Source organism: Ahaetulla prasina, chromosome 1, assembly GCF_028640845.1.
Source record: "Ahaetulla prasina isolate Xishuangbanna chromosome 1, ASM2864084v1, whole genome shotgun sequence".
In the NCBI taxonomy this organism is placed as follows: Eukaryota; Metazoa; Chordata; class Lepidosauria; order Squamata; family Colubridae; genus Ahaetulla; species Ahaetulla prasina.
This window is the reverse complement of record NC_080539.1, coordinates 27,377,315-27,903,139: the sequence shown is the minus strand read 5'-3', so window position 1 is coordinate 27,903,139 and position 525,825 is coordinate 27,377,315. Positions and strand designations below refer to the sequence as shown.

The window sequence follows — 525,825 nt, the reverse complement described above, 5'->3', positions numbered from 1 at the left end:
ACGTGAATACAGGGAGCCGTCGACTTAACAACAATATATTTATTTATTTATTTATTTATTTATTTATTTATTTATTTATTTATTTGTCAATCGTATATAAGATAACAGGTAAAAGTATAAACATAATTTGGATACATGAAAAGAGTAAGTAAAAAGGAATATTAGGACAGGGGCATACACACGCGGGTGCACTTATGCACACCAAACGACCAAACTTATGCAGTAATTTACGAACATTTTTCACACTTATGATCACTGCCTCATCCCTATGATCACAATTCAGATATTTGGCAACTGACTATTATTTATGACGGTTGCAGCGTCCCACGATCATGGCATCACCTTTTGTGAGTTTTTGATAAGCAAAGTCAATGGAGAAGCCAAATTCGCTTAACAATGATGTTACTAACTTAACAATTGCAGTGATTCACTTGACAACTGTGGCAAAAAAAGGCGTAAAGTGGGGCAAAATTCACTTAACAACTGCCTCACTTAGCAACAGACATTTTGGGCTCAATTGTAGCCGTATGTTGAGGATTACCTGTACAGTAATCTTTTCCCTATGCACTCTAAACATGTTCAGAGACATCCAGTGGGTCAAGGTGTATGGCTGAACCTCATGCAGGTTTATTCCCAGTCCTACTCAGTGCAATAAGGCTTATTTTGGAACAAGTCATACTTGGATTGGAACTGGAGTTTTCCAATTAAACATAAAATTGAAGAGGGCTCCAGTTCCGTAGTTCTGTTCATGCTGTGCAAATTACAGGTGGATTTCAAACAAGGTTTCTAACAACAAAAGTTAGTCTAAAAGCATCTCAGCAGGGTTCAGCTTACGAATTATTAAGGCTGAAATGAGATGGGAGTTTATTTGCCAACCTGACAGGGACGGGGTTCATATCCCTATTTTACATAGCTCTGTTAGACCTAAATGAACTATTCCCACCCCTAAACAACTATTCCCACCCCCACCCCCCACATTTCCTTGCTGGAAAAAAGAGGGTTAACAAAGGCAGAATAAAATTTACTAGAGGCAGGGAAGGTCCTGTTCTGTGCAATTGACTTAAGGCAAACCAAATACTGTAAAGGAATTATAACAATTACAATTGGATCATGGGAGACTAATCCCATTCATGTTCCTCCACTTGCTAACAGGGACAGTGACTTTTCCAAGTGCCCAAGGACACAGAATTTCTTTACCAATATGATTTTCCTTATTTCCCTATGACAGCAAACCAGAACTCTTAGAATTCCGCATCCCATAATTTAAAGTCCTTATAAAAATATCCTCCTTGTTATTGTACTCTATACCTCTTCCTTTATAAACTAAAATCTAAGGATCATCTTACTTCTCAGAGTTGCAGAAGGATAAGTTGATTTATGAGTCTTTTACTGAGCTTTGTGCAAGTTATTTATATGTGTTTATTTTACTATTATTTGCTGTCCTTCTGAAAATGAATATCCTCTGATTTATTTATTTATTGGCTTTATCAAGCCAACCAGTTCAAATAATGTAACCATGGGCAATGTAGAACAAAAATAACAAACAAAAAATAACTCTGTTAAAAAAACCTACAATCTACAATTCCAATCACTACTGAAATAATCTGAATCTGAAACATTCCGATTACATTTAAATTTACCTTGTGTACGAAACTTGCCTATGTAATTAAGTTTGTGTTTTAGTATATTAGGCAAGCCATTACAAGTGGGTCAGTTGAATAAACCCTAGTTAAATTTTATGGATTAATGGGTCATCTGTTGTATGTCAAGTTTGCCTGTGGCTTAGGATATCATGAACTCAGCTTCTGTTGAAAGCACTGATTTATGGCTTGGTGTATTAAGTGCATCTCACCATTTGTAGTTTATTCAGTGTGCCATAGTGTAACAAGCTATAGTTTAATATAATATGTAAATTCATCCTGTGGGTATAGGAGACCAGATTCAAATTCCCAGTCAGGTGTGAAATTCTGCAGTTGCAGTCACAGAACACATTTAATCAGGTCAATTACAAATCTGGCAGCTGCATTTGAACAACATATTAATTTTAGTTTTAATTATTTTACCTTTTTCTCCCTTTAGCCTGTTACAGCAACCCTGTCAACTTGGTTACTTTGTGGTTCAGTGTTCAATGGGAGCCCAAATGGGATTGCAATAACCAGACTAAGATGATGTTGTATGAATTACTGTTGCTGGACAGATGAGGGTGAGAGTTCAGATGAGGGTGAGAGTTCGTAAGCAAACTCAGAGTATTGGGAGGACAAAGCTAAAAGGAATGTGTTAGGTATGCTTCTTTTGGCTTCTGGGGAAACAGTGGTTATTAATGCAACAAAAAATGAAAAAAATACCAAATCTTATTTTCAAAGAGCCTTCCTTCTAAATCCACTAGATTGTAAGTAGAAAGAAGTTACTGCCTTTCTTCCTCTTGCTATGTCTTGTTTATTTATGGGGTTTGTATACGATATTATGACCCATTTTCAAAGTTCTGAAAATATGATGGATTGCATGACTAGGTTCACAGATGCTAAGCAGGTTTGACCATGATTCAGTGAGAACACTCCAACAGACTGACATAGAGTTATGATTTATTCATCACAGGGCTGGGATTGCATAGTCTACTAATCCAACTATACCTTGCCATCAAAAGCTTTTGCTTCTTAAGCAAGTTGTTCTAAACATGGTTTTTGCTTGAGAGTGTTAGCTGAAAACTACTGATGCATTTTTAGATTTTGCTGAACGTAAATAAATAGTTTGAATTATATTACACAAAAGTACCACTTATCACTGGATAAGATTGAGTTTAATATTAGGTTGTACAGAGTTTTAAAGAAAATGTATGAGAATAATTACACTGAAATTGTATTTGCTGCACTCAATTTAAGAAAAGATATGAAACATTTTCTATCCAAACAAATAAACCATTTTATCACTTAAGTGTGGTAGCCTTGTTAACACAACATGCTAAGATAATCGATAGATTCTAACAACAAGGTATTGGTTACCACCTTTAAAGCGCTCCATGGCTTAGGACCGGGCTACTTATGGGACCGTCTACTGCCGGTCTCTATCTCCCAGCGTCCGGTGCGTTCCCACAGAGAGGGACTCCTCAGGGTGCCGTCAGCCAAACAGTGTCGACTGGCGGCCCCCAGGGGGAGGGCCTTCTCTGTGGGGGCTCCTACCCTGTGGAACGAACTTCCCTTTGGGCTTCGACAATTACCTGACCTTAGGACCTTTCGCCGCGAACTTAAAACCTATTTATTTCATATGGCTGGACTGGCCTGATTTTAATTTTAAATTTTAATTGAATTGTTGATGGGTTTTAAATTTTGTAATTTTATGGGGTGTAATGTCATTTTAAATTTTCTGGCATATTTGAATCAGTTTTTTAAGGGTTGTTTTAATTATTGAGTATGTTTGTTTGTATTTTATTTGCCTGTTCACCGCCCTGAGTCCTTCGGGAGAAGGGCGGTATACAAATTAAAACATTATTATTATTATTATTATTATTATTATTATTATTATTATTATTATTATTATTATTATTATTATTATTATTATTATTAAAAGATTGAACTTCAAACTTCTCAATCTGATTTAGTGTATAATGTGAATTCAGCTTGTAATAAACACCAGATATGATACATACAACATACAGAAGATTTTATCATTATATTACATATAAAGTAGAACAGGTAATCCTCAACTTACAACCACAAGTGAGCCCAAAATTTATGTTGCTAAATGAGAAATTTGTTAAATGATCTTTGCCCCATTTTACAACTTTCCTTGCCACATCTGTTAAGTGAATCATTGCAGTTGTTAAATTAGTAACTCGGTTGTTAAGTGAATCTGATTTCCCCATTGACTTTGCTTGTCATGGAAGTTGTTAAAGGTGGTCACAGGGCCCAGGGACACTGCAACCATCATAAATGTGAGTCAGTTGTCAAGCATCCGAATGTAAATCATGTGACCATGGGGATGCTGCAACAGTCATAAATCTGAAAAATGGTCATGTCCCTTTTTTCAATGCTGTTGTAACATTGAGCTGTCACTAGGTGAACTGTAAGTAAGTCGAGGACTACCTGTAGTCTTCCATTATCATCCATTAAAGCCATTTATTGACTGACATACACTCTACCTATGCTGAAAGACATCCTGTTCAAGGAGCCATGATTTCTGAAATGAGGAATTGAAATTGGTTTGTACTATCAAAAATTAAGAGGTGTAATATTCCTCACTATGAAAATTTGTTTGCATAAATACAGAATTATAATTCTGGCTTGCATTGAGTCATTATATGAGTAAGATTATTAACTGACTGGTATAGCCTGGCCTGTTTTATCTTCTTTGGGCATCAGTTAGGGGAAATGACCAGAAGAATCTTTCCGATGTGGTAAAAAGGAATTTCTTGTAAGCAGTTTTGAATAATGAAGGCAAAAATTTGGGGAAGTCCTGGTAAATAGAAGTACCGGTAGTAACCCCAGTTGAGAACTGCTTGTCAAACTGAATTTAAAACTGGCCATTGAGCACACAACTCTTTTCATATATACTATGTTCCTTTCAGGTGAGTTGCCAAAACTCAAAATAGAAAATATAACCTGTTTGAAAGATGTTTCCTAGGTATTATGCCACCTTCTGGGCATTTTAGAAATCGTAGAAGGGCATGATGTTAGTCAATTGTATCTAAAAATAGGCATCTGGTGGTACCTTTTCAGATTAACACATTTTATTAAAATGTTTCATGCATTTCTTCCTGACTTCTGGGAATTGAAAATCTAGTGGGCAACCCTGTAGAATCCATGCATGCTGCTTTCTGAAAATGTTTTCAGCTGTTTATCCTTATGACATTTTTCTTCCATTGTAGCTTTCAATCCTGATTTCTTCACAGCATCTGTGTGGAGGAAGTTTCCATCATTCTCTGTAGCTTTATTTATTTTTTACCATTATTGTCCATTATATAATGTTGCTATAAACCCAAGTCCTAAGAAATTAAAGCCGCTGCAATTTAAATATATTTTCTACTTCTTTGCAAGGGGTTCTGCCAATTTTTAAAGAAGTGCTGCTCTACCATCTCCTCAAGAAACCATCACTGGATCCAACTCTTCATGACAATCTTTATCCAGTCTCCAGCCTTCCCTATATAGGTGGTTGGTTTGCAGCTTCAGAAGACCTTGGAAGAAACAAATTAATCAGGATTCATTTCAGACAGGATATAGTCAGCAGCAGAGCTGGGTTTCAGCAGGTTCTGACCAGTTTTGGAGAACCGGTAGTGGAAATTTTGAGTACTTTGGAGGACCGGTAGTAAAAATTCTGACTTGCCCTGCCAGCTGATCGGGAGGAAATGTGGATTTTTGCAGTAACCTTCCCCTGGAGTGGGGTGGGAATGGAGATTTTACAGTATCCTTCCCCTGCCACTCCCACCAAGCCACACCCACAGAACTGGTAGTAAAAAATTTTGAAACCCACCACTGGTCAGCAGGATTGCAGTAGAGGTGGTGCACCCGTCCTTGTTGTACATATTGCTGCTGTATCGGTTTAAATACTAAGTTAAAGGCAGAGTCTTGATTGTGAGTTGGCTGTCCATACAAATTGATTAAATAAATTGACTGATGATAAAATAATCTTTACAGCTTATTTGGGCCTTTGTTTCTTGCTTCCAGTTCTAAAATCAAAACCATCAATTATTTCCCCTCCCAGCTTTCCCACTTTCTTCCCCATTTTCAGCTTTCCTTTTCCTTCTTGCTTGCTGAATTTGCTGCCTTACAATCCTGACATAATTCCACCCCTTTCCATTCATTCCACTCGGCCTAGAATTTCCCCACAATGAGAGAGACGGCCAAATTTTTTTTTCACAAAATAAAATGTATCTATCTAATTTATATAACCGACCTTCTCACCAAAAGCTACTCTGGACAGCATACAACAAAGCTAGGAGCAATAAATATCCCCATTTAAAACTATATTTTTTAAAAAACCCACAAAACAAAGAAATAACAAAGATATGTTAACAGAGCCACCTCACAAATTCACCTATCCCTAGGATCTCCAGGGATGCTGGCACAATCAGGTCTTAACCATTTCTTGATTGTCATGTTTTGTCTTCCTCTCCTCTACCTTACTGACTGGGTTTATCCACTATTTTCAAAAAGCCATCCTTTGAATCATTTTTCTTCTCAGCAGCTGCACTAATTTGCCTTTAAATTGCAGAAAGTGGCTGCTTTTTTCCACTTCTACAAAATTTTTACTTCTCTCTCAAGCTGGTTTCTACTCTGAAACTGTCCTCATTAAAACTACAGTTGGCCTCCTCAGTGCTAAATTCAGAGCTCTGTTCCTTCGTTATCTCTGACTTTTAGCTGCCTTTTATCTGATTAAGGTTTCTGTTCCACACAAAATGTTTAACCTGTTATTGAATGAAACCACATTTCTGGTTTTATACAATATATTGAAACTTAAATTAACCAAACAAAGGAGTTCTCAATAGGCTGTGCATTAAGTTAATCTAATTAAGCATAGCATGTTACGCAAATATAGCTGCTAGGTCTTTAATTGACCTAATTAAGCATTTTGTGTGAATATAGCCATTTTTTAAACTATTTTATTCCCTATTTGTCCTCTTTTTTTCATACTTGCACCAAAGTCTGAAAAAGGATGCAGCTGCTTTAAAAGGATGAACTGCAGTTTACACTTTCCTGGATCTCACTGGTTCTCTATTTAGGTGACTATCTTTTTATATACCCATGATGGCAAATCTATGGCATGCCTCGTGCCAGCCAGCTGATCTTCAGGTCTCTGCCACACATGCATGGGGGGCATGTGCCCATGTGTGGGGGCTGCGCGCATGTGGGGGGGGCAGGGGCATGCAGGGGGCCGCATGCACATTGCATTTTAGGGGTTTGCATGCTTTGGGCACTTGTTCTGGAAAAGGTTAGCCATCACTGTTATATACAATATTTCATTCTTTTGGGCATTTCATAGGCAGGGTCCTTCTGCTTTCTCACAAGAAGCTGTGTTTGACCTTCTGCTCTTCTCCCCTGAATATTGAACGTCTAGTCTGAAGGTTTTGAATTGAATGATCCTGCATATCACCTAATTAGAATACCAACGGGACACAGATTAGTCTTTCCTGTAGCAAATGATAATGGCAAATTTGTAGTCTGTAGTGGGGTGTTGGAAGGTTAGCATGGAACAGGAGAAAAATAAGTGACTGTTAGATTGTAATTAGATGACTAAGTATAAATTATATATGGTTCAAAATGCCACATCTCATTTTTCCACACTTCTACAAAACATGAAAAAAGTGGCTGCTTTAATGAGATCTCCTTAAAAAGCTGCTTTGTCTTTTTTCTCTGAGTCTTGAAAAAAGAGCCTAAGGCTTTAAAGAAATGCTGCACATAAAGTTCCATGACTTTTTGAGCATTTCTTCCAAATTATCTTTGAAATTATTATGTATGAATGGCATGGCCATCTATAAAAGGGATGAGGAAGAATTATGAAAAGTGACAATCTCATCACACAAATGCTGTAATTTATATACCTACATCCGATCTTGGGATGTTGTAGCATGCTGTAATTCTGAATATAATCTCAGTTTGTTGTGAACATTCTCATGAATGAGTGTCTGCAGGAGGTTCTGACTTCTACATTTTGAGCTCACTATCTTGCCCACTGCTGTTATATAGCTTGGCAACTTTAGGAATAAAGAACAGTCATCACCATAATGTTCAGTAGCAGAAAAACATAAAATCATACCTGAGTAACACATTTATTGGGGCCAATCAAATTAACATAAAGGTGTTGCAATTATAAGAGTCTTCAGAATTTCCTGCAGATAGTATAAAAAGAGTAAGAATAAATGTCTGGTTGTTTAAAGCAAAGGGTTTGCATTGCAAATCAGTTCTGAGTTGGAACTAAAGACTGAATTCGGGTAATTTAGATGCTAGAGATACCATGTCAAGAGAAGGATTCAGTTGTTAGATCCATTGTTCCAGCCAAAACTGATGAAAATTCAGCAATGTTGTCAGCCATGTCTTTTTCTCTGAAGAAACCCATGTTCAGGCTCCCATTCAATGGAACTCACTGGTTATGTTCACATTTAATACAGACACTAAACCCTTTTTTTCTGGGGTTTGTTCAACACACTGAACAATAAATTAAACAGGGTAGGCTTTACACTAAGCTACAGAAAGCTAACCTTGCTAACATTAAATCAGCTTAGCAGGTTGTATCTACTTGATCTTTACTTGACTTAGTTAAATGCATTGCATGAATACAGCCATTTCCTTTACTTTATTGTCAGCTCCTTAAATGAAAGGCAAGATGTAAATGTCATAAATACTTAAGGTATGAAAACTATTACAGGTAGTCCTCGACTTACAACAGTTCATGGCATAGGGCCGGGATACTTACGGGACCGTCTGCTGCTACCGAATACCTCTCACCGACCCGTGCGCTCTCACAGAGAGGGACTCCTCAGGGTGCCGTCGGCCAGACAGTGCCGGCTGGCGACACCCAGGGGAAGGGCCTTCTCTGTGGGGGCCCCCACCCTCTGGAACGAGCTTCCCCCAGGACTTCGCCAACTTCCCGACCTCCGAACCTTTCGCCGCGAGCTTAAGACACATCTATTTATTTGCGCAGGACTGGACTAGATTTTAAATTCGAATTGGTTTTAATGGGGATTTTATTATTTTTATTATCATTTTAATTATTCGGCCAATTATAATAAGCTTTTTAATGGATGTTTTATTTGTATTTATATGTATATTTTTATCTGGTTGTGAACCGCCCTGAGTCCCTAGGGAGTTAGGGCGGTATAAAAATATGAAAAATAAATAAATAAATAAATAAATAAATTCAATGACCCTTCGGGGTTACAACGACACTGAAAAAAGTGACTTGTGACCATTTTTCACACCTATGACCATTGCAGCATCCCCATGGTCATGTGATTTACATTTGGATGTTTGACAACTGACTCGTGTTCTCCTTCTGTTACTTTCTGACAAGAAAAGTCAATGGGGAAACCAGATTGACTTAACTATGTTACTAATTTAACAACTGCAGTGATTCATTTAACAAACGACTTGATTGACTGAATTCACGCATTGCATGAAAACATTCTTTAGGCATTTTAACAGCATTTTTTTTCCTATGGCTACTGCAGGGGCAATGGCAAAGCAATGTCACCAGAAGAAACGGAGACTCTGTCAATGCCTGAAACTTCAGGGTTTGGTTTAGTGAGGAAAATATATGTGCCAAACATGTTGACAACTCTGAATACTATTTCACTTTTTTAACAGCAGTAAGTTGCTGTTCTGCACAGATTTGTTGCACAATCTGTGGAGGCTGAGGGAAAAAAAGAGTCAGTGAATGCCAAACAAGTATCTGTGAGGTCATTGACCACTGGCACGTATCCTTATTTGCAAACTCCTGATTTCCTGCCCCACACCAGACAAAAATTTTATAGGTTCTTGCAGTCAGTGATCCTTGTGTATTTTCTATGCCTCTATATCTCTTGTCTATCATTGTGCCACCCTGGGGGCCCTGCAGGCTCCCTCTCGAGAGACACAGAAGGGGCATATCCGATTTTGTCATGGATGTATTTTTAGGCCTGGTCTTCACTAAGGCAGCCCTCTTGCATCCTGCTGACGCACCCTATGGCCTCACCAGGGGGCCATTTCCACAGGGTGCCATAGCAACGTAGTATGTAATAACTCTGGAGCCTGCTGTCTGCCCTGATAGGGAAGGCCTCTGGCGTTCGCCTTCGCCAGGGTGACAGACCATTGTACCTTCCTGACAAAGCAGCTTCATTGGAAATCACGCCCCCACAGCTGCTATGGAGGGTGGTTCCCTCCTCTCCCCACTGCTTTGTGCCTCTGCTTGCCATCTGTTTCCCTCTGTGCCTCTCCCCCCCCCCATTTCTTAAGAGAAACAACAGCAGATTCGGAACAGGCGAAAAGAAGTCACATTTCTGTTGTTGTTGTTCTTGTTGTTGCTCAACTGATCATCAGTTTAATACAGAATGTGTGGCCAGGAGATGAAGGGATGGAAGCTGTTTTAAGGGCTTGAAAAGGGGATCGGGCAAATTGGTTGAGAAAAAGGATATGCATAGTAAGGGTGTGTATCTGTCATGAACACTAAGGGGCACCACTAGTTGTGGGACATTCTCTGTGAGGTCTTTGGTGTTGAGACTTTAGAAAGAGCGCAGAGAAGAGCAACAAAGATGATTAGAGGACTCAAGGATAAAATATACGTAGAACAGTTGCAGGAACTGGGTATGTCTAATTTAATGAAAAGAAGGACAAGGGGTGACATGATAGCAGTGTTCTAATATCTCAGGGGCTGCCACAAAGAAGAGGGAGTCGAACTATTCTCCAAAGCACCTGAGGGTAGGACAAGAAATAGCAAAAAAGGCTCTAAGAGTTGTTAACCTAATCTTACGTAGCTTCTTTTCTAAAAAAACCACACTACTGACCAGAGCATATAAAACATTTGCTAGGCCAATTCTTGATTACAGCTCGCCTGTCTGGAACCCATACCACATTTCTGACATCAATACAGTTGAGCGTGTCCAGAGGTATTTTACGAGAAGAGTTCTCCACTCCTCTGTAACCAACAAAATACCTTATCCCACCAGACTTGAAATCCTGGGTTTAGAAAACTTGGAACTCTGTCGCTTCCGACAGGACCTGGGTTTAGCTCATAGAATCATCCATTGTAATGTCCTTCCTGTTAATGACTACTTCAGTTTCAACTGCAATAATACAAGAGCTACCAATAGATTTAAACTTAATGTCAACCGCTCCAATTTGGATTGCAGAAAATATGATTTCTGTAACAGAATTGTCTGTGCTTGGAATGCATTACCCGACTCCGTGGTCTCTTCTCATAACCCCAAAAGCTTTAACCAAAATCTATCCACTGTTGACCTCACCCCATTCCTAAGAGGACTTTAAGGGGCGTGCATAAGAGCACAGATGTGCCTACCGTTCTTGTCCTATTGTTTCTTTCCCTATATATATATATGCTTATACTTTCTTGTTTCTCATCATCATCATCATCATAATAATAATAATTTAATTTGTATACCGCCCTTCTCCCGAAGGACTCAGGGCGGTGAACAGGCAAATAAAATAATACAATATATTACAATAAAACACATTTTAAAAAACTTATTCAAAATAGCCTAAATTTAAAATACCATACAAAATATAAAAAATAAACCCCAATAAAATCCATATTTAAAACCCTATTTAAATATGGATTTTATATATATGTTTACATATTATATAATCTTTTTGTGTGATGCTTGTGTATATTGTTATGACAAAATTTAATAAATAAAAAAATAAAAAAGAAGCAATAGATGGAAACTAAGCAAGGAGAGAATCAACTTAGAACTAAGGAGAAATTTCCTGACAGAACAATTAATCAGTGGAACAACTTGCCTCCTGAAGTCATGAATGCTCCAACACTGGAAGTTTTTAAGAAGAGGTTGGATAACCATTTGTCTGAAGTGGTGAAGGGTTTCCTGCCTAAGCAGAGGGTTGGACTAGAAGACCTCCAAGGTCCCTTCCAACTCTGTTATTCTATTCTTAATGGAGGGGAGCAGTTCCAAAAGAGAGCAATTAATTTGTATCTTGGCAATAGGAGTCCTGAAAGATTCATTGGGCCATTACTGGAGATGGATGCAGGTTTAGTTTGATAGATATCACCTCATTAAGTTATGACAATGAATTATCTGGATCCTCTGCAATCAGGATTCAGGATTGGGCATGTGGCTAAAATAGCATTGGATGCTTTGAGGGTTGTCCTCTTGGTTCTGTAATCCTTTCAGTGGTATTTGATATGAAAAACTCTGGTATCATTCTACCGCATTTACAAGGGTTGGGAGTTGGGGATGTCATTTTGTGGTGGTTCTGCTCTTATCTGAGTGATTCCAGTTAGTGGTAATGAGGAGCAAAGCTTGATCTCCTAGTGGGGGTTCCCCATGGCTCAGTGCCCCATATTATTTAGTGTCTATATGAAACTGCTGGGGGAGGTCATCTGTCCATTTAGAGTGTGGTATCATCAATATGTTGATGACATCTACTGATATAATGTAGACTGAACTGGACTGGGGATTCCATAGAAGTCTTGAACCAGTACCTGGAGCCTACGAGAATGTGGATGGGATGCAGAGGTGGGTTTCAGCAGGTTCTGACCAGTTCTGGAGAAGTGGTAGCAGAAATTTTGAGTAGTTTGGAGAACCGGTAGTAAAAATATTGTTTGGTCCTGCCCCCATCTATTCTCAGCCTCTTGAGTCCCAGTTGATCAGGAGGAAATGGGGATTTTGCAGTAACCTTCCCCTGGATTGGGGAGGGAATGGAGATTTTACAGGATCCTTTCCCTGCCACGCCCACCAAGTCACGCCTACCAAACCATGCCATGCCCACCAAGCCACACCAGTAGTAAAAATTTTGAAACCAACCACTGATGGGATGAAACAAACTTGTGTCAAATCCTACCTAAATGGAGTTGCCCTTTGTCAATAAATGGCTGTGCAATCCAATAACACCAGTCCCAACAGTTACTCTTGAAGGGGTCAGGGTTCCCATGAAGGAGGTGGTTATGACTCCTTGTCCTTCTTGACTTTCAGCTCTTGATAAAATAGTAAGTGCTGTGGCCAGGGGGGAACTTTCTTCAACTTCAGCTTATAACACGAACCAAGATATTAGGTTACTATAATGCATTGTTTGTGGAGCTGCCTTTGGAGATGACCAAGAAAGCTACTGTTGGTGCAGAATGTGGTGGCTAGACTATTGATACGAGTATCCTGCCAGGAAAAATCACACCAGTCTTGAAGTCACTTTATTGGTTACCAGTATATGTTTCCATGCCCAATTTAAAATGCTGTTATTATCTTGAAAGCTCTATACCTAGAGCTTCAGTTGGTCTCCCATTTGTCATGTTGGGGAGTAATGGCAACCCTGTGGAGCAAAATTAGAGGAGGAAAAGCTTTAGGGATTAAGAACTGCTTTGCTATTCATTCTTTTTTTTTTTATTGAAAAAGTTTTAAAAAACAAAAACATTTTCCTCCCTTTTTTCCCCCCTCCCTCCCAGAAAACCCCCTTCCCCCCTCCGTTCCACCCCCCCAGGCTTCCCGGGTCAATCACAAGGTATTGTTATACATAAACCAAACATAGAGTAAAATTTTCCCTTCTAATCCAATTAACCTCATCCAAATCTTTTCATCTCCCAACCCCCTCCCCATTACATAAAATAATACTTCCTAATTATTCAAAGGCAATCTGATATTTCTTAATCTGATATCTGTTTTGTAGATAATCCATTTTTTCCATTCAATTAAATATCTTTCCTGCGTATTGTCTTTTAAAAAAGCTGAGATTTTAGCCATCTCAGTCAAATTAATGACTTTCAATATCCATTCTTCTATTGTAGGTACCTCTTCTTTCTTCCAGTATTGTCCAATCAACAGTCTTGCTGCTGTTATTAAATTCAGAATCAATTTAGTCTCAATCCCTGTACAATCCGTTATAATTCCCAAAAGGAAAAATTGCGGCAGGAACTTTATCTTCTTCTTCAGTACATTTTGAATAATCCACCAAATTCTTATCCAAAAGGCCTTAATTCTTTGCTATTCATTCTTTTAGGAAGGTAGTTCCTTCTCCTACGCAGGCTTTGGCGGTGCCAGTTGGACGACTTCAGACCTTCTGCTGCCCCAAGAGGTTGAGTTGTCAATCGTCCAAAATGAAATCTGAGTTTTTCTTCCACTATTGCAGACAATGTCTTTTTGGCAACGGTGAAAACAGTGTCACTGACAAGTGACTGCTCAATTTAGGGCACAATCATACCAAATTCAGTCAGTTGAACAGGTCAATAAGCAAAAAAGCTTCAAAGGCAGATGTAGATTATTTTTTTTCCTAGAAGGAACCCTTGCTTTATGAATCACATCCCCATCCATTCAGTGTCTTATTGTCCAGCTCTTTTAGAGTTCCCCGAGAACATAGGCACGTGCACAGAGCTACTAAATGTTCAGCTTATGTGCCCTTGAAAAAGTAGTCCTCCAAGTTGCAAGCAGTCCTCGACTTACAACAATTAGTTTAGCAACCATTTAAAGTTATGATGCTGCTGAAAAAAGTGACTTATGACAGTGCTTACACTTTTGGCCATTGCTGAGCCCCTGTGGTCACGTGATAAAAATTTGGGTGCTTGGCAACTGGCAGGTCTTTACAAAGTGTCCCAGGGTCACATGTTCACTATTTGCGATTTTCCCTGCTTGTTTTTGACAAGCAAAGACAATGGGGAAACATGGATTCACTTAATGACCATGGCGAGTCACGTAATGAGTATGGTGAAAAAAAAGTCATAAAATCGGGCATGACTCAGTTAACGACCATCTTACTTAGCGACAGATATTCATGTCCCAATTGTGATCAATCAATCAAGGACTGCCTGTATTGAGACGGATCACTGTGACTCCCACATCTATTCACCAATTGCTAAACACAGGGGTGTCAAACACAAGGCCCAGGGGGCAGATCTGGCCCATGGGGTGCTTAGATCTGGCCCATGGGGCTGCCCAGGAAACAGCAAAGGACTGGCCAGCGGTGCCTCTGCCAGAGAAAATGGAGCTCTGGAGTGCTGTGAGCTCTGTTTTGGCTGGGACAGGGTTGCAGGAGGCCATCGCAGCCAAAAATGGAGAATGTGAGGGCCGTGGGCAACCTTCCCAAGCTCCGTTTTCACTAGCAGAGGGTTGCAGGAGGTTGTTGCAGGCAAAAACAGAACTCGGGAGTCCATTTTTGCTGACAGAGTGCTTGAGCCACCAGAGGCACCCAAAACACGAGTGACATCGAGTTGGCCATGCCCACCCTGTCCACACCCACCCCAGCCCCCCGAGGTTAAACACAACCCTGATGTGGCCTTCAATGAAATGGAGTTTGACACCTCTGGCTTAACCTGCTTACAAACCCAGCAGTTATATTCACACAATATGCTATTTTGGTTAGTGTTACTCTCTAGGTTAAATTTTTTGTTGCTTGCCATATTGTAGAAATCCAGCCAATTTGATTTAGGGTCTACTATATTGTGCAAACACAGAAAATAGGTTAAGTCAGCCACCAAGTTAAGCGTGTCGTGTGAACATAGCCAAAATGACCCTGACCATGTGTCCGTCTATGATTTTGTTCCACATTTCTCATGCGAGTATCCTGCACACCATATGGCCTTCCCCCATCTTGGCAAAGGCTGGAAAGAACCCTGCTGCCTTTGTGTTGTTGCTATTTTTCTAGGGTCCAGGAACATAGCTTTTTATGTTGATTCATACTGTGCCGCACATAGGTTGCTATGATTTTACTTATTTTTGTCTCTTAATCTGTGTTTGCTTGCTGGGAATGCTGGAGGGAGGATGCATTAGTACTGGGTAAACACAGCATACAACTCCCTTTTCCTGCACATGCTCCCAGCAGTTCTTAGCCAATGCAAACAAAGTCTGTTTTGCCAGCTCATTGACAGCACTGCTTGGTGGTGGGATTATGCGCATATGTCTATAAATCAGTTTAGGGGTGTTTCAGTCATCACTGACAATATGAGACAAGTATAATTGCCAGTCCAATTCAGATTAAACTGCCAACTGACTGGGGGAAAACATGTTGAGTCCTTTGGCCTTTAACAGCCATTTCTCCTGCAGAAATCAGTAAGCGAATCTTCTTTTCATAGCAGAAAAGTCAACATTATGGCCCCATTAATGATAGAAGATTAGATTGCTATTAAAGGCATAAGCATCAGGTCAAAAGTTAGCCAGCTTATCTGGAGCTGTTTCACATGGCCTCTGGCTATCCAAATGTACCCTTGTACTGGCAAACAAAGTGTTAATTTTTCTCGGCAACTCTTGGTGTCCACCCATTTAGGAGGCAGAACCGCATCAGGTTGATCTATAAAGACTGCTATTGGAATCAGAGCCCTAGTGAGTGCCAGGTGAAGTTCTGGTCATGATGTTCTTACGTTAAGTGTTAATTGCGCAGGACATTTATGTACGTGGAACTGTCTGCCTCTGCAAGAAGATCCTGGTGTTGGCTTTGACAACTGGGCTGGAGGGAGTTCTCCAGCAAATACCATTTCCTTCACCATGGCTGTCATTCAGCCTGGACGATCTGGGCCTTATATGGAACTGCAGATGGGGTCAAGGCCTGACTCGGATTTTGATTCAGATTCAGACAACCCAGCCTTCAACAGCACCAAACCTGGCTCTGGTTATCCTGCCTGCTCCCAAGTGATCCACAGTGGTCACTTTATGGTGTCGTGTCCGCACAGCGATTTGGTGCCCCGTCGACGCCATCACCAGGCAGTGCCAGAAATCCCTGATCCTCCAAGCATTGATCCCACTCTCACCCGCCTGTTTGAGTGCATGAGCCTGGCTTACAGGTGAGTCTGGGAGAGCCTCCTGCCTCCAGCCATGTTCAATTCTTTTGATAGGTGGTTTTGAGAGATGACAGGTCTACAGTCTGGCCATGGAGTGTCTTTTCTCAGGAATCCTGGAAGTTCAATTAAAGTGTAGGGGCTTTTTGATCCAAGAGGGGAACAATCTTGGAATGGCAACACAAAGGATTTGATGTAGGGGAAACAGGATTGGATTAACTTCAGAATTGAGGTTTTAATAGTTGAGAGTGTCAGAGATAAACCTAGCATCTCATAGTGAAGGCAAAAATATGAACCTTGTGGATTTCTTCTGTGAACCTAGTCTTATTTTCATTGTTTTTTTTCTTTCTTTCTGTATTGAAGTCCAGGTTGTGTGTGTGTGTGTGTGATTCCTTGAATTGCAGTCTCCAAGCTAGCAGAAGCATTAGGCTGTCAGTAATGATAAGCCCTGAAATCCATCCTGTGATTGCAGAATTGCAGTCTTGCAAAAATGCAGATTGTAAACCTGTTGGGGGACAACATTTAACGAACTGCAGGGAAAACCTGACTCCAGATTATCACTGCTTTCCCCAGAATTTTAGTAATCTATATGCCAGTGAGGTCCCTCCCAGGTTGGGGAAGCATTGTTACAGTCCCCAGAGCATCCAAAGCCCCCATATTTGCTCCAGAATTCAGATCAAAGCATTTTCTCCTGTGATGGGCTGCCAACTGCATCTGACCAACTAACAAGTTTGTTCAGATATAATTTACTTTGGAACTCTATGCCACAGGATATCGTGATGTCTCATATAAGAAGGGGAAATTTCCCTTACTGCTTTTTAATTAACCCCCTTGCTAGTTTTACCTATTATATTAAGCCATGGTTTAAACATCATCATCTGCACTGCACAGTTTACCTTAACATTTAAACATACTGTAACAAACTCAGAAATTAAAATCCATATGAAATTGGTAAAATAAAAGGGGAAGTCTGCTATTGTCACCTTCTGGGATATTTTTTTTTACTTCTCTGCCTAGCCTCTATACTTTGTTTCTTGGAAGTCTCCTTCCATGTGCCAACTGCTTATTTTCCAACCCTAGGAATGATTGGTCAAATATTTACTGGTTAGGAAAGAAGATAAAGTTGGTTGGGATACTGCAGTCTGGTTTGAGTGTGAAACACATTGTCTTTTCCCTCAATCCTAGGGAAGAAGGAAAAAGATAAGAGTCTTGCTATTGATGGAAACTCATGGGGACCTGCTTCTGCCTTTTGCAAAAGAGCTTTTGACCTCCCTCCCCTGCCCCCCATAGCAAGGGTTTATCCTTTTTCTTTTTCCCTAGATTGAGAGGAAGAGCTATGTGCAGGAGAGGCCTTTTGATCAGAGGGAAATACATCATCAATTATCTTTTCTTTTAACCTAAGTTCCAGCAATTTCCCAGAAAACTTTTATGGTGAAATCACCCTGCATCCCCAGTGGCATTTTAATGGAAGTCCAGATTTTGTAATCCATTTGAATCCCTCCAGTGTATCACAAGCCCTTTCACCTTCTTTTTATCCAGGAAAGGATTAAAAAAAATTAAACATTGCAAACCTGTTCTGCTGACTGCTGGCTACCAGCAGTTCAGCAGTTCGAGTCTCACTGGCTTAAGGTTGCCTCAGCCTTCCATCCTTCTGAGGTTGGTAAAATGAGGACCCAGATTATTGGGTGCAATATGCTGACTCTTTAAACTGGGCTGTGAAACCCTGTGAAGCAGTGTATATAAGTGCTATTGTTATTTACTACAAGTATTAAAAGCTATTTGCTTGGAAGCTCCCCCCCCTCACCCCCAACATATAGGGACAATATTGTTGGAGCAGACCAGCAATTTGTTTCTCAGGAGCCAACCAGAGACTTCTTTTAAAGCCAGCCAGATTAAAGGCCATCACTACATCTGTGGAAATGAATTCCTCACATTAATTTTGTGGTTGTGTGTTTCTTCAAATTCTCTGTCCAGTCAGCTTTATTGGATGATTTCTGCATCTAGTGTCTGAAACGAGGGAGAGAAAAAAAAATCCCCAAATATTTTATCTATAGATTAATTTATACCTTTCAATCAGGTTCTCCTGCCTATTTTTTTCTAGATGATAGCAGGTGGTAGGAAGTGCCATATCCTTTTCCTCTAAGGTGGAGTTTGGGCCCCCTGCTAATTCTTTGTGCTTGCCCTCTCATTTCAACTCATGTATGTGGACCTCACCTTATCAGTTAATAGACCATAGTTTAGTATATCATGTTGCCAACCATTTGTGGTTTGGTTTAGGCCAATTTGTGTTCCTTATTCCTCTTTCTTTGAAAGAGACATTTTCATCCGCTTGCCTAAAAAATATGGCTTTGCGTATTGCTGTTCAACCTGCAAAAGTCTACTTGTGTCTTTTTTTTCTTTTTTTCTTTTTGATGGAGAAGGTCAGAATAGTAGCATTTATTTTGTAATAGACCCTTCTCGTCAACTCACTGGGAGTTTGCAACAGCCTTAGTTGTGGGGTATTGCAGCAAAGACCTGCTTAAATGTGGCCATTTTCCCAGCTTCCAGAGGCTGTTGACTTCTGGACATGCTGTTCTCAAGCCTTGTTTACTTTGATCCATGGGGCAGCCTCAGTTCAGGCAAATCTGGTGGAAACACTGTAAAGACACCCCCTCCCCACCCGACACACACCTATTATCTCACTGCTGCCTAAGCACAATTCTTTCTGCTTTATATAGACTGTACTTTCCGCTATTCCCACCCCTTTAAAGAAATGTCATGACAAGAATGAATATGGAGAAAAATGACTCACTTTTCATTCATACTTTAGAACTTGGGATCAGCTGGTTAAACAGTCGGGATGCACTCTTCATATTTACAGACCCCTCACATCCTGGACATAAACTGTTTCAACTCCTACCCTCAAAATGATGCTATAGAGCACTGCACACCAGAACAACTAGACACAAGAACAGTTTTTCCCCCCGAACGCCATCACTCTGCTAAACAAATAATTCCCTCAACATTGTCAAACTAATTACTAAATCTGCACTACTATTAATCTTCTCATCGTTCCTATCACCCATCTCCTCCCACTTATGACTGTATGACTGTAACTTTGTTGCTTGTATCCTTACAATTTATATTGATATTATTTCCTGATTGCTTATTTGTACCCTATGACTATCATTAAGCGTGGTACCTTATGATTCTTGATGAACATATATTTTCTTTTATGTACACTGAGAGCATATGCACCAAGACAAATTCCTTGTGTGTCCAATCACATTTGGCTAATAAAAAATTCTACTCTCTCCTCTCCTCTCCTCTCCTCTCCTCTCCTCTCCTCTCCTATATAAATGGCCAGGATAGGTATCATGTGGTTAGATCCTAGTGGTGGACAATTCTTCCTTGAGAATTGTACCAGCCATCTTAATGAGGTATTGGTTCATCCCCTCCTCAAGAAATCATCACTAGATCTACTAAACTGGACAATTTTTATCCAGATGCTGTTGTATGTTGCTTAGAGTTAAGCTTTTGTGAGATGGGTGATTATAACTATGCTAAATAAATAAATACAATTAACTTACACAGGTAGTCCTCAATTTAGGACCAGTCACTTAATGACCATTCAAAGTTACAATGGATCTCCCTAGAGTGACTTATAACCCATTTTTGGAGTTATGATAGCTGCACAACCCCCTGTAATCATATGATCCCATTTTGGGTTCTTATCAACTGGCTCATTTACTGTTTACAGTGTTTACATTGTCTTGCAGTCACATGACCACAATTTGCTATGGTTTTTTTCTGGTTTCTGGTATTTATTTCCAGTTTCCAGCAAAAACGCTTACTGGGGAAATTGATTTCCTTAATGACCACAATGTTCACTTAATGACGGCTGTAAAACAGTTGTAATGTCAAATCTGATTACATGATGCCTTGACTTATAATTGCAACAACTTACAACCAATTCCAGGGTCAGTTCTGGTCATAAACCAAGGATATCTGCAGTAATTGTAGCCCTAGGAGTAACTTTATGCAGTTTTCTTAACAACCATGGTGTTCACTTAACAGTTGCCCCCAAAAGATTGTGAAATTGTGTCAGACACATGTGTGACCCATTTTACAACTATCACAACTTATGATTATAATGTCCATTACAGTCATAAATCAAGGATTACCTGTAATGTAACCGTAGAATAAAAACAGAGCTAGTACTCTTGAATATGGGAGTTCCATTATGACACTGCTGCATGCATGCTGATTCTTTATTATGGTTATATAAAAATAACTTTGCAATTAAATCTACCTGCATATTCCCCATCCTGTGCTTGCATTTGCTTATTTTTCTGTGTCATTCCTCCCCCCACCCAGCAATCCTTTATTGGATGGCAGGGTTGATACATTCCTATCCTGAAAGTATTCCCAGGGGTTTGTTGCAAAAACTGGCAACACCGTTGTGATGATGGTTGGATACCATCCTGGGAAGTTTTGAAACTTTGTGCCAAGAAGAAGCAAGTATAAAGGAATTATCTGGCCGGTTTACATAATTTTCTCAATGCTTTGTTCTTCAGTTCTACAATTTATTCTTAACTTTCAGTTTCCTACACTTTGAAGAAGGCATTAATCTCTTTCTCTCCCATCCATCACAATTATAAAAATTTTAGAAAATTCTGTACATATTCTCAAATACTGTATATAGCTATTATTGTGAGAGGTGGAAGCAATGCTTTATTTTGATATGAACAAAAGCTGGGATTTACAGATAGCCAGGTCTTGGGTTGGAGCCAGATTAGTCTTCTGTATTCCTGAACTCATAATTCTCTGGTGCCATGAGCATGCAAATGCCTCATTCTAACCGAGGCCTTGGTACAGGTAGTCCTTGATGAAAGACAATTGAGCCCCTAAATTCTGCTGTTAAGCAAAACATTTGTTAAATAAATTTTGCCCCATTTTATGACCTATTTTACCACAGTTGTTAAGTGAATCACTGCAATTGGAAGGGACCTTGGAGATCTTCTAGTCCAGGGGTGTCAAATTCGATTTCATTGAGGGCCACATCAGGATTGTGTTTGACCTCAGGGGGGCCGGGTGGGTGTGGCCAGTGTAGACATGGCCAGCTTGATGTCACTCGTATTGTGAGTACCTGTGGTGGCCCAAGTGCTCTGCCAGTGAAAATGGGCTCCTGAGCTCCGTTTTTGACTGTGATGGCCTTGTTGTGTCTCGACCGATCTCACCACAGCCGGGGTCTTCTTATCTGCTTCCGAACACGGAGGAATGTCCTAGTATGCCTCCCGGCCCCAGCCCTGGCTCCATGCCCAGACAGGCTGAAGAGGAGGAAGTATCTCCAGCCCCCAGCTCTGGCTCCATGCCCAGGCAAACGGAGCAACTAGACCCCTCCCCCTCCTCCACAGCATATGAGCCTGAGGGAGGTCAATTGCCAACAGCTGCAGACTGGTGTGACCCTCGCGTCAGAAGACTTGATAGACGGAGGCAACAGAAGGAAGGGAGGGGCAGGCCTGGATAAGTGCTGAGTCATGGAGCCACACCCCATGGCCTATAAAGGACCTGCTTTCTGGCATTCTCTGAGTCAGGCAAAGTCTAAACATATCTTGCTGAAGTCACTTTCTGGTCTCCTGCCTGCCCTGAGGACTTTGCTAGGACTTTGGCAGAGCTGCAGAGGCACGCCTGATTCGGATTTCCCTGACCCGGCCGTCAGCGGAGGAGTGGGACACGACAGGCCTCCTGCAGCCTTCTGCCAGCGAAAAGGAGCCTGGGAGGGCCGCATGTGCCCTCCCAACTCCGTTTTCATTGGCAGAGGTATTATGGAGTGGTCCTTCACTGTTTCCAAGGCGGCCTGGTGGCCAGATCTAAGCACCCAGCGAGCCGGATCGGGCCTGCGGGCCTTGAGTTTGACACCCCTGTTCTAGTCCAACCTTCTGCTCAGGCAGGAAACCCTATACCATTTTAGACAAATGGTTGTCCAGTCTTTTCTTAAAAACTTCCAGTGTTGGAGCATTTACAATTTCTGGAGGCAAATTGTTCTACCGATTAAATGACAGAACAATTAATCAGTGGAAGAACTTGCCTCCAGAAGTTGTGAATGTTCCAAAACTTGTTTTGGACAATCATTTATCTGAAATGAGATGGGTTTCCTGCCTGAGCAGGAGGTTGGACTAGAAGATCTCCAATTCTGTTATTCTGTTCTATTCTAGTTGTTAAGTTAGTAACACAATTGTTAAGTGAATCTGGCTTCCCCATTGACTTTGCTTGTAAGAAATTCGCAAAAGGTGATCACATGACCCTGGGACACTACAACAACCATGCAGTAGTGGTCAAAATTGTGGAAACCTTTTGGGAAAAGTGTATTTTCTAAAACTAGCTAATAACACTACTTTTTTTTTTTTTAGTAGTACCATAAAATTATATATCAATGGAAAGATAATTTAATCAAGAATGTAATGCAATAACTTTTATGAAGGATTTGCTATTAGAATAGCAGTTACAGTATAAAGAAGAAAAGTGAAACACGTCGAAAAAACGAGAGATACAAAAATTATCACCGTAGGAAAAAAACAAGATATACAAAAATTATCACGTCAGTTAATACTTAGTTGGGTAACCTTTAGCATGAATTACGGGGGAGTGAACCAAGTCTTTTAGTTCTGCAGCTGTTATAATGTGAAACCAAGATTGAATGATTGCTTCTATTAACTGGGTTTTATTGCTGGGTCGCTTCTGATTAACAAGTTTCTTTAGTCGGCTCCAAAGATTTTCAATTGGGTTAAGTTCTGGGCTATTCCCAGGCCATTCCAGTAGTGGAATATGATTATCTTGAAACTCCAAAAAAAAGTGGTGTTATTCACATCAAACCTCAAAAATAGACTTTCCTCCAAAAGGTTTCCGCAATGTTGGCCACTACTGTAAATATGAACCAGTTGCCAAGCATCTGAGTTTTGATCACATGACCATGGGGATGCTGCAATGGTCGTAAGTGTGAAAAACAGTCATAAGTCACTTTTTTCAGTGCCATTGTAACTTTGATCAGTGAGCAAATGACCTGTTGTAAATTGCTTAACCCTTCCCATTCCAGCTACTTAGAATCATAGAGTTGGGGTACAGTAGTTGAATCATTCCTGTTCAGTGCAGGAATCCATATGAAAGAATTACTGATAAGCAGTGATAAGGATCCTTTATTTGATATCTCTGTCATTTTGGTTCCATTGACAAATGAGTCTTAATGAAGTTTCTCTTTGAGATTCAACCAGAATCTTACTTCCTGTAATTTACCGTAAATCCATCATCCATATTTTGCATTCTGAGATAGAAGAGAAAAATCTTGGCTTTCTAATGTATGACATTATTTCAAATATTAGAAAAGTTTCATTATATTCCCACTCAATTTTCATGATATGGATTGTTTTCAGTTTTTTTCAAGCTCTTTTCATGGGATTTACGATCTATTCTTCCAATTATCCCAGAACCTGTTTCAATTTGTTTAAATATGTCTGTCCTGATGAGCATTGTTTGAATATATGTTGAAATTGGACAACCGTTTGTCTGAAATGGTATAAGTTTCCTCTTTGAGCAGGGGGTTGGACTAGAAGACCTCCAAGGTCCCTTCCAACTCTGTTATTCTGGTATCTGCTGTATGTGACCATTTCATTGTCATGCCATCCGCATTTAAGTAGTTTGTTAATCAAATGTGATGTTCTGTCAAATGCTTTTTTGAATCAAGATATCTTATACCATATTGTGTAAGATGTTTCTCACGATAGCATTCTCACAATTTACTAAGAAAATTGCCCCCAAAAATATGATACAAGGTTAGTTTGGCACGATTGGTTCTCAGAATGTTTGCAGGTCAGGCTCTTTATAATTTGTTTGAGAATCTGACCAGATATCTATGTCAGGCTAACTGGCTGGTTGGCCTTCTTTTTTCTCTTTTGAAGATAGGAACACTCTTTTCCCAATCCTGTTTTACAAAAGCACTCAAAAATAGTATATAAAGGTTCAGACAGACTATTAGTGAGTTCTTTCAAAGCCTTATTGTGCAATTCATCTGACTCTGGAGAACTGAACTAAATAAATATTTCCTGACTATATTTCTATCTGTCTTGAAATTCAATCCTGCTCCTTCATTGTGCTTTTGACAATTTTCTGGCAGAACATACCATTTTTGTTTGCTTGGTTTTTGAAAGGAAATTGTAATTGTTCATTTATGAACTCCCACTTGCCTTGGGCTCCTTTTCCATTCCTTCAGATCTGTGGGACAATAAGCATCGTATATAAACATTAATAGGGTGTGCTTATTTTTATTCTGTAATTGTAATCAGTCTTCCCTAATTAACCTGGTAAAAGATCATGGAGGAAACAAAGGTAACCCCCAATTTACAACTGGTCATTTAGGGGCCGTTGAAAATTACAGCAGACCTCCATAGAGCTATTTATGAACCGGCTGCTACACCCACCACAGTCACATGATCACAGTTTGGGCACTTGGCAACAGTTCATTCGAACATCTTCTTGCCACTCTTCCTGCAGATGTGAACACCATCCGACCTTGACCGCTTGAAGAATGTTACCATACCCCTCAGCCCCCCTTCCTCCCCTCAGGGGAAAATGTGGCAGCGTCTGGAACCCTAAAGTCTAATATGGTTTCCAGGCCTGACAGGCGTCCCCCCTTGGAAAAGAAGCTATATCCTAGGAAAGAAAACAAAGAGTCGATAAAGAAGAGTGTCAGTGGTCCACACTTCCCTTCTACCCCCCCTCCCCTCTCCAAGAGATTTTTTAGGTTTGTCAGGGAAAGTGTCGTGAAATTGTTTAATCAAATTGTCCGCATTTACTTTCCAACTTTTGACCCAAGTAGATTCAGATAATGGATATCCCTTCCAGTGGACTAAATATTGTAATTGACCTCTGTATAGTCTAGAGTCAAGGATTTTCTTGATTTCATAGTGGGTTTCACCTTGGATTATCAAGGGTGGTGGGGGAGCGGCAGGTTGAGGTCTCAGACCAGACTGTCTAGCAGGTTTTAATAAGCTGGTATGGAATACCGGGTGTATTTTCCCCAACATTCGAGGGAGCTTGAGTTGGACGGTAACGGATTAATATATTTTACAATGGGGAAAGGACCCAAAAATTTTGGACCGAATTTTCTGCTGGGTATTCTCAACCTCAGATACTTAGTAGATAAAAAGACTTTATCTCCAATGCGAAAAGGGGGTTGAAGGGAACGGTGTTTGTCAGCTTGGGCTTTGTAATTCTGAGCTGTCACAGCCAAGGCCTTTTTTGTATTTTCCCAACCTTTTTTCAACTAATTCATCCAGTCCGTTAGGGAAACGGAAGTGGGGGGTTGCACAGGGAGTTCAGGCATTGGAACGAAGTCCATGCCGGTGGTTACTTGAAAAGGGGTTAACCCCGTGCTGCTGTGTACAGCATTATTATATGCGACTTCTGCAAATGGTAACAAATCTGACCAGTTTTCTTGTTGGTAATTTACATAACACCGTATGTATTGTTCCACCATCAAGTTCAATTTTTCAGCCGCTCCATTGGTCTCCGGATGGAACCCAGAACTAAGTCCTTGAGATGACCCAATGGACCGTAGGAACTCCCTCCAGAACTTGGCTGTGAATTGAACACCCCTGTCGGATATTATCCTTTTAGGAACTCCATGCAGTCTGTAGATGTGTTTGATGAAGAGCTTTGCTAATTTTCTCGCCAATGGCAATCCGCTGCACGCAGTGCAGTGGGCCTGTTTAGAGAACAAGTCCACTACGGTCCATATCACTGTATTTCCCCCACTAGATGGGAGTTCAACAATAAAATCCATGGCAATCTCTTCCCAGGGTCTGGTGGGTTCGGCTACGGGTTGTAGGAGTCCAGGGGGTTTCCCTGGTCTGGACTTCATGGTAGCGCAGGTAGCACAGCTCCGGACATAGTCTTCGACATCTGATTTCATTTTTGGCCACCAGAATTGTCTTCTAGCCAAGTGGAGAGTCTTTAAAAATCCAAAGTGACCTCCTAGGCGAGAGTCGTGGCTTCTCTGTAGTATAGGCAGCCGGATAGCGACGGGTACATAAATCTTGGTTCCTTTCCAGGGTATCCCATCCCTTAAGGTGAGGTGTGGCAAGTTTTCTTTAAACCAAGCATCGTCAGTGAGTGCTGATTTTAATTCCGCTAGTAGTTTATTTGGTGGGATGTTAATACTACGGCGTGATCGCGGTCGAGTAAGTGCTTGGTTGGCCGGTTCGGTATCGGGAATCATCGCATGTATTACCTCTTCGCGTTGGCTGTCAAATTGTGGTTTCCTAGATAGGGCATCAGCCAGTAGATTTTGGTCGCTGGGGATGTATTTGAGGGTGAAATGGAACCGTTTGGAGGAGAAGCCGATCTGGCCAATGTCTAAGATTGCCAGCAACCCTTCTGAAATCCCATACAAATTGTTTTAGAGGCTTGTTACCTTGTTTCATCGTTTTTAAGGTGGTTTCACATTCTGCAATTAGGTCATCATCTTGAAACCGGTTGCGAAGCAGTGCCATAAATCCGTGAACATCGTTTAGTTCTGGTGCACGTTCATTGTGTAGTTGAGCTATCCACTCTGAGGCTAGCCCCACGTTCATACCATCCGAGATGGCGTTGATTAGGCTTCTTTCTGATGGGTATTGATGTCTATATTGTTCAACGTAAGCCTCAATTCTGCTGAGAAAGTAAGCCAGGTGGTGTGGATTCCCATCAAAGGTTGGTTTGAAAGGGGGAGGGGCTGGATGAGGGGGTGCAGGTGGGTTTAGCTGGCCTGCTTGCGGTTGAAGAGGGATTTGGGGGACGGCCGTTGCTGTTGTGGCTGGTTGCTGAGTTGTGAAGGGGGGTGGAATTCCCCCTGGCTGCTGAGAAGGAAGTCCTTGAAATGCTTCAGCTGTCGAGGTAAACATCGGCCTGGGGCCCCCAGGAAAGAAAGGTGCTGAACTGGCTGGTTGCCATTGGTATTGGATCCACCCTTGTCCAGGATAAAATGCCCAACCAGGAGGAATAGAAGCAGCTGGAGGCAGCGTAGGCCTCTGTTGGCGGTAAAAGTCAATTGGAGGGGGGAGTTGTGATTCCCCCCAAGTCCCTGGTGCTGCCTGAACTCCCTGCCGTCTGAAGGAGGGAAGGGAGGTCCTCCTGCGTTCATCGGAACGGCTTTGAGTTTCAGTAATTTCTACCTCTTTGGTGGGAGGGAAGGTGAATTTCGACTGAGCTAAAGGCTCTCGAGGTGGGTGAGCTGAGCTTATACGAGGCCTCACTTCCAAACGCTCAAAAGTTTCAGGGAGGTCTAATAGGGACTGGGATTTCAGGGGGTTTCTCAGGTCCCAATCCAGTGACTCTCCCGATTCTCCGGGTTTTACTGTCCTCCAGTGAGGTTGAGAAGAGGGAGGGGGCTCTCCATTCCGCCCCGGGGAAATGTTTTCTCCCGAACGACAGCTTACCCATGAATCGGAGTCTTTGGGCCGTGCTCCAAGCTGACAAGCAGGCTCTACCACTTCGGGTTTTTGAGTCATATCTTCCGATGGGAAGTAGGGGATTTCAATTAAATTGTTAGATTCAAGCTTCTGTGCTACATCCACGCTTTCAGCTTGCTGCTCTTTCATCTTTGCTGGGTCTTTGCACCGCTGTGGAGGTTGCGGAGGCTGGGGCCCTGCACCCCCCTAACGGGCCCCCTCTGAGCGGAGGAGAGGGTACCGTTAGCAAAAGAAAGTTAGGAGTTTTGGAATAATGTCAAGGTTCCAGAAAAACCTCTTCTGCATAAAAAAAACTCAGAAGCCATTGTTTTCCAGAGTTCTTTACTAGCATGAGGAAACTGGCACACGATGAGTGAAATTCCAAAACTGAATTTCCGGATTCTTTTCCCAGTTATACAAACCCCAAGAGTCCCACCCCCCTGACCCCTTTGATGGTCACATGGTCCCACGTTCTCCCAGTTCATTCGAATATCTTCTTGCCACTCTTCCTGCAGATGTGAACACCATCCGACCTTGACCGCTTGAAGAATGTTACCATACCCCTCAGCCCCCCTTCCTCCCCTCAGGGGAAAATGTGGCAGCGTCTGGAACCCTAAAGTCTAATATGGTTTCCAGGCCTGACACAGCCCACATTTACCGCCATTGGTAGCGTCCATTGGTCACATGACTACGATTCACGATGATATTTTCCAGGAAAAAAAATTGTAAATCACAGTCATGTGATCGTGGGATGCTACCAATGGCGGTAGCATGCTATCAATGGCGGTAGCCATTTATTATCATTGGTAGCATCCAGAGGTCACATGACTATGATTTATAATGATTTTTCCCCCTGGAAACTGGCATTTACTTCTGGTTTCTGGCAAAATAGCACTAGCCCTAGCATTTAGGCTTATATACCACTTTATAGCGCTTTATAGCCTCTAAATGGTTTACAGAGTCAGCATATTGCCTCCCCCAACAATCTGGGTCCTCATTTTACTGACCTCGGAAGGATAGAAGGCTGAGTCAATCTTTATACGGTCAGGATCGAACAGCTGGCTGCGGATAGAATTAGCCTGCAATACTGCACTCTAACCATCGTGCCACCATGGCACCGATGCCGTGGTGATGCACAGTGGGTTTGCTTAATGACCACAGCATTTGCCTAACGATTGCTGCATTTGTTGTTGTTAGTTGCAAAGTCGTGTCCGACCCATCACGACCCCATGGACAACATTCCTCCAGGCCTTCCTGTCCTCTACCATCCTCTGGAGTCCATTTAAGCTCACGCCTACTGCTTCAGTGACTCCATCCAGCCACCTCATTCTCTGTCGTCCCCTTCTTTTGCCCTCAATCTTTCCCAGCATTAGGCTCTTCTCCAGTGAGTCCTTCTTTCTCATTAGGTGGCCAAAGTATTTCAGTTTCATCTTCAGGATCTGGCCTTCTAAAGAGCAGTCAGGGTTGATCTCCTCTAGAACTGACTTGTTTGTTCGCCTTGCAGTCCAAGGGACTCACAGGAGTCTTCTCCAGCACCAGAGTTCAAAGGCCTCAATTCTTTGGCGCTCAGCCTTTCTTATGGTCCAACCTTCACAGCCATACATTGCAACTGGGAAAACCAAAGCTTTGATTATACGCACTTTTGTTGGCAGGGTGATGTCTCTGCTTTTTAGTACGCTGTCTAGATTTGCCATAGCTTTCCTCCCCAGGAGCAAGCGTCTTTTAATTTCTTGGCTGCAGTCCCCATCTGCGGTGATCTTGGAGCCCAGGAAAATAAAATCTGTCACTACCTCCATTTCTTCACCATCTATCTGCCAGGAATTGAGAGGGCCGGATGCCATGATTTTAGTTTTCTTAATGTTGAGTTTCAAGCCGACTTTTGTATTCTCCTCCTTCATCCGCATCAAGAGGCTCTTTAGTTCCTCTTCGCTTTCTGCCATTAGAGTGGTATCATCTGCATATCTGAGGTTGTTGATATTTCTTCTGGCAATCTTAATTCCAATTTTTGATTAATCTAGCCCCGCCTTTCTCATGATGTGCTCTGCATATAAATTAAATAGGCAGGGTGATAGTATACAGCCTTGCTGGACTCCTTTCCCAATTTTGAACCAATCAGTGTTGATTGCTGCATAAGAGATCATAAAATCAGGCAAAAGCCGATGTGTCCTCTTTTTTGTTTATTTAAAAAAAAGACTTTAATTCTTTTTCCACATATTGTTGCAAATCATTTTCTTTTAATATTAATGTATTCAACGTCCATCTTCTTTCTTCTGTCGTTTCCATGTTATCATCATTGGGTTATGGTCTGCCCATATATTTGAACCAAATTCACTTCTTGTATATTCTCTATCAAGTCTGCTGACATCCATATCATATCTATTCTCAACCACAATAAGTGTCTATTTGAATAGAAAGTAAATTGTTTTTCTTTTAAATGCTTTTGTCTCCAAATATCTTGAATACTCAACTCTTCTGTCATTGTACAAAAGGATTTTGGCACTGTTCTCCTTGTTTTTTTATTTATCTTTATTGTTTTATAATCCAATTCCGCATCTGTTACGGCATTAAAATCTCCCATTATGCAAATATGTTCGTAATCTAATTGTAATATTTTTCTGTGTAGTCTCTTATAAAAATCTTCTTGTTTTTCGTTTGGGGCATATAGCGCTATCAAGAGTATTTGTTTGAAATGTATTTTTATTTCCACCATCAAGACTCTACCTTCTCCATCTTCAAAGAGAAATTTTGGTTCTAATTTTTCCTTAATGTACATAGCTATTCCTCTTTTGCTTTGATATATTAATGATGGAAATAAAGTTCCTAATTTTGAATGTGCTAATAATTTTTCATGTTGCTTTCTAATATGAACCTCTTACAAACACGTAATATCCATCTTCAAGGAGTTTAATTTGTTTAATGTTCTATTCCTTTTTATCGCCGCATTTAATCCATTTACATTTATCGATATTGCTTTTATTTCTTCTTTATTTCACAGCATTGAAATAAAGAGTCACAGCATGAGTGACGGGTATACTTCCATTCATGTCAGTGGGGTGGATGTATGTGAGAATTTCATTCTGGACCAAACAATCTCACCTCATAAGAAGCGCTCTTTACTTTTTGAGTCTTAGACCCAGTGCATAAGCAAGAGTAAGGTCAGGGGTGAAATCTAAAAACTTTCCCTACCAGTTCTGTGGGTGTGGCTTAATTGGTGGGCATGGCTTGGTGATCAGGTGACCCGGTGGGTGTGGCTTGGTGGTCAGGTGACTGAATGGGCATGGCCAATAATAATAAATAATAAAAATAATAAAGTATACAAAACTTGGGAGTGCACCGGTCTACCTTCTTTAAAAATAGAGGCACCAGTCTACTAGCCGCCTACAGCATTGATCAGCTGTAGTGCGGCCCTTTGAAGCACCGTGGCAGTCATTTAAGGCTGTTTGCAGCTATATCACTACCGAGAGCTTCAGGGACAGAGAAGAGGAACAGCGAGGTGTGGGCGGTGGTGGGGGACAGGGATTTTTGCTACAGGTTCTCCGAACTACCCGCCCCCATCACTACTGGATTGCACGATCCGGTCCAAACCGGGAGCATTTCACCCCTGAGTAAGATGGTTTTCTGTCTTAATTTTGACTGGAGGACAGAGAAGCCTTAATTCAGGAAACAAGAAGCTGATGCATGCCTAGAAGAAGCTCAGTCTCACTAGCTGTCATTCATGAGTCATCTTTGGCCAGCAGCCCTCTATCTAGACAGCCTGTCATTTAGGAATGTTTTCGATTTTTACAGTCTAACATTTAGATATGAGTGGCCTCATCCAAGAGATTGATAGGGCAAGTTATTATGTGTCTTCCGTTCTCTAGAGAAGAACAGAACAAAGATCATTCTGATGAGCCAAGTCTAACGCTACCAGAAGATTGCTTCTCTTCCCTTTCCTATCATTTAACTGGACTTGCAGTCCTTGGCCTTCTCTCCATTCTCCCAAAGGTCTGGCTAACTTTGACAATAAGAAATTCACCCAGAGTAAGATTTCGTAGTCTTCCGAACATGTGGTAACTGCTTTTCCCTTATTTATAGAGTAATCAGAGCAATGAGCTAGATATAATTAGACATTGCTCTAAGGCAGTGATGGCTGACCTTTTCCGGACCAAGTGCACAAAGCGCGCGTGTGCGCGCACAAATGCGCATGTGAGCACCTGAACCCCCAAAGTGCAATGCATGTGCAGGCCCAGCACATGCACCCTGTCCCCCATGCATGCACACAACCCCCAATATGGCCCATCCCCCACACATGCGTGCACGGCCCTCTGCATGAGCCCCACCCCTCTACACGCCCTCCCACCCCTACACATGCACGCGCACCCCCCACATGAGGGGCAGAGACCCAAAGACTAGCTAGCTGGCCGGAGGCGTGCACACATGTGCGGAAGGGCTTAACTGGGGCAATGGCTCCTGTGCCATCAGAGAGGGCACTGCGTGCCACCTGTGGCACACATGCCATAGGTTCACCATCACGTCTCTGAGGTTTAAGGAGATGGGGAGAAAGTAGAAGAGGAAGACAGGGATATAGGATTCCTGACTCATGAATATAAGTCAGAATAGATTTCCATGGAACTCTCCTAAATGCTCAGTTCTTGAAGAGGTTGTTCCTCCAAACAGCCTCTTTCAAACTGGCACTATTCATATACAGGCAGTCCTTGACTTATGACCACTTGCCTCATTTTATGACCTTTCTTGCCACAATTGTTAAGTGAATCATTGCAAGTTGATAAGTTAATAACCCAATTGTTAAGTGAATCTGGCTTCCCCGTTTGACTTTGCTGGTCAAAAGGGGATCACATGACCTTGGGACACAGCAATGATCATAAATATGAACCAGTTGCCAAGCATCTGAAATTTGATCACAAAATCATGGGGATGCTGCAAAGGTCATAACTCTGAAAAATTGTCATAAGTTATATTTTTAGTGCTGTTTGTAACTTTGAACAGTCACTAAACAAACTGTTATAAATTGAGGACTATCTGTATATTGATCAACAGTCAGGCTGCCAGGAAATTCTAATAGTTGTAATTCTGTCATATCTCAAGTTCTGTTGTTGCACACCGTTAACCTGATCATTAAGTTAATCCATTATCTTGAGTTTACACGATAGAAATCAAGGAAATTGCCTTTACACAATGTATTAAAACACATATGCATCACACAAGCTAGCCCAAGGTTAACACTAATCACAGTTGATGTACTGTACTATGCAAAGCAATTGCTAGGCTGTAAGTGATCCCCTGTTTAACTATGTTGTGTGAATTCAGACACTGGCGGTAATACATTATGTAACATATTTTTTGTTTGGCTGATTGTGTTCAGTATAATCAGATATTATATTTTATTCAACTCTTTGAGCAATATATACTTGATCTCCAATGTGAATGTAGGCTGTTGTATTTACCGTTCTTAATTTTTAAGAACCTTCTTTTATGTTAATTAGAGATCTCAGGGTACAGTTTATATCAAATTTTGCAAGTATTGAGCCCAAACAAGAAAAGTTACCATGAGAGCTTCCTGCAGAATGAAATGCTACCGGTTCCCACTGGTTCGGGCAAATCGGTAGCGGTGCCAGTGGGTGGTTCGGAGAACTCTGCCCACCCACCCAGAAGTTGTTACTTCCTGATTCTAACCATCTTTTTTACCCTCTGCGCATGCGCAGAAGGCTTTACGCATGAGCAGTGGGTCCAAAATCGCACATGATGCATGTGTGCACTTCCAAACCGGTAGGGAAGGTAAGTAGATTTCACCCTGGCTTCCTGGCATTGAATTCTAACACTGTTTGTTTGACTGATGTGTGTATGTGGTCCGGGGCGGGCAGAGTGTCCATCAAGTTGTACTAGTTCACACTGGTCTAATTCCAAATTCATGTGCAGTACTGAATGCAATACACATCCTCCATTGCAATCTCCTATTCTATGTAAGAGAATGGCTGGGTTTGCAGAACAGGCTAAAACATACTTGTGGTTGGTTTAATAGCATGATTTAGCATGGTGAACAAATCAAGCCATTGTGGTTTGTAGAAACAAGGTTTATGGGTTTGCAAGTTGCATGAAGCCAGCACCTTGTACCTGCGTACAGGCAAAGACTTAAAGCCATAAAACCAATAATTAAATCAGTGAAAACCTGGACGGAGGAATCAGAATTAAAGCTACAGGCATGTTTTGACTGCACTGATTGGAATATTTTTAAAGATACCTCTGCAGACCTGGATGAACTCACAGATACTGTAACATCATATGTCAGCTTCTGTGAAGACCTATGTGTACCTACAAGGAACTTGCGAATACACAGTAACAACAAACCTTGGTTTACACCTAAACTTAAGCAGCTACGACATTCCAAAGAGGAAGCCTACAGAAAAGGTGATAAAATGCTGTACAATCAGGCCAGAAATGCACTAACAAGGAGATAAGAGCAGCAAAAAGAAGCTACTCTGAAAAGCTAAAGAATCAGTTTTCAGCAAATGAACCAGCAAACATGTGGAAAACTCTTAAAAATATCACCGGCTATGGCAAACCTCCTTCCCAGGCTGAAGGTAATCAACAACTGGCAGATGACCTGAATGAGTTTTACTGCAGGTTTGAAAGGAAACTACAGCCACCTATCTCCACAACCCCCATCTCAGACACACCAACAACAGCCAAGCCTCCTACAACTGACCCCATTTCATTGGGTTCACAACCCCTAGTGATCACAGAAAAGGAAGTGCAGGACCTATTTCACAGACAAAAGCCAGGAAAAGCTCCAGGCCCAGACAAGATAACTCCTTCTTGCTTAAAAGTCTGTGCTGACCAATTGGCCCCCATCTTCACCCATATTTTCAATAAATCACTAGAGATGTGTTATGTTCCTTCTTGCTTCAAACGCTCTACCATCATCCCAGTGCCGAAGAAGCCCACCATCAAGGAACTGAATGACTACAGGAATTATTGAGTCTGTCATTTGCACCTCTATAACTGTCTGGTTCGGTTCTGCAACCCAACAAGAAAAACACAGACTTCAGAGGATAATTAGAACTGCAGAAAAAATAATTGCTACCAACTTGCCTTCCATTGAGGACCTGTATACTGCACGAATCAAGAAGATTTGCAGATCCCTCGCATCCTGGACATAAACTGTTTCAACTCCTACCCTCAAAACGACGCTATAGAGCACTGCACACCAGAACAACTAGACACAAGAACAGTTTTTTCCCGAAGGCCATCACTCTGCTAAACAAATAATTCCCTCAACACTGTCAGACTATTTACTGAATCTGCACTACTATTAATCATTTCATAGTTCCCATCGCCAATCTCTTTCCACTTATGACTGTATGACTATAACTTGTTGCTGGCAATCCTTATGATTTATATTGATATATTGATCATCAATTGTGTTGTAAATGTTGTACCTTGATGAACGTATCTTTTCTTTTATGTACACTGAGAGCATATGCACCAAGACAAATTCCTTGTGTGTCCAATCACATTTGGCCAATAAAAATTCTATTTCTATTTCTATTTCTATTTCATGATTTAGCATGGTGAACAAATCAAGCCATTGTGGTTTGTAGAAACAAGGTTTATGGGTTTGCAAGTTGCATGAAGCCAGTCAATCACATGGGAATTGTATTCAATCCCTATTTAAACATCCCATGGCTTAGCATGATTTCTGGACATAGTAAGTGTTCCAGGGAGTTTAACTCTTCTCCCTTTCTAAAACAGCCAAAAAAAACAACAACAACGAATGGAATAAACCTATTTTACTAAGGAGCATAATAGATCACGTGAATAATCGGCCAATCTGTGGACTTCTTTGGCTCCTAGGCAGCTAAAGAGCTTTGGTCGGTGGGGTGGCTGGCAAGAGGCTCCTTTGCCCGATTCACCTACTTGGCAGTAGCAGAGAGTGTTTGTTCTGAACCAGGGCAAAGAGTCCAAATTCCCCACGACAGTAGCAGCTCAGAAAGGAGACTTGGCTCATTATTTCAGTTTATTGGTGTGGGGCCTTGACTTAGCCAGGTCTTTACAAACTTTCAGAAGGCATTTTAGGCATATTCTAGGTCAGGGGTCTGCAAACTTGGCTCTTTTAAGACTTGTGGACTTCAACTCCCAGAGTTCTCTGGGAGAACTCTGGGAGTTGAAGTCCACAAGAGAACTCTGGGAGTTGAAGTCCACAAGACTTAAAAGAGCCAAGTTTGCAGACCCCTGTTCTAGGTGGATTCAAAGATACCCAGGTCCAAGTGATATAGGACTTTATAGGTGGTAACCAGAACCCTGAATTGTACTTGGAAACAAACTGGAACAGAAGGCCAGTGTCTACCTATTCTTCCATTCTGGGAATTGAAGTCCACTCTTCTTAAAGTTGTCTTAAAGTAAGAAATGTTGTCTTCGATGTCCTGTTGAAGATCTTAAATCTTAAAGTAAGAAATATTGTGGTATGTAGTTTAGCTCCGACAGCAGTGTGATGAAGGAATAACAAAGTTGAGCCTTTATTAAATGGGCAGCTGGATACTACAGCAGCTGCAATTTCCAAGAAGTCTTCAAATACAGTCCCAGCTAAAGAAATTACAATAATTCAGGTTTTAGATCGTTCCTGTTTTTCTTTTGGTTATATCCACAATTGAGGACAGTTCTTGACCATCACACAAGATAGATATTGACATTGACCTGGTTACTGAAATAACTCATTTTCCGGATTTGCGCAATATATTGAGGCATAAATTAACCAAAACAGTAAAAAAAAAAATGACAAGATTAACACTTGACTTAGAAATTATACGAAAGCACTTCCTAGATCTATAGCTTACTTCCTATGTGTTTTATGCAAATATGTGACCATGATCCCCTCCACTCCAAATATGCAAACTCAATTTCTAACCCTGGGGGTTTCATACGGTCTTATAAAAAAATGTAAATTGCCTTCAGCCACATTTCAGCCAAAAGAAAGTAGATTTTATGGGATATATCAGGAGGTCAGAGGAAGACCTAACAGAGGTCTTCAACAATGTGGTGTTTTACCCAGTGGTGGGTTTCACATATTCTTACCACTGGTTCACCCTGCCCGCGTGCCTTCCGTGCATGTACCCAGCCTTCCGTGCATGTGCTTTGCTCTCTCTTGCGCCATCAGCATATGCGCCCGGCCTTCTGTGCATGCACTTTGCTCTTGCGCGCACTTCTGTTCATGCACCTGGCCTCGGAAACATGGCTAAATAGGATGGCATTACGCGGGGCTATGTGGGGCAGGGGGTGGGCACCCACAGTGGCCGCTACTGGTTCACTTGAACCAGTACGAACTGGCTAAATGCCACCTGTGATCGTACCTCAGAAAGTACTGGAGTCTTTTTCACTATAAGCGTTACACAGAAGCTGGATGGCCAACTGTAGGATGATATAGCAGTGGATACTTGCATTGAAGTACCACGATCTTGATGATCACCAAGGTCCCCTCCAATTCTTCCATTCTGTGCTGCTACTGTTGTGCAAGAAATTTCGTAATAACAGAGTTGGAAGGAACCTTAAAAATTTCCAGTGTTGGAGCATTCACAACTTCTGAAGGCAAGTTGTTCCACTTATTAATTGTTCTAATTGTCAGGAAATTTCTCCTTAGTTCTAAGTTGCTTCTCTCCTTGATTAGAACAGTTAGAACAATTAATCAATGGAACAACTTGCCTGCAGAAGTTGTAAATGCTCCAACACTGGAAATTTTTAAGAAAATGTTGGATAACCATCTGACTGAGATGGTGTAGGGTTTCCTGCCTGGGCAGGGGGTTGGACTAGAAGGCCTCCAAGGTCCCTTCCAACTCTGATATTATTATTATTATAGTTTCCACCCATTGCTTCTTGTTCTACCCTCAGGTGCTTTGGAGAATAGTTTGACTCCCTCTTCTTTGTGGCAACCCCTGAGATATTGGAACACTGCTATCATGTCTCCCCTAGTCCTTCTTTTCATTAAACTAGGCATATCGAATCATCCCAACAGTGCTTGCTTCAGCCCCATCCACCATATCTCACCCTTGAAGAATGTGGCCATCAACAGAGGAAAAATTTGCTTTGTCCTCTGCAGGCATTTTTTGGAGAACCATACTAGCTAGCTCGTGATTCTGCAATCCTTGGTTACATGTACTTAGGAGACTAAGAAATCAACAACACTTTTCTCTTTCTGCTGCCATTGTGGTCCCTTGGCAGCTATCTAAGATTTTTTGAGAGCTGATGTAAATAATGGCTGCTGCCAGATGAAGACTGGAGAATGGAAACATTTGACAAAAAAATGAGTGTGTACTTCCTTCTGTTCACTCCCACTGCTGTGGGTTGATACAGGGGCATCTTTGGTTTTAGATTTATTTATTTTTTTGCTTAATTGCTTCTAACAAAAGTAGCTTTTGAATATAGGAGACTGTAATAAACCTGTAAACTACTTTTGATTAGGGATGATTGACTGATCAGTTACTTTTAAACAGAGGAAGTTTGCTCTGTGCCTGCGTGGGTGTATATATGGTTTGGTATCTTTAATTATCGTCAGAGATTGCCTGTTTGGCTATTTTATAGTTCATTTCAATAAATTGACTAAACCTGCTGTATAAATAGTCAACACAGCTCATTTTTGTCTTTAACATATGGGAACACAGTAACTATATTTGATTAACACTGTTTTAGTCTTTAACATGTGAATCCAATGAATGAATCCCTAGCTTGACATGTTTCTTTCACCCATTTCACTTTTTGGAAGAAAGAAAGATAGCAGAATGGTTATTGAAGGCTATTTAGAGATATAATATCCACTTTTGTTGGGGTTTTTTTTCCAGGAAAGAGAGGGAAAAAATCCCTGCAAGACAAGTACTAATCATCAGCGTGAATAACTTTTTTTCAAACTGTTGCTTTTCCAATATATAGGACTAATTCCCACTTGACTTTCTGGCTTTTTGCCTTTCTAAGATTTGTATAAATAGTCCCTTGTCTCAGGGGTGAAATCCAGCAAGTTCTGACAAGCTCTGGAGAAAGGTAGCGGAAATTTTGAGCAGTTCGAAGAATCGGTAGCAGAAATTTTGAATAGTTTGGAGAACTGGCAAATACTACCTCTGGCTGGCCTCAGAGTGTGGTGGGAATGGAGATTTTGCAGTATCTTTCCCCTGGAATGGTGTGGGAATGCAGTATCCTTCCCCTGCCACACACACCAAGCCACATTATGCCCATCAAGCCACGCCCATAGAACTGGTAGTCAAAAAATTTGGATTTCACCACTGCCTTATCTCCAATTTTAATCTATGCTTGATTCTAAAATGTAGCAAATGATTCACTTGTCTGCATAAAACTCTTAGGATAGATGCCTTGATATTCACCTGAAGACTTTGAATGTCACATACTAGCAGGTATTAATTGAACTAATGCAGGGGTGAAATGTAAAGTTTGTTACTACCGGTTCTGTGGGCGTGGCTTGGTAGGGGGTAATGTGACTGGGTGGGTGTGGCCAATTTTTTTTACTTTTAAAAGCATTTTTTCTACAACCTCTTCAGCTGAAGAAATTGTAAAAAAATGCTTTTAAAGGGTTCTGACGATCCCAGCTGAGCCGTGCGATCATCAGCGGCTTTTTTTTTTACTTTTAAAAGCATTTTTTTGGCCGAAGAAAAAATTCTTTTAAAAGTAAAAAAAAACAAAAACCATCTGATGATCGCGCATCTCAGCTGGGCATGGGCATGGGGGAAGGGGCAGGGATTTTTTCCAAATCACCCGCCGCCATCGCTACAAAATCGGGCGATTTGGTCCGAAGAGGGAGCATTTCACCCCGAACTAATGTCAAGAAATCCATTGTGGGTATTGCAGTCTAAAACTATGGGGTAATGAGGTAACAGGGCACATACTCTATTCTATCTACTATATCAACCCATGATAACTAAAAATGATAGGATTTGTAATCTAATGTCACTGGAGGGCACCAAATTAAGGGAAGATTATACAATCCCACTCTGAATTTCTGTTTTATAATTCGGCACTGGCCTCCATTGTGCACTTTACTCCATCACACTACCTCCTTCAACATTTGGCTGCTATTTTACAGGGTTTTCCATCCCAGCTGGTGTTTGCTTGCTTTCCTGTCCAGGAGATGATGAAGGCTGGCTTTATACATGGGTCTCTGCACATAGATTAGCGAAAATGTGCTCTGCTTTGCACACTGAATAAACAGCCGGCTGACTGTTCCTGGAAATTTGGATATAGTGAGGGAATAATTGGTACAGTATGGTTTTACTCTTGTTTCAATAGCGCTCCTTTAGACCACATGCACTGTTTTTAAAAAAATGTGCTTTGGGACTCTTCCTTTGGATTCACATAATATAAGAAACCTTAAAGATACCAGGTCAACTAAATCACATGCTGTATCCAAATTCATAAAACATGTTACAGTTTAATATGAGGGCCTAGTTCACAGATGATGGTGAGATCTCTACAACATGCTGAATCAGGGATTAAAGCACAAGGTGGCCCCCAATGAAGCTTGAGTTCTAGGGACCAGATGGATATAACCAGGCAGTTTTCAACTGTCTTTTTTTCCAGGAATGTTTTCCAATTTTCCAGCCTACCTTTCACAATCTTCTCTGTGCTCTCAGACAGGCCTGAGCAGTATCAGCCAGGTGCTACCTAACCAGAAACTATCCAACTGGATCGTTGAACTTTAATCTACTTCAGTGTACAGTGCGAACTCAGCCACTTTGAAAAACAAGTCCTTAAACAGAGGGGCAGGCCTTGCCTCTGAAGGGACACCTGGGTTTAGATCCCCACATTTGCTGTACACTTACCAACATTTCAGAAAACCAAAAAAGGATGGACTTGTCTCAATATTGCCACGACACGTTTCTGAAGGTTTTGATCACCTTTTAGAGGTTGCCTATTCCTTACTTATTGTGACTGAAACTAGGCACCCTAAAGTAAATAATAAAGATAAGGTATTTTGGCACAGAGGCAGTGTGTACAATGGCAAGTTGGACAAAGCAAAGGACTTTGATGGCAACCTGTGCATGTGGATACATCCCCATGCTTTCACTCATTTCTAGTTTTCACTCATTTCTAGTTTTATACTAACATAATAAACACAATAAACAAACTGAGCCACCTCTCTTTAGAAGGCAGTGACATATCTAGAACAGGGAACTCTCATGTGGCATCTTGCATAATTTGCTATTTCCTGACTGGTTAAAACTCTACTTCTCATAACAATCTAATGCTTTAAAAGCATTTCACATGCACCACTCTGTTGTTATTACCGCAACCCAATGAAGATAACGATATTTCACTATCGTGTTGTAGTAGAAGAGATAATACGCCACTTGCCACTTTGTCATAATAGTGACCTATCTTGCTGCGTTATATAATGATTTGTAAATGGTTCATTTATTTATTTATCAAATTTACATGTCACCCATCTCGCCAAAAGTGAACCTTTACAAACAGATGCACTGGACAGAAAGCCTTTCTATGAATCAAAGATCCACTAATTCAACATCTGTCTTTCAATTAAATGCCTGTAGGATACACACATGATGATGCCATTATATTACTGTTTATCTTCAGCATCCACAGCTGAAAGGTAGGCTGCTTCAGGGAAATTCTGATTTGGTATCCAAAGCTGACACTCAACAGTACACTTCAAATCATGTTCAAGCGTAAGTTGTCAAGAATATATAAAGGCATTTCAAATGAATATTGGAAATGTAAATGTAAAGAAGGGACTTTTTATCATTTATGGTGGACATGTGATAAAGCAAAGAAATATTGGAGTAGGATACATATTTTAATTCAGAAAATTCTTAAAGTGGCTATAAAGAGAAAATCAGAGGCTTTTCTTTGGGATTTAATAAAAAAAGACCTGGAAAAACAAATCGGAACTTTGATGTTATATATGTTGATGGCAGCAAGACTACTTTATGAACAGAAATGGAAGGTTCACCTCGATCCCCACAATGGATGAATGGCTGCAAAAATTGTTGGAGTTAGCAGAGATGGCTAAATTGACTGTTTTGATCAAAGAAAAAATATAAATACTTTGATTTCTATTTGGGAATTGCTTCTGGACTTGGTGCTTGAGGTGGAAAAAATGAAACTTTGATTCTGGGTTTTAATGATTAGATAGATACGTTGTTATAGAAATGACTAGTTTATACTATTATGTAAAAGTCAAAACATTGAGGTTTGATGTTAATGCCTTACTCTACTGCACCAAAGAGTCAATGCCTTTTTTTCTTTTTCCCCTTTTCTTTCCCTCACTTTTCCTTTCCCTTTTCCCTTTCCTATTTTCCCTACTATTTACTTCTGTATTTTCTTTGTATGCTATATTATAAACTAATAAAAACTGTTTAAAAATGCCTTGTTCAATCAAACCAGAATTCATCAGGTCTAGTTGTCTTCATCACCAACCAACTAAATATCTCTAGGAAGCCCATCAACAGGACATGAGGACAACTGAATTTAAACAAGGAATATTGTCTCTGTTCATGACTGCTCAATTTAGTTGTTCTAGCAGATGATTACTGATAAATATAACTATAGTTCTATCAGTCCTGGCTTATTAAAATGATATTGGATCACTTCAAAGACTTACAAACTTGGTTAAGAAAAGGAACTGGGATCTTAAATCCATGTCTTCTTCCTTGACCTTTCAGTGGGAAGCTGGTATCCCCCAAGTGGAAGAATTTCAAAGGATTACAATTACTTTGTCGGGACAAGATCCGCCTCAACAATGCCATTTGGAGAGCTTGGTACATCCAGTGTGAGTTTGGGGATTAGGGAGAGAGATGGGGAGGGGGTGGGAGGCAGTGGTGGGATTCATATTTTTTTTTACTACCGGTTATGTGGGCGTGGCTTGGTGGGCGTGGCATGGCTTGGTGGGCATGGCTTGGTGGGCGTGGCAGGGGAAGGATACTGTAAAATCTCCATTCCCTCCCCACTCCAGGGGAAGGTTACTGCAAAATCCCCATTTCCTTCCAATCAGCTAGGACTCTGGAGGTAGAGGGGCAGGGCCAGTCAGAGGTAGTATTTACCAGTTCTCTAAATTACTCAAAATTTCCGCTACCGGTTCTCCAGAACTGGTCAGAACCTGCTGAATACCACCTCTGGTTGGAGGGGGCAATTGGTTGGGAATTCAACTCAGCTTCAGTAGATAGGAGTCAAGGCTTGCTCTCCAGGAATGGGCTTCAGTGTTTGCATTGCCCACATCTGAAAAACATTTTAGATCCAAGCAACCAGTAAATTTAGATTTTGTGGGGTTTTTTTCCAATATGGATTTTGATTTTATTAAAAATCTGAAAAGCAATTTTTCAGTCCTAAAGAAGGAACTTGGGCCTTTGCAAAAGTAAATGAATAAGTCTAGGCATATTTAGAAATATCCATCAAGATATTAGGTTTTAGAGTAAGCAACATGATATAAAACAAAATGGTAAAAAGTGAGAAAATACCAGGAAGACAAATTGTAGAGAAGAGATAAAAGAAAAAAATATATAGATTACATCAGAATTGTTCATTGTACTTCCTCAATCCTTTCTGTCCTTGGAAACTATCCTTGTTTCTACCTTGCTGATGAGAATGTTCTTCCTGCCCAATGTATTTGAATACATGATGCCTCCAAATCATACTTACCAGGATATCGAGGCTTTTTAAATTACGCTTATGCCATTGTTTCTGGAATCATGTCCCAGCTTTGCTCTCAGATCAGTGGTGAAATCCAATTGTTTTTACTAACAGTTCTGTGGGTGTGGCTTGGTGGGCGTGGTGTGGTTTGGTGGGCGTGGCAGGGGAAGGATACTGCAAAATCCCCATTCCGTCCCCACTCCTGGGGGAAGGATATTGCAAAATCTCCATTTCTATCCCACTCTGGGGCCAGCCAGAGGTGGTATTTGTCAGTTCTCTGAACTGCTCAAAATTTCCGCTACCAGTTCTCCAAACTGCTCAACATTTCAGCTACTGGTTCTCCAGAACCTGGTGGATTTTACCCCGTCTCAGATCCCCTTTCCTTCCCTTCCCTACCCTTCTCTACCCTACCCTACCCTAAAGCTTGCTATGGCCCTGCAAATTGCAGACAATAGTGTCCTCGAAGTTTTCCTCATCCAAATGATACAACCACACCACTATCAGTCTATTCCACAGCATTGTGACTAGCCTTGGACATCTTTTTCTTATATAAACAAAGCACTTAGATTAGGGAATTCTCTTTGTCCCCCAACTAGCTGGGAATAGGAACCAGGGATGTCAGCTGAAAAAAAAAACCCATTCTACTTCACTGTTTCTGCATCCCCCCCCACCATTTGCCACTTGCTATTCATGTAGCTAATGAATATTAGCCTAAAAGAAGCTCAGCTACATGAATAGCAAATGGCAAATGGGGCGGGGGGGGGGGGCGGATACAGAAACAGTGAAGTAGAATGTTGTTTTTTTTCATAATTTGGTACCCAGCAGATGTTTTAGGCTGCAAATCCAAAAAGTCTTAGCCAGCATGACCAAGGATAATGGGTGTGGTAATCCAAACTGCACTGTTAGGGGGAAAAAGTGAGTGGGAACATTTCTATATGTCCTTCTGCTTGATTACAAAGGCTTGAACAGCAGCTCTATCTTTTCTGCTTTAATATATTTTTGGAGGTGAGATGAAAGAGAGGGTGGGGGCAGAGCAAATGACATGGTCATCTCATAAAACAGATACAGAGAAGTAGCAGGAATACCTGTGTCGTCTCAGCTTGCCTGAGACAACGGAATATTTACTGTAATGGATTCTTTACACAGATGTGGAACGCAGGAAGGCCTCTGTTTGTGGATTTGTTACTCCTCTGGATGGGTCTGAAGCCGATGAGCATCGAAAGCCAGAAGTAAGTGGTACAGCATTTTCTCCATATCATGTGTGTATGTCTCTGTGTGTATAGATAATGCTGAAGGTACAGTTTTGTCAGGAATGAAAGATTAGGTCCACATGTGAAGGTCCAATTAAACTGATTTATTGCTACTTATGCCTATGCACAGCTAAATTCTCAACTAATGGTTAAATCTGCTAGGAATTAGATAAGGGTTTAACAGAATTCAAGGGGAGGGGCTGGACTGTTTGTGGCTATGTAAAGATTCTAGGCTACTCCCTCTCTTAACTCTGCCCCCAGGTTTTACCACTCCTTCATCTACAGGTTTGATAACATGGGTGTTAGGAAAAGTCAACACGGTTCACACAACATATTTGACTGTGTCACTTAGATCAGGAGTCTCCAACCTTGGCAATTTTAAGACTTGTGGACTTCAACTCCCAGATCATGCGGCTTTGTCTATGAAGGTTCTCAGTCATCAAGGTCATGGTTGTCCCAAAAGGTGAGGTTTTTTTTCAAACAACAACTGGACTTTCTTGATTGGATTTTTACTTCTCATCCAAGAAGCGTCTTGTCTTAAAAAAAAAAAAAAAACCAAGAAAGTTCAGTTACCGTTTGAAAAAACCCTTTTGAGATCTCTGCAGTTTTCACGCAACACGCAATCTGATTGCTGAATCAAAAATGCAAATTTTTGGATTGCAAAATACACTCTATATAAATTAAGCAGCAGAGTTCATATAACATATATAAATCACAAATGACCAAGGTTAAAAGTAACCCAGTGTTGGGAGTCCTTAGAACCACTCAGAGTTGCTGGGAATTGAGTGTCAAAATATTTAATAAATTATTGACATTATTAATTTATCAGACACTGAAAACAAGAACATCTTGTGAACTGGGTCAGTGTTTCCTTATGCTTGTCTTTTCCTTCCATCTTCCTTTTAGTGTGCTATGTCATGAAATGGTTATTTCTGTTCTTTGACTGTTATATGGTCCCAGATATCGTTTAAAAGCCATGATTTATAGTTTAGTGTGATCTTATCCATTTTAATCTACTCAGAAAGATAGTATTAGTATTGTGTTGGAGACCAATCCATTTAAATATCTTTCCCTTCAGTTACATTGATAATACATGTTAATATTAACATGGTTTTATCATCCCAAAAGCCAGGCTGAACTTGGAAAATTGCAATTTAAAAATTAGAAATTTATTATTATTTTTCTTTTAATTTATTTTTCTTCTGGCTTGTTGTCTTCCTTCTCAGGCAGTTGTGCTGGAGGGAAACTACTGGAAGCGACGGATTGAGGTGGTAATGAAAGAGTATCACAAATGGCGGACCTACTATAAGAAAAGAGTAAGGATTTGTCTCCCTTTCTCCCGACAATGTTATCAAGCTGACCTGGAAGTGGGTGGATAGAAAAAGATAGACTCCATATCTGTCCTCAGTTACTTCCTGATGTCATCTGATTGCATCTGCCATTCACCATTTGCTGATGACAGGTTGACAAAAGAGGACTGAGAGTAATGGAGAGAGTCAAAAGTCAATTCTAAATCATGAGTTGGGTAGTAGCTCCACCTAGGGGCTCAATTGGTCTTTGATTAGGAATGCCAATAGACCTTTCCCAAGATTCACAAGAGATCAAAACGTTTGGCTCTGGAATTTCTGCTTCAGCAAAGCTGTTCTTATTATTATGTTATTATCTATATGCCGTACCGCCAAAAATCTTCTGTTTGTAACCTTCAGTTGGATGAAATGGTGCATCACAGGACAACAATGCCAAGGCAAGCATATTCAGATCTAAGTTGATTGGAGCTTTCTCCTTTAGACTTTTTTTGGGTTTTTTGCCTAGGGGTTGGTGGTGATGACAGTGATGGTGATAATGACCTTTTGGGTACTGATGATGGCATTTCATCAGCTATGGCACTAGAATATGATAGAAAAAATAACAAATCTATTGATTCTGAAAATCCATAAAGAATGACTTCTCTTTAATTTATTGCTTTGGACAACATAACATCATAAAATAATCCCTTCTCTTACTTACTTACTGTTTTCTTACTACTTATGACAAACCACTATTACTTCAAATGTGTCTTGATTGCATTGGAAATACACTCTTGAAGCTTAGCTCTGATGAGTCATGATTTCAAAGAAGTACAAGCTTTAATCAATGAATGTTTTAGCTTCTTAAAGTATTTTATATTTTATTTGATTTTTCCCTTCATCTACCTTGAACCAATAACTGTAAAAAACACACCACCTAGTGGTTTGTCAATGTGTTATGGCTGTGCAGTGCATTTGTACTGATCAAATTGCCTCTTGGTGTTAACACCATATTTCCTTAGTTCTGACAGGATGGTTAGAAAATAGTCAGATGAATTCATCTGTTCTTTGTTGGCATGATTTAGAAATGATAATACAGGCAGGAGCAGAATCACACAGTTATTCCTTCTTCACAGAAGAGCAAGATTTTTTTTTCTGTATTTATTTATTTATTTATTGGCCAAGTGTGATTGGACACACAAGGAATTTGTCTTGGTGCATATGCTCTCAGTGTACATAAAAGAAAAGATACGTTCATCAAGGTACAACATTTACAACACAATTGATGATCAATATATCAATGTAAATCAAGGATTGCCAGCAACAAGTTATAGTCATACAGTCATAAGTGGAAAGAGATTGGTGGTGGGAACTATGAGAAGATTAATAGTAGTGCAGATTCAGTAAATAGTCTGACAGTGTTGATGGAATTATTTGTTTAGCAGAGTGATGGCCTTCGGGGAAAAACTGTTCTTGTGTCTAGTTGTTCTGGTGTGCAGTGCTCTATAGCGTCGTTTTGAGGGTAGGAGTTGAAACAGTTTATGTCCAGGATGCGAGGGATCTGCAAATATTTTCACGGCCCTCTTCTTGATTCATGCAGTATACAGGTCCTCAATGGAAGGCAGGTTGGTAGCAATTATTTTTTCTGCAGTTCTAATTATCCTCTGAAGTCTGTGTTTTTCTTGTTGGGTTGCAGAACCGAACCAGACAGTTATAGAGGTGCAAATGACAGACTCAATAATTCCTCTGTAGAATTGGATCAGCAGCTTCTTGGGCAGTTTGAGCTTACTGAGTTGGCGCAGAAAGAACATTCTTTGTTGTAGAGATCCCAAAATACAGGTAGCCCTTGACTTACAACAGTTCATTTAGTTCAACATTATAACGGCACTAGAAAAAGTGACTTATGACCATTTTTCACACTTACAACCTTTGCAGCATCCCCATGGTCACATGATCAAAATTCAGATGCTTCACAACTGACTCATATTTGTGACAGTAGTATCATAAAGCAAAGCAAAGTCCATGGGGAAGTTTGATTCACTTAACAACTATGTCCCTAACTTAAAAACTGCAGTGATTCACTTAACTGTAGCAAGAAGGGTTGTAAAATGGGGCAAAAGGAGCACGTTATGCTCCTTTTGCCCCATTATTCACATTATGTTATTACCAATTCAACACTCACTTTGTGCATGCACATGCCCAGTTCACGCATGCGTCTGTCTTCTCTGCATGCGCCCGGTTTTCCACACATGTACTTTGTTCACGTGTGCACCTTCCGTGCATGCGCCTGGCCTCAAAAACGTGCCTAAATAGGGTGGCATAGAGCCGGGGCCGGCGGGCGGGCCCACCTGCAATTTTCACTACTAGTTCGTGCAAACTGGTCTGAACCAGTTGAATTCCACCTCTGGGCAAAAGTCACTTAACAAATGTCTCACTTAGCAAGAGAAATTTTGGACTCAGATGTGGTCGTAAGTTGAGGACTACCTGTATAATGCAAAAAGGAGGTTGCCTATTCAGCACAGGAGAGGTGAAATTTTTGCACATCCTTGTATCTTAAGGATATCAGAGATTACAGTACATTTCTCTTACTGTATTAGGTACAGTACTAGAGACCCCGACCTTATTTAAGAGCATTTTTCTTATTGGCATGATTCAAATTACCTGTCACTTTCATTCCCACTGAAACAAGGGTGACTTTTCATTGTCTTTTAACAGCTCCAGCCAGAACAAATGTCATTCCTCAATTGAAATCCAACTCTAATGTAACATTTCTCTTACAGCTCCACAGGTTTAGCCGGGAAGGGGAAGTTCCCAGCCCAAAACCGGTGAGTGAAGAGAATCTGGTTTAATCCATTTGGAGCTACACATAAGCTCTTTACTGTAAAAGGGATCCTGATGAGATCCCAGCTGAATATTCATTTCTCTCCTATGCAGGAAGATGTACCTTGGCAATCGACAGAGAATTGGTGTAACCAGCTCTTCTCCAATGTGGTGCCAATGCTGCTGCGGGATAAGGAGGAGGAGAAGGAACAGGGAAAGCAGCTCTTTGATATGGACAGCTTCCTCTCAGACATCTCAGACACTCTGTTCACCATGACTCAGGGCAACTGTCCCCCTCAATCATCATCAGAGGAAGGTAATTCTGGTGTCTATCACTGCTGGCTTTGGAACAGTCTGAAGATTTTTTTTCTACTATTATTTTTATTTAGGGATCTTCTGTTGCTGCCTATTTGCACATGGCAACTCAACTACAGAATATAAAACCTCATATAAAAACAATAAAACTAATCTAAGAAAAGTCATATAATAAGTTGATAAAATAATATAATGACATATCCTCTGCCCCATCCTCTGCCCCGGCGACAGCACCTCAAACGAGCCATCTAAATGGGCTCCATCCCGCTATGCGTTCCCCAGGCCCGCTGGCAGAACGAGATCTTCAGCGCCTTCCGGAAGAGTGGTAGAGTGGGGGCCATTCTAATCTCTGGGGGGATGATGTTCCAGAGAGGGGGGGCCACCATGGAGAAGGCCCTTCTTCTGGGTCCCACCAGGTGATGGGACCCGCGACATTCCCTGCCTCCCCGCTCTGATGAGTTGCGTAGATGTGATCGACAAGAGGCGGTCCCTCAGATAACCTGGTCCCAAGCCATGAAGGGCTTTAAAGGTGACAACCAGCACCTTAAATTGCACCTGGAAGCAAATCGACAGACAATGCAGCTCCCTCAAGAGAGGTGATACATGTGCACAAAACCATGTGGGCCGCTGTATTTTGCACCAACTGGAGTTTCCGGATGCTCTTCAAGGGCAGCCCCATGTAGAGTGCTATGCTAGAGCAGAACAGTGGTCCCTCTAGTTTTGCATTCAGTTTTGTGGTGAGCCAGAAACTTTTAGGGAGTTCACAAGCTGGTGAGATGATATCTCATGAGAACTCGATCAGAGCAAATAGTCCATTAGTTCATTAGAAAATCCTAGTTCCCCCAAAAAACCCAACTAAAAGTTGTTGGCAGATCACCTTTAAGGTACTGTATGAGTATCACAGTACCCTCCCAATAATTGGTACCAAGAAATGCATTGACAAGGATCTGTAGGTAATAATAAAGATACCCTAATAGTAACTTTTGATAGCTTTATCTTCCATGACAAGGTCTCACGGCTTTTAAAGACTTTAATGTTTTTGGTTATCACCACAATAGAAATTCATAGTATAGCTTTGTGAAATACTTCTTTTTTTCCATCCTGAATTTTCCACCATTTGTCTCTATCTTTTGTCCTTGCCACATGCATACTTTTAATTTACTCGACCACATTCCGCTTACACTTTTCCCGTTTAACACATTCTCACACATTGCACTTTTTCTTCATAGGAAGTTACCCACCTGCACACATTTTAGTTGCTTTCTTCTGTATTGTTTATAATTCTGCCACTTTTTAAAGAAGTTGTGACCAAAACTGTGCAGTATTCTAAATGTAGTCCTACTACCGATTTTAATAAAGTATTGTTAGTTTTATTTTCAATCTCTTTCTGAAACATCTACAACATGAAATTAACTTTTTCATAGCTGTCACATGGGGTTGATGTTTTCCTTGACTTACTATCACTACTCCAAAATAGCAAATAGCAATAGCACTTAAATTAATATACAGCTTCATGGTGCTTTACAGCACTCTCTAAGTGGTTTACAGAGTCATCTTATTGCCCCCAATAATCTGGGTCCCCATTTTACCGACCTTGAAAAGGTGGAAAATTGAGTCAATTTTGAGCCAGTGAGAATCGAACTCCTGGCAGTGGGCTGAGTCAACCTACAATCACCCATCACCAATCTCTTTCCACTTATGACTGTATGACTATAACTTGTTGCTGGCAATCCTTATGATTTATATTGATATATTGATTATCAATTGTGTTGTAAATGTTGTACCTTGATGAACATATCTTTTCTTTTATGTACACTGAGAGCATATGCACCAAGACAAATTCCTTGTGTGTCCAATCACACTTGGCCAATAAAATTCTACTCTATTCTATTCTATTCAATACTGCAATCTAAGCACTGCACCACCACAACTCTTGGCCATTCTTCCTGAAAGAATATACTATATATCTGTGGCATTGAGTGTCAGAGGATGAAAAGAAGCTATGTCTTCCAGTTTATGAGGGTTAGCTTTTAATCATATAACATTAAAAAGTAATAAAGCACACATTTTTCTAAATTATGCTTCCAGAAGCATAATTTCTTTTTATTGTTTTAATAATGACATGCTTAATCTCATAAATCCTTGTGTTTCCAATGAGCCACAGTATCAAATAATTAGTCATAGGGACAGTCACAGTCATAAACTATAAATTAAAGGGATTAATTCAGACAATATTGACAATTACAATAGATAATTGATTTATCAATGGCTCTTATCTATGATAGCTAAATGTAACTTTATGTTCAGAGGTTAGGGGTTAGGGTTAGGGTATAAGTTGTCCTCACTTAGCAACCACAACTGGGACCAGCAATTACACTGTTAAGCAATCCAGTTGCTAAGTGAAGCATTATATGACTGCGACGGTTTATCACCTTACTTCTGTTGTGGTTATTAAAGGAATCATTGCAGCTTGTTAAGCAAAACATCGGGTGATCACAGTCTGTGATCTTACTGCTGTTCTCCATTAACTGCTTGTCAGAAGCCTATCGTTAAGCATGCAAATGTTGTTCATTTGACTGCAGGGATGCTGTAATTGTTGTATAGGTGAGGTCCAGTAATAAAGTTACTTTTTCAACATTGTCATAAGTTCAAATGGTTGGTAAACAAGACGGTAAGCAAGGTCTACCTATATATTTGTTAGAGCTAGCAGCTGCATAGACTTAGGTTCAGGCACATTAATGACACACACATATATATATATATATATATATATATATATATATATATATATATATATATATATATATATATAAAATATATATTATATATATTATATATAGAATAGAATAGAATAGAATTTTATTGGCCAAGTGTGATTGGACACACAAGGAATTTGTCTTGGTGCATATGCTCTCAGTGTACATAAAAGAAAAGATACGTTCATCAAGGTACAACATTTACAACACAATTGATGGTCAATATATCAATATATCAATATAAATCATAAGGATTGCCAGCAACAAGTTATAGTCATACAGTCATAAGTGGAAAGAGATTGGTGGTGGGAACTATGAAACGATTAATAGTAGTGCAGATTCAGTAAATAGTCTGACAGTGTTGAGGGAATTATTTGTTTAGCAGAGTGATGGCCTTCGGGAAAAAAGTGTTCTTGTGTCTAGTTGTTCTGGTGTGCAGTGCTCTATAGCGTCGTTTTGAGGATAGGAGTTGAAACAGTTTATGTCCAGGATGCGAGGGATCTGCAAATATTTTCACGGCCCTCTTCTTGATTCGTGCAGTATACAGGTCCTCAATGGAAGGCAGGTTGGTAGCAATTATTTTTTCTGCAGTTCTAATTATCCTCTGAAGTCTGTGCCTTTCTTGTTGGGTTGCAGAACCGAACCAGACATTATAGAGGTGCAAATGACAGACTCAATAATTCCTCTGTAGAATTGGATCAGCAGCTCCTTGGGCAGTTTGAGCTTACTGAGTTGGCGCAGAAAGAACATTCTTTGTTGTCCTTTTTTAATGATGTTTTTGATGTTAGCTGTCCATTTGAGATCTTGCGATATGATAGAACCCAGAAATTTGAAGGTTTCTACTGTTGATACTGTGTTGTCAAGTATTGTGAGAGGTGGAAGTATGGAAGGGTTTCTCCTAAAGTCTACCACCATTTATACGGTTTTGAGTGTGTTCAGTTCCAGATTGTTTTGGTTGCACCACAAGGCTAGTCGTTCGAACTCTTGTCTATATCTTGGTTGTCATTGTCTCGAATGAGACCAATCACTGTTGTGTCATCTGCGAACTTCAGTAGCTTAACAGATGGATCATTGGAGATGCAGTCATTGGTATACAGAGAGAAGAGAAGTGGGGAGAGCACACAGCCTTGGGGGGGCCCTGTGCTAATTGTACAGGTATTTGATGTGATCTTGCTTACATAATTATATATTATGTAATATTATATATTATGTAATATTATATATTACTAAGTTGAAAGACAGCAGATCAAGTATGCAAGGCTTGCAAACACAGCATCCCTCAATAGAAGCAGTAAGCTATTTTCTGAAATCTGGTAGACAGATCGGTTTTCATTTTGCAAGGCAGTAACAGGTTGGTCTAGATTACTGTGTCCTTTTCTAAACAGATAATTAGAGAACAGTGTTTCTCAATCTTAGCAAATTTAAGATAGGTGGACTTCAGCTTCCAGAATTCCCCAGCCAACATGGGACAGAGAACCCATCGTTGCAATGGCCTAAAATTCCCTGCCCAGGTCAGCTAGTCTGGTCCAAAGGCCCTTGAACAGACTCCGCTCTTCAAAATCTCTCTTTCCTTTCCTTCCTCTCTTTACACATGACTAAGGAGCAAGAGTCACACTTGCATGAGCCACATAAATATCCACTTCTGCTGCTCTTTACCTTTCACTTTTGAAAACTAAATGTCTATGTGGGAGGAGCAGGTGGCAAGAAGCAAAAGCCCTGGCTGAGTGCAGATACAACTATTGAAAGGGTATATAGATTGGTGCCTGAACGCTAGAAACACAAGGGTTTCTGGTTTGTCCCACTCATGATCATCTGGGAAGAGACATAAGTAGATCTGACACAGCAAGGCAGTTCTTAAGTTGGGCTGTAATTAGAACCTCCATTGTTAGGGGCAGTGTTTGGTTAGGCAAGCAGAACAGCTGTAGAGGTATAACTCTTCATATAGAGAAATGTAAAGGTACCCCTCGCACATATGTGCTGGTCATTCTCGATTCTAGGGGGTGGTGCTCATTTCCATTACAAAGCCGAAGAGCCAGCGCTCTCTGAAGATGTCTCCGTAGTCATGTGGCCGGCATGGCTCAACACCAAAGGTGCACGGAACGCTGTTACCTTCCCACCAAAGGTGGTCCCTATTTTTCTATTTGCATTTTTTACGTGCTTTCAAACTACTAGGTTGGCAGAAGCTGGGACAAGTAACGGGAGCTCACCCCGTTACGTGGCACTAGGGATTCGAACCGCTGAACTGCCGACATTTCGATCGACAAGCTCAACATCTTAGCCACTGAGCCACCGTGTCCCTTTTTAGAGAAATGGACTGCAGAGCCACCGCAATGTGTAACATGTTCACACTGATGCAATAGGACTGGGTGTTTTGTTAATATGATTTATTGGGTTAGGGATTTTCTGTCTTCACTGTGAGTTCTATTGTGTTGGGGGAGTGCACTGAAGGAGCTCAACCAATCTCACTGTAGATATGTTGTGCACTGACAATAAAGATTTGAATTGAATTGAATGAATTCAGAAATGTAGCTGGCTGCATTAAACTCATAGAACTGCATGAGTTCTATGGTAAATCTTTGCTTGCCTTTCCTCTCTCTTACAGCTTACGTTGGCAATGCTGACATGATCCAACCAGACCTGGCCCCGCTACAGCCAAATCTTGATGATTTCATGGAGATATCTGGTAGGAACCAGCCTATTCTGGGGGAAGTGGAAGACGTCATGGGAGAGACCTAGAATGGGAGACATTGGATGGTTATGATGATCTGTGAGGTGCATTCAAGGCTTCAGCAGAGGCTTCCTTTCTGGGGCCCTTTAGTCCTATTAACATGTCACATTTTCTCAATTTGATGGAAATAAGGGAAAGGAGGAGGAGGAGGAGGAGAAGGAGAAGGAGGAGGAGAGTCCTCAAATCCCGCTCTTGATGCTGAAATCCAATTTAAAGCATCCTTGACAGATGGCTCTCCAGCCTCCACTTTTAACAGTTCCCCAAATATAACTTGTTACATGAATGTGGAACCATGCCAGGGGCTACTCAGAGAGGAAGGAAAAGTTTCTACTCAAGAAAGAGGAAATTTCTGAGGAGGGGGTGCTTGGGGGGCTGCAGACCAGGAAGCAGCCAAAGAGCAAATGAAGGACTGAAAAAGAAAAATGTGGGCTGGAGGAAGGTCACTTCACAAACTCTTTTACCGATGTGCTTCTGAATTTAGGAAACTCTTAGAACCAAGGAATGGAAAAATAACCCCTTTGTTTAAAACTAGCTCATGCTGGTTTTGTGCGCGTTACTTGCCCATGAAACCCTTTCTCAAGCATCTTATTGCAGAAACTCATGACCAATTTTGTTGGTCTAAGTTTTGCTGACTAAGTTGAAATGGGGTCAGGTATTTTGGGGTTCAGAAAATTGTGAAAAAACCAGCTGCTATCTTAGCATGTTGTGTGAACCAAGCCATCATGTAATATTGGCTTTAATATGTTGTGTGTACTCAACCAGAGGTGAGGTCCCAGGAAGGTAGTGTTCTTCCTTGAGGTTGACAAACTCTAATTCAGATTTTCTCCAATCTGATACCCTGCCCCCAAATCCACTACAATCCTGTAGTATAATTCCAAGCAAGCACATACTGGCTTAGAATCATTGGAACTGGAACTCCCAATATATCTAGAAAGTACCTGGTTTGGGAGGAGAGATGGATCCTTCTTGTAGTGACTGAGAACTGTCAAGGTGATGGATTCCTTGGAATGATGATGCCAGTGAAGCGGTAAATTGTGGGTGCAATGGAAATCTCATTACAGATGTTGTCCTCAGTTAATTGTTTCAGTTTTAGTAAACACAATAGTACGTGCATTTGAGTCAAAACCAGAGGTGAAATGCTGCAGGTTCAGACCGGATCATGCAATCCGGTAGCAATGGGGGTGGGTAGTTCGGAGAACTGGTAGCAAAAATCCCTGCCCCCCCCCACTGCCCATGCCTCGCTGTTCCTCTTCTCTGTCCCTGAAGCTCTCGGTGGTGATATAGCTGCAAACAGCCTTAAATGACTGCCGTGGTGCTTCAAAGGACCCCACTACAGCTGATCAGCGCTGTAGGCAGCTAGTAGACCAATGCCTCTATTTTTAAATAAGGTAGACCGGTGCACTCCCAACAAAAGGCAATTAGTAGATTGGTGCCTCTATTTTTAAAGAGATTTCTGAGATTTCTGTGTTTCTGTAGTGTTTCACTCTAACTACGCAAATACACAAAATCTCACAAAGCTGTATGTGGCATTTTGTGTATGTATGTGAGTCAGTTGTGTTGTGTTGTGTTGTGTGTGTGTAAAGTATGAAAGTTGGTTTTTGGTACCTCTTATTGTTTTGTATACTTTGTTTATTATTTTTATTATTTATTGTTATTGGCCACGCCCACCCAGTCATCTGACCACCAAGCCACACCCACCAATTAAGCCACGCCCACAGAACTGATAGGGAAAATTTTTAGATTTCACCCCTGGTCAAAACCCTAAGGAAAAGGCATCCTTCTTTCCTTGCTATAAGATGACGGTCTGTACTGTCATCAACTTAGAAGAGTTGTTAAAAAATTAACATTTAAATGTTAAATTTAACATTTAAATGTTAAACATTTAACATTTAACAAATTTAACATTTAAAAATTTATTTCTGTTGACTGAATTTCTATCTGGGTGGCTTTCAGTAAAAAGGTGACAGCAAAAATAGCCATAAATATGACAACTCTTGAAATGAATCAAATGATTTTGATCCACTGTTGTGGTCTTAGCTGTGTAGTCCAGGATATTTGAGGTGCAGCTAATATTATTGTACGTACTAATTGTTGACATCTTTTAATTAAGGAGTTAGAATCTACCAATGTTTTTCGAATGTTACTGCTTTTAATGTCAGTCTTGATGCATAGAACTTGATGATGCTTTTTCTGGTGTGAAGATAAAGTGATGATGGGGAAAACTGCTGGCTGGGTTCCAAAAGTTAACTTAAAAATATACAAGGAAAGTCAGTAAATAAGGGCTTGATTTAGTTAAGCTCAATCCTCAGGAGTAATAAAAAAAAATCAAGGAAATAGATAATTCGATGAAGAGAGGCACTTCAGACATGCTCAGAGGCAGATTATCTCACAGCTGGAATTTTAGGGACTGTAGTTTTCAGTTAATCCTTGTTTCTTTTAGGAAGGACTAAAACAGGGGTCTCCAAACTTGGCAACTTTAAGCCTGGAGGACTTCAACTCCAAGAATTCCCCAGCCAGCTTTGTCAAGGTTGGAGACCCCTGGACTAAAGGACTGGACTCTGAACTGCATTCTCTTCCAGGGGTTTTGGGGCCGCCACTTGCAGAATCCCCATCCTGTCTGGAAACTAAATAGTCGACATTAACCTGATTATATCCCCAAACTTCCATATCTTGGAAGACTAAACTGAGCCTGCATTGATTGTGCCAGGGACTGAAAATGCTTCTAAAAAGCCCCCACTTCTTATCTCGATGTTCCAGAAGCCTTTTTGACATTTTTTTTTATGGAAGGAGAGTAGTTCAAGGAAAAAAAGCTGGGTTAGCTCAGCCCCCCCTCCCAAAAAAAACCACTGCTGCAATGCAGAGGAGTGGCAGTAAGGTCACCAACTCTGTCCCCAGGCAGGCCACAGAATCCTCTGCCTGTCAGTCAAAGGGCAGAGGCCCCCCGTTGAATGAGGAACCATCAGCCCTTTGCTGCTCTGAATGTCTGGAAAGGAGAGGAACCTGAACCATATGGAGAAGTCCCCATGGCAGGACCAAGGCAGTCTCTGGGGATGGTGACAGACTGCTGCTGGCCTTCCACGGCAGGTAGGAGATGATGGGGCAGAGGTGGTGGGAGTTGATCCTTGCCTTTATTCAGTCCCCCTCCCTGTTCCCTGGCATAGATAGCCCTTCTCTATGAACCTAAGGGCTGTGAGAGAGCTGGTGCTAAGGGAAAGAAGGAAGTGCTCTCTGTACTTGTACAGAGCACTCTCTTTCTGTAGAATTGGGCCATCTGATTCTTCATTGGCACCCCAGAGGTGAGGTTCAGTTGAGAAAATATATAACCATATAACAAAGTAGCCAGAGACCAGGAAAGCAAAGTGGGGAGTTCTTGCATCTGTCTCAGGGTTCCGTCGAGTGAATTTTGCCTAGTCCAACCTACTTCGCTCACCCTCATGCGGCCAAACTACAGCTGCCTCTATTCCTGCTGCTTCATGGTTACAGATGAAACACAACAATCTCCTAGACATTTTCTGATTCGGGCCTTCCAAACCTAGGAAGAAGCTGCTTGGAAATTGGAATTCTTGAATGTATGGAGACAGCTAGGAGAGAGAATTCTCTCTACTCCAGGGTGTGTGTGTGTGTGTGTGTAAATACAGTGTCACCTTTCCCCTCAAAAAGTTGAAAACCACTTTATTTTTATTTATTTCGTCAAGCATGTATTTCATGACAGATATATAAAAGAAAACATTAGGACAGGGACGGTAGGCACGCTGGTGCACTTATGCACGCCCCTTACAGACCTCTTAGGAATGGGGTGAGGTCTACAGTAGACAGTCTAAGGTTAAGTGGGGCAAGGAACCGCTGCAACAGAGGACCCTCCCTGGAAAGGGGACAGTATGCTAAATAGTCCTTACTACTATTTTGTTTTCTGGCTTCCCAACTGATTCTGCCCAAGTCTTTGAAAGAAATTGGCAGAAGTGCATTTAGCATTCACAGACCAATAAAATAGGGGGATTATACAGCCAATTTACAGTTTATTCATTGATCATCCATGGTCTTATACTGAGTCTTAAATATCGGACAATCGACTTGCTTCCACTAACATTTAGTAACTGCGATTCCCAGCTATTCATACAATCTGTGGTGTGTTTGAGTTTCCGCACTCTCTGATACTTGCCAAGCCTTTCTATGAACTGGCCATTAACAGTGAAGTGTAATGAATGTATGAATTTATGTTTTTTTCATTATGAATGAAATTGAAAGGGGATTTTTGTTAACATCTTGGGGGAAAGAAACCCAAGGAGGCATGGCTGATGCAAGAAAAAAACTTAATGTGTGATCTATAGGGAAACTTACAGCTAGCTTTTGCACTCTTCATCTGTGTCTGGTCTGGCGTAATCTGCTGCTATAGTTTAGAAGCCAGGGAATAGATTTCCTTAATAGCAATTTTAGTCTGGGTTGCCCATATTTGCTATAGGGAAAGAAATGGCAAAATTTAGATGAGACCCAGCCTTGTCTGACTTGGAGTGTTCTTATTGCCACACCGTATCCGATTTCAAACACCACACTGCGTATTTGGTTGAGTTGGGGCGTGTTAAGTGATGTCTTTATAACCATTGCTTATTGAATAAATCACAATTGGATTTACACAACATATACTATAGTTCATGGTTTGTTTACTACAGTATTTTGTTATTCAGTAGTTAGTTATTTTGGCAAGCTTAATATGTTATTCGTATACGACATGTTATGCCTGCCAAATAAGTTATGTTATGGTTTACACAGTACGTGACTGGGAGTATCCTAAAAAAGTAGGATCTAAATTATAAAAATAAATGAGTAAAACAGTGAATGGGAATTGCGTTGCTGTTTTTCCTTTACTTGATGTGCAGTTATGGAGTTTAATATATCGGTACAAACATTTCAGACTGTGTGAACTAACCAACATTGTGCAAAGTAACATGATTGATTATGTGCCATCAAGTCATTGTCAATTCTTCATGACTAGTTAGATAGATTTTCTCCAGGATGATCTGTCCCTAACCTGGTGTTTCAAGTCTCCAACATTGTACCATTGCAACTGTAACTGAGTCCATTTACCTTGTTGTGTGTTGTTCTCTTCACTTTCCTTCCATCTTTTTCAATATTAAAACCTTTTCTAGATCACACTGGTCTTGGCATAAGGGGTCCAAAGTAAGATAATTTGAGCCAGATCATTTGTGCCCCAAATGAGAACTCAGGGTTGATTTGTTCAATGGTTTTTTTTTCTATCCATGGTATATTCCAACACCAATGTTCAAAAGTGCCAATAATCTTCCTATCCTGCTTTTTCAAAATTTAAAAATAGCATGAGTGAGAGAAAAAACTTACCCTGGAGAACTTCAGTAGAGAGATGAACAGTCTATAATTAGTACAGAGAGGGCCAGAATCTGGTTATATTTGGCCTTCTCGGTTAATGCTTGCAAGTGACAGTTATACACCAAGAAAAGCTACAGTGATGTAATTTACACAGTAAATGGGTACATTTTTATAACATGATTAAGCAGTTCAATTAAAGACCTAATAACTCTGCTCATGCACAAGGGTAGGTTTGTTTTCTGATTTGATTCACTTAGTTTCTTCATGGGTTCATCTTGTTGTTCAAACTCTTACTTAAACTATCATAGTAGTAGTACCTGCAATGACAATAATTATAATTATTAATATTATTCATTTTAGTCTCCAAAGATGCGGAGAGAGAGGAAATGATATGCTATCAAAGTTGAAAATGGTACTTTTTGAACAGGGGCAGGGTTTAAAGCAAAATAGATATTCCTAACTCATCCATCTTGCTTGTTATTTGTTTAAAATCATACCAAAAATATTGACAGTTTGTAGTCTTGCAGGGGGAAAGATAGGGAGATCCTTCTAGCAAAGGATATTTATAAGGAACGAAATAGACATAATTAATGCATATGTGTAAATGCAATTGCACAACTGCAATCCTGAATAGTTTTATTCTGAAGTAGGCTGCAATTTTTATATAAGAATAACATCTTTTGAATATAACTGGGCTTTTGAACAAACAAGCCTAGGATTACACTGTGCAGTATGATAGAGATCAAGTATTTAGGGTAAGGGTGTCAAACTCGATTTCATTGAGGGCCTCATCAGGGTTGTGTTTGACCTCAGGGGGCCGGGGTGGGCATAGCCAGCTCCACATCACTCGTGTCGGGGGGCATCTGTGGGGGCCCAAGCACTCTGCTTGAGAAAACAGGCTCCCAGCTCTGTTTTCGGCTGGGATGGCTTCCTGCAACCCTCTGCCAGAGAAAATGGGGGGGGGGGGCTGTGCACAGCCCTCGCAATTTTGCTGGCAGAGGCACCACAAGCAGGTCCTTCGCTGTTTCCATGGTGACCCTGCGGGCCAGAGCTAAGCACCCTGCGGGCTGGATCCGGTCCCCGGGTCTTGAGTTTGACACCTAGGATTTAGGAGAATAAAGAAAAAAAAACTGTGGATGCCCTTATGTAGCCTACCTGTGAGGGCTATTGTAGACACAAATAATATAAGTGTTTCTTTTGGAAGACAGCAGTTTCAGCAATAATAAATATTTCATGTGCTAATGATCAAGTAGTACAATTATAAAAGAAGTTGCAGTCCTGGGAAAGAGAGAATCTATTCACTAATTTCTTGAGATTAGTGAGTTTGTGTCTGTATGCGTTTGTAAATTTGGTAGAGGAGGGAGCTGAAGCATGGCTTGTATTGTGTTTACATGTGAAAAGAAGTTACAGTATATTTTTGTGTAAGTGCCAGTGGGGAAGGGCACATGTTAGGAAATATTGTGGGGGAGGATGCTTTGAAAGATTGGGGAAAGAAGGAAGTAGCTGGACAGGGCGTGTGTGTATGTGTAAGGGTGTATTCTTTTCTCAGGGAATTACTTTTGGTGGGGTCAAAAATCAGGATGGGCATTTACCATGTTGCATAAATTATGGGTGTGGGTAAATCTAGAATGCAGAATTGGGGAAATTTGTGGGTAGGGGGGTGCTTCTTGAGACTGAGGGAGTGCTTCTTGAGTGAGCTATTTTTTGGCAGAAGCAAAAGAGTCCTTATATTCTTAAGGACTAGAAATTTATAAATGCATAACTGTTCAAAGATCAGTCTTGTCAATATGTAAAGTGCCACAAGTCTTTTTGTTGCATTGCTGCAGAAGATGGCTAATCCTATCAGGCATCTTTTTGACACATCGGGTACCAATTGTGGGGAAATTTCATTCCTGAGCACAATCTGCTATTGGACATTTCTGTAATGTTCTGTTTCTGTAATGCAACTGTACATGTACATACAAATAGGTCAGTGCATATTTTTGCACATAGTTTGGTTTTCCTTGGAATTTCCTTTAGCACTTCCCTGCAAATACCATAGAGAAGACAGGAGCCAATAATGAGCTATGATACAAATAAATAAAATTACAATAGAAGTAGTGAGTGATCCAGCAATCATTGTATGCATTTATTGGGAACCCAAACAAGTTCTAGTTCCAGTGAAGAATAAGAAGTGTTGAGTATTCTCCCCTACCTCCAATCCTCTATTTACATGCAGAAGAACTATCATTGATTATATTTTAAGACCCAGCCATCAAAAGAATGAATTTCTATTCCCCCATTCAGAGAGCTGTTCAAGGTAGGTTGCACTAGAAAAAAAATTAAAATCAGCACAATAGAAATAGGTAGTACAGCTTAATCCCCACCTAAAACCATTGAGCAAAATTAGAGAGATTTAAGAGAGAGATCAATAATATGAGTGTTGCATCTATAAACAGTAGCAACCAAAACAGCATGGGAAAAGTCAAAATACAATTATCGCCATCTATCTAAAAACTTCTCTTGTATCTCTTGAGGAGGCACTAATAAAGCAATTGGTTGATCATGGAGGGTGACATTTTGAAAGTAGGGTGTTCCATTCAGGAGGCCACACAAAATGGGACCACAGCTGAAAAGCTGAACACATTGAATAGGTTTGTACATTAGTCAAGAGTAAATGCCATCATGTAGTCTGTGTTCAGTGTGTTGTGGGAATCCAGCCATTGATTTTGCACATTATGTGAATGAGGCCAGTTGGATGAACTGCCTGATTTAGTTTTGGATTCTATAAGGTTTCTAAAGAGTAAAAGGAAAGCAGAAGTCTATGGACACAAGATGCAAATCTTACTAATCCAACTTTAGATAGGTTGCTCTTGAAAACTTAGTTATAAATGTATTAAAATGAAAGATACCAATAAATTTCATTAAAGAGATTTATTTACTTGCATGTATTAGGATAGAAGAGCGTGGTGGCTCAGCAGTTAAGACACTGGGCTTGTCAGTTGGAAAGCCAGCAATCCAGGTTTGCGACCTGAGTGCACGCGATGGGGTGAGCTCCCATCCTTGCCCCAGCTCCTGCCAACCTAGCGGTTCAAAAGCATGTAAATGCAAGTATATAAATAGGAACCATTTCGATGGGAAGGTAACAGCATTCTGTGATATAATGCTGGCCACATGCCTTTGGGCAGCACTAGCTCAATGGCTTTGAAACATAGATGAGCATCGCCTCCTATTGTCGGCTACAGCTGGCAGAGTAAAATCCGCAGGGCCTCCTATGTATTATGATTAATATATTATGAATTCTTCAGTGGAAACGGGAAGGCTGTTTTCTCAAAAAAATACCTTAGGTTTTTCAGATCTTTTCAATATGATGCATTAAAGCCGAAACCCTATGTAGATCTACCAATGCCTCAGTGAAACATTTTTTGCCACCAAAAAGGATTAAGATTTATTTTGAACACTCTTTTTATGTTAGTTGTTTTAATCACAAAGTTGGCTTTGTCACAAAGTTCTAACTTGTATATTACTAGTAGCAGCCAACTTTAGAAAACAACTGTTGGCCTCACTTGAAGACGCTGGCAAGATGAGTGTGGTCAGTTGCCTTAGCTGAAAAGTTTTGACACATTTATAGCCGTTTGGTTCTTTTGTGTCACGTATGCTTATGAAAAGGATGGTCCACCTCTAGCGCTTGCTACATTCTGGAGAAATTGATTTTGTCACATAAACATGTTTCTTACTTGCTTGGGTCTTTGTAATTATATTAACAAGATAGTGAAGTTAATTTTAAAACATCCTGTAAACCCACTTCAGCAAAACACAATTGTCACATTCATGTTATATATTATGCCCAAGCAAACCACATTATCTTATACTGTAACATGATTTCTTACTTTGTAAACATGCTTACGCAGCGCTTTATAGCACCTCAAACTAGTTTACCCTCTGTATTAAACTAAGCCAGTATTTTAGATGCAGTGCCCAATAAATTTGCTAAGTGGTTGATGCAACCTCATTTAATCTTCCCTGGCTTGGGTGTGTGTGTGTGTGTGTGTGTGTGTGTGTGTGTGCATGCGTGTGTGTGTGCACTTGTCTTCCCCTTGTTCACAAGCTCCCTGTTTTCACCCCATGCCAATTCTACAGTGCTAAAAATGAAGTTCTAGGTCACAAAAACGACTGAAGTCAGTCAATTTAAAACTGGGAATCGACATCGGAAAAAGAACAACCCCCACACATCGAGTGGAAAAATCTTCAGAATGCTTGATGTGGGGTTGTGGTTTTCAAAATTTCCATTTTGGATTGAGGAAGAAAACAGGTTCGGAATGACTATGCCCATTTCACGCAACTCCGAAAGTGCCAAGGCAGCGGTTTGGGCCGTCTGACCCTCCTGAAACGAGAGAGTTGTGCTGCAGGGACAGGAAGGGAGAGTAAGCCACAGCTTGGTCACGGGGCTCAGCTTCGGGAAGACCATGGGATGTGGTTAGCCACAGGCTGCACGCAAAGCAGGCGCAAGAAAGCAGGCACAGACCTGTTTGATACCTCCAGGGAGATGTTTGACCTTCTTCATAGCAAAGATTGTTTGCTTCCTGCTCTCCTGACCAAACGGCATTCATGGATTTGTGGGAGGCCTACACTCGCCATGTTTTCTTCCACCACTGTGGGAGTTTTACGTTTTGAGGCTCCAAAGTTGAATGTGGCCCCAAGCAATCATGGGTCAAGCAAGCCCCACAGATCTGCTACAGGATTTTCCTTATGTCAGAAGGGGAAAATTATCAAATACAGGGAGTAGCAGCTGCATTTCATAAGCATAAGCTTAAATTAGTTTTAAGTTTAAATGAAATAATTTTAGCCTTTCTGCTGGCCTCATCCATTTGTTGTCCTAGCTCCAACCACTGTTCCAGTATGGTGCTCCGCTCAGCCATGACCAAGTATGCCCCCCACCTTAGATTACAAAATATTGGATGCCCACTTCTTCATCGACATAATAGATTATTGCTATTTAACAGAGGAGAAATGCACTCACGTTGCTTATTACTGAACTAAACCTAAAATAATAATAATAATAATAATAATAATAATAATAATAATAATAATAATAATAATAATAATAATAATAATAATAATAATAATAATAATATTTTAATTTGTATACCGCCCTTCTCCCGAAGGACTCAGGGCGGTGCACAGCCAAAATAAAATACAAAGAGATCAATACATATAATATTAAGAACATCCCTTAAAAAACTTATTCAATTGGCCAAAAAAATTTAAAATACAATAACACCCTATAAAAATTTACAAAAATTTAAAACCCATAAAAGCAAATTAAAATTTTAAAATCAAGCCCGCAAAGAAAGACCGCAAGAATCTTTTCTAAAAGGAAGCTTTGATTGTTAGCACAGTTTTTAAGCAGGAGGCTTTCCCCCTCAGTTCTCCAAAGCTAACTCACTAAGAAATTCACTAGATCAGGGGCGTCCAACTTTGGCAACTTTAAGACTTGCAGCTGTCTGGGGAATCCCGGGAGTTGAAGTCCATTTGTCTTAAAGTTGCCAAGGTTGGACACCCCTGCACTAGACTATAATCTTCTTTGAGTAGAGAGATTGCAAATGTAGCAATTTTATCCCCAAGCATCCATTACCCTTTTGTGGTCAGGGCCTGGAAGGTGTCGGCTAATACTTTTGTGGCCCATGGGTGGGATCTGACACATGATTGCTTCTCTATGTGGTGAAAATGCTTGTTTCACAATTGCAGCCACCCTCCTTGTTATGCTGCTGCTGTTGCTGCTTCTAATGCTACAAAACCCAGCCAGCTGCCTTCCAACTATCTCTGGCCAGGTGAGAACATTGCAGTGGCTTTTCCAAGGCAGCACCATCAGCATCAGGAAGGGGGTGCAATGACTCTTAAGCTCCGTGGCTGTGGACACAAAAAGCATGTTTAACCGGGCTGATTCATCTATGTATTGATTAAATGTCTATGCCACCCATCTCACCTAGAGGTGACTCTTAAGTGGCTTACAATACAGTAAAAACAACAGAATAAAACAGTAAGATATTAAAATAATAAATATTAAAATTAAAATTGAAAGACAGCTAAGGAAGGGAGCAAGGCGTAAATGGGGTGGAGGTAGAATCCATCAGTCCATTAGCCACCTCCAGTATCACACACACACACACACACACATACACACAGATATACATACATACACAGTTTTCTGCATTCACGTAACTTTGAACAGTAAATTAACTAAAGACTGGTCCTAATTCTGAATACAATAATTATCCATGAGTACCATGATCAAGAAACCTAGTAAGGCTGTCCTCCCTGGCCAGAGCAATATTTTAGCCATCTTTACAGGGCCTGAATCCCAGACAGCTTCTTTTTATAAAATAAAGTTACTGTAGTAATCCAATTGGGATAACCTCCTGGTACCCTTATCTCATCTTACATATTCCCATAAGTAAGAAAAAAACTTCAGGAGCAGCAGAGTTGCTTCAACTGGATTGGGTCTTTTTTCTTATAGTTGCTTTTGAATCCTCTTGTGAACTTCTAAGGTCAGCAGTTAAACTTAGCTGATCTCACCACCCAAGTTGAGTTCGGACAATACTTTAAGGAAGGTAAACTTATAAACTGAAGGTGTCTCCCAGGTTTATCTTCTGTTTATCTACAGTATAATTCAGGGTCCAAATTGGATATCACATTATCGCTGCTTTCCCACAATACCCCTAGCCTGTTTGCTGAATTAATCCATTTTTCTGTTCACATGATATGTTTCTTACCCAGTTGAAAGAGTTCCTCAATCATTCTGGGAAGATTTTGGTTTTTTAGCTGAATACACGTTTGAAAGGAAATAATGTTGTATTCTCAACACTATTCAAATTGGACTGTCTTTTTATAGAGATGTAAAGTCCTCAGAGTTACGATGCGTCTCTAGCCTGGCAACAGCCAGGCGTCCGCTGATTGGTTGAGACGCGCCACAAGAAAGGCGGGAAATTTGGAGCCCTGTCATTGGTGCAGCCCTTCTGGCAGCCGGTATATAAGAGCTGTCAAGGGTTTTTCTAGTTAGTCAGAGTTCTCTTGTTGTTATCACGTTGCTTAATAAAGTTGTTAAAGCAGTCCCTGACTGGACTCTTCCTGGTATCGGACACCAGACTTAATACTGGCGACGAGGGTCAAGTCGGACCTGCAAGGTTATCGCCTCCAATCGAATTGATTCATAGATGGCAACCCAGCCGTCTTTTGCTCCTTTCGAGCCTCACGCTGAAACTTGGCAAGCGTTCCTCGACCGTTTCGAATGTTTCCTGCGGGCAAATGATTACGCTGAGCTGTCAGCTGAAAGGAAGCGTGGCTACTTCCTCAGTCTTTGTGGAAGAGACATGTTGGGACGGCCAGAGCTCTGGCCGCTCCCATTCCTGTGTTTGAGGTGCCATGGGACACTCTGCTAGGCAAGCTGCGAGCCACTACTCCCCACTCCCTCCCGTATTGCCCGAAGACACGCGTTTGTGAAGGATTCAGCAACCGGGCGAATCGATTAACACCTATATGGCTTCTTTGCGCGGCCGCCTTAGAGTGCGAGTTCCACGATCTAGATGAGGCCCTCCTAGAGCAGCTGGTGGCGGGGTTGCCGACCTGCGGTTGCAAAGGCGGCTGCTGGCGCGCAGATGTGACTTTGGCGGCGATTGATGAAGCCGAGCAGCTGAGATGGCTGAGAAGTCTGCGACGGAGATCCATAAATTCCAACCTTCCCCGCTATTTCCGGAAAGGCTCAGCTGTCCTTCATGTCGCCGGACCCGTCAGATTCCTCTGGCGATGACAGCGGTGTCCGCCGTCTTAAGGCCACTTCCAAGAAGGGTGGCCTCTGCCCAAACCGTCCCCGCTAGTTGTTTGGGATGCGGAGGAGCCACGGCAGATCTGATTGCCGTTTCAAGGCTGCCACTTGCCGCGGTGTGGGAAGAAGGGCCATCTCGCCCGCGTCTGCCGTGCCGCATTGCGGTTTCTGACCCTCCAGCGGAACCTGCAACCCGTAAGAAGATGACTTGGAAGACCGCCTCCGCCGGAAGACTGTTTACCATTGGCCATGCATCGGCGGCCCTCATGGTAATAAGATTTACCTCACGGTAAACCTGGAAGGCTCTCCTTGCAAGATGGAAGTGGACACTGGGTCCTCCAAGTCCTTAATTTCCTGGTCCACCGTCAAACGACTTTTGCCAAATTTCTCGAAATCTCAATTGTGGCCATGCCCCATCACCCTAAAAGATTATCAGGGGGGGGCTATTCCGGTTTTGGGGTGCCGCGACTTCCATATTCGCCATGGGGAGTTCTCGGGGTATCTGCCTCTCATTGTGGTTAGGGGGCGCCTGCCCACTCTTTTGGGGTTGGATTGGTTTGCCGCCCTCAAACTTAATGTCCTAGGGGTCCACTCCACTACCCCCTGTTCTTGGGAAGGCATCACCCGGGAGTTCGCCGATGTCTTCAGTGATCACCTGGGGAGATATACGGGTTCTCCAGTTTCGTTTAACCTGGATCCCAGCATTGCGCCTATCCGTTTGAAGTCGAGAAGGGTGCCCCTCGCATTGAGGCATAAGGTTGACTTGGAGTTGGATAAACTTCTCTCTCAAGGGGTTATTGAGCCAGTGGATTATTCCCCATGGGAGACCCCTATTGTTCTCTCCCTTAAACAGGACGGCTCACTTAGAATATGTGCAGATTACAAGGGCACGATTAACAAGGCGCTGCAGGCGAACCCATACCCTGTTCCGGTGGTGCAGCATCTGCTCCACTCCCTGGGACAGGGCTCTATCTTCGCCAAGCTTGACTTGGCGCAGGCCTACCAGCAGTTGCGGTGGACGATGCCACGCCGCTGGCACAGACCATTGTTACGCACCGGGGGGCGTTTAAGTGTAACCGACTCCAGTTCGGCGTCAGTGTAGCCCCCGGGTTGTTCCAGTGTATAATGGAGAGGTTGCTACAAGGGTTAGAGGGCGTCGTCCCTTATTTTGACGACGTCCTCATTTCCGCTGCGGTCCTGAGGACCTGGCCGCGAAGTTGAGGGCTGTCTTGTCCCGGTTTCAGACCGCTGGCTTGAGGCTTAAGCGGCAGAAGTGTCAGATAGGAGTCTCTCAGGTGGAGTTCCTGGGATTCCTGTTGGACTCTCGGGGGATTCACCCTACCCTTCAAGATTGAAGCTATCGTGGGGCCCCTGTCCCCACGAATAAAACAGAGCTCCAGGCCTTTTGGGGCTCCTAAACTTTATGCCGTTTTCTTGCATAAAGCCTCCCTTGCGGAGCCCCTGCACAAGTTGCTGTCAGCTAGCACGCCGTGGTGTTGGGGGAAGGAGGCAGCTGCCTCCTTCGAGGCTGTCAAGAGCCTCCTCACCTCTCAGGCAGTTCTTGTCCAGTATGATCCGCGCCTGCCGGTCACTTTGACGTGTGATGCCTCCCCTTTTGGCATTGGCGCGGTCCTGAGCCATGTTCTGCCTGGCGGAGCTGAGGCGCCAATTGCCTATTATTCAGGGCGCTCTCGGCGCCCGGCGGAATTATAGTCAATTGGACAAAGAGGCTCTTGCGGCCGTGGCAGGAATCAAAAGATTCCACCACTATATTTATGGCCGTTTTTTCGCTGATTACAGACCATAAACGCTCCTTGGCCTGCTGGCGGGGACAAACAGTCCCCTCAAATCCTATCCCCAGAATGTCACGCTGGGTGGAGTTTCTGGCCGCCTATAATTACAAACTACTCTATCGGCCGGGGAAGGCGATCGGGCATGCTGATGCCCTGAGCTGGTGCCCTCTACCTACCCCTGTTGTAGACCCAGCACCCGCAGAGCTAGTCTTGCTCATTGATGAATGGCAGTCCCCAATATCCTCTTCAGATATTGCGCACCACTCTGCCTCAGACCGGATCCTGTCTCAGGTTCTGGACTGGGTGCGCAGGGGGTGGCCAAGGGACCCAGTTCCAGAAGAATTCCTTCCGTTCCGGCGCAGACAACATGAGCTGTCAGCGTTAAAGGGCTGTCTCCTGTGGGGGAATAGGATAGTAGTCCCACAAGAGCTAAGGGGGAGCGTTCTTACGACGCTCCACGAGGCCCACCCGGGCATTGTTAGAATGAAGACTTTGGCCCGTAGTTATGTGTGGTGGCCAAAGGTAGACCAGGACATCGAACGATGTGTGGCTGGGTGTCTGAGCTGCCAGCAATCACGGGCAGCGCCCTCAGCTGTACCCATCAGGGAATGGGAGGCCCCCCACTCACCCTGGTCTCGAATCCACCTGGATTACGCGGGACCATATTTAGGGCAGTCAATTTTGGTGGTAGTTGACGCCTACTCCAAGTGGGTGGAGTTGGCATGCATGTCATCTACCACCGCGGAAGCCACCATTAGGGTGCTAGAACGATTGTTCATGACCCATGGGCTACCAGACCTTGTGGTTACCGATAACGGGCCACTGGTCGCATCGGCACCCTTCCAGATGTTCTTGGCCAAGCATGGCATTCGCCATGCACCAGCAGCGCCGTTCCACCCGGCGGCGAATGGCGAGCAGAGCGGGCGTTAGATCGGCCAAGGAGGCGTTGGGTCGCATGGGACCCACAATTGGCATGACAAGATCTGCGGTACCTGCTGGCACAACACTCGACACCGTGCCCGGTCACCAACCTCAGCCCAGCCGAGTTACTGATGGGGAGGCGGTTGCGGGCGACTCTGGATAGGCTACACCCCAATATGACACAGGCGGGGCCAGACAATTCAATCACAACTAGGGGTTCAAGGAGGGACACCGTGTTTATCCGGAACTTTGGGTCATCACCCAAGTGGGTGCCAGGCACCATTATACAAATAACGGGCCCTATTCCTACAGGGTCCGGCTGGCGACAGACGAGTGGCGCCGCCATATAAATCAACTCAGGCGGCGGACAGCCAGCACGGAGGGCCCATCTATGACCAGGACTACCCAGGAACGCCGGGCTGGCGCTCCAGCTACACCTCCCAGGCCACCAGCCCTGGAAGGAAACCACGACCACGCCCGGCCCGTTTGGGAACCCGGCCTTCCGGACTTGCAGGCCAGGAGGGACTCCAACCCTCAAGGCGGATCGATCTCGTCGAAGCGTACCTGAAGTTTCCGAAGTTCCCGCAGGCCAGGCCTCCTTTAGGGGTGGGTTGTCGTTCCCAGCAGAAGACTCAGCCACTCCTCCTCCTCCTCCTCCGGCAGCTACCGCCCTGAACTAAGAAGATCTGGGCGGGCCGGCGGCCTACATACTTGGCTGATTACGCATGCGCGGTCCAGGAGGGAAGGGTGTAAAGTCCTCAGAGTTACGATCGTCTCTAGCCTGGCAACAGCCAGGCGTCCGCTGATGGTTGAGGCTCCAATTGCCTATTATTCCAGGACGCTCTCGGCGCCCGAGCGGAATTATAGTCAATTGGACAAAGAGGCTCTTGCGGCCGTGGCAGGAATCAAAAGATTCCACCACTATATTTATGGCCGTTTTTTTTCGCTGATTACAGACCATAAACCGCTCCTTGGCCTGCTGGCCGGGGACAAACAGTCCCCTCAAATCCTATCCCCCAGAATGTCACGCTGGGTGGAGTTTCTGGCCGCCTATAATTACAAACTACTCTATCGGCCGGGGAAGGTGATCGGGCATGCTGATGCCCTGAGCCGGTGCCTCTACCTACCCCTGTTGTAGACCCAGCACCCGCAGAGCTAGTCTTGCTCATTGATGAGTGGCAGTCCCCAATATCCTCTTCAGATATTGCGCACCACTCTGCCTCAGACCGGATCCTGTCTCAGGTTCTGGACTGGGTGCGCAGGGGGTGGCCAAGGGACCCGGTTCCAGAAGAATTCCTTCCGTTCGGCGCAGACAACATGAGCTGTCAGCGTTAAAGGCTGTCTCCTGTGGGGAATAGGATAGTAGTCCCACAAGAGCTAAGGGGAGCGTTCTGACGCTCCACGAGGCCCACCGGGCATTGTTAGAATGAAGACTTTGGCCCGTAGTTATGTGTGGTGGCCAAAGGTAGACCAGGACATCGAGCGATGTGTGGCTGGGTGTCTGAGCTGCCAGCAATCACGGGCAGCGCCCTCAGCTGTACCCATCAGGGAATGGGAGGCCCCCCACTCACCCTGGTCTCGAATCCACCTGGATTACGCGGGACCATATTTAGGGCAGTCAATTTTGGTGGTAGTTGACGCCTACTCCAAGTGGGTGGAGTTGGCATGCATGTCATCTACCACCGCGGAAGCCACCATTAGGGTGCTAGAACGATTGTTCGTGACCCATGGGCTACCAGACCTTGTGGTTACCGATAACGGGCCACAATTCGCATCGGCACCCTTCCAGATGTTCTTGGCCAAGCATGGCATTCGCCATGCACCAACGGCGCCGTTCCACCCGGCGGCGAATGGCCGGGCAGAACGGGCCGTTAGATCGGCCAAGGAGGCGTTGGGTCGCATGGGACCCACGAATTGGCATGGCAAGATCTGGCGGTACCTGGTGGCACAACACTCGACACCGTGCCCGGTCACCAACCTCAGCCCAGCCGAGTTACTGATGGGGAGGCGGTTGCGGACGACTCTGGATAGGCTACACCCCCAATATGACACAGAGCGGGGGCCAGACAATTCAATCACAACTAGGGGGTTCAAGGGAGGGGACACCGTGTTTATCCGGAACTTTGGGTCATCACCCAAGTGGGTGCCAGGCACCATTATACAAATAACCGGGCCCTATTCCTACAGGGTCCGGCTGGCGACGGACGAGTGGCGCCGCCATATAAATCAACTCAGGCGGCGGACAGCCAGCACGGAGGGGCCCATCTATGACCAGGACTACCCAGGAACGCCGGGCTGGCGCTCCAGCTACACCTCCCAGGCCACCAGCCCTGGAAGGAAACCACGACCACGCCGGCCCGTTTCGGGAACCCGGCCTTCCGGACTTGCAGGCCAGGGAGGGACTCCAACCCTCAAGGCGCGGATCGGTCTCGTCGGGGAAAGTACCTGAAGGTTCCCGAAGTTCCCGCGGGCCAGGCCTCCTTTAGGGGTGGAGTTGTCGTTCCCAGCAGAAGACTCAGCCACTCCTCCTCCTCCTCCTCCGGCAGCTACCGCCCCTGAACTAAGAAGATCTGGGCGGAGCCGACGGCGGCCTACATACTTGGCTGATTACGCATGCGCGGTCCAGGAGGGGAAGGGTGTAAAGTCCTCAGAGTTACGATGCGTCTCTAGCCTGGCAACAGCCAGGCGTCCGCTGATTGGTTGAGACGCGCCACAAGAAAGGCGGGAAATTTGGAGCCCTGTCATTGGTGCAGCCCTTCTGGCAGCCGGTATATAAGAGCTGTCAAGGGTTTTTCTAGTTAGTCAGAGTTCTCTTGTTGTTATCACGTTGCTTAATAAAGTTGTTAAAGCAGTCCCTGACTGGACTCTTCCTGGTATCGGACACCAGACTTAATAAGGCACTTCTGTTTATCTACAGTATAATTCAGGATCCAAATTGGATATCACATTATCGCTGCTTTCCCACGATACCCCTAGCCTGTTTGCTGAATTAATCCATTTTTCTGTTCACATGATATGTTTCTTACCCAGTTGAAAGAGTTCCTCAATCATTCTGGGAAGATTTTGGTTTTTTAGCTGAATACACGTTTGAAAGGAAATAATGTTGTATTCTCAACACTATTCAAATTGGACTGTCTTTTTATAGAGATGGGGCGGAGATAGCCTGAGCCCTATATAAATACTGCAATTCCTAATGTTTGGAGACTTTTGTAATTCCATTACTCTTGGTTCTACAGAAATAAAGTAAAGCAGGGAACATGTAAGCAGATTGAATCTATATCATGTATGTCTCTTGTCAAATTTGGAATGTTTTTGTAGTGTGTCCAACTGACTAGGTCTCTCTTTTGTTCTCTAGATTTTTTCTCCAGCCCTCGGCCGGTGCCTGCACAAACCCCTCTGAGCTACACAGATCAGCCTTGCTTTGTGCCCATGCCAGACACCCTTTTTGATAGCGGTGGTAGCAACCTTCTTCCCAGCCCGTCCAATGCCTTGCTTCCCACAGGCTCTGCCAGTTCGCCTGTCTTGAGCAGCCCTCGTCTTCAGGTGTGCAAGGTTGATGGCTGTCTGTTTTTCCAATCCTCCATCCTAGGTTTTGATTTCGTTTTGGGGCCTGTTTTCTCCTTTTTTATTTTTCTGACCTTTCCAACTCAGTCTGGGTTCAGCATAGGGTTCCTGCTGTATCCAGACTTTAAGAGGGAGACATTTGCCCATTTTCAGGAATTCTCAGTATAAATTGAATGTGGAATAATAAACAGATTCATGTGCAAAGTGTTATTTGGATGGGGAAAATAGGTTGAAGATCAAGGATCAATTCTTGCCAATTGCATCCCTGGTAATGGGATGGACTTCAACAGAGTATGTAAATTGACAACATTTTGGTGATCTAATCTAATCTATTTGGTGAATAAACCACCCCAATATTATTTCCCACTTGTAAGATCCACAGTACTACAGGATTAAGTTCAAAAATTGCCAGCCATTATTCTATTCTACTTAATTTGGCTGATTTTGCAACAATCCAAATCAGGAGAATTATTCTAAGTGCTAAATAAACTTGCAAAGGCCAAAGCATTTCAGATATAGTCTTTCGGGTTTCTGTAGGTCAGATAGAATTTGGAGCCTTCCCCTTTTTGATTTTGTGCCATTTTTTCCTTTCTCTGATTGGCTGTCCACTTCAACAATGAGATGGGAGGATATATTAATTAACTTTTTTTTTTGCTGCTGCAGCATCTTTCTCCTCTCTTTTCTTTTTCAGTCTGCAGGTTGTTGCCCAGCTCAGCTTGGTTCACCTGGTGCCTTCCTCAGCCCTGAGCTTCCTCCCGTTCCTTCCCCTTCAGCCTCCCCAAACGATTTTGGCCCTGATCGCAAGCAGAAGCCCCCGCTTCCCTACACATTCCCCAACAAATGGCTCAGCCTTGACCACTATGGACCTTATTGTCCTGCCTCCCTGCCCAGAGCCCCTTTGCTGGTCCAACAGCCAGTATGCCCACCACTGTCAGCCCCTTGCTCCAAATTCCACTACCCAACTGCCCCTCTCTTTTCTTGCCCTAATTCCCCATCCCTCTCCACAGCCTGTTTTTCCCCAAATATACCAGGTTACAATATAGACTTGTCATCTGGATACCATTCTCCCTTCAATGCATCACATCTGCTCCCTGGTCTGCCGAGCAGCCCTATTTCTGGCATGGCCAGAGGACAGCCTCCATCTGGAAGTGACAGGCCCAAGGCCAAGGGGGCAACGATCAAGAACAAGAAATCCCCAAGATGTCCTGTCCCACCGCTTGCTGCAACAATATCTGATCAATGTCTGACCGAGCTGCTGAACACAGGTAGGAGGAATACGAGGCAAAATATTTCCTGAGGGGGTTTGCCAGACTGGAAGTGCATTGGGATGAAGACTGCAAAATCTAATTAAAGAATAACTTGTATTCAGATTTTTCATTTTATTCACATTTCACTTACTTAATAGCATGTAGTTTAAAGCATTGGATGAAATCCAGATTTAAACATATTTAAAGGAGATTTGACGTGAATCATGCAACATTTAATATCAAGTAGATATCACTGAATCTAAGAACCTGAATCTATTCCATTATTGTTATTAATATGTATAACGGCGCAGATGGTAAATACCTTTTGAGAAAAGATGTTGCATTAATTGTACTGAAAAGAAAAGGCAGATATTCCTCTTCTAAGATCTATATTGCATGCTTTTTGCTTATTTTTTTTTTAAATACTTGCCATACAAACTGATTAGTGACCAAAAATGACATTTCTCACATACTAATCCATGCACCGTTTCTTTAGCTGGCCATAGTCCTGTTCCCCTTATATGTTTAGGAGGTTGCCAAGACATATTTGATTCCCTTAGTTTTACAAATAAGCCAGCAATTCAAACAGAAACCTTCTGTGTTTTGGACTATTAATTGCCAGAGTAGCTAAAATCCTATTGAGAATTTTGGAGTCCATAGAGCAATGCATTTGGAAGCTACTGTGTATATTTTAAAAATTATTTTGAAATACTGTTTTGTGCTACATCTGAGCAAAGCATCTCATTTAAAGAATAATAAAGAGACACTGGGCTTATATGAAAGTATCCAAATAATTTCTTCCAAATCATTGTCAAAGCATGTACTAAATTGTTTATTCTTTTCAAAGACTAAATCCTATTGAACTTTCATTTCTATTGCATACTATCAAATCAGTACAGACCTATAGTAGTTTACAAAAGAGTTAACAAAAACATGCAGAAGTTTAAAATGAACTAAAGCAACCAATAACCTATCAAAGTGTCAGGAATACAAGGATAAATGTATTATTAATAAGATTAGTTCTGAATAGCATATTGAACTTTCATTTTTTATTCTATTTGCATACTGTCAAATCAGTACAGACATAGTGGTTTACAAAAGAGTTAACAAAAACATATGCAACAGTTACACATGCAATAAACATAAAACAGTACATATAAATGAATTAAAGCAACAGATAACTAAGTTTCAAGAACTCAAAGATAAGTGTATTATTAATAAAATTACTTCTGAGTAGACGTAGAAGATTGCAATCTTTTCCTGGTCCTGAAACAATAGATCGATTTGAGTAGTTTGTTTACTGGTTACCGCTTCAACCAATGAATTGATAGGAGAATCCGTTTAATGACTCCTCTGCATGTTTTACAGATAATTTTGTGTTGGTCAAAGGAGTGCAAAGTCCTGAAATTGACTAGCCCATCTTTGCATGTAATTGAAAGTATAATGAAAAGAACTTAGCTCTTGTACTTCTGTAGCCTGGTGGTAGACAATTCTGTTCCCAATGGCAGCTCCTCCCAGATCTCAGCCTTGCCAGTTAGTGCAGACAAATAGCGCATCCAGGAGCACAAGCTCTATTTTTATTGTAAGATTACATTAACTGTATCTTCCAGGTGTGAAAGTACTCCTCTCTCTCCCCCCTCACCTCTGCAGAAGAAACTAGGGAGGATCCTTTCTGAGAACTTTGCCATGCCCACATTCCTTCTGCAGACTCATCTGCCTCTTGTTTGTCCATTGCCTAATCTGCTGCTCTTCCTCCTGTTTCCCAAAGTCATTTCCACCTTCCATTATACCCGGGAGCCTTGGCTTCTCCTTCCCTCTCTTCACAGAGGGTTTCGGGGAACTTTACAGCTGTCACACTGCTCTCCATAGCCAAACCTTCTTCTGTTCTCCATCTCCAGCTTTTGACAGCGGCATCTTTGACTGAACAAATTAAAAAACAAAACAAAGAAAAAACAAAAACAAAAGCCTTAACGCTTTCTGCCACCTAGTGCTTCAACAATTGACTAGTAGAACCAAAGTTAACAAGCATTCTTTTAAAAGTTCAGCTCACTGTGTGATACAAAAGAAACAAGGGAAAACATAATCGTGTATGCCAATCTTTTCTGGACTGAATGCCCAAAGCATGTGCATGTGCGTGCAAATGCACTTGCATGCGCCTGAACCCCTGCATGCGCCCCACCCATCATGCACCCCAAGCATGTGTGCACAGTCCCCTGCATGCATCCCGCTCCCCACACATGTGTGGCAGAGACCCGAAGACCAGCTGGTTGGTGGGAAGCGCGCATGCATGCGGAACGGAGCAGAACTGGCAACAGCTCGCATGCCCACAGTGTTGTGTCTTGCCCGCCCTCAGAGCAGCCGGGGCCTTCTTACCTGCTCCCGAACACTGAGGAATGTATGCCTCCCGGTCCCAGTCCTGGCTCCATGCCCAGACAAACTGCAGAAGAAGGAGAATCTCCCGGCCCCAGCCCTGACTCCATGCCCAGGCAAACGGAGCAGCTAGACCCCTCCCCCTCCTCCACAGCATGTGAGCCTGAGGAGGGTTTATTCCCAACAGCTGCTGATTGGAGTGACCCTCGCATCAGAAGATTGGATAGGCGGAGGCAACAGAGGGAAGGGAGGGGCAGGCCTTAATGAGTGCTGAGTCATGGAGCCACACCCCATGGCCTATATAAAGGATCTACTTTCTGGCAGTCTCTGAGTCAGGCAAAAGTCTAAACATATCTTGCTGAAGTCACTTACTGGTCTCCTGCCTGCTCTGAGGACTTTGCTAGGACTTTGGGCAGAGCTGCAGAGGCAAGCCTGATTCGGATTTCCCTGACCCGGCCGTCAGCGGAGGAGTGGGACACGACACACAGAGAGGGCGGAGGGCGCTGTGTGCCATGTTTTAAATTGGGGTTTTTAGATTTTAAATATTTTAATTTTCGGCCAATTGTGTAATAAGTGTCTTAATTTAGTTTTTTAATTGTATATTGTGTACGTTTTTACCTTGGCTGTACACCGCCCTGAGTCCTTCGGGAGAAGGGCGGTCTAGAAATTCAATAAATAAAATAAATAAATAAATAATAAATAAATAAATAAATAAATAAATAAATAAATAAATAAATAAATAAATAAATAAATCTTTGGCACATGTGCCATATGTTCACCATCACAGGTGTATGCAATAAGCAGAGAGTTGTGCCTATCGTTGGAATAGCCTTTCCATGTGGTGGAGGATTAACAGATTAACAGAGTTGGAAGGGATCTTGAAGATCTTCTAGTCCAACCTGCCTGTTCAGGCTGGAAACCCTATACCATTTCAGACAAATGGTTTCCAATCTCTTCTTAAAAACCTCCAGTGTTGGAACACCCACAACTTCCGGAGGCCAGTTGTTCCACTGATTAATTGTTCTAACTGTCAGGACTGGGATTTGAGCAGAGAAAAGCCACATCCCCTAGATTAGACTGGGGCATTTAAAAGTAGTTGGGCAGCAGGGTAGCACACACGTGTTTTCACAGCACAGTAAAGGTGCATGTGGGGGCAGCATGATTTCCTAATAGCTCTGGGATGAATATGGCAAAGCAGCTGTATGGATGTGCCCTAGTGATTGGTGGAGAGACCACAAGAAACATCTTTTAGACTTTTGGTGGAACACAAGCTTCTCTAGACCCTAGCTAAAACATAACAAATGGTGTATAAGTCATCATCATCATCTATATTGCATACCAATGATCTGCCTATTTTTGGATTGTTAGCTGTTCCTGGTCTTAGTTGGGTAACAGTTGGTAATCTTTGGCAATGGACCATTCTCCATTTCAGATCTGCAGCTCTAATGAAAATAAAATGTCTTTTGATTCAGGGTCTCTTCAGGTTCACTCTTTGGACTGAATGCCCAAAGCATGTGCATGTACGTGCAAATGCACTTGCATGCGCCTGAACCCCTGCATGCGCCCCACCCATCATGCACCCCAAGCATGTGTGCACAGTCCCCTGCATGCATCCCGCTCCCCACACATGTGTGGGAGAGACCCGAAGACCAGCTGGTTGGTGGGAAGCGCATGCATGCGGAACGGAGCAGAACTGGCAACAGCTTGCATGCCCACAGTGTTGTGTCTTGCCCGCCTCAGAGCAGCCGGGCCTTCTTACCTGCTCCCGAACACTGAGGAATGTATGCCTCGGTCCCAGTCCTGGCTCCATGCCCAGACAAACTGCAGAAGAAGGAGAATCTCCTGCCCCAGCCCTGACTCCATGCCCAGGCAAGCGGGCAGCTAGACCCCTCCCTCCTCCACAGCATGTGAGCCTGAGGAGGTTTATTCTAACAGCTGCTGATTGGAGTGACCCTCGCATCAGAAGATTGGATAGGCGGAGGCAACAGAGGGAAGGGAGGGGCAGGCCTTAATGAGTGCTGAGTCATGGAGCCACACCCCATGGCCTATATAAAGGATCTACTTTCTGGCAGTCTCTGAGTCAGGCAAAAGTCTAAACATATCTTGCTGAAGTCACTTACTGGTCTCCTGCCTGCTCTGAGGACTTTGCTAGGACTTTGGGCAGAGCTGCAGAGGCAAGCCTGATTCGGATTTCCCTGACCCGGCCGTCAGCGGAGGAGTGGGACACGACACACAGAGAGGGCGGAGGGCGCTGTGTGCCATGTTTTAAATTGGGGTTTTTAGATTTTAAATATTTTAATTTTCGGCCAATTGTGTAATAAGTGTCTTAATTTAGTTTTTTAATTGTATATTGTGTACGTTTTTACCTTGGCTGTACACCGCCCTGAGTCCTTCGGGAGAAGGGCGGTCTAGAAATTCAATAAATAAAATAAATAAATAAATAAATAAATAAATAAATAAATAAATAAATAAATAAATAAATAAATAAATAAATAAATAAATCTTTGGCACATGTGCCATATGTTCGCCATCACAGGTGTATGCAATAAGCAAAGAGTTTGCCTACCGTTGGAAGAGCCTTTCCATGTGGTGGAGGATTAACAGATTAACAGAGTTGGAAAGGATCTTGAAGATCTTCTAGTCCAACCCGCCTGTTCAGGCTGAAAACCCTATACCATTTCAGACAAATGGTTTCCAATCTCTTCTTAAAAACCTCCAGTGTTGGAACACCCACAACTTCCGGAGGCCAGTTGTTCCACTGATTAATTGTTCTAACTGTCAGGACTGGGATTTGAGCAGAGAAAAGTCACATCCCCTAGATTAGACTGGGGCATTTAAAAGTAGTTGGGCAGCAGGGTAGCACACACGTGTTTTCACAGCACAGTAAAGGTGCATGTGGGGGCAGCATGATTTCCTAATAGCTCTGGGATGAATATGGCAAAGCAGCTGTATGGATGTGCCCTAGTGATTGGTGGAGAGACCACAAGAAACATCTTTTAGACTTTTGGTGGAACACAAGCTTCTCTAGACCCTAGCTAAAACATAACAAATGGTGTATAAGTCATCATCATCATCTATATTGCATACCAATGATCTCCTTATTTTTGGATTGTTAGCTGTTCCTGGTCTTAGTTGGGTAACAGTTGGTAATCTTTGGCAATGGACCATTCTCCATTTCAGATCTGTAGCTCTAATGAAAATAAAATGTCTTTTGATTCAGGGTCTCTTCAGGTTCACTCTTTGGACATATGGCAAAAGTAGAGGAATAATTTCCCTTGCCTTTTTGACTTCATTGTCTAACATATGGACCTGGTATTCCCTTGAGGTCTCCCCTCCAAGTACTAATGAGGCCTGACCCTGCTTAGCTTTCAAGCCCAGGCAAGGTCAGACAGATGTTGCTGCCTGCTGAGAAAGCTGTAACTAGTAGCTGTGTGACAGAGGGATGAAGCAAGCTTTGCTTCTTTCCTGTTGTACAGGTGCACCACAACACAGGGGGATCCATGCAGCTGCCTTCCCTGTTACCTAAGAAAACATCAGCATCTTTCTTTCAGTAACCCAGAAAGACCTTCAGAGGAATAAAAGGCTGGGCCCATCTCTAGCTAAGGTTCATGAACGCATACTGTTCATGGTGACAAGGTTCCATTTGGAAGAGAGCCCTCCCTCCTTAACTATAGCTCAGCTGCAATAGAGTTAAAGCATCCTGAACACCGATTAAATTTGAAAGCACTGTTGGATTCACACAAGGTTAACCTAGGTCAGTGTTGGCAAATCTTTTCGACACTGAGTGCCGAAATGGGAGTACACATGCGCGTGTGTGCCAGAAACCAGAAGAGCAGCTGCCCGGTGCGTATACACACTGGGAAAATGACCTTCTGGTTTCCAGCATGCACATACGCACCGGCCACCTGATCTTCCGGTTTCACACATGTGCGCACCACAACCAGCTGGCCGGTGTGCATGCGCACCAGGTGGCTGCTGTTCATTTCCAGTGCTCCCGCGCATGTGAAGACCAGCTGGCTGGCATGCCGGAATCTGGAAGAGCAATGGGCGACAGCTCGCATTCCCAGAGAGATGGTTCTGCATGCCACTTCCGCCACGCGTGCCATAGTTTCGCCATCATGGATCTAGGTTAAAATGAAATTGGGTGATTTGTGGTTCAGCATAATATGTCAGGATGTTGTGTGAATCAGACCACCATTCAGCAGGGTTTATCTGCCACACCATCACATCTTATATGAATTCAGGGATTGTAGTTCGTTCTCCTTGGTTTTTGGCTTATGTGTCTTGTGTAAACCTTACTGTGCTCTATACATGGGTTGCCTTACCCTTTTTTACAGCAAAAGCAGAACCTACTTTAGAGGACCTGTCTGCTCCCACGGAACCTGAGACCATGGTAGGTCTTGGTGAGAGAATGGGGTTTTTTTGGAGGTGGGGAGTTTCTTGGGTTTGGAACAGGATTAAGATAAAGTGCTTCTAGAACTGGAAGGAATGGAGCTGTATCTCACCTGGACAGTTTGGTATGCTAAAACTTGGGATTTCAGGAGAAAGTGAAAAATCCTGGTTGATGTTGGAGGATATCATGTTAGACAGTTGGAGGGGAAACTACCATAACCATGGGTGAAATGAACCAATATGATCCCATATCTAGATTGCCAATACTAGCTTTCATTAGAGGAGAAATTGTAACGGAAGAATGGTAGCACTTCTCAGACCTAAAGTCCCAAGTTGTCCAGCTCCTTTTCTCCATTGGTAACTGGACACATAAAGGATAGAATAGAATAGAATAGAATAGAATAGAATAGAATAGAATAGAATAGAATAGAATAGACTTTTTTATTGGCCAAGTGTGATTGGACACACAAGGAATTTGTTTTGGTGCATATGCTCTCAGTGTACATAAAAAAAAAGATACGTTCATCAACAATTCTAAGGTACAACACTTAATGATAGTCACTTATGATGAACACTTAAAGAAAGTTCATCAATAGAGCTGCTGGAGGCAGATAGCAACTTGCTGTTTGTCCAAAGAACAACTATTCCCAGGTAATATATACTGCTTCTGACGCTGGAAATTCCATTTCTGGCTGTTTAGAAATCAGGACCGTAGCTAACAGATTTATCTTCCATAAAGCTGTTCCCCTTTCTAGAGTAATTTTTAGTATCTAGTGGCAGAAGGTTCCATGGACACCCCTACCGTGTGCCTGATGTTCCCTTGTGCAGTGCTAACCATTTTTCCCCTTCCTTTCTGTAGCACAACACATTTGGTGATGAACCCGCCAGTTTCTTGCCCCGAATAACAGAGCTCAGCCCTCAGCTGTCCCCCATCTCCAGCCCCTCGCAGTCCATTCCAACCACGGCATCAACAGGTTCATTGCTTGTCCCCAAGATAGAACGCCTCTCCCCCACTCCTGTTTGTGGTGAGTCAATTGAATCAGCATCCACCATCAACCAGTAGTTCTAGTTATTCTGGACAGTGTTCTGTCTGAATATATATGTTCCATAGAAGAAGTCTGTGAATGCTCAGTAGCAATCAATAATTGCAGTGATGTTTTCTTCTCTCCTTCCCCCCAGCAGCCAATAACCAGAGAATGGCACAGGGACCCCCTGTGTCCCTTGAGGGTCTAGTGTCATCCCCTCTCTATTCAAGCCAAAATAGGACAGAACCAAGCAAGGTGAGATCATGTTTCCTCAGATCAGTGGTGGGTTTCAATTTTTTTTTACTACCGGTTCTGTGGGTGTGGCTTGGTGGGCGTGGCATGGCTTGGTGGGCGTGGCAGGGGAAGGATACTGCAAAATCTCCATTCCCACCCCACTCCAGGGGAAGATTATTGCAAATCTCCATTCTCACCCCACTCTAGGGGAAGGTTACTGCAAAAATCCCCATTTCCTCCTGATCAGCTGGGACTTGAGAGGCAGAGAATAGATGGGGGCGGGGCTAGTCAGAATTTTTACTACCGGTTCTCCAAACTACTCAAAATTTCCGCTACCGCTTCTCCAGAACTGGTCAGAACCTGCTGAAACCCAACTCTGCCTCAGATCATATTAACCCTCTCCACCCAGAAATTAGTGAATTGTGAAGCATTAATCAACACATAAGGGAGAGTATTTGTAACTCAGGGTTGAAATGAGGGGTCCTTCCTTGGCACCAAGGGTCCCTGATTAATAAACCCCTCTGATTGATCACAGCTTATTTCTCATGTGCTTTATCAGTCTGTGGCATTTCCCTTGCTGTCTTCTATACAGTTTTTTTAGAAATACATGGTAAAAAACCCAGTCATCAGTGATGGAAGACATAAAAAAATATACAGGTTGTGACTGTGCCAAAGAACAAAGGGGCAACCTGAAAATGCAGCTGCCTTCTTGTACCCTGTTCCTAATGCTTAGCTTCAAAGGCAGTACAAACCTAAGAATCCTATTTATTTTATTTATTTATTTATTTTTTCGCATTTTTATACCGCCCTATCTCCCTAGGGACTCAGGGCGGTTTCCAGCCAGAATAAAACATACATATAAATACAGAATAAAACAACAATTAAAAAACTTATTCAATAAGGCCGAATATTTAAAATAGAAATACAAATAATAAAACCCCATTAAAACCAAATTCAAAATTTAAAAATTCTAAAATTCTAGTCCAGTCCTGCACAGATAAATAGATGTGTCTTAAGCTCGCGGCGGAAGGTTCGAAGGTCAGGAAGTTGGCGGAGTCCTGGGGGAAGCTCGTTCCAGAGGGTGGGAGCCCCCACAGAGAAGGCCCTTCCCCTGGGTGTCGCCAGCCGGCACTGCCTGGCTGTCAATATCGGGATCATTCTAAAGCCCTATTTGATCAGTTCGAAAAGAAAACAATTTAGGGGCTTTTTCCTTTGTTTTTTTTTTCCTTTGGAAACCTAGCAGGAAATGCATTCCAGGTATATGGTACCAGATTCTGGCCATGTGATTCACAGCCTAACTAGGTGGCTCAGTGGCTAAGATGCTGAGCTTGTCGATCAGAAATTCCAGCAGTTTGGAGGTTCTAATCCCTAGTATAGATCTCCTGTGTGAGCAGGAGATTGGACTAGTTGACCTCCAAGGCCCCTTCCAACTCTGTTATTGTTTCAGGAGTTACACACAGATAGCCCTCAACTTATAACCATTCACTTAGTGACTTTCAAAACTACAACAGCACTGAAAAAAGCTGTTTTTAGCACCAGTCCTCAGATTACAACCATCACAGCCACCCCATGTTCATGTTATCAAAACAATACAACTGGCATGTATTTACAAGAGTTGCAGCCTCCTGGGCTCATGTTTGCCATTTGAGACCTTCCCAAAGTCAATGGTGGGTGGGTGGGTTGGATTTGTTTAATGACCATGAGATTGGCTTAACAACTGCAGTGATTTGCTTAGCTTTTGGCAAGAAAGGTTGTAAAATTGGGCACGCTCACCTAACAACCACACTGGTTAGCAATGGAAATTCTAGTCCCATTTGAACATCTAAATTTTACACTGAAAATTCCCTTCTTCCCTCCCAGACTGAAAGCCGCAGAATCATCCACATTTCTGCTGAGCAGAAACGCCGTTTCAACATCAAACTGGGGTTTGACACATTACATGGCTTAGTGAGCACTTTGAGTGCCCAACCCAGTCTCAAGGTGAGTGCTGATCGGCCATTCTTGATCCTTGCCAATTTCCTCAATAGAGGCCACAAAATTACCCATGCAGTTCTTGACGCCATCTTGGAGAATCTGCTTCTCTGGTCTTGTCAGCCATCCTTAATCTGAAGGATGAGTTCTGCAAGCTTTGTAATCCACAGCTGGGCAGGCAAAGCAGATGTTATAGGAGCTGTGGAGGCTGCCAGGCCAGGGAAGCCGTTTAAAAACATTTCTCCTTCCTTCCTTCACCCCACTATGCAGATCAGCAAAGCCACAACCTTGCAGAAAACAGCAGAATACATCTGCAAGTTGCAGCAGGAACGAGCTGCCCTGCAGGATGAAGCCCAGCGCCTGCGGGATCAAATTGAGGAGCTGAACGTTTCCATCAAGTAGGCCTGCTGGGAATCCACTGACTTTCTTTGGCAAAGAAAATGATTTGGGTGTCTTTTGGTTGCTGACATGGAGCTCTGGCATGGCATGGGCAATCGGGCATACAGTAAAGGGGGGAGGCACAGACCAGAGGCCCTGGAGATGGTGGCACCTGGCTTTTGTGCCAAATCCAGGTTTCTCCCTAACTTGTCATTCCTCTCCTATAGCCTCTGCCAGCAGCAGTTGCCTGACACAGGGGTGCCCATCACCCGCCAGCGTTTTGACCAGATGCGACATATGTTTGATGAATATGTCCGTTCATGCACCTTACAGAATTGGAAGTTCTGGGTTGTATCCTTTGGGGAAAAGGCTGTTTGCGTTCCTGAAAGGGAATCTGCAAAGCTTTGACCAGAATTACGATTCCCTGAAATTGCCAGTGGTTCAAGTATTTCTTGCAAAGATTCAAGTGTTCCTTGTGCAAGATACAGGTGACAGGCTATCTAATTTGCCACCTAGCAAAGGTAGCAGAGAGAAAAAAAAAACAAAGCTGGCTCCTTAACTGCTCCTCCTCCATCAGTTCAGCATCATCATGCGGCCTCTCTTTGAGTCCTTCAACGGGATGGTGTCCACCACCAGCCTAGAAAGCCTGAGTCAGACATCTTTGGCCTGGCTGGATCAATACTGTTCACTTCCGGCACTGCGACCCAGTGAGTCATTGACTTCCTTTTCATTTTCAGTTAGGGTGCAAAGGGCAGGGATTAGGGACTGAATAAAATCAGGAAATAATGCTTAAACTTTAATCCAGTATGGAGTTGTTCAGTTGTTATTTGTTCTAATGTTCTACATAGTTCTATTATAGTTCTAGGGTGGCTTAGTGGGTAAGGGGCTGAGCTTGTCGATCGAAAGGTCGGCAGTTCAGCAGTTCAAATCCCTAGTGCTGCGTAAGTAACGGGGTGAGCTCCCATTACTTGTCCCAGCTTCTGCCAACCTAGCAGTTCAAAAGCACGTAAAAAATGCAAGTAGAAAAATAGGGACCGCCTTTGGTGGGAAGTTAACAGCGTTCGGTGTGCTTTTGGCGTTGAGTCATGCTGGCCACATGACCATGGAGACGTCTTCAGAGAGCGCTGGCTCTTCAGCTTTGAAACGGAGATGAGCACTGCCCCCTAGAGATGGGAACGACTAGCACATATGTGCGAGGGGAACCTTTACCTTTATTATAGTTCTAATGGCAGGATTTCACCTTCTGCTTTGATTTTGCACCTTTCCTTTTTGTTGTGATACGCCAGTTCTTTTCTCAAAGGAAAAAAAAGCATTGTTTATTAACAATGCTGGCTGAGGAATTCTGGGAGTTGAAGTTCATGTGTCTTAAAGGTACCAAGGTTGAGAAACACCGCTATAAAGCATAGGAGGATTCAGAAAGAATGGAAAAGGGTATACAGAATAAAAGAATGAAGATGAGATATATGTAAAGGTTTATAACACGAGTACAAGTATACATTTCATATCACTTATGCAGTGCTATTTCTTTGGGGAGAAGTCTTGCTGTACTTTGCACTGGCAAGATTCAATATTCCTGTTCCCCAAGGAAGCCGACCAGAGCAAAGGAGCAGAAACAGTTGTAGAGGTATCTCGTGATTTTACATTCTCCACATATTTTTTTCCCCTTAGCTGTACTGAGCTCCCTTCGCCAGCTGAGTGTTTCTACTTCAATCCTGACCAACCCATCTGGCATCCCAGAACAGGCTACTCAAGCAGTGATAGGAACAAGTACCATCAATGGCTCTTCCTAGCCCCAAAATGGGATGCTAACCAGAGGATAACAGCTGCGAGAGGATCCCTTCATCTCTTCAGAAGAGCTATGTTTATGAAACAACTGATTGATTGGTTCTTTGCAAGAAGAAGCCTCTTCTGTGTTGACTTTTTCTCCAAAGTTTCTCTAATTCAAAAGCCATCTGGACCAGCCTTCTCTCCCAACCTGGCCAATGAAACAGAAGTGATTAAACTATAAGATCTGTGTGATCTGTGTGCTTTCTCTTGTTAGGCTTAGCTGACACTTTCCAGTTTATACATTCATATAGGTGTGAATTTTCAGTCCTCCATACTACTTTTTCTGGCTTCAGTTCAAAGTCTTAAAATTACTGTAGATCCACTTTGGGAGTCCAACAGGAAATAGAGGTGACATCATGACATCTTTTAGGCTTTGTGAAGTTAGGTATCCTCACAGGTGCAGAACTTTACAAGTGCAGGTACATCCCTAAAAAAAATATACCTGGGAAGGGAGTCATGCTTTAGTTCCTGTTTACTACATTATTATCACTGCTTGTCTTTACTGAGGGAGACAGTTACAACATACATTTTATGTTTTTATCCTCTTCCCATTTTCCAAGAATATACCGGTGGTGGGTTCACTCCGGTTCGGGCAAACCAGGAGCAGCAGGAGGCTCTGCCCACCTGCCCAGATGTCATTACAAACGCTCTGCACATGTGCAGAAGCACCGTGCGTGAGCGAAGCAAGCATGCACTCACACGTGCTCAGAGCTCTGAACCAGTAGCGAAGGTAAGTGAAAACCACTACTGGAATATACATAGCGTCAGAGCCACTTGTAGCTCAGGGTTGAACTGTGGATCCTTGGTGCTATCGGAGCTTGGTTGTTTTCTTGCAGAAGTTTCACTGCACTTCATTGATCTTTGATAATAACAACTGCAAGAAAACAACCAAGGTTAGAGAGCACAATGATGTACAGTATTTATCACTTTCCCCTTCTGCTTGATCTTAGCATTGTGATTCAGAGGAATATTGCTTCTGCAGTAGAAGTCCTATTTGAAACATAATTGGCAGTACGACTGGGGTGTCACTGTAAGATCCTTCTTACCCAGTTTTTCCAATGAAGGCGAAACAGGATCTTTTGAAAGACTTACCAGCCAGAATAAAAAGAAAAAATTCCTACTCCGGGTGCCCCAAAAGTTTATCACCTCTCAATATTGTTCCAACTAGCAGAAGAGCTAAGGCCCAGGTACTAGTCACACAATTATTACAGATCACCATCTGAATAGTACAAATGGTCCAGCAAAGCACCTTTTGTCAGTAAACTGCACGACAAATCCAGGGGAAGGGCCACTTAATATAAAAGAGGCCACACTGTGGACGAGCAGGCTGCTGGAGAAAATTGCAGGCCGTTGTGCTCTTGCCTCTCCCTCTCATTTGTTTCTTTCCTCCAGCATCAGCATAGCTGAGTTCTCAACAATATAACCTTGATACTTGACATTAACGGGACATGAAAGGAACCCCCCAACTCTGAGTCCCCTGGGCAACTCATGTCACCAGCTAATCCTTTTGTGGGAAGAAATATCCATCTGGTTCAGTTCCAAGCCGGGAGAAAGACACTGGTCCCATGGAGGCTGATTGAAAAGGTTTAACCCCACATGGGTTCTGGGCAGCTGACCACATAGAGTTGAGAGGGATTTTTTTATACCTTATCTTGGGCTTTACACTTGAACTTCCTGTTCCTGTGCAAGAACATGTATTTTATTGGTTGCTGTCAGACTCCCTTAGGGCCATGTAGGGGTTATGTAGGGGTCATCGCTGGCTCTATAGGCAAAATACAAATCCTAGGTGTTTGACTGAGCTACGTTTGGTTGAAGTTTCTGAGGGTGATGCAATGAAAGGGTATTGGGCAATTCCTATTGTGGCTGAGGGCTAATCCTACCTTTAGTTCAAACCTTGCTGCAGGGAATTTCAAAATATCCTGTCTTGAATGGATTTCTGCCTGCAGTGTTTGCTTTGCCTGTGAATAAAGCTACCTAGATAGTTGACTTCTTTCAATAAGCTCTTTATCTCTTAAGTGCTGACATCTTCTGAGGGCTATTAAGAAAGGTGGGGCCTGCTTTCTGTCTCCAAGAGCATATTTCTCTCTTTAGGGCAGGGTTGTCCAAACTTGGCCCATTGAAGAGTGGTGGACCTAACTCCTAGAATTCCCTAGCCAGCATGAGCTATAAATATGAACAAGTTGCTGGCTGGGGAATTCTGGGAGTTGAAGTCCACCACTCTTCAAGGGGCCAAGTTTGGACAACCCTGCTTTAGGGAAATATAATATTCTGCCTTTTTAATATTTCCTAAAATATTTTTTCTTCTAGGAAAGGGGTGGATTTTAACTTTCTACACTTTCACCCCAGAAGCACCTCAATGCTTCCGACATGGAAGTAGTATCTTGACTCTATAGGATAGGAGAGACCAGATGTGGGTTTCAGCAGTTTCTGACCAGCTCTGGAGAACCGGTAGCGGAAATTTTGAGTAATTCGGAGAACCGGTAGTAAAAAAATCTGACTGGCCCCGCCCCCATCTATTCTCTGCCTCCCGAGTCCCAGCTGATTGGAAGGAAATGGGGATTTTGCAGGATCCCCTGGATTGGGGAGGGAATGGAGATTTTACCATATCCTTCCCCTGCCATGCCCACCAAGCCACACCCACAGAACCGGTAGTAAAATTTTTTGAAAACCACAACTGGAAGAGACACATTGATTTTGAAACTCTGGGGCCACTAGCAATAAAATGCTTTCAGTGTAGTGCATTTTCAAAGTATGTGGCATAATAAATCTATTGGTCTTCATTGTAGCAAAAGACTCTTGGTTATTTTGGTTCCAACAGACTAACATGTCAACCAGCTCTAGAAATAATTCTACAGAGGAATTATTGAGTCTGTCATTTGCACCTCTATAACTGTCTGGTTCGGTTCTGCAACCCAACAAGAAAAACACAGACTTCAGAGGATAATTAGAACTGCAGAAAAAATAATTGCTACCAACCTGCCTTCCATTGAGGACCTGTATACTGCACGAATCAAGAAGAGGGCTGTGAAAATATTTACAGACCCCTTGCATCCTGGACATAAACTGTTTCAACTCCTACCCTCAAAACGACGCTATAGAGCACTGCACACCAGAACAACTAGACACAAGAACAGTTTTTTCCCGAAGGCCATCACTCTGCTAAACAAATAATTCCCTCAACACTGTCAGACTATTTACTGAATCTGCACTACTATTAATCTTCTCATAGTTCCCATCACCAATCTCTTTCCACTTATGACTGTATGACTATAACTTGTTGCTGGCAATCCTTATGATTTATATTGATATATTGATCATCAATTGTGTTGTAAATGTTGTACCTTGATGAACGTATCTTTTCTTTTATGTACACTGAGAGCATATGCACCAAGACAAATTCCTTGTGTGTTCAATCACACTTGGCCAATAAAAAATTCTATTCTATTCTATTCTATTCTATTCTATTCTATTCTATTCTATTCTATTCTAAAACAACTTCAAGAAATTCCAATAATGGGGACCTACAAGCCCAAATATAGCTGGTAAATTACTGTAGAATCTCATTTTGCTCTGGCGTGTGCAATAAAATCAGGATCCAGGGAAACCTGTTACCAGAATGCTGCATAAAACTGGTTTCACACTGTGCTAATCCACACTTTTATTTGATTTTTTTTAGCACAGGAGCCACATACAGGAATTTTGGTCCTCCATGCGGTTCCTAAAACATTGTTGGATCAACCCATCACAATTAGATAACAAGCTCTTCAGTTTTTGACATTGCTATTTTATTTTTCAGTTAAAGGTGCACAATACTGTAGAAAGGCTTTACAAGGTTTTACATACATATCACCCACTAAATTTCTAGTAGTTGTCAGGCCTGCCTCCATACAAATCCCAAGAAAGAAAACCCCCAACTGTGAAGTGGTATATAAGTCTAAATGCTATTGCTACCAGAACCCCTTACATTTTTACCAGTAGTGGGTTTCAAATTAGTTTGCTACTGGTTTGCTTCTGTGCATGCGAAGCATCCAGGCAGGTGGATGGAGCCTCCCGATGCCACTACCAGTTTGCCTGATTTGGGGCGAACCAGTAGCAACCCACCACTGGTTTTTACCCATAAATACTTTTAAAAAATACATTTAAGGAAATATCACACATCCTTGTCTGTCTTACTCCTTGCTCAATGCTACACCATTCATTACACATTCAGTTTCTTTACTTCCATCACATATTACTCTTATTTCATTCAGCAACCAAATTTCAAAATGTTTGGTAATTCAAGGCCCCTCAGTTTGAGCCCCTCTAAAATCAATTACTGTAAAATAAATAATTTTGAAAGTGTAATAATGCGTGTCATTTTGACATCACTGTAGCTTGTTACAGATGCCTATATTAATCTCATTAGTTTACATTCAACCAGAGATGGACAAATGACCATGCAAGTAGAATTTTTTTTTCTTCATTACTCCCCAACTGGAGTAAAAGGTCAAGTTTTTATAAGAGAAGAGAAATCTAGTTTTATCATCTAACCATGACTGTGTTGGAAGAAATGTCCATCTGGGTTCAGTTCCAAGTGGGAAGAAAGGCACTGGAAACATGGAGACTGCTTGGAAGGAAGGTTTAATGGTGGCCAGAACCACATGGTTTGAAGTCCTGAATAGCTGAGCACATGGAATGGAGAGTGAGATACCCTCTTTTGGGCTTTGAACTTGCTTCCTGTTCCTGTGAAAGAAATGTATTCTAATTGGTTGTCAGACTCCTATGGGGCCCTATGGGGTATCTTTGGTTGTCTTGAGAACCAGGCTTGGTTGAATCTTGCTGGGTGATGTAATGAAGGGGCTTTGGGCAATTCCTATTATGGCTGAGGGCTAATCCTACCTTTGCTGGCTCTTGCATGAGGGTATTTCCTTATAGATAGACCTAGCTATCTCTTTATCTCTTAAGTGCTGACATCTGCTGTGGACTATTGAGGAGGGTGGGGACTACTAAGAATGAGTCTGCTTCCTGTCTAAAAAAACATGTTTCTCCATTTCTCATCCAAAGAAATATATTCTGCCTTTTTAATATTTCCTAGAATATTTCATTTTTCTAGAAGGATGGGTGCTAACTTTCTACAACTGAAAAGAACCAAGATTCCCTTACTTTGTTTTCAGACTCAGGATCTGCTCCCTGAATAGTATGTGAAGTCTTTAAAGTAACTCATAATGCAAATATAATGTAGTTACTGCCCACCTCGACTGCCACAACACTGCTGTAATTCAAGGTTTAAGCTACTGTATTATAAAATGAGAGATTGTGATCACATATCATGACGTGCTTTAATTGGGCTTGTTTCATTCCGATTTAGATAACGCATGAATGCAGCAACTGTAATTTGCAAACCACAGCATATAGCAGGGGTCTCCAACCTTGGCAACTTTAAGACTTGGGGACTACAACTCCCAGAATCCCTCAGCCAGCAAAGCTGCCTGAGGCACTCTGGGAGTTGAAATCCAGAAGTCTTAAAAGTTGCCAAGGTTGGAGACCCCTGGCATACAGCATAGCATTTCAAATCAGTCCAATCACCTATGGGTTTTCCAACAGTAGAGTTAGAGCACAGGCTATCACCACATGGGAGTCCCGTGAGGTTATGTTCATGCAAAATAATTAAGTTTGGATACTGAATCCATTTTGCACGGTACACTAAATAATCAGCTAACCCACAGGGCCGAGTTCTCATGACATAAACCACAAAAAGTTAATTGCCTTTACAATACCATATTGTCCGAATGCAACTGTTAGGGTTAACGATCATGTTAATACAGCAACAGAAAACCTTACAAGAGCCCCAGCAAGCAATCTTTTTATTAAGAAGCTTAATAACAGGACGGTGCTAGGCGGCACTAAATTGTTCTAGCGTCCCATTGAGCTGCTGCCAATAAAAGTCCCGAACTACGCAGCTTCTGCTACCATTCGATTCAGACGCTTTGGATGCCGAACCCACCCCATAAGGCGCTCCCATTGGTGAACAGGTGGGGTGACGTAGAAACAATTAATCAGACAGAATAACGCTGCGTATGACGTACTTTTTCCCATTTCGGCCTTTGCCCCGCCTACCAGTTCTTGAATTGGCCAAGCTCCCCGTCTGTCTTCAGACCACTCTCTCTTTTTCTCCCCCTCCCAGCTCTTACCGGAAACGAAAGCACATTGAGACCGCTTCGCTCATGCGCCGTGGTCGTTTCACGCGTTGGGACACACCGTCTCTCTTTTACCGCTGCTTTCCGCCTTCTTGCTAGTGGCTGCATGCCACGTCCATCAAGAGCTGACCAATAGCTGACTACGCCTCGCCTTTTGGCCGGCCAGGAAGAATTTTCTAATGGGCTTCCGTTTCTGGACTACCGGTTGATTTTGCTTAAGGCGGTCGGGTTAACTGAAGATGGCAGAGGTCGCGGGCGGACGAATCGCCGTCGGCTTTTAAAGACGCCGCCTATGGCCTTGGCAAGATCGCAGCGCCAGTCAAGGGCCGCCTCTGTCCTCGCCTCAGATCTCCTCTGGTCGTCCTATGGAGCCGGTTTTAGGCCCAAAGCAGCGCTGCCTACCCTTGTCTTTCCCGTTGCCTTTCGTAAGCGATCAGGTCCCGGCCAGGGTAAAAATGGCCAGGAAGGGGAAGGAAGAGGAAACGTTTGGCGCCGTGCTGGCCCGAAAGACCTGTACGAATTGCTGGGAGTGCAAAGCACCGCTACTCAGGCCCAAATCAAGACCGCTTACTACAGACAGTCCTTTCTCTATCACCCGGATCGCAATGCGGGCAGCGTGGAGGCGGCCGATCGCTTCATTCACATCACCCAGGCCTATCAGGTGTTGGGCAGCCTCAGCCTGCGCAAGAAGTACGACCGTGGCCTCCTCACCGAGAAGGACATTTCCAACGCCAGGAAGCCCCCTGGCAAAAGTAAAGCAGCAGCAGCAGCAGCTGCTCAGAAAATGTCCAAGAAGCCGCCTGCGTACACCTCTGGCCACCCTTCAGGCAAGCCCATCTTCAACTTCGATGAATTTTACCGAGCCCATTATGCCGAGCAGTTGGAACGGGACCGCCTGATGCGGCTGAAGCAGCAGGAATTGCAGAGGCGCAAAGAGAGCAAGGAGCAGGAGAAGTACAGTCTCTTTGAAAGTTTTCTCCTCGTGCTGTTTTTATCCAGCGTCATGATCCTCCTCCGATACCAGTGAGGAGAAAGAGAGAAGAAAGTTGTGCTAACCTCATATGCTGATCTCTTGGGGAAGCTTTGGAAGCCGGCGGAAAAAACAGAAAAACGGGGGGCGAGACATTTGTGAACTTTCTGCTGCAGGGCACTCAGCAGCTTTTGGGGTACATGAGCAATCTCTTGGGGAACCTTCATCTAGCGCCCAGAGGACTTTACAGGTTTAGAAGGATTTGAAACAAGGCATAGTTTTATGTAGTTAATTGTCCATGCTTAACAGCCTCTGGAGAAGAAATATATAGGTGCTTCCCCATGCAAAGTATTATCACCAGATGCCACTTCTATAGCATGAAATTCCTTCCTCTTCCTTTGAGTCAAGTAAGAGTAGAAGGATTTGAGGTGGTTTTTCCTTTCTTTTCACAGGGGTTGAAATGTTGCTGGTTTTGCATGGGCATATTTATACTATTGTTAAGACTTGTCCTGGATTTGGGCCCAAGGCTGCTGCAGAATGTAAAAGTACAGAAAGAAATTTGAATGTTATGAGCAAATGTTTTATTTTTGTTAAGTATGCAAATAGAGGGACAGTTTCTGGACAGTTTGACTTCTTGTACTGAGAGCCAATCATGTCTTTATCCTAAATATAATTTAATTGGATAAACTGTTTGACCATTGTGGGCTTTTTGCAGATTGTATTGTATAGCTGTACTGTGGTTTCCTTATGTCTACAAAACTACAAAACGTTCAAGCCACACACAAATGTACATTTATATGCAAAGATTGCATATAAGTGCATATAAGTGCAAAGATTGATGATGCATACATTATTGAGCTATCTTTAACTATGACATCTTTTACATCATACATTGGGGATGATTTAGAATAGTGCCAAAATGTGCTTTTTAATTGAAGATTGTGTTTTCTGCATTAATATTTCCCCCCACCCCCAAACTGCATTTCCACGGTATAACTTTCATTTATCACGTTTCTTAACTGACCCACCCAAATAATTGTGTAATTGAATTATCCCATTTTCACATTGTGTATTAAATCATTAACAAATCAAACAATGGGATTGCATAATAGAATCCCAGAAACCAGAACATAAACATAAGCCAAATTTAATATATTGTACAAATACATCTAGTTTTTTGTAAACACTTATTGTAGCCTTAGTCCTTTGTTTTTCTTTTTTCCTTCCTGTATGATTTTCATTCTGAGTCTCCTAAACTGTCTGCTGTCTGCTCCTTGTCTGGATGAGAGTGAAAAAGCGCCTGCCCTTTTTCATTTTTTTTAGCCAATAACCCCTCCCCTCTAGCAATTCTCCTTTGTTTTCAAAAACTGGAATGTTGTTCCTAAACAGTACTATAGAGGGAGTCCTAGTACTGTTCTGATCTACAACTGCTAGTGAAATCATTTAGATTCATAAGCTAGAGTGCTTTGTTCTTGAACTAGCTGGATTTAAGAAGAATGAATCCCCATATATGGATAGTGAGAGGAAATAAGTTCCTTGTGATTGATGACTGTCATAAAAGCAGCCATCAATCTCAAACTAGAAAAAAAGAGTCCGATTCTCTTGGATATGAAGAACCACCAGACTAGGAGTGAGATAGATAGATAGATAGATAGATAGATAGATAGATAGATAGATAGATAGATAGATAGATAGATAGATAGATATCTTCTGTGTATTTTGTAATTAGCTTAATTTATTTGAACTGCCTTTAGATTGTTGCTCTGCAGGTAGATTTCCATTAGATGCCAGTTTTGGACACAGTTCAGATTGTTGTTCCTGTTCATTCCTAGGATGTTTTAAGGATCACTTTCAAATAAAGTTCCTTGGAAGATACAAAAGCCAGTTTAGACGTCGTAATAACTGATGTAATAGTGGAGGAAAAAAGCACTTTGAAGCAGGATTGCACAAGAGCATATGATAAATCATAAATCAGCGAATAGCATTTTGGCTTGTCATATAACCAGCCTTCACATTTAGGGGCACTTTTCTAAAAGTGTACACACTTCATAGCTGAGCACCAATCCCTGTGTTAAATGAAGCATGGCCACAGAGAATATAAAATGCCCATAATGAAAGCTTCCTAGCTTTTTTAGTATTGTTCTCCCCCCACCCGAAGTAATACTATTTTATCTGAGACCTGCTATGAGATTTCCTGCAGTATGACAGTACACTGAAATATACCTGCTAGGATCTAGGCATTCCGTGCAACATTTCAAGGAATTCTACACACACACACACACACCCTCTCCCTACCAATCTTGCATTGTGTGGCTTAGGTTCAGGTGGAACTGCATGGTGGTCGCTAGGGCTTTCTGGAGAAGCTTGCAGAATCTCTGTTGCCTTGCCTTCACAAGCGTATCTGGATGCTGCTGTTGCCAAGGCAACGGGTGGCCCATCAGCAAGTTGGAGAGCCTGGCTGGCCCTCTCCACCAATAGCAGAGCCTGACTGGCATCCCAGAGACAGCGGCTGCTGCCTGTAACCAAGGGCTACCCATTGGCAAATGGGAAGCAGATCTTTCTTTCTCTTGCTCAACCTAAGCAGATAGAGGGCTAAGATGACTCCCCTCCCCTTCTCTCCATCAGCAGTTTCTGAGCAGCCAGTACACGAGCAAAATAACCTGTCCCTTGAGATTTCTGTGAGGATGGGGATCCAGCCAACTTTACCAGCTACAATTTGAACAAGCTGTGCTTGATTTCTAATGTGGGAGAACCCAGGAACTCAAAGCAAGGCTGAACTTTGGTTCTGTTCTTCATTTGAATGGACTTGTGGGAACAGCCTGAATTAAAGGACTGAAGTTTACGTCTGGTGTGCTATCGAGGCTTTCACAATAGAGACGTTGTGATATGTGAGATACCCTGGTGTTATTTTGAGCCTAGAGGTATGTGTTGGTGCAAACCATTCTTACCATGACGTCATATGCCAAGAATGAACAACAAACCTGTCGTATACCTAAAGTAGTCCATGAACCACCCTCGACATCTCAAGTTCTTTCAAATCTGCCCCTTATGAAATTGACTCTGAAACATGTATTCTATGTGGTTTGAAACACCCTAATTGCTTGAATTCATATCTGTAACGTTTCTGTCAAATAGCCAAAAGAAGACAACTACCCTAACGCCAAATGAGTAAATTTGTTAAGACCTAATTTTGAAACCTTAGAATTTGGCTTTGGATTTTGATCAGGTCGTGGGGAGGGGCATCTTTTACATCAATTGTCTCTAGCCGTGGCAACTTTCAGTTGTGTTGACTGTCAACCAGTTTATTTGGTATCACTGGCATAAGTTCTTCTAATTGTGGGAGAAATATAGTTTGCTGCCACTACCCACAAAATGACAACCTCAACTATGCTGAGTTGTTATGTTCTTTGTTAAAAATTATTTTTAGTGGTAGTGTAGTATCTTAGACATAGGAGTGGTATTTACAATTGTGTCTCATTTTCTCAGAGAACTGATTGTTTACAAACAAAATTTAATAATGGTGCATGAATAATTTACTAAATTTGTTACAGCCAGCCACTCCATTAAACTCTGGGCGGCTTACAAAATCCAAAGAACAATAAAAACAAGCACATAAATAGATGATCTGGACTAAAACCACCAGAACAATAAATAAAATACTAATTTGTGGCCCCACCCATACATCAATTAATACAAATCCCTTGATGGGAAGAGAGTCAGGTCTTAAGGATTTTCTGGAATGCCAGGCAAGTGGGTACCTTTCTAATCCCTGGGGGTTGCTCTTCTAGAGTGGAGACAGTGACAGAGAAAGCACACTTTCTGAAGTTTAGTGGTTTAATAGGAGATACCTAGAGTGCATCTGCTCTGAATACCAGGTGGTCAGAAACAGTTGGAGTATAACCTCGGATAACCAGGCCATATATCATGTATAAATAATAAAGATGCCCAAACTACTATAATTTAAGAATGGTAATTTCTGCCTAAAGTGAGAATTCTGCATTGATTTCCCCTGTTATCATTTTTTTTCTTGGCTAGCTATCGTATTCTCACCAGTCTTTTCCAACACCAAAGTTTAAAAGCTTAAACATGTTTTCTATTATGTTGTTTCGAAGTCCAACCTTCATATTCGTAGGAAAGGAAGGAAAGCCACTGACTGAATTACTCAGATCTTTACAGACAGAGAGAGATCATAGCATCTCAATATTTTTTTCCCCGTTGCCTTGACTGCTATCCTGTGCTAGTTCTTGACTTTCGTGTTGATAGATGATCCTAAGAGCTTCAGTTCGATGTCTTCATTGTCAGTTTGAAGGCTGTTTGCTCTACCTGTTGTCATTATTTTGGTCTTTCTTATATTTAAAACTTAGCCCCAGTTTTTTGGCTGCTCCTGGACTTTCATGACTTTAGTTTCTAGATCCTTTGCATTTTCTGCTATCAGAGTAGTGCTATCAGCATAGCATAGATTATTGATGTTTGTTCCTACTGTTTTAAAACCACATGTTCTTCCAATCCAGCCTCCCACAATATATATTCAGCACAGAGATGGAATAAATAAGGAGAGGGTATGCAGCCTTGTCTCATTCCTTTGCTGACCTGGAGCCTCAGATTTCTTCATCATGTTCCATCTAGACCAGAGGTCCCCAGTTCCTGGGCCATGGACCGGCACTGGTTCACGGCATGCCAGAAAGTGGGCCCTCAAACAAATGAAGCCCCATCTGTGAGATGCAGGCAGCAGATGAAACCACGCCCCCTTCAGTCCGGGGGAAAAATCTCATTCCATGGAACTGGTCCCTGGTGCCCAAAAGGTTAAGGGCTGCTGATCTAGACCAGAGGTCAGCAACCTGTGACCCTGGAGTCTTATGTGGCTCTTTCACCCCTCTGTTGCGGCTCCGTCACTCAAAATATGCATCACAACTGCCAATGTGTGACACCCGCCAGCACACAATTTATTAAGCTTTTCAACCCCCGGTAGGCCAACCATGGATAAATCCAAGAAAAGAAAAGTTTCAGAAGAAAACAAAATTTTTAATTCAACTACATATGCTAGTTTTCTGGGCACTTAAGAAATAGTCAGGCATGGGAAGGGTTTTGTGGCTCCCAGTGTTTTCTTTTCTGTGGGAAATGGGTCCAAATGGCTCTTTGAGTGTTTATGGTTGCAGACCCCTGATCTAGACTATGGCTTCCTGTCCTTTGTACAGGTTTCACATGAAGAACCAATGAGATGTTCTAGATTCCCCAAAATATCACAGAGTTTAATTGGTTTTATAACCAATTAAACACACATTGATTTCTTGTTAGTATTGTTTAGCTATCCCAATTATTCGGCATGCATCAGCAATAATGTTTCTTGTTCTTAGTCTTTTCTAAAACCAGACTGAACATGTAATATCCCCCTCTCCATGTAGAGCTCTAATCTGTATTGGATTAATTTAGCATTATTTTGCTTGCATGTGACATTAAGGATGTCATACAATACTTCGCAGACTCATATAATACTTTTCAGACTCCTTTCTTTGCTGTTGGTATGTAAACTGACTGTTTCCAATCTGTTAGCCACACTTGTTCTCCGGATTTGCTGGCATAATTCCGTTACAGCTTTTACTGATTCTTCCATTGTTTGCTATTATATTCTACCAATTCCTGTACACATCTGATTTGATAATGACTGGGGTGCTGATCTAAGTTCATTTTTTAAATATTGGAGATTCTTGTAAATAGATATATAGATATCCTTCGGACCTTCCGCCGCAAGCTTAAAACATACTTATTTAATTGCGCAGGACTGAGCTAGATTTTAATTTACGGGTTTTAAATTGGGTTTTATTCTTATATTTTTAATTATTAGGCTTTTAGAATAAGTTTTTTAATTGTTTTTAGACTGTATTTATCTGTTTTTTAAATGCCTGTAAACCGCCCTGAGTCCTTTGGGAGATAGGGCGGTATATAAATATGAATAATAAATAAATAAATAAATAAATAAATATTTACAATTACAATTACGATTAAATATTTTCTAAAATAACTTAGATAGTGGCATCTCTATTGAACAGAACATAAGCACACTCTATCTTTCTTTGATCTTCTTTGAGTCAATTATTACCTGTTCTTTGAGGGTGATTTGAGCTTGGAACTTCCTTCCGAGATTGAAGATCTTTTGGAAGACTTTCCTTGTTCTGTTCCATCTTTGATCTCTTTAGAGATATTGGTCTAATATTGCTCCTGTTTTTTTCTCAGAGCTTTCCAAAATTCTTGGTTAAGTTCATTCTTGAGATCTTTTGTCTTCCTGACTTTAGTTTTGCTTGTTTTCTTCACAATTTCCACCATTTGTTCTCTCTTGTTTGCTGCCTATTTCCTAGTCTCTTTTCATAATCATCCTTAACAACTTCTTTGAATTCATTTCACACTTCCTCTGGTTCCCCATGAGCAAGGTTCAGCACATTGAAGTGATTCCTGATGATTTCCTTAGCAAAGTTGAGTATATACAGGTAGTCCTCGACTTACAACCACAATTGAGCCCAAAATTTATGTTGCTAAATGAGACATTTGTTCAGTGAATTCAGTTAGTGACCTTTCTTGCCACATTTGTTACATGAATCCCTGCAGTTATTAAGTTAATAACACGGTTGTTAAGTGAATCTGGCTTCCCCATTGACTTTGCTTGTCAGAAGCTCACAAAAGCTGATCACATGACCCTGGGACATTGCAACCGTCATAAATATGAGTCAGTAGCTAAGTGTCTGAATTTTGATCATGTGACCATGGGGATGCTGCAACAGTCATAAGTGTGAAAAATGGCTATAAGTCAACTTTTTTCAGTGTCGTCGTAACTTTGGTCACTAAACAAACTGTTGTAAGTCGAGGACTGCCTATACCCAAGACTATACTGTGGAAAGTGGTTGACAATGTTCTTCCCCTTTGCTTGGCTTGAAGAATAAAAAAATAATTGGATTGGCAAAAACTGGCAAGTTGTACTCCTACTTCATTTTGCTTTCCTAGGCCATACAGGATGCTTTCTCCTTACTATTTCCAACTTTGGCATTTCAGACTCCTCCGGAAGCTCTATACCTTACATATTCTGTCAATTAAAAATTGAACTTGACCATACAATTCATCAACCTACTTTTGGTCTGCATCAATTGTTGGAACATAAACCGAGACCATGGAAAACCCTTGAATTTAGTGTTTCATCTAATTCATATTATTTGGTCACTGACTGCATTTTATCTGAGTACTGTTGTTGCTGTATTTTTCCCGTCTGCGAAATCAACATTGTTTCTTCTTTTTATAGCAGTGTTCAATCCACTCTATTTTAATTTGTTGATGGCTAGCTAGTTACTGTTTACTCAAGTCATTTACTCTCTTCCTGTATTGAACTTTCCATATTCCCTTTGTAATTCTGTCTTTGCAGGTTTGGATTTTCCTTTTCTGCATGGCAACTCAGCAAGTAAGAGATCTGGAAGGCTTTAATCTAGCTGTATCATAAACACCATTAGTACTCCAAAAGGCTCTCAACTCTTCCCTTCCTTCTTCCCTTCCTTCCTTCCCTCCCTCCCTGCCATTTTAAAGGTTACCCTATTCTAAACAATTTTGGGAAGCTTACATATTAAAAGTCATGAACAACAACAAAAGAAGAAAGTGCATGTCTTCAATAGCACAGTATAACACTCTCACAGTATAACATAGTATACCTCATCAATAATCTTAACCCCAGACCTAAAAGCAAAGCCAGGTTTTCAGGAAAGTTTGAAGGAATTGCTATTTAAAAGCCTGGCTAAGACTCTGAGCTTGTCGATCAGAAAGTGTTGTGACTCATCCTCCCTCCTCTCCTCAGCCGGACCCCTTCCATCTCCAACCGGGCCTGTTATCAGACTCCGAGTCTGATAATGAAGATGAACAGCCTGTCATGCCTCCAGCCCCTGGCCCTGGCCCTATGCCCGGAGAGGATTCCAGGAATGAACAAACAAACCCGATAAACCTCACTCATAAGGCGTGTGTTCCTTTGGCTCAGCTGTCAGAGGAAGTCAGCCACGGATTGGAATTGCTCGGGCCTACTCCTTCTGACCCCTCCCTTTCCCAAATAGCAGAAGAGAATTCAAAGTGGGAGGATCCTCGCTTCCGGAGATCTGAGAGGCAACGCCAGCAGAAGGAAGGGAGGGGCAGGCCTGGATAAATGCTGAGTCATGGAGCCACACCCCACAGCCTATATAAAGGACCTGCTTTTGGCATTCCAACCTTGAGTCAAGCAAAGTCTCATCTGGTTTGCTGATATCGGACTCTATCACTGAAGTAACAACTTGGACTCCTGCCTGCCCTGATAAACCTCAAAGGAATTTGGCAAGCTGCAGAGGCTTCGTTGCCACATTTGATACGGACTTCCTTGACCCGGTCGTCGGAGGGGGAGTGGGACACGACAGAAAGGTCAGCAGTTCGGCGGCCCGAATCCCTAGTACAGGTCTCCTGCATGAGCAGGGGGTTGGACTAGATGGCCTCCAAGGTCCCTCCCAACTCTGTTGCTGTTAGACTAAACCAGGTTGTGAATTTGTTTCAATGATATTTGAATGAAAAACTCCATGGTACATGAATCACCAATAGTAAAATTGGGAAGCTCAGAGTCCTTTTGGATTAGAGTGGTTTGTAAGCCTCAGTAAATGAATAAATAATAAATAAAGCCATTTTCTTTCTACTAGCAAACAAAGCGAAACACAGCCTGGAACATAATCTTGAATGTGGGATGGATCTCCCTTCAAGATTCTTCCCTAAAATTACTTGGACTCTCAAGAAATAACATCTCTGTGGTTTCTCCTTTATCTATGTTTTCTTACTATTGCTGTTGGTTTGTGGTTATATCCAGTGCTTGTTAATTAAATGCACATTTTATGTTTTATTAGTAGCAATATTCAAAATACTCCCCCCCCCCCGCCAGCTTTCAAAAATGTCGCTGTTTATCCGACTTGTAGCACCTTGCCAATATTTTGTCTGGTGCTTCCCCTAAACAGCATGGCTGGCCATGCCAAGGGAACTCTCTGCCAGCTGCTCCCATTCTATGCGCATGAGCCTTTGGCAATGCAGATTTCTGTGAGATTGAACATTCCCTGTCCATTTATCCTGGAGGGCTCCAGGCTGCTGGCCCAAGTCCTTCCAACTGATCCCAGCCTATGTGGAATTAATACTGAGCTTAAAAATGCAAGCATCAGCTCCCTTGTGTGTTGGCTCCTGGCCACCAAGGAAAAACTGAGGCGAATGGAAAGCCACTGGAGTGGAGTGTTCAAGGACTGGAGCTGGGCCAGCAAGACCACTTTCAAGTCTACCCACAACCATGAGTGACTCTGGCCAGACACACATTCTGAGTCACAACTCACAGGACTGTTCTGAGGACAATATAAAGGGAATCTGTTCTTTAGGCTCTCCAAGGAAAAGAGAAATATAACCCCACGCAATGGCTGGGAATTTGCTTAGCAGACTTGTTGCTTCAAGGCAAATGTTCTCAGACTATTGCTTTGATGGACATCATCAATCTTAGCTTCTCATTATTTTTTTTCAATACTGTACTATCCTTTTCTGATTCTAGAAGATCATCTTCCCCAGCCTCCCCTTTCTTTAAACCTCCTTGTACAGTTGGCTACAGAAAATAAAAAAATCCTTAATTAGATTCGGTGAAGATCTGGAACAGGGGTGTCAAACTCGCGTTGTCATGGCGGCGTTGCGTGATGTATCAGGATTTCCCCCCCTTTGCTAAACCAGGTGGGGGCGGAGCTAGCACATGATGCATTTGGCCCACGGGCCGCAAGGTTGATACCCCTGATCTAGAAGATGCATTCTCAAAACACAATAAGCTTAGTCCTACCATTTCTTTTAGTTTCTCCTAGGTTTTCACGAATAGGTAGTACTTGAAACCATTCATTTAGTGACCAAAGTTACACCGGCACTGAAAAATATGATCTATGACCAGTTTGCACAGTTATGACCATTGCATTATCCCCACGGTCACGTGATCAGAATTTGAGTGCTTGGCAACCTGCAAGTATTTATGATGGTTGCAAATGGCCCAGGGTTGGGTGATCACCATTGGCAATTGCAGTTTCCCAGCTGGCTTCCTACAAGCGAAGTCAATGGGGAAAGTTGGCTTTGCCTAAGAACCATGTGCATTACTTAAGTACTGCAGAGATTCGTTTAACAACCATAGCAGTCACAAAATGGGTGCAACTCACTTAACAACTGCTGTATTTAGCAATGAAAATTCTGGTCTCCATTGTGGTTGTTAAGTCAAGGACTGCCTGTAAACTTTCTGCTTTAATATCTTCTAGTTTTTCATATTTTTAAAGATCTGATATATCTTCTATGCTTTTCCATTGACTGTGTCCCATCCTCCTTATGCTGGCCTCTCTAATAAAAACTTGCTTTGATTTACTACGCTTACTGGCAGAAATTAAAATAATAAATTAAAATAAATAAATAAATAATATGGGTTAGATTTGGGGGAACGGTGTCTATATTGTAAATCCAATCCGGTTGGTGTGTTTATACTTAGATATTAGGTGAACACAGATGACAGCTTCACTAACCAGTTATGTTGCCCAAATAGTATCTGGAATGTTTGTGAACATTTTAATGCCACGCCATGATTGACATGGCAGACAGGATGCAAAAAAACTGAGCAATACATGACAAGTTATTTTTATAATCATCAGAGATATACTATTGCAACCAAACCGTATAAACGCCAGAGCAGCCCAATTTTCCAATTCTAGACATGTCTTGTTTTGTAGCAACTATTAAATGGTATCAGACGGAAAATAATAAATGGATGTCTACAGAACAGGCAAGAAGAGCAAGTGACATCATGTAGGCCATTATGTCATCCAACAAATCATGTGAATAATGTAATTTGCCTTTAATTCCTATCATGTGCCCAATGGTATCATTACTGGATTCAGACATTGTGCTAAGTTCGTACTTTGGAATATTTGCTTTCATTTTAGTGCAATGTTTCTCAACCTCAGTAACTTTAAGATATGTGGACCTAAACTCCCATAATTCCCCATCCACACAACTTTAAGGTTGAGAAACATTAGTTTAGTGTATTGTGTGAACTCTATTCCTCTCCATGTTTTAGCTCAAGCAGGATCTATTCATTCAGTCATTGGATGCTTGATTAAGAATGCAAGACCTATTCTACTTTCCCTGTTCCCCACCAAGACTCTTCAATGCACTTTTTAGTCCTCCTGATAAAACCCTGTCTCTCTGGATTTTAATCCCAGGGCCTTTCTCCTCCTCTGTTTTCTCAGATCCTTAAGCACACCTGAGAAGCTAACCATTACAAAGATCTACCTGATACTGGATTCCTAGAAAAAGACAAGAAAATTATGTCTTGAAACCCAACACAGTTGAGTTGAGAGGAGATTCATTACTGTTTCTTACTCATGCCCAGTGGCATTCTGTACTAAAATGCTTTCCTTAGAGTGTATCTGTGACTCGGGAACTGAAGTCACTTCTACTTATCTCTCTGGCATAGCCCAATTCATCTACACAACGGATATGTTAGACTAAGAAAGACATTGGCATGCTCTTCCATTGAATTTTGCTGAACAAGAATTCCAGCCGGATCTCCAGGATTAAATTCCGTTTGCAGTCAGTTTAAAACAGCAGATACCAAGATGATAAAGAAATAAACATATTCTTTATACTGTTATTTCTTATTAGAATTATTTATTCATTTCAGGGCTGTGGGGAAGTACAGTATATATATTTTTTAGTTTTGTACTTGCCAATTGCAGGGGTCTAAGGCTATAAATAATATTGTTGTATTAATAGTAGCAGTTAATAAGAATAAGCATGTCACTGTAATTATTTTTTCCTAATTGTTTTGCTCACATTTTTCTCAAGAAGCTTTAAAGCAATCTTCTAGGGATAAGTCAATTATAACTGACTCCCTATTATACATGGCAGGTGCCAATTGGTAAGTTATCTAGACCAATTTATTGATGTTGTAAGTTGTTTTATTTAGAACATGGATATGGTATCTACTCTTTTTAACAGATCTTGCATGAAATTGAGCTCTTGCACAAATCCAGTCATTAGTGTTAATACAGTCCAAGTCATAATGCTTATTTACTTCCATTCAGGACCCTGGAGAAGCAGCCAAATTTAATGTGTTTCAGAACACAAACAATACTTTTTATTCAATCAGGGTCTATTCCCATCTTCCCTCCTACTTTCCCCCTTCTGACCTGGTGCTCAGGCCAAATCTTAATTTGCAGCAATAGCCAGAAGATTGTGCTGCCTCCCAGGGGATTCTTTTGGTCTTAATCCCTTGGAATGAAACCTCTTTGGTAGCCTGCTGCCTGGCACCTGTGGAACTCTCAGCTGGATTTTCCTACAATCAGCAGAGGGCACTGCTACAGCTTTTAAGTGGGCCGTTCTTTTTTCTGGAGACTATGCTGAAACAGATACTCTCCCCAGTATTTCTCAACTTAGGCAAATTTAAGACATGTGGACTTCAACTCCCAAAATTCCCCACTGAGAATTACTACTGGGGGTCTCCTGGGAGTTGAAGTCACACATTGTAAACGTGCCAAGATTAAGAGACACTGATTTAGGGAATGAATTGACACTTACCCAGCAGCCCTTCACTTCAGCTTTAGAAAGACATTTATATCTTAGCTGCTAGATAACGAATAATTCATTTTTCTGAGCAAAGTTTTTGCAACTCGGATACATGGTGCCTAGTAGTAGGAGAGGACAATACATAATAAGGAAAAGCCAAGTCATGTTATGCTTTCAAACAAAGCTGGCAAAGGCTGTCCACAGACTGGCATGCCTATTTCCAGAATGAATACGGGATGGATCTGAATGTGCAACCATACTTAGGTAAACATAGTAACTTTCTATGTTCTAATTGGCATAAAACCCTAGACACTAGTAGAATAGCATCAAGTGGTTTGTAATTCAGCATGTTTTGGGAGCCAACATAATCCTAAACCCTAATATGATTATGTTGGGCCTATCTCAATATTTAACCACAGCAAGTGTAGGGGGAAACCCAGTCTTGGAAATTCCTGCTGAGGGAACCCCAACATGAAGACAAAAGCAACACATATTCTGCCTTCCTGCGAAAACCATGGCCCCACGAGGTGCCTCTCCCACATATAGAATAACAAGCTTTGAAAACGCTGCATACAGAAATGTAGTATTTAAATTTATTCCAAAGAATATTTTAATATTATATATATATATATATATATATATATATATATATATATATATATATATATATATATATATATATATATATATATATATATATATATATATTCCACATTTATGTTTCCACACTTATGTTTCCAAAAAACATTACATGGAAAAAAACGTTCACGAAGACAGCATGAGGTCTACCTTGAAGCTGCTGGGGGCACTGCCAGAATCGGATAACCCCTGGGAAAGACACCCCCCCCCTTTCACACATGTATAAAGTTTTGCAGCAAAGTCCCCAAAGGAAAAAAAGAAAAAAAAAAGAAGAAGAACCAGTTCCGGCTTGTGCATTACGTCATTGAGGGAGGGGATCCAGTGAAGTCCGAGAGGTAGAGGAGACTGGAAATGGCCCCTCCTCCCCTCCTGCTGTCCCTTCCATCTTGTGGTAAAATTGAAGGAGCAGATTTACATTCCAAGAGCGTGTTGTGGCCTCTAGGCTTGTTTGAGATACTGAGGATTGTTTTCGATGGTAGGATCGGTTTGCTCTTTTGGTCAATGAGAACCCACTCCTGCTTCCCACCGAAGAAAACCAGGATCTGGGCACCTGCAAGGGCCAAACCAGGTTATCACAGCAGGCTATTTTGTTTTTGAACCTAGCCATCAAAAATAAAAACAATTCAGCATCAATGCTAGAAAACTAGTGACTTTAAATTTGCATGCATTTAAATGAATGAACATATACTTGAGAAATGGCCTTCTCTTGTTCCCTTTTTCTTGGGAGCTGAAATAGATTTGAGTGGAAATTTTCAAGCAGATGTCGATAACTCAAACATCCTTGTAAACGCTGGCACAAATATTCTCCTAATGTAATGCCCTCTTCCTCTATTCTTTCTTTCATTTTTTTGCAATTAAACAATGGAAGCAAATCCATGAATGAGGCGTCTAACATTGGCTGTAAGACATGAGAGCATAAAGCAGATCTTCTCATTTCAGAGGCAGTATACCTTTAAGAAATAGTTGCTGGGAGCAAACTACTGAGAGATGCTCCATTCATAGGCTTTCCCGAGCCTTCTGATTGGCTGTGACTGTTACAAAGAAAATGCCAGACTAGATACATTGGGCCTTGAGTGTGACCCATCCACATGAATTATAGATGCTGCTGGACTTAAAGGATACAAGGAAAAAAACTGTCTGTGAAATGTTAAACTTGGCCAATGAATACTTCAAAAAAAAATTTGGCTCACGTTTTCTGGCAAAAGGTACTTTTGATATTAAACCCAGAGTTTGGAAATAGGGTTCCTTTCCAACTGAGTTTGAAATTTCAGACCAAGTTGATGCAATGTCTTATTTTAGCTGTCCAGCATCTTACCTCTGAAGAGATAGGAAGGTGTGCATGGAGGGGGGGAATTCTCAGGAATGGATTGCATTACATGGCATTGCCTCACATACCAACCCACCCACCCTGCGCGCTTTCCTCTTTGTTGTCTGGGTTTTGTAGCTGGTCCCTGCCCGAAGACAATATGTTATTGTACTGACTGGCTGGTGAATCTAATGGAGAAAATACAAAAGACTGGAACTGAACTGGGGATTGTTTACATTCTAGCTTAGGAGAGAAATCGGAGACCGACCTCCAAGTCTAATCGGGGTGAGAATAGGATAGGATTTCAGTTCTGAATGAATGCTGGCAGCATCTCATACCAGGAGCAGAAATCCTTTCCTTCATTGTGATAACCTTCCTTGTCCTCTTTATAACTCCACCATCCACGCTGTGCTCCAGTTCCCATGAAGACTGCTATTAAGTTCCCATGATGACTGCAGCAGTACCTTTGTGAGTTGGGAAATGCCCTGCTGTTTGGTGGCAGGAAATATACTTATTTAGATTTCACCTCCTTCTTCGCTGTTTCGTTTTGTTTTTAAAGAGAAAAATCAACCCTGAACTCTGATATCCCACAACTGGAAATGATGGCAGAAGCTTTTCTTAAAGGCGCTTCCCCCATTGGAACAGAATTTCCTGCCTTCTTTTAGTAGAGAGATTAGGGGCTTGGTTTTGCAACCCAGGATTTGAAAAGATGCCCAATGGGTCCTTCCTGGTACAATTTCCACCCACCCACCCCCAAAACCAGCTGCGGTGGGTTCAGTTGCAGGACATCATTACCCACTGAGGCAGGAAGTAGCCATTCCTCACTTGGTGAGCCTGGGCAATTTGTCTACTGATCCGGCTCAGTTACACCTTTCATACTTTCTCTTCACAAGCCACCCAAAGCCCCTTTCTCTACTGCAGAGTTTCCCAACCCTGGCAACTTTTAAGACGTGCGGACTTCAACTCCCAGAATTCCCCAGCCTGCATAGCTGGCTGGGGAATTCTCGCAGTTGGAAGTCCGCATGTCTTAAAAGTTCTTCAAGCTTGGGAAACGCTGCTCTAATAGGAATGGCACAGTTGACTGCCACAACCTCAAGATAAGCTCAGCTGCCCTTCTCTAAATGGGTCTCCTACTATCGGTCTTCACAAACTCAAGCCTTGCTGGAGCTGAAATAAAATCTCATTGCACAGAAGCGAAAAGCGAAGAACTTTTGATATTTGAAAGTGACATTTCAAGGCTTGGGAATTTTGATTTTTTTTTTTTGAATTCAGTTTTGTAGAAAAGCGTTACAAACAACCTTGACCTCAGGCTGAAGAGGGTAATTTATTTTCTGGCCAGCTCTGAGGAGGTCAGAGAGCTAGGGCTGTCCGTTGGGAATGGCCGAATGCACCCTTATATCCCTCAGCAGGGAAATAATAACAGTACAGTATTTATCCACAACCTGGAAGGCTACTGCAGGGAGGAAAAGCCAAAGCAGGGACTCAGTCAGAGATACTGTGGGCAGCCTCCACAGTAGGAGATTATAAAAAGTGATCCATTTTACATTCTAATCAAGGAGAGTTTTGCTGTAGACCGGATATGTAGCAAATGGCACTCCTAGCCACCGTTTATCCTGCCTTCACTTTTAACGGGATCTTGACATGGCTAAACGTCACCTACATTGTACCCTCTAAGTCCAATCACACCTATAATTGCTCGAGGGGAAGGGATTAATATTAGGAGAACCTTTTTTTTTTTTTCCAGTTCAAATCTCCCTCCCTGCTGTCCCCAGAATTTCATCCTTCAGGTTTTTTGTTTTTTTTTTAGCAAGCACATCGAATCAAGAGAAAAGTTTGCTTGAAAATATTTCCTTGCTCCCTCCCCCACCCATCCTGGAAGGCATGTTCCCCATAGAGCAATTGTGGGGCTTGCCTCGTCTCTCCCGTTTATGCATACCCTGTTGAGACCGTGTGCCTATGCTGGTACTACTAACCCATTCTCTAGCCGTGGCATAAACTTTGGGCTAAAATGTTCTACCCTGTGCTTTGCAACCTCAATCCCCCCCATCACATCAATAGACCCCTCCCCACTTCATCTGCAGACCCCCCTGCCCCAGTAGAAAAAATGAATAGGAAGGGGGGCAATTTAGCTCCAAAAACTGCCCCCTCCAAGCAGTTGGCCTACCCTTCCTTTCTCCACCCCTGGAAAATGTGCTGTGCTCTATTCCCTACCCCCACCCCCACCCCACCCGCGTCCCCCGCCATGTATGTTCTCTTCCTACTTGCTACTGAAATGGAGTCCCTTGTGCGACAGAGAAGATCAGCCGGCCGACTGCCTGGAGGGGGTTAGAGATAGCCCTGCCTGAAATTGATCACACCCAGCATCGAGAAAAGCAACAAGCAGTTTGCAAGAGGTTTTTTTTCCCCCACCTAACTTGAGAGATAGGCGTAATGAGTGCATGATGGTGAATTCAGGCTCCCGAAAAAGAAGGGGGGAAGAAGCGACATAACTTTTCCTTATTTCTCAAGTGGGAAAGGGGGAGGCAGGTCACAACTCCCTGCGGTCTTGGCCACCTATACATATAGTAACACTGGATCAACCCAGCAACTGCCCGGGGAGGTGGGGGATGGTGAGGGGGAAGAGTGGAGATGGAATCTTAAATTATTTTGGCAGCCAGAGAGAAAAGGGAGCCAGCTCTCTGCCATACGCCCACCCCTAACTCCCACCAAGTCTGGGAAGGTGGAGTTCTTGGCAGGCTGGCATCACACCTCAGACTCTGGCCCATCATAGCTGGTGTCAGAGGCTCTGGTCAAAATGTCCCGTTGGTGCTGTGGCAGCTACCGATGCGGTGGCTCTTTCTTCTTCTGCTGGTGAGGCAGGTGTGCCTGGGGCAAATGGATGTGCCCAATCAGACTCAAGGGAGAGCTCACAAAGTTAGTGGTGGAGTGCGAGGTGGCCAGAGTGGGCAGGCAGCACTTCTGAGGGGCTGCTGTCATGGGGAGCACAGCCTCTGAGGGGATCAAGAACGCCGGTGCCAAGCGGAGCTGGAAGACCTTAGGAGGTGGCCCATTATTCTGAGCCGGGGCCGCTTGAGCCGAAGGTGGAGTAGGAGTTGGAAGTGCTGGGGAGACTGCAGGCTGTTCCTCTTCACAGCTCGGGCTTGGCTTTTCAGGAGTTTTTGCCTTCTCCACCTTCAGGATCTCTTGCAACTTCTCCAGCTGAGTGCGACGAAGATGGGAGAGCATGCGGCTGTGCTGGAAAGACTCCACAAAGCTCTCAATGGGGAGATCCCAACATAGGAACTGCTCCATTTGTTCCTGTGGACAAAGAAAGGAGGATGAAATGGCCATTTTGGATAGTTGGTGTTCCAAGCAAATTTCAACAATCAGCATTTCCCGGTGGGTTTTTCTGCTGAGCCATAGACCGACATGGTGCTCGTCCACATTTCTATTTACAGAGGTGGGAGTTTAATCTTTATTTAGCATAGAAACATAGAAAACTGGCAGCAGAAAAAAGATCTAGTGTGACCTTTGAGTTTTTTTAACTATGCTTATTTTTTTTATCTATTTTAATTTTTGTCAGATGATGGACATATATTTATCCCAACTATGTTTAAACTTAGTTACTGATGACTGACCCACTACTTCGGCTGGGAGTTAATTCCAAGCTTCCACTCCTCTTTTTGTGAAGTAACACTTTCTATCATTACTTTCGAACTTCCCTCGTGTCAATTGGAGGTTATGACCCTGTGTTCTTGATTTTTTTGCTTTATTATTGAAAATACTGCCTTCTAGAACTTTATTCACACCCTGAATATATTTAAAGGTTTCAGTCATGTCCCCGGCTCTTTTGTCCTCCAGGCCAGGGGTCTCCAACCTTGGGAACTTTAAATCTGGAGGACTTCAATTCCCAGAATTCCCCAGGCAGAAAAGCTGCCTAGGGAATTCTGGGAGTTGAAGTGCTCCAGGCTTAAAGTTCCCAAGGTTGGAGACCCCTGCTCCAGGCCATAATATTCACTTTCCTCAATCTCTTCTGATACGTTTTGTCCCTCAGATCTTGCAATTTCTTCTTGCCCATCTCTACACTCGCTCAATCTCATCAATATCTTTTTTTTTAAGTGAGGTCTCCAGAACTGGACACAGTATTCCAAATGGGCTCTGACTAAAGCCCTCTGTAACACTAGGGGTGGTACAGTGAATTTAAAGGCAGAAATGAGCATAGGAATATTCCTATTCCTTTTGTACTTGCTGTGATTATAGAAAGAAATTCCAAACTTATTTCTGTTGTTTCTGGGAGCTTTCAAAATCGAAAAACTTGATTTTATTGAGGGCCGGATCAGGGTTGTGTTTGACCTCAGGGTGTGTGTTTGACCTCAGGGTGTGTGTTTGACCAGGGGGCATAGCCAGCTTGACATCACTCATGTCAGGAGCACCTGTGGTGGCCTGAGTGCTCGGCCAGTGAAGACGGGCTCCCAATCTCCATTTTTGGTTGAGACAGCCTCCTGCAACCCTCTGCCAGCAAAAATGGAGCTCCATTTTTGCTGGCAGAGGGTTGCAGGAGGCTGTCCTAACCAAAAATGGAGATTGGGAGCCCATCTTCACTGGCAGAGGCACCGCAGGCCGGTCCTTCGCTGTTTCCAGGGCAGCCCCACAGGCTAGACCTAAGCACCCTGCGGGCTGGCTCAGGCCTACGGGCCTTGGGTTTGACACCCCTGACTAAGAGTGTGTCGTGTCCCACTCCTCCGCTGATGGCCGGGTCAGGGAAATCCGAATCAGGCTTGCCTCTGCAGCTCTGCCCAAAGTCCTAGCAAAGTCCTCAGAGCAGGCAGGAGACCAGTAAGTGACTTCAGCAAGATAAGTTCGACTTTGCCTGACTCAGAGACTGCCAGAAAGCAGATCCTTTATATAGGCCATGGGGTGTGGCTCCATGACTCAGCACTCATTAAGGCCTGCCCCTCCCTTCCTTCTGTTGCCTCCGCCTATCCAATCTTCTGATGCGAGGGTCACTCCAATCAGCTGTTGGAAGTAAACTTTCCTCAGGCTCACATGCTGGGGAGGAGGGGTCTAGCTGCTCCGTTTGCCTGGGCATGGAGCCAGGGCTGGGGCAGGATGCTCCCTCCTCTGCAGCCTGCTTGGGCATGGAGCCAGGGCTGGGACCGGGAGGTGCCCCCTCCTCTGCAGCTTGTCTGGGCATGGAGCCAGAACTGGGGCCGGGAGGCATACATTCCTCCGTGTTCGGGAGCAGATAAGCAGACCCCGGCTGTGGTGAGAGCGGACAAGACACAACAGAGTGTTGGATGAAGACTGAAAAGATTCAGGTTCAGGTCGATTCATAGCCGTGGAAGCTCAGTGGATAACTTTGGGTCAGTCACTCTCAGCACTCATAAAGTTTTTATTGTGGGAGAAACTGGAGAAGGGAGAGTAATGAAGGCCCCTATAAGCCTGCGGAGGACAGGTGATGCGGTGGTATATGAGAATGGTCTCTGGGAGATGGGTGGCGGAAAAGATATGCTGCTTAGGGAACAATTAGATAAGTGGTGGGGGAGCCTGCAGCTGCATAACAGGCAAAGAAAGAACCTCAAAAAGGAACCTCCCTAACTTACCAGTTTGGAAAAAGAAATGGTAGGAGATTTGTACTTTCAGACTTGCAAAATTCTTGCAAGTTAATGTAACCTTACAATAAAGTAGAATTAGCTCATTTAGTTGTAGTCCTTCTCTGGACTACCTGAGGAGGCTGACAGATAGGGTATAAATCTAGAAAGCCACCACATGAAAACTTGGTACATGTATTTATACAATATACTAAGTTTAATCACCGACCTTAGTTTTCAGGTTGCTGTGTGAATGCAGCTTGTTTAGTTAGTTTATTGTTTAAATTAATTAAATTAATTTATTTAGGTCATTCCTAACTTCAAGTGACTTAGAGAGTTCACAATATAATAAAAAGAATAAAATATAAAACCAGTCAAAAACAAACCAGTGAAAACCAATAAAGAAGAAGATGGTAAATCTGGCCAATATCAAACTCACAAGGGGTCCAATCATCCTAGTCCAGGTTGGGGGGAATGATGGCTCTTTTATGACTTGTGGACTTCAACTCCCAGAATTCCTGAGCCAACCATGGCATCCTCCATGGGAGTTGAAGTCCACAAGTCATAAAGGGGCCATTGTTCCCCACCTCTGCCCTAGGCCAAACTCTAGGAGAAGAGCCAGGTCTTCAAGGCCCTCTACAATGCTAGCGCAGTTTAATGTTTTGTGCAAATCCAGAACATGGGTTAATTCAAAAATCAAATTAATTGCACTGTGCAAATGCAACTCCTTATAGGAATTGCTAACGTATTGGCTCAAAAGGTGATTAAGGGAAGCTGCGAACTCCAAGGCTACATTCACCATTTGCCAAAGGAATAGATGGAGGAGAATGACACCTGGGACAAGATTACAAACATCGACAGATAAACCAATTTCCTTCAGTTGTCCTGAACTACAGTTCCAGTAGCATTGTTATGCCAATGGGTGCTGATGGGAGCCGGAGTCCAAAACAGTTGGAAAGCCCCATACTGCCCCACATTCTCATTTAAGAATGGAAACCAGTTCTTTCCAAGCCATTCATATCAGCACAAAACTTAACAAGCGTAATTGGCATCTGGGGTCCCTCTATTTTCTTAGCCCCTTGACCATATTCTTTTGCAAGCAAAGATGCAAAATCCCCTACGAACACATGTGTGTACATAGACACATGCTGCACAGACATTTAACAGCCAGGTACATAGTATCTGTGGCTTAGACTGTTAATCCAACAACAGCATTTGGAAAAGGCTTTTCGGTCATCTCTTAATGGAAAAGAAGCTGTTCCAGTCAAAAGCTCTACAGATAGTCCTTGACCTACGATCACAATAAAGACCAGAACATTTACTGTTAAGCCGTGTGTTCGTTAAGGCAGGCACCAGGGGACTGCATCCAATTTTACAACCTTTTTTTGCCACAATCATTAAGCAAGTCACCTCCAGTCATTAAATGGGACATCATGTGACTGCAACTTGTGACCTTCCCTGCTGGCTTCCCCAATTTCTTTGCTTGCCAGAAGCCAACCTGGGAAGGTCCCAAAAGGTGATCGTGTGCCATAAGTGCGAGCTGGTTGCCAAGCATCCGTATTGCGATTGTATGACTGCATGGACACTGAGACAGTTGTTAAGAGCAAAGTCTAGTCGTAAGTCACCTTTCTCAGCACTGTCATAAATGTGAATGGTTGCTAAACGAACAGCCACAAGTAGAGGACTACTTGCATGATGTTCTTTGTTTCATTGCAAGCTCATTATAAGAAGGCAGCGGGGGTGGCTGCAGTACTAAAGCTGTGCTACCAGCTCTCCTACCAGGAGAGACTCTAAAACTCTGGCTATCAGCAGATGGCAGCACTCAGCTAACTTTGACTGATCTGGAAAGTTAAGTTAGAACACAGAACATAGAAGTAGAACATAGAGTAATAGAGTTGAAAGGGGCCTCGGAGGTCTTCTAGTCCAACCCCAAGGCTTCAGTCTTTGTTAACTCTTGGATGAGAGACCTCCTGGAATTTCAAATCTTAGACTAGACCAGGGGTCTCCAACCTTGGCAACTTTAAGACTTGTGGACTTCAACTCCCAGAATTCGTCAGCCAGCAAAGCTGGCTGAGGAGTTCTGAGAGTTGAAGGCCACAAGTCTTAAAGTTGCCAAGGTTGGAGACCCCTGAACTAGACAGAAAAGTTGGGGAGTAATAATCCTTGAAGCAGGCAAATGGTGAGCCTGGGTTTGTCCATGGTGTCACCAGATTTGAGCTTGATGCGAAGGAGGCTTTTTAAATATATAAATGCTGTAGGGACCTATATGTCCCTACAACATCATGCCTCACCTCCACTCCAAGTGTCTTGCTCGCTCTCCCAAGGAGGGGACGACGTTCCATAGCTTGAGTACCACTGAAACAGTCCAACATGTTTAATTTGATAATTGTTGTTGATACGATCATAGTCATAACATAAAGGAAGGCTTCGCACAACACATTTGAATCTGGTTACTCAACTCATTTTTTTAAAAAAAATGCACAATACATTGAACTGAAACTAACCACACAGCTCAAGTGTTCAGCTAACAGGTAAAAAGAAGAAGTCCTAAAGTTAACCTTACACAAATTTGATATGTTCTGGGAATCCAGGTCTTAGATCTTTCATTGGTCCAGTTCAGCGTGTTGTGTTGCCTGCAACTCTAGCCAGATAGATAGTTTGTGACAGCTAAAAGGCTGTTCAAAGCTCCATACCGGCCGCAAGCCAATTCTTGAGAGATGCAGCTTGGAAAAGCCGTATCACTGCACCTCCTTGAAGCCCAACGTTCAAATAACAAAAAAGCCCCCCTTCTCAAGCTTAGACAGAAGCCAAGGAAAACTTTCTTGTTTCCATTCCTTGTCCGTTACACCTCTGCCTTTCCAGGCATGGGCTGGAACAAGTTTGGGAAGCTGACCTTTGATGGGATGGCATGGAGAAAGATGGCCTGGAGTTACTTTGCTCTATCTCTATGTGGGAAGAAGATTCAGAGAAAGAGTTTATTCCTTTTACGTATATAAAAAAAGAGGACTTCTGGCAGCAGCCCTGGAGAAGCCAGCCTAGCTTGTCCCTCGTGACTCACCTCCACTTTGGCCTCTACGTTCTCCAGTTCAGCCTGTAGCCTGCTCAGGGCGTTCTCTGGAGTCCACTTCGCCATACACGCTCCTGTTGGACAAAGGGCAAGTTCAGCTTTAACATCCACATGTCAGCCAGCTGTGCTGTGATCCTTGCACCATGGCAGGAAGGAATGCCAATCAAGGTGTGCTACCCAATCTTTGCAAGCAGAATATAATCCCAGGTTGCCAACTCCAAAGGGACAGACTATACTAGTGCCTTCAACTTCTGTCTTCTCTTTCTCCCGTTGAAGGGGGCTAGAAGTCTACATCCTACGGGGACCAATTCAGGGACAAGGTGTTTTAGCTTTGAGGAAAGATGACCAAGGAAGGATAGAATACCATTTGTCAGGGACTTGGGAGGGTTTTTACAGAAGAAGGACAAGCCTACTGTCTCTCATTCCATACTGGAGGATGTGGGATACAGTAATGGAATAAGTTACAGGAGGGCCTGATTTAGAATAGAATACAATAGAATAACAGAGTTGGAAGGGACCTTGGAGGTCTTCTAGTCCAACCCCCTGCTTAAGGCAGGAAACCCTACACCACCTTTAGACAAATGGTTATCCAACATCTTCTTAAGGACTTCCAGTGTTGGAGCATTCACAACTTCTGCAGGCAAGTTGTTCCACTGGTTAATTGTTCTCACTGTCAGGAAATTTCTCCTTAGTTTTAAGTTGCTTCTCTTCCTGATTAGTTTCCACCCATTGCTTCTTGTTCTACTCTCAGGTGCTTTGGAGAATAGTTTGACTCCCTCTTCTTTGTGGCAACCCCTGAAATATTGGAACACTGCTATTATGTCTCCCCTAGTCCTTCTTTTCATTAAACTAGACATACCCAGTTCCTGCAACCGTTCTTCATATGTTTTAGCCTTCAGTCCCCTAATCATCTTTGTTGCTCTTCTCTGCACTCTTTCTAGAGTCCCAACATCTTTTTTACATTGTGGCGACCAAAACTGGATGCAGTAGTCCAACTACGGCATTACCAAGCCTTCTCTGTGGGGGCACCCACCCTCTGGAATGAGCTTCCACCAGGACTTCGACAACTTCCTGACCTCCGGACCTTCCACCGCGAGCTGAAGACATATTTATTCTTCCGTGCAGGACTGGCATAAAATTATTATTATTATTAATTTTAATGGGGTTTTATGATTGTAATGTATTTTAATTATTTTAATTATGGGCCAAATTGAATAAGCTTTTTAACATTGGTTTTAACTGTATTGTATTTATTTATTGTTGTTTTTACCTGGCTGTAAACTGCCCTGAGTCCTTCGGGAGAAGGGCGGTATAGAAATTAAACTATTATTATTATTATTATTATTATTATTATTATTATTATTATTATTATTATTATTATTATTATTATTATTATTATTATTATTATTATGTGGTATTAACGCTTCATGCGATCTTGATTCTATCCCTCTGTTTATGCAGCCTAGGACTGTGTTGGCTTTTTTGGCAACTGCTGCACACTGCTGGCTCACATTTAAATGGTTGTCCACTAGGACTCCAAGATCCCAAATTTAATGTTAGAGAAACCCCACTCACACTCATGTATTTGAAATGGGTGCCCTTATGGACCAAATCAAATCCAAATCTCATCAGAAGGTGTCTCTAAAAAGCCAAGATGATGTGCGATTTTGCAATGGAAGCACCAACCCTTTTGATGTGTGTCACATACAAAAATGGGGAGGACCAGTGGTAGGATTCAGCCAGTTCGCACCACTTCGGGAGAACCGGTTGTTAACTTTCTGAGCAGTTTTGCAAACTGGTTGTTGGAAGAAATTATTAGGACAGAGAACCGATTGTTAAATTACTTGAATTTAAGTAATTAAATTGAAGTCTACTGGGAGGGATTTCAATCAGTTAGGCACAACTACCATCTTGAACATTTTGGAACCCTCCTCCCCCCAATGTGCCAGCACTGAAGATCTATTCGGTCCCTTTCAACTTCAACATTCATGCTTCAGTTGGAGCTTGTAAAAGAATGGTAGGATGGCTTCGGGTTGGCTCCTGTGTTCACAAATGTTCAAAGAGCTAGAAGCATTTGCTCATTTACAGTATTTATATACCGCTGATTCTCCATGGATTTCTGGGTGGGTTTTTTCACAAAATTGAAAAAAATCCATTCAAACAATGAAAATCGGTAACACAATTGCATAAACCATCTCAGTATCTGTACTGATTGATCACACCCAATCATTAAAAATTGCAAATTAATTAATGCTACTAAAGGCTCTACAGAAAAGCTCTGCTTTGAATTTTTTACAGGAGGGCACCCGTTGCTTCTCCAGGGATAAAACTGTTCCATGGAGATGGAGCATCAAATGAAAAACTCTGGACTTTTTTTTTTTTTTTGGTCCCTTCCGTATCATTCGAGAAGGGGAGAATCTCAAATTCTCAACCTGTGACCGACATACCAGGTAGGTTGATTCTATGACATGGAGGTAGTCCTAGAAGTATCTCAGTACTGAGCCATTTGTAATTTAAAATCAGTACAGGTAGCCGACTTACGACCATGATTGAGCCCAAAGTTTCTGCTGTTAAGTGAGACATTTGTTAAGTAAGTTTTATCCCATTTTACAACCTTTCTTGTCACATTTGTTAAGTGAATTACTGCAGTTGTTAAGTGAATCTGCTTCCCCTTTGACTCTGCTTGTCAGAAGATCACAATAGCACTAGCAATAGCACTTAAGACTTATATACTGCTTCATAGTGTTTTTACAGCCCTCTCTGAGCGGTTTACAGAGTCAGCCTATTGCCCCCAACAATCTGGGTCCTCATTTTACCCACCTCGGAAGGATGGAAGGCCGAGTCAACCTTGACTCATGTGACCCTAGCAAACTGCAACCGTCATAAATATCAGTCAGTTGTCAAACAGCTGAATTTTGATCATGTGACCATGGGGATGCTGCCATGGTCATAAGTGTGAAAAACGGCCACATGTCACTTTTTTCAGTACTGTTGTAACTTTGAACAAATCACTAAATGAACTGTTGTAAGTAGAGGACTATATGTACTTTAAATTGTACTCACTAGCCTATCAAAAGCCTGTGCAATGACTGTGGAACAGATAAAGATAACACAGGGCCTCTGATGGCGCAACAGGCTAATGCAGCCTATTATTAACAGCAACTGCTTGCAAGATTGCAGGTTCAAGTCCCACCAGGCCGAAGGTTGACTCAGCCTTCCATCCTTTATAAGGTAGGTAAAATGAGGACCCAGATTGTTGGGGGGCAATAAGTTGACTTTGTATATAGTATACAAATGGATGAAGACTATTGCTTGACATAGTGTAAGCCGCCCTGAGTCTTCGGAGAAGGGCGGGATATAAATGCAAAAAAAAAAAACAAAAAAAAAACCTTAATGCAGATGGGTAGCTGTGTCTGCACCAGCATAAAATCTGGGTGTTCTTCAAAGGCAGCCCATCCAGAGCACATTGCTGCAATCAAATAGTTAAAACTGTGTCTACAGGTAATCTCTGACTTACGACCACAATTGGGACAAGAAAATTTGTCATTAAGCCATGCCAAATGAATGTTAACTGACACACCCCTGATATTTTTAAAAATCTTTTCTGCCAGGGTCATTAAGTGAATCCCTGTGGTCATTAAACAAGACATCACATGACTAGACCTGTGCCCTTCCCTGCTGGCTTCTCCACTGACTTTGCTTGTTGGAAGTCTGCTGGGAAGATCCCAAATGGTGATCACAGGACTGCAAAATGCTACAACTATCATAAGTGCAAGTCAGTTGCCAAGCACCCAGACTGCAGGGATGCTGTGACGGTCATAACTGCAAGGAACAGTTGGATGCCAGTTTTTTCAGCATTGTCGTAACTTCAAATGATTGCTAAACAAAGGATCATAAGTCAAGGAGTACCTGTGTACCTTCTGCAGATAAGGTAGCCCGTATTTCCTGGGCAATTGTAGAAGGAAAAGAGGGACTGGGGTCTCAGCAGATGGCCCATCTCTGATCTCCTTCCACAAACCTCTGTTTCCCAGGCTCTAAATCATGGGAGTCTAACCTTGGCAACTTTAAGACCTGTGGACTTCAATTCCCAGAATTCCCCAGCCAGCCATCTAGATCAGAGGTCTCTAACCTTGGCAACTTTAAGATTTGTGGACTTCAGCTCCCAGAATTCTGGGAATTGAAGTCCACAAGTCTTAAAGTTGCCAAGGTTAGAGTCCCCTGATCTAGATCATTCTAAATCAGTGGTGGTGAACCTATGGCATGCGTGCCAGAGGTGGCACGCAGAGCCCACTCTGTGGGCATGCGCACCGTCACCCCAGTTCTCTTTTGGATCTCTGCTGCGCATATGTGCACACCTCCCGCTGGCCATCTGGTCTTCAGGTCTCTGTTGCACATGCGTGGGGCGCGCGCGCATTCACCCACACCTTGCCATTTGGGCAGGGCACGGGCACATGCGTGGGGTGTGCACGCATGCACGGGGTGCACGCATGTGCCCACACTTTGCACTTTGGGCACTCGGTGCCTAAAAGGTTCGCCATCACTGTTCTAGATCATATTGAGGCAACGTTTGCATAAATGCTTACCCAATCCAGTTGAACATATATTGACTGTATCAGTAAGTCACATGACGTTTGAGGAATTTTAACTTCTAAATTTGTTTTTTTTGGTTCAGCATGTCATGCATGACACCATGTGTGTGCTTTTTTTTATTTATTTGCATTTATATCCCGCCCATCTCCGAAGACTCAGGGCGGCTTACACTATGTCAAGCAATAGTCTTCATCCATTTGTATATTATATACAAAGTCAACTTATTGCCCCCAACAATCTGGGTCCTCATTTTACCTACCTTATAAAGGATGGAAGGCTGAGTCAACCTTGGGCCGGGCTTGAACCTGCAGTAATTGCAAGCAGCTGGTGTTAATAACAGACTGCATTAGTCTGTTGAGCCACCAGAGGCTTAAATTATGGTTTGGTAGGTAGTACCAAGTCAGAAAATGGGTTAGTCTTTTCCAGCATAGCTGGAACCGATATCACCAAAGCCAGTCACTATACGATTCTTTCTTCTCTTTTCCTTAGACTGTCAGGAGATACTCAGCCAAATCATGATTTGTTTTAATCATAATTTTCCGAATAAACCACAAGTGACATCCTGCACACTCAGCTGTAAATTATGGCATACGAACCATAATAATAACAAATACAAGTAAGCAAACCACATTATTGGGTTAGGAACAATTTTAAATCTAGTTTCGACATAATGTTGGGACAATGGGAGGGAAGCTTCCCCACTTTATCCCTGGCATTTCATTAGTTGCCACTTCTGTGTGTTTGTGGAAACGTGCAGAGTGATAATCATGCATCATGTCTCAGACATCCCTCACGTTATAGGGCAGTGTTGGCGAACCTTTTACTCACTGAGTGACAAACGGGTATGCGCTTTGGGTGCGCGTGTGCACTCATGTGCACATGCGCTAATGTGCAACTCCTCCCCATGCGCTGTGCGTGCAATTGCACCATCTGCACATTTGCACACTTTCGCCCGTGCCCCCGTGTGCTGTGTGCACAATTGCACCATCTGTGGTGCATGTGTGGTTTTCACGCGTGCAATGCATGCGCGCATGCCATCTGTGCATGCGAACATTACGTGCAAGTACTCTTGCACTCATGCGCAAATGCAAATGCAAGCGCAGGAGAGCGCTGAAGACCAGCTGGGTCCCCTGAATTGCGCACCGGAGGCCTGAACACCAGCTGGGGCACGCGCGCAGGTGCAGCTGCAGGCGAGTTGGGCGACAGCCCGGGTGCCCAGAAAGATGGCTCTGCGTGCCACCTCAGGCACAGATGCCATAGGTTTGCCATCACGGTTATTTATTTATTTATTTATTTAATTAATTAAACTTTTATACCGCCCTTCTCCCGAAGGACTCAGGGCGGTGTACAGCCTACATTAAAACAATTAATATACACAATAAAATAACAATTAAAAAACTTATTCAATAAAGGCCGAAATTAAAACCGTCCAATTGACCATATAAAATACCCAATAAAATTAAAATTGAAAAATTTAAAATTTAAAAATTTAAAAATCAGGTTATAGGGCGAGAGAGGAGGAGAGGTGGGTTTGTTTTCTGCTATGCCCTTTTTCTTTCAGTCAATCTCTCTCTTTCTCCAACTCCAGGGAGGGTTTAGAGTAGACTTCAGAAAGTTATGTGATCCCCAAGAGGTGTCTCCCCAAATATGACGTACAGGTAGTCCTCAATTTATGACTGCAATTCAGCCCATTGCTGAGCAAGACAGTTGTTAAGTGAATTCTGCACCATTTTATGACCTTTTTTTGTTGTTAAGTGAATTGTGCAGTTGTTAAGCAAATCTGGCTTAACCCCCATCAATTGCTTGTGGGAAGCCAACCAAGAAGGTTACCAATGGTGACCACGTGACCCCAGGATAGTGCAATGATCGTAAATACATGCCGCTTTTCAAGCGTCTACATTTTGATCATGTGATCATGGGGATGCAGCAATGGTCGTAAGTGAGAAAACTGGCCTTAAGTCACTTTTTTGCAGTGTGTTGTACCTTCAAACAGACATTAAAGCACTGTGAAGTGGTATATAAGTCTAAGTGCTATTGCTATTAAAGGAATGATTGTAAGTCGAGGACTATCTATACTGTAGCTGAAATCTGTAATCGAAACACATTGTCTCAGCTCAGTAAAATTACATAGAATATAGAGTACAGAATAATAGAGTTGGAAGGGATCTTGGAGGTCTTCTAGTCCAACTCCTGCTTAGGCAGGAAACCCTACACCACTTCAGACAAACGGTTATCTGCTCTCTTCCTAAAAACTTCCAGTGTTGGAGCATTTACAACCTCTGGAGGCAAGTTGTTCCACCAATTAATTGTTGTAACTGTCAGGAAATTTCTCCTTAGTTCTAAGTTGCTTCTCTCCTTGCTTAGTTTCCACCCATTGCTTCTTGTCCTGCCCTCAGATGCTTTGGAGAATAGTTTGACTCCCTCTTCTTTGTGGTAGCCCTTGAGATATTGGAAGACTGCTATCATGTCTCCCCTGGTCCTTCTTTTCTCTTTCATATCTCTCATTCATATATTGCATTACAGTGGAAGAAATATGTCACTATTGTCCAAACCAGTGTTTCTCAACCCCAGTAACTTATAAGCTCTGGGGACTTCTATTCCCAGCATTTCCCAGCTAGCATACCTGGCTGAGGAATTTGGGGAGCTGAAGTCTACGCAGCTTAAAGTTGCTAAATTTGAGAAACTCTATTCCAGAGCAAAGAAATGCCTTCCGTATAAAGTTGCTGAGCCCTCACTCTGCTTGTTTCTCCATCTATTCATCCTTCCAGGTTGTAACCTCATCCTCCTCGTAACCAGGGAGCAGGGGCTAAAAGGAAGTCAGGAAAAGGGATCTACATGTTTTCAATAAACTGAAATTGGATAAAACCAACTGTGATCATAAATTAGGCCCACCCGTTATGAATATGACACCACAGGTAGTCCTTGACTTATGACCACAATTGAGCCCAAAATTTCTGTTGTTAAGTGAGACATTTCTCAATTGAGTTTTGTCCCAGTTTACGACATTTCTTGCCTCAGTTGGTAAGCGAATCACTGCAGTTGATACGTTAGTAACTCGCTTAAGTGAATCTGGCTTCCCCATTGATTTTTGCTAGTCAGAAGGTCACAAAAGATAATCACAGGACACTGCAACCATCATAAATATGAATCAGTTGCCAAGCATCTGAATTTTGATCACATGGCCATGAGGATGCTGCAAAGGTTGTAAGTGTGAAAAACAATCATAAGTGCCGTTTTCATGTTCACTAAGTGAACTGTTGTAAGCTGAGGACTACCTGTATTATGAACCGGTCTACTCTGGAATCCTACCTTTTGCAAGGTAGGCTAAGTTTAAAGGGCAGCAGACTGTCATGAACGGAATGGGACAACTTACTATGGGACAAGCAAGGGACACAATGGCTCAGTGGCTAAGACATTGAGCTTGTCGACAGAAAGGTCGGCAGTTTAGCGGTTCGAATCCCTAGTGCCGCGTAACGGGGTGAGCTCCCGTTACTTGTCCCAGTTTCTGCCAGTCTAGCAGTTCGAAAGCACATAAAAAGAAATGCAAGTAGAAAAATAGGGGCCAGCTTTGGTGGGAAAGTAGCATTTCATGCGCCTTTGACATTTAATCATGCTGGCCACATGACCACGGAGACGTCTTTGGAGAGCGCTGGCTCTTTGGCTTTGAAATGGAGATGAGCACCGCCTCCTAGAGTCGGGAACAACTAGGACATATGTGCGAGGGGAATCTTTACCTTTACAGTGGGACAATTTAACAATTCTATTAAACTAAATAATTTTTTTTTTAATTTTTGCCATTCACATTTCATTCTGTCCCTCCTTTCACACCCTTTTTTTAAATGATTCTATTCCACTATTTCTTTGTTATTAGTGTAACTCTTGTGTCCTGCAGTGAGTTGGCCATCATGAGTTGACTGTGGTGAGTTGCCTAAGGCAAGTTGGCCATGGCGAATTTTCATAGACCCATTATGAATGAAGCCCTTTTGCTTAAAGATACTCTCAGACCTGCAAAAGTCGGGACCACTAACAAATGTTTTGCCCTTTGCTGACCATCTAGAGCAGAGTTTCTCATCTTTGGCAACTTTAAGATGGGTGGACTTTAACTCCCAGAATTCCCGAACCAGCAATCAATGTTGAGAAACACTGATCTAGATTAAAGCAGCCTAGATTAAACCAGATTAAGCCTAGATTAAGCCTAGATTAAGGCAGATCCAATAGTCCTACCTTTGCCTCTACTCTGGGAGAAGGTGGGGTGGGGGGAGAAAGACAGACACCAAGTGTTGCTCACCCAAGCGCTGCTGTTTGTCATGACAGGTTTCCCGTAGCTCTTGCAATTCCTGGTATTTGATAGCGAGGGAAGCTTTGCCATTCTCTAGCCGAGGCTGCAAGCCCAAATTTTGCTTGGCGAGGTTATAGTTGGAAGCTAGGTGCACCTCCCGCTCCAGCTGCAGGTTCTGGAACTGAAAAGACACATATTTAATGAGCGTCTGGGCCAGGCTGAAAGGTCTCTGTATGCTTATCTGTTCAGCTTGTCAGAGTTTCTTTGGGTTCTGCATGGCTATCCTGGGCATACAGTACAGGGTTTCCCCATGAATGCTTGGAGAAGATTTGGATTTCTCACCCAAACGGGGAAAGCCACTTTCCCTGCTAAAATAACGTGCATGTCTGGTAACCCCCCTAGCAACCTAGTTGTCAGGGTTCCAAGGAACACTCCCAACGAAATAAAGTTCTGAGGCTTGAGGTTCCTCAAAGTTCCAATTTATTAGAGATGTCATGTTGGCATAGCTGGGAAAACCCGAAACTGAAAGCTTCCAGGTTTTCCACACCCAGTTGACAGTTCACAGCCCTGCCCCACACCCACAAGTTCATCACATTGTCCAATCAACTCTTCACACTCAATTGGATATAGTCTTCAGGCAGTCTACGCAGACGCAGGCAAAAGTCCTTGAATACGGAATGTTGTTATGACTAACTTTCTACCGCTCCAACAACTCCCTCCCAACTTCCCCAACTAAAATATGTGACAGTTAAGAAGCAAAAAGAAAATTGCCTTCCAAAACTGACACAAGTTTGATACTTTTGCTGTTTTCCCCCAAGTTGCTGTTTTACAGATCTTTAGATCCTGGCTTCCTTCTGTATCTGGCAGCTTATTCTCATTTGAGTTACTTTTTTGCTAAACTTTGCTTTACTGTCTCTACTCTTGTCTAAGTTTATCTGTTTATAAGGGTATAGATTTATGCACTATGCCTAGTGATGGTTTTGCTAGCATCTCCACCATCTCTAGCACCACCAACATCATTTGAGATTCAAAATCTATTTGAGCCAATGCTGTAAAGATACAGTGTTCAACAATACAATCTGAAGACACAAATTACATTTTTGTTACAAAGTGATTTGGGCTGTTTCAGTACAAAACAGTAAAGAAACAGTAAAAGAAACAGCTTGGAGGCACCCACAGTGCTTGAGTCTTGGAGCGATATAGTGTGGTGAATATATACCATAGGAAGGTCAATAGCTGTGTTCATACAACATACTGAAGCAGGTCATAGAAAGGCTGCCTGGATGCAGCATACAAAGTTTGATAATGTTAACCCAGTGAATTGTGTGGTTAGTTAATGGTTTGAGGTGTTGCTCAAACAAGACAGTGGATTAACATGGTAACTAAGTTTAAAAAAAACTTATGTGAATAGACCTACCAAGCAGGTCTGAATGGATGCCTAAAATAAATCTAATTATTTAGCAGCTGCTACTGCTGCCACCAATATAAACAGGCCTAAAGAATGTTGTGCTCAGAAGTCATGGATTTTAATCTCCACGAAATGACCACTTTAGGCAAGAGACCAACTTTCAGTCTTCTACAGTCAGGAGCTAAAATTCTTACCTATCTTATATGGATGTTATACCTATGAGTAGAAAAAAATAACTTTAAAGGATTAGATGAGAGAACCACTCATACAACTTGAAGAGAATCATTTAAAATCCTGGTGGCTGCATGAGCATAATTTGCAAACTTGATTTAATTTTAATTTTGGTTTCTGTGAGATTTAATGTATTGTGCAAATCCAGAAAAATAAGTGTTAAGTGTGCTGTGCAAATGCAATCAGGGGGCATTATGTCACACTTTCATTCAGGGAGTTCACCTAACACTCCATATTAAAGATGTGAAGGGAAGTCATTTTTCCCCTGCTAATCCAAACATTAATATCTGAGGTTGGAGCCAGATTTTCCTGATTATTAAAGTTTTTATAATTTTTCAAACACAACACTTTTGACAGATGTCTAAGCCAATTGAATGTACACATTAATTTATAGATCTACTCATGTTTGTATTCTTTAATAGGGGCCAGTTTTTTTTAAAAAAAAGTTGTACATGCCTTATCACAAAACAATGTACAGGTGGCAAAATGGTATTTATTAGCTTTGTCTTTTCCCCATTAAACAGTTGACTGAAAAATAAGTATTACCAGCCATTAGCTGTCACAATCAGGCAGCATCTTCCCACTGCCAGATGCTCTGTAGGCCTCCCCTAATATCATGGGCCCTTGAGAAGTTACTCCAGTCTGTGTTTGTTCCTTCACACTAGCTAACTCCAAACGTTCTTCATGAAGGAAAGTATCTAAGGAGCATGGTCAGCGTATTCTCTGTCACCAATTGGCACTCAATCACTAAATGTGGTTTACTGTTTCTGGCTACAGCAAGCATAGAGCCACTGAGAAGCTGCCAAAAGGTTATTCTTCTAGAGCAGGGATGTCCAAACTTGGCCCCTTGAAGAGTGGTGGACTTCAACTCCCAGAATTCCCCCAGCCAGCAACTTGCTCATATTTATAGCTCATGCTGGCTGGGGAATTCTGGGAGTTGAAGTCCACCACTCTTCAAGGGGCCAAGTTTGGACACCCCTGTTCTAGAGTTATTGTCCTTATCAAACCTCTGAGCAAACCAGAATAACAACAAAATTGGAAGGGACCTTGGAGGTCTTCTAGTCCAACCCCCTCCTCAAGCAGGAAACTTTATACCATTTGAGACAAATGGTTGTCCAATCTCTTCTTTAAAATTTCCAGTGTGGGAGCACTCTCAACTTCTGGAGGCAAGTTGTTTCACTGATTCATTGTTCTAAGGAAATTTCTCCTTAGTTCCAAGTTGCTTCTCTCCTTGATTAGTTTCCACCCATTGCTTCTTGTACTGCTTTCAGGTGCTTTGGAGAATACATAGATACTCCCTTCCCCAATTATGCATCAGATATTTTGGGGGAGCACAACCCTTCAAGCATAAGTTACTATTTACTGACTTGATAAATATTTACTATTTACTGACTTGTAAACCAAACTGTGAGAACTCTGTGGGAGTCTTGAAACTATGACAAATTGGCTTAAACTTAAAAGGTAACATTTTGGGATCGTCTTCTAATAAACATGCTATATAATATTTGTGGTCTATCTTGTACTTCACTTGAGCTCATATTTGGGGAAGACAAATGTATTTATTGGACCATCTTAGAGTTATGGGGGCCATTGGGGATGATAAACTATGGGGGAAAGGACTTGACTATCTTGATGGGCAATTTTTCAGACGGCACTGGGCTCCTTGTGAGATCTAGCAACTCAGCACCCCGTTCACACAATACTGTACGCTGTCTTGGTAACTGAATTAACCCACTCTGTTTTGAATAGGAGACTGAGCCATAACTCTCCAAACAGGCTGGGTTCACACAACATACCAAGCAACAAAAGACCAACCAAGATTAAAATTAACCACAATTAGCACAGTGATTGAGAGCGGCTGCTAAGTCTTCTAATTGACCCGGTTAGGGATTTTGTATCAAGGCAGCCGGCATTGCCTCGAGAGCACACCAAGGACAGGAGCTGGGAGTACCCAGCTCATCTGAACTGACAAAGATATTGCAAAAGTGAGGCTGTTTTTCTGGCCATTGTTGGAAAGGAGGCAGAGAAGGTGCCTTTCCAAAATCAACAGCCTCAACGTCTCCTTGTGAGGATGGATGACAACATGTGTGACGTTGCAACTGTGAGACCAGGAGCAGATTCCAATGAAGGTCTGGGGGGCCACAAAAAGGGGTGGGGAATTCCTGCAATTGTGGGGGGGGGAGCAAGGAGGAAGTTAGCTGGATGCCAAATAAATAAGGGAAAGAAAGGGGGGAGGTTTTGCTTTGTTTCCACGCCTGTCGAAAGGCAAAAATCATACGCCATTTATGATGAAAATGCCTGACATGCTGTGGCACTTAATTCGGCAACCTTTCTCTGTTACCCAGCACAAGACATGTTGCCTGCCTGGCTAGACACAGTCAACACCCCCCCCACCCCCATCCCCGCCCGTGTTTCCATGGCTGAGTCAATGAGGCTTTGCTGGATCTCGGAAAAGACATCCCTTTCTTTTCAGCACAGAGAAACAAAACAGGGGGCCGTGGTCACCATTGTGGCTGGTTTTCGCCAGAGAAAGAGGGAAGGGAGGGTCTGGTCCAGGATGGGTCTATCCTGCCAAGACAAAAGCACTGAGGCCTTGGAAGCATCCTCCCCCCCCCCCACCAACCAACACACCCACACCCTCCCTGGATGACTCCATCTCCAGGACCCCAAACAGATGGAGGCTTCTTCTCGGCATTTCTTCTGGCATAATAAACGGGGTGTATTTCAAAGAGTGTTGTGGAGTGGGGGAGAAACTGCTTTTCAGGGAAAGGAGGGGAGCTGAGTGACAGGTGGGTGGCGAAGACCAAAATCTGACAACAATCCACAAAGGGGCCTATAGCATCTCTGGGGGGCTGGAGAGGTGGAACCAGAGTAGCAGAACACCTCGGTTCAAACTGGATCCCAGTGGCAGCTTTTAGAGGTGGGACAGAGAAATACGGTGTCTTGTAATCCCCGGAGCTAGCAGAACAGGATGAGAAGGGGGGGTAGATCTTCCAAGGGCATATCCAATAGTTGGGGCAAGAGGGCCTCCCAGCCTGGGGCCCAGCTATCCCCTTTTGAGTCTTGTGCATTTGGGCCAAGAGCTTCCGTGAAAAGGCCGAAGGTCTGGGCATTGTTTCTGGCACCAAGCACAGGCCTGGCTGGACTGGCACTAGCCCCCCTCCCGTGCCAGACTCCCAGCCTCCTGGCAACCAGAGCTGCCTTTGCTGCAAAAAGGGGTCGGGGTGGCACAGCCCCGGGGATGCCACGGGCAGTTTCGGCGGGCATCGATGCCTCTTTGGATGCTCGGATTATTTTCCAAGGGGGCGGGGGCGGTCTTTGTATTTGGATGGAGAGGGATGGCTGCTGGGGTCGGAGTAACGCAAGCCGCGGGTGCGTGCAGCAGAAGCCCCCGCTGGAAAGCAGGATGCCACCCTCCCACCTCTCTCTCTCTCTCTCTCTCTCTCTCGCTCCTCCGGAGGGCCCGATCCTCTCTCCTCCTGGGCTTTCAACCCGGGAGCCGCGGCTTTACCTTCCTGCTCAGCTTGACGATGCGCTCGAGCCAGGTTTCGTCCCGCATGAGGGCGCGGAGTTGCGCCGTGCTGAGCGCCCCGAAGCCCAGATCTACCGCCGAGGCCCGCGGGCCCCGATCGCGCTCCATGATGTGGACGGAGCAGACGGAGCGGCCGCACCTGGAGGAGCGGGATCCTGCACCTGCACCTGCACCGCCGCCGCAGACCGCCAGAGGGCGGCCCCGCCGCTCTTAAAGGGGCCGCCTCCGCCGAGCTTCCGTTGTTTCGGCTGGGGAGGAGGGTGGGCGCGGCAGAAAGTCGGCGCAGGCGGCGGCGAAGGAGGGCGTTAATTGCACGTGCTGGGCAGCCCCCTCCTCTCAAAGGAGGAGAGCAGACAAAGGGGAGGGGGCTGTGCTGCCTGGAAGGCAGATGGAGCGTCTGAGCATGTGTAAAGTACCCAGCCCGTCGCCGCGTGCGAGTGATCTCGAGGGGGCCGAGAGAAAGGATGCGTTCTGCGCCGTGAAAATTGGACGGTCGCTTGGTGGCTGCCTGCGTGTGTCACCTCCTCTTTGTGCTAAGCTTAAGGCAGGCAGGGCCATGGAGGCGGGGATGCCCGGCTTGGTGCGAGGTCTTTAGCCTGTTTCATTTTATGTATGTGATTAGCTGATTTAATCCTCCATCAGCCTTAGGAGGAGCCCGAAGCAGGGTATACGGGGTGACTCTTCATGGTATCCTCATAACGACACTGAAGTAGGCCCGTGCTGGGCAAAATGAACAGATCTCAGATGGTGATGGTGATTCTGCTCGCAATAAAATATCTTAGGCCACCAGACTCCAAATGTTGGGCTTAGACAATTTAGAACTATGCAGACTTCAGTCTAACCTAAGCATAGTAGATAAATTATCCACCACAATGTCCTGCCTGTCAATGACTACTTCAGCTTCAACCACAACAATACACAAGCAAATAATAGATACAAGCTCAAGGTAAACCGCTCCAAACTCGATTGCAGAAAATATGACTTCAGCAACAGAGTGGTCAATTGCCTGGAATGCACTACCTGACTGTAGTTTCTTCCCCAAACCCCCAAAACTTTACAACTACTGTTGACCTCACCCCATTTCTAAGAGGTCTGTAAGGGGCATGCATAAGCGCACCTGCGTCCCTGTCCTAATATTCCTTTTTACTTGCATCCAAATTATGTTTATACTTTTACCTGTTATCTTATATACGATTGACAAATAAATTGTTGTTGATGATGATATAAATGTATATGCTGCTTGGTGCTGGGATAATCATCTAATGAGCCCCATGGTCCAGTGGGGATTTGAACCATGGCCTCTTTGACCCTTTAATCCCCTTTGGTGCAATTAACATTCCTAGTAAATGGTTTAAGCACCCTTTTATAAAGAGAAATTGCCCCAAATTCTCTTTCCAGGGTCAATGCAGGGAGGTAGGATTCCTGAACAAGCATCCAGAGGTTGCCTTGGTCTGCCCAAATCCCTGGCATTTGGGAAGGGTCTCCCTAGGTTGTAATGCCACCCCTGTGCTAACTTTCCTAGATGGATTTCATCAAGCTGTTTGGTGATCATAGTTGCCAGGATGGTTATAAACATTTATTCGTTGAATTGATAAAGCTCCCCATCTTGTGTGTAGGTTGGTCTAAATGAAGGGTTAGAATCAAGAGCGGGTGAAGTTCTAGTACCAGTTTACAAAGCCTTGATAAGACCACACTTAGAATATTGCATCCAGTTCTGGTTAGCACACTATAAAACACGTTGAGACTCTGGAAGGAATGTAGAGAAGAGCAACAAGAATGATTGGGGTCTTGGAGGCTAAAACATGAAGAATGTTACAAGAATTGGGTATGTCTAGTCTAATGAAAAGAAGGACTAGGGGAGACATGATAGCAGTGTTCCAATATTTGAGACGCTCCTACAAATACGAGGGGGTCAAACTATTTTCCAAAGTACCAAAAAATAAGACAAGAAACAATGGATGGAAAATAACCATGGAGTGAATCACCCTAGAACTAAGGAGAAATTTCCTAATGGTAAGAGCATTCAACAAATAGAAAAGCTTGCCTTCAGAAGTGGGTGCTCCATCACTGGAGTCTTTTAAAAAAAAAAAGCGGACAACCATTTATCTGAAATGGTATAGAGCGGGAATCTCCAACCTTGGCAACTTTAAGCCCGGAGGACTTCAACTCCCAACATTCTGGGAGTTGAAGTCTTCCAGGCTTAAAGTTGCCAAGTTTGGAGACCCCTGGTATAGAGTATCCTGCTTGAGCAGAGGGTTGGACTAGAAGACCTCTAAGGTCCCTTCCAACTCTATTATTCTATGTTCTATGATCCCATAATTAAAATAGCAGAGCAAAAAACTTGAAACTATTACAGCAAAGCTGTTGAAAACAAAAACTAGAAACAAAACACACGGGAGAATGCAGTCACAATCTTACACACAATACAGCCATTTTATGGGCTCGGTATTTTCATGGGATCCCCAGGGCCAATGGCAAAACCAGGTTATGAGGACCTTCTGGCAGGCCAGTATCGTCAGGGCCACTCTCACCTTGGGGAGGAATGTGGCTTCAAAGGGTAAGTGCCACACCAAAAAAGGGCCAACTCCCGGGTCCCATCAGATAAGTAGACGGAACCTATAACGAAGGTGTCAAACTCTATTTCATTGAAGGCTGCATCAAGTTATGTATTTGACCTTGTCCGTGGAGGGAGGTTGGGCAGGGCCAGAGTGGGCGTGGCCAACTTGACATCACTTGTGTCAAGGGTGCCTGTGGTGGCCCGAGGACTCTGCCAGAGAAAATAGGCTCCCAAACTCCCAATGGGAGCCCATTTTCTCTGGCAGAGGTACCACGGGCCAATCCTTTGTAAAGACAGGGCGGCCCTGCGGGCTGGATCTAAGCACCCCACAGGCCAAATCTGGCCCCCGGGCCTTGAGTTTGGCACCAGGGCTGTTCAAAACCTGATGGAACGACTACTGCAAGGGCTCCCAGGGTAGTTCCTACTTGATGATGTCCTAATTTCAGGGAAAACATGGAGGAATTGGGGAGGTTAAGAAAGGTCTTGAGCATTTTCGGACAGCGGTTAAAAGTCAAGACAAATAAATGCCAGATAGGGGTCGAATCGTCGATTTCTTGGGCTACGGATAGACAAGAAGGAATTCACCCTACTGAGAGCAAGGTTAAGGCAATTAGGAAGGCTCCAGCGCCCAAAAACAAAGCAGAGCTGCAGGCATTCCTGGGATTGGTTAATTTTCGCGGTCTTTTAAAGAACAAAGCAACCGTTCTTGAACCGCTGCATAGGCTCTTAGGAAAAATACTGTTTGGTCTTGGGAAAGTCAGAAAATAGGGCTTTTGAAGCAGTAAAGAACCTGCTCTCAAGTGATAGCCTGCTCATCCAATATCACGACTCACTACCCCTAGTGCTGGTTTGCGATGCATCCCCTTATGGGGTGGGGCTGTACTCAGCCATAGACTTCCAAGCGGCACAGAAGCCCTATAGCGTTCTACTCTAGAGCGATGTCCTCCCCAGAGAGGAACTAGCCAATTAGACAAAGAAGCACTAGCCATTGTATCAGGGGTCAAAAATTCCATGAGTATGTCTTTGGGCGGAATTTTGAAATCGTGACTGACCACAGACCGCTACTAGGATTACTGGCTGGCGACCGCCCAACGCCTGTGGCACTTCGCCACGCTGACCCGATGGACTATATTTTGGCGCTTATTCGTACAAGCTGCAGCATCGACCAGGAAAGAAGTGGGGCATGCAGGCGCGTTAAGCGATGCCCACTGCCAGGGGCGACCGAAGACCCCACTCCGGGACACCCATCCTCCTTATTGACTCGTTGGACTCTGGCCCAGTCACATCAAGGAAGTGGCTCGGGCATCATACCGGACATTGTGTTAAGGACTGTACTCGGTTGGGTACAGAGAGGGTGGCCGCTGCGCGGCGAGCAGTTCAAAGAATTTGTTAAGCGAGATGAGCTCTCGGCTCAAGGGTGCCTGTTATGGGGTGATCGTGTAATAATTCCTGTTAAGTTAAGGGGCAAGGTATTGGACCTCCTCCACGAGGTCACCCAGGCATCGTAAGGATGAAGGGTTAGCTAGAAGCTATGTATGGTGGCCACTCATGGGCGCAGAGATTGCTGAGAGGGTAGGGAAATGCCAAGCTTGCCAAGAGTCAGACCGCTACCCCAACAGCCCCAGTCAGAGAATGGGAAAAGCCCCAAGGGCCTTGGTCAAGAATCCACATTGACTTTGCTGGCCCTTTCACGGCCAACGTTCCTAGTGGTGGTGGACGCATTCTCAAATGGTTGGAGATCATACTACTCATGAAGTCCACCAGCCGAGGCAGTAATCGCAACCCTCGCCACCTATTCGCAACTCACGGGTTGCGGACACTCTGGTGTCCGACAATGAGCCCCAATTCACGGCAGCCCAGTTTGAAGAGTACCTGGCAGAGGAAGGCATCCGACATGCCCTCTCTGCCTTTCCACCCTGTCGAATGGCCTTGCAGGCGTTCCGTCCGGGCGCTAAGGAGGCATTGTCAGGCTCAAGCCAGGTGACTGGCAAACAAAATAGACTTTTTCCTAGCCGTCCAGCACAGAACCCCAAGCACAGCCACTGGGAAAAGCCCAGCCGAATTGCTAATGGGACGGAAACTCCGGTGCCCACTTGACCGTTTGAACCCCATTACACACCGAGGGTTACAAGGGGAACTAGAAAAACAAGGAAATGAGCATAGGCGACGGGTGTGGGCCCGAAACTATAGGGGACGGCCCGAGTTGGTCGCAGGACAATAACAAAGATAACAGGCCCAAAATCGCATGGTAGAGCTACCAGACAACGAGTGTGGCGGCGCCACATAGATCAGTTAAGGAAGCGAATAACTGACCAAACCAAACCAATAGAGACAGGTAATGACCAATACCACTTTGAATCCACAGCTGACAATGACCGGGAGGCGCAAGACTTAGCTGAGGTCCCAGAGTTCCAGCGGCGCCATCAGGTCCCGAGGAAGCAGCAGGAAAATTCAAAAATTAATCCAAGGCGGATGGCCAAGAAAAGAGTCGGCCAATAATCCGGGCCCCGATGGCTCAGAGAAAGAGCTGGGAGGAGAAAACAGCCCTCCGACCAGCTCAAAACACCACCCAGAACTGAACCGCAGGTCAGAAAGAACTAGGAGGCAGGTTATTTGCGTGACTACGAAAAATAACATGTAAATAAATATGTAAATAGAGACAAAGTGTTTTCTGGGAGGAGGTGTTATGTATTAACAGTTGTACCTTTAAATATTTGAGCGGGAAATCAGCACGTTGCTGATTGGACGAAGCCTCCTGCAGAACTGTATAAAAGGAGAGGTTTTTCCCCCAGCCTGTTGCTGGGTTCACCCTATATTAAAGAGCTGTTGTCACTACCCTGGTCTCCAGCCTCGTTACTTCCCGAACTTAACACTAAGCATAGTAGATAAATTATCCACCACAATGTCCTGCCTGTCAATGACTACTTCAGCTTCAACCACAACAATACACAAGCAAATAATAGATACAAGCTCAAGGTAAACCGCTCCAAACTCGATTGCAGAAAATATGACTTCAGCAACAGAGTGGTCAATTGCCTGGAATGCACTACCTGACTGTAGTTTCTTCCCCAAACCCCCAAAACTTTACAACTACTGTTGACCTCACCCCATTTCTAAGAGGTCTGTAAGGGGCATGCATAAGCGCACCTGCGTCCCTGTCCTAATATTCCTTTTTACTTGCATCCAAATTATGTTTATACTTTTACCTGTTATCTTATATACGATTGACAAATAAATTGTTGTTGATGATGATATAAATGTATATGCTGCTTGGTGCTGGGATAATCATCTAATGAGCCCCATGGTCCAGTGGGGATTTGAACCATGGCCTCTTTGACCCTTTAATCCCCTTTGGTGCAATTAACATTCCTAGTAAATGGTTTAAGCACCCTTTTATAAAGAGAAATTGCCCCAAATTCTCTTTCCAGGGTCAATGCAGGGAGGTAGGATTCCTGAACAAGCATCCAGAGGTTGCCTTGGTCTGCCCAAATCCCTGGCATTTGGGAAGGGTCTCCCTAGGTTGTAATGCCACCCCTGTGCTAACTTTCCTAGATGGATTTCATCAAGCTGTTTGGTGATCATAGTTGCCAGGATGGTTATAAACATTTATTCGTTGAATTGATAAAGCTCCCCATCTTGTGTGTAGGTTGGTCTAAATGAAGGGTTAGAATCAAGAGCGGGTGAAGTTCTAGTACCAGTTTACAAAGCCTTGATAAGACCACACTTAGAATATTGCATCCAGTTCTGGTTAGCACACTATAAAACACGTTGAGACTCTGGAAGGAATGTAGAGAAGAGCAACAAGAATGATTGGGGTCTTGGAGGCTAAAACATGAAGAATGTTACAAGAATTGGGTATGTCTAGTCTAATGAAAAGAAGGACTAGGGGAGACATGATAGCAGTGTTCCAATATTTGAGACGCTCCTACAAATACGAGGGAGTCAAACTATTTTCCAAAGTACCAAAAAATAAGACAAGAAACAATGGATGGAAAATAACCATGGAGTGAATCACCCTAGAACTAAGGAGAAATTTCCTAATGGTAAGAGCATTCAACAAATAGAAAAGCTTGCCTTCAGAAGTGGGTGCTCCATCACTGCAGTCTTCTAAAAAAAAAAAGCGGACAACCATCTATCTGAAACCGTATAGGCGGGAATCTCAACCTTGGCAACTTTAAGCCCGGAGGACTTCAACTCCCAACATTCTGGGAGTTGAGGTCTTCCAGGCTTAAAGTTGCCAAGTTTGGAGACCCCTGGTATAGAGTATCCTGCTTGAGCAGAGGGTTGGACTAGAAGACCTCTAAGGTCCCTTCCAACTCTATTATTCTATGTTCTATGATCCCATAATTAAAATAGCAGAGCAAAAAACTTGAAACTATTACAGCAAAGCTGTTGAAAACAAAAACTAGAAACAAAACACACGGGAGAATGCAGTCACAATCTTACACACAATACAGCCATTTTATGGGCTCGGTATTTTCATGGGATCCCCAGGGCCAATGGCAAAACCAGGTTATGAGGACCTTCTGGCAGGCCAGTATCGTCAGGGCCACTCTCACCTTGGGGAGGAATGTGGCTTCAAAGGGTAAGTGCCACACCAAAAAAGGGCCAACTCCCGGGTCCCATCAGATAAGTAGACGGAACCTATAACGAAGGTGTCAAACTCTATTTCATTGAAGGCTGCATCAAGTTATGTATTTGACCTTGTCCGTGGAGGGAGGTTGGGCAGGGCCAGAGTGGGCGTGGCCAACTTGACATCACTTGTGTCAAGGGTGCCTGTGGTGGCCCGAGGACTCTGCCAGAGAAAATAGGCTCCCAAACTCCCAATGGGAGCCCATTTTCTCTGGCAGAGGTACCACGGGCCAATCCTTTGTAAAGACAGGGCGGCCCTGCGGGCTGGATCTAAGCACCCCACAGGCCAAATCTGGCCCCCGGGCCTTGAGTTTGGCACCCCTGCTATAACATGTCCCTCCTGCCAGATGGGTAGCATAACCAGTGAGAGGCGGTTTCTCAAATAAATGGGCTCCATGTTGTGTATGATATGGAAGATCCCCAGCACTTTGTATTGAACTGGGAAGCAAACTAGCAGTTAGTGCAGCTTGCTTTCAACTTTTTAAAAGTTGTCTTCAATTTCAGAATTATCTAGGTGGTGCAATTTACAGTAGGTACGTGGATTCAATTGTGTGACATAAGACATTATTTTTTATTCCATGAGCTCTTCAGCTAAAACTAAAAGATATTAGTCACCTGCTTGCTGGTCTCTCTACAAATGTTGATGTTTGCTGTTAAGAAGACCTCCAAGGTCCCTTCCAATTCTGTTATTCTGTTATTCCTTAATTTGTTCATTCTTAGATTCAATTTATATGGCCATCCATCTCAACAAATGATTCTGAACAAAAAATACAGTAAAAGCAATTACAATAACCAAATGTACATCGTGGTCAAGAATAAATCATACACCATACAGATAGTTCTTGCTTAGCCACCACAATTGGGACTAGCAACTTGGTCATTAAGCAAAGCAGTCGCTAAGTGAAATTGTAACTTTGCATAGGATCTTACTTCAGTTTCCTTTATTTTACAGCATTTCAAAGGTCATAAATGCAAAGATAGGTCACAAACAGAGGTGGGTTTCAGCAGGTTCTGACCAGTTCTGGAGAACTGGTAGTGGAAATTTTGAGCAGTTCAGAGAACTGGTAGTAAAAATTCTGCCTGGCCCTGCCCCCATCTATTCTCTGCCTCCCAGGTCCCAGCTGATTGGGAGGAAATGGGGATTTTGCAGTATCCTTCCCCTGCCACGCCCACCAAGCCACGCCCACCAAGCCACACCCACAGAACCGGAAGTAAAAAAAATTGAAACACACCACTGGTCACAAAGTTACTTTTCATCATTCTTGTAATTGTGAACAGTCGTGGTACAAGATAGTCACTAAACATGCCATTAGCATGTGGTGCCTTTTTGTGCTTCTTGTGCTTTAGGGTTTTTTTAATTATACATTTCACCACCTATTTGAATTCCTCACGAATTTATATACTGCCAATAGCTGATGGGCTCAAGGCAATTTACAAAATAAAAAAAAGTACATATAATAAAACAGGTATGGCAATCTACCTAAAAGATAGCCTGCACACCACTGGGCTGAAACACTTGTTGAAATAGCCAAATCTGAAGCAATTTATGAATTGGGGGCATTCGGTATTTTAGGAGGCAATATGTGCTGCAAGGTGAGGACAGCTTCAGAGAAGGCCTATCACAGGTGTGGGGCCTTGTTCGGTAATGGCATCTTATTTCTAAACACCATTTCTAAGACTCTTTGGGTATTTTAAAAATATGGATGGGTATGTAATGAAGAAACAAACAAAGAAAAACATTGAAAATTAGAAGTGGCAGAATTGTGCAATCTCTTAGAAAGTTTCTAGTGGGTGTGGGGTAGTTGATGTCATAGTCTAAAGGGAATGACATCATTGCTTTGTGATCTTGCTGGGCTTGTGTAGAATTGATAAAATAAAGGGACCATATTAGAAGAACCAAGTGGTTTATGAAAGGCAGAAATGGCCCACTGTTGGATGGATAAGGTCAGTGTAAAATTGAAGGAGAATCCAAGGAAAATCGATCAATTTATAATGTCAAATGACAAAAGATCACCAACCAGGCTGGGCTAGCTGGCAAGTGAGATGTCTTATGTTGTTCCAGTCAAAGTGGTTTATGACCCATATCAAAGCCCATATTCCCATCATGATAATGAACCTCCAAGGACAGTTTCGCCTCAGCGGGAATGGACCCTTAGCCCACAGTCCCGTCGAAGGAGCAGCCCTCCAGTGGCATCTCTCTCTCCGCCAAGAAACGAGATGGCTAAAACCGCTTCACCCCAGAGAGGAAGTGACATCAACCGGAGCACCTCCCCTTACAGAGGAAGTGATGCTTCCCAGGGCACAATTCCCCAGAACGTTTATCCTCAAAGAGGAAGGGTAACTGAAGCTCCCCGAAGATCTTATCCCACAGGTCCTTCCTCACGGAGGGGGAGTGAAGTCCCACAGGGTACTGCTAATTTTCAGAAGGGTAGTGAGGCTGCCCAAAGGTTGTCTTCTCCAAGAGGCTTGATCCCCACTTCTTCAAGCCCTTCTTCACGGAAAGAGAGTGAGGCCTCCCAGATTTCTTCGTTTCAGCAACCAAATGACCCAGCACAGAAGATTCCTCCCCAAAAAGGAAACAACACCACCAGGAGTGCCTCACCATACAAAGGGACGGAGGTCCCACCAAATGTCTCGCCCCATCGAGGAAGTGAGTTCTCTCAGAGTACTTCCTCAAGGCGAGGGAGCCAATTTAACCCGAATACTTCACCCCAAAGAGAAACCAACCCTCCGCAACAAGTAAAGGCAGCAGCCCGAACCGTATCTCCTCAAACTGTCATGGACTCTCGTAGAAAATACTCCATCCACCCCGGCCAGGTTAGAATGACAGCTAGTCGTATGCTTATAGCAATGAAGCAGAGCCTGAATTCACAAAGAGAGGAGATATTCCAGAAACTCCGATCTGCATCAACTGCAGAGAAATCGGAAATAGAGAATAAATACATGCCTTTCATCCCAGTGTGGAATGACTGCCTCCCACCAATCCCCCGATACTTTGAAAAACCTGCTAACAACTTAAAGGATGCATGGACTCAAACATCTAAAATGACTTCTCAGTTAATTACTGAACAGGGGCAGCAATATACATCTCGAACCCCAAAGAAATTAATCCGTAAACACATTCCCAGTCCAAAAGATAAATGTATTCAAACAGAAATTATTTACCAAGACCCCTTATTATCAAAAAAGGAGACTCCTCAATTAGAGATGTGGACTAGAACAACCCAGATGCCACTTCCTGGAGCAGAAGCTAGGTCCAAAGCATCCCCAGTGCCAACTGTCGTTGTGTCTTCTTATTCAGAAATTAAACCAAATTATAAGAGTGCTTTCGATGCAGAACGTGGATCAGATTATATGAGGCCATTCTATCAAGAGATGGACACAGTCCACAAATGTTCTCTCTCTCCGAGGTCTGAGTTACTTCATCGAACGTCTCTCTCCACAGAGGCTGAGAAGAGGAAGAACGCTCTCCTAACATGGACTGAACCAGTGTGCCAGCATGCGGTACCTACGGAGCTTGATGGGAAGAGGAACTTCCAAACAAGACAGGAATTGACCCAGGAAACCAAAAGGCCTGTCACCCACCCAGAGACTGAGTCTGAGTACCGTTGTCAGCTCCACCAAGAGATGGAGGCCGTAGACTTTAAACCTGATCTTTCTCTTGGAGATGAGTTACTCTCCTGGATCCCAGTTTCTACCTCAAATACGAACATCAAAGAACATTATCCTATTCACAGAGGCTCCCTACGGCAAAACAAAGAAGTAAAACGATACAAGGAGAAGAAAGCAGTGCCTTACTCAATCCACCAGGAGCCCTTGTGGTCTGAATCCCTACCAAGTGACCAAAATCCACTCCTCAGTAAACCTGCTGTCCATCCAGAGAGTGAATCCGAGTATAGGTGTATGCTGCATCAACAACTGGAAGCAGCCCAGAAGAAGTTCTTTGCACAAGAAGCTGAGCTCCTGCCTCAGAGGAACTTGCTCACCAGCAGGCCTGAAACCACACCCAAGGTCATACCTGCATTGCACCCAGAGAATCTTGACACCACTTGGCTGGCTGCAGTGAATATTGACAAGGAATTGAAGTGTTCTCTTCAGCCCGATGCAGAAACAAACCTCAGAGCCCTGCCACACACAGAGGTTGCCAGGACCTGTGGAATCTTATCTCCGCGCTGTCTAGAGAAGTTTGGACCTCAGTCACCTTGGTGGTCTTTACTTGAAGCGGATACTAGCCATCTGTTTCCAGAGTCGAAGAAGTGCACCAGTCTACCAGCCCCAGACTGGATGGAGACATACAGAAGTTTCTCAGTTCCAGAACCTAGGGAGCATTGCACGGCCCACCTAGCTCCAGACTGGCGAGAGGGACACTTCAGTGTGCCAGCTCAAAAACATTTATTGGACAAGCCAACTACGGAGTCAGAGGCAGTCTTGGATTTCCCATCTGACTGTGTTACAGTCCCAAGGAAAAATCAGGCAGTGGTGACAGTGCGCTCAGAAAAACCACCTACTTCCTTGGCTTCACAGCGTGGAGGCCAAGGACCAGAACGTGCAATCTACAACAGTGAGGCTGATGACCTCCTCAAGTTACAGAGAGGGAAGTCAGTTGCCAGGTTTAGTGCTTTCTTTGTGGGTATGTTATCGTAACATATTAAACTATGCTTACCCTCCTATCCCAGAGGCAGCAGAAAGCCTTGCTACTCCCCAGAGCAGGCATTTATGGTCCACTTGTAATGAGTCTATGCTGCACTTCTACTCCTGTAGCTTCAATGTGCAACATTATATTGTAAGAGCCATCATTGGTAATTTCCTTGGTTACAGTTCCTACTCTGCCCACCTTAACCACCATGTGGAAATTCTCTCCAGTTAGCATGCACAACTCTTTGGATGCCTTTGTGTTGCAATGTTAATTTTTTTTTCATTCTCATTGTACCATCAGTCCGAACTTTTTCATAGTTCCTTGAAACTGTGAGTTGACTGGTCCACCATGTGATGTATTGACCACTAGATGGTAGCAAAGAAAGTTTTTGTGTCTCATGCCTGCCATCTAGTGGTTGTCACATATTTGTGAAGCTGCCAGATAATACTGCTGAAGAGCTGGAGTTTGAGAATGGGGCTTGGCTATGAGGAGTCATGTGAGAGCTACAAAGTACCTTAAGGACAAAAAGTGAGGCGTGGAAAGGAGGAAAGAAAATTCCCTGCCAGGCAAGCTTACAGAAGGACAAAAGGTATACCCTTTGTGTTATAATTCTGCTACATGCATCAAGACAAGAATACTATAGGCCAGGCGTGAAATGCTCCCGGTTTGGGTGATCCAGTAGCAATGGCGGCAGATGGTTCGGAGAACCGGTAGCAAAAATTCCCCCCCCCCTCCATGCCCAGTTGAGCCACACGATCATCAGAGGGGTTTTTTTTTTAGTTTTAAAAAAAAAGCCTCTGATGATTGCGTGGCTCAGCTGGGATTGTCAGAGGCTTTTAAAACCTCTTCGGCCAAAGAGGTTGTAGAAAAAATGCTTTTAAAAGGCTCCTATGACGATCCCAGCTGAGCTGCCTGATCGTCAGAAACTTTTAAAAGCATTTTTAATAACCTCTTCGGCCGAAGAGGTTGTAGAAAAAATGCTTTTAAAAGTTAAAAAAAAAAGTTGGCCATGCCCACCCAGTCACATTACCCCCCACACACCAAGCCATGCCCACAGAACAGGTAGTAATGAATTTTACATTTCACCCCTGCTATAGGCTAGTCGGCCCATTTAAAAAAAGAAAAAAGCACCTGGAATTCAGATGATCCCCATAGTTGAGAGGTGGGAAAACAGGTCAAAGACCAAATAAGCAGGGCAGCATCAATTGGTTCATTAGTGCCACACACATTAGTGTGGAGCCTATCATTTCAGGCTATCTTCCCCATGCATATGACTATATCCTAAATTGCCTGCGTGCAGGATCTGGAGGTGGGATAAGAGAGAAAGCACTACTAAAGGATCCCTGGGTATCAGGAGCAAGGAACCAAGTATTAGAAGAAATTCTGGTTCATTCTGAGCTGGGTTTCAAAGAGCACAGGACAATGACTTGAAGTAAAAGGAGAGTTTATTTAACAGCAAAACATCTTAGCAATCAAAGGTAGCCACGAGTTAAAAGAAAAAGTCGGCTACATTTATAGAAGAGCCTGTCTTTTTTTAGGGCATGCATGAACGCAGTCTACCCCAGAGAGTGTACTGGATCCATTAGGGAGGAAATGTGGTTTCTCACTCTGTGGAGTTTTGAAATCCTTGCCCTTTTGTGAGTCCAGGTGTTGACTTTGAGTGATGAGTTTAGAATTGGGGGAAACCTATTGTGTATATAAAAGATTTTCATATCTTGAGGGGATTATCCTTAGTTTTAATTGAATTGTCAGTATTTACCAGTTTCTTAGCAAAAGACGCGCTTGGTCTTGTTTCAGGTCTACATATCAAAATCAGCAGAAAGGCTTAAGCGAACTTTTGTTTTGTTGTCCAACCTAGAACTATTGAACCAGGAGAAAATAAGGAGAAATTTCCTGACAGAACAATTAGTCAGTGGAATGACTTGCCTACAGAAGTTATGGGTGCTCCAACACTAGAAGTTTTTAAGAAGAGACGGTCTTAAGAGATTTGTCTGAAGTGATATAGGGTTTCTTGCCTGAGCAGAGGGTTGTGCTAGAACAGGAGTCTCCAACCTTGGCAACTTTAAGACTTATGCACTTCAACTCCCAGAATTTCTGGGAGTTGAAGTTGAGGAATTCTGGGAGTTGAAGTGCACAAGTCTTAAAGTGGCCAAGGTTGGAGACCCCTGTACTAGAAGACCTCCAAGATCCCTTCCAACTCTGTTATTCTATTATTCTGTCAGGAATTCACTGTCTGGTCAGGGATGTTCAGGATTAGAGTGGCATGAATGGCAAGGGTGGCAGGGAGGTTTTCTCTTTCACACAACACGAGAAGTTACTCTACAGTGGTTTTATTGTTACATGCCTATAAATAGGAATCAGGCCAGACTAAAACACAAATCTGCGCTATTACGGCAACATTAGAATAGAATAGAATAGAATAGAATAGAATAGAATAGAATAGAATAGAATAGAATAGAATAGAATTTTTTATTGGCCAAGTGTGATTGGACACACAAGGAATTTGTCTTGGTGCATATGCTCTCAGTGTACATGAAAGAAAAGATATCTTCATCAAGAATTTTAAGGTACAACAGTTAATGATAGTCCTAGGGTACAAATAAGCAATCAGGAAACAATATCAATATAAATCATAAGGATACAAGCAACAAAGTTACAGTCATACAGTCATAAGTGGAAGGAGATGGGTGATGGGAACGATGAGAAGATTAATAGTAGTGCAGATTTAATAAATAGTTTGACAGTGTTGAGGGAATTAATTGTTTAGCAGAGTGATGGCCTTCAGGAAGAAACTGTTCTTGTGTCTAGTTGTTCTGGTGTGCAGTGCTCTATTGCGTCATTTTGAGGGTAGGAGTTGAAACAGTTTATGTCCAGGATGCGAGGGGTCTGTAAATATTTTCACAGCCCTCTTTTTGACTCATGCAGTATACAGGTCCTCAATGGAAGGCAGGTTGGTAGCCATTGTTCTTTCTGCAGTTCTAATTATCCTCTGGACGGTCTGTGTCTGTCTTGTTGAGTTGCAGAACCAAACCAGACAGTTATAGAGGTACAGAAGACAGACTCAGTAGTTCCTCTGTAGCCTGTGAAAAGTTAGGGAGGGTCCGCTGTGGGTCTCTTCATGCCAAAGATTCTACTCTGAGCTGCCTCTTTTGCTCCTTGGGAAAGACCCCCTGATGTACTTTATTCCACCACACTGGACTGCCTACTTGTGGATGGATATTGAGAGACAGGTACGGTAGTTGTATGTGGACATCTCTCTGGAAATAGTTAAAGGGTTGTCCTCGTGCCAGAAGGAGGGTCCATGGATTTCTCCTCAGCTTAGCTATAGAGCCCTGTTCGATAGCACTCTGTTTGGCTCAATATCAGGCCAGAATCCAGCTGACGTCTCCTGAGGCCAATCTGGTCTTTTGAAGAAAAAAGCGAAACTGATTTTCTGATTGTTTTTCCTTGCAGTTCTGCTTGTGGACAAGAGGTGGCGCCCCAATGGCATCTTTGCAAGGACCTTGGCTGAGCAAAAGGCAGGCAGGCAGGCAGGCACTCACTTTTCCTCCACCAGATCCTGGCTGTTTCAAAGTGATAATTAAGGAGCTGGGCATTTTGTGCGGGAGGGGCAGCAGGAAGTGGCAGGGCGTACAGAAAGAAGAACCTCATGCAGGCCTTTTTTTGGCACTGAAGTGATTGATGCTTTTTATGCAGGCAATAAATTTCTTTTTAAAGAAACAACAATCCAAAGTTATTTCAGTATTTTTGGTTTCCTAACTCACGTGCTGCTATTTCATGGGCACAAAACGGTGGAGGAAAATATGTCAGAAACATGCCTGCCTCCTGCCTGCCTGAATGAAATCTTAAAAGACAATTAAGAGAAAATGTTCTACTGAAGAATTTGGGGATGGCCCATCAAAGGGGTGGGTGGATGATTATCCATAGTGGATGATTATCCATAATAACAGTTACATTATTAGCTATGATAATTAAATTATAGTACTGATTTAGAGGCAGTCATCTAGCTCAGGGGTCTGCAAACTTGGCTCTTTTAAGACTTGTGGACTTCAACTCCCAGAGTACCTCAGCCAGCAAAGCTGGCTGAGGAACTCAGGGAGTTGAAGTCCACAAGTCTTAAAAGAGCCAGGTTTGCGGGACCCCTGAGCTAGCTCATCTTGTCTGATATCGAAAAAGTTAAGTAAGGATGGACCTTATTAGTATTTGGACAGAGTACTGCAGGTAGTCCTTGACTTACAACCACAGTTGAGCCCCAAAATTCTGTTGCTAAGACATTCATTGTGGGTTTTGCCTCATTTTGCCACAGTTATTAAGTGAATCACTGCAGTTGTTGAGTTAGGAGCACAGTTGTTAAGTGACTCTGGATTCCCCGTGGACTTTGCTTGTCAGAAGGTCGTAAAAGGGGATCACGTGACCCCGTGATCCTGCAACTGTCATAAACGTGAGTCAGTTGCCAAGAGCCTCAGTTTTGATCACATGACCATGGGGATGCTTTAACGGTCATAAGTGTAAAAAAGTCACTTTTTTCAGTGCCAGTGTAACTTTGAATGGTCGCTAAATGAACTTCTGGTAGTTGGCAGTTGACTGCCTGTATAGATGTGGTTTATTTGGGTTTTCATGCCTCAGTTGGCCACCAAATCAGATGGATCATTTCTCTTGTTGGAAGAAATCGCCTTGGTTTATTCCCCAGCTGGGATGTAGTTGCCAGCACTGAAAAGAAATTGACGCTGAAGCAAGCTGCCAGAAAGTAGAATCCTTTCATTCAGGAAGGCAAGAGGATGTATTGACTCAGTTCAAGCGTTCCTGGCTAGCTAGCAGATCGGGGAGGCAAGCCCATGCCTTTTTATACTTGATTTTCCTTTGATGCTCCTACAGTTTGATGGGTTTTGATGTGCCTCTAGCTGAAGTGATTGCCTGGGGTCTTTGTTTTCCTGGTTTAATGGGTTAATCCTGGTCCTAGGTCTTTTGTCTTTTCTATCCTAAAGGTTAATCCTGTCAGGGAGGCAGGAAGGAGGTGTTCTCGTGTGCCTCAGTTCGCCTTTGTGGGTTATTTTTAGTTTAATCCTGCTTATCTTTAGTGCTCTGTTAAATGTTTCCATGGTCAGGCTCTGTTATTTTGTTCATGGTGTTTTTGGCAGCAGGTCCAGACTTTCAATTGGCCTAAGGGGCTATTTTGAGTTTTCTTTTCAGCTGATGCCTTTGTTTTGGGGTTTTGATTTTCTTAAAGGGGAAGGGCTGCTTTTAGTTTTTTGGCACTGCTTTAGTGGTTTCTGGCACTGTCCTTTTGGGGTGTTCTTCCCACACTCTGATTCATTCAGGACTCTTTCTATGTCTCCACTAGTACCTAACCATAACACAAATATACCTTGACCGCATCTCTTTCTCTTTTTTTTTACATGTTCTCATTACATTATGTTCCTCTCATTCCCTGCCCGTGAATAAGACAGGTTTAAGTCATCCTTTAAATGTACTGGTATTAAAGTATTATTTTACTTGTAATTTTACGTATTCAAGGACAGTCTCAAGGTATGTAAAAATCTGTCACCTTTTACTTTTGTCTACCCATTACCTTGGCAGAAAATCAGGAGACTGGCAGCTGCTAAAACAGAGGCAATGGAGGCAGGACAGGGATCAGCAATGGGGCTGTGGCACATTTCATGCTGGCATCATTTCTGGTTCAAAGATGGCTTGAGAGCACTTTAGCTCAGCAAAGGGGAAAGGCCCTATTACTCATTAATGATTTAAAATACAGCTTCAAAACCTGACCTGGATTTTTATTTTATTTTTTGCCACCCCCAGCAAACAATTGAGTTTGGGGAGAAGATAATAAGGGACCCATGTCCCCCAGATCAAGAGAACTATAGGTCCTGGCTAGGCCACTTTGGAGTACCTGGCTATCGACAAATTGTGCCAAGTCCAGCATTGTCCTTTGAGCCCATTGGAAATTGCACATCCCCGATTTACAGGTTTAAGGTTGTAAGTGTGCAAATTTTGTACCATTGAGCACAGCTTTATCAGATTAGGCAAAGCCTCAGCAGATTCATTTGTTCAACATGCTCAGCTTGTTTAGTATCACTTTGATTCATTTTTTTTTAAAAAAAAACTTTGTGTGTCGTGCAAACTCAGTGCATTTGGTTGGTTGAGTTAATTCAGCTCCTCGAGAGAAGTAAGTTTTGTGCAAGCATCCAATCTTTATAAGTGAAAAGCTACTACTCTCTGTCAAAGGCAAACAGAGGCAATCACAAAAATGCACTTCTTGTGAACAATTAAATGTGTAATCTTTTGAGCTAAGTGGCACATACTGTATTTCCTTGGTGCAGACTGTGAGCAGATCCATATATACAGTTGATGGAAAGTACTCAAAAACATTTCAGTTCCAAAACGGATCTTCTTCAGTAGTGTATAATTGGAGCTCTTCTTTCAAAAGGAGGCTTGCAATAAGACCTAGATGGGTAGAGTAGAGGATGCATCAGGACTGGCAAAATTTAGGGATCCTTTTTACCTAAAGGACCACCTGAACCAATAGAAGTCTGCCCAGGCTTACAACCAGCCAGGGAAGTGCTTTAAAACTGTAGCACTTTAACGCTATAAATAAATTATAGTGGGCTGAAAGTACCAGGAAGAAACTCTTTCGGGAGTGGCCCCATACTTACCAAATCCTTTCCTCCAAAAATATAACAGTTCTGCCACTGGAAATAATTAAGGATCTACTTTCATTTTAGTCAGATTGTTATTCCTTGCTATTGGCATTTAATGGTTGAATTTTAAGGATTATAAGGTGATTTTAATTCAAGATCATGGAAACTGAAACGGAATGTTGCATGTAGACCCTCAAAACCTTGGCCTCTTAAAACCTAATTTTAAAATTTTCATTTTAATGTGAAAATACTTTGATATTATGGTTAGTCATTTGGTCAGCCAGATGTTTAGACTGGATTTAGCATTTCTGACCACTTATCAAGTCCTTCCCAGGACCTGGTATAGGCAGATAGGTTGTTTGATGGAGTTAAAAGTATCATTGCAGGATGTAATCTCTTCCAAGTAAGGCTGCCTTTTGCAGTAGATTTTGTGATTTTGTCAATGTCGACAGTGTTCAAGTTGTATTCCAGATGTTTTGGGATTGCATTCAACGCACCTATTAACATTGGTACTAACTTTGTATTCTCTTCTCTTCTCTTCTCTTCTCTTCTCTTCTCTTCTCTTCTCTTCTCTTCTCTTCTCTTCTGCCACAGTTGTTATACTTCTATTTGCAGGTCTTAATACTTTTGTGATTTTCTCCAGGTTTTTTGTCATCTGTTCTGCTATCTCTGTATTGAAATGTCTACTATCCAGACTTTTTTGTTTTTATCAAAAATAGTTAAATCTATTGTCTAATGCTTGTCTCTTTGAATTCTGAAGTCCCAGAGCACTTTAGGTACATCATTTTCAATTACTTTGTCTATTTTGGTCCTACCAGTTCTTTCTTGCAGATATTATTATTGTCTTCAAATTAGTGTTGACTAGTCCAGAGTTTCTCAAACTTGACAATTCTAAGATATGTGGACCTCGACTCCCAGAATTCCTTAGCCAAATTTGATAAACACTGGATTTAGTCCATGCAGGGTTTTTGTTTTTAGTAATATTTTTGGAAAGTTTTGCAATTGTTAAACTGCCTTCATGCCTAAGACAGAACTACAACTCATAAATTGCATATTTTTGTTATCTGGTTCCTTAACTACTATGCCAACCTGGCTCTTCATATTAATTGGTTCCCCCCCCCCCGTATGTGCCTTTGAGTCAGTGCAGGGGTCTCCAATCTTGGCAACTTTAAGCCTGGAGGACTTCAACTTCCACTTGCCAAGTTTGGAGGCCCTTGCTCTAGTGGACTTCCTGTAGGATTTTGTTTTGTTTTTGTTTTTTTGCAACATTTTCCAGAGGTTGTTTGCCATTGCCAGGGCTGAGAAAGAGTGACTGACCAAGATCTCCCAGCTAGCTTTATGCTCAAAGTGGAACTAGAACTCATAAATCTCCTGGTTTTTAGGCCAGCATCTTAAACACTACACTAAACTGGCTCTCCATATTAAGTGTACTTAGTCATTTAATATCAATAATCAAGTAAATTTGAATAAAATCCAATTTAATTTATAGCGTCTTCCTCTCCTCTTCTTTATCTTGACCCCCGCCTACCCCTTTCACTTATTCAAAGGCTTGTTGTGGCCCTAGGTCTCAAAAAAGGCTTGCCCTGTATTATATCTTATTAATCTTTACGATGGCTATTATTGAGTTTGGGTGATAAACACTGGAAGCCGCTAAACACTGAATGTAGAAGGGACATTTAGAAATCTAGCTTGCAAGCAGAAGCCTATTAAAATGAACAGGATTGGCTCAGGGCCTTGAATGTGGGTTCAGCCCATTGATTGCAAAATGAAAAATAGCATTTTTGCTTGGGCCCTTCTCTGTGCAGAAAATGTCCTTGACCATTGAATGATGGTGACACATTCCATTTAAATATATCGGAAAACATTCAGTAATACATAGCCTTTGTTTGCTAGGGGTCAGATTAGTTCCAAGGCAAGGCTCTTAATGCTAAACCAATAACTTTGAAGTAGGAAAGGTTTGTTAGAGATGAGAAGGGATCAGCACAAGGTTCTGGTGGGAGGTGGAAATGTAGCAGGTTTTGAATCAGTTCTTAAGCTCTAAAATCTGACCAGGTCGAGGAGCATAAATGGAAGGGTGAGTAGTTGAGTCCACTCCCTCATTCAGCCACAACTTCACTGCAGTTCCTAACCATTTTCTTTATCTCTGTTCCAGATGTCTCAGACAAGATGTATGCTGACATTCTCTGGTGGCTGAAAGGTGAGTATTTGGCGCTCATAATCTCAGCTCTGAAAAGACAAAAGCAGGCCTCCTGTTTTATTTCACTTGTCCTTGGCTCACAGCCTTTTCTGAAAGATGCATCTTCTCTGTATTCTTTTCTGTACTTTACAAACATCAAGTGTTGTAAGAACAGGATGATTGAGTAGGTCCTTCACACTTCTAAAAGGAAATATTTGATTTCAGGTATTAAGCAATACTTTGTTTTGCTTCTGCTTTTCAGAGTTATACATGGAAAATGATGTTGAATTATTATTCCACTCGTAGCTATTGGATTAGGACATTTTGCATTTATATTTTACTGTTTAGGACTTAATCCTATGCACACTTAATAGAAAATAGGCTCCACTGATTTTAGCAGATTTGACTCTTGAGTAAGCAATGAACTCACTGCACAGTGAGTCTATTTCCAAGGAAAATGGTTAACCCGATATATCTCCCAAGAGAACTTCATTTATTTGCAGTGAAAGGGGTTCTAAAGCGTTTCAAAATATTTGGGAAATAATATTTGGGCACAATTCTGTTTATAGTTATATGAGAGTCGCTTCCATTGAACCCAGTAGGGCTTCCAAGGAGACATGTAGAGGATTTCACTGTTAATTACATTTGATTCATATGACTGCAACTCAACAGCAGACATTTCATCTTTTTTTAATTAACATTGCAAAGGTCATTTGCCATTTCTATTTCATATGAGCTGTGGCAAATGTACCTTGAAGTGTGTGTATAACCACTATGAACAACAGCTTTGACTGCCTTAAATCAGATCTAGGATGATAACACGTAAACATGTGATTCATTATCTAAATTAGTGCAATTGGCTAATTCACTCTATTTAAATAAATTTATCTACAGCAAAACTTTAAAGGAGGTCTTTAAGCATTCTAACAGAAAGCAGTTAGGCAAATATGTATATAGCACAGTAGTATACAATGATACCTAAATCCAAGTAGATTTTTTTCCACCAGTTCTGGTATTTGTTATCATGTGTGCATTATAAAATTATGTTTTTTAAAAGTAAAGCCTGCCCCCATCTCCCCCTTCCAATTTGAGGTTGTAGTTTTATTCCTTGTATTAGGGCATGCTGTGTAGCTTCAACAGGTAATGAGTACAATATTACCAGCTTTAAAAGAAGAAATATGGAAACCAGCTTTAAAAGAAGTTGCTGTCAGGTGAATAATACTAGTTTTATTGGAATGGTGATAGCATTTGGGCAAGAGAAGGAAGTCTTAAACTGGGCCCAGTTCAGAGGTGGTATTCAGCAGGTTCTGACCAGTTCTGGAGAACCAGTAATGGAAATTTTGAGTTGTTTGGAGAACCGGTAAATACTATCTCTGACTGGCCCCACCCCCATCTATTCTCAGCTGATCGGGAGGAAATGGGGATTTTGCAATATCCTTCCTCTGGAGTGGGGAGGGAATGGAGATTTTATAGTATCCTTCCCCTGCCATGCCCACCAAGCCACGCCCACAATTTGAATCCCACCACTGGCTCAGTTAATAGGTTTTAGAAAATGGAAATAGATAGAATGAACATAAAAATGGATGGAACATGAAGGAAATCATGGTTTTCTGTTTCTCTCCTGGGTTTTAAGGAAGATAGGGGCTTTTCATTTACTTTTTGGAATTACCCTAATCTGGTTTAATAAGTTTTTTTTTTCTGTGAGTGCCATCTCAAAAAACTATGAGAAATTATGCTGATCATTTTTGGCAGTTCTGGTGAAAGAGATTTCTGGGGATTGCCAAAAAGAGATTCAGGGGATGTCTCCAGCCCTAAGGGCAGTGGTGAAATCCAAATTATTTTATTACCAGTTCTGTGGGCGTGGCTTGGTGGGCGTAGCTTGGTAGGCATGGCAGGGGAAGGATACTGCAAAATCCCCATTCCCTCCCCACTCCAGGGGAAGGATATTGCAAAATCTCCATTCCCACGCCTCTCTGGGGCCAGCCAGAGGAGTTATTTGCCAGTTCTCTGAACTACTCAAAATTTCTGCTACCGGTTCTCCAGAACCTGTCAGAACCTGCTGGATTTCACCCCTGCCTAAGGGAGTTGTGCCACTTTCTGCTTTGTATGGCAAGTTCAGCTGGGCGTTACTAATCAGGAATAAGGCAAGTTACTTCTGAGATTTTAAACTTTGTTTTTGTAGTTTGGGCTAGGTGGTGCCCATCCTAAGATTTTAATCCCTTTCCTGCAAACTGAGGATGAAAGCTGCAACCCAGAAAGCTGACAACCAAATGAAATAGGCAGATCTAATCTCTTTTGCACTCATTCAGGGAAACAGCAGCAACAACAACAAAAAAAGCTGACATGGGCTCAGTATGTATTTGTTGAACCTTCTAGGCGTAACCTTCTCTGTTCATTGCAAGGGAGGAAATCTTGGTGAACAGTCCTGCATATGAATCACTCCTCCTCTGTTGTAATGGAGGGAGAAACTGGTATGGAAAGAGAAGTTTCAGTTTGGATTGGAGTTCTTCTAGAAGTAGAAAAAATTTGGGTTCAGTTGGATGTATTTTTGAGTCAGATGGAGCATGGTGCTGACTCACAGAGTTGTGCATACTTAAAAATGCTTTGGACCAATCTAAGTGCAATATTCTTCTCCTGTATATTAACATAGCTTGAATAAATGATGATGATGGATTATTATTTGGAACACAACACGCCAGATACCACAGTTGTCGAAAACTGAAGTGTACAATTTATTGATATTGCTGTACCAGAGACGCCAGAGTCAAAGAAAAAGAACCGGAAAAATTCACAAAATATCGCAACCTGGCCATTGAAACTACTCAGTTATGGCTGAAACATGTAACAATGATACCCATTGTCATCGGGGCACTTGGTACCATGTCCAAGAATTTTACAAAATACATGAAGGAATTGCCGCTTCCTGCATAACACCAGCGGAACTGCAAAAAACTGTGCTACTCGGAACAGCGTACATTTTAAAAAGATACTTGGATGATACCTAAGATGCGGGCAGCAACCCGTATCAACCATCAACGCCAGTCAGTGGTATTTGTGATACATTTTTAAATGTTCAGTTGACTGAGTTTCATGTTTAATGAATAAAAGAGATAATAATAAAATAGAAGTATATTGACTATAGCAAATAGAAGTAGAACGGTTGTGGCAAAAGAAAGCAAAGATAGCACCAATAGTAATAGGTGCCTTGGGTGCAACCCAAAACCAACTGGAGCACACTTGAACACCATTAACATTGACAAAATCACCACCAGTTAATTGCAAAAGGCAGCTTTATTTATAACAGCTTATATCTTGGGACGATATCTTTAACACATCAAACAACATCTGCTATTCAAGTTCCTTGGGAAGGACTCAATAGGTGGATAAAAATGCCAAGTCCATATCTGGCTGACTGCAAGCAATTGAAACAACAACAATAATAATGATTATTATATATTATTATATAATATAATAATAACAAGAACACGCACGAAAAGAAGATAACAAAAAAAAACCCCAAAACACCTGATTAAGAACTATCACCTAGAAACAAGGAAGATTAAGCAAATAATAAATCAGCAAATAACTGCAACAGTCAAGAAGATCGGCAGATGCAAAAGTTGAATTGCACACTACATGCAGAATCCCCAATTTCGGTTGAATCATACATATTTCTACCAATCCATAAATACAGAGTCTACAGTGAACCAGTCAACACCTGATAAAGGGGAAACAGTGTAGTTCTGGATGCAGCTATGAGACAGCCCAAAGAAATACAACAAAAATGCAGCTTGGACAAAGGAGGTGGGTAATTTTTAAAAAAAAAGTTGAAATGAAATAACTTGTAATAACAGCAGAAATGGTGGAGAAACGGACAAGGAAAATCAAGAATTAGTTATACCAGGTGAAGATGAACTGCATGGTTTTTGGTTGAAACATTTGACTGATCTACACCCACTCATTTTCAAGCTGTTTAACAACATACTGCAAGGAGGTGAAATTGAAGATTGGTTAACATCTGGCAAAACCTCCCTGCTAATGAAAGATCCAACAAAAGGGGCATCACCAGGCAATCACAGGCCAATTACCTTGCTAACCAACTAACTTTCAAATTGCTAACTGGCATGGTAACTGGCTGATGCCAGCCAACAGCATCTACCATATTTTTGGAGTATAAGACGCACCTTTTTCCCCCATAAAAGAGGATGAAAATCTGGATGCGTCTTATACTCTGAATGTAGCCCTGCCCAGCTTCTCAAACAGTGGTTTCAGAGGCTGAAAAAAGCATCAGAAACTAACCTTCAGGAAAAAAAAACCCCCAAACAGAGCTTCAGAAAAAAAAGCCCCAAACAGAGCTTCAGAGGCTTTTTTTCTGAAGTTCTGTTTTGGAGGCTTTCAGAGGCAGGAAAAAAAGGCAAAAAAAAAAAGCAAGGTACAGAGCTCACAACCAAGGAACCTGTTGCTAAAATTTTCCTCTGGGAACAGCTGATTGGGGGTATTCTGGAGGCCAATCCACCTGCCAATCAGCTTTTTTCTCATTTTCCTCCCCAAAAACTAAGGTGTGTCTTATACTCCAAAAAATATGGTAAGTTGAAAACAAGCTCTTTCCCCCTAGCAGAAAGGAAACTGCCCAAACAGCCTAGGAACAAAAGATGAGCTCCTAAGTTACAACATTATTTTGGAAAACTGTAAGAGAAGGAAGAGCAACTTGAAAGTAGCAAGAAGACATTTGACTCCCTGCCACACGCTAAGAGCAGGAAAGTTGAAGGGAAAAAAAAACAGAAGGACTAATTCTGGCTGCACAAGGCCAAGCCTTAAGAACAAATGCATACAAAGCCAGAATTGAGAAGACAGCAACAGACAGCAAGTACTGCTTCTGCAAAGAAGCTGAAGAAATAATTGACCACTTCGTTAGCTGCTGCAAGAAGATACATAGACTGGCTACAAAAAAAATATAAATCATGACACAGTAATAACAATTCTGCTTTGGAATAATTGCAAGAAACGCCGTTTGTCTGCAAGCAAGGACTGGTGAGACCACAAAATATAAAAGTAATAGAAAATGAAGATGCGAAAGTGTTCTAGGACTTTAGAATTCAAAAAGTCAAGCACCTGTCACGTAATGTCCTAGACTTAACAACTGTCAATAAGAAAGAGAACAATATCTGGACAGTGGGCATGGCAGTACCTGACAGCAGAAGAGAAAGAACTGGAGAAAATCACAAAGTATTAAGACCTGAAAATAGAGGTATAACAACTGTGGCAAAAGAAAGCAAAAATGGTATCAATATTAATAGTCACCTTGGGTGCAATCCCAAAACATCTGGAGCACCACTTGAATACCATCGGCATTGACAAGATCACCATTAGTAAATTGCAAAAGGCAGCTTTATTTGGAACAGCTTACATCCTGCAGCAATATGTTTAACACATCAAACAACAACATCTATCTATCCCAGGTCCTTGGGAAGTATTTGATAGGTATATAAAAATGCCAAATCCAGTCTAAACATCTGGCTGAAGGTGGACCAACAACAACAACAATAATAATGGTTAGGACATGAATCACTAAGTTTCCATCAGTCTTAGACTGTGAATCGAACTGTAGATTACCTTCACATAGTGCTGAAGGCTATGGGTATAGCCAATGGGCAATGATGTTACCAGACTGGTTGGCCCTAACTTTGGTGGGCAATTATTTTGTGCTTTGCCAGATTAAGGAGCCAAAGTTAAAGGCCATTTTTTTGGTTGAAATGAATGCCCAATTAGCTTTTCTTCCAGTTCTAAAATCCCCAGTTTGGTAATGTTGGCTCTACCTTCTCAGAAAACAAGGGGTTCTTGACTTTCCCTCCTGCTCCAGGTTGCCCATTATTAATTGTTTATGTCTTCAGTTTGATGATGCTGTAACTATAAGCATCTAATATAGACCTTTCTCTTTCTGTCTAATCCTATTATCTTCTGATCGCTTTTCCTTTCAATTTTGGAAATGATGACTCCTTGGAATTTCCTCCCTCCAGATGAAGAGGTAAGAGAGAGAGAAATTATCCATGTAATGAGCTCTTCACTACTGTAACATTTGGGAGATTTACAAACCTAGCTGAGTTTGGTTTCACCCCTATTCTATCCCAACTTCTATTTGGTAAGGACTGTTCTTGCCTCTTCTTTATCTATCTAGAATAGATAAAGTGTGTTTTATGTTTTGGGAAGAGATATAATGTTAGATGTCCTTTGTTTCCAATGATAATGTTTAATAGGTTGCATAAGCTATACAATATTAAAAGGGGAAAAAAATAGTTAAAGCAAATATTCAAGTCTGAAAAATGTCCACATTTATTTTAAAGGTGGGTTGATAATTTCTGCTATAGAAGATTAATAATTTTGAATAGACCACAACCGGCTGGAATGGTTGGAAGTCAAACCCAGCAAAATAACATTTTATATGTAAAGTTGCGCATTTGAGTATCCCACATGCTCTTCTTCGCTATGCTTTTCTACCTCCCTGGATCTGATTTATGTGCAGAATTCAAGGGTTTCTCCCAAAGCCATCCAGATATTGACACCAAGTTGTAATTTATTGTAAGTAAAAAGCAAAAAAAAAGTTTAATAGATATATATTAGCTAAAAATTGTAATTTTGACATCAGTTTATTATACATTTTACCTACTCCTTAGGATGTGACCCCAGCATCCACCTGTAGTTTACTGAAAAGTTGCACATTTTCAAATTATGGAGCAATCTTGTAAAATAACAGTGTTCTTCCTGTAGGTGGCAACATTAAATTAGCAATCAGCCAGGCATTCTGCAGCCTTATGAGAGAGTTCTCCAGTACAATAAAAAATTTTCAGCCAGGAGAAGTCAGTACAGTCTCTGCCCTAAAAAGTTGGGTGGAACAAGCAGTTTCAAGAGGCAAAATGCTAGGAGAGATTAATGAAAACACCTGCTGGTTTTTGAAGAATGCAAGTTTGTTTAGGCTTGCAGTAGCCAAAGTGTTTCTTTCTCACATTTTGAAACATTTGACAAGACTTCCTCAAATATTCACCTCAGGTCCAGGTGGGTAACCATGGCCCTTTTATGCCTTCTGGACTTCAACTCCCAGAATTCTTGGCTGGCTCAGGAAGTTGGGTGGGAGTTGAAGTCCACAAGTCATAAAAGGACCATGGTTCCCCACCCCTTGACCTTAGCTGACCAAAAAAGAGAGTTTTTGGTCAACTATTCAAAAACCATCTTTGGTTATCTTTTTGTTTTGGTCTTTGAAGACAGTCTATATAAAGCCTATATCAATAGGTAGAAAAGGTAAGGACCATACATCTAAGACATTGATAGAAAATGAGTGTGATCATAATTTTTTTGTTGAAGTTTGGGAGGGTTTCATTCAAAGGAATGAAACTTATTGCCTTTTAGATTTGGTTTACAATTCATTTTTTATTTATTTTATTTATTTATTTTGTCAAGCACGTATTAGGTAACAGACAGGTATGGACATGGTTGTTAATACATGAAATGCATGCAAAGCTTTTGACTCAGTAGTACACGATAAACTTCTCCTTAAACTAACATCCTATGGCATCTCAGGACCCCTCCACAAATGGATATCTGCTTTTCTGTCTAACAGACAACAAGTGGTCAAAATTGGCAATGCTTTATCAAATCCTGTTCCTGTCAAGAGTGGCGTTCCTCAAGGCAGCGTCCTTGGACCAACACTCTTTATACTATACATTAATGATCTTTGTGACCATATCTCAAGTAATTGTGTTCTCTTTGCTGACGATGTCAAACTATTTAACACCACAGACAACACTTCTATCATTCAAAACGACCTTGACCATCTAACCGCTTGGTCTAAAAATTGGCAACTCCAAATTTCAACCAGCAAATGATCAGTCTTACATATAGGAAAAAAGAACCCAAAAACTAAGTACATACTAGATGGACATTACCTTACAGACGACCCCCATCCCGTTAAAGACCTTGGAGTTTTCATGTCAAATGATCTAAGTGCCAAAGCCCACTGCAACTACATAGCAAAAAAAGAGCAAAAAACTCTAAGAGTTGTAAACCTAATTTTGCGTAGCTTCTTTTCCAAAAACACCACACTACTAACCAGAGCATATAAAACATTTGCTAGACCAATTCTAGAATACAGCTCACCTGTTTGGAACCCTCACCACATCTCTGACATCAATACAATTGAACGTGTCCAGAAATATTTTACAAGAAGAGTTCTCCATTCCTCTGAAAACAACAAAATACCTTATCCCACCAGACTTGAAATCCTAGGCTTAGAAAACTTGGAACTCCGTCGCCTTCGACAAGACCTAAGTTTAACTCACAGAATCATCTATTGTAATGTCCTTCCTGTCAAAGACTACTTCAGCTTTAATTGCAATAATATAAAGGCAACCAATAGATTTAAACTTAATGTAAACCGCTTTAATCTAGATTGCAGAAAATATGACTTCTGCAACAGAATCATCAGTGCTTGGAATACTTTACCTGACTCTGTGGTCTCTTCCCATAACCCTAAAAGCTTTAACCAAAAACTTTCTACTATTGACCTCACCCCATTCCTAAGAGGACCATAAGGGGCGTGCATAAGCGCACAAACGTGTCTACCGTTCCTGTCCTATTGTTTTTCTTTTCTTCTTCCTATATATGTTTATATGTTTATATACTATATAATCTTTTTGTATGATGTTGTGACAAAATAAATAAATAAATAAATAAAATAAATAAAAGGGGACATTAGGACAGGAACAGTAGGCACGTTGGCGCGCTTATGCATGCCCCTTGCAGACCTTTTAGGAAGGGGATGAGGTAAACAGTAGACAGTCTAAGGTTAAAGTTATGGGGGTTTGGGGATGAAACCACAGTCAGGTAGTGTATTCTAGGCATCGACCACTCTGCTGCTGAAGTAATATTTCCTGCAATTAAGTTTGGAGCGGTTTATCTTAAGTTGGTATCTATTGTGTGCTCCTGTATTGTTGTGGTTGAAACTGAAGTAGTCATTGACAGGTAGGACATTGTAGTGGATAATTTTATGTACTACGTTTAGGTCAGACAGAAGGCGGCATAGTTCTAAGTTGTCTAAACCCAAAATTTCAAGTCTGCTAGCATGAGGTATTCTGTTACGAGTGGAGGACTCTTCTTGTGAAATATCTCTGGACTCTCTCAATTGTATTAATGTCCAATATGCGGTGTTGGTTCCAGACAGATGAGCTGTATTCGAGAATTGGTCTAGCAAATGTTTTGTATGCTCTAGTTAGCAGTACAATATTACCAGTAATATTTATAGGAATATAATTGTGATATTTATAGGAATATTACAAAATTCCTATAAACCTTAGCTCTGGGCTCTCCAACATGGAACCCAAGGAATCCAGTAGGTCCGCAGAGCTTTTTTGTAGCATGGCATCAGGGTGGGTTTTTTTTGCCATAATAACATTTTTAAAAGATAATTTTAAAATACGGGAAGACGTCATGTATCAGTATAGATGGCCACTTCTGACAGTGTCTTTATTTCTAAGAATGCCTCTTTGCCCTAAAAGAATTGCAAAAGCTCTCTTAGTTGAGTGAAGCCCAGTGCTTTGCTTGGAAGTGTCCCAGCATGTGCAATTTTCCAAGCCTGCACACGTGTCAAAAGCCCCAGTGGACTCGAGTTGCTACCAGATGATAATGAGATTGACAGCTACTGCCCAGACAGAAGAGCCACTGTACATCCTTTTGTGTACAATTGCGGGAGTTGAAGTCCATAAGTCTTAAAGTTGCCAAGACTGGAGACCCCTGGTATAAGAATTTGGGGAATCCAAGGGAGCAAAGAGGAAACCTTTTTCAGGAAGGTTCTATTTGTCTCCAAGGAACAGGTCAAGAAATAATTCTAGTCAGATATCAACACTGGGATATATAGGAAGTCCTCAACTTACGACCACTATTGAACCCAAAATTTAGGTTGCTAAGCGAAACATTGGTTAAATGAATGTTGCCCCATTTTATAACCTTTCTTTCCACAGTCGTTAAGTGAACCACTGCAGTTACATCTTTGCCATTGACTTTTCTTGTCAGAAGGTCGCAAAAGGTGATCACTAGGACACTGCCACTATCATAAATATGAGCCAGTTGCCAAGCATCTGAATTTGGATCGTGTGACCATGGGGATGCTGCAACCGTTGTAAGTATGAAAAATGGTCATAAGTCACTTTTTTCAGTGCCATTGTAACTTCAAACGTGTCACTAAATGAACTGTTGTAAGTTGAGGGCTATCTGTACTGTATGTTGTATTTATGTACATCTAAATCTGCTGTGAACACCGGTTTGGTGTAGTTGTTAAGGCACCAATTTAGAAACAGGGCGATTTGTAGTTTTAGTCCTACTTTGGGTACAAAGTCAGCTGGGTGACCTTGACATCAACAGAGTTGGAAGGGACCTTGGAGGTCATCTAGTCCAACCCCCTGCTCATGAGGGGAGACCTGTACTAGGGATTCGAACTACTGAACTGCCAACCTTTCTGATCGACAAGCTCAGTTTCTTAGCCACTGAGTCACCTTGGGCCATCTCTCTGTTTCTTTTAGTCTTTGGAAGATGGCAAGGGCAAACCTTGCTAAAAAAATTGCCAGGACTAGCCCAGAAAGTCGGCAGTAGTGAATACTGACTCAAAGGCACACAAAAACAGTTTCAAAGGTCCTTTTGCAGAAACTTTGCCTCCTGTTTCAGTGTAGCACCTTAGTAGTTCTCGTAGCTTCTGTCTGTCTTCAGAGGCATGCCTTTAATCTTATGGTAGCATATGAGAGAAATAAAGTTCCCACAGTCTAGGTGCCTTCTGGCAAATAAAAGGAGAAAAAGAAGATAAAAATGAATTATCTGCACCACTGCCATGCACCATTACATTGGCTATCTGCACTCAGATACTAGATCTGTTCATTTCTGCATGGCTATGTTCATACAAATGCTTAACCAAGTTAGGTGAGAGCCTTAGTGGTTGCATGCACACAACCTGTTAGGCTTGGTTGTGTTAACTTCTTTAATTGCTTGATTTATTTTGCAACCACAGCCAATTTGGTTAGTTTATAAGTCCATGTATTAACAGGGCTCCTATATGGGTTAATTTGGCTTTTATGTAGGAAGAAATGAAATGTCACTTTTAAAACACCAATTTTAGTATCTCTAAATATGGGTTATATTTTGAATGAATGAATGAACTGGGGACTGTATACGATCTATGCAATCAAAAACAGATCATGCCAGACTAATCTCATTGCATTCTTTGACAAAATGACAAAATTAGTGGACCAGAGGAGTGCTGTCGATATAATTTACTTGGACTTCAGTAAAGCATTTGATAAAGTAGACCATAACATACTACTCGATAAAGTAGAAAAATGTGGGTTAGACAGCACCACCACCAGATGGATTCGTAACTGGCTGACCAACTGCACTCAACGAGTAGTCCTAAATGGAACTACATCCACATGGAGGGTAGTATGCAGTGGAGTACCCCAAGGCTCTGTTTTAGGCCCAGTACTCTTCAACATCTTCATCAATGACTTGGACAAGGGGAACTCATCAAATTTGCAGATGACACCAAGCTGGCAGAAATAGCCAACACTCCAGAAGATAGGCTCAAGATACAGAAGGATCTTTTTTTTTTTTAATTTTGTCACAACAGTATACGCAACATTGACATAAAACAACAACACATCATATAAACATATATATAAGCAAAAGTATGCAACAACTATATTAATTTGATATAATGAAAGGGAACAATAGGACAGGAATGGTAGGCACTTTTGTGCTCTTATGCACGCCCCTTATAGGCCTCTTAGGAAGACTTGAACATTGGGCGGTAAGTAACAAAATGAAATTCAACAGTGAAAAAAGGTTCTACATTTAGGCAAAAAAAACCCCAAAATGCACAGGTACCGTATATGTGGTACCTTGCTCAATAGTAGTAACTGTGAGAGGGATCTTGGAGTCCTAGTGGACAATCATTTAGATATGAGCCAGCAGTGTGCAGCAGCTGCCAAAAAAGCCAACACAGTTCTGGGCTGCATAAACAGAGGGATAGAATCAAGATCACGTGAAGTGTTAATACCACTTTATAATGGCTTGGTAAGGCCACACTTGGAATATTGCATTCAATTTTGGTCCCCACGATGTAAAAATGATGTTGAGACTCTAGAAAGAGAAGATGATTAGGGGACTGGAGGCTAAAACATGAAAAACAGTTACAGGAACTCGGTATGTCTAGTTTAATGAAAAGAAGGACTAGGGGAGACATGATAGCAGTGTTCCAATATCTCAGGGGTTGCCACAAAGAAGAGGGAGTCAAACTATTCTCCAAAGCACCTAAGGGTAGAACAAGAAGCAATGGGTGGAAACTAATCAAGGAGAGAAGCAACTTAGAACTAAGGAGAAATTTCCTGACAGTTAGAATAATCAATAAGTGGAACAACTTGCCTGCAGAAGTTATGAATGCACCAACACTGGAAATTTTTAAGAAACTGTTGGATAGCCATTTGTCTGAAATGGTGTAGGGTTTCCTGCCTTGGCAGGGGGTTGGACTAGAAGACCTCCAAGGTCCCTTCCAACTATGTTATTATGTTATGTTATGGGCCACTGGTTGGGCTGCCAGATACAAATTATCACTACATGACCAAAAAAAGGAGAGATATAAGGTCTCTTTGCTGTTAGCTATTGGTTGCTCAAATTTTTGTAACTTGGATTTGGTAGTTTTAGCTGCAGTAAATTCTCCCTGAAGTTGGGCTAAGAGGAATTTGGTCAAAACAAAGGGAAGCCACTGCCCATCAACATGGGCCTACTGGTCGCAATCAGCAGATTCTGTCTTATCCTAGGTAATATATTGCCAACAAATTAATTCACAATTTACTGCATTCCATTTTGTCTTCTTTGATTCAACTTGTCATTTGATTTTAAATGCAAAACCAAGTAGTTTATTGGTTAAGTGCTAAGCTCTACTGCAACTTTTATATCATACGATATAAATAATGCATATAGATAGTCTTTGCTTAACAACCAATCACTTAATGACTGTTCAAAGTTAGGATGGATCCTCAAAAAGTTATAACCTGTCCTCAGAGTTATGACACTTGCACACACACACACTTTTGGGTGCTGGCAACTGGCTCACATTTATGACCAACTACAGTGTCCCACAGTCACACAATTGTGATTTGCAACATTTTTTGCTGGTTTCAGGCATTTGGGAGAATGGATTTGCTTCATGACCATGTGTTTCATTTGACAATTCTGATGATTCACTGTACAAACATCATAAAAACGGTTCTGGATGGGGAGGAACAGGCTCAAATTTAATCCCTCCAAGACGGAGTGGCTGTGGATGCCGGCACCTCGGTACAGTCAGCTGTGGATGCGGCTGTCTATCGGGGGCAAGTCGTTGGCCCCGATGGAGAAGGTACGCAACTTGGGCGTGCTCCTGGATGGTCGGTTGTCCTTTGAAGATCATTTGACGACCGTCTCCAGGAGAGCTTTTTATCAGGTTCGCCTGATCCGCCAGTTGCGTCCCTTCCTGGACTGGGATGCCCTATGCACGGTCACTCATGCTCTCGTTACCTCTCGTCTGGACTACTGCAATGCTCTCTACATGGGGCTCCCCTTGAAGAGCACCCGGAGATTTCAGCTAGTCCAGAATGCGGCTGAGCGGGTTATTGAGGGAGCGGTTCGGAGCTCCCACGTAACACCTATCCTGCGCAGACTGCACTGGCTACCTGTTGTTTTCCGGGTGCACTTCAAGGTATTGGTTACCACCTTTAAAGCGCTCCATGGCTTAGGACCGGGCTACTTACGGGACCGTCTACTGCCGGCCTCTATCTCCCAGCGTCCAGTGCGTTCCTACAGAGGGACTCCTCAGGGTGCCGTCAGCCAAACAGTGTCGACTGGCGGCCCCCAGGGGGAGGGCCTTCTGTGGGGCTCCTACCCTGTGGAACGAACTGCCCCTCGGGCTTCGACAACTAGCTGACCTTAGGACCTTTCGCCGCGAACTTAAAACCTATTTATTTCGTATGGCTGGACTGGCCTGATTTTAAATTTTAAATTTTAATTGAATTTTGATGGGTTTTAAATTTCTGTAATTTTATGGGGTGTAATGTTATTTTAAATTTTCTGGCAAATTTGAATCAGTTTTTTAAGGGTTGTTTTAATTATGGTGTATGTTTCTGTTTGTATTTTATTTGCCTGTTCACCGCCCTGAGTCCTTCGGGAGAAGGGCGGTATACAAATTAAAACATTATTATTATTATTATTATTATTATTGTTATTGTTATTATTATTATTATTATTATAAAATTGGTGAACTGCTTAACAACCACAATGATATGACCAAAATTCTCAACTCGATAGTGGTAGTTAAGTGAGGATTACCTATGCTTTCCTATTGAAAATAAGCCAGTTAATAAAATCTCCTTCTCCCTTGATTGGGAAGTGACAGTGACTTTGCATCATGAGGGAGGTTATCCAAAAACGATGAATTATTCAGTCACTGTTTTGATAGTTCTTTTGAACTAAATGGCAGGCACTGTTCCTATTAAAATAGCTAAGCATTTGTATTATATGTTACAGTATGGCTAAGCATTGTTGTTCTTCAGAGTTTAGTTCCATAGATTTGTGGTATACAGTACTGCAACTGCACTCATTTGTTTGGCAGGACAGTTTCCTATGCTTTCTATTTAGTTCAAAATGTGTTTTTGAAATATATATGAAAAAATATGTAATATTTTTTAAAAATTAAAGGTATGTTAGAAAACCATAGAATGGTCCCATTATAAAGAGTTCAGAAAAGATCCTACCACCATTTGTAAGTGACAGGTTGCAGATTTAATAGCTTTCTGTTTGATTCCCAGTTCTTTCTTTCCTTAGCTAAGGCTGGTAGAAAGAATTGCAAAATTATCTCTTCTCCTATGTGAATGCTATATTCCCACAATAAGATGTAAAATAGGCTAGACTCAGACTGCGATTGGCCCAAGGGGCACTTAATAATGAGGTTCTACATTAAGCTGTCTCCAGCCAAAATCTGAAATGCTGATCTCTATAGTGCCTTTTGCAGGCTCACTATTCAATGACAGTCAGTTCATTGTCATTCATGTGCAACTGTTCTTTTCTGTTTATATGTATAAATGAATATATATGAGTTACTTTAATAACCTGTTTAAATGTGTTCTGTGAATGTAGCCAGAAATTACGAATAGAATAGAATAGAATAGAATAGAATAGAATTCTTTATTGGCCAAGTGTGATTGGACACACAAGGGATTTGTCTTTGATGCATATGTTCTCAGTGTACATAAAAAGACAAGATACATTAGTCAAGAATCATAAGATACAACACTTAATGATAGTCATAGGGTACAAATAAGCAATCGAATCATACTAGGAACCAATCAATATAAATTGTAAGGATCCAGCAACAAGTTACAGTCATGCAGTCATAAGTGGGAGGTGATGGGTGATAGGAACAATGAGAAGACTAATAGGAATAGTAATGCAGCCTTAGTGAATAGTTTGACAGTGTTGAGGGAATTATTTGTTTAGCAGAGTGATGTCATTTGGGAAAAAACTGTTCTTGTGTCTAGTTGTTTTGGCATGCAGTGCTCTATAGCGTCGTTTTGAGGGTAGGAGCTGAAACCAAATCAATCAATGAAATCACAGTTAATGCTAATACAGGTTGTCCTGGACTTACAACAGTTCACTTAGTGACTGTTCGAAGTTACAATGGCAATGAAAAAAAATGACTTATGACTATTTTCACACTTATGACCGTTACAGCATCCCCATGGTCACATGATTTACATTCAGATGCTTGACAACTGACTCAGATTTATGACGGTATGTCCATGGTCATGTGACCCTCTTTTGCAACCTTCTGACAAGCAAAGTCAGTGGGGAAGATGGATTCACTTAACAACCAGGTTGCTAATTTAACAACTGCGGTGATTCAAAGTTGTAAAATGGGGCAAAACTCACATAACAAATTTCTCACTTAGCAACATAAATTTTGGGCTCAATTGTAGTTGTAAGTTGAGGGCTACCTGTGATGTGCCCCACTCAGAATCACGTTGGGTGAGATGGGCAGCTATATAAATTCGATTAAAAACCAAATAAATAAAAAAGCATTGTGTGTTTGGTGAATGTGTTAAAACAGTCTCATGTATGTGCTAAAAAAAAGTAACTTCTAACTGGTCTTACAATCGTTGCAGCATAGCCACAGTCACATAATCAAAATTTGGGGATTTGGCAACTGGCATGTACTGTATTCATTTATTTTTTTCAAGTTTTATTTGTTTTATTTATATAACATTCAATCTTCATCAAACAGTGTGTGTTCTAGGTAGAGTTATGCTTAAATAGTCATATTATACATCTTTGTTGTGATATTCATCACCATCATAATAATGTAATATAATAATATAATAACATTGATACTTAACCCTTAACATCATCTTCTTTAACAATGCTCCACTTTACCGTTTCCTTTTTTTATATCTCCTCCTTTCTAATTTCTGTTTCTATTATCTAGCCATTGATAGAATATGTCCCATATCAAAAAATATTCAGTTTCTTCTTTATCCTTAATAGTAAGTGTTACTATCCATTTCTGCACATTCTAATATTTTCTTAATTACATTCCCCTCAGACAGGATCTCATCATTTTTCTATTGTTGTGCAAATACAATTCTAGTTGCAGTTAGTATATGCAGGATCAAGTATGTAGTCTTTTTATTATATTTCCCTGGTAGAATGCCCAACAGAAATATCTCTGGTTTCAGATCCATATGTTGTTTTGTCATTTTTTTCCCAGCCACATGTGTATTTTTGTCCAATATTTTCTTGCTTTTGGGCATCTCCATCACATTTGGTAGTATGAACCAGAAGACTGATTACACATCCAATATTTAGCAGATCTGTCTTTATACGTTTTTGCCAATCTTGCCGATGCAAAATGCCATCTATAAAACATTTTATACAAATTTTCCTTATATGCAGTCGACATCGTCAGTTTAATATTTCTATCCCACAATTTCTGCCATTTGTCTAATTCCATTGTGTATCCAAAATTTTTAGCCCAGGCATCTCCTTTACCTGCTCGGCAACTGGCATGTATTTATGACAGTTGCAGGGTCCCAGGATCACAAGTTCCTCTACAACTTTCCTAGCTGGCTTCTGGCCAGCAAAGTCAATGGGGGAGGCCAGTTTCGATTAACAACCAAGTGATTCACTTAAAGAACGAGGATTTGCTTAACGACAGCAGCAATAACAGGTTGCACTTAAAAACCCACCTCACTTAATGACAGATGTTCTGTCCCCTATTTATTAAACAAATTTGTATGGCTGCTCCATTTACACACAGGTAACTCCAGAGGACCTACAACATTAAAATTGTGGTCATAAATCAAGGGCTACCTGTACTGTTGCATCCTTCTGAATTGTAACAAGGTGTTCTGCAATGTCAAAATGTAACCTGTACAACAGCTTCATAAATAATTTCTCAATTAATGTTGTCCACAGATTTTCAATTCAAATCTTTATTGTCAGTGCACAACATATGTACAATGAGATTGGTTGAGCTCCCTCAGTGCACCCCTCCCCAACACAATAGAACTCACAGTGAAGACAGAAAATCCCTAACCCAATAAATCATATTAACAAAACACCCAGTCCTATTGCACCAGTGTGAACATGTTACACATTACGCTGGCCCTGCAGTCTATCATACTACGTAGTTATGATGTTATTTCTCATTTAGGAGAAACCCAGTGAGAACGGGATGAGACCGTGGAATAAATGTTACTGGAAATCTTTGCTGAACAGAACGATCCTATATGTAAACACTATAGGGCTGGAGTAACAAGAAGGGCATTAATGAGTAATGCCATGCTAGGATAAAGGCTGGTGTGGAATTTCAATCTTTAATTTATCTTCATCAGACTGTAATTCACCCTAATTGCAGCACAGATTGGGCTAGGCTGGATTCAAAAAACTCAGCATGGGAACAACAACTACAGAGTCATTTTCTCTGCATGCCAGGAGAAACTTCACCTACCCAAATGGTAGTCGCATCAGGAACAAGAGTAGAGAAAAAAAGAGAAGCTGGGATGGGAGAGGAGAAGGAAGAGCCATCTGGCTGGGCATCCCACTCTCCAAGAGCTCTCTGGCCCCTTCAGATTGAAAGAAATGCCTGGGCAGCCAGCCAAAGGCTTCCCAAAATAATTGGGCCTCCATGGATAATTATAGATCTCCCATGCCACTCGGAGGCTGCAGACTCCACATCTGTACCCTGCGGCTTGAGAGTGGTCTGCCCCCCTCCAATCCGATCCCAGCTGAGGAGTTAACTTTCCTGCTCTGACATTGGAGTCAAGGAGCCCGGCTGGAAACTGAGGCCTAAAGAAACACTGGAAAGAAGGGATACTAGAAGGAACAGGGTGGCAACAGAGTTACTGAGCAAACTTTGGTCAGGCCAGCATCACAGGATAATTGGCAGACAATGATGTATGTGCTCATCTAAATGCATCTAGGTCAGCTTTGTTGTTATAAAAGACCCAAATATAAAGATTTGGGGAAAAGGAGAAGCATTGATTGCTCTCCCCATAGCATCTCCCAAGCTGTCCCCAATCCAAATTGGGATTGTTTCCAATATCAGGTCTAGCTGGGGAAAAAGATGAAGCAACTACAGGTAGTTCTCGACTTACAAGAGTTCATTTAGTGACCATTCAAAGTTATAACAGCACTGAAAAAAGTGACTTATGACCCTTTTTCACAGTTACATTTCCAGCATCCCCGTGATCATGTCATCAAAATTCAGATGCTTGGCAATTGGTTCATATTTATGACTATTGCTGTGTCCCAAGATCATGTGATCCCTTTTTGAGACCACCTGATAAGCAAAGTTAGTTAGTGGAGTTAGTTAGTGGAGTTAGTGGAGAAGCCAGATTCACTTAACAACCGGGTTTCTAATTTATCTATTGATATGATTCACTTAATAATGGTGGTAAGAAAGGTTGTAAAATGGGGCAAAACTCACTTAACAAACATAAATAGCAACATAAATTTTGGGTTCAATTGTGGTCTTAAGTCAAGAACTATCTGTAGTAGTAAATAAGACTGGCTGAACTCTTGTCAAAATCTTTGCTGGTTTAAGCCTGTTACACCTGCAGTTGGGAATGTACACCTTTGTGATGGAGAGGTTGGGCATGCTTTAAAAAAAACAACCTGTATGGGCCAAGATTCCTGTAAGTTGCAATCAAAGTATCCATAGCGTGCCATGATGTGCGAATCCTGCCTATGTGTCTCAATCTGCTCCAGGAGAGCTGTTCACATGGTAGTGGAGCTGAAGGTCTTTGGCCAGGTTCAACATCAAGCACACAACTTCCCTTTCACTCTTCAACATTGATTTCCTTGGTGGTGGAGGCTGCCCTTGTAGACTATATACTGTCTTCCCCGTTCCAAACACTTGTAAGTGGAGGCATTTCTTGTGAACAATCTGCATCAGAGCTTGCTCTGATATTTACAGTGTGTTATCCCCATCACTACTTTCATTGTGTTGAGATTATTCTCGGGACATCATGTTCATCCGATGCAAAATATTTTAAGCTTCTCCTCTTTTATCCCAAAGATAATTTTTTTCAAGAAGCAACTTGACTTTCTGGTTTTTATTTGAAGAGGTTTTGCTTCTCATCCAAGAAGCTTCTTCAGTTCTGAGAAGCGAAACATCTTCAAAGAAAAAACGAAGTCCAGTTGCCTCTTGAAAAAGTACCTTTGGGACAACCATGACCTGGATGGCTGAGAATCTCCATAGATACTCCTCTACTTTTCTTTACCACAAGCCCCCTTTTGTGGACCCTAAAGTTTTAATTCAAGATTTAAATAACATTTCTTCAAGCCTTCGCTGACTCCCTCCGATGACATCACACCTCCCCCTCCCCCCAGGGTCCAGGGACCACAGCTTGAGAACCACCAATCTAGGTCAATGCTTATTCCCTTTTTTCCCTATCCACAGCAAATTCAAAGATAAGCAACTCCATTTTCAAAACAATTGTGTTAAACCTGTGTTGTTAGATTGCTCAGATCCAAAATGAAATCTCTGCAAGATTTGCTTTCATTTTATTCAAATATTTTTGTTTTTAACGTTTGGATATTTTCCTATTCAGATAAGTTCACTACATAAAGCAAACAGTGCAATAAGGTATAATTAATGAGATAGCTTTATTAAGTCCAGGCTGCCTTGATAGGCCAGATCTAAAAAAGAAAAAAAGTTTTATGAATCTATTTACAAGTTAAGGTGACCTTGCTGAATTTGATATCTTTTCTGAATATTAAAACTTGATAAAAGGAGTCAGTCTTACTAGCTATGCATATTTAATATTTTTCTTCACTAATTTTGCTTTAGTATTTTCTTCACTGATACTGATTCTGAGCAGATACTGAGGCTGTTTACCAGGAAGCTAAGAGATGGTGACATTAAGATTTGTAGGCTATATAACCTTCAAATGAAATAGGAATTTTGTGGGATTTTGTGTGTCTGCATAGAAAAAGTCCCCGTTAAATTTACCTTGATCCCTGATTTAATTTTACAACTCAGTTCTTGCAAGTACAACATGGCCACAATTGCCTGAGTCCCTGTTTTCTAAGATACTTTACTGAAGTTTTTGTACCAAACAGTTGAAAGCATTGCAAATAGTTTCTTTCATGTGCATATATCGTGCAGGGTTCAAATTAATCTTAGAATTCTGAACATGATGGAAGACACTTTCTTTCAAGTCTTTGAAACCTGGGGTGGATTAAAGGAAGCTTCTCCCCTCCCCTCCCCTCCCCTCCCCTCCCCATTTTATTTTATTTTTTATTTCCTACCTCCTGATTCTAGCTTGCACCACACATGGACTGCTTGTTGTTTGGATGCTCAGAAGTTTTTTCTGTCTTTTCTGTCCACTTGGTTATACAAATAGTCCTTGACTTATGACCAAAATTGAGCCCAGAATTACAGTTGTAAGTCATTGTGGTTGTTAAGTGGGTCACAATGTGAACAGAACCAATTTTACGATATTTTTTTGTGGCAATCATTAAGCAAATGCCATGGTTGTTAGTGAATGCCACAGTCAATAAGCAAATAAATTGTACACAATGGGCACTTTGTTTGCAGGAAATCAGAAGTAAATGCTGGAAACTGTAAAAAAAAAAAAGAGTAATGTGACTGCAGGATTAAGGTGAGCCAGATGCCATGCACCCAAAATACAATCACTTAAGAGGTGGGGGGAGGAGCTGCGGCCATTGTAACTTTAAAATTGGGGAGTATAAGTTCTATCATAACTTTAAACAGTTGCTAAGTGACGAGTCCTAAGTTGAGGACTATCTGTATTGAGAATTTGAGTTCACCCTGGACTCCCAGTTCTGCATCTAAAGAGTGTCCAATGACTAAAGCAGTATATTTTTTTCTTTTCTGATAGGGAAACCAAATTCACATGAAATAGTACGGGTTGTTCTTCTAAATGAGTGCATTTCTACATTTGGGGACTGTTTCTTTTTTAAAACTTTTCCAGGCTGAATGATGGCTCTAAGATTCCTATTCTTCCTAGATCTAACTCAATGTACTTCTGAAGGTGACATTCAGAGTCAGAGATTCAGTTCCCAGAACAAGTCCTGAGAATCAGAAAGTTCTGCATTCCTCACACGTCCAGAGAAGCCTTCATTATTCATCCATCAAGACATACGAGATGAATGCTGGCACAGAAAACAGATCTACTGCTGGAACTCAGGCCATAGTCTGCCCATGTTCAGAGCCACAATCTTCTGCAGTTTTTCTGGCCTCTAAGGTTTTTGACAGATTTTAAAACAGAACCTTCTAGTTTTAGATACTTTTTGCTTGTTGCTCAAGGAAACACCGGCTAAACAAAACCAATCTATTTTTTTTAAAAACTTGGTATTCTGGCATTCTTCATTTTGATTAGGCAAAACGGGTTCCTTTAAATCAGGGGTCACCAACCTTTTGGACCTCAGGGACCACTAAATTCATAATTTTAAATCCCACGGACCACTGATAAGAATTTTTTAAAAAAGATAAATAGTATTTAGTGCAATATAAAAAATGCAATTTTTTTTCTGTGGACCACCAAAATTTTCTTGCGGACCACCAGTGGTCCAGGGACCATCAGTTGGTGACCACTGCTTTAAGTGACTTTAAACTGTTACAAGCCTATTATGAGAACGCAGCACCTTTTAACAGTGCAGTTTTCCAAAGATGCGGGGAAAACTCCGAAGCTTACCCAACGAGACACCTTGCACAATTCCGGAATCACAACCGCTCCTGTAACAGGCTTCTGGCCCAGAGGATGCCATAGCCATGCATGCTGCACATGCTCAGAGGCACTGCCCTTTTCAAGTTCTCTGAGGCCGGAAAGGGGAAGGGAAGGGAGTGGGGGGGGGGGAAAGAAAGGCTCAGAAGTTATCAGCAGGAGCCTGCTGGTGTTTCTCCTTTGCAGCTCAGGGAGAGCTGCGGCTCTTTTCCCTCCAGGCTGCTGCTGCGGTGCTGTAGCTTCGAGGCTCCCCCTCCCGTCCGGTCCCAGTCACATGCCTGCCTGCAACCTCCGTTAATCCTGCGGCCGGCCTGAGACTGACAGAGCGAGCCGAACAGCTTCACCTGGCGGCGCGGCGGGGACCGGAGCCGCCGATTTGTTGCCCCTGCAGTGGGTAAGCCGTGTGTGTGTGTGGGGGGGGTCTCCCGCGGGGGGCGGCTGGGCAAGGGAAGTCAGGAAGCGGAGCGGTGGCCGCGAAATGCGCCGCTGTCCTTTTCCCCGGAGATCCAAAGGCGGATCGCGCGAGTGGTTTTGCGCGGCGTCGTTGGCGCCCGTCCGGGGGGGGGGGTCCCTTCATGGTCGTCCCCCCTCCCTCCCTTCGTCCCTCCACCCGGGGAAGGGATGCTTTTGGGTCTCAGGCCGGGAGGGCCCGCACTTCTTCGCCCCGTCTCCGGGTGTCACCGGCGGTTGGAGAACGGGCGATGCAGGAGGAAGGAGGCGCTGCTGCTTTGCAGCCCAGAAGTTTCTCCTGGGATTCGTGTGGAAGCGATGATAATTCTTCTCTTTGGAAGAGGTGGAAGTTTTGATACCGCAGAAGGATAGCGGTCGTCTGAGCGTGTGCGGAGTTTTTGTTGTTGTTGTTGTTGTTTTTAAATTCGGGCCATTATGTAAGCGAGGAGTCAGCGGCGCATAGGTTACAACAAATAACTATCATCATTCCTACTTTAAGCCTGGACTGCACGTTTAGGAGGTTTGGGAGAGGTTTGGGGTGAGGGGGCTTTACTTTTTCCGCACGAGCATCCAAACCGAACCTTGTTCGAATTCGATGAAATTTGGGAGTCTAGAGACCCTGGCAGGAAAGCTGATCTCATCCCACCCTCTCTGGCTCAGCTTTATGGCTTGCAGAAATGGCTTGAGAATACCAGCCTGTCTCAATAGGCCTTTGACCATTGAGCTAAGGTGTGATATACGCAAAGCATTTGATGATACTCCCAGTAGCTGTTTCACCCAATTCCCTTAATAGGATCAGTGGATCAGGGAAGGACTAGCAGATGCATTACACCCCAACATGTGGTTAATGCTAGCCTTAATATATATTTTTTTGCAGTTTGTGTGCTGTGCAACCCAGATTGCTTAGTTAAAGATGATTCCATGTGAATTCAGATCCTGGATTAATTTAGAAATAGATGGGATGCGTTAGTACGGAGTGAAGCACAGCATGATGATCTCTTTATAGGCCAGTGTCTTGCTCTTTTTGAGGGGGGTGGGTCCCCTACCACAGGATGGCTCTTCTCTCCCAATAAAAAGGATCCCCCCCATTGGCCTGCATTTAGCCTTTCCTCCATGTAGTAGATGGATATTTGGGACATATTTACAGTCCAGACATTATCTATGGGGAAAAATACTTTTCAGGGTGCCTCCGATGCAGAATATTATAGTGCAGGAGTTCCCAATGGGTGTGTGTGTGTGTGTGCTTGCACCCCCCTGGAGGTGTGAGACGATATTCCAGGGGGTACGAAAACTTGTTTCAAAATTATAGTGTATATGCATAATTCAGACCAGGTATTTACTCTTGTAAGGGGTGCGAGAATATATCAAATGTGTTCTAGGGGTGCGAGGTATAGAAAAGGTTGGGAAACCTCTGTGCTAGAATAACACCTGTGCTAGAATCTAGTGGGATTTTGTTCCTGATCAGATATTCCTGATGGTTTTTCCAACCTGCTGCCATTGGGCCAGTTGAGTGAAACCTTGAGACCACTACTAATTCCAACCAAGAGTTCACCCATCCTCTGCCATTCAAAATTTGATTTTGATAGATGCAAATAGGATGGATTTTTGTTGTTGTTACAGCATAAGATGTAGTCTGGAATTTGAGGTAATGATGGATACCGAAGCTCTCCAGATTACATTGTTTTGGGAAAGGATTAGACATATATATGGAAGATATTATCCGGGAGGGGAGGACTAGGAGCTATTACTGTTCATAACAATAGGTTGAACTTCAAAATTTTCAAGATTGTCCACATTAGCATTTCTCAACCTCAGCCACTTTAAGATGCACGGACTCCCAGAATTCCTCAGCCAGCATCAAGTCCATATACCTTAATGTGGTTAAAGTTGAGAAATACTGGTCTGGACTAACATGGGCTGGGGAGGGAAGGAACAGAAGAGGCGGTCTGTTGTCTTATTTATGAATTTAGTAGTGCGGTTTATATCCTGCCTTTCTTTTAGAAGTTCAGTTTAACATACATACTGGTAGTATTGCAATAGTGGTGAATATCTTTAGTTTGGGTGTAGGATGAGAGTGAAGGTTCGTTCTCTTAGCTTGTGGGTTGGTTTCCGAACATTTTGTTACCAGGCTAGGTAACATCTTCAGCGGAGTTTAGGAACCCTAAATTATATAGTATGGAATAAATTGTATAATTGGATAGAAATTAGAAATGGTAAATGACGAAAAAAGGGAAAGGGTCACATACACACATACAAAAAAGGATAGTGCATGAAAGAAAATGAATTGCTATAATGATGGAATATGTACAGAAATAAGAGACAATGGGACAAAAAAGATAAGTATAATTAAAGGAAATGAGAAGGGAAAAAATGTAAATAATAGAGGAATACTGAAACAAAGCTGATGTAGAGAAGGAGTATATGTTTTATGTTAGTGTTTATTATGTCTTCTTGTTTTTTGTTAAAAAATAAAAAAATATTATTTAAAAAAAATGTTCGGAAAAATAAGCTAGGACTCTAATGGTGAAGGGCTCTGTGTGTGTGCCCACAGAGCCCTCTCTGTGGGCACGCGCACCATCGCCAGCTGCTCTTCTGATTTCTAGCACGCACATGGGCACTGGCCGGCTGGTCTTCGTGCACACCGGAGGGCTGGAAACCCAAAGACCAGCTGACTGGTACACATGTGCACGCTGGGCAGCTGGTCTTTGGGTTTCCGGTGCGTGCATGTGCACCGGCCAGGTTGTCTTCGGGTTTCTGGTGCTCCAGTGCACACGTGCGCGTTCCGGTTTGGGCACTTGGTGCCAAAAAGGTTCGCCATCATTGAGCTAGGAGAAGGAACCTTCAGTTTCATGCATAGTATTCCCTCTTCCAATTTATCCCCATAACAACAGCAATTCGGACAGTAGGGAGGGCTGAGAAATAAGCAACTGGAAGTTAACCAGTCAGCTTTTTTGGCTGAGGATGGACTGGAATGTGGCTTTACCATGTTCCCTCTCCTGCCTTGGGATGCTGTGTGGTTGATCTCTCCTCAAAATGAGATCTTTGAGTAAATGGAACTTCCTCCTTCCAAAGCTATTTTCCAGCAGTGTGAGCTAATCCTGGTCCTGAGAATCAGAACATATTTTTCCTTCTTTCTAAGTTGGTTTACTTTTTTTGCCAGCAAATTGTTATTCTTTCACCTTGTTCTGGATTAGCCAACTCTCTCCCTTATAGCTTTTATGGCAACTTTTTACGTCAGGCAGGAGAACATGCCAGGGAGTATGCCAAATCCCTGCATATTTTCAATTCTCCTCCTAGAAGCCAGCCGGCAGTTCTGTGGGAACAGGAAACGGCTTCTCAGGGTTTTCTATCCCTCTTCCCCTCCCCCCCCCCCCCCCCGCCTCAGCTTTGCTAGCAAAAATAACACAGATGCATAGTTGTAATCAGTGAAGGGTTTTCCACAATCATTTGACCTGCTGTCCTGTTTTAGAGAAAATGGCCCACAACCTACCCACCCATTATTATCTTCTAACGTTACTACTTTCAAACTTTATCCCACAATTAAGGTCTGGGACGTGATTCAGAATTAGTTTCAAAGCAGACTTTTTCAAAAATAATCTTTAATAATTTTAGATTAAAAAGACACAAGTATCACCTGCAGCGATATGGTGGAGTATATTGAAATGCACCTGTCCAGGATTCCAGCCAACTAGAAGAGCCAAGCCCTTTCTCTAGGAACTTTTATTATACTTCCCCCTTTTTAAATTTCCTTTCCTTTTATTTTTCAGCAACAGCAGGTCTGTTAAACATATCCAATCCTTGTTGTATTTGTTTGTTTGGCTGCCTTTTATTTGTAAAAAAAAATGTTAAGATTTTTCCCTGTTTGCTCCATGGTCCTGTTTTAGCTATTTATAGTCCCCACTTAATGTCTTTGTTGTTCAAAGGAATGATGATTTTAGAAATGATGATGTTAGAAATCTGTGAGAACCTTTATTGTGTGCATGTGAAATTGCAAGCAATCAAAGTGTCGTTTGGCCTGTTTCATGACTGGTTTAGTGGGTTCACATTTTGGGAATGTGCTTAAGGCAAAAAGATTATATAACCCCGTTCCATTTTTGGGGGCATATGCGAGCAAGTATTGAAATATTTAGATTGGTCCAATGTTTGTCAAATGTCCTCATTCTTAGAAAACTGGAGGGAGGTTTTATTCAAAACCAGTCAAGGAAGTTAAATATATCAGAGGAATCTGCCTGTTGTTTTGTTGTCCTTTTCCAAACAGAACATCTATGACAGCAGGTTAAAAAAAATCTAGTTACAACTAGAGAAGATGCTGGTCAGAGAACAGACAAGTACATCATGTAGAAATCCAGGCAGTATTTTCTTCTGAGGTGGCATGACTTTTCTGTCTCTATGAACTGAGAATTATTGAATAATGTGATTGGACTTCTTACAGAAAATGAAATATATTTAAGACTCGGAGAGGAAAAAAAATAGAGACTAGTACAATAGACTCATATGGAAGCGTGAGAGGCAGTCTCTTGGGCTTTTGTGACCCTTTCTATTTTTAACACAGGAAGTCCTTGCTTAAGGATGGAAATGTGGGCCAGAATTTCCATTGCTAAGTGATAGTGGTTATAAGACGTTGTGACTGCCTCATTTAGTGATGGCAATCCCGGCAGCCTCAGTTGTTGTTGTTAAGTGAGGTTATTGAGAAAGGACCTCACACAATCACAACTTGCAATTTCCTGCTGGCCTCCAAGAAACAAAGTCAGTGGGAAAACTGGCAAGAAGTAATAAGTTCCAATCGGTTGTCTGCAAGGCATATAAATCCTTCCACTCCCCACTATCCTGTCAGAGCTGAAGAAGCTTCTTGGATGAGAAGCGAAACATCTTCAAAAGAAAAAAAAAGGGTCGGGGAGTCCAGTTGTCTCCTGAAAAAACAGGGACAACTATAACCTGAATGACTGAGAATCTCTACAGACTTCTAATCAGAACAAGACTTTCTTTAGACCCGGGGTCTCCAACCTTGGCCACTTTAAGACTTGTGGAATTCAACTCCCATGCTGGCTGGGGAATTCTGGTAGTTGGAAGTCCACAAGTCTTAAAGTGGCCAAGGTTGGAGACCCCTGCTTTACATACGGCTTGTATGCAGGCCATTGGACAGGTAAAATGAGTGCAGGTGAGTACCCTGCTCCAGTACAGTGGTTGGGGGTTGTTGCAGTGTGAGTCTAGGTAGGGGTCCTCAGGATAAAAAGCTCCAGGAATGACTTGCAACCTTACCTGCTGGTTTCCACATTGACTTTGCTTGTGGGAAGCTGACAGGGAAGGCCGCAAATGGCAATCACATGATGTGGGATGCTGCCAGTGTCATAACTGAATCAGTTGCCAGCCGCCCCCCCTTAATACAACCATGTGACCATGGAGCTTGTCGTGTCCCACTCCTCCTCTGACGGCCGGGTCGGGGAAGTCCGTATCAAGCGTGGCCGCAAAGCCTCTGCAGCTTTGCCAAAGTTCTGTCAGAGTTCTCGGGGCAGGCAGGAGACCAGGATGTGACTTCAGCAATCCAAATTAGACTTTGCCTGACTCAAAGAATGCCAGAAAGCAGATCCTTTATATAGGCCATGGGATGTGGCTCCATGACTCAGCACTTATCCAGGCCTGCCCCTCCCTCCCTTTTGCTGACGTCGCCTTTCCATTCTCCGGAAGCGTGGATCTATCCACTGCATCGTTTCGTCCCCACCTGCTGGCAACTCCAGCTCGTGGCTGGCTTCAGGCGCACATGCTATCGGGGGGAGGTTTGTTTGCTCGGTTTGTCCAGGCATGGTGCCAGGGCTGGGGGATGGAGGCATGCCAGAACATTCTTCTGCACTATCAGTCTCTGGCTGAGATAGCAGGAGATGAGAGGGGCTCGGCTGTGGAGAGGGGGGCGAGCGAGGCACAACAGAACTGCTTCAATAGTTGTAACTTTGAAGATTGATTATAGTACCACGCACTCAGTAGCACATGTAACTTTGAATGATCACAGAACAAGTGTTGCTAATCAGATACTTCGTATACGGGTAGTCCTCGATTTACAGCCACAATTGAGGCTAAAATATCAATTGATAAGCAGGACAGTTGTTAAAGGGAGTTTTGCATTTTACAACTTTTCATGCACAGTTATTAGGTGAATCACTGCGGTTGTTATGTTAGTAACATGGTTGTTAAGTGAATCTGGCTTCCCCATTGACTTTACTTGGCAGAAGGTCACAAAAGGGGATCACATAACCCGGGACACTGCAAGCGTCATAAATATGTGCCAGTTGCCAAGTGTCTAAATTTTGATCATGTGACCATGGGGATACTACAGTGGTCATAAGTATGAAAAACAGTCGTAAGTCACTTTTTTCAGTGCTATTGTAAGTTCAAATGGTTGCTAAACAAGGACTACCTAATAATAATTGTCTCAAAAGCTGTTCGTTATATCTTTCTGGCCCAGGAAGATGTGGATTATATTTTGTTCAGTTATGCAGTTTATGCAAGAGTTAAAGTGGTTTCCAAACTATTCGGTTTTGAGGATGGAGTTTAAAATGTGATTTGGCGATGCATTGTTAATTCTTATTTTTCGGATCACAATGCAGGTTAATTGACCTTCATTCAGAGTGGCTCTTACTGTAAGAATATAGGGCAGAAAGTCAAATGTTTGCAGGCAACCAAACCTTTTGCAATGCCACAGTAAGTTGGAATTAATGATTTTGAAAATTCCTGGAGGAGATGTTTTCTAGCTCTAGGGAGCCATCAGCAAAGAAAGCATTTTTCTAAAGACCCACGTGGTTCAAATCTGGGTCAGTGTAATGTACTTAAGAAGTTCTTTTTGAAACTGTAATGGGACAAAGACCATAGGTGTGCAGGGAACAAGATATTTAAAGTTTCCCAACAGTCTTCCTGCATTTCATTGTAAGTTCTAGGAGTTGCAGTCCCAACACTTAGAGGATGCCAGGTTTGGGAAAATTGTTTTACTTTACTTTTAAAAAGTCAAGATTTTTGGTTTGGGGGAGCACAGAGGCTGGGGTATTATTATGCTCTGTACAGCTGTAGGAACCATAGCTGAGACTAAATGATGCATCAGGAATTCGGGCTTTCCAAATCCAAGACATAATTCTCTCTTTAATGAGCTTCTGGACAGTCCCAGAGAGCATACCAGGGGTGAAATCCAGCAGGTTCTGACAGGTTCTGGAGAACGGGTAGCAGAAATTTTGAGTAGTTCAGAGAACCGGCCAATACCACCTCTGGCTGGTTTCAGAGTGGGGTGGGAATGGAGATTTTGCAATATCCTTCCCCCAGGCGTGGGGAGGGAATGGGGATTTTGCAGTATTCTTCCCCTGCCACACCCACCAAGCCACACCCACAGAACCGGTAGTAAAAAAAAATTTCACCACTGGAGCACACCCACCAATTCCAAAAATACATGCCCATGAGGTCAGTACACCCTGCATTTAGGCTTCTGATCTAGCTTCTCTGTTCCCTGAGATTTGTGCAGGACTACATCTGAGCTTGTCTAGCAATAAATATTTAGTGTTTAATTGGTATATTAATCAAATAATGCCCTGTTTGTTTAATCTGTGGTGGCATAACATCATATTATTTAAGATATGTATCTTTGGGATTGAAAAATTACCTTATTGTTTAAAAAAACTGAGCAAACGTGCATGCAAATATGTACACTCTTTGTACAGGTAATCCTTGATTTATGATCATAATTGAGACCAGAATTTTGGTTGCTAAATAATGCAGTCATTAAATGAGTCACATATCTGGAACTGAATTTATGACCATTTTATTTTGGTTGTTAAGTGAATCTGGCTTCCTCAATTGACTTTGCTATCTGGGAAGTTTGCAACTTGCCATTACAAAACCACAATACATTGCAACTGATATAAATGTGTGCCCCTTGCCAAATGTCCAACTTGCGATCATATTAACTACCAGGGTGATATAATGGTCGTAACTTTGAGGATGGGGTTGTATGTCACTTTTTCTGAGGCCATCATAATTTTCAAACTTTTATTGAATGAATGGTTGTAAGTTGAGGGCTACATGCATATTATATGTGAATGTGTATAAGTATATACCAGTGTTTTCCCAAATTGGGAGGTGTATCTCCTTTGAGGAATTTCAGACAGAGTCCAGGGGAAGTGCAAAATATCTTTTAGTTAACATTGTTACTATAAAGCCAACTTTCTAAAGTTTCATTGTATTGTTTTCATTGTTCATTTGTGTTCATTTTTGTGTTTGGATTTTTATGGCAGGTGTTTACATTAAGAGTACACTAAAGGTATGATAAGGAGGACGCGGTGGCTCAGTGGCTAAGACTAACAGCAAAAGGTTGGCAGTTCAGCAATTCGAATCCCTAGTGCCGCGTAGCAGGATGAGCTCCTGTTACTTGTCCCAGCTTCTGCCAGCCTAGCAGTTCAAAAACACGTAAAAAATGCAAGTAGAAAAATAGGGGCCACCTTTGGTGGGAAGGTAACAGCGTTCCGTGCGTCTTTGGAGTTTAGTCATGCCGGCCACATGACCACGGAGACATCTTCGGACAGCGCTGGCTCTTTGGCTATGAAACGGAGATGATCCCCCAAGAATCGGGAACGACTAGCACATATGTGCGAGGGGAACCTTTACCTTTACCTAAAGGTATGATGGAAAACCCACACAATAAAACAGAACATACTGGTGATGGGTCATCTGTCTGAATGTCAATGGATAAGATTTGTTACTCTTGGTGCCTAAAAAACGTCAATCATCATACACCTTTTAATATAGCAGTATTTTGCTGAGTTCATAGAGGACCAGGACTGACCTCACCTAGTGAGTATGATATTTGTTGGTTTGTAAAATGTAAGGATCTTAGAACCATCTTGTCCGGCTCCCTGCCCAAATCCACAACTCTTGATCTTGACATCATATTTTCTTGGATACATCCTTGGATTGCTTTTACTTTTGCTTTTTTTTTTTTGGAAGTTGCATCACATTGTCAGCTTGTGATCTACCAAGATAGTCAGATCCTTTTCATATGTACTCCTCTCCCTATAGTCCCATCCACTGTAGATAAGTTCCTAACCAGATGTAGGATTTTACATCTGGCTGTTGAAGTTCATCGTGTTTCTGCCCATTATTCCAACTTGTCATGATTCTGAATCTTGATAGTTTTGGGTAAGGCAGGAGTTTCCAACTTTGGCTACTTTAAAACTTGTGAACATCAACTCCCAGAATTCCCTAGCCACCATGGCTGGCTAGGGAGTTCTGGGAATTGAAATCCACAAGTCTTATAGCTCCCAAGATTGGATACCTCTGCTCTAAGGATACCTCTGCTCTAAGGTGTTTCCTATATTTCTACTGTTGTATCATCCGCAAATTTAATCATAATCTTTTCAAATGCTTGATTCAGGTCCTTTTTATGTTGAACAACAGAAAGCCTCAGCAGAGCCTGTGGTATGCCACTTATACTTCCGTCAGCTTGCCAGGGAACTATTGATGTATACTAGTTGGGTACCATTCTTCAATCAGCTCTATATTGAGCTAAGTTTAGCATTAGTGCAGCCCATTTTTGGTCATCTTCCCTACTAGAATCTTGTGGGAGATTGTCAAAGGCTTTGCTGAAGTCAAGGTACACTATGTCCACCACATTCCCGTGGTCAACTGAATTGGTCATACTACCAAAAAAGGAGAACATATTGGTTTGGCATGTTTTATTCTTGATAAACCCACATTGGCTCTTGCCAAGCAGCACATTCTTTTCTAAATGCTCACAGGCCGACTGCTTAATAATGCGTTAGAGTTTTGCCTGGTATCTTCATCAGGTTGACTAGTCGGTAATTAGCTGGATCTTCTTTTTGCTCCTGTTTGTTTGAGGATAGGAACAAGAGATCCCTTTTTCCAATCCTCTGGCACTATTGTACATCCTTCTCCCATGATTTCACAGAAACTGCAGAGGTTGTTTAAAATGTTCACATTCCTTTTTATTGAGGTGAGTTAGCAATGACCAGAAGTGATACTGCATCCAGTTTTGGTCCCCATGATATAAAAAAAGATGTTGGGGCTCAAGAAAGAATGCAGAGAAGAACAACGAAGATGCTTAGAGCCACTGGAGACTAAAACATATGAAGAATAGTTGCAGGAACTTGGCATGGCTAGTTTAATGAAAAGAAGGACTAGGGGTGACATGATAGCGGTGTTTCAGTAGCTAAGAGATTGCCACAAAGAAGAGGGAGTCAAGCTATTCTCCAAAGCACCTGAAGTCAGGACAAGAAGCAATGGATGGAAACTAATCAAGGAGAGAAGCAACCTAGAACTAAGGAAAACTTTCCTGACAGTTAGAACAATTAATCAGTGAAATAACTTGCCTTTGGAAGTTGTGGGTGTTTTCCAAAATTGGAGGTTTTTAAGAGGAGATTGGACAACCATTTGAAATGTTATAGGGTTTCCTGCTTGAGCAGGGGGTTGGGCCAGAAGACCTCCAAGGTTTCTTCTGACTCTGTAATTCTGTTATTTGATGGTGAGCAGGAGAATTAATCCAGGTAGTATAGTAAGAGGTAATCCTGACTTCTGTTGCTTCTGAAGGAATGAGTATTCAGCTTGGTGGTGCTCTTTGTCCCAAGGTAATTACTTGCTGCAGCACATGCAGAGCATTCTTTAGCTTTAAAGGATTTAGGCACTTTTCTGTAGTTTGCTGACCTTTTTTGCCAAATTGACTAAAGCCCATTCCCCCCTCAGTTAGATAGTCCTAGATTTACGACCAGTCAGATAGTGACCAGTCGAAGTTCCAATGGACCTACCTGGGGACCCAGATTCAAAGTTCTGACATGCATTTCCCCCCCTCACATGAGTGCATATTAGGCTCTCAGTGATGATGCCACATTTATGGTTGTTTGCAGCATCCCATGATCACTTGATCGTGGTTGACAATTTTGCCAAAACTATAGCAAACCATCCGTAGCAAACCATTGATTCTCTTGTCAACTGCTGCAAAAAAGGTTGCAAAATTGTATGACCATCATGAGTTACGAGTGTGATGGCAGGCTCCATTGCAGTCACAATTTGAAGACTACCTGTAAGACTTCGTATGTATCTCTCTCCTTAAACCCTTTGGTTCAAAATGCGGCAGCTAAAGCTTTGACTGGCTCAAACCCGTGCGCTCTCACAGAGAGGGACTCCTCAGGGTGCCGTCAGCTAGGCAGTGTCGTCTGGCGACACCCAGGGGAAGGGCCTTCTCTGTGGGGGCTCCCACCCTCTGGAATGAACTCCCCCCAGGACTTCGTCAACTTCCGGACCTCCGAGCCTTCCGCCGCGAGCTTAAAACATATTTATTCATTTGCGCAGGACTGGACTAGGTTTTGAAATTTATATTGATTTTAATTGGTTTTAGTATTTATATCATTTTTAATTAATTTGGCTTTAGAATAAGTTTTTTAATTGTGATCTTAATTTGTATTTATATGTTTTTATTGGCCTGTGAACCGCCCTGAGTCCCTCGGGAGATAGGGCGGTATACAAATTTGATTAAAATAAATAAATAAAAATCACTTTTTTTGACTGCATTTGTTGCCAGGTTACTTTAGGGTAGGGGTCTCCAACCTTGGCAACTTTAAGCCTGGAGGACTTCAACTTCCAGAATTCCCCAGCCAGCTTTGCTAGCTGGGGGATTCTGGGAATTGAAGTCCTCCAGGCTTAAAGTTGCCAAGGTTGGAGACCCCTGCTTTAGGGCATAATTCTGGGTGCCATTTGTGACCTCTAGACCCCTAAGCAGTTTGGGAATGAAATATTCAAAAGATGTTCTGTTCCTCTTGCAACCCTTCCCTCTGAGTCTTACTCCCCAATTGGAAGCTGACTTTCCAATTTCTGGAATTCTTTTCCATCTGGGATCCATCTGGCTCTATTTCCCTGGTTGGGTTCAGACATACAATAAATTCCAATTAACAATGGCTAGCACTGAAACGCATCTCTTTGTTCACTCGCTAAATCATGTCTGACCCTTTGCAATCCCATGGACCAAAGCACCTGTGTCCTCTGGAGTTTGCCTCAATTCATGTTCATTGTGACAATGACACTATTCTAACCCCTGCTTTTGTCTTTCCCAGCATCACGGTCTTTTCCAATGAGTCCACTCTTCTCATTAGGTGGCCAAAGTATTTGAGCTTCAGCTTCGGTATCTGTCCTTCCAAAGAACAATCGGGGTTGATTTCCTTTAGGAAACTGCATTTTAACCTAGGCTATCGTAACGTGAACTGAGGCTTTTTGGTTTTGGCCACTGGTAGAGTGAGGTTCTATTGGTAGAGACACTGAAATGTCATTGGAAAAGCGTACTCCTATGGTCTCAAACCATAGGACACTTAAAAGGTCTCCCAAGACCTTTTTAGTAAACAGGGGGAAGAAGTAATCAGATTTTACATTGAATATGCTTGGAAATAGGAAACTCTTTTCAATTATGTTCCTAGCATCTGGTCCCTGTTAACAACTTGATTCTTATATTCTAGATCAGTGCTTCTCAATTCAGCAATTTTAAGATGTGTGGACTTCAACTGGGGGTAGGATTCTACCGGTTCGAACCAGTTCAGGTGAACTGGTAGCTCCAATGATCAGCTGAGAGTGAACCAGGGGTGAAATGCTCCCAGTTCGGACCGGATTGCCCAATCTGGTAGCGATGGCAGTGGGTGATTCAGAGAACTGGTAGCAAAAATCCCTGCCTTCCCCATGCCCAGTTGAGCTGCGTCATCATCAGAGGGTTTTTTTTTACTTTTAAAAGCATTTTTTCTTTGGCCCAAAAAATGCTTTAAAAATAAAAAAAAAAGCCTCTGATGATCGCGCGGCTCAGCTGGGATAGTCGGAAACTTTTAAAAGCATTTTTTTTCTACAACCTCTTCAGCTGAAGATGTTGTAGAAAAATGCTTTTAAAAGGCTCCTCTGATGATCCCAGCTGAATTGCCTGATCGTCGGAGGCTTTTTTTTCTTTTAAAGGCAAAAAAAAAATACTTTTAAAAGAAAAGAAAGCATTAAAAGCATTTTGGCGGAAGAGGTTGTATTAAATGAGAGGTTGTATTAAATTAATGCTTTTAAAAGTAAAAAAAAAGTTGGCCACGCCCATCCAGTCACATTATCCCCCCCCCCCACCAAGCCACTCCCACAGAACCGGTAGTAACAAATTTTAAATTTCTTCACTGGAATGAATCGGTTCGCTCCGATGATCAGCTGGGCCTGCCTACCCGCCCCTTCTCTTTTCTTACCTTTATTTCCTTTGTTTGAAGCCAAGCTGATGGATTGCTGCACCTCAGCTGTTTTACTCACTGTGGCTGCAGTAGAAGGTAAGTTTTAGAGCTGAATTCAATCGCACCACGCGCTTAGCGAACCGGTTGTTACACCGGTTGAATCCGATCACCGACTTCAACTCCCAGATTTTTCCAGCCAGCCTGCTGTCTGAGGAATTCTGGAAGTTGAAGTCCACACAATTTACAGTCTCTGAGATTGAGAAACGCTGATCTAGATCAAATGTTATTTTTGAACAAGTGAGTCCTCTGTGGTCAGAGGTAATGTCTGCCTGATACTGTGGCCAACACTCAAAATAGACCATTATTGGAAATCAGCTGCTGAAATAAATAGGTTTTTCTCCCACATTATCTTTCTTAGATTTACTCATCAAAGCCCTGTAATTAAAGAGACAGCAAGAAGGATTTAAATTGGTTGACAGTTTATCTGCCAGTTCTGGTTTAACTAGTTACTTAATTTCATTAACTTCTGGATATATCCATTTGCTACATGCTAAACTGAGTAGTTCTGGGATTAAAAATTTCCAAATGCGAATAACATTTAAATTGCCTGTTCATCCTCAGCAAGCCTACAATTAACAACTCTGCCTGTAGATGTATGTAATTACTTGATGTTTTATTGAATTTATAACATGGTTTCATATCTCTGAGCTGCTGAGTCAACTTTCCTCTAGTTGTGTTGGACTGTAGCTCTTATTTTTCCTATTCCACCATTTTAGAAACATGTAGACTCATTTGAATACCTGGAAAGGGTTGTCATTGTTATAACTGAGTCCTTTTTGAGGAATTGGGCAATCAGATTATCAGAGGAATTGTTCCAGAGTCCTATCTCATGGATTTGGAAGTTTGTTTTTAATATTTAAAATATTTCCTTACTGCATATGATATCTCGCATTTCCAGGAAAATGTACCTACATTGAAACACCATTTATATAATTTAAAAGAGTGATAAGACAAATACATATTGAAATCCATAAAGCATATAGATCAGGGGTTTCCAACCTTGGCAACTTTAAGCCTGGAGGACTTCAACTCCCAGAATGCCCCAGCCAGCTTTGGTGGCTGAAGTCCTCCAGGCTTAAAGTTGCCAAGGTTGGAGACCCCTGATATAGATTATTAAATCACCCAAAAGCCCTTAAAAGTGATACGAGAGAGAGAGAGAGAGAGAGAGAGAGAGAGAGAGAGAGAGAGTGTATTTTTTTTTTTCTGAGGTTTTCGCGGGTGTTTGTATGTAGGTCTTTGGTTATTTGGGTTTTCTCCCACGTAAAATTAGAAGTGTCTTGGCGACGTTTCGACGAAGTCTGATTCGTCATCTTCAGGCTTCAGCTTCATGCTTCTAGGAGCAATGTGTGATCGCACCCAAACAGGACACACCCCCAGCCAATCAGAGCACAAAAAAACCCCATCCAATCAGAACACAGCCAAGCTCCCATCCAATCAGTTCAACCCCTACTAGCAGTTAAAAGGAAGAAACAGCTGCGATCACACATTGCTCCTAGAAGCACGAAGCTGAAGACCTACACACACACACACACACACACACAAATATAAATATAAACATACATATATATATACACATACATATATATATATGTATATATATATGTATATAATGATAAATGAGTGAACATAAGTAATGGAGTGGACCCATTAGAAGAGGTCAAATGACTCTTTGATTCAGAGGCAAAGGCAGAGAACTCTGCATACACTTTTGAGATATTTCCATTTTGCTGTATCATATATCTGGAAAAAGAACTGAATGACTGGATTTCTTCCTGGACAAACAGCATGCTTCCCTTTCAAAATAGCTGCTTCAATGCAGCTTTTAAGACATGCAGGCATTGCTGGGGTGCAGCCATGCAAATAAAAGTATCTCCCCCCCCTACTTTTCTCTAATTCATAAGCTGCATTGCAAAACATTCTTTCAATCTAGCTCTCACATCAGAATGGAAAATGACTTCATCCATCTTTGAGCCAGAGAACAAGCAAGAAAACTCATTGGTCAGGGCAGGGGAGATGAAAGATTGAATTCTGGATCTAGATTTGGCACTGTGGAGGATTGCACCTGTTTTCTGTTCTGGGTACAAGGGGAAATTTATTAAGACAAATTAAAGAAAGGCAACCATTTTATCCCCTCCCTGAAATACCTTACTATACTCTTATGATATCTTAACTTAAAATACTTATTTTCTTGAGATGGCACATCTATTGATAAAATATATCAATTTCCTTCATTTGTTAATTCATAATCTTTACTGTTTACATGTCATAGTTCTCAAAAAGTGAGCTTGCAAATATTGATCTCTAGTGTCCAGTGTCATGGTTTTGGTCAATCAAGCCTTCTATATAAAAGTTTTTAGTAAGACTGAGAAGGTATAGCCTAGGCCTGGAAGATGTTCTGCCCTTGCTGTGGAGCAGGTGAGCTTTGGGGGATATCCTGCTTATGAGATGCTTCATTTATATTGAACTGCTGGTCCCAAAGGTGGTCGCTTTCAAGTGGCAAGAGCTGGCAGACAGGCCTTTTTGACAGTGACCCATGCCTTTCTTTTGAGACCAGTTTAATTACAAATTTGATGACTTCCAGGGAGCTGATAATCACTGAATTCTTCCAGAGTGTTTGGAAGGAGGGTGACGGACCTCATAATGGATGTTCCTATTTGTAAGTTGTTTCTGTCCTGTTTTTATAGGTTTTGTTGGTGATAACCTTATTAGGGAATACCTGTGATATGCAATTTTTTTTAAAAAAAAATGCTGATGATACTTAACTTTATTTGTTCTTGGGACACAAATCAGACCATGCATAGACACTGATACTTGACCTCAATGTAGACATTAAAATCTGGGCTGTACCTTTCCCGGGGCTTTTGGGTTAGTGCGGTTGGATGAAGCTCTTTGTGTTTCTGCTGGTGGAGGAGAGAAGCTGTTCCCTTTGACTGAAGCTATTTATGGAGTTTAAATATTGATTGGTTTTCTGTGTGTGTGTGTGTGTGTATATGTTAAGTTGCCCATAGTCGTTTCAAATTCAGTGGCTTAGAAATTTGATTTTTAAATGTAATTAATAATTGAGCGCCAGAAAATCAATCTGAACTTGGATAAGACTTTAAATGTATGGCTCTGATACTTACAGAACTGCTTGGGTTACATAGGGGTTGAACTCCTCCTGAAATGACAAGCTATGTGTTACGACGTACCCTTGGATCCATCATTGTCTTAGTGATATCGATGACTAAAAGCATCAAGCTATTCTACTTAGCTTAATTTTATTTATTTATTAAAAAAAAATAGAGTTTTTACAATTAAACAATTCTTACTCAACTCTTGTGGATGACTGTGACCATTTACATATCATCACACTAGTATTCACCTATACTCGATACATTTTTACTAAATCTACTACCTTTTTTCTATTTTCGATACAATTGTACCATTTCTCCCTTATTACCTAAAAATCCTAGTCTATCAATCCTTTCAATTCAAGTATCATTTTGTCCATCTCGGTGCAATCCAATACTTTTTAAATTATTAAATCTTCAGAGGGTATATTTGAGCTTCTTCAACATTGCGCAAAGGCCAATCTTTTACTACTTAGCTTAATTTTAATGATGTTTATTTATTGATTAAATTTATATGCTACCAAAAATCATTCCAAGTCCTGGTAATTTACATCAGAATAATATGCAATAAAGTGACTGTGGTAAGAAAACAATTATATTAAATAGCAGTAGCAATATCACTTAGACTTATATACCACTTCATAGTGCTTTACAGCACTCTGTAAGCGGAATACAGAGCCAGCATATCAAAAACAGCACTACAAAAACAGATTAGAAACACAAGTTAAAATAGGGAAGAAAATGGTAAGTGAACACCTGTCTACCCTAGACGAGTTCAAATCACCAGGACCGGATGGATTACACCCCAAGGTTCTGAAGGAACTGGCAGACGTGATCTCAGAACCACTGAGCTATATCTTTCAAAGATCCTGGAGCACAGGGGAGCTGCCAGAGGACTGGAAAAGAGCTGATGTAGTTCCCATCTTCAAAAAAGGGAAAAAAACAGATCCAGGAAACTACAGACCTATCAGTCTGACCTCAATACCGGGGAAGATTCTGGAAAAGATAATCAAGCAACGAATCACCGAACACCTAGAAGCAAACAAAGTAATAACCAAAAGCCAACATGGGTTTGTCAAAACAGATCATGCCAGACTAATCTTATCGCATTCTTTGACAAAATGACAAAATTAGTAGACCAGAGGAATGCTGTCGATATAATTTACTTGGACTTCAGTAAAGCATTTGATAAAGTAGACCATAACCTACTACTAGATAAAGTAGAAAAATGTGGGTTAGACAGCACCACCACCAGATGGATTCGTAACTGGCTGACCAACCGCACTCAACGTGTAGTCCTCAACGGAACTACATCCACATGGAGGGAAGTATGCAGTGGAGTACCCCAAGGCTCTGTTTTAGGCCCAGTACTCTTCAACATCTTCATCAATGACTTGGACGAGGGGATAGATGGGGAACTCATCAAATTTGCAGATGACACCAAGCTGGCAGGAATAGCCAACACTCCAGAAGATAGGCTCAAGTTACAGAAAGATCTTGACAGACTTGGACATATCTAACAAAATGAAATTCAACAGTGAAAAAAGTAAGGTTCTACATTTAGGCCAAAAAAACAAAATGCACCAGTACCGTATATGTGGTACCTTGCTCAATAGTAGTACCTGTGAGAGGGATCTTGGAGTCCTAGTGGATAACCATTTAGATATGAGCCAGCAGTGTGCAGCAGCTGTTAAAAAAGCCAACACAGTTCTGGGCTGCATAAACAGAGGGATAGAATCAAGATCACGTGAAGTGTTAGTACCACTTTATAATGCCTTGGTAAGGCCACACTTGGAATATTGCATCCAGTTTTGGTCGCCACGATGTAAAAAAGATGTTGAGACTCTAGAAAGAGTGCAGAGAAGAGCAACAAAGATGATTAGGGGACTGGAGGCTAAAACATATGAAGAACGGTTGCAGGAACTGGGTATGTCTAGTTTAACAAAAAGAAGGACTAGGGGAGACATGATAGCTGTGTTCCAATATCTCAGGGGCTGCCACAAAGAAGAGGGAGTCGGGCTGTTCTCCAAAGCACCTGAGGGTAGAACAAGAAGCAATGGGTGGAAACTGATCAAAGAAAGAAGCAACTTAGAACTAAGGAGAAATTTCCTGACAGTTAGAACAATTAATAAGTGGAACGACTTGCCTTCAGAAGTTGTGAATGCTCCAACACTGGAAATTTTTAAGAAAATGTTGGATAACCATCTGACTGAGATGGTGTAGGGTTTCCTGCCTGGGCAGGGAGTTGGACTAGAAGACCTCCAAGGTCCCTTCCAACTCTGTTGTTACGTTACGTTATGTTATGTTATGTTATGTTATGTTATGTTATGTTATGTTATGTTATGTTATGTTATGTTATGTTATGTTATGTTATGTTTTATATATATGTATATAATGATAAATGAGTGAACATAAGTAATGGAGCAGACCCATTAGAAGAGGTCAAATGACTCTTTGATTCAGAGGCAAAGGCAGAGAACTCTGCATACACTTTTGAGATATTTCCATTTTGCTGTATCATATATCTGGAAAAAGAACTGAATGACTGGATTTCTTCCTGGAGAAACAGCATGCTTCCCTTTCAAAATAGCTGCTTCAATGCAGCTTTTAAGACATGCAGGCATTGCTGGGATGCAGCCATGCAAATAAAAGTATCTCCCCCCCCCCCTACTTTTCTCTAATTCATAAGCTGCATTGCAAAACATTCTTTCAATCTAGCTCTCACATCAGAATGGAAAATGACTTCATCCATCTTTGAGCCAGGGAACAAGCAAGAAAACTCATTGGTCAGGGCAGGGGAGATGAAAGATTGAATTCTGGATCTAGATTTGGCACTGTGGAGGATTGCACCTGTTTTCTGTTCTGGGTACAAGGGGAAAATTTATTAAGACAAATTAAAGAAAGGCAACCATTTTATCCCCTCCCTGAAATACCTTACTATACTCTTATGATATCTTAACTTAAAATACTTATTTTCTTGAGATGGCACATCTATTGATAAAATATATCAATTTCCTTCATTTGTTAATTCATAATCTTTACTGTTTACATGTCATAGTTCTCAAAAAGTGAGCTTGCAAATATTGATCTCTAGTGTCCAGTGTCATGGTTTTGGTCAATCAAGCCTTCTATATAAAAGTTTTTAGTAAGACTGAGAAGGTATAGCCTAGGCCTGGAAGATGTTCTGCCCTTGCTGTGGAGCAGGTGAGCTTTGGGGGATATCCTGCTTATGAGATGCTTCATTTATATTGAACTGCTGGTCCCAAAGGTGGTCGCTTTCAAGTGGCAAGAGCTGGCAGACAGGCCTTTTTGACGGTGACCCATGCCTTTCTTTTGAGACCAGTTTAATGACTACAAATTTGATGACTTCCAGGGAGCTGATAATCACTGAATTCTTCCAGAGTGTTTGGAAGGAGGGCGACGGACCTCATAATGGATTTTAGTGTTCCTGTTTGTAAGTTGTTTCTGTCCTGTTTATAGGTTTCGTTGGTGATAACCTTATTAGGGAATACCTGTGATATGCAATTTTTTTTAAAAGAAAATGCTGATGATACTTAACTTTATTTGTTCTTGGGACACAGATCAGACCATGCATAGACACTGGTACTTGACCTCAATGTAGACATTAAAATCTGGGCTGTACCTTTCCCGGGGCTTTTGGGCTAGTGCGGTTGGATGAAGCTCTTTGTGTTTCTGCTGGTGGAGGAGAGAAGCTGTTCCCTTTGACTGAAGCTATTTATGGAGTTTAAATATTGATTGGTTTTGTGTGTGTGTGTGTGTGTGTGTGTGTGTATGTGTGTGTGTGTGTATGTTAAGTTGCCCATAGTCGTTTCAAATTCAGTGGCTTAGAAATTTGATTTTTAAATGTAATTAATAATTGAGCGCCAGAAAATCAATCTGAACTTGGATAAGACTTTAAATGTATGGCTCTGATACTTACAGAACTGCTTGGGTTACATAGGGGTTGAACTCCTCCTGAAATGACGAGCTATGTGTTACGACGTACCCTTGGATCCATCATTGTCTTAGTGATATCGATGACTAAAAGCATCAAGCTATTCTACTTAGCTTAATTTTATTTATTTATTTTAAAAAAAATATTGAGTTTTTACAATTAAACAATTCTTACTCTTGTGGATGACTATGACCATTTACATATCATCACACTAGTATTCACCTATACTCCATACATTTTTACTAAATCTACTTACTACCTTTTTTCTGTTTTCGATCCAATTGTACCATTTCTCCCTTATTACCTAAAAATCCTAGTCCATCAATCCTTTCAATTCAAGTGTCATTTTGTCCATCTTGGTGCAATCCAATACTTTTTAAATTATTAAATCTTCAGAGGGTATATTTGAACTTCTCCAACATTGCGCAAAGGCCAATCTTTTACTACTTAGTTTAATTTTAATGATGTTTATTTATTGATTAAATTTATATGCTACCAAAAATCATTCCAAGTCCTGGTAATTTACATCAGAATAATATGCAATAAAATGACCGTGGTAAGAAAGCAATTATATTAAATAGCAGTAGCAATATCACTTAGACTTATATACCACTTCATGGTGCTTTACAGCACTCTCTGTAAGCGGAATACAGAGCTAGCATATTGCCCTCAACGATCTGAGTCCTCATTTTACCGACCTCAGAAGGATGGAAGGTTGAGTCAACCTTGAGTCAGTCAGGATCAAACTCCTGGAGTGGAAGGCAGAATTAGCCTGCAATACTGCATTCTAACCACTGCATCACCACGGCTCCTCCTTAAACATCCATGGTATAAAAATAAAGGATGAGATGCATAATAATTATGGCAAACAATCACATCCCAAAATTTTTTAGCCTTCACTGGCTTCTGGAAGCCCATTAATAAGAGGCGCAGTCTGATGATGTTGGAGTTGTTTATTGATCTTTTGAAAAGCCATCTTTCTACAAGACCCGGGGACCAGAGAGTCTTCTCAGGCTGTAGAAACCAGAGCTGAGTATTTGTAGAAGAAGGTTGCTTGGATTGTTGCAAAAAAGCTTGAAGGCTCCATGCAAACTAAACCCATGCCACAGCCTTTTCAAGGTCATGGTTGAATGGATAGTTATAGCAATTACACAGGCATAATGGGTGATATTGATTAGGATGGATAAGCCAAGCTCTACTCAGATAGTGCAGGATGGCTGGGGAGTCACTGTGACCCTATTCCTGCCTTGCTCCACTCTGCAGCAGAGGATGCTGCCTTTACTCCTAGGTCATCGTCAAAAAAGAAGAAGAAGAAGAAGAAATTTCCAGTTGAGAGAGGATGGCTGGTTAATTGGCAGTGCATGTATTGGACAATAGCCCAGAGGGGAGAGGGGAGAACCAACCTGGGTCTCTGATGGCCTTTCCAATGAAAATGCATTCCAAAAGCAGAACTGTGAACAATTTGTGCCTTGGGCCTATAGTACTAGTGTAGGTGGTTCAGTAATTTGATGTGATCACAGTCTATCCTTTTGGACTGGGGAACATCTGGAATTCCCCAGGGGAACTGTAGAGGTGTAGATGTCTCCAAGCCAAAGTTCCAAACTGTTCATTTTAAGCAGCAAAACATCAAGTTGATTTGAACCAATTCGTGAGGAAAGCTTGTGATTTATTTATTTATTTTTGCTTAGCTTTGCATTTGATGTGTTTTCATTGTTTCAATATATGCAACATTGATATATAAAATATACGCACAGTATATTAGGCAGCTGTTTTTCTTAAGCCATATTCTACCTTGAGTAGGATGTTGGGATTTACAGATCAAAAACAGATGGGATCTTCTCATTCTCAGCCCATGAGCAAATAAGGCTTAAGTTGTCCTTAGCAGTAGTGTGTAAAGGAAGTATTTCCCCCTTTTCTGATGCTGTTGAAAGGCGGCTTCAAGTTAAGTAAACCTTGAAGTTTACTTATTTCAAGATCAATAAAATCTCTGTTACCACCTTTGAGTAACATCAGAAGTTTGCAGCAATTGGGAACAGAGGAAATAGGTGCATAAGAAAGATTGGAAACAGAGACAACAAATTTAGATTCGTTTATTCAGAAACTATATAGGTTGGGTCCAGGGTGGATTTGATTTAAATCAAGTCGATTTAAATCACAATTTGAATCATTATTTAAATCACTAGTAAAGAGGCTTGATTTAAATCAACTCGATTTAAATCATAATCTCTGTCCCGCAGCAGCTCCCCTTCTAACCCGCTGTTGACTCACCGACAGTCTCAATATTGCAAAATATACAACCTCATGCTACATAACTAAGCTCCATTTCATGCTGAATAAACTAAATTATTAATGTATTTTAAATAGAAAACTATTTACTCCAAAAGCATTTTATTAAAATCAATTTGATAAAAATAAAAAAAAATCTGATTTAAATAAAAAAACCCAATTTAAATAAAAAAGCTGATTTTTTACAAAAAAATCATTGGTTTTTATCCACCCTGGTTGGGTACCCAGAACTATCATGTAGTGGATGCTGAACCATCATCTAACATCTTTACTTCATTGAAAACACATACACACAATCTTGGAGAAGGAGAATCTAGGGCAGGTGTAGGGAATAATATCCCCTTTATCATTTGTGGATGTCAACTCCAAGAATTCCTGATCCAGCATGACTGGCTCAGGAATTCTGGCAGTTGAAGTACACAAGTCATAAAGGGGCCATCGTTCCTCACCCTTTGACCTAGGGCAGGGGTGTCAAACTCGATTTCATTCACAGCCTCAGGGTTGTGTTTGACCTTGGGGGGTCGGGATGAGCGTGGCCAGGGTAGGCGCGGCCAGTTCAACATTACTCATGTTGGGGGCGCCTGTGGTGGCCCCAGCACTCTGCCAGCAAAAACGGGTTTCTGAGCTCCATTTTCAGCTGTGATGACCTTCAACCCTCTACCAGCGAAAAAGAAGTTTGGGAGGGCCGCATGCAGCCCTCCTGAGCTCTGTTTTTACTGACAGAGGCACCATGGGCCGATCCTTCACTGTTTCCAGGGCAGCCCCGCGGGTCAGATCTAAGCATCCCGTGGGCCAGATCCGGCCCCCAGGCCTTGAGTTTAACACCCCTGACCTAGGGGAATTTCTCAGTCTTTTCAGGATAGAAGTGCCTCCCTTCTGAAGATGATTCCAAGTCTGCCTAAGCAGATGTCTGGGTTATTCTGAGTGGTGAGGAAATTACATTCACCCCAGTGCTCAGCCACATAACTAATGAAGTTAATAAATACTCAAGGCTAAGTCTAATTAAGCAACGTGTTCAAATGCTGAGTTTTTACCTGCTCTGATTAAAAATGTTGCTATATGAATGCAAACATCCTTTACCACTAGAGGAGTGATTTATGCTGACATGTGAAACTTTGCATTACTTTAAAATAATACAGTAGAAAAGAACATCCTTAATACAGCCACTCACTTCTTCCAGCACCTAACCAAAGGCAACGTCTAATAGCAACAAATGGCAAGCTGCAAAAGTGAAGGAAGTGAAAAATAAGTTACACAATAGATGAAGACTGCAAAAATTCCAGCCCTCCATCTCTGTCTCAAGACAATATTGCTAGTATTTATCTCTACTTCAACTTACTACAAAAGCACTAATGCTAAGCTCTTCTGTACAATGTAATATTGCTGATATTAACTTAACCTCCATTTCTGCACAGTAGAGTATTTCTAATCTTAACTTTCATTGTGTATTTTCAACAAAAGTAAGTGCCTGTACGTTCTGTGGTTAAGTGTAATGAATGGGGGATAGTTATTTGCAATGGCTCTTCAAGAGGACTTTTCAGAGTTGTATCTCAGCTATCCTCACCATACTACTTTCCTGAGAAATGCCTGATTTCAGATGAAATGGGGTCTCTATGGGAATTCCAATTTCTGACCTATCCAATTTGTGGATCTGTATTGCTGTTGCTACTGCAATATAGATAAGTAAGAGATGGTGTCCACCATATAATTCTAATTGTTCTTTAACACTGCAGACATGAAACCCCTACATATACTTTCCTGAGATAACACCATTTACAGATGGTCTTCATTTAGCAACTACATTTGGGAGCAGCAGCTGGGTGATTAAGCAAAGCAGTCACTAAATAAAACTGCAACTGTGCTTATTGATCTTCAGTTTTCCTTTCCTTTACAGACCCATGAAAGTTGTGAACATGAGGATTGATTGGAAAGTTTCTTTTTCATCACTGTGGTAACTGCAGTGGTCACTAAACAAGGCAGTTTCAAAGCAAGGACAATTAATTTAATTCAAATTTAGCTGTCCCCAGCTTCTCCTCTTTTTGGAGCGGGGCTCCTGGCATGTCACCTCAAGGGCAAGTGCTGTCCTTGAAACAAAAGTTGTGTGTTCCTATCCTATGATGTGAGGTAGAATCATAGAATTGGAAGGAGCCATTTGGGCCATCAAGTTAAAAGCATCTGAGAGAAATAGCTGTTTAGTCTCCTCTTCTTCATAACCCATCAACCCTCTAGGTCAGTGATGGCTAACCTTTTTGCCATCGTGTGCCAAAAGCGGGGGTCGCACAGGGGGATTGCGCGCGTGTGTGTGCCCACACCCATAATTCAATACATCTCACCCCCCCATGCCTGTGCGCGTGACACCCGCTCCCTGCTCTCCCCTCGCTTTTGGCATGTGATGGCACGGTGGGCCTGGTAGGCCCGTTTTTCGCCCTCCCCAAGCTCCAGAGCCTTTCTTGGAGCCTGGGGAGGGTGAAAACTGCCTTCCTCCCCCCCCCCGGAAGCCCTCCAGAGGCTGGAAACAGCCCATTTCCTGACTTCTGGTGGGCTCAGAAGGCCCAAAAATCAGCTGGCTGGCGTGCACATGTGTGCTGGAACTGAGCTAGGGCAACACTCATGTGCCCACAGATATGGCTCCATGTGCCACCTGTGGCACACATGCCATAGGTTCGTCATCACGGCTCTAGGTAATAGGCTCCACTATTGAATTGCTCTTAGAGTTAGGACATTTTTTCTAATGTTCAATTGGAACTTTAAATCAGTGTCTTATAGCTTACTCTGTAAAACAGTGTTTTTCAGCCTGGCTGGGGAATTCTGGTAGTCGAAGTCCAGACATCTTAAAGTGCCAAGGTTGAGAAACACTGCTCTAAAATGAGAGTGCACAAGTATTGACCTATATATCCTTTTAGATATTTGAAAAATGCTAGCATCTGTCCCCTTATTAGTCTTTTCCTGAGTAGAAACATTCTCGACTTCTTCAGTCTTTTCATAGGGCTTAATTTTATTCCCTTTGTTGTTCATTCGTCCAGTTACTCTGATCCCTCCTGAAAGTATGGTGTTGTTCAGGACTGAGTTACAAGTAGAGATAGTCCCCAATTTACAACCAATTGTTTAGTAACTGTTCAACAGTTACAGTGACACTAAATCCTGGGGTCACCTTTTGCGACCTTCTGACAAGTCACTTTTTTCAGTCTTGTTGTAACTTCGAATGGTCACTAGATGTATGGTTGTAAGTCAAGGACTACTTGTATGTTGAGAAATGGATATTGTCAATCCTGAAGCTACCCTGACAGATATATTACACGTTTCATTTTAGGTGCAAGGACGCTATTTGCCTAATTATTTAAATCAAGGGTGTCAAACTCAATTTCATTGAGGGCCGCATCAGGGTTGTGTTTGACCTCGGGGCGGGGGGGGCGGGGAAGCGGGGTGGGTGTGGTCAGCTTGATGTCACTCGTGTCGGGGGTGCCTGTGGCGGCCCGAGCGCTCTGCCAGCAAAAACGGCCTCCTGAGTTCCATTTTCACTGGCAGTGGGTTGCAGGAGGCTGTGGCAGCCGAAAACAGAGTTCGGGAGCCCATTTTCACTGCAGAAGCACCGCAGGCCGCTGCTTCCAGGGTGGCTCCGCAGGCTAGATCTAAGTACCCTGCAGACCGGATCCGGCCCCCGGGCCTTGAGTTTGACATCCCTGATTTAAATGATTGCCCTGATGCACACGCATCAGCCACACCTATGACTATGGACAAAAACATCTTTGTTGTAGCAGGGAGTCATGTCAACACCACGGGCAAATATGCTTTGACTTCTGAGCTTGCGGGTTTGAGGCCAGAACCTTTTGTGGACTTCTTGTGCGCTTTTCTCTTTGCTTTATCTGTCTTTTGCTCCTTTCGCCCCTCATTCTAACACCTGCCCTGCCCAATCCTCTCGACTCAGGGAGAGGAGGTAGAAGGAACCATAGCTGTCCTGGAAGACTCCAAGGAGATGCAGCCCAGTGAAGCAGAGATGCCTTTTGCTGGTGCCCTGAAAGAGGATGCTAATCCCAGCCACTTTGGGCAGGCTGAAGAGCCTGCCAGCATCCCCCAGGAGCACACAGTAAGAATTTTGCATACACGATGGAATTTCCCCTCGGTTTTCCTCTGCAGACCCCAGTTTACTCCCTCGTCCCCCACTCTGGGTTCTTGCCCCTAGCACATGACTCTTCTTGAACTATCCTTTATTTTCCCAGTACTGCAAATGATAATGTGCATGTATTATTTACGGATCAAAAGAGGCTCCATGATTCTTCCCTTTCCTGTCTGGAATTTGTGGGTGGTGAATTAAGTGTCAAGGATATTCAAGTGACATGGCTGCATAGTAGTTAGTTGTTAAAAAAACAAAACAAAAACCTTTTTTATTCTGAGTGATCCCAGAATGCTTTTGTCAGGAAATAACTGATCAGAGCAAAGGATTAAAGGACATTTTAGTAACAAGCAAATTAAATAAGCAAGTTAAGAGTTGCCCATATGTGGGAATAAAAAGAAAGGAAAACCCCTTGCTGCTTTTGAGTCAGACATTGGAAAGGGAAGGATCTTGGAGCACCGTGTTAGAAATCAATACTACACCATAACTGAAGACCTGCAAATACAGCAGGATGGAAAGATAGCTGAAAGGATATGACACTTGGGTCCATCTTTTCACACGAGTATTGTTTTCTGTTTTTGTTCTCTCCCGCACCCTCTTCTGCCCAGATAAAGCACTTTCTGAAGGAAGACTCAGAAGAAGCTGAGCTGGTCCAGTTCCTTAACGATTCCCCAACAGAAAAGACCTTCCACCGGGTGAAGCCAGAAGCCACCCATCAGGAGAAAAGATCCAGTCCAGGCGGGACTGAAATGTTCCCTAGTGCTGCAATCCAGGCCATTCCCAAAGATGCCTTGGAGGAAAAGGAGCAGAAGGCCTTCTACCGCCCTCACCCTCTAGACTTGAAACAGCAACACATGGCTGCTCCAGCACCGCCAAGTCCATCCCGTCCCAGAAGCCCCTGGGGCAGGCTTGACCCCTATGAATCGGATGAGGTAAAGCATCTTTACAGCATTTCTGTCAGAACCTTCCCTCTGCCAGCCCAGGGTTGAAATGCACTTACCTTCGCTATCGGATCGCAAATGTGAGAGCACGCTGCCTCCATGCACGAGCAGGGCCTTCAAAAAGAGGGTCAAAAACAGGATGTGGTGACGTCTGGGCGGGTGGGCAGAGCCTCCCCTCGCCGGCCCTACCGTATTGCACGAGCCGGATAGATCCAGCTGGATTTCACCACTGTTCCAGCCCTTTCAGAATCTCCCTTTTGTAGAACTGGACACAACAGGATTGTGGCCACAGATACTTGAATGTATAGGAATACTCAACCTGGATTCCTCCTCATCCCTATTGATGGGAGTATTTTGCTTATGTCGTGAAGTAAGAGCTTCTTCTAGAAGTAATGTTTTGTTGTGCTTCAAATGCTCTGGTAATGAAATGAGTGCCCCCAATTGATGCTTTTCAAGCTGGACGTATCATTGGCATTCCCATGTTGGAGAAAGCACAGAAACAAAACAAGGGGTATTTTATTGATCAGTTGATGACTCACTGACATGAACAGTGGGTGTATAAAGGCACAGTCTATTTCCTGAGTCTTGTATAGAAGATTTATGTCATTCATAAAAAATACTTTAATAAAGAATGTTTCTTGCCAGTAATACAATTATTGTATTTACCCAGTGTGTTTAATCAAATCAAGTTAAAGGCTGAGTGGGTAAATTTGCACGGCATGTGAAGTTTAGTTACTTTTCAAAAGTTTATTTGTGGTGTAGAAACTAAGCCTATTTAATTAATGTTATTAGTGCATTATGTGAACTCAGAAATAGATTAATTCTGTAACCAAGTTAAATTTATTGTGTGAATAACTTTTAAAAACCTGTTTCAGACAAACGATTTTTGCAAAAAAGGCCTTGCAATTTGTAATACTTACTTCCCCCCCCCTTCTTTTTCCTCTTTCTTAGGATGATAAAGAGTATGTGGGATTTGCAACACTTCCTAATCAGGTCCATCGGAAATCTGTGAAAAAAGGATTTGATTTCACACTAATGGTTGCAGGTATCAATGCTGAAATTACAAGGGCTGTTTCAGGAGACAGTATATAATTGTTGCAGATTAAAAACACATTATTCATGGCAAAGAACTATAATTAAAACTAAATTTCATTTGCCTTACGTTTAGATAATGTGTGTATAAAAGTCTAAAGGGAGAGCAAAATATATTCTGTGGCATTTGATCTATGAGATCTTAGAAATAATTCCACAGTATTTTTTATTGGATTGGATTGGATTTTAAAGTTGGATTTACCAGTGGACAGTCTAAACCAGGGGTCTCCAACCTTAATAACTTTAAGCCTGGAGGACTTCAACTCCCAGAATTCCCCAGCCAGCTGGCTGGGGAATTCTGGGAGTTGAAGTCCTCCAGGCTTAAAGTTGCTAAGGTTGGAGACCCCTGGTCTAAGCTGCAGATGCCAAAGAGCTAGAAATAGGAAGATTGGCTTTAACTATACAAACTTGCTATGCAAATTGCCACTGATTGTTTTCTTTAAAGAATTCCTCTTTATTTAAAGCATTCCTCTCATTTGCTGCTTTTTCCTTCAGAAAAACTGTTTCTTAAGAACTCATTTTCCTTATAGGTAATATTAACTGTTCCTCCTCTTGCTCCTCAGGAGAATCTGGGCTGGGGAAGTCCACTCTGGTGAACAGCCTTTTTCTTACAGATCTATACAAAGATCGCAAACACTTAAATGCAGAAGGTATTTGTTTGTTTGTATGTATGTTCCTTTATGCTTCTTACTTTCCAACTCTTAATACATAACACACATGCTGGCTGGGGAATTCTGGGAGATGAAGTTCATCCATCTTAAAGTTGACAAGTTTGAGAAACGCTGTCTTAGCAGCTCAAAAACAAAAAAACATAATAATATAATACAAAATGGGGGGAAAAATACAATAACTGTAAAACAAATGGCGGACAATAAGCCAAATCATACAATCATAAAGCAAAATTATGTAGTGGTGATACTAAGCCTGAAAGATGAAATATTCTCAACCCTCATCTCCCAGAAGTCCTTTGGATCATTGCTCCTTAGCGCCACTTCCTTTCTGTTGGTTAATTATGCCTGCAACCACCTGTCTTCCAGGAGGAAATCTTTTCTTGATGAGCCTGTGCGCCTTACCAGCAAGTAAAAATAAATTGATAAACTGAAATAGTTCCTCTATTCTTAGTCCTGACAATGTAATGTGAGGGGGTGTGACTAAGGAAGTCAGTTTCCTTCTCCTTTGAAAGACAGATCAATTTTATACGTTTTACAGACAGTTTAATTTTATTTTTTTTTAAATGAAAAGGAAAATGGTAAAAATTCCTTTTTTTAATTTTAAGCAATCATGCACAAAACAGTGTTAAGTAGAGAGCTGTGAAATCACAGACATCTCAAAAAAGAATCTCCAATAGGAAAACCATACAAAGCAGTCAATGAAACGGTATTGGTCTGTGGCCAATTCTGCAATATTCTGCACCAAATACTCTGCGGTATTTCTAGCTCCCGCATCCATTCTCTGGATTTTTCAGATTCTGTTAAATTCCAGCTTTTAATAAAAGATGCAGGAGCAATGCTCTTTTAAGCAGCCAAAAGATTTCTAAACAATCGAAAGAAAGTGGAAGTAAGAAAGGAATCTTATTCCTGGTGGAAAGGCATTCCATTCGAGATCTTATTCTTGCATAGTTTACATTTCAATTGATTGGGAACTTTGCAAAATACACCCTCTCCGATTCTCCTTTTTCTATCTCGGGGACTAGAGCGGATTGTCCAAACGGTGGAGATTACCAAGCATGTGGTAGACATAGAGGAGAAAGGAGTGAAACTTCGCTTGACCATCGTGGACACACCAGGCTTTGGAGATGCTGTAAACAACACAGAATGGTATGTCTCCCTGGAAAGTGGAAAGGAATTTGCCCGAGGAAAGCCTGATTGCAGAATGATGGGAAATTGAAGGGAGGGAATCCCATTAGGCGTTTCTTGCAGGGATGAGCTAACCCTTGGATGGAGGCCAAGACTATGGTAAAAATAATCTGCAAGACACAAAAGCCAGCTGGCTGGAGGACAGGTAAATCCTGCTGCAGGCACTAGGAAGAACTGAGTCTTGCCTAAGAGGGAGTCTTTTTTTAACATGCATTGTTCATCTGGGGCTCAGATAAGAATTTTGAAGTCTAATAGTATTCATTAAAAAAAATTAAAATCTGAACTAGAAAGGAATTCCTGTCTTACATCAGATCTTGAGAAAATTATATTTCCAAATGGCATCTCTTGTTTTTTTTCCCCCTTTTCAACTCCCTAGGGATGTAGATAAGAGAGAGGGTGGTATGGACAGAAAGAGGAAAGGGGCACCCTGACCTCAGGCTCTCTCTTGGCTTAAGCCATTGCTAATTTTAAAAATCACATGCTAGCACAATAATGCGTAGGATCATCCAACGCAGATTAGAGCCCTCCGTGGAAAAAGAGATGCCAGATGTTCAAGCTGGCTTTAGAGAAGGCTGAGGAGCATGAGATCATTATTGCTGATGCACACTGGATGATTGAGAAAGCCAAATACCAACAAGAAGTGTTATGTTCTTCATTAGTTATAGAAATGCCTTTGTGTAGATCACACCGAACTGTTGAATGTGCTTAGAAAAATAGGAATCCCAGAACAACTCATTGTCCTTATGAGTAACCTACAAGTGTTGTAGTAACTCAAAAGTTACTACAATATTAAAAAAAAAAATAACTTGCGACCGATTTATGATTGTTGCAACGTTCTTTAGTCTGTGGTTGCCGATAGTGTGCTTCGCAACTGGCAACACATTTTTGCTTGTGACAAGCAGAGTGAACACTGCAGTACAGAAGGCAGAAGTACAATCTTGCGAGAAGGCCGCATGTGATTTGGATTAGGCCATATACGTTTTGGATTAGGCCACATGTGATTTGGAAGGGGGGGCTGGCACAGTCTCGGGAAGAAGACCTGGTGTGGCCAGCAATTACCTCATGAAGGCCTAGGCCAGGCACTTCAGTAGCAGCAGAAAGGTCAATCGAGGGCAGCAAAGCTGGGAAAAAATGGCAGGAGTATTGAGTGCAAGACGGTGAGGCGAAAAGATGGTCGGGCCAGCAGAGAGCAGGGTGACAGAAGTAGCATAATGCAAGGTGACCAAAAGGGCAGAGAGATGGAGGGAAATCAGTGGTGCTGGTGGGAGGAGTCTAAGAGGAGGCAGTCCCTTACTTAGGGATCTTCTTTTGAAGATCATTTGACGGCCGTCTCCAGGAGAGCTTTTTACCAGGTTCGCCTGGTCCGCCAGTTGCGCCCCTTCCTAGACCGGGATGCCTTATGCATGGTCACTCATGCGCTCGTGACATCTCGCTTGGATTACTGCAACGCTCTCTACATGGGGCTCCCCTTGAAGGGCATCCGGAGGCTGCAGTTGGTTCAGAATGCAGCTGCGCGGGTGATAGAGGGAGCCCCTCGTGGCTCCCATGTTACACCAATCCTGCGCAGACTGCACTGGCTACCTGTGGCCTTTCGGGTGCGCTTCAAGGTTTTGGTTACTATCTTTAAAGCGCTCCATGGCATAGGGCCGGGTTACTTACGGGACTGCCTACTGCCACCGATTGCCTCCCACCGACCCGTACGCTCTCACAGAGAGGGACTCCTTAGGGTGTCGTCCGCCAGGCAGTGCCGACTGGTGACACCCAGAGGAAGGGCTTTCTCTGTGGGGGCTCCCACCCTCTGGAACGAGCTTCCCCCAGGGCTGCGCCAACTTCCCGACCTCCGAACCTTCCGCTGCGAGCTTAAGACACATCTATTTATTTGCGTGGGGCTAGCCTAGGGTTTTTAGTTTTAAAGTTAGTTTTAATGGGGTTTTATACTGTTTTAGTGATATTTTAATTTCGGCCTAATTAATAAGTTTTTTAATTGTTGTTTTTATTTATATTATTCTTACGTTTTTATTTGGGTGTTCACCGTCCTGAGTCCTTCAGGAGATAGGGCGGTATAAAAATTCGAATAAATAAATAAATAAATAAAGGAAGGATCAGGCCAGGAATGACTTAGATCTGGGTAGATCCTTTGAATCTTTGGGACTCAGTTAATCATAGCAACCGGGAGCCAGCATTGCCATCTCTAAACAATGTGATCACATGACATAATATTTTGCGACTGCATCATTTAGCAATGGAACTCCTGGCCCCAATTGCTATCGTAATTCAAGCACTTACCTGTATTGACTCTTTTCAATTTTGGTGTTGGAGAAGACTCCTGAGAATACTGTGGAGAATCAAAAAATAAACAAATGGATCATTGAACAAATCAACCAGTGTTCTTACTTAAAGCACAAATGACCTGGCTCAGTTATTCTATTTTGGGCACATTGTGCGAAGTCCTAGCTCTCTGGAGAAGGCTCTGATCCTGGAAAAGGAGGAAGGAAAGAGGAAGATCAACAGCAAGGTGGATGAACTTATTTACAATGAGTGCACCGTTGAAAGAGTGGGATGACCAAGTTAGGGACACATCTTTCTGGAGAAAATCTATCTATGTGTTTTCTAAGAGTCAGTACCAACTTGATGGTGCATAATCAATTTAAATGTTTTTGAAAAGGTGGCTGAGATCCTGTCAGATATAATTTCTTTCAAAATAACTGGAGCGGGTTTTGGTTGTTTTTTTTTTCATTCCTGAGGTCATTTGATACCATATCAGTGGATAATTTGATTCCTGGTAGATTGAGTGAGCTGTGTTGACGTGTAAGAGAGACTGCTGCATTTCTGGAGTAGTTCTGCTGAATTCTGAGCTACAGCAATTGTGAACCAGCAGGGAGACTTCTGAAGGGAAGGGAAATATTTAGATTTATCTCCACAATGGCTTATCAGGCATGAACACATTAGGAGTCCTACTGAATTACTCTGAACAGTCCCTCCCCCTCCCCCCCCCACACAGAAGAGATGTTCAACATTTCACCCTTGCTTCCATCCTATCATGCTAGCATGAATGTGCTACTTACGGATGATCACTGGAGAAGTGTGTGACTCACTCAGGAACTTACATTGAGACTAGCAGAGGTGGGATTCAAACCTGAGGCTTCCAAGGGTAGGTAGCCATAATTATATCATGGGCATTTATGCAACTTTCCTCGTCTTCCCGTTCTTTCTCCTCCTCCATAAAAAGAAAAAGAATGTAACCTCTTAATTAATTAATTTCTGGCAGAAAATAGATCTGGATATAGTTCCTTGGGTGATTTGCAAAAAATATATCAGGGATTTCCTAATTGTCAGCAATAATATCTGTCCCAGCCCTGTGTCAGAGTATGAATATTCATAGAAATTCTGTGTCACAGTAAAGTTTACTTTTGATTGTGCAAAATGATGGCTAACTCCCTTTCAACTCACCAATTCTAAATTATGTTCTCTTTCTTCCCCCCCCCCCCCAGTTGGAAGCCTGTGGCTGATTATATAGATCAGCAATTTGAGCAGTATTTCCGGGATGAAAGTGGCCTTAACCGGAAAAATATTCAAGACAACCGTGTCCATTGCTGCCTCTACTTCATCTCTCCTTTTGGTCACGGGTATGAACTAAACCAGCCTACTCATGATTCTGGAACATGCTTTTTCTTAAAAAAAAAAAAAAAAGTTGACTAAAGACTTTGTGATTGCCTTGCTATTTAAAAGACTCTTAGCAGGTTTTTTTCTGGCCCACCCTTTTAACCTCAGGGTCTTCAATATGCAACCCCTGGTTTTCCAGCCTGGAAGTTATATATGGTTAGAATGCTACACAACCTGTAAAGTCTATGTGCAATTAATGTCGTATCTATTAACATAGGAGCCAGTCCAAAGATAAGCCAATCCTTGAATTTTTAAACAAATTACTATGTCACCTGTGGACAATTATCACCTGTGGATAAGCTGACTTGTATTTTTCATAGTGTTTTGGTTACAAATTTGAGGGTCTACGTGTTTGTGGACGGGCTGATCTACAAATAGATATGGGAAATATGGGTACTTTTTAAAAGTACAGCATTATTGTATATACTTAAAGATAAGCCCATCCATGGCAGTGGTGGGATTCAAATTTTTTTTACCACCGGTTCTGTAGGCATGGCTTGGGTTGGCTTGGCGGGCATGGCAGGGGAAGGATACTATAAAATCTTCAATCCATCCCCACTCCAGGGGAAGGTTACTGCAAAATCCCCATTTCCTCCCAATCAGCTGGGACTCAGGAGGCAGAGAATAGATGGGGGCGAGGCCAGTTAGAGGTGGCATTTACCAATTCTCTGAACTACTCAAAATTTCCACTACTGGTTCTCCAGAACTGGTCAGAACCTGCTTGAATACCACCTCTGATCCATGGATAAAATGAAACTGATTTTTAGATGCATTTTATCACCTAAAATTCTTAGCTTATCTGGGACAAAATGGTATATCGATTTTATATCATGGCACCTCTTTCCTCACAGCATGCTCACAATCGATCCCCACTCACAGCATGCTGGACCCAAGCAGAATCTAGGATAAAGATGTCTATCCATGAGGAGTAAAAGTAATTGGAAAAGATTCCCCTAAATTTTGGAAAACAACAAAAGCTTTCAATATAAGTAATTCTAAAATGTGTGAGTCAAATAGTCTAATCCTTAAACAATTTGAATGGAAGGCCATACTTCTTCTTTTCATGTTATCTCCTACTGGAAATTGGAGAATCATTTGTTCTGCAGATGTTACTACATGAAATCTTTGCCAAAAATACAGATTTTTTTCAGTCAGGGTCTGCTACGCCTGCCAGTTCTGCCTTTCTTTTTAACATTTCCTTATATAATTAATTGAAATACCATAGTTATTTTTGTGAAGTATCATTGATTGCTGCCAAATAATTGGTATAGATTCTAGCACATGGTACCCCACTTTTTTGCTTATTGGCCAAAAACGAAAAAATCACTTTCCACAGCTCCCAGGAATAGAGTAGAGTAGAGTAGAGTAGAGTAGAGTAGAGTAGAGTAGAGTAGAGTAGAATAGAATAGAATAGAATAGAATAGAATAGAATAGAATAGAATAGAATAGAATAGAATAGAATAATAACTTTATTGTCACTTTGAATGTACACTAATTGGCATACATTTGAATGACATTTTGTTGCATACAGCTCTCAAAGGGTCACCACCTCCAATATACACGACATGAACATAACTAAATAAATAAACACAAAATTATGTATATACTTATTTTGTATATAGTGAACTCTTGTCTGCTCTTGGCAGTTTGCGACCTCTGGATGTTGAATTCATGAAAGCTCTCCATCAACGTGTGAACATTGTTCCTGTCTTAGCCAAGGCTGACACACTCATGCCCTCCGAGGTGGAACGAATGAAGTGCAAGGTAAAAGACGAGATCTTATTAATCATACTTTTATACTGCACCATCTCCCGTAGGACTCAGGGCGGTTCACAGGCATATTAAAAGACAATATAATAAATAAGCATTAAAAACCCAATTAAAACTAAATATTATCATAGCCAAATCACTAAAAACGATAAAAACCGGTTAAAAACTTGGGGGGGGGGCACTTTTCTCACTTCCACGAACAATGTAAAAAACACAACATTGAAATAAATAGCGTAACCTAAGCAAAACTAATTGGAAAAGGAAAACAAAAAAGAAAATGTCCAAGATTTTGAAATTGTTTCTGAAGTATAAAAGGATTAAGTACTGGTAATCCTCGGTTTATGACCTCTACAAAGCTGGCTGAAGAATTCTGAGAGTTGAAGTCCACAAGTCTTAGAGTGGCCAAGGTTGGAGACCCCTGTTCTAGCAGACCCTCATTGGCTCTTGAAGAATTCTTGCAAAGGCAGTGGGTGCCCATGTTCATGCAGCTTGCTCTATAGAATAGAAGGAACCAAAGCTATGATTGAATTTCATCGGCTGCTGGCATGTTTCTCTGTTCTAGATTCGTGACGAAATTGATCGGTTTGGGATCCGGATCTATCAGTTCCCTGATTGTGATTCAGACGAAGATGAGGAATTCAAGCAGCAGGACGAAGCACTCAAAGTGAGAGATTACCAACAGTGGGCATTGGGATCCACTGGTTTGGCTAGATGTACCTGATTGTGGTTTTTTATTATTATTTTTTATTTATTTTGTCAAGCATGTATTTTATGACAGATAACAAGTGTAAACATAATTATAAATACATGTAAAGGATACAAATAAAAGAAAACATTAAGACAGGGACGGTAGGCACTCTGGTGCGCTTATGCACGCCCCTTACAGACCTCTAAGGAATGGGGTGAGGTCTACAGTAGATAGTCTAAGGTTAAAGTTTGGGGGATTTGGGGATCCCAATCAAAATGAACAAATTCAAAATGAAAATCAAAATCAAAATGAACAAATTCAAAATGAAAATCAAAATCAAAATGAACAAATTCAAAATCAAAATGAAAATCAAAATGAACAAATTCAGAAGAAAGCCTAGTTTTCCCCAGTCATATTCCACATGTGCTGATGCTTTGACTGTAAAGGAGCTTTTCCTAATATTTGAAAACAATATGTTTCCTATTTGCTTGCCTTTTTAAAATTAAGGCACGTGTTCCAAGCCAGGCATGTATCTCTAATTCCAGTTAAGCCATACTAAAGAGAGGCAGCTAGGCTTGGATTAAACTCTTAGCCTAAGAAAATATTTTTTTTCAGTCTTCTCCCATTCCAGACATTTATGCTCTTGATTTAATATAGCTTTCCCTAGCCTGGTGTCCTCCAGATGTGTTTGGACTGCAGAATGTCAGCCAGGAACCTGGGACATTGCAATCTTATTCATCTGGAGACCAAGAGCGGGTTGGGAGACAACCTTGTTTAATTTAAAACTGCTGCCGTTCTTATAAACATGGGTCCCCAGTTTGGAATCCACAGGTCATTTTTTAATCACTTTTTTCTGTTTTATTGTTGTAAGCCACCAGAGTAGCCCCACAGTGAGAATGGGGAGCAAATAAATTTAACAAATAAAAATTAAAACATAATAAATTATACCTTTTTTGATGCCTGGCCCGAATAATTTAAAAAGAAGAATCCCCTTAATTGAAACAAACGAAAGGAAATTGGTGGAATGCAAAGCACTTGTGCATCGTATTTTATTTACTGTACAACAAGGATCATCTCTTTTCCAAGCCTTTTTTCTTTTTTGATGCCCTCAGAATCCCATCTCTTATTTCACTGCCAAATTTGGTAGTGCAATTGATACAAGTCCATGATGCAGTTCCTTGAATTTTTTGAGGAAGGCTCTCTCTTTCATCACTAAATATGTGTGAAGTAGCAAAGATTGGGAAAGGCCTCCTGCCATCCTATTTGACACCTAATTGCCACCGTCCTTCTGCAGGACAGCATCCCCTTCGCTGTGATTGGCAGTAATACCATTGTGGAGATGAAAGGCAAGCGGATCCGGGGGAGGCTGTACCCTTGGGGGATCGTTGAAGGTAACCTATAGCTCCTTGTGGCTCAATAAACTGGGGACTGCAGCTAATGGGTCGACATTGATTCAATACAGAATTCAGCAAAAATGTTCCATGCTCCCCTAGTTTGAATTAACATCCAATTACCAATGCTCTTGTGGGATGGAAATACAAAATATTGACTTTGGCAGCTTAATGTCTTAGCTTTGACTGTAGAAATCAATAAAAGTTTCCTGTCCCCAAGCATTAAATGAGCGTTTTGTGGAAAGCATGGCCTCAGCAGGGTAGTTTTGCCCCATATCTTGTTGGAAAAATCAGGAGGTAGGGATGTGGGAGAACATTGACAAGAGGCCACCTGTCGGCAATCCCAATGGTTTATTACAGGGGCATTCCCATGGACTGTCAAAAAAGTCAAGATGGTGGGGCACAGCTACCCAATCAAAGCCAGATGTCTTTTTTGCATGCACTTGATCACACATTGGGGCTTCAGTTGTGCAGTTTTGCCCTTGGCCTTTTTTTTTTATCACCCTTGCAAAGGTCCCCAGTGTAGACATGGGAGACTCTTGTTCTTTGTCTCCCATGGTTGGATCTCTCCTATCCAACCAAAAGCCAGTTGGACTGGTTGTTGAGTCGTTCTTCTGTGTTACAGTTGAGACTGCCTTCTTTAGTGCATTGAAGGCAAAAGGTTACTTTAGAGGCAACACAGGCCATGCAGCAAGCAACCTTTGCTGTGTCCTGGCACCTGCTGTCTGGATGGCTGTTTCAGTCTGTTCCAGAGTAGAGCCAACCTTGGTCCCATCCTATCCTTTTGTCCCTGTTTGACTTGAAAAATCCAGTTTTAAAGCTTGGATTTGAAGGATGCTGAATTTCAAGATTTGTCGTATGCCTAAAAATGAATCAGAGTCAAACATAGCTTGGGAAAGCCAATAGGTAGGTAAATGGGGAATGAGAGCGAGAGCGAGAGAGATTGGAAAGCATTTGTCTGAAATGGTATAGGGTTTTCTGCCTAAGCGGGGGGTTGGACTAGAAGACCTCCAAAGCCCCTTCCAACTCTGTTTTTCTAAGATTCTAAGAGAGATTGAGTAATATATAATCTTTTTTGATAATAGTACTTTTAGGGACGCGGTGGCTCAGGGGCTAGCACATTGAGCTTGTCGATCGAAAGGTCGAATCCCTAGTGCTGCCATGTAACGGGGTGAGTTCCCATTACTTGTCCCAGTTCTGCCAACCTAGCAGTTTTGAAGCATGTAAAAATGCAAGTAGAAAAAATAGGGATGACCTTTGGTAGGAAAGTAACAGCGTTCTGTGCACTTTGGCATTGAGTCATGCCGGCCACATGACCATGGAGATGTCTTTGGACAGCGCTGGCTCTTCGGCTTTGAAACGGAGATGAGCACCGCCCCCTAGAGTTGGCAACGACTAGCACGTATGTGCAAGGGGAACCTTTACCTTTTTTACTTTTAGATGACACCACTCAAAAAAGCTAAACTACTGAAAATGGTGCTGAATTAAGGTGATGAATTTAACAGCTGCTTTAAAATGTTCTTCAGTTGATTACAGAGCAGGGCCTGTCCACAACCCGTACTGGCAGCGCATATAGAGCATATTTGACCTTTGGCAAATCAACATTAGGAAAGCTAAAACAATAATTTCAGTATTTGTTATAGGGAGGTACTTTTTTTTTTTTGCATTTTTATAATAAGGAAAAAGGGAAGAGATGGCATCAACAGATTCTAGCAAAATCACTTGAAGCTGATCATCGTGTGTATACATACGAAAGTATTTCCTCCAAATGTGTGGGTGGGAGTTGCATACTGTTGAGTCTTATCTTGAATTGCTCAGGTCTCTCTCGAGTGCAGACTCCTAAGAAAGTAAGAGGAAACCAAAAAGCTGCAAGCCAAATAGGAAGCAATAAACTTTCCTTCATGTTTTTGCCTGCCAGTCAGGACATTCAGCGATTCCCCAGACAGGCTCCATTTCAGTCTCGTTGCTAAAAGTCATCAATAGGCTTTTCATCTCCCATGGATTTGTGTCCCGTTTTGAGATCGTTGAGCTAGAGACCGTTGCTGCGCTACGCGGTCTTGAATTGCACTCCCTTAACTCCGCATTCTTTTGCCAGTGGAGAACCCAATGCATTGTGACTTTGTCAAGCTGCGCACCATGCTGGTAAGGACCCATATGCAGGACCTGAAGGACGTGACTCGGGAGACCCACTATGAAAACTATCGGGCTCAGTGTATTCAGAGCATGACTCGCATGGTGGTGAAAGAGCGGAATCGCAAGTAAGAGAGGCGGTGCTGGGAAGGAGGAGGTGGAACTGGGGTGGGGAGGGGAGCTGGGCAGATGGCACAGCTGAGAAGGATGAAGGAGATGTGAAAGGTGGGATTCCCCCACGTTCAATAACCTTGTTGTAACCTCCTCTCCAACAGGTATAAGGAGGAAAGCGAGGCAAAGCGGCCTTAGGTGGAATCAGAGACTGATGGAGGCAGTTCATCAAGGAAAATTAATGCTGGCTTAAATTCACAGATTTCTTTTAAATGATGATTTAGGCAGGTATTTATTATAACAACAGATGGATAGGCACTTTATTGCAAACAGAATAAATTATGTACATTGAAATCCATCTTCCTGGTTTGTGCAATTTTGTGCTAAATAGAAATATCTCTAGATAGGCCGCAGTATAAATACAAGTTATATATATATATGGGAATGGGAAAAGTTAAGCAACCAGACTAGGACAATTCACTGAAAATGTCAAGGCCCAATAAAAGCTGTTTTTCTCTGAATTGGACATCCATATATATATATATATTTATTTTCGTAGGTTTTCACGTGTATAGGTATGTAGGTCTTGGCGTATTCGGGTCTTTTCCCGTGTAAGGTGGATAGTATCTTGGCGACATTTCAACACCTTATCGAAACTTCGCCAAGATACTCTCAACCTTACACGGGAAAAGACCCGAATACGCCAAGACCTACACCCACCCACCCACCCACACACACACACACATATAAATTTTTTAAACTCAGCAGCTGATTGTTGGATGTCCAAGTTCAATGGATGTCTAAGTAAATGGATGTTGGATATCCAATCAGGAAGAAAACTCACCAAAGTGAATGCAGAGAAAAACAGTTTTTATTGGGCCTTGACATTTTCAGTGAATTGTCCTATTAGGAGAAACATACTTGAGTCTGGTTGCTTAACTTTTCCCGTTTTCCCCAAATCTGATAACTTTCAGAAATGCTCTCATTTTTTTCCCAGTTGAAAAATGGGATACACTGGTTATAAAAAAAATGGGAGGTGTTCTACAGTATGACTAGGAAAATCAAAATCAGGAGACAAAATAGAATATCCTGTAGCCCCTTGATTTCTTCACATCTTGCTCACCATTTTGCTGATTTATCAAGGATGGTCTTGAATAAACCTTTCCTGAGATTCTGTTTCTCTTAACTCATCTTTTCTGTTGTTCAGTTTCCCCCAGATCTTGCTTGTTTTCTCATACTTCCTTGAAATCTGTCCTGCTAACTCATTGACTCTGTTCTTCTGCAAAGCTTGACTTTCTGCGTCTCTTACTCCATTTGCCACTATTCCTCTCTGTCTAGCTGTGGCCAGCTAGAAAAGATGTTTTATTTTGTTCCTAAAAGCCATGTTTTAGTCTGAGCAATCACAATCTTTCTCAATGTGCCAGGTGCACAATTAAGAAATAAGCATGGTGCATTGTTTTAGCTTACAAAATAATTGAGTAATAATAATCCCTGGATATTCCACTGTAGCTGTTGGAGGAGAGGAGGGTAGGTGCAGTGTTTTCAACCTTGGTAACTTTACGATGAAGCACTGGTTTGGCAAAACATCAGAAGAAAATGTGTTTTCTTCTGATGTTTAAGGGATTAGTCAGAAATCCCTTTTCTGACTAATACATGTTATTACTGTGTTTCCCTGAAAATAAGACCCTGTCTTACATTTTTTTGAACTCTGAAATAAGTACTTGGCCTTATTGCCATGTGCTCAAATGCCCGATTGGGCTTACTATCAGGGGATGTCTTATTTGGGGGGGGGGGGGAAACAGGGTAGAACGTATAAACTTTTGTGACTTGCGTCTGATTTCATCAGATGCATCGAGTGGCTTGAAAGATGGAGGATTTAAATTGGGATTAAAGTCGAGGAAGGAAGGTAAAACAGGTTGATTATGCAGATTACATGTGAGACAGATTACAAGTACCTTTAAATCCTACATTTTATGCCTTTTAATGAAATGTGCTAATCTGCTTGGGTGGTCCTTGAGTTAGTACAAAGTTTCTGGGAGCTTAACCTGTTGAATGCACTAACCTAATGATCCTCTGTAACTCTTCCACTACTGCAGTCTGCATGCTGGAAGGGACTTAGTGAGAAAGCTTGGGTGGAAAGAAATGCAAGTGTAGAAAAAGGAAAAAAAAACCTTAGTAAGGATACCGAGGAGGTAGCACATTCAAGAAATTATGTGGTGCTGCTTTTTTTATTGGTTTGTGTATGTGTTAAACTGCAGAGCAGGACATTCTCTGTATTGGCAAGTATTGGCAGCTGTTAGACTTCTCAAACTATTTGAGGACAGCCCTGTGTATTATATATGAAGGATGAAATCTTTACATCCATGTCTGTTAGACATGAATTGTTTTCTCAGCAGCAATGACTGAAAGTTAACCGTTTTCTGAACAAAGCAAATTAGACAGTATGTGATTGTGGGAGAAACAGTGTATAGTAAAGCTGTGTTTCTCAACCCCGGCAACTTCAGGATTAATGGACTTCAACTCCCAGAATTCTCTGGGAGCCTTGGCTGAGGAATTCTGGGAGTTGAAGTACACACATCTTAAAATTGCTGAGATTGAGAAACTTGGAAAAAACTTGGAGAAGAGAACTTGGAAGAAACTGTCCTCCTTTTTTACTGGGTCCTGATTCTTATTCAGGATTTTCCCCACATTTACTGTGATTTTTGTCCTACATAAATGGAGAGTAGTCTATACTTATACTGTATTTTTGAGGAATTCATTATGTGCCACCAAGTTGTTTTCGACTCCTAGTGACCATATAAGCGTTCACCACTTGCAAGTCTTTTTTGCACATTTCAACCCCAAACAATAACCCTCTGAGACACATACTTTCGCATCCCTTTTTCTTCTCTCTACCTGAGAAAGAGGATTATTTTCTTGGCAACCCCTATTGGAGAAGATGACTGAGGATCAGTGGTTTCAGAGGCTTTGCTTCCATCTCTCTGGCTTTTCAACTGTGGTTCCACCACTGGCAGAGTTTGGTCCAGGATGCCTGAACTAGGGCACAGAAATGATCCTCTAAACTAGGGAAAATCTGGAACTGTGGGGGTGGGGTGAGTCTTGGAGGGAAGCTTCTTCCTTGCCCTGCCTTCCCATGGCGAATTTAAGCTGGGGGGACTCCATTCCCCTGTTCTGCTTGCCATCCTGTTTAGAGGGGAAGGAGAGGTCCCCATCTTTGAGAGACCATTATAGCAACAGTTTCTTGGAATGAACAACTAAGCCCCCCTTTTCAGTTTTGCTTCCACTCCCCTTTGCTGTTGGACTTCAGTAAGCTTGTAATTGCTGAGGATTTACACAGCTAGGCCAGAGTTAATGCCTAACACTTACCTCCAGAGCTGCATCTTAGTAGAACAGAATAGAATTCTTTATTGGCCATGTGTGATTGGACACACAAGGAATTTGTCTTTGGTGTTTATCTCCAGTCTACATAAGGAGAATAAAATACATTCATCAAGAATAAAAAGATGCAACACTTAGTGATAGTCAAGGTTACTAATAAGTTATCAAATCCGTACTAGGAAGCAAATAAAAACAATATAAATTGAAAGATACAAGCAACATGGTTGTAGTAATAAGTGGGAAGAGAGAGATACTCTTAAGGAAGAGAAGAATAATAGTAATACAGTCTTAGTAAATTATTTGACAGTGTTGTGGGAATTAGTTGTTAAGCAGAGTGATCCGCGTTCGGGGAAAAACTGTCCTTGTGTCTAGTTGTTCTGGGGTGCCGTGCCCGATAGCGTCATTTTGAGGGTAGAAGTTGAAACAATTTATGTCCAGGATGTGAAGGGTTTGTAGATATTTACACAGCCCTCTGTTTCACAGCCTCTGTCTGGCTTTCATGTATTTCCTATAAAAGTTCTATAAAATTGTGATGGGCTGTTGGAAGTCAGAACACCCTGACTCTATGCACATAAGATGCTTAACCGTACTGCTGGATTTGCACGATGTACAAAGCCTAACCAGAGTTACTAGTAATCACTGTTACTAGCGAAACTCTGTGAACACAAACACCAGGCGGATGGAGGTTTGCCAGCCTGGTTTGCTCTTGAGACTCAGGAACCAAGTTTGAATGGAGTGTGTGTGTGTGAATTTTTTTTTAAGAGAGCCCATTTTATTGCAAGCTAGCCCTTTTCCCAGAAAGCAGTTGTGTGGGCTTTTCTTTCGGGGGTTAGTCTTACATTGGCATTCAAAATCATGTGAAGTATTAGTACCACTTTATAAAGCCTTAGTAAGACCACACCTGGAATACAGCATCCAGTTTTGGTCACCACATTACAAAAAAGATGTTGAGACTTTGGAAAAAGTGCAAAGAAGAGCAATTAAGATGATTAAAGGCCTGGAGACAAAAACATATGAACTGTTGCAGGAATTGGGTATGGCCAGTCCAGAGAAAAGAACGACTAGGGTGACATAGCAGTATTCCAGTATTTGAGGGGCTGCCACAAAGAAGAGAGGGTCAACTTATTTTCCAAAGCATCAGAAGGCAGGACAAGAAACAATGGATGGAAACTTATCGAGGAGAGAAGCAACCTGGAATTACAGAGAAACTTCTTAACAGTGAGGACAATTAACCAGTGGAACAGCTTGCCTTCAGAAGTTGTAAAGGCTTCATCACTGGCGTTTTTTTTAAAAAAAGACTGGACAGCCACTTGGTTGAAATGGTATAGGGTTTCCTGCGTGAGCAGGGTGTTGAACTAGAAGAACTCTAAAGTCCCTTTCAGCTCTATTCTGATTGATTGATTGATTGTTCAGAATGATTTGGAAAGGACCATTAGCCTAAAAATCCTATCTTCCACCTGTTTTCTGTGTAGATCCTCACAAAAGATCCCAAACTTATAACCATCCAGCCTCTCTTCTACTTCTTCTATTGATAATTGGTTCCACCATCAAACCATTCTTGCCGTCAGGAAATTTTTCCAAAAATGAATATGAAACTATTAATGCCTTGGCAAGGTAACCCCAAACAGCTGGGGGAAGCCAGACTAGAATTATATCATGGAATAAGTAACAGAAGTGGTTTGCTGGCAACCAAATACGGCAGTTTGATTGGGAAGCAAATGGGATATCTTGTAAGATTGCATACCCAAGCATTTTTTTTTTTTGCCACTTTTTCTCTGAGAACACTTTAATGTATTTCCTCCTCTTTTATTTCTTTTTCTGTTTTGTTTTTTTTTTGGAAAAAAAAAACCCAGCAAGCTAACCCGAGAAAGTGGGACTGATTTCCCCATCCCAACTACGCCCACAGTGCCAGACTCGGAGACAGAGAAACTGATCCGGGAGAAGGATGAGGAGGTGAATAACAGGGTACTGTTTTGGGGGAGATTGCTGGTGCCTGAAAATTCAGAAATATACAGGTAGTCCTCGACTTAAAACAGTTCATTTAGTGACTGTTCAAAGTTAAAACAGCACTGAAAAAAAATGACTTATGACCATTTTTCACACTTAACGACTGTTGCAGCATCCTCATGGTCACATGATCAAAATTCAGCAGCTTGGCAAATGATTTGTATTTATGGTGTGTCCTGGCGTCATGTGATCAGATTTTGCCCCCTTCTGACAAGCAGTCAATGGGGAATCCAGATTCACTTAACGCCCGTGTCACTAACTTAACAAATGTTACGATTCACTTAACAATGGTGGCAAGACAAGTCGTAAAACGGGGCAAACTCACTTAACAAATAAGCTCACTTAGCATCATAAACTTTGGGCTCAATTGTAGCCGTAACTCAAGGATTGCCTGTATAGAGAGCTGTATTGTACAACATCGGGGTTTTGCTCAATTTAGCTCAGTACAAGCCAGATTCACACCTCAAACTGACCAGTTTTTTTAATAGCAGGTTTACACGTTGTTTCTATGGAGATTCTCAGTCATCCAGATCAGGGGTCTCCAACCTTGGCAACTTTAAGCCTGGTGGACTTCAACTCCCAGAATCCCCCCTTGCTGGGGGATTCTGGGAGCTGAAGTTCACCAGGCTTAAAGTTGCCAAGGTTGGAGACCCCTGATCCAGATCATAGTTGTCCCAAAGGTGCTTTTTTTCAAGAGGCAGCTGAACCTTCCTTGTTTTTTCTTTGAAGACGTTTCGCTTCTCATCCAAGAAGCTTCTTCAGCTCTGGCTGGTCGGTGGGGAATGGGAGGTTTTATATTTCTTGCAGACAACCGGTCATTTGCATTGTTTTAGAGAGTCGTTGAGGCCACTTGGAGATTGTCTGTGTCCTCAGGATCATTTGCACGTTTGCACATCCCACCCGTTTCTGCTTTCCCAGCATACTCAATTCTATCAGCAAAAAGTGGTGGTTCTGACCACTTGATCATAATAATTAGATCAAAATAAAGCTAGGCTACCTTTTTAATATGGGTGTTGGGTAATTTTGCAAGCTGAAGTCCAGACAACTTAAAGTTGCTGAGGCTTAAGAACAATGCTCTAAAACAGGGGTCTCCAACCTTGGCAACTTTAATCCTGGAGGACTTCAACTCCCAGAATTCTGAATTCTGGGAGTTGAAGTCCTCCAGGCTTAAAGTTGTCGAGGCTGAAGACCCCTGCTCTCAGAAGTAGCTGGTATCCCATGAGTCTTTTTACCAGGAGCAAGGCTTTGCGACATCATTAGTCCTTTTCCCAGGGGTTGAGATTATGACTATCATTATCAATTACATTTATATGCTTCCAACTTTCAGAAACTCTGGGTGGTTCACCAATTGAGAGTTGGACTAGAAGACTTTAAAAAGTCCCTTCCAACTCCCATTATTCTTTTGTCCTGTTAATTGTTGAAAACATTTTTAAAAAGAGTAAATGGCAGGATGATAAACCAGATGGAAACAACAACAACAACATTCTGCCTTCCACTTCCCCCCCCCTCCAAATATGGAGAAATGTTTCCTAGATCGATTAAAGTTGGTAGTTTAACACATTAAACGTACAGTCACAGTGTACTTCATCTGACTACTGATTTAATCTGTATTCTGAGTTCGCATAATAGCACTTAGATTTAAACTTATATATCGTTTCACAGTCCTCTCTAAGCGGTTTACAGAGTCAGCATATTGCTCCCTACAATCTGGGTCCTCAGGGTCAACCTTGAGCCTGGTGGGATTTGAACTGCCAAACTGTGGGCAGCTGGCAGTTGGCAGAAGTAGCCTGCAATACTGCACTCTTAACCACTGCACCACCGCAGCTCATAATAATAATATATTATTCTATAAGGTAATTGAAGGATATGGATTCTTATTACATGCTAAGCCAGGGTGAGGGTGGGGAATAGGGGTGTGCATAAGAGCACCAGCATGCCTACCGTCCCTGTCCTAATGTTCCCTTTAGTTATATTCATTTTATGCATTCAATTCATGCTTATACTTATATATATTATTTAATATGTATTTGACAAAATAGATAAAATAAATAAATAGTCATTGCCATTGTATAATATGAATCTGTGGTAGTGATTCTCAACCGTGGCAACTTTACGAGGTGTGGACCTCAACTCCCAGAAATCTGAGAGCAGAATTGGCACCTCTTAAAGTTGCTTGAGAAACATGGTTTTATAGCAAAGAGGACAACAGCCCATTGTTTGACTCTCGGCAGTAAAACCTGGGGATCAGAGGTGGGTTTCAGCAGGTTCTGACCAGTTCTGGAGAACTGGTAGCAGAAATTTTGAGTAGTTCGGAGAACCAGTAGTAAAAATTCTGACTGGCCCCGCCACCATCTATTCTCTGCCTCCCAAGTCCCAGCTGATCAGGAGGAAATGGAGATTTTATAGTATCCTTCCCCTCCATGCCCACCAAGCCACACCCACCAAGCCATGCCCTGCCCACCAAGCCACGCCCACAGAACAGGTAGCAAAAAGTTTTGAAATCCACCACTGCTGGGGATATGGAACATATTCCTTTTAAGTTTCATTTGATTCTATTCTTATCAGTTTTATAAGACATGTTTAAGTATCTCTTTTAGACAGCCCTTTACAGATCAGTTTGTTAATTTGTCTTGTAAAGTATGTGTTTTGGTATTTTCAATTTCGTACTTTAGGGGGTGGGAAGTATGTATTTTGAAAGTTGCTTTGGGCATTCAGTTTGCACAGAAAAATTAAGCAGATTTATTTTTCTCCTTTCAGTTACGAAAACTGCAGGAAAGGTTGCAGAAAATCCAACAGCAGATGGAAGATTCATAGTAATCATAAATTGCCCCCCCTCCCCCTGAATATTTTTTGTCCCTGCTGGCTGGCATCCTTCCAAAGCAGAAAATGTTTACATCCCTCTGAATTTCACCCCATCTCCAGTACCTGGTCCTTGTCAAACATAAATTGCTGCAATGATCGCCTTAAAACCAAAGTTCTACAATTACTTACCCCTCTAAGAAATGAGAAACTCCGAAAGGCTTCAAGATGCTCCTGCAACCTTCTAACATGCGGGAAATTTTCCTTTCTCAATCCCGTCTAGCTACTGATCATCGTTGTGATTTTTCTGTAGCTTGCAGAGACGAACTATTCTGCAATCACAGCACTGAAAGGAAACTTAACTCTCATCTGACAGGCAGACTACGATAATTTGTACCAGCAAACTGTGGTTGACAAGATTCTGCTCAGATTCCTTTCTAACCCAGTCGTAAAAAAGATGCAAGTGACAAAAAAAGTAGGCACACACCAAAACACAAGATATTCTCTCCAAGTCCGTCTTGAAATTATTGGCAAAAATATATGCACACAAGAGATGAAATGACAAAATTCCGATCTATAAGATGGTAAAACGGAGAATATTCAGATGTTGGGAATGCTTTAAAACAAATCCTTCTAGTCAGCAATTAACTTTCTCATGATTTGTCCCCTTGAAATGAATGGGAGCTGCCGGAATCTTGCACTGAGAAACTTTTAACTGAATTAAATAACACGAGCACTCCCTTTGCAAAAACTCTTGTTCTGTTTTATATTTATCTCCTTATAAGCGAGAGTCAAAACATGGGAGTTATTATAGTTTTTGCAAGCTATTAATTTTATTTAAGTTTTTCAAGCTATTTATCAAAGTTACACAATGTAAGCCGCCCTGAGTCTTCGGAGAAGGGCGGGATATAAATGTAAATTTAAAAAAAAAAGTAAAATAAAATTAAATTTACTGTCCCATGCACAGCCAAGCATACCCAGCTGCTGGTAGACGTGCAAAGCAACCAAGCTTCTTGCAAGCAATATTCAGTTTCATTCAAAATTGTTCCTTCCCATGTGTCTTAAATGACTGTGTTGCTTTTGTGAATATGTATCAGCTCATACCCTCAATCAAGAGAAACCTAAATTAGGACTTTTCAGCAGGTGGATCTTGTAATGTGTGGCTTATTCCAAATGGAAATTTTCCTAAAAGTCTGAAAAAAATGCCTGGCACTCTTCCCCTCTTTGGAGGGTCAGAATCTGCATGCTGCTGCTCTTATGGGGATCAGTCTTCTAAATCTGCTAAAAATTTTCCGTCTCTGCCGATGATGCATGCTGCCGTTAATGCTTTGAAAGAAGATCCCAGAGAACAAAGCTACACATCTTCCTCAGACCAGCTGATCAGTTGCTTACAGAAAAGTTGGTGAGATACGCTCAAAAAAAGAGAAACAGCCAACCCATCCACTCTTCTAGGTCTTCCTCACTTCAAGGCTGTTCAAAAGGACCACCAGAACCCCTGATGGGCAATCACGGCAGCAAGGCATTTTCCTCTTTCAAGGAGTGGTGCCGATGGAAAGTGCCCTGCGAAAACCAAGGTGATCGATCTCACTGGAGATATGGGTGCAACCCCATGAAAGGCACCTCTGCAGTTCCAGTTTGGAGCTGAAGGATGGATGGGACCCTCATTAAACAGGCCTTTTCTCCCTGTAGGGTCCACAATGAAAGAGAAGCAGAGGATAGAGAGGAATTCAAAGTGCAAGCGAGTAGGCTGGGACACAAACCTGTTGGAGCAAAAAGATGATGCTTCTGAATAAAGCTAACAATCTTTCATTTGTAGGCCAGCACAGCATGAGAACATGCTGGATCAGACCAAAGCTCTCATGTTAGTAGCAATGATAATTAGTGGTGTCTTTCCTCTAGCCATGAAGGCTCCCTAGGAGTCAATTGTTGATAGATACCTGTTAGTACCATTCTGTCTTATCCTCTTTTCTAAGAAGCTGCCTGTCATAATAGCTGCCACAATGTCAATGAATCCAGATCCAAAACAGACTTGTAAGTTGGGCCAAGAATAGCAGAATATTGGTTATTTTCTCTAGAAGGTTCAGAAGCCACTGGGCATCATAGAACCATCTGTATAGCAACTATTATTAACATAACCTGCAGAAACTTCTGATTAAAGAAAGGCCCCAAAATTGCAGGTCTTGAAATAAGAAATCCTTAGATTTTAACCAGTCCTTTCTACCCAGCTCCAAATGCAATAGGATTGCCAACTGACCAGAGTGAGGGAAAAGCCTAGCCTTAGCCTAGCGTAACCTGGCCTGCTTCTGTGCTTTAAAGATATCTTGATATACATAAACATGCTTTTCATTGCATGGAGGAAATATTACTACTTGCTAGTATTGGTAGAGCAAACTGCTATTACAGAGGCTGACCCCATACTCTTGGCTTCAATATTTATAGAGGTGCTTCCAGTTAAGGCTTTTCTTGTGCAATTAACCTGGTTTATTTGTGCAATATTAGGGGGGGGGGATGAGAATGTAATTTTCACTAGTAAACACCTTGTATTTCTCTTCCATTTTCCCCCTATAATGTGAAGGAAAACTGGGAATGGGGAAGCTTTTGATTGGTGCTGTTAAGCTGTCCTCTATCTGAAACAATAATTGTTATCTTCCTATTGTGATATTGTGATGCTATCATTTGATGTACTTATTCTTAATTACTGATTACTTTTTATTATTTATTTATCCTCCAGGATATATAGGTGGCATTTGCACTTCTGAATTGTTTACATAGATGAAGGCAAATACCTGCTCTAAAGCAGGGGTCTCCAACCGTGGCAACTTTAAGCCTGACGGACTTCAACTCCCAGAATTCTGGAAGTTGAAGTCTGCCAGGCTTAAAGTTGCCAAGGTTGGAGACCCCTGCTCTAAAGTATCACTATTTATAACCTTATTTAAACATCATTTTATTATTTCCTATCGAGGCATAGTGAAAGCTGAAGCAGCCGTCCACAAGGATGCCCATTAACACATGTAGATAAGCGATTTCCACCCTTTGCTTCAGTCCAACTTCTGTATTGCATACAAGGAGGACTGTTCTTGTGCCATAACTGAAAGTGCAGAAAACTAAAGGAAGTAGGCCCAAAATTATCTTTTCTTTTCTGTCTTTAAGTTTCTAACCTTCATGTCGTGAAGATAAGCTGCTGTGGTTAGATGCTAAGCATAAAACATGATGGCTAGTAGATGTAGTGCTGGGATTCTGGAATGCATACAGTAGTATGTGGGGGGGAGGTTTTAATACATTCAGGAAGGTATTTGCAACTATGTGTTAGAAACCTTGTCCCTTTTTAAGTGTATTGCATCACAACGTGTAAAAAAGAGGCAGGGCTTTGAACACACAATTGAGGAGTTTGCTTTTTTAACTCCTCTCCCTCTTCTCTCCCGTCCCATGGATGCTCCTGAATGCATAGTATTGTGTGCTCTCAACAATCCTTCCAAAACATTGTATTCCTTTATTCTCACTGCCTTAATTGCTGGGTTAGTCCCAGGAGTAACAAAAGATGAGTGTGTGTGAGAGAGTTGTAGGATGTTTAGGAACCCCCAAACAGCATTTCTGCTTTTATTCATTCATTTTTCAAATCTTGATATTTTCCTATAAAAAAAGAGAAAAATTCTATCTGTTGTCTGGGGCTGGGAAATATTTATTGAAAGGTTGTAAAATATATATATATATAAGTTTATACATTCTAGTAGTTTATTTTTTAATCCCACCAATAAAAGTAGCTAATTTCAATGAGCCTGTTTGAGACTTGAGGTTTTTTTAAAAAAAATATTGAGCCAAAATGGGGGTCTTTTCCAGGTGTGATGTATGAAAGTCTTCTTTGATTTAATGGTGGGGATTGGTCTGTGATTGCATTGCAACAAAAGTGAGATCTCCAATTCATGCAAGAGACCCACATCTACTACAGAATGTTTGTCGTTGGATTGAAAAATACTTTTCCTACAGAGGGGAAATGATATTCTTTGAAAAGTGGAACTAGCCTTCTACAGTATTTGGAATGGAAGGTATTTTTGGAACAGTCACCAGCCAAGGCAATGAAGCAGCACATTCACCATCCAGGGCTCATGTTGCCAGGGAAATTCAGGACCCATTGCTCAGGTCAGTGTGCAGAAAGGACATTCCAATACAAATATGCTTATTCCTAGACTTAAGGCAGGGGTGTCAAATTCAAGGCCTGTAGGCTGGATTTGGCCCGTGATGTGGTCGAATCCGGCCCGCGGGGCAGTCCTGGAAAATGTAAGGGGCTGGCCCAGTCTACCCACATCGCTTTGGCCCAGTCTAACCAATGTGAAGAGGAAACATCGGGCCAGCATAGCTTCGGCCTGGTCTAACCAATGTGAAATGGAAACATGTCAGCAGTTTGGGGAGTGGCGTCAAGCTGCCCCCCCACCCCAAGGTCTACCACAGCCCTGATGCGGCCCTCTATGGAACTGAGTTTGACATGCCTGACTTAAGGTAATCCCAAATAATTGGAAAAGTCTGCAAGAACCACTTCACTTCTCAGTCTCCTTGAAGAGAAGTAAAACATGGTTGACAGTCCAAATTATTTTGATGGACTTCTTTCCCAGCTCAAAGACAGGAGGAGCACATGCTAATGCAGGTGTGTGGATGTGCCCCTGCTGCTGCCAGATTGAAGGAAGACTGGTGCCGCTTCTAAAGCAATAATTCTTAACCTTAGCAACTTTAAGATGTGTGGTCTTCAACATCCAGAATTTCCCAGCCAGCAAGGAGTTGAAGTCCACACATTTTAAAGTTGCCAAAGTTGAGAAAGGCTTGTAAGAATAGAGCAAGAAACACTAATGGGCCTTCCTAGGGATGTCCGAAAGAGTTAAGGAAAATATTTCTTGACACTGAACTCCCAATCCTAAATTGACAGCTTATGTTACTCTGTGGCAATACACTAATAATCACATGTTGCATTTTGCCTGCTCATATCACTGATTGCAGATTAACCAGAACTTTATGAATAGGCTTGAAGAAACCAATAACTTTGTAACCATCCAGGATGGGAAACTTAGGTTTAATTCTGGCTTGGCCTCTAATGTAACCTATTTTCTAAGAATGCTGGGTAGAGGATGTGCACACTTTAGTTTCCTGGGAAAAAAAACAACCCAAGAACATATTAGGATTTCAATTAATGTATTTTATACAAAGCATCCTTGGTGTCCTGCATAACAAAATACAGTAGGGCTCCAAGATGTTGGAAATTCAGATCTGAAGGGAAACAAAAACTGAAAATAGAGGCCCAGAATAAAGATTGAGGTAAAAATTCCAGGTCATTTGAAGCAATTCCAATATTTCACCTGCATTTATTGCCTTGCAAACCAACTAACAACCTTGTAAGGGAGGTCAGTATTGTTGACTTAAATCAGGAAGTGGCTTGATAATTGTAATAGAATAAAATAGAATAGAATAGAATTTATTGGCCAAGTGTGGTTGGACACACAAGGAATTTGTCTTGGTGCATATGCTCTCAGTGTACATAAAAGAAAAGATACCTTCATCAAGGTTATCTAGATCAGAGCTTTGCTGCCTGAGGAACTCTGGGAGTTGAAGTCCACAAGTCTTAAAAGTTGCCAAGGTTGGAGACCCCTGATCTAGAATATTAGGAATGAGGCAAGAGTTGACAACCTTGGCAAGTCTTTCCCCCCACATCTATGATGTTGACTTTGGTTTCCTGGACCAAGGCAGCACAGGGGTCATGTTTAAGATTTGCCCACTTCTTAAGAATGGAGGAATGAAGGAGTGGATCTAGATCAACGAGCATAGAGCTCTGTGTAGCTGTCTTTCTGAATGCCAGCAAAGGGATCTGAAAAACTTTCAAAACACCCGCCATAAAAATGTCATGAAGAAAATCATAGGTGGCTAGAACAAGGGAGTGGAAGGACTTTTATTATTTCCATGTAAATTAATTTTACATCACAGTTTTGTGAATTCTGATCATTTTCATCAGAGAGGGCATCACATTTCATTTTCAAAGTGCGTATAAATGTTTCACAGTCTTTGCTTAATTCATGTTCCTTCCCTTAACACTTCTCCTAAAGACAACTGAGGCAGACTGATAATATGATAAACTCCCCAGTTCACCAAGGTTGACTGAGTGAACAAATAATACAAGCTCTTTTCTTCAGTTATGTTACAGAGCAATGACCCTGAATGCAGGAACGGCAGGGACTACACAACCCCAAGTGTGCCAGAGTCATGTGGAAGAGCTGCCTGACTCAGGAAAACAGCTCACATGCTGGCTGCAATCTGCAGCACCTGAAGAGTGTGAAAGAATTAGGGGAACAGCATGATAAACACAAGGAAGATGGAAACCAGACTCCTTAAAAAGGGGAGTAGAATAGGAAACCGGCGACTTCGCTGTCTATGACAAGATTACGACAGTCAAACATGGTCTAAAACCAAGATTGCAGGCATGAATTTAGAAATCAGAACTTCTAAATGGCTTTAGGCCATCAGTTAACAAAGGGACCCTCTTCTCCAAGAGACCCATTGAGCCTGGGGGAAACAGGTTCCTCTTTTACCCTCTACTAGTGGGAAAATGTAAAATTTGTTGCTACTGGTTCTGTGGGCATGGTTTGGTGGGGTGGGTGGGTCATGTGACTGGGTGGGCATGGCCAACTTTTTCTTTTTACTTTTTTAAAGCATTTTTTTTACTATTGGTTCCAGCAAATAGGTAGTAAAAAATGCTTTAAAAAAAGCAAAAAAAAAAAAAAAAGAGGTTTCGATGATTGTGCGGCACAGCTGTGATTGTCGGAACCTTTTTTTTTTTAACTTTTAAAACATTTTTTACCACCTATTCACTGGAACCGGTAGTAAAAAAATGCTTTAAAAAAGGAAAAAAGGTTCCGACGATCACGCAGCACAACTGATTGACAATCAGCTGTGCCGTGCGATCCTCGGAACCTTTGGTTTTTTTACATTTTTAAAGGATTTTTTACTACCGGTTCACCGGAACAGGTAGTTTTTATCACTACCAGTTTGCCCGAAATGGAGTGAACTGGTTGCATTTCACCCATCCTCTACTGTAGACCTCCAGCCTCTCTTGTTTCTTGGTAGAACCACCGGTCTTCTGCTGTGTCTCTTACAACCATAGTTAGGAGAGACCACATCAGGCTTGGAGTGTCATGGTCCCCACACTAGTATAAATGCAACATCCACACTCTGGGGCACAGTTTCAAGTGGCCATCAAAATTCTTCAAGAAAATACACTTAATTTCTATAGATGTACATAAAAATGCCAATGGAGCAGAGATACTTGCTTATACTTCCCTCCGAAGATCATTCATAAAATACGCAAGGTCTGTCATCTTTCGCATTAAACATGAAATGCACTTTCACAAAAATATGAGCATTAGCCTTTTCTAACAGATGTTCATAAAATGATGATGTATCAATCTGGAAGTTTCAAAGATATGTGAAATATAAATTTAAAAACATTTTTCTCCAAATCTAGTACGCTACTCTTAAATAGGGAGTCTTCATTTAGTCTTGACTCTTGGAAGAATGAACGTAGATACTGGGCAGGTTTTGTTGATAAAAGTCAGAAATATCTGAAATTTCACCTCAGGTCAGAGTTTTGTGTTATTTCCCCAAATCCATACTTTCAATTTGTGACAGGGAAGCGAGAAGAGAAGAAATATGGAACTACAAGAAACTGTTTTCCAAATTGTTATAGATTTAGTCCCTATAACAATGTGGTTCATATAATAATCTAATGGAACTCCACCCTGCTGTAACAATTGCTTCCAATTCCGTGTATTTCAGGACTTAGAAGTTGTGTAGTTACACATGCACCATGGGCTGAGGAGAACTGCTTTCTACTTCTTCTGAATTTGCAGAATTTCAGACCACCATTTTTAAGTTTCCCCATTTCTAAGCAAGAAGATCCAGAAAATTTACCTTTTTTTAAGCCAAGATGTCTGTATGCAAGTTTGGCACATAGGACTTAACAAAGCTGGACCACAAGTCTATGGAAGGAATTCATTTTGTGATTGCAAGGAATGTTTTCTTTCTCCGTATTTCCCTCCTTCTAAAAAAACCTAACTATAACTATAACATGGCCTTCAGTTAAAATGAAAAAGATGCTGGTGTTCCCTTGAAAAGAACAGGAGCCTACTGGGAAGAGTTTAAGAAGATCCATGTTATCTCCCTCAGCAGCTAACCAGACAAACAGAAGCCCAGAAACTGATATCTAGACCTGACTTTTCTTACCAGCACTAATAATCAGAGGTAGGTTGTCTCCAGGGATTTCTCAGCAAACATGGCTAAACTCCTTCAAGTCTTCCTGCCTGATCCTCTTGTACTTTGGTTGCACAACCAATGCTTGTCCTGGGTGCTAGAATGCCAGGAGAGAAAATGGTCTATTTTTTTTTTCCTATGGCCACCCACACTGATAGTATTGAAAACCCAGGAAGTCTTTCATGGTTCAGGTTCTTAAAAATGCCCTCTCAGGAACTGAAAAAGCTCCATTCCCCCTCCACCACCTCTTCTAAAGACTATCAAGCCAATCTCCTGTTGCACTGAATGATATAGGAATGTGCCTTTTTCCAAATGGCAATCTGAGTGGCTCCTTTATGTCCACAAAAAGCTTGCAAGATAAGGAAAAAGCAGGGTCTATTTTCCTGGCTATGACATACAGAGTTTTAATATTTAGGGGTGTTTTTTTTGTTTTGGCACAAGAGGACATTTAGTCATGTAGCCCCACAACCCACAAGGGTAAGTCAAAAATATGTCTCTAAGTTGTGAGGCTCCTTGGATAAGATGAATTATTCAGGGTCTCCCCCTGAAGGCTCCTTTCTGCTATGCTGATCACCCCAGATGGAAAATACCTGCTGCCCATTTCCAGATGAGGGTCCAATAATGCTTGCTTATTCTTATTGCTGGCCCTGGTGCATAGATTAGCTCATCCGTCTCCAATCGAATACTTTCCAGATGGGTTGGAACTGCAACTCCCAGAATTCCTTTGTTCGCCTGGCCTCCAGACCACTGGCTAAGAATTCTAGGAGTTGCCTGAGTTCTGAAAGCCATGTTGCCTGAGTTGTAGTGAAAACAAATCTGCCTGGCACTAGTCTGAGGACGACTGTGAGTGCACATCCCATGGTTCTATCCTGAACCTGGAAAGAGTTGGCTAGATTTTCAAGCTATGCACAGAGATCTCCCTTTAGAAGAGTGATTTGGTTGTTTCCTCCTCTTTTTGTCCTTCTAGAAATCCAGACTGCCTTTTTGAGGCCCTGACAGCACATGGGCTTATGTATGTGCACACGTACATTAAAACTTGCAACAAAACCTTAACACACATTTGGATCTCCAGAGTAGGCAAGCAGTTTAAACGGGGTGGTAATTTGGAGGAGAGGAGGGGTAAGAGGAGACGGTTTCAGCTCTACCTTATAGCTTCTCTCTGGGGGCAAACTGCCTGCTTAGGAAATAGATTTTCACCAAAAAAACATCCGCATTGGATTTTATGTACTTCTGCCAAACATGGTTGGAACAGAAGGAAAGAAGAAGCTAAGGTGTGCACACAGTGAAACATGCACACAGCACACGTGGGTATTGACAGAGCTACATTCACATAACAGATTTCACCTGGTTACTGGACTGAGCTATTTTGTGTGTGTGTGTGTGTGTGTGTGTGTGTGTGTGTGTATTTCCACAATATATCAACTTCAAATGAATCAAATAGGCTGGGTTTGCATAACATGCTAAGCTATATAAAAAAATTAAATCCTAACCAAGGTTGAGTAGCAATAAGCTCAGTATGTTGTGCAAATACAATCTTCAGCCGACTGGGCAAAACATGTTATGTGAATGTAGTCAGTCACTGGATCCAAGGAGCACAGAGACCAAACATCTGGACAGATCTCTCAGTCTTGCAACTTCCAAGGAAAGGCTAAGCACATGCTAAGCACACACATAGACCCTCATCCCCCCCGTGGCCTATTCGCAGAACAACAAAGTGGGGCTCGAGAATCCAAGTATGCAAGTCCACATATAAACCCAAGGCACCACTTTATAGGACAAAGGTTTTAAAGAGGATCTGTAGAGGTGTATTTGGGGGACAGGGTAGCAGCCCCTACCTTAATGCCAGCTTGTGAGTAGCTGCCAGCTGATGACAGAAGCTTATGTGCTCAGCGGGGCGTGCAAAGCTTTTCATAACCACAAAGCATACAAGGAGAGAGTCAAGGATCCCTGGCTTCTCCTCCACTTTGTGGGATGTGCAAGGAGAAGGATGTATTCACAAGGAGTATTTACAAGAACCCGGGCTGCCAGACCCAACTCTGTGCAAGCCAGGCACAGAACTAGTCCCCCAAGGAAGGAAGCAGGGAGAACCAGCTCCCAGTGGTTTTTCCAAAAACCAGCTCTAGCTGGTGAGCTGCATGCAGCTGGTGGCAGGACTCAGCAAGAGAAGCTTTTCTTCAGCCCAGCTCATACAGAGACATGCAGGCTGGGAGCTGCTTGCCTGCCCCTGCTGTACTCATTCAGACACTTCTGCATGTGCACACAGTCCGCTCTCAGCTCGCCGGTGTGTCTCCCAGAAGGCCCGGTCCAATTGCTCCAACTGTGGACTCAGGGGAAGTTGCATAGCCAGGTGCATGCGGAGAGCTTCCAGCCACTGCTCTAACCGACTGAAAGAAGGCCTGGAGAGAAAAAGCAGAAGAATGTGATGTCAATGTTCCAGAAAACCCCTCCTGCAGAAAAGACTCCGAAGCTAACATCTTTCAAAGTTCTTTTACTAGCATGGGTAAACAGGCACAGTTGGATGAAAACCGAAACAGGGGATTCTGGTTCCTCCCTCAATAATACAAACCCCAAAATCTCCACCCTCATGACCCCTCTGCCGGTCACATGCTCCAATCCTCAACTGTCCCATGTTGAAGCATCACTCCGGCCACTCCTTCTCCAGATGCGAACCTAGTCTGACCTTGACCGCCAGGAAGAATGTTGTATCCCTTGTACTACCACCCCTCCTTTCCCACAGGGAGAAAGTGGCAGCGTGTGGAAGCCTTCGGCCTAGTGTGGCTTTCAAAGCTGACACCTAGGAGTTTTGCTTGATCAGGCTAAAAGCCCCAAATGGCCTAGAGCAGCCCACCCTCCCCCTCCCCAACCTTTTGGGCACCAGGGACCAATTCCATGGAGGGCATGTTTTCCACAGACTGGGGCAGACGTGATTTCGCGTGTTGCCTGGATCCCGCACGTGTGTGGATGGGGCTTTGCTTGCTTGTGCAGCCTGGTTCTTGGTGTGCTGTGACTTGGTGCCAGTCTGTGACCTGAAGGTTGGGGACCCCCTGGTCTAGTGGGCCCTAGACAGAGTCTGAAGGCACCACACTATTTTTCAGCTTTGACAGGTTGAAAATGTATGGACTTCCTAGAATTCCCAGCGTATGTGTGTGTGTGTGTTTCCCTCCATTGAATATACATATTTTTCTCCACTGAAAGAGGACAAGAATCATGATCATCAGGAGTCAAAAACTTCTTGACGGCACATAACCAGTTCCACAAAAATATGAGCATCGGCTACTCGCCATTTAAAGAGGAGAAGAATCATATAAACGTAGAGGAAATGCTGAATAGGGATCAGGATCTAATAAGAAGGAGAATAGTTTCCTCCTAGTTCTCTAGACTAGTCCTTTCTCAACCTCAGCAACTTTAAGATGTGGGACTCCTACTTGCTGGCTGGGGAATTCTGGCAGTTGACATCCGCACATTTTCATGTTGCTAAGGTTGAAAGCATTGCTCCATCATTATGTAGACCCATAGATAGTAAAGGTTGGAAGCAATCTTGGCTCTCATCTAGTGAGACTGAAGGGATAGCTCAGGCAATAGAGAAGCCTGTTATTAAAACACAGAGCCTGCAATTACTGCAGGTTCGAGCCCGGCCCAAGGTTGACTCAGCCTTCCACCCTTTATAAGGTAGATAAAATGAGGACCCAGATTGTTGGGGGGGCAATAAGTTGACTTTGTAAAAAAATATACAAATAGAATGAGACTATTGCCTTATACATTGTAAGCCGCCCTGAGTCTTCGGAGAAGGGCGGGGTATAAATGTAAACAAAAAAAAAATTGCAAAAGAAAAATACAAAACTGGATGCAGGAGCAGCAAAAGAACAGCTGAACTTCTCACAGTCTGAATTTTACTGGAAGGTTGGAAAAGCCTTAACTTAATGTTTCTCAACCTTGGCAACTTGAAGATATATGGACTTTAGCTCCCAGAGTTCCCTAGGCAGCATGCTGGGAATTCTGGGAGTTGATGTCCACACATCTTCGAAGCTGCCAAGGTTGAGAAGCACTGGCTTAATTTGTCCTTCCAGGCTGGACCATCTGCCCTGAGGAAGACTCATCCCTTTCTCCAAGCCACATATCCTCTCATCCCCGTATCTAGGAGCTCCCCGACTCTCTGGTCTGACACGTCTGTTTCCACTTGCTCACCGTTTCTCATGATCCAAATCACAGCAACAAACAGCAATGGGAAAGAAGCTGGGAGGACAACTGGGAGGACAGTAACGGTCCAGGAAGCCTAGCACATTGAGGCCAAAATCCAAGGTTCGAGGCAGGTAATCAGGGTCAGCGCTGACTCTTCCAATGATCTGTGCAAAATGAAAAAGGAGTTGTTAGAAGTTTCTCTGGACTGATCTAGGCTTGGTTAACAATCTAGAACAGTGATGACTAACCTTTTCTGGACCAAGTGGCCAAAGCAGTGTGCACCCCCCCGAACTCCTAAAATGCAATGAGTAAGCAGGGCTCACGCTTGTGCGCCGCCCCATGCATGCACCCACGGCCCGCTGCATGCACCATGCCCCCTGCGCATGCGCGCATGGCCCCCCTGCACATACCCCGCCCCCCCCAGTGGCAGAGACCCAAAGACCAGCTGGCTGGTGGGAGTTGCGTGCACATGCGCAATAGAGCTGAACTGGGGCGACGGCTCATGTGCCATCAAAGAGGCCATAGGTTCGTCATCATGGATCTAGAACAAGTCTCCAAAGATGGTCCTTTGGAGATAAACTGAACCACTTAGAAGAGCTAAGTAGAATGTTGGTTGGCCCATGCCAGATGCCTCAAGGGCTTTTCAAAAGTCCATGTAGAGCATTTGTATATTTCATTTCAATATCTCTGATAGAAATATGCAGAAATATGCCTGAGTAATCCTTACAATAGTGTTAACTTTACGACGCTAGTATTATCATTCTCATATTACATGTAGGAAACTAAGGGAGCGGGGTTATAAGGGCTGGTCCTAAACTTACAACAGTTCACTTAGTGACCGTTCAAAATTACAATGACACTGAAAAAAGTGATTTATGACCATTTTTCACACTTATGACTGTTGCAGCATCCCCATGGTCATGTGATCAAAATTCAGATGCTTGGAAATTGGCTCATATTTATGACAGTTTCAGTGTTCCAGGGTTGTGTGATCACCTTTTGTAACTTTCTTAGAAGCAAAGCCAATGGGGAATCCGGATTCACTTTACAACTGTGTTACTAACTTAACAGTTGCAGTAATTCACTTAACAACTATGGCAAAAAAAGTCATAAAAAGGGTCAAATACATAAACAGAAGTTTCACCTAGCAACAGAAATGTTGGGCTCAATTATGGTTGTAAGTCAAGGACTATCTGTACTTCTCTGCAGAAACTGTATAGAGGAAAATTGCACTTGGATGTATTAGGAGTCTGATAATTTCCATGTAATTTCCTTTTCCAACTAACAAAATATATTGAAAGGCATAAACTTTCATAAATTGCAGCTCACATCACCTATCAAATATTAGTGTCTTTTTGATGTGAGCAGTTATTACACAATATCACCAGGGATGAAATGCTACTGGTTCGCTCTGGTTCGGGCAAACTGGTAGTGATAAAAACTACCGGTTTGGATGAAGCAGTAGTAAAAAAAAAAAAGCTACCAGTTCAGGCAAGCCAGTAGTTAGCTAATGGTTCGGTTGAACCGGTAGTTAAAAAAAGCTACCGGTTCCTTTGAACCGGTATTTCCAATGATCAGCTGTGCAGCGGGATTTAGCTTTGCTAGAAAGCAGGAAATCCTGCTTTCTAGCGAAGCTAAATCGCGTGCCATAGCTGATCCCCCCCTTGCTTCTACTTACCTTCCCAAGCCTCCTTTTGATGTGCACTGCGCATGCACCCGCAGCACACCTTTGGTGCGCAGTGTGCATGTGCAGCCAGTGAACTGGTAGCAAACCGGTTCAGATTTCACCACTGAATATCATCCCAACCCACAGTGTATAACTGAGATACCAGCATACTATCAACTTACTACTATTTGTTTAGCAACCATTCAAAGTTACATCGGCACTGTGAAAAATGTGATTTACACATGGTTCTTGCATATTCAGCCATTGCAGTCCCATGATCAAAATTTAGGTGTTGGGTAGCAACTGCTTTTGCTACGGACAGTTAATTTTTCCAGTCCTAGTCTTTAGCCCTTACTAAAGCAGGCAAAACACCCAGATGACCCTTAGGTGGCAGTTCTAAAATGTTCTGCAACCCTCTGCTGCCATCTAGTGATTGTCTAAATCAGTATTTCTCCAATTTAGTCACTTTAAAATATGTGGATTTCAACTCCCAGGGGAATGCTGGGAATTGAAGTCCACACATCAAGATGTATCTAAGGATGAGAAACACTGGCCTGGAATCTGTCATCTACACCTCTATAACTGTCTGGTTTGCTTCTGCAACCCAACAAGACAGACACAGACTTCAGAGGATAATTAGAACTGCAGGAAAAGAAAAACAATTGCTACCAACCTGCCTTCCATTGAGGACCTGTATACTGCACGAGTCAAAAAGAGGGCTGTGAAAATATTTACAGACCCCTCACATCCTGGACATCAACTGTTTCAACTCCTATCCTCAAAAGGACACTATAGAACACTGCATACCAGAACAACTAGGCACAAGAACGTTTTTTCCCCCGAACGCCATCACTCTGCTAAACAAATAATTCCCTCAATACTGTCAAACTGTTTACTAAGTCTGCACTACTATTAATCTTCTCATCGTTCCTATCACCCATCTCCTTCCACTTATGACTGTATGACTGTAACCTTGTTGCTTGTAGCCTTACGATTTATATTGATTCTGTTTCCTGATTGCTTATTTGTACCCTATGAGTATCATTAAGTGTTGTACCTAATGATTCTTGATGAACATATCTTTTCTTTTATGTACACTGAGAGCATATGCACCAAGACAAATTCTTTCTGTATCCAATCACACTTGGCCAATAAAAAAAAAATTCTACAGCTCAGATGTGGTAGTCCTGAACCATATGCCACACTGGGTCTTGATCATAACCAAGACTCTCCTATTACTATTTTTTTCTATTGAGAACCACATCACTTTTGGTGTAATCTACCAGAGCTGCATGCAGATGCATTTAAAACTCAAAACAAGAGAAACAAAACCATTCCTTTTCCCTCTTTTTTGCCATTCCATGTTTTGCTCTTCTTTCTCAAAATGAGGTTAAAGTTCAATAACTCTTCCTTTAAAGGATTAAGAACAAGGCTAGTGAATGCTGGCTTCAGGCATCTGCCAGGACCGCTTTCTGGAAATGTTCCTCTAGATTTCTCCAGCAACCCTTCCTTCCTCCTTGAATGCTTTATGTTCCTGGGACTTGCCTCACAAAGGATGATGCCAAAAGAGAAGACATCCACTTTCTCATCATAACTTCTCCCTGCAAAAAGATGACAAAAGAACATATTTAGCTATCAGGTCCAGACATCCTAGCCAGGGGTGGACTATTGTTTGGAGTTGGTGACTTCATCTAGAATTTGTAAAGCAGCTCATGGAAGCTCTCACAAAATGGCTTCCTTAAGGACCCATGAGCTCTCATATTAATCTGTCCCAAAGTACCGTAGCTGTAAGGGAAATTGTCCCTTTCTTTTGCTGCCCATTTTATCTTAGTTTCAATGTGCCCAGAAAAAATCTTCCTGTTCCTCAAAGTTATTCCTTCTGCACATTACACAGAGATGGCTTCCTGGGCAGCTTCCCAGACATGATCCTTGTTTCCCTTGTTGCTGACCACAATTAAGCCAGATCTGGTGAGGCTCTATCCCAAGAATGGGGAATGATGGCCCTTTGATGTCTTTATTATTTATTTATTTATTTATTTATTTGTCAACAAATACAAGAAAACCAAGTAACAGAGTAGACACAGACATGGACACATGAAAAATTTTTGGCACACAAAAAAAAAAGATATAAATAGGCAAAACATAGCCATAAACACATAGAATGATTACATATAATTGGGAACAGTAGGACAGGGACGGTAGGCATGCTGGTGTACTTATGCACGCCCCCTTATGGACCTCTTAAGAAACATGACTTGTGGATGTCAATTCCTAGAATTCCTGAGCCAACCATTCTGGACTCAGGAATTCTGGGAGTTGAAGTCCATAAGTCATAAAGGGGCCATCATTCCTCATCTCTGGTCTATCCCAACCCCCAACTCCCCTGCTCAACTCACCATTGATCATCTCAGGAGCCATCCAGTAAGGGTTGCCCACCACGGTGTACCGTTTCCTTCGGTCAGGTTTCTTCAGGCTTGCTAGCTGGTTCTTCTCATCCACCATCAACCGAGCCAGGCCAAAATCAGCCACTACCACACTTTTGTTCTGTGTAAAGGACAGAAAGAATATTTCCCCCCCTTTCTTTTAATTATCCAGTGGATTTAGCCCTTCCAGTTTACAATGCTTTAATGCTGTTGGCAGACAAGACAGTATTTAAGAAAAGAGGAAATACCAAATTTCAAAAAACAAATTTTTGTTGTTCTCAATGTCACCTTCAAATGATGTGGCTTGTTTTTGAAGCAAAACAAATATCAGCCGAACCTGATTATTTTAAATATTATTTATGTTATAGAATGTTATTTTGAAATGAACTTATTTTATATTCAATTTACCTACTATTATTATTACATTAAAAGTATCACTTTTTAAATTAGCTTTATTTATTTTTTTAATGGATTGGGGGGTTTAATTCAACTGAAAAAGACAAAATTCTTGTTATTCTTGTTACAGAACGTTAACAACTAGTGTTTACTGATTGTGTGATAAACAATTATCAGATATTAGAGGGTAGAACAGTGAGGGGCGGAATAGCGGAATAGCTTTTATCACTACAGGTTCACCCAAATTGGTAGGATTTCACCACTGCTGTTAATTTGTTAAAAGTGTAGGAGACAATAGAGGGAACAAACCTGAACTTGGCTACTAGTTCCAAGTTCTCACTTTCTATTCACACAGTAATCTGAAACAAAGCAGAGATTTGGAACAAAGTACAATCTGATAACAGAGGCAGGTTTCTACAATCCTGCATCCTAAAATGTTATATATTTTCACAAATCAGAGATAGTTACTCAAGACCTATAATAATCCTCTTCTTCATCTGTTGTTTTTAAGATGATGTTCTTAAAAATTAAGGATACCCTTCATAACTTACTGTCTCAAAATATGACCAGCAACATTTTCTCCTTGTTTTTAAACTTATTTTTAGTTTTTAAAAATAAACAAACTTAGCAAACCGAATAATGCAAATAAAACTTAAATTAATGAATGAATTAAAAATTTAAGCAGTGCCAGCTTACTTCTCGCACAAGGCAGTTATGTGTATTGAGGTCCCTGTGAATGATATTCATAGAATGGAGATAAGCCTATAAAAAGAAATGGAAAAAAAGAGTTAGAAATTTTGTTATTCTTCCATAATTCCTTTCTTTTTTAAAAGAATATGGCTGACTTCACTTTATCCAGCACTGCTAGATGCTCTTAATACATATAAAAAGACTGTTCCCATTTTATAGGAGGTTGAGTTGTTATTTTTGAAATGAAACTTGACCTATCGTAGCATATAGGTAATCCTTGAGTTATGACCGGTCACTTAGCAACCGCTTAAAGTTACAACAGATTTATTGTACTTATGATCCAGATTTGATGTTCAAATGACCACATGACCAAACTTCAGATCCTTGGCAACATGGCCATATTTACGGCCATTTGCAGGAGTCATGTGATTACATTTTACTACTGTTTTACTACTGTTTTGCCAAAAGCTGGCACTTCCAGGTTTCGGCAAAACCACATCCATAGTCAACCATTGGTTTGCTTACTGATGTTAAGCAGCATTCACTTAACTATCTCAGATTCACTTAAGGACCAATGCAAAAAAGTTTGTAAAAGTTTGTAAAATTAAACATGACCTGCTTTGACAGGAAACATTGTGAGTGTATTTTTTATTTTAGCCAAATCTATTTTACCCACCCTTATTCATAAGCAAGTAAAAATGAACCCAACTGAATCAGATTTGAAAAGTCCACCCAATCTAGCATTGTGCTTACAAGACTGGTCAGTAAGTTATCCCGGAAAGCTCACAAGCAGCATGCTTTGTTATTTTTACCAAGTCTATGTTGCCTCAAGTTATGGAGGCTTCCTTTGGTTTGCTCACATACTTTTAAAGGCTAGTAAATAAGACAGAAAGGAAATTTTAAAATGATTCCTGCAAGATGTTTTCCTGATGCCCCACAGAATTACTCACTCAGTCTGCTGCTGCAAATTCAACATTTTTGAATTTGCAGCACTCACTTTGCTTGCACTCACCATCCCCGAAGCGATATCTTTTGCAAAACTGACCCGCTGGCTCCAAGGATACTGACTATCCTGGAAGAAAAATGTTGCAGGTGAGTGAAGTATTTGAAAAACTTGTCTGGAGCATCACTTCTATCAAGAAAGAGAGAGTAGCAGAAAAGAGACTTTGCATCTTTTTCATGACTATGTTCATAAAACACACTTCAGCTGGTTACTGAATTAATCATGTTTGCACAATACTCTGAATCAAAAATGTAACAGAGTATTATTAACTAAGCTTAGTAGATTGCACACATGCAGTTGTGAGTTCTTCACTGATAACTAAGAGCATTCAGTTTAGGTTCAGACCCGGGGAATAGTACTGTGACAATATTGGTCACGCTTGATGATGACCTCTGGTGGAACTAGGAGAAAGATAGTGCAACCATCCCGATTCTGCCCGATCCCTTGGTGGAAGTGTCATTCTCTTCCTTTTTATACGGATGGGTCCAGTTGGTCTTGATAGTGTAGAAGGAACAGGTTTAGGCTTAAATCTGACAAGACCAAATGAGTGGCTGTGGATATTTGGGCCTCCTGATTGTGGAGTGGTTCAGTCTTTGAGCCTGAATGGGATTGCATTTCTCTTTGGGTTTGGTGGGCAACTTGATACTCTCTAGAACAGGGGTCTTCAACCGTGGCAACTTTAAAACTTGTGGACTTCAACTCCCAGAGTTCCTCAGCTTTGCTGGCTGAGATTTTCTGGGAGTTGAAGTCCACAAGTCTTAAAGTTGCCAAGGTTAGAGACCCCAGCTCTAGAATTCAGTTTGTGCTCAGGCAGTAGCGTTTTAACACGTAGTGTCAATTATGCCATGACGTTAAGTCATAATACAGTTTGCTTGGCCACAACATGCTACATGAACACAGCTATTGTGTTTTGTTAACCCTGGCTTACTGTGTTGTGTGATCCCAGCCAGATTGTCTCTGCTACTCTCCCTCCTCCTGCTCAGATGCTCAATATTCTTACATTAGATCCGATGTAGCTTTTATGCCCTCACCATGCTCTTAATGATCCCACGAAGGGTGCCTCCCTTGATGTACTCTGTGATGAAGTTCAGCCTCTTGTCTTTGTAGAGGACTCCAATGAACTTCAACACATTGGGATGTTCCAGGCAGCGCATTACCTTTACCTAAGGAACAAAACCACAAGACAGTTAATTCTGCATTCCTCAAAATCTCTTGCTGTTGACTGAAAATGGCATACAACATCAGGAAAAAAATTGTCGATTTTGTAAATCATTGGCTACTACCTGCTTGTCTGTAAACCCTATAGCAACTACCTAAACTTTGGGGACATCACAAAATGAAAGATTTTAGCAAATATTGTGGAGGAACAGCTTGTCATAGAATACTATAGAACAGCATATGCTCTGTATGAAACCTAAACCAGAAATCCTTCCTTACAAGTGTCAAAACAGTAGGGATCACCATATACCAGGGGTGTCAAAACTCTATTTCATTGAGGGACACATTAGGGTTGTGTTTGACTTTGGGGGACCAGGGTGGGCATGGCCAGGGTGGGCATGGCCAGCTCGACATCACTCATGTTGGGGGTGCCTACGGTGACCCAAGCGCTCTGCCAGAGAAAACAGGCTCCCGAGCTCCATTTTTGGCTGCAACGGCTTCCTGCAACCCTCTGTCAGTGAAAATGGAGCTCAGAAGGGCCACCTGCAGCCCCCGCAAGCTCCATTTTTGGCTGCAACGGCCTCCTAAAATCCTCTGCTAATGAAAATGGAGCTCGTGCGGCCACTCGCAGCCCTTCCCAGCTCCGTTTCTGCAGGCAGAGGCACCACAGGCCAGTCCTTTGCTGTTTCCAGGGTGGCTCCGCGAGCCAGATCTAAGCACCCTGGAGGGCGGATCCAGCCTCCGGCCTTTCATTTGATACCTTTGCCATATACATTTAAAGAAGAGGGACACAGATTTAAATTAGGTAACATTTGATGTAGGGAGTAAAAAACAAAAACTTAAATGATACTAATAGGAAATCAACAGAAAGGAAACTTCTCTAGCCACTGGACTAAGCTGGAGTAACCAACCTCTTTAAGAAACGTTCTTTGGGTCTCCTCATCGAAACGGATAAGTTCCTTCATGACCATCACTTCTCCAGTCTCCCGGTGGGTCACCTGATGAAGAAAGCAGATGGCATTTAGGGCTTTTTTTAGAGGAGGAAACATTTAGAATCATAGAGTTCCGAGGTATCTTAAGGGTCACTGTAATGGGCAGTAAAAATAATCTTGAGAGACAGGAAGATTCGCAATGGTCTGATAAACGAAATAAACAAAGTCCAACGCAGGAATGTAATTTAAAGATGTGCCAAAGAATTGACTCACCCTAATTCTCTCTAAGATAAAGGCAGGGAGGAGAGGCACACTGAGGGTTACCTTAGAACAGGGCAGTGGTGGGTTGCCCATGGTTTGGACCAGTTCTATAGAACCAGTAGTAAAACCAGCGGGAAGCTCCGCCCACTGACCCAAACATCATCAAAACTCTTCTGCACATGCAAACCAGTAGTAAATGTGATGCGAACGGATAGTAAAGGTAAGTAGAACCCACCCCTGGAACAGGGGTCTCCAACCTTGGCAACTTTAAGATTTGTGGACTTTATCTTCCAGAATTCCTCAGCCAGCTTTCCTGGCTGAGGAATTCTGGGAGTTGAAGTCCACAAGTCTTATAGTTGCCAAGGTTGGAGACCCCTACCTTAGAAGACTCTAGTTTTTAGTGTATGCATAAACCAATTTTCATTTTCAAGGATAAGCTAAAATAATGCAATTATGCTCATGGACCTGCTAATACAATCTCCTCCTCAGTCAGATTTTTAAGAGTCTGAGTCACTGAACAATGACTGTGCAACAGAAATTCCAGCCACAGGCTGGCTAGATTGAGCCATAATCTAGTTCCAGCTGGTAGAAAGGGCACAAAACACCATGCCTGCATCTTCTAAAATGTTACTGTTTGATTGTTTTTAAAACAGCGACAAAAAAGAAAAAACAGAAAAATACAAAGTTAAAAATGCATACATTATTTAAAAAAAAACACATAAAGGGGATTTTTTTAAAAAAAGTGAGATAAAATACAGCAAAAATAATAAGTATACCATTTTAACAGTAAACAGTGATAATTCTATACAGGTAGTCTTCAACTTACTACCATTCATTTAGTGAGCATTAAAAGTTACAACAGCACTGAAAAAAAGTTTTTTATGTAACTTAGTCTTACAACTGTTGTAGCATCCCACATAAAACATGGACTAGAAGTATATAGTTAACTAATGCAGTTATTAAGGAAATCAATCCTGACTGCTCTTTGGAAGGATGCATACTGAAGCTGAAGCTCAAATATTCATTGGAAAAGACCCTGGTGTTTGGTAAGATTGAAGGCCAAAGGAGAAAGGGACAGCAGAGGATGAGATGGTTAGATATTGTCATTGATGCAATGAACATCAATTGGTACAAACTCCGGGAGACAATTCCTGGCATGCTGCAGTCCATGGCAGGGGTGAAACCTACTTACTTTCCTTACCAGTTCGGAAGTGCACATGCTGCAGGCGTGCGCTTGCTTTGCTCACGCACACGTGCACATCACATGCACACGCAGACCTTATGCACATGTGCAAAACCTTCTGCACATGCGCAGAAGGTAAAAAACAAATTACTTCCTGGTAAAACCAGGAAGTAATGACACTTGGGCAGGTGGGCCATCGCTACCAGATCGCCAAACCACCAGCCACGATTGCTACCGGATCACGAGATCCAGTCAGAAACGGGAGCATTTCACCCTGGTCCATGGGGTTGTAAAGAGTTGGGCATGACTTAATGAACAACAGTGCAATTATTATTCAAATATATATGAATCTCTAATATGTACAGTATATATATAACTCTTTTTTTTAATTTGAATTTATATCCCTCCCTTCTCTGAAGACTCAGGGCGGCTTACAATGTGTTAAGCAATAGTCTTCATCCATTTGTATATTATATACAAAGTCAACTTAATTGCACCCAACAATCTGGATCCTCATTTTACCTACCTTATAAAGGATGGAAGGCTGAGTCAACCTTGGGCCTGGTGGGACTTGAACTTGCTGTAATTGCAAGCAGCTGTGTTAATAACAGACAGACTTAGTCCGTTGAGCCACCAGAGGCCCTATTTAACCTATTGTATTTAGCGTAAATGATTACATTTGTCTATCTATAGGCAATCTGCTTATGGATGGCAAGTGCAATCAGTCTTCAATCCATTGAGTAATTGGGGCTATATGTTTCTCTTTCCAGTGCTGGAATATCAGTCTCTTGGGCATAGTACGGGCACAGAGAATGCATTTACATTGTCTGGTTGCCACATTCCAAGTGCTTGGTATGTAATTCAAAAGGATATCATTGTCTGAACATTTTAGCTTTTGTCACACAATCATATTCATCTACTACTTTTACAACGTTTGCTACTTTTGTAAATAAAGGGCATTTTACAAAATGTATCCTTATGACATCTCCAACAAATGCTGTCCTGATACCATGCCTGTACCTTAATGGCCTGCCCGAAGCAGCCCTTGCCCAACACCTCGCCATGAATGAGATCCGAGGGACGGAAGATGCGATGAAGACGGGAGACCACACGCAATGATTCTGAGCGACCAATATCTTTCCTCTGGGAGGAGGGGGAGCCCAGAGAGCTGGAACATGGTGACTTATCAATGCTACAGCTCCTCCTGTGCGGAAGAAGAGAAATGTTCTTCTGAGGTGTACATAGGGCATGCTCTTCTCACCAAAGACCAATTTCCAGGCGCCCCAGATCAATTTTTCTAGATTCAGGGAGAAACTGGAAGAATTTCATCTTGAACAACTTCCCGTTTGCCCTTAATTCCAGCTTAATTAGGACAACAGAGCTTGCAATTTACCCTCATCTTCTTTGGATTGGTAAAACATTACAAAATGACCATTTTCACAGGAGTAGAATCTGCACCTCTGTTGGCTGCACGTGGCTCCCCGCGCTCCGTTTTTGATGGCAGGAGGCCAGCAGAGCTGAAAACGGAGCTCAGGAGCCCATTTTCACTGGCAGAGCACTCGGGCCACCACAGACGCCCCCAACCCAAGTGACATCAAGCTGGCCATGCCCACCCTGGCCATGCGCATCCCAGCCCCTGAGGTCAAACACAACCCTGATGCGGCCCTCAATAAAATGAAATTTGACACCCCTGTTATATATTCTCTTCTACTCTTGAGATCTCTGCTAGGATTCAACTAATTCACAAATTTAAAATATCTTTACTCAAGTTTCTCTTTGCTTAAAACATCTTTACCCACGAATCCTAGAAAATGCAAGCACGCAAAGAAGCCTACAAGGAGGAATCTGACATACTTTGGAAAAACACATTTCCTAGGGTGTGTTGCTCATAAACAGATGGAATTGTAAATTATTAAGCAGAGAGGGACAGTGTATGAATAATACACTTATCCAGTTGTTTTAGCAGTTGTATCAGAAATACACCGAATTCAGTTAATCTTGGTAGGGGTTTTTTTGTGCATAAAGTGTTATATATCCCCAGTCCATTTAATTCCTTTCAGTCTGGTATATTGCATTAGCCTAGGAAATAAGTTGATTCAGTAAATATATAAAGGGCAATGTGTAAATAAGACCAGCATGAGACTGGAAAATAGAAATGGAAATTAGCCAAGAAGGCACCATCTTTGAGTTTGCTAGGGATTCTGCTCATAGTGGCTCCTTTTCTGTCTGCCTCTACATTTATAATTTCAAGGCCTCCTTCCACAACCTGATACTTTGTAGGCTGCCAGCCTGGCTGGTGTTCTGACCTAGGCTTCTTGAAAAAGCATAAATCACAATTTTGCTCCTCTTTTATGTCTTATGGGAGGGGCCAATCATCTCCAAGCCTTACTCCCAAATCACTCTTTTTTTTCTTAAGTGTTCTTGCCTTCTGGGAGCTCTGCGCATGCGTGCACTGGGAACAGCCTCACACTGTTCTTCTGCCTTGCTGATGTCAGATTCTGGAGGCCCCAGAGGCAACACATAACTACCAGATGGCCCTGGCCCCCTCTCTGCCTCTGATGCAGAGCAGTGGTGGGTTTCAAATTTTTTTACTACCGGTTCTGTGGGCGTGGCTTAGCGGGTGTGGCATGGCTTGGTGGGTGTGACTTGGTAGGCATGGCAGGGGAAGGATACTGCAAAACCCCCATTTCCTCCCAATCAGCTGGGACCTGGGAGGCAGAGAATAGATGGGGGTGGGGCCAGAATTTTTATTACCAGTTCTCTGAACTACTCAAAATTTTTGCTACCGGTTCTTCAGAACTGGTCAAAACCTGCTGAAACCCACCTCTGATGCAGAGCCCTTGTACGAGCCTTCCCCAGACTCCAGGACTGGCCCGTGTTCCTCCCCAACCCCCTCACTGTCCGACTCTGCCGCCGGCTTCCCAGGCCGCCAGCGGACCACAATAGCTGGGGACTCTGTGGACCTCTTCCCAACACAAGTTTATTCCCAACACAATGTTCAAAGCACTAGGCTAGGGAAGAGCGCACCAGCTATTTTCTAGTTGCATTTCTATAGCATGAGTGCAAAACTTTTTCTCCAGAGGAGGGAAGGGGAATCTACTTCAGAGAGCCATCTTCTACTCAATCCTTACATGACAGTGCGCTGGCGAATGGCTGAAGAGTCCGGGCAAGGTGTGTGGCTGGGCGAATGGAGAGGACTGCGCAGCTCTGAAAGAGGGCTGCTTTCAATGATCTCATGAGGGTCGTGTTCAATGGTCAGCTGCAGCAGGCGACTGGTCTCTTGGATCAGAAGATCGATCTGTAGAGATAGAGAAGGCAGGCTGAGAAGAGAGGCAATACATCCTGACAGGCACTAGGGCCACATTGTGGAAACAAAAATGAAAAGAGGATGATTGAGTCAGTACTGACAAAAAAAAAAAAATTACCTCATCCAGCGGGACATGACGGATTGGTGTGCCATTGATTTCCAGAATGCGGTCACCGACATGGATGGAATTCTTCATATCGGGGCTTATGCAGTCTGGGTCTAATCTAAGAATACAGAAGGGGGCAGCAAAGGAGGCTTAAGTTACTCTGTTCTGGCATATATCTCCCAAACTAAGCCTCAGGAAAACCATAGCATGCTAGAGCTTTCTCTGAAAACTAGAGGAGAGGGATCAAAGCACTTAGATTCTATCACCCTCCTCTTACAATCAATCAACATGGTGTAGATCCACATTCTTCAGCCAGATGTCCTCCAGATGTGTTGAGACTGCAACTCCTAAGCCATTCAGTTTAAGACTTCTAGGCATTGCAGTCAACACATACAGAAAAGGAGTTGTGAAATGAACAGAACTTATTAAACGGTTCCATCTCCAGAAAAAAAACAACCAGGTTTTTACTTTGTCAGTTGCCCTTCTTTTCTGAATGCCACGCTCAAATTCTCATGATATTCTGCAGATAGTTTGATTATATCAGATATCACCCCATATTCCCTGAAAATTATCTGACAGCAAGAGTAGTAGACAATTTTGCGTTCGACAAATAATTGAGCAATTCCTTATTTCACAGTTATTACCATGTAACACTCTTGAGATTTTCATGGTATTGGATAGACAGCTTGCAAATGTATGACTTGTATTATAGACTGATTGGTAATATAGAATAATAACTGATATTTGATATCTGTCAGTTTAGGACAAGTCTTATTTAAAGCCTACCCCAACCAAAAATATATGCCAACAAGATTCAGAATAGATATAAAAAAGAAATGCCTCAGATGTCAAAATGTTAAAAATCTACATTTGTAAAGCCAAACTGTTGTAAGTAGTCTCTATCATTCAGAACACTCCAGAGGCCTGATATGGAAGGGTACAATTTCTGAAGAACAACACTTCCTAATGGCTGGCAGTCTGTACTCACTCACGAACGCGCACGGTATGTGGGTGCTCAGAACCTCCATGCTTGTCAATGGAGATGGAAAACCCCCGTTTGCTTTCGGAACATGCTGGAATAGACACCAGGGTGACTGTATGTGGAATCCGGGTGCCGGGAGATTCTGGGAGCAGTTGATCCATCACGGGTGTCACCACCATCTGGTAATAACAGTGCCCACTGCAGCATGGAAGAAAAGGTACCATAAACTAGGACATTCATTTCCAAACCTCAGGATGAAAGAGCCCAAGGCTACCACCAGAAAGTGACTGAAGAATGTTTTAAAAGCTTGCTGAGAAGCACCAATATCAGAGGTGGGTTTCAGCAGGTTCTGACCAGTTCTGGAGAACCGGTAGCAGAAACTTTGAAGTAGTTCAGAGAACCGGTAAAAACGACCTTTGACTGGCCTCGCCCCCATCTATTCTCTGCCTTCCAAGTCCCAGCTGATTGGGAGGAAATGGGGATTTTGCAGTAACCTTCCCCTGGATTGGGGTGAGAATGGAGATTTTACAGTATCCTTCCCCTGCCATGCCCTCAAGCCATGCCCACCAAGCCATGCCACGCCCACCAAGCCACACCCACAGAACTGGTAGTAAAAATTTATGAAACCCACCACTGACCAATATGTCTCCTCTGAAGGAGGTAACCCTCCCAAAAAAGAAAAGAAAGGAAAAAAACCCGAATAAGAATAATGATTCTTCTCTTTTCCTTTCTTTTCTGTTCTTCTGCATACTTTTTATTCTCTTTTTTCTTATCTATCCCTTTTTTCTGAGTTTAGTTTGTTTATAATTATTAATAGAACTTTCAAACTGAGCAAATCTCTCCCCCCCCCCCGCCCCCGTCCCAATGTGTGTCCAATCTAATTTACAGGGCCTTTGTTGTGAATTTAAAATTAGGGAAGATCCCAATGATCTGATTCAGCCAAATTCCCCCTCACCAGTAAAGCTTGGATCGTTCCACCAGTGCGTAAGTGTCTCCATCGCCAATGAAGACCTGGCAGTTCAGGCAGCTGAAGCATTCAGGGTGATATTTTTGTTCGCCAGCCACCTGGAACAGAAACAGATAGGCATTAGCTCTCGTCTCCCTTTTGGTACACGCTCCTCAATCACCATTTTTCGGGTGATCCTTTCCACTACCCAGCAGTATAGAGTTCCTGTTCAAAGGAAGAGTGGCAAGAGGCCAAAGATTGTCCAGTCCTGAAATTCAACATGAGCAGGCTCAGGCAATGACGTTCTGATCCAGGCACTTCACCCTGCCGGAGAAAGAAACTTGAGGAAATCATTGGGAGGAGGATGAAAGGCTCGCATCTCAAAAAAAAAAAGACAAGAAAAAAAAAAAGACATGCAGCTGGGACTCTAGGCTCATGTAAGTGCAGAAGAGAAAGAAGAGGCAGATTGACAATCATTCCTGAATCAATGCATTAATTAGCAAAACATTCAATTTGCACAAATTAAGCAAACTTGCCCAGACCTGGGGTTGGACTGGAAGACCTCCAAGGTCCCTTCCAACCCTAAGATTCTTTGAACGGATTTAACTGGTTACTCATTAATTCATTCTGAGTTCATATAGCAGATCACGCTCCCCCCCATGGCCTGTTTTTGGTCCCAGGAGGCTGAAGGAAGGCCTGCTAGGCCCAAAACAGGCTATGGAGGGGTGGTGTGGTGATCCCCCATGGCCCATTTTTGGTCCCAGGAGGCTGCAGGGAGGCCTGCTAGGCACAAAATGGGCCGCGGGATGTGTGCTGCTCCCACTGCCTCCCTGCGCATGTGCGCGCATCTCCCGCATGCGTCCCCCCGTGCCTGCGGGTCAGAGACCTGAAAATCAGCTGGCCATCGGGAAGCATGTGCACATGCGGGATGGAGCTGAGCTGGGTGATGGCTTGCGTGCCCGTAGAGAGGGCTCCCTGTGCCACATAGGTTCACCATCACGGATATAGCACATTGATTTATTTATTAACTATTTTAATGCAACAGACTTCTGAAGACTCCTGATAGTTTATAGAATAAAAATATTTTAAAAAATCAAATAAAATCTGCCCTGTGCCACCAAAGCCCAGTATTCTTCTCCTTCTTCAAACTATTTTAAGTATTCAGTCTTCTGGAAAATGGTCAGGGACCAAGTACCAAACAAACCTCAGGAGAAAAAGTGTTGTGAATCATAAACTAAGCAGCAACCAGTTCTCCCTCCTTCTCTTTTTGTCTTGCTTCTTTTTGGGAGTGGGACTTTTAACAACCCTCTTTAGGCTGAATGAATCAGAGGAGTCAGTTCTGTTTCCTGCATGTGGTCCTTCAGATACTCTGGTGACAAATCATAAAGATGTTATACAGTAGTGGCCAAAATTGTGGAAACCTTTTGCGGAAAGTGTATTTTTGAGGTTTGATTGCTAATAACACCACTTTGTTTGGAGGGGGAGGGGAATTTCAAGATAATCCTATTCCACTGATGGAATGGCCTGGGAATAACCCAGACTTCACCCAATTGAAAATCTATGGAGCCATCTAAAGAAACTTGTTAGTCAGAAGCGACCCAGCAATAAAACCCAGTCAATAGAAGGAATCGTTCAATCTTGGTTTCACATTATAAAAGCTGCAGAACTAAAAGACTTGGTTCACTCCATGAGAAGACGTTGTAAGGCCATAATTAACGCTAAAGGTTACCCAACTACGTTGGGTTACCCAATGTAATTAACGGTAAAGGTTACCCAACCCAATTAACTGACATGATGATAATTTTTAGATATCTCGTTTTCTCTATGATGATAATTTTTGTATATCTCATTTTTTCTACTTGTTTCACTTTTCTTCTTTATACTGTAACTGCTATTTTAATAGCAAATAAAAGTTATTGCATTGCATTCTTGATTAAATTATCTTTCCATTGATATATAATTTTATGATACTACCCCACCCCCCCCAAAAAAGTGGTGTTATTAGCTAGTTTTGAAAATATATTTTCCCCAAAAGGTTTCTACAATTTTGGCCACTATTGTAGGTTACAACCAGCAGTTTGACTTGTCCTTGGAAGACAATGCAGAGTTCAGAGCATCACTGGGCTCTGGCAAAAGCTCTGATGCTGGAAAAGGTGGAAGGAAAGAGAAGAACCAATTTCATTGTATACATGATGTACGATGACAATAAAGGCTATTATTATTATTTTTATTAAGAAGAGGGCAGCCAGCAGCAAGGTGGCTAGACTCAGTTGATGGTATACCACTGGAAGATCTGAAGGACAAGGTTAGGGTCCGACTATTATGGAGAAAATCTATCTGGTCGCTAAGAGTCGACACCAACTTGATGGTACTTAAGCAGTCAATAAACCAAATTAATGTGGTGATGTGATGATGGTGTCAGCCATCACCCCTGATATACCAGTTCTAAATCAAGATTATCCATACTCCAGGTTCCTTCCTCAGTGCTCAGAGCTTTGGTTTGATTAGAATTCTACCTGAAGTCACTTTCTCTGCAGGAGTCCCTTGCACTTTCATAATTGTCCACTTACTGTCTCATGATATTGGCAGCTGTTTCACTACTGTGTAGGGCAGCACATGCTGCTTGCAATTGCATCTCCAAGCTTTCTTGGGTAATAGCTTTGCACTTTGCGATGGAGCAACAGCTTCGCTGTCTTGGTCTCTGGACTGCCCTTTTTTTCTCTCTAACGCTTTCTTAAATTTTTCTCTATAGAAGTCTCAAAGCATCCCTAAGATTAAACTGCATTGGACTTATTGCCTTTTTCCTCTCCAACTTGGGCTGCTCTGATTCCAGCTTCCCGACTCATAGCTTTTTAGATAAAATAGTGAGGCAACTTATTTGTTGTTTGTTTGCTTGTTTGTTTATTTATTTATTTGATTTATATTGCCGCCTATTCACCCATGGCCATTTAACATAACATAACATAACATAACATTAGAGTTGGAAGGGACCTTGGAGGCCTTCTAGTCCAACCCCCTGCCCAGGCAGGAAACCCTACACCATCTCAGTCAGATGGTTATCCAACATTTTCTTAAAAATTTCCAGTGTTGGAGCATTCACAACTTCTGAAGGCAAGTCGTTCCACTTATTAATTGTTCTAACTGTCAGGAAATTTCTCCTTAGTTCTAAGTTGCTTCTTTCTTTGATCAGTTTCCACCCATTGCTTCTTGTTCGGGTGGAAACTGATCAAAGAAAGAAGCAACTTAGAATTTGGGGAAGGTAGTTATTTCAGTCTTGCTGAACTGAATCTGTGTGTGTGTGTGTGTGTGTGTGTGTGTGTGTGTGAGAGAGAGAGAGAGAGAGAGAGAGAGAGAGAGTGTTAGAGTTGAGTAGCTGCTATCCATTGAATCTCCTTATCCAACTGATTGCAGCAAATGCTCTTTAACACTTTAGATCAGCAATGTTTAACTTTCTGAACTTTTAGCACTCCAAACAGCTGTGCCTGGTGAAACTTAAGCAGGATCTTTAGATTTCTCCAGATCTTTCATGGAATAAGATTCATACTGTATTTAAAACTACCATTGTACTTTCCATATTGTATTTCTTCAGGATTTGCTTCACATTTCCTCATTATCCACAGGCAAAATTACTTCTACCCCATAAATCATTCTGCCATATTTAGATCTATAACCATATGCTCCAAATGCTAAATGCCATGGTTTGGGTTCACAATTAATGTCACGTTGTGGATTTCCTGCCCTGCCTTTTCTAAAAGGCTTTCTGTCAGTTTCTCCAGATTTTCCATTAGTTCAATCCACAGCTGTTGTTTTCTGTCTTAACTCCGAAACATTCAATCTCTTCCTCATTTCTGCAGACACCTCTGACTAGAGGACACCCACGTAATATGCTAATCCTTGGATTGACCAACAATTCAGTTTCCCTTTTAGGTTGGTGGTTTCCCAGAAGTCTCATGACAATCTCTTAAAATTTTTTAAAGAGAAGTGTTTCTTCACTTTGCCACAGAAACAATTTGATTCTTTATTGTATTCTTTATTGTCTCTTTAGATTCTATCTAAATTTCTTAAATTTCTGTTATATTCTCATAAACGCACAGCAGACCTCTGAAGGATAGAGTGCACGTTCACATCAAACAAGAAAGCTCTGGTACTAATTTGAGGTTTTTTTGTTTGCTTTCTGGCCAAGTACTTACTTCCCTTTTGGGTATTCCTTTTAAATATGAATCAACAATTATTTCAAGCAGTGGCCACAATCATGTGATTTTTGCATGGTCAGAAATGCTAAAAATAAATGTGTGTGTGTGTAAACACACACGCACACATATATAATTAGCTGCCTATACACACACACACACAGAGGCATCTAATTAAAAACCGCCAAATTCTCATGCCAATTTGGCCTGCTGGAATTTCAGCCATTTTAATTTATTATTTTAAAGTATAATATTATTTAAAATATGTTATTTTAAATAATAAATTATCTATTATTTATGTTATCATAATAACTATCACCACTACTACTGTTATTATGTGTATTATGGATATCATTCTACTCATTATCACCATCATTATTTTAGAGGTCAGTGAGTTGCTATGGCACTTATGTGTGCTACCAAGATCCAATTTAAACCAATTTAAAGATCTCAAGTTTCTGCCTTTTGTGTACTACAAGTATGAACTAGAGCGTTGCTTTAACTTATAAAAAGAAAACAACTCAGCTATATTTACCTTTGTGCATTTTGCTGAAAAATTAGGTCTGTTAAGTTCGGGCAATGAAGAGGCAGGAGACGATACAAGTGACAACAGCTCTTTGGTTTATTGTGATCCCAGCAAAAGCCAACAGGCAAAAACCCCTCTTTAAATAGTACTTTAAATAGTATTTTGGCTGAGGCATCAGCCAATCAGCATCGCACCCAAATTTCTCTCCTAAAATTCAAATACATTACACTCCTCCCCTCCCAGAACACATTTTACCATATTTACATAGTTTTTTGCATAACATTTGCATGTTATTTTTCCACATAGTCACGCAGGTAGACAGGGCGTCTCCTAACTCTTTCTGACCTGCGCAATTCATTCCCTGGGAGTGAGTCAAGCTGGTCGGAGGGACTGTTTGTTCCTCCCAGCTCCTCCTCTGGGCCATCCGGCCCTGGATTATTGTCAGAGTCGTCTCTGCTGTCCTCTGGAGGAGCCGGTTGGCATCGCTGGACTTCTTCAGACAGCTAAGTCCTCCGATCGCCTCAGGGTTGAGTTAGCTGTTGGTTCAATTATTGGGTAGTCAGGGTCTGGCTGTTTGGTTTCTGGATTGTTTTGTATTCTTTTTCGTAATTGATCTATGTGGTGTCTCCACACTCGGCCATCCCCCATGTCCACTATATATGACTTTGGGCCCGTCACTCCTACAATTGTTCCCTTTAGCCACGCTGGGCCTTCACTATAGTTATGTGCCCATACCGGGTCACCTGTTGTCATTGTTCTGGTTCTTCCCTTTGTGCTTTGGTACCCATCAGGGGAGTATGTTGGGTTTAACCGATCTAGGGGGCACCAAAGTCTTCTACCCATTAATAACTCCGATGGGCTGCGGCCGGTGGTCACAAAGGGAGTTCTATTTTGAACTGCCAGGAAGGTATCAATTTTGGATTGCCAATCTCCTGGGCTAATTCTAGATAGCGCTTCCTTGGCACTGCGTACAAAACATTCTGCAAGTCCGTTCGTCGCCGGGTGGAAAGGTGCCGAGAGGACATGTCGGATGCCCTCTTCTGCCAAGTACCCCTCAAACTGGGTGGCCGTGAACTGTGGGCCGTTATCGGACACTAGAGTGTTGAGCAACCCGTGTGTCACAAATAGATGCCTCAAGACTATGATTACAGCTTCCACTGTTGTGGCTTTCATGAGTAAAATTTCTAACCACTTTGAGTAGGCATCTACCACAATTAAGAAGGTCTGCCCATGGAACGGCCCGGCAAAATCTATGTGGATCCTGGACCAAGGACCCTGGGGTTTCTCCCAATCCCTTATGGGGGCTGTTGGGGGTAGTGGCCTTGATTCTTGACATGCTTGGCATTTCCCTACCCGGTCGCTAATGTCTCCTAGCTTTTAATCTAATGGGAGCCACCTGGGGGTCCAAATTGAATGAAATGGGGGTCCCCACGTACTTGCCCAGGCTGTCTTGGAAAACGTCCTCGAATTCTCTCAACAGTTTGTCCTTCAGTTTGACTCCGCTTCTGTGAACTCCGGTTATTCCCATGCCCAAGGCGCGGAACCAGTCCAGACCTAGCAAACTGGGCAGGTTTCCATCTACGATGGTGATCGGTAGGGTTTTCTTGAATTGTCCATATTTCACTCTGACGGACGTGACTCCTCGAACAGGGATTCGGTTCCCCTGGTAGTCTTGCACTCTCAGCTTTTGGGGTTGCAGCTGGCGTTTCGCGATGTCTGGTAGGTCCCTTGCGATAGTGTCCCAAGACATAATCATGATTGATGAGCCGGTATCCACCTCCATTTTACACTGCACTCCTTCAATATATGTCTTGGTGAATATTTTCTTTTCTAGCCGTGTCGATGCGTGGCCCACTCGCACAGTGGTCTGATTCAACTTCGCGCCTTTTTTAAACTGACCAATCCCTGGCTGCTTCGCGGATCTGGCGCCCTGTTGATTGGCCGGTTTGAATTTTGGGCGGGAAGGTTGTGGAGCTCGGCAGGCCTGAGCTATATGTCCTTTCTTTTCACACCGCCGACAAATTGCGTCTTTGAACCTGCAATTCTGTCGTTGGTGTTGGCCTCCGCAACTCACGCACTCGTCCCGGTCGCCTCTCTCCGGCCTCCCGGTGTGGAAAACCTCTTCCTCTTCTTCACTGTTCGATTCGGCCTGGATTTCTTCGCTGTGGACTGGCGTTGCTTTTGCTGCGGCATTTGGCGTGTTTGGCTTTTGTAAGGTTTCCGCCGCTTTGGTGGACATCTCGTGTGCCCTGGCCTCATCCAGGGCCATCGCCAGGGTTAGGTTGCTTTTCGACAGCAGCCGCCTCTGTAGTCGGATGTCCCTGACCCCACAAATGAGTTGTTCTAATAAAGTGTCCTCCAAGTCTCTATACTCACAGTGGGTTGCGGCTTTCCTTAATGCGGCCATGTATACGCTTATCGATTCGCCCTCTCGTTGAACTCTTTGCCTCAACTCGAACCGTTGTACAAACTTCGACGGCACCGGTGCGTAGTGTGCTCGTAGCATCGTCTGTAGCGTTTGCCATGGCACCGACTGTACAGGCGTTGGTTCCGACAGCGATTCGGTGGTATCGAAGACTTCTGGCCCACAGTGGCTCAGGAAGTAAGCGCGCTTCCGATTATCCGATACTCCTTGCAGTTCGTTAGCTTCGAGGAAACACTCGAAACGAGCCATGTACGACCCTCATTTCTCCTTGGCTGGGTCGAATAGTGCTGGCGCCGTATAGCTAGACATCGCTATGTATCCGCTCTTGATACTGGCTGGGTTTGAAACTAAGTGGCTCCTTCAGCTCTTTTCCTAGTCTCACTGCCTTCAAAATCCCACCTTCGTCGCCAATGTTAAGTTCGGGCAATGAAGAGGCAGGAGACGATACAAGTGACAACAGCTCTTTGGTTTATTGTGATCCCAGCAAAAGCCAACAGGCAAAACCCCCTCTTTAAATAGTATTTTGGCTGAGGCATCAGCCAATCAACAACGTGCATTTTCCCGCCCAAATTTCTCTCCTCAAATTCAAATACGTTACAAAGTCACTGGAGTACATATTTCTTTATAAGATTTTTATTATATTATAAATAATTCAAGACAGTGAACATACCTAATATTCCTTTCTCTTCCTATTTTACTCACAATGATAATTTTGTAAAGTGAGTTGGACTTAGAGTGACTGGCCCAGCCACTTAGCCATTTTTTCATGCCTAAGGCAAGACTAAAACTCACCAGCTCCTGCTTTCTAAGCCAGCATCTTAACCACAATACAAGAAAGAGAGTAAGTCGAATGGATTTTGCATTTACAATAGCTGAGTTATGACTCGGATGCTTCCTTTCCTTATAAAAATGAATATTTTCTAAAGCAACTGTTGTTTCCTTTGGACGTGCTAACTTGTCCATGACACATAATGCTTTGTGAGAAGGAGAGGTGGTTTGGCAATCAAACTTGAGTGTAACTGACAATACTGTTTTGTAGTAAGGACAGAGTTAACTAAACAAATGCAGACTGAGAAATGAAAGACAACCAGGAAACCATAGTGAAAGTATGTGGAAACACTGCCTTGATCTTATTAAAAACAATGAGAACAAAGCTTGATTAAAAGCAGCAGTGCTAGCTGGTGCTGGGACCTGCTGTTGGGGAACAGGGCTTAATGGTTCCCTCTGTGCCATTTCCCCAGGTTCTCACCTGCAAAGATGCTATAGGCCAGTGATGACTAACTTTTTTGTCATCGCAGGCCGAAAGCACGTGCCATAGGTTCGGCTATAGATGCTGAAGAGAGAGAAAAGAGTATTCTCCAGAGGTGGGTATCACATAATGTAACAACTGGTTTGCCCAGCACCAAAAATGTGAGCACGCATGGCTTCAAAAACAGGGCAACTATATAGGATGGGATAGCGCCAGGGCGGGGGGGGGGCAGGCCCAGCGAACCAGTCCAAACCGGCAGCAACCCACCTGTGAGCATATCCTGTTCACCATCATCTTCCACCTATATGACTTTGTTGGTTATGACGCTGGTGCCAAGGATAGTCTACTTCCCCACCCCCTCCCATTCATGTCTCTTTTCTCCATTGCTGTATTTAAGGAACAAAATATCAAATAAAAGCATTTAAGGAGATCTATGCTCAGGCAGTAGCCTCTCATACAATTTTTGTCTCCCTCCCTCTGCAAACACAGGTTGCTCTGCATCTATTTCTCCTCCTCTTCCTCCTCCCCCCTCTCTCCACTCCTCTTTTGTTACGTCCTCTTCTTTCTTCTTTCCCATTTCTAAAACAACAAGCTGAAAACCAATGGAAGGACCTTTAGATTGAAGGGGTGTGTGTCCCTATCCCCTTCACAATGAAGTAGCACCATCCAGAGAAAAAAAAAGGTTCATGATTTGGTTACATGCAATTCTGAATCCAGTTGCAAAGGTGTATTTCTTGCTCATTATTTCCACATCAATGGCCACAGCCAGAGGAAAAATATGCCAGAGAGACCTAGAGATCAGAAATGTACAATCAGGCCTTCATCCCTGCCTACCGCCTCTTAATCCACATCCCTTTAAAGGTGGGCTCTGAACTGTCTGACGAAAGGACAACATTATTAAATGCAGGGAACAAAAATCACCGGAACTGTATTTCATGCAGTCAGTGTTATATTTTCTATTTAAATTAAATAATACCATGCTGAGTTTTTACCATGGCCCTACCCTGTTTTCCCCCAAATAAGACATCCCCTGATAATAAGCCCAATTGGGCTTTTGAGCACATGGCAATAAGGCCAAGCGCTTATTTCAGGGTTAAAAAAAATATAAGACAGGGTCTTATTTTCGGGGCAACATGGTAGTTACTCCTTTTTTCTGTCCCACTTGCTTTTTGGCTTGTGATCACTTGCCCCACCCAAAACCAAGTTATATCATCCAGTGATGCTCTCTGTGGATGTCCTCTCTTACCATGACAAGCCCTTTGGTGATCTGCTCCGAGCAGCCATGGCACAGTTCCCCAAAGTGGGCCCAGTAATCCTTTTTGCAGTAGAGGCGACCATCCTTCTCGTAGTACTGATGGGAAAGCAAAGCCCCACATTCGCAGCACCTGCAGGGACAATAAGAAAATAGGGTTTTTTCAGCCTCAGGACTTTTAATGGAAACCTACTGCATGCAGAGATTCCAAAACCAGAGCTTGAAGGAGGCATTATCCCTCAGGTTCAGAGGGGTTGTGTTTTCCTAGCATACATAATTTAGACTGCTACTAATTTGGTCAGACCAAATTACTCTTAGATTCAGTAGCACATGCTTGTTAGCAGGGGTGGGATTCAGAAATTTCAGCAACCAGTTCTCTGCCCAGTTGCTGGGTGGGTGTGGCCATGGTGGGCGTGGCCTACTTGGCCTCCTGCACCTCGGAGGGGGGGCATTTTCATCCTCCCCAGACTCCAGAGGCTTTCCTTGAGCCTCCAGGAGGGCGAAAATGGCCTCCCCCTGGGCTCCCCCTGTTTCTGGCCCTCTGGAGGACAGAAACAGGCTCGTTTTTGGACTTCCGGTAGGCCCGTTTTTTTGCCCTCCCCAGGCTCCAGAGGCTTTCCTCAAGCCTCTGAGAGAGTAAAAATGGCCTCCCCCAGACTCCAGAGGCTGGAAACGGGCCCGCTTCTGGAACTTCCAATAGGCTTGTTTTTCATCCTGCCAGAGCCTCCACGCAGACCCTGTACTTATCTGGCATCCAAAATGAGCTGCATTGAGACTCCTGGGGGGGGGGCGGGGGGGGGCAGGGTCAGCCAGTCCTTGCAACAACCGGTTCGGCGAACCAGATTAAAATTAACATCCGGTTTGCCCAAATCGGTCCACACTGGCTGAATCCGACCCCTGCTTGTTAGGTTAAGAGCCACCGATTTGGGAAAAAGAGAAACCTTGTTCAGTTCCTCCTTATTGCCTTGTTCCTGTGTAACACAGCGTCTGAAGTCCTTGTGTTGTCTTATTCCAGTGGCCATTTCTTGATTGCTTATACAGGGTGCATCTTGGACTATTTAACCAATTAATGCTTAGATTCTAAGATTTTTTAAAAACTGGAATACCATTTCCCCACCACCACTATCTATAATATTGTGTTTCCTTGGAAGACCAATGGGCAGTACAGGAAGATGAGTCTAGAAGTGTGACCCCAGAAATGTGTGATATATTGTGTGTGACATATTGTATGAAATCTATTTCTGAAATCTATTTCTATTTCACACAATACAGGTAGTCCTTGACTTAACAACACTTAACACACTTCAACTTCACTTAGTGACCGCTCAAAGTTACAACAGCCCTGAAAAAAGTGACTTATTACTCATTTTTTCATAGTTATGACCACTGCAACATCCAATTTTAGGGCAAGTCAAATTTGTCAACTTTCAATTTCCAAACATTAGGGGTGCTCAAAAGTTGTGACATGTTCCCCATGACCACATGATTTACATTCAGATGCATGACAAATCACTCACATTTATGATGGTGTCCATTGCAGTCTCCAGGGGCCATGTGATAACCTTTTGCGACCTTCTCACAAGCAAAGTCAATGGGGATGCCAGATTCACTTAACAACCATGTTACTAACTGTACAACTGTAGTGATTCACTTAACAAATGTGGCAAGAAAAGTCATAAAACGGGGCAAAACTCACTTAACAAATTTCTCACTTAGCAACATAAATTTTGGGCTTAATGGTGGTCATAAGTAGAGGACTAACTGTATATCGTGAGTAAGGGAAACTGTTTTGGCTAAGGATTTTTCCAGAATAGCTTGGAAGTAGAATGATCCTCCAGATCTAAAGTTAATAGTTTTGGGGTTCACTCAACAAGCTGGTCTTGAAATGTTCCAGTTGTACTGTGTAAACGTTGCCCCAAGTGCAGTGTTTATGTCACATCATGATACGCTCTGCGGGCTAAGGGGGAGCACATTTAAATGGCTAAACCATTTGACCATACTTCCTTAGGCAAGGGGCAGTGTGGATTTAGCCATTATGAGATTATTAAGCCCAATCTTGCCTTTTGTGGATTGCTACCGGTCTGTTTTCTTGGACTTTTTAATAATCCAGCTGGGCCACCCAGAGAGGACTGTTTACTGGTATAATCCTGATCAAATTAAGAAGTATTGTAACTCTACACATATGTGGCCCTGGTACAATCAAGGTATTTATCTAGGATGATTTTCTTAGTTGACTCTTCCTTTCAGCTCAGTGAAAGGAATCCATGCCAATAAGAGAAAGAAGGAACTTTAATCGCCTCTGAATCATTTTTCAAAAGTGACCTGTCAATGTCCCCATGAAGCAGAGGATATGACGGCAGATTTGAGCCTGACAATAAAAAATATTTCTTCACTCATTACTATAAATAATTCAAGGCCACAAATTACAGGGAGGGACTCTCGATGTCTTTTATATGAGATATGGAGAAATTAATTGAGATCAACCCAACATAAATTCTGGTGGACAAGAAGAATATCAATATCTAGAAAAAGTATATAAAAGCTGGGAGTATTCAGAAGTAACCTCTATTTCCATCCTTTTTCTGAGTATTTTACATGGGAGGGGCCAGACAGGCATAGCTGCTGGGGATTTCTCCTGAAGAGAAGAGAAATGACACAGGAGATCCACTTCCTATTTAGATCTGGCCTGTTGCAAAATCTGTGTTTTTCTTCTCATACCACATGATGCACTGTAAAGATATTGTGTGGAAATGTCATTTGCTGGGCAAAGTGTATTGTTTGGACACAATTTTGTTCCAAAGCGGATTTTGCCTATTACCATGATTTATAATTAACTGCAAGCATAGCATCTGGTCATTCCTTGGAAAATGAAGTCCACAAATGAAAAGTGGCATGGAGCTAAACACTCTCAGTGAACTGACAGATGTTGTAGCTGACGAATCAGCTGTCTTTTAGAATCTGCAGCTAATCAACTACATTCAAATTGATCTTACCAAACTGCAAGGTACGGTAAGACCCTTCTGGCAATGCCAATAGCATCAGATAATTTGAAATGTATGAAATGATTGACCAGATGCAAAGTGGCTTCTGAAAATTTGCAAGGACTTAGCTCTCTTCCCACATTTTTTGGAAATCCCATTAGTTTCCTGGTTCTGCTAAACCAGTGCATCAATTAAAGAATACAATAAAATAGTATGTTTTTGTCACCTTGAATGTACACTAATCAGCATACATTAAAATGAAACTTGGCTGCATTCAGCTTTCAAAAAGATAACCATTATGCATATACCCAGAAACATAAACATATATGACATAGAGAAACATCACAGTCTAAAAGCTGTAGCAATTTATCCACAAAACCCAACCAATTATTACTTGTCCTTTGGCACACTAGGGAGATAGGGAGAAAAAGTGTACAGTGGTACCTTGGTACTCAACTACTTTGAGACTCATCAATTTTATGTATTTTGCCATGAAAATTTTGTCCTGGTACTCATCATTTGTTTGGTATTCAGCAAGCAAACTGGAACTTGCCAGTTTTGGTTGCCTTGTGATTCGCTACTCTTTCCAAGAAACAAAGAGGGTCAGGGTTCCAAGGAACACCCCCAACGAAATAAAGCTCTGAGGCTTGAGGTTCCTCAAAGTTCCAATTTATTAGAGATGTCATGTTGGCACAGCTGGGAAAACCCGAAACTGAAAGCTTCCAGGTTTTCCACACCCAGTTGATAGTTCACAGCCCTGCCCCACACCCACAAGTTCATCACATTGTCCAATCAACTCTTCACACTCAATTGGATACAATCTTCAGGCAGTCTACATCAGACGCAGGCAAAAGTCCTTGAATACGGAATGTTGTTATGACTAACTTTCTATCGCTCCAACAACAACCCCCTCCCAACTTCCCCAGCTAAAATATGTGGCAGTTAAGAAGCAAAAAGAAAATTGTCTTCCAAAACTGACAGAGGGATGCATTAGTCATCCCCTTGCAGTCTCATCTTTGCTTATGCAGTCATTTTGAGCGTTTTTGTGTTCCTAAAGGGAAGTTTTTTCTTATTTTATTTAACCTAAGTATTTATTAATTCTTAGGTTTATTTCTCATGTAAAGTAATGAGAAATCTTTTTACATATTGCCTTAAAATATGGGTTGTCTTTGATTTGGGAATGCATTAAATTTATTTACATTTTTCCTTATGGGTAAAATTTGTTTGGTACTCATTGTTTTTGATACTCATTGTGCCTCCCGGAACCAATTAATGATGATTATTGAGGTACCACTGTACTTGCTTCTGAATTTCCAAATGAAGAATTCCTCTGGAATTTTTGAAGGCATCATCTCCGTGACTATATTTCCCCCCAGCCCAATGGTGGTATTCAGCCGGTTCCATCCGGTTTGAGTGAACCAGTAGCTATGGCTGCGGGAGGCTCTGCCCACCCACCCGGACATCATCATGTCCCATTTTTGATGCTCTGCACATGCATGGAGGTGCGCGTGCTCCCATTTGTGAACCAGTAGCGAAGGTAAGTGAATATCACCCCTGCCCCAACCCTTGACTTTATGCTTAATTTAGACATGGAGCTGGAAATAAGAGGAAAGGTCTCAAATATCTTTTGTACTGCTGCTCTCAGCTGCGTCTCCTTTGTCCTTGAATTCTCTGTTTAAGCTCTGGAATCAAATGACAGACTCGAATCGAACCTCTCTCTTCTCCCTCAGACCCCAATATTTCTTGCTTCCAACAGCAGTTCCCAAAGAGCCAAGAGGGTAGATCTGAGGCCCCATCAGTCCCCTTAATGTGGTTTGCTTCATTTAGGCTCAGCATAATGTAGGAAACCTGTGACTGTGGCTTGTAAAGAGGCACACATTATTTTTATCTTCAAAAGCCAGTGGCTTTTATTAACAATAGTTTTAAACTATTGTTTAATAGTTTAAACTAACATGGCTTAGGGCCTGGGTACTTACGGGACCACCTGCTGTTACCTCATGCCTCCCACCGACCCGTACGCTCTCACAGAGAGGGACTTCTCAGGGTGCCGTCCGCCAAGCAATGCCGTCTGGCGGCCCCCAGGGGAAGGTCCTTCTCTGTGGGGGCTCCCACACTCTGGAACGAGCTTCCCCCGGGTTTACGCCAAATACCTGACCTTCGGACCTTCCGCCGTGAACTGAAGACACATCTTTTCATTCGCGCGGGGCTGGCTTGAATTTTATTGGTTTTTTAAATTTTCTTAAATTTTAATATCAATTTTAAACGGGATTTTAGTTTTTTATATATTTTAAAGTTTCGGGCTAATTATAATAAGTTTTTTAATTTACATTTTAAACTGTACATTGTATTGTCTTTTTTACTTCTGCCTGTACACCGCCCTGAGTCCTTCGGGAGAAGGGCGGTATAAAAATCAAATCAAATAAATAAATAAAATAAATAAATAAATAAATAAATAAACATTAACAGAAGTCACAGTAATAACCAATGGTGACATTGCTGGAAGGGGTGGCAACAATGGTATTTCTTTCCGCTGCCCTCCCTCCTCCAAGTCTGAGAGGTGAATAAAATAGGTACAGTATGCCTTCAATTTGATTTAGCTTCCCCTGAAAAGTATGCTATTACATTATGATTTACTCATTGAATTTTGATGACAGTGTCTAGGAATCTCTATGGGTGCATTCACACTGCCCACCCGCCCTGATGTCATCACGGACGCTTTGCACATGCGCAGAAGGTTCGGTTCTGCACATGCGCAGAAGCACCCCATGCGCTCACCGTTCCGAACCGGTAGCGAAGGTAAGTGAAACCCACTACTGATTTGTATACCATTTGGTATTGTACACATTTGTATACCAGCTCTTGGAACTGAAGTGGTTGATAAATCTTAGAAGTAAATAAATAAAAAAGAAAGTCTCATGTACTTGTTATGCACATTCCCTCTATCTACTAATAGCAATTTCTGTTTCAGGCAAGTACCCTTCAATAAATGTGTTGATAAAGGTTTCTCTTCTGACCAGATTTCTAGCCTGGTGCCTTAACTACTAGACTAAACCTGCTCTCATATTTCTCTGTATGCTTGGGCAAGATAGAAGACTGCAAAACAATATGGTATGAAAACAATTGGCCTTCCATAGGCTTCCCACTTCCATTTTCACTTTTATTTTTGTAAAAAAAAAATGGGGCCAACATTCAACCATTTTTGTTCACAAAAACTTGAGGTCTTGGGGGATGGATGGAATGAATGTAGCTCTGCTGCTCACTCCTTTTTAAAATAATCCTATCTTGGATCAAAATCCTATCTGGAGAAGAGATGATAGCAATTCACAGCACCCAACTTTTATAGTCTTGCCCTTATTTGTTTAGATCAGAGGTCTCCAACCTTGGCAACTTTAAGACTTGTGGACTTCAACTCCCAGAGTTCCTCAGCCAGCAAAACTGGCTGAGGAACTCTGGGAGTTGAAGTCCACAAGTCTTAAAGTTGCCAAGGTTGGAGACCCCTGGTTTAGATGACTAACCTACCAGAGCCAAAAATTTACATTCAAATATCTAATGGAAATATATAAAGCTCCTTTCTCTTTGTTTCAGTTTTTAATTCTTGTACGGATCCATTCACCTGGCCTTCTGTTTTCTAACAGCTAGGCTTATCTCATTGTGGAATGCAAATTCCATAGGATTATACCAGAAATTCAGTAGGCTTTCAAAGGCTTGACCTCCCTGACTCTTTCTAACCTGTCAGTATGTCATGAGAAAAAGGAGGTGAGAAGTGGAAAAAAAAATCTAACCCCATTGGTATTTCATGAGAAAAAGGAGATAAGTATCAGGGTTCCAAGTAATACACTCATAGCAAACAGAACTCCGATAGTAAGAAGTGTAAAATATGTTGGGTCAACCTCAGTTTGATCATATATGTCATTTCCTTTTAACCAATTTCTCACGTAAGGCAGCGAAGTGATTCCACCATCACTGGAAAGATTTAATAGTGTTTACAACAACAACACACCCATTATTATATTTTATTGATTTTAAATTTTCTATTATTAATTTTAGGGGTTTTAGTTTTATATATTTTAAAGTTTTTTAGGCCAATTATAAAATAAGTTTTTTAATTTGTATTTTAATTGTATATTGTATTGCCTGTTTTTACTTTTGGCTGTACACCGCCCTGAGTCCTTCGGGAGAAGGGCGGTATAAAAATCGAATAAATAATAATAATAATAATAATTAGCAGAGGTCACAGGTGAGTTTGCCACAGATACTTCAAGATCATCTAGCAGTAATAAGAGGTCCACCCTTTCTATGCAACATACAGCATGTGGAACTAAGGCAGGGGTCTGCAAACTTGGCTCTTTTAAGACTTATGGACTTCAACTCCCAGATTTCCTCAGCCAGTTTCGCTTTGCTGGCTGAGGAACTCTGGGAGTTGACGTCCATAAGTCTTAAAAGAGCCAAGTTTGCAGACTCCTGAATTAAGGGAATCGATTTCCTTGATATCCCTTGTAAAGAACTGTAAATAATTAAATGGGTATTTAATTGCCGAGGGTTTCAATTTCATGTTTAATTCTTATTTTACTGGTAGTCCTTGACTTACGACTGGTCACTTAGTGATCGTTCAAAGTTACAATATACCCAGAAAAAGGGACTTATGACCTGGATTCCAACTTCTCAGGACCAAGCTCCTCTACAGTCACCTGCTTGCATTTTGGGTGCTCAGCAGCTGGCCTGCATTTACAGCTGTTTGCATTGTCCCACAGTCACGTGATCGCAATTTACGATGTTTTCACCAGAAGCTGATATTTGCTTCCAGTTTTCAGCAAAGAATGTTGGGTGCAGACAATGGGTTCACTTAATGACTGCAGTGTTGGTTTAATGACCACATTTTTTGCTTTACCACCACTGCAAAAAAAGTCATAAAATCAAGCATGGTCATGTGATGACCTACTTAAGGACCTGGAATGACTTATAATCGTAATTCTGGCCTCAATTATGGTCGTAAATCAATTTAATAATTTCCGGTGTTATTAACTTCCACAGAGGCATCCACAAGAGAGCGGTTGAAAAAGTCAAGGTGTTAATTGTGACCTGCAATTAAAGCTCTGCCCGTTTGTACGTATTTATGCATGTGTTCAGTTGCATAGTCATGGCCATCTTTCTGACTTTCTTTTACACCTATATTCTCCCCCCACAAACACCCTTATTGTTTTTTTGTCAAATATTTTCTAATTTGGCCTCTCAATTTTATAACTAAGTTTAATGCTTTCACCAGAATAATCATTTCTATTTTCTTGCACTGATTGCCATTGGATTTGATTTTTGAATTTAGGATGTTCGTGCGTTCATTTCATCCTTTTTATATAATATACTCAAGTAACTTTTTTTCCCAGGCAGACTCAAAAGTTAGACCTGTTCCCTGAAAAGGATCTTCTTTTAGATCAGTGGTCCCCAACCTTTCCAGCTTGGTGGCCCGGTGGGAGGGGGGATGATTCCGTGCACAAATGGAGCTGTGTGTGCGCACTCACCTGCCACTTCCACAGCCCTTAAGTATCTGAACACATGCATAAATGTATACAAATGGGCCACAGCCTGGTACCGGGTCATGGGCCGAGTATTGGGGACCCCTGCTTTAGATGTTTCACAAAACATGTTTCTGGTGCTGCTGCCCTGAATGTGGCAGCACTGTGCCACATGAAGAGAGATGCAGTGCTGTTTCCAAAGATCTTTGGTGCATGCATTTCTTTTGAAGCAAACGTCTGCCTTCCTGCTTTGTTTGGCAATATTGAGGCATAAGGCCTTGCTTTTTCTACTTCTTTGCAGTGTTTCTCAACCTCAGCAACTATAATATACTATATGTGGACTTCAAATCCCAGAGTTCCCTAGCCAGCAAGCTGGGTGCTCTAATAATTTAAATCAAGGGTCTTGGCAACTTGGAGGACTTAAAGCCTGGAGGACTTCAACTCCCAGAATTCTTAAAGTTGCCAAGGTTGGAGACCACTGGTTTAAATTATAACTGTTCTGCAAAAATGCCACTTGCAGTATCTTCTTAAAAATGTAACCACTAAAAAAGTAAATCCTGAAAACCTTGGTCGTAAGTAAGCTCCGGTTTTCAACGGGGTTCTTTTCCCAATACATGCATGGATCGTTATGAAATCTTAGAGATCATCATCTTCTGAACACAGGAAGAAAGTCCATTTATAAGCTTGAATTCAAGATTCAACGAAAACGAAAATATGCCAGACGAACATTAGGTGCCTCCAACCCACGGTTGGCAGATCCCAAGGTTGAAAATGAAAATTTCCTAGAAATCTCTGGAGGAAGTTAAGGGAATCCTTCAAATTAGCCTCATCTGAAGGAGCAGCTGGCTGGGTTTGCGAACTCCCTCTATTGCTTTGTTTTTCCATTTCTAGGCACATCTCCAGGACCAGCCAGGATCCCCTTGTCTCAGTCTGCTTCCCACATTTGCCTGCTGGCCGATTAAAATAAAACCCTGGAAAAATAGCTTGCATGCTGCTGCGCAAAGGTACCCACTGCTCTGCATTGAGTTGAAAGCCTGCTCCATTCTTTCTGCCGCCACAGACTCACACGGCGTCTAACAAATTGCTCCTCCCCTTTCCTTCCTGTGCACTCCAGGTAGCCAACTGCAATGACGGTCTCAAGGGACAAGGATTACCTTACGCCACAAGGCTTATAGTGACGAACAGTTACAGGAATTGGATATGGCCGCTTTAGAGAAAAGAAGGACTAGGAGGTGACATGATAGCAGTATTCCAGGGTTTGAGAGGCTGCTACAAAGAAGAGGGTGTGTGTGTGTATGGGGTCAACTTGTTTTCCAAAGCACCAGAAGGCAAGACATGAAACAATGGATGGAAACTAATCAAGGAGAGAAGCAACCTGGAATTAAGGCGAAACTTCGTAACAGTGAGGACAATTAACCAGTGGAACAGCTTGCCTCCAGAAGTTGTAGGGGTTTCATCACTGGAGGTTTTTAAGAAGAGGCTGTACAGCCACCTGTCTGAAATGGTATAGGGTCTTCTGCTTGAGCAGGGGGTTGGACTAGAAGACCTCCAAGATCCCTTCCAGCTCTATTCTGATTGATTCTGGTTTTAACTACAACCAAATGCAGAACCTGGGAGACGGTTATCTAGCAGCCACCCAGGGAGTTGTGATTTGCCCAGATCTCTTGCTCAGGGACCACTGTGCATTTTCCCAGCTAAGCTGGTCTCAGAAGCATTCTGGATTATGTGAAAATGTATATTCTGACCCTGTAAAGAATATAGACCTAAAATTTTGCTATTCAGACATTAGCTCAATCATTCCATTGTTTTCTTACCATCCAAAGTGAGTTTACAGTATTGTTTTGTGGCAAATTCCAGCTGGAAGCATTCCATTTACAGTATAGCATAAATATAAACAAAGATTCTGGGTGTTCTGACCTAGGCTTCCTTAGAAAGTATACAGCACAAACTTAGTCCCTGCAAACATCTTTAATTCATACTGCTGTGAATTATTGTCATTCCCAGTCCCACAGACTTATCAAACAGTCTTGCAGGGGAGTGTTTACAAACACTCACCTTATCCCCCTTGGAATGCCAGAGAACTAATTGCCACATGCGGGGCAAAGCCAAACTTAGCACAGAGTCTAACAGAACTTTTTCACAGCTTTTATTGACCGGATGAACTAATTGCTTCATACAAAAGCTCATGTCCTGTTTGCTTCTCTTTTATTTCTTATGGGAGGGGCCAATCATCTCCAAGCCTTACTCCCAAGTCGACCCTATTGTCTTAATTGTTCCTGTCTCTTGGCAGCTTTGCGCATGCGCACATTGGGAACAGGCTCACACTGTTCTTCTGCCTCGCTGGTATTAAACTCTGGAGACTTCGGAGGCAGTGAAGAAATACCAGATGGCCTCCCCCCCACTCCCGCACCTCTGCCATCGTCCGAGCCTTCTCCAGACTCCAGGACTGGTCCACATTCCTCCCCAACCTCCTCACTGTCAGAATCTGCTGCCAGCTCTGCTAGCTGCTGGCGGGCCACAACACTGGGTTTGAGAGAGGGAGAGAGAGAGAGAGGGGGGAGTTATTGAAAGAATGAGTAGATTTGCAAGAAATGGAACTGATTGATGAGGGTAAAAGAATATGAAGCTTAGCAGGTATATGTAGTTGTTGCTTCCTGTGATCACAACTTTATTAAGAAGGATCCTAGGATGTTTCATATAAGGGAAGCACTCTAGGACAGGGGTCTCCAACCTTGGCAGTTTTAAGACTTGTGGAGTTCAACTCCCAGTGAAGCTGGCTGAGAAACTCTGGGAGTTGAAGTCCACAAGTCTTAAAGTTGCCAAAGTTGGAGACCCCTGCTCTAGGATCTCTATGGATCAGCTTGCATCCTGGCTTGGATAAGTACCAAAAAGTTTTAGGATTGGAGCGATTACAGCATAGCCATTACAGTAGCCTGGAAATCTGGGTTCGACAGGATGGTTTAAGACTAGGGTCTGAAGTAACAGGCAGACTAAAAGGCGGTGTGCAGAAACCTATCCTGGCAGCGTACACTTTCAGATGTAAGTAAGCCTCTCCCAATCATAATGCTACTTTCTTTATGAGGCTTTCTTGAGCCAGCAGCAAAATGTCCCCCTCTAGCTTTGCGTCAGCAATAGAAAAAAACAAAACAAAACCAAGACTGGAGTGTAGAAGACCTCCCCCTAAATTACTAAATTATTTTAGCACAGCCTAAAGCTTTCCAAAGATACTCATCCGCAGCATGCTTTCATCTGTTACTCGCTCCCCTCCTTTTTTTCTTGCCCACCCACCCACCTTTCTGGAATCAGGCGGGGAATGCCAAGTAGCAATGACATCACTCGGGGGCCACCCCATTACATCACCCTTGCAGAACTTCCCAAACTCTAGAGAGAAGGCGGCTCAACCAATCCAGAAGCTCATTGGTTTAACCCTCGCAAAGCTGCTACCCTCTCAAGCATGCTGCTGTTTCCCAATCTTCTCGCTGCTTCCCTTACTTAGTATTTGGCAGGACTACACTCTTTGTCCGCAAGGACAGCACAGTGTCTGGTGGAATAATTAAAGATCTGGGGGGGGGAGGATTTGAAGAGAGAGAAATGCCTTACAGAGAAGATCTATCCTGTATGTTGGATGTGCTTCCACGACACCCTTAAGCCGGCAAATAGAGACTAGAAACTTGCATTTGCATACCACATGAAGAGGTTTACTGTATCTGAAAGTGCTTTTTCAAAAGGCAACTGGACTGGGGGGTTTTGTTATTCTTTTCCTTAATAATAATAATATCAGAGTTGGAAGGGACCTTGGAGGTCTTCTAGTCCAACCCCCTGCCCAGGCAGGAAACCCTACACCATTTCAGACAAATGGCTATCCAACATTTTCTTAAAAATTTCCAGTGTTGGAGCATTTACAACTTCTGCAGGCAAGTTGTTCCACTGATTAATTGTTCTAACTGTCAGGAAATTTCTCCTTAGTTCTAGGTTGCTTCTCCCCTTGATTAGTTTCCACCCATTGCTTCTTGTTCTACCTTCAGGTGCTTTGGAGAATAGTTTGACTCCCTCTTCTTTGTGGCAGCCCCTGAGATATTGGAACACTGCTATCATGTCTCCCCTTGAAGAAGAAGAAGATGTTTTGCTTTTCCTCCAAGAAGCATCATCAGTTCTGGCAGGATGGTGGGGGCTATGGAGGGATTCATTCTTACAGGATGGGGGCGGGGTTGGAAGAGCTTCAATGGAACTTTTTTTCCATTGAAATGTTTCCATTGACATTCAATGGGGTGGTGGTGGTGGGAATGGTTGGAATGGCCTCAAGTGCTCTCAGGGAGAATGCTGCATAGTTACTGTATATTTTACAGGTTTATTGTATGTTTTAATTATTTCTGTGAGGAGGAGCCTTAGCATACTGCATAAGACTCCTTTTATCTGTTTATGTTTGTTTCATTGTTCATGTCTCCTATTGTGAGAACCTTTGAAAATTGAGTTGTTGAATGACCCGGTTAAATGTGCTGCGTGAATAACAGCAGTGGGATAGATTACTGACACAGTTAGCCAATTTTTGTTTCCTAAGAGCCACAACCAAGCCCAGATGCAACTACTACACAACCCTGACTGGTTTGCATGAGCACAGAAGGAAATTGCAAGACCACAAAGAAAGGACACCAGAACCACATCCTTACTGTTTCATTCAATGCTTTAGCCCAGTATTCTGGTTCTAATGAAGGACCCCCAAATGTCTGTGGGTAATTGTGCTAATGGAAGGTTTCTCTCTTGAACCAAGACACTCTTTCCACCTAACAGCCCCAGAAAAGCTCACAAGTACAACGCAGACAACACTCCAGAGGTGGGTTTCATCAGGTTCTGACCAGTTCTGGAGAACCGGTAGCAGAAATTTGAGTAGTTCGGAGAACCGGTAGTAAAAATTCTGACTAGCCCCGTCCCCATCTATTCTCTGCCACCCAAGTCCCAGCTGATCGGGAGGAAATGGGAATTTTGCAGTATCCTTCCCCTGGATTGGGGAGGGAATGGAGATTTTACAATATCCTTCCCCTGCCACGTCCACCAAGCCACACCCACAGAACTGGTAGTAAAAAAATTTGAAACCCACCACTGCAACAGCCCCTCTTCAACTCCTCCCAGTAAAAAAAAAAAGTAATTTTTGAAGTTGCATTTGCTTTCCTAATCATGGCTATAACAGCAGTTCTACAGAATAATCCCGATCCTGATTCCCATATCCGAAGAACAGGGAAGGAACGCAAGACGGTCTCCCTGCACTGCTCCTCAGCAACAAATACCGTCACACAATTATCTCTGGAGTCCAGCTGCTGGCTCTGCCCTCTCCCACACTCATGTCCCCTGCTTCTCTGGGTGGCAGCCTCCCCACCCGCTCCTGGGAAAGAAAATCCAAGGTCAGATCAAGAATAATATGCCGGCTCAAGGTTGACTTAGCCTTCCATCCTTCGGAGGTTGGTAAAATGAGGACCCAGATCGTTGGGGACAATAGGCTGACTCTGTAAACCGCTTAGAGAGGGCTGTAAAGCACTGTGAAGCAATATATAAGTCTAAGTGCTATTACTGGTGCTATAATTATTGCAGTCTTAACTAGAATTAAGACAGAGAGCAGTATTTAGATTTTCTGTATCCTGTAATTACTCAAGGTGATGAACATACCTAATAGCAATAGCACTTAGACTTATATACTGCTTCACAGTGCTTTTATAGCCCTCTCTAAGCGGTTTTACAGAGTCAGCATATTTCCCCTAACAATCTCAGTCCTCATTTTACCGACCTCGGAAGAATGGAAGGCTGAGTCAACCTTAAGCCTGGTGAGATTCGATCTGCCAAATTGCAAGCAACCAGCAGCCAGCAGAAATAGCCTCCAATACTGCATTCAAACCACTGCTCCACCGTGGCTAATGCTCCTTCCTCCTCCTATTTTCCCCACAACAACCCTGTGAGGCAGACTGGGCTGACTGAGAATGACTAACCCAAAATCATCCAGCTGGCTTTCATGCCTTAGGCACGACTAGAACTCATGCCTTCACCATAAGGTTAAAAGGATCCAACCAAGAGGATCTAACCAGATCCTGCCTGCTAGGAAAAAAGTTAGTGTCACTGCTTGTGAAAACACACAAGGCTCCCCAATGGATCTTTACGCACCATTTTTTTTTTTTGTAATATCTTCTTCCCTCTCAAAAAAAATATAAGTGATGCCAGAAACCATGGCTGGATCACAAGCAAGTTCTGCATTTTTCAAAAGATATGGAGAACAGATGATTGCAAACCCAAGAATGTTGTGCTTGCAAGTATCTTCTGGCTCCTATTTCAAATAAAGTCATGGTTCCTATAAAGGTCTCTTCTTCACTCTTTTATTCTTGCCTGTATCTGAAGCTAAAAATTAAGTGCAGGGCATTGCAATCATTTGCTCTTGCCACCCTTTCATCTTTTCACCCTCCCATTTTGCTCACTGTCAAACATAATTTGTAAGATCCTTGGGGTAGAGAACTGTAGATTTGATTATAAGCTTCTTGAGCAAAAAGTTAACGAAGCAAATAGTGCAAAGCAGCATTGACTTGCAAGAGACCTTCGTTGTGGGGGTAATAAAATATGGCCTTCCCTTGCACACGGATGTGAACTTTTGCTGTCCTTCAGCTGTGGGCTGGAAACTTCATCATCAACTGCAAAACCTCTTTGATCTGCCAAGCATCTCACAGAGCACTGGGAGCATCATAACAAATGATCAGAACAGAACTGAAAGCCATTGCACGTCCCAACTCTTTGCTAACAGTCCTGCTTTAATTAAAAAAAAACAAAAAACCAAACCCTGACACTGGTTTATTCACTCTGATTCCCAAACCTGCTAAAATCTTTTGGCTCATAGAACTCAGCCACTCAGAGATTCCTCAGAAAGTGCAAATGCCAAATGCAACTTACTTGGCTCTCGCCCACCGGAGGCGATTGCGTTTCAGCACAGCGGTCAGCATGGCTGGTAGTTTCTTTCTTGTCACCTATCCACGGATGGCACTTAAAGGGCGACCAGGGGCATGTCGGTCCTTAACTCCAGAGGGGCTCAGGATTCTGTAGCACCCTTTGGAAACTTCCAATTGTCCATCTACTCCAAAGAAGCAGGGGAGTGACAAATAGTAGCACTCTCCCCTTGATCGGCACCCACTGCTCTGACTCAGGCGTCCGTTCTGCTATCTAACTACCAGCAGGGAGGAAGCTGTCTTGTAATCACACAGTGGGACAGAACTTCCTTTGCGTGCACGCCTTCTCTGCACAACTTCTCCTCGCAGCGGAGCAGTCCAAGTCCAGCTGTTAGAACCTCACTGATGGATACATGGCTGAATCCATGTGAGCTCCATGGAACGCTGCCCAACCCAGCTCAGGATGTTTGTCTATCAATCAACAACCCCTACCATTTTGGCTTCCTCGGTGCCTTTTCAACCACCAAACCAGCAGTCTGGGATACGGGAATATCACCAGCACACGTTGACACATAATATTATCCATCCACAGCACTCGCTCAGCTTCTCCACCCACCCACCCCCACCCGCGTCCTCCCTTGAGCTGCGTTCTCCTGAGTGTGGGTGTGAGAGAGTGGTTGTTTTATTTCCGGCCAGATGACAGAAAGGAGACAGGCCTCAAGCAGATTAGCTTGGGACTCTGGGACTCAGCTTAGTGCTGAACAAGCAAAGAATGGCAAGCCAGAGGACACAGGAGGTCCTCCAGCTAATGCGTAGCAGGCAAGCCAACTCTTTGTGTTAACCAGCTGCTGCTATCGCTATTAGTAGTTGCTCAGCCCCAGCCATGTGAAAGAGGAAGGAGTGATTGGGTGGGGGATGCGAAACCAAGAACAGAGAGCAGGAATCAAGAAACAGAAGATGAGTATGGGTCTACAACCCCACCCCCACCCGCTATCCCCTTAATAAGGAAACACAGCTACTTATTTTAAATATTTATAGCCCAGATCTTATGCCAGGTTACAATCCACATAAAAGGCAAGACAGAAGACTAAAGTAAATACAGTAAGAACTTCATTTACAACACACAGTAACTATCCCAATGATATCAAATAAGTTATGTTCAGAAAACATGCTTAGCTAACTGGATCTGTTCAAGATCAAATGCCTTGCTTAGTTTTTACCATGATGGGGCTAATATGTTATAGTAACCCAAGCTATGAGACTTTGTGATTCCCTGGACTACATGCACCCTCTAAATCAGGGATCTCCAACCTTGGCAACTTTAAGTCTTGTGGACTTCAACTCCCAGCAGAGCTGGCTGAGAAATTCTGGGAGTTGAAGTCCACAAGTCTTAAAGTTGCCAAGGTTGGAGACTCCTGCTCTAAATGAGTGACTTGAGTAAGCAGATTCAAGTGTCAATGAAGCCATACGGAGTGCTGAAGGGACAAAAGACAAAGTTAAACTGTAGATGTTACACGCTGAACCCGAGAGTCAAAAGACAGAGGTTTCTTTTATGTGAAAAGTTGAGAAAGGCAGGTCTGGTGTGGCCTGCAAAGGTATCCAGAGCAATCAAGGCCATGTCCTGCATCCCAATGTATGCAGGGGTTGGCTGCTGGGGGTTCGCCGGGGTTCAGGAGACCCTCTAGCTAAGATTCTGTGCAGTTTGGAGAACCCACAAATCCTACTTCTGGCTGGCCCCACCCCCCTGCCCCTCTCAGGAGTCACCACGCGGCCCGTTTTGGATGCAGGTAAGTGCAGGGCGTGTGCAGAGTCTTGGGGAGGGCGAAAAATGGGCCTACCGGAAGTTCGAGAAAGCCGGAAACAGACCCTGTTTCTTGCCTCCAGAGGGCCTCCACAGCCTGGGGAGGCCGTTTTTACTCTCCCGGAGGCTCGAGGAAAGCCTCCGGAGCCCGAGGAGAGCAAAAAGCCCCCACCCCACTGTGGTGCTGGCGGTTGACTAGGCCACACCTGCCATGGCCACGCCCACCCAGCAACCAGGCAGAGAACCCCTTGGTAAAATTTTTGAAGCCCGCCCCTGACCTCTCTTAACCTTGAGCCCTGAGGGGAAACCCCCCTGGAGATTTCAGGGTTGAGATTAGTCTTTCCTGGAGAGGTGATCTCTCAAATATTGGGCTCCTAAAGCATGAAGGCTCTCCTCCAAAAGCTTGGAGTTTGCCAATTACATACAGCAGCCAGCACAATTATTTTATACAGGAGAGCAGAAGATAGGAAGGAACCTCTCTTTCTTCATTGGTGATTCTTCTCCACTACCTGTGATACAGTTTACTTGCATTTGGAGTCTACTGATTCTAATGAACTTCAAACATCAGCCTTTGTGGTGGTGGGGGAACCTCTCTTGTTTGATATTATCCAAAATCTCACGCCTATTTTGAAAGGTTTGTTAAAGGAAGACGTAATGCAAGGGTTCAGAATTTAAAAGAGACTACCCCTTAGTTGCGATGGAGAATATCTGTTTTCCCTAAATCATTTGACATGCCACAGGCAGCAAAAATGTGCCTGGTTCAGATCTTAAAACGTAGCTCCTGCTTTAAAATTAACCAGTTCCTCCAATTAATCTACAGATATTTCAGTTCGTCGTTTAAAGAGAGGATATCTGCAAATCAATTCCATTGAAACCTAAGATATACTTCTGAGTAAAAGGGATTCTATTTGTGTGACTCAGTTATGCATTCATGCAACACATTTAACCTGGTCAATTTTCTGGAGGGGGCATTCACACAAGTTATTGACTGCGAACAAAAAGGCTGGGTTTGTACAATATACTCAACAAGAGGGGGGAAAAAACAACCAGCTGATTTTGTATTCACAAAAGAGCAGATTGAGCCTGCTGCTGCTTCTGCTTGCAGGAAAGTGATCTACCTGATGATCCAGTGCCAGACGATGAATGAAAAGAGCAACTTCTTCAATGCAATAGGAAGCAGCCATCTTGGCTGGCATCCCAGGCTCCTGTGCAGCTATAGCTCTCAACATCTTTTTTAGCTACAAAAAAAATATAAAAAAATCTCACGGTGATAAATTAGGGCTGAAGCCGAGCAGGGGATGGCACAGAGGGGAAAAAAAATCTTTTGCCTTTAGGAGGAAAAAGTAAGGAAACTTGAAAAAATAGCCTTGTTTTTCCCCCAACTGCTTTAAACTTCTATTTCTATGTCCCAAGGTCAAAAAGGAGATTCCACTTAGGGCTATCAGAAAAGGGATGCAGACACGAAGACAACCACTGGAAGGCAACAAACAAATACAAAGACTGCCTTTACTGTCATCTAGTGGTCAGCCAGATTTTATAGCGCTACTTAACTCTCTGTTCTTCATTCGCACAATATGAATCCGGCACAAAGCAAGGTTATATGAAGGTATTTATTCTGGCCTTGATTCTGGTCCAGAAATATTTGCACAACACTCTGAAATAACCAGTTAAACATGTCAAGCAGATGTCACCAGCCATTTACAAAAGCGGGAAGCCCTCTAACCTCCTGGTTCAGATGGAGCAATGGTGCATGGAAGTTACTTTCTTGGAAGACTAAGGGGATTTTCAAAGCAAGGGTACTTTCTAATTCAAATTTATTGGAACCCTTCCAAAAGCCGGCACCATAGGACGTCTTTTACTGCGGTGAGCAATGCAAAAGCCTGCCAGCATGGCTGGCAAAGTTGCATAACACAAACCCAAATACTATCTGCTTGTTATTTCTAGTCTGTGGAATCTCTTCTTCCTAGCTTAAGCTTAATATTATGCAATAATTTGAGGTGCCTTTTGAGTATGTCGCATCCAACAAAGAAGCATCCAGGATATGCCAGCGAGGGCCAAAGTACTGGAACATTTTGTTAGATTTTGAACATAGAATATAACTGGACAGTCTTTAACATGCAGGCTTTAAAATTCAGTATTTAACATGACAAAAGCCTGCCTCTCCCAGGCACAAGGCCTGAAGCAGCAGCTGTGCTTGTTTGAAATGCAGTTCAGCTTGAGCAAAGCATCGATTGGCTGATACCTAGGAAGTCATGAATATACTCTCCCTTCTTATTTCCCAGAAAAAGGCAGAATTGCACTTTTTCTCCTAAAATATATCAAGGCTAATATTTCATCCAGAGTTGGATTACATTGTTGGGAATGTAATTCTAAGTAACTGAGCAATTATGAACACAACTCAGGTCAAGAGTACTGATCACTGTTCCCACCATGGTAAGACCTAGAAAATTCTACAAGAAATGATGGTGATCATTGATTTAGAATGGTTGTAATAGATATTAGGCAAATTTATAGAGATCACACCAAGACAATTGCTTGCTTACTTTTTGCTCGTTTGTGCGTTAGCATGTTGTGTGAACCAGTCTATTTGGTTCACTGGTGTGATAATAGTAGTTAAATTGTTTGACAACTGGGGAATCAGATTCATCCTTGATTAGTTGCCACACTGGATGGATCTGGCTCAGCTGTTATCTGTCAGCTCAACCTTATTTCCAATAAAATAAAATGAGAGATCCCCCTCTTCCCTGTAAATCAGTTGGAGCTCTTAGAGCTGACAAATAAAAAACAACTACTATTACTCAAAAAACTAACCAGGACCCATGCAGTCTATCAATCTGGGTGCTTTTTCTCACTTTACATAACCACGTTCTAGATCAGGGGGTCTCCAACCACGGCAACTTTAAGACTTGTGGACTTCAACACGCAGAATGAACTCTGGGAGTTGAAGTCTACAAGTCTTAAAGTTGCGAAGGTTGGAAACCACTGTTCTAGATGTCGTAGAATGATCCAGATGGGCAATTCTGACATTAGTATGGATCTCTACATGCTCTCCTTCCTTTGGACTCATAGTCAGAGAGATAAACCTCTGCAGCAAAACCTTCCCTCTAGACCATGGGTGTCAAACTCGATTGCATCATGTGACATATTGCAATGTATCACAACATTTTTTCCCTTTGCGGGGGCTGGAGTGGGTGTGGCCTACGTGTGGATGCATCCGGCCCATGGGGCCGCCAGTTTGACAGCCCTGTTCTAGACCCAGCAGGCCGCAGTTATCGCAAAGACCCTCCTACCTGAAACAGCTGGCATGCCAATCGGCGTTCAGGGCTTGCAAGTACTGACCATCGTAGATGCTGTGGCTGCAACTGGCACATATTGGCAGGTCACTTCCTGGGGAACACAAAAGAGGTAATAGAGGTCATTTTCTGCAGCTTAGAGAGGCGACTCAGCTGGAGCGGCATAACTCTGGATTCTGGCAACAGACTTAGCTATTAAAAATAAAAAAAGTGCAAGTGTTGGTCCTTTTTCTCTCTTAACTTCCCAGGCTCTTGGATTAACCCTAAACATTCAATTCTTTTGAGACAGTCCTTGCCAAAATATAGAGTGGAAATCTAATGCAAAGCAGAATGCCTCTGAGAACATGCAAAAGATTTTATCCATCAAAAATCTCGAGATGAGCCTTCAAACTTCTTTGTGTCTTTTTCCTCCAAAGCAGAGCCATGATTATCCTCCCCCTCCCACCCTTTAAGAAGAAAAGTGCAGAAAAGAGGAGAATGTGTTGTAACTTATTGTAAGCCATCCAGAATCGCTTGTTCTGTGAAATGAGATATTGGACGGACGGACGGATGGATAGATAGATAGATAGATAGATAGATAGATAGATAGATAGATAGATAGATAGTTTCTTGTTTCTTTAGGGATGAAATGAGAGTAGTTGCCTGCCAAAGGGGAGAGTCAATTTTGCTGGTCCCAAAGGGTTTCACTGCCTTGTGCAGAAGGTGCTTTTCTGACTTTTGGATCAATGTCTGGTGAAAAGCAATTGATTTTCCATTTCTGTAACAACAGCCTTATCCCCCACTTCACCCTCTAACATGAGAAGGTGAAGGACAGCTGTGAAGAAACAAGGGGATCTCTACCTATATTTGTCTTTGCCAGTCACATAAATGGGAAGTAAAGCGTCCAAACCAGTTTTGGTGGTGGATCTAATCATCCACCACAAGAGCAAAAGTGCCTTGAAGCATGTACAGAGTTACCGCTCATTGCTTTACTTTCTACAAATGGCATTAATTCCTGTCCCAAGCCCTCTATTTTAGCATGGGGTCAAAAGGATGGGAAGAATGAAGAAGGACTAAAGGAAAAAAAAACACCAAGTCCTGCTGTTAGATCTGCATCTTATTAACAATATCGTTTCAAACCAGCTCTTATGTTACAGTATAAGTTACAGCACACAGTACAAGAAAAAAAAATGTCTAAAAGGGGAGAATTATTTCCAAAGTTATAATACCACCGAAAGCATCCTGCTGAAAAACATAAAAGTAAAAGAAGAGGGGTGAGAATTGAGCCCTTAATTCAGCTCGTTCAAGAATTTTCCCCCCTGCCCCTTAGCTAACTAGGGGTCATTTGTTCTTGGTAGGGAAATGGCATCGGGAGACTAAGATCAGGCAGCACCCTGGACAGCACCCACGGGATGATGAGGGATTTGAAATAGGTATAGATTTTTTTATTTTGTCAGCTCCGTCCCCATATACTGCCTTGGTTGGGGTTTTTTTTTTTTTTTTGAGTTGGAAAGTATCCGAAGTAGGAATTCCGTGGCTGAACGGGAGAAGAAAAGGCATTCCTGCTCGCAGAGGGACCCATACAATTTTTTTTAAAAAAAATTTTTTTTAGTTTTTGCGCTAAAACTAGTTTCGAGACGGCGAGCCCGGGTGCAAATGCAATTGGGGGATGAGTGCGGGGAGGCGGTTGGCGAAGAAAAGGAAGGGGGGGGGTTGCGTCAAGGTCCCCTTTCGACGTGCCAAGGGCATCTCTCCGACATGGGCCTGCCAAGTCCCCCTTCCCCCTCCCCACAAGCGCGGGGGAGGTGGGGGGGGAAGAGGGGGAAAGGCATCCGAGAGCTCGCTATTAGTTTCACGTGCGGATGCCCGCTCGCACGAATGTCTTGCGGGTAACGCAGCGAGGGGGGTCAAGGCAGTTCAGTTCCCGGCGGGACTCAAGGTCACCTGCGGAGGATTGCAGCGTTCAAGAGATCGCTCCCCCCCCCCTCCCTCCCCGGGGAAGCAGGCCGGCGATTGAGGTAGGGAGGGAAGGAGGAGGGCGCAGGGGGAATCTCCCGACCCACCTTCGTCCTCTCCCATGGGCTCGTCCCTCCAAGTGCAGCACAGCAGCATCAACCTCATGCAACCGCCCCCGCCTGGCCCGGTTAGGCAGTAGCAGTAGCAGCACGGCGGCAGCAGCGGCGGCGTCTCCACCTCCGGCCCGGCGGCGCAACGGAGGGGGCAGGGCGGGCGACCGGGCTGACTACGCCGGCTGCAGACTCACCCGGGCCGACTGCGAGGCAGCGCTGGGAAAATGGGGCGGGGGGGAGAGAGAGAGAGAGAGAGGGAGGCGGGTCTAAAGAGGAGAGCGCGCGAGCGAGCAAGCAAGCAAGCGAGCGGACCCCCCCTCCCTCCGTCCCCATCTCTTCCAACCAATGCAGAGCGCCAGGCGAGCCAATGCCTGGAGGCCTGGCCCCTCCCCGCTCGCCGGCTGCAGGAGCTCGTGGCGTGTGGGGTGGGGGGAGGGAAGGGGAGCGATGTCCCGGGATTGCAGCCAGTAGCCATTCGGGGCCACGCGCCGCGCTCAGCCTCGGAGGAGGAGGAGGAAGAGGGTCCGTGGAGGATCCGGGCATCGGTCCGCCTGGGGAGCGCCTGAGAGGCACTTCTTGAAGATTAAAAAAAAACAAACCAAAAAAAAAAAAAACCTGGTTGGGATCGAAGGGGTGGGAAAAGGGATCTCATCCCAGCTACAAAAAGGCGACTTCTTGGATGAGAAGCTTGAAAGGTCTCCAAAGAAAAACCAGAAAGTCCAGTTGCCTCTTGGGGAAAAAAAGCACCTTTGGGACAACCATTGACCTGGATGACTGAGAAACAGAACAACTAGACACAAGGACAGTTTCTTTCCAAACGCCATCACTCTGCTAAACAAATAATTCCCTCAACACTGTCAAACTGTTAACTAAATCTGCACTACTATTAATCTTCTCATGGTTCCCACCACCCATCTCCTTCCACTTATGACTGTAACTTTGTTGTTGTATCCTTACAATTTCTACTGATAGTTTCCTGATTGCTTAATTGTAGCCTATGACTATCATTAAGTGTTGTATCATTGTTAAATTTGTACCCTATGACTATCATTAAGTGTTGTAAGTGTTGTACCTTGATGAAAGTATCTTTTCTTTTATGTACACTGAGAGCATAGGTACCAAGACAAATTCCTTGTGTGTCCAATCACACTTGGCCAATAAAAAATTCTATGACAGAGAATCTCCATAGACAACTTAGCATACTTGCTAAGTCCCTGAAGGCCTGCTGAAGCCAGGACAACTTCTGGGCTGCTTGTGGAAGAAAAACTCTGGTGCCGGTTTGGGGGTAGGAGAAGTATGCAATTTGGGGAAAGGTGTTTGTTTTTTCAGCAGTTATCACTTCCACTCTTACCCCCTCCCCCATACAGGTAGTCCTTGACTTACAACAGTTCATGTAGTAATTGTCCAAAGTTACAAGGGCCCTGAAAAAAGTGACTCATGACCGTTTTTCGCACTTAGGATCGTTGGGGTGTCCCCGTGGTCAGGAGATCAAAATCTGGATGCTTGGCACAACTCATATTGACGATGTTGCAATGTGCTGCGGGGTCATGTGATCCCCTTTGGCGACCTTCTGAGAAGCCAAAATCAAAGGGGAAGCCAGATTCACTTAACAATTGTAGCAAGGAGCAAAATTCACTTGACAAATGTTTCGCTTAGCAACAGAAATGCTGGGGTCAATTGGAGTCGTAAATTGAGGATTACCTGTAATCTGTACTAATAGTAAGTGGATTTGAGTTGATGGCTTCTGCCACTGCAGGGAAACAGTGTGTTCCCCTTTTGCACCTTCACAACTATCCTTCGAGGTAGGTTAAACTAAAGGAAATGCATGACATCCACCTTCGCGCAGCAGGCTTATTTGTAATACAGGTAGTCCTTAGCTTACAACCGTTTATTTAATAACTGTCCAAAGTTACAACATTGACAAAAGTGACTTATGCCCATTTTTCACACTTATGAACATTGTAGCATTCCCATCTTCAAGGGCTCTAAATTTGGATCCTTGGTAACTGGCGTATATTATGACAGCTGCACTGACCTGGGGTCACATGATCAACATTTGTAACCTTACTAGCTGGCTTCTGACAAGCAAACTCAATGTGGGAAGCCAGATTTCCTTAATGACCATATTATTCATTTAATAACTGCAGTGATTTGGGGCAAAGCTCATTTAATAACTGCCTTGCTTTGCAATGGACATCTTGGGCTCAATTGCAGTCATAAATCAAGGACTACCATGATTTGACTTAGCTAGGTAGAATTAGCTGCAGTTAAATTTCCTGCATAGTTCCTGGTGTAGTGAGTGGCTATGGAAAGTAAGTACAGTAAGTCCCGAGGAGGGATGAAATGCTCCTGGTTTGGATCGGCTCGCCCAATCTGGTAGCGATTGTGGTGAGTGGTTCGGAGAACTGGTAGCAATCACGGTGAGAGGCTCCGCCCACCCGCCCGCTGTCATTACTTCCTGGTTTTAACCAGGAAGTCATGTGTTTTGTACCCTCTGTGCATGTGCAGAAAGGGTTTGCACATGCGCGTGCGCAAAAGTTGTGTGCGTGCATCTGACACTCGTTCGTGAGTAAAACAAGCACATGCACGGCGTGTGCACTTCCGAACCGGTAAGGAAGTTAAGTAGTTTTCACCCCAGTCCTGAGTATATCCTCAGAGCTGGAGATGATCCCAGAATTACAAAAAAGCAGAACCATCAAAGATTCAAACCACATGTAGGCTGAGCTCACAAAGTTCATTTAGGGTATCAAGTAAAGGCTTAGCAACTTTACTTGCATAATATGAAAACTTTGATAGGTTTTTTTTGTTTGTTTGTTTGCAGCTTAACATGTACAAACCCAGCTTGTTTGGTTATTTCAGTTAATTTATGTAAATCCAGAAAACGTCTAAATTCAGGAATCGGATCTTCTGTGCTCTGTATTACTGTTGTAAACTGCTTGCATTCCTGCATTCCAGCTGGGAATCCAACACTTTTCAAATTACACACATTCAGAAAAGCCATATAGCAACTCACAGTTCCTTTATCTGGGAACAGAAAAACATTCTTTTCTGTACCTGATGTGGCATGGATTTGTCCTTCTTGTGTACAGGTAATCCACAATGTATGACTACAATTGGGACCGGAATTGCTGTTGTTAAGCAAGGTTCTTGTTAAGTGAGTAAGTAAGCACTTTGCTCTGGTTGTTAGGTGAATCGCTGCAGTTGCTAAGTGAATTATGCAGTCATTAAGTGAATCTGGCCTCCCCCCCCTTGACTTCGCTTGTCAGAAGCTGGCTGGGACGGTTGCGAATTGCGATTGCATAACCCTGGGATTTTGCAGCTATCAAAAATACATGCTGGTTACCAAATTTTAATCATGGGACTGTGGGGATACTGCAGTGGTCATAAGTGAACTTTGAATGATTGCTAAACAAATAGTGGTAAGTTGAAAGTGTGCTGGTATCTCAGTTGTACAGTGTGGGTTCGGGTGATATTGTGCAATAAACTGCTTACATCAAAAAGGCATATTTTATATGTGATGTGAGCTGCAATTTATGAAAGTTTATGCCTTTCAATACATTTTGTTAAGTTGGAAAAGGAAATTACATGGAAACTACCAGACTCCTAATACAGTCAAATGCAATTTTGCTCTATATAGTTTTTGCGGAGAAGTACAGATAGTCCTCGACTTACGACCTCAACTGAGCATAAAATTTATGTCATTAAGTAAGATGTTTGTTAAGTGAGCTTTGCCCCATTTTACAACCTTCCTTGCCACGTGTTTGTCAAGTGACTCTCTGCAGCTGGTAAGTTAGTAACCCAGTTGTTAAGTGAATCTTGCTTTCCCATTAACTTTGCTTGTCAGAAAATCGCGAAAGGTGATCGCGTGACCTTGGGACACAGCAATGGTCATAGACATGAACCAGTTGCCAAGCGTCTGAATTTTGATCACATGATCATGGGGATACTTCAAGGGTTGCTAAGTGTGAAAAATGGTCATAAATCTCTTTTCTCAGTGCTTTTGTAACTTTGGTCATTAAATGAACTGTTGTAAGTCAAGGATTACCTATATATTCTCTTTTTCATGATATAAACTATAGATTGCTCCATCTCATGATATATATCAACTCTTTTTTAACTGTAAGAGTTAAGAGTTATGCGTCTTTTACTGGCAGTGTCTTCTTGCACCTTCCTGCTGCCTGTGCTCTTCTCAGTTGCTCTAAATATTCTGCTAGTCTGGAGTTTTATTTCAAAAGATTTTTCTTTAGCACAATTTTTATATACTGCCTCTTCATATAGAGGATCCATTTGATAGCATGATACATTTTTTACCCTGTCTTATTCTTATCTAATCCAGCATTCTACTGTACTTCTAATCATGGCCAACCAGAAACTTCAAGAAAGTACATAAGACAAAAACCTTATCAATTCCCTTATCATCAGATATGCTACCCTAAAACATGTGCTTCCAATTACTTATAATGCCTGTTAGTCATTATAAACACTTTCAGTTCACATGTGTACTTATCCATATTATTTTTAAAATCTTTTTTAAAAGATAAGAAAGTCATGAGACATCCCATGGCTGGATTTGTATTAAAAGAAAGATTACTGAAAACACAGTGACTATATTTGCTCAGTGTGTGTGTATGTTAACATTTATTCATTGGATAAATTTATATGCCGCCCCCACTTGAATGTCGCAATTCTGGGTAGTGTACAATAAGCAAGATACAAAAATGAAATAATTTCAGTTAAAATTGGTTAAAAAACTCATTGATAGTGATTGAGGAAATGACATTTATTATGATCCTGCAGGCATGAACTCATTCTGGCCCCAACACCTGAGCCAAAAATGCTATGTATGTCCTACCTGTTCGGTTAGGTTTTGGCACAGTACATTCTGCTAAACCAAAACATGCATTGTTTGATAATTAGGCTAAACATGCTCTAACACAGGGCTCTCCAACCTTGGCCACTTTAAGCCTGGAGGATTTCAACTCCCAGAATCCCCCAGCCAGCAAAGCTGGCTGAGGAATTCTGGAAGCTGAAGTCCTCCAGGCTTAAAGTGGCCAAGGTTGGAGATTCCTGCTCTAACACATGTAGAATAATTCCAATAAGAAGTATTCAGATACAGGTACTCCACAACTTACAACAATGCATTTAGTGACTGTTTGGAGTTACAACCGCACTGAAAAAAGCAATCTATGACCGTTTTTCACACTTAACGACGGTTGCAAATCCCCCCACCCCCACCCCCGGTGAAAATTCAGATGCTTGGTAACTGAATCCTATTTATGATGGTTGCAGTGTCCTGGAGTCATGTGATCCCCTTTTACGACCCTCTGACAAGTAAAGTCAATGGGGAAACCAGATTCACTTTAACAACTTCACCAATTCACTTAACAACTGTGGCAAAAAAGGTTGTAAAATCCATCAAAACTGACTTAAAATGTCTCACTTAGCAGCATGAATTTTGGGCTCCGTTGTGGCTGTACGTCAAGGACTGCCTGTATTAATAAGGTTGCACTGTTAACTGACGCACAAGGTGAGGAGAATAGGAAGTAATATTTCCAATAGCAGCTACGCTCTTGAATGTGAATTATTAAAAAAATCAGCAACAACAACAGATTATTATTTCATATATTGTTCATATTAGGTGGGTGGTTTTTGCTTTATTTAAGACCAAGGACAAAACATACTGCAGAGTTGCTGGAGCAACTGCATTCGGCTATCAAGGCTATTGGGAAATTCGATCCAGATATGATCAGGTGGGTCAGTTTGGAAAATATACAGATAGTCCTCGACTTCTGACCAAAACTGAGACCAAAATTTCCATTGCTAAGCAAGGTGGTTGTTACACCTGATATTACTACTTTTTTTTGCCACAGATGTTAAGTGAATCCAACTTCCCCCATTGACTTTGCTTATTGGAAGCTGGCTAGAACAGGGGTCTCAGCCAGCTGGCCGGGGAATTCTGGGAGTTGAAGTCCACCAGGCTTAAAGTTGCCAAGGTTGGAGACCCCTGAGCTAGAAGGACTGCAAATAGCAATCACGTGACTTGTTGGTTGCGGCAACCCTTCTAAATACCTGCAGGTTGCCCAGCACCCAAATTTTGAGCATGTGACCCTGGAGAAGCTGCTATGGTTGCAAGCGTGAGGAGTACTGGTTGTAAGTAACTTTTTTGGGTGCTGTCGTAACTTTGAACAGTCGCTAAAGAAATTGATGTAAGTCACAGACTACTATATCTTTTCTGAAAATAGCAACCAGAGAAAGAGAGAGAGAGAGAGAGAGATTACCTTTAAAACATTATTTATTAGTCAGGTTTTATTTATTTTATTTTTTTGGGAAAGCAGTTACTGTTCTTCTTTATAAAAAGTGTCCCATCCCAGTTACATCAAAGTGATTAAACATGAAGATGTGGAGCAGGTTGGCTGGTCATGTACAAGGGTCCCTGGCCAGCCCGTTCATTGGGAGCTGTCCGATGTCATGCCGGCGTCCACGTTAGGTATGGTACGGATGCTGTGGCCTGGCCGTGCTAATCCACCCGAGCCTGGCAGCCAGCAGAAGCTCCAGGATTAAGGCTAATCCCATTGGCACTGACAGCTTGGCCTGAGCTGCTCCCCTCCAAATGGAGGCAGTGTGTTCAGGGGGAAGGGAAGAATGGCCTGGCATGGGGTGTCCCCCCACACACACTTAGATCCAAAGAGGAGCCAGCAGAGAGAGACCAGGGAAGAAGCAGGGCCAGCTGGCCGAAGGCTCCTGTCCCCCCACTTGTGGGCATGGGGCTCAGGAGTGGGTTAAAGTGCTCAGGCCGCCCCCTCTGAAAGCAGCCCTCCTAGGCTGCAGCACCAAAGGGCCCCAGGGAGCTGAAGGCAGGGACGCTCCCTGTGGGATGGTTGTAGCACCAGTGAGAGGGAGGGGGGCCAGCCGGGGGGTGGCAAGGCATGGGGCTGTGTTGGCAGCGGCGGTGGTGGAATCTCTGCTTTTCTCAGGGGTGGGGTGGGGGTACATTCGAGACCAGGCAGTAGCACCAAAGTTCATGAGGTGAATGGTAGGCTGTCGGTCTGGGCTACTTCCTCTTCCGGCCGACTCCTCCTGAAATCAGAAGAGAGAGAGAGAGACAGAATGACCAAGCCGTCCAGCAAGTGGCTGACAGGGGCCGAGGGGACTTGCCAATCCAGAAATGAATGGCCCTGGGGATTCTGACCTTGGCTTGGGTGGATGCAACATTCTTAACCGGATTTGTTGAAGGCCTAATTATTTTATTTGGACATGTTCAACTTCCAATAGAAGAAAAATATTTTGTAGCTCATGGCTAAACTGTCGCATTCTTGGTGCTCTCTGAGCTTGGTTATTTGCACCAGTCAAAAAGAAGGTTGTGAAAATATTTACAGACCCCTCGCATCCTGGACATAAATGGTTTCAACTCCTCCCCTCAAAACAGTGCTATAGAGCACTGCACACCAGGACAACTAGACACAAGAACAGTTTTTTCCTGAACGCCATCACTTTGCTAAACAAATAGTTCCCTCAACACTGTCAAACTATTCACTAAGTCTGCATTACTATTCCTATTAGTCTTCTCACTGTTCCTGTCACCAATCTCCTCCCACTAATGACTGCATGACTGTAACTTTATTGCTTGTATCCTTACGATTTATATTGATATTGTTTTTTAGTATGATTTGATTGCTTTTTCGTACCCTATTACTATCATTAAGTGTTGTACTTATGATTCTTGACGAATGTATCTTTTCTTTTTATGTACACTGAGAGCATATGCACCAAAGACAAATTCTTTCTGTGTCCAATCACACTTTGCCAATAAAGAATTCTATTCTATTCTATTCTATTCTATTCTATTCTATTCTACTCTACTCTACTCTACTCTACTCTATATTCTATTCTATATGCTATTCTACTATATTCCTATTCCTATTCCTATTCTTTGCAAGTATTTCCTTACCTGACTAAGTAGCTTCATCAGTGCCATAACCAAGCAACCAACCAAGCTAAGAGCACCAAAAATTACATGCATTCAGCTTTAATAACATCAATGTCCTTTGTTGTGTATGTGGGCTAGTGTGATTTGTACAAATCCAGGCGATTTAGTTAATTGATGATTCTGGAATTTGAATAGTAAAACCCTTAGGCACAAAGTTTGGTTTTGGATTTTGGTATTGAAACCTATAGTAGACAGCTTTTATGGCATGGAATAGTACCTGGTAGAATCTGTTTTGGGCTTGGAAACTAGGTGGGGTCAAAATCCCACCAGCTACTCCTGGACCTCTACTGAGGATCCCCAACAACTGCCTTTACTGGTTCAGATGACAATTATTGCTTTGGGAACAGGGTGTAGTTGGTGCTCAGGCATTCTCCAGCTAACTGGATAGGAACACCAAATCAGTCCTGCAAGATCAGGACTGATTTGGTGCCAATCAGCTGCCCTGACATCTTGTTTCTGACTGGGAGATTCGGTGGACATTCTATGGCATGTTGAGTATTAGTCTTCTTCTTTCAACCCAGGATCAAATTGTTGGAGGAAGACTATCTCTGAGCATGGCAGTTTTGGAAATAAAAAGAAGCAGTAGCCCTCAATCAAGTTATCTTTCCAAGCTATGGTGCTACTTACTTTTGTAGCCAAGTGCCCCCAGGACTCCATAGGGCTTGGGAGGTTTACCTGTGTGTAGAGAAAAAAAGGGGGTTATTCAAGGCTAGTTAATTACCAGTAGTTAACTTCTGGACTATCCTTTGCCTCTTTCCTCCCCCTAAAACAGGGGTCTCCAACCTTGGGAACTTTGAAGCCTGGCGGACTTCAACTCCCAGAATTCCTCAGCCAGCTTTGCTGACCGAGGAATTCTGGGAGTTGAAGTCCGCCAGGCTTAAAGTTCCCAAGGTTGGAGACCCCTGCCCTAAAGTACTGCTCTTACCTCCATAGCCAGGTACACCTCCACCTGTGAATCCCAAATGAGAGAGAAAATCTTGTTAGCATTGCCATTACCCCTTTTAGTCACACACACACACAAACCCTTTCCCACTATGCTAAGAATTGCCCAGAAAAATGGGCCCACCTAAAGCACTTCTTTGTCAGTGGCTGGATTCATGCATTAATCCAGTAAGCCATCGTTTGCCGAACCATGGTGTAAAAAAGCAAATGGCTGGTTCATACAACATGCAAAGATAAAATCGGAGAAACTGCAACATATACTCAATGAAAATGAAGTAGTTTCTGGCTCTGTGAATTGTGGGAATGTAGCCAATTCTGTGGGGTGAACTAGCCACAGGCTTGAGAGCACATGATATGAATACAGTTGTTTCATTAACCCAGGTTTAATAAATTACAAGAAACCATTACGGCCATTATGTTTTGAATGTTGTATGATTTGGCCAGTCTCTTTTCTTTATTAATAACTCCTGGAAGGATTTTGGAGAGGCATTGCTCTGTTAATAACAAAAGTTAATGTTACTGAGGGAGCACACACACTAATCAAACCATCATTTGATCATCATTGCCCTCAGGACACAGGCTTGCTACTTTGGCCAGACAAAGATAATTCAGCCCAGAGCCCCTTCCTGCATTTGGGTATGCCAAGACCTGAGGCCTTCCCTCCACAACATACCTGGGTAAATAGGAGATAATCCAAAGCCAGTGCCAGCTGCTGCAATAGAGGGGAACAGGTTGGAGAAAGCATAAAAAGACTTTGAAGGGACAAGCACAGAGGACACTTGATTCACACAGTTAAACGAAGTATTGGAGGACTAAGGCAGCCAATGATTTTGCACATGTGTAAAGAGAACCCTTGCAGTTAGAATACCAAAAGCAATGTTCAAGCTAGCCAACTGCGTTTCAGCTTTGTATGCTGGTTTTATCCTTCCATGTGGTTAGTTTATGCTACGGTTGTTTAGTGTGATTCCAAAAGCTTGGATTAGCGGAATAAATTGTGGTTAAGCCAAGCTATAGACGAGCACATGCAAACCCAGTCAGTGTGCCTCCTGACATCTTTGTAGACTTTTTCAGCCCACTCAACATCACGCAAGTGCAGCTGTGGGCCGGTCAAAGCTTCAGATCCCACTGTTTAACATGTTATCTTTCTGTAGAATATTGACTCTTGAGTTCCGTTCCACTATACAGCTCTCTGGCATATTATTTTATATAAACTTGGATAGTTTTTTTCTCCCTCTAGTTAAAAGGGAAAAAAGAGAAAAAGAAATACAGGAATTTGCTTGCCCTTAAGGGAACAATCTAGTCAGTCCTAGAGGAGATGAACCCTGACTGCTCTTTAGAAGGCCAGATCCTGAAGATGAAACTGAAATACTTTGGCCACCTAATGAGAAGGAAGGACTCACTGGAGAAGAGCCTAATGCTGGGAAAGATTGAGGGCAAAAGAAGAAGGGGACAACGGAGAACGAGGTGGCTGGATGGAGTCACTGAAGCAGTAGGCATGAGCTTAAATGGACTCCAGAGGATGGTAGAGGATAGGAAGGCCTCAAGGAATGTTGCCCATGGGGTCACGATGGGTCGGACACGACTTCACAACTAACAACAACAAGGGAACAACACATAAGATAATCCACTGTGATGGAACAAATGTGGGAAGATGGGAAGAATTTGTAGGGTCTCTGAAGATGTTCAATCTTTTTATCACCATGGCTGAGAGTTGGGAGAAAGGTAAGACATTGTTCAATCCTAGGAAAGAATGGTCTTTTTCTCTATTGACTCAGCAGCAATTAGAATACCAGTGCTGGAACCCGCAGAAAAAATAAAAGTAGTTCTTTAGAAGGGCAATCTCATGATATAACTTTAATCAATGTTTCTCAACTGTGACAATTTTAAGATGGGTGGACTTCCACTCCCAGGATGCACCAGCCAGTAATCTTTAAGATGGGTGGACTTTGGCTCCCAGAATTCTCCAACCACCATGCTTTAAGATGAGTGGACTTTAACTCCCAGAATTCCTTCCTGGCTGGGGAATTCTGGGAACTGAAGTCTACCCACCTTAAAGTACGTTACTAGGGGATCCTGGGAGTTGAAATCCACTCATCTTAAAGTGGTTAAGGTTGAGAAATGCTGACTTAAATAAGTACATTTCCAACTACCCATGCATGGTGGAATGATTTATCCAGTTATAAAAGTGTAGGCTGAGGATAAATAGAATGAGGTATTCTTGCAAAACCTCACATCGTTTGTGAACTTCAAACATGGACAACTTCTTCTATAAGAAAAAAAATCCTTTATGAGGATCCTTTCATTTTCCATTGTTTGGAGATTTGGGAGTCACTTGAACTCTGAACCTCCTTTCCCTTCTGCTCCCCATGCTTCCTCCCCTGTTGATAGAAATCCTATTTTTTTATCTGGTTTGGGAGTTTACACCAAAATACTTATATATATTGTTGTGACAAAATAAAATAAATAAATAAATAAATAAATAAATAAATAAATAAATAAACCCCTGAATACTGCAGTCTTGTGCAACAGAATGAGAGAAAAGAGAATCATTCCCCTTATGGCCACTTGATTTAACTACCATAAGGTATTTTACTTGGGGCTGTTCTTGGAGAGTCTTCAGAAACTACAACTGGTCCAAAATCCAGTTGCCCAAATCCTTTTAGATTCTCAGTAGTGGAAGCAAATTACACTGGTTTTGCTGACCCTGCATTGATTGCCAATTGGTTTCCAGGTCCAATTTAAAATGCTGACCTATAAAGGCCCTTACAGTTTAGGGTTTGGGTATCTCAAGGACCCCCTTCTCCCAACAGAATTGACCCATCCAATCAGATCTGCCAGGGAGAAACTGCTGTAAATCTCAGATTTTCAGGAGATTCTGTCTCTCTCTCTCTCTGTGTATGTGTGTGTGGGTGGGGGGGAGAGGGAGAGAGAGAGGAGAGAGAGAGAGAGGGAGGGAGGAAGGGGGGAGAGGGGGCGAGAAAAGGGGGGCAAGGCAGTGCTGCTTCTTTGTGGCAGTCCCATTGGGTCTATTTTTCTATCTTTTGGAAACTTTTAAAAACTGAATTGCTTCAGAAAACTTTCCCCTGGTCTAAATTTTGCCATCTTTATTTCTGTTTATTATTTCTGTTTATTATTTTTGTTTATTATTTCTGTTTATTATGCTATTTGGAGGCTAAAACATATGAAAAACACTAGCAGGAATTGGGCATGTCTAGTTTAATGAAAAGTAGGATTAGGGGTAATATGATAACAGTGTTCCAATATCTCAGAGGCTGCCACAATGAAGAGAGGGAGGGGTCAGCCTATTCTCCAAAGCACCTGAGGGCAGAACAAGAAGAAATGGACAGAAACTAATCAAGGAGAGAATGACCTAGAACTAAGGAGAAATTTCCTGATAGTTAGAACAATTAATCAGTGGAACAACTTGCCACCAGAAGTTGTGAGTGCTCCATCAATAGAGGTTTTTAAGAAGAGACTGGATAGATCCTTGTCACAAATGGGATATGGTCTCCTGCTTGAGCAGGGGGTTGGACTACAAGACCTTCAAGATCCCTTCCAACTCTGTTATTCTGGTACTGTAGTTGTTTAATTCTATCCCAGGTGTCTGTAATCTGAATGTGTTCTATTTAAGCTTCCAAAAGTCTCCTAGGATTGTAGCGTCATAGAAATATGTTAAATAAATAAAGATATTGTCACTTGAGGCTGGAAGCAGAGGTGAGCTCTACCTATGAGTGTAATAAGGCTGAAAAGTGATAGGGAGAATGATACTTTCCTCATTTGCTTAATAGGATTGTTCTAATTATTTTAGCTGGTTGTAAATCAATTCTGATTTGACTGATCTTGGAAGCTGGTTAGTACATGGATGGCAATTACTTGTTAATACCAGGTTATTCACTAGACTGGATTTTTTTTTTAAAAAAGCAGCCCTAGAGATAGCCATTTTGCTACACTGCTAAGAAAACTGCATGGATATAATCATGAAGAAATGGACTTCTTAAAAAAAGCTTTGAATTGGTTGAATAGGTGCACTAGGGTTAAGGTATTTTGAAGGGGAATTATAATTATAGTCCATTATGGTCACTCAGATTTTCTTCCTACATCCCAACATAATATTCTTCTATTTTGCATTACAAGGAGCAAAGTTTAAGACCAGTCAAGGGTAGATCTAAGCTTACAATGACCATAAAACTGATAGTAGTATTTAAAATATAGGGCATGATAGTTGGAAAGTTTCTGGGAGTTGAAGTCCATGCATCTTAATATAGTCAAGGTTAAGAAACACTGATCTAGAGCAGGGGTCTCCAAACTTAGCAACTTTAAGACCTGTGGACTTCAACTCCCAGCAAAGCTGGCTGAGGAATTCTGGGAGTTGAAGTCCGCAAGTCTTAAAGTTGCTAAGGTTGGAGACCCTGATCTAGAGTGTTTCTGCAAATCCCTATTTGTTTTTTTTTTTTGTTTTTTTAAATGGTGGACGGAGTTTAACAGGTGCCTTCTCACATTTCCAGTTTTGAACAGATGCGACTGAGTTTCAGGATGACACAGATGTGGCCACAATTCCCACCCTAAATTGCCCTCCCCCTGCACCCCATCTTTGCCCACCGGGAATCAGACCTCCAGCTCCGGCACCAGCTCCGAAACCGGCTCCTCCCAGTCCAGGAACTCCGTATCCTCCTCCAACGCCTGTTTTTGGTTTTTTTTTGAAAGAAAATCTCCATCAGAAACAAATCATTATCTCTAGTTGAAATGCAATATGGAATATTTGTCTTTTGGTCGGATTGCTCTTGAATCTAACCAGGATGGATCTTGAAGAGAATTGATGCTATTTGTTGTTTGTAAAAAGGGATGGTGGATTTAAGCTACAGTAAGAATTGCCAAACACTCAGTTTAAATCTTGGTGAATTAATCCAGAACTGAATGTATATTGTTTAGTATTAATATGAGTTGAAGAAGCCCACTGGAGGCTACAGTGCTAATATTATAAAAGGCAGAAATTTTCCTGACCCTATTCCATGTATCTCTTCCAGAAGAGCCAATGGCAAAGACATGGGAATGTTGAAGTCCAAAATATCAGAGTTCCACGTTAGGCCTTCTGAGGTCAGTACAGGTAGTCCTCGACTTACAACAACTCATTAGTGACCGTTCAAAGTTACAACGGCACTGAAAAAAGTGACTTATGACCATTTTTCATACTTATGACCTTTGTGGCAACCCCATGGTCATGTGATCAAAATTCAGATGCCCGGCAACTGGTTCATTCTGATGACCGTTGCTGTGTCCCAAAGTCATATGATCACCTTTTGTGACCTTCCGGGAAGCAAAGTCAATGAGGAAGCCAGATTCTCTTAACAACCAGGTTAATTAATTTATCAACTGCAGGGATTCACTTAACTGTGGCAAGAAAGGTTGTAAAATGGGGTAAAACTCACTTAACAAATGTCTCACTTAACAACATAAATTTTAGGCTCAATTGTGGTTGTAAGCTAGTATAACTTGCCTCTGGAAGTTGAGAATGCTCCAACACTGGAAGTTTTTAAGAAGATGTTGGATAACCACTTGTCTGAAGTGGTGCAGGGTTTCCTGCCTAAGCAAGGGGTTGGACTAAAAGACCTCCAAGGTCCCTTCCAACTCTGTTATTCTATTTTAACATTAGAAGCTAACAGTATGAGATGATAATTATCAAAGCCTTATAGAAATCCTGAATGTGCTCTAACCAATTGTTGTTAGTTTTGAACATCCTAAAAACCAGTCTGCAGTACAAACACATCTTAATAGAGGCCTCTTTTGGCCTTGGCTAATCCTAATTTAGATAGCAGAGTTCTGGGCCAACTGTTCTAAAAGGACTATGGGATCCATTTGGTGATCTATTCTAGGTGAACTGAGAAAAGCTACAGGGCAGTCTAAGAAAGAACAGGTAACTTAATAGTACAAATCAGAAATGTTGGAAATCACAATGGGAAATAATGAAGTCAAGGTCAGGGAGGTGATCAATATTCAAGGTGACCATTTGAAGAACCAAAGCAGGACATTTGGCCCTGCCTCTACTCTGGGAACCTGTTCCTCCAATTAAGGAGCAGACTTCCAGGACAGAGTTTGATGTGGCCTGGGGAATAACACTGGGCCACGAAGATTAGCTGGCTGACAGCTCAGCTGGGCCTTGAAAGCATTCTTCAAGTTTATAGCAACAGAACCTGTGTGTTACATGACAGAGCCTAACTGCTTTCATTCATTCATTCATGAATCCCTGCCAAACATCACTGTGTTGCATCTTTTTCACATATCAAGACAACTCTGCATATTCTGGAGCAGGGGGCTCCAACCTTGGTTCCTTTAAGACTTGTGGACTTCAACTCCCAGAGCTGGCTGAGGAACTCTGGGAATTGAAGTCCACAAGTCTTAAAGGGACCAAGGTTGGAGCCCCCTGTTCTGGAGTGTGAGAAAAGGAAACCGGGTCAGGAAGTATCCAGCCCCAGCCCCTATAAGCTAAAGACTGAGCAGTAAGGTCAACTCCAGCAGTTCCATATTCTGGACAACCATCTTACCTGCCACGCCAGTTCCACCCAATCCAGCACCTGGGACACCTGTCAAAGACAGGGAGCAAGTCTCAAAGGAGAAGCCATGGCAATTCTTTTCTCTCCTGCAGGCCGGAGGCTTCCCAGAGGGCAGCTGCATCTACTTTCCCATTTTTATTCTTATTTTTTTTTGCTCAAGGAGATGTTTTGTCCAGAGCTTGCTTTCCCTAATGCAGTTTTTCTTAACCTTGGCAACTTTAAGGCATGTGCACTTCAACTCCCAGAATTCTCTGGGAGCCTTGGTCAGGGAATTCTGGGAGTTGAAGTCCATACAGCTTAAAAGTTGCCAAGATGAGAAAGTCTGCCATAATGGTTGTTCTGAGCCAGTACAAGAGAAATTAGAGAGCAGCCATTTGGGAAGGCAAAGCCTTTGGCCTTTTGGGTCATGAGAATTGCCTCCAGATACATAAGGGGAAAAAAAAGAGGTGTGCAATAACAGAAGGGGGTCCCTGGTATGGCTTCTATTTGTTTCAGTGGGGCCTGGAGCAGGAGAGCCTCCTGCTAGAATATCTCCAGGTGAATATGTTGGTGAATAAGAAATGCTATTTTGGATCAACCCTCTGCAGTTAATGCATGCAAAACTGCATAAAACAAAAGTGACTTTAATCTAGTTCTGAGTAACAGCAAAAAGTCATTTATTTTGCCTCATCCTTTCACCCATTGTGTTCCTTGGCCTTCTCAAACCAAGTTAAATGTGCCACTCCTCCCAAATGGTTGTTTCTCCCATTCTGAGCTGATTATTATTATTATTTTTGCACTCTCTCACTCCCTCTCATTCTCTCTCTTTCACTTTCTCTTCCTTTCATAGACATATTGGTCTATACCTATTTCTAGAAGTTAACATGATGAATTGCAAGCATTTTTTTTTTCATTCTGCAGAGATACCGTATTTAGGTGGTTTGACTCCTCCTTGTCCTCCAATTAGGGGAATGCCTATGAGAGAAGAGGGAATAATTCCCATCAGTAACCCATTGCCAGAGATAATTTTTGCCTGTCAAAATGAGAAATTGTGAGGAGGGCTAATTCTCTAGGAAATTACTCCTGTCTCAGGAAAATCTGAGGATTACAAGTAGTCCTTGATTTATGACCATTTTTAAACATTGATTCAAAGTTGCAACGGTCTGGGAAAAAGTGACTTACAACCCGTTCTCAAAGTTATGACTTTCCCACTAGCCCTGCATTCACATAATTACAACTTGGGTGTGTGGCAACTGACTCTAATTTATGATGATTGCAGTGTCTTGCAATCACATGATCCTGCTGTGAACTTTTCAACCAGTTTCTGGTTGAAAGCAAAGCCAATTAGGGAAGCCAGCTTTGTTTAAAGACCTTGTCATTTGCTTAATGATCTTGTCATTCACTTAACAACCATGGTAAAAATGCTCATAAATTTAGATTTGATCACTACCCCTGTCTTAGAGGATGGTAAAGCACTCTAAAGCGGTATATAAGTCAAAATGCTATTGGTATAAATAGAGGACAACCTGTAGTCCAGGGGTAGTCAACCTTTTTATACCTACCGCCCACTTTTGTATCTCTGTTAGTAGTAAAAAAATTTAACCGCCCACCGGTTCCACAATAATGTGCCACGTATTGTCATCTGTGCATGCCTCTCGCGCATCGTGGATTGGGTTTGGGGGGGGCACTGGCTACCACCTCTGCTTGTCTGTTACAGCTGGGTGGTGTGGGGGGGAGATGCATGAGCTATTCTGGGATGAGGTTCTTTTGTTTGCGGTCGCACTACAGCATCATTTAGTTTCACTTACGTAACGTGAACTAAACTTATGCCTTGGTGATACAAATAGTATGTTTTCAGAAATTTAAATTGTCACGGGGAATTTTATGAAAACCTAATGAAAATGTTTTTAAATAATGCTATGAATTTTTTTAAAAAAGTCAATTAAATAAAAAAAAAGGAAAGTGCTTCAGTATCGGACAAAACCCCTACCGCCCACCATGAAAGCTGGAATGCCCACTAGTGGGTGGCAGGGACCAGGTTGACTACCACTGCTGTGTCAATGAAGCACAGACCTGCACCAGGAAGTCTGCCCCCAGGTACGACGCCACCTCCAGGTACAACACCACCTCCAGGCACGACGCCACCTCCAGGAAGAACACCACCTCCAGGAAGAACACCACCTCCAGGAAGAACACCACCTCCAGGAAGGACGCCACCTCCGGGACGGAGACCTGTTGTACCACATATAATGAGTTTGATTTTTTTAAAAATTGAGGTGCAGACAGTGTTAAATAAGAAGAAAAGAAAAAAAAACAAGATCAAATGTTTCCCATTCTGTCCTTTCACCTCCACTGTTAGGTTTAGATCAGTGCCGGCAAACCTATGGTACGCATGCCAGAAGTAGCATGCAAAACCATCCCGCAAAGAATGTGTGGCCTTGCTGGCTCCTATTCTGTGTTCCTGTGATCACACACGTGCCGGAGCAGCAAAACCCGGAAGAGTGGTGTTCCATCACGCATGCACAGGCTGGCACCCGAACCTCCAGGTTGATGTCATGCACATGCGCGATGGCCAGCTGTTCGTCGGGCACACGACCATGCCGATATCTGGGTGTTTGGGTGCCGGCTCACACATGTGTGATGGACCGCCGCTCTTCTGGGTATCGATTTTCCCACACGCGCGAAGGCCAGTGGGGCCGTGCATAACTCGCGGGATGGTTTCGTGTGCCACTTTGGGCATGCAGGCCGGCACGCGGTGATGTCAAAGGTTCGCCATCACTGGTTTAGATGGTTTCACATAGGTGTTCTGCTCCTGTTAAATCCCAGTTTAATAAGGAGCATTTTTTAAAAAATCCCAAAATGGCAGCATATCTCCTCTGCTCTTGCTTTTAATTTCTTTCTGCCTTATCCCTCTGTGTAACTGATTCATATATGGATATTGTGTTAAAAAGCTGTGTTTTTTATGCAATCATTTTGCCGAAAGTTTTCTTTGCCTCATCTTATTCTGACTCAGGCAGGTTGTTGTCACTTGACATGGTCATTATCAGTGGGTTTGGTGTTTGTGCAAACCAGATTTTTCTCACCTCTCCCCAACCAATGAAATAGTGACCAATGAGAATCTTTCTGAGTGATGTGATACAGCTACACCAACCCTAAGATATTCAAGGGCAAGATATACAAAGGAGTGACTCCATACAAAAATTAAATTTAATTTACATTTAATTTCCAGAGATAACAAATTAATTACCATTACAATTAATAATGTTCCCTGCCGTCATTTCCAAAAGTAATACTTCAGTTGTAAATTTTAGGTGATTCCAGGAACCCCATTCAAAACTTTCAGAAGTCACATGCAGCCATATAATAGTCTTAAGGTGTGCACTTTCCCTATATAGGGTATCAAAATAATTTCCCAATATCTGCTCTTGCCCAACTCAGAAATGGCATTGTGGAATAGAGGAACCCATAACTGATATTGGTAATTTGGCATTTATCCTGAGAAGGCACAGAGCCTTTTGTTAAATGGGCTACAAAGAGAGAAAATTATATATCCCAAGAAAAGCTACCTTAGATAGATGCAGACCAAACTCACCATATTTGGCTGCTTTAGCAGCTATTTTCGCTGCTATACCTGCACCGGGTACTAGGCGAAAGAAGAACAGAAGAATTAAACAGTCAGAATGGGAGCAAAGTTCAGATCTCTAATATCACATTAAAGCAGCGTTTCTCAACTTGGCAATTTTAAGATGCGTGGACTTCGACTCCCAGAATTCCCCAACCAGCAGCCAGGTGGATGGACTCCTTTACAGTGGTGATGAGTGAACTGTTGGAAGATCTGAAAGAACCACATCTGTGTGGTTGCTAACAGTTGACAGCAGGGATGGGTTCCAAACTTTTTTTTACTACCGGTTCTGTGGGCATGGCTTGTTTGATGGGTGTGGCTTGGTGGTCATGTGACTGAGTGGGCATGGCCAACTCGATGTCACTCACGGCAAGGTGGGGCGGCACCTTGCTGTGAGTGACATCGAGTTGGCCATGCCCACTCAGTCACGTGACCAATGCGATTTCCTACGTACTTCCCTCCCCTTGGGCTGACAAAATAACAGCTTGCCTGCCGAGCCTGCCTGCTGAGCAGCCAGGATTGGAAAATGCGTGGCTGGGACGGAGGATTGTTAAACATTTTTTTTGGGATGGCTTTTTTTGGTTTTTTGCTGGAAGCCCCTCGGAGATGGACTATTTTTTACTGAACAATTTCTGCACCGCCAAATCTTACTGTATCTTCCTGTTGTGGTGCTGCTTGTTGCTGCTGTGGTCGTTGGGGCTCCCCAAGTAAAGAACCGCACTGGCTCAGCTCAGGGCGACTGTGAGGAGCAAGAGAGGAAGCCAAGAGAGCAAGAGAGCAAGAGAGGAAGCCAAGGTGCTCGTCCCCAGCGGCCAACTTCATGTGTTCTCACTCCCATGTGCGCTTTCCCGCCCTGTTTCGGTGTTCCCAGCGTGCACAAGGAGTGTGAAGGGAGGCAGATACCAAGCCGAGAAGCCAAGAGCAAAAGTAGTGGCAGCGAGGGCAACAGGGGCGTGTGACGTGTCCCTCTGCAGTTCCCTCCTCAGAGGTGCAGTGTCTGCCTCCAAGTCCTTGCGGAGGGACACACACACACACACACACACACACATACACACACACCCATCGCCCCCACTGCTGCTACTTTTACTCTCGGCTTCTCAGTGCTCTTAAAGTTGATCTTGAAGATATGGAAGACATTTCCTTAGATCGCAGCCAAACTCATTGTTGGGAGCATCAGGCTAGCCCATGAATATATGTGTCGTGTTCCACTCCTCCTCCAATGGCCGGGTCTGGGAAGTCTGTATCAAGCGTGACCACGAAGCCTCTGCAGCTTTGCCAAATTCCTGTCAGAGTTCTCAGGGCAGGCAGGAATCCAAGGTGTGACTTCAGCAACCAGATGAGACTTTGCTTGACTCAAGGAATGCCAAAAGCAGATCCTTTATATAGGCCATGGGGTGTGGCTCCATGACTCAGTACTTATCCAGGCCTGCTCCTCCCTTCCTTTTGCTGATGTCGCCTCTCCATTCTCCGGAAGCAGGGATCCGTCCACTGTGTCTTTCCGTCCTCCTGCTCTGCTGCCGGCAATTCTAGTACGTGGCTGGTTTCGTGCTCACACGCTGTAGGAGGGAGGTTTGTTTGCTCATTCTGTCTGGGCATAGTGCCAGGGCTGGGGGCTGGAGGCATGCCAGGCCATTCCTCTTCACTATCAGTCTCTGGCTCAGATAGCAGGAGATGGGAGGGGCCCAGCTGAGGAGAGGAGGGCGGGCGAGGCACAACAATATGAGAAGTCTTGGGCAAAGCTCTTCCAAAGTTCAGCCAAGTCTTCTCTTCCTTCTCAGCCTTAACATGTGTGAGCAAACATGCACACCATGAGGTGTGTGCGACTGTGCATGTTTGCTGTGTGATACGAGGCCAAGAAGGAGGAGAACGACCTGCAAGCCAATGAGATGCGCATGCATGAAGAACATGGCAATGAACATGGTGGCTGGGGCGAGCGAGTGGCGACTGGGGGACCAGTTCAGGGGCGTGGCCAGCCAGCCATCACTACTGCTTCAGTGATCTTGGCCAAATTTCCACCAACTGTAGGCGCCAACTGATGCAATCCGGTAGCAACCCACCACTTGTTGACACCAACCTGATGGCACACAATCGATCAAAGCTGGCAGGGAAAAGCTGCAGAAGGCAGCATCTGGAAGCAATTTATGGAACATGCACAACGTCTTTAGGGCAGGCAAAATGATATACTTTTCCTCCCAAGTAGTAAAACCAGTAGGAAGCACGGCTATGTAAAAACACAGTCAACAGAGCAACAGAGAACTTTTAACACATTCATTTGGGACAGAATAGGCACTATAACTCTGTCCCACTTTAAACGGACTGGTAGCTATGTTTTTGTCTTGTCTTGTCTTGTCTTGTCTTGTCTTGTCTTGTCTTGTCTTTTGTTTTGTCTTGTCTTGATTTGATTTTACTTTGCCTTGCTTTGGATTTCATTTGGTTTGGTTTCGGTTTGGTTTTGGATTTGACAGGCAGATCTATCTATCAGTCTTTGAAATATCATTGAGCATATGTTTACTAACAACACTGAAAATGGTTGAAAATGGTATATGAGCTATATTTCTTGGTCAAGGTTTTCACTGATGGATCCCTGATTTTTTTCTATAAACCAGTGTTTCTAATTTTCCGCAACTCTTAAGAGGTTCGGACTTCATACCCAATAGATAATTATACAATTTCTTTATTGCCCTCTCTTCTGTTCCTGTTAGGATTTTATCTAACTCTGTTAATTCTTTATAAAAGCCTGTAATTTAACATCTTTCTCATATCTAGACAGTATCTGCACATATGAATACCACGTTATATCGATCCCTTGCTCGCTCATTTCTTTTTTTGTATTAAGTCCCCCATTTTCATTTAAAATGTCTTTATATCTTACTATTTTTCCATATTAATAATATTTGGGTGAATCAATGCTTCCATTGTTGAAAGCCAAATTGGTATCCTCAGCTAGTGTTCTTTAATTTTCTCCCACACTAATAATAATGCATGCCTTATATAGTGTCTTTGAAAATATCCATTTATATTATTTTTCCCATACCATAAAAATGCATGCCACCAGGGGTGAAATCCAGCAGGTTCTGACAGGTTCTAGAGAACCGGTAGTGGAAATTTTGAGCATTTTGGAGAACTGGTAGTGGAAATTTTGAGTAGTTTGGAGAACTGTCAAATACCATCTCTGGCTGGCCTCAGAGTGGGGTAGGAATGGAGATTTTGCAATATCTTTCCCCCAGGAGTGGGGAGGGAACAGGGATTTTGCAGTATCCCTCCCCTGGAATGGGGTGGGAATGGAGATTTTACAGTATCCTTCTCCTGAGTGGGGTGGGAATGGAGATTTTGCAGTGTCCTTTCCCTGCCACGCCCACCAAGCCATGCCCACCAAGCCACACCACACCCACCAAGCCATGCCCACAGGACCGGTAGTAAAAAAAATGGATTTCACCACTGCATACCACCCCAGTTGTAAATCATGTCCTTCCAAGGTCAATAGTCTTGTATTCTGCAATACAATCCACTCTTTCATCCATGACAAGGTTGGTACCTGATAGTACAGTTCCCAGTTTGGTAGTCTAAAACCTCCTCTACTTCTTATATCCTGCATCATTTTCAAACCAATTCTTGCTTTTTTCCCTTGCCAAATATACTTATGTATTATTTTGTTAAGCTCCTCAAAGTAGTTCTTTTCCAATTTTATCAGAATTGTCTGAAATAGCTACAATAATCTTGGCAATATGTTCATTTTAATTGTTGCTACTCTTCCTACCAAAGATAATTGCAGATTCTTCCACTTTTCCAGATCTACCTGGATTTGCTTCAGCAGTTTATGGTAGTTATCTTCTTTAATTGTTGGACATCTTGCTGTCAGCTGTATCCCTAAATATTTGACTTTTTTACTATCTGAATATCTACAGTTTTTACTAATTCATTTTTTTGTTTTTCTGTAAGATTTTAAACTAGAATCTGCCACTTCTCCATATTCTTCTATTTTTTAAATTAATTTGGGTCCTGTTTTTAATAGATCTTCCAAAATAAAGGCTAAATCATCTGCAAACACCTGTAGTTTATATTGTTCCTTTTTAACCTCTATGCCTTTTATCTTTGTATCTTGTCTAATATTTCTATTTAATACTTCCTACATCAATATAAACAGTAATGGAGACAGTGAACATCCTTGTATTGTGCCTTTCATAATCCTTACTTTCTCCATCGTATCTTCATTTACTATCACTTTTGTGGTTTGTTTGTTGGAGGAGGAACAAGTAAAAGAGACAATGATAGTATTGGCAAAAAACTCTGGTTATATGATAGAATTGGATAAATGGCAGAAATTGTGGGATAGGAATGATAAATTAACAATGTCAACCGCATATAAAGAGAATTTGCATAAGATGTTTTACAGATGGCATTTGCCACTGGCAAGGTTGGCAAAGATGTTTAAAGATCAGCTAAATGTTGGAAGTGTCACCAACTACCTGGATCTTATTCTTATATGTGGTGGACATGTGAAGAAGCAAAGAAGTACTGGAAAAAATTAAGACGCGGTTGGAAGAGATGACACAACAACGTATTGAGTTGAAACCAGAAATATTTCTGTTAGGACTTTTACCAGAAACCTATAATAAAGAGAATGTATGTTTAATGATTCATGTATTAACTGAAGCTAGAATTGTATTTGCACAACATTGGAAAAGTGGAGAGATTCCTACTGAAGAGAAGGTGATAAGGAAAACAGAATGTGCAGAAATGAATAGATTAACATTAGCAATTAAAGAGAAAGAGCAAACTGAATATTATATGATATGGGAAGTATTTTATCAATGGCTGGAGAATAATAATGGAGCTTAGAAATGAAGGAGACCAAAAATAAGTAGAAAATATATTAAGAAAGAATTTTAAATAAGATGAAAATTGTTAGTATATGTATGAAGAGAATAATGATATTTGATGTTAATAGGGTATTATTATTGAAAGATGTTAAGAAGAAAATGGGGAATTTTACAATATTTAAATATGTAATGTACTTAACATATTATAAAATTAATGTTAATGTGAACGTGAAAGATGTGATAAATGATGAACGATGTAGCACAGAGACGTCTGTACCCAGATGACACACTGCATTAGGAAAGACGGAATGTTTTATATTTGTTTTGTATATATAATGCGGACTTCAAACTGCCATAGATTGTTGGCTGGGAATTTCTGGGAGTTAAAGCCCATACATTTTTAAATTGTTGAGATGGATGGCTATAAACAATTCCTCCTTTTCCTGGATTTCCAGCAGCAGTATTTTAAAATCAAAAGTTAATACAGAATAACACTGCTTTGACTTGCAATACAGCTTGCCAAATACCTGAATAAGATTTGCATTTCAGCATTTCTGAACGGGGGAAATCGAAACAGTCTTGGAGGGGGTGCCTCAGTTGTGGAACTCTTCACTCTTGAAGGCTTTCTTGACCCTCTCCTACTACCTCTGAGGAGGGTAGGTAAACCTTTGCTATTGCCAGAAGCATTTGTGCTGCTGGAGAGCTTGTTCTTTTGCCCCTTGGCATTGCTAATTCAATTTGTAAGGGCATTTCAGTGATTTAGCTTAATTACCTTGTATTCTGAACAGATCAGAAATTCTGTATTCCCAAAGAAATACTAATTTGTTTGGGAATAATAAAATAAGTATAGCTGATAATAAGTGTTGGCATATAGCATTACTTACCTCCAGCTCCTGGGATTCCTCCAATGCCAGGCACAAGTCCACCACCAGCACCAGGGACCAAGCCACCAACACCACCAGCACCAGGGACCAGACCTCCAACACCGCCAGCACCAGGAACCAGGCCACCAACACCACCGGCACCAGGAACCAGTCCTCCAACACCACCAGCGCCAGGAACCAGGCCGCCAACACCTCCTCCAGGCACAAGTCCTCTTCCTCCACCAGCTCCTGCTGGGGCAAAGCCAACGTTGTAAGAAAGAGACAGTTTTCTGTTCCATTGTGTAAGAGTTGAAGTTCTCCAAGGATGATACTTAGTTCAAAACATGAAGCCTGTGTGCTTTGTATTTTCTCCTATACCAGGGGTCTCCAACCTTGACAACTTTAAGACTTGTGGACTTCAACTCCCAGAATTCCTCAGCCAGAAAAGCTGGCTGGGAGTTGAAGTCCACAAGTCTTAAAATTGTCAAGGTTAGAGACCCCTGTCCTCTACCACCAACTTTTTTCACCCTGCTTGCAGGTGGCTACTTGCATTCTTATTACAATGGTTTTTTTTCTCTTTGCAAAATGAGGATGCTCAATGATGCAGCATTTTTCTGCAATTGTTTCTTCCCCCTAGAACCCTGCTGCTAACTGATATAGTGATACTCACGGGCAATTGCAGGTCTATGTATTGGAGTAGGTGTTTTGCCCTTCTGCTATCATCCCATCTTATGCAATTTCTCCAGCGGCAAAGGAAAGCCAGATCAAAGGTTGGGCATGTCAACTACACCCCAAACAATGCTAATGATCCTTACATATAAACCTATTATCTGCCACTTAAACCACTTGTACTGTATTACTGGACATTCTACAGTGTTGGAATAAAGCTTTTCCTTTATAGCAGAAGAAAGCAGGTGGAGTGATAAAGGCTTTGGGCTAGGAATGGGGAGATCCAGGTTCAAGTCCACTAACAGCCATGGGTGATTTTGCTCCAGTGTCTCACACTAACCCTCTTCGAGGTTGTTATTATGGCAATAAAAGAAAGGGAAATCCCCCTGTCGCTTCCTTGAGCAGTTGGAAGAAAGGGGGATAAAAATCTTAACATAAAATAATAATAACAACAAGCATCAGTTTATTCGTTGGTTTCATCATCCTGCTTTTGTCCCATGGTAAATACCCAACTTTTGAGAAAGGTCTGGTGAATGTAGCTGCACTTTTATGGCTGTATTCACACACACACAAATTTTTTAAAGCCTGTGGTTCTGCATGATATGCTGAGCCATCTATGATCAATTATTAAATGATGATTAAAGAGAACCAAAGCCATGGGTGGTGAGAGACAAAAAAAATCTGAAGCAACTTTTCTGACTCACACAGTTTATTAGCAGGGTACAAGCTTTTGTGAGCTGCATCAGAGGCTCTGTGCATCTGATAAAGTGCACTGCCGCTCACAAAACAGGCTATGCCTGTTAATAAACTTATCCAGAAAAGGTACTACCAGTTTCATCCTGATTTTTCCCCCCACCCCACATAAATTAACATTCATATGATGTGTATAACAGGAGATGAGAGAGGGATCTGGGATGCTTTTCAGATGCTATGTTCTCTCCAAATGACACAGTCTCCTTAGAGCAGCCACCCCCAAACTTTGGGGCACCAGAGACCGGTTCCATGGGGAGAGGTTTTTCCGCAGACAGGAGGGGGTGTGGTTTCGCATGCTGCCTACATCCCGTGGATGGGGCTTTGCTTGTTTGTGCGGCCCAGTTTCTGGCATGCCACGGCCCAGTGCCAGTCCACAGACTGGGGGTTGGGGACTCCAACCTTAGAGCACAGAGCTGAGTGGTCCCTTAACCCCAGTACTTCTAACTTGGTGAACAGATTTTCCGCTTAAGTGAGGAATGGACCAAGGCTCAGAAAGATGGAGTCTTTCATTTCTCCTTGTGTATAGTGCTTCATTTGCTGTTTACTAATATTGTGCAGAATCTGAATATAAAAATAAAAAACGGACTTTTGGGAGCACACATGTAGCATGATGAGCCATGGTGGTGCACTGGTTAAAGTGCAGTAGTGCAGGCTACTTCCGGTGACTGCCGGCTGACTGCAATTTGGCAATTCAATTCTCACAAGGCTCAAGGTTGACTCAGCCTTCCATCCTTCCGAGGTGGATAAAATGAGGACCCAGATTGTTGGGGGCAATAGGCTGACTCTGTAAACCGCTTAGAGAGGGCTGTAAAGTGGTATATAAGTCTAAAGTGCTATTGCTATTGCTATCTGCCTGCTACTCTGCAAAGTTTGGGTGATGCCCTCTGTAGCTGCAGCAGGACTCTAAAGAAAGACACATTTGGTTTAAGGAGATGCAGACAAGTGCTACAAACTCACTGCTGTACGTCCTAACATACCTTGTTGCCTTCAAATCTGAAATGCTGCAAAGCCCTAGTAGAAACTGTTAGTTGCCTATATTTACAATGCTGGTCTAAATTGTTGCCTGTGCTGGATTGAAGTGACCTTACCATATTTTGCTGCCTTGGCAGCTGCTTTTAGAGCGGCCGCAGAACTTCCTGGAACTGCAAATACAAGAAAAATAAAGATGAGGACTTTGGATCATGAACACCTATTTTGCATAGTTCCCCAGTTCATGGCAGGGTTGGGAATTACCCCAATGGTAGCCTAACTTCAGCTAAATAACCATGAAATCATGACCGCAAAACTGAATGTGAGTCAACAGGGTGGTGTGGCTGCCAAAAAGCCAAACAATTTTAGGCTTCATTAGTAAAAGTACAGTGTCCAATATGTGGGAATAATACTCAGCTGAAGTATTGTACCAATTGTAGGCACCATATTTTAAGGAATCAGAGGATTCAAAATACTTTCAGAAAAGGTCAGCTAAGATAATAACCTGAAACAAAGAGAGGTCGAAGTTTTTAGATGTGTTTAAGCCTGGAGAAAAAGAGCCTGGAGAGAAATACGATACCATGCTTCAAATATTTAAAAAGCGACCACAGAGAAGAAAATTGGTAAAACTTGTTCTTTTATCATTACAGACTGCAGGGACACAGAATAATGGATTTAAGTTAAAGGAAGGCAGTTTCCAATTGAATGTTGGAAAAACTTCCTAAGGGTAAGATCAGCTGAAGTGTGAAATGCTGGTAGGCTTCCCTTCCCTGGATATATTCATCCAGAAATCAGATGGCCAACCTTTTAAGAGATGCTTTAATGTGAATTCTTGCACTGAGCAAGGATTTATTTATTTAATTCATTTATCGAAACAAACTTACATAGCTGCTTATCTGCCAGAAGGAATTTGGGGGGGAGGGGGCAAACGGGACACAATGAAATTCCAATACATGCCCCACCTCCAATTTAACCTAAATATTGATATGATCAAACCTGCATCCATAAATCCACCACCCCATGCTAGCTCCATTGGATTGTAGCTTTAAAGTCTGGGGGGAAAGCCAGGTCTTCACTGCTTTCCTGAAGACAACAAGGCCTGTATCCCTGGGGAAAGGGGATTCCATAAAACAGGCATCATGACAGAGACGGCATACTTCCAAATTCCCATCAAGTCTCACAGCCTCACTTCACTAAGGATCAGGAGCTGGACTGAAGGACCTAAATATATAGAATGTTCCCCACCTTTGAGCTAAACTACTAAACACCCATTCTAGAGCTGATACAAAATGGTTGGATGTGCTTGGTTGTAAGCCACCTAGAGTTGGCTCTTGGCAAGATGGGCAGCATAAAAATGCCATTGGCAGTAATGCTGTGCTTTTGTATTTCCTACATACATAAGAACTTACCTAGTCCCGCTCCACCAGGTACAACTCCACCTGGCACAAGTCCACCAGGCACAACTCCGCCGGGCACAAGTCCACCGGGCACAACTCCTCCGGGCACAAGTCCACCGGGCACAACTCCGCCAGGCACAAGTCCACCAGGCACAACTCCGCCAGGCCTAACTCCACCAGGTACTACTCCAGTCCCTGAGGAAGAAATATTGAAACAAATAATCTGATTATATGGACCAATTTATGTTTTTATCTTCTTTAGTAACATTTGTTGGGTTAGGATGAGGTATTAAGTTTATCACACACCCCCATAAATGACTTACATGAGGGAATAGAAGGGGAACTCATCAAATTTGCAGATTTGCAGGATAAACTGGCAGGAATAGCCAACACCCCAGAAGACAAGCTCAAGATCCAAAAAGATCTTGACAAACTTGACAGATGTGCCCTATCCAACAAAATGAATTTTAATGTGGAGAAAAGCAAAGTTTTACATTTAGGCAGGAAAAATCAAAGGTATATGTACAGATTAGGCGAGACCTGGCTCAAAAAGAGTAACTGTGAGAGGGACCTTAGAGTCCTAGTGGACAATCATTTAAATATGAGCCAGCATTGTGCAGCAGCAGCCAAAAAAGCTACTACAATCCTGGGTTGTATAAATAAGAGGCATAGAATCAAGATCATGTGAAGTATTAGGATTGCTTTATAAAATCCTAGTAAGACCACACCTGGAATACTGCAACCAGTCTTGGTCACCATACTACAAAAAAGATGTTGAGACCTTGGAAAAAGTTCAGAGAAGAGCAACTAAGACGATCCAAGACCTGGAGACTAAAATATATGAAGAATGGCTGCAGGTTTTGGGTCTGGCTAGTCTAAAGCAAAGAAGAATTAGGGGTGACATAATAGCAATATTCCAGTATTTGTGGGACTGCCACAAAGAAGAGGGGGTCAAATTATTTTACAAAGCACCAGAGGGCAGGAAAAGAAACAACGGTTGGGAACTAACCAAAGAGAGATGCCAGCTAGAATTAAGGAGAAATTTCCTAACAATGAGGACAATTGAGGACATCATCCCCACCAGGGATGATGCCAACTTCCTAACAGTGAGGACAATTAGCCTTCAGAAGTTATGGGCGCATCATCACTGGAGGTTTTTAAGAAGAGACTAGATAGCCACTTATCTGAAAGGTTCTCCTGCTTGAGCAGGGGGCTGGACCAGAAGATCTCCAAGGTCTCTTACAGTATTCTATTCTATTCTATTCTATTCTATTCTATTCTATTCTATTCTATTCTATTCTATTCTATTCTATTCTATTCATTTTATTTGCAAATTACCTCTGCCTCTACCTCTAAAGAGAGAAAGGAATGGAATGTTCAAGAATTGAAAAACATCAATGAAGTGCCCCCAGCTCCACCCAATTCCTATTGCTGTGGGAGCAGAGTACAATTCAGCAATCCAGCAGAATCTTGAATTATCCCCACAAAGATGCTGAGTTTGGTTTTGTGTGTCTGACAAATTTGATTCAGTATAAATGAGAAATACTGAATGAGAAATAATCAGAAGGCAAGATCCTAAAATCCACAACAGTGGTTTTCGAACTCTAGCAACTGTAAAACATGTGGAATTCAACTCCCAGAATTCCCCAGCCACAGTATACACATCTTAAAAGTTGCCAAGTTTGAAAAAAATTAATTTACAAGGATGATAAATTTTGGTTTACAAACAAAAAAAGGGATAAGGGCAGTGATAAACTGAGAGGGAGATTTGAGTGATAAATCTTTTTGGTTATGCTTGAAGGATTGTTTTAGTGAGTGAATGCATTTTGAAGCAATAACCTGGATTTCAGACAGGTTTGGGATGAACAAACTTGATTCAGTAAAAGAATTATCTAATGAAGGAGGAGAGTGCATAAGTTGGCTTGAAACTCAACATTAAGAAAACTAAAACCATAGCATCCAGCCCTCTCAATTCCTGGCAGATAGGTGGAGAAGAAATGGAGGTAGTGACAGATTTTATTTTCCTGGGCTCCAAGATCACCGCAGATGGGGACTGCAGCCAAGAAATTAAAAGATGCTCCTAGGGGGGAAAGCTAAGGCAAATCTAGACAGCGTACTAAAAAGTAGAGACATCACCCTGCCAACAAAAGTGCATATAGTCAAGGCTATGGTTTTCCCAGTTGCAATGTATGGCTGTGAAGGTTGGACCATAAGAAAAGCTGAGCGTCAAAGAATTGAGGCCTTTGAACTCTGGTGCTGGAGAAGACACCTGCGAGTCCCTTGGACTGCAAGGCGAACAAACAAGTCATTCCTAGAGGAGATCAACCCTGACTGCTCTTTAGAAGGCCAGATCCTGAAGATGAGACTCAAATATTTTGGGTACCTAATGAGAAGGAAGGACTCACTGGAGAAGAGCCTAATGCTGGGAAAGATTGAGGGCAAAAGAAGAACGGGACGACAGAGAACGAGGTGGCTGGATGGAGTCACTGAAGCAGTAGGCATGAGTTTAAATGGACTCCAGAGGACGGTAGAGGACAGGAAGGCCTGGAGGAAGATTGTCCATGGGGTCGCGATGGGTCGGACACGACTTCGCAACTAACAACAACAACCACATGTATACTAATGCTTTATATTAGGTCCAACGAAGGTCCTTAATATAGATTTTCAAAATAATATAGCACATATTTTTCCTACAGAGAGGCTTGTGTTTTTAAATTAATATCTATGGATTCTTTATAGTATTACATATTTTGCCAGGCTCAAGGTATGAGATTAGTTTACTTTGCCTCAGTCAGCAATTTATTTTGCATGCCCTTCTGTATTTCGTTTTATTTAATGCTTTGCTGATGTTTGGCATTTTGAAATAGATCGTTAGATCCTGATATTCACAAACTCTGGCGCAATGAGAAAAGAAATAGGTTGCATATTTACCATATGCTGCTGCTTTCGCTGCTGCCTTAGCAGCTGCCGCTGCCGCTGCCGCTGCTCCTCCTACTGTCCCGGCTCCTAATGTGCATAGAAACACAGTTAAGTTACAGGACAGAATCCATATTGGCATGGAGCTCTTCTGCATCTGGGATTGCTGACACCTCAGGAACTCCACCAATACCTGGGACAACGCCGACACCACCGGGGACAACGCCGACACCACCAGGAAAAACACCACCTGGGATGCCACCGACACCAGGGATGACGCCACCAGGGCCAACGCCACCAGGGATGACGCCACCAGGGCCAACTCCACCAGGGATGACGCCACCAGGGCCAACGCCACCAGGGATGACGCCACCAGGGCCAACGCCACCAGGGATGACGCCACCAGGGCCAACGCCACCTGGAACCCGCCCTAGGAAAGGTATGATGAAATGGGAGTGGGAACTCAGTGGAAACTCAGTTCAATTGCATTGGAAACTCAGCAGAAACTCAATTGGAGTGGAACTTAGTGGGAACTCAAAGAAGATTCACCAAAGTCCTTGCTGCCTACCAACTATACTTATTCAGAAAATCCATGCGACTTCAATGCTGCTAATCATAAGGGCAGACTCGGGAGAGAAATGCCTGCTTGCTACCATCTAATGACCACAGTAGAGCAAAAATAGTCTATATCAGATGATGGTTCCCAAAGCCTAATCCTAACCCTAACCCAGTGGTGAAATCTGAACCGGTTTCGGGGGCCGCACACGTGCAGTGCACACCATACACCAGATGTGAGGTGCGCACGCCAAAAGGAGGCATGGGAAGGAAAGTAAGTAGAACAGCGTGTGTGTGGGGTGTGATCAGCTGTGCTGTGCAATCATCAGAGCCATTTTTTTACTACCTATTTGGGCGAAAAGGAGAAATTAAAAGGAAAAAAAGTGCTCTGACGATCGTGCGCCACTGCTGTGATTGTCAGAGCCTTTTTTTTTTACTTTTTAAAAGCATTTTTTACTACCGGTTCTGGAGAACCGGTAGTAAAAAAATGCCTAAAAAGTAAAAAAAAAAGTTCCGACAATCATGTGTCACTCAGCTGATTGTTGGAACTTTTTTTTTTTTTTACATTTTTTACTACCGGTTCAGTGAACCAGTAGCCTTTTTTACTACTGGTTTGGGCGGATCGGACTGAACCGGTAGCATTTCATCCCTGCCCTAACCACTCCATGCTCATTCTGCAATCCCACCCCATATAGGATTCCATTCATGTACATGTTTCCTCATGCAGGCAATGACACAAAGTTTGAGGGAGGTTTCACAGGCTGTTTTTGTTGGCTCATCAGTCTGGTCCCTCAGATTTGTGGGATTCACAGACACAGTGCCTCTGTTTGGGATTGGTGGGATGCACAGGCAAAGGTACCCATTTTATGGATCAGGGGTCTCCAACCTTGGTCCCTTTAAGACTTGTGGACTTTAACTCCCAGAGTTCCTCAGCCAGCTTTGCCTGTGGGACTGGCTGGCTGAGGGACTCTGTGAGTTGAAGTCCACAAGTCTTAAAGGGACCAAGGTTGGAGACCCCTGTTATGGATGACCTTCAATATGAGGAATTCTCTTCCATGATAGTTATGCGCTCTCTCTCTCTCTCTCTCTCTTCAAAAGATGTGTTCTATTCCTCAAGATTTTCATTGATCTCATTGCTGCCCTTCTATATATATTGTATGTGTCAGTTTGATGTATAAGCCTATTTGATATAGTGGTTTAAACCAGCCACTCTTTCTCTCTGTTCTTGGGAGGTTTGTGGAGGTTCCTAGATAAAAATCCATATAACATCCTCAGATCACAGAAGTATCACTGCATATATAGCAACTACTTCTTATGTAAGTAGATATAGGATGTATCTGGGCATTCAGTCAATCCACGTTCTGCCTGGAAAGCCTGTATCTTGCAGCTTGCACATGTTAAGAAAGTCAATTTGATTTTCTAAATTTTATTTTGCATAATTTATGGTTAGAGGGGGGAAAATTTCAAAATATAATTTCTAGTTTTGTTACGGCCAGATCACCAGGGGAACTGTTAAGAAACATGTAATCATTTGAAACTTTTCCTGATTTCAAACATACTCTAAGGCACCAGGCATGCTGTATTAAATCTTACTGATGTCAGAAAGCAGAAACTCAAAATCTCCTCCTATTATTCCTCACCAAAATATCACAAATTTCTCTGCTCTGCGCTGCGCTGTACAGATTGACATTTCTCAACCACGTCATCTAAGATGCATGGACTTCAATTTCCAGAATTGACATTAGAGAGGGTGGAAAAACTGTCTGTACAGTGTTGTTTTCAGTAGTAGTTGTAACTTCATGCTGGATTTACCCATCTGTCCTCTAGTTTCTAAGAGGTCACTAAAATGGCACACTTACTAAGTGCAACTTTGCCCATCCTAGGGAAGTATTTTAATGGTGAGGGAGAGAGGGGGAGAGAAAGAGGGAAGGAGGGGGAGAGAGGGAGGGAGGGTAGAGCGAGAGAGAGAGGGGGAGGAGGAGAGATGGAGAGAGAGGGGAGAGAGGAAGAGGGATAGGGAGAAATAGGGAGGGGGGGAAAGGGAAGGAGGGAGGGAGAGAGAGGGAGAGTGATAGGGAGAGAGGAAGGGAGGGGGAGAGGAAGAGGGAGGGAGGGGAGAGAGAGGGATAGGGATAGGGAGAAAGAGAGGGAGGGAGGGAGGGAGGGAGGGAGAGAGAAGAATGGGGGGCCCAAACCTACAATGTGGACTACAATAATATCTACATGCCTTGAGTTTGCTATAGATACCCCCCCCCCCCGCGCAAATAAAGAGCTTTCAAATAATTGGGAGACATACCGTATTTTGCTGCTTTAGCGGCAGCAGCTGCTGCTACTGCTGGACTCACTCCTTGCAGATTCAAGCAAGAGAAGAAACAGGAGGTATAGCTTAATAATAGAAACGTAATGCATTTCAAATATAGTCTTGCTGTGATAATAATGCAAAACCGGCATTACCCTCATTTTAATCTTACTCTAATTTTAAGAAATAGTGGAAATGTACTTTTGGGGCCAAAGGGAAGGAGATGAAAGAATTTATTCTGAAACTTTTGCTGGCATCACTAAAACGTTAGCTGGTCCTGGGCAGTTAAACCAGCCTGGCTTGGTTAAAATTGGAAGCTGACGAGACCTTCAGATCAACTTTAGCAATAGCAATTGCACTTATATTCCGCTTCACAGTGCTTTACAGCCCTCTCTAAGCGGTTTACAGAGTCAGTGTATTTCCCCCAACAATCTGGGTCCTCATTTTTATTTATTTATTTATTTATTTATTAATCACATTTATATACCGCCCTATCTCCCGAGGGACTCAGGGCGGTTCACAGGCAAGTAAAAGACATATAAATACACACTAAAACCACATTTAAAAAACTTATTCTACAAAGCCGAATTAAAAAGCAATATAAATAATAAAAACCCATTTAAAACCAATATAAATTTAAAAACTAATCCAGTCCTGCGCAAATGAATAAGTGTGTTTTAAGCTCGCGACGACCTTGAGAGGATGGAAGGCTGAGTCCACCTTTGAGCCAGGTCAGGAATCGAACTCCTGGCAATGTGAGCAGAGTTATCCTGCAATCCTGCATTCTAACCACTGCGCCACCACAGCTCTTTTACTGCATGTCCAGAAGGTCTCTTTTAATAGACACCGAGTGAAAAGAAGGGGGTGGCAAAAGAGGAAGATGAATTCCCTTGCTCATTTTGGCTCAGGTCACCCATAACCATTCGATGATTCCCAAGGGGCTACATACCATAGTTCTCCCTCTGACTCCTAGGATCCCCCAGCACTGGAGAGAAAAAATCCCATACATGCTTTAAATAAAATGCAGCATTGTAACAAGGTAAGCTTTTTCCTGGTATCTAAGAGGTCTGTAAGGGGCGTGCATAAGTGCACCTGCGTGCCTACCGTCCCTGTCCTAATATTCCTTTTTACTCAGTCTTTTCATGTATCCAAATTATGTCTATCCTTTTACCTGTTATCTTATATATGGTTGACAAACAAATAAATAAATAAAATAAAAAATAAATCTTCATATTCTCTTTAGTGGCCATGGAATACAAATAGTCCTCCACTTACAACAGCTCATTTAGTGGCCGTTCGAAGTTACAACCATTGCAGCGTGCCCATTGGTTACCTGATCAAAATTTGGAAGCTTGGCAACTGACTCGTATCTATGGCGGTTGCAGCATGGCGGAGTTATGCGATCCCCTTTTGTGGCCTTCTGACAAGCAAAATCAATAGGGAAGCCAGATTCACTTAGCAACTGTGTGACTAATTTAACAATTGCAGCGATTCACTTAACAACTGGGGCAAGAAAGATCATAAAATGGGACAAAAACTCACTTAACAAACGTCTCTTTTAGCAACAGAAATGCTGGGCTCAGTTGTGGTTGTAAGTTGAGGACTACCTGTTTACGGATTCTCAAAAGCTGTACTATTTACTTCATTCAAATGCGATTTCATTCTTTCCTACCATGTTTCCCCAAAAATAAGACCCTGTCTTACATTTTTTTGAATCCTGAAATAAGCGCTCAGCCTTATTGCCATGCACTCAAAACCCCGACTGGGCTTATTATCAGGGGATGTCTTATTTTGGGGGAAACAGGGTAAAAAAATCACTGCTTTGTGCATTCTATATGCTGTGGTAATAAACAAATGTGATCATTCCAAAACGTGGTTTGTCATTTCCTCCTTTCCCCACATGGGTGATTCATTTGCTGTTACCTCACAGGGGGGCTGCTGAGGTAAAGGTATTCTTCATGTACTTGTGTGTGAGTGTGTACGCTTATGGACGCCAACAGGAAGCAAATCAGACACTAATCTTAAAATGTGGAGTGCTGCCGGTACTGCATTGCCAGGAAATGGAATAATACAGAAAACGAGTGAGATATAATTTTAACATTAAAACAAGAACAGATAGGAAACAGAATGCCCTGTCATTCAATTCATCCTATTGAAACATTTTAAATTTCACTCAACCACATTTTCCACCACCCCAGAACTGGATTCAGAAGAAGGTCTTCCCACACAGTCTGCTGTGTTTGCCAGCTGAGCCCATTAATTTCACACTAAGCCGCAGCCCACTTCAAAGCAGGGGCCTATCAGACTTTCATTTTGCAGCCCACTTTTAAAGCACGAGCGGGGAGGTTGTCCAACTGGTGAACCTTCCCTCCCCACTTAGGAACTAGAGTCAACAAAGCTTTCTGTCTGCAGGGGGTTTTTTTGTTTTTAAAGTAGCTCCCTGTAATACTGTGGTTCTTCAGCTGGGCATATCCTGTGGTTTATGGAGCAACTTGCTTGTTTCTGAGTAGAAGACTCCGTTTGGGAAACTGCTGCCTACCTTGATTGCGTAAAATATAGTTTCTGATTTTTTAGGAGCGGGGTTGTTAATGACACTATTTGAGACTGGAAAAAACCTGGTAATTGGGTCAAACGGTTTAAGAACACTGCTCTTGTCTCTACTGTTCAGGTATTTTTGCATAAAATCGGGCAAAGACACACAACCTCGGATGACCCTATTGTAAAATACAGTATGAACTGATTGGCGCTGTTTCTAAAATAAGAGGTGGGCTGTATTTGTATAGGATCCACAGCAGACAATGAGGATAATTTGTAACCATTACTGTATTAGTTAAAGTAATATTTCTTAAATTATTTTCAGATACCGTAATTAATCTCCAGGAGTCAATAAACAACCTGAAACTTCAGGAAGGGGTCAAGGAGCTGAGGAGTTTGGGGACCCTCAGCTTACACGGTAGCTGCATTTGAGGGAAGGAGTTGAGGATGTTGAGGACTTTTCTGCTTTGGATTGAAAGACTGCACAGCTCTACCACTGATAGCTTTCAATTTTTATTTGCCTATAGCACAGTGATGGTTAACCTTTTTGGTGCATGAATGTACGCGCGTGTGCCCAAATCCCCAAAATGCAGTGCAAGCATTCCCCCGTGCATGCGCCCTGCCCCGGCGCATGCATCCCTGCGCATGCGCCCCGCCTCTGGCACATGCGCCCCACATACCCCCACACCCCGTTTTGGGTCTGGAAAGCCTCCTGCACCAACATGACCCTCCCCCACATGCACCCCACCCCCATGCATGCGTGCATGCGTCCCCCGCATGTGTCCCGCCCCCTGTGCATGCGCATGTGCATCCCTGCATGCGCCCCGTCCCCGCGCATGTGTGGCAGAGACCTGAAGACCAGCTGGACGGTGGGAGGCACATGCACATGCAAGGTGGAGCTGGGCTGGGGCAATGGCTGGCATGCCCACAGGGAAGGCTCTGCGTGCCACCTGTGGCACACGTGCCATAGGTTCGCCATCACAGCTATAGCAAATGCAGGAAAAGGAACTCAAAAGGATTAAGAGTTTGACTGTTTTGCTCTTTTTTTTTATTCCACTCAGTGGGTTCCTGAGCAAGACAGAGTCTAACAATTTTTTTATTTTTTGCAAATAATGGCGATGTGTTTTATTACTCCAGCATTGTGATGCCGAACAATGTCCTTTGCACTCTCTTACTCAGCACCTGGGGAGAGAACCCAGATGGCTCATAGGCTTTTCTGCTCTTTCTCAGCTTTTTAAGATCAGCTGATAAACAACAGCTCCAAACTGCTTTTGAAGAGATGAGGACCAGGGACTGCAGCAGCATGGAAGTGTCTTTGGTGTCAGGTTGGAGGAAGAATAAATAAGGGGCAGGTGGGTTCAGTTCTGCTCCCTGTGTGGATGTTAAAATTAGGTTTCTGCTCCAGTTACTAAGATCAGAATGGTTGTGATTACAGGGTGTTGTTTGAGACTGATACTGCTATTTGAGCAGATAACCCCTGCCCTTGGTTCACACATGCCACGCAGGATGTGTGTGTCTGCTAGTATTCAGTGGGAGCTGTGGTGGTGCAGCAGTTAGAAGGCAGTATTGCAGGCAAACTCTGCCCATAGCCAGCCGTTTGATCCTGGCCGGCTCAAGCCTGACTCAGCAGTCCATCCTTCCGAGGTCCCAGATTGTTGGGGGCCATATGCTGACTCTGTAAACCACTTAGAGAGGGCTATAAAAGCACTATGAAGCACTTCTAAATAAAAGTCTAAGCGCTATTGTTATTGCTGTTTTGCCCATTGGACCCCTGCTTGGTGATATAACCTAAAGTGAATAGATATTAATATGTTTGAAGCCAGTGAACAAGTTTATACCGTGTTTCCCCAAAAATAAGACTGGGTCTTATATTAATTTTTGCTTCAAAAGAAGCATTAGGGCTTATTTTCTGGTTAGGTCTTATTTGGGGGGAACTATGGTACTAAATGCACCCATCTGGCTGACAATCTTAACTGGGGCTTATTTTGGGGGTGGGGCTTATATTACCAGCATCCTGAAAAATCATGCTAGGACTTATTTTCCGGTTGGGTCTTATTTTGGGGGAAACAGGATAATTGAGAACTGTTGGACTAAATGGGATTGACTATTTGGGATATGGAAGGAAACTCCAATTTCATCTTCTCCTCTTCCTCTTCCCCTTAACAACTTACCTCCCACACCAACTCCTCCTGGGCCTAGTCCAACTCCCGGAAGTCCACCAACTCCCGGAAGTCCACCAACTCCCGGAAGTCCACCAACTCCCGGAAGTCCACCAACACCAACTCCGGTTCCTGGAAGACCAACGCCGACACCACCCAGTCCAGTTCCAGGGACAACTCTGCCACCTGCAAAGAGAAAGAAAGCCATAAAGGGCACAAGCAAAACGGTGGAATTGAGAGAAGAGAGTCATGAATCTCTTGAATTTGACCCCAACTGGGTCAACTACTGACCAATAATTAGCATTAATTTATTAGAATAGCAGAGAACAGAAAGCGTTAATTGCAGAAAAGTGCTTTTTTCAGAAACTTCCATTGATGGACAATAAATAAATAAATACACACAAACATACACACACACACACAATCAGCTATGAAAGGCTGGAGGGTGAAATGGTAGTATGGTAATGGTAATCTCTATGCGTAGTTTACTAGTTTTGCAATCCTCAAATCACAAAGAAATGGAAGGATTTAGGGGTGAAAGGCTAGAATAACACAGTGGCTAAGATACTAGCCTGTGATTTAGGAAATTTCCAGATCACTTAAATTCAGAACTTAATGCATAACTTTTAGAATGAGTATAATAATTCCATTCAAACATAGCTAACATGCTTAATATTAGCTGATTAATAGGCATTGTAGTCCAGCGTATTTGGATTACATCAGGTTAACGGCTATGCAGAACAAAGATGAAATCCAAACTTTCCTTACAGCAGCCATTTAAAGAAGCTCCAGGGAGGAACTAATGGGAATGGGAATAGAATAGAATAGAATAGAATAGAATAGAATAGAATAGAATAGAATAGAACTATTATTTATTGGCCAAGTGTGATCGAACGCACAAGGAATTTGTCTCCAGTGCACAAGCTCTCAGTGTACATACAAGCAACAACCGATAAATCATGATCATAATCATAAAACGCAATCATCATAATCATAAGATACAACACTCAGTGATAGCCATAGGGTATCTAAATAAGAAATCAACATAAATCATTATAGGATACTGATAAGCAGATATTATGATATTATGTAGATGCCCGAGAAGCATTTCGGTTCCACAATTAAAAGTGCCATCAGTGAAAAGCATGTTAAGAAGATCCCATTCTTTAGATCAGGGGTCTCCAACCTTGGCAAATTTAAACCTGGCGGACTTCAACTCCCAGAATTCCCCAGCGAGCTTTGCTGGCTGGGGGATTCTGGGAGTTGAAGTCCGCCAGGCTTAAAGTTGTTAAGGTTGGAGACCCCTGCTTTAGATGAACGCATTCTCCCTTAAGCCATAGTAATTATCCTGGTCTGTAACACTGAAGGTCTTTATATGTATCATGCAGTTGCTTAGCAAAAGTATAACATGTGTATGTGTCCAGGTGGCTCCACTCCCTATCCATCTGCCACATTCTACTCCAGTCTCATTGTAGGAATTGTGCCTCTCTCAGTGCATTGTTAGGATTAAAGTTAAAGGTTCCCCTCGCACATATGTGCTAGTCATTGCCGACTCTAGGGGGCGGTGCTCATCTCCGTTTCAAAGCCGAAGAGCCAGCGCTGTCCGAAGACGTCTCCGTGGTCATGTGGCCAGCATAACTCAATGCCAAAGGCGCACGGAACGCTATTACCTTCCCACCAAAGGTGGTCCCTATTTTTTCTACTTGCATTTTTTACGTGCTTTCGAAACTGCTAGGTTGGCAGAAGCTGGGACAAGTAATAGGAGCTCACCCCGTTACACGGCAGCACTAGGGATTCAAACCGCCAAGCTGCCGATCTTTCGATCAACAAGCTCAACGTCCTAGCCCCTGAGCCACCGCGTCCCTATTGTTGGGATTATGTGCCACTAAATCATTGTCAGCTCAGTGTCTAGATTTTCTCCAGGTGAATCTGTCCCCAATCTGGTCCTTTAGGTCTTCTAAAGATTGCATTATAGTAGCCTAAGCATATGAGGATAACGGAACATGAACTACTGTAACTAAATTGTTCACGTCTAGAAAAGAGTCAAATGGTGGTAATAGGTGCATCTAACTAGGGAGGTTAGTATCATCACCATCCATGAAAAGAATGGTGCCAAGAATAATTTGAAACTATGATTTGTTTTTCTGGAGAACGGCAACTTTTCAGTTCAGACAGTTTAAGTCCTATACCACAGAACCACCCATCCACAATGCTATAATTATTGTAATAATAATAATAATAATAATAATATGAGAAAGTATGCTTTCAGCTGAACTTGACTTTATAGTTTAATGATGTCGTAGTTATGTCTGTGAAATTTTCTTAGCAGTTATGTGGAAGTGGTCACTATCATTGTCGTCATGCAGGATTTTTTTTTTTTACTTCGCAATGTAACCACAGTCCTGGGATTTCCTATGTCAGTGCCAACCACAACTTCAGTTTATGAGTTGCTAAGTACTGCTACCTAGAAAGGACTTCTCTTGTGATGAACGCAATCATATTAATTTTATAGTAATTATTTTATTTACTGCTGCAATTAGGAGTAATTGCAGCCTTTTGTGACTGCCTAATTCAGGGATGGTGAAGACGTGATCATAAAATAAATACAATATTTTGTGAATGAATACTTAGCACTGCTGCTGAATCCCCAGAGGTACAGAGATGAAAACTTCCTGCTTCAAAGAATGTCTGCCATGATGGGAAGCCACTGCTTATTAAAAGCTGATGGTTTTTAATACAATTTGTTGGTTGAAAAGATGCTCCATGACTCCTTCTGATTTTTTTTTTGTTACCATAAGTTAATGTGGCTTTCCTCCTACAATATCTGAGGGGGTGTGTGATGATTGCTGCTGCTACAGCTGATGATGATGATAAAACTAGGCAAATCTATTAAGAGAATCTTCCTGTAATTCTAAATTAGCCATTCCCAGTATCATGCCTTCCTAATATTTATAAATCAGTCACTCTGAATGTAGACTCCTGAGAGTCATAAACAGCCCCTGTGATGCGCCTCACTGAGCTTGTCGATCAGAAAGGTTGGCAGTTTGGCGGTTCGAATCCCTAGTACAGGACTTCTGCGTGAGCAGGAGGTTGGACTAGATGACCTCCAAGGTCCCTTCCAACTCTGTTACTGTGCATCTACTATGGTCTGCCTGCCATCTCAATAGTTCTTGACACATGAGGAGTGGTTGATCATTGTATTGATCATATAATATATGTGGGTATCTGGGTGTATGCATAAGTTTTTGTCATATTTATGTAGTGTATATTGAGAGCTGTATGCAATGAAATTTCATTTTAATGTATGCTGATTGGTGTACATTTAAAATGACAATAAAGTCATTCTAACTCTAAGTTTAAGCCTATTCTTCTATTTTACTCTGAGGAGCTGCCACAAAGAAGAGGGGGTCAACCTATTTTCCAAAGCACCAGAAGGCAGGACAAGAAATCACAGATGGAAACTAATCAAGAAGAGAAGCAACCTAGAACTAAGAAGAAATTTCCTAACAGTGAGGACAATAAACCAGTGGAACAGCTTGCCTTTAGAAGTTATGGGTGCTCCATCACTGGAGGCTTTTAAGAAGAATTCGGACAGCCACTTGTGCAGAACGGTATAGGTACGATTTCCTGCCTGAGCAGAGGATTGGATTAGAAGACCTGTGTTATTGTTATTTTAGGAAGTTCAAAACATTGCACGGAATGACATGCATGTTGTAGCCAGAACAATCCACTAGATGGCAGCCTCTTTCCTGGATGGCTCTATCAATGATAGGGGCTGAGTCATAGACATGGAAAAGGAAAGAGTGATGTTCAAGGTGAACTTCTGCTTTCAATATATTTCACCCATGCCTCACCTCCACTTCTGAAGAGAAGCAAAGGCTGCCCATAGAAATCAATGGAAAAAAATCCAGACTTCCACTGCAACTGCCACTGGGCAATACATTGACTAATACAACGAATGGTTTCAATAAAACACTTCCCCATTCTTTCTGACACTGATCTCAGTTCATGTGTTTAAAAAAAAAACATTAATAAATGCAATGAATCTGTGTGTAAGCTAACAGAACAAAAGATTAGAACTATTTCATTTTCCCAGGTCTACACTGGAAATTATGTTTCTGCCTTTCTTGTAAAAATGAAAAAGATCTCTCAAAATCCAATGGAGAAATCAAGGATGTTATCATAACTAGGCACAAGGACCTATCTAGCAACAACTCTCTCACTTAAAAAACCATTTCTTCTTTCTCCCAACATGTAACTAAAGCCCATAGTCTTTCACTTCCTTCCCCAAAGAGGGCTGTGAAAATATTTACAGATCCCTCGTATCCTGGATATAAACTGTTTCAACTCCTACCTTCAAAACGACGCTATAGAGCAGTGCACACCTGAACAACTAGACACAAGAACAGTTTCTTCCCGAAGGCCATCACTCTGCTAAACAAATAATTCTCTTAACACTGTCAAACTATTTACTAAATCTGCACTATTATTAATCTTCTCATTGTTCCCATCACCCATCTCCTTCCATTTATGACTGTAATTTTGTTGCTTGTATCCTTATGATTTATATTGGTATTGCGTGTTTCCTGATTGCTTATTTGTACCCTATGACTATCATTAAGTGTTGTACCTTATGATTCTTAATGAATGTATCTTTTCTTTTATGTACACTGCGAGTGTATGCACCAAGACAAATCCCTTGTGTGTCCAATCACACTTGGCCAATAAAAAATTCTATTCTATTCTATTCTATTCTATTCTATTCTATTCTATTCTATTCTATTCTATCAAGAGTAGACTATAGAAAGAAGAAAGTTGTATTGTAAGGTAATAACCTAACCTAATAACCTAAAATTGGAAACCACTCCTTTGCACTCTTTTCATTAATTTATTGCTTTTCTTTACTTTCTATCTTTCAAAATATAATATTGTTTTTATTCTTTTCAATATGTAAGAAAAAATTTATATACAGTTTTTAAAAAAAAGAAAGAAGGAATAGAACTGCACTGTGCCTGGGACATTGGATTTGTATCTCTAATCAAAGTGAGGAGGGGGTTGTACTAGATGACCTACAAGGTCCCTTCCAACTCTGTTAAACTCACCCAATCAAGCCTAGATAATCCATCCTTTGTAAGAATAGCAACTGCAGCAGAGGCAGTAAAATCAGGGAAGGGAAGGAAGGCTTTCTAGGCTGAAGCGTTGGATTTCAAGATAGTTCAGAACCCATTGCACACATTTGCTTCTGGCTTTTACTAGGAGCCAGAGGGACACGGTGGCTCAGGGGCTAGGATGTTGAGCTTGTCGATCGAAAGGTCGGCGGTTCAAATCCCTAGTGCTGCTGTGTAACAGGGTGAGCTCCCGTTACTTGTCCCAGCTTCTGCCAACCTAGCAGTTTCGAAAGCACGTAAAAATGCAAGTAGAAAAAATAGGGACCACCTTTGGTGGGAAGGTAACAGCGTTCCGTGCGCCTTTGGCGTTGAGTCATGCCAGCCACATGACCACGGAGACGTCTTCGGACAGCATTGGCTCTTTGGCTTTGAAACGGAGATGAGCACCGCCCCCTAGAGTCGGCAACAACTAGCATGTATGTGCGAGGGGAACCTTTACCTTTACCTTTTTACTAGGAGCCACAGATGAGGTGTACCAAAGGAAAAACACATCAGAGCTGGTGCCCCTGCCTCTTGATTTTAATGCAGGATGGATGTTTGGGCAGAACTTCAGGGACTGGAAAATAGCGTACAGTCTCACTATCCTGCTTGGTGAAACCAGACATTCTGTGGTTTCCTTAAATCCCTTCGACTGCCTGACTCCCCATTGCCAGCTCACTTCTTCAATCAAAAACAGATGGTAGGTTGAGACAATCCAGGAAAAAGTGGTAGCAAGCAATATACTACAATTCCTAAAGCTCTCTGGAGAGCAGATCAGGTGCACCTGGGAAAGATGCAGTATTTTGAACTAAAGAGGAGGTGCTCAACATCCATCCTATTTGATCCTACACTTTTTTTATTTGAAGCTATTTGTGTGATTTTCCTTAATCTCCCAGATTTTTTTGATATTTTTTGGGGGGAGGGGGGACAAACACAAGAAGCAACCATCATCCTGGTCCCATATAGACAAGAGCAAAATTTGCCACCCAAACCCAACAATCATATCAGATCACTCAGAGAGAGAAAGAGAGATTAGCTAGCTGTTAAGTCTAAATAAAAAGTTTGGAAGGGTTCACATGGTTTCTCCAGTACCTAAAAAAGGAGAACAGAGGTACATTTTTGAGGACAGAAGCAAGGACTGAAGGCGGAAGAAGAATTCATTTTTCCTGTGTCTAGTTCCTCCATTTGCCACCTCATCCCCTGCATGGAGGCTTGTGTGTTACAGTCAATTCACAAAGCATCAGGTGAAAAGGCTACAAAGGAGCAGTAACAGGTGCAGAAGAATCAGGCACCGCCCCATATTTACTCTGTCCAAACCGCAGCTTTCTGTCAGTTTTTGTTAAACCAGATGGCAGCATTTGGTTGACCTCAGCCGATCTCAAATAGGATTGGGCCTACGGTAGTAAGAACTTAGATGGCCTATCACAGAGGTGTCAAACTTGATTTCATTGAGGGCTGCATCAGGGTTGTGTTTGACCTCAAAGGCCGGGGTGGGCGTGGCCAGAGGGCGGCAGGAGGTCGTTGCGGCTGAAAACAGAACCTGGGAGGGCCACATGCGCCCCTCCCAAGCTCCGTTTTATCTGGCAGAGGCACTACGGGCTAGTCTTTTGTTGTTTCCAAGGTGGCACCATGGGTCAGATCTAAGCACCCCATGGAGTGAATCTGTTTGACACCCCTGGCCTATCACAAGGAAATCCCAAAGTTGAAGATTGGACCAGGAAGTAAAAAGTCTCTCTTTGAGGGAGATGGGCTGCTCAAAAATGTGAAAAATAAATGAAGAAAAAGAAAAAAGAAAGAAAAAAAATACCACTAGAAGATAATGGTACATCATTTTCATCCTGTTTCCAAGAAAACAACACGGATAGTCAAAATTAAGCTCAAAGCAAAAAAGAATTTCTTCTCCTCTGCCAATTCTAAGTTATTCCACAAAAGATTCTTGGTGCCTTATTTAATTTAGTCTGTACATTCTTTTATCCTCCTCAATTTACTTCAACTTCAGTTTCCGTTTCAGTTCTAGTTCAAGCTCATCTAAAGAAGATGAACCAACTCACCATAAGCTGCTGCTTTGGCAGCTACTTTGGCAGCTACTGCTGCCGCTGCCGCTGGTCCACCGGCACCTGAAGGAAAGAAAAAGATGAGAGAAGTATACTTGTCTTATTACCTTTGGGATTCTGATGGCAATAAGAATAGATGTTCTTACCATATCTGGGTCATGGAGGGGTGGATTTCTGAAAGTCATGGCTATGATGGCTGAAGTATGGATGTGGGGGAATACATTTAGTCGGACTAAATGAGTTTTAAGTCTGCTTATCTTCCCATAGCCATATAAAACAGGGAGGTACCCAAAGTCTTGTTGGACCTCCAAATCCAATGACATAGGCTCTTCGGCACACTATACCCTACTGAAATAAGGGTTATAGGCTGTAGAGGGAGAGTTAATGTTTAATGTGTCCCACTCTTTATCACTTCATCTCAGTGGTGAAATTCAATTTTTTTTACTACCGGTTCTGTGGGTATGGCTTGGTGGGCATGGCAGGGGAAGGATACTGCAAAATCCCCATTCCCTCCCCACTCCTGGGAGAAGGATATTACAAAATCTCCATTCCCACCCCACTCTGGGGCCAGCCAGAGGTGGTGTTTGCCAGTTCTCCGAACTATTCAAAATCTCCGCTACCGGTTCTCCGAACTACTCAAAATTTCCACTACTGGTTCTCCAGAACCTGTCAGAACCTGCTGGATTTCACCCTTGCTTCATCTGCAGTCACCTCCGTCTAGCTCAGGGGTCTCCAACCTTGGCAACTTTAAGCCTGGAGGACTTCAACTCCCAGAATTCCCCAGCCAGCAAAGCTGGAGAGTTGAAGTCCTCCAGGCTTAAAGTTGCCAAGGTTGGAGATACCTGAGCTAGCTTTTCTCCCAGGGACACAGGCACACAAAACATTATTTTGGACTTCCCTCCTAGTAGGATGCAGCTAGCTAGGTGCTAGGCCTGGCCTATTCCTATCATGTAATTCCTGTATATACATCTCCATTATGTTTCAGTTATAACACCTGCTTCACTACTCATTGATCACATCCTCTTGGGGCTCAGGAATGCCCATGTGCACTCACAGAATGGTTCAACCTCCACAAGGTTTATGAGTCCAGAGTCTTTCTGCTGAGCTCTGACTTCCAAATATATAGCTGGGCTTATCCACTTCTGTGAATAAGTTCAGTTCTGTGATGGAACTTCAAGGCAAGTTGAGGATGGCTCCTAATAACTACCTAGTCCTGGATGCACTCTACTTTTTTAGGTGAGGGAAAGAGAAGTAATGGCCCTCCAATTTTGCTGGCCATGCCTCAACCCCAGCCAAGGTGCCAAGGATAATGAAAGTTGGACGTGGCCATTTTCTCCATAACTGACTTATAATATCTGGGAGTGACTAGGCCTCTGGTAGATAGAGGCTATATAGATATTAGTTTTATTTGTCTTAGTTTTATTGACATCATGATAGCCTATAGTGAACTGTCCTTATTCCCAGGCAGTGATCCAGCAAGACAGATTTGACATCTCTTTCCCATATACAGGAAATTACCTAGTCCTTGAACACCACCAATGCCAGGCAACAACCCTCCTCCACCAAGGGCCCCAGCTCCAGGGATGGCGCCTGCTCCAGGCAAAAGTCCAGCGCCTTGTGAGAGAAAAGTAGGGATGCATATTGGCCAAAATTCCTTGTACTTTGACTCCCAGCAGAATGGAGAGCAAATATTTCTAATCTCAGCATAATCCATCTAAGTCATTTGATCCCCAACCTCGAGTTACTGTCTGAAAAAAAAGGTTCTCTGCAGGATTGAACTCCATAGAAGAAACATCTCATTTTCTATAGACAAGAAAGTACTGTTAAGGCCCTTTGTTCCAAAAATTTCAATAATTACAGCAAATATCCTTTAGCTGATGGAAGTTCAGGGTCTCTTTTAGGCAGTAGATACTCTTGTCTGATATTGTGGGTTCAAGAAAGTAAGAACACACGAGAACAAAAAATAAAAATAATTTTAAAATGGCTAAAGTCTCATGAGATTTCCTGGGATAACCTACAGATATTTGAGATTTAGCTATGGTTGTTGTTTTTTTTAAAGTTGTCATTTAACAATTATGATTAGGAGCCCTGGAGACCACAGAGGCTGCATAGGTTCTAAAACATTAAATATTTATTCTGCCTGGAAATCCTACAGGGAGAATTTTGAGCACATGCTGCAAAATATGCTGGTGGTTCTTTTTGGCTTGTTACTTACCATATTTTGCGGCTGCCTTAGCAGCAGCAGCCTGAGCTCCTACACCTGCAGAAGGAAACAGAAGAAGATTGTTGTGGGGTTTGCTTTCATTTTATATTCTAGTGGCTGGTCTGGTGCCCTGTCAGTAGAATATAAAACGAGAGCAAACCCCACTTCCTACTAGCACTGATGCATTACTAGTTTGGCAATGAAACATAGAATAGAATAGAATAGAATTTTATTGGCCAAGTGTGATTGGACACACAAGGAATTTGTCTTGGTGCATATGCTCTCAGTGTTACATAAAAGAAAAGATACGTTCATCAAGGTACAACATTTACAAGAAAACATCTGCAAGAAAACAATCAAGTTAGAGAACGCCAAGGACCCCTCAGTTCCTCTCTTCTGATAAACAAAATCAAGACAGACTCAGTTTTTTTCCCTTCTGTTGGTTTCAATCTCTCAACTGTGAAATTGCTTTACCAAGTCCATCCTTAACTATTATTTCATACCTTCTAAGGCAGGGGTCTCCAAACTTGGCAACTTTCAGACTTGTGGACTTCAACTCCCAGAATACCACAAGCCTGAAAGTTGCCAAGGTTGAAGACCCCTGTTCTAAGGTCATCTTTAAATTATTTTACAGATACAGTGGAAAACACAGTCATTCAGCAAAACCTGGAGGGCCATAGGCTCCCCAGACCCCTGGCATTCTCTGACAATGTCACAGTGCCAAATTTGCCTTGAGCTGCAAGACAGGAAGGGCTTTGCTAACACACTAGTCTGACCTTTAGCCAAACACGCAAAGGCATTTACCTGTACCCGTTGGATAGCCAGGTTTTCCTCCAAGTCCTCCAGCATATGCACCACCTGCCCCGCCTGAAACCACATAGAGAAGGCAGAATCTGCATGAGAATAGGTATTAATATTTTCGCCTAAAGAAAATTAGAGGGGGGAAAAGTCATTGGGGCTCTACTTGGTAAAAACACCTCCCTCCATACAGGTAGTCCTTGGCTTACAACAATTCATTTAGTGACTCTTCAAAGTTACCACAACACTGGAAAAAGTGACGGATGACCGTTTTTCACACGTACGACCGTTGCAGCATCCCCGTGGTCACATGACCAAAATTCAGATGCTTGGCAAGTGGGTTCATATTTATGACGGTTGCAGTTTCCCAGAGTCATGTGATCAGCTTTTGCGACCTTCTGTCAAGCAGAGTCAAGGGGGGAAATCCAGGTTCACTTAACAACCGGGTTACTAATGTAACAAATGCGACGAGTGACTTAACAACTGCGGCAAGAAAAGTCGTAAAAAGGAGCAAACTCTCTTAACAAATGTTCTTCTGAGCCACATACATTTTGGGCTCAGTTATGGTCGTAACTTCAGGACTACCTGTATTGATATGTGGGATTACATTTCCTTTAACTCAGGGGTCTCCAACCTTGGCAACTTTAAGACTTGTGGACTTCAACTCCCAGAACTCCTCAGCCAGCAAATCTGGCTGAGGAACTCTGGGAGTTGAAGTCCACAAGTCTTAAAGTTGCCAAGGTTGGAGACCCCTGCTTTAACTCATCCCTGTTGTGTTTTAGATTTAGAGAGACAGCGATCTCTTAATTCCTCTTATTTATAAAGCTTCTCCAACCCATTACTTTCCGTATGTATTAGGCTTCTACGATCATAATCCCAAATCAGATGGAATGTACAGGATGGGGAAAGGCTGCTCTACATCTAATTATGGAACTAGATCCAATTTCACTCCACTCCTATGCTTGTCAGCAGGCTTAGAAGATTTGCAAATAACTTTCAATTCTGCCTCCTATCCAAAACCACAATTCCAATCAAAGCCATGAGACTTAAAACTAGATTCAAACCAAATGACAGAAATCAGTAAGGAAGACTTGCTCACATTCTCAGGCTTACTGGTGCCAAAGCTTCACAAACCTTCCTTTTAAATGGTTGGCTCACCTGGTCCGTTATTAATTCCTTATTTAAAATGGTTATATAGCTGCCCTGCTTTATAAAACAGTTCTGGGAGGCTTACAAACTGATAAAAAATATATAAAACACTAACAAATCAATGGTTAATAAAAAATGCTCCGATTCACCCACATTATTGTCCCATCCAGGGGTGGTATTCACTTACCTTCCCTACTGGTTTGCAAATGTGAGCACGCGCGGGGTCCACACATGAGCACGGCTTTTTGTGCATGCGCTCTACTCGTGCGTGTGGCTTGCACGCATGCGTGTGGCTAAAAACCGTGCCTAAATAGGATGGCATAAAGCCACGGCGGATGGGCGGGCCAGTCTGACCTGGTTGAATACTACCTCTGGTCTCATCTTGACCTCATCCTATTGCAATGCCCCTTCCTGGGGGGAAGACTTAGGTTTTAATGCTCCCTGAAAGTCTAGGGGCCCACCAGTTCTTAAGGCAGAGATTGCAATGGAAAAGGCACACTTCCTAGGTCCCATAAGATGGCAATATTTAATGCAAGAGAACTGGAGTGCGCCCACTGCATCAGCTCCGGTGGGATGGACACATATCCTCAGAGAGAGGCAGTTCTACAAATAACCTGGTCTCATACCATGCAGGCAGTGGTGAAATGTAAAATTTGTTACTACCGGTTCTATGGGCATGGCTTGTGGGGTGTGTGTGTAATGTGACTGGGTGGGTGTGGCCAACTTTTTTTTTTTTACTTTTAAAAGCATTTTTTCTACAACCTCTTCAGATGAAGAGGTTGTAGAAAAAATGCTTTTACAAGGCTCCTCTGGCGATCCCAGCTGAGCCGCGCGATTGTCAGAGGCTTTTTTTTTAACTTTTAAAAGTTAAATTTTTTTGATGAAAACGAAAAAGATGAAATGGAAGAAAGACAAACCCGAACATATTTGAATGTATCAGGAAAAAAATTGAATTAGCTAAAAAATAATAAAAGAAAATATATATCAGTAAAAATGGAGAAATTTGAACTTGAGGGCGAAAGAAGATGTGGTTTATATAAATGAACACAGAAATATTAAGATATGATTAAAATGTGGAAAAAGAATATTTTGGCAGAAATTGTAATTAAGTAAAATGTATTTGGATATGTTGAGTTGTATAAGATATGATATGGCAAATAATCTGTTCATAAACTATTTGTGTGTGGGGAGGAAATCAATAAAAATTGATTAAATAAAAAAGCATTTTTTCAGCCGAAGAAAAAATGCTTTTAAAAGTAAAAAAAAAAAAACCTCTGATGATTGTGCGGCTCAGCTGTGCATAGGGGTGGGGGCGGGGTGGGCAGGGATTTTTGCTACCGGTTCTCCAAACCACCTGCAGCCATTGCTACCGGATCAGGTGATTCAGTCCAAACTGGGAGCATTTCACTCCTGCATGTAGGGCTTTAAAAGTAATAACCAGCAGCTTTAACTGCACCCTGAAAAGAACAGGGAGCCAGTACAGATCTTGCAACAGGCGTGTAATATTAGTGAAACTAGGGACACTAATGCATTGCTGCATTCTGGAGCAGTTGTAACTTCTGGGTGGACTTCATGGATAGCCCCATATAGAGCGTGTTCCAATAATCCAAACTGGAAGTGACCAAAGTGTGAGTGACTATGAGCAAGGCCTCCTAGTCCAAGAAAGGGCACAATTGGCACACAAGACAGATTTGTGCAATCTGGAATCCAGTTGATAATTTAGTTGCTTTAAGGTCTCAAATTGTGCCCATTTCTATCAAGCCCCAGGCTGCACAACCACAAAGGATTTATAGACTGGAAGACACGTCAAGAGGACTCACCGAAAGTCAGCTTGCCAGCACCATAAGGCTTACCATAACTACCTGAAAGAGAACCGTTTGATCAGAACATGCACACAGGAAGCTGACTTAATTACTTAGACAGACCAGTGCTCCAATTAGGATAGAATAGAGTTTTTGTGGCCTGCTAGGAGTGTTTCTCAACCTTGCCATTCTAAAACTGTGGACTTTAGCTCCCAGAATTCCACAATCAGTCATGGCTGGCTGGGCAATTCTAGAAGCTGAAGTGCACATACATCTTAGAGGAGTTGCTCAGTAGGCTAGGCGAAACCTATAATTTACAAGACACAATTGTTTGACACAACAAACTTTATTTTTGGTTTGCAATGTTATGTAAATTAATAATAATAATAATAATAATAATAATAATAATAATAATAATAATAATAATAATAATAATAATAATAATAATATCAGAGTTAGAAGGGACCTTGGAGGTCTTCTAGTCCAACCCCCTGCCCAGGCAGGAAACCCTACACCATTTCAGACAAATGGCTATCCAACATTTTCTTAAAAATTTCCAGTGTTGGAGCACTGGATTGAGAGAGAGAGAGAGAGAAAGAGGGAGGGAGGGAGAGGGAGAGAGAAAGAGAAATTCTTCTAATGTAGTCAGTGTATATAGGTTATTTGGACAAATGTTTCAGGGATGTGTAAAGCAATTTGTTAAATTCTGAATTAAGAATCACCTGGGAGTTTTGGTGCCTTGATGGGATAACCCAGAGGTAGGCCTGGTTGTTGTCCACCTCCAATTCCTCCAAGTCCTGTAACATCAAGAAGAAGGCTGAGAAGGGAAAGGTCACAAACTGACAATGACCTAATAGATTTTCCTACTGCACTTTGTAGCCAGTAACCGGAATAGATCAGTCTCTTCCTCACCTACCCTGGAAGCAGGTGATATATGTGATGCATGCACCAATGCAGGCCTCATTTTTATTTTCTTTCTTTTTTTAAGCATCCAACCTACCAGGGATTCCAGCAAAGGCTCCTGCTCCAGCTCCTGAAAGGAGAAGAGGAAAGCATGTTAGAAATTGTTTCTGATATGGACATAGCAGTATGAATATGCCAAGAGAAAAGGAGGAAAAAACCCACACCTAGTACTGTAGCTAGCGCGTACAACATTTTAAAACCTATCTGAGTGATAAAGGATTTTAAGATATGTGATATTTTTCTATTCATTCTACATATACAGGTATTGTAGTCTTGGGTTAACAATGGCAATTGGGAAGGAATTTCTGTCACTAAGCCAGGGGTCTCCAACCTTGGCAACTTTAAGACTTGTGGACTTCAACTCCCAGAATCCCTCAGCCAGCAAAGCCAGCAAAGTTGCCAAGGTTGGAGACCCCTGCACTAAGCAATGTAATCATTAAGCAAGGACATTGTGTGGTTGCCATTTGCAATCTTCTGTCACCTTCCTCGTTGATTTTGCTAGGGAGGCAGCAAAGAAAGTTGCAAATGGTGACGCTCAGAAGACGCTCAGATGACCGTGGGGTATTACAATATCATAACTGCAAGCTGGGTCTACACTACAGCCAAGGTAAGTATGATGATCAGTCATAACTACTACTCATTCAGCACTGTCGTAAGACTGAACACTCATTGGCATGTTCATTAAATAAGGCTCACCTGTAATGTAATTGTTTTTGGTTAATAAGCTACCCTGAGCTTCAAGTCCTTTTCAGATATCAATACTGAGAGTGAAGGTATTTGCAGGTATTATTTTGCACTCACACGTGCATCTATAAACATGCACATAAACTGAGGCACATACATCCATGCACACACAGAGACAGAAGTAAATAAATCAGTGTGAATTAGAAGGGCCGTTCTTAAAGTATTGTCTAAGGAACCCAGAGTCAAGTCAAATGAATAAATATTTTACAATTCTTCTGTTTTATTTTCTAATACCGTAACCATCAAGAGATTCAATCCACATAAACCAAAGCTCTTTGGAGTCCTCAATCAATTTTAAGACCGTAAAGGGGCCCTGAGGCCAAAATGTTTGAGAATCAGAAAACCTTGCTATAAACAATAGCAAGCAAAGTAGTATTTGGAGTGGAGATGTCACTTACCTGGGGCTTTCTGTTTGACACCTGTTCCAGATGGCACTCCTGGCAAGACTCCTACACCTGGATAGCGGATTCCTGACATATACAGAAACAACAGCTTTAAGGTTTTAGTTTAACAGAATAACAGAGTTGGAAGGGACCTTGGAGGTCTTCTAGTCCAAACCCCTACTCAAGCAGGAGACCCTATACCATTTCAGACAAATGGCTGTCCAATCTCTTTTTTTAATCCTCCAGTGTTTGAAGCTTTCAAAACTTCTTGAGGCAAGTTGTTCCACTGATTAATTGTTCTAACTGTCAGGAAATTTGAGTCTCTTTATATCACATGTTAAATTACAAGTGCTCCATCATTATCTTTTGGTTCGTTGAAATGTGCTAAATTTGTACCTATGCATTCAACATCATGTTGCTGAAAGGAGGGAGGGATGACCTTTACGGAGGCTAAACTCACCTGTGCCAGGAAGTACGCCTCCAGGGAAGACTCCTGGAATTCCAACACCTGTCAAACATAGAAGAAAAATGCTGCCATTCTTCCTTCCATGACTTTCTCTGACTGGAGCATTACATTTAGTTCAAATGCCTTAGCTGGAAGAATTCTCTCACTCATTCTTGACGTCAGTTTAATGGTTTCAGCAGATGGCAGCACAAAACTGATCTTAGAAGCTAAGCAAGATTAGCCTTGGTTTGGTTAATACTTTACTTGGATCAAGAACCACCTGCTAATTTGGGACATTGCCTTGGGAAGCTGAAATAACATCCCAGAAGAAGACTGTAGCAAATTTATTCTGTAATGCTAAGAGGCTTTGTGAGTTAAAAAGCTCTGGGCAAGAATTTTAACTAGGTGAGATTCAAAGTCACTAGGTCAACTAGTTTCTACCAAGTCAAAAACACCTGCTGAATTGATTTTAGCCTCCTTTCTTGAATGCTTTATTTTTGTTTACCTGCTATACAGAGTTATAAAGCTTCCAAGCAAGTCCTAAAGCAGTTTAGTCTCAATGGGCATTTTCTCTTTAAATTATCCATCAGCTAGTTCCTCAGTTTCTCCCTCTAAGACAGCAAAGCAAGACCATTTCTCCCAATCAAGGTTTGTGCAGGGACTTCAATTTCCAGAATTCTCAGTGTTTATGCTACTTAGGAATTCTGCAAAATTAAACACATCTGGAAAGCATCAAATCAATGACAGCTGATGTTTTATTTATTTATTTATGCATTCAATCAACTTGTGTAGATGAACAAGAACAGCAAAAAAATGTAAAAACATCTAATGATCACTGAAAACAAACCCAATTATACCCCATAACATCTCACAGGCCATCTACCTGTCTGACCCCCATGCCCTGGAGCAGGGGTCTTCAACCTTGGCAACTTTAAGCCTGGGGGACTTCAACTCCCAGAATTCCCCAGCCAGAATTCCCCAGCCAGAATTCTGGGAGTTGAAATCCTCCAGGCTTAAAGTTGCCAAGGTTGAAGACCCCTGCCCTGGAGCACCCCTGGGTCTTCAGCACTTTCCCAAAGGCCAGCATTGTAATAGAACAGATGCCATTAGATGACATCCTTTAATTGAGGGGACCCAAATTGATTCCTCTTGGATCAAATGGGATGGGTAGAAACAGTAGGGGAATGTAGTCCTGCAAATATAATAATCTGGTTCCATGTCCTGAAAGGAACTATAGGAGACAATCAGCACCTTGAATTCATCCAAAAACACTGGGAGTCAATGCTGGTTGTGGAGTAGAGATGTAGCATGAATAAACCAAAACATACTCATCACAGTTCACATTGCTGCATTCTGAAACATTTGCATTGCGGGAATTCACTTGGGAGATAATTGTGAAAGTGATTATGATCTGGCCCAGGAAAGCTACAACTGACACACAAATCAAGTTGTACAAAACCTCTCCTCGCCAAGGTTATTATCTGCTCTTCAAGCAGGAGATCCAGGAGAACTCCAGATTGCATTCCAGTTCTGTTTGGAGAAGTGCAATGATCCCATGCAGAAGTAAACATGGAAAACCAACAGAGCCAGAGAGGCCCTAAAACTCAAGCCACTCAAGACTTGCTTGGATTGGGCAGAAGATTAAATTGTGCAATATTCTTAATCAAGTCCGTTAATGGCTGAGTAATTCTACTGTATCATGAGCCCAGTCTGTTTAACTAGTTTGTGGCTGCAAATCTAGAAAATGGATTAATTCAATGGACAGGTTAAATATGTAGTACCGCTAGGAAGTCAGGTACTTAGTTAACAATAAGGCCCACAAAACTGAGTGAGACCACTTTTTAACCAAATACAAGTCAGTTTATACATTCAAGGGGGTTGTTTTGATCCACTAAAGATTGTTGATTGCTGTTCTGTTTAGAATTGTGTCCTTTTGGCCCCTTTTAACTATTTTTGATGAAAAAAAGACTGCTTGTTAGCTGTCAAACCCCCACATGTAGAAAAAAATGGGTAAGCCAAGATATTATCCCTAAACTAAATGTATTGTTGTTTTACACCAAAGCACTACCAGCATTCTTCTATTTTTATGATGATGTTAGGTTTTTCTATTAGTTTGAAAAGACTATTAGTTTCCCAGATGGACATGGAGTGGAAGTAATGTTTTAAATGAAAGACAAAACGTTATTCAACTAGAGCCCACTGTGATTAGCCACCTAATCCTATAAGTCAGAGAGCAAAAGATGAACCCAACGTTATGCCTTTAGTTTTCATAGCCCACTTACTCTCCCAGCTAATTAATGTGTTATTAAAATTCAGAGCACTCATTCTTATTTGAGCTGAAGTTTCTTGGAGCAATTGCTGACCTACCAGGGATTTTCCCAGGCTTGGCTCCAGTACCAGCACCTGTGGGAGCAAAAGAGACCAGTTGATACAGTGCAAAAGCCTCAGTCCAGCATAAATATTTGTTATTATTATTATTATTTTGCTCTGGTCCAATCCCCACCCCCACCCCCCCATTCAAAAAGGAAATATTTTTAAGTAGTAGTGCAAAGGTGCTTTCTGTTGGATCGTGCAGCACTTGGTGAGTGCTTTCTGTTGGATCGTGCAAGTCAAAATCAGGAAAAGTATTTCAAGGGTTAGTTAGAAAGGATTAATTTATTTTAGCCCAAAACAAATTAAAACATGGTACGCTAGGAAGCAGAATTTAACAGGCTACGATTTCAATGGGTATTTAATGGGCAATTTTATTTCATTTTATTTCTTTATTAAATTTACATGCTGCCCATGTCATTCTGAAAAGTGACTCTGGGTGGCTTACAGTTAAAATCATAAAATATTAAAATCATTAAATACAACACAAGAAGGCAAGAAGCAAAAAAGGCGAAATTAATAAGCTTCTCGGTTAATCCACCAACCAATTCCAATGTTGAATGACCCCAAATGTTATTGTTCTTTTATTATTAAACTCTTAAAATGAGTTTACAATAAAAAAAAAATACTGCAATTCGCATAAACCTATTAAACAACTTTGTGCTTGGTCACCTGCCAGGCAGAAAAGAGGAACAAGAGATGAAACGTACAATCCTTGTGACTTATGTATTTACATTCAAGGTCAAACCAAAAGTTTGAAAGGTCAGAACCTCCACCATGACATAGCAAATCACTTTTCAACATTTTTTTTTTGTCCTTGAAATCTGTAGAGGATGCCTGAGCCTTTGAGGGATTTAAATGAGCAACTGCCCCAATCAGTGTTATGGGAGACCTTTGAGGACAGCTTAGCATAACATACAGTAACAGGATATTGCTGTCGTCTTAATACTCTTCATTCAAGGGGAAATTTTTATGGTTTGGATTGGGTTTCATGCCTCAAAAACATAAACGCCATTCTCCCCTCGTCAGAGTGTGTTTAAGCCACTTCCTTTCACTCAATAATCAGGTCTGCATTTGTAAATCATGCTGTTGAATGAGCATTAACCTTGGTTGTGTGAATTTAGCTTGTTTACGATTCCAAGTGTTCTGTGAATTCAAAACAACCTAAAACATATTATACAAATACAACCAATATAAGGTTGGTAGGCTGAGATGCACGGGAAGAATTCAGGGACATGATACGAAGATTGCCATCATCGTGGCCTCATCTGTAATCACTAATTATTAGATTTCTGAAATCCTTTTTTTTTAAAAAAAAGCCCTCTAAAATGGCATATTAACATCATCAAGTTGGTGATGCTAATATGCCATATGTCTTCTGTCTATTCACTCTAATGGCAGATGAGAAATTTCAGAGGAGTCAGCACTTAACATCAATCCAACTGATACCACAGAAAAGCTGCCCATCTCCAATTACATACAGTACTTCTTTTAAAAGAAGAAGTAATTGGAGATAGATGGCTTTTCCAGGGTATCATGATTATTTACACATAAAAGCTAGCTTCAAATAACATGCTTAATCAAGTCATTTGATGTCCTAATGGCAGCTCAGATAGTATAACTGTCTGGTTCGGTTCTGCAACCCAACAAGAAAAACACAGACTTCAGAGGATAATTAGAACTGCAGAAAAAATAATTGCTACCAACTTGCCTTCCATTGAGGACCTGTATACTGCACGAATCAAGAAGAGAGCCGTGAAAATATTTGCAGATCCCTCGCATCCTGGACATAAACTGTTTCAACTCCTACCCTCAAAACGACGCTATAGAGCACTGCACACCAGAACAACTAGACACAAGAACAGTTTTTTCCCGAAGGCCATCACTCTGCTAAACAAATAATTCCCTCAACACTGTCAGACTATTTACTGAATCTGCACTACTATTAATCGTTTCATAGTTCCCATCACCAATCTCTTTCCACTTATGACTGTATGACTATAACTTGTTGCTGGCAATCCTTATGATTTATATTGATATATTGATCATCAATTGTGTTGTAAATGTTGTACCTTGATGAACGTATCTTTTCTTTTATGTACACTGAGAGCATATGCACCAAGACAAATTCCTTGTGTGTCCAATCACACTTGGCCAATAAAATTCTATTCTATTCTATTCTATTCTAGTATCTACTTTCATAAGTTCTTTGGTGATTTAGTGTGTTTTGTGAACCCAGACCTTTTGGTTAGTTTATATCTTAATATACTGTTGTATTGTGGAAAGGTTCTTTATTTAAACGATCATTTTCCCCACAACAGTACAAAATCAAAAATTGGGAAATTCAGTGACCAATTTTATGGAGACATCTGGTGGAAACCACCCACAATGCCACAATGTCATTGCACAATGACCCAAAACAAAGCAAGCAGATATTTTATATTACAGTATTTCCATGATGGTGTCATGTTGCACACAATACCACTTGCTCTCCTTGCCCATGACCAAGACAGGTACATGGGGGAATGAAGCTATAATAGAGATTTTTTTGTTTCATTGTTTCCACCACACCATAAACTGCTTCTGTATCTTGATAAACAAAGTCAAGAGACCGTCCCTCCAACTTTCTCCTAGTTTGAATCATGTGATTGGAAGAAGTTGACATGGGACTTACTGAACAACCGTTCTTATTCAGAGCTAAGATTTTTGGGTACAGAAAGGTTGATAATATCACTCCATATTAATAGACCTACCAGGTAATCCGCCCACACCACCTCCAGGTAGTCCACCTATGCCGCCTCCAAGTAGACCGCCTACTCCACCTCCAGGTAGTCCACCAAAGCCACCTCCAGGTAGTCCGCCTACTCCACCTCCAGGTAGTCCACCTATGCCGCCTCCAAGTAGACCGCCTCCTCCACCTCCAGGTAGTCCGCCTACTCCACCTCCAGGTAAACCTAGTCCTGAAGATGATAAAACACACACTTATTGACTGAGGTTTGAGGACTAGGATGGTGTTGGGATGAGGTTAATGATTCCTCTATATCTAGACTTCTTATATCTAAGAGGGGGGATATGGTTTAGAAATAGGAAATATCAATAAATAAAATAAAAATAAAATAATTTTTTTATTTAGGATGACAGAAAATAGAATTTGCTGCTCCCAGAGGAGTACTCTCCTCACTGTTTGCCTGCTCACACAAAGGCAAAGAAGAGTTTTGTAAGAAGGAATAAAGAAAACATGAAAAATCACGTTCTAGGGCATTATTTGAAGGAATTAAAAGATCAATATTGTTAGAAGTAAAAGGGAGGAATATAAAATTGGTTCATTTGATCAAGGCTAAAATAGATATGCTGTATCTCTATTAACCTTTAATGAAATTTTGCTGGCCTCAGAAATGAAATGATGAGGTTTTTATGGATTTATTTATAGATAGGAAATGGACTAGGGGAAGAAGAGATCATTTGTTCTATTTTAAGAGAAGGTGATAAGTTACTATAATTGTTTATATATGTTATAATGAAGGGGGAAGTCACTTCTTTATATATATATTCTTTTAATTATATTCTAATTTTTCCTTCCTTTCTGTTTTTCTTCCAAGTTTTTTCCTTTACTGCATCTTCTATTTTTTTTTCTTGTTTCTTTGGTTTGGGTTAGGTTTTTTTTAATTATAAATGATCAACTGAAGAAGCAGAAGCAAAGGAAGAGGGAGGAGGAGGAGCGGGGAGGACGACACTATTCATGGGGAGCAACCATAGGAAGTTTCTTCTAAAGGCAGGAAGCACAATGCAATGACTTCTGCACAGGTAGTCCTTGACTTATGACCACAACGGAGCCTGCCCAATACAGTTCATGACATTCATAAAGTGGGTCAATATATGAATGGAGCCAGTGGTGAAATCCAATTTTTTTTTACTACCGATTTTGTGGGTGTGGCTTGGTGGGCATGGCAGGGGAAGGATACTGCAAAATCCCCATTCTCACCCCACTCCGGGGGAAGGATACTACAAAATCCCCATTCCCTCCCCACTCTGGGGCCAGCAAGGGGTGGTATTTGTCGGTTCTCCAAACTACTCAAAATTTCCGCTATCGGTTCTCCAGAACCTGTCAGAACCTGCTGAATTTCACCCCTGAATGGAGCCAATTTTACAACCATTGTGGCAGTTGCTAAGTGAATGCCACGAATGTTAAGCAAACCCACTGGTCCCCAAGGAGCATTTTTGCTGAAAACTGCAAGTAAAGTCTGGTTTTTGGCAAAATTGTCATAATCCTGGCCATGTGACTGCAGGATTCAGCAAGTGGCCATAAGCACAGGCTGGTTGCCAAGCACCCAGAATGAGTTTATGTGACCACACCGGTGGGGGGGGAGTTTGGAACCAAGTTGTAAGTACCTCCTGGAGGGTCTGCTGCAACTTCAACCGGTTGCTAAGCATCTGTTCGTAAATTGAGGATAAATTATATCACGAATCACTAAGAGTTAGTTACCATCTATAAGCCAAAATGGGGACAAGGCAGGTAAAGAGATGACCTTATAAGAACTTGGCATCCCATACCAAGAAAGCCAATACAGGCAAAAAGGAATTGAATAAACCTCTGATTTCATCTATGATTTTTGTCCAAGACTGGTCTGTGGCAAGACGAAATAGAATCAGAATACTGAACATGAGGTCAATGGAGAACATCAATTTTGATTTACCAGCTTTAGCGGCGGCTTTATAGGCTGCAGCAGCAGATCCAGCAGGATAGACCCCTCCTGGATATAGGCCACCTGTAAAAAAAAAATGCACCATTCATTTTTGATGGGAACAATTGTGTGCGTCAATTGTTAACTGGGAAGCCCCAGTTGAGTTGAGACTCTAGCTAAGCTATGGGTTATTTAACTGTGGCTTACTGAATAAACTCTTGCTGTGACCCATTGTGTCATCGTTTCAGAGATATTTCCTTAACAAGATTCCTCAATGCCTTCACTAATGGTAAAGCTTCTAATGTACTTAAAAATTCAGGGAGATCTTCAAAGATGTATCTGCCTTGAAAGTAGCCCATATTCAACTGTGTAGCTTAGTCAAACATCGGCATCTGAGCACAGATGTTTTATGACCTTTTGTATTATGAAATGTTTTTATCATTTTTAGGTCATGTTTTATAATATTTGTCTAAATTTCAATTCCATGGCAATCATGGGTCCCAAGGACACTAGACACTTTCTGTTAGTTATTTGAGGTACTTTGGTTGAAAACATTTTGCTCTATGATGTACCATTTAAAGGTTATGGGAACTGTATAGTATATATACAGTATGTATATATACAGAATATACTGTATTCAGTATATTACAGTGATGGCGAACCTTCAAGGGAGCATGCGCTCATCTGGGTCGCAGCCCGGAAGAGGAGCTGCCCAGGGCGCATGCGCACCCGCAAAAACAAACTTCTGGTTTCCAGCGCTCGCATGTGTGCAGGCCAGCTAGTCTTCCGGCTTTCTGGCACACATGCGCACCCAACAATCAGCTGCCCAGCGTGCATGATCACGCAGAAAAACGGAAGACCAGCTCTTCCAGTTTTCGGCACTGCCACATGCAAAACGGCCAACTGATTGTCGCGCATGCATACGCACCAGAAACATGGAAGAGGAACGGGAGACGCTGCACATGCCAGGCGACATGGCTTCTTGTGCCACTTTGGGCACGCGTGTCATAGGTACGCCATCACGGGTATATTCTATTCTATTTGTGTTATATCAATAGAACTTTCTACAAGATGATACACAATATTGTTCTTTTGATAGGAGAAGAACTTTACTGGAATTCACAGAAGCTGGAAATTTTGAAAGTTGTAATCACAATACACATAGAGATTGTGGTAGGTGAAGATAGGTAAAGATTTCTTTCATAGCGGTTTTGACTCCTGCTGAATTCATGTCTGTGTCTTTTCTTGCAACAGTATGGAATTAATTTTTGTTTTTTTTAGAATGGGTTTTCAACTTCTTTTTTTTAAAACAAGTTTTTTATTTTTTGAAAACAAAAACAAAACATACAAATCTTTGTTGAACAAGATATCAGTCAGTTACATACTTTAACATATTTCAAATTTCACCCTCTCATTGTATCATTTATCCAATATTTTCCCCTCTTCAAATTTATAATAGCCCTTTTCTTTTAAAACCTTTATTCCACCCCTTTATCCTGGAAGATATTTAGTCAAATCAAATTACCATATTTTTTGTCCCTTTTGTTGCCCCACCCTTCTTCAATAAACAAAATACAAGTCAATTATCTCTAATATTTATCGAAGACCTATAGCCAAAAAATAAAATAAAAACAAGGTTAAATTCTCTCCTAACTTAAATCTCACCTTAATTAAAAGGTCACCCATCACTTATTTATTTCAAAATCCCATTTCACATAGAAAAAAGATAAGATAAGAAAAGCAACTGAAAAAGTTAAAAACAAAAATCTCTCCTATCTTAATTCTCACCTTAATCGAAAGGTCACCCATCCCTTATTTATTTCAAGAATCCCAATCCAAATAGTAAAGAAAACCTCACAGAATAATAAAATAAAAATCTCTCCTGCCTTCACTCTCACCCTAATTAAAAGGTCTCCCATCACTTATATATTCCAAAATCCCTTTCCAAATAATAAAAAAAAACCTAGCAAATTACACAGCAAAAAAACAACACACACGTTTCTCGCTTATTGCTCATGTTGAAATAATTATATTGGGGATTTTATCTCCCAATAAAAAACAATGTAAAAAGGAACAAACATACAGACAAGAAAAGAAAAAGTAAAAATTTCCCTATCTTAGGTTTTCAACTTCTTGATCTAGTCTACAGCCCTGTTGATTTCTGCTTAGCTATTTGGGTTCAACTATAGTTGGCTAGATGCAGGTTGAGCAACCTGTGGGGTTGAAGTGAAGCCTAGTTAGTTGAGACAATGACTCACCTGTTCCTCCAAGTCCACCTCCAATGCCAGCTCCTGTGGAAGAACATCAAAAAAGAAAAATTTTTCTCATGTCCCTTCATGAAGACCAAGGCCTTTATGGCAGGTTCCACAGGAAGCACACCCCTCTGGAAAGTCACAGCCTGATAGGGATAGTCCTCATGCAAGAGAAATATCTCTGCTGGCCTTATCTCAGCAGTGCAGCAGAAGGAAAGCTGGGATAGCAGCAGTTACCCCAGTGACAAACTTTTTTCTCCAGCATAGAAGCATGCGTGCACATGCAACACATGGCTGCAATTCCTTTTTAAAAAAATGTTTGTCTATTCCAGGGACCACCTGCAACTCTGGAAAATAGATTAGGCTGAGAAATCTTGCCTGGGAATATTTCCATAATACTGTATTTCCACTCCCCATTTCTTCCAAAGCCAACTTAAAAAATGTCTGCAACTCTCTTCGTGACTGCCAAGTTCACAATGAAAAAAAGAGCCAATACCACTTCTCTGCCCTGAGTTGCCTTGGTTCCTTAGATTCTCTCACCACCCTTGTGTTTATAGTACTGTACACAAAGGAATTTGGCAATTTCACTCCTCTTTTTCCTCAAGCTACTGAGGTGAGATGCAAAGCAGGAAAACTACCATTCCTCTTACAGGACCTTTTAGGTGGCTGTGGCAGCTGAGGTTGAACATCACAGAGGTATGGAAGTGATTCAGAACTGGTGCAAACTCTTCATGGAGAAGTCTGGATCAATGAACTTCATGACAGTCGTATTTATTTATGTATGTACCTATGTATGTATGTATGTATTTTCTTTGACTATTATTTTTTAGAAGTAACCCAAGGCAGAGAACATACATAATACTCTTTCTTCCTCTTATTTTCTCCACAGCAACCCTGTGAGGTGGGTTGGCCTGAGAAAGAATGCCTGACCCTCGTTGGCTTTCATGCTTAAGGCAGGACTAGAACTCACAGTCTCCTGCTTTTTAGCCTGATGCTTTAACCGCTAGACCAAATTGGCTCATTTCCAACCAGATTTCTTATGAGCCAACTAGGCAACTGTTAACATGTGCAGCTTTTTGGAAATGCCACCTAGGCTAGCAGACAGGTATCACCACCAAGGTGTGACTATGAATTTGATCATTATTAGTCAATTGTGACAGAATCATAGAACTATGCAGTTGGGAGGATCACCAAGGATTACTTAGGCCAAACCATGCAATTTGTAGGAAAATTAATTTAACCATCTGTGAGAGATGGCTGTCCAGCCTCTTCTTGCTCCAGAGATGGAAAACAGTCTCCATGGGTAGATTGTTCCCCTGTTGTATAGATCTTACCATCAGGAGTTTTTTTTCCCCCTTTATATATTTTCCTTTGCATTTCTTACATATGCACATTTCACTGGATATCACCAAATTCTAGCATTATCAGGGAGGAAGAAGAGATGCTCATTTGCTCCACTGTATGCATTATTTTTCAAAATAGCATTATTTTATAAACAAACCCAGCAAGGAATCTTGTTCTACTCCATTAGGGGCTTACCTGTGCCGCCAAGTCCCCCTAGGCCTCCGATGCCAGCTGTTCCTGCAGAAAACAAGGATTTTAAACAATTCTTAGTCATTTCAATAAAGCATATAAAACACTGGCCCCAACCATGATATTATATTAGTTGTTTTCCCCCCCAAGTAGGAATTCTGAGCCAAGTATGTTCATATCTGTATTGTGCACTTCCCACTTAAGGGAATTTCACAAAGCTTTCTGAAGAATGCTTTTTTTAAAGAAATGGGCATACATAGGTTAATTTAGCCACTAATAACATCCCTAATTTTGTGAAGAAAAGAAATAGCACAATAGGGTAATAACTAAGGCAAGGAAGGAAATGAGCTTGCAGGTGGTTTTTGGATAAAACGATAAGTGCAAACAAATTGCCAATGAAAGCAAGATAAGATCACACAGTGATTTACATTTTTTTTTGGTGTTCCCCAATGATCTTTTTAAACTCTCCTAAGTGAAGAAATAAGAAGGCAGAATCTGTCTGGATAGAAGATCACGACAGATTCCCTACTTCCACCCCATGTGAAATACCAACTTTGTTATGAACTGATTTTATAAATGCATATTTGGTGCAAAGTGAAGATTTTAATCTATCTAGGAAATATTCCCTATATTTTAAGGTAGATATGGAAAAAGGCATCCTTGAAACATTATAGAATGCCATGATTTAAAGTGGATCGATCTAGATCAATCTCAACTTTGGCAACATTCACATGCATGGACTTCAAACTCCCAGAATTCCCTAACCAGTGATGCTGGCTCAAGAATTCTGGGAGCTGAAGTCCAAACATCAGAAACTGTAAACTTTCACTAATCAAGAGGGATAGATGGTGCCCTCTGAAACACCAGTCCCCATGCTATGTGATATATTCTTTTATAGTATCGGAATATGTCTGAGATATTATGATTTGTTCTGGCATCTGCTGCAACATATAGAAATATACTATTCTAATGTTCCCATCCCATTTTCTTATAGTGGAAAACTAAGAAAAAAAGTAGTGTTAACTCATATTATAGGTATAAGGCACTCATGCAAATTAACATTTTGCCCATTCACAGGAAAGAAAAAACTCCAAATATTCCATTTCACCTCCCTCCAATAAGGTCATTATACAGAATAAATTAGCAAATGAATAAATAATGGTCTTCTCCCTGGCTACTTCTTTTCTAGCTCAATGTTTGAGTTTGATTGAAATTGGTATTGTGAGCAGGCACACAGTGCATCACCAATGTTGCACAATCATGGCATCTCTAACACTTAAAAGGTAAAGGTTCCCCTTGCACATATGTGCTAGTCGTTCCCGACTCTAGGGGGCGGTGCTCATCTCTATTTCAAAGCTGAAGAGCCAGCAGTGTCCAAAGACGTCTCCATGGTCATGTGGCCGGCATGACTCAACGCCAAAGGCGCATAGAACGCTGTTACCTTCCCACCAAAGGTGGTCCCTATTTTTCTACTTGCATTTTTTTACGTGCTTTCAAACTGCTAGGTTAGCAGAAGCTGGGACAAGTAACGGGAACTCACTCCATTATGCGGCACTAGGAATTCGAACTGCTGAACTGCCGACCTCTCGATCAACATGCTCAGCATCTTAGCCACTGAGCCATGGCGACCCTCTCTAATCTAACACTTAGGATGGTGCTAATTCTTACCTGGGTAGAACCCTGCTCCTGGAACTCCTGCTCCAGCACCTGGAACCCCTATCAATAAAATAAGAGAGAGAAATTGTTTTTGGATTGCATGGAGAGCACAGATGGTACCTAGTCTAGTCATGTTTTTAACTTCACCTCAGTGGCCAACCAAAAGATTAAGCCGTTTTGGGATAAAGCCTGCCTCCCTTCCCTGTTCCTGCCTGTTGTTTTTTCCCCCTGCCTCTTCCTTGTTCATGGATGTTGACAGGGAGAGGCCAAAAAAGTCAAGACAGTGATTACAACCAAGTGATCAAAGGACCAGAAGCCAAGATGGTAGCCACAATCAGTCAGTCTAAGTCTGCTCTATTTTACATGTCTTACGATGTGCCATCTACCTTTTCCTGGGCGCACCCAGCCTCATAAGCTAAATGAATGGGCTTGATTCACTCAACATGCTAAACCACTCAACGTGTTAAACAGAACAAAACAAAACAATAACAATCTGATTTTGTTGTATACTTCCCAGAGTCACCTGTATGCAGAATGAGCAGCTATATAAATCTGACAAGTAAATAAAACACCCCAACCAAGGCGAAAATGAAGCAAGTTTATTCAGTCTTATAAATGCCATTAGATTATTAATTTAAACTCTTGTGCAAACATAACTAGTAAATTCAATAGGATTCAGACAAATATTTTATTTTATAAACACATATACACACACATTTATGCATATAACCTCATCCTTCATTCAAAACTAATATATAACCCCTTACCAAAGTCACCTGCATAGTGGCAGAAATGCAGACGGCATAAATGCAGTTTGAATTTCAAGACTTGTAAATGTATGATTATTTAAATATACCTCCAAAGGTAAATATACATATACATGAATCCAGCAGCTGTCTTGCTATTCAACTCCAAGGACTAGCATTAGTTAGAACATAGAACATAGAATAATAGAGTTGGAAGGGACCTTGGAGGTCTTCTAGTCCAACCCCCTGCTCAAGCAGGAGACCCTATCAGACCAATGCTTTTCCAGTCTCTCTTTGAAAGCCTCCAGTGATGGAGCACCCACAATGTCTGGAGGCAAGCTATTCCATTGGTTGTTCCTTCCAATAAAACTTTAATTCCTTCTAGCCACCTGTGCATGTTGCACGGCAGAACCTAATACAACCCATGCTTCTTAGCACACGTTCTCCAGCCCCTCCTTCCTCTTGCTGACACTGTGGCTTCTTTCCCCTTAAATAAACACTTGTATTTGTGTTTAAATGCAGCATATTTTGCCTTGGGATTCAAACAATGGGCTGACCTCTTTCAGCCAAGAGAATGCTGCAATGGCAGAAGCAGCTTTTATGGCCAAAGAACAATTAGTGTGTGTTTAGATGTGCAGGCACGCATTAGAACTACCACATCCAGGCTGCATATATTCAGATGACCACTAGATGTAACATAACATAACATAACATAACATAACATAACATAACATAACATAACATAACATAACATAACATAACATAACATAACATAACATAACATAACATAACATCAGAGTTGGAAGGGACCTTGGAGGCCTTCTAGTCCAACCCCCTGCCCAGGCAGGAAACCCTACACCATCTCAGTTAGATGGTTATCCAACATTTTCTTGAAAATTTCCAGTGTTGGAGCATTCACAACTTCTGCAGGCAAGTCGTTCCACTTATTAATTGTTCTAACTGTCAGGAAATTTCTCCTTAGTTCTAAGTTGCTTCTTTCTTTGATTAGTTTCCACCCATTGCTTCTTGTTCTACCCTCAGGTGCTTTGGAGAACAGCCCGACTCCCTCTTCTTTGTGGCAGCCCCTGAGATATTGGAACACAGCTATCATGTCTCCCCTAATCCTTCTTTTTATTAAACTAGACACACCCAGTTCCTGCAACCGTTCTTCATATGTTTTAGCCTCCAGTCCCCTAATCATCTTTGTTGCTCTTCTCTGCACTCTTTCTAGAGTCTCAACATCTTTTTTACATCGTGGCGACCAAAACTGGATGCAAACAAACGGATGCTTTAATTCTTTTTGCCACCCCATCTACTAGGACTTTCAAATGTTTCCAGCCTGGTTTCAGTAGCCTTCACACAAACACATGGATGCAAATTTTATGGGGAAGGGAAAAAAATAAAAGGAAGACTCAGCAAAAAATGTAATTATCGATAGGAACTGGATTGACTAAAGGCAGGGTTTTCATTCGACTCAGCATTACACAACTTCAGGTCCAGAATATTTTTCTGGTGCCCAATCCAGCTTCAACATATATGAAATAAATATATGATTCCAAGCATATGTAGAGTGCATTTGTCTTCTAAGCATAAAACCAGAGGCATGCATCAAATTATAAATGTAACTTGCAGAACCACTGGCACTTCACATTCTGTAAATGAGAAAAGTCAATTTCTAAAGCAGACTAGGGGAAGGCGTTATTTGGGGTTGGAAACACATCTGAATGCAGCCATAGAGTAACAACATTGTTTCAGTGATAGGAGAGGGCTAGCAGGGAACAGAAAGCTTATGCAGAGAATCCCAAAAGTGGTTTTTTCAAAAGGCAACTGGATTTTGTTTTTCCTTGAAGATGTTTCACTTCTCATCCAAGAAGCTTCTTCAGTTCTGACTGAATGGTGGTGGATAGATAAAAAGAAGCTTTTTGAATGAGAAGCGAAATATCTTCAAGGAACAACAAAATCCAGTTGCCATTTGAAAAACACCTTTGACACAACCATGACCTTGGTGACTGAGAATCTCCATCGATACTTACACAGATAAATTGTTTTGACACCCCACAGGGACAAAAAGGGTAGGCTTTCTCACATCAAAGAGTGCTCAATATTTGCCACCACCCCTTTAGACTAGAATAGACTAGAATAGACTAGAATGGAATGGAATGGCATAGGCATAGGGCATAGAATAACAGAGTTGGGACCTTGAAGGTCTTCTAGTCCCACCCTCCGCTTAGGCAGAAAACCCTATACCATTTCAGACAAATGGTTACCCAACCTCTTCTTAAAACTTCCAGTGTTGGAGCATTTACAACTTCTGGAGGCAAGTTGTTCCACTGATTGTTCTAAATTTCTCCTCAGTTCTAGGTTGCTTCTCTCCTTGATCAGTTTCCACCCATTGCTTCTTGTCCTGCCCTCAGGTGCTTTGGAGAGTAGCTTTACTCCCTCTTCTTTGTGGCAACCCCTGAGATATTGGAACACTGCTATCATGTCACCCCTAGTTCTTCTTTTCATCAAACTAGACTTATATTACATGTTGCTAGAAAGTCTCCTCCATCGGACACAGAAGACATTTATTTACTTGGAAAAAGTATTAGTCAACTGGAGCTAACAGTTATAGAGCAACAATTGCTGAGAATCTTTTTTTAAAAAAAAAATCTAATCCAGACCTAGTTCCTTATAGCGTAGCAATGACTCAGCCACATTTGCTCTCTTGATAAGTGGTTATGGCAGGTTTCCTCAAACCTGCCATCCTCCCTGCTGTCTTGGATTACAAGGCACACTACTTCCAACTAGCCTGGCCAATGGCCGGGTTGATAGGAGCTACAATCCAGCACATCTGGAGAATATCAGGATGGGGAAGACTGGCTTCTAGGCTGAGATTCAGGGACAAGAAAGGAAACTATCACAACGCACTAACATTTAGCATCTACGCTTGCGCATTGAAAGTTTGGAAGACAAGCTGAATAAGCCTCACAGGGCAAAACAGGAACTGTACTTTATCCAGGGCAGTTGGAGAAATTAGATTGTAGGCAGCTCCTGCAGAGGTTGAAATTGGATGTTGGTTAGCCAAAAAGCCCCAATAACTGAATATCAACATCATACTAAAACCATGTTATGTTAAATCCTAGCTAAACCACAATGGTTTGAGGTTGATTCTTTTTTTTTAACCCAGCCGCAGAAACCCAGCTTGCTTGTTTAGCCTAACCCTAACAAACCTAGCAACTTAGCATGCTGTATAAATGTGTTTAAAGAGAAATCCTGGGCTTGGCATACATTCAGTTCTTTTCTCAGGCACTGGACAGAATGTTATTTTTTTAAAAAAAGCCAATGATTTAGCAACCTCAAAGGAGTCCAAATTCATGAGACAAACTTCAATACACAACACACCCTCTGAATATTTAACAAAAAGCACCATCTTCCTGACTGCCCTTACACTACAAATTGGCCTCCTTCATTCTAGGCCTCTGCGTGTCTATTAAATTACAATTTCCATGATTCCTACCTAAGACCCTGCTGAGCGGCTGGCAACAAATCAATCAGGGGTGTTACGATTTAACATATGTGGAAGGCCTCGGATTGAAGAGAGCTATTTTGCAGTTCAAACGTATTTGGCGGCAAATATTTACTATCTGGATAAACAGCGAGAAGAGTGGAAGAGGAGTTGACATCTGCAGCCTGTGCATGCTCATTAACAGATGTGCAGGATGTCCATGTCACCCCATCCCAGCAATTTAAGGTCAAGAAAATAAGATTTGAGATGGCTGATGAAGTATCTTCACTATAGGGCATTAGCTCAGCAATGCATATTTTGTTTGTTTAAAGTTCTCCCCAACAGCCCTCTTAACTGAGAGCAGTGCAAGTATTGTAGGATCAACCATGACAAAATAGATTGCTCCTTATCTGGAGATAAAAGCATATTTTTTCTCCCCCAGGCAACCCACTACTTTGCACTCAATTCCGGTGAGGCACCTGCTTCTAGCTAGCTATCTTTTCCACATTCTTTCCTTACCCAATGCATGTACCATGGACATTCAAGATTGGACCACGGGATACATACCCAGCACTACTTGCAGCTCTGGTGGGGTGGAGGGGATGACGACAGCCAAACAATGACAGAAGTTGCCATAACATCACAGAAAAACTCCAGATCAATGTTTCTCAGCCTCAGCAACTTTAATATGTTTGGACTTCTATTCCCAGAATTCCCCAGCCAGCCATGGAAGTTGAAGTCTATGCATCTTAAATTTGCTGAGAAATACTGCTCCAGATAGTTACATCCAGAAACTTCATTGGATTTCTGGAGGGAGGGAGGGAAGGTGAAGAAAGAATGAGAGGGAGGGAAGAGGAAGGAAGGAAGGAAGGAAGGAAGGAAGGAAGGAAGGAAGGAAGGAAGGAAGGAAGGAAGGAAGGAATTGTGGCAATTGCTGTTATTGTTCTGAATTGGGGATGCAGAGAAGGATCTGAGAGCTTAGATGGTGGTGGGAGGAGAAAGAGTCTTATGGGGTCTTAGAAAAACTGGGCAGTGAGGACACCAAAATAAAAGAAACCACAAAGGCAATGCAGTGGGTGAAGTAAGTTAAAAATGATGTGCTCCCCAGAATGCATAGGAAACCCCACCAGAGGTGAGTTTCAGCAGGTTCTGACCAGTTCTGGAGAACCGGTAGCAGAAATTTTGAGTAGTTCGGAGAATCGGTAGTAAAAATTCTGACTGGCCCTGCCCCCATCTATTCTCTGCCTCCCGTGTCCCAGCTGATCAGGAGGAAATGGAGATTTACAGTATCCTTCCCCTGCCATGCCCAAGCCACGCCGCCCAAGCCACGCCACACCCATCAAGCCAATGGCCGGGTTGATAGGACGTGGACAGGTTGCTGGGGAGGTTACATGCAACTACATGTTTACTGGACCCGTGTCCCTCCTGGTTAGTACTGGCTACTCAGGAAGTGACACGAGGCTGGCTCTGGGGGATTATAAATGCTTCATTGGTGGAAGGGGTTTTCCCCGCTGCCTTGAAAGAGGCAGTGGTGAGACCCCTCCTCAAGAAGCCTTCCCTGGATGCAGCTATTTTGGGGAATTACCGTCCAGTCTCCAACCTTCGCTTTGTGGCGAAGGTTGTAGAGAGTGTAGTTGCATGGCAGCTTCCCCAGTACCTGGATGAAGCTGTCTATCTAGACCCGTTCCAGTCCGGCTTCCGGCCCGGTCACAGTACGGAGACAGCTTTGGTCGCGTTGGTCGATGACCTCTGGAGGGCCAGGGATAGGGGTTGTTCCTCTGCCCTGGTCCTATTAGATCTCTCAGCGGCTTTTGATACCATCGACCATGGTATCCTGCTGCACCGGTTGGAGAGTTTGGGAGTGGGAGGCACCGTTTATCGGTGGTTCTCCTCCTATCTCTCTGACCAGTCGCAGACAGTGTTGACAGGGGGGCAGAGATCGTCCGTGAGGCGCCTTACTTGTGGGATGCCTCAGGGGTCGATTCTCTTGCCTCTCCTGTTCAACATCTACATGAAGCCGCTGGGTGAGGTCATCAGTGGTTTCGGGGTGAGTTACCATCTGTACGCTGATGATACTCAACTGTACTTTTCCATCCCGGACCACCCCAATGAAGCTGTCGAAGTGCTGTCCCGGTGCTTGGAAGCCGTACGGGTCTGGATGGGGAGAAACAGACTCAAACTCAATCCCTCCAAGACGGAATGGCTGTGGATGCCGGCACCCGGTACAGTCAGCTGCAACCGCGGCTGACTGTCGGGGGCGAGTTATTGGCCCCAATGGAAGGGGTACGCAACTTGGGCATCCTCTTGGATGGGTGGCTGTCATTTGATGATCATTTGGCGGCTGTCTCCAGGAGGGCCTTTCACCAAGTACGCTTGGTCCGCCAGTTGCGCTCCTTCCTTGACCGGGATGCCTTATGCACGGTCACTCACGCTCTGGTCACTTCTCGTTTGGATTATTGCAATGCTCTCTACATGGGGCTGCCCTTGAAGTGCACCCGGAGGCTGCAGCTAGTCCAGAATGCAGCTGCGCGAGTAGTAACGGGAGCCACTCGTTGCTCCCATGTAACACCACTACTGCGCAGTCTGCACTGGCTCCCTGTGGTCTTTCGGGTGCGTTTTAAGATTTTGGTTACCACCTTTAAAGCGCTCCATGGCTTAGGGCCCGGGTACTTACGGGACCGCCTGCTGTTACCTTATGCCTCCCACCGACCCGTACGCTCACACAGAGAGGGTCTTCTCAGGGTGCCGTCCGCCAAACAATGTCGGCTGGCGGCCCCCAGGGGTAGGGCCTTCTCTGTTGGAGCTCCTACGCTTTGGAACAAACTTCCCCCTGGTCTACGCCAAGTGCCTGATCTTCGGACTTTTTACCGTGAGCTGAAAACGCATTTATTTATTCAAGCGGGACTGGCTTAAAAGTTTTAGTAAATTTTAATCGGGGTTATTTATTAATTTTTTAGGGTTTTAAACTTTTAAATGTCGGCCATTTTTTGTAATATGCTCGTCTTAATTTCTATTTTAATTTGTGTATATTGTGGGTTTTATTTTCTGGCTGTACACCGCCCTGAGTCCTTCGGGAGAAGGGCGGTATAAAAATCTAATAAAATAAATAAATAAATAAATAAATAAGCCCCACCCACAGAACCAGTAGTAAAAAAAAATTGAAACCTACCACTGAACCCCACTATTCCCACCCAAGAATGCTCCCTTCTCTACGTTCATTGTGCCCCATTTCCTGCAAGCACCAATGGTTTCATTCCACCCTTAACACAGTTTGTGGGTTGTTGTTATTGTTTTTAAACCAGCCCAAACTCTTCTGTCTCTGTGGCTTCAAAATGTCACCAAAGCGCCAATTGTGAAATGTTTCCCCCGAGCAGCAGGAGCAGGTTTGGGATTGGGATAATATAATATAATACAATACAATACAATACAATACAATACAATACAATACAATACAATACAATACAATACAATACAATACAATATAATATAATAACAGAGTTGGAAGGGACCTTGGAGGTCTTCTAGTCCAACCCCCTGCCAAGGCAGGAAACCCTACACCATATCAGACAAATGGCTATCCAACATTTTCTTAAAAATTTCCAGTGTTGGAGCATTCACAACTTCTGCAGGCAAGTTGCTCCACTTATTGATGGTTCTAATTGTCAGGAAATTTCTCCTTAGTTCTAAGTTGATTCTCTCCTTGATTAGTTTCCACCCATTGCTTCTTGTTCTACCCTCAGGTGCTTTGGAGATCTGACAAGCAAGGATTTAAACTAGAAAGGTGTACTGTGCCCTTCCCCTGACTGGAGCCTTTGCCCGCTGATAGAAAAAGTTGTGCCTGCCACCTGTTTCCCAGCTGTTTCCCCCTTTTCCCCCTACTTGAGTTATGTGTGAGAACAAGGCCAGATTAAATATTGCCACCTGAAAAGAAAGCTAGGGCCAAACTGGAGAAAGCTTTTTTTTTCTTTAAGCAAGCTGGAAGACAATGAAAGAAAGAGACAGCTGATCCCAAGATCAGTAAAAAAAACGGTCCAGTTGGTATTTTTCAACCAGCTTAGCTTCCTCCCAAGAGGGACTTAAAACTGGTTTAAACTCCAGCATTCCAGCTTAATTAGTTGATGGACGGCAGCCAAAGTTAAGTCAACACAAGGCAGAACCCCCCCCCCCCCATAAATGAGCCAGAGCAGACTGAAAAACCAACTGGATGGTTAGTGGAAGCAGATTGAGAAACACAATGAAAAATAAGGAATGATATAATAAACACAGACACAATGCAGAGGATGGGAGGGGCAGAAGAGACAAGAGATAATGGATTCCCAGGGCAGGGCTGGAAGATTGTCCAAACTGATTCCTTGTAAAACCAGATATGTAAACTTTCATAAGCCAAACCAACATTAGCTATGAAAAGAAAGGAAACTACTAAGCAGCTGGGTATCAAAGAGCAGCCAAAAACCGAGAAGTCCACTAATAATATAGAATTAAGATACTTAAACAATACTAACTTATTTTATTTATCTGGCCAAGTGTGGTTAGACACACAAGGATTTTGTCTCCGGTACAGAAGAGTGTTCTTGCAAAACAACAGAATATAATAATCATATTTAATAAACCATCTGGAGCAGGGGTCCCCAACCTTGGCAACTTTAAGCCTGGTGGACTTCAACTCCCAGAATTCCCCAGCCAGCTTTGCTGGCTGGGGGATTCTGGAAGTTGAAGTCCTCCAGGCTTAAAGTTGCCAAGGTTGGAGACCCCTGATCTGGAGTCACTCGATAGTGAAACGGACAGCATATAAATTTAATAAAATAAGTAATACTGTCTGGGTTCATATGACATCCTAAATCTGATCCTAGATTAAGAAAATACAATTGGTGTCTTAAAATAATATGTGCCTAAATAAACCAACTCAAGGGATAATTTGGTTCATACAACATACTAAGGTGAAGGGTAGGTTTTCAAACCATGCTACCTCACAATTTATCCAACGTTCAGCTAATACATTTGTAAAGATAATTTTCCTATATACTACACAAAAGACATTCAAACGTATAAACTTAAGGCTCTGTAGAGCAATGTTTATTTTAGTTTTAAGATATTTGGACTTCAAGTCCCAGAATCCCTCAGAATGCCCCTCTGGCCCCTCATTACCAGAGAAACATTAAAATGTAGACAAAATAACAGCAATAACTCATCAAAATTATGAATCTGTCATTCCCTTGGCTCCCCCTCCCTCCCTGGGGTTTTAGCAGACTGAAGTAAAGGATGGGCTGTTTGGCTCAGAAAATACGGTTGTCATTTTAAACAGGGTTAAGCAATTGGAGATGGAGACAGCAGTGGACGAGGCTGCGTCATATGTTTGAGTATGCCTTGAATCTTCCTTTTATTTTATTTTTATTTTTTTGGCCAAGGAAGGAAAACTTTTAAAAAGGCTTATTTTATTTATTTAATTTTTTTAAAATCCTGACTTTATTATTTTTTATAAATAACTTAAGGCAGTGAACATACTCTTTCCTCCTCCTATTTTTCTTACAACAACCCTGTGAGGTTGGGCTGAGAGAAAGTGATTGGCCCAGAGTCACCCAACTAGCTTTCATTCTTAAGGCAAGACTAGAACTCACAGTCTCCTGGTTCCTAGTCTGATGCTTTAACCCAGAGGGCCCCAACCAAAGTCTGGTGGGTTTCAAAAATTTTACTACCGGTTCTGTGGGTGTGGCTTGGTGGGCGTGGCATGGCTTGGTGGGCATGGCAGGGAAAGGTTACTGCAAAATCCCCATTTCCTCCCAATCAGCTGGGACTTGGGAGCCAGAGAATAGATGGGGGCATGGCCAGTCAGAATTTTTACTACCGGTTCTCTGAACTACTCAAAATTTCTGCTACAGATTCTCTAGAACTGGTCAGAACCTGCTGAAACCCACCTCTGACCCCAACCCCGGTCTATGGATTGGAACTGGTCTGCGATATGCCAGAAACTGGGCCATGCAAACAAGCAAAGTCCCATCTGTGGGATGCAAGCGGCACACAAAACCACACCCCCTCCAGTCTGTGGAAGAACCTCTCTCCATGGAATCGATCCCTGTTGCCCGAAAGATTGGGGGGCCACTGCTTTAACCCAATAGATCAAACTGGCTCTCTTCCTTTCCCCCCCCCCTACATATCCTGCTTCAAAATTCTGGGGAAGCCTACCACTGATTTGGGATATTGGTTGTCAATCAGATCCCTTGAAAGATTATAAAAAGGAGAGTGCCAATTATTCATATAGGAGACGCTCGGCAAAAATATGTTATCTTAGCCACATGTTTCCTGCAGTATATTCATGCCTTTGTCTTCATTATGTCCCTGGTTCTTAAGAAAGAGAGATTTAATATATATAAATGTAAAAGTAGTACTTTCCCATTCTTTTGGTATCATCTCAACTAGGCAAGGTATCTAAAAGCTCTTAGGACTGTTACTTATGATGCTGGAGAAAAGTCAAAGGTCTGTAGTGATTTGTGGGAAAGACTTTGATTCAGCAGCAAGAAAAGGGCAGTGATGGTAAACCTATGTCAGGTAGGTCTCTAGACCAGTGATGGCTAACCTTTTCTGGACCAAGTGCCCAAAGTGTGTGTGTGTGCGTGCGAATGCGCACATGTGAGCCAGACTCCCCAAAATGCAATGTGCGTGTGGCCCCCCACATGCACCCCCCCACACGTGCCCCCTGCATGCCCCCCCACGCATGCGCGGCAGAGACCCAAAGACCAGCTGGCTGGTGGGAGATGCACACGCATGTGCAGCGGAGCTGAACTTGGGGGACGGCTTGTGTGCCCACAGAGAGAGCGCTGTGGGCCACCTCTGGCGCGCGTGCCATAGGTTTGCCATCATGGCTCTAGCACAGGGGTAGTCAACCTTTTTATACCTACCGCCCACTTTTGTATCTCTGTTAGTAGTAAAATTTTCTAACCGCCCACTGGTTCCACAGTAATGCGCCTTGTATCGTCACCTGCGCATCGTGGATTGGGTTTGGGGGAGGGGCACTGGCTACCAGCTCTGCTTGTCTGTTACAGCTGGGTGGTGTGGGAGGAAATGCACGAGCTATTCTGGGATGAGGCTCTTGTTTGCGGTTGCATTATAGCGCCATTTAGTTTCACTTACGTAATGTGAACTAAACTTATGCATGGGTGATAGTATATTTTCAGAAATTTAAATTGTCACGGGGAATTTTATAAAATTAAAATTTTATAAAAAATTCAAGGTGTTGGTTATCATCTTTAAAGCGCTCCATGGCTTAGAACCGGGCTATTTACGGGACCGCCTACTGCCACAATCAGCCTCCCACCGACCTGTGCGCTCCCACAGGGAGGGCCTCCTTGGGGTGCCGTCGGTGAAACAATGTCGACTGGCGACCCCCAGGGGTAGGGCCTTCTCTGTGGGGGCTCCTGCCCTCTGGAATGAGCTGCCTCCGGGGCTTCGCCAACTCCCCGACCTTCGGACCTTCCGCCGTGAGCTGAAGACTCTTTTATTCCATCGAGCTGGGCTAGCCTGAATAAGTAATTTTAAATGGGTTTTAGTTTTTGTATTATTTAGTTTTTTAATATTTTGGCCACTATTTATATAAATTTTAGTCTGTTTTTAATGTGTATTTATTGTATTTTTTAATTGGCTGTGAACCGCCCTGAGTCCTTCGGGAGAAGGGCGGTATACAAATGCAATTAATAAATAAATAATAAATAAAATAAATAAAAACCTAATGAAAATGTTTTTAAATAATGCTATGAATTTTTTTTAAAAAGTCAATTAAATTAAAAAAGAGGAAAGTGCTTCAGTATCGGACAAAACCCCTACCGCACACCAGGAAAGCTGGAACGCCCACTAGTGGGAGGTAGGACCAGGTTGACTACCACTGCTCTAGAGTTTCTGGGAGAAGGCCTTGCTCTCGCACAGCCTTTGAGGTGTCTAAAAATTGCACAAGCATTCTTTGAGGCTCCAAGGGACCCTCATGACTTCCAAAAAGGAGGATCAGGAGGAGAAGAAAGTGCAAAGGGAAGGTCTGGAGATTTCTTTTGTTTGGGGGTGGGGAGAGATGACACACCAGCAAAGACGTTTTCTAAAAGGGGCCTTAAGATTTTGATTTGGGGCTCTGAAATATAATCTGAAATGCTTGCAGGCCAAGACGATGTTCTTGTTGTGGCCAGAAGTTTCCATTCCAGTCCAAACAAAGCTGGAATCTTGGGGGGGGGGGGGGAGAGAAGCTCCATTCTCATTCAGAACCATTTTGATTTGAACCAGTGGAAGCTAGCAAGAGCTCACTCGCAAGAAATGGTGGTGAAACACAGCTGCAGATTACTTTCCTTTCCTTGCCTTCCATTGAGGACCTGTATACTGCACGAATCAAGAAGAGGGCCGTGAAAATATTTGCAGATCCCTCGCATCCTGGACATAAACTGTTTCAACTCCTACCCTCAAAACGACGCTATAGAGCACTGCACACCAGAACAACTAGACACAAGAACAGTTTTTTCCCGAAGGCCATCACTCTGCTTAACAAATAATTCCCTCAACACTGTCAGACTATTTACTGAATCTGCACTACTATTAATCGTTTCATAGTTCCCATCACCAATCTCTTTCCACTTATGACTGTATGACTATAACTTGTTGCTGGCAATCCTTATGATTTATATTGATATATTGATCATCAATTGTGTTGTAAATGTTGTACCTTGATGAACGTATCTTTTCTTTTATGTACACTGAGAGCATATGCACCAAGACAAATTCCTTGTGTGTCCAATCACACTTGGCCAATAAAATTCTATTCTATTCTATTTAGCCTGTGGGGAGTCCGTTTTTTTTTATTTTGGTGTTTTTGAGATGGAGGCCCCCATATGTTTCCCAGATTTCAGATAAAGGGGCATATTTGCCAAATTAAAACAAACTGGGGTGTTACCCTTGAGAGCATTTTCCTTTTAGAATGTGTATAAGATGCGCCAGTGATGAGTACACATTTGGGAAACTTGAAAAAACAGGTTAGGGACAGATCATCATGGAGAATATCAATGTTGTTGTTGAATGACCTGATGGTGCGTTGAAAAAAAAAAAAGCTTTCAACAAAGCTCAACTTGCTGAGCCCCTGCATGATTTCGTGGATACACCTGTTCCAAAGGAGGAAAATCTAGAGACCCAGCCTATGAAAGTAGATGCTTATTCTTGATGCAAGCCAAACCTGTGTTTGCACTGGGAGTGACTCAATGCAACGATGACACTTGATTAGCAGACATTAAGGATTCGGTGGTGCCACCCAAAGTACCATTGATCACAAAAGGTAACAGAACAACAGAGTCACAAGGGACCTTGGAGCAGAGGTGGGTTTCAGCAGGTTCTGACCAGTTCTGGAGAACCGCTGGTGGAAATTTTGAATAGTTTGGAGAACCGGTAAATACCACCTGTGACTGGCCCCACCCCCATCTATTCTCTGCCACCGGAGTCCCAGCTGATCGGGTGGAAATGGGGATTTTTCAGTAACCTTCCCCTGGAGTGGGAAGGGAATGGAGATTTTACAGTATCTTTCCCCTGCCACGCCCACCAAGCCACGCCCACAGAACTGTTAGTAAAAAATTTTGAATCCCACCACTGCCTTGGAGGTCTTCTGGTCCAACCCCTGTTCAAGCAGGAAACTCTATACCGTTTCAGACAAATGGCTGTCCAATCTCTTCTTTAAAACCTCCAGTGATGGAGCACTCACAACTTCTGGAGGCAGGTTGTTCCACCGATTAATTGTTCTAACTGTCAGGAAATTTCTCCTAGGTTGGTTCTCTCCTTGATTACTTTCAATTCATTGCTTCTTGTCCTGCCTTCTGATTCTTTGGAAAATAGGATGGCCCCCTCTTCTTTGTTGCAGCCTCTTAAATATCAGAAAACTGCTGTCATGTCACCCGTAGTCCTTTTCATTAAACTAGACATACCCAATTCCTGTAACTGTTCTTCATATGTTTTAGCCTTCAGTCCCCTAATCGTATTTGTTGCTTTTCTCTGCACTCTTTCTAAAGTCTCAACATTTTTTTAATATTGTTGCAACCAAAAGAGGATGCAATATTCCAAGTGTGGTCTTTCCAAGGCATTATAAAGCGGTATTAACACTTCACATGATCTTGATTCCATCCCTCTGTTTATGCAGCCTAGGTCCGTGTTGGCTTTTTTGGCAGGTGCAGCACACTGCTGGCTCATATTTAGTGATTGTCCACTAGGTTTGTTTATACAAACAAGTAAGCGATTGTCCACTAGGGCTCCAAGATCCATCTTGCAGTTACAGCTATTGAACCAGGTATCACCTATTCTGTACCTGTACATTTCTTTTTCCTTATCTAGAATAGAATAGAATAGAATTTTTTATTGGCCAAGTGTGATTGGACACACAAGGAATTTGTCTTGGTGCATATGCTCTCTCATATATCTCTAAATGTAGAACTTACTTTTCTTACTATTGAATTACATTTTTTAAAGATAGGGCCCAGTGTTCCAGTGTGTCAAGCTCCTTCTCAACAAAGATTTAGGGGACCTTCTCCTCCAAAATAGATCTTAAGATTCATGAGCTTTTACATGAGTTAATGAACTTGTTTCTCACACTAACATCCCCTGATAAAATCTAGATTTACGAAGCAAAGCGATGCCAAGCACCGGACTGTCTGCCTCCTAAGAAATACTTTTAGAGATCATGACTGCTATTGGTTCCTAATGCAAATCTTATTGGGAGACAGCCAAATGCTATAAAACAAACAATAACAATGGAACCCAAAGAAAACACAGAACTGTATAAAGTTAAGATTGGGTAAACTTTGTCAGCAAGACTCACAGCGAAATTTGACTTGAGAAATTCCAGCCCAGCCCTGATCTAGCAGCTGTTTCCCAAGCAGCCTTGATGCTGGATGCAGGCAGCTTGAACTACAAATTCAGCTTCCTAGCATTCAACTGCATCTACATAGTTTGTCCAGCAGAGGGTGCTGAGGCCCCAGTCTGGCCAGGAACAGGTTTAGCGTGTAGTTTGAGTGTACTCTGTAAAGAAAAAGTTTCTTTCCTTTCTAAATTGGATGGTGGCCCTATGCCTGCCTCTCTCCCGGTCCTTGTCTTGGATCAGAACAAGCCTGGGCTGCAGAGAAAAGAAGGATGAAAAAAGCTTCAAATTCAGCACAGCTTGAGAGATATTCATATAATAATAATAATAATAATAATAATAATAATAATAATAATAATAATAATGATAATGATAATGATAATGATAATGATAATGATAATGATAATGATAATAATACACGGCTATGGATGAAACATGTAACAGTGATACCCATTGTCATTGAGGTACTTGGTACCATGTCCAAGAATTTTATAAGATACATCAACAAATTGCAGCTTCCTGCAATAACACCAGCAGAACTGCAAAAAACTGTGCTACTTGGAGCATCATATATCTTAAGAAGGTACTTGGTTGATACCTAGGATGCTGGCAGCAACCCGTATCAACCATCAGCACCAGTCAATGGTATTTGTGATGCATTTTTGAATGTTCAGTTGACTGAGTTTCATGTTTAATGAATAAAGTAAATAACAACAACAACTACAACAGAGTCGGAAGAGACCTTGGAGGTCTTGTAGTCCAACCCCCTGCCTGGGAGGGAAACCCTACACCACTTCAGACAAATGGTTATCCAACATCTTCTTAAAAATTTCCAGTGTTGGAGCATTCACCACTTCTGCAGGCGAATTGTTCCACTCATTAATTGTTCTGACTGTCAGGAAATTTCTCCTTAGTTCTAAATTGCTTCTTTCCTTGATCAGTTTCCAACCATTGCTTCTTGTTCTACCCTCAGGTGCTTTGGAGAATAGTTTGACTCCCTCTTCTTTGTGGCAACCCCTGAGATATTGGAACACTGCTAGCATGTCTCCCCTAATCCTTCTTTTCATTAAACTAGACATACCCAGCTCCTGTAACCGTTCTTCGTATGTTTTAGCCTCCAGTTCCCTAATCATCTTTGTTGCTCTTCTCTGCACTCTTTCTAGAGTCTCAACATCTTTTTTACATCGTGACGACCAAAACTGAATGCAATATTCCAAGTGTGGCCTTACCAAGGGCTTTTAATCAAGGGCTCTCATGAACTGATTTGTCAACATTAGATCAACCTTTAGAGAAAACTTGAGTATGTGTGTGCGAAAAATGATGGGTTTTTTTGTCCAAGTAAGTCTCACAGGATAAAGGACAGACTTGCAAAGTTAAAATTATATAGTATTCTCATGCTCATGTGCAACATGAATTTGCATCATCGAAGAGTAATCCAGTCGGACGGAGGCTTCTGTAATGGACATAGTTTAGAGCAATGCGTTTCAGCCTCAACCACTGCAAGATGCGTGAATTTAAACTCTATGTTGCACTCAGCAGCAAAGATGACCCTGGCTGATTGATTGGACTCTTGCAATACAGGTAATCCTCAACTTATGAGTATAATTAGTACTGGAATTGAGATAGCTAAGTGATGCACTCGTTAATAAGTAATCACATGACCAGGCTTGATATCATGGTCATTTTTACTGTGGTCATTAAGCAAATCACATGGTCATTAAGTGAATTGCACAGTCATTAAGTGAAGCCAAATTCCCCAGTCAACTTGGCTTGTCAGAAGTTGGCTGGGAAGATCACAGATTGCAATCACGTGATTGCAAGATGTTACCGCTGTCATGAGATGAGTGGCAAATAAATTTAATACATAAATAAAATTAAATAAACGTGAGTTGGTTGCAAAATGCCTGAATTGTGAACATGTGACTGCGGTGTGTCTGTGTGTAATGCAATGGTTGTAATTTTGAAGTCACTTTTTCTGAGGTTGTTGTAAGTTTGAAACATAGTTAAACAAATGATCGTAAGTTGAGGGCTACCTGTACACTTAATCAGCCTATTTTCTGTATTCATTTTATTTATTTATTTATTTATTTATTTATTTATTTATTTATTTGTCAACAAATACAAGAAAACAAGTAACAGAGTAGACACAGACATGGACACATGAAATTTTTTTGGCACACACAAAAAAGGATATAAATAGGCAAAACATAACCATAGAATGATTACATATAATTGGGAATAGTAGGACAGGGACAATAGGCACGCTGGTGCGCTTATGCACACCCCCTTAGGGACCTCTTAAGAAACATGAAAGGTCCACGATAGACAGTTTAAGATAAAAGGTATGGGGATTAGAGAGAGACTAACAACAGGATCAGGTAGATTGTTCCAGACATTTACTACTCTATTGCAAAAGTCATATTTTCTACAATTAAGGTTAGAGCGAATTACATTGAGTTTAAATCTATTGATTCACATCATATCCTGAACCAAACCCTAAAATTAGAGTTTGCAGAACACACAAAACCTTGAAAAAAACCCAAAGTTTGCTATGCTGATTTAGCTTAGCCTGTTGTACAAACCACAGATATTGAAATTGACCTGGTTAAGCATATTGTGCAAACATGACCTTTACAGCCAGCTTCATTCTAATCCTTTAGCATCAGCATCTCATTCTAAGCCAAGACGAAACAAACCACAAAGTTATGATTTAGCAAATAGGGGAACCAACCAATGTCAAGCCTTCGTTGTGCTCTGTCCACTAAATCAAAGACACAAAAAACAGAAAAAATAGGAAATTACTGCATTGGCATCCATAAACAGTCACTGGCAGTTGGAAAGGGGAAAGCAAAATGACTTAAAAATATTTGACCTTAGCCATCTATGCCATGGTGGCACAGTGGTTAGAATGCAGTATTGCAGGAAAACTCTGCCCATCGCCAGGAGTTAGATATCGGCTGGCTCAAGGTTGACTCCGCCTGCCATCCTTCCAAGGTCTGTAAAATGAGGACCCAGATTGTTGGGGACAAAATGCTGACTCTGTAAACCACTTAGAGAGGGCTGTAAAGCACTGTGAAGCGGTATATAAGTCTAAGTGCTATTGCTATATAGTAGTAGTAGTAATGAAATAATTTGTACATCTTTAGATGAATCAATATGGTGCTTCTGAATTCCTACTGATAGTAGCCACATGTGGACATTCCCCTGTCAGGTAGCATTGGGTAAGATTAAGCAACCTCAAGCTCCCAAAAAATTGGGGCATAGCTTCCATAATTTGTTGCCGTTGGCCATTCTGGCTGGAGCTGAGGAGAATTTGCAGTCTGACCTCTTTGACTGTAACTTCCTTCTGGCACAGCCCAGATCAAGTTAAGAAATCATTAAAAGGAAAGGTGGGCTTCAAAGTTAGCCCCTGGACAGCAGGTAAAGCCATCTTCTTGCTAAGCAAGCATGTTCTGGGCTCCAGATTTACAACATTACAGTATCTGAGGTCTGATTTTTTTGGCGGGTGGGGGATATTATTAATCCCTCTATATTTGTTAAACCCTGTTCCTAGGTAAGCATGCCCAGGACTGTGGATCAAGCTTTTTTCTAGGCTAAAAAAATCCTCCAGACATTTGTTTTACTATGTATGTTTTAATAATTTAACATTATCATCCCTCAACCAGATGTTTTGCTAATGAGTTGGATTTTAACTCTCATATTCCCCAGCCAGCATGCACAGCCAATAGCTGGCTGGGGATTATGGGACCTGACATTTAATTTGCCTGAAAGTCACCAGCCTAGGGAACTTTCTTGCTTTAATATAGTCGTTTTTATCTCAGTTTCCTGGCAAAGGCTCTGTGGTTTGGACCATTACTGTCACTATAACTACTGTTCTCAGTTTCAGTCTTGTGGGGAGACGCCAAAGGAAGAGAGGCAGCTTATGTCCACCCCAAAGCAGGAATCAATTCTATTCTCTCTCTTATGGAAAGGAGGAGAGGAAAAGGAAGGTAAGATGGATGGATGATTTTCTCAGCAGGAAATTTTTGAAATATTACCATCTGCGTGCGCCTTTTGTTGCTATCTTCCAAGAATGATTTTGGGCTTGAGAGCCAAACATTTGAGATCTTTTACTGTCTCATCTAATTATACGTAGGTCTTTAGCATTTACAATTTGCTGCCAGCATGGAGAGCTAGTTCCTTGGCTGGAATAAGATTGCCCCTCCCCCTTTAAAATTCTGATCAGGAGAGAAAGGCAAATGAGCATTTTTGCTAGATGAGATCCGGGATCAGACAAAAAAGGAATGAGGCCAGATGTGGCAAAGGAAGATGCAAGGCGTGAGATTTCAAAGGTATCTTAGCAGCCATTGTAACTGGAAGCAGATTCCTAGAGAACTGTATGACCTTTTTTTCAGCCCTGGGATTGAGAAAAAAAAAAAAGACAACTCAGACAAGCAAAGAAAGTAAGCAAGCCTGTTGGTAAGGGCATGTAGAAATGGTAATGTTACAACACATGCACACAAACACAAACAGACACACACTTTAGTGACTCACGAATGGGCAGCCAGAAAGTGCAATTCCAGGAAGCAAGGAAAACTTCAAGCGGGAGACTTGGCAAGGTTGGATGTAACGGTCCCCTAATCCTAATTTATTGCTCAGTTTGTATCTTGCTTTTCGGCTGAAACCCATCTACAAGAGCTCTACTTGGCCTCACAAATCAACAGTTCAGTACTATGAGGGGTGTTTTCATTTTATAGTATAATTCTTCTACCTTGTTCATGGAATTACAATACAATACAATACAATACAATACAATACAATACAATACAATACAATACAATACAATACAATACAATACAATACAATACAATACAATACAATACAATACAATTCTTTATTGGCCAAGTGTGATTGGACACACAAGAATTTGTCTTTGGTGCATATGCTCTCAGTGGACATAAAAAGAAAAGATACATTAGTTAAGAATCATAAGGTACAACACTTAATGATAATCATAGAGAACAAATAAGCAAACAAATCATATTAGGAAACAGTCAATATAGATCATAAGGATACAAGCAACAAAGTTACAGTCATACAGTAATAAGTGGGAGGAGATGGGTGATAAGAATGATGAGAAGATTAGTAGTACTTGTAATGTAGACTTACTGAATAGTTTGACAGTGTTGAGGGAATTATTTGTTTAGCAGAGTGATGGTGTTTGGGGAAAAACTGCTCTTGTGTCTAATTGTTCTGGTGCGCAGTGCTCTGTAGCGTCATTTTGAGGGTAGGAGTTGAAACAATTTATGTCCAGGATGCAAGGGGTCTGTAAATTGTAAATAGTTGAGGGAAGAAAGAATTCTAGAGACATGAACTATGGAACTACTTCTGCCTGCAGGGAAGTAAGCAGTGGGATACCTCAAGGTTCGGTCTTGGACCCAATACTCTTCAACATCTTCATAAATTATCTAGATGAGAAGATAGAAGGGAAACTCATCAAATCCATCTGGGGGGAATTGCTAACAATTTGGAAGATAAGCTCAAGATCCAGAAGGGTCTAGACAGATGAACACTCAAATATGCAGTTCGGTGGTAAGAAAAGTAAGGTCCTGCACTTAAGCAAGAAGAAACGAATGCATAGATACAGAATAGGTGGTGCTTGGCTCAACAATACTAACTCTGAAAAAGATCTAAGTGTCCTACTGGGCCACCACTTAAGTATGAGCCAGCAGTGTTCTTCAATTACCAGAAAAGCCAATGCAGTTCTAGGCTGCATCAACAGAGGGATAATATCAAGACAATGAGAAGTAATAGTACGACTGTACACCGCACTAGTGAGATCACTCTTGAAATAAAATAGAATAGAATAACAGAATTGGAAGAGACCTTGGAGGTCTTCTAGTCCAACCCCTTGCCCAGGCAGGAAACCCTACACCACTTCGGACAAATGGTTATCCAGCATCTTCTTAAAAATTTTCAGTGTTGGAGCATTCACAACTTCTGCAGGCAAGTTGTTCCACTGATTAATTGTTCTAACTGTCAGGAAATTTCTCTTTAATTCTAAGTTGATTCTCTCCTTAATTAGTTTCCACCCATTGCTTCTTGTTCTACCCTCAGGTGCTTTGGAGAATAGTTTGACTCCCTCTTCTTTGTGGCAGCCCCTGAAATATTGGAAGACTGCTATCATGTCTCCCCTAGTCCTTCTTTTGATTAAACTAGACATACCCAGTTCCTGCAGCCCTTCTTCAAATGTTTTAGCCTCTGGTCCCCTAATTATCTTTGTTGCTCTTCTCTGCACATTTTCTAGAGCAGGGGTGTCCAAACTTGGTCCCTTTAAGACTTGTGGACTTCAACTCCCAGAGTTCCTCAGCCAGCTTTGCTGGCTGAGGGACTCTGGGAGTTGAAGTCCACAAGTCTTAAAGGGACCAAGTTTGGACACCCCTGTTCTAGAGTCTCAACATCTTTTTTACATCATGGTAAAAAAATACTTGGTCCAGTTCTGGTCACTATGATACAAAAATATACTGAGGCCCTTGAAAGTGTGCAGAGAAGACCAACAAAGATGATAAAGGTTCTTGAGGCTAAATCATACAATGAATTGTTGAGGTAGTTAGGTATGCTTAGTTTATCAAAGAGAAAGATGAGGGGGTACCCCTCAAGTACTCTTCCAGTACTTGAGGGGTTGTCACAAAGAACAGGGGATTGACTTTTTTTAAAGGCACCAGAGGGCAGGACAAGAATCAATGGGTGGAAGCTTGTCAAAGAGAAATTCAACCTAGAAGTAAGGAGAAATTTCCTGATGGTACAATTAAGCAATGGAATAGCTTGCCTCTTGAGATTGCGAGTGCTCCATCACTGGAAAATTTCAAAAAATAGACTGGGCAGTAATTTGACCAGGATACCATAAGGCTCTTCTCTTGAGCAGGAGGTTGGACTAGACCTCCAGCCTATGTTTCTGTGGTTCTATGAACGGTTGAGAGAATTACATATGTCTAGTCTAACAACCAGAAGGACTGGGGTGACATGATAGCTGCCTTCCAGTACTCGAGGAGCTCTCACAGAGAAGAGGGGGTCGATCTATTCTCCAAAGCACCCTGAGGACAGGACAAGAAGGGGTGGGAGATCATTAAAGAGAGATCCAACCTAGAACTAATGAGAAATTTCCTGTCAGTGAGAAGAATTAATCTGTGGAATGGCTTGCCTCCAGAAATTGTGGGTGCTCCATTATTGGAGGTTTTCAAGAAGAGATTGAACATCCATTTGTTTGGAAAGATATAAGGTCTTCTCCTTGAGAAAGGGGTGGACTAGAAGACCTTCAAGGTCTCTTCCAAGCTTGTTATTCTATGTTCTCTTGCTGTCTGGCATTTGTCACACTGTGTTTTTCCAACATGACTGCTGCCATTTTGCCTCTTTACCAGACAAGCAGAATTGCTACATTATGTTTGCTGACTGGCAAGGGCCAGTTTGGTATAGTGGTTAAGATTCTGGCCTAGAAACCGGAAAACCGTGAGTTCTAGGCCCACCTTAGGCACATAAGCTGCTTGGGTGACTTTGGGCCAGTCAGCTTAACTCACCTCACAAATTTGTTGCTATGGGGGAAAAGAGGGGAGAAATTAGAATTATGTATGCCTGCCACTTTGAATTTCTTCTAAAGTAATAAAGATGGGATAAATGTGATAAACAAATAAGGGTGAGCAGATGCCGATCCTGTGAACAGACTTTCCCAAGAAGACCCTGCCAGGGTCAATGAATGACTTTACAGAGGATGCACTCTGAATTACAGGAGAACCTTTTAATGAGGAACCCTTCCTGGCCCAGAGGCTTCAACATCCAGTTTAAAGGGTTTGGGATTCAGGTGGCAGAACTGGGAAAGGTTTCATTGTCCCTGAGATCCTGCAAAACTCAAAAAGACAAACAGTAGGGAGATGCTTCGGTTTAAGGGAGGGAAGAGCAACACTTCAGCAAAATAATAGCATGGTTTCCAGGCCCTGGTTCTTCCAGGGTTTCTCTCTGGATGTGATCAGAGGTACTTCTGATGCAGTCTAGAATCTGTGGGCCAGCACAGAAACTACAACCCAAACCTTGATTAAACCCTTTCCTTGTATTTGGATTAGCAAGGGGTAAGGGAGGGGGAGAGATACGTAGCCACTTGTTTGCATTGTTGCAATATTAATTCCCAGAAAAATAAATCAACTTTTGGAAAACGTTGCCTCCCCAATCTCCACCCCCACTTTCCAGGATTTGGTATGGACAACAAAGAGGTGATGTGGAAAAAAAAACCTCTTTCCTAAACACAAGAATTTGCCAGTGGCTTTGTTACAAATATGAGTGGTTTTTTTTGTGTGTATGTGTGTGTGTGGGGAAACACAAAATAACATTGTTTTTGCCCATTATTTCCATCCCAAAGGATTAGAGCAAATTTGGGAGAGAATAGAAAACCAACATTGGAGTTGAAAAACTTCACCTCTTTTTCCCCCCCAAAGTTTATACATCTTCCCTTTGTTGAAGGAAAGATTTTTCTTCCACCAGAAATGTCATGGCTGGAGACAGGCTGACAAAGAATTGATCGGAAATGTTACGCATAACCAAAGACGCCTTGACTTGTTTGTGGATTTTTTTTCATCAGCAACAAGATACCAGCTTTTGCAATCGGCAAGAACCAATACCAGGATCAAGCTATAAATAAAACAACCCCACACACAATCACATCAGGTTAAAAACCCTGCAGATACAATTGTACAGCATGCTAAACTTGGTCAGTGTTAGCCATAGTTCCCCCCACCTGACCCCTGCTGGCTTATCTTCTTGTGTGAAGTAGCCATATGTGCCCAGAAAAACGAATTACCATTTTCGTAATTCAGTAACCAGTCTTAAGTGTGTCATGTGAATGCAATCATAGAAATCAAATGAAGCCTTGAGGCCAACCTGCACTTACAGGGTAGAATTGGCTCGGTTTTATCCCCCCATAAATATTGTACCTTCCTCTGCTGAATTCTGGGAATTGCTGGCTTGGTTTGTACACCTTAAAAATAGTTAACTTCCTCCTTTTACACAACTTTAGCTCCCAGGGTGCTTGTATGATGAGACAGAATAAATATGAACCAGATTAAGTCTGTAGCCAGGATAAATAAGAACAGAATAAACTCACTGTTGGCTTCCAGTCATTCTATCTAATCTAGCACTTTGTATCCATAGTGACCAAGTGGATGAGTCCAAGAAGCTCAGTCAGGGCAACAGTATTGTTGTTTGCACTACCCCAGCAGCGATGCTCCTGGTCATGGATATTCTTTTCAGCATTAATCCTGATAACTATTAATTCCCACCATGAATCGGCTTCGTTTTCAGGCCATGTATGCCCTAAATATTATTTGAATGTCCTGTGTGTGTGCATATGCCCATGTTTATGGGTCTGTAACGTATAAAAAGGTTATAGTCCCTGGTGCAATTGCAGCACCCTTTCCAGACTCATCCTTGGCATGGTCTCGTCTTCCCAGGATGATTTCCTTGGCTGTCTGTTTATGGCTGCAGACTTCTGCATCACCAGTTGTCTGCAGGCCCTATCGGCCAGGGTCAAGATGGGTGGGCTGTCTGGGACGTTGATGCTATGGGTGGTGTGTTGCAGCCTCCTTGGAGAACTGAAGGCGCCTGTGTGCTGGCTGGCTGCAAATCATCAGGGGAAGGGGGAGGCTGCCTCTTCACTGGTGTGTTGTCCTCACCAGCAGAGTCTCAGAGATATGCGGTACCCTGTTGACTGAACACAGCTTTCCCCAAAACTCCAGAGGAACTGATTCACAAAGGGGGCAGAAGAACTGGAGCTTTTCTGCTAGGGAAATGCTCAATTCCCTGTCGCCTGCTCATCTTGATCGGGTTTCAGGATGGCAGACCCTCCTTGAAATGTCACTTGGAGAAAAGTGGCAATTCCAGCCTCAGTAACAGCGACTCTGGTTGAAGTCATCCATCACACTACATCTGAGTGAATGAAACCTTCAATCAAGTCTGGAGCATGTTATGGGAAGCCAAATGCATCCAGCACATGCTTTGAAACTTGCTTTTAATTAATACAAGCTATCACATTCCAGGGTGAATCCAACATTCGGAGGAGTCCCCGGGGGGCTTAGTCATACAAGCAGAGAAAAAGTGGAGAACAGTCCCTTGCCAAATTACTGTTAGCACATCTCAAAGATGGAGGACGCTTGGATGCTCAACCAAGTGAGGTAAAAGCCTAGCAGATACATTTGTCAACAGACAAAACTTGGGCGGAAGTGGGTTACTTTCCTGCGGTTTAATATATTGTATAAACACTGCTCATTCGGTTATGGTTCAAATATTGTGTAAACCCCAACATGAGTAAATCCAGTAGCCAGATTAAAGAGGTTAAATGTAGCCACAGAATTGAAAAAAACCTTTTAGACTTATTGGGTGCAATAATACCCATCACCACCCATTCTTATAAGTTTCAACAACAATTAAAGTCCAATCAAAATAACATTTACTCAGAATTAAATACCTATAAAATTCCAGATTTAGATTTTTCACCTCTTGCATCACTTTTACTTTCCACTGTCTTCTCTGGACTGCTTCAGATTTCTTAGAGCTTTTTCTTTGTAGTTTCTAAAGCATCGTAAGTAAAATTTCTTCCAGAATCCACATGTAAATATTGTGTTTACCTCAGAGGAAATTCTTCCCACCCTCAAATAATAACAATAACAACAACAATAACAACAACAACAACAACAACAGAGTTGGAAGGGACCTTGGAGGCCTTCTAGTCCAACCGTCTGCCCAGGCAGGAAACCCTACACCATCTCAGACAGATGGTTATCCAACATTTTCTTAAAAATTCCCAGTGTTGGAGCATTCACAACTTCTGCTATCATGTCTCCCCTAGTCCTTCTTTTCATTAAACTAGACATACCCAGTTCCTGCAACCGTTCTTCATATGTTTTAGCTTCCAGTCTCCTAATTTTATGCCAGTCCTGCGCGGAAGAATAAATACGTCTTCAGCTCGCAGCGGAAGGTCCGGAGGTCAGGAAGTTGTCGAAGTCCTGGGGGAAGCTCATTCCAGAGAGTAGGAGCCCCCACAGAGAAGGCTCTCCCCCTGGGGGTCGCCAGCCGACATTGTTTGGCTGACGGCACCCTGAGGAGGCCCTCTCTATAGGAGCGCACTGGTCAGTGGGAGGCAAGCGGTAGCAGTAGGCGGTCCCGTAAATAACCCGGTCCTAAGCCATGGAGCCTTTGAAGGTGGTAACCAATACCTTGAAGTGCACCCGGAAGACCACAGGCAGCCAGTACAGCTTGCGCAGGAGAGGTGTTATATGGGAGCCACGAGTGGCTCCCTCTATCACCTGCGCAGCCACATTCTGGACTAACTGGAGCCTCCAGGTGCTCTTCAAGGGAAGCCCCATGTAGAGAGCATTACAATAGTCCAGGCGAGAAGTGACGAGGGCATGAGTGACTGTGCATAGGGAGTCCCGGTCTAGAAAGGGGCGCAACTGGCGGACCAGGCGGACCTGGTAAAAAGCTCTCCTGGCGACGATCGTCAGGTGTTCTTCAAAAGACAACCGCCCATTCAGGAGAACGCCTAGGTTGCGCACCCTCTCCATTGGGGCCAATGACTCGCCCCCAACAGTCAGCAGCGGTTGCAGCTGACTGTACCGGGATGCATGGCTTGGTGGGCGTGGCAAGAAAAGGATACTGCAAAATCTCCATTCCCAACCCACTCCAGGGGAAGGATACTGCAAAATTCCCATTCCCACCCCACGCTTGGGGTAAGGATATTGCAAAATCTCCATTCCCACCCCACTCTGGGACCAGCCAGAAGTGGTATTTGCCGGTTCACCGAACTACTCAAAATTTCTGCTACCAGTTCTCTGATCTTTAACCGCTGAGCCATCACGCCGAGATAGCTAGCCAGCCTGCCAGCCAGATAGATAGATAGATAGATAGATAGATAGATAGATAGATAGATCTAAGTTCTTCTAAATAAGGCAAATTTCACCTACGTTACTTTGGAGTAATTATATTCTTGTCATTTTAAAATGAAAATCAGTTGTGTTATTTTGCTGCCTGATTGGCTCAGAGGCAGGAAGGAAGAGTAGTAGATCTACCACATTATGTGGCTTAATATAGCAGCATCAAAAGTTTTGCTATGCCACTTCTCCCACATGTCTCTAAACCTACCCAAAATATCCTAAAAGCATCATGCACGATAATCAGTGGTATGATATGGAACCTCAATTTTAGCAATTTTAAGATGTGTGGACTTCAACTCCCAGAATTTCCTAGCCTGCATGTTGGTTGGGGAATTCTGGAAGTTGAAATCCACACATCTTTAAATGGCCAAGGTAGAGAATTCTGGGAGTGACCAAGATTGGGAGTTCTGGGAGTTGAAGTCCACCCATTTTAAATTGGTTGAGGTTGAGAAACGCTGTCTAAAAGTCTTCCTAAAAATCCAGTAATACTCAATTTGTTGTGATTTCTGTTTTGTAAACCACTACAGAGTGTAGCCAGGGCAAGTCCCATATGACTGGCCACAGCTTCTATCAGAAATGACGAATAATAGGTCACGCACATGGAGGCTGAAGAAATCAGATAGCGGGATTATTGCAAATGATTTATGAAGGCACAAGGATACAACATGCTGGGCCAGGATATTAATTTGTCTAGTGCTTCTGGAGAAGGGCCAGAATTCTTCACATATATTACATCTTTGTAACCTTGTGTAAGGTGCTCCAGGAATTCATTATTATCACCATATGGTTGATCTTTGTTTTGGGGAAAGGGAGGATACTAAGCCTGATAGATTGCAGCTTAGCTGTTGGTGAGTCTGTGAGAGAGTTGAACTGGGGTCTTCCTGGCACTGCGCTCACACACTTCCAGGCGTTTGGCTGTCAGAATGTGAGGAGGGAAGCTGCTCTGGCGCATGAATCCTAGTTTGATTGATGGCGCACAGTCTCCACTTTAGAAGTGGAGTGCAGATGGTGCCTAGCTGCACATAACTACTTGTGCATGGTGTGGGCCAAGTGTGTAGATGTGCAAGAGAGGCTCCAGAGTGAAATGGCCAAATGAGAGATGGAGGTGTTTATGGCTTCTGTTCGTCTGAATGAATGAGTAAAGACTGAGGGCTGAATAAGATCATATTTTCTGTCAAGTTGTTAGGCTGAGTTTACACAACATGTCAGACCTGGATTAAAATGGAAAACTGTAGTTTTGGGAGCCCAGCTATGGTCTGGGTTGTATGTGAACCAGGCCATAACTTTAAACCAAAATATGAATCTTCATTTGGGCATACCATGCAAACAACAAAATGGTGTTTTTTAAATCCAAATCAGCATGTTTTATAATCCAATTTAGGTGCTTAACTCATCAAAACAATGGGAGGAAGACAGTATTACTTTAGTATTACTCTATGAAGACTCACTGATATGTCACTGACTAAAGATCTTTTTTGTGTGTGTGCAAGTTTTCAGTCAAGCTGAATACAATGGTTTTTCATATACATTGGGGCAGGGGTGAAATCTAAAAATTTTCCCTACCGGTTCTGTGGGCATGGCTTAATTGGTGGGCGTGGCTTGGTGGTAGGTGACTGAGTGGACAAGGCCAATAATAATAAATAATAAAAATAATAAAGTATACAAAACTTGAGAGTAAATAGAGGCACCGGTCTACTAATTGCCTTTTTGGAAGGCAACGATCTACCTTCTTGAAAAATATTGGCACCGGTCTACTAGCCGCCTATAGCGCTAGTATCAGCTGTAGTATCAGCTGTAGTGTGGCCCTTTGAAGCACTGCGGCAGTCATTTAAGGCCGTTTGCAGCTATATCACCACTGAGAGCTTCAGGGACAGAGAAGAGGAACAGTGAGGCGAGGGTGGTGGTGGGGGGCAGGGATTTTTGCTACCAGTTCTCCTAACTACCCGCCCCCTTTGCTACCGGATCGCGTGATCCGGTCTGAACAGGGAGCATTTCACCCCTGTACTGGGGCGCAGATACCCCGAGCTCTAGGGCAGTATTTCTCAAGTTCAGAAACTTTAAGATGTGCAGACTTTAACTCCCAGAATTCCCCAGCCAGCCATACTCAGGAGTCCATCCAAGACCCTTTTCTGTGATTCTTGCAATCCCTCTGATTAACTGTGGATAAAAATCAGATACTGTTTTCTATCTTGAGACAGGAAACGGAAATAAAAGTTAGCTTTAGCAATAAATTATGGCCTTTAACCCACTCTTCTCTAAGTACTGCTGGTGGACTGAACTCCTTCCTGCATTTTTGAAGTTGGACTGGACCTCATGGTCCACCTATTCTGCCTCCTTTGTTAGAAGTTGAACCTGGTGTTTTGGGTCCTGCATTCTTCTTAGCCACAGCTTGACATAAAATCTGTCGTTGTTGGTGTGACTAGAGTCTTTATTGAGAGAGGAAAGAGAATCTGACGGAGGTGAAACATTTTATTCAGGCAGGCATACCCCATAGCTTCATGGGACAAAGGACTTTGGGGGCCATGGAGAAAGAAGAAGGCCTTACTCTCACCTCCTGACTCCAGGAAATCAATACCCTGCTATTTTTACATTTATAATCCTTTCTGCCCCCTCTAAGAGAGGCCTATGTCCCCCTGCCTGCCTGGCTCCTAATTATTTCCACATTTTTGAGGCTACCCCATGTTAATTTGGGATCTTCCAACACAATGACATTGCCGATCTCAAGTGAAAAGTGTTGGTGATGACAGGAAGTAGACATGGAGCTAGGGCTGCTGGATCAGATTGGGGACTGTTTAGGGAAGTAATTTGGCTAACCTATAACCAATGGATCAGGGGTGAAATTCAGCAGGTTCTGACAGGTTCTGGAGAAATTTTGAGTAGTTTTGAGTTCTGACAGGTCAGCGGAAATTTTGAGTAGTTCAGAGAACCAGCAAATACCACCTCTGGCTGGCTGCAGAGTCAGGTGGGAATGGAGATTTTGCAATATCCTTCCCCCAGGAGTGGGGAGGGAATGGGGATTTTGCAGTATCCTTCCCCTGGAGTGGGGTGGGAATGGAGATTCTGCAGTATCCTCCCCCTGCCATGCCCACCAAGCCACACCAAGCCCACAGAACCAGTAGTAAAAAATTTTGAATTCCACCACTGCCATAGATAGATTAAGAAACATAATATTTCCTCACTATGGAGTTTCCACCTATCTCTGTGCCAGAAATTATCATCACATGCAATATGTTGCCCTCATTGCTGACCTCCCCCCCTCATCCATCCAGACCCCTGTTCTTGGTCATTATAGTCCAGGGGTACTCAACCTTTTTATACCTACCGCACACTTTTGTATCTCTGTTAGTAGTAAAATTTTCTAACTGCCCACCGGTTCCACAGTAATGGTGATTTATAAAGTAGGTTTGTGGGGGAGGCACCAGCTACCAGCTCTTCTTGTCTGTTACAGCTGGGTGATGTGGGGGGAGATGTGCGAGCTATTCTGGGACGAGGCTCTTTTGTTTGCGGTCGCACTATAGCGCCATTTAGTTCCACTTACGTAATGTGAACTAAACTTATGCACGGGCGATACAAATAGTATATTTTCAGAAATTTAAATTGTCACGGGGAATTTTATGAAAACCTAATGAAAATGTTTTTAAATAATGCTATCACAATTTTTTAAAAAGTCAATTAAATAAAAAAAAAAAGGAAAGTGCTTCAGTTTCGGACAAAACCCCTACCGCCCACCATGAAAGCTGGAACGCCCACTAGTGGGCGGTAGGGAGCAGGTTGACTACCACTGTTATAGTCCCTGACAGCCTCTCTCCAGGTTATGAGTGACACACCCAACAGATTTTACCCACCATAAGACTGCCATTGGCTAATATGGGGGCATATTATTATATTGATGTGGCTAAGGTTGTCTGAAGATAGCCTTACTCATGAGCTGTGGACAGCAAGGGGAAAACAAAGGAACAGAGGAATGGTCAAAAAAAGATGTTGACAGCTAGGATATGTTGAATATCCTCTCCCTGTGGTCACCCCCTATTGTAAGATAAACATGTGTTTATCCAAGTGAACTCTAGGGAAGCAGGTTTTGATGATGTAGAGAAAACCATATTAGATCACTTGACCGATCAGAAAAAAAATCTCCTATTGCCACACTTCTCCCCATTCCAAAGATGCCAAATGGATGTTTAGAGAACATTTCTGCATGATCAATGGAATAACTTTTTAAGCCAGATGTTAGTGAAGTTTTGTTGGACTTGATAAAGGTAACAAAGCCTCGAAAATGTGTATCCTTCATTTTTCTTTCTTTATGTGCCAAAATGTTATTATTTTGGATTCTGGACAATTTTCACACCATCTTCAAGATTTGGATCTTCATTTTGCAGCACGTAAATCAAAAAACTAATCATTAAGTGCTTAGGAAATTAGGCCTTTCCCCTCTCAAAACTGGCCTGGGGTTTTTGATTTCATCATTTCATAGTTGCTAGATCCTATTGCCCAAATCCAGATTTCAGGGGCAAAAAGGGGGGGGGGAGGGATCAACAAATACCATATTTTTGAGCCCGGTGGATGGGAAACACTCCTGGAAAGAGTTTAGGCAACTTGTTAAAGCTCCACAGAAGAGTTTTCAGGCAACTTGTTAAAGCTCCACCAAAGCACTTGCAGAATCTGGATTTAGTATTCTCTTTAATTTGCATTTTCCCCCAGAATCCTTTTTCTTCTAAGAGTGCTAAAACTGCCAAACAAGCCATAAATCTATAACCCGGTTTCTTCCAACCTGGTGACCACGTTAGTTTCAGCTCCTATAACCTCCAGACTGAAAGCAGATTTGTAAATGCTGTCTGTTCCACATACTGCCCTGAGTCTTTTTCTAAAAAAATTTTTAATGGTGTTATAAATCTAAATTATAATAATGAAGTAAAGACTTGCAAATAGAAGTAGAACGACGGTGACAAAAGAAAGCAAAGAAAGTATTTATTTATTTATTTATTTAATTAGATTTTTATACCGCCCTTCTCCCGAAGGACTCAGGGCGGTGTACAGCCAATTTTAAAACAGTACAATATACAGTATACAAAAGTACCAATAATGATAGGCGCTTTGGGTTCATTTCCAAAGCAACTGGAGCTTGAGCATCACTGGCATAGGCTAAGGCAGCTGTACTTGGAACAGGTTACATCCTTAATATTATTAAATAATGACATCTGCCTATTCCAGATCCTTGGGAAGGACTCAATATTTGACAAACATGACAAATCCAGTCTCAACATCTGGCTGAGTGTGTGATCAACCATAGTAATATCCAAGTAATATTAACATAATAATATTTTTAAAAAAATATTAGGAAGCCACATGTGCCACCAAAGGAAAGAGCTGGAATTTAATTATTTACTAAATTTATATGCAACTTATCTCCCTGATAACGCGACTCTGGGAGGCTCACCAACGGTAAAAACATATATAGAGAAAACAATAAAAAAAATTAAAACTATGCAAAAATCCAGAACCATGGAGACAGACAGCATGGGAATGAGGACTTCTTACCCTGTCAATCTATTCCAGCGGTGAGTTGGAATTTAAAAAGTCACTGACCTCTTTTCCGCCAAACACCTCCCAGCTTTAGGGCATCTTTCTTCTACCCACCCTTCTGTTCCAAGCCAGATGTTCTCAAGAGCATTAAAAAAATATGACAGCCATAGATATTCTTCATTCTATGCACTTGTCACCCTATGTACTTCTGTAGTAAAAGCAATTTGGATTTGAAGGCCTATATGCAGAAGAATATTGTTAGCGAATTCTATTTTTTAAAAAAATCACATGCCAAAGGATGGGCGGGGGGGAAATTGACCACATGTGTCTCTTTGGTCAGGAGCCTGTTGTGTCTGTTAAACAAATTCCCCCATTTTCTTGGAAGTGGTCAATGCTTAAAATCACCTCCTAAACTACTTATGTCATGGAGTGCTTTGTCCTGAAATGTACTATTGGTAAGAATCCAAGCTCTGCATGAAGAAACACTGGTCTGAAAATACATTGATATGATACCGTTTGCTCAAAGATAGCTAGTAAAATTGCGTGTTTTCCGATCACACAATAAAAATTAAAATCCATCTGCTTCCTTCTGATATTTTTTTCAGTGAACAGGGGCCTCTGGTGGCTCAACAGACTAAGCAGTCTGTTATTAACACAGCTGCTTGCAATTACTGCAAGTTCAAGTCCCACCAGGCCCAAGGTTGACTCAGCCTTCCATCCTTTATAAGGTAGGTAAAATGAGGACCCAGATTGTTGGGGGCAATAAAAGTTGACTTTGTATATAATATACAAATGGATGAAGGCTATTGCTTAACACAATGTAAGCCTCCCTGAGTCTTCGGAGAAGGGCGGGATATAAATTCAAATAAAAAAAAAAATCTTCTGAGAAACATCATTTTACAATTCAGCACCATGCGTTTGCAAGATGCACAGACTGAGGCTTACCCTTAAGCAAGATGGTGGGATTAATCTCCCTGTCACCAAAGACAATCAAGTTACTTATCCTGACAACAGTGACTGCCTAACCATAGAGTTGCAATATTCCTGCAAACTTTGTGCTGACTGGCATTTCTTTAAGATCCACAAGAGCTAGAATGCTCATAGCTTTCAAGACAGCTCATGACTCAGTTGGGGATTGGAGCCACTAATCCTTACACCGGCAAATTTATTTTAAAAAGAAGTATCTATGCATCTATGAAGGATAAAAAACAAAATAAGAACAGAAGAGAAGAGAAGAAGCAAGAGTGCCCTTAGTTTTTGTCTGTTTGTTCCGTTACTCCTGGTGACATCTTTATATAATTTTAAGATGTTCTCCTATTCCTAGACATAGAATTTTTTTTAAAAGAATGGCCTTGTTCAATTTCAATGCAATTTCAGCCCTTTGGGTTCCTATACAATATATTGGCCTGAGCTGATTTCTTGTCAATCCACACAAGGATTCACAGACACAGCTGAAGGAGTTAAAGATAGGAGTATTTTTTTTCCCTGCCCAAACAAATCAATGTTGTCTTTTTTCATTCCATACTCAAAATGGATAACAAAGGATTCTTCCAATATCTTCATATACTATGAATTTATACTGAGAAAGTCCTTCTGCCTTGCTTGCTTGCTTACTATCTCTGTGGAAGAACAATAACAGAGGTGCATGGAAATTAAGGAATTATATTGTTCTTTCCCATTTTTCTAATCTGCATTCCTTCCCCGATTTTTTAAAAATGAGCTAAAAGTTCTCCAAAGTCTTTTATAAATAACGTGATGTTCTTTCTTATTCTTTTTTTTCCTTTTTGCAGTTGACTGAAAAAATGGAGACGCTTTGCAGAATTTTCTTGAAATATGTGGCAGCTGTCATTTTCTTCTTTTTCCTACAATGTTCACCAACAATATAAAATTGATAGCATACTGGAGAAGGACAGGCTGCAAATGATGGAGGGGAGTGGGGCAAAAGATATTTGGGAAATAATTAACAAACCAAGTTCCTTTAATGGGGAGGCCTGTCCCTGAGAAATATGAGAGAATTTCACCAAAATGGTTCTTTGTTTCCTCTTCTTGTAAATAGGAAGATTTTAATAGTCTAAATGGGAGAACTCTGCGTGCTAAATGAAAAAATCAATTCTTTATTTCCACTGTATGAAGTAAACTTCCCCTCCTTGTCAGTTTTGGAGCCTGTAATCTCTCAGAATCTAACCTTTTGCCAAGGACTCTTGATGATGCCAGGTCTCAAGATCTGCCTGAGGGACATGTCTAAAGAAATAGTTTATCTCTGATTTCCCAGTTGTTTTGCAGTTTCTTGGTTTGGGGGATGCAAAGAGGCACATGATTATCTGGGATACTGCTGTTTCAAATCCACCAATGAGAAAAGCCAAAGAGGAATAATCCATCCTATGAAACATCTTCTTCTATCTTGGCCTTCTGACAGTTCCATTCATTGGTCTGTGGCCGCCATGTGCCATACATAATAAGTGTAGAAACTTCATGTAGAAACTCAGCATTTGTAGCCCATAATAAACTTTGCCTAGTCTACAGGTAGTAGACCTCACAGTGGTTTTTTTAATAATGGTTTGAAGTTGTGACATCCTCGGAAAAAGTTCCAGTATGGTTCACTTAATGATCACATGATTTACTTAATGAAACATATTAATTGCTTAAAGGCAGGGGTGAAATCCAGCAGGTTCTAACAGGTTCTGGAGAAATTTTGAGTAGTTTGGAGAACTGGCAAATACCACCTCTGGTTGGCCCTAGAGTGGCATGGGAATGGAGATTTTGCAATATCTTTCCCCTGCCACGCCTACCAAGCCATGCCCACAGAACCGGTAGGGAAAACTTTTGAATTTCACCCCGGCCATGGTAACGATGGTTTTAAAATCAGGTCTAGTCACATGATGACTTAATGACTTAATGACTACAGTGCTTAGAAATTGAAAATGCAGTCCCAATTCTAGTTCAGAGTCAAGGACTACCTGAGATGCTGGTTAGATGTTGTATGATCAGGCTGGTGTTATCTAACAGGAAGGGAGATGTTGGAGAAATTACTTGGGGAAAAAATTAGAAGACCTTTGACCTGAGAATATCCCTGCACAGAAAAGGGGACTTCAATAAGTGATATTTTTGGTAAGAAGGGTACAGTGTAAATACATTCCATCATTTATGCCAGCTACCAATATTCTTATTCATTTGATGGACATGTTAGGAATTGTTTCTCCAACACCCACCCTCAATGGCGATGTGCTTCCTTCTTAACCTGGACTCTGGAGCAGAATGTGCAGGCACAATTAATTTCCCCCCAGTGTGTGTGCTTAATGCACAGTCAGAACAGGGCCCTATGGAGATGACATTGAAAATGGATTTATAATTGACAGCTCAAGAGAATGACTTAGAAAAGGATGTCTTACTGAATCCACAAAGGAAACTGGCTGAGGCTGTAAATTTTAAAGAGAAATACCCTGTTTCCCCCAAAATAAGACATCCCCTGATAATAAGCCCAATTGGGCTTTTAAGTGCATGGCAATAAGGCCAAGCACTTATTTCAGGGTTCAAAAAAAATAATAAGACAGGGTCTTATTTTTGGGGAAATAAATAAATGATAAATAAATAAATGATAAACCAAGAGAGTGACCGGGTGATTTTTTGTTGTTGGATTTATAAAAGAGACTAGTTAAGGTCTTGATGAATGTGATGGAACACTGAAAAAGAAATAAAGAGGAATAAAATCCTATGATACCCTGTTTCCCCAAAATAAGACATCCGCTGATAATAAGCCCAACTGGGCTTTTGAGCGCATAGCAATAAGGCCAAGCACTTATTTCAGGGTTCAAAAAAATATAAGACAGGGTCTTATTTTTGGGAAAACACGGTAATATTTGAATTAAATAATGATTAAGACTGTTAGAAGTAAAAGGAAGGAATATGAAGTTGGCTTATTTGATCAAGGTTAAAACAAGATATGTTGTTATTTCTGGGCACTTTTTATGGACTTTGACTCACTGGGTAATTGTTTCAAAGATATTTTCTTATCTAAACAGAAATGGAATTACCACAGTGGTCAAAAAAGCGATGCGAGTGGGAGTGACTTCTGACTTCTGTCAGCTTCCCCAGGGAGTGTTGTAAATGACAATCACATGACTGGATGACTACAACAGTGTGGGAGCACAGCAACGCTGAAGTGGCCACAACTTTGTCAAATCATGAGTCTCAAATTTTGGACGCATTACGTAAGTTAGCCCAATTGAGATATATTGATTCAAAAATTGTTGCCCTATGATGCACCATTTCACCCAATTGAAGGTTACAGACAATCAAATAGACAGGAGAGTTTTAGTAGCATAGATTCAAATAGTGGAGAAGCTTTGCTTTTCAGTAGCAATGTGAGCAGTAATCCATCCAGAGAACAGCTCAGTGAAGATAATGCTATTTCAATAAGTAGCATTGATCTCACTAAGTCTAGGCATGGGATATGATGTGAGTGAAGAGCTTTTGAATTTTGACAGTGTTATGGTTTCCCACCAAAGCTTACCTGCCCATTCCCATCTTGTTGTATATGGATAGTGCTCAAATTATGATGTGTCACTTAGTGACCGTTTGAGGTTATGATAGATCCCTCCCCTCCTAAAGGCACCACATGATTCTGAAGTTCCTGTGGCTGGTTTCTTAAGGAGGTCATGTGACTATATTTTGGGCACTCAGTAACTGACCTGCATTTACAGCTGTTAGGAGCATCCCATGATCCCATGATCATGATTTATGATGTTTTGCTGAAAACCAACACTGATATGCAGTTTCTTGCAAAAACGCCCCATAGGGAATAATGGGTTTGCTTAATGAACATGGTGTTCGCTTAATGACTGCCACAAAAAAGGTCATAAAATTGGGTCAGTCATGCAATGATCCATATAACCATCTTGATTTATGACTATAATGGGCAGGCTCCATTACGGTTCTTGTAAGTAGAGAACTATCTATATGTCATTATACAATATCATACATAACCTCTACATAACTACAAAATACTCTGTTGCACTTGCACACAATCTTCACACACCTCTGTATCTCTCCCATGCTTTTATTATGCAGCATTTGTCTCTTATAATAGCCATCACTAAATTCCAAAAGTAAAATACAGAAGAATCACCAGATTGGCTTTCCATGAAAACTGCCTACAGCAGGACTGTCAAACTCCCGGCCCATGGACCAGATGCATCACATGCTGGCTACGCCCATGCCCAGTTTAGCGAAGGGGCAGGAAGTCCTGATACGTCACGTGACACTGCCATGAGAATGTGAGTTTGACACCCCTGGCCTATAGGATGCAGCTGAAGTGGTGGTTTCATTGGAGATGCAGAACAAGTCAAGCACATATTATAACACTCTAACTATAGTCCTGCCTGAATCTACTTCATAGTACTTGCTTCAAAATTCAGTAAAATAGTCCAATAGAAAGCTGGAAACAGAATTTTTTTATGTGGTGTATTTCTGAAAAACTGAAATAATTTTTACTTGGACAGGTCAGACTTCAGCACTTGCTTCGAGGCAGGATTATAGGCTTCAGCCAGAATTAAACATGACCTAAACCTTACCACTGGGCAGCCATATGTGGGCACCCCAATCATTAGTGGTCTGGCAGTGGGATTTTCTCCCAAGAATGTGGCCGGACTGACTTTTTTTTTCATACAACGGCAGCCACAGTCTTGAGTCCAAAGTTCACATCACGGAGAAGGGCAGAAGTCGAAAACTCTAATGAATGTTGGTAGCTTATGCCTAGCCTGAAAAGAGCATCCAAGAGCTGCAAAGCTAATCAGCTTAATGCTGAGACGCTGTGAGGCACCAGCCTGAGACAGGGTTTAAGAAAACAAAAACTACACCTTCAAGGAAGTGGGCTTCATATCCACTGCGCAGTCACAGACTCAAGAGTTCTAGGCAAAAGGAATGGATGATTGGAAAAAAAAATGTGGAGAGAAGCAGAAGTGCTTCTGGATATTGCATGAATGCCTGTATTCAATTATGACCGTTTGCTTAATGACCATTCGAACTTCCAACGGACCTAATGTGGTACTACTTGCAATCTGGATTCAAAGTTTTGACAGGGGTCCCTTCAAGAGCTCAGCAACCAGGCCACTTTATGGCTGTTTACAGCATCCTGTGGGTTTTACAATAGTTTTGCCATTCACTGGCAGTTACTTCTGGTTTTCAATAAAACCAGGCCCACTGGTTCACTTAACGCCCATGGCCTTTGCTTAACAATCATTGCAAAAAAAAAAAAAAATTGGGTTGGTCACATGATTGTCACAACCTATGATTGGCAGGCTTCATTATGATCATAACTTAAGGACTATCTTTACTCATTTCTTTGTTCTCAAGGTCTTCCTGCCAATTTTCAAATCTTTACAAGAATAGGCCCAGAAGATACAGTAAGACAGGTTGGAGTGACAGAAAGGTTGAATACCCAGATCATGAATGAGGAGGGTGGGTCTTTCATCAAACCAGCCTTCTATCCGTTTTTTTATGAAAAGCCATACAACTACGACTGGAGGAAGTGTGAGAGAAATCATATACGCACACCACAATTTACTTTCAGTTTGATAGGTTCAACCATTATATGTCTGGGGGTCAGGGGTCAAGTTAGCAAATTACATGAACCCATACCATTTGGTTAGGTTAGAGTTCAGGGGTTTATGTGTGAACACAGAAAATGGATTAATTCAGAAACCAGGTTAAATATCTAAATGTAACTAGAGGGAAGAAAAGGGATAAATATAAGTAAGAAATGGGATCATCAGAAGTTCTTATGCAACTAAACAAATGAGACAGAATAACAACACAATAAAAATTACTTCCTGGAAACACCCATCCGTGTCAATTTTACACTGACTACAGTGCAACTGAGTGTGTGTGAGAAATAAAACACTATTATTGAGTTTGCACATCTATACTGCCTGGTATGCTTAACCCTGATTGACTGAATAAGCTATCGTTGGCTGGGTTCGCCTGATAAAAGCCGTAACAATCATGTTTCAAGGCAGCCTGACTGAATTGACAAAGACACTGATCTTGAACCTCTGTGCACACACTTGATTAGCACGATGTGTGTTCTAGTCCCACCTTAGCCATGGAAGCCAACGGAGTGATCTTGGGCCAGTCACTCTTTCTCACCCCCAACTCATTTCACAGAGTTGTTGTTATAGAGAAAATAGGAGGAGGAGATTATGTTGGATGTTTGCCGCCTTGAGTTATTTGTAAAAATAATAAAGGCAGGATACAAACACACAAGCAAGTAACATGTAAACCAAATTTGTGCATAAATGCCTCTAACCTAAAGCTGTTGTGGCGCAGTGGTTAGAATGCAATATTACAGGCTAACTCTGCCAGGAGTTCGATCCTGACCAGCTCAAGGTGGAGTCAGCCTTCCATCCTTCTGAGGTTGGTAAAATGAGGACCCAGCTTGTTGGGGGCAATATGCTGACTCTGTAAAACTGCTTAGAGAAGGCTGTAAAGCACTACGAAGTGATATATGTCTAAGTGTTATTGCCAATATTTGAAGAAAAAAAAGGTTAAAAGTAGAAGTAATTAATGGAGAGCTTGAGAATCAACTGGCCTTATTCCTCTATTTGCCTGACTTAGTTTCTCACTTTGAGGAAAGAGACAAAATGACTCAGCAGCTTAAGCAGAGCTCTGCCAATTCCGAGACATACCAAGCTTCTAGACACCATTTCTCTAGATCGGGGTCTCCAACCTTGGCAACTTTAAGCCTGGTGGACTTCAACTCCCAGAATCCCCCAGCCAGCTTTGCTGGCTGGGGAATTCTGGGAGTTGAAGTCCACCAGGCTTAAAGTTGCCAAGGTTGGAGACTCCTGATCTAGATCTCTATAGAATCAGGAGGGGATCCCTTTTTTCTTTTCCGTTCATACACGCCTCAGGTCTCTCCCCTTTATATTTTCAGGTCTCCCCTTTTTATACTTTATAGATGGAAGAATAAGAATAAACCACAGCAGGAACTGTAATCTTATCTCACAGGCCTATTTTAACAAAAAGGGGTTTCACAAGGACATAGTTCAAAAAGAAAATGAAAAGAACACTCGCTAAAGTCGAAAGCCAAACATCTTTGCTAATATGCCCCAGCTTACTTCCAACAGCTGCTCAGTCTCTGGCCCCCTTTGGAAGGGACCGGATTACACTGAGAAAGCAAGTGCTGGAGTTGCCAGGTTTATGAAATTATGAGGTTGGCATGGACTGAGGAACATTTTTCTTTCTCTCTCCTGCTCTATCCAGCATCCTGTTTTCCACTCATGTGCCTCGAAAAAACCCCAAGCAGCAAGAGGGTCTGCAGGGGAGCGGGAATCAAAAGCTGTCTTATAGCAGGGGTCTCCAACCTTGGCAACTTTATGACTTGTGGACTTCAACTCCCAGAATTCATCAGCCAGCTTGCGCTGGCTGAGGAATTCTGGGAGTTGAAGTCTACAAGTCATAAAGTTGCCAAGGTTGGAGACCCCTGGTCTATAGGGCAGATTCCCAGACGTGATTAAAGCCGGGTTCTTTTTTACTTGCATTGTATATAAATGCCACCGCTCTTCTCTGTTTCTTCTTTCTTTTTTCTTCTTCTTATATATATATGCTAATACTTCCTTATATTACCTCATATATATGTTTATATACTATATAATCTTTTTATGTGATGCTTATATATATTGTTGTGACAAAATAAATAAATAAATAAATAAAATAGATTGTCCCCAGAATCCAGCTCTCAAACATAGACTGCATCCATACAAAGATTTCTCTTCTTAGACTCCCTGGTAAATAGTACTAATTGGGGATCTAGCAACCACCCATTTGTCTTATCCCTCAGCTGGGCCCTTCTGGTAGACATCAAAGCCATGTTTTCTATGGTGAGCCCTTGAAGTACATTTACAGCCAATTTCAGTGGATGATTTAAGCAGTTCTCAGTGATCATATAAACTCTTCTGAACTGCTCCCTCTGTGCTATATATAGTTATCAAAACAATCATGTTCCATCCATAGATCTTTTTTTAAAGGGAGTAAAACTTCCAAACACCTTAGTTTTGCCCTGCTGAAGTCCTGATTGCATTAGTATAATGTCACTTTCCTATGATTCTCCCCCACTAGTCAGGGCGTTTCAAAGTTTGGTATATATCCTTTTACAGCCACCTGAAAACATAATGGCTTGATTTGTGGAATAAAAATGAACTCTCATTAATTTCCAGATGCCATATTTTAGGCATCCAATAGAACTGGAAAAAAATTTTTAAAGATGCTTTTTGGAGCGCATACTAAATATGATTGTCTTTAGCGTTTCTATGTCTGTAAGTGAGTAATTTAGAAATGATTGTGGGCAGGTTTTAAGTCGCCTCCTTCTCCGTGTGATTGTCACTATTTGCACTGTTCGTTCTCTGCACTGTTCTTCCAATCCCTTATAGTTTGTTTGTTTTTTCCCAAAAAATTGCATTTATTTTTTTTGGGTGAGGTTGCTTGGCATAAGACGTTGTTGAAGCTGAAGTCATCATATAGTTTCTTTGGTTTAACTTGATGTATGGCCTCAGAAGTTGGAAGAATTGGAGGCTGTGATTTATACTTTCTGGTACGGGTGTGCAATTAGCACTTCTATACACCCACAATGACCTCCAAATTCTCCAAAACTGCCCCACTTGAAATGGCTGTGCTACAGTAGTGCAATGATCCAGTTTTAAAAGAGAAAATGAGCAGTAAAATAAGTGAAGCTTCTTGCGTAGTTCACACTTTTAAATTACTATTAATAATAAATAATAGAAACCAGTTCTCAGGGCTGCTGAGATGCAGGTTTAAAAGAAGAGCGCCCTCCAGTGGCAGAAAGGACGCTCAGCTGGTCTTTACGGGGGTAGGATAATGTGTGAACATTGTGTTTTATTTGGCAAACAGTCAGGACCCCGCATATTAAAAGAAAAAGAAAAAAAAAGAGGGAGGGTGAGGCTTCAGTCATGCAGTCCTGGCTGCCCTCTTCATTTCTTTCATCCCACCCACCCCCAACCATAGACACTCCTGCAATCAATAATTGAAACTTAGAGCTTAAACAGAATATGTGAGCCCAGCCAATATTTTGCTGAGAAATGCAAACACCAGGACAAAGAAACACTGGGGTTTCTTCTCCTTCTCCGTCTAATTGTCTCTTCTCCTTCTCCTTCTCCTATTCACCATTCAGCAGATATATTCCGAATTCTTTTTGAATTCTTATAAGTCTTAGGCAGCATATTATTTCCCAAGGTTTTTGTGTTTCAGCAATATTAAGCACCGAGAAGATCCTGAGCATCTGGCCAAATGTCCAACATTCATTCCTAAAATTTTAAATTTCAGCACTTTGCAAAAAAAAAAAAAAAGGCTTTCAAGTACGATACTGTATTGGGGATGAAAGTAAGACATCCAGGAAAAAGCCAGTTCCAACACAGAAAACAAACGAACATGGATTATTATTTTTTTAAACACCTTCTGAAGCCTTCTTCCCCTTCTGCCACCCATAAGTCCTTCCTTTTTTGGATCTACTTTCTACATCTTCTGAATGGCTCCAGAAAAAACAATGAGAAGAAAAGTATCTGGACAAGTGGGATCAAGTGATTTCTTCAGAGAAAACATGAATAGATGAAGCTTTTTGCTTCTATTAATTCCTCCCCCCCCCCACACACACACTTACAACACACAGGCACGCACACACACACCAAACCACTTTGTAGCTTGTTAGTCTGAAAGCAGACCTACTGCATTCCAAGTTTTTGTGCCTGGTTTATGTCACAACAGATGCTACCACCTGGATGATTTGGCTCATCTTGAAAAAAACTAACCTCGGTTGAACCTGGCTACTCTTGGAATATGAGACCATCAGAAATTCACCCGTTCTAGAAGAAAGTGACACCAGGGCACTTCTCTACTATCCCCAACAAAATTGCCTGGATGTGTCCATAGAGCCAGGAAGAATTTTGCTCCTCAAAGGAGATTTTCCTTTCTTTTACAGGTCCTACATTTGAGATACTTCTCTTGAGATGTAATAATTATTGCATTCTTTGAAATCTTGGGTAACTAGACCCAAATTTGAAGGGCTGCCAAATGTGGTATGCATCCTGTTTTTCTAAAGCCATTCTCTGCAATCCGTTGCATGCTTACTTGGGAGTAAGTCCAATTTAACCAAGTGGGAGTTGTTTCCAGGGAAACACACAAAAAAAATTGGCTTGCAAGGGATTGCTTTTTAAGGGAATTTTTCGAGCACGGGTACCTGCAGATTTATATGCTGTTGTTCTGTTACATTCTTCTTTACAAACCCAAACAATCAGGGACCCCTCTCCAGATTGCATTGCCACTCTAGAACACAGTGGAGTGATAACAGAAATGCAAAAATGCTTTGAGGAGATAGGAAAAAGTGTCTTTCTGGGTCGGTGCATATGAATCCAGTTTCTTTTATGTGTTATCGCTACAACCTGAAAATGCAATTTAGGAAACTCTGGTATAAATTTCCAGCTCCCTCTGCAACTTTCCCTGCCAAAGGCTAGTCTAAATTAATCCACAAATAGCATGAAAACTGTCCTGTGTTAGTTCTTAGCAAAGAATTTACAAGCCTCTTAAGAATTCATGGCACTTGGACACACTCAAAAGACCAAAAATGTCAACTCTGCTCTGGTCAATCAAGGAAGAATAGAATTCTAAGCAAAGGGAGAAAGGGATTGAGAGTGTGTCCTGGTTGTCTGAAGCCAGTTTTGGAGTCAGCAAAAGAGTATTTACAACAGGTGGCATTACCAAGCTGATCTTGAAAAAGTTAGCCAGGGTCAGAACTGATCAATACCTGAATCGGAGACCACCAGGGTTATTGAGCTGAGAAGAAAATGGAAAAGTCTTCTATAAAAAGGCAGTGGTAACCTAATTCCACATTATTGCCAAGAAAACTACATAGTCATATATAGGCACCAGTAAAATTCAGGAGAAATTTTATCTTCTTGTTGACTTTGGTTCCCTCCTTCCAGACAGCCCCTCACCCCCTTGGAACATTTTTTTCCTACATAATATACAGTTTGTAGAAGGAAATAACTCATACATAATTCCTCTGAATATGCTCTCAAACCTGGACAGAACTTGGGGGACATATTTCTGTGGATTTCTGATTTCCTTGTCTCCTCTAATAAATCTTTCTTGAAAAAAAAATCTTGGCCAACATTCTTGTATTCCATCAAGAATGAGACCTTGGTTTCTTTTCTGTATTTTTTTTTACTTCTATTGCAGCCAAGACTAAGTCCTATTGAACGGAACTTGAATATTAATAGCCCCTGTGCCTAAGTCTGTTGTATACACATATAGCTATGTCCACAACACAGCTTGAAAGCCCAATGTGGAAAGGATATTACACACCCAGACCTTCTCCCCAAGTAACCCCATTACAATTCCAAGATGCCAATAAACCAATTTCCCCATTCTTTCAGTTGCAACAGCAAGATAGACACTGCCTATCCCCCCCACACCCGCAAAAGTTGAAAGCAACAAACAGAAAGAATTATTTATCATCAGTACGCTTTGGGGTCACTCATGTCTCCTTTTTTATCATGCAAAGAGTTGTCAAAATGAAAAAGAAAGGATCTGAATTTTAGATCAGGCTTTCCAAAGCAATGGAAAGGTGAGGATGGGTGAGGATGGGTGAGGATGGGATTGGATACACTAAACCATGGATCGTACAACATTAAAAAAAATTAGACCAAGTTATGGGTGGGGTAGGGAGGATTATCAACAAGCCTGAGCTATGAAACCTAAATGGAACCTGCCTGCTTGGTGCAGCATGCTTCTGGATGCTAAGGACAGACAAGAGGAGATGCAGCCCTTGTGTGCTGCTTGTAGGTTTCCTGAAAGTGCTTAGTTAGCTGCTGCTGAACACAGGAGTGGTCAACCGAATACTAGAGGGATCATTGGTGGAACGATCCAGCAGACATTTTAAAGAAGAACTCAAACCAGTCTAAGGAGATTATGGAGATGAGTTCATCTTCGCAAAAAGCAGGTGTCCGCCTCACACTGCAGCCCCCTACCAATAGGTGTACCAACAACCCCCTTTGTGAAGATGCAGAAAAGATATTGGGTCACTGTGTTGCCCTCAGAATCCTTCAGGGCAGCAATTCAAGAGATCTTGGGTGTGCCTCTCAAGTTGGCTACCGCCGCTTATAAAAGGGATCCAGGCAGGCATCTGCTGTAGGTGCCATAGAGCATCATTCACTGCCTACCTAGGCAACTTTTTCATGAAGCTGAAAAGAACAAGTCAAGCCAAATGCTAAGTCTTCCTACTGAGGTCTTTAGCTAACTTTCTAGGAGAATCATTCCTCATCACACCTACAGTAGTTCAAAACCCATCCAACAGATCTTCCCTATACAGTAGAGGTGTGTGTGTGTGATTTAAAAATACTACTTTTAAAAAGACTTTCAAATTACTACATATTCTGCCTGGAGTGCTGACAATTCCAAAGGAAGCAGGTTGGGCACAGAGGAAAGAGAAGGAAAAATATCTCTTAGGGGCACTTGTATAGAAAAATCTCAAGGTTTACTTTATCATCGGTATCACCAGCTACATCATAAATCTATGGAGCTGATTTGCTCCAAGACAGCACATTGGTTACAAGGAGTCAGAATATTCGGCAGGAGAAGAGTGAGGTTCTTAAGAAAGGGGAATGTCATTAAGAGTGCGGATGGTTTGCCAAACAGCCCCATGGAAGGATGCAAAATCGAAGGGGTGGAGTTGGGTTGGCACAAGATGACTCTCTGGATCCTGGGCAGCCAACATTGGTCTTGGTCCCTGAAATGGGATAATCTTTCTGTGTTCCTACATGGAGAGTAGTGAAGAATTTTGGCTGTCAACTTAACACTGAGAGGGACCCATCTCTCTTTCATGAGCCCATCAGGTGAGGCTTCCTAACCAGTGAATGAGACCTTGTAATTCCACTCTATAGTCAAAAGAAGCAAGAAAATACTGGGGTTCACATCGAACCCTCCTGTCTGCAGGTTCTGTATCTTCGTCAGGAACCTGCCACACCTGCAGAGATGCTCTGATCCTCTTCCAGAACCTGCTTGCAGGTCCCAGATGTTGAGCGCAGCGTTTGGAAACACTTCTAGGAATCCACGTGAGCTCTGGTCGTCCTGAAACACTCTGGATTTGTGTCTTCATCACATCCCACCTTCCCCCACCTCTGCCCTTCCTTCCAAATCATCCTGATTCACACAGCAGAGGTCTTGGCTTTTTATTTTATTTTATTTTATTTTTGAAAATGCAGTATCAGCGCCTCTCTTGGAAGCCCTGGGTTTTGGAGACCCCCCCCCCCACGAGATAGACAGAAAAAGGGGGCTCAGTAGATACACCCACGCTGCTCTCAGCTGTCAAATGGTAACCTACAGCACCGGGGGTCTTCGCCCCTTCCCTTCTACAAAAGGACCGGAGAGGCTTTGCCTAGAGTGGGGGGACGGGCGGCAAAAGAGGAGAGCCCGGGGCTTCCCGGAGTCCCCAAAGCTGGAGCTGGATGAAGACGACGAGAAGGCTCCGCAGCCAGGGGGCAGACGGCCGACCCCGGCTTTCAGGAGGAAAGCACCTCAGCGGCGGCTGGCCAGAAGCTGAAGCCGGCGCAGCCTGCCCGAGGTGCTTCTCTTACCTCCTTGCCACGAAGCCGGGAGGCTGGAAAGCAGGAGAACGAGGACTCCAGGGAGGAGGAACGAAGTCCGCAGCCTGGCCATCTCTCGATGCAATGCCCTAGTCCGCTGGCAGCCCGAGCGTTTTATCCCAGCGGTGCTGCTTAATTGTGGCTTCCAAAGATGTAAGGGGAAAGGCGGGGGGGTGGGTGGGGGGGTGAGGGCGGGGAGGGGAAGGGCTCAGGACACTACGTCATTGGGAAAGGGCAAAGCCACGAGTCTCTCCAACTGCTTGGGCTGGCTTCCCTTTGCAATTTTTCTCTCGCGCTGCTCCGCTCCAGATCGGTGCGTCCCTTGCCAACAGCGAGCGCGGCTGCCAAAGGAGACTTTAGCGAAGAGGAAAGAGCGGGACTCAACTTCCTCCAGCTTGGTAGAGCAACGAACCCGCTCGGGTCCGTCGCCCCACCCCGAGGCCAGAGAAGAGACCCCGAGGTCAGGTGGTGGCTGGGGGGGGGGGAAGGCGGCCGGGAAACAAGTCGCTGGGCGGGAGGACTCCTTCGGTTCGGAACCAGGTCGCCTCTTCCACTCCGCAGGCATAGGATGTGAGGGGAAGAGCAGGAACAGCCGAGTGGGGCTGGGGGTCCCCACTAAGTGACAAGAAAGAAAGAAAGAAAGAAAGAAAGAAAGAAAGAAAGAAAGAAAGAAAGAAAGAAAGATGGAGGAAGGAAAAAAGAAAGAAAGAAAGATGGAGGAAGGAAAAAAGAAAGAAAGAAAGGAGGGAAGAAGGAAGGAAGGAAGGAAGAAAGAAGAAAGAAAGAAAGAAAGAAAGAAAGAAAGGAGGGAAGAAGGAAGGAAGGAAGGAAGGAAGGAAGGAAGAAAGTAAAAAGAAAGAAAGAAAGAAAGAAAGAAAGAAAGAAAGAAAGAAAGGAGGGAAGAAGGAAGGAGGAAGGAGGAAGGAAGATAGATAGATGGAGGAAGGAAAAAGAAAGAAAGAAAGAAAGAAGGAGGGAAGAAGGAAAGAAGGAAGGAAGGAAGAAAGAAAGAAAGATAGATAGATAGATAGATGGAGGAAGGAAAAAGAAAGAAAGAAAGGAGGGAAGAAGGAAGGAAGGAAGAAAGAAAGAAAGAAAGAAAGAAAGAAAGAAAGAAAGGGAGGGAGGCACTGGGGAAATGAAGCAGGAGAGTCCAGATAACTTATCTGAAAAAGAGTTTGTTCTCTGGAGCCAACTGGCCAGACTGGGTTGTGTTCCGACACAGCGACACCTGGACCCAGACAAGAGGCAGCATTCCAGATGGGTCAAGGGTCCTGCAGCCTCTTGTCAGAAGGGAGAGAACCCACATGCCCTTTGCAAACCAGCCAAAGGACCGGATCAATGGTGAGGCCCTGGGATCCAGAAGTTTCAGTTTGGAGACCTCTGGTCTGTCCCACTCAACACGTTGGTCTGGGGAATCCACCCACGGGCCTCCCTTGCCCTGATATAATAACATTCATCCACCCTCCTGACCAAGTTGCTGGAAAGAGCTTAAAAGAAAAATGACAATACCGTATGCCTGTTGTTGTTTTAAATAAATGTGACCATTGATTGAGCACAACTCTGATTAAAATAGATGCCTGCCTTGTGCAGCTTACAATTTAATGATGGGAAAGAATTGTTCAGGCGGGTTCTCAGATATGTAAATTCAAGCTTTGGGGGATTCAGCTGAAAACAAAGGCAGCAAAAGCACCAAAGAGTCCTGAACTTCTAAAGTAAAACAATACAAACTTCAGTATATATATATAGAAACCCCAGAAGCCCTCCATAGAGCTTTAACATTCTGAGCAACCACTGAAGTTCCTTGAAACTAAAAAGTGATCAGAAGCTGTCATAAAACTTTCTAAGGGGATGGTGGGACTAGGGAAGATCCTGATATATGAGACTCATTAGGTGACTGGAATATATTTTGCATATGCTCGGAAGAACACATTAAAAAAAGGAGTCGCCTCTACAAACTCTGAAAGGTAGGTAAGGCATATTAGTTACACTTGTGGTAACTGAAATGTGTTTGCATGTATTCTTAGCATAAATCGACACCTTTTGTGGTTGCCTTGTTAAGGAAAACTTGTGTCAAACAAAGGTTTGGCAAAGAAGTCCACAATCTGGGTGCTGTTACCAACAAGATCCTGTTTCTTCTATCACCCGATGTTTTCTGGATAGTGAAGGCAATTAGGACAACAGCTGAAAATATCTACCTCGTTCTGGACAGAACAGATACTGTACTGTATGTTGGGAGGAAGACATGGTGCATTTGAGGATTTTAGGAGACCTCCTTTCCAAGGATGTGGATTTCCTTCCCTACCACCTAAGAAGCCCTTTATTTTATTGACTTCTGATGCCAGAAAGCGATGCCTTTTCCAGCACTGGCAGCAAATTCACTGGCCCGCTGCCATTGTTTTCAGAAAGAATGTCAACTTTTGGAAGGCACTAAGCAAATCTGTTTGATTAGATCAAAAAATATTCAATCTGGTGCCGTAAACAAGAAAAATTGAGCTCTGCTCGCCAAAGAAGGGCATTTAGAGTGTACTTCCCCAGCCCAGAAGATGAAGGGAGGGAGAACTTCCAAATTAATGGAGAGCACAATTTGATGATGTCTCTCGGAGGAGAGAAGTGCCGGCACATCAGAATTCTGTGAATTGACAGGAATGGAGAGATATAATTTAGGAGGACTTAATTTATATCACAGTGTTGAGAAGATGACATTTTAAATGCTTTTTAAAAGGGAATTTGCTGATGTGGCTTCCTTGCCTGGGAAGCCAAGTTGGCTCATATTGACTATATTCCAATGATTAAGCATATGTTTTGCATGCAAGAGATCACAGGTTCCCAAGGTCATAGCGTCTCTCTATATGAAGGATTCTACTTGGAACCTAGCGTCACAAGATCCAGTGTTGATAACTTGCTTAGAAAAAGGGGCCTGAGTCAATTTATGGAGGAGGAGGAGGAGGAGGAGATTATGTAGGGACATACATAATGAAATCCCATGATTATGGGCAGCATTGTTTCTGGGCATCCAGCTGAGAAGAAGCTGGGTATCCAGCAATAGAAGGTACTGTTGAGGGTCTTCCTGGAGATCAATGACTATCAGAAATATAGTCTTCTCATAGACTATGAGAAATATCGTCTCTAGAAATATAGCCCTGATCCAATAGGAATCTTCTGAGATTCTGATAATAGACCTCAAGGGGCAGTAGAAAACATTGTAGATGAGTGTCTATGGAGATTCCTAGTCATCCGGGTCATGGTTGTCCCAAAGGTGCTTTTTCAAGAGGCAACTGGACTTTCTGGAAGTCCAGAGCTGAAGAAGCTTCTTGGATGAGAAGCGAAACATCTTCAAAGAAAAACTAGAAAGTCCAGTTGCCTCTTGAAAAAGCGCCTTTGGGTAGATCAGTGTTTTCCATATATTTTGGGGCACCAAATGGGCACATTTGGAATTTTGAAGGTGTTATAAGCACTCTCACCATTTTTTTTGCCATGATGAGTGTGACTGATTCTTGAGTCCTCATGGAACCCATGGAATCTTTCATGGGGTTCCACTGGGGTTCCATGCTGGCAGCTTCTGTTGATATTATTCTTTGCAGGTAGGATGGTCCAGGCATCATGCCTAGGTTCTCCAGAGTCCAAAGCCAGCTCTTCCATCCCTCCTTGCTTGTTCAAGTGAAGATCATTTCAAAGGGAATTTTCAGGATGTCACAAAAACCCAGAATTGGGTTTTAAGGATGTTTAGAAACCCTTCCAACATTTCCTGCACAAATCATAGTGTGTACCACAGATGGGTTTCAGCAGGTTCTGACCAGTTCTGGAGAACCAGTAGTGGAAATGTTGAATAGTTCGGAAAACCGGTAGTAAAAATTCTGACTGCCCCCATCTATTCTCTGCCTCCCAATTCCCAGCTGATTGGGAGGAAATGGGGATTTTTGCAGTAACCTTCCACTGGTGTGGGGAGGGAATGGAGATTTTACAGTATCCTTTCCCTGCCACGCTCACCAAGCCACACCACGCCCACCAAGCCACAACCACAGAACCGGTAGTAAAAAATTTTGAAACCCACCACTGGTGTGTACCACGATACTGTTTTTTTTAAATTTGCATTTATATCCCGCCCTTCTCTGAAGACTCAAGGCGGCTTACACTATGTTAGCAATAGACTTCATTCTATTTGTATATTTATATACAAAGTCAACTTATTGCCCCCAACAATCTGGGTCCCCATTTTACCTACCTTATAAAGGATGGAAGGCTGAGTCAACCTTGGGCCTGGTGGGACTAGAACCTGCAGTAATTGCAAGCAGCTGCTGTTAATAACAGACTGCATTAGCAGTCTGAGCCACAGAGTTTTGGCAAGACTTTATTCAACAGAGATAGTACCTGCCAGGGATGTCCTCAATTTACAGTAAAAAAAAAATCAAGATGGTAACCACATGTGTTACGTGTAGCACCCACACAAATGACAGGACTTTTATCGAAGTATTATGGCTGCCATCTTGATTTTTTTTTTTACCGTACCCTTGGTATCTGCCTGCTCCTTCTTTCTTCTGGCTCTTGGCTAATGTGAATTCTATTGGCTGCCTGGTACAAAGCAATCTGACTTGGTTCTCCCAGTTCTCTAACCTGGGCTGCGTTTAGAAAAGCTAAATGGGTTTATTTCCTAGGGAAAAGGAATGATGCCAAAAGCTATACAGAAGGAAACAATAATTCTGTATGTTATATGTATGTTGGGGGGGGGATCTTTTTTGTTCATACTGGGTTACAGGGGGAAAAGGACACATTGAAGAAGCTTCTAATCCTAAGGGCGTGTAATTATTTGCTTGTTTGTTTGTTTTGGCAGCCAATAGAATTCACATTAGCCAAGAAGTCTCACAATAGCTGGATTAGGGAGAAGCTGAATGAATGCCAAAGCACATAACTCTGGTTAAAAAAAAATATTTTTTTTAAAAAAATGGCAGGACTGATGATTGAGAAATTGCCTCTGAGCATGTACAGGGACTGTACTTTCCACTTCTGCTCAACCTAAGCCAATTTCAGCCATGCTGCAAGATGTCAAAGGCACAAAGTGGTCCCAGTGCATCAAAGCCTCTTGGATTTAAATTTCTCCAAAGCTTTCAGCTTTTCAGCTGGGAGCGCAACGCAAGACAACTCATTGGGGTTTTTTCCCCTCATTCTGTCTCCTTGATCTGACCCGTGATCCAGCAGGGATCCCTATTTGAATCTCCCCAATGTCAATATTGTAGAAGGAAAGACGTTTTAGTCTATGGTGGGGGAAAAAAATCAGGAGTCTGGTAGCAACTTTTTCAACCAACACATTTTTATAAAAGGCAAATGCTTTTGTGAATGCAGTACAGAAACAGAAAGAAAGAATATAATGCCAGGATTAAAATATTAGACTAGGACAGGTAGATCCAAATTCAAATCTACCCATAGAAATGCATTGGATCACTTATTCTCTCTTAGACCAATAGGAACATCTGCAGGAAGAATCAAAACACTTAGGATTATAATAACTATGATTTTGCAATTGAAGCCCAACCTTTTTTTTTTATATGGTCCCACCGTTTAGATTTCCCAGCCTGCCTACCTTTCAAGACTGTTGTGAGGATAAAATGAAGAGAGCAATCCATGGAATGGAAGTTATTCTGGGCTCCAGGACAAAAGGCAGAATATATACCTGGTAAATAAACTTATAAATGAACCCGATGTCCTGCCTCACCCTGATTTTGCACAACATGTTGAACTTCAAATTAACCAATCTCCACTTTAGCCTAGACCCGTGATGGCGAACCTATGCCACTCGTGGAGCCATATCGGTGGGCAGACGAGCTCAGCTCCAGCGCACATGCTGACCAGCTAATTCTTGAGCCTTCTGGGCCCACCGGAAGTCAGGAAAAAAAGCTCTTTCTGGCCTCTGAAGGGCCTCGGGGAAGGCCATTTTTCCCTCCCTAGGCTCCTAGAAAGGCTCTGGAGCCTGGGGAGACCGAAAAATGGGCTTATCGGGTCCACCGTGCCAAAAGTGGGGGGAGCGCGGGGGTGTGTGTGTCTTGCGTGCATGGCAAAAAGGTTAGCCATCACCGGCCTAAACTAGTGTAATGCATGAACTCAGCTGACTTCTCAACGCAAAACTCCCTTTGTCTAAAACAGTATTTTAAAAAACTTCACAACTTTAAGATGTATGGACTTCAATCCCAGAATTCCCTAGCCAGCGTCCCCACTAGGGAATTCTGGGATTTGAAGTGCAAACATCTTAAGCTGCCAAGGTTTACTGTTCTAAAAAGCTACCCAAGATAGAAACTGGAATTCTTCTACCGATACAGTCTTTCAACTTTGGAAGCTTTTGAAGTTGAAGAGGCCATTTCTTTGGGGCTGTTTAATTGGTTTTCCTACACATTGCAGAGGGTTGATCTGGAAGACCTTTGGGGGTCACTTCTTACTCTACAATTGTATGATTCCATTATTTAAACCACTGTTTCCCAACCTTGGCAATATTAATAGAATAGAATAGAATAGAATTTTATTGGCCAAGTGTGATTGGACACACAAGGAATTTGTCTTGGTGCATATGCTCTCAGTGTACATAAAAGAAAAGATACGTTCATCAAGGTACAACATTTACAACACAATTGATGGTCAATATATCAATATAAATCATAAGGATTGCCAGCAACAAGTTATAGTCATACAGTCATAAGTGGAAAGAGATTGGTGATGGGAACTATGAAACGATTAATAGTAGTGCAGATTCAGTAAATAGTCTGACAGTGTTGAGGGAATTATTTGTTTAGCAGAGTGATGGCCTTTGGGAAAAAACTGTTCTTGTGTCTAGTTGTTCTGTGTGCAGTGCTCTATAGCGTCGTTTTGAGGGTAGGAGTTGAAACAGTTTATGTCCAGGATGCGAGGGATCTGCAATACAGTATACAGATCCTCAATGGAAGGCAGGTTGGTAGCAATTATTTTTTCTGCAGTTCTAATTATCCTCTGAAGTCTGTGTTTTTCTTGTTGGGTTGCAGAACCGAACCAGACAGTTATAGAGGTGCAAATGACAGACTCAATAATTAAAACGGGTAGGCTGTGAAATTGTGGGAGTTGAAGTCCACACACTTTAAAGTTGCCAAGGTTGAGAAACACTGGTATGAACTGTCCCTCCTTATTTCCAATACTTGTACTCTGAAATTGTCAGAAAGAGAGAAATTGCATCTTAAACCTTACGCTTCTTATCTGTAAGATAAGCAAACATGTTCACAATGAATGCAATGCAGGTGGGTACAATTCTGTCTGTGCACACAAGCTTTGAAATTGGAACCCTTTATCAGATAGCCTGACACTCTTCTGTCCCACAGCCATGTGATGTGGGTGAGGAGCATGATTGATTGATGCACTGCATTGGGAAAAATATTATAGGAGACACCCCTCCCCTTCACACACATATACATTCTTCCAGTCAATCCTATTACAGCTGAGTTCATAACTATAGTAGGAATGTTACACTTCCATGTATACAAAATAAGAATCTATAGTAGGAGCTTTCAGATATTTTCCCAGCAAGAATTTGGCTGCTAGAAAGGCAACACACTTGACACTCATTTAGGAATCTGCATACTTCATTCCTTCCAAGGCAGCCTAATTTTCAAAGTGTAATTAATCAGCTTTAAGTCAGAAACAGCATCACTGTTGACAAAAGCTCTAACAACTGGGTGGCATTTCAAACTTCCCTTCAAGATGTTTGCCTTTGCACAACATGGTTAAGCAGATCAGTTAAGTGCCTAGTGGTTATATGTATAAACATGCTAAGAATGGCTACTTTTCATCTTGGTTTCCTTATTTATGGTGCCATGCAAGCCAACCTGTTTGGTTAATTTAGGAGCTAATGGGTTGTGGAAACTCAGAAAAGGGGTTAATTTATTGGGTTGTATGAATGCAGTAGAGGGATGCGGTGGCTCAGTGGCTAAGATGCTGAGCTTGTCAATTGAAAGGTTGGCAGTTCAGCAGTTCAAATCCCTAGTGCCGTGTAATGGGGTGAGCTCCCAATACTTGTCCCAGCTTCTGCCAACCTAGCAGTTCGAAAGCATGTAGAAAATGCAAGTAGAAAAATAGGGACCACCTTTGGTGGGAAGGTAACAGCGTTCTGTGTGCCTTTGGCATTGAGTTGTGCCGGCTACATGACCACAGAGATGTCTTTGGACATCACTGGCTCTTCGGCTTTAAAATGGAGATAAGCACCGCCCCCTAGTTGGGAACAACTAGCACATATGTGCGAGGGGAACCTTTACCTTTGCCTTATGAATGCAGTAAGATAGATGGGTAGCTGGGGAACTGTTTTCAAGCAATCTCAGAAGTTTTTATCTTTCTGATAGGAAACCAGAAGAATCATCCTGACATCAGAGATTTTACTCTTTAAAACCCACTAAAGGTTCCATTTTTTTTTCTTGGCCAATTAGAAAAACCATTCCTATACTTGTGCCTGGAGAAGGTTCGAACAAACAATGGGACACTTTGTCGAACTCAAAAGAAACAGAAGATTATACAAGTGGGGATTCACTTCATGGCAACAAAATGATTGCATTTGCCATTATCTTCTGGCGCTTTTTTTTTTAAATGTCCTTGTCTATCTTAGAATCTTAGGATTTCTTAGTGGCACTCTATTCAAATACTAACCAAGTCTGATAGTTTCTTCTTCTTCTTCTGAGATCAGCTAAGGTTGGTTTGATGCTGCCATCTGCTGTTACAAAGGAAGCAGCTCCTTAGGTGAGGTGCTTCAAAAAAGTGCAGACAGGTATTACGTTCAGGCTACTTTGTCCTCTAAAGCAGGGTTCTCCAACCTTGGCAACTTTAAAATATTTGGACTTCAACTCCCAGAGGACTCTGAGAGTTGAAATCCACAAGTCTTAAAGTTGCCAAGGTTGGAGACCCCTGCTCTAAAGCAGTATTTCTCAAGCTTGGCACCTTTAAAATATGTGGACTTCAACTCCCAGAATTCCCCAGCTGCCGTTAGCCATCCCTCCCAATTAGTGTCATCTATAAAGTTTTTTTAGTGTCTCTTCAAGTTTCTCATTCAGGTCATAGATTAAAAAAGGACAAAGCCCAGGACAAAGCTCGGTATATCTGTAGTTTATCCAGATCATATATCTGTGGATCCTGTATATCCAGACCATCTTGCCTTGAATGAGGTTATTCCCTTCTCCAGAGCAATACTCCACATTTTTCCTATCTTTGGATGCGAAAGCTGTGCTCACAGAGGCCCAATGGTAAGTTTTTCAACCTTGGCAATTTTCAGATGTGTGGACTTCAACTTCCCAGCCAGATCAATTCTGGGAGTTGAAGTCCACATCTCTTAAAGTTGCCAAGGTTGAAAAACACTATTCTAAAGCACTTTTTTTGAAATAAGATCTGAAATCCTACACACATGCCTACTGCACCTTTGCAAAATATTCTATACTGGACTGGCCTCCTTGTAATGTACCTAGGAGCAAGTCTACCATTTCTGCAACAGAATAAAATAAATTCTTTATTGGCTAAGTGTGATTAGAAACACAAGGAATTTGTCTCTGGTGATTAAGCTCTCACTGTACATACAAGCAACAAGTGATAAATCATGCTCATAATACAATCATAAATCATAAAATACAACACTCATTCATAAGATACTATATAAAAGCAAGCAACATAAATCATACGATACGAACAACAAAGTCATCGTCATAAGATGCTAAAAGGTAATAAGAGGTGATAATAAGAAAGATGAGAAGGATAATAGTACAGCCCTACTACATGGCTTGACATCCTAGGGCATAAGACAGTATTTTGGGAATTAGTTGTTTAGCAGACTGATGGCCCAGGGGGAAAAAACTGTCCCTGTGTCTAGTTGTTTTGCCATGCAATGCCCTATAGCAGGGGTGTCAAACTCACGTCATCACGTCATTGTCACGTGACTTATCTGGAATTTCCCCCTCCTTCGCTAAACTGGGAATGGACATGGCCAGCACGTGACGCATCCGGCCCACGGGCCATGAGTTTGACACCCCTGCCCTATAGTGTCATCATGAGGGAAAAAGTTGAAACACTTTATGTCCAGGATGTGAGGAGTTTGTAGATAATTTCACAGCCCTCTTTCCGGCTCATGCTGTATACAGTTCCAGATACGGTATAAAGCAGGAGTCTCCAACCTCAGTAACTTTAAGCCTGATGGACTTCAACTCCCAGAATTCCCCAGCCAGCTTTGCTGGCTGGGGAATTCTGGGAGTTGAAGTCCACCAGGCTTAAAGTTGCCGAGGTTGGAGACCCCTGGTATAAAGTATACAGATGCAAAGTACAACTGTCCCCGACTCAGAGAAAATGAAGCACAACAGTTTGCCTTTAGTAATACCTCCCCATTGTTGGCTTGGGAAGAGAGGGCTTCCTTTTTTGTCTCAAATGAGTTATGACTTCACTCTTTAATTTAGTCACGTCACATTGCTGGCTGCAGTTTGTGCCTTGAATTCATGTTCAAGTTAAGAATTCATCCACATGGCAATTTATCTATCCAGAACTTTATCTATCCAGAGGGAAAATTTCCCTAATTTTACTCCTCTCACAGCAGGCCAGTCTACACTGGGGGAATGAGGCCATGCTCTGCTGCTGACTGCAGCCTTACAATACTGTACCCTTGAACACTGATGGGGCAGTGACTGATGGTTTCCCTGCCTTGACTAAAACAAATGTCACCAATGGTGGGGGAAGCTGCCACTAATTGCCATACACGATGTGTGCCAGAGTGTTGCATGACGCTGGTATAGATGTGCTATTATCCAAAGAACTTTCCAACCTCAGTGGAAAATTGAACCCATGGCCACTAGGTGGTAGCAAAGAGTATTCTCCAGCCCCTGCCATAGTATTCTGGGATTCCAGAATGCTAAAGACCTATTAAACTGGATGCTCTCAAGTCAATCCACATAATTTGGGAAAGTGGCTATTGACAGCCAAGATGGACCTGCTGAATATATAAGTATCCTTGCCTATCAACCCTAATTGGAACCGGCAACTTTGTGGTTAAATAAAATGGTCATTAAGCCAGTGGTAAAATCCAAATTTTTTTTACTACCAGTTCTATGGGCTTGGCTTGGTGGACGTGGTGTGACTTAGTGGGTGTGGCAGGGGAAGGATACTACAAAATCTCCATTCCCACCCCACTCTGGGGCCAGCCAGAGATGGTATTTGGCGGTTCTCTGAACTGCTCAAAATTTTCACTACCGGTTCTCCAGAACCTGTCAGAACCTGCTGGATTCCACCCCTGCATTAAACAAAACATCATAGCAAAACATCATATGATTGCCCTGTTTAGCGATAACAGTTCTGGCAGCCCTAGCTGTCTCAATTGTGGTTGTTAAGTGAATGATCTACAGTTATGAAGGAAGACATCATTGTGACAGCAACTTGCCCCCTCCTGCTGGCTTCCCTATTAATCTTGTGGGAAGGTCACAAAAGACCATCATGAGACAGCAGGGATGCTACAAACGTTATCTGGGATGAATGGTTATCAGTTACTTTTTTTCATATGCTGTCATAATTTCAGTTGCTAAACAAATGGTCATTAAGCCAGGACTACCTGCTACTGAAGAGGTAGCCTTTAAGAAAGGGCTTTTTCTGTGTATGTGTAGACAAGTAAATCAACTTAATTTTCAAAATTCAGTTAATAAAGTGGCTGTGGAAACTGGAGTACCAGTCTCTTCTTTAGCCAGAGTGAAGGAAGGCCCTCTGCCTATTCTCCATTCCCACTAATGTGTCTGAATCAGAAGACAACACAGGCATAAAGAATCAGGTGATGGAAGGCAAAGTCAACTGATAGCTTATCCCATAAATGGCAGCTCAGCCCAGGTGGGGAGAACTCTGGGAAGAAGCACTGTGAACCATTTAAACAGCCAGTGCCTCTAGAGTTCATGCTTTTTTTTTTTTATTTGCATTTATATCCCGCCCTTCTCCGAAAACTCAGGGCGGCTTACACTATGTTAAGCAATAGTCTTCATCCATTTGTATATTATATACAAAGTCAACTTATTGCCCCCAAACAAACTGGGTCCTCATTTTACCTACCTTATAAAGGATGGAAGGCTGAGTCAACCTTGGGCCTGGTGGGACTTGAACCTGCAGTAATTGCAAGCAGCTGTGTTAATAACAGACTGTCTTAGCAGTCTGAGCCACCAGAGGCCCTTTGGAGTCCAGCTGCCTCAGACTTGATAAGATCAGGGGTGGGCTTCAAAAATTTTAGCAAGGAGTTCTCTGCCCGGTTCATGGCCATGGTGGGTGTGGCCTAGTTGGCCTCCTGCACCAAGGGGGGTGGGTGGGATTTTCTGCCCTCCCTGGGCTCTGGAGGCTTTTCTCGAGTCTCCAGGAGGGTGAAAATGACCTCCCCAGGCTCCAGAGGCCTTTGGAGGCCAGAAATGGGGCCATTTCTAGCCTTCCCGAACTTCTGGTAGGCCCATTTTTTGCCCTCCTGAAGCCTCCACACACGCCCTGCACTTACCTGCATCTAAAACAGGCCGCATGGGGACTTCTGGGAGGGGCGGGGTGGGAGGGCCCAGCCAGGAGTGGGATTTGGGGGTTCTCCGAACTGCACAGAATCTTAGCTAGAGGTTCTCCTGAACCCCTGTGAACCCCCAGCAGCCCACCCCTGGATAGGATCCTTTCAATTTGGTTCCTTGTCTCTCTGTGGATGCAGTGACAAATGTCAGGTCAATAAGTCAGCCTACAATCAGACCAGCCAGGGCTCTGGTCCCTCTTGCAAGCAAATCAGCCTTGCAGAACAGCCATAGAGTCCAGTGATTGGCTGGAAGGGCTGGTCCCATAACCTACCTACTGGAACAGTTGGAAATAAAGAGATTGCCGACGCCAATTGTGCACAGGTCATCCTCAACTTACAACCATTCATTTAGTCTCCATTCAAAGATACAAGACTGAAAAGGGTACTTATGATTCATTTAACAACTGTATTGTTTAGCAACAGAAATTTTCATCTCAGTTCTGGTTGCAAGTCAAGGATTACTTGCAATCTCAAGTCATCTCCTTCCTCCATTCAATCTAGGCTATCCACATAAAATGTCTTGTCCTGGCATAATATGTGAAACACAGGTTCAGTGTTTTCTCTGGTGGACTGCATTTTAACACAATCATAGGCTGTGCCCTCAAAAGCTACAGACTGATAATTTAGGTCAAGCTACCATAAGAAGGCTGCCCAATTCTGAACAGCAACTAGGCAACTAATGAGAGCGAAAGTATCATAGTTTTGTACAGTATATCCGGGGGTGGGCTGCTGGGAATTCGCAGGGGTTTGGGAGAACCTCTAGCTAAGATTCTGTGCAGTTCGGAAAAGCCCCAAATCCCACTCTTGGCTGGCCCCGCCCACTCTGCCCCACCCCTCCCAGGAGTCCCCAGACGGCCCGTTTTGAATGCAGGTAATTGAAGGGCGCATGTAGAGGCTCAGGGAGGGTGAAAAACGGGCCTACTGGAAGTTCGGGAAGGCTGGAAATGGGCCTGTTTCTGGCCTCCAAAGGGCCTCTGGAGCCTGGGGAGGCTGTTTTCATCCTCCCAGAAGCTCAAGGAAAGCCTCCGGAGCCCGGGAAGGGCAAAAACGACCCCTGTGGTGCTATTGTGTAGGAGGCCAACTAGGCCACACCCACCATTGCCATGCCCATCCAGCAACCGGGCAGAGAACCCCTTGCTAAAATTTTGGAAGCCCACCCCTGAGTTATCCCTTTGGTGCTTCAAGGTGGTCATCTAGATCAGAATTCTGGAAGTTGAAGTCCTCCAGGTTTAAATTGGTCAAGGTTGGAGACCCCTGATCTAGATTGTTGCTGGCTGGATATGATGATCCTAATTCTTAGAATGTAAAGTCTGGGTTGTACGTCAGTTCAACATGTTATGGGAAGGTATTCAGCTTTACTTGCACCTTTCTATCGGCTAAGCATAAAAATGGGAAAGTAGGATGCCTCACTTTATCAGTCGAACAATCCTGCTCCTCCGACAAGATCATTAGAAGGAGCTCATGTTCCTAATGCTTTAGGATTTTCTGCAAATTCAAATCCACTACCTTCTTTTCAGACCCATTCCAGTAGTGACCTCAACACTGGGGATGTGGCCTCCCATTTACGAATCTAGAAACAGCCAGCCCTCTTAAAAGTTTTTGTTCATAAACGCAGGTTCAAGGCTTCCTTATGACCTGTTCCCACAAGACAACTACTAAATCACATCAACTAGACTACATCCATATAACAGCCCAAGCTTGGATGATTGTTATAATGCCTTGGTAAGACCACTCTTGGAATACTGCATCCAATTTTGGTCACCACGAAATAAAAAGGATGTTGCGACTCTGGAAAGAGTGTAGAAAAGGGTGACAAAGATGATGGGAGAGGTGAAGACATATACCACTTCACAGTGCTTTACAGCCTTCTCTAAGAGGTTTACAGAGTCAGCCTATTGCCCCCAACAATCTGGGTCCTCATTTTACCCACCTCGGAAGGATGGAAGGCTGAGTCAACCTTGAGCCTGGTGAGATTCGATCTGTCAAATTGCTGGCAGCAGGTGATCAGCAGAAGTAGCCTGCAGTACTGCACTCTAACCACTGTACCACCGCATGAATGAAGAATATGAAGAATGTTTGCAGGAATTGGATATATCTAGTCTATTGAAAAGAAGAACTAGGGGTGACATGATAGCAGTGTTTCAATATTTGAGGATCTGCTACAAAGAAGAGGGGGTCAACTACTGGTGGGATTCAGTCAGTTCAGGAGAACCTGTTTTTAAATTGCTGGCTGGCCCCTCCCCGCCCCGCCCCTTCCAGGAGTCCCCACACACCCCATTTTGGCTCCCAGATAAATGCAGGGAGGCCTACCAGGCCCAAAATGGGGCGCGGAGGGTGCGGCGCCCCCCTGCCCCCCCCCCCCCGAGGCCCATTTTTGCTTTCAGGAGGCTGCAGGGAAGCCTAGTAGATGGGATAAGCATGTTATGTGAATGCAGCCAATGTGTATCACAGCAACACACTCCTTCCTTCACACCATTAAGATATTTATCTCTTTTTAATGGATTGATTGTGATTTTGTGTTATTGTTTTTATATTGATGTAAAGTGTTTTCAGTTGGTATAGATGAGACATGAAATAACTGACTATTTGATTTTTTAAAATATTTTTTTAATATTTTTTGATATTTGATTTTATTTTGATATTTGATTGTACCTTGATGAAGGTTTCTTTTTCTTTTTCTTTTATGTACACTGAGAGCATATGCACCAAAACAAATTTCTTGTGTGTCCAATCACACTTGGCCAATAAATTCTATTCTATTCTACTGATCAATAAATAACAGATAATAGATGATGGTTTCTTGATGATTATTGTTCCCTCTCTTTTGCTACTGTTATTTCCATGCAATCCTCATAAGGCAGGGGTGTCAAATTGGCAGGCTGGAGGCCGGATGCGTTATGCACAGGACACGCCCACCCCAGCTCTGTGAAGAGAAGAAATGTCACGATACGTCACGTGATGGCAACGTGATGTCACAAGTTTGACACCCATGTCATAAGGCAACCTTGTAGGGTTGTTGTCAGGAAAATCTAAGATATTATGACTGGCTTCAGTTTTGTGACTGAGGGGGGGATCAGAACAAATCTTGGATTGCAATAGGCAAAGGAAAGGGAAATTATTGTAAAATTAACATTTCAGCAGCAAACCCACAAAATATATTATTTTCCAACAAGGGAGCTTACATTTTGGAAACAATTTACTTCTAAGCATTGTATGAAGGGAAGAAATAATAGGATGAATATTGTCTCTAGGCCCTGTCTAGAAAATATCTAATCCACCAACTAATGCCACTGGAGACAGAAGGTAGAGCTGGAGAGATTTTTGGGTTAGCTAAATGAAGCCTCCATGTTTAGAGGCAATATACCTCTGAAAACCAACAGATATGGTGCGGGAGGGGGGGGGACCACCAACAGAGCAAAACTTCATGCCTTCATAAGTTGTTTGTGGGTTCCTGGAGGCATCTGGCTTGCAGCTGTTGGAAACAGGATGTCGGATTAGATGGACCTTGGTTTGATCCAAGAAGACATGCCAGCTCTTCTCTGGGTTTCAAGAAAAGACACTACTAGAGAGCTATTTTGGTGCATTATGAGAGGAAATATCTTCTATATTGTGCACGTTATAAATATAAGCCATCCTGGATTCTAGAAAGGAGTTAAACTATAAATACCAATAAATAAAACGTTGTGTTCTTTTTTCAATTTGTTGCGATCTTGGCAAAAAGAGGAAACCCCCCCCCCAAGAAAACATAAAAAGCAGAATAAAATGTCTTCTCTGCTATGGATAAAAGCCTGGTTTATGTGTCTGCATGTTTTATTTGCTTTTTATTTATTTGATCTATTTTTGGTTTTATTATAACACATATATAAATCAGAGTATAAAATCCACAATAAAACCAAATTGTGAAATTAAGACAGTAATTTTTTTTTTTAAATATCATTTTGCATCATTTTTAATGGAGGTGGCCTGGGCATTAAGCCTTTTCTATTAGTTGTTAAGATGTTCCTGGTACTCTTTAAATGATGGAACACCTAGAGTGGCCAGGCCATCTAACTGTGATCACAGCACACAGGCCAAGTATTGTAGGAATAGACGCTACAGCACATTAGAAATTAACATTAATGGAATTGTAAAAGGAAAATGATAAAAATGCACCAGATGACAAAGCCCTATCCAGCAGCAGAGTTAATTAGACCCTGTTTCCCCCAAAATAAGACATTCCCTGATAATAAGCCCACTTTTGAGTGCAGGGCAATAAGGCCAAGTGCTTATCTCAGGGTTCAAAAAAATATAAGACAGGGTCTTATTTTTCGAGAAATACAGTTATCATGTTTGCTTAAAATACAACAAATGCTCTTCTTCCCACACCTCATCTCTTATCTATAAGCAAATACTTAAAGTCTTGTTATTCAGTTCTGGTCAAGAAAAGTCTATTAAGGGTTATCAGAGATAACAACATATCTATTTTAACTGTGATCAAATAAGCCAACTGTATATTTCTTCCCTATACTTTTAACAATATCAAATCTCTTCAAACAATGTTTGAATGCCTGGAATTAATTAATTAATTAATGCCTGGAATGCACTACCAGACTCTTCCCAAAATCCCCAAAGCTTCAACCAAAAACTATCTACTATCGACCTCACCCCATTCCTAAGAGGTCTATAAGGGGCATGCATAAGAGCACCAACGTGCCTACTGTTCCTGTCCTAATGTTTCCTTTGATTGTATCCAAATTTCATGTAGTTATTACATACTTATGCTTATATATATGCTTATATATCTTATAGTTATTTCATGCTTATGCTTATATATACTGTTGTGACAAAATAAATAAATAAATAAAATGTCATAGAACTTGATTTCATTTCATTTTTTTATTTGTCTTTTCTTACTAAATCCTTGAAATCCTTAATAGATCTCTTTTATAAATCCAATATATTAGTTCCTTCTGGTCCCATCTTATTATGGTTTTTGTTTCTTATTTAGAATTCAAAATAACAGCATTTCCCCATAGGGATCATTAATATTAAAAATCTTATTATATTCTAATCACCTTTTGCTATTTATTCCACAAAAATATTTTTAAGTTATTAATCTTGTATTTAAAAACTATTACCCTATGGATTAAATGAAACCTATAAAACTTGTTGATCCAAAGGTTGGTAATAATTGAAAGTTATTAAAAAGTAATTCCAAAAATGAATAAGAAATGATGTTTGGCAAATATCCATACAGGCTATATTCCAGCTATGAACTTGAAATCGCTCAAGTCCCAGCTACTTGACTCACAATTTGATTGCAAAAATCTCAGTTCCTGCAGTTTATTCATGAGGAACAGGTGTCCGGAGTGCAAGTGGGCAATCTCATAATCTCTCACCAGCCAGAATTTGCTGTCTGGCTGCCAATCTCCACCTCACTGCTGTCCTTGCTCCTTGAGAGATGTCTAGTTCACAATGCATCCTCAATAGAAGTTCAGTGGTGATCCATTTCTGAAAAGCAGCCTCTTGGTTCAAAATGATCACCCAGCTGAAAAATTAACAGGATTATAGATTAGTCACGATTCTAGTTTTGCCATACCCCAAATGATGCCTATCAGACACCTTGCCACACATCTACTTTTTCAAAATTTTAAAGATTTATTGTATTGCAATACAATACAATATAGCCTCCAGACTCAGTTTTATTTCCAACAACGTCCTCTAATTCCATATTGGCTCCATAAGATTCCTTAGATAATAAAAACCACACATGGCCATGATAGAGTAAACCTTAGCAATTTGCTCCCCTTCACTGGTCATCTGGATGTCTGCAGCTCCATGTCGTAGACTAGCTAAAATGTTGGTGGACATATTGAAGAACATAATGCTGGACTAGTATTTTCTGAATGATTGTATTTCAGCAATGAACAATATAGTCTCAAGGGAACCAATATGTCCACAGATACTTGTCTTGGTACCCAAAAGCTCTCCTGTGTCATCTGATTTTAATTTCTCTAATTTGTTCAATATGTCTATGTGCATAAGTAACAGGTTAGGGAAAATAAACCTTTTCTGCACAGGGAAGACTCTTCCAACCGTATGCATGGAGATGGACACACTTAAATTAGAAAAGTCACTTTTATTGCATATAAAATTTATTTTCCTTATTTGGCCAGGAGGGCTAGATTACTTGCCAAAGAAACTGTAGGGATGTGGCATTCAATTCTAGGGTCCATGGATGAATCTGTGTGTGTGTGTGTGTGTGTGTGTGTGTGTGTGTGTGTGTGTGTGAAAGATGCATGCTATAACATGAAACACTAAGTTCTAGGATCCATTTTAATTGCAAGAGAGCCTCTTGAGATCTTTGTAAGCCCACTGATAAAATGATAGATGATGCCAGCAAAGGGCTTTCCTTAAAGTATGCACACCTGCTAAACGGGCGATAAGATAAAAATTAAGGCCCTTTCTTCACACAAATTACACATTGACTTAAGCTCAACACTGGACCTCTGTGTCCCACAGTATTTTGGAGTTTCTAGAGATCTTCATCAATGTGGCTGATTTGGAACTTTAGGCTGGGATATTTTGGGAGCTGAAGTGCATGTTAAGTTGTGGAGGTTGAGAAATATTGCCCTATTGCAGGGGTCTCCAACCTTGATCCGTTTAAGACTTGTGGACTTCAACTCCCAGAGTTCCTCAGCTAGCTTTGCTGGCTTTGCAGGCTGAGGGACTCTGGGAGTTGAAGTCCACAAGTCTTAAAGGGACCAAGGTTGGAGACCCCTGCCCTATTGCCTGCAGGGAGCTTAGATGTGGCTCGTGAGGCCACCCTGGAAACAGCGAAGGACTGGCCTGCGGTGCCTCTGCCAGAGAAAACAGAACCCAAGAGGGCCACATGCCGGGGGTTAAATGTAAAATTTGTTACTACCAGTTCTGTGGGCGTGGCTTGGTGGTGGTGGGGTAATATGACTGGGTGGACGTGGCCAACTTTTTTTTTTTTAACTTTTAAAAGCATTTTTTCTGCAACCTCTTCAGCCAAAGAGGTTGTAAAAAATGCTTTTAAAAGCCTCTGATGATCAGGCAACTAAGCTGGGATCACCAGAGGAGCCTTTTAAAAGTATTTTTTCTACAACCTTTTCAGCCGAAGAGGTTGTAGAAAAAATGCTTTTAAAGGGTTCTGAGGATCCCAGCTGAGCCGCGCGATCATCAGAGCCTTTTCTTTTACTTTTAAAAGCATTTTTTCGGCCGAAGGGGAAAAAAAAACCCTCTGATGATTGCGTGGCTCAGCTGGGCAGGGGATGGGGCAGGGATTTTTGCTACCGGTTCTCCAAACCACCTACTACTATCGCTACCGGATCGGGTGATCCGGTCTGAACCGGGAGCATTTCACCCCTGCCGCACGCAGCACTCACGAGCTCCGTTTCCACTGGCAGAGTGGTAGTAAAACAAACTACTAGCAAAAGTGGCATTTGATCACATGAGCGACATCAAACTGGCCATGTCCACTCTGGCCATGCCCCCCCCCAGTCCCCAAAGGTCAAACACAACCCTGATGCGGCCCTCAATGAAATCGAGTTTTGACACCCATGCCCTAGAGGAAACATCGCAGGGACAGGAGCATCAGGACAAGTGCTTTTCATGGGTGGGAACTCCTGCTTCTCAACCCAGGGGTCTCTCACTGCCTCTCAAATTCCAAGATCTACAACTGTTTGTCATTTTTCCCCTTGTTTATTGGGACTAAATGGAATGGCAAATTGGCCTCTCATCTGACAGAGTCCCCAGCTGCTTTTTTTCTTTCTTGTTGCCAGAGCTAAGTAAATAAGAAAAGAATAAGAACAAGGGACACAGTTCTAGCTGGGGTAGGGCTGGGGCTGCCAAAATCTGGATGACCACTAGATGATGCCAAAGGGATGCAGAAAGCACTAATTCTTTGCCTCCACTTAGTAATCATCTGGAATTTTGCAGCCTTAGGCTGGAACACTGATTTTTTTTAAACATGTTTTTTCCATTGGCCAATTGAGTGGCCTTTCTATTTTCTCCTTCCTCATTTTTTCAAATCCAGGAAGCAGAAGTGAACTATTTATTTATGCATTTGTTTGTTTTTTTTAATTTGATTTCTATAGCCGCTCATCTCATGAAATGACTCTGGACAGCTCACAGTTGAAAATATATATTACAATTTCATTTTAAAAGAAAACAATAAAAACAATAAAAAAGGTTAAAAAGTTGAAATCCATCCTACTCAGTGGTGGGTTGCTCCCGGTTCTGTCCGATTCTTTAGAACTGGTATCAAAAGCGGCGGGAGGCTTCACCCACCCGATCTGAGCATGCGCAGAAGCTTTTCCCATTGCGAATCAGTAGTAAAAGTAAGTAGAACCCACGCCTGATCCTGCTCATTTCATATCACAATGAAAGCCTGCTTAGATCTCTGTGAATCTGTTCTGTTTCACCCAAAGCAGTGATTCTCAACCTTGGCAAGTTGAAAATGTGTGGACTTCAACTCCCAGAAGTCTGCAGCCAGCATTAGCCACCCCTCCCCATTAGTGTCATCTACAAAGTTTTTGTAATCATCTAAAGTCTCTTTAACTTCCTCATTCAGGTCATTGATAAAAACAGCACAAAACCCAAGACTTAGCTCTGTGGCACTCCAGTTAAGACTCTTAGCAGTGTGAAAACAACACTGAGTGACATGTTCCTTAGAGGGTAAATGCTTTTGTTGTCTTTTAAAAATCACTGTGGGAGTTATGTCAAATATTTGTTTTGCTTCATCGTTGAATCATCGTAAAAACAAACTTTCTTTTTTGTGTGTGTGGGGGAAGCAATCATCAAATAGAAAGCTGCTGGGGTGGCTGATGAGGACAGAGAAGGCTGGAGGAACAAGGAGAGGAGGGTGTTATTAACTTTTTGGACCAGTGAGCACAGCTAGAATTTGGAAAACATGGCAAAGGTGGTCTCACCAAATGGGTGCCATGAGAGGTTTGCTTGTACACAAAATGGCGGTAGTTGCCAGTTACAAAAATTATTCCAGAAGGCAATATGGTTCCCGCCAGCAGGTTCCATATCACCCAGTTTGTTTTGCGTTGCTTGTCCCCGCATACTTACATTGATTATTAAATTAGCTATTATCTGGGTTTGCCTAAAGCATTGAAGCATAACCTAATAAACAAAAACTAGATTTAAGCAATCTTTTGGGGAGCGGGGGTTGCATCAATACTGTACAATACAGATAGTCCTCAACTTACAAACTTTCATTTAGCAACTGTTACAATGATATAACGGTACTGACTAATGACCAGTCCTCACACTTAGAACTATTGCAGCATCCCTACGGTCACGTGATCAAAATTTGGGTTTGGCAACTGGCATGTATTTATGATGGTTGCAGTGTCCTAGGTTATATGATTGCCATTTACGACCTTCCCAGTCGCCTTCTGAGAAGCAAAGTGAATGGGGAAAACTGCATTCGCTTAATGACCGCATGATTCACTTAACACCTGCACTGATTTACTTAACTGTGGCAAAAAGGGTGGTAAAATTGGGTTTGACTCACTTAACAACCACCTTGCTTAGCAAAGGACATGGTCCCAATTTTGGTTGTAAGTTGAGGACTACTTCTACAGACCTCACTCAATTTGCATATGTGTGTCCCAAAGGGGTGGATTTTGTGGCATGATGGGACAGTGCTATTTTGTGCACTGAAGCATCAAGCAGCAGGAGCTGTGGGTGACCATGCTGGGTTCATATAACAGATTGAGCCACATGGGAGAACAGTCGCCAAAGTCAAGAAGGCGCTTGTGAACATGTAATTGAAGCCCTGCCTCTCCATGTCACATGTCAAAAGGATTGGGTCTTTGATTGCATTGTTAAACTGTCATCTTGACTCTTCTGATCTCCTGCACACAGACACACACACACACAAAGTTAAACCTAACTGAGCTCAGCATGTTATATGAAGACAGCCATATATGTGATATGCAAACCCAAGCTTTCAGGCTCCTCCATTTTATCTTTCCTCAGTTTTGTTTCTATCATGTCTTCCTATAATAAATATGCTACTGCTACAGACCTATACTTCTCTTTGTAAAATGCCACTTTCCAATTTTTAAAGAGCTGGAGAACTTTTCCATTTTTGAGTGGAAAATGAAGCTTGGCAGGCCACAAGAGAGGTGCCAATATCGTTTTGAGTCCTGTGTTTTCTTATTTGAACGTTTTGTGACCCTGCCATGAGCCAAATGGGCCTTTTGGCTTCCCTGAAATGGAAAATGGCTGCCACACATTGACGCACCAAATATGCAAATTGTCCTGAAAGGTTTCCTTCCTTCCAGCTTTAGGAATGAGATATTGTCTCTACACCCATGCAGACCTTTACAAGTTTTGAAGGGGCGAGGCAAAAGCAAACAACCATAGCAAAGGAAAGTACTGTACAAAGCATATTGGCTTGCTCCGTCAATAACATACAGCTTGATGGCGCACCATCTCTGAAGAGGCCAGACTGTGAGAGACCTCAGCCAGATGTTTGCACATCCAGCTGTTATTGCCTGGCAGAACTCCTCAGGTCACTGACCAAAAAGCAACTGAAGTGCCCTCAATTAGAGGCAGCCCTGCCTTTTGTGGGCCCAGCTTCACAGGTCTCCATCTTGCTTTTCTGTCTCTCAAGTGGGTTCCTCCTTTTTTCCATTTGGCTCCGGATCGCTCCAGATGGCCTGTCTGGACGGATGTGAATTCTGCTTCTGAATGAACAGAGCCTTTTCCCTCCACCCCCCCCCCCTCTTTTCTTCTTTCGGTTCTTCTGCAGCTGCGGGACAGAGTTACAAAACATGGCAAAACAAGCATGCCGGGATGTGAGAGACAGGTTGAGCGGAGCCTGCGAGCGGCTGCACAAGAGGAACCACACAAGTTGCACACGAACTTGCTTTCCTCTTGGGGACGGGGTGGGGGTGCGAGGGAGGAATTGGCCCAAGCAGCACGGCGGAATTTGAGGGGTGTCGAGACAGCAGGAGGCCACTTCAAGGAGGAGACGGGAGTGGCTGGCAACCAGTAAATTTTGACAGAGCAAAAAAGGGTAACTCTGCTTCCCAGAAATTGTGTCATGTCCACTCCTGCAAAGGATATCAATGAGCGAGGAATGCAAATAGTCCCTGTTTAGTGGGCACAATTCTGATCGGCAACTCAGTTGTAAAGTGAAGCCGTCGTTAAGTGAAACCATAACTGTGCTTAACAATCTTACTTCAGCTTTTCTTTGCTTTACAGCCCTGCAAAGATCATAGATGCCAGGATTGGTTTTAAAATGAATTTTTAATCACTGCTGTAACTACAAATGTTGCTATACAAATCAGTCATTAAATGAGGGGGACCTGTATCTTCCATCTGCCTTATGGGAAGTGCAAAACAACAACAACAACACACACACACACACACACACACACACACACACACCAGCCAGTCAGCCAAGAACATGTTCCTCTTGGTTTCATAGCAAGGAGGAGGTGGGGGGGGGAAGGAAAAACATAATTTGATCTTTTTGAGGGAAGATTTCCAAACTTAGGCCTTGGGAAAGTGAGGAAGATGGGAAGGGGGATGGTGAAAGGGTATTTGCTGCAGGGACAGGACAGTGGTGAGTTTCAATTTTTTTTACTACCAGTTCTGTGGGTGTGGCTTGGTGGGTGTGGCAGGGCTTGGTGGGCGTGGCAGGGAAGGATACTGTAAAGTCACCATTCCCACCCCACTCCAGGGGAAGGATACTGCAAAATCCCCATTTCCTCCTGATCAGCTAGGATTTGGGAGGCAGAGAATAGATGGGGGCAGGGCCAGTCAGAATTTTTACTACCAGTTCTCCAGAACTGGTTAGAATCTGCTGAAACCCACCTCTGGGACAGGAGGGAAATTGCAGGGAGCGGCATAAGTTGGAATTCACACTGTTGGGGTACCACCCATTCACAGTTCCAGAGAAAATGTTGCCAAGCTGTATTCACAGGACTTGAGTTTCAAAGTTGTCGGCAGAGCTTTCCAAAGTGCCATATTGCAGCATTACAGAGAAATGGGGATGGCACTGATTTGAGATTAGCATAGGTCTTGGATCTGGATGTGGCCTGGAATATGCCTATCGTTAAAATTCATGGTTGTTTTTTTGCAGGGTTTACAAATGTGGATGGTATTAGATTTCTCTGTTGCTTTTTCTCCAGTAATATTGTACTACTAACTAGAGCATACAAAACATTTGCTAGACCAATTCTCGAATACCGCTCCTCCGTCTGGAACAAGCACTGCGTATCGGACATTAATACAATTGAGAGAGTCCAGAGATATTTCATGAAGTAAAAAGTCACTCGCAATAGAATACCTTATGCCTGCAGACTTGAAATTTTAGGCTTAGACAACTTAGAACTACGTCACCTTCGGTCTGACCTAAGCATAGTACATAAAATTATCTATTGCTATGTCCTACCTGTCAATGATTACTTCAGCTTCAACCACAACAATACACGAGCACACAATAGATATAAAATGTTGGATAGCCATTTGTCTGAAATGGTGTAGAGTTTCCTGCCTGGGCAGGGGGTTGGACTAGAAGACCTCCAAGGTCCCTTCCAACTCTGTTATTATGTTATGTTACAAACTTAAGGTAAACCACACCAAACTTGATTGCAGGAAATATGACTTCAGCAACAGAGTGGTCAATGCCTGAAATACACTACCTGACTCTGTTGTTGCATCCCCAAACCCCCAGAACTTTAACTTTAGACTGTCTACTGTTGACCTCACCCCATTGCTAAGAGGTCTGAAAGGGGCGTGCATAAGCGCACCAGCGTGCCTACCGTCCCTTTCCTAACATCCCCTTTTATTCATATCCATTTCATGTGTTAATAATCATGTTTATACTTATTTCTGTTATCTAATACATGCTTGACAAAATAAATAAATAAAATAAAATAAATAAAGCAGTCAGATATGTGGTACTGAATTTGAACAGAAGAATAACATCATGACCTTAACATGCATTGGCAAGACTCGATTGGCTGAAATGAGAACATTTAGAAAAGGTGCCACCTGTGTCTTTATAAACCAGGGACAGGTGATTCAAAGTTCATGGGCCACCTGCAACCTCCAGCATCTCTTCCCCCATAGCAGACATACATGTGTCTAGCTTTATAGTTGTTTTGCCATGCTGGAAAGTAAACGTGCTCCCTTGTTTCTTGTTTTGTTTCTTCCGTTAAGAAATGAAATGTGCGCCTTAATCTTTGTAGGGCCTTACCATTACACCTCTTTAAATGTTCATAAACTCCTATGGATTAGAGTAATTATCCTCATTTTGGGAGAGTTTTAAGGGAGCATCTATTAATCCTGCCCCACAAAATAGGATGGAAATATTCTCCAGAGACATTGTGAGGTCATCATCCACAACACTCACAATCTAAATCAGTGTTTTTCAAACTTGGCAACTTTAAGAACCCCCCCAGCATGATGGAATCCTGAGAGTTGATGTTTGCACATTTTAAAGTTGTCAAGGTGATCTAAATTAAATATTTGCCCTCCTCAGTAAGTTGCTGATCTGTTATAAATAAAAGATAACCAATCAAATTGGATCAGGTCTCATGATACTTTCATCATATCATATTGAAGTTTGTCCAGTTTACTGCTATCATTTTCCAGATGCTCAGCACCAAAAAACAGCAAGGAGAATATTCTGTTAATCTGGGTGATTTTGGGTGGGACACTCCCTCTCAGTTGCTGTGGGGAAAATAGGAAGCAGGAATATTAAGTATGTTCACCTCCTTGAGTTAATCAAAATATGCTTAAAAGTTGGGATAAAAATCTAATCATCATCATCATCATCATCATCATCATCATCATCCCAAAACTGTTTTAATCCTGTAAAGCTGGTTGCTGATCATTTATGTCCCTATAATTAAATGTTTATTTTAATATATTTTATTTACGGTGTTTATAGACGACTTTTATGACACACAAGAGTCTTTTTATTCACACAAAACAAAATTTTAAAAAAACCTCAGACATTTGGAAATAGTTTCAATTATTTTCAGGGACACAATGAAAAGCTTTAAAATTTGTGGATTTCACCTCCCTAAATTTCCCTGGCAGCACAATTTCCCTTTAGTGTTCATTTTTCACCTCACATTGGCAGAGACTGCTAGAGACCGTTCAAATTCTTTTTATTCTTTTTTTGCAATCCCCAATGCTGATGTACATGTGTTTGCGAGTGTAATTAATCAATAACACTGAAGCATTGCTCTGTCCAACATTTCCAGGGTTAGGAAGAGGTAGAGCAAGTCCACTATAGCATGGAATTCTTGGCATAACCTCTTGAGCAAAACTGTCCTTTTATTAAGCGATGAAACTAAATATTTCACCAATTATTTTTCAACTAATATGAAAAACTGTATTCTGTGTTCTACAAAGATCCTGAGATTTCTTCCATGGTATATCTGTTAGTCTCTCTGCTGCCTCTTGGTTCCTGTCTTAAGCTTCTTGATTACTTGATTTTTTTCAGCCCCTTTCACAGATTTCCCGATGATTCTGTTCTATTTCAGCCAAAGAAATTGCAATAGCCAAAGTCATGACCAATATCTTGTTGTTTTTTTGCAGACATCCCCATTGCCCCTAAGCAATGGCACTATTTACTGTGAATTCACACAGCCAAATGTGGTTTGTTTGATCTTGGCTTAACCTGTTAGGTTTGTATTCAGCCAGCATTTAACTTAAAATGTTTAACTTAAAACATTTAATTTGTTTTAATGCTCCCTTAGTTAATCAAGTACTATAACTGTAAAATGTGCTCAGATGTTCAGTCAGGTTATTTTCCTGTATAGCTTCTCAGATTTCTGTGCCAAAAAAAGATCTCAGAGTGTAACATCTTTTTTCTATTATTATTTTTTTTAGATATTGTAGGAGAAGGATTACGTTGCTATATGAAGCATATTGACATACCTTTTCAGACTAAGACATTTTATATACCTTTTAGTAAAATGTGTTAGTCTGAAAAGTACAACTATACTCCTGATTTTTTTTCTTTTGCTGGGTAAAGATGACTTGATAACTGGCTCTTCTACAGACTTAAGTTAATGTTTCTCGTCAGACAATATTAAATCTCTGGCAGGGGTAGAAGAAAAAGAGGATAGAGCATCTGTCACTGTGCACATGTAGACCAGTCCATATGTCTAATCCAGAGGTCTTCAAACTTGGTAGCTTTAAGACTTGTGGACTTCAACTCCCAGAATTCTCCAGCCAACCATGTTGGCTGGAGAATTCTGGGAGTTGAAGTCCACAGGTCTTAAGGCTGCCAAGTTTGGGGACCTGTGGTTGAATCACTAAGCTGATAAGCAACCCACAACCTTTCACCCCCTACTCTTAATAGTGTATGTTTTGAACTGCAGGTAACACATTACAGGAAGCTCAGGTTTCTATCCTATCATTAATGCCGTGTTTCTCAACCTTGGCAATGTTAAGACCTGTTTATTTCAATTCCCAGTATTCTCCGCCAGCATGCTGGCTGAGGAATTCTGGGAATTGAAATCCACAGATCTTAAAGTTGACGAAATTGTGAAACAAAAGAGATGGAACTAGAACTGAATGAATCAATCCATGAGAAAAGCAAAATCTTCAATGTTGTAATTATCAATGTGTGTAGAGCAATTATTGTTATTCGGAACTGTGTACTAGAAGCAGGGCACTAGGGTTCCCCCCCACCCATGCACAAAACTTCATTCAAAATGTCAAAAGAACATAAAATACAAAAGAGCAACCCGCAATATTACCGGGGCCAATTCATAATCCCATTTCTCCAAAATCTCTCCACATTTCAAAGCGCCTGAAGGCAGAACCAGAAGCAATAGATGGCAACTAATCAAGGAGAGAACCAACCTAGAACTAAAGGAGAACTTTTCTGACAATTAATCAGTGGAACGACTTGCCACCAGAAATTGTGAATGCTCCAACACTGGAGGTTTTTAAGATGAAATTGGACAACCATTTGTTTGAAATGACATAGAGTCTCCTGCTTGAGAAGGAGGTTGGACTAGAAGATATCCAGTTGCCTTCCAACTTGTCATTCCGTTAAAGTGGTAAAGCAACTGGAGAGCACTTCCTTTAAGAAAGATACACTCTGGAAAGTTTGTGAATATTCTGGGTCAGGGGTCTCCAACCATGGCAACCTTATGCCTGGAGGACTTCAACTCCCAGAATTCCTCAGCCACCTTTGCTTAAAGTTGTCACGGTTGGAGACCCCTGTTCCGGGTCATCACAATAGCTCATCTACATTGGTTAGCGACTGCTTGTCTTTTCAAAAGTTTGTAGGCTTACATTCATTTAAGTTAATTCTGTTTTTGGTCAGAGACACAAAGGATGGCCTAGGGAATCAACCTGAGATTTGCCAAGGCCGTGTGTTCAAGCCCGGTGGAGCGCCGAGTGTCTGTTCTGTGAGTCACCCTTTACTATGTTTAGAAACTTCACAGGACACATTTTGCTTAGAGTCCAAAAACATCTTTCCTTGCTGAAGTCAGGGCTCCAATAAAAAGGGCGAAGATGAAAGACTGGCTAATTCCAAGAGTTGTTCATGCTGGGACCGGCAGGCGACCGAAGTTTTGTTGACCTTGGCTCCTTGCAGGCTTGGCATGTTCTTGCCTCACTTGGCATCATGCTCAGAACTAATCTCCATCTCCAACTAATCTCAACTTGCTTTTCCCCCCCTCTCCCGCCATAAAAAAAAAAGTGAGCAGCAGAAGAGCCTTGTAGTGACTTCTCAAAAAATAGTAGGGCCCAAGCCTAAAAGTGGGGGTGAGAGTCTATGCAGCCTCTTTACAGGGGAACAAAGCCTCCAGCTAATCAGGACTGGAGCCAACCCCAAAGCAAATGCTTCCAGTGAAACTGAGACGAGCACATTGAGAGCACTCGGAGAAAACGCCTCTTTGCACAATGCAATTAGCTTATGGAACTTACTGTAGCAAGATGTAGAAAAAAAACCCCCACTGGCTTAAATGACCTTTAAGGAAAGATTTCTTTGAGGAAGATGGGATGTTAATCATCGTGGCTACACGGAGCCTCCAGATCCAGGAGCAGGCTGCCTCTGAAAATAAGTGGAAGGAAATAATAGAGCTGAAATGTCGAGTCTTCACGCCCCGTGCAGAAGCTTCTCTTGCTTCTGCTGCTGGTAGGATTCATGTGTAAGAACCGGAGTGTAGACTAGTCCAGGGGTCTCCAACCTTGGGAACTTTAAGACTTGTGGACTTCAACTTCCAGCATTGCTAGCTGAGGAATTCTGGGAGTTGAAGTCCACAAGTCTTAAAGTTCCCAAGATTGGAGACCCCTGGACTAGATCGCTTATTGTTCTGAGAACCTGAACCTGCTTCTGAGGCTGTTACTATAACAGTCTGACTTTAAAAAAGAAGAATTCCGTCATAAAAAAGGAATGAGCATTTTCAGCAGCTAAACGACCAAGTCGTTCTATCTCTCCTTCCCTCCCTCCATATACATTATTCCCATTTCTGTTCATGGAAGGAGTTAGATATTGTCCTTAAAAGAAGAAGAGGATGTGCCTGAATCCAACAAGCCTGGGAAGTGGCTCACCAGGCTAATGCAGCCTGTTATTAACACACAGCTGCCTGCAATTACAATTACTGCAGGCTCGAGTCCCACCAGGCCCAAGGTTGACTCAGCCTTCCATCCTTTATAAGGTAAGTAAAATGAGGACCCAGACTGTTGATGGGGCAATAAGTTGACTTTGTATATAAATATACAAATAGGATGAGACTATTGCCTTACACAATGTAAGCCGCCCTGAGTCTTCGGAGAAGGGCGGGATATAAATTCAAATAATAATAAAAAAAAGCCTGAGATATTTTAGAGCAAGATATTCTGTGATCAGATACTAAAATATGGAAATGTTGTACTCAGATTTTCAACTGTACTGCTGTAACACGCAGCCAGCATCGGGATCTCTTGAAAAATGAGTTTGATTTCCATAATTTTGGCATTGATGCTGGAGGAGAAGTGAATCTGGGTCTTTTTCTTTGGCTGGCTGGATCCTCCCTCTCTGTGCATGAGATCTCTCAGAATTGTCTTGTAATCTCTTTCTGAGGAACATAACTTTTGCAGACTTACTTAATTAACTTCTGGAACTCTTGTCAGAAGATGCATAGATAATGGTTGCTAGCTCTGTTGGCTTTAAAAGGAGACAAGAGAAACGGGTGGAGAATGAAAGTTCTGTCAATAGACATTAGACATGTTAAGGTTAAGTACTACCAGAGTGAAAGGATACATATTGCAGCTTCTTGCCCAAAGACAAATCTTGTCCTCAGGTCAGACTTCTCATCCTCTCATATTTCTCTCTCTCTCCCCCCCGCCTCTCTTTCAGAACGAAGCATTCAGAAATCAAGATCACCAGAAGAAGTAAACATTTGACTGTTGGAACAAAGAATGCATGTTATGTAGTTCAAGAAAATAAAACAATATTATTATTGTAGTTGTTTCTTTTTAGCCCAATTTTTAGCACAATACTCAAGATAGTTTATAATTTAAAACAACATAACACATGGAACAAAAACAAGTGCATTAAAAGTCAAATAATAGCAACAGGGACCTAAAACGGCCCGGCTTTGCAGAATTTCTAAAGGCAGAGACAATCCAATGCAATCCCCAGAGAAGCACATTTCATAGCTGCTGTGATTATTACTATTAACATTATGGTTTGCAAACCGCTTGCCATTATGCATAATTTAGTTTGGGGGTCTTATCAATCACTGAAAGTACAGAATTCCACCAGCCAAGGATTGGAAATCTCTTTCAGACACCATTTTGGCTTCTGGAACTAAATTTTTCAATCACATAATTCCATACTTATCTTCATAGCTATGAAAATACGGAATTTGTTTACTTTTAAAACAGAAGGCATCATTTTGTACCATGTACCAAAGCTTGGTTCTCACGGTATCTCAGCACATGTATAGTTCTTTTATGTAAATAGTTTTATCGTCCAAATTTGCAGCATTTTAAAAAAGAGCCTCTCAGCCCCCCGCAGATTTGCTGGAGAAACTCTTGGAATTGACTCTCCTCAAAGAAGGAGAAAACCAGAGAGGAAGAGAGGGGCCAAAGGGTTGGGGGCTTGAATGCAGCAGCAGTCCTTGTCAGAGGATGTGCGCTTAAGCATATACAGAGTTCGAAAAGAACAGCACCTTCTTCTTTGTCTTTACCTGGCTACTTATCTTTGGGCTTAAAAGCTCGTACTGTAGGTGTAATCTCCATTGCACACTGCATTTAACAGTGGATTAGTATAGAAACGACAACAGGGTCTCACAATATGCTAAACCAGGGGTCTCCAACCTTGGCAACTTTAAGACTTGTGGACTTCAACTCCCAGAATTCAGAATTCAGGACTGGGAGTTGAAGTCCACAAGTCTTAAAGTTGCCAAGGTTGGAGACTCCTGTGCTAAACCATAACCATGATTCGCAAGCCGCGGTGAACGGGTTGGCCTATCACATTCAACCAAAGCCAAGCAACCTACACCACAGCTTAACACAGTATCTTGTCAATCTTGGCAACTTTAACTTCAGCTCCCAGAATTCCCCACCCACCAATTCTGGGAGCTGAAATACACACTTCGTAAAGTTTCCAAAGCTGGAAAACACTTGCTTAGGGCAACCTGAGAACTTGGTGTGTATCTATGGATTCTTCCCAGTCTAATTGTATGGGTGGCTGTTCTCCTACTGTCTCGACCTTTTCATAAAATGGATTAAATGCAATCCGTGAAAGAAAAGCCTTTGGAGGGACATCCAGGCCCCCTTGAAGTGCTATGTTTCTGATGATGCTTTTATTCGCACGCTTCTGCCCTTCCTGTTCCCTACCTGCCAAGAGCCTGCCATTCTGGATTAGGCCTTGGCAGTCTCCAAGGGTGACATAAGGCTCAGATTTGTTCATGAATAGCCTCTATATTTACCTCCAGGTGCTGCATTCCAGACACTCATGGCTCTCCAAAGCAAGACAAAGAGGCTTAGAAAATGGCTGGCACAGCACATTGGCTCTTTTGCCAGAAACCGCATAAAAAGGATGGGAGAGGCACTAGGTATGTTTGCAAAGAAAATGGGGGGATAAGTGTCTCCAGCTGATTCCCCTCTAAGTGTCCAGGGAGAACGTTTTAAAAGAAAGCCCGTGCACAGCATTAGGAGGGAGAGCCACAGGACAAGGGGACCATATCTAGTGAGAAGATAATGTCCCACGGCCGGTGGCAGCTCCAGAATGCCCGCTCCACCATTACTGAACGAAAGTCGAGGTTCTGTTAGTTAGAAACAGCTGCAAGTGTTTTGATATCCTGGCACTGGGTCCAAGAACAACTTAACGACCAAGGATTTTGACTACCTTTCTTAAAGAACAAACTGCCAGACTTGACTTAAGCCAGAGGTCAGTCGCTGACCCATGAGTTCAGCCGTGGACTTTGTTTTCACGATGCTGGAGAAAAATAATTACAGCTCTTGGTGACCGAGGTGGGGTGGTTTCTGAGCTCATGCAGAGTGTTATCTTCATTTTCTGGCATTTTCTGTTCTCCCTAGAAAAGCATACCAGGGAAGGACTGTCTTTGTTTAGAAGGCAGACTAAAACGTTCTTTTCCAGTTGGGCCTTTGGGGGATTACAGACAATGGGTTGGTCTTCAAGAAATTATTTTTGAAAAATGGATTTGGCTGCGTTTCAGATGTTTGTATGTTTTAAAGGAAGGGGCCATGCCTGGGAGCAGCCAAAGGCACCACTGCACTCCAGCACTGCACTACTTTTGGAAAGAGTAGGCAATTCACAGAGAAGGAGAAAGGCTTGACGAACCAAAGGAGTCAACCAAAATGGCACACACAATATACATTTGTAGTTGATCCAGGCCATATATCTCTGGATCCCGTATATCAAGGCCATCTTGATGGGTGAGGCTATCTCCTTTCCCAGAGCAGTGCCCCACGGTGCCCCAAACATTTCTCCTGTTCTTTGATATGAGAACTGTGTTCACAGGTATCTCAGCAATTTGGTTCTCAACCTTGGCAACTTGAAGAGAGCTGGATTTCAACTCCCAGTATTCCCCAGCCAGAAAGCTGGCTGGGGAATGCTGGGAGTTGAAGTCCAGCCCTCTTCAAGTTGCCAAGGTTGAGAAACACTGCCCCAGTAGAAGCATATCCAAGCCTTTTTTCCCCCCAGCTGCTCTCTGTTCCCTGAGCACAAGAGATGTGGGGTAGCTGAGAGCAGGGTCTGCGAAACTGTTTGCCAGAATAGCAAAAGAGCCCCTCTCATCTTCAGAGTATCCCTCTGAAGAACAGACAGCGAGGCCAAGTTCTAAGAAAGAACTTTTGTTTTCAACCCCGTTTTTCAGCTTTCCCTTGGAAGCATCTGGCTAGCCTCTCCTAGTTGGAATCAAGATATTTGGTAGGATGGAACTTGGTTAAACTAGTGAAGCTGTTCTTAAAATGGGGGGGGTTGTTTGTTTTCAAAGCAGGAGACAGATTTACTCTGCTTTTCACAGTGAGCAGTGGCTTTTGTCTTGATTTTAAAAAATAAAAATAAAAAAAGGCCCTAATTTGTTGCATATGGTCTCCAAAGTAGATATTTCACAATAAGACACAACTTATCCATTAATATAAGAAAATAGCCTTGTGGCATTCGGGAGAAATACATCACGGCTATGGATGGGTTCCAGCCTCCTATGCAAACTGTCTACTTTTAAACTAAACAAGAAACAACAACAAACCCATCAGAATGGTGTGGGTGGAAAAACCTCTTTTTTTTTTTACCAGAAGAAACAGCTCTCTCTCTCTACTCTCCTCTTTTCCCTTTTATGTTTAGAATCAATTGTTTGATATATATTGAAGGAACCATTTGAATAGCTCGGATTTTGGTTGTAATATTTGGTTAAAGGGCCCTCTCTTGCAAACAAGAGAAAGTGGGAAGCTGGGAAGTCTGTTGCTGCAAACAGATTAAGGTTCTTCACCACGCAGCTTCACCGGGAATAGAATAACAGAGTTGGAAGGGACCTTGGAGGTCTTCTAGTCCAACCCCCTGCCTAGGCAGGAAACCCTACACCACTTCAGACAAATGGTTATCCAACATCTTCTTAATAACTTCCAGTGTTGGAGCATCCGCAACTTCTGCAGGCAAGTTGTTCCACTGATTAATTGTTCTAACCGTCAGGAAATTTCTCCTTAGTTCTAAGTTGCTTCTCTCCTTGATTAGTTTCTATCTATTGTTTCTTGTCCTGCCTTCAGGTGCTTTGGAGAAGTTTTTGACTCCCTCTTCTTTGATTCAGATGTGCTTTGCCACGATTTTTTGGGATGTTCTTTGATCTTCTGGTCTAGCCCATAAGCCCTGTTATTTAGGAGTCAAGCTGCAAAAGTCTTTATTATGTAAATGTATTTTGTCCTTTTGTGTGATCCAGAGAGCATCCACTCTGTATCCAGAATGTGACTCTCACTCTCAGTTGCTTTGAGTTATCTGCCAACAAATCTCTGCACAAGGATGGGTCACTATGAGGTGACAGCCACCAGAGGGAGCCCTTTCAAAAAAGCCTTCCTCAGCCCCCGGCTTTTGTATTTGCCTGTCACTTGACAAGAGCAGAATTGGGTAATACAGTGCGTGATGATGGCAGACCTAGCTCTGACTATTGATGTCGCTGGGAAGGGCACATCAGGAATGTTTGCTCCAGCCATCTGACCCCAGTTAGCACCCACAGTTGGGGAAAATGCCCCGTGGAAATTCATCATTCCTTAAGGATGATGCCCATTGGCCAAGGCACTGCAGGAGTCAGTTCCAGGGATGCTTAAGGATTGTCTCTAGAAAGGTTGGACGTTTGCAAACTGCTGGGTTACGGCAAGGCTGCATGAGCTTGTGATGGAGGCCCAGACTAATTTATAATGCCTTCAGGAGTCACTCCGGGACAATTAGTGTCACCAGAAGTGACAAATCTAATTAAGGCTGATGCTGAATTTCCTTCCCGCGACTGCGTTCCCTGGCCTCTAATTCAAACCAATTCCACTTGGGTTGCGTTCTCTCAGCTTGATCTCCAGCCCGAGGTGACTTTTTAGGAAAGTTGGAGAGCCAAATAGAGTTGGTTGTTTTGTAGGTTATGCGCGTGCGCACACGGACATGCATGGAACACACCGTCCTCTGAGAGAGAGACACACACACAGAGAGAGAGAGGGAGAATGAAAGAGAGAGGGGGAGAGAGAGAGAGAGAGAGAGGGAGAGAGGGAGAATGACAGAGGGAGGGAGGGAGGGAGGGAGGAAGGGAGGGAGGGAGGGAGGGAATGAGAATGAGAATGAGAATGAGACTCAGTCTGCCCAGCTGGGCTGGAACATGTCGAACTTAGCTGCTGGCTTGCTCTGCAATGTGTACTCCAACCCCTTGGTGCGGGTCAAGGAAATTGCCTCCCTCCTTTTGGAATGGGCCATCTCCAAGAAGAGAATGAGAGAAAACAAATATTCCAATTTTGTAAAAACACCAGCAAGATGTTTTGTTCTTCAGTTAAACAGATATATGAATGAGGGGCCTCTCGTTCAACCCTTGTGCTGGTTGCTTTGAACCCCTTTCTGAAGTGTTACGGCTGTGTCCCTCCTATCTGCCCTTGAGTCACTGTTTCCTGAACGCAATCTGTTTGCAGAGTTCATTTGGTCACTGAACTTAATTAAGTTCGGCTGCCTTATCTGCAAGACTGCTATGATTGACAGGGGAAACAGAAGTTATTCCAGCAAGTGCTACCTGGGATCTTCTAATTCAGGGGCTGGTGACTTTTTTGAGGAGTGGGTGCCACTACAAGATGAGGGCCAATGCCTGAAAATATTTTAAAAATGAACACTTGCCAAAGTCTTATGGGATACCACTGAAGGGTGCAGGAACACTGAAACATCATGCAATTTCAGCTGTAGTAAATTTATATATGTAAAGTAAGTTCCATGGGCACCACTAAGGTTCATCTGCACATCTTCTTTCTTGCTTTAAGACACACACTGATTTATAAAGGACATGTCCTCACACACTGCCTGTATCTTATTTCTATCCCACTGCTAAAAGCGGACAGACTTTAGGTATTCTAGAATGAAGCTGGGAGTTTATCCCATCACAAGTACAGGTAATTCTTGAGTTATGACTTTAATGGAGCCTTAGGGTCATAAGCGGTAACAGCCCTGAAATGGCTTGGTCACACAACTGACCCAATTTTATTATTTATTTATTTATTTATTTGCAGCAGTGGTAAAATGAACGCTGCAGTTTCACCCAAACGATTGAAAATTGGAGTCATGTGACCACAGGATGCTACAAATGGCCATAAATGCAGCTGTGATGACAAGGGCCCATAGCTGTGGGCATATAATTGCCTCAGAACTTTGGATCCAGATCATAAGTACCTTTTTTCAGGCTTTGAATGGTCACTAAGTAATTGATCATAAATCAAAGACTAGCTGTAGGCAATTTAGGGTGCATGGCTTATTTTCCAAATAAGGAAGGCAAAACAATGGATGGAAACTAGTCAAGGAGACAAGCAATCTGGAATTAAGCAGAAACTTCCTTAATTCCTTAACAGCCGTGGTGGCACAGTGGTTAGAATGCAGTATTGCAGGCTGACTCTGCCGACTGCCAGCAGTTCGATCCTCACCGGCTCAAAATTGACTCAGCCTTCCATCCTTCTGAGGTCAGTAAAATGAAGACCCAGATTGTTAGGGACAATATACTGACTCTGTAAACCACTTAAAGAGGGTTGTGAAGTGGCATATAAGTCTAAGTGCTATTACTATTGCTTCCTAACAGTAAGAACAATTAACCAATGGAACAGCTTGTCTACAGAAGTTGTGGATGCTCCATCACCAGAGGTTTTTAAGAAGAGACTGGACAGCCATTTGTCTGAAATGGTATACGACTGTGATGGTGAACCTACGGCAAGTGTGCCACATGTGGCACAAGGAGCCATATTGGTGGGCACACGAGCGTTGCCCTACCTCAGCTGTAGCACGCACGCATGCACTGACCAGCTGATTTTTGGGCCTTCCAGGCCCACCAGAAGTTGGGAAACAGGCTGTTTCTGGCCTCCTGAGGGCTTCCGAGGGGGGTGGGGAAGACCGTTTTCACCCTCCCCTGGCTCCTAGAAAGCCCCTGGAGCCTGGGGAGAGCAAAAAACAGGCCTACCGGGCCCATCGTGCCATCACATGCCAAAAGCAAGGGGAGTGCGGGGGGGGCATTGAATTATGGGTATGGGCACGCACGTGCGCGGCCCACCCCGCACTTCCCTCGCTTTTGGCACACGATGGCAAAAAGGTTAGCCATCAGTAGTTTAGGGTCTGCTGTTTGTGCCCTTAAGGTGTTGGCCTAGAAGACCTTCAAGAAGGTCCCTTCCAACTCTATTCTGAATTGAGGAAGAGCCTCCTCCAATTGGTTTGCTGTGGGACTCACTTCTCCCCACCATCCAGTCCCTGGGCACTGTGCCTCTGTGGGCATTTTGGCTGCAACTATGTACAAGACTAGATTCCTCAGGTGGGTGTCCTATTCAACTTTGAGGGGAGAGGGGAACTGGACACGGGAACATCCGTCCAATGCAAGACCAGATGCTGCTCTTCCAGGAGACTGATAGTCCCATAAGCAAACAAAACTTAATCAGAAAAGTATTTGTCCCTTAAAAGGCTCCAATCTTTTCCAGATTGAGAGATAGATGTTTTAGAAATGATTCCATGGTTTCCAGCCGCTGAGTCTGGATTAAAGCACTACAGATAAACAACAACAACAACAACAACAACAAAGTATTTAAAATCAACACTTATTGCTCATGCATTCTTTTAAGGAAGGGTAGTGATATATATGGATATATTTTTCTCTGACAGAATTATTGATCTCAGCAGACTGATGGTCTTATGAAATATTTTCAGAGATACTCCAATCTAGAGGTCATCCGATCTCTAATTCTGATTCTAATCTCTAATTCCAACCTGTAAAATTCCAGATGAACTCTAGGTCAGCAGCCCCCAAACTTTTTTTACACGAGGGACCATTTTCGTGGAAGACTTTTTTTTTCAGAGGCTGGGGGAGAAGGAGGAGCATGCAACTTAGATCCCACACATGCACAGTTTACAGTAGATTCGCTTGCCCTCCACTTACCTCCAGTTCAGTGGTAGGATTAAATTATTTTTACTACCAGTTCTGTGGGCGTGGCTTGGTGGGAGTGGCATGGTTTGGTGGGTGTGGCAGGAGAAGGATACTGTAAAATCTCCATTCCCACCCCACACCAGGGGAAGATTACTGCAAAATCTCCATTTCCTCTCAATCAACTGGGACTCATGAGGCAGGGAATAGATGGGGGCAGGGGCAGGGCCAGTCAGAGGTGGTATTTACCAGTTCTCTGAGCTACTCAAAATTTCCACTACCAGTTCTCCAGAACTGGTCAGAACCTGCTGAATATCACCTCTGCTCCAGTTGTGTGGCCCGGTTCCTAACAGGCCACAGACCGGTACTGGTCTGCGGCCTGTAGGTTGGGGACCTCCCGCTCTACATAACAAAAACATTTCACAGAGCACCTCAATCTCATATTTTATCTCTTAGCTTCTCTGGTATAATTTTTGTCAAAATGCTTTTAATATTGATTTGAGGTAGGTTGATAAGTTGATAATAGTGAGATAAAAAGTTACAAGACATTTGATAGGTTTGCCCAGAGTATACAAGCACCACTACAAGCACTGTTATAGCACACATCCTGTGTAGCGGTTGGTTGCAATTTTCCCCATAGTTGATGAGGTGGGACAGCCTGTAATTTCATTCTGATGAAAATATTGCTGGATTCTGGATACACATTAACAGCCGGGGCGGGGGTGGGGGCATAATTTATGCTGACCAAATCCCCTCCTGATTTCAGGATGGGAGGAAAGCATGGCAAAGTGGCTGTGTGGACGAGCCCACAAACCATGTTATGATTTGAATCTTGCATTAAGTCTTGGAGGTCCGTGGCCACAAAAGGTATTTAAAGGAGGTCCATAGTGAAGAACAAGGCTGAGAACCAGTGATCTAACTGCTTCTGGTGTGGCTGTGATGAGACCATCCCAGATGCCTTGAAATTTTCTGAGGTGACATTCTTGAACTATATGGGTTATAGTTTGTTCCAGAGCACCATAGTTGCATTGCGGGCTCTTGGCCATTCTCCACCATCACTCTGCTAAACAAATAATTCCCTCAACACTGTCGAACTATTGACTAAGTCTGCACTACTATTAATCTTCTCATCATTCCCATCACCCATCTCCTCCCACTTATGACTGTATGACTGTAACTTTGTTGCTTGTATCCTTATGATTTATATTTATATTGATATTGTTTCCTGATTGCTGATTTGTACCCTAGGACTATCATTAAGTGTTGTACCTTAGAATTCTTGATGAATGTATCTTTTCTTTCATGCACACTGAGAGTATATGCACCAAGACAAATTCCTTTTGTGTCCAATCACAGTTGGCCAATAAAAATTCTATTCTATTCTATTCTATTCTATTCTATTCTATTCTATTCTATTCTATTCTATTCTATTCTTAAAGAGTTTTGCCTTAGTTCTGATGTGGCCTGTCCTGATTCTATTCAGGTGGCTCCATGTTTTTTGGGACAACTGCTTTCCTGGAAGTGGGTTTGTTGGATCAGCTTGGTTTTGGTTATTAAAAGTCGTCCATCTTAATCACCATTCTTCATCTAGATCTTAAGCCTGGTGAGAAGTAGAGAGCCTAATCAGTGGTTGGACTCAATTTTTTTTACTACCGGTTCTGTGGGCATGGCTTGGTGGGCATGGCGTGGCTTGGTGGGCGTGGCGTGGCTTGGTGGGCATGGCTTGGTGGGCGTGGCAGGGGAAGGATACTTTAAAATCTCCATTCCTTCCCCACTGCAGGGGAAGGTTACTGCAAAATCCCCATTTCCTCCCGATCATCTGGGACTTGGGAGGCAGAGAATAGATGGGGCGGGGCCAGTCAGAGGTGGTATTTACCAGTTCTCAAACCACTCAAAATTTCTGCTACTGGTTCTCCAGAACTTGTCAGAACTTGCTGAATACTACCTCTGAGCCTAATAGTTTATATATTGGAAGATTTGTTGGAGTTGATGGCGTGTTTATTTTATACAACTCTCGGACTGTCTGTTGAAATCAGGAGGGCAATGTTAGAAAGAAACTTGGAGCCATGAGAGCTGTGTGGATTTAATGGTTCCAGATATTATTCTCATTGTGTCATTGTGTCATTAAGGAAGTTGGTATGACAACATCTTCTCCAATATTGAGTGTGCAGTATTCAGCAGCAGGGTATATTAATGAGTGTGCCACTATATATATATATATTTATTTCTTTTTGTCACAACAGTATACACAAACAATTGTCATAGATAAAACAACATATTTTGAAGAAAATATACATATATGTAAAAAAAATATGCATCAACTATATCAATTTGATATGATGAAGGGAACAATAGGACAGGAACGGTATGCACTTTTGTGCTCTTATGCACGCCCCTTATAGCCCTCTTAGGAATGGGGTGAGGTCAATAGTAGACGGTTTTTGGTTGAAGATTTTGGGATTTTGAGTAGAGACTATGGAGTCAGGTAATGAGTTCCAAGCATTAACAACTCTGTTACAGAAGTCATATTTTCTGCAATCAAGTTTGAAGCGGTTGACATTTAGCTTGAATCTATTTTTTGCTCTTGTAATATTGCGATTGAAGCTGAAGTAGTCTTTTATAGGAAAGATATTGCAATAGATGATTTTGTGTGTTAAATATATATATATATATATTATATTATATATATATTATATATATTATATATATATATGTTATATTATATATTATATATATATATGCAATGTTTTTGCTTGTGCTTCCCAGCCTGTTCCTGCAATTCTCCTAATCAATTTCTTCCTGGTTTTCAATTCAAGATGTTTTCCAAATGTAAGGGATTGGTCAAGGATTATTTGGGGATATTTTGGATGGCTGTCACATTTTATCCTCTTTCCACAAAAGATATATTTAACTCTTTCTTTGCTGTACGATTGCTTAGCTGGAAGGTGAATTCTTCAGTTTTATTTAGGTTACAGCATAGCCTCCACTTCTCCTAATATTGGTTTAGTGGCTACAGATCCTTAATAAGAATGTAATCTGCTTCCTCAGAATCAGGGGTGCTATTCAGCAGGTTCTGACAGCTTCTGGAGAACTGGTAGTGGAAATTTTGAGTAGTTCGGAGAACTGGCTGGCCCCAGAGTGGGGTGAGAATGGAGATTTTGCAGTATCCTTCCCCTGGAGTGGGGTGGGAATGGAGATTTTGCAGTATCCTTCTCCTGCCACGCGCACCAAGCCATGCCCACCAAGCCACACCCTGTCCAACTAGCCACACCCACAGAACCAGTAGTAAAATAAATTTATTTATTTATTTATTTATTTGATTTTTATACCGCCCTTCTCGCGAAGGACTCAGGGCGGTGTACAGGCAAATAAAAACAGACAAGACAATATTATATAAAATGCAAGATTAAAAAACTTATTATAATTTGCCTAAAAATTTAAAATATATAGAAACTAAAACCCCATTTAAAATTAATAATAAAAACTATAAAATCCATAAAATTTAAGCCAGCCCCGCGCGAATAAAAAGATGTGTCTTCAGTTCGCGGCGGAAGGTCCGAAGGTCAGGTATTTGGCGTAAACCCGGGGGAAGTTCGTTCCAGAGTGTGGGAGCCCCCACAGAGAAGGACCTTCCCCTGGGGGCCGCCAGCCGACATTTAAATTCCACCACTGCTCAGAATCCTTGGTTTGGACAACTGTTGGCATGTCATTGGCACAGCAAGATTTTTCAGTTAGTTTCTGTTAAATGCATATATAAATTAAATAAGAGTGGGGCTAGAACCAATCCCTATGGCAAGCCATTCTTAATGGAAAAGGATTTTCTAGTGATGCCTCCTACAGTGACCTTGAAGGCTTGTTACCTTGTTACTTTTAGACACAGAATAATTTTCTTCAACTTGAGCATCAAACCATCAAGCCACACCATGTCATAAACTGCAGTCAAATCAAAAAAAGCCATAGTTCTTAGTTCTTTTTTGAAACTGGTTTTGATAAATGAAGTGAGAGTCAGAACTTGCTCACTGTGAGCAAGTTCTAAGCGATTGTGAGTGTTATGTATTCTTGTTGTACCTTTAAATATTTGGGCGGGAAATCAGCACGTTGCTGATTGGACGAAGCCGCCAGTAGAACTGTATAAAAGGAGAGGTTTTTCCCCCAGCCTGTTGCTGGGTTCACCATATATTAAAGAGCTGTTGTCACTACCCTGGTCTCCAGCCTCGTTACTTCCAGAACTTAACACTGGCGACGAAGGTGGGATCTCGAGGCTAAGGAGAACCAGAACCGAGCTGAAGCACGATAGACCCGAACCCAGCAAACACAGGGCAGAAAAGCGGAGATGGCCAGTTACACTCCGCCCGCACCGTTTGACCCGGCTAAAGAGAAATGGGAACGATATGACCCGTTTGAAAGCTTTCTAGAAGCCAACGAACTGCAAGGAGTTCCAGATAACCGCAAAGGGCTTATTTCTTAAGCCACTGTGGTCCGAGGTCATTGATATCGCGGAGGCCCTGGCAGAGCCTACGCCGTTACAATCGGTGTCGTGGCCAACTCTACAGACTTTACTAAAAAACCACTTCGCGCCAACGCCGTCCAAATACGTGCGGCGGTTTGAATTCGGAGAGCGAAGGCAGATGGAGGGCGAATCCATTGGTGACTACATGGCCGCCCTAAGGAAAGCGTCCAAGGACTGCGGATACCGCGACCTAGACGAGGTGCTCCTCGAGCAACTCATCCGAGGGGTCAGGGACATCCGTTTGCGGCGGCTGCTAGCAAAGAGCAACCTAACGCTGGCCACGCTCTGGGCGAAGCCAGAGCACATGAAATGTCCACCCAAGCGGCGGAGACACTGCAAAGCCTGTCCCACCAAAGGCGGCGTGAAGCCAACTCCAGTGCACCAGGAGGAGGTTCAGACCGAATCCGACGGTGAAGATGAGGAAGGGGTCTGCCGAACCGAGAAACGCGACAAAGGGGACCGAGACGAATGCGGAAGCTGCGGTGGTCAACACCAGCGCCAACGCTGCAAGTTTAAGGACGCAATATGTCGGCGGTGCGGGAAGAAAGGGCACCTAGCTCAAGTTTGTCGAGCGGCCCAACCTTCCCGCCGAAAATTTAAATCGGCCAATCAGAGCGCGGAATCGGCAAGGCGACCCGCGATTGGCTCAAACAAAAAAGGCGCGGATTCAAACCAAACGACTGTGGTCATAGGCCGCGCCTCGACCCGAGTGGAGAAGAAGATCTTCACCAAACCAAAAATAGAGGGAGTACGGTGCCGGCTCGAAGTAGACACGGGATCAGCGATCACCATCATGTCCTGGGACACTTTGGCGAAGTCACTGCCGTCAGTCGCGAAGCGCCACCTGCAAGCACAACGGCTATGAGTCCACGACTACCAAGGGAATCGCATCCCTGTTCGAGGGACCACCTCCGTCCGAGTCGAGTACGGACCACACAAGAAGACCCTGCCCATCACGATCGCCGAAGGGACCCTGCCCAGTCTGTTGGGACTAGACTGGTTTCGTGCCCTGGGCATGGGAGTGACTGGCATCTACAGAAGTGACTGTAACCTGAAAGACATTCTCTTTAACGAGTTCAAGATGTCTTCAAGGACTGCCTGGGCAAGTACAAGGGGACCCCTATTTCCTTCAACTTAGACCCCAGGTAGCTCCCATTAGGCTTAAGGCGAGGAGAGTCCTTTGCCCTAAAACCAAAATTGACAAGGAGCTAGATAAGCTCATAAATCAGGGATTTTGGTGCCAGTCGATCACGCAAAGTGGGAGACGCCAATCGTCACCCCAATAAAACCAGACGGGTCAATTAGAATTTGCGCTGACTACAAGGCGACGCTTAACAAAGCCTTACAGAAAAGCGCTTACCGGTTCCGTGGTGCAACACTTGCTGCACTCTTTGGGGCGAGGGCAAGTCTTTGCAAAGTTAGACTTGGCCCAAGCCTACCAACAACTGCCCGTGAACACCATGGCGAAGCCCAAGCGATTGTGGCACAGGGGGCCTTCAAGTGCACCCGATTGCAATTTGGGGTGAGTGTGGCACCAGGGCTGTTCCAAAACCTAATGGAACGACTTCTGCAAGGGCTCCCAGGGTAGTTCCTACTTGATGATGTCCTGATTTCAGGGAAAACGTAGAGGAATTGGGGAGCGGTTGAGAAAGGTTCTGGGCATTTTCGGACAGCCGGATTAAAAGTCAAGGTAAACAAATGCCAGATAGGGGTCGAATCCGTCGAATTCTTGGGCTACGGATAGACAAGAAAGAATTCACCCACTGAGAGCAAGGTCAAGGCAATTAGAGAGGCTCCAGCGCCCAAAAACAAAGCAGAGCTACAGGCATTCCTGGGGCTAGTGAATTTTTACACGGTCTTTTTAAAAAACAAAGCGACCATTGCTGAACCGCTGCATAGGCTTTTAGGAAAAAATACTGTTTGGTCTTGGGGAAAGTCGGAAAATAGGGCTTTGAGCAGTAAAAACCTGCTCTCAAGTGACAGCCTGCTCATCCAATATCATAACTCATTGCCCCTAGTGCTGGTTTGCAATGCCTCCCCTTACGGGTGGGGGCTGTACTCAGCCATAGACTTCCAAACGGCACAGAAGCCCCTATAGCTTTTTACTCTAGAACGATGTCCTCCCCAGAGAGGAACTACAACCAATTAGATAAAGAAGCACTAGCCATTGTGTCAGGGTGAAAAATTCCACGAATATGTTTTTGGGCGGATTTTGAAATCGTGACTGACCACAGACCGCTACTAGGATACTGGCTGGCGACCGCCCAACGCCTGTGGCACTTTCGCCACGCTTGACCCGATGGACTATTTTCTTAGCCGCTTATTCGTACAAGCTGCAGCATCGACCAGGAAAAGAAGTGGGGCATGCAGACGCGTTAAGCAGATGCCCACTACCAGGGCCATCGAAGACCCCACTCCGGGACGCCCATCCTGCTTATTGACTCTTTGGACTCTGGCCCAGTCACATCTAAGGAAGTGGCTCGGCATCATACCGACATTATGTTAAGGACTGTACTCGGTTGGGTACAAAGAGGGTGGCCCGCTGCGCCGGGCGAACGCTTTAAGGAGTTTGTTAAAAAACGGGATGAGCTCTCGGCTCAAGGGGGGTGCCTGTTATGGGGTGATCGTGTGGTAATCCCCGATAAACTAAGGGAAAAGGTACTGGACCTCCTCCACGAGGGCCACCCAGGGATCGTCCGGATGAAGGGGCTAGCGAGAAGCTATGTGTGGTGGCCACTCATGGACTCAGAGATTGCTGAGAGGGTGGGGAAATGCCAGGCTTGCCAAGAGTCCAGACCCCTACCCCCAACAGCCCCAGTCAGGGAATGGGAAAAACCCCAAGGGCCCTGGTCAAGAATCCACATTGATTTTGCTGGCCCTTTCCATGGCCAAACTTTCCTAGTGGTTGTCGACGCATTCTCTAAATGGTTGGAGATCATACTCATGAAATCCACTACGGCCGAGGCAGTAATCGCAGCCCTGCGCCACTTATTCGCAACCCACGGGTTGCCTGACACTCTGGTGTCCGACAACGGGCCGCAATTCACGGCAGCCCAGTTCGAAGAATACTTGGCAGAGGAGGGCATCCGACATGCCCTCTCTGCGCCTTTCCACCCTGCGACGAATGGCCTTGCAGAGCGTTCCGTCCGGAGCGCTAAGGAGGCATTGTCCAGGCTCAAGCCAGGTGACTGGCAAACAAAGATAGACTTCTTTCTGGCCGTTCAGCACAGAACCCCAAGCACTGCTACAGGCAGAAGCCCAGCCGAACTATTGATGGGACGGAAACTCCGGTGCCCACTTGACCGCTTGAGTCCCCATTACACACCAGAGGGTTACAAGGGGGAAATAGACAAAACAAGGGAATTGGGCATAGGCGACGGTGTGGGCCCGCAACTACGGGACGGCCCAAGTTGGCTCGCAGGGCAAATAATAAAAGCAACCGGCCCAAAGTCATACTTGGTCGAATTACAAGACAACCGAGTATGGAGGCGCCACATAGATCAGATAAGGAGACGAATAACTGAACAACCTAAGCCACAGGAAATAAATTATGACCCCTCCTTATTTGAACCCACAGCTGACCATGACCCGGGGGAGGCGCAAGACTTAGCTGAGGTCCCGGAGGTCCAGCGACGCCATCAGGTTCCAGAGGGAAACAACAGGGAAAATTACAAAAATAATCCAGGGCCGGATGGCCAAGAAAAAGAATCTGCAAATAATCCAGGGCCCGATGGCTTAGAGAAAGAGCTGGGAGGAGAAAACAGACCCTCCGAACAGCTCAAAACACCACCCAGGACTGAACCGCGCAGGTCTGAAAGAAGTAGGAGACGCCCAGGTTATTTGCGTGACTACGTCGAAAAATAACATGTAAATAAAATGCAAATAGAGGCAAAGTGTTTTCTGGGAGGGGAGGAGTGTTATGTATTCTTGTTGTACCTTTAAATATTTGGGCGGGAAATCAGCACGTTGCTGATTGGACGAAGCCGCCAGTAGAACTGTATAAAAGGAGAGGTTTTTCCCCCAGCCTGTTGCTGGGTTCACCATATATTAAAGAGCTGTTGTCACTACCCTGGTCTCCAGCCTCGTTACTTCCAGAACTTAACAGTGAGCATTGATGAATAGCTGAGTTGACCATTAGTTAGATATGAAGTTGTGTGGGAATTCACAGAAGTCAAATTCCTCATAAATCACTATAGGAAGTATTCGACTTCCAATAGTTCATTTAGTGACTGTTCAAGGTTACAACGGCACTGAAAAAAGTGACTTATGACCATTTTTCACACTTATGACCAGCGGTGGGTTTCACTTACCTTTACTAACGGTTCGCTGTACGCTCACATGCTCGCTTTGCACGCACTGTCCCGTGCATGCGTCCGGCCTCAAAAACATGCTAAATAGCACAACTTGGAGTCGGGGCGGGTGGACAGGTGGGTGAGCCCACCCATGATCACCACTACCGGTTCTCCTGAACTGGTGTGAACCAGCTGAATACCACCTCTGCTTACCACCATTGCAGCGTGCCCGTGGACACCTGATCAAAATTCAGATGCTCAGCAACTGGTTCATGTTTTGACAGTTGCAGTGTCCTGGGGTCATTTGATCATCTTTTGCGACCTTCTGATAAGCAAAGTCAATGGGGAAGCCAGATTTGCTTAACAACCATGTTACTAACTTAAGAACTGCAATGATTCACTTAACCCTACCAAGAAAGGTTGTAAAATGGAGCAAAACTCACTTACCAACATAAAATTTGGGCTCAGTTCTGATTGTAAATCGAGGATTACATGTGTTCAAGAACAACTGCCATATAAATAATTTAAAGTGGTTTTCTTTTGACATTTAGTTACTGTGACTTTGGGCCAATCTTCCTCTCAGTCCTAGGAAAAAGGCAACGGTAAACCGCTTTTGAAAATGATGACAAGGAAACTGCACGTAGTTGTCCAGGCAATTGTCAGAAATAGTAACTTGTCTGAAATGGTATAGGTGAACCTATGGCATGCGTGCCAGAGGTGGCATGCAGCACCCTCTCTGATGGCATACGAGCTGTTGTCCCAGTTCAGCTCCACTGCACATGCGCGCATGCCTCCTGACACCCAGCTGGTCTTTGGGTCTCTGCCGTGCATGCGTGGGGGGCAGGGCTGTTGTGGCTCCAGCCCCTGAACCTGGCCCCATGCCCAAAAGTGACTCTGAGACTGAGGGGGAAGGGCCGGTAAGGCTTACCTCAGAAGCACCGATTCCTTTGGCCTGGCTCCAGGAGCCAGAACCAGGCCAGTCGGAGGACGTAATGAGGCTGACATCCCCTGATTCCTCTCTTCCTCAGGCTACACCTTCAGACGCAGCTGATAATCATACTAATCAAGCCTCGATCAACCCGCGCTTCAGAAGATTAGAGAGGCGGCGTCATCAAAGGGAAGGGTGGGGCAGGAGCCCCACCCCACAGGATATATAAGGAGCTTTGGGACTGCTCTCAGTTCCACGGGGAGCAAATTAGCTGAACCGTGTCGAAGTGAGCTGAAGTCTTAATCTGTTCAAACTTTTTGGCAGGCAGCTGCGTTTTCTCGGCCAGGACTGATAGGAGCCGTGAACCCATTGGCTGTAGGCCAGCTCATTACTCCAAAGTGAGGACGGAGACAGAACATGGGCCCATGCAGGGGTCCCATGCGTGCATGTGTGGGGCGGTGGGGTACATGCAGGGGGCTGTGCACGCATTGCATTTTGGGGGTTCGGGTGTACGCACATTTGCGCTTTGGGCACTTGGTCTGGAAAAGGTTAGCTATCACTGTTATAGGGTCTCCTGCCAGAGCAGGGTGCTGGTCTAGAAGACCTACAAGGTCCCTTCCAGCTCTATTCTAATTCTAATTCTAATTCATTCTAATTCTAATCAGATTCAGGTGAACATGTACAAAATTGCCTTCATTTAGGAGGCTGATTTGAGCCAGGTCTTGTCAGTTAATGTGCAAAAGCAAATAAACGGACTTCCAAAGGTAGGCTCTAAATTGGTGTTTCTCAACCTTGGCAACTTTTAAGATTGGTGGACTTCAACTCTCATGCTGGCTGGGCAATTCTGGAAGTGTTGAGGAAAACTGATCTATACGGAGACCTGAGTTTTATAGACCATGTGCAGACTATCTTTGCCTCCGGCTATTTGTAAAGCAACCTGAGCAAGGATGGATGGACAGGTAGAAACTTGTAACATCTCAGTGCTTACTCCAACATTTTCTTTTGAAACCCAGATCCAATACAGTTTTGAACACTTTATTGCATTAAATTGTTTGACCTGGGACATTTTGGCCTTCCTCCTCCCCTACCACCAGCCAGTTTTAATACACTTAGCAGTTTGAGGCAAATCTTGTCCTGTTTTGGGCTTTGAGATAGAATGCCTCCATCTCCTTCCTGAATTTATGAAATCATATTTAGGCTGTACTCCTATGTATTTACCTAGGAGTGGGCCTTACGGAACTCTAAAGGAATGTATCCTATTGTGTTGCGCTTTTTAAAGATATAAAACAAGACGTCCAATGCCAAGAATAGAGGCAGAGATTCATGAAAGACAAGAGGTCAGCAACCTGGGAGTGTCCCTCACACACAGGGATGGTTGGAGCACATGAGAGTGAAGACAGATTTGTTGCTTTACCCTGTCTGCCTCTTGACATTCAGAGGACTTTGCTCCTGCCAACACCTGCAGTCAACTCCTGGGCTAAGAACCCAGAAGGGCTGCTGGAGCCTGGTGCCAGTATGTCCTTGGGACCTTATCCAGAGGAAGTGGTGTTTCCTTTGGCTGGCCAACCTCATTTCCCCTGGTGACTCGCCTCAGCCACTTTCCTCTCAATGCCACATTGGCACCTTCGAGCCCTCCGAATCTGTGCCCTCTCCCTTCCTTGGCACAGGAGGGAGCGAAATGCCCATCTTATCATCATCCGGCCATTCCCAGGTTCCTTCTCTTGGAGCCAACCCTCACACCTTCTCGCCTTGCTGCTGACCCAGACATGCACTAAGCTGAGCGGTTGGGTGTGAGCGGATGGGTTAGGGTTCAGAGACAGGCTAAATTTCTCCAGTCTTGTCGGAGTGGCCTCAGTGGGGCTTGGTTCCTGGACATGCAGAGCAGCCACCTGTGGGCTATCCAGCTCTGCTTTTCCTTGAAGAAGCTGGCAGGCCTGTTAAATATTACTCTACTCGGCATGTAACTGCATTTCTTTTCTCCTGTCGCTGGATCTTAAACTTAAAATCCACTGAAATGCATTTTTAACTGAGCCTGTGTTCACGCAAGCGTATGCATGCAAAGACATAAGAGAAAAACAGGCAGCTTCCTTTCTAAATCTCACTTTCTAATACTTGCTGGGTAGTAAACAAGGCTGGGCTGTATTCAAACTACCTGAGATATGGGGAACTTAGGGAGCAGGAAGATCGGCAGAGGACTGGGGGTGACCTGATGCAGGAGAAGAAATTTGGAAAACCATGAGAAAGTGGAAGGAAGGGGAGGGGAGAGAAAACCTGGAAAAGGAAGGCCTGTGGGAATGATGTGGGAACAGGAGAGAAGGAAATGACAAAATAAAAATGAGAGACATAGGTATCTGCACTATAATCAGTCAGGACAATAAAGGGGAGGGGGGATAAGAAAAGGAAGAAAAAACCTGAGGAGAAAAATGCTTTTTAATACCTTTTTAACAAAAAGCAGGCCAGCTGCAGATGACCTGTTTGCAGGCCCTAATTGGCAGTTTCCAACCGAAAATAGAATAGAATAGAATAGAATAGAATAGAATAGAATAGAATAGAATAGAATAGAATAGAATTTTATTGGCCAAGTGTGATTGGACACACAAGGAATTTGTCTTGGTGCATATGCTCTCAGTGTACATAAAAGAAAAGATACGTTCATCAAAGTACAACATTTACAACACAATTGATGATCAATATCATCAAATAAACTGACTGGGATAACTGGTCTGTTGTTTTGAAGGGGATGTGCTTTCATGACATCTGGGCCTGTTAGCCCTGCAAGAAGTAAAAGGAGCTTTATTGTTAGCTAACATTAATAGAATCTTTCAAGATTAGAAATATTTCTCTTCTCCTTTTACTCTTTGGAAAACTTGGGAAGGTCCCTTCTGAAGCGCTTCTCACATCCTCTCTCCTTCTGTGGACTCAGATACCATTTATACACCCAGTCGTCCGTCCTGAGGCTGTTTGTCTCATCCCCAAGGTCACTTCCACATACCATGACAGGGCACGTGCGATGACATCACTAGGCAAGCCTCATCTGTAACGGAATATATGAATGAATGGCCTTGGGGGATGAGGGGGAGAGATGCTGCCCGAGGCATGATCATACAACAGAGGGAAGAGTTCATATTCCCCTTGGGAAGGACCCGCCCTCATTGATCAGACAGTTAAAAATGGCGGTGGGAAGTCTGCATCGTCCGACTTGCAAGATTGATATCAGCCCTCTTGGGTAAGCCAGACAGCAAACATGACTAGATAAGTCATTGCAAGGCTGCATTAATAAAATCTCGCAAGTCCACCCAGTTCAGCCCATAATGACATGATGATACAGGTATGTAAGGAAGGGTTTGTTGACTTTACGCCACTGCAAAACGAATGTCTTTGGTGCAGTCAGATGCTTTAGGTTAACCTCACAAGTTCAACTCCCTGTGAAATAGGTAATATGTGATTGATTGTACTCACCATGGAGGCGCTTTTATGTCTTGCCACTCCCAAGATAACCTTTTTATGATCTCACTTAAAATATGCTTGAAATTTCAAATATACCTCTTGGCTTCCACTGCCCACCCCCTTTGGGGAACTCTAATCTAAGGCCTGCTGATCGGAAATGCACTAGCTGAGTTCACGCAACATGCCTAATCAGATCAATTGAACATCTAGCACAGGGGTGTCAAACTCAATTTCATTGAGGGCTGCATCAGGGTTGTGCTTGACCTTGGGGACCAGGGTGGGCATGGCCAGCTTGACATCACTCGTGTCAGGGGCATCTGTGGTGGCCCGAGGGTTCTGCCAGCAAAAATGGGCTCCCCCTCCCCCCAAGCTCCATTTTCTCTGGCAGAGGGTGGCAGGAGGCCATCACGGCTGAAAACAGAGCCATTTTCACTGGCAGAAGCACCGCGGGCCGGTCCTTTGCTGTTTCTAGATCGGTCCCGCATGCCAGATCTAAGCATCCTGCAGGCCGGATCCGCCCCCCGGGCCTTGAGTTTGACACCCCTGATCTAATATGAGCATTTGCACAACATTCTAAGTTTTAACCTTAGGCTTAGGGCCTGGGTACTTACGGGACCGCCTGCTGTTACCGCATGCCTCCCACCGACCCGTACGCTCTCACAGAGAGGGACTTCTCAGGGTGCCGTCCGCCAAGCAATGTCGGCTGGCGGCCCCCATGGGAAGGTCCTTCTCTGTGGGGGCTCCCACACTCTGGAACGAGCTTCCCCTGGGTTTACGCCAAATACCTGACCTTCGGACCTTTCGCCGCGAACTGAAGACACATCTTTTCATTCGCGCGGGGCTGGCTTAAGTTTTATCGATTTTAAATTTCTTATTACTAATTTTAAATGGGGTTTTAGTTTTTTATATATTTTAAAGTTTTTAGGCTAATTATAATAAGTTTTTTAACTTGCATTTTAAATTGTATATTGTATTGTCTGTTTTTTTTTTTACTTTTGCCTGTACACCGCCCTGAGTCCTTCGGGAGAAGGGCGGTATAAAAATCAAATAAATAATAATAATAAATAATAATAAAAATAATAACCTTGCTTAGATTTTTTTTTAAAAAAATCTCAAAGTCTGCTCTCCTTCAGGCAAAGGTCTAGATCAGGAGTGAAATCTACTTACCTTCCTTACTGGCTTGGAAGTGCATGCGCTGCGTGTGTGTGTGCTCACTTTGCTCATGCGTGCGTGTGCATCACATGCGTGCGCAGACCTGCGCATGTGCAAAACCTTCTGCACATGTGCAGAAGGTGAAAAACACATTACATCCTGGTTAAAACCAGGAAGTAATGACACCCAGGCTACCGGATTGCCGAACTACCGGCTACGATCGCTACCAGATCGTGTGATCCGGTCCGATCCGGGAGCATTTCACCCCTGGTCCAGATGGAATAGCGAGACCAATGTGCAGAAGGGGGCCCACAGAGACCACTATTCTGTATCTTTCAAAAGCTCTACCCTGGTTACAGCTGGTAGTTTAATGCGCCTTGTTTGGAAAGAAGAGAGAAACATATATACGGCAGAAGCACATAATTTCAAAAGATGCTATTTGAATGAAGCAGGGTGGATGATGGAGGGAAACAAGCATGCAGCCTTGTTCATGTTAAACTATTTAGCCCTGGGCTAACTACTAAAGGAACAACACCAACAACAACACAGACCAATTAGTTCAAAAGCAAAGACAAACATTAACCTAGTGATGCTTTATGCAACTGCCTTGCTGGGCCTTAAACTCAATTGTGGCTCACAAACCCTTTGCAATCTCTTCCTGACCTGATATGGCAAGTTTGCTTCAAACATTTATTGCATAGCTCCTGCTGGCAATGGCTCCGTTTTCCCTAAAATAGAATGCAGAAACAAGAAGGGAAGGTCGTCAGGCTCCTAAGGGGCTTTGGCAACTTCGAAAAACTTGCAACCGGTTGGAGTAGCAATATTGAACTAGATGCACCAAGGGTACAATTCAATGCTTCATTTTGCATAAGACAGGAAGGGATTGGCTCATTGTTTAGCACGTTATGTGAACCCAGCCAACTGCCGTTTATCCAGTAAAGTGTTAGTTAAACAAATCATGAATTAGCATGATGTAGTAACCCATTTAAATAATCATATAGAACCATAGAATTTCCAAGTTTTCTATTCCTGATAGTCAGTTATAAGGGTAGTGGAATTGCCATCAATATTGTAGGAATTGTGATCAATATAGCTAAAAAGCTAGTGTGTGATAAAATAAGTCTAGAACTGGTAGATTATAAGAATTATCAGGATTTTTGATCTACAATTCTTTTTTGACTGGCTGAATTGCTCTGAGTAAAAAGTACTTTTTTGAGAGTTTATTGTTAGTTGTACCTAGACTGGGACCCACCAGAAGTGTTAGTCTACAATTTTCATAGTGAGGGAGTGCAGGGTGTTATAATTCAGGCACTGACATAATGTAGCTTGTGGTTATGGCAGCAATAGCAATAGCTTTTAGACTTATATACTGCTTCATAGTATAAGTAGTTTACAACCATAAGTAGTTTACAGAGTCAGCATATTGCCCCCAACAATCTGGTAGTGGGTAACTATGTCTCCAAACCTCTTCCTTTTGCCTATAGAGACTTCTCTCTGATGACAATCATTATGAGATGCAAAGCATGAAAACTGTTGCATAATCCCTAAAGTAAATTTAAGTCTGTTTTCAGAAATGAAGAATTTTTCTAAAGCCCATCTCTGAAAATTCTGCAGAAAAAGATGTGTGGCTTGTCAGTCATTGGTCTTTGATGCCAATGTTCCAGGATCAATTTCTCAGAATAAGTAGATAACCCCAAACTTAATTCAGCTTGCTTATCCCATTTTGAGATACATGAACTAATATACCTATTAATAGTCAAAAGGTGTCTTTCTTCACACAACTGTTACCAGAACAAACATTTTTAACATGTTGGTTAAAAACAATAACTCTTGCTCCCATCTCTCATTCCTGGAAATTAGTTTGATTTTGAAGATTTTACTTTATCTATCACCATAAAATGGGAGTTGGATTAACGTGACCTGCTACACCACACACACACACAAACATAAACCACGGCTAATAGTAACCAAGGATAGCATATGGGGTGAATGAACTACTAGGTCCGATTTGGTTAATAGTTTCATAGAGTGTATTTGTGGAGGTCATCATAAGTTTCTTTTTGGATCGGGGAATGAAGGAAATAGAGAGGAGGATAACCAAACTAAACAAAAAACAAATATGAATTATCGATGTCTATGCGATGGTGTTGAATCTGAGATAAGGCTGCCATTTTTGGGATGCAAACAAGCAAATAGCAATAATAATAGCACTTAGACTTATATACCACTTTACAGTGCTTTACAGCCCTCTCTAAGTTGTTTACAGAGTCAGCATATTGTCCCCAACGATTTGGGTCCTCATTCTACCCACCTCGGAAAGATGGAAAGCTGAGTCAAACTTGAGCTGCTCAGAATCGAACTTCTGGCTAGGGCAGAGTTAGTTTTCCATGCATTCTAACCAGAAGTCCTCTTCCACTGTTAAGTTCTAGAAGGAGCTGTGATGTCTATGATTCATATAGCCACAAGGAGTAATATCCAAAAACCATTGATAACCAATTTAAAGACTTTTTTAAAACTGTGCAAATCAATGTTTCACAACCTCAGCAACTTTAAGATGTGTGGACTTCAGAATTCTCCAGATGAAATTGCTGAGAAACACTGTTGTAAACCCAGGGGCATCATCATCTTTGATAGCAGTTATTTATTTATTTAGCATATAGTGATGTTACATTAGCCAGGGAACTACAGTGCTATTACAAAGTAGTTGTTTGTCTGCCAATGATCGCCAGTCTGTTTTGCTCACAATCATGCGCTACCCAGAATGTACCACAGGGGGCACACTATCTCCACACTCATATGGCTTGATGGCGTTCTGCAATTTCATCTGGGGCCTTTCCCATCACCAATGTCATCTTGCATTTGGACAAGTCCAGCACCGGTTGAATTTGTATTGCTGCTTGAAACGCAATTCCTTCACCACCACCACCACCAAAGTGGTACCTATTTATCTACTTGCATGTAGCATGTTTTCAAACTGCTAGGTTGGCAGAAGCTGAGGCAAGTGACAGGAGCTCACTCCATCACATGGTGCTAGGACTTGAACCACCGAAGTACAGACCTTCTCCAAAGTCTTTAAGCCTCTGAGCCACTGCACCTTTCCTTTGATGGCAGTCAATTCACTATGTGTTATATAAAGAAGGTCTACCATTTATAGGTCCTGAAACTTTTTCTGCATTTCTTACACCATGCATGATTGCCTGTAGCCTCCCGCCTTACATCTTCTTGCTCAATGAAATGGTGCCAATGGGTGAAGTTTCTCCATGTAAGAGTGCTGTTGTTTTAGTTCCGTAACGTTTTTGATTGGCCATTTCCCCCCATATTTTTGCAATGCAGAGTGACATGGCATGGAGATGTTTTAGTACCTCTTGCTTTGTGAGCAGGGAAACTGAAATTGTTCCGGGAGAAGACACCCATTCTTTCTTCCCAGAAGAAAAAGAATTAAGTTGGTTCTGCTCAGTCTATCACGCTGCTGTTTCTGCTGTTGTTGTTTAAAAGCATCCCCGTGCTAAGAACAATGCATTTTTCATCTTGCCTTTGAATTGATCCCAGGCAAACCTTATGCCATGCTTCCCCATCCTTGGCCCTAGTGGTAGACAAGAACGCTTGGCACCCACTTTTCATGCAATGGCTTTGACCTGTTCACTAAAATTCATTTTGGCCCCCCCAAGATCATACAGGAGAGATTTACACCCAGGCAAAACATCCGAGGAATTCCAAGGGAAGCCAAACAAGAAAGAGGAGGGGGCGCTTACAATTTCTCAAGCGAGGATCCATATATCCTCAGCATCCCTTTTGCAGGCTCAGACCTGCTAGGGCTTGCCAGGAATCAAGGCACAGCTGAAGCCAAGGGGCGGAGTCAAGCAGACGGGGTGGGGTCCTTGTTTGTGCTGTTTTCCTTTTTGGTCTCCATCTCTTTTGTTCCAATGTTGGGTTTTGTTTTGTTTTTTTGCCTCTGTCAGCCTTCCAAGTCCTCTTGTTCTATCTCTTCTTTCCCCCCCCACACCTCCTCTTCCCGTCCCACCCCCTGGTGTCGCAGAGCAAGCTGTTTGCTCCTGTTGGCAAGACTTGCCTGTCTTATGGTGTTGACCTTGGCCAGTTCTTGCTGCGGCTGGAGTGGGATTATACCATAAATTCCTGTCTTCTAGGAATCTAGCCTGGGAAAGCAAGGAGAATATTTGATTAAAATGCTTGACATCTTACCACATAACAGAGCCATTTGGCACGGAGACCTGAGCCTTGGGATGGGGTCTATGTACAAGCCAAGGTGGATAGGGGAGCAGCCGGGGGGGGAGGAGGAGTGGTGTTGAGGAAAGCATTGTTGACCCATGCACAACTGGGCACTGGTGGAATCAGAGTGTTTAAGAGGCCTGGAGTTCAAAGATGGGAAAGCAGAACATAGCAAATGTTTGCATGCTGAGGCAATCCGTGTCTGCTTGTGGCTAGAAGCAACCTTATAACCCTAAAACTATCAAGGAAGGTCTCTGCCTGCCAGAACCTTGCAGTCAGACGTTCAAGCTGGGCAGTGGAAGAAATGAAAGGGCGGCAGAGAGGCAAAGGGCCATGGGAACTGATTACACTGAGCTATTCTGGACCGAAAATCCTCTCTCTACTGTCTTGGGAGCAAACTCTCTTCGCCTAACTAGCACATCTTTCTTGCTTGACATTATTCCCCTTTTCTCCAAAGAAAATTTCATTGGGTTGGGTTCGCATGACATGCTTAGATGAGATGAAAATGGGGTTAGATACAAATTCCTGGCTCATTTTGTCGGGGAAACCCAGCCCTTGTCTTAATCATACCATGACACCAACCATGCCATGATCTCATTTTTTTCTTGGGCATAACATGTTATTGGTTGTGGGTTGCTAATCCAGACTGAGGATTTAAGAAACTGTGTCGACCCAGCTACTGTGTTAAGTAAGGCTTTCTTCTTGGAACGTGAGAAGAACAGCCCTTGTGGTCGTTTCTGTGTAGGGCGCTTGAACCCAGCTGTGATGCAGATGTTTCAGCTTTCATTCCACCTGTAGCTCAACCACCAGGCCTCACAGCAAAGAAGGCTGAACTCAGAAAAAGGAAAAGGGCTGAATGCTGGGATGAAATTCAGCTCATTGAAATGGGCTGTGCTGAAGAGAAGTGTGAAAGTGTGGAATGAACATGGTTTTGACTGGCAGGGAAATTTCACTGCTGTTATTCTCTCATCAAGAATGGTGATCAACTGGAATGCCATCAGTAGCCTGGACCAGGGGTCTCCAACCTTGTCAACTTTAAGACTTGTGGACTTCAACTCCCAGAGTACGGAACTCTGGGAGTTGAGGTCCACAAGTCTTAAAGTTGACAAGGTTGGAGACCCCGGCCTGGGCTATATGTGTAATATAGCAAAGTTTGTCGTAGGAGAGAGATTCTACATCCTGGAAGATAACATGTAAGCATGTACATAGTGGTAGTCAACCTGGTCCCTATCGCCCACTAGTGGGCATTCCAGTTTTCATGGTGGGTGGTAGGAGTTTTGCACTTTCTGTTTTTTTAATTTAATTGACTTTTTAAAAAAAATTCATAGCATTATTTAAAAACATTTTCATTAGGTTTTCATAAAATTCCCCATGACAATTTAAATTTCTGAAAATATACTATTTGTATCGCCCACGCATAAGTTTAGTTCACGTTATGTAAGTGAAACTAAATGGCGCTATAGTGCGACTGCAAACAAAACAGCCTCATCCCAGAATAGCTCACGCATCTGCCCCCCACACCACCCAGCTGTAACAGACAAGCAGAGCTGACAGCTGGCGCCCCCCCACAAACCCAATCCACGATGTGCGAGAGGCATGCGCAGACGACAATACACAGCGCATTACTGTGGAACCGGTGGGTGGTTAGAAAATTTTACTACTAACAGAGATACAAAAGTGGGCGGTAGGTATAAAAAGGTTGACTACCCCGATGTACATTATATACAGCTAGATAGGCATGGCACACATTTAAACAGCCATACCCCGGCAATGCAGGGCCATCTGCATGCATTTCTCTTGTTCTGAAAAAACTGTTTTACTCCAATTGGGAATGGATCAAGAAGACAAGGAGGAAAGTGTATTGGATATGTTCGCTGCCTTGAGTTATTTATAAGCATAATAAAGGTTGGATACAAACAAACAAACAAACAAACAAATAAATAAATAAATAAATACAAATTATGAATCACATCTGAGCTGCATCAAGGTTACTTGGGACATTGGGAAGGGTGAGGGCAGTGGTGAAATCCAAATTTTTTTACTACCGTTTCTGTGGGCATGGCTTAGTGGGAAGGATACTTGTTGTGGCTTGGTGGGTGTGGCTTGGTGGGCTTGGCAGGGGAAGGATACTGCAGAATCTCCATTCCTACCACACTCCAGGGGAAGGATACTGTAAAATCCCCATTCCCTCCCCTCTCCTGGGGGAAGGATATTGCAAAATCTCCATTCCCACCCCACTCTGGGGCCAGCCAGAGGTGGTATTTGGCGGTTCTCCTAACTGCTCGAAATTTCCACTACTGGTTCTCCAGAACCTGTCAAAACCTAGATTTCACCCCTGGGTGAGGGGAATGTGATAGCAAGAAAGTTGAAGCCCCTGTAGAGTCCGAAGTGACCTGTGGAGTTTGGAGTCTCCATCAGTTGGCAAGGAAGACAAGGAAAAGGGGGAACAAATTTGTGGCAACATAAGAAAAGGTACCATGGGCCACCAAGTAAACGTTCGCATTAAGAATTCCACCATCTCAACACTTCCCTTGCTCAACAAGCAGTCTTGGAATGCTCTGTGATTACTCTTACCCAGTCATTCCAAGGACTTTAACCAAATCAGCCAGCCCCCTTCCCTCTCTCCCCCTACCACAAGTAAGGGAATAGAAAAAATTCAAAGCACCCCTTCTCTAAACTTTTCTCGCCAATGAGAAACAAACCTCAAATAGGCCACTGCTTTCTCAGCTACTCCAAAGGCAGAGTGAGGGCACCAGGGCATTCCTACTGTTTAGCTGGCTTATGAGGGAGAGTCTGGGAGTCAGAAGGCGAGTCTTGCTGAGAGTTCCCGGCTAAGGGGAAACTGCTTCCTCCTAAGCCCTGCAGGGTTCAACAGCAAAAATAGCAAAATGGAAGTTTTTCAAATTAAGACACTGGGCAGTCAAATTGAAGCAAAATCTCAGGTGCCTAAAGAGGATACCACTGTGGGAACGTAGGGATACAATATTGTTCTGGGCATGGTACCCACACCATGTAAGGCCGTGGTCTGGAAATCAGCCCAGCGCAACTGAATGTAGGGACATGTAGCTTCCACGAGTTTAAATTTAGAATGGAATTGGGGAAATTACCCTTTCAAAAATAAATGGGGTTTACGGAGCACAGGAAGGAAATCTACCCCACCTCTGCCTTATCTCCCCATGCTCTGCTACCTAAAGCAATTTCTTTCCAGTTTGGTGCTGATACCACGCATGAAGCCAATTGTGAAGAAACCGCTCCGTGTGAAGTGCATAAAAAGCTAGAGTTGGTTCAGGGACAGATTCTCCATTGAAACATAGAACGGGAAGAAAAACCTCTATGAATTTTCTCCTGTTCTTTCAAAAGAATGTAAGGATCAAATTAAATATGGCTGTCTAGTTCAGTCTTTTTTTTTAATGGCCTTGGAGAAGTTATGAGAACACACTACCTTTGATATTGAAAGTATTATATATTTGCCATGAGTAGCCTATACTGATCTTCTCCTCCATCATCACATGCTGGGGTTGTGAAGGCATAATAATTTCTGGCGTTCACAATACCAGTAGATGGCACCCACTTCCCTCCCCTAATTTGGAAATAAAAGTAAAAAATGGGTGAAGTCTGAACAAATTCCATAAGTTCTCTTTATTGTTCCATAAGAACGCACGAGATACCAATCAGCTCTGTTAATAAAACCTGATTTCCTATTTTTGAAATGAAAAAAGACAGGGCATGCGATTTCATCCAAAATCACACCATCTGCTTGAAAAGATTAATGAGCCTCAGTTTTATGCCATATTTTGAATTGTTTTAAAACATGTGTTCCAATTTGTCTAATTGCCATGAAGTGTTCATCCTTCACACTTGTTGATGTTTTAACTTTCTGCAAAAATCTACCTTATAATAGAATAGAATTTATTTTTTTGATTGGACACACAAGGGATTTGTCTTGGTGCATATGCTCTCAATGTACATAAAAGAAAAGATACGTTCACCAAGAATCATAAGGTACAACACTTAACAATAGTCATAGGGCACAAATAAGCAATCAGGAAACAATCAATATCAATATAATCATAAGGATATAAGCAACAGTTACAATCATACAGTCATAAGTGGAAGGAGATGGGCGATAGGAACAATGGGAAGATGGGAACGAAAGAAGATGAAATGTAGCAGGACTTTTTCCCTGATCCATTTCTTCTTGGAAGAATTGGCATTGCATGTAGAATGCCAATGCCTACTAGGAAAGGAGTTGGGAAGGGTTGATGGCATAAAAAGAATAAGATTTTCAGGTGGTTTCATTTTTTAACAGAAAGTTGTTTTTAAAAGACAGGGTTAAGCCTATTTTAGAATTTCTTGGTGTTTTCTTCCTTAAAATGAAAGGAAACTGCACTACACTTACATCAGCAATAATATAATTCAGTAGTCCCAATTCAAAAGAAGCAAAGACTTTATACTTAAGTAAGGTTTACCAAAAGTATTCACTTAGGCAAGAAAAACTGAATGCACAGGTATAGATTAGATGAAACATGGCTCAATAGCAATAACTGCGAGAGGGATCTTGGGGGTTTTACTGTTTAATATGAGCCAGCAGTGTGCTGCAGCTGCTAAAAAACAACAACACAGTGCTAGACTGTATTAACAGAGGGATAGAATCAAGAGCACATGAAGTACTAGTACCACTTTATAAGGCCTTGGTAAGACCACACTTGGAATATTGCATCCAGTTTGCTCACCACAATATAAAATAGGTGTTGAGACTCTGGAAAGAGCACTGAGGAGAACAACAAAGATTATTAGGGAGCTGGAGGCTAAAACATATGAAGAACGTTTGCAGGAATTGGATTTGTCTAGTCTAGTGAAAAGAAGGATTAGGGGTGACATGATAGCAATGTTCCAATATTTGAGGGGCTGCCACAAAGAAGAGGGGTTCAACTTATTTTCCAAAGCACCAGAAGGCAAGACAAGAAGCTAATCTTGTGTTTGGAAACTAATCAAGCAGAAAACCAGCCTAGAACTAAGGAGAAATTTTGTGGCAGTGAGAAAAATAAACTAGCTGGCTTGCCATCAGAAGTTGTGGGTGCTCCAAAAGGCTTTTAAAAAGAAGACAGGGCAGCCATTTGTCTGAAATGGTATAGGGTCTCCTACTTGGGCAGATGATTGGACTAGAAGACCTCCAAAGTCCTTTCCAACTCTGTTATCTGTTATTCTGCTTTGGGCACCCCTAAGTTAAATGGTCTCGAGGATCAATGTTAAGGTAAATTGTTTATAATTTGATTTATTGTTAAGTTCGGGTATTGACGAGGCAGGAGACCAGGTTAGTGACAACAGCTCTTTAATATAGTGTGACCCAGCAAAACTCTGGAGAAAAACCTCTCCTTATATACACTTCAGCCTGAGGCTGCAACCAATCAGAACTAGATATTTCCGCCTAAAACTCCCGCCAAAACTTACAGTAATACATTACACCTTCCTCCCAGAAGGCACTTTGCCAATATTTGCATATTACTTCACGTAGTCCTGCAGGTACGTGGGCGTCTCCTGACTCTCCCGGACCTCGCAGTTCACTTTCTGGAGTTGAGTCGAGCTTGCCGGAGGGACTTTTCGTTCCTCTGAGCTCCTCCTCCCGCCATCCGCCCTGGATTATTCGCCGCTCGGACCTGCTGTCCTCTAGAGGGACCTGAGGGTGTCGCTGGACCTCGCCTGACTCAGATAAGTCTCTGTTTGGTTCTATGCTTTCTGTTTGTTCTCGGCTCCAGTCAGCTGTGGGGTTAATTAAATCATAGTCAGGGCTGGTCTCGCCTAATTCTGCCTTATCGCTCAATCTGTTTCTTAATTGATCTATGTGGCGCCCAAACTCTGCCATCGTCTATTTCCACTAGATAAGATTTGGGGCCCGCTTTGTCTATGACTATCCCCTCTTCCAGTTTGGGCCGTCGCTATAATTATGTGCCCACACTGAGTCTCCTATGTTTAACTCTCGGATTCTATCTGGTTTTGTTTTGAACCCGCCCTGCACGTAGTTCGGTGTAGCCGGTCTAGCGGGCACCTTAGCTTCCGCCCCATTAATAGCTCGGCTGGGCTGCGGCGGTGGCCACACAGGGGTCCTGTGTTGGACGGTTAGGAATCGTCGATTGTGCCTGCCAGTCCGGGGCTGCCCGTGATAGCGCTTCTTTGCACTCGAACAAAACGTTCAGCAAGGCCGTTCGACGCGGGTGGAACGGCGCTGAGAGGGCATGTCGGATGCCCTTCAGCCAGGTACCCTTCAAATAATGCTGCGTGAACTGTGGGCGTTATCGGACACGAGGGTGTCCGGTAGCCCGTGCGTGGCGAAAAGGTGTTTTAGTGCTGAAATGACAGCTCCGCGGTTGTGGATTTCATTAGGATGATCTCCAGCCATTTGGAGAATGCATCCACCACAATTAGAAATGTTTGGCCGTGGAAGGGCGGCAAAATCAATGTGAATGCGGGACCAAGGGCCTTGGGGTTTCTCCCACTCCAACACTGGGGCCGTAGGTGGTAGTGGTCTGATTCCTGACATACCTGGCATCGCCAACCCTGTCACTGATTTCCTGTCCATTAGGGGCCACCAGACATAGCTCCTGGCTAGCCCTTCATCCTTACAATTCCTGGGTGACCTCATGCAGTAGTTCCAGGACTTTTTCTCAGCTTCTCTGGAACTACCACCCTATCCCCCAGAGCAGGCACCCCTTGCACAGACAATTCTTTTTCTTTACAAATTCTCTAAAACGGTCGCCGCAGCGGGCCATCCCTTTGAACCCAACCGATTACAGTTCTTAAAACAACGTCCCGGTAGGAGGCCCGAGCCACTTCCTGCGATGTGACTGGCCAGAGTCCCAAGAGTCAATTAGTAGAACGGGGTGCCCGGAGTAGGGTCCTCGATTTCCGGCAATGGGCATCTGCTCAGTGCGTCCGCATGCCCCAGCTCTTTCCAGGCCGATGCTGCAGTTTGTAGAGTAGGCGGCCAAAAGATAGTCCATCTGGTCAGCCGGGTGATAGTGCCACTGGCGTTGGGCGGTCGCCAGCCAGTAATCCCAATAGTGGTCTGTGGTCAGTGATAATTTCAAAGTCTCTCCCAAAACGTATTCGTGGAAATTTTTCACCCTGACACTATTGAGAGCCTCCCTATCTAGCTGGCTGTAATTTCTCTCAGCCGGGGACATCGTTCGTGAATAGAACGCTATAGGGGCTTCAGTGCCGTTTGGGAGTCTGTGGCTAAGTACAGCTCCTACTCCATAGGGGACGATCACAAACCAATACTAACGGCAGCCTGTTATTGTATTGTATTAACAGGCTATCGCTTGATAGCAAACTTTTACTGCCTCAAATGCCCTATTCTCTGACTTCCCCACGACCAAACAGTGTTTTTCCAAGCAATTTATGCAACGGTTCAGCAACGGTTGCCTTGTCTTTTAAAAACACGGCGTAAAGTTTACCAGACCCAGGAAAGCCTGGAGTTCTGTCTTGTTTTTGGGTGCTGGGGCTCTCTTTATCGCCTTGACTTTGCTCTCAGTGGGTGAATCCCTTTTTGTCTATTCTATAGCCCAAAAATTCAACAGATTCGACCCCTATCTGACACTTGCTTGCTTTGACTTTTAATCCTGCCGACCTAAAATGGCCAAAACTTTCCTTAATCGCTTCCCCAGTTCTCTTAAATCTTCCCTGATACCAACACATCATCGAAATAGGGCACGACTCCGGTAACCCTTGTAGGAGCCGCTCCATCAAATTTTGGAATAGCCCGGGCCACTCACCCGAACTGTAACCGGGTGCACTTAAAGGCACCCGGTGCGTTACAATGGTCTGGGCTTCAGCTGTGCTAGCATCTACGGGTAGCTGTTGGTAGCTTGTGCCAAGTCTAATTTGGCGAAAACTTGTCCGTGCCCTAGTGAGTGCAATAAGTGTTGCACTACTGGAACTGGGTAGGCGCTCTTTTGCAATGCTTTGTTCAAGGTAGCCTTGTAATCAGCGCAAATTCTTATGGACCCGTCTGGTTTTATAGGGTGACGATTGGCGTCTCCCATTTGGCATGGTCAACTGGCACTAGTATCCCTGGCTGACTAATTTATCTAACTCTTTGTCGATTTTAGGTTTGAGTGCAAAGGAACCCTCCTTGCCTTTAACCTAATGGGAGCTATTTGGGGTCTAAATTGAAGGAGATAGGGGTCCCTTGTACTTGCCTAAACGGTCCTCGAATCGTCTGCGAATTCCTCCATTAGGGGCCACCAGACATAGCTCCTGGCTAGCCCTTCATCCTTACAATTCCTGGGTGACCTCATGCAGTAGTTCCAGGACTTTTTCCTCAGCTTCTCTGGAACTACCACCCTATCCCCCAGAGCAGGCACCCCTTGCACAGACAATTCCCTCTTTTCTTTACAAATTCTCTAAAACGGTCGCCGCAGCGGCCATCCCTTGAACCCAACTGATTACAGTTCTTAAAACAACGTCCGGTAGGAGGCCGAGCCACTTCCTGCGATGTGACTGGCCCAGAGTCCCAAGAGTCAATTAGTAGAACGGGGTGCCCGGGTGGGGTCCTCGATTTCCCTGGCAATGGGCATCTGCTCAGTGCGTCCGCATGCCCCAGCTCTTTCCCGGTCGATGCTGTAGTTTGTAGAGTAGGCGGCCAAAAGATAGTCCATCTGGTCAGCCGGGTGATAGTGCCACTGGCGTTGGGCGGTCGCCAGCCAGTAAGCCCAATAGTGGTCTGTGGTCAGTGATAATGTCAAAGTCTCTCCCAAACGATTCGTGGAAATTTTTCACCCCTGACACTATTGAGAGCCTCCCTATCTAGCTGGCTGTAATTTCTCTCAGCCGGGACATCGTTCGTGAATAGAACGCTATAGGGGCTTCAGTGCCGTTTGGGAGTCTGTGGCTAAGTACAGCTCCTACTCCATAGGGGGACGCATCACAAACCAATACTAACGGCAGCCTGTTATTGTATTGTATTAACAGGCTATCGCTTGATAGCAAATTTTTTACTGCCTCAAATGCCCTATTCTCTCACTTCCCCACGACCAAACTGTTTTTCCAAGCAATTTATGCAGCGGTTCAGCAACGGTTGCCTTGTCTTTTAAAAACACGGCGTAAAGTTTACCAGACCCAGGAAAGCCTGGAGTTCTGTCTTGTTTTTGGGTGCTGGGGCTCTTTATCGCCTTGACTTTGCTCTCAGTGGGTGAATCCTTTTGTCTATTCTATAACCCCAAAATTCAACAGATTCGACCCCTATCTGACACTTGCTTGCTTTAACTTTTAATCCTGCCGTCCTAAAAATGGCCAAAACTTTCCTTAATCGCTTCCCCAGTTCTCTTAAATCTTCCCCTGATACCAACACATCATCGAAATAGGGCACGACTCCCGGTAACCCTTGGAGGAGGCGCTCCATCAAATTTTGGAATAGCCGGGCCACTCACCCCAAACTGTAACGGGTGCACTTAAAGGCACCCGGTGCGTTACAATGGTCTGGGCTTCAGCTGTGCTAGCATCTACGGGTAGCTGTTGGTAAGCTTGTGCCAAGTCTAATTTGGCGAAAACTTGTCCGTGCCCTAGTGAGTGCAATAAGTGTTGCACTACTGGAACTGGGTAGGCGCTCTTTTGCAATGCTTTGTTCAAGGTAGCCTTGTAATCGGCACAAATTCTTATGGACCCGTCTGGTTTCATAGGGTGACGATTGGCGTCTCCCATTTGGCATGGTCAACTGGCACTAGTATCCCTGGCTGACTAATTTATCTAACTCTTTGTCGATTTTAGGTTTGAGTGCAAAGGAACCCTCCTTGCCTTTAACCTAATGGGAGCTATTTGGGGTCTAAATTGAAGGAGATAGGGGTCCCTTGTACTTGCCTAAACGGTCCTCGAATCGTCTGCGAATTCCTCCATTAGGGCGTTTTGCAGGTTGCATCCGCTCGGTGGACGCCAGTCACCCCATTCCCAACGCCCGGAACCAGTCTAGCCCCAGCAAGCTTGGCAAGGTTCCTCGACTAACGTGATGGGCAGGGTCTTTTCGTATGTCCGTTTGACCTCGACGGTCGTTGTCCCTCGAACAGGGATGCGGTTGCCCTGGTAATCCTGCACCCGGAGCCGTTGTTTCTGTAGCTTGCGCTTTGCGATGTGCGGCAAGGCTTTCACAAAAGTGTCCCAGGACATGATTGTGATAGCTGATCCTGTGTCTACTTCCAGCCGCACGGTACGCCTTCAATTGTCGGGTTTGTGAAGATCTTTTCTTGATGCGGGTAGCTGCGTGGTCTATGGTAACAGTCATTCGGTTTGACTTCGCTCTTTCTTTCCTGGCCAATCGCGGTCGCCTTGCCGATCTCGCTCTGATTGGCTGGTTTGAAATTTCGGCGGAATGTGGGGTTTGCATCTCTGACTCAGAGCCGCTCTGATTGGCCGATTTGAATTTTCGGCGGAAGGTTGGGGTGCTCGGCAGACTTGAGCCAGGTGCCCTTCCTTTCACACCGCCGCAAATGGCGCCCTGAACTTACATCTTTGGCGCTGATGTCGCCCGCAACTTCCGCATTCCTCCGGGTCTTCCCTTGTCGATTTTCCGGTGTAGTGGACTTCTTCCTCCTCTTCGCTGGTTGACTCACGATAGGTTTCTTCGTGGTGGACTGTGCTCGGCTTTGCGCCCGCCATCGGCGTGAGTCGCTTTTGTAAGGTGTCTGCTGCATGGTTGGACATCTCATGGGCTCTGGCTTCGTCCAGGCGTTTGCCAATGTCAGGTTGCTCTTGGCTAGCAACCGTCTCCTCAAACGGATGTCTCTGACCCCCCGTATAAGTTGTTCCAGCAGCTCTTCGTCCAGATCGCGGTACTCGCAATGCTTGGAGGCTTGTCTCAGGGCTGCCATGTAGTCGCTGATAGACTCGCCTTCTTGTTGCCTCGCTCCCCAAACTCGTACCGTCGAGCGTGTTTGGGCGGGGCTGGTGCGAGTGATTCTTCAGGAGGGTCTGAAGGGTCTGCCACGACACGGAGTGTAGCGGTGTTGGCTCCGCCAGGGCTTCTGCGACGGCGATGACTGCGGACCCACAGTGGCTTATGAAGTAAGCCCGTTTGCGGTTGTCGGAGACTCCCTGTAACTCGTTTGCCTCCAGGAAACTTTCGAAACGGGTCATATATATTCCCCATGTTTCCTGGGCAGGGTCAAACGGAGTGGGTGGCGTGTAGCCGGTCATCGCTGCATTCGCTATCACCTTGCTGGGTTTGATTCTCGTAGTGAGTTCAGCTCTGTTCTGGTGCTCTGCCTCAAGATCCCACCTTCGTCGCCAATGTTAAGTTCGGGTATTGACGAGGCAGGAGACCAGGTTAGTGACAACAGCTCTTTAATATAGTGTGACCCAGCAAAACTCTGGAGAAAAACCTCTCCTTATATACACTTCAGCCTGAGGCTGCAACCAATCAGGAACAAGATATTTCCCGCCTAAAACTCCCGCCAAAACTTACAGTAATACATTACACTTATCATAGGACAATTCCTTAGGAATTTGCTTTGCCTGTAAATTTGCTTAAACATTGGTAGACCTGACACCTCTATTTGAAAGGATCACGCCAGAGGCCTTGGAAAGTTGCTTTCTATGAGAATAAATAATGTTGCATCACATATACCAGGAGATTAACAAAGGGTACTAGAGCAGGGGTCTCCAACCTTGGCAACTTTAAGACTTGTGGACTTCAACTCCTAGCATCCCTCAGCCAGCAAAGCAAAGCTGGGTGAGGAATTCTGGAAGTTGAAGTCCACAAGTCTTAAAGTTGCCAAGGTTGGAGACCCCTGTGCTAGAGGTCAATGGACATTGTGCTCCTGGCCCAAGGAGGCAGCAAATAATGCTGCTGTACTCCTTGGATCAGAGCGGAGGGAGCTTTTTACTAGCAATTTCCCATCTAAACAATAACCCAAAGCAAGGAAAACTGCATTAAATACTTGCCCTTGCGTCTGAGAGTTGGGATTTCAAATGTGTAACTGCTAAGCAGACTTGAGGCTTGGCAGCACTCATTAAAGAATTGAAGCGCTGGGGCTCACTGATAGAATTCATCCAGTCCCACACTCAGTCCAAAGCTGATCTTAGAGACTTGGAGCTGAGCCCAGGTGACTGCCAGCTTGAATTAATTCAAAAGAAAAAGCTGAAGGCCTGAAGCACAAGCCTGGGAAGAGACTGAGCTGGCATGAAATGGATACGTAGACCACTTGGCCTGCTAGAGAGAAGTGATTTATTTATTATTTATTTATTTATTTTATTTATTTACATTTATATCCCGCCCTTCTCCGAAGACTCAGGGCGGCTTACAGTGTATAAGGCAATAGTCTGATACTGAATAGTCTTTGTTAGCATTGACTCCCGTGAGGATCTGGACTGGGATTTCATGATCTGGTGATCTTCAGCGACTTTTGAAACAGGCTGGGATCATGGTGGTTGAAATGTCCCTCTTCGGGCCTTTGTTCCAGGCCTGTGGAAAGGCTGTCTCCAATGGATGTCATCAAATCCAGGCTGTGGCAATTGAGAACAGTGCCCAAATCCATAACTGGAGAACAGATACTAAAAGGGGTTAGTTGCAACATGAAGTGGGCCAGGAAGAATGTGCTCAATGGTTTGTTTGCCCGAGTGACATAGGTTGGGCTCTGTTTTTTTATCTCAGGCTTTTGTAATCCAAAAGCTGCAAGCTTTTCCTTTCCCTGCTGACATTTCCAGGTGGCTCATTAGCTCATTGCCACCATGATTTTTTTTTTTAAATTTACATTTATATCCCGTCCTTCTCCGAAGACTCAGGGTGGCTTACAGTGTATAAGGCAATAGTCTCATTCTATTTGTATATTTACAAAGTCAACTTATTGCCCCCCCAACAATCTGGGTCCTCATTTTACCTACCTTATAAAGGATGGAAGGCTGAGTCAACCTTGGGCCGGGCTTGAACCTGCAGTAATTGCAGGCTGCTGTGTTTTAATAACAGGCTTCTTACAGCCTGAGCTACCACGGCCCTACCATGGCCTGATGATCCAGGAACATTCAGCATTCTATTAGTTGTATTGTTTTTATATGGAGTTTTATATTCTGTAAGCTGCCTTGAGTCGCCGTGTGCAAATAGGCGGCAATGTAATTTCCCTAAATAAAAATAAATAAATAAAATAGTCAAGTGTCAGGTGATGCTGGGAACATCAATGTTCATCAATGCTTTCACAAAGAGCTTCCGGAGGTTTCCGCGGATGGCTGGGAATTCAGGGGATAGGACCTTGTGGGAAGCAGGATTATTATTATTATTTATTTAATTTATATACCACCCTTCTCCCAAAGGACTCAGGGCGGTTTACAGCCAGGGTAAAAAGCACAAATCAGAAAAGTTAAAAAACATTTAAAAACTAATTAAATTAGAGGCTGAAGGAATTTAAGATTATAATAAAACCCCAATACAAAACTTCATTAAGCCAGCCCTGCACGATGAAATAGAAAGGTCTTTAGCTCGCGGCGAAAGGTCCGGAGATCAGGAAGTTGACATATCCTCAGAGGTAGCTCATTCCAGAGGGCAGGAGCCCCCACAGAGAAGGCTCTCCCCCTGGGGGTCACCAGTCTACATTGTTTGACCGACAATGTAGGATTGAGGATATATGTTGATATATGTTGAAAGCCAATTTGGTGTAATGGTAAAGGCAATGAGTTAGGAACAGGGAGGCCTGAGTCCTTCCTTAGGCATGGAAACCAGCTGGCTGATTTGGGGGTCAGGAACTGTGCCTCAGTTCTAGGAAGGAGGGCAAATCACTTTTGAAGAGGTTTGGAAGACAACGCATGGACTTGTCCATGAAAACTTCAGGAATGAAGCCTGACTTGAAGGGCCCCCACATCCAAAGAATGTATTTTAAATAACAGATAACAGAGTAACAGAGTTGGAAGGGACCTTATAGGTCATCTAGTCCAACCCCCTGCTCAAGCAGGAGACCCTACACCATTTCTGACAAATGGCAGTCCAATCTTTTCTTGAAAGTCTCAAGTGATGAAGCTTCCACAACTTCCGAAGGCAACATCTGTTCCACAGGTTGATTGTTCTCACTGTCAGAAAGTTCCTTCTCATTTCTAGGTTGAATCTCTCCTTGGTCAGTTTCCATCCATTATTCCTTGTGTATTGCAGAAACCTACTTTTATAAGGCAGTTGACTACCAGCTTTTTTTTTCTTTTTTTTTACTCAATACAACTTGAAAACTTGCTCTTGGCATATGACTTTGGTGAATCTTCTGTGTATTTTCTGACCACATCATAAAATGTACGCTTCCTTCTTGGCAACAAAATGCCTTTTGAGCATGGGCAGAATATCTTTTTATTTGTATTTCACAATTGACGCAGACAGCCTTTCAGCAAAGTTTTATTTTTCAGCGGTGAAGTGTGTGAAATAATAATGCTGAAGACGCTGGAGTTCAGCAGAGTCCTTCATCATTCAGCAGTTAGGTCAAAAGTAACTGGAAATAATTTTTTTTTAAAAAGAGAGAAGCACTTTTCGGTTACATCAAACCTGAGAACGTCAATGAGGAAGAAACTGAAGAGGAAGAGAAGAAGGGTCCTTGGTGCTGTCCGAGCCTGGTTGTTTTTTTATAGACTAGACATTTCATTACCCAAACCAGGTAATATCGTCAACACTACAGTGCTGATGATGTTATCCTATTGGTAAGAAAACAACCAAGCTCAGAGAGCATCAAAGACCCCTCATTTCAGCCCTGAGCCAGAAATATTCTCCTTTATAGGAACATAAGAAGTAGCAGGAGCAGCAGGTTGTTGTGTCTCGTCCAATCTCACCTCAGCCGGGGTCTTCTTATCTGCTTCCGAACACGGAGGAATGGTCTAGTATGCCTCCCGGCCCCAGCCCTGGCTCCATGCCCAGACAGGCTGAAGAAGAAGAAATACCTCCAGCCCCCAACTCTGGCTCCATGCCCAGGCAAATGGAGCAACTAGACCCTTCCCCCTCCTCCACAGCATGTGAGCCTGAGGGAGGTCAATTGCCAACAGCTGCTGACTGGAGTGACCCCCGCGTCAGAAGACTTGATAGGCGGAGGCAACAGAAGGAAGGGAGGGGCAGGCCTGGATAAGTGCTGAGTCATGGAGCCACACCCCATGGCCTATATAAAGGATCTGCTTTCTGGCATTCTCTGAGTCAGGCAAAGTCTAAACATATCTTGCTGAAGTCACTTTCTGGTCTCCTGCCTGCCCTGAGGTCTTTGCTAGGACTTTGGCAGAGCTGCAGAGGCACACCTGATTCGGATTTCCCTGACCCGGCCATCAGCGGAGGAGTGGGACACGACACAGGTTTGGGAGGGCAATCCTCTGTTACTTCCAACTGCATTCAATATAATTAGTTGTTTTCAATGGAAGGGTCATGTCTAGCTTAACAGTGTAGCACTCACGAGGATTATGAATGCAGCGAAGAAATGAAACGTTGGAAGGACATGTGTTATAAGTGAGGGCAATTCAGTGGATTAGAGGGCTAGTTGGATGAAAGAAGCAGTCCTAAAAAAGACAGGGTGGGATGCTTCCTATCCAAGTTTGTCTGCCAGAACCTTTTCAGTATATCGGGGTTTCTAAATATGCCATTTTGTCTTGTCTCACCCCTACCAGGGACTGTATCTCTAGCTGCTATTAGCTGAGCGTGCAGGAAAAGTCACCAAAGAGATGCAAGGCACAACAGAAAACAACTTCCCCAACTCTCAAGGGTCCACTTAAAACGTGGAGCAATGCGGGGACGCCGTGTTATCAGTTTTACAAGCCAGCCCTCACCAAAAGACTGGTATGCATAGATGATGTTAATTGAAACCAGAAAGGCTGGATCCAGGCAGACAAAATATGGGGCTGAGTCAAAGCAGAGAAGATCCAGCCAGCTCCTGGTTGACAAGTCCAATTGGATCATGGCTCACTGCAGTCAGGCGAGGGGCTTGTCCTCCAGATTCCCACCTGCTTTCTATGCAAGCTGGGCCAAGGGCTGACTTTCTGCGGGAACCCAGTTGTTGCGGGTATGCACATTTAGTTCTTAGAATGCTGGGCTGGGGGTTTCAAACCTGAGAGCCTTTATTCTTTCACCCTACAATGCAATGAGGTTCTATCATGCAGAACTATAAGACAGCTTGACGATTCCATTGAAACCTCTTCTCAATCCATGACTTACGCAACTGTTAGAAATAACTCTGCAGGTTACGTTTGTGATGGTATTTCTCTGTCAAAGAGGTTGACCATCATGGGCTTGGATAAAGTTTCCAGCGAATCTAAAATGACCCTGCCGATTCAACCTGTTGTTGTTGTTGTTGTCCAACTCATTGCGACCCCATGGACAACGTTCCTCCAGGCCTTCCTGTCCTCTACCATCCTCTGGAGCCCATTTAATCTCATGCCCACTGCTTCAGTGACCCCATCCAGCCACCTCATTCTCTGTCGTCCCCTTCTTCTTTTGCCCTCAATCTTTCCCAGCATTAGGCTCTTCTCCAGTGAGTCCTTCTTTCTCATTAGGTGGCCAAAGTATTTGAGTTTCAACCTATGCATGCGGCTAAAGCTTGTCTTGGCTTTTTTCCAATCAGCCTCTCTGGGACAGGTAATTCTGCAGGATCTCCAAATTAATCCACATCTAGCGTAGAGATAAGGCAGCATAACAGCCTCCAGCAAATGCCGACCCCCCCCCCAAAAAAAACCCAACCCAATCAAGGCCAGAACTAGAAATCATGCAGAAAACTAACCGGGAACTTCATCTGAAGAGGGATAATTCTGTTTCTACTGCTGAGGTGCGAATGGCTGCAGCGTGTGCAATGAATTACCACACCCAACACAATTACAGACTAGAACAGCTTGCCTCCATAGGAGGCTGTCTGTGGAATTTTAACAGGAGACTGATACGCCTTCCAAATCGGAAATGGACAAAGAGTTTCTAATTTTAATTCACAAAGAACATGTTCATGATGATCAGAGTTTAGGAAAACATTATTAATACACTCGGAGATCCTGGGCCTGGCCTCTTCGCCATGTTCCTTGCATCTTGGTGCAGTTCACTCTGCACACAGCACGGCTTTCAGTAGGACACAAGGCAAGCTTTGTTTTCCTGCACAGCATATGCTCCATCCCTGCGTTTTTGACACCTTTGACCTGGCACTCTCTCTGCCTTGACTCTCCTTTCCAATCGCACAGACGTTTCCCTCGCCGAGGCAAAAGAGCCTGTTGCTGGCAGGTGCACCATGGCTTGTCTCTGGTGGCCAGACCTTGTCCATGGAGTTGCATTCCTGTGGGTGGAGGCAGCTCCCCGCTGCTTGGCTGCTGGAGCACTTGCTGTGCAAAAGCAACTTGCGCCAGAGCCAAAATCTTCCAGAGAAATAAAATAAACACAGTTCTAAATGGAGGCAGGAATGAATGAAGTAACATGGAAGGTATGATGCTGTTCCACCCCACTTGGCCCCGCCTCCCCCACCTCCCCCACCCCCAATAGCTTCATCCAAAGTCCAGAGACATTCTCCCAAGAGGGGGTTTCAGGGGGGAGGGCGGGGCAGAGGGGAAGGGAAGACTGTTGGGATAAATCAGGGTGGCTTGGCCTTCTTTCAGAAACGGCTTCTCTTAGATAATGTCATTTGTGGAATTGGTGGTGCATGAATTGGTGCCAATGTCTGAGGCTGTTCTAGAGCAGGAAAATCCAGGGTGACTGTGAGAGTTATTCAGGGAAAGGCACTCTGTATAAGCTTAGAGGATCTCTCCTTGAAAAATGGGAAGTGTGGGAGCTGATTTGAGCTTCCAGAGAAGAAGTTGGGATATAAATCTGTCCTCACTTTCATCTCATCTTCATCTTCTTGCTGCTTTTGTCAGAGGAAGAGGAAGTGCAGATCTTAACAGCCCTCCGGGGTAAGCCAGGCAGATGAGCTAATTCTACGTTACTGTCAAGCTACATTCACAGAATCTTGCAAGTCTGAAGGTACAACTTCCTGCTGCCATTTTTAACCATCCGTTCAGTTAGGGAGGGTTCGTCCTCAGTTTCTTTTTCTGGCTGTTACCTCTCTTATCTGACCGTTTCCTAAGACTTCAAAGTCATCCACGTTTTCCATTACAGATCAGGATGTCTCCGATGCAATGTCATCATCTCCCATCTATATCCCCTGGGCGACTTATAGTCCTGAACCCTTTGTTGTCATTTTAGGGCAAAAATTGGTTATACAGCATCTCACCATTTTGGAGTGGTAGATATATGAAGTAGATTTAGTCTGACCCAGCAGTGTTCTCATTAGCATGAATTAGAAGTGAAATCTAATGCTCTGGGACAGTCTTCTGCAAAGTATCAATTACAGGAAAGCAAAAACAGCCGGAGATCTATTATTTTCATGGCCTATTTGTGAGTTATCCAGAGGCCTCTGGATGACTTCTATAGGAGCATGGATGATATATTTGATGGGCCTTTGGTCTCCTCCACCAAGATTCTTAAACTTTTATACCATAATTCCATCCAAGCCAACAAAAAGAATAAGAGACCTTGGCGTAAAAATAGGGCTTCACAAGTCCCAATGAGTGTCAACAGTTTGTGAAACCAGGAGAGAAACAGTGATTAGTTCCAGAAACCAGAGTTGTGAACTATTTTATTGTTTGTCTAAAGGAAGCAACACCATCAAAGTTGGCCTTCTCAGTTCTCTCTCTCAAGTATAGACATGATTGTGCCTCCCTCTTCCACAGCATTTCACTTTGGATGGTAGCATCCAGAACCTCTCCTCAGGGACTCAACCCACATTTAGACTCCTCTGCTAATATTGAGCCTTCTATATGCGAGGCTCCTTGTCCAGGCTGTCTCCTAGACTTCCCTTCCCATCCTTGTGCAGGGGACAAATTTGGCATCTTTCCTTTGTCCAAATTTTGCCTAAGCAACATCCTGCTTGGGTGAAGGAAACTCCTTAGCTTCTTACCACTGATTACCAATCCATGAACTCACTCTGAATTCTCAAGTTCACGTCTCTGTCTGGCTTCTTTTCAAGTCTCTTCTGTATAGCATGAAGGAAGAACTTCTGTCATACACCAATCTAGCCTAATAATCAGAAATTTGCAAGGACAAGACTTTGCAGAATTTTCATATACTTCATCCCTTGAGATGATCAGGTGTGTGCGTAAAACCCATCATTAGTAATGGAGGGAGGGAGATTTTGGAATTTTCTAAGGTATTTCTTTCAACTCCATACACCTAGCAGTCTCTCAGCTTTGTGAGTGGTTCCATTTCCCCCTTTAAATTCATCCTTAAAATGTACAACCTCTTGACTTTTGTCATGAAAGTGAAACTAACCGCAAAGATGTGGCACTGTTCCTGCCCATAGGTATCCCTTTCCTCATCCCTTATTTCCTTCTCTCCTTTCTAATATGGGTTAGCAGCTGCAGATCCTTGGGCCAAATCCAGCCTTCGAAGGAGATTTTTGGAACAGAATTTAATTCACTGACAGATTACTTTAAATACCTTTGCCTAGTATTTAAATGGTAATATAGATTCCTTGGAAAAGTAAATTAAACTATCATAAACAATGTTTTCATATCCTTTTATACATATCTTAGTTATCCCTTCCAATAACTAAGCCCTAAGTGGCTCAATGAACAATTTAATTGTATCATTAAATCATTACCAATAATTTAAAAATCCAAACCAAATTAAATAAAAAAAGATTCAAGAGCTAGGAAGAATTAACCAATTAAATTAAGAAATATAATACAACTATTCCAAACATTCAATTAAATCTTAAAGTACAAATGTTTGCATTATTAATGGAATAATAGACTATTAAAAGACAAAATATGCCTAAAAGAAAGATAAAGGGTGACCTTGGAAAATACACCAGGGCTTACCTTCTACAGCAGGGCTGTCAAACTTGCAGCCCGTGGGCTGGATGCATCCTACACTGGCCACGCCCATGCCCAGTTTAGCGAAGCAGGGTAAACGTCCCGATATGTCACATGACACCACCGTGATCACGTGAGTTTGACACCCCTGTTCTACAGCCTGACAGTGTTTCTCAACCTCAGCAACTTGATGTGTAGACTTCAACTCCCAGAATTCCATACATCTTAAAATTGCTGAGATTGGGTTAAGTTAAAGGAGAGAATAAAAGAACTGGAAGGCAGGTATGGGTGAGATTTCCCAGTCTCCAGCTCTGTGAAACTCCAACCCCTCCGATTACTTTTATTTATTTATTTATTTTGTCACAACATTATATATAAACACATATAATGAAAGAAAAACAATAGGACAGGAACGGTAGGCACTTTTGTGCACTTATTACAAAACAGGAACTTGGAGGTGCAAGCATGTGAATCCAGGGATGCAGTCTCCCTGAAGGAATGGTACCAGGACTGTTTGAAAAAGTATTCTAAGTCAGTGGTGAAATCCAAAATTTTTACTACCGATTCCGTGGACGTGGCTTAGTTGGTGTGGTGTGGCTTGGTGGGTGTGGCAGGGGAAGGATACTGCAAAATCTCCATTCCCACCCCATGGGAAGGATATTGCAAAATTCCCATTCCCTCCCCACTCCAGGGGAAGGATACTGCAAAATCTCCATTCCCACCCCCCCATGGGAAGGATATTGGAAAATCCCCATTCCCTCTCCACTCCAGGGGAAGGATAGTGCAAAATCTCCATTCCTACCCCACTCTGGGGCCAGCCAGAGGTGGTATTTGCCAGTTCTCCGAACTATTCAAAATTTCCACTATCGGTTCTCTAGAACCAGTCAGAACCTGCTGGATTTCACCCCTGCTCTAAGTCAGTGGTGAAATCCAATTTTTTTTTTTACTATTAGTTCTGGGGTGTAGCTTGGTGGGCATGGCAGGGGAAGGATACTGCAAAATCCCCATTCCTACCCCACTCTGGGGCCAGCCAGAGGTGGTATTTGCCAGTTCTCCGAACTACTCAAAATTTCCCCTACTGGTTCTCTGAACTGCTCAAAATTTCCATTACCAGTTCTCCTGTCAAAACCTGCTGGATTTCACCCCTACTCTAAATATTCCAAACCTGGCATGGGCACAGATGGAGCCATTCCTTCCAATAAAGGAATTTGTCAATGTTAGTGGCATCCTATTGCCCTACCATTAATTTCAACATGATATAGGAACATCTGTTTCCCATATTCTGAGGTGGATATTTCTGTCCTCTATGAGTCCTTCCCTGCCACTGCCTCAAAAGGGTATCTGTTTGCTTTCTCTGGATCTCCTCCAAGGGGATGAGGAATAATAAGGGGTCACTGACCCTACGCCATTGCCTTTGGATACACTACATGCAACTCTTCCTGAATAGATAATCTTAATTTACACTCAGGGCTTTTTCTAAGTAGTTGTTTGAGTCCTTGGCTCTTTCTCCCATAGTTCTCAATCTACCTCATTCCTTCTGCGTGGCAAGTGTAAAGCTCATCAACATTCCAGTGTAATAAAGATTTGGGAGGTAGAGGTTGGGGGAGGAAGGTACAGCAAGTACTTCTATAGTTGGGAAAAACTACTTTGCTGGAGCTGAACGCCAGTACAAAACTTGGGAGTTTTTTGACAAACCAGCTGCAGGCAGAGCCTGGCTAAAAAGTTCTGGATCCCCATGATGTGTCCAGATGGGGCACTTGCTGGCAATTCCCCCTCGCTCTCTTAGCCAAGTTACCATGTTGGGTTTTTCGTACATGCCTAATCAACACTCATGCATGAGAGTTGATTTTTTTTGTAATGCTTTCATGCTCCCTGAGTAGAACAGAGTTTCTGAATCTAGGTTCTCTGCGATGAGAGAATGCAGCCTCTAATAAGTATACATGCAGTGGTAGACATAGTGTATGGACTGATCTTTTTATTTATTTACTTTTTATTCATATTTATTTATTTTATTTATTATATCCTATGAATTCTAGTTGTGCTCATATTGTTCTCCGACCTAGATTTTTTTTTAAAAAGTTATTCCTACCTCATGTAGGGTAACTTTGGATATGAAAATAACTGTCTGAAGGTCGTTCAGCAAACTTCAAATCCTGCTGTGGCCTTGAACCATGATCTCCTTGGAAGATACAGAGATTGGTTGTGTGTGAGGCACGGGGCAGAGCCCTCTATGTCTATGGTTCTGTGTTAATGCTGCCCTGTAGACTAGCAGAAAGAACTTTAGAGCATAATCATGCACTGAAAATTTAGGAGTGAACCAATTTTCTAATACTCTAATCAGTTTTTTTGTTTTGTTTTGCAAAACCTTAGTGGTTTTTATTATACAGTATTCTATCATCTCTCTCCATCCATCCATCCATCCATCCATCTCCCATCTATCTATCTATCTATCTATCTATCTATCTATCTATCTATCTATCTATCTATCTATCTATCTATCTATCCATCCATCCATCCATCCATCTACCTACCTACTTACCTACCTACCCACCCACCCATCCATCCATCCATCCATCATCCAGCTATCATTTATCTATCTATCTATCTATCTATCTATCTATCTATCTATCTATCTATCCATCCATCCATCCACCCACCCACCCACTTACCTACCCACCTACCCATCCATCATCCATCATCCATCTATCATCCATTTATCTATCTATCTATCTATCTATCTATCTATCTATCTATCCATCCATCCATTCCTTTTCCCTTCCAATCTTTTTGCATTTTCTATTTTTTCTTGTTTATATTCTCCCTAGTTTGTGTTCATTTTTTGTCTTTATAATTTTAAACTTCAATTTTAAAAAAAGGATTCCATGACAGATTCAAGGAGAAAACAGTTAACTTTTAAATGAAGCCAATTTTATACCATAAGAGCTGCGGTTCCCAAACTGAGCACCACAGTACCACTGGGTGCACAAGATGACTCACGGGGTGCCGCAGGATATTTTAAACTGGGACCTAACTACTTCATAAATGGAACAATGATGTATTTCTTTTGGCCTAAGGGCATCCTGTATAAATTACTGAGACACAAAGAACGCTGGGAACTGAGAAAGTCTGAGCACTTCTGCTATGGAGCTTTGTTTTCCGAACAGAGTTTCTGAGATTTTTTTAAAGCGAAGAGATTCTGCAGCCTGAAATAATGTAACAATCCCACTTTAAATAAAAGACCAATTAAACAGAACCAACTCTTAAATACAGTAGAATCCTGTCAAAAGACTTATTCTAATTCCTCAGGTAAATGTGTCTTTCAACTTTAGCCTAATCCTAGGAAAACTGGTGACATGAACATCTTCATCTCTTGGACCTATTTGGAAAAAAGAGGGTGGCAATAAAATTCACCATTACCAGTTTTCATCACAGTACAGAATTTTTGCAGCCTGTGCCAACACTGAAGAACCTGGTATAGATATCTATTGCCTAGAGATGAAGAAAGGACCTAAAATTGGCATGCGAGTGACAAAGGGCTGAACACAATCTTCTTTTGGCCTGTTTATTTTCAAACTATAAGGAAAGTAGCAAACCTAGAACTAAGGAGAAATTTCCTGACAGCAAGAACAATGAACCAGTGGAACGGTTTGCCTCCACAAGTTGTGAGTGCTTCACCGCTGGAGATTTTTAAGCAGAGGTTGGACAACATTTATCTGAAATGGTATATAGGGTCTCCTGCCTGAGCAGGGGGTTGTACTAGGAGACCTCAAAGGTCCCTTCCAACTCTGTTATTCTGCTTCCGTGTGGACAAGCTTCCATTCGCTCATGTGCATTCTTCCCAACTTGCATTCATGAATGATATAGTCCAGGTACTTTGCTCTGAATGAGATCTGATTAAACCTTGTAAACCCGAAGGACAAATACGTCTGAGGAAGTATGGGTGTAACAGGACTCTTTTGAAGGACATTTTTTTTTAACTTCCATATCATTGAAAGACATCTATCTATCTATCTATCTATCTATCTATCTATCTATCTATCTATCTATCTATCTATCTATCTATCTATCTAATAATGACAACAGAGTTGGAAGGGACCTTGGAGGCCTTCTAGTCCAACCCACTGCCCAGGCAGGAAACCCTACACCATTTCAGACAGATGGTTATCCAACATTTTCTTAAAAATTTCCAGTATTGGAGCATTCACAACTTCTGCAGGCAAGTCGTTCCACTTATTAATTGTTCTAACTGTCAGGAAATTTCTCCTTAGTTCTAGGTTGCTTCTTTCCTTGATCAGTTTCCACCATTGCTTCTTGTTCTACCCTCAGGTGCTTTGGAGAATAGCTGGACTCCCTCTTCTTTGTGGCAACCCCTGAGATATTGAAACACTGCTATCATGTCTCCCCTAGTCCTTCTTTTTATTAAACTAGACATACCCAGTTCCTGCAACCGTTCTTCATATGTTTTAGCCTCCAGTCCCTAATTATCTTTGTTGCTCTTCTCTGCACTCTTTCTAGAGTCTCAGCATCTTTTTTACATCGCGGCGACCAAAACTGAATGCAGTATTCCAAGTGTGGCCTTACCAAGGCATTATAAAGTGGCACTAACATTTCATGTGATCTTGATTCTATCCCTCTGTTTATGCAGCCCAGAACTGTGTTGGCTTTTTTAGCAGCTGCTGCACTGCTGGCTCATATCTAGATGGTTATCCACTAGGACTCCAAGATCCCTCTCACAGGTACTACTATTGAGCAAGGTACCACATATACGGTACTGGTGCATTTTGTTTTTTGGCCTAAATGTAGAACCTTACTTTTTACTGTTGAATTTCATTTTGTTAGATAGCCCAATGTTCAAGTCTGTCAAGATCTTTCTGTAACTTGAGCCTATCTTCTGGAGTGTTGGCTATTCCTGCCAGCTTGGTGTCATCTGCAAATTTGATGAGTTCCCCATCTATCCCCTCGTCCAAGTCATTGATGAAGATGTTGAAAAGTACTGGGTCTAAAACAGAGCCTTGGGGTACTCCACTGCATACTTCCCTCCATGTGGATGTAGTTCCATTGAGGACTACACGTTGAGTGCGGTTGGTCAGCCAGTTACGAATCCATCTGGTGGTGGTGCTGTCTAACCCACATTTTCTACTTTATCTAGTAGTAGGTTATGGTCTACTTTATCAAATGCTTTTCTGAAGTCCAAGTAAATTATATCAACAGCATTCCTCTGGTCTACTAATTTTGTCATTTTGTCAAAGAATGTGATAAGATTAGTCTGGCATGATCTGTTTTTGACAAACCCATGTTGGCTTTTGGTTATTACTTTGTTTGCTTCTAGGTGTTCGGTGATTCATTGCTTGATTATCTTTTCCAGAATCTTCCCCGGTATTGAGGTCAGGCTGATAGGTCTGTAGTTTCCTGGATCTGTTTTTTTCCCTTTTTTGAAGATGGGAACTACATCAGCTCTTTTCCAGTCCTCTGGCAGCTCCCCTGTGCTCCAGGATCTTTGAAAGATATAGTTCAGTGGTTCTGAGATCTCATCTGCCAGTTCCTTCAGAACCTTGGGGTGTAATCCATCCGGTCCTGGTGATTTGAACTCATCTAGGGTAGACAGGTGTTCACTTACCATTTTCTTCCCTATTTTAACTTGTGTTCCTAATCTGTTTTTTGTGGTGTTGTTTTTGATAGGTTGGATTGTTTTTTCCTTTTGTGTAAAGACAGATGCAAAATATGAGTTAAGTAGATCTGCTTTCTCCCTGTTGCTTGTCATCTTCTTGCCACTTTCTCCCAGCAATGGGCCAATTGTCTATCTATCATCTCTCTCTCTCTCTCTCTCTCTCTCTCTCTCTCTCTCTCTCTCTCATTTTATATGCTGCCCATCCTTTAGTGCTCTTGCCAGGAACTTAAGCAGATTAGGCCTTGTTTGGAAAACAATATTAACATATCTCTTTGGAGCAGGGATAGGATTCATTTCATACCGAGTCAAAGATCTGAAGATGAGGTCAGAAATACCACTAAAAAGCCCAAAGCAAGAAGAAGACATTCCTATGAGAAGCAGATGGCTCTGGTTCCCTTATTTTGTGTCTTGTGATTACAAGACATGCTCTGACTTTCTGTGTTGTTGGAGCACGGGAGAGCCAACAGTTAGTTCCAATGGAGTGTTGGTTTTAATTTGAAGGTTTAACCAGAAGAGCATTGGGAGCCTTTTGTATGGGGGCAATTGCCTCAGCCCCCACATAAAGCAGCAGCATCCAAACATGTTTTAGTATTTGAAATATTCAAATGGATCAAGATTTTTAATTCAAGGTTAGAAAATGAATCAGTGGAAATATGATCACAAACATTATTTCAGTATGTTGCGATTCCTCCCACACTCTCACTTACTGGACCATTGACTTCAATGAGCAAAACATCATGGAAAAAAGCAGGGGGGGGGAATCCATTGGCTTAGATTGCAATGAAAGAGGTTCGCAAATTTTAAAAAATCTGCCCATTCTCCTCCAGACATTTCAGAATTTTAAAAAGTACCCTATTGACAATCTGATGATAATTAAAATCAATAGGAATATCCTGTTATCCAAAGTATTGTGAGACAGAATATAAAATAGGTTTTTAAATACTCAGGGAGTTAGCTAACTCTTTATAAGGCAACCACTTTTTTATGTTTATATCTCAAGCAAGCAAGAATATGATCCTTCAGTGTGTGTTTTCTTATTCCAGTTCACACCTTTAGGGTGTTATGTTTAACCTTTGTGTTTGTGTTGTGTTTTACTTGATTTTAAAAGTTGCAGAGTTAAATCACTGAGTCTTGAGGGGCAGAGTTGTTTTCGTCTAACAGCCTTAATAACCTTTCCTTCTCAAAAATATTCCAGAAATTGCTATATGTAAAATAGCTATTTTTTAAAAAAATCTAACAAGGGAGCAAGACCAAACACTAACAAACAGCTAAGCAGCGGACAGCAAAGAAAATAAGCAGGGAAATTCAAAACTGGCACTCCCTCTGTTCCTGTCAAAAGTGCTTAGAAGCAGAATGGTTTTTGAACCTTTGTCCAAAAATAAGAATGAGAAGAAGTTGGATGAGGCTCTTCAGGGAAGGGAGTCATAAACTCTCGGTACCAGCTTTTCAGAGAAGCTGCCCCTGAAGAGGAGAGCTACAGGCGATGTGGAAAAAAGACTTCTTAAGTGTTAGCCACACATTTATACCAATATACTGCTTACAATAATGGACTAATCTTTTTGATTCTTTGCAATCCAAAAACACATTGGAACAAAATTATATAAAGGGACTCAGGAATCTAATTCTCACAGTCCATATAGTATAGCACAAAGTCATTTTTAGCTATTTCTAAGATCTAGTCAGAACTGAAGAAGCTTCTTGGATGAGAAGCGAAATGCCTTCAAGGAAAAACAAAGAAAGTCCAGTTGCCTTTAAAAAAAACACTTTTGGGAAAACCATGACCTGCATGACTGAGAATCTCCATAGACTATTTTTGAGATGTGACTTCATGGAGGTTACTCCATGCCTTTCTAAACTCCCGCTGAAGCACCTAGAACCATATTGAAGCAAGTATCAGAAAAAAACTCAACTAACCCTGCCTTGATAACATAGGGCAGTGAAATGTGCGGAGGCTTTTGATATTAGAATATCCTACATTGCCTGACTTGAAGGGCTAATGGGTTTGGACAATCTCTGGAAAAGAAGGGTGATGGAATCAAATGTAGTAATCTGTCCAGTTGACACAGCAAGCCTGCAGGAATGCCCCAACACTTTTCGATTGTTGGGCCCTGCATTCCTATAGATTTTACCTTTGGATGCAAAAAAACCATCAAAAACGTCATCAAAGAAGCAAAATAAAGAATGTTCTTTCTGCACCAACTCAGGAAACTCAAACTGCCCAAGGAGCTGCTGATCCAGTTCTACAGAGGAATTATTGAGTCTCTCATCTGCACCTCCATACCTGTCTGGTTTGGTTCTGCAACCCAACAAGACAGACACAGATTTCAGAGGATAATTTGTTGTTGCTAGTTGCGAAGTCGTGTCTGACCCATCGTGACCCCATGGACAACATTCCTCCAGGCCTTCCTATCCTCTACCATCCTCTGGAGCCCATTTAAACTCATGCCAACTGCTTCAGTGACTCCATTCAGCCACCTCGTTCTCTGTTGTCCCATTCTTCTTTTGCCCTCAATCTTTCCCAGCATTAGGCTCTTCTCCAGTGAGTCCTTCTTTCTCATTAGGTGGCCAAAGTATTTCAGTTTCATCTTCAGGATCTGGATAATTAATAATTAACAAGAGGATAATTAGAACTGCAGAAAAAACAATGGCTACCAACCTGCCTTCCATTGAGGATCTGCATACTGCATGAGTCAAAAAGAGGGCTGTGAAAATATTTACAGACCCCTCACATCCTGGACATAAACTGTTTCAACTCCTACCCTCAAAACGGCGCTATAGAGCACTGCACACTAGAACAACTAGACACAAGAACAATTTTTCCCCTGAACGCCATCACTCTGTAAAATAAGTAATTCCCTCAACACTGTCAAACTATTCACTAAGTCTGCATTATATTACTATTAATCTTCTCATCGTTCCTATCACCCATCTACTCCCACTTATGACTGTATGACTGTAACTTATTGCTGTATCCTTACGATTTATATTGATTGTTTCCTAGTATGATTCGATTGCTTATTTGTACCCTATGGCTATCATTAAGTGTTGTACCTTATGATTCTTGATGAATGTATCTTATCTTTTTATGTACACTGAGAGCATATGCACCAAAGATAAATTCCTTCTGTGTCCAATCACACTTAGTCAATAAAGAATTCTATCTATCTATCTATCTATCTATCTATCTATCTATCTATCTATCTATCGATCTATCGATCTATCGATCTATCGATCTATCGATCTATCTATCATTAAGACTGGAATATTAAACTCCTAGGAGAGAAAAAACTGATATCTAAAAAAGTGCCATTTGGTGTATGGATATATAGAACTTATGCAGGAGAGATGTTTTTAAAGTAGGGAAAGCACATCATATACACAAACACATACACACACAACACAGCACAACCCAACACAGAGAGAGAAATGCAAATGGGAGGTAGGAGAGAGAAGCAGTTCTTAGCTTGACTCAAAAAATAATGCAATAGCCCTGGAAGTGCTTGTTAGGGATTCTCTCAATAACAAAGGTTGTTGCTCTTCCTATGAAAATTCAAAGGACCCACAACCTCTAGTAATAAAAGTCAAGGAGAACAGTGAAAAAAAATGGGACTACAATTAAATATAAAGAAGTGAGAACAATAAACCAATAGAACAGCTTGCCTTCAGAAGTTGTAGGGTCTTCATCACTGGAGATTTTTTAAGAAAAGACTGGACAGCCACCTGTCTGAAATGGCATAGGGTCTTAAGCACGGTTGGGCTAGAAGACCTCCAAGGTCCCTTCCTGCGCCATTCTGATTAAGCAGAGTGTCAGGCCTGGAAGCCATCTTTTGCATTGGGCTTTCCGGCCTGCCACATTTACTATGTGGGAAATTGGGAAGGGGGGATGGAGAATGGGTGATATATACCATAATAACATTCCTTTCTCAGAGAGTCAAGGACATCTTGCCCTGCACTGGGAGGGCTGGAACTGGGAGGCATCTCCAGTAGGAACAGTGCTTGATTGGACCATTGGATGGACATGTGGGTGCAGGGGGAAGGGACTTGGACTGTCCTTTGGATGGAGAAAACCTGGAAGCTTTCATATTCTGTCAATATGACATCTCTAATAAAATGGAACTTTGAGGAACTTCAAGCTTCAGAGTCTTCTTCCGCTGGGGGTGTTACTTGGAACCCTGACTCAGGGGTTTGGACTAGAAGACCTCAAGGACCCTTCCAACTCTGAGCAACCATCAGTGGCAAAGGAAGAAGCAGTCAAGAAATGCACTACAGACTAGCACCAATATGCTGCAGATTATAGCAAAATAGAACAGCCATGAAAGCTTTGGAAAAGATATTCAGTTGCCTATAGAGACAAAAATCGGAATCATGCAAGCCACAATATACCTTGTGACAATCTATGGAAGTGAAAGTTGGATTTTGAAAAAGCAGGATAGAAAGTATATTGATGCTTTCAAATTTTGGTGTTGGAGAAGGTATCTGAAAATACTATGGAGAGACAAGAAAACAAATGGATCATCAAACAAATCAGCCCAGAGATCTTACTCAACTGGTCAGGTTCAAATTATCCTATTTTTTGACATATTATGCAATGATCTAGCTCTCTGGAAAAGGCTCCAGTGTTGGGACTGGTGGAAAGAAAGAGAACAACCAGCAGCAAGGTAAATGGATTCAGGGATGACTCCCCTATTTGGAGATCTGAAAGACTCAAGTTAGGAACTGGTTATCATGGAGAAAATCTATCTATGTAGTCCACAAGAGTTGACACCAATGTGATGGCAATATTGAATAATCAATATTTTAATAATCCTGGCAAACTGTTTTGATGGAGAAGAGCTGTTTGGCCAAAGAATATTAATCTTCTATTTCTCTGACCAGTCAAATCAGACCCATTACAAGAGTTCACAGATGCTGCTATCTAGGTTATGTAGATTAGTGCAAATTGGATTCCGATTAATTCCTACCTCCAACTCAGTAAATAATACAAATTAAAGCCAAATAATTAAATAATAAAGTTGAACCATCATCCATGTTCAGAAGATAGTGTTTGCTAACTGGCCTACTAATAGATAATGCTGGGTGGGAAGGGAAATGACAACATGGGATACACCAATTGCTGCTCCGAAACTACCACATATGAAATTGTGTGAGGACAGCAACATTGCCCAGTGTCACTGGTGAGAAGTGGTAAAGCTAGATTGTGGGAGCAGTGTAATTTATGTTGCTATAATTTCCTCCTAATTCAAGAATGGGAAAACACATTGATCTAACTGTGAGAAAGAACACCCTGTCTGTCTCTCTGCAGGATTACTCTTCAAAAACTGAACAGAAAAGGATTAAACTCAGTGCGAGACATAGAGATTAAAAATGGTCTGGATCAGGCTGGGTGCTGTAGAGAAAAAACATTTCAGAAAAAAAAAATCCCACAAGGCATCCCATTGGGAGACGCAGTTGGCAGTAATGTGGAATTCAACCAACTCCTTTATTTTAAACCCCCTCCCTCCTTCTTTCGGATCATGGGATCCATGGTGGAGGATATTTATTTATTTATTTATTTATTATTTAAATGTTTATACCGCCCTTCTCCCGAAGGACTCAGGGCGGTTTACAGCCAGATAAAATAAACAGTACTATTACAAAATAAATACTATTAAAATACCACTAAAAAACTTATTCAATTTGGCCGCAATTAAAATTTAGCAAATAATAAAACCCATTAAAAACCCATTAAAAACCCATTTAAAACCCCTTAAAAACCCACGAATTTAAAAACTAATCCAGTCCTGCGCAGATGAATAAATATGCTTTCTAATGCAAGGGTCTCCAATCTTGGCAACTTTAAGACTTGTGGAGTTCAACTCCCAGAGTTCCTCAGCCAGCAAAGCCAAGGTTGAAGACCCCTGTTCTAACGCACACACATACAAATTGTCAACGTTCCAGAAAACCCCTCCTGCAGAAAAGACTCCAAAACCAACATCTTTCAAAGTTCTTTTACTGGCATAGGTAAACTGGCACAGTTGGAGGAAAACCTAAACTGGGGGTTCCGGTTCCTCCCTCAGTAATACAAACCCCAAAATGGGCCATGGGTGGCTCAGGCTGTAAGACAGCCTGTTATTAAAACACAGCTGCTTGCAATTCTGCAGGCTCGAGTCCCACCAGGCCCAAGGTTGACTCAGCCTTCCATCCTTTATAAGGTAGGTAAAATGAGGACCCAGATTGTTGGGGGGGCAATAAGTTGACTTTGTAAATATACAAATAGAATGAGACTATTGCCTTACGCACTGTAAGCCACCCTGAGTCTTCGGAGAAGGGCGGGATATAAATGTAAATTAAAAAAAAAATCTCCACCCTCATGACCTCTCTGCCGGTCACATGTTCCAATCCTCAACCGTCCCATGTCGAAGCATCACTCCGGCCACTCCTTCTCCAGATGCGAACCCATCCTGACCTTGACCTGCAGAAAATGTTATTATGTCTAATCATCCCTTGCACTACCACCCTCCTCCCCTCCTTTCTCACAGAGGAGAATTGTGGCAGTGCATGGAAGCCTTCGGCCTAGTATGGCTTCCAGAGCTGACACAAACATGCAAAGATGCAATATAAGAGGAAAGCAGAAACACACCATTGCGCCTACCCATACACTACCAAGATTAGACTCTCTCACACACAATCAGTGCACAAAGGTACACACATTTTGATGATTATTTGGGGACAAAATATACACACATATACAGATGCCACAGAATAAAAAATAGACACTTCCTACTGCTGGTAAAGGTGTAGGAAGAAATCCCAAAAGCCATGGTGTCCCTCACTTGTTTGTTTGTTTTTAAGTGATTGAACTATTTGGTCACAATCGCTTTAACAATATGAAGAATCTCTGGAGTGCAGTTGATTGCTGATGACTCAGCTGTGTAGAGGTGTGGTTGATAGTTGATGACTCCGCAGTGTGGTGGCAACAATAGCTAGTATGATATTGGGTTAAAGACATTAGAACTGTTGTTGCCAAGTCATGGGAAATAACTATTCTGCAGATGTCACCTAAAGCAGGGGTCTCCAACCTTGGCAACTTTAAGACTTGTGGACTTCAACTCCCAGAATCCCTCAGCCAGCAAAGCTGGCTGAGGAATTCTGGGAGTTGAAGTCCACAAGTCTTAAAGTTGCCAAGGTTGGAGACCTCTGACCTAAAGCATAGGGTTGCAGCTCTAAACATAGAAAAGGAGGAAAAAACATAATTGGAGAGAAAGAATACGTTTATATGTGATTTTTCTGAAGCCAGGAGTCAACTCAGGCAATTAAAATCCATAGTTTATCACATCACAAATCAACAAAGTCTCTTTACTTTTCTGGCAACATAAGTGACTTTAAGTTATATGGTAAGACCAGCTCCCTGTTTGGTCATCATTTGAGTCCAGATTTTTGTAAAAAATAATCTCTGCCGGTCTATAAAATCTGTACTGAAACTTAACCTAACTTCTCAAGGATAATTTATGGCTCAATTAATACATACTTGAAGGGAAAAGTAGCCTCCATTTGAACATTGAATTTTAAACCTGCTGTATCCCAAGTCAAGCCATTACGTCATCGTCTCTATTGTTATGCTTGAATGGCAATGATTTTCAAAGGTTTCAGTTACCATATTCCATACAATTCCTAGTAGAAATTTGTTTACCTAGAGTTGCCAGGCCTCAGGCCTGCTTACTGGAACATTGCATTGGGTTATGCCACTATCACCATCATCTTCAACTCAGAAAACCATGACTGATTTTTGTCAGTGCCTTATGACAAATATTATCTTCCAGCATTCATTGTATTCACTGCTTCTTTAAAAAAAGATAGGAATAGAGTGGCATAAAAACTCCATAATTTAATAAAATGAATAGAACGAACAAATGAAATACTATAACATATTAAGCATCCACCGATTATGACTTGTTATTTCTTCAGAGGCTCACGGCCTAAACACATCGCATTCTGGTAAAGCTTTTCTCAAAACACTGTACAAAATTTAACTATAAAATACTGCAGTCTAAAGCAGTAGATTAGTGTAAGTAGAAATTAATTTTAAAAAATGTGTACGCTCTTCTACACTAGGTTCCTAGTACATAGTATTTATGAAGAGTTATGAATCCTTTGAGCACAGGATGTAGGTAAGATAATTAATGTGCAATACTATTTGATATGATATCTTTTTGTTGGATTTGTACCAATTTGGGTTTTTACATGTTGGAATTTGGGGAGAGTGGTGACACAAAACTACAAAAAAAAAAAAAGCTTTTGGTCAAATCAACTTGAGTTGTTTAGTCTGACCAAGATAGTTGTGTTTGACAGGGGAAATGAAGCGAACAATTATAAGTCATACATAAATGATGAAAAGTTTGAGCAAGTAAATGAATTTCTAGACTTGGGAAGAATGTTTACTAAAATGTGAAAATGGATGGAAACATTCTAAGAAGTTGAAATGCTTGCAGAAAGGTAGTAGATAGTTATGTGGTCTGTGGTGAGGAACGAAAGAAGCAAAAATGGTTTCGTAGGAGTCGGCTGCTGCCCACTTTGATATGTGGAAATGAGAGTTGGGTGTGTAAAGAAAAACACAGAAGTAAATTAAATGCAGTGGAAATGCGTGTGTGTGGTAAAACAAGAAGGGATAAGGGCAAGAAAGAGCACTACTGATGGATTGAACACGATGAATTAACAGTAAGAAAGAAGTATATTGAAGTGGTTTGTGTTATGTATTCTTGTATGTACCTTTAAATATTTGGGCGGGAAATCAGCACGTTGCTGATTGGACGAAGCCGCCAGTAGAACTGTATAAAAGGAGAGGTTTTTCCCCCAGCCTGTTGCTGGGTTCACCCTATATTAAAGAGCTGTTGTCACTACCCTGGTCTCCAGCCTCGTTACTTCCAGAACATAACACTGGCGACGAAGGTGGGATCTCGAGGCTAAGGAGAACCAGAACCGAGCTGAAGCACGATAGACCCGAACCCAGCAAACACAGGGCAGAAAAGCGGAGATGGCCAGTTACACTCCGCCCGCACCGTTTGACCCAGCTAAAGAGAAATGGGGAACGTATATGACCCGTTTCGAAAGCTTTCTAGAAGCCAACGAACTGCAAGGAGTTCCAGATAACCAAAAAAGGGCTTATTTCTTAAGCCACTGTGGTCCTGAGGTCATTGATATCGCGGAAGCCCTGGCAGAGCCAACGCCGTTACAATCGGTGTCGTGGCCAACTCTACAGACTTTACTAAAAACCACGCCGCTGCGCCGTCCAAATACGTGCGGCGGTTTGAATTGGAGAGCGAAGGCAGATGGAGGCGAATCCATCGGTGACTACATGGCCGCCCTAAGGAAAGCGTCCAAGGATTGCGGATACCGCGACTAGACGAGGTGCTCTCGAGCAACTCATCCGAGGGGTCAGAGACATCCGTTTGCGGCGGCGGCTGCTAGCAAAGAGCAACCTAACGCTGGCCAACGCTCTGGACGAAGCCAGAGCACATGAAATGTCCACCCAAGCGGCGGAGACACTGCAAAAGCCTGTCCCACCAAAGGCGAGCGCGAAGCCAACTCCAGTGCACCAGGAGGAGGTTCAGACCGAATCCGACGGTGAAGATGAGGAAGGGGTCTGCCGAACCGAGAAACGCGACAAAGGGGACCGAGACGAATGCGGAAGCTGCGGTGGTCAACACCAGCGCCAACGCTGCAAGTTTAAGGACGCGACATGTCGGCGGTGCGGGAAGAAAGGGCACCTAGCTCAAGTTTGTCGAGCGGCCCAACCTTCCCGCCGAAAATTCAAATCATCCAATCAGAGCGGAATCGGCAAGGCGACCATGATTGGCTCAAACAAAAAGGCGCGATTCAAACCAAACGACTGTGGTCATAGGCCGCGCCGACCAGTGGAGAAGAAGATCTTCACCAAACCAAAAATAGAGGAGTACGGTGCCGGCTCGAAGTAGACACGGGATCAGCGATCACCATCATGTCCTGGGACACTTTGGCGAAGTCACTGCCGTCAGTCGCTGCAAGCGCCACCTGCAAGCACAACGGCCACGAGTCCACGACTACCAAGGAAATCGCATTCCTGTTCGAGGGACCACCTCCGTCCGAGTCGAGTACGGACCACACAAGAAGACCCTGCCCATCACGATCGTCGAAGGGACCCTGCCCAGTCTGTTGGGACTAGACTGGTTTCGTGCCCTGGGCATGGGAGTGACTGGCATCTACAGAAGTGACTGTAACCTGAAAGACATTCTCTTTAACGAGTTCGAAGATGTCTTCAAGGACTGCCTGGGCAAGTACAAGGGGACCCCTATTTCCTTCAACTTAGACCCCAGGTAGCTCCCATTAGGCTTAAGGCGAGGAGAGTCCCTTTTGCCCTAAAACCAAAAATTGACAAGGAGCTAGATAAGCTCATAAATCAGGGGATCTTGGTGCCAGTCGATCACGCAAAGTGGGAGACGCCAATCGTCACCCCAATAAAACCAGACGGGTCAATTAGAATTTGCGCTGACTACAAGGCGACGCTTAACAAAGCCTTACAGAAAAGCGCTTACCGGTTCCGTGGTGCAACACTTGCTGCACTCTTTGGGGCAAGGGCAAGTCTTTGCAAAGTTAGACTTAGCCCAAGCCTACCAACAACTGCCCGTAGACGCCCGCACAGCCGAAGCCCAAACAATTGTAACGCACAGGGGGGCTTTCAAGTGCACTCGATTGCAATTTGGGGTGAGTGTGGCACCAGGGCTGTTCCAAAACCTAATGGAACGACTTCTGCAAGGGCTCCCAGGGGTAGTTCCCTACTTTGATGATGTCCTGATTTCAGGGGAAAACATAGAAGAATTGGGGGAGCGTTTGAGAAAGGTCCTGGGCATTTTCCGGACAGCCGGATTAAAAGTCAAGGTAAACAAATGCCAGATAGGGGTCGAATCCGTCGAATTCTTGGGCTACCGGATAGACAAGAAAGGAATTCACCCCACTGAGAGCAAGGTCAAGGCAATTAGAAAGGCTCCAGCGCCCAAAACAAAGCAGAGCTACAGGCATTCCTGGGGCTAGTGAATTTTTACGCGGTCTTTTTAAAAAACAAAGCGACCGTTGCTGAACCGCTGCATAGGCTTTTAGGAAAAAATACTGTTTGGTCTTGGGGAAAGTCGGAAAATAGGGCTTTCGAAGCAGTAAAAAACCTGCTCTCAAGTGACAGCCTGCTCATCCAATATCATAACTCATTGCCCCTAGTGCTGGTTTGCGATGCCTCCCCTTACGGGGTGGGGGCTGTACTCAGCCATAGACTTCCAAACGGCACAGAAGCCCCTATAGCTTTTTACTCTAGAACGATGTCCTCCCCAGAGAGGAACTACAGCCAATTAGATAAAGAAGCACTAGCCATTGTGTCAGGGGTGAAAAAATTCCACGAATATGTTTTTGGGCGGGATTTTGAAATCGTGACTGACCACAGACCGCTACTAGGGATACTGGCTGGCGACCGCCCAACGCCTGTGGCACTTTCGCCACGCTTGACCCGATGGACTATTTTCTTAGCCGCTTATTCGTACAAGCTGCAGCATCGACCAGGAAAAGAAGTGGGGCATGCAGACGCGTTAAGCAGATGCCCACTACCAGGGGCCATCGAAGACCCTACGCCGGGGACGCCCATCCTGCTTATTGACTCTTTGGACTCTGGCCCAGTCACATCTAAGGAAGTGGCTCGGGCATCATACCGGGACATTATGTTAAGGACTGTACTCGGTTGGGTACAAAGAGGGTGGCCCGCTGCGCCGGGCGAACGCTTTAAGGAATTTGTTAAAAAACGGGATGAGCTCTCGGCTCAAGGGGGGTGCCTGTTATGGGGTGATCGTGTGGTAATCCCCGATAAACTAAGGGGAAAGGTACTGGACCTCCTCCACGAGGGCCACCCAGGGATCGTGGATGAAGGGGCTAGCAGAAGCTATGTGTGGTGGCCACTCATGGACTCAGAGATTGCTGAGAGGGTGGGAAATGCCAGGCTTGCCAAGAGTCAGACCCCTACCCCCAACAGCCCCAGTCAGGAATGGGAAAAACCCCAAGGGCCCTGGTCAAGAATCCACATTGATTTTGCTGGCCCTTTCCATGGCCAAACTTTCCTAGTGGTTGTCGGCGCATTCTCTAAATGGTTGGAGATCATACTCATGAAATCCACTACGGCCGAGGCAGTAATGGCAGCCCTGCGCCACTTATTCGCAACCCACGGGTTGCCTGACACTCTGGTGTCCGACAACGGGCCGCAATTCACGGCAGCCCAGTTCAAGAATACTTGGCAGAGGAGGGCATCCGACATGCCCTCTCTGCGCCTTTCCACCCTGCGTCGAATGGCCTTGCAGAGCGTTCCGTCCGGGCGCTAAGGAGGCATTGTCCAGGCTCAAGCCAGGTGACTGGCAAACAAAGATAGACTTCTTTCTGGCCGTTCAGCACAGAACCCCAAGCACTGCTACAGGCAGAAGCCCAGCGAATTATTGATGGGGCGGAAACTCCGGTGCCCACTTGACCGCTTGAGTCCCATTACACACCAGAGGGTTACAAGGGGAAATAGACAAAACAAGGGAATTGGGCATAGGCGACCAGTGTGGGCCCGCAACTATGGGACGGCCCAAGTTGGCTCAGGGCAAATAATAAAAGCAACCGCCCAAAGTCATACTTGGTGAATTACAAGACAACCGGTATGGGCGCCACATAGATCAGATAAGGAGACGAATAACTGAACAAACTAAGCCACAGGAAACAAATTATGACCTCCTTATTTGAACCCACAGCTGACCATGACCGGGAGGCGCAAGACTTAGCTGAGGTCCCGGAGGTCCAGCGACGCCATCAGGTTCCCGAGGGAAACGACAGGAAAATTACAAAAGTAATCCAGGGCGGATGGCCAAGAAAAAGAATCTGCAATAATCCAGGGCCCGATGGCCTAGAGAAAGAGCTGGGAGGAGAAAACAGACCCTCCGAACAGCTCAAAACACCACCCAGGACTGAACCACGCAGGTCTGAAAGAACTAGGAGACGCCCAGGTTATTTGCGTGACTACGTCGAAAAATAACATGTAAATAAAATGCAAATAGAGGCAAAGTGTTTTCTGGGAGGGGAGGAGTGTTATGTATTCTTGTATGTACCTTTAAATATTTGGGCGGGAAATCAGCACGTTGCTGATTGGACGAAGCCGCCAGTAGAACTGTATAAAAGGAGAGGTTTTTCCCCCAGCCTGTTGCTGGGTTCACCCTATATTAAAGAGCTGTTGTCACTACCCTGGTCTCCAGCCTCGTTACTTCCAGAACATAACAGTTTGGTTATTCAGGAAGAATGAGTGAAGACAGAACTGTAAAATAAATATATAAAAGAAGAGTAAATGGGTCAAGAGGAGAAAGAAGACTAAGAATATTGTGGTTTGGAAGGTGCTGATATGGGTCTCAAAATGAGAGAGGCGAACAAAAAATAGTCCACGACTCGATGAATGGATGCAGTAGAAACTGCAGGCTATCATGGTATTCTTCTGCTGTGAACTATTGGTAAAAAGCAGCAGAGCAGCTCAATTGATGAATGGAAAGACATCTCCTATCACGTACTCACAAAAAATCTCTCGCTGTTATACCGGCTTAATCAAAAAGGTTGGGCCGCTCCAAGTGGCAATCTTTATTTATTTATTTATTTATTTTTTATTTATTTATTATTCAAATTTCTATACCGCCCTATCTCCCGAAGGACTCAGGGCGGTTTACAGCCTTATAAAACATAAAGTATAAAATAAATACATGTTAAAACAACATTTAAAAAACTTATTCCATTAGGCCAAATTTAAAACTATAGCTAAAAAATACAAAACCCCATTTAAAATTAATTTTAAAATTAAACCCTAGGCCAGCCCTGCACAAATAAATAGATTGTCTTAAGCTCGCGGCGGAAGGTTCGAAGGTCAGGAAGTTGACGTAATCCTGGGGGGAACTCGTTCCAGAGGGTGGGGGCCCCCACAGAGAAGGCCCTTCCCCTGGGTGTCGCCAGTCGGCACTGCCTGGCCGACGGCACCCTGAGGAGTCCCTTTCTGTGAGAGCGCACAGGTCGGTGGGAGGTAGTCGGTGGCAGCAGGCGGTCCCGTAAATAACCCGGCCCTATGCCATGGAGCGCTTTAAAGATGGTAACCAAAACCTTGAAGCGCACCCGAAAGGCCACAGGTAGCCAGTGCAGTCTGCGCAAGAGAGGTGTCACATGGGAGCCACAAGGGGCTCCCTCTATTACCCGCGCAGCTGCGTTCTGAACCAACTGAAGCCTCCGGATGCTCTTCAAGGGGAGCCCCATGTAGAGAGCATTGCAGTAATCCAAGTGAGATGTGACAAGCGCATGAGTGACTGTACATAGGGCACCCCGGTCTAGGGGTGATCTTGGGGCGATCTCAAAAATATTGGCTGCTTTTAAAGTCTGGCAGACAACCTCATTTTCTGCATATTTCTATTGTAAAAGGGTACAAACAGGTTCATCCAGCTTGTACCCCAAAAGACTGCAGATTTATGTTGTCATATCACATCAGAGTGCCATCCCTTTAGGAAAAAGGTCCACTGGCAACATTCCTGTTTTTATTTCAAGAATTTGTGGAAATTTCTGTGGATGAACATCTGAAGTCAACTGTTACCTCTGGAAGATGTTTGAGCCACAAAAGACATCCATCTCCATCTCCCCCCCTCTCTCTCACATACACATCAGGGTACAATAGATGCCACAGTCCTCTTAAGCCATCTCTATTTCCATTCTCAACTGTTATTAATAAAAGTTTTTCCTGTTTCCATAATTAGTAATATGCCTTTCTCTATTGGCCACTTCCATAAATCCATTCAATTCTATTAGCCAACAGAACTCCATGGGGAATATGTGATTTGGAATGATTCTAGGTATCCATATTGGGAGCTTTATTCTCCATCTCATATTGAGAGGGCCACTACTGAACACACAAGAATCCTTGTGGTCCAAGAACCCATTCTTATGCATTCTAGTTAATTCCGGAGAACTCATAAGCAGAGGAGGAATTGTGTTGCTGTTTAATTTCAGCCTCTTACATTTAGAAGCAGATTACCTCCTTATTTAGGGCTGCATTTGACCAAAAATTCCCTAAAAGGGGATGAAAATTTAGGTGCATCTTATATACCACCTACCCACTGGCCCCCACCCTATGGCCTCTGCCTCCCAGCAATTTACCACCTTGCAGCAAGCAGCAAGAAGAAACAGCCCATTTCAGCTTCAGCACAGCCTAATTAGCACAAATTGATTGTTGGATGGGCCTCTCAACTCTCCCATCTTGCAGGGGCATCTACTGCTTGCTGCAAGGAGGTAAATTGCTGGGAGCTGATTTTTTTTTCTTGTGCTAATTAAGCTGTGCTGAAAAGGAAAACGAAAGTAAAGCAGGCTATTTGCTGTTTGCTGCAACGAGGCAAAATTGCTGGGGGGCAGAGGCAGAGGCAGATTGGTAGGTGCATTTTATAGTCCGGAGCATCTTATGCTCCAAAAAATATGGTAGGTTGCTAAGTAGGTCCTGCACTCCTTTCAAAAACTAAATATTCTTCTGTCAACTGAAAAAGACAGGGAATCTTACTAAGCCTCAAATCTTAACCCTAAAGAGGCCCAGGGGATCAATATATCTGCAGCTGAGCATGACCCTCCTAGATTTACTCTATACATGCATGCATACATGCATATAATCTTTCCTTCTCCAATTGTTTCATCAAAAATTCCACTGTTCCATCAGCACAGAATTACCCTTGCTTTCCGTCCCCACCTCTTCCCCCTAAGCTATTTATGAGTACATTCTTACACTAGATAGGACACACTGGGGCTAAGGAAGAAGAAAAGAAAGAAATCTTAAACATGACACCAGAGCAGTATCATTTTTCTAAACATTTTGCAAATATTTCAGAGCCCAAAGGGCTTGCAAATGTTTTAAAGACACACTAAATTCCACATTGAAAGAGAACATTTCAAATATTCTTCCTCTCAAAAACACATTTCCAAATGCACTTCTCTCAAAATAATGAATCTCACAGAGTTGTTGCTGGGGAATATTATCATAGGAGGAATCTTATGTCTGCTCCCTTAATCCCTTACATGTTGTTGTTGTTAGTTGCGAAGTCGTGTCCAACCCATCACGACCCCATGGACGACGTTCCTCCAGGCCTTCCTGTCCTCTACCATCCTCTGGAGTCCATTTAAGCTCACGTAGTTCTCAGTTAATGATGATTATTAGGATCAGAATTTCTGTTGCTAAGAGATGTGGTCCTGAAGCACAATGTCACATCATGGCTTTGCAATGGCCGTTCTGGCAGTTCATTGTTAAGGAAATGATTCCCACACTACTATTAAGCACAAAGTCAAATGGTCACCATTTGCAACTTCCTGCCAGGTTCCCCATTGACTTTGCTTGTCAGAAATCAGCAGTGAAGAACTCAAATGACAATCATGTGACCCTGGGACCCGGTGACATCATAATTGCAAGATGGCCACTGAGCCCCTAGATTGAGATCAAGTGATTGTGGGAACATTGTGATAGCCACAACTATGAGAACTATTCATAAATGCCACTCGTTCATCACCATTTTAAGTTTCAATGGTTGTGGAATGAGTGATTTTTAAGTGAAGACTACTACACCTATATTGGGGAAAAAATAGAAGCAATCTATTGGTTGGTTCATGTCAGAATTCAGAAGTTTTGATTTTTTTCAAGGTTTTCTAATATATGCTCTGTAGGATTTTGCATCTGTTGAACCCTATTTTAAGCAAAATAGGAAAAGTGCCTGAGGAGCAGATTTTTACACTGATAGTCAAAGGAGACCTTTGCTACTCTATCAAGTACAAAAGATAATGTTTCATTCCAACAGGGTTGAATTTACATTAGATTCCTAATACTGCAAAAAGAACTTGACAATCTCAAAAGAGATCTTTCCTTGTTCTATAAAGTATTGCTGGTTTATTAAAAGTTATGTATTTATTTACATTTATGTCCTGTCTTTGTGTATCAGTTACTCATGCCATCTAATAGAAACTAGATGCTGACATAATAAAAAATGCTTGGTAATTAGTAATAGCTGCTTGGCTACTATTGTGGCCAGTAGTCTACTGGCTACATTTGCACAATACATGTAACACACATTTTTAATTATTCTGTTTTCTGGGTTTGCATTTTACATGTAACAAAAAACAGGCTGGGTTAATATAATGTACCAAGGTGTAAAAACATATGTATTTGCTAGATATACATATTATCTAATTGACAGTAACATAGTTACACAGTAACATAGCTTACTGGGAAAAGTGCATTAGGAGTGGTAGTATACAACAAGTATATAGTTATTATATTAAAGATAAAGGTAAAGGTTTCCCTCGCACATATGTGCTAGTCGTTCCTGACTCTAGGGGGTGGTGCTCATCTCCGTTTCAAAGCTGAAGAGCCAGCACTGTCCAAAGATGTCTCCATGGTCATGTAGCCGGCATGACTAAATGCCAAAGGCTCACCAAACACTGTTGCCTTCCCACCAAAGGTGGTCCCTATTTTGCTACTTGCATTTTTTACGTGCTTTCGAACTGCTGGGTTGGCAGAAGCTGGGACAAGTAACGGGAGCTCACCCCATTCCGTGCACTAGGGATTCGAACCACTGAACTGCCGACTTTTCGATCGACAAGCTTAGCATCTTAGCCACTGAGCCACTGCGTCCCACCATAGTTATTATATTATTCAACGCCAATTTTCCATACTGTTGTATCTCTACATTGGTTCAATATTCTCATCCCATTTTTCTTCCAAAAGGTTGGGGTAGGTGACAGACAGGAAGAGCTTTTGGGAAGAGAGCAACCACAATTGCTTATGTCATGATAACACATTAGTTACTGTATAGAAGATTTTTGCAAAACACAGTACACCTTTAAGACTGTTCTAGCGATATAACTGATTTAATATATTATTAACTGGCAAAATGCCACTTGGAATGTATTTGCTATTGTTCAGACAATTTACATCGTTTCTAGTAAATCTCTGTTTTGCAAACTGTACCAGGAAAAAACCTAGCTGAAATTCCAAAGCCAAGATGTGCAATTGGGCTGCACAATGCTTGTAACAATGCACCTCAATATTATTGTATTATTAACACGTGGAAGTGGAGAAAAGATACAGTAGCTCAGAGCTAGGGGACTTTGTCATATTGTTTTTTCCCCCCTTCTTCCCTTCCTGATGCTGAACTATGGGAAGATGTTGTGCTCTCAGTCTTTCTCAACCGTGACACCTTTAAGAGGTATGGACTTCAATTCCCAGAATTCTCCAACATGTCAGTTGGGGAATCCTGGGAGTTGAAGTCCATGCCTCTTAAAGTTGTTGAAGTGGAGAAACATGGTCTAGCTACAAATGGCACACGGCATTCTTGGATTGCGGAAACCTTTCCTATGTTTATTTTGAAAATACTTAACTCACACAATTGGAAAATGTTAGGGCTGAGGAGGGGAACTTGATTCTAATGTAGGAATTCAAACCAATCAACTTATTTTATTCATAGGGTTAGCTGGTTCTTCAACAGTGTTTTGAATGCATCAAGTCATTCCAGAAATATGAGATATTCTTTTTATGGAGGAGGAAGTGACTTCACATTTGACCAGAAGTAGCCATTGTCTACTTGGAAGGCATTTTTGAGTCAGAGGCTTCCTGGGGACTTAGCTTGTTTCCAGGGCACTTAACTTCTTTCCCTCAACAAGATTGAAGCACATAGAAAATATCTCCATTCTTTCTCTCTCTCTCTCTCTTTTTCCAAAAAGAGATGAAGATGTTCTTGATTAAAGGAGTTAGCGTGAAATTAGCTCTAAATGGTTCAGTGTGTTGGAATGGACAGAATGCTGGCAACAGCGAAGGACAACAACCCCTTCCCATTGTTCTCGTGTATGGTTCCTTTGTCCAGTGCCTTCAAGGCATCTCTCAAGGCTGGATGGGAGCTGGCACATGTACTTACCTCTGGTTACCTCTCTGCAAGTTTTCCTCTAAGTTGTCATCAATTGGAGACATCTGTACACCAGGAAGCTCTGCAGACGGCATCAAAGCATGCCTTGTCTGTCATTTGTTTGCCAAGAAGATCGAGCCAATCTTGTTCCTGGATCTTATCTTGTATCCGAGCAAGTTATGGATTGTTAAGGGTCGTGCAGGCATTTGTATCTTTCCTGCTGCATATATAAGTTGGAAAATAAACGAAAAGGCCACACACGCGGGCACAAATATGCATGGAGGAAGGGACTGGAGCTTTGAACCTCTGTTTCTGCATTTTTGGGATCAAGACTGTGCCCTGGAATCTATTCAAAAGAACATGGTGTAGATCAGAACATGTTCAACATGAATAAAGAAATGATGAAAATATTGGATCTAACCACTGGACTGAAATAATATATCCTTGATTCAGTGATTGGATCGTTCATATATATATATACACAGTCACTACTGTGAATATATTGCCCAGACTTCAGTGTGGACCAAGAGTAGCCAAAAGCCTTAAAACATTTTTAGTGTTTTTTTAAAATAACCTCTCTCTCTTTTTCTCTCCCTCTTTAACCCCCAATTGTGTGTGTGTGTGTGTGTGTGTGCGCGTGTGTGTGTTTGTATGAGAGAGAGAGAGAGAGAGAGAGAGAGAGAGAGAGAGAGAGAGAGAGAGAGAGAGATATGAAATAAATTATTTTCTGTTGCATTGAGGAATGGGAAGATGAACCCCAAAGCATGATGTTCTTCACTGTCCTCAAATGTAGACAGAACCAGTTATTTTTAGGGACCAGAAAACAAGGGCAGTTGGAACATATGAGAACATGTTACAAAGCTGAGGGAGAGATGTCTGAATGTAAATTCTTTTAATGAGAAACAAGAAGCAATAGATGGTTAGAAATGGAATGAGATTTGGGAACACAAGGTGAAGGCAGGTGAAAATAAAGGAAGATGCTGCTCCATAGCTAAGGTATTTGGCTAGTTGTAGCTTTTGCTGTCACATCAACATTGTGACTTGGCAACCTTAAGTGGGTCAAGGAGGGCCAAGGAGACGGGTTGGAATATGCATATTGATTCAAATCAACTCTCCCATTCTTTGGCTATAGATTTTTGTTTAACTCAGATAGAACATAATTAAGATCTTAACCTAATTCCAAACCACAAAAGAAAAAGGGAAATTGTTGAAAACATAAAAAGAAAATTTTTGGAAATCTTCTTAGAATCATAGAGTTGGAAGAGACCATTTAGCCTGAGTCCAACCTTCAGCTCTATGTACAAATCCAAATTAAAGCATCTCTGAAAAATGTCTATAAATCCTTGAGAGTTTATATCTTTTATGATGTTGTTCCTTTCATATAGCCAAATCTTATTCCAATACTTCCAATACTTCATATCCACTGGGATATGCTTCCTTTGTTTAATGATGCAACAAATAAGTTGTACCTATGAGCGAGTAACAGAATAAGGACATTAAGAATGACATGGATGGGTCCATTCAAAGGCCCACCTTGCCCACCAGACTGCTTCTCTCAATGGCCAACCAGGTGACCTCCAAGGCTGCTGCAAGCAACAATACTTTTTCCCCCCCTTCCTGTATTCCGAAATAGATTGCTTTCTGAACAAAGAGATTATATTTATTTTATTCTTGCTCTTGGCTGCTGACAGCCCTCATCTCCTCCAGAAATCCATTTAATCCTTTCTATAATAACATAAGAGAAGCCATGATGAGATAGATCAAAGGGGAATCCAGCAATCTACTTCCTATGGCAGTCAGCCAGATACCTCTGCAAAGTCTACAAGTACTTCAGGAAGGCAATAATCCTATCCCACTGTTAATTATCCACAAAAGATAAATGTGAAGCACTTTAACGCTTTCAAAAACCATACAGATATAAATGCTTATTAATAATAATAAACATTACTCTCCCTTGATTATTTCTCTGAAAGTTGTCCCAGTTTTAGACAGAGCTTCATGCTTGATTAAGAACCTGTAAAGTAAGGTGCTGGCCAACTCCCATAATTTTCAGAAATGGTCATCTGCTTGGAGAATTCTGGGATTTGAAGCAGTCCGCGCAACTAGATGTTGCCAAGATTTGAAAATATTGTCCAAGGCCCACACAAATTCTTTGCTTTGATTTCAAAAGCTCTTTGCAAGCAAATAATTTGGACCATCCTTCACAGGACACCTGTCATATGAGGAGAACATTCTGCCAAGCAAAAAACAGAATGGTACCCCACCTAGTTTGGGATCTCATGTCATTCTACCCCACTACTATTGAAAAGTGATGCAACTTAAACAGGTTACTTCTGAAAACATCTTTGATGGGGGGAAAGGTTGCGTACGCCTGCTGTAGTCTACTTCTTATGTAAAACTTGGATCTTTGTCTACATGCATACCAGGTTGCAACTTGACTCTTACAAAATCCAATTGCACCCCTTTATTTCTTGAAGAGGCATCAAGGCATCCAACCTGGCCCATTACTGAGTGGGGACAGTAAGATATAATCCAGGACAGTCACCTACTGGGTTCTCTTCAATAATGGATTCTGGATTCTCTTCAATAATGATGATGTTGATGCTGTCACTGCTTATATTACCCAGTTGGGGACTAAACGTCTGCAAGCAAACAATCAAGATCAAAGGGCATCATTCAAGGCCTTTGTTTTACTTACTAGCCTAAACTAGTGTTTCCCAATCTCAGCAATTTTAAGAGGCATGGATTTTAGTTCTCAGCATGATGCCTGGAGAATTCTGGGAGTTGATGTTCACACATCTTAAAAGTTGCAAAGGTTGGTAACTACTCACCTAAAGGCCCCCTTGCAGATCTGGGATTCTATGATCTCTCACTTCTAGCGTCAAGGTGAATGACTGGTTCAAAGGTTAAGGGCAGGAATGTAGTTTATAGTCGCAGGAGGGAGGGTCCCAGATAGCAAAAAAGGCAAGGAAGCTTGGAGTCTGAGGAAAGAGATGAAGGTGGACCCTTCCTAGCAATTTGGAGACTGTATTTTGCCAGACCGTTGCCATATTCTGGCAAAATTTGTATCCGTAAGTAAATACAATAAAAAAACTACTCGGAAATAACTCCACATGCTGGGTTTTGGGTTACTTGAGACAGATTGCTTTTGAAAGGGCAGTTCAGATTATTCTTCTCTGAACAGGAGCACCATACCTTGGGATCCTCAGACCCAAAAAGAAAAGATAGAGAGAGGAAGGGAGGGAAGGAGAGAGAGACAGAGAGAGAGAGAGAAAGGAGTGGGAAAGATCTATAGGAATGGGAAAGAGGATTGGCAGGTCTTTAGTGTTGAAAATAGGATTATAAATTTGCAAAAGTCAAGCTGGAGAAAATTCAAAAAATTACCATGAACAGCAGACACATTGGAGTTATATAAATAGGGGGAAAAAGACCAGCTACCAAGCAGGAATTGGTAGAGAAGACTTTTGAGCCAATCCCAAATACATAACGAATGGGGTTTATTATTTTGCCTTATTTTATTTCTACCAGCAAGGACAAAATTATGGAAGGGAGCCACAGTCCACATAGCATGCAATGGCTCTCTCTATTTCAGATTCACAGCTCTTCTTGTCCTGGTATTAGGACAGGTAACAGAAACAGATATTTTTATTAAAAGTAAATTATCTCATTAAAAACCTATTAAAATTCATGGGAAGCTGATTCATTCTGGACTGGGAACAAGCATAAATGATTTATCTTAATTTGTGTGCTTTCACATAATTTTTTTGTTAAGCACTTCATTTGGGTGACATGTTCTTTACTTCACATGATCCCTGTTTGCTGATATTCTGTCTTCAATTGGCTTAAGCAACACATTTGGTGTTGTTGACAAGGAGAGGCGGCTTTAGGAACACCAACGGTAGAGATCATGTTCTACCATGAAAATGATGCTGGGAAAGAACCTGGCTAAAAGCCGGAGTCTTCCTTCGATACAGGGCTGGGAATTATGGAGATTGGAGTCTAACCTATCTGGAGGGGACCATATTCAAGAAGGCTGGTTGGAATGTCATAGAGTGCTGGATCTGACAACAGGTCTGATGTGGGATATCACAGAGGTTCTTATATAACAGCCAAATGTTAACAAGAGGAAAGTTCAAGGGCAGAAATGGACAAACCTAACTCCTCCCCAAATCCATAAACATTCCTTCGATTATCTCTCCTAATTTCAACCCCTACTGAAGGGACGGGGGTGAAATGAGGGATAGAAATCTTGGCTCAGTTATTCAAGAATGGCGTCACTGCCAAGCCATGGTGGCAAGGGAAGGGAAGACCAACAAAGACAAGAAAATAGCATGTGGTGTCCCAACAGTAGATGGGGAAGCATTACTCAACCAAACAAGACAGATGTGCTGCATGTTTGGCTGGTTTTGTTTTTTGTTTTTTTTGTTTTTGTTTTTTGTTGTGGTCTTCCCTGGAATGGATGACTTTTCAAGAAACACCAACTCTACACGTTTTGGGCACAGCGTCCTGGAAGTATGGTGAATCCATCTTGGTTCAGGATGGTACAGGAAATCTGGATGGTATAATCACAGCACAACTTTGAGCCAGCCTGTTTCTCAAGAACCTTCCAGATGCTTGAGGCCAGCCTTTGCATCCCATGGATGCAATAATGCAATAATGCACTATAATAATAATGCAATAAGTAATAATGCAATAATGCACAGGATCCCAATAATGCACAGGACCACTCTGCCCAAGAGATCGTCTGGGTGGGGCTGTAAACAGAGTGGGGGGGGAGCTGCCAGAGGCAAATGAACTCATATCCTTTGGAAAAAATGAACAGGCAACAGCTGTTTACTCATTTGCTTAAGGCAATGGACATGAGGGCACTCATAGCTAACTAATTGCAGATTTTGAATGAACAAAAGGAACTGGATCTCTTTCTGTTACCACAATTGGCTTGTAGAACATTTTTTTTCTTTTTTCCCTTTGAGCAGTGACCTGCTGAGAATGTTATATCAGAGAGAGAGAGAGAAAGAGAGAGAGACAGAGAGACAGAGACCAATTGACAGAGATTTCCTGAATATTGTTTGTATGTCTGTGAAGTCCCAGATTCAAATCTTCATAAGAATTGTCTTAAAAGATTAATCTATCTTGCCCAGCCCTGTACTTGTAAAGGCAGCCTGGTGCCTACAACCACCAATGTTCCTGTACTTACCTCCCTTGGTGCCTGATAGAATCCTCTCTCATCTAAAGTAGAAAAGGGTCTTTTGGGGCCATGCAACAATGGCTGAAATTGTGCATACAAACTGCTTCATAAATTCTGTGAACAAGGTACATTGCTGCAAAGAGAGGTGTGGGGGGAGATGTTGGAACTCTTGTTCTGTTAAACCAGTATTTTTTAAACTTGGCAATTTTAAGACGTGTGGACTCCAACTCCCAGAAATCCCAAGGCAATTGCCAAGACAGAATTTTCAATTCCCAGAATTCCCAGGGCAGCATTAATCAAAAAAAGAATAAGCTCCATTCCAAGTGTTTTGGGTAGGGCAGTGTTTGTCATGCTGGCTGAGGAATTCTGGGGGCTGAAGTCCTTATATCTTAAAGTTGCCAAGTATAAAAAACATTGTTCAACAAAGAAGAGTTTCATCGTATTATTCTCCTTAAATCTCTGAATAGGAGGAAATTCCAGGGGCAACTTCTATAGGCTTCATTGCCTTGAAAGGATAACACATTGCAAGATTCATGAAATCCATGTCTAGGGATGTATTCTTGTGTGTGTGTGTGTGTGTGTGTGTGTGTGTGTGTGTGTAGAATAGAATTTTTTATTGGCCAAGTGTGATTGGACACACAAGGAATTTGTCTTGGTACATATGCTCTCAGTGTACATAAAAGAAAAGATACCTTCATCATGGTACAATACTTACAACACTTAATGATAGTCATAGGCTACAATTAAGCAATCAGGAAACAATCAATATCAGTATAAATTGTAAGGATACAAGCAACAAAGTTACAGTCATAAGTGGAAGGAGATGGGTGAAGCGAATGATGAGAAGATTAATAGTAGTGCAGATTTAGTAAATAGTTTGACAGTGTTGAGGGAATTATTTGTTTAGCAGAGTGATGGCATTCAGGAAAAAAACTGTTCTTGTGTCTAGTTGTTCTGGTGTGTAATGCTCTATAGCATTGTTTTGAGGGTAGGAGTTAAAACAGTTTATATCCATAAATATATATATATTCCCCCTTACAAATAAAACATTTGGGTGTTTGCGAAGAAAAGCAGACTGTGCAGATTTCCCATCTGTTCCTCTCTAAAGCAAACAGATCCACCCATTTTCAAAAGAAGGTGGTAGGATTTTGCAGCTATTGCACTGTGATTACAGGTGGGGTTTCCCCCATATTTTTGAATGTAGTAAACTAGCACAGTCACAGGGTTACTCTTGGATGTCAACATTTACAGCATGTCACTATTTTGATCACCCAAAGGAGTATTAAAAGAAATATGCTCCCTCCTTTGAAATCCGAAATGAACTCCACTGATTCTGCAGCATGATTGACCAGTTACAAATTGGTCAAGTTACAAATCTAATAACTTGTGGACCTGGCAGCAGAGTCAGACAGTGAGGAGGCTGGGGAGGACAATGGGCCAGTCCTGGAGTCACGGGAAGGCCTGGATGAGGGCTCTGCGCCGGAGGCAGAGATGGGGCCAGGGCATCTGGGAGTGATGCACGGACTCCAGAGCCTCCAGAGGTGGACAGCAAAGAGGCAGACAAACAGGAGGAGCCTGTTCCTAGTGCACGCATGAGAAGAGCTGCCAGAAGGCAAGAGCAGCTGAAGCAACAAGGACAACTCAGGAGTAAGGCCAGAAGATGATTGGCCACTCCCATAAGGCTTAAAAGAGCAGCAACGAGCCGTTGGGTTCTTTGTAGAAAAGCAACATTGATTCCAGTGCTTCTTGTCAGCATCTCTTGAACTTTGTGCGGGTTTTGCCAAGAAAAGTCTTTGGCAGGTTGCCAAAGTCAACAAAGGTTGGTGATAAGGCCAAAGGACTGTTTATGAAGAATTTATTTTGGACTAAGCTGAGAATGAATTAATTAGCTGTTTAATAAAATAAGTTTGTTCAGGACTGAATTGTGTCTAGTAATCACTTCTTGGGCCTCGGTCACAACATAATTATTTGCACAACATGGAAAACCTTCATAGTCTTAAACTGGGTTAGGTTAGTTTACGATTCAATGTATTATGCAAATTCAGAAAATGGATTAAGTCGTAACCAAGTTAAACAGGTTATAAAAATATTTCTTACCTTTTCATATTGAGTAATACGTGGGTTACTTTTTCAGTGATATTTGCAGCAGAAAGAAATATGGTAGAGTTTTGAAGGAAAGGGATAGGCAGTACCATTTCCCAGTGTGGGGGTATATATGGGATCCACGTATTTAGATTATTGTTTATCAACTTGAGCAACTTGAAGATGTTGACTATTTCAGGATTTCTGGCTCAGGAATTCTGAGAGTTAAAGTCCATACAAAATAGCCAAGGTTGATTTAGACAAACACAAACAAATGGCAATCTCTTTGGAATGTTGCCTAGAAGTCCTTCTTGTGTGCTGATGATTTGTGGGAAAGATTTTGGCATAAGGGAGCATGCAGAAGTGATCTAGATTAGCTCTAATCAAAAATGGTACTGTCCAACCTACCACCTCAGCCATCCTGCTTCCATCTTTTGCCAGGTGTTGTCCAAAGATGGAAGAGCTTTTGTTCTTCCTCCTAAGAGGAGCCATATGGGCCTAAGCTGTAGCTTGGAAGCAGGCCCTCTGAGCTTGAGTCTCCTCGTTGCTTCTCCACGTAGCTGTTCTGGCTGGTAGTGTATCATCCATCTCAAGTCTTGGCTCTCTTTCCTTCCAGATTCACCCAGCCAAGGTTAATCCGCAACGAATGAGCGAGTGAGTGCTTGGGCTGTGCGTATGTTGTATATTGCACATGCCAGGAATGTCTCACATACTTTTGAGGGACTGCAGCAACTTAGAGAAATATGAGTCATGCCATCCTGTGCCAGAAACCATTTCCATGCAAAGCTGGGATGCAGGAGATCATAGAATAACTAAAGGTCCACCTAACTCAATATCCAGGAACTGCAAGTAGTCCTTGACTTATGACCACAACTGAGATGGGAACATCCATCATTAAGCAATTTGGTCATTAAATAAGTCATAATGTAATTGTACCTGGTTTTTATGAGGCTTTTGCTGCGGTCATTAAATGAATCTGGCTTCCCCCATTGACTTTGCTTGTTGGAAGGTAACTGGAAGATCACAAATGGCAGTCATGTGACCTGGGAACATTGCAACTCTTGTAAATACATGCCAGTGGCCAAGTGCCCGAATCATCATTATGTGACTGCGGGGATGCTATCCGTATGAAGACCGGTCATAAGTAGCATTTTCAGCACTGTTGTAACTTCAAGTGGTTGGTAATGAATGGTTTTATGTGAAGGTCCACTTGTCTATACATCTAGGAGGCCAATCAACCTGGCATATCCCAAGGCTTTATTTTCATTTTTTTATATATTTTAAAATAAAATACCTGTCCCTGGAAATTCAGTTATCAATGATGTGTCCTTATCCTAATACATTCATTCCGCTTCACAATTTCCCCCCCAAAATTTGTATCTGTAAGATAACAGATATTATTTCTTGTGGCAGTGAGTTATATATACTGGCTGTGTTCAAAGAAGATGTTTAAACAGGTCAGCTAAAGACCTAACAGAAGCATCTGTATATACCAAGGGTGTCAACCTTGACTTCATTGAGGGCTGCATCAGGGTTGTGTTTGACCTTGGAGGGCCAGGGTGGGTGTGGCTAGAGTGGGCATGGTCAGATCATCAGGGGCGGGGGCACCTGTGGTGGCCCGAATGTTCTGCCAGGTAAATAGGCTCCCGAGCTCCATTTTTGGCTGAGATGGCCTCCTGAGCTCTGTTTTTGCTGGCAAAGGGTTGCAGGAGGCCATTGCAGCCAAAAGCAGAGCTTGGGAGCCCATTTTCATTGGAAAGATACCATGGGCTGGTCCTTTGCTATTTCCAGGGCGGTCCTGCAGCACCCCATGGGCCGGATCTGGTTTGACAACCCTGGCATATACCATGCTGTTCTTGGTTAAACACCAGTGACCAATTTTGGTAATGGGATGTATAATGACCTGAGGTGGGGGGGGGAAGAGTTGCTGCCTCAGGAATGGTCAGATAAGGGAGACCGTAGTCCACACCTGCATAATAGGCAAGAAAATAAGGCTCAGAAGGTCTCCATACACACCACTTCTCAGGCTGTAAAGAAACCGGCGGGAGGTTTGTACTTTCAGACTTGCAAAATTCTCTTAATGTAGCCTTGCAATAAAGTAGAATTAGATCATCTGGTCTTATTTCCTGTCTGGTCTACCTGGGAAGGCTGACAATTTTTTTTATGGTTTATTGTAGAAACCCAACCCATCTTATTAGCTTTTGGATGAATGTTTTAGGCAAACCTAGAAGATGGGATAATGCCATTAGAAGGCTCAGCATGCTGTGCGAATGTAACCCTTATGTATCAGAACTTTAAAATTTTCAGAAATTTCCTGAGGAGTGGAGAAATACAGAATTAGGTAAGGAGTTCAAATCCCATCCGTATGAGGCCAAAGACATGCAGCAAGTTTTTCCCCTCTGAACAGAAGACACTTTATACATCAATTCTGCAGCCATATCTTTGGCCAGCTTGTCTGGAGGGGAAACCAGGAGTTAATTCTGGTAATAGTGATCCTATAACTGCGCAACAATCTCTGATTTCGATCCATTTAAATATTCACAACAGGATTACCATGCTGTGTTTCATTTCATTACCCATCCTTTTTTCTGTTGCTGTTCTTGCACCCTCCTTCCTTTCTTAAACCCACTTCAGTGCTTCAATCCTCATTGTCACAAATTCCAAATAAACAGAACCATAGATATCCCAGATAAGGGCTTTCACAACCATTAGAGGGCAGCAAAGAGATGTTTTCCTGTGTGTCTTTGCTGCCATCTAGTGGTATCAAGATATTTGTAGCTCAATTCTTATAGCTCTACATAGAAATAGCTGGTCAAGTTTTATTTTTATTGAATTTGATACAGGAAGAACAGCAATATTTGCATTTAGTAATGGGTTTAAAATTACAGCAAAAAAAATCAGTATTTAGGAATATATCTGACAAAAATAATAAAGATTGATTTAAAAACGTATCAAGCTGGAAAAGTTGAATAGCAGATACTTCTAAGTGGAAAAAAACTAAAACTGTCATGGTTAAGAAGTACTTCAGCCATTAAAATTATTTTTTTTACCAAGATTTAATTTTGTTTTTCAAACAATTCCAGAATATATTGGCAGTAAGGTATTAAGTGACAGAAATAAACAAGTAAAGAACTACATATAGTCCAATAAAAGATCAAGTCCAGATTTTTTTCAAGATTTGAAACACAGAAGTACATTAGCAATTGCAAACCTTGAATTGTATTACTATATGGGTTGTTTAACATGGGTCTCAAAATGGATTAAATCTCCTTATGGCTCAGCTACTTTTACAAAAAGGGCAAGCTTTCCAGATAGTCTCTATAAATACCTTCAAGCTGATACAACAGGAAAAAATATAAGAAATGATACAATCTTAAGAAATCTCTTGGACATCTGCGATAAATATAGAAAATGAGTAAGACCAGATTTTTCCCTTCTTCATTAAATGGCTATTTCCATGAAGAGGAAAGGACTACAGAATTTGATCAGTGGAAAATTAAGTGACAAAAATGAATTATCAGTAAGAAAGATAAAATCTGTTGACACTTATTTTGTGATAGTCCAATTTATCTAATTTCAGTAACTTCAAATCACACTAAAGGAATTGAAGGAATAATGAAAGACTTGACTGGATTTTTTAAAAAAAATAGTATGCAATTTGGAACTGATTTAGAAATTGGTGGCATATGACTTCGAATCTGAACAAGTCAAAAGATTCCATGATTAAATGGATGCAGAACTGAATGACGTAATAGAGATGTAACAATGGGAACTTCGATAGAAGAAGAATATTAAATTTGCTTTAAATATAATTCTTAGAGAAAATTGGTACAGGTTTTTTTTAATTGAGGTATCACTTCATTCTTTTTTTTTTTTTTTATTCAAAAAGTTTTACAAAATTTTTTTTTCCCCTTTCCCCCCCTCCTCCCCCCTCCCTTCGCAACCCCTCTCCCCCCCCCCCCCCGACTTCCCGGAACAAGCACAAGGTATAGTTAAAAGTAAAACAAACATATGCTAAAAAATTTTCGTCCCAACTTAATTATACCCCTACAATCATCAATTCCTAACTTCCCCCCAAAGCAATCAAACATAATACATCATAATCATTCAAAAACAGTCTGATAACTCTTAGTCTGATATCTACGTTGAATATAGTCAATCCATTTTTTCCTGCCCTAATTATTCTTAAAAAACCATCTCCAAATTGCATCTTTTCTATTAATTTAAATAAAAAATCCCAATGCAATCGATCAAAAGCTTTCTCTGCATCGAGAAAAATAAATGCTGCTGGAATAAAATTTTTCTTTTCTAAGTACTCCAGTAAATTAACAATCTGCCTAACATTATTCCTCATCTGTCTCCCTTTTATAAATCCAGATTGATCATTGTGAATTCTTCGCTGCAGAATCAACATTAATCTATTAGCTATTATTTTAACAAAAATCTTATAATCATTATTTAAAAGTGAGATTGGCCTATAATTCCCAGGTTTAGAACAATCCTGTTCCTCTTTTGGTATCAATGAAATAAAAGAGGTTCTCCATGAGAAATTCCCCTCCTAGTTGTATCTGATTAAATAATTCCTTAAGTGGACCTAACATCTCATCCTGTAAATTCCTATAATAACTAACTGTGAGCCCATCCGTACCAGGAGATTTCCCCATTTTTAATTGTTTAATTACCAAAATAATTTCTTCCGAAGTTATAGGCCGATTCAATTCGTCCGTTTGTTCTAAAGTTAAATTTTTAACCTTATATTCCTTCAAATAATAATTATCAATATCCCTATTCAATATATTATCTTTAAGATATAAATTTGTATAATATTCTAAAAAAGCTTTTTTAATTTTATCCTGTTGATATCTCTCTTTACCTTTGTATTCTATTTTTTCTATAGTACGTTGTTTTTGTCTTTTCCTTAAAGTGTATGCTAACCACCTACCAGGTCTATTTGCGTTACAAAAGTATTATGTTTGGCATATTGTATATTTGTTGCCACCTGATCAGCCATTATCATATTAAATTGATTCTGTAGTAACTTTATTGCATCTTTAAGTTTTTGATCATGTGGGTTATGTATTAATAATTGTTGTTTCTTATAAATTTCCTCTTCTAAATACCTACGCTGTCTTTGTTGCTTATTTCTCTGTCTATTATTAAGATATATTAATACACCTCTCATAAAAGCTTTACTGCAGTCCCAAACCATTTCTATCGATGTTTCATTATTCAAATTATAATCAAAAAATTCTTTCATCTGCTTTTTACATTGATTTACATTATCCTGATATCTAAACAAATTTTCATTTAATCTCCAAGTTCTTCTACCCTCTTTTCCATATTGCAATTCCATCCAAACAGGACTATGATCAGACAAACATCTTGGAAATATCTTAGTTTTCTTCACCCTAAAAAGCAAATCATTAGAAATTAAAATAAAATCAATACGTGAGAAGGATTGATGCCTATCAGAGAAAAAGTATAGTCTCTTTCCTCCAAATTCCGCAGTCTCCATACATCTCTTAACTCAAAATCTTCTATCATATCAAAAAAGGATTTAGGCAGCTTTGCATGTGCAGGTATCTTCTTGGAAGAAATTCTCTTGTCCTTTCGTGTATCTATTACTCCATTCCAATCTCCCAATATAATACACGATTTATAATCCCATAGATCAACTTATCATATAACATTCTATAAAATTTTTCTTGTTGCTGGTTGGGTGCATATATACCAAGCAAGAGAGTCCTTTTGTTTCTATTGTAAGTTCAATAGCAATATATCTTCCATAAATATCTGCCTCTATTAACTTGGCTGGTATATCTTTTCTCAAATAAACCACTATGCCATGTTTTTCTCCAAAGCTGAAGCAACAAAATGTTTACCTAACTTTGAGTTTATTAGGTACTTTTGATCTGATAATTTAATATGCGTTTCTTGTAAGCAAATAACATCATTTTAAATTGTTTCAAATAATGAAATATTTTCTTCTCTTCTGAGCTGAGTTCAAACCATTGACATTCCAAGTCAAGATTTTATTTGCCATTACTGGGCTGCTGAAGCCTTTGGGCAATCAACTGAAGATCGTCCTCCCGTATCTTGACGTGCTCCTCCACCGCTTCTGTAGCAGAGTCCTGAACTTTACTTTGAGTTTGTTGCTCCTTTTCTTTACGCTTAAGGGCTCCCTCGTCAGTCTTTGTTCTTGTGGTTGTTCCTCTGATGGTAACATCACTGGAATCACCTCAGCTTCCACACCCATTTGAGTCTCTTGAATTCTTTTTCTATTATTTCTATTTCAAATTTCAGCACTGTAGAAAGAAAATCTTTGGCCTTAAGCACTGTGTCAATACGATATCTTCTTCCTGATAATACACTGTCAAGCCAACTGGAACCTCCCATCTAAATTGAATCTGGTATTTCTTAAGTTCTTGTGTAAAAATGTAAAGTCTTTTCTATCCCTTAACATCTTGGGAGGATCTCTTTCAAAACCTTCAACTCCTGTTCCCTATTTTCAAGTTTTTCTGAAAAGCAACTTGCAAAATTTGATTCCTCACTGTTCTTTTCAAAAATAAACCACAATGTCTCTAGGAAGTTTCTTTTGCCTAGCAATCCAAGAATTAACTCTATAAATTTTGTCAATTTGATAAGCAACCTCTTGTGGATCAAGTTCAATAAATTCAGCCAGAGCTTCTGATAAAATTTTTAAATCTTCCCTTTGTCTTCATTCAAACCTCTAATTCTCAGAGCTCCTTCCATCATTCTATACTGCATCACCACCACTTGATCTTCATTTTATCCAATTTGATTTGCATTCCCCATTCTATTTTCTATTTGTTGATTTGACTGAACAATTTCTTGCACCTCCTCCTCCACCACCTCCAGTCTTTTGCCAAACCTTGAAAAGCCATTAAGATATCTTCTCTTATTTTTTTATTATTCTCTTTTATTTCTTCTCTTATTTTCTCATTATTATCCATAATCTCCTTAAACCTTTCTTCAGACACTTTCCCTTGCTCTTTAATCAGATCTTCTAAAGCTGGTTCAGAACCCCTTCTGCCCCCAATCTTAGGTGGTTTAGTAGCCATTTCAGTTTTAAAATTCACAAAATATAAGTCTAGAAACTTCTCTTTTCCCCTTTAAGTATAGGAGAGCTCAGTTCACTTCATTAAAATCCACACATAACATTTCTTATCTTCTTAGTTGCACAGACTGTTTAAAATTCCATTCGTCATTTTCACTCCCGTTCAGGCGCCATCTTTAAGAGTCAATTAAAACAAAGGAAAAAAAAATTTCTCTTTTTTAGAAAGTAGAAGTCAGGAAATCAAAAATACTTGCAATCCAATAATCGTCCGCTTGCACTCATTCCGTCTGCTTAAAGAGATCCATTAAGATAAGACAATTAGCAGAGATGGACACCTTCTTCTTTTCCTGCTTTTGCAGACACGCACTGAAGTCGGAGATGGCAGGAATATTTATGGGACCGTCGACCCTTGAGGCTCTGCTTAATTAAAACAAAGCCTCTGGGAGGTCTACCAACATTCCTGCGCTCTTATCTTCCCCTTTTCCTCATTCAAACCTCTAATTCTCAGAGCTCCTTCCATCATTCTATACTGCATCACCACCACTTGATCTTCATTTTATCCAATTTGATTTGCATTCCCCATTCTATTTTCTATTTGTTGATTTGACTGAACAATTTCTTGCACCTCCTCCTCCACCACCTCCAGTCTTTTGCCAAACCTTGAAAAGCCATCAGATATCTTCTCTTATTTTTTATTATTCTCTTTTATTTCTTCTCTTATTTTCTCATTATTATCCATAATCTCCTTAAACCTTTCTTCAGACACTTTCCTTGCTCTTTAATCAGATCTTCTAAAGCTGGTTCAGAACCCTTCTGCCCCCAATCTTAGGTGGTTTAGTAGCCATTTCAGTTTTAAAATTCACAAAATATAAGTCTAGAAACTTCTCTTTTCCCCTTTAAGTATAGGAGAGCTCAGTTCACTTCATTAAAATCCACACATAACATTTCTTATCTTCTTAGTTGCACAGACTGTTTAAAATTCCATTCGTCATTTTCACTCCCGTTCAGGCGCCATCTTAGAGTCAATTAGAACAAAGGAAAAAAAATTCTCTTTTTAGAAAGTAGAAGTCAGGAAATCAAAATACTTGCAATCCAATAATCGTCCGCTTGCACTCATTCCGTCTGCTTAAAGAGATCCATAAAGATAAGACAATTAGCAGAGATGGACACCTTCTTCTTTTCCTGCTTTTGCAGACACGCACTGAAGTCGGAGATGGCAGGAATATTTATGGGACCCGTCGACCCTTCGAGGCTCTGCTTAATTAAAACAAAGCCTCTGGGGAGGTCTACCAACATTCCTGCGCTCTTATCTTCCCCCTTTCATCCAGGGAAAAAGATTAAAGCCGGCTTTTCCTGGCTTTTACGATATTCAGTGCGGAGCCCCTTTAATTAGGGCTCAGCGAAGAGGTGGAGCCACCCGGAAGTCTCTATCACTTCATTCTTAATTACTGAAATGAATAATCAAATCTCTAAAATGTACTGAAAATACATGGTGGTGAAAGGTTTCCTGCCTAAGCAGGGGGTTGGACTAGAAGTCCTCCAAGGTCCCTTCCAACTCTGTTATTTTATTTTATTTTATTTATTTATTTATTAGTTTGCCAAACATGTACAAGAAAGCAGGTATGAATATGAACATGGACATGAACAAAGGAAATGAATGCAAATAAATGGGGACGGGGATAGTAGGCACACTGGTGCGCTTATGCATGGCCCTTTTACGGACCTCTTAGGAATGGGGTGAGGTCCACGATAGACAATTTAAGGTTGAAGCTGTGGGGGTTTGAGGATTTAACAATGGAGTCAGGCAGAGCATTCCAGGCGTTGAGACCACTCTGTTGCTGAAGTCGTATTTTCTGCAATCAAGTTTGGAACGGTTTACTTTTAATTTGTATCGATTGTATGCTCGTGTATTATTGAGGCTGAAGCTGAAGAAGTTGTTGACAGGTAGGACGTTGTAGCGGACAATTTTGTGTACTATGCTTAGATCAGACCGCAGACAGAACAGTTCTAAATTGTCCAAGCCCAAAATTTCAAGCCTGGTGGCATAAGGGATTCTATTGTGAGTAGAGGAGTGGAGTACTCTTCTTGTGAAATACCTCTGGATCTGCTAAATCGTATTAGTGTCTGATATTCAGTGTGGATTCCAGGCAGATGAGCTGTATTCGAGAATTGATCTGGAATGAGTATGGTATGGAATGAGGGTCATCTATGAGGTTGTTTCCGCCCAACTTGTATTTGGTGTTCTGATTTTTCTTGTCAATGTGTAGGACAGAGAATTTATTAGTTGAGTTAGTTATTAGTTGAGATTAGTTGACTCTGTTCTGTTCTGTTCTAAATATAATGAGTAAGTCAGTCCATTTGTTTGTATTTGGTGGTTATTTAAAGCTCAGCAATTCTGGAAGATGAAACTACTGTAGAATGAAACTAATTTTAAAAATTGAACATCGATCTGCAATATTATTAAACCCTATTAAACCATGTATTCTTTCTAAATATACTGAACTAGCTTTATATACAGTATATATCTATACGTTAACTGCTGCAAGTATATTATGTGCTTTTTACTAGAAAAGTAATCTGATTTCCCCTATGGACAAATTTTTAATCAAGTTGTGGGAGCATGCGTCAATGTCCACAATAATTCCTTATTCTTGTAAATTTAAAATAAATTTAACACAACATGTAACTCAAAAGTGGAAATCATTCCTGCACTATAATTTAACACATGTATTTTATCATATCAAAATTTTGGATTTCATTATCAGCATCCATAACTTCAATTTCATGCTATATTTAAAGCATGAACCAATTCTCAGTTTTGACTCAGACTGTCGTATAACATCGTATGTAATATTGTATAATTTTATGTAGTGATTTTTGTTGCATTGATCATTATTCCTGATGTCTGTTTAGACATCCAATAATGATTTGAGTCATTTTAATGACTAATGCATCACTTTATCTAATCATTCATAATTTACTAATAATACACCAAAAAATTATAACTTCCCTGACATTTTAGGCCCTTTTTTATTGATTTGTGCTTTATTTTTTATCTCCTATTTTTTTGTTTGTGTTTGTTTATATACATTTTCTTAAAAGTTAAAAAAAATCTTTTTTATCTAACATTGTTTTTATCTTTGCTCAACTGCCATTCATACATGTTTGATTATGTGCCATAATGTCAGGGTGATGCTTACTGATGATACAGATCACAGGTGTCAAACTCATGGCATCATATTGCCGTCATGTGACATTTTGTGGCGTTTTTCCCATTTGCAGAGCTAGGGTGAGCATAGCCTACACGTGATGCTTCCAGCCCGCAGACTACCAGTTTGACACCCCAAATGTAGATAGACTTTTCTCTCTGACAATCTATCCCTAACTTGGCAGTTCAGGTCCTCTAAATCAACATTGAAACTGAGCCCATCCACCTTGCTCTAGTCATCCTCTTCCACCTTTCCCAGCCTCAGAGTCTTTTCCAGAGAACTAGGGCTTCACATAATAATGTATTCAAAGTAGAATAATTTATTTGTACCTCCAATGAGAATGCTGGGTTGATTAGTTGTACAATCCATTTGTTTTCTTCACAGTCCATGGTATTCTCAGGACTGTAACACCAAATTTCAAGTGCATCTTTCCATCTTGCTTCTTCAAAATCCAACTTTTGCTTCCATTGAGTGTCACAGGGAATACCATTGCATGGACTATTCTGATGTTTGTATGTATGGACACATGGCTACTCTACCAAAAAGGTGGACCAACTAGACTTTAAGGTAGAAATGGTGGAGCAGAGAAATTACAATCAAATAAAGACTTAATGGATACAATCGCCTTTTTGGAAATGGAGAAGGCATCATTTTTCCTATGCTTCCAGAACGTTGTAGAAGAAAAAGAGGAAGATAGCAGAACTTCAGGATATTTATTTATTTAATTTATTTATTTTTCACATTTTTATACTGCCCTTCTCCGAGGACTCAGGGCGGTGTACAGCATAGATAAAACATAAATACAAAAAAAATTTAAAATACAATATTCATTAAAAATCTAATTCAATAAGCTGAGTATTTAAAATAAGTGTATAAAATTATAAAAATAAATTAAACCCCTTAAAAACCCCACTAACACACCCTCAATTAAAATTTATCATTAGGCCAGCCCTGCTTGGTGAAAGAAGAAAGTTTTGAGCTCGCGCTTAAAGGTCCGAGATCAGGGAGAAGACGTAGCCCCACAGGTAGTTCATTCCACAGGGCCGGAGCCCCCACAGAGAATGCTTTTCCCCTGGGGGCCGCCAGCCAACATTGTTTGGCCGACGGCACCCTAAGGAGACCCTCCCTGTGAGAGCGCACTAGTCGATGGGAGGCTACTGGCAGCAATATCCTGGTCCCATGCCATATGGGGAATTCATACATAAACAATCAAAGTTTAGCTCCTAAGGAAGGCCCTGCTGTTTTTGCATGCCTTGTTTGTTTACTGTATCATGATTGTTTCATATTAATCTATAGCCAACCAGTTTGCACGACATGCTAAGCTACGAACACATTAACCAATATTGACATTAACCAAACTGAATATATTATGCTGATGCATCTGTTCAATTTTCCCTTGAACTTAATCAATGGCTAGGCTTCCACAACCTGACTGAGGGACATGTGTGGTTAAATTCAACTCTCTCTGCTTCCAATGCTGATTGTGTTTGGCTGCCTGCACAATGCACTGCTTCTTCTTCTCTTGATCCAGTTAAGTGTGTCATGGAAACCCAACTATAAGGTCAAAAATGGACTGAGAATTGTTGCCTGTTGTGCATAACCTTCTCTCATTGCCGTGTCCAATCGCCACTTGTAATACTTTCAGAGAAAAGTGGAATCTTGGATTGCTTTTTGCGGATCTACACTGTAGTGTTCAAGGTTGGAGAAGGAGGATTGAGTAAAATCTAGGCCAAGGATCCAGATGAGGGCATTTTATTTTATATTTACGTGTGTGTGTGTGTGTGTGTGTCTAGAGAGAAGGAGAGAGACAGAGAGAGAGGGAGGGATGGACGGAGGGAGAAAAAGAGAGATAAATTTTAATTTAAAGTGTCTGTCAGGTTTTTGCCACATTTCCTCCCATCCTTTTGCTATAATTTGCCTGCTAACCTTCATCTGCTTTCTCCAAGGACCCAGGCTGCCCCTTCACAGTTTAAGGAGGCATTCTTGTTGTTTCCAACATTTCAGGATAACGTTGTAGGACAAAGCTCCCATGTGTTACTCCGAGTTTCTTGGAGGAAAGACAGCTTGTCATATAAAATATGTGGAGACCTATGAAAATGTCACTGATGTTCTCCAGGCATATCTTTTAAAAAGTTGGAGCAATCAGTATCTTCATAATCACCTCATGCAACCTAGCAATGTGTTAGAGAAGGATTGCTTTTCTACTCGTGTTATTTATTATATCATCCTCGTTGTTGTTAGCATAAATATGAATAGTTTTACACTGCTGTGCTTCAATTCAGAGGCCTCCAAGAATGACTTCCAATAAAATAAAGCAAAAGTAATTTCTGACTGTAGATTTATAGTCTATATGTCTGGCTGGCTTCAACAGAAGGATGGCCCACTTACCATTTCTGGAGGACAAGAATGCACGTTGTTATCCTTAACCCACCCCTAACTTGCTGGCAACTCCCCTACCCTGTTTTGTTTTGTTTTCTTGCTGACTATCAAAAGTTGTGTTTTTCAACTTCTGCCAGTGCAAGAGGGGCTGCGTGAGTCTGCCTGCTACACTTCATCTCGGGCAAATGCCTCCACTCCAATTGGCTACTCTATGCTGTTGTGGACATGCCCCCAAACCCCCAGTCACTGGTCACTGCCCAGACTGAGTGCACTTTGGATCTGTGATAGGCTGGTCAAAAGGACCAATATACTGGCGGACATATCCACACCCCCACAGCCTCCTCACATACTGGCGGAACTCTAGAATGATAAACTTTCCCTTTTATTCTTTTCCCTTTTCTTTTCTTTCCTTCCCTTCTCCTTCTTCTTTTTTCCCTTCTCTTTTTCCTTTTTTTCTCCCCTTTTCATTTCCTGCTCTTTCTCTTTCCCTCCTTTCCTTTCTTTTTGCCTTGTCCGATTCTTTTTTTTTTTTCCCTTTCCTTCCCTTTCTTTTTTTCCCCCTTCCCTTTCCCTTTTCTTTTCTTTGGGGTGAAATTGACAAGAGTTCCCCCATTCTAGCTCACGTGACAGTAACAATGGGAAAACTCTACGCATTTTTTCTGTAAGACTGGTAAACCTCTATCTAAAATGGTGAGGGAGCCATGGAAAAGGTCCATCAATGTCCTCAGAGACCCACCCACAGAAAGGAAGATGATTGGTGCTTGTTGTTCTGATACAGATGGGAGGGGGTGGAAGCAGCAGGGCCCAAGACAACTATTGTCTGGACAGATAACTTGGCTGACATCATTGCCAAAGCCGTGAAACAGATTGAACAAATGGGACAGCAGTGTTTTAAGCCAACTTCTTTCCCAGCCAGGTATGACATGGGATACCAACAGCTAAAAGCTAGGACAGAAAAGTAACAAAGAAAGTCAGGCCAGATGAGGAGGGGGAAGGGGGGAAAGGGGGGGGAGACTAGGACGCCGAGTTGCAAAGTTAAATATTGTAGTAATTCATGGTAGGAGCTTTTAGAATTATTCAATTTATGAAAAGACGTATATGTTACTTTTCAAAATAGACGCTTTCTTAAGGTGACTTAACATGGAGTGTTTGAATAACACATTAAATCAAGTACGCCACTTCATTCTTAATTGCTAAAATGAGTAATTAATTCTCTAAAACGTACTGGAAATACTTCCAGTAAATACGTCTCAGTCCAGGCTTTGTCTACTTTATAGTTCCAAGAATAATGCAAAATTAGAAAAGAATTTGAATTAAACATAATTAAGCATATTGAATAAAACAGCCAGTGGTTTAACCAACTCTGATAAAGACCCAGTAAAGCATGCAAATCTTGGTTAGTGTGACCCATGATTAGGGTCCCCCACCCCCCATGGATTAGCATGTTATGAAAGCCCAGTTTGTTCAGTTGATTTATGGTGCTGTCTGTGTATTCTATGAACCCAGAAGATGAGTTGGGTTAAATATGCTATTGAATACAACCACCGATTTGAGCTTGTGCAATGATGGTGTCTATGGAGATTCTTAATCATCCAAGTCACGGTTGTCCCGAAGGGGCTTTTTCTAAAAGGCAACTGGACTTCCTTGGTTTTTAGAATCGAAAAAGCTTCTTGGAGGAGAAGTGAACAGTTTTCAAAGGAGAAAGCCGAGAAAGTCCAGTTGCTTTTTGGAAAAAGCAGCTTTTGGACCCAATGATGGTTGTCTTTCAGCCCTGCTGATTAAGCTGACTTTCCTTCTTGATGGTTTAGTCTGTTGCACAAACCCAGTCCATTTAATAAATTTAAATAGATTATGGACATCCAGAAAATGGGTTAAATTAGAACTAAGTTAAGTTTCTAATTTAGAACTAAGTGCTGTGAATAAATACATCTGCTCCTATTGGAGCTGGTGGTACTCACTGTTAATGGATAGAAGGGGGAGAGGAGAACATATGAGGTTTACCCTGTGTATTTATCCTGTTTCCCCAAAATTCCAAATCCCCTGATAATTAAGACCAATTAGGCTTTTGAGCACATGTGCTAAAATAAGCCTCCCCCGGAAAATAAGCCCTCCCCGAAAATATTTAAACGCAGAGCTGGGAATCAGGTAAAACAGCAAGAGGAGCCCCATCTTGCTCCACATGCCCCAAAATAATAAGACCTCCCTGAAAATAAGGCCAAGCACTTATTTCAGGGTTCAAAAAAATATAAGACAGGGTCTTATTTTGGGGGAAACGTACATATTTGCATTTATGAACATAGCTTAGAGCCAATGGGTCCATCATATTCAGAATCCTAATTTCCAGACAGAAATTGGCAAAAAATCCCCCCAGTTAGCTAAATGAATAGCTATGGACCAGGGGTGAAATGCTCCCGGTTCGGACCGGATCAGTTGATCTGGTAGCGATGGTGGCAGGTGGTTCGGAGAACCGGTAGCAAAAATCCCTGACCCCCCCCCCTGCCGCCCATGCCCACCCAATCACCCGGTCACCCGCTTGCCCGCTTCTTTTAAAAAATGCTTTTAAAAGGTAACAAAAGAGGTTCTGACAATCACAGCTGAGCTGCCTTATCATCAGAGGCTCTTTTTTTTACTTTTAAAAGCATTTTTTACAACCCATTCAGTTGCATAAGTTGTAAAAAAATGCTTTTAAAAGTAAAAAATAAGATTGTGCACCACAGCTGATCACCCACCCATGCGCTGTTCTACTTACCCCATGCCTCCTTTTGCCATGCACTGCACGCATGTGTGCACCTCACATTTGGTGCGTAGTGCATACTGCACATTCATGCGCACAGCGCATATGCGCAGCCAGCAAACCAGTAGTAAACCGATTCAGATTTTACCACTGCTATGAACTATCTATCCAGGTGGCTATCACTATATCTTAGGGCAATGGATTTGATCAGTATTATGTTGCACATTAGAGACATGATAGCTCTCGTTCCCCACCTGCTAAGATTTTGCTCCTGGAAAACGGTGAAATATTCCACTTGGAACATCTTTACCCAGGATCTTAGCCCTTGTCTGAGCAGGAGAACAGAGACAGCATTCAATCAGAAATGCAAAGAGTCTCAATAAGGATTATGGAGTTGAAATGGAGAAGTGTTTCAGAAGTGATTTAATAGTGTGGTTATCGTGACTCATGAGACCTTAATCTACCCACCTAATTCTTGGACCACGTCTTGGGAACCTTTAATTTGTGCTTCTTGCCCAGTTTTCTTCATCTCCAAGGGATCTGCAAAGTGGGTTAATCCCCCCCCCCAATATTTCCTACTGCAAAGCCTCACACAACAGGTTCACCACACTTCTCCACATCTCTTGTCAGCTATGTGTGTTCCACTTACGCCTTCATGGTCTGTAACATTTCCTTGGCAGACTTTGCTCCCTCCGCTTCAAACATTATTTGTTTTCTGTCTTCGGCTATTTGTTCCTCAAATTCCTTCTTGGCTTGCATCGCTAGACTCTCACTTGCCAAAATTCACACCCTCTTTTTTTCCCCTTCAAGGATACCTTTGCTATTTGTAATAGCTGCTTATCACTATGGTTTAGCCAGTGGGGTTCTTAGTGCTGCAATCGCCTTATAATTACAGTCTCCTGCTCAACTTGTGGTTTGCTAGGCAGATACTTCCTGAATGACCAGAAGTGGGGAAAGTGAAGGCCAAGGTCACATCTTTTGCCCCAAAGCTCATCCCATTGCCATAGACAGCACCCTTCCTTTGCCTCCAAGTTAATAAAAGTGGGGAAGAGAGTCCCTGACCATATTTCAGGGCCAGTTTCAGTACTGATGCTCCTAGTTGCTGACCCCTTGTTTTTATTTTGAACAGTCCAATAAACAGATTTCTTTTCTTGTAGAATCAGGTTAATTCTTTTTTTTTAACTCAGTACTTTCAATTCAGAAGACATTTTAAAACATGTTTAATATTTTAAAAATTGGAAACTTGAATGCTTGAGCTAAAGACTATTCCTGAAAATATCAGGGTGAGTAATGCTTTCTTTGAGACAACTTTGATCGGATGTGTTTGGTTTTGCATGAGAATGCATGGGGGAGGGTATCTTGCTTTTTTTGACTGCCCTCTGTACATGAATCCCTATGGAGGCATCAAAGCTCTGGACAGAGACTGCAGGTTATTTTTTGTAATGTTATCAAATGGCATTATAAAAGTTCCTATGTCCTTGACAGTGAATGCAAATTACTTACCACCCTTCAAATTACTACTACTCAAAGTTTCTACTGACCATGTTTGTATGGTCAAAAATGATCTGAAGAGTGAAGAGTATATTGTCCATTTCACAGATGAAATGGGCAATATACTGTCAGTGAGATCCAATGTGCCCACTGCTATTTCACTTGGCAAGTGTCAAGTTGAATGACAGACTTGACTTTTCTTTTGTAGAAAAGAACTACTAAAATATTTTTAAATGAGAAAATTGGCTTGCTAAAATGCAAAGAGCATTTGGGGGGAGGGGTGGGGGCAGTGGTGGGATTCAAATAATTTAACAACCGGTTCTCTGCCCTAATGACCAGCTGGGTAGGTGTGGCTCGGTGGTCATGGGACTGTGTGGGAGTGGCCAACTCAACATCACTCATGTCGATGGGCGCTTTGCCTTAGCTGTTACAATGTAATAAGGGTTAACTGGAGAGGCAGTTTCTGTAAGCAGGGCAATAAAGATTAGGCTAGAAACAACACCAGAATGTTTCCTTCCTGCATTCCTTACAGGATTAGCCCTGCAAAGTGGAAAAAAGCAAAATAAGATTTCTTCCAACAACCGGTTCTCCGAACTGCTTAGAAAGTTAACAACCGAATAGGTGCGAACTGGCTAAATCCCACCACTGGGTGGAGGTCAACATACGTCAACATAGTGGCTATGATCATACAATCAAAGCCCTGCCTCTTTTTATAAGAGTTTATATATATATAAAAGGGCAGAGGAGGTTTGATTGTATGGCTACTGCTAGAGTTACTAACTGTTGCCGAGTATCTACTCATCTACTCCCTAAAAGAGAAAAGTTAATTGAATTATAGAGCATATTCTAGTCGTGGTAATGTCTAGAAAACACCAGTTTGTTTTCTAAAAAATGGTCCCTGCCTAGGAAAGCATTTGTAAATAATCAAGCTCTCCATGGCCAAACTATTGAGAGAGAGACTACAGCAAAAGGGAATACAATATTCCTTCTACACTTGTCCTCTGTTGCTTCTGATCACTATTGTGTCATATACCTTCTCTGTCTCCCAATTTATATGGCTGTCCATCTCATTTAAGCAACTCTGGGTGGGAAAGAAAGAAAAAAGGAAGGAAGGAAGGAAGGAAGGAAGGAAGGAAGGAAGGAAGGAAGGAAGGAAGGAAGGAAGGAAGGAAGGAAGTTCTAAAAAGAAAAGCTTTTTCACTGGATTCTCTAGAAACCTTTTGGATGTTCCTATAATGGCTCTGCAGCAGTGGTGGGTTTCAATTTTTTTTTACTACCCGTTCTGTGGGTGTGGCTTGGTGGGCGTGGCATGGATTGGTGGGTGCGGCTTGGTGGGCATGGCAGGAGAAGGATACTGTAAAATCACCACTCCCTCCCCAATCCAGGGGAAGGTTACTGCAAAATCCCCATTTCCTCCTGATCAGCTGGGACTTGGGAGGCAGAGAATAGATGGGAGTGGAGCCAATCAGAATTTTTACTACCGATTCTCCGAACTACTAAAAATTTCCACTACCGGTTCTCCAGAACTGGTTAGAACCTACTGAAACCCACCTCTGCTCTGCAGATCCATGCAGACTGTTTGTTAGTTCTTGTTGGTTGATTGATTTGGTATATAGTATTTCCTGTGTTTTCTCCAGAAACACTCAAGGGTCCTCCTGATTGGGTCTCCTTTCATTTTATCCCCACAACAGTAACGCTAGTTTAAATACTAGATTGAATTAAAACAGGATTACTTCTCCCCAACTACTCAGTTTCAGTTTGAATCTTCTGGTCCTAATCCAACAGATCACATTTATCATTAATAGCAGGATGATAAAGATAATGATAAAGAATGATAAAGAAAAAAACTTTGGCCACCTAATGAGAAGGAAGGACTCACTGGAGAAGAGCCTAATGCTGGGAAAGATTGAGGGCAAAAGAAGAAGGGGATGGTAGAGAACGAGGTGGCTGGATGGAGTCACTGAAGCAGTAGGCATGAGTTTAAATGGACTCCAGAGGATGGTAGAGGGCAGGGAGGCCTGGAGGAATGTTGTCCATGGGATCGTGATGGGTCGGACACA

The 525,825-nt window shown here is 42.4% G+C and overlaps 7 protein-coding genes and 1 long non-coding RNA gene across 26 annotated transcripts; 4 read left to right on the top strand and 4 right to left on the bottom strand.

Annotated features, from left to right (window-relative positions):
* The first annotated feature begins 16,120 nt into the window (after positions 1-16,120).
* On the top strand, positions 16,121-87,713 carry MLXIPL (MLX interacting protein like). The gene is made up of 17 exons (XM_058164280.1): positions 16,121-16,416; positions 42,545-42,651; positions 44,655-44,737; positions 45,985-46,074; positions 48,825-48,869; positions 48,979-49,180; positions 54,538-54,618; positions 73,874-74,070; positions 74,774-75,347; positions 82,037-82,092; positions 82,951-83,116; positions 83,274-83,371; positions 85,211-85,330; positions 85,592-85,719; positions 85,927-86,050; positions 86,277-86,406; positions 87,368-87,713. Exons 1-17 carry the CDS (start codon positions 16,121-16,123, stop codon positions 87,487-87,489), a joined length of 2,619 nt encoding a protein of 872 aa, XP_058020263.1. The 3' UTR covers positions 87,490-87,713.
* Positions 87,714-93,772: 6,059 nt separating this feature from the next.
* On the top strand, positions 93,773-95,373 carry DNAJC30 (DnaJ heat shock protein family (Hsp40) member C30). Its single transcript, XM_058164568.1, has one exon. It carries the CDS (start codon positions 93,995-93,997, stop codon positions 94,727-94,729), a length of 735 nt encoding a protein of 244 aa, XP_058020551.1. The 5' UTR covers positions 93,773-93,994; the 3' UTR covers positions 94,730-95,373.
* A 16,661-nt stretch (positions 95,374-112,034) lies between these two features.
* VPS37D (VPS37D subunit of ESCRT-I) lies at positions 112,035-132,002 on the bottom strand. Its single transcript, XM_058164279.1, has 4 exons — positions 131,874-132,002; positions 126,733-126,904; positions 117,846-117,928; positions 112,035-112,514 (listed from the first exon to the last, which is right to left on the bottom strand). Exons 1-4 carry the CDS (start codon positions 132,000-132,002, stop codon positions 112,035-112,037), a joined length of 864 nt encoding a protein of 287 aa, XP_058020262.1.
* Positions 132,003-175,044: 43,042 nt separating this feature from the next.
* On the top strand, positions 175,045-227,635 carry SEPTIN4 (septin 4). Of its 2 annotated transcripts, XM_058164565.1 has the most exons (12): positions 175,045-175,240; positions 202,644-202,967; positions 203,928-204,021; positions 204,632-204,718; positions 205,762-205,885; positions 209,416-209,550; positions 211,234-211,351; positions 211,920-212,021; positions 213,340-213,436; positions 215,532-215,694; positions 220,909-221,008; positions 223,820-227,635. In XM_058164565.1, the coding sequence occupies exons 2-12, from the start codon at positions 202,785-202,787 to the stop codon at positions 223,874-223,876; spliced, it is 1,260 nt and encodes a 419-aa protein (XP_058020548.1). In that variant the 5' UTR covers positions 175,045-175,240; positions 202,644-202,784; the 3' UTR covers positions 223,877-227,635. The 2 variants fall into 2 exon arrangements, with proteins under 2 accessions (XP_058020548.1, XP_058020549.1); XM_058164566.1 differs by lacking the exons at positions 220,909-221,008; positions 223,820-227,635 and adding an exon at positions 215,842-216,332.
* A 140-nt stretch (positions 227,636-227,775) lies between these two features.
* LIMK1 (LIM domain kinase 1) lies at positions 227,776-283,660 on the bottom strand. 2 transcript variants are annotated; one of them, XM_058164564.1, is made up of 16 exons: positions 283,560-283,660; positions 281,515-281,611; positions 261,013-261,151; positions 251,386-251,495; positions 250,437-250,628; positions 249,461-249,566; positions 249,167-249,333; positions 247,056-247,239; positions 244,571-244,657; positions 243,533-243,664; positions 242,511-242,570; positions 241,505-241,570; positions 240,386-240,533; positions 239,535-239,590; positions 236,330-236,487; positions 227,776-234,540 (listed from the first exon to the last, which is right to left on the bottom strand). In XM_058164564.1, the coding sequence occupies exons 1-16, from the start codon at positions 283,615-283,617 to the stop codon at positions 234,378-234,380; spliced, it is 1,923 nt and encodes a 640-aa protein (XP_058020547.1). In that variant the 5' UTR covers positions 283,618-283,660; the 3' UTR covers positions 227,776-234,377. The 2 variants fall into 2 exon arrangements, with proteins under 2 accessions (XP_058020547.1, XP_058020546.1); XM_058164563.1 differs by lacking the exons at positions 281,515-281,611; positions 283,560-283,660 and adding an exon at positions 276,431-276,918.
* LOC131188905 (uncharacterized) lies at positions 256,433-259,006 on the bottom strand. Its single transcript, XM_058164567.1, has 2 exons — positions 257,529-259,006; positions 256,433-256,628 (listed from the first exon to the last, which is right to left on the bottom strand). Exons 1-2 carry the CDS (start codon positions 258,764-258,766, stop codon positions 256,625-256,627), a joined length of 1,242 nt encoding a protein of 413 aa, XP_058020550.1. The 5' UTR covers positions 258,767-259,006; the 3' UTR covers positions 256,433-256,624.
* Positions 283,661-290,482: 6,822 nt separating the features above from the next.
* On the bottom strand, positions 290,483-398,123 carry ELN (elastin). 16 transcript variants are annotated; one of them, XM_058164558.1, is made up of 33 exons: positions 397,964-398,123; positions 350,772-350,819; positions 349,110-349,151; positions 347,577-347,609; positions 345,331-345,402; positions 343,390-343,596; positions 340,634-340,669; positions 338,282-338,329; positions 337,837-337,908; positions 336,732-336,764; positions 336,454-336,528; positions 335,750-335,791; positions 332,787-332,849; positions 331,995-332,039; positions 331,298-331,393; positions 329,777-329,842; positions 322,591-322,764; positions 317,882-317,932; positions 315,444-315,460; positions 315,224-315,353; positions 315,046-315,120; positions 312,127-312,309; positions 310,837-310,890; positions 308,348-308,575; positions 302,614-302,664; positions 301,095-301,253; positions 299,949-299,996; positions 299,034-299,072; positions 297,094-297,174; positions 293,168-293,206; positions 292,478-292,501; positions 292,180-292,227; positions 290,483-290,642 (listed from the first exon to the last, which is right to left on the bottom strand). In XM_058164558.1, exons 1-33 carry the CDS (start codon positions 398,043-398,045, stop codon positions 290,617-290,619), a joined length of 2,487 nt encoding a protein of 828 aa, XP_058020541.1. In that variant the 5' UTR covers positions 398,046-398,123; the 3' UTR covers positions 290,483-290,616. The 16 variants fall into 16 exon arrangements, with proteins under 16 accessions (XP_058020541.1, XP_058020539.1, XP_058020544.1 ...); XM_058164556.1 differs by having other exon boundaries at positions 315,224-315,389; positions 315,450-315,460; XM_058164561.1 differs by having other exon boundaries at positions 315,224-315,460; positions 343,390-343,425; positions 343,522-343,596.
* A 719-nt stretch (positions 398,124-398,842) lies between these two features.
* On the top strand, positions 398,843-428,955 carry LOC131188902 (uncharacterized). 2 transcript variants are annotated; one of them, XR_009152866.1, is made up of 3 exons: positions 398,843-399,939; positions 403,533-403,643; positions 428,863-428,955. It is a non-coding gene; the product is annotated as an uncharacterized LOC131188902 (long non-coding RNA). The 2 variants fall into 2 exon arrangements; XR_009152865.1 differs by lacking the exon at positions 428,863-428,955 and adding an exon at positions 406,321-408,126.
* The last annotated feature ends 96,870 nt before the right edge of the window (positions 428,956-525,825 follow it).

Excerpts from the sequence above, each read along its gene's own strand:
- DNAJC30 (XM_058164568.1), top strand. The coding sequence starts at position 93,995 with ATGGCCTTGGCAAGATCGCAGCGCCAGTCAAGGGCCGCCTCTGTCCTC.
- LIMK1 (XM_058164564.1), bottom strand. The coding sequence starts at position 283,617 with ATGAGGTTGATGCTGCTGTGCTGCACTTGGAGGGACGAGCCCATGGGA. Across the intron at positions 249,567-250,436 it reads CATACCGTGCGCGTTCGTGA|ATTAGACCCAGACTGCATAA; the intron begins GTGAGTACAGAC and ends CTGTATTCTTAG. Across the intron at positions 249,334-249,460 it reads GTCATGTCCCGCTGGATGAG|ATCGATCTTCTGATCCAAGA; the intron begins GTAATTTTTTTT and ends CTATCTCTACAG.
- ELN (XM_058164545.1), bottom strand. The coding sequence starts at position 398,045 with ATGGCCAGGCTGCGGACTTCGTTCCTCCTCCCTGGAGTCCTCGTTCTC. Across the intron at positions 343,597-345,330 it reads TAAAGCCGCCGCTAAAGCTG|GACTAGGTTTACCTGGAGGT; the intron begins GTAAATCAAAAT and ends TATCATCTTCAG. Across the intron at positions 299,073-299,948 it reads AGTCAAACCACCTAAATACG|GTGTCCCAGGTGCTGGATTG; the intron begins GTATCTCTGCAG and ends TGTCTTTGACAG.
- SEPTIN4 (XM_058164565.1), top strand. The coding sequence starts at position 202,785 with ATGTTCCCTAGTGCTGCAATCCAGGCCATTCCCAAAGATGCCTTGGAG. Across the intron at positions 211,352-211,919 it reads TGGAACGAATGAAGTGCAAG|ATTCGTGACGAAATTGATCG; the intron begins GTAAAAGACGAG and ends TCTCTGTTCTAG. Across the intron at positions 221,009-223,819 it reads TCCGGGAGAAGGATGAGGAG|TTACGAAAACTGCAGGAAAG; the intron begins GTGAATAACAGG and ends TTCTCCTTTCAG.
- MLXIPL (XM_058164280.1), top strand. The coding sequence starts at position 16,121 with ATGGCTGTCATTCAGCCTGGACGATCTGGGCCTTATATGGAACTGCAG. Across the intron at positions 75,348-82,036 it reads GACCGAGCTGCTGAACACAG|CAAAAGCAGAACCTACTTTA; the intron begins GTAGGAGGAATA and ends CCTTTTTTACAG. Across the intron at positions 83,117-83,273 it reads CTCCCCCACTCCTGTTTGTG|CCAATAACCAGAGAATGGCA; the intron begins GTGAGTCAATTG and ends TCCCCCCAGCAG.
- VPS37D (XM_058164279.1), bottom strand. The coding sequence starts at position 132,002 with ATGGAGCGCGATCGGGGCCCGCGGGCCTCGGCGGTAGATCTGGGCTTC. Across the intron at positions 117,929-126,732 it reads TGACAAACAGCAGCGCTTGG|GAGCGTGTATGGCGAAGTGG; the intron begins GTGAGCAACACT and ends TTTGTCCAACAG. Across the intron at positions 112,515-117,845 it reads ACGTAGAGGCCAAAGTGGAG|GAACAAATGGAGCAGTTCCT; the intron begins GTGAGTCACGAG and ends CTTTGTCCACAG.
- LOC131188905 (XM_058164567.1), bottom strand. The coding sequence starts at position 258,766 with ATGGCTCGTTTCGAGTGTTTCCTCGAAGCTAACGAACTGCAAGGAGTA.